The 576,716-nt window shown below is 40.0% G+C and overlaps 2 protein-coding genes and 1 long non-coding RNA gene across 8 annotated transcripts; 2 read left to right on the forward strand and 1 right to left on the reverse strand.

The window, feature by feature from the left end:
- Positions 1-65,628: 65,628 nt before the first annotated feature.
- On the forward strand, positions 65,629-427,620 carry ATP2B2 (ATPase plasma membrane Ca2+ transporting 2). Of its 4 annotated transcripts, XM_051793218.1 has the most exons (27): positions 65,629-65,748; positions 119,470-119,521; positions 156,374-156,478; positions 196,422-196,524; positions 252,417-252,912; positions 305,999-306,196; positions 330,698-330,955; positions 331,935-332,060; positions 337,890-338,015; positions 339,772-339,804; positions 341,369-341,461; positions 347,279-347,320; positions 348,960-349,124; positions 351,314-351,528; positions 352,805-353,047; positions 373,078-373,319; positions 373,857-374,091; positions 379,950-380,129; positions 381,791-381,878; positions 388,859-388,965; positions 389,675-389,866; positions 397,923-398,136; positions 401,636-401,847; positions 403,320-403,427; positions 406,518-406,700; positions 412,970-413,056; positions 424,013-427,620. In XM_051793218.1, exons 5-27 carry the CDS (start codon positions 252,714-252,716, stop codon positions 424,322-424,324), a joined length of 3,858 nt encoding a protein of 1,285 aa, XP_051649178.1. In that variant the 5' UTR covers positions 65,629-65,748; positions 119,470-119,521; positions 156,374-156,478; positions 196,422-196,524; positions 252,417-252,713; the 3' UTR covers positions 424,325-427,620. The 4 variants fall into 4 exon arrangements, with proteins under 4 accessions (XP_051649178.1, XP_051649181.1, XP_051649179.1 ...); XM_051793221.1 differs by lacking the exon at positions 196,422-196,524 and having other exon boundaries at positions 412,970-413,141; positions 424,013-424,167; XM_051793219.1 differs by lacking the exons at positions 196,422-196,524; positions 412,970-413,056 and having other exon boundaries at positions 65,630-65,748.
- A 48,997-nt stretch (positions 427,621-476,617) lies between these two features.
- Positions 476,618-479,737, reverse strand: LOC127473561 (uncharacterized). The gene is made up of 3 exons (XR_007905496.1): positions 479,683-479,737; positions 478,800-478,875; positions 476,618-476,672 (listed from the first exon to the last, which is right to left on the reverse strand). It is a non-coding gene; the product is annotated as an uncharacterized LOC127473561 (long non-coding RNA).
- On the forward strand, positions 479,571-575,590 carry LOC127473538 (sodium- and chloride-dependent GABA transporter 3). 3 transcript variants are annotated; one of them, XM_051793286.1, is made up of 15 exons: positions 479,571-479,652; positions 480,373-480,603; positions 483,431-483,565; positions 483,744-483,884; positions 485,265-485,355; positions 506,001-506,133; positions 527,078-527,212; positions 556,790-556,893; positions 561,306-561,430; positions 563,451-563,563; positions 565,287-565,424; positions 568,062-568,164; positions 569,053-569,153; positions 570,447-570,617; positions 572,115-575,590. In XM_051793286.1, the coding sequence occupies exons 2-15, from the start codon at positions 480,384-480,386 to the stop codon at positions 572,265-572,267; spliced, it is 1,863 nt and encodes a 620-aa protein (XP_051649246.1). In that variant the 5' UTR covers positions 479,571-479,652; positions 480,373-480,383; the 3' UTR covers positions 572,268-575,590. The 3 variants fall into 3 exon arrangements, with proteins under 3 accessions (XP_051649246.1, XP_051649245.1, XP_051649247.1); XM_051793285.1 differs by lacking the exon at positions 479,571-479,652 and adding an exon at positions 479,714-479,950; XM_051793287.1 differs by lacking the exon at positions 479,571-479,652 and adding an exon at positions 479,961-480,078.
- Positions 575,591-576,716: the final 1,126 nt, after the last annotated feature.

Here is a 576,716-nt window from a genome sequence, read left to right on the forward strand (position 1 = left end):
CTTGTTTCTGATAGCCCTGTGTTAGTGGGAATAACTATAAATAGATGTTCTGTGTGACTACTGTGCAGTAGTGGACCATACCAAAATTGTAAGTACTCCTTGGAAGTAAACCATGTCCCTGGCATTCAGCTTATATAAAATTATTTATATCAGTATTAAAAATGGCAGTGCCTGGACCTCCTGAATCAGTGGCCTGTTCAGTTTAAGGAGTACTGGACATTGCCCTTTACCTGGAAGTCAGCTGGCTGATTTTTTTTTTTTTTTGGCATAGTGACATGGAAATCAAATTTATGGTGTTTTGTGGGGTTTCTTTGTCACATTTAAAAACATCCAGGTTTCATCTGTGAAACTAAGGTTGCTGTTCTTAAGCTGAGTAATTTTGCATTATTATTGATGGAGAATAAATGAAGATGGCAAATGATTGCAATCTAGCTCATTCTTAATGAGCCAAGCTAAGGGCACAACATCACTTGCATTTTTCAAGACTTATTTTTGATTTAGCATTTTGTGCATGTTTATGTTTTCTATTTCTAGTTCCATGTAAGGACTGGATTAGGTTTTATATGTATAAATATATGTATAAGTGCTTTCCAGTGAATTAGAAGCCAAGCCAAGATTTATGGATTCACTCTGTGTTACAAACAGAAAAAGATAATCATCAACAGAACCTTTTTTTCTTTCTCAAATATATTTATAGCTGTTTACTGTAAAAATAATCTACCCTTAAGAGAAGAAATACTTCTTATGACCTGAGTCAAATAATCCCATGCCTTATGTGAGGTAGAGCTGAGCTGGGTTTCCTGGATTTTCTTTTAAGTAACCAATTTTTTATGCTGAAAATGAAATCTGGCCTTTCCTTGGACTTCCTGTGGGAGCTTTCTCTGGGAAGATGTTCTGCAGAATAGCAAGGCCTGGGATGCACTGTCAAACCAGACAAAGATGTGCTGGTAAAAGTTACAGTCAGAGGCAGAGGGTTTGAATTATTTACTCACATAAAAGGATGAAGAAAAAATATTGCTGATAATTCTGTATGTGCCTTGGAGTTCTTCAGGGCCTACATGAAAGCAGTAGACTAAGAGAAAGTCAGCAAAGGCAGCACTTGATTTTTATGACCCAAAATCAGCGTGGTTTGTGCCCAGGCTGCAGGAAGCTGCTGTGTGAGCATCACCACCCTGTGCCTGCTGCCTGGACAGTGTGTGTGGGATCCTGGAGGTCACAGTGTTCCACAGAGCAACCTAAAACCCAGAGGGAGAGGGAAGCCATGAGTTCCAGAATGGGAGGTGATGAGACACCACAAACTCAACGTGCAGCGTGGTGAGTTTTTTGGTTCTGCAGCACCACAACTCCATGTGCAAGCAGGGGGCTGCAGTAATGCCTTCCTGGGGGGTTGTAGTCTAAGCACAAAAAAATGACACAAGATATGGCCAGAAAGGGAGTGGAATGTTGAGCTGCTTTTCCAGTCTATGCACAGTGTGGGTACAGAGAGCACCTGTAATGTAACACTTGTACTCCAACAGCCCTGTCACAGAGGGGCACTACCTGTTGGCATGTCCTATTTGAACTGGTGTGAGGTCTCCTAGACCTTTCTCAGTGTTACCTGTACTAACACAGAGATTCCTGCTGCTTGAGCTGGAAGTAAATGGTACCACACGTTGAACAGCATAAGAAAATACTTCCACTTTCAGGCAGGGAATGGTGAAAGGCTTGTTCCAAGTGGCAGTGGCACAGAGGATTGTCTGTCAGAGAAAGGCAAAACTCTGTTCCTCGTCGAGGAATTTGTTCAGCCAGCACTAAATGTGTTGTTCGAGATGCTGACCCAGGAAATCCTTCAAAAAGGTGTGTTTCTCTTTTCTAAGAGAGACTTGAATTTAAAAACTAGAGGAGGAACTTTTCAGGTAGCTGTACTCTGCAGAGCATGTGGTGTGAGCTACTCAGTTCAAGCTGATGTCTCTTCTTGTCACTTGATTGTGCTTTTCTTCTAAAGTATTGATTCTTGAAGTTCACTTTAAGTGGGTGTTGTAAGGGACAAAGTTCCACTCCCCTGTTCAGGGTCACAAGTACTACACATGTGGTGTGTGTTGGTGCTTTCCCTGTCCTGCTTCACCTCAGCCTCCTTTCTTCACTGCACACACTTCATTCCTCTTTTTTACTTCCTTTTCCTTTTGTTTTGTTTGTGTGGTTTGGGGTGTTTTTTTTTACCTGGTTGCTTTTAGTTTCTCATCTGTGGCTTCCCTTCCCCATGAACATAACTCCCCGTGGGTTGTGATGACTGGAAGAGAAACCCAAGTGTGTCCTTATGCTCCAGCCTGATCACATCACAAGGATGGAAATACCCATAAAGGCTATTTCTGTCTTTGGGTAGGATTGGTAGAAGCTGTTAGAGGGGAAAATTCAATATGCTTAGGACAGGTAATGGAAGAATGAGACCAGAGTTTATCAGAGGACACTGCTGGAAATGCTGCTCTGTCAATTAACTTTACATCAACATTTACATAAGTAACATGTAATTTAAAAAATAATTTTGTGGCAGAATTATGGTTTAATTTTCCTTTCAGCTGCCACTCTGTTAGTTGGTTCTGCTCTCTTACCTCCAAAGCATACTGAGAATGAATGTTAGGAACAAGTTGTGACCCATTTGGGTGAACTTGTGCTTTTTCTACCTTCCTTCTCCACGTCCATTTTTAGTATTCCTTTTTGTGATTTGGGATAATATCTAATCATTGCTTGAGAGAATTTCTCTCTAGGGATCTTGAAGGGGGGAACATCTCCTAGTAATTTTTTTATTGAGGTTTCTTGATGCACGTCTATAACATTATCTAGGTTGGACTAATAATAGTATCTTGGCTTGATGTGATACTCTTCAGGATTTATGTACTTCAATTAGCTTCCCTCTTAAATAGCTTGTTACACAAATTAGGTCCCAGACCACTATTGACTCCCTGCACAGAGAAACCACAGAGCACCACAGAGCTGTGTCACCATTTGCTGTGCCTGGAGGAGTTGGTCCCCTTGAATTCTGATGCCACTGTTGCCCCTCACCTGGTGGCAATCCAGCACTCCCCCTCACTGGAATGTGCAGCATCCAGTGGGCTGCAGGAGCTGGAATGTCTCTGTGCTGTCAGGGAGCTGTAGGCACTGGTACAACATAGATCTGTTGTCATATCCAGAAATCACAGTGCTGGGGCTTAAAACAGAAAAATTGAGGCATCTTTTCCCCCCTCCACACACACACACAGAGCTGTGTCCCTCCCATTTCCTCTCCTTGTCTCTGGCTGGAAACCAAAGTCACCTCACTGCCTCTTCCAGGTCCATGTACAACAGTCACAAACTTGCATTTCTGTCCTGCCTCAATACAGTAATGAAGCAGTGCCTTGGTGTCCTTGTGCAGGTAACTTCAGAGAGAAGGGTTTTAAGGAGGGGAGAAAACAAGGGTTTCTCCTCATTCTGTTATGAGTTGAATCACAACTGATCAACCTTTCAGCCCTTTTGCAGCCCAGAATCTCTCCATTTTCTGCCAGCAAAGGTGGAGTTTGGGTATCCTTGTCATTACTGGTTAAGCACAAAGGAATTATTCAGTCTGTCAAGTAATTTTTTTACTCTTTTATCTGATTTCTTACAGGATGGACTCTTGACACTGATTAAACAGATTGAAAATGTAATGTACGCAGCTGCATTACCAAAGGTGATCTCCAAAATAGTCTCAGATAGTTTCCTTTAACACTTTTCTTTCCAAGAGTGAGCAGCACAGCCCCATCCACACACAGAATTAGCTCTGCAGTGGGAACACTCTTTGCTGAGTTAATTTTACTCTTGCTGTGCTATGAGTGGTGGGGAACTGGGGTTGGAGGGGAGGGGCTGTCTTCAATTATCTAATGTTTCCCCCAGTTAAATTGTTTATGTAACAAATATAATTATAGCTTTTACATAATTGCAGGGGGGAAAGAGATTCCTCTCTCAGTCTGTCTGGGGATTTCACTTAATTTCCAATCTCTGTCTGTGCAAAGTTCTAATTAGGGGTCACAAAGCTCCTCAGAAGACTTCTGAAGTTCCCTGTAGATGGAATTAGAATAAAGTTGCTCCTAAAGATATGTATTTTTTTAAGACTTTCTTGGATCTTAAGACTATAAGAGAGTTCTGTATAAATTATCCTCATTTTGCAGTTTGTTCCAGTTCTCCTCAGTGTTCAAAACAGTGCAGTTGAAATCTCCCAAACAAGCAAAATGCACCCTGGCACTTAATATTTGTTGTGTTTGATCAGGTGTGACAGCTGGACAGCTGTGCACAAGGTACTTCCATGGAATATCATTTGCCTGAAGGACAAATATCCTTTACTTCTCAGATCAGCAGTTTTGCAAAGGTGAAGACTATCAAAATTTAGAGCTGGGACATGTGTTCTGTGATTAATAGTGCTGGCAACCCCCAAAATCATGGGATCTTTGTGGGTGTCATATGCCAGGCACTGCACGTGGGAGGAGGGGAAGATGAAGCAGCTTGGAAAAGTTACTTTGGGAGGTTTTATACTGCAAATCCTGCTGGTTATATAGTCTAAACATGGATGAAGGATCCTGAATATTCCTCAAGACACATGAATGTTTGTAGGATGAAAAAGAAAAGTTGCTTTCTGTGTCAACTGAGCGAGCCAAAAACCAGGCTTAGGCTCTTAGAAACCAAAGGCTTTACAGTAGAGGGAGTTGCCACGGATTGGTAATTAAACAAGGACTAATAATTTCATACTCCTGCCAAAGAACACAAGGACCAAAAAAAGCAAGTGCTGGGCTGCATGAGCAGGATTGTCTGTAAGATGATGAAGTAATCTTTCCACTCAGTTACTGATAAGGCTCCTGCTGCAGCCCTGTGTCCAATTTTGGGAACCCTGTGATGAGAAGATGTTGACAATTTGGAGGGAAGCCAGTGAGGAGAAACAGGAATCAGGTCTGGGAAATGTGTCCTGTGGGGAAAGAGTGGGAGAGTTGGTGTGTTTAGTCTGCAGCAGGGAAGACTGAGGGTGAGATGTGATGAGTCTTCCAATAAAGAAATAGTAATTGGAAGGAGAATAGTAATGAATTGGTTTTCAAGAGATTTGTAGTTAAATTGGGTGGAAATTTAGGCCCCACATGAGGAGAAGCAGCCTAAGAATTTATCTGTCCCTAGAATGGGTGGCCTGGGAAGGGGGCAGGATTTTCATCAAGGGTGGGTTTGAGGAGGGGTTATGAGGAGGTCTCCCAGGAATTGCTTGGATACAGATTGCTCTTCCTGGAACTGGGGGTAGTTGTACCACCACAGCAGACTGGAAGCCTCACAAAACCTTTTAGGGCCCACTTTCTAAATTTATTTTGTCACCTGAGGAAAAGATGGCTTTGCAAAAAAAAATCCATAACAAATTTCAGCCTGTCATTAGCTCATCTATCAAAATTACTGTGGATTCAAGGAAAGGAACTGTTTGTTACTTATAAGCTGTGTTTTCTGTTTGGGTATCTGTAATAGTATGTTTATCATGCTGATGTCTGAACACCTCTGGTACCTTGGATGCTTTTCCTGCCCTCCCATCTGATTTCATACTGAGCTGTATTCTGATGTCCCCTGGAAGAACCAAGCCAGCACTGTTGCTGCTTGGGTGAGTCAGACCTGGCTTGAATCCCATCCTGGGCTCTTCTATCTGTGGTTTATCAGCTGCTGCATGGACAAGCCAGGTGCACAGATGGATTTTGCTGGCAATTTTTGGGCACCTTCAAGATTCTGTCATTCACCTGGTGTTAAACAGCACCTGACTTAGACCATCAGCTCTGTCAGAGGAATCAAAGTGACTGTAATAAAGACACAGAAAGTGGATTAAAAACAACAAACCAGCACAGGTTATATTTATTTCTGTGTGTGATGACTACTTGCCCCAAAGGACAATGTAGGGGACAAACCTAAACTGGGACATTCAGCTTACACTGCAAATCACTGGGTGATACTATTAGTCTTGTGGACTTGGGATCTTAATTCTCCAAATTAATTAGTACAGAAAAGTGTCTTGGGTTCTCCTTTGCCCTGTTTTAATGGTCTTAGTAAAAAATGCCTTTCTCAGCTGCTTTGCCCTCCTCTCAGGGGCATAAACTTACAGTTCCCAACTGACAGAGGAGATGAATAAACAACCACAGTGTTTCTATTTTCTTCACCCTAAAATTAAATTAGGGGAAAATTGAGTATCTCTGAAGAAAAAAAAGTCACAAAGCAGCCACGTGGTGACTCTTGCACCGGGATTGTGTGGGGATGGAAGCACTCATGCCATGGTACCAGCACTTCTGTACTGTGATGTTCCAAGTGTGTTGATGGTTAACATGGCAGGGTTACTGTTCTTTTCTAACCTCTGTCTGCTGCTAGGCTTCCTGAAATTTATAATACAGAGTTCTCAATCTCAGTTTTACAGAAGGCCTTGATTGTCTTCCCCTCCATGGCTTAGTGAAGCCACTGCTCTGTGAACCTGTGCCTTTGCTTTTAGCACTTCTGTCCATTAGCCAAGAAACACGGGCTACTTCAGGCTCTGTGTATTCCAAATAGATGTCTTCCTTCCCTCGAGGAAAACAGCAAAGAACCAGTAACATTTATAACTTGAAAAATTAAAAAATCTACAAAAAGATGCTGCAAATGTAGACTTAATGGTCTGTGTCCAAATGACATTTTTCTGTTGGTACAAAACACAAACAGCTCATCCAGAAGGGCAAGAGCAACCTCAGCCAAATGGAGTTTGACAAAACTGTCAAATATTTACCACTGATCTTGATTGTTGTGTAAAATACTGTTTTCAGCTGGTCTCTTGGTGGATGCACAGCCTAAAACCAGGGTAGATTTGTCAGGTGTACCAACCTGAGGCTGCACAGCACAGCCCTGAGGATCCCAAAGCAGTGATTCCCTGTTCCATGTTTCTCTGAGCGGGTTCTGTCTCTGGCACAGCGTTTTTTCATTCCTGCCTTTCCCTTCTTGTTCCCTGTCTATGGACTCAGGAGATCTTGAGACTCAAAGCTACATCTCCCAAGCAAGACCTGTCTCTGTGCTGACCCCCAAAGGCACAAACACCGGGACTGCTCCAGGAGGTCCAACCTTAACACCCTTTTTGTTGTCCCCCACCATCAGTGGAGCTTCTAAAAGGATTGTAATCCTGGTGCTTTGCTGTTTTCCAGAGAGGCATTGTGCAGCTGATGGTTCAATAAGGTGTATTTGTATTCTTAAATGGTCTCCTTATTTGTATTTTTAAATGGTCTCCTTGAAGACCTGGCTCTTGTCTGTGCCGGGTTAATTGCTGCTTTCAGGTCGCTTTTGGGATGTGCAGAAAAGAAGTTGCTAAACTCATTAGTTACATCATGCACATGTGACATCGACACTGAAGCCATTGAGGAAGAAAGAATCCAAACCCATGATTTATTTTAAGGTGAGAAATATACTGATTGTTTTGTCGGTTGGCATTTTCAGAAGTTCACACGGTAACTTGGAGCCTGTGAGACTTGTCCTGCTTTTCCTTAGCTCAGTAGCAGTGCAGGCTCTGGCTCTGAACTCCTCCCAAAGCTGCCATTCAGGGCCTGAATCCAAATTAATCTTCATTATATGATGTCAAAACAGAAATAGAGAAGCTGACCCAGGAGTCAGTGCCAGCAGGTTAATTCTTAAATAATTTCCATCATAATAGGAGGGGGAAGAGAAAAGGAATGAAGTGGTAACAAAATGAAAGATTTTCATGCAACTGTATATAATAAAAAGAAAGGGAAGACAAGGGTGCAGAAACACAGAGTACATGTAGTCTCTTTGTTGCAAGATTGTCTCCTTAAGCTGATGGTTTTAAGGTATTAAAAGTTGCAAGAGGCCAAAGTAATTTACATGGAGCAATAATATCAAACAGGTTTTATACACCTTTGTAATAACTTACCTAAAATATTGCCAGTTTAAAACCTTTTTTTTACATGGAAAAATCACTTGGAAAAAATGTATCAGTCCCCAACACTAAAACCGTGGAAAAGCTGCAATATGTTATATTGATTCAGAGTGGCAAAAATGGAGAACATGATACAAAGAGGTGCATTTGGGAGAATAAATTTTAATGTCTGTTGGTCAGACATACATAACTTAACCAGGAGTTTGTCCTTTGGAAGTCAGGAGCTCCATAATAATGCAATGCAATACAATAATGACTACAGACAAAAAGGCTGTAAAGGAGGAGATTTAATCAGGGAAAAGGAATAATTACATAAAAATATTTTTTTAGGCTTAATTAGTGGTTTAAGGTCAATAGCAAGTTATAAGGATTTGAGATGAGTACTCTTGTTGCTGGTACCTGTGCCCCTGTCTGAGTGTCATGTGTGGTTTTCTGTTGGATACTATATTTTTCTCACAGCTCATCTGTATTTACCATTTTGAGAGGCAGCAATGTAACATCCTTCATCCTCTCATTCTTTGGATAAATTATCAAAGATAACCTGGACCTGATCTACTTCTGTCAGCTGAAGCTGAAACTTTTTCCAGCAGTTCTCAGCAGAGCTGAATTACTGAAGTAACTTTTTTGCATCTCAAGTACAGTATTTAAATTGCTGAGCTTGAAATAACTTAGAGATGTCAAACTAAACATGGATTTTTTTTTCAGCTCCTTAAACTGCTGCCTCTATTTCCCAAGTGGATAGAGAGAAGCAACTCTTCCCCTCGTGTTCCTTGTGGGGATGGAGGATTGGTATGTGATCCATCAGATCTTGAGCTGTCCTGTTCTCCATTGCTACACAAGAACAGGAAATAAAGCAGAGAATAAAACATTCTAGTCTTGTGTTGTTGGAGTAAGGGAGTTTGTTCTACCTTTGGTATCTCTGTTCACTTTACATGTAATTTGCTTTGCCCTGTGGCAAATAAGAGGTTCACAGCCTAACATTAAAATGAGATTTAACAAATAATGGAGAAGCAAAAGTGAGCTGGAGGATGAAAGTGTCACCATGGGCTTTTGGGGGCTGTCAGCCTTGTGTGCAAACCCTGCAACTGAAAAGGGTGGAAGGGCTGGAGTTTCTTCCCCCTTCTTCATCTCCTTCTGTCCCTCCCTCCCATTTGCTCAGCTGTAAAACACTGCAATATTTCACAACCACTGTGACAAAAATGGGCACATGGGAACATTTGCAGAGTCTTTGTTCACCCCTGTGCAGAGCAGGATTTATTGAAGGCTGGAGCTTCACCAGGAGCATCTGAACATACGAGCACCACAAGGAAGAACCCACTTTAAAGGTGAGTCATTTCCTATAAATACACTGAACATAACAAGGATTTAGGCATGAAACCGTCTGTACTAGTGTTTTAAGAACCAGTTTTGTATTTTTTGTACACTTGAAATACATGCCAGGCTAATCTTGGAATGCCTTTTCAAGCTTAGCAAGGTCAAATAAGTGCTTTGTGAACTCACACACCTAAGTTGTATTTAACTTTTCATTAACTTTTCAGTGGGCTAAAAAAAATATGCATAATTCATTTCCCTGCTGGTTTTATGTAACCATAGGATAAAGGAATAGGAGAGGGGAAGAAAGATGAGAGATTGGTGAAGTTTTGTCCTGTGTGCCTGCCACTGAGAAACCACTGCCACTGCCAACTCAGAGCACACACTCTATGGCTTCATTTTTATTCAGGTCCCAGTAAGTTATATAATTAAAAGAATATTAATCTGTACTAAGTACATCTGCTGGAACACCCCCTTAGAATTGTAGAACTTTGCAATAATTACTGCTTTAGTATAGACTCTGATTAATATCTGGCATTGCAGCCTGTTAAAATAAGTAATGTGTGCATGTAGTCTGTGAGAAGTTTTAAGGAGTGGATGAAGATCTCCTGGTGTCTTTTTGCAGGGCTATGAAAGATGGTTGTTTTCCTTTATGGGTTTACTCTTGTACAGTAAAACAACCTTTTTTCAAATATTGTATCTTCGTACCTGGGTTTGCTTTCTTTGTTTTTAAATAACTGAAAATACACTTAAGACTGTGCAGATGAAAAAAGGATCATAGTATCTAGGCAGATACAACTTTGCACTCTGTGAGTTGATTTGCTGCCTCATCTAAACCTTTAGCATTTCCCTCAGTGCAGAAACTCCTGGGTTTTCCTTCCTGAAGCTCCCCTAACGTTGATCAAATGTGCATTTTCAATTTTGCCAGTGGTTGGAGACTAAATGCAGACACAGCTAATGAGCACTGGTTTAACCAAGAAATAAACCAGAGACAGCAGAGAACTGAAAGAGGAAACAGTGATAACTTAATTTCTAAGCCCAAGCCCTGCGTGGCTCCTCCCGCTGTTCCAGCACAGTCCATCTTTGGAACCTCCACCCCGGGCAAGGAACTCCCTCCTTTCTTCCTCACACAGAAAACATGGAAAAAGTCTGGAGTAACCAGAGGGATTAGGGATAAAGTGATGATGGTCGTCCCAACCTGTTCCTTCCTGGCGAAAACAAGTCGTGGAACTGCAAATGGGGGGATTTCTGAAAGGCTCAGGGACTTTTTAGTCTGACCAGTCATCCCAGAACTGTTCTGGCAAGTCACAGAAGGACTGACAGACCACCCACCACGAGCTTTTCAAACATTGTTCTAGCTTTTGTTTTCCAGCACATCCCAGTTCATTCCTGCTGCTGAGATCCCAGCTTTCTAGGCATAACTAGGACAGCTGGCTGTGTGTAGTAACACTTTTATTTGCCACAATCAGGAAAGATGGGACTTTAGATAGTATTTGTTTTTTTAATTCTACTATCCAATTAGAAAATTGTTTATTTTGGTGAGAGATACAAATTATAATATATAAAATAATTATTTCTCTCGTTAAGAAGTGTTTGTGAATGAGGACAGAGTTTGCATCAGCCTGGGAGCAAGAGCAGACTGGTAGGAACATACTACTTGCAAAGGTGTTGCAGAGGAACCTAAAACATGCAAATGTCATTATAAGAGAATAATACTTCTCCCAAGGACTTGTTTGTGTTAGGATTTCACTCACATATAACAAAAAGCTTAAACCATCTCTAAGAGGTAATTAAATATTAAAGCTTCAGGGGCTGGGGAGGAATATTTTTGTATGATGAATTGCTATTCTGTGACAAACACTATCCCCAAGGTAGCTTTGATTACTGCTGGAAATGCTAAAGATAAGGTAGTATTTTCAGGATCAATAGGTCTGCAAAAATTCAGATCATTCCAGAAAAGCATTTTAAAATGAAATTCATCCCTGTGTCAATCCACGAGTAATTAGAAGTTGTGTAGAAAGTTATACTGAGAGAAAAACTGTGGTTTGGGTGCTCCTTGTCAGGATTTTTTCCCCTCTCTTATCTGAGGCAATCAGCTGACACTATAAATTTATTCTGATGCAATTAAAATCAGAATTTATTGGCTGAGACAAAAAAAAAAAGCAAGTGGTTTTTAACTAGGAGTAATTTTTTGTCTAAGAGGTCCAGATCAATTTAAATCAATCTGTTGCTGAAATACTACAAGGAAACAAAAAAGGCTGAATGAAAAATAAGAAAGGGGTTGTAATTTTTTCATCCATAATGTGATCTGTGTCCACATTTTTTCCTTTGTGCCATTTGCACTCACCACTAGAATATATGCCCAAGATCATTAGACAGATAAATGGATTTAATTCTAAAACAATGTGAGAGATTAATTCTTAATTAATCTTTAAGTGTGTAGTCACCTTAGATTCTTCTCCAGATAGTGGAAAGGTGGAAATGATGATTCTGAAGAAAGCTGAGGAGATCTGCAATGCCATCTGGATGTCCTTTTCCTTGTGTGTATAGATATATATATATACATATATGTGTGTATATGTATGTGAGGACACACACCTCAGAGTTTGAGAATGCTCCAAACTTCAGCACCACGATCCACTCTGACAAATATAAACCTGTGCAATCATGATATTATATTAAATGTACAGGTAAGATGCTGGTAAGAACCCTTTCTTTTAAGAATGAAAGTCTGCAGGAGGGACCACATGCAATGTTAGGCCACCAGGCACACGGGGAGCTGTGGGATTAATCTGGGAGCACTTTGCTGCAGGAGCTGTGGGATTAATCTGGGAGCACTTTGCTGCAGGAACTGTGGGATTAATCTGGGAGCACTTTGCTGCAGGAACTGTGGGATTAATCTGGGAGCACTTTGCTGCAGTTCCCTGGGCCTGTCTGTGTTGGACAGGGATGCCCACGCTCCCCTCCCCTCCCAGCTCCTTTGCTGTAATTGCTCCTCAAGGTGACTATTTATAGAGTGCAGGGGAGAGACAAGCACAATATTCATTAGCAGAAGTTTTGGCCAAGAAGCTGGGAGAGTGGAAAAGCAGACATCAGTGGTGATAAATTGCAGAACAGTGTAACAGCATTGTTCACTTCCTTTCCAGGGACACGGGTCTCCTGAGTGCATCCAAGGGCTTCCTGATTGTTTTTCCTGGCATCTAGGACTTAAAGCAATCACTTACTTAAAATGCATGCTGGCAGATTCGCCTGGCCCTGGTGCTGGTTTTCATTAGGGCTTGAAGCTTGAAAGGTAAGTGGGCTTCCTAAAAAAACAGCACAAATGTCATTTCCAACCTTCAATCCGAAGGAGACGTTGTAAGATGTTATTATTCTCAAAGCACGTGAATTACTCTTACCCAAAGAGCAGCAAGTTAAATCTGGTAGTTGTAAAATGACCACTGGGACCACGTCTAGATTCTGTTTGCCTTGCTAAATTCACTTTTATTTGTAGCACGAATGCTGTGTTATTGATAAATATTTTCTTTTAGGTATTTTTGTGGAGTATTTTTTGTGGAGATTTCTACTGAAACCTTTGGTGACAACTAGTATTTAAATCAATTATTCTGTTTCCCCTTGGGAAACTTGCTGTAGACAGCAAGGACTGACTTTTAAATTTATAGGAATGTTGAGACAAGTTTGCCAATACTCAGTTGGTTTTCCAGTACTGACCTTTAGCTGGTGCCTTGTTTTCACTGTTGTTTTTTTTTTTATTTTACTCTTGCTTCTGAAGTGACCCACATCCCATGTCCAAGGATTTAATGCCTTCCACATCCAGGAACTTAGCTACTTGCACTAAGAATTTTGCAAACTGGTGCTTATTTCATTCTATCAGTATTTTTTCTTGGAGAACAAAGTAAAAAACAGTAGTTGAAAACTCAAAAGGAAAGAGATACGTTTGTGATTATTTTTGATTATTATACAGCTTAAAGTTGTCTTCTTTTTTTCTGAACTGTAAAACAACTGTGCAGTGACTTAACATTCAGTAGTTCACCATGTTTTGTTTCTCACAGTGTTTTCAGAGTTTTTAATTCAACAGAGTCCACTTGAGCATTTTCCTTCGTGTTCTTTCTTGTGAATAAATACATTTAAAAATATGTAAATTCTTCTTAAAACAATGTCATTCATTCTAAAACTTTTAAATTTGCCAACTGATTTCCCACAGTAATTTGTGGAAGGGGTGTTATATAGGATTTGGGATTATTTTAAAGCAGACACTGCATAACTTAAGAGGATTGTCTCAAAGTGTTGCAAAAGGACCTGAATATGGCAAAAAGCTTTCTCACAATTACTCTATGCATATAAGAGATCTTTGTGACTGTGAATGAGTTCAGGGGTCAAAAAAGTTTTTCTGCCCCCACTTATACACATATATTCAGTAGATTCTGACAAAACAAGTCAAATTATTCATCTGGTAAACTAACTCATGGCCCTTTCTGAAAATATATAATCATAATATTATGTCCTCTCCATTTACTGTGGTCTTCTGACTTTTGTTGTGGTGGGTTTTGTTGATTGTTGAGGGGGGGTTAATTTATTTTTTTTTCTTTTTTCCTGGAATAAAGGTGCTGTGGACACCTCCACAGAGTTCTAAATGTGGCAGAAAATGGCCTTTTATGTTGTCTCTGACTACGTGCTTCTGGCTGCAAGACCAACAACTTTATGTCACGTTCAACAAATTACAGCTTGAGAATTCTTCTTGCCAGGGAAGAACCAGATTTATTTTATAGAGAAATCAACTGGTAACTTTTAGTCAAGCATATTTCTAGCCAGGGTCACCAGTGCCAACAGCACGGGAAGGTTGTTGAGGCCCTATATCTGTAAGATTGCTTCTAACATCAGATGGAATTTGAATTCCCTCTACTTTTTGCATGGCTGAAGCTGGGCCATGGCAAGGTTATTTCGTGTAAGTGCAAACATAACGTGTGCTTTGCACTTGACTATTTTTGCTTTCATGTTGAATTAGAACAGTGAAATGGCTTGCAGAATATCCCAATGTACCTAATAATCCTCTGGTCAATATTTTTGTTTGGGTTTTTTTTTGGTTTTGTTTTGCCTTGTTGGGGGTTTTCTGTTTGTTTTTTTTTAAACAAAACAGGGCAGATTTTTGTTATCTTCTCAAACATTAAATTGCAGAAAGCAGCTTGCCCGTGCTGACTGCTATGAGACATCATGGCACAGTCACAGGGCGTGTTACTGACACAGCTTTTGTCTGTCACTGCTTTTTGCTCCTAAAAAAGCAGAGGTTTAGGACTGGTTGGCTTTTCCCTGGGAGACTGGGATGTGAGGGTGTGAAATTACTGCAGGAGATCTCACTGGTGATTCACAGGGATGTGCTTTCTAACTCTATCAGATGCTGGACTCATGCCATAGCTTGGTGGCATATGATACCATGGGAGTTCTTTCCTAATAGCAACTAAGGCTGGGTCTGGACATTCAGGTAATGAAATGTCCAAATTTGTTATAAAAGAGTCAAAACTTCACGTCTGCAAGTCCAATATGGGCACTCCAAATATCCTTCCTGCTGCTTCTGTTCCACGGGGCTCTGTGCCGTTGTATAACAGCTCCTCACACGACATTTCTGCCTGCTTGGTGAGGAATTCTGCCAGGTTTTACTACTGCACTTTGCTCTGTTGAACCATGTCCTGCCACATTTTTGGCAGATCAAATGTTTTTTGCTTCTCAGTGTTGCCATTTGGTACCAACAACGCTTCAAAGGTAAACTCTGTAAGTGCCAAAGGGTTCCATGGGATAGAAGATGTCACGTTTATATGATATCAGAACATCGCAGTTGTGTGCTTTAGTGCACACATCTATTTTTAGAAAGTTCATAAAGGATGCTGAAATAAAAATAGCTATTTTATTCTAACATAATACAGCCAAACTGTAAGTTGCTGAACTGGCCTTTCCCTGAAATTCCTCCTCTGTTTTGTTAGTGTGGAAATCGAGCTCCAGGTTGTGGAAATGATGTGAAGCTCAAACCTGAGAACTGCCTGACAAGGATAATTCACTGTTAGCTTATTCAAACTTGAGGCAAGCATAGTGCCAGAGTGTTTTGTGATAACATGATCTCTGTTCCTCTACATTCTTCTGACCTCCACTATGCATGTATTCCCCCATTAACCAGGAAAATGAGGAAGAATTTAAAGGAATTGCTAAATCTCAACTTAGAGAGATGCAATGAATTAAGGAAAAGACACAAATGGTCCTAATCTCCAAAACATGAGAAGCATTAAATTTTAGTATTTAGTTGATGCTGTTCTTGTTGACATCATGCTTTAAGCAATCTTAAACCTGTACATAAGAGGTTGAGTTCCTAAAAGTGCTGTAGTAAAAGAAAGAGATCTCCAAAGGAGAAAAAGAAGTGGTGAGACCTCTGTCATGTAGTCCATAAAAATATAAGGACAGCTTCTGAAGTTGTCAGAAATGTATGAAATTCTACCTCACTGTTTGCATGGGGAAAGACTTCCATAGGCAGAAGGCATTAAAATGAAGAAAGCTGCCCTGTCATTGCTTATCTCAAGTGATAAACAGCCAGACACCTCTGCTGTTTCACTGGGGTTGACAAAATCAGCCAGAGGGGCTGAAGATGAAGAGGAAGCAAGGGAAGTAATAATTTGTACTGCTCTGGTGTTATTAATTCCAGCTGCAGTAGCTGACCCGCTGAGGATGTTCTGATGTGAGGAATCACATGTTTGGAGACTGTGCTGTGTAATATTTAAATCCTGAGCTCTATGCTGTGATCCTTGGTATTTAACAGGTGTAGCTGTGTGTGGAATTTAGTATTTCTGTGAAAACAGTCTGCAGGATGTAATGTTTTTATGCAGCACAGAATTACCAGCCAAGTGCCTTTGCAGGCAGCCAGTAGGAATGCACATCTAATGCTTTTCAAATGGTGCTCCAATCATCTGCTTTAAATGATTAATAAGCACAAGCTGAAAATAGCACCACATCTACCTAATGTTTGCATGATTATTTTTGTAAACATTTCATTCAGGCTTTCTCTGCCATCTTTCTAAGCATTGTCAGAACAGAGATGCTGCTACTCTTGATTGGTTTTTCTCAGTTGGTTTGATCTCTGTCATGACCCAGGGAGATGTAGCAGGGGAAAGCACCAGAAATGTTGGTTCTCAGTTGACAGTAAACATGTGGTTTAAGATCAAATGAGAAAACTAATCTAGATATTTGCAGAATAGTTACAGGTTTCTGATTTTCATTCCAAAGCTGATAACTGAGCTTGGTGAGAACTACAAGTCTGGATTTTGTTAACAAGCTTGTCTGAAAGCACTACAAAAATATGGCCACAGCTTCTCCTGGTTTTAAATAAGTCAGAAATAGTTTTTAAAGATGTGGAGGGAGTTGTACTTTTGTTATGTTGGCTGTCCTACTTTTTCCTTAATTCCTCAATGAGATAAGGTTGAGACTGGAATTTAAATGGTGTTAAGGAAGAAGGGAAGATAGTAATCAGAATATAATTAACAGTGTATCATCTCTCCAACAAGCAGGGCTGGCCAGCACTGCTGGTCACCAATAAAAAGTGGTGGAAGATTTCCAGTATTCCGATTAAAGTACTAGTGTTGTTTGCTGTAGCAGTCTACAGGTGTTGTATGATGTGTGTGTATCTTTTACACCAAAAAGACCCCCCCATCCCATCTACCAAATATATTTTTCTGCTCTTCAAAAGTTGCTCTGATTCAGTTCAGTCTTGGAGACATTTGGTAACTGGTTTTAACTCTCATGGTGAAAAGATTATGTGGCACAAGAGAACTGTTATGAAATCTACTTTAAGCCTATGTGTAAAACCAGGATAGTTTAATTAAACACCCAATATGAAGTACTCTGGCAATGTTTCAGAGGTGTCATCCTCTTTTTAGCAGTGTTGTGAGCAAAAGTAGTATTTTCAAATCCAAGTTGTGGGGTTGAGTTTTATTACTAATTTTCCAAAACTGGAGTGTTAGTTGCTTAATCTATTTAATGCCCATCATTGTACTTCTCTCAGAAAGTGAAAACACAGATATATTTTTCCTTTTTCCACAGCTTCCGTGTCCCGGCGTTGGGACTCTCCACCTCTCAGAATCAAGGTCGGGCCTTCCCCTTGTGATTTTTGGAGAATTGGGGCTGAAAACCGTGAGTATTAAAAACAAACAAAACAAAACAAAACAAAAAAGCAAAAAAAAAAAAAAAACAAAAAAAAAAAAAAAAAAAAAAGAAAAGGTGATGGTGTCAAAGCTCTGCTACTGAACGGCCGCGGTTGAGCCCCTCTGGCCGGAGCGGGCTCGGAGCCGCCCTCACCTGCGCGGCATCACCTCTCGCTTCCCGGCACTGCCTCAGCAACCCGCGAGCCCGCGGAGGGTCCGCACAGCCCCTGTGGGTCCGCACAGCCCCTGTGGGTCCGCACAGCCCTCGTGTGTCCGCGCAGCCCTCGTGTGTCCGCACTCCCCCTGTGCGGAGGGTCGCGCTGCCCTCAGCCCCCGGCGAGCGGAGCGGGGCGCGGCTCAGCCCGTCCCCGCTGAGGGGAGCCCCAGCCCCGCCGGGGGAGGCTCGGCTCGGCTCCGGCACCTCGCGGGGTGGGGAGAGGCGCTGCCCGGCCCCCCTCCAGGGCTTCCCCGCTAAGTCTGACGGAGCCGCCGCCTCCCCGCGCAGCGCAGCGGCCCCGGCGCAGGAGGAGGCGCCGAGCGCGGCCCGGACCGCCCGGGCTCCGCCGGAGGAGGGACAGCGGCGGCTCCGCTCGGCTCCGCTCGCCGCCTCAGGTAGGAGCGGGAGCGGGGTGGGCACGGAGCGGCGACCCCCGGGGCTGCCCCGCGCTGGGGTGACCTTGAGGGGGTCGCGGGGAGGGCGGCGGGGCCGAGCCCGCCCCGGAGCGGCGCCGGGGGCAGCGGGGATGCGGCCGCGGGATGCGCTGGGGCGGCGGATGGATGGATGGATGGATGGATGGATGGATGGATGGAACCCGCCGGTGGCGGTCCCCCTCAGGCTCGCGGGGACAGGAGCGGGTCGGGAGGCGGCGGTGGCCGCGCTCTGCCCTGCCCGGGGGCTGGGACCCGGCGGTACCGGAGCCCCCCGCCCGCCTGAGGCACCGCGCCCGGCGGGGGCAGGAGCAGCGCCGAGCGCCAGAAGGTGATGCTCCTCTTAGAAATATTAATTTGAGAGGGTCAGGAGGAGGTTACACCCCGCAGCCCTGCTCCCTCGGCGGGGGCGATGAAGGAGAAGCCCGCCCGGGAGCGCTGTCCCCGCCGCGTCCCCGGAGCTCGCCCAGCGCCTGCGGCTGAGCTCTGCTACCACCGGGGATTTTTTTTCCCCTTCTTTTTCACGGGGGGATTTAAATGTTGTACGAGCGGTAGTATTCAAAGCCTTGTAGTGCTCCAGCGAGGCGTTCCGAGCACCTCCGAGCCCGAGGAGAAGTGCGGCGGGAGGTAACTTTGCCCAGGTCCCCGGTGCACCAGCCGCCCGCAGAGGTGGCCGCTGTAGTCCCGCTCGCCACCACCTTGGCATGGATGTCGTCAAGATGTGCTTTCCTACTGTCACTGAACATAATGGGCTCCTTTTTTTTTCTTTTTTTTTTTTTTTTCCTAAAATCTTGATTTGGAGACTGTACTAGAAATGTAGAAGAAGGAACACTGTCTTCCGTGATGTATCTTTGAAAGGCCTGTTGTCTTGTAGGTGGAGGAAACCTCTCCTTTGCTGAATTAAACTGTCAAAAAGTTTACTTCTTTCCGTGTATTTCTTGCTGATCGTTTTTGCTCGTGGGTGTTTTTCCCCCCATCTTACTGTGCACTTTTATCACATTACACCAACCTAATCCTGTGCTAATACATTCTTTACTTTCTTTTTATTTAAAGGGTATTTTTTAGTAAAGTGATATTTGAGAAGCACCAAGATAAGGTGCTGGGAAGATAGGCAAGCTATGGTGTAGAGTAGGACTTCACTGCTGCCGAAATAAGCTAAAATGTAAGTTTTTAAACAGTGTGAAAGTTGACACTGCTGAAACTCAACTCCCAAAGAGTAAAAAGAAATGTTTAAAAGAATCCTGGTGTATGGCTGGTAGATACTGCGAGCCCTTAGTTATGTAAGCAGTTCTTTGAGTGGGACTGCATGCCTACCACCGTGTTCTCAAGTATGTTCTCAAGTAGCACTTCGTTTCTGATCCTGTCCCCTCATCTACACGTGACTAATTTTCATGTGGTGACTCAAATAGGATTCAGCGTTTTCATGACTTTAGTGTGAAGAAGAGGTTGCTTGCCTATGTATGTCTGTGTATCTTGCTAATAAACTCAGTATTTTTAATGACTTCCTGACCTAATGCTAAGCTCCATTTTCAAAGTGAAGATCGCAGAAAGTTCTTCCTAAAGCAAAAGAATATGTGTTAAATGTTCAGTTTAGTGTCAGTATGACACTAAACACTCTTCACTTTAACTTTTAATGGAATGAATGCAGAGTTTTATGCTAACTTGAATTCCTATTTGATATCATTACCAGCATTGTCCTTTGCTCACATGCTGTAAATCCAGGAGCACAGCCTCTTGATTATCCAGGCTATTGGATGGGATATTGATCCAAATGTCTGGCACATCTCTCTGTCCAGACCATGTCTTTTAACCATTCAATTCCCTATTTCCTGATTATACTAAGCACATTTCTATTGGTTTTGACAAGTTCCATGGGGAGATGATGGGTATATTTCTGTGGTGTCCTGTAATGATATCACCCTGGTAGGATTCATTTTGGAGTAGCACAGTGGGGAGACTGAATGCACCACTATCATAGCCCGTGGGTTGGGTTTGGTTTGATTTTCCCCAAACAGGCACTTGGAGATGCCTCGGGGTCCCCCCCTGGCCTTGGCACTGCCTCCGAGGGCTCTGAGTCCCCACTGTGTCCCATGTCACATTAGGGCACCTCAGAAAGGGTTTGCTACCTTTTTGTAGATGGCTGAGTCAAACCTGGTGCCTTTGTCTGGTTCTTCATCCATGGTTAGCCAAGAATAAAGCACTTCAGGTCACTTAACACAGGGACTTCAGTTGTGTGAGTAGAAATTAGGGCTGTTTGAATATTGATAATCCTCTAAATGCTTGCTTAGAGTTTATCTACATCAACAAAACCTGCATATTCTGGTTATTATAGGCAGTTTAAAGTATAGCAGGTGAGGTTAAAAAGAAAGTTCTGCTACTCAAAGCACCCTAAAACTTGCATTGTAACCTCAGAAAAGGTGCAGGATGTTGGCTGCAGTTGGGGAAAAAATAATATCTGTTAACCATGAAGAAAAAGCAGAGCAATTATGCAAGAGATAAGTGATTGTTTTAGTGACAGTCCGATGGGAGATGATAGTGGAGAAGATAATTGGGAACAGGACGAATGTTTACATTTAAACAAAATTGTGTGGCCGCTGAAATCTTTTAAAATAAACATCTGAACAAAGGTCAAACTTCTGATGAAGCTTACCATTGGAATGTGTGTGTCAGACTGAAGAATTCTGTTTAAAACCAGCCTTACATATAATGTATACTGTGCAGCAAATGTCTGCAATTCACAGAGTTCAAAGTGGAACTTAAGTTGTCCTTTGAAAGGACAAAACTGTAAAAACTAGATAAATAGAAATGCAGACTATTTTGAGTATAGAAATGGCAAATGCAAAAGGATAAAATAGTTATAATTATCTGAAAAGAAAAAATCCAAAGTATCTGAGAAAGGAAAAGTGAGCATAAACAAATAATATTGGTGTATAATAGGATGGTAGAAGTGACAGTAATGTGTGTGTCACAGAGGCTGAGATACATATTGGTCTCATGCTACAGAATTATCAGTTAAACCAGAAAGGCTTATTTTTTGCCAAAGCCTACTCTGAAAAAAAGATTTCCTCTTCATAAATGGCGTCATTTAGTAGTGAAATATTTCAGGTTTCCTTTTTACAGGTGTGACCAATTCTTCACATTTATGTGATCTAGTACAGCATATCCTAAGGGCTGTGTAACTGGCATAATCCTGACTCACTCCATATGCATCAGCATGGCCTTATATCTAGAGGTCATTATGTAAAAGGCCTTGTTTTTACATATTTTGAACGTTATGTTCAGAATTCTTGAATATTTTGTAACATATAAATAAAATAGCTGGCGTGCTGCGGGGACACCCTCCACACTCTGGAATGTAAACCAAAAAAGGTTTCAATATCTCTTGGAGGCAGGAGTTGCTGCATATTTAACACAATAAGAAGCACGTTTTGGAGGGTTCATTGTACACCTTTAAGAGTGCAGAAAAGACATTTCTGAAGAGCCTTTTTCTTCAGCCTGAGTGTTCAGGTCAGTGCCCTCATGGCCTCAATAGCAATTCCCCTGTGGGAGCTTATTTATCTGCCTTCAGCTCTTTCTCTCCTCTCATCTGAAGGCCTTGTGTTGCTGGCAGGTTTTACAGTCTTCCCATCACTCCCATTCCAAGGCCACACATCCCAAGAACTGCTCAGCTCCCCCAGGTTGCCACATTTGGGGTGCCAAAGGCTTGTGAAGGCAACCTTGGCTGAACATCTGTGGAAGAGCAGCAGCAGCAGTACTGTGTATTAGGTAGCACAGTTGCCATAATAAAAGGATGTTTGTTTGCACAACGAATTTATTCATTGTCTAGTGGAACACCTTTAAAAAGTCATAGCCTTGGGTCTTTCAGGACCAAACCTGCCTTCTTTCCTTGGTGTTCCTTGTGAAGGAGATGCTTTTCCTGCCTGCATGTAGCAGTCAGAATATACAATTATTATATAATTGTATATTATATAATATACAATTACAATATACAAAATACAATATACAATGTATATTCTATACAATGTATGTATATATACATACAATATACAAATATTGTATCTATATACGGAAACCAGTCGCAGGGGTTTGCAAATTCATCAAGGATTGATTCTAGGTGTTGAAGGGACAGGACCTGGAGCTGCAAGACCAAACCACATTTCCCTCTCACAGCCACCAAACTCTGCAGCAGTTTGAGCCTGGATGCACATTTCAAGTTTTGAAAACCCTTTTTGCATTATGAAGCCAGAATACTGCAGCTGTCTCTATTCAGCATTTCTTTTCTAAGATTAATAAGTCATTAATTCCACAGTGTTTGGGGAATTGCCTTTAGCCCAATTTATTTTTTAATGTGCTTTAAATAACTCATATTGAACTTCATGAAAATTATATCTACTTTAAAGTCCTGGAGCAGGGATAGGGATTGCTTGAATGTATTGCAGCTGCTGCTGTCTGCTCTGTATCACCTGTATCTCTTCTTGAAATGGTTTAGGTTCAGGAGTTCTCTGGTGAACAGGAGCTTTTCCTTGGTGGTTATCAGTGAAAAAAACACCAAGCATATTCCTTTTGTTATCTCATTATGAGTAGGAGATTCCAAGCCTCAGGACAGCTTTCCTGTGCAAAAGTCACAGTGTCACCTTGAATGTACTTGCTGATCATCTGTATTCTGTCCTGCTTATTGAATAGCAATTCTTCATCAGTAGAAGTTATTCCCATTAATGGGAAATCTTCCATCATAGAAGGTGTGATTAGATTCAGCAGAGCATACAAAATAGGACCATATATTACACAATCCAGCATTTCATTTTTTGTGACTCAGGTACTTTCTTGGTATTACAAACCTTTCTGTAATGCAGTTATTGTTTGAAGAGGCTAATACTGTCTAAGAGGATTGAAATAATAGGAATTTTGTTTTCAGGGAATGTCCTCTGTAACCCAAACTGAAAACTTCCAATAGGTTGATGGGTTCCTAGAAAGTATTTTAATAGGTGTCTCAAAATATTTTTAAGCAGCAGTATGAATGAGGAGATTTATGATAGTCGAGCAGAAACATATTCTTTGCTAACATCAGATTTCTCAGCAATTGCTGAAGCTTAAGGTAATTACTCTAAAAGAATTAAGATTTATATTCTTTGTCATCTGAGGAAGTGGATCTGTGCATTTTTAGGTGCTGGCCTACAGTCACAGAAAAAGCAAAATGGTAGTTTTGAGAATAAACTTACACAATAATAACTAATTGGTGGCAGTATTAGGTGCATACACAACTGCTTTGCTGCACTGAACTTGTAGTCTTAAATTCAAATGCAGTGTTAATGCACTGCTTTATTCTACAGTCTGCGTGTTCTAATGTGTGAAGTGTTTTACAAGCTTTAAATCAGTTTATATGAACTAAAAATAAAAGACTGGCGAGAGTTTTGGCCTATAAATAGTAGAAAGTAATTACATGAAAGGAAAATGTGAAAATTTTATCTGGAAAAAATCTATTCCACGTTACTGGGGTTTTTCTTAATTAAAGTGAGTACCAAGTGTCCAAAAGCCCTGACAAAATCTAGGCCCGTTTTTTTGTTAAACATACAAATGCCACAAGGACCTATCTGGAAGATGTACAATGATTCTTGAGAGGTTAAATACTTTGAAAAATCAATGTGTTACACACTGTAGCCCTGGTGATTCTGTGTCAAGTGCTAAAGACTTTGAGAGCAATAGGAACAAGAAAATGCCATTATGGCCTGTGAAGTTTGGTGTTAATGGGTGTGTTCCCTCCAAAAGATACAGTATTACATTGCTTTTTGTGTGACTCAACAGTGTGCCCCTCATATTTTCCCTTGGCACTGCTGACTTTTATTGCTCCCTGGCTAAATAAGATGACAAGACAGAGTTACATTTACTGTGAATTTTTCTTGTGATTTTTTTTTTCCCTCACTCAGGTTTTGCAAGTTTCTGGACAGCAGAGAAAAATGGAAAGGTTACTCTGTGTGTGGCACTCCTGTTAGACATCCTGGCGTGACACATGCCTTTTTAAAAATACCATTACACTGTTTGTTACTCACAGTCTACAGTGTCTTCCAGATCCCTTTCAGCAGAACTCAGCTTATTTCTATTTTGTGTTTCCACTTGATGTCTAGATTTGCACTCTGTCTGCTTACACTTCACTTTTCAAAAAGTTCTTCCATGTATTAAGTTTCGTTTTGAATTTTGATCTTGTTTGTTTGTGGAATAAGATGATCTGGACCCCATCTGCTTACATCACAAACGTTTTTCTCTACTGGGATTTTCTAATGTGTACAGTGAGCTGTGAGATGCATTCCATTGACAGGGAGTTTTGTGATCACTTTTAACGTGAGCGTTGGTTTGTTTGGTTTTCTTTAGAGAAACTGTGCACAATTTCATATCAACCCCCTGCTAATCTGCAATCTCCTATCAGTCCTTGCACCCCATGAAAATATCATGTTGGCCAGTTACTGAAAGCCTTTCTGTGGACAGTCTGAACTGCCTGTTCCTGGGCTGTCCTTCTGTGCTGGCCCAGTCACCACATCAAAAAGGAAATGGCTTTGCTTTCACATCCTCATTAATTGCAGGCACTTAATCCTTCAGGTGCTTATGGGATGATTAAACTTCTTTCAGCCTTTTCCTCAGTATAAAAGGGAGGTGGATTGGTTTATAGTTCCTTGAGTTAGACCCTCTTCTCCTTTTGAAGCTGCACACTGATTTTGCCTCTCCACTGTCCCTTGGGAACTTTACCCTCTGTGCATTATTGAATATAATAGCTAATGTTTGGGGATGGCTTTATGTAATTCCCTAAGTACTGTGCAGTGAACTTCATCATTTTCTACCAGACTAAGTACATCTGGCTTCTTTTGGTACTTTTTAGCCTATTCTTTTTCTTCTTCAGGCCTCTAATCCTGTCTTCTTGGTAAAAATCACTTTGGAAATTTTTTTTTGCTTTTCATTATCCTTTAGATGGAGACATTAAAAGAATATGAAGGAAGTACTGAATACTTCAGCTTTCTCTTTGCCATCTGTTATTTTCTCTCCTTTCCTATTAAATACTAAAATCCCTCCTTATCTTTGTCTCCCACTTTTTTTTCTGTTGTATTTATAGATCCTTTTCCTATTGCCATTTATGTCCCTCATTAGTTGTTGATCCTTTCCTGTGTTGGCTCATCTGGATCAGACCTGAGACTTTGTGCTGTTCTTTTCTACTTGTTCTTTGTTAAGTACACTTGTTTCACCCTCTGTACAACCTCTTCTGACAGCCAAAGCCTTTAAAGACTGGGTGTAACAATAATGGTCTCTTACAATGTTCCTGTGGTCCCTCTGCACTGAAATAATCTGTTGCACTATTTCATACCTGCTTTGTTGGTAATTATCAGTTTCCTGAACTCCTTGATCATCTCTTCAGGAGCCATTACAAATCATTTGACTGAGTTTGCTGAAGCTGTTGCCCTGAATTCCACTTCTTTTTTGTGCTTCCTTCACATCTTCCTTTCAATGTACAAGTGAGTTCTCTTGACTCGTGACAATGCTTACTTGAAATGTATTGCTGCCCTTAAAATCTCAGCCAATATTTTCCCATTCATCAGAATAAAATACAGCTGCAGTGTTAGCAATGACTTCCATGTTCATACCTTTATCTTGTTAGCACAGCTCCAACTTCATAATATCCCTTGTTTCCTCCTCAAGGCAGCATCATGGAAAGACTAAAAAAATGCATGTATGTGGTGGGATGGGGAACTAAGACTCTGTGTGTTTTTACTTGCTTTCTTAAGGGGCATTTTCTGCCTTCATGCAAGTTCCTTGTCTTTGCTGGGCTGTTGTTTCAGATTTATAATTAAACTGCTACAATGTGAACCCAACCTGAATGTTTCAAGGGTTAATTCATCACTGCCTGTAAAGCTCCTGGGAATTTTGGGTAGAAAATGCTGTTGTAAGTGCTAAAGCACTGTTTGTGTCTGCAAGATATTTGTAATGTTATTCATCAAGAGTATTAAAGCCACTTCCTTAAACAGAAGAAAGTGTGTCAGGTTCTGCATATACACAACCAACCAAGTGTCCTCTGTACATGAAAACACCGGGATTTTTGCTGTTCTCCAGGGCACCATTCTGAGAACCTTTGCATTTCAAATAGGAGAACCTGCCTAGAACTAAATACCCTGCATTTAAAATTCATCCTGCTCCAGGGAGGGAAAATAGCATTTGTAAACTTAGCACCAAATGTTATATTCTTGTAAAGTAGCATTTCTGGCCTGATTGTCAAAGAAGTTATAGATAATGCAGTAGAAAGGTTTAATGTATTAACAGCACGATTTTTAAAAAGAGGAGGAATGGAAGCCAAATGGAATTTTAAGTTCTGTTGGCTTGTCAATGGAATTTGTGCATCCTTTAAGGTGGATGTTTTTGAAAACAGCACTCTAAATTGTTGACTAATAGAGATCTTCCCATGATAATGGCTTACGAGGTACCATTAATAATTCAGCTGAAGGCTGTTGCAGTCTGATTCAGTACCTCCTGAAAAGGGTGAAAAGTTTCTCTCAGAGATTTTAGTGGCTTTGTTGAAATAATGTGCGTTTGGGGGGATGGTTTTGCCCGTCTTGGAAGCCAGAGGTGAAAGTCCTGAATCCCAGGAGGAAGGGATGCCGGAGCCTTTGCCGCTGTTTCTGTCCAAGTGTTTACAGGGATACCCAAGCCCCCGTTCCCCTGAGCGCAGGAAGCATCGGGCGAAGGGGGTTTCTCTGGGCCACATTTCCATAGCGAAAGCTCGGGGCTGGATTTCCCCGGGAAGGGAAGCGGGAAGGGGTCTCCGCAGTGGCTCTGCTGTGCAGCGCAGGCTCTGCATCAAACACCAGCAGCAGTGCCCTGCCTTCCCTGCCTTCCCTGCCTTCCCTGCCTTCCCTGCCTCCCACGGGCACGGCCGGTGCCGCAGCCGCCGCTGTCACGCCCCACCGAGGAGCCGGAGCTGCCTCTTTTCATCACTCCTTCTCTTTTTCTGCCGCCTCTCCTTTCCTTTCAGCTCTCTCCTTCCGTTATCAAAAAACGTCAAGATGAATCCTTTCCCCTTAAACCATTTGAATTCCTAAACAGTCTCACATTTGCCTTTTCCAGGGATGTCAGTTAAACCTACCGGCTTTATCCAGCCAGATTTTCAAGCATCCCAGAAGCACAGCACTGGCTTTGGGTAATCTGTGTACAGATAGAGAAGCCCCGTGTGTGTATTTGTGGGGAACATGAGATCTGTAAAAAACACCAGTGGACTGCTTGTATTGTCAGTAAAACAGATGAAATATTTAGAGATTTTTTAAGGAGACGTGGAATTTTAGTTATCATACCAATGTCTGTGAAAAGACACTGGTTAATCAAAACAAAGATTAGTGAAAAAATGTTCATTAACACTGAAAGATGAGCTGGTAGGTCCAGATCCCTCTGCAATAGAGTCATATTTTTTAAAAGAAAGAAAATACAGAGGTGCTGGTGTTGAACTGGAAGTCATTCAGAAGTATTTTTGTCTCCTCACAACACCACTCGGTGCTGTTTGCAACCTGCCTCTGCAGAGCAAAGAGTGTACAACACTGATGGCTTTTCAAGGTGAATAAAACTCTGCTTCAGATATGCCCCTGCCTGAATTTCTATGTGGAATGGAGCACTGCACATGGAAGGGTGCTGGGAGAAGTTGGAGTGAACACTTCTGGGTGCAAGTGTTAGTGTTTGGTTCTATGTGAATGCTCCAGTGCTGGGGGGGAGTGGGATGGGATGGGATTTTTCATCCTGTTATTACACACAACTTTTGGCTTCATAACTTTCCTGCCATTCAGCCTCTCTCTTGTTGTTTTTTTTTTGGCATATTTCTGTGTAAATACCATTAAAAAATGTAATCGGAGGAGCTTACCATATCCATTCTGATTTTAAACCTGGGACATCTGGAAGAAAATTGTAGCCCTAAAAGCTCTGCTGTGTGAGGGGAAGGTACAGGGAAGAAAAAGCCATCGGACGACTTTAAGTGTTGAACAATAAAACCAGAACAAAAAGCTTTCTATAAATAGTAGCCTGGTCCCAGTTCAGTGAAGTACTTAAGCGTTTGCCTAAATCTCTCCTTGTTCAACAAAGCACTTACATGTGCATTTGAATTCTGCTGGAATAAAGCACCAAACATCAGGCCTAGGTGCTTTGTTGAATTAGGGGCTGTATCTGCACGGACAGACCTGGTGGGAAGGATGATTTTCTCCACAGACGCAGGGTATGTTGTGAGCCTTTTGTGCTGTAATGTTTTCTATAAAATTTCTGACATTGTGCACTGACCAATTAATGTGGAGAACTATTGGACGTGGAAGTGTCAGAGGGTAATTTTGTGCCGATATTCCGAAAAACTGTGTTCTTTTATTGCTTGCAAATTGATCAGACTTATTGAAAACTGCTGCCCTTGTAGGGCCTGTGTGACCTACTAAAGTGAATTTCCAATGTCTCAGCACGACTTACAGAGTGAGGATTTTCCTTCTGACATCAGAGAAGCAGTTTGTGCTCAGGAGTCCAAAGCAGGAGCTTCTGGCCCCAGGTACCCCAGTTAACACTGCTCAGGAGTTTTGGAGTACATGGGAAAACCACCTGGCTCTCAATTTTAGAGTTACCTACATAAGATCTCTTATTTTCTCAGAAAATATTTAGCAGCTCTTTTCTTATAATGCAATCTAGTTAACTATTGCACTTTTTTCAGCGTTTTAGTCCCTTTTAAAAGAGGGTTCCTAACGATTTTTGTCTTGTCTCTGGAAAGACTTCACATAGAGCTAGTAGTGGTTGTGGTGGCTGGATTGATCAGAAAGTGGTAATTAGAAACTCTGATCAGGCTAAAATAATGAAATTACAACACTCCCTGGTTTTTTATAGCGTGGCCATACACAGCTAAACAGACTTTTTTTTTTTTCATTTGTAGGAAAATGGAGTTTATAAAATGTACATTTCCACTGAGATGGAAAGTTCAGTGTGTCACTCCCTTGTCAGGGATTTTGAGGTACAGATTGGCTTTTGAGAAACCTGCTCCCAGTCCCTGCTCTGATTGACAGCTCAGCTTTCACATCTCAGATCACTTAAAATTAATCAGCCCAGGATGCCCCAAATGCATTTCAGTATATTAGTTATGAGAGTCACCTTCACAGCTGAGGATACTTATAAAAATTTGTCTTTCCAATGAAAATCTAGGTGAAGTAGTGAGTAGTTGGACTTCTGATAAAACAAAGTTTTGACTGAAAAATACTGATATTTTAATGAAATAGAATTACCATGGTGATTTGGTGTATATATATATGTATATATATATATATATACTTGCCATATATATATCCACTTATATATCTAGGTCCACTTATATATCTAGACCCACTTGCCACATATAAATATATATAGACATATATATACACACATATATATATGTATATACATATATATATATGTATATACATATATATATATGTATATACACACACATATATATATACATATATATATATATATGTATATGTGGCAAGTGGATCTAGAAGACCACTTTCCAAAATAGTCTTTGAAGTACTGGGACTGTTTGAAAAGAAGTCTGTAGGGCCCAAGTCATACCCAGTGCTAATTGCCTGTCAGTCACAGGCTCGCTGCCTTTGCTTTGTTTACTTCATGTTTTTCTGTTGAACAAGCCTCTGTACCCATTTTGTGGGGGTGCATTAAGCCCCCACCAGGAAAAGCACACTGTAAGAATGGTTAATTCAAATGTTATACATTTGAGCTGATTAAAGAAACTCTAATCTGGGTCCTTATGTAGGAAGTTATAAAGGACTTTCATAATTTAAACCAGATCAAGTCTGTAAAGTCACAATAAGCTCATGCAAATCTCCCCAGTGCAATAGTTGAAATATTTCAGTTGTATAATTAAAAACACCCCTCTGTAAATATTTGAGTGAAGGTCCCTTATTGCTTTGCATTGTATTTGATTAGAGCAGACCCAGCTTTGAAGAAGTGCCATTTTAGTCTGATCCAGAGGTCAGCTGTTACAAATCCTGGTGATGTTGTGATGGTCTCTGACTTCATGGGCTGCATTTGGCACTGTAAGTTACACAAAATGTGCTTTATCTTTTTGAACTTCATGCTGTGCGAAGGGCAATTTCTGTAACAAGGTTCAAAGTGTCTGTTAGAAATGGGATCAAAATACAACAATCAGTCTGCAGAATGACTTCTGTTAAAATGGATGAGGTTTTGCCGTGTGATGTAATTAAGCAGGTTGGTAGACTAGGAACTAATGAGCTGCTCTTTGTGAAATATGCAGATTGAGTAACTTCCAATAGGATATTGCTGGGGAAAGGTTGGATTAGACTGGAAGTAAACTGATGAAGCATTTGATGGTCTAATGTTGAAACCTTTATGTAATGAGACAAACCAGTTCTGCAAAATATAACTCTCTGTCAAGCTTCCTCCTCACCAAAAAGAAATTCAGCATTTTTAATAAAATGTTCCAGAGCTATTTTGTTAAGGTTGCATGGCAAATAAATTTTTAATCATTTAGTCAATGAAGGTGCCAGAGGCCTTTAAATTTTGCCTCCAGGAGAAGGAAAAATATTTTAAGCTATATATGAAGCACCAGTAGTAATTTTAAATACCAAAAAAATTATAATTTTTGATCGAGAAAAATAATCCAAGAAACAGAATCACCTTTTGTTCCTGTTAGGAAAAAACCTCCATTTTCAAAAAAGGATTTTGTGTGTGTTAGGGGATATTGTGAGTAAAGTTGAACAAAATGGTCATGCTTATTCAGTTAACAAAAATATTTAATAAAGGAAAAGGTAGTGGGGGAACACGAACAGTCATTAATTCCTTTGCAGTGCCTTCCATGCCTTTTCCTGCAGAGGTTAAAATCACTAAGCATGGCTTCATCAGCTGGATACATTCTCCTCTCTCCCTCCCTCCACCTCCTTGGGAAGTCGAAATCAAATTGCATTGTGCAGCAGATTAGCAGAGAGTTGAGTAATCAACTTGCAGAGGCAGTGATGACCCGGAAGCTTGGCTGAAAGTCCTCCCCCTCCCCCCAAATCCAGGACCGTGGCATTTTCCTGGATGCTTCCTTTCTTTTTGAGATGACCTACAAGTGAATATGGAAATGTGTGCAGGAGCCCGTGCATAGGAACAGGAGAGAAAGGGTGTAATAAGGGAGGAAAAAAATGTATCTGCCAACTCAAAGCAATTTATTCTCTCATTTCCAATTCTCCCTGAATGTGGAAGGCAGGTTTCCTTCAGCTGCATTCAGGGATCAGCTCCTGTGTGCCTGTGCTGGTCTCTTGCTTTAGCACGATGGGATTGATGGCAGCTTTTTGTATTCACTGTTCTCATTCTTACCCAGCAGGATTGTAGATGTTAAAGGTACAGTAACAGTGCTCAGAACAGCTTTGGGCTGAGAAACTCAGAATATTTCCAAATTGCTTTTTTTTCCTCTTTCTTTTTTATTTTTTTTTCCTTTTCTGTCCCCAGTCTATTATCCAAGATGTTTTTTTACCACCACAAGGGTTGGTAGGAGTTGAAGTTCTTCCCAAATGAGTCTAGCTGTCATAATCTTTGCTGGATTCATAGAAATAACACAACATTACTGTTACTTATATGAATGGTTGTTTGAGATAATGATAAGGTAAAGGCTTACATTTGAATACAACATACATTAAAGGTGTATACTGCATAAGATGCCTATTAATGTGCACAATCATACCTTAGCTTTCTGAGGGACAAATAACTTTTCATGTATGTAAAACTAGGAATTACAAGGAACTTCTGTGAACCACTTCCTGTCTACAAATATTTGTGAAACCCTGTCCAGCTATAAATAGCAAGGCAGGCTGAAGCTGAAGATTTGATCTTAGAAGACATCAGATTGAGAGGATGGTGCTGGAATTCTGTAGCCAGGGAGACACCAGAGGTGTGCTTTTTATAGATGAGGATGGGGCTGTGACGTTACTCACACATTATTAAATTAATTCATTTTCTGTTTCTGGCACAAGTTTTTCTCTGCATCATTTCCATTGTATGTGATGTTTGCTTGCAGGCTGTAGTTCCTGGAGTCAGATAACACTGCAAAACCACTTTTTTTTCTCTTTGATGCTGCTTTAAAAAAAAAATCCATCATAACCGTGCAGAAAGATATTTAAAACTGCCTCAAACGCTGCTTTAAAAAGAAACAAACCCTTAATTTTGTTTATTTCTTCCTCCTATTTATAAGGAATGAGCTGATTAGGGTTCTTTTCAATTTCTTGGTAATAAGGTCTACAAGATAATTCTGGGGCTTCTTTGGAAGCCAGTCCTCTGCTGCAGCAGCCAACACTAGTACAGCTGCACAAAATTCCTAGTGTGTAACATTGCCCTTTTAATGTTCAATTGAGAGTGTAAAACAGCATTTAAACTCACTGGGGCAGGAAGGGCACGGAAAGTGGAGTATCCAGTTGCCAGCAGGTTTACAGGCACAGAGTCATTTAATGAACTTGAGAAAAGTGGCTGAAAATGAAGAAACTGCAGGTGAAGTTTGGGCCTTGGTCTGCTCCGTGGTGCTGTTGTGCTAGAATAGATTATAGAAATTAAGTCATAGAATTCAGCATTTTCCTGTACTTGAAAAAAAAAAAGAGCTGTTTAATCAAGAAATTAAATCCAAGTTCTGTCAGATTAGTATCTATAAACTTAGTATTGAAGCCCCACAGATCAGACATTTTTATCAGCTAAGTTGTATGGAATTCCAGTGTGGTTATGGTGAGGAGAAACTGGTGTTGGAATAAATCCTCCAAAAGATAATTCTGATTGTAGACTGAAACTTTCAGAGGATTCAACTGTCCTGGTAGGCTATTAAAAAAAAAAATTGATACATGCAAAATACTTTTTAGGGAACAGCAAGGTTATAAAATTAGGTAGTCCCAGATTAGGATATCCTATAATCTCTGTTTTCTGGGCAGCCTCAGGAGTGAAGGGGATCCTGCCTGAGCTCGTTATTCAGCACAGTGTGGCTGCCTTGTGTGTACTCTTGTGCTACAAATATGACAAGTATCTCTACAGACAGCAGAGTTTAGTGTATTGTGTGTGTTTTCACTGGGAGAAGTTTCAGGTCTGATGACTGTGTGGAGTGGATGAAGGCATAAAAAATGAATTGTATTCCCAGGGCTCTTTCAGAAGAGCATGCAGGGAAACCCTTGGCTGAGTCTGCAGCTACTCTCAGGTGGGGAAGAGTATGTTTTGTGTCTGCATTTCTCAGCATCCAGCTTTACTTCTCCTGGCTTGCAACACTGGAAACTGGAGGAAAATCAGTATTTAGGAAGCTGGGCTTGAATAGGCTACAACTGCTGACACTGTTACCTGAGGCAGCCGGGCCAGGGTGAGTGAGGGGAATGCCTTGACCAAGAGAAAGTTTGTGGTTTGTGGTGTAAGATGGGTGGAAACCTGTCCTTTTCTCTCTCTCTTTTTTTTTTTTTTTTCAATCTCAATGCAGATAGAATTTAGCTCAATGTTTTCAAGTATTGGATGAAACCAAAAATAAGGCCATAAGGGTCGGAAATCTTTTGAAAGCGTTTTAATTGAATTGTTAACAGGAGTGAGTTCTGAGGAGGATAAGAGGACGAGGCATCTGATGAGGCAAAACCTTCACTGCCTAAACTCCCCAAAAAAACTGCCCAGAAGCAGAGGGAAGAGGCAGAGCTTTATCTACAGGTGTTTTGTGTTGTTTTTTTTCCTGTTGGACTGAAGATGGGCAACTACTTAAGAGTCCTCTGTGGGCAAAATGACAAACAGACCTGAAATGTGTTGTTGCTCCTGCTCTCCTGGCTGAGTGTCCAGACTGACTCCAGGTATGGTTTTCCATTTCCTCAGTGTTCTGTTGACTTCAGGCTAAATGCAGGGAAAGGCAAATTCCTAAGTGTGTTTGGATGGGGTGGGCTTGCTCCCTCCTGAAGAGAGCACAGATATGTCCTCACTGTTTGCCTGCCTTTGCATTTCTGATAAGTCACTGCTTTTCTTCAGTTTTTCTAATCTGATAGTTCGTGAAGTTTCTCACTTGGCCATCAGTGGAACAACAGAAGGTGAATAAATGGACAAATTAATATGAAAAAACGTTACCTTTTACAGATAATTAGTGCAGAAAATAGGTAAAATACTTGAAAATAAGCACTGTTACCAGCAGCAATAATATTGCTGGGCAGAGACATTGGTAATGTGCATCAAAATCACATCTTAATGACAAATGTTTTTAAGAAAACACCGGTAAGTTATTCTTCTTTCACCTACCCTACGGATGAAATAATGTCTTGTGGTTCCCCTCTAGAAACAGAGAAGAATACAATAACTGTATTTCAATAACTGTAGGGTAGGAAAACAGCAATTAGGGCTGAATGTGATTCCAGGCTACTGAAAATATAAACAAAATTGTCCATACATCTTATTTCTAGTGGTCACCTAATCTCTGAGTCTGTACAGACAGGCAGCAAGTTTCTCCTCCCTCAACAGGTCTTACAAAAATAAACTTTCAGTTTCTGCCTTTTAGTGTGCATTAAGTACTTTTAATTTTCAGTACAGTTCCTCTTTATGCAGCTGTTTAGAAAGATGAGCCATAAAGATTTATAAAAAATGATTATAGAGACATTTAAATTCTCCACAGAGTCACTTGACTGGGTGTGTTAACTCTAAAAATTCATTTTCTGCTGAGAAAGTGTAACTGGCTCGGAAGTGCAACCAGTGCCAACATGGCAAAGCTTCAGAGGTTGTTGTAAATCTGTCGATGCCTTTTAGCAAAGACTGTAACCTTAGTTTTGTTTAGTGCTGCTCTGGTCACATTTGTAACCCCATGTCAATGATCCAAAACGTTTCATGATGTCATGGTCAAATTTAGAAATGCCAGGTTTTAAAGTAAATGATGTGAATGAGAAGAATAATGACTTGTTTGACCTTCATAAAGGTTTCTCTCCTCTGCTCATACAGGTCAAAAGCCTTATGAATTACAGGGTCCAGGACAGGGCTGTGCTGTTTGCAGGGTTACCACGTATTAATTACTAACTCTTCCTACACGACAGAGTTAGGAAAGCCTGAAACCTGATGCCTTCTGTCTCACTCTCAGCTGATTTTCCTGTTCTGTTTGATCTGTTTTTCAGCACTCTTTGATTTGGCAAAGATAAGTGTGTGTGTGTACAAACACAGCATCATTTAATTACAACTGGGGGTAGATGGTGAGGGTGTGCATGCACACAAACACTCACATGCTGTCCTCAGGATCATTTAATTACCACCCAGAGCAAGCAATTCTTTCTGTTTTCTGTATCCTGGGGCGCAAAAGGAATGTTTTCTTCTTTTTGTTTGTTTTAGGGGCAGTAGGCTAAATATTTTTCTGAAAGATGTCATTTCACGTCTGACTACTGAACAGAGCACAGAAACATAGCAGCAGTGACTGCAGAAATTAGCAATACATTACACTTTCCTGGCATTTAAATATTTTTTATTTTATGAGACTGCTTCATGCTTGCATCTTGCTAATATGTTTGACATTTACATACACGCCACGATAATTAAAGTTTTTTCCTGGTCTAGATGTTGTAGAAATATAGTGCATATTTATTCTTTGCATGTGGACGTAGACTTTTATAAGTGTGTACCTAGATTTCTGTTTTTTCTTATCTGTTTTGGGTTTTGATGTTTTGGTTACAAAGGTATTAAGAGAAAGAATAAATATCACATAGCTCTCAGGAGTCAAAATGTTGTTTGGACCATTCAGTGGGTAAAGGGACCTCTGTCAGTTTAGCAGTAAACAGATGTTTAAAGCAGAGGACTAAAAATAAGATTAGAAAGTGATCCCTAATTGGCGTCCTGTTGGTTGGCTCAGCAAGAGACTACTGAGACAGAAATAATATTTACGCAGGGCCTGGGTACCAGTGCAATAAAAATGAGTAATGACTGAGCTGCTTTCTCATCCTTGGAAGAGGCCCTTCCACTCCTGGCTTGGAGGGATGTTTGTGCAACACCTGCCCTCTGGGGACTGCCTCTGCTCTAGGTGAGTAAGTGACTGCCAGCTCCACAACCTTTTATCCTTGCTGAAATATTAATTATTTTTAGCATCCCAAACCAGGAGGAGTCAAAGTATAAATGCTAGTTGTTGAGGAAGAGAAGACCTCAGAATTCACTATACCAAGCAAACTTACAGCAATTTTGGTAATTTTTCTGCCTCTTTCTTAACTGTTTCTTTGGCCCAGCCTTTCTCTGTATTCCTAGGTAAGAGCTTAGAGGAAGTTTCCCATTGTTGGCATCAAATATTTTTTATCTTGATTTTCCCAGAGGAAGCTGTGAAGACTTAACTATTTTACCCTTTCAGTACTATCAGTACTTAATAATGAAAGTCCTTTGCCTTATTTATCCCTGCTGAAGTGTTGGGCTTGGTTTAGAGAAGGTGAACACACCTGAGTGCTGAGATACACTTTTAGCTATATATCTCTTAATTTACCTCTCAGCTGTGCCTGCCAGCACAGGTACCAACTACTGGCCCTGTTCTTGTGAGAAGTGTATGGGCACCTGCACTGGGAGGACCTTAAAGGATGATTTTACCCAGCTATGAGGAGCACCTTTGCATTCCACACTGGACTCAGATCCCTGTGAATCAAAGGTGGTAAATTTTGTTGGCTTTCATATTCTTAGTGGCTGAAACAAAAATTTTGAGAGAAACAAAACCAGAATTGAACCGAAACAGCGATTACAGAACTACTGGCAAAACAATGTATGCTTTGCTTTTCAGCCTAAAATATTTGCCAGCTCAGTCAAAACTAAATGTTTTCCAGATTTCCTTAAATTTAGGTGAATTTTGAAATGAAAAATTAACGGTATAAAATATATGTCCAAAAAGAAATATTTCACTCCCATTTCAAAATGAGACGGGTTACGTTCTGAAACTTTTGCTCTCACATTTTTTTCAGCTCAGCCTCTTGGGCAAATATGACATAAATAAGAATTGGTTTTCGTCACAACCTCTTTCTCTTACTCCTGCACTGCCCAGCTATCCCCAAGACACCCTTAATTTTTCCTGCTGGCTCTATCATCACTGATCCCATTGACTTCTGCAAAATGTTCCTCTGCTAAGTGAGTGTCATTTGGAGAAATGACATTCTCTTTACTGAGGTTTCCAACTGACTGCAATTTGACTGGTTTCTCAAGAAAACTCAGTCCATTTACTTCTAGAATGCTACCTGATAAGTGATAGGGACAACCCTCTCCCTAAGTACTGAAAGTAGGAAAATCTAAGATGTCTATACTTGTTTGGTCATGATCTAATTCTCCAAATGGATTAAAAATCTAAAGTGTGTCTTATTTTTAGGCTTGCCAAGAAAAGCACACATGCATAATTCAGACTAGAGTGGATCCATGCTCTGTGGCAGGGGCTTTCATCTGAATAAATGCAGCTATTTCTTCATCCAGGGCATTTCCCACCCTCTGATTACTGCACTAGCTGCATGTGCTATTTACGACGTGCACAGTAAAACAACATACGTGCTTTTATCCGATAAGTAGTCTGACAGCTCGCTTTGTTTGTTCTACCGCGGTCAGAAATTCTGCCCTTGCAGACTTGGATTAAAAGGGTTTGACTCTGGAAGAAACACCTAATGAAGAGCTGCTGCAATCAAATTTCAGGCGGGGAGCTGTCAGCGCAGAGGATGAGCAGAGGTGCGGTGCAGGGCTGTTAGTCACAGCTCGTGTGCGGCACCGACCGTGCTGCTCGGTGGCATTTCCTCCGGAGGCTCCCGAGGATCTGTTAATCATCGGGCCCAGTTTTAAATGCAAAGCCTTTCTCCTCTGATCTCCGAGCTCTCCCGCAGCCCTGCCTAACGTAGCTGGTAGGCAGGTTTTCCACAGGCCAGATACCGTTTGTCAAAAAAAAACCCCAAAAAACAAAACGGGAGGAAATGTCTGCCCGCAAATTTCTTATTTGCATATTCGTTCGGGCATATTCCTGGCTCAGACTTGGATTTCTGTTCCTTTCCTTTCATTAAAATCCTCTGCTGCTCAGTGAGCTCATCGCAGCACTTCCCCTCTCTCCACTCCTCCTGGAGAAGGATGGCCTGTGTAAATCACTGAAATGGCATCACTGATTGCCACGGTCCTGTAATGGAGCTGGAACTCTAACGGTGATTCATCTTTGGATCTGCTCAAGGTCTCCAGATATGAAAGAAAGGAGAAATAGTTTGAATTACAAAGAGAAAGTTCTGCTGAGAATTCCCAGCACTCCTTGAAGCCCACTGACTAACTACTGCAGATGATCCATGTTGTCTGTCATGTGGTTTTTTTAATCCAGCCACCCAATTAACTTTGTCTCCCCGTGATACATGGGGAAAATAAGACCAGGATTTTGCTGGTACATTCAGGCCCTGCAGGTATGTTTTGCACCGATATCCAAAAGAAAAAGGATTTTTTTATTTTTTTTTCAGATTTGAACTCTCACAAGAAGAACAGCAAGGGATAAATGACTTATCTAGAAGATTGAATTAGAATTTCCTTCAGGAAATGTTTTCCGAACACCTCTAAGCCTAACAGGGAGGAGGAACGACTACCAGCTCTGTCAGATAACCCACAAAATGCTATGGCAAAATGCTAGTGTGATTACCTCTGTGGTGAAAGGTAATTACAAATTAAGAATGGAGCCACTGGATTGCTGTAAGGGCAATGTAGCAAGAGTTGTGTAATCTTCACAAACCTCACAGTCAAAGTGGGAGCTGTCAGAAAAAATCCCTGACACAAGTGTGTGGTGGGCAGTGTCTGCTGGAACAACAGTCTTGTTCACTCTAGTAAATGCTAATTCACTTCTTGTTTTATATATTTGAAATATATATTTATATATTTGAAATAACCCTCCTCTAATGGGCCACACTTTTGGAAGCAAGTCATCTCCAAAATGGAACACCTATGGGACAGATTTCAGGACATCAAATCTTGTGAGAGCTAAACCCAACCTCCTTTACTTCTTCTCCAGAAGTTTTCAAGGAGTTTAAATGTATTCCTCTGCCTGCAAACTGAAAAGACTCCAAACTTCCACTGCCAGTAAAGGAGAGATGGGGGAACTGGATGTGAGGCAAACAAAAATGTTTTGGTGAAATAGGATTAGTTCTTAAATCTCAAAAAAGCTTGTGGAGTCATGCAAAACAGAAAAGAGAGGTTTAGCCTGCATAGAAACAGAATCACATGAGTGCAATATCATTCAGACTTTCACCCATGTGACGTTCGGTTGTTGTTGGAGACAAATCTTTGGGAAAAGAAGTACAGTAGTTTTTATAGATAAGGAGCTCAGTTTCCTTAGGTTTTTACAGTACGTGAAATACAATTACTGCCAGGGGGCTGACGTGGGAATATGGCAAATACTCTTCTCATTTGGCTGCAAGTGTGTTTTCTTTAAACAGTGAGTTGTTATTTTCTTATTTGGGGGAATATGTTTGGTTTGTGGGCTGGAACACCGGGCGCAGAATGTGTCGCTGCGAGTTTCGTAAGAGAATAACAAGGCATGGGGAAAATTGTAAAGAGCTGCCACAGTGAGATAAGTTTAAAGAGTCTGATCCTGGGCACAGTGGCTGGAGAGAATGAGATTTATTTTTGAGTGTGCAGGAACTGCAGAGTTTCTTGCAGACCTCTTTGAGTAATAGTCCACATCCACAGAGCACATTGAAGGTTGGAGTCTCCGTGGCCATCAGCACCTGCAGAGTGCTCTGTGTTTATTATGCTGTGCACAAGAAGGCATCAAGGATATAAAACAATTCCTGGGGCTCAGCTCCTCTCAGTTGCTTCCTTCTCCAAATGAGTGCTCTGTGTGTTTGGACTGCAGGAGTGTTTTGCCTTAGCAGGTTGCTTGTTAGTTTTTCTTAGTGTTTTTAAAAGCCCAGGGCTTGCCTGGAATAAAGTTTACTGCTTCAGCTTATTCAAAGGAGGCATAAAAAGTTATCCCTCTGTTTCCTGGGGTATTGCTGCACCTCCAGATTCCTCAGTACAAGACAGAGGCTGTCAATTGTGTTGGATCTGCTCTGGATAATTCACTCAAATATAGCAGAAGTCTGAGGGAGTTCAAATGGCAAATCCTCCATGAGAAAGCCCCTTTAGAATGAAAATTCCCCTAGTGCTGCCTACACTGCCTCTTCACTGAGGCTTGTGGCAGCTCTTGAAGGCACTTACATTATATACAGGGTCAAAGATCAGATAAAATACGGGGTCAGTGTTACAGGTGTCAGAACAGACATTTTGTTCCCTTCTTTGCACTTGAGCTTTCTCCAGCATCACCTGGCCATCTGTGCTGCCCATGTAGGGTTTGTGCTGGGACTCCTTCACCTCTTCAGCACCTTTCTGAGAAGAAATGAATCAATGCCAGTACTTTGAGATCTTCCAGATGTGGTAGTTCTAAGTAGGGTCTGCAGTGCACATTTGTCTCTTCTTCGGTCTCTTGTCTCTGTAGTTTAGGGAGAGTGGAGCTATGGTGGGTATATTTTGTTTTATTTACCATCCTTGTACACAGTGTGAATTTCTAAAGAGCATTCTGGTCAGGATACGGCTCAGGTTGGTTTCAGAAGACACAGGAAAAAAACGTGGGACTAAGGAAAAATGAAGGAGGGAGCATTTGAAACCCATTTTAAATTCTCACGTTAAAAGAGCCATTTGGAAAAGAATGTTGATAAGTTGCTGTCTGTGTCTGTTGCAATTAAAATTTGGTTTCTTGGTATTAGTTTATGAGAAACCAACTCTTCCCCAATACAGGAAAAAATAAACTTACCTAAATCCCACTGCCCCATAAGCCAAACTATTTATTAACCCCTAGAAGACAAATGGTAATACCAGTGTGGAATGCTTCCCAGGCACTCTTCCTAAGAGTCTGGCATCCTCTGGCGAGGGGACATGAGTCATAATGACTCCTTTCCTTTGCCTAATAGGTTGTACTTGGCTTTTCAGTCCCCTTCCAAAGTGACAAAACTCCACATTCCAAAAAATACACCCTGTGTGCCTTCTCCTGGCCCAGATAAAATTTTCACTTAACACGATGGACATAATATTCTGACGGGAATGTGATTTTGTTTTCCCTGGCGCATAGTACCGTGTTCTCCTAAACTATGTGACCCCCCTAAGCACAGCCTCTTGCAGCTTCCTAGTTGTTCTTAATAATCTGCTGCCTTGCCTTTTGGCTGGTGCTGAGGTAACACCTCGGCCCATGTAGGATGGAGGGTGATGTCTTCTCAAACACACACTCAGCAGGTTTTCTACCAGAGGCAGCAAAAGTTAATATTCTCAAGTTCCTCTCTTATGAAACCCAGAGTATCTTCTGGGCAATTTTCAATGAAGTCCAGGGAATGAGCTTATCATTACCTGAGAGGTGGTATTTTACTGATATAATTTTTGTCAAGTCCACTTTTTAGGAGAGGTAATTTTGTTTCTTTTCTTTTCTTTTTTTTTTTTTTTTTCCCCCAGTGAAAACTAAACACAGAAGTGGATTGAGGCAGTATGGTTGAAGGGGAAAAAAACATGTTTTCTCTGCTTAATAATTCTTGCAGAAAAGTAAGTCAGCTCAAAGGAGTCCCTGTTGTGATATTAAATGAATGTTTTATGTAAATGAAGTAATGCCACCAGCTGTAGATCACTTGGTGGCTCTGCCTTGAACATTTTTCTCTTTGGGTAGACATGAGTGACTTGTGAAGGCAGGAGGGGTTTATTTGCATTGATCCCACAGTACTGACCTCGGGCTAAGTGCCATCAGCTGTGAGTTTAATCACATCTTATTTAGATGGATTTCACCTGGTCGATGTGAAACGTTTTCATACCTTAACAAATACTGAAGCTTTCCTTACTCTTCCTATAAAAACAAATGGGACTACAACAGAAGTTGCAGTCAAAATGCCTTTTTTCTTTTTGTAGTGAAGAAGTACCCTCTTATTTCAAGCATGAGCTACCCAATCTTGCAAACTTTGGAGACCAGCCCTGTCTCAGGAGATACCCAGTGTTTCCAGCTCCTCCTGGGCTGTGCATGTTTTCTGCAGGAGAAGGCCCTCCAGGACAGAGCTGTTCCCTTCCCTGACTGTCCCAGCAGCCACAGGTGGAAGCTGAATATGAGGGAGACACAGGTGTAGGTGTTTGAGAGTTCAAGCCTGAGCAGTCACTCCCTCAGTGCTCTGGAAGGAGGGCACAAACCAAAACAGGTTTAATTTGGCTCTCAGGCTGACGGCAGGACCACGCTGTGCACTCAGCTGACCCTCTTATTTGGAAAGAGAGAATGCTGAAAAAAAAGGAACACTAATTGAGATATTGCAAATGAACAGTTTTTCTATACAGCAGATTAAAACTGAAGCATGGCCAGCAATAGGAGGAGAGGGAAGAAAACTGCAGGCAGAGATGCAACAATGAATTTGCAGGTGTTTCTCTGAAACTGCTGCCATAGTGGGCTGGAAGCTGGGGTGGTCTCTGGGATGTCCTTTCAGGGTGGAAACAGGGTATGGTTAGAGAGCAGCAAACATTTTCAGCCCCCTGCAGATGTCAGCCAGGGCTCTGAGAGCCTGGAGAGCCAGGAATTAAAGCAGAGAGTATCTGAGTCTGGGGAGGAATTGCCTGCATGTCTCTGGAACAAGAATTTTAGTTATTTTAGCCTAGCCAGGAGAAACTACCCTGGTGAGCTGTTGGGGTCTATCAGATGAGTGACTGGTCAGAACATGGAAAAATAACTTTTAAAAAACCAGCACAAACCCACTGAGACAGGGACATCCCATTGTCAGGCCGTGTGTTTAATGGCCAGAGCTCACCTCACTAGTATATGCACAAACACTACCAGTTGTTGGTATCTGGCTTCTGAGGCCAGGAACTGCCATGAAAAATCAAACCAGCACAAAATGATTCAAATCAAAATGATAAAAGAAGATTTCATTTCACGGAATGATCTAGAATAGGAAGCCAGGCTTCTTGTTTTCACTCATTAGTGATTTAAATCAAACACAGCTGACTTGAATTAGGTCAGAATATCACCCCAGCTGTTTTTCCCCTCCTATTTGCTCACTGGGGTCTCCCATTTCCAGTGGCTGTTGGCAAGTGCTGGTGGTCAGAAGGCAGGGACTTAACTGAGCTGGTGTAAACCCCAGCCAGCGTGCTGAGCTTACCAGGGTGTCATCTACACTGGGGAGAAATCAGAATTTCTAGGCAATGGTGGGCATTTCTTGCAAAACTTGGAGCTGTTTGGATGTTCCTGTGCCAAGCTGTGAAGAGGATGAAAGAAGGACGTGCAGAAGTTCCCATTCTCTATTTCCCAAGGGATGGGAAGACCATCAGTGAGGAGGTAGGCTCAGTGAAAGTGTTAAAACTCTTGAGACTGAACTTGTTTTGTTCTCATCTGGTCTGGGCTCTGCTGTTCCTGTCTCTCCTCCTCTCTCTGCTTGCAGAATGTTTTATGGGACTGCCATTGTTTTCCTCTGGCAGCTTAGGTTGTAATTTCAAACTGTTCTCATAGTATATTCAATATGTTTCCAGTCAGTGGATTTCAGCTAAGGAGATTAGTTGCTCTTATAGAATGCTACTGGACAACATTAATACTTGAGAATTATTGTGTAAAATAAGGTTTAGGCTCCCTGGGTCGAGGGTGGTAAGCTGTGATTTTTTTTTTTTCTCAAGTGCTTAATTTTCTTGTTTGCTCCAGATGGATGGTTTCAATTGGTTTCGGGCAAAGGTGTTTCTACTGGGCATACATAATGCAGAAGCTTTGTCTGGAAAAAAGTACGTTTTTTTTTACTTTGCATGGTTATGGATGTTTCAAAAACCTCTACTTTAAGATTATTGCAGGTATTCTCTGGCGCTTTTATTTATGTAAAATGATTTAAATGCATACTGTAGGTGACAAAAGGGATAAGTTGCTATTTTATGCTGTCTTTTAATGCATTGCTGTAAATCAGTTTAACCAAATATTTGCTTGAAAACCCTAAAATAGCACATTATATTTCACTTTTGGTGTAAATGGGTATAATTTAATTTGAGTGAATAGCATGGCCTTTGTCCTAAAATTAGCCCACATTTTACAAGGATAACTCCAGGTTGTCTGTTGGTATAATTTCTGGAAGGCAGGATTAATACTTCGGGAGTCTTGCTTGCAATGAGCAAGAACATGGATAGAAATTAAATCCTTTTTCTGCCTTGACTCTTTCCCCCTCTTATGTATCTTTTTCCCACATATCTTGCTCTGCACATGGGACTCCAGTGTGTGTCTGCCCTGAGTGGGAGCTCCCTTACAGTCCTCCAAGTAAAGCTGATCTTGCAGTGGTGGAAAAGGCTGGGTTTGAATTGCTTTTATACTTCCAAGGGGTTACATCACCTCCTGGTTTTTGTTTTGCTCATTATATGCTTTAAATGAACTTTTCTGTGAACTGTGGTGGACTTCAGTGCCTGTGTGAAACCTGGCAGTGATTGATTTATGGCAGCTGAAATGGCTGAAGGTTCAGAAGCAAGATTTGTTGGGAGGGGGAATAAATTTTATCAAAGCTGCTGATATCACTCTAACTTGTAAATTTTAAAGTGTTGTGGGTGAGTGGGAAGGCAGAACTAAATAGAGCATAGGGGTGGCCTTAAAAAACCCGAAACCCAACAAAAAACCTGTGCAAAATTTAACTCTCAGGAATATAGTCTGTGAAACACTTCTTGCTTAGAGTATTTTTTTTTATAAGAGTGGGGTAAAGTAAGAAAGAGGATGAAAAACTCATTTGTGTACCTTTGAATTATCTTTAAATGCTTCTTTTTGCCTTTTGGCTGTAATCTATCTTGTTGAGTTTTTACTTTGGACCAAAAATTTTTACTTATAGTGCGGTTTTGCTTCTCTTAGAATTCAAGACAAAAACATTAGAAAGTGTGGCAGTTAAATGTTAGAAAGGAGCAAAGCACCACTTGTATGAGTTTCCAGTTCTTTGGTACCACATTTACACCCATGACTAGTCAGAACTTTAGTTGAATTTTGCTGGATAGTGATAACATACCAACTTTGCAGACTAATGTGCAATTAGAGACTTTTCCCCCCTCAGTGTTCTTGCCAACGTGGGAGATTTTAGTGCTTGTGCTGTCATGTATCATGCACTGAATTTGCTGCTTTTCCAGGGTGTTTTTATGGTGCCCACAGAAGGTACAGGGTGAGCAGGAGAGCTCATAGGAATGTTTACACATAGACTAAACACTCCAACGGGTATCAATGATGTTTTGCTCTTTCTGTGAAGAGTTAATATGATATTATTGGTATATTTGCACATTAATACTTTCATCAACCATCACTACCTGTCTCTCAGTGCATATAAACCACAATGTGTCTGTGTTGATCTCTAACCCTTCAGCACCACTGATTGTTCATACAGTAACCAAACCAGCTGTAAACCACATCACTGCTGATGTGGGAGGCTGATTTCCATGCAGTTGTTAGTATAAAATACTCACTGGTGGTAGTTATGCCCAGAGAGTGAGACAACAGCAGAACAAGCTGATATCATGGCATATATCAAGGAAATTTTTTACACTCACATGCACAGAACTATGTCACCAAACTTGTTTTTGTGTTTGAGATGGACAGATACCCCAGACATTCATCTGGCCAGAAACACTGTGTGTTCTGCTGTCACTCTTCTTGGGGCCAAGGAACTGGCATTGTTGCTTGTAGTGCTGCTTGCTGGGCTCTGCACTGTGGCTTTAGGCTCTCCTGCCTGAGCTGGCACCCAAAAAGACATCAATGTGTGTCTAGGCAGAGCTCATTCTGCTTGTGCTGGTGCAGGATGCCGAGCACTGTGGCACCAAGAGCAAGCTGAGACTATTAGGTCTGTGCTGAACTGGGCAAGTCTAATTTGTGTTGTAGCACAGGCAGAATAAACACTCATTTGATTATGAATTCTTATTTAGAGATGCTCAAAGTTATGTGAAAAATTCTTTTTTTACAACAAAAAACCCACCCTGAGTGAGAGACTGGTGCCACCCAAGCCAGTGCTTACATTGGCTTGGTCCCTTCACAATGCCTGTTTTTTTTCCATGCTCTCTGTCTGCTGAGAGACTAAAGACATCCTCTTACTGCAGTGGGGAAATGAACACAGAAACATGGGCTTTTTCTTTTTTTTTCTTTCTTTTTTCAAGGCTTCAAGGAATCGAATGCCTTATCCAAACAGAGGTTCCAAATCCCTGTTAGTGATATTCTTGGCACTTCTCTGCTAACCATCACTTGTCAGTGGTGAAATGAGTACGTGTGCCCTGTGTGATCACATTCTGGGCCACGCAGGGTTTACTGCGTGTTTGTCATTCCTTTAACCTAAGGATAGAAACAGGTTTGTCCCTGAGCTTGGTAGCTAGATTTTTCTTCGTTTTTTTTCAGCCAAGTATTCTCTTTATGTTTATATGTGTGTATGAGCACTAATATATCTGTCTGGCTCCCTCTTCTCCACTTAATGGCATTTTCTCAAATGCGTGCTGTAGAAAGCCCTTGGGTTGTAATGGGGTGCTCACAAGGGGAGGGGGTGACCACTTCCCTCATCCTTTGCCTTATCTTCACTTCTGAATTATTCCCTATTGAAGACCGTATTCAAACTTCAACTACCGAGTTGACATCTACTTAAGATAAAAAAAAATATGTTTTTCGAGCTATTATTTTCTAAAAGGGGTTTTAAGATCCAGGACAAAAGAGTGGATGTTAAACATCCCTCTCTTGCAGAGAACTCTTTCAGTAGCTGATGAGGCGATCTGCTCAGGATAAAGGAAGATAAGATGTTCGCTCTGTGTCAGCAGCCTCCTGGACTGGTCGGAGATGGGGTTTTTAAACCCTGCTTGGGTTTGCAGCACTTAGGGATGCAGCTCCTCACGGGGCTGCAGCAGTGGCCTTACCACTCACATGCGGGTGCCTGCGTTTGACTCGGCGGCGTTTGAGTTATTGAACACGGACCGAATATCCGATGTTGTCGATCCCGGGCTTGGGGGAACGCGAAGGGTGCGCTTAACCCCAGCTGCTGCTCGCGGTTAGATGAGGGAGCTCCAAATGACACCAGCTGGCCTTGGTGTTGATGTCCCCATTGCACCAGGACCCCGTGAGGGTCCGTGGCCAAAAACTGGACCTCTCTCAGAAGGGGGGGGGGGGGTCACACCGAGCCCTCCCAGGGGCCGCGGGGGCTCCCCCTGCCTTGGCCGCCAGAGGGGGCCGCTCGCCCGGGCGGGCAGCGATCCGAGGGAGGGACGGCGGGAGGGATCCCCCGGGACTCCTCGGGGAGGGACGGCACGGGGCATCCCCCCGAGATCCCTCGGGGAGGGACGGTTTGGGGGATCCCCCGGCACCCCTCGAACCCCTCGGTTCCCACCCCCGGCACCCCTCGAACCCCTCGGTTCCCACCCCCGGCACCCCTCGAACCCCTCGGTTCCCACCCCCGGGACCCCTCGGTGCCCCCGGTGCCGACCCCGCTCGGCCCCTCGGGGCTGCGCTGCCCCCGCCGCCTCCACCGCCCCGCTCCAGGTCCCGCGGCGCGGCGGGAGCATCTCCCCGCTCCCCGCTCGGCAGACCCCAAACCCCGCCGTGCTGCGAGTGATGGATTTGTCACCCCCACACACGGCATTTTGTCTGTGTTTCCCGCAGCAGACCCTGACTTTGCCCTCAGAGCCCCTGCGGTCCCCCCGCAGCAGCAGCAGCGCACCCCGAGCTGCGCCCTCTGGGTGCCCCAGGGCGGGGTTTGGGTGCCTGGAGGAAGGAAAGCTTTCCAAGGAAGCCAGAATCAAAGCAGACGTTTCAAGGTCCCTCCTGCCCCGTCTATAAATCTTTTTTGGCACCGTCTTAATGGTGTTTTGTGTCGGTAATCTCCGAGTTCCCAGATACCCGGTTTTCACGGTGTGCAATAAAGCCCTTGGTGCTGAGCAAAGAGCTGCTTTTTCTTCTTTTAGAACGCAAGACCCCGAATGCTGTACCCATTGAAAAACAAAATTTGCACTGCTCCGTGCTGCCATTTATTTAACGCCATATGGAAGGAAAAAAATCTGACCTTTCTGATTGTTGCATGGTCTCCTTGAAGCAACTCAAGTCACTGAGTGAACACACAAAGTTTCTTTTCCTATAATCTCTGTTTTCTAGCATAAAACTGCAAGTGAAAGCAGCTGATTATATTAAATCCAATTACAACCTAATAGCTTTATGGAGTTTTCTTTGCATTTCTTAAAAATTCCACATGCAGGGCACATACTGAGAGGAGATGATGGCAGTGTAACACCTGTATCCTTTGTATAATTATTCTTGTTATCAAACTTAAAGCCAGTCTTTTAAATATATTTTTTGTTTCTGCATGTTACTGATAAGGGTACATCACTGTATTATTAATTCCTAACTAAAGTGGGAGGAAAATGACCACAATTAATTTTATTTTTTAAAATATAAAATAACTATTATTCATCAGAAAACTATAGTGCTGAAACTAAGCATCCTGCTGAGATAAAATAGTGAGTGTGTTTCTTATGGTGAGGGAGAAGAGAACATATTAGCTCTCATCTTGCTCTGTTTCTGTAACCACTGCTGCTGTCCTGTCTGGAAACATCAGGCTCTCTGCTACACAGAGCTTTTGCCATCCACTGCTGATTGTATATTGATGAACATAAACATATTTTATAATCTGGACACCTTGCTATTATATCCAGCATTACTGTGTGAACAAACAGGTGGTGGCCAGAGAAAGGTGGAATTTTTAATTTTTTTTTTTTTTTTTAAAGTTGTAACCAGAGCTAAAGAGCTTTTAGCTTTTGGACAGATATCGTGGTCCAAAATCTGAGAAGTTCATCTGAGGTTTTTTAGAGGTGTTCACAGCACTTTTTGGAGGAGATTGTTCAAAATTTCTCTGGCTCTGGGAAGCATCTGTTTCTGGGCATCCAGAAACATATCCTGGCCTGTTTCAGAATTAGAACATGACTGTTCTTTCCAGTTTAGCTGTGATGTGTCTGCTCAGCACACTTAAATTGCTGCCTTGTTCTGTGACAATTAATAGTTTTGCTGATGTTTATATCCATATGTTAATATTTTCCTCAACATTGTCAACCCCATATGCATATTGATGAAATGAATTTTCATCCCAGTTAGCATTTCTAATGTAGCATAAATGTGGCTGGTTGTTTAAGTTTAGGCACATTCCCCTTACATCACTATGGCTCCTGGTTCCACTGAAGGCTCTGTCAGTAAAAATGTGATGGGAAGCTGCCTTCAAAAATGCGAGTTACATAACAGGTAGAAATCCTCTCTGGCTATAACATATTTATTCAGCATTATGTAAGAAAATGGGAAAGCTTGGAGGTGGAGAAAGAAAGGGGAAAAAAATCTAATATAAGATTTGAGTGGGAAACTGAAGCAGATAAAATCTGAGAAAGTGAGTCTGGTGATGGTGGAAAGAGTCTATTTAAGGTTTCCTTCATGACTTCATCATTAATTCCCCAAATTTTCAGGCTGAGGAGAGAAAACAAGTGTACAGGATCTGAGCTTTCTGAGTTTGCTTTCTCTCGAGACAGGAGATTGGTACATAGGTCTGTCTCTCAGTAAATGTGCCCTGGTTTTCTTTGTGTTGTGCAGGCAGCTGAAGAATATTGGCTTCAGTATTTACAAAGCAGACACTGAACTTTTTTGTTGTTGTTTTCGTTTTTTTTTATTTTGTTTTAATTGAGAGAGTAATCCAATTTTTCTTCACTTGTAAAGCCTTGGTGCTTAATGGACTCTTTAATTTAAATCCATAGTGCAGCAGGAAGAAAAACCTTCAGTGGTTTTAGCAGTATTTTTCTTTAATAGTTGCATTTACTCCTGCAAGAATTACAGTGGAAAGCACGGGTAAAATATGTCCTACCTGTTAGCTTTGGACATGATTGTTTTTAAATATTTGTCCAGAAAAGTAGGGATGAACTCAACTGGATTGCATTCCTTGGTCTGAGTTACTGCATGAGCAAAGGATTCTCACTGGGGAAGAGCTTTGATTCTCTTCACGATGATGAAAATGAAATGAACTTGTCACAAGTGAAGTTTGGTGCAGAATAACTCCTGTAAGCATGACATCTTCATTGAAACATGGTTCTGACACTGCATTCGTCGTGCAAATGAGGTCCTCGTTTGGAAGTAATATTTTTAGAATACTTTAAGCAAAAATAAGCATGTTTTCCTAGAGGCTTTCTGTACTTACACAGAACAACTCTTTAAAAAGGGAGATCAGACTGGACATGGATGTATTAATATGATACAAATGTTTTCCTGGATGATCTCATTAGGAAACCTAAATTTGGAGTTCCTACACGATCCACCTTTCACAAAATATTATGCTTTAAAGGCCTAGGCTTTAAGGTCTAAAATTCAACTTACCTGTGCAGGATAGCAAGGGACTGTTGCTTTTCTGCAGTGCACCACTGGATATCTTTCCTGATCATTTCAGACAAGAAGAAATAGGTCCTGAGCAGGGTGAAATGCAGGTACTCTGGCTGCTGAGAGCCAGACATGGATTCTTCACTGGGTTTGTGCTTCCCTCAAAGGCTTGACTAAGTTGAGAGGGGCTTTGCATTCACCTTAACTGTGTTTCTGTTTGTCTTGTTTTGTAAGGTAGGTACTTTTGTGGGTAATTTCTAGTCAGTTCCAGAAGTTAAGGAAGTTTTTTGTGTGTCAGCAGGAGGAGATTTGACTTTGCTGATGATATAAATCCGTGGTCTCAGTGCAGTCCCCTGTGGTGTGAGCAGCAGCGAGCGGGAGGTGATAAGAGGTTTTGCTCAGTGAACTGTCCTACCCCACTGCAAGAACCAGAGAAATCCTTGGCTTTGTAAGGCACTCAAGCAGTGTGAAGGACAGAAATGATTAAGGTATATGGGAAAAGTGGTGATAGAAATCAGGAATTCAGGGCACTCAATGGGAAGAGTGACAAAGAGCAAATTAATTAGTGCTCACATCACAACATTTGCTGCTCTGGCTCCCTTGTTGATAAGACCAAATAGTTATTATTAAGGAGAAGCAGTTTGTGTGAACTCCTAAAGCTGTTAAGAGGAGCAATTGATTCCCATGGATGTTTAGGGTTGGTGTCAGTCTCCTGTGGAACTGATAAAGTCTCAGGAACTGGGATGATGGTTGGTTTCTGTCCCCCTTGGATGCTGATGTAACGAAGTGTGTGAGCTCTTCTGCTCTGTGTGCTTAGAAAATGGATGATTGATTAATGTGGACACTTGTCCTCAACTGAAGTAATCAGGACTCTTGTCAGGTGGGTTTGAGTTCTAATGTTCACCTGGAAAGCTTTAGAGTGAAAACCTGGGAAGTTCTGTTCCTGGTCAGAATGCCAGGTGAGCGTGTATTGTACCAATTCCACTGTTGATCCATACCTGGGTTGAAAAGCAGTACTTTTATTTTCTTCCAGTATAGATTCTGAAATTATTGGATTGGCAAGTCATTGGTTTTTATTGTAGTCATCTAAAAAAAACCAACTGTGAAACTTATAGCTTGACTAATATAATAGTTTCTTCATACTCTTATATTCAGTTTTGTCAGGTTTTTGGTTTGCTTTAAAAAGATGAGGTTTGGGGTTGAGTGTGTGCTTTCACCAAGAAAAGCAGCACTTCTTGCAGCTGCTTGGATGGCAAGGAAACAAATGCAGTTACTGTTCAAGAGTGTGATGTTCACTTTGAAAGATGCTGTGGAGTCTGTGGTCCTTTTATAAGCTGCACTCCCTCCTGGTTTGAGGAGGACTGATGTCAAAGGTGGATATTGCACTTCAGTGGACCCCTGCATGCAGGGAAGGAAGCAGCAACTAGATTGGGGAGTCTGTTGACCCAATAGAAATGAGCAGAGGACTGCATGAAATAGGCTCTGCTCTGTACACACAGTAATTTTCACCTGGTGTGGTTTTGAATTTGTTCAGGGAAGTGGAGCTTGTCTGTGTGCTTTAAATAACCACTTTTTTTTCTTTTTAAGGAAATCCATCATTAAATCGCCCCTCAACTAAAAGAAAAACCAACCAAGCAAGCAAAAAAAATCAAAATAAAATCAATCCCCTCAACCCCAATTAACAACCAACCCCTCCCAAAAAAACAAACAAACCCAAACCAACTGCCTAAACAAACAAAAAAAAAACCAGTGAAAAATCCCATTGCCACCCCCCCTGAATCTGGCTAACTCCAGGCACAATGTAGTAATAGGGATTTCAGTTGGTGGCATAGAGAAATGGAAACTTTATCATCATGTTCACTCATTTCCAGTGGAGGAAAACACTGGATAGCACTTTTTACAGGGCCAGTTTAGCATTGTTGAATTAAATATGCATATAATATATTTATATTTGAGAATCCACAGGTAAATGGCACATGTATGACCCGAGTAGCAGTGCACACTCAGTCCAGTGAAGGCATCATACAAAGCTGTATTCTTGGTGAAGGCAGGGAAAATGGAAAAGAAAAGGGATATAAGGGTAGATAGAAACCTTAATATGGGTAGATAGAAAGGGTATATAAATAAAAACCAGGGTGTACCTATAAGGGTAGATAGAAACCAGAGGAAATAAGAGGTTCAGGCAGGTATTTGTGTGTGTCCAGGAGAAAGCACAGCTCAGAGTGGTGCTCCAGGACCACGTGTCAGCTGAGTGCTGCTGTAGATTCTCACGCTGGTTAATGAATGTGCTTCACTAGAAACGTTATTGCCTTTTGAGGGGGCCAAGCCCGTGCCTTTGAGAATGTGATGGAAGAGATACAGAGCAGCTGGGACCGTAGGTGCTGCATTCCAGGCTGCATTCCAGCTGGCAGGCACCTGACACCACCACTCAACTTACCTGCAGTGTTGACAGAGGTAATTGCAGCATTTCTGAAGGGAAAAAACCCCATTCCTATGGCAGTGAGCTCAGAGGGGATTCCTTCCTGAGCCACCTCAGTGCAGGTGGGCACCTGTTCTGTGTGACACAGAGCTTGTTCTGTGTAGCCTGGTCTTGTCACCCGTGGTCTGCTCAGGTCCTGCTGGCAGCAGTGAGAACAGAGTGGACTATTGAAGGTGCTGCAGAGAACATAATGGTTCTGCTTTACAGAATCACAAAGGTTTCCTTATTCCCCTTGCTTGTGCTCTAAGACATGAGGGGCTGCTCAAGCATGTGCTGGTGTCCCCTCTGTTGTTTTAAAGGAATATCTGATGTTCAGGGCTCTGGTCATGCTCTGCCAGACTGTGCAAGGGCAGCAGAAAGCTGCCTTCAGAAATGGTGAGCCTTGGAGGCCTTGGAGAGTATGCCACAACGTGGGTTTGCTGTTAAGATTCGGCTTCTGTGCTTGATTTTCCTGAAAGGATGAAACCAAAAGCATGTATTTATCAAAGGAAAATTAAGAATGAATAGAACCCTTCAGTAAGGTGGTGTTTCTTTGAGAGTAATCAAACGTTCTGAGACGTAGATGACTCAAGTCTGGTGGCATTTCTAAAGACTGTCAGAAGTCACAAGTGTCTGTCCAGCTAGCAATGTATTAATAACAAAGATCTCCTCCCTCCACTCGTGGTGCTGCGGGGGACAGAGCTGCCCCACTGCCAGGAGTGCAGCAGCAGGGGAGTGCCTGGGCTTGGGAGAACACAAAGTGAACTGAGACAGAATCATTTCTTCAAGGTCAGTGGCCATCCCAGGGTTCAGGCTTGGTTCCGTGGTGCTTTGTTTGTGCTGTTGTACTTTGCTGATGCAGTGCTCAGAATAAACAGCTTTTCAAACTGGGAAGCAGAAGTGACAGAAAATGTTGTGCAAGCACCTGACAGCAAGAAGAGTACAAGAAACACATCCTCTTGCCATCAGGGGTATTTTAGGGATAAGAAGTGTTACCAATACAACTAATTCAATAGCATGGGCAGCAGACTTCTATATATGGGCTATTTAATAAGATTTTAGTGATTGCTTTTATTAATTAATTTAATACTGTAGTTTTATAATTTTTTTTCTTGTAAAATAAAATCATTCAGATTTTATCTTAATCGTGCAGTAATTAACCATGATCACAGACTTCAGTCTGTAAACATTCCAGATGCAGGTACTCTTAGTAAACAGTAAGTTACCACAATAATTTGTCCCAGTTACTCCAGCATTTACATTTGCCTTTGTGCTCGCTGCTTAATGAGTGTCAGAAAGTACAAATCATTTTGAGCAAGGACACTCAGGTGTATTTGTTGAGAATTTAAACTTTCCCATAGCTATTCATTCTTTGAATTCCCATACCAAAACTAATCTGGGAAGCTGTATTTTTTTATGTTTCAGGACAGATTTCCCATGACCCTGACTATAAATAAAACAAGATTATTATTTCTGCAGGCTGATTCTTTGAGCCGTCTGAGTACTTTTCATGGGTGCTTTCTTAAAATTAAAGCAAACCAAAAAGAAAGATTAATTCAACAATTTTTCCCCCCCTGTTTTCATGCATTCATTGCCTTTCTGTGAACTGAATCTTAGCCCTCCAACTGAGGCTGTGCTGACACAGCAAAACATTTGGTTCTGATTGTTTGCTCTTTGGAAAAACTGATGGCAAATAAGAGGAAGTGTAAGACTTGCAGAGTCAGAACCAGAGATATACGCAGGTATTTAACTTTCAAGATCCGAGGTTGGCTGCATGCTGCATATAAGTTTGCAAATCTTATTTCTCAGCAGAAAAACTGAAGTGTGACCCATGTGTTTGTAGCTGGACACTCTGCTAAGTTGGCCACAGTTAAATTTGGACAAGGTTAAATGCAGGTGAAATATAGTCTTAAAGAGATATGCTTTCTGTCATTTATCTTTGATGCATTTTCAGGGAAAAGGTTAGATTCTTATTTCCAGCAAGATACTGGGGAAAAAAAAAAAGGAGCCTCCTGGACTTGCTCAGAAATGATTTATACTTCTGGTGTTAATCTGTAGATATAAACCTACAAGATAGATCTGTGTGGGATGTCTTTCTGTCCCTGCTGGCTGTCGGGAGGAGGAAAAAGATCTTGTGCTCTGAATTTACTGACTCCTTAATGGAAAAAAGTAATACAGTATGATTAGAATATTGTATAGAATCATAAGTAATATGAATTCTTTAATGAGAATTTTAAATTGGAGAATACTAACTGCAGCAATATTTCTGATGCTGCAATCCCCTTGAGCAAAGGACTTGGCTCTATTTTTTTATTGCCTTTTTTTTTTATTGTTTATTTGCTTATGGCTTAATTTGGTTTAGTGTTCAAAAGTAAATAAGGCAACCAAGTGGGGGAATTTGATGACATTTTGCAGAAGCTGGTGGCCCTACTTGAAACCTGTTCTGGGTGACCCTGCCTTTTCAGGGGGGTAGGACTACATGATCTCCAGAGGTCCCTTCCAACCCTGACTATTCTGTGATTTCATGGAAGCTTTGAGCTGCAGATGTATTAAAGGCAAAAGTTTTAAATCCTCTAAGTAACATTCATTGCTGTGGATTAAGATAAACAAGACAGGATTCAGGGCCTTTGCAAATAGTTGTGCACAGAGTTTGGGCAAAGGGAAGGACTGGAGTTCACGTGCCCAGACCCTCCTTTCCTTCTGGGCAGCAGCGAGATGGTGCAGGAGGACGAGGAAGCAGCTTTGGGGTTGGGATCTTCTTATTTACAGCAGTAAACCCTGGGCATGGGAAACCAGTCAGCCTGGAGCAAAGAGTGCCAGTGCTTGTTTAACCTGCATGAACACCAGAACCAGCAAAGCAGCTTTGTTCCACCCCACCATGTTGATACCCAAGGATCTATGAAGGGAAGGAGCTGAAGGATTCCTTCCTCTCCCTCAGCTCCCTGTGGTGTGGCAAGTGGGCTGCAGCTGGAGCAGCCAGTGGTGCCAGCTGTGTTCCCTGCAGCAGGCTGGGATGCAGGAGAGCTGCTGCAGACAGGGTGGCTTTATTCAGCCTGTTCCTGGGGCTGCAGGAGCTACCAGGAGTGGCTGTGAGGCAGGTGGGGCACAGCAGTGTTTGTGTCTCAGAGCTGGGCAAGAAGAGTTTTGAGAACCACAGGTCGTCTGCAGAGCACAGTTTGGTCACCCTTGTCATGCCCTAATGAGCTGTTTGGGGTTTATGTTTGCAGGAAAGGCTTTTTTCTGTTTGGTTTCCCAGCCTGTCACCTGCTCTGGTCGTGTTTGACCTGATTGCTTTCAACTTGGGTGTTTTGTCAGACATTCTGTGGCAGGTGTATTGGCCAGGTGGGAAAAGGACACTCCTGTCTTGGGCTTTGCCTTCACTTCTGAACTCCTCCTGTTAAAATTGGAGGGAGGTAATTCTTTTCAAATGTGTTCCTCTCCATAGATTTTGTGTTGGAATACTTTCAATGCCACATTTCAAGGTATAATTGTTACTATTTGCTTTATTAAGCTGGTTTTGCCCACCCCCAGATGAGTCCAATAGTATTTCAAAGGCTTTTTTTTCCCCAGTTACAATCTTGTGCTTGGACTTAAACTAGAACTGCCCTGCTAATGAAAACTCTGTGACAAATACATCACTGTTTTGGTCACGTTTGCTTATAAGGACCACGGCAATTACTCCATCTCCAGAGCCTCAATCTATAGCAAATGCTGTTTTATTTGTGCCACTGACACTGTGAGACTTGGAGGGGAAGCCCAAAGATCTGTTGGCACAGAGACATTAGGATTCCTGAGTGCAGGTAAAGCACAAAAAGAAAGAATTTAGAAGTTTCTGTGTAATTATATTTCTATGATTTAGATAATTTTCTGTTATTTAAATCTATATTTTCTGCTGCCCATTTGAATAAGATTTTCCTGTGTTTGATTGTAGATGTTGGTGTTTCAAGGTCAGAAAGTTTGAGGTGCTCCAGCCTTATAGGTTCTAGAGGAATATAACTCGCAGCAAACCTACTTGACTACAGATGCAAACACACAATAAAATAATCCCCAGGATCTGCAGACTTAATTTAGAATGCATAATATTTCCCAAGGAGCATTCCACTGTTTTGCTGAAATGGTAGAGCATATTGTTTATGTCTTTTAATTTTTTAAGGGCATTTATAGATTTAGTTTTTAACTGTTATTTTTGCTTTGTTTTTCTGAGGTTTGGTTGAGTTTCAGTTTTCCAGTTGTCATGTTGTTTTTTAATTCCTTGTCAGGTCACGTTGAGATTGACATCTCGCTAGACTTGTTTTTGATTCACCTAGTGATTGTTTAATAGTGTTTTCTGTGATGCTTATTTGCAACAGAGAAAACAAATAACTACTTAATGAAAATAGCGTTTTGTGTTTGTCATGTCACCTCTTTTCTGTCACATTTACGGTTTTGTTTTCCTCTTCTGTTCATTTGATTAGCTTTTCTCCAAAAGCAAATACTTCCAAGTTTAATTCTAACCCACAATTTTCTCATAAAAATACACATCTTCTTAAATATTAGTATATAAGATTTATGCAAACCCTATAACCAGTGTTGCATAGCAATTCTCTGATTTATTTTTTTCTGAAGAGATTTTTTCCGTTAATAAAAAATTAATGTATTTTCTCACTTTATTTTTCTGATTTGCCGCGTTCATTTTCATGTATTACAAATATGTTCATTTGGAAAAGCTAGTAGTTATTAAAATATTGTAACAGAAGCTGATTTTGGCAGTTAAGTTGCCTTTTTTTTTGCCATTTGTTTGCTAACATAGTTCGTTTTCCTTTGCCTTGGGCTAGAGAATTAATTTTGTTATGCCGGGGTGAGGAGTCATTTGCTTAGGCTGTTGTTCTATCAAAAGAGGTTATGAAGCAATGAAAGAGAGTGAATTTGGGGAGGAAAATAAAAAACTGAGCTGTGTCTCAGAGGGTTTTGTACAGCTCTGTAATGTATAGCATCTGTAACATGATATTAAACACTGGGAGGCTGAGATGAGTCCGTGGCTTTAATGGGAAAAAAGAGCCCCTGCTTTGGTGAAGGGAATGGGGGGAGTTGTGGTCTCGTGGGATCATTCAATAGTGTTGACTGGGGATAATAAAATGCCTTTCTCTGAAAGGCAGAGGTTTTTGTAGACAAAACATTGAGCTGTGTGATGGTTTTGGGCTTTTATGTTGCTGTTCAAGTGCCCGTGTGTAACGCTGTGTTCTGCTTCGATCACAGGAGCACACACTGGCCTGGGTGGGAAGGGACTTCAAAGATCACCCCATTCCACCCCCTGCCATGGGGAACCTTCCACCAGCCCAGGCTGCTCCAAGCCCCGTCCAACCTGGCCTTGGACACTTCCAGGGATCCAGGGGCAGCCACAGCTTCTCTGGGCAACCTGTGCCAGGGCCTGCCCACCCTCCCAGGGAAGGATTCCTTCCCAGTATCCCATCTAACCCTGCCCTTTGTCCATTTGAAGCCATTCCCTCTTGTCCTGTCACTCCAGGCCCTTGTCCCAAGTCCCTCTCCATCCCCTTTAGGCACTGGAAGAGGCTCTAAGGTTTCCCTGGAGCCTTCCCTTCTCCAGGCTGAACAGCCCCAGCTCTCCCAGACTGTCAACATCAGTCATGAAGTTCTTTATTTAATTTTTAGTGCCAAGAGTGACTGATAGAAACCAATTTCTTTCAGCAAAGCCTGTCCTTGTAGACAAATTATACTTCTGGTGTTTCTGCAGCAGCAACTAACCCCAACACTGTGCATACAATAGTTTTTTTGTTATATTGCAGTAGGTGTGATTTTTTTGTTTGTTTGTTTGTTTGCTTGTTGCTGTTGTGATTGCAAGTCACAAACGTAGATTTGCATCTGTTTGCAGTCCTTTTGTAATACCCAATTTTGTAATACCCTCTTATTGAGGCTCTGGATTTTATCCACCATTTTCTGAATGAACCTTTTATCCAAATGATTTCGTTATGCTTTTTTTCTTTTTCCATTTAATCTTGGTGTTTAAAAATAGATAATTTTCAGACATCATTAAAGCTTCTGACTCCATGAAATTTTAACAGATGTGACACTTGAGAGGCTCTGTAGTGGACAGCGATCATTTATCAGGCAATGCTTTTTAAGACCTGCATTATTATTCAATAATTAAAAATTCACAGGGTTGAAAAGATACCTTTGTAAATATTTTATTCTCTCTTTTTTTGTTGTTGTTTTGTTGTTTTTTTTTCCCCACAAGTTTTAAGGTGGTAATACTTTTTATATAAAACCACCAACAACCATGGGATGATTTGCTGTGGACAATTCTTGTGCCAAGGTAGGCAGGGGGAGACAAGAGATTTAAGGGAAGGGCTCAACATGTTGAATTGTTTCACAGACTGCACATGGTCATATTTTTTTGAGAATGAGCAAAGGAGGAAATAATTATAGTAATGTGCATATTTTTCTTGTATTTGTTGAGATACTGGGAAAGCTTTGACATTGAGTGGAGTTAGGAATTGTTGGAAGAAAATGCATAACATCAACATAAAATAATTGATCAACTCACCGCGAAATCTTTGGAGATACAATTGGCTGAAATTCTGTGCATAGTTTGCTTAATTTACACTTCTTTGTTACTTCTGTTTCTACCACAGAATACTGAATATTCTTGGGGTTTTTACACTTGAATAAAAATCTTCATCTCTTCCTTATGTCCCACTGCAAAGTTTTTAGCTTTTTGTGTGCATTGTTAAAAAGCTGTTTTAACATAGATTCTTTGAGAGGGTAAAGCTGCTGCCTGTACTTTTCTGTTCAGTGACTTTTTAGCCATAGTGTTGTCAATGGGAAGAAAATACCCCAGTCAGCTCTGGTTGGAATACCTGGAGTTCCAAATCACAAGCCAGTGAATTTCCAGCTGGATTACACTTAGTTTGTTGTGTCACTGGGGAAGTTGGATCACCTTTCTTGTTTGGAGTTTTACTGGTTCTGGCTTTAGCATCCTTGGTACTTTGTTGATTTCTATGCTGGGATAAGTCTGTTTAGGGCAGTGAAAACAAACAAATTGCAAATTGAATTCTCCTCTGTACTTGGGAGATTAAACAGTAGAACTTGTTGAAAAAATTCTTTTGGCTGTCACTGAGAAATACAACTAAATAAACCCCTTTTATTCCTGCATCTGAATATAACACTGTATGCTGCTGAATGTAACACTATATACAAATGGAAGACTTGCAGTATGTATATTTATTTAGCTTAGATATACAAATTAGATATTGAGAAGGAATTCTTCCCTGTGAGGGTGGGCAGGCCCTGGCACAGGTTGCCCAGAGAAGCTGTGGCTGCCCCTGGATCCCTGGAAGTGTCCAAGGCCAGGTTGGAGGGGACTTGGAGCAACCTGGGCTGGTGGAAGGTGTCCCTACCCATGGCAGGGGGTGGAACGAGGTGATCTTTAGGGTCCCTTCCAACCCAAACCATTCCATGATTCTGTGATCTGTATTGACATAAATTGGCAGAGAACATTTGTCTACAGAATTCAAAGCTTCCTTTGATTTGAAAAGATTATTTCAACATTTTGTTTCATCCAAGAGAATTGACTGTATCGTGGTAGCTACTTTTAGGGAAAAATTAAAGTAGCTGGACCAAATATTTGGGATCTGGGGTAAAAATCTGCTGGTTTTTGATGTGTTTGTGTGGGTTTTTTTCCTTAGTTTTTGCCATTTGACAAGCTCTTTCCTTCTGCTTACAGCCTTCTAGTCCCCTTTTGCCTTCTGCTGCTGTCTTTCTACTATTCAAGAGTCTTCATGTTTCTTCCCAGGTGGTGATCTTCAAGTTACAGTTGGGTTTGGTTTTGACCAGCTCACAGTAATCACTACTGGAGTGCAGAGCTCAAAATCTTTTACCTTCTGACCTCATATCTTACAATATGACTGAGTCATGTGTTTTTTACTATTTCATTTAGAAAACCCAAGTTTCTTCAACTTCTCCTGTAGAAAGGAACATATATATGAAAATTCCTGAAAGTGTATGTGAAGTATGACAAGGCAATGGTTTAAAATCTCTCTTCATAATTTAATTTGTAAAAACATTGGGAATAGAAAAGACTTCTTATGAATGGAAAAGACTGAAGAGGAGTGGACGTGTACGTTGGATCAATAGCTGTGCCTTCTCCTCCCTTGTCAAAATCTACTTATTCCTTTTATAAAGCACAGTGTAAGTTAAAAAATGAATGTGGGTGAACAACACTTTGTCAAATGTGTATAACAAATGGTATTTTCAGCAGTGTATGAGAGTCAGGACTAGTGAGACGGGACAGAGTTTATAGTCAGGGAACCAGACACAAAAATTCTAGTAAAATTTTAGGAATGATCTTTTAGGTTATTTTTCTCCTGTTCCCTTAGGAAAAAAAACTAAACAACTCTTGCAGCAGTGGAGCAGCAGATGAGAGAATTGATGTGGCATCTTGCCAGAGAAGAGAGCTTGTTGTATTGACAGTATATATATTTCAGCTGAGTGATTGATTTAAGCAGCTTTCTTCCTGGAAATGTCACATTTTAGAAGTAGTACATTTTGGGGATGGTAACTGATACTTAAGATAATTGTGCTACATCAATGCTTCTTTCTTTCTATTCCTGAATGTCACAGATAAATACTTGAGGAGACCCTAAGCCAGCCCTCTTTGGTCAGGGCAGGCTTTAGCTGGGTCCTGTGTTTCACTGAACGTTGCATTTGAACTCATCTCTCTGGCCTGTGTGAACTGTGAAAACTGGAGATGAACCTGAGGGGCATTGTTACATCGTGGGTCCTATTTTTAGTTTGGAAAGCAGCACTCTGGTTTTAGAGCAGGTGTGAGAGAAGCTGCAAATGGCTGGTGAGTGAAGCTTTGTCTTCCAAGAGTATCCACTTCCAAGTGGAACCACTCAGGCTCTGGGTTCTTTCCCTCTACACTTGGTGGTCCAAGTGGCACCTCCCTGTCACCTGCCCAGTTCTGAAAAGGAACATTTACTGTGTTCATGTTTTTTTTTAAATGTACTTGCTTTGTTTGCTGGAAGATTCCAAGTGCCAAGACATTGTCTGAATCTCCATCTTCCAGATCTCCTTTTCCTTGGATCAGACTGATGCAAACCCAAGGGCTTGTTTTCCCCTGGCAGTTTTGGGCTGTGGAGATTGGCTCTCTGATATTCTGGGCTTTCTCCTCAGATGGAACAGCAAGGCTCTATTTCAGGGGTACTGCGGGGAACGTGTGATCCTCAGAAAGCTCTTCTTGAGGAAGGAGGGAAATTATTTTAGAAAGTTGATGAGACAAACTGGTAGAAATTAAGTTGACGCACGCCATATAAAGAGAAGCTGGTCAATCAAGAGAGAAAATATGCTAAAAAAAATTAGAAAACTGTTTTGTTTGTTTAGATGTAATGTCTGTTGTCAAATACTTTTTTTTTTTAAATCTTGCATCCTTGAATGAATGAGTGGCAGAAGAATGCAAAATACAATTGACATGTTTATTATGTTCTTATGAATTTTGGCCTGGTATTTTCTTCTCTGTTCGTCCCTCAAAGACTCCCAATAAATTTAATGGTACCAGTTGTAGTGGTTTTAAAATTGAGAGGAGTTTTTTACTGCTTTTGTTGAATCCCCCTCAGCCAGAAAAGCTAATGCCTGCTGTTTTATGGGATTGGTTTTTTAAACTGTACATGCTGGCAGAATACATATTCAGGAGACAATCTAATTTTGTGTGTATGTGTGTGTATATATATGTGTGTGTGTGTGTATAAATATATATACATAGGCAAGGCTTTGTTTTTTTTTTCCCAGTTGATTTCTTCTTGGTAGAATAATTCTGGTTACTGTTGTGGGATGGGGATGTGCTGTGCAGTGAGAATTTCCTCTTCAGCCTCTCTACTGGTGAATGTAGAAAGCAGTGTTTGCTCTGACAATGCATTTGTGTGTCTATGAAAGAGGTACTGAATCGTCCTCATTGTGCTGCTGTTCCTCTGAACCTATTCACGTCTCAAACACTGAAAAAGGCATTGTGAGAGCCAAACACTTTTGTGTCAATGTAACAATATTTGAAGAAGATAATCAAAGCTGTTTGTTCTGCTTTACTGCTTGCACTTTGTCTGCAATTCAGGTCTTCATTAAGAAGCAAGATGGTGTCTGAAACATCGTCTGTAAAAGAGGTTAAAAAAAAAAAAAAGCCAAAATAGATTGGGGACTAAAACACCAAGGGAATTGATAAGGGCTGGCTGGAATATTCTTGGCTGTGCAGTGTGTTCTGTGTGTGCTCATGACCTGTTGTGTGTGTCCTACAGACTGTGCCTGTTGGCTTTGGAAAAGAAACATCCTGAAACCTTGGCCTGTGAATATGTCTTTACATAAAGACAAATATATTTAATAATTGGTTTTACTTAGACTTACACTTCGTAGGGAAACCCTAGAGATTTTTATATTCCTTATAATAGTGCTTTCATGTAAAAGAATGATGCCACTGCTTTGTCTCTACACCCAGAATTGTTATTTAAACAGTGCTGTAATAATAGTTGGTGAAACCTTCAGAAGAGCAGAACCCCAAAAATTGTTTGTATGGCAAAAAGTAGAAGTGACAGTGAAGTACCAAGAGAGAGCCTTTGCTAACAGCAGAACTCCTTCTGTCATGTTTTTTTGATTTATTTTTTTTGTGGGTTTAGTTTTATTTCTGTTGTTGTTCCTTCAGCCTTTTGTTTATCTGTCAAAATAATAGGTCATATGAAAATTAAAAGTACTAGTAAAAAATGGCCAGAGCATTTGCACGAGCAAGAAAGCAAATAAAGCATACTTATAGGACAGGATTCTGAATCCTAAATTGAAAGTTGCCTTTATTTCTGATGGGCTAGGGAAAGGTGTATATATAGAGAGAGGTGGGCTGGTTTGTTGGTTTTTTTCAGGCTTAAGATTCCAGTTTTCCCAGGATATTTAATACAGTATAAGAGCCTGTAGCCACTGACACTTTGAATAAAATTGTATCAAAATAGACTTGGCTATTTTTTTACTTGAGCTGAAAGAGGTGTCATCCTAGCTGTGTGGAATTAGGAATTGCTTTGTGGGGAGGAAAAACAGCCACAACAAAACCCTCCAAACCCAACAACCTAATGCCCAGCCACAACCTGCCTGTGGGACACGAAGCTTTGCAGTCCCTGATCCTGTGTTTGGAAGGAATAACAACAATGAAAATAGTATTAAACCTCTGATTGATTATTGCTTTTTTGAAGTCAACTGCTTAATTAGATTAGAAATGAAAACGTTGGCATTAAAAGAAATATTTTCCTGCAGGTGTCCTGCATGATTCAGTGTGTTACACACAGGAGCTGAAGTCATGCTTAGCAATAGTTGCTCTTATATGATTAAAAGCTTTGTTGGATTATAGCCATGGTGTAGAACTGACCTTTTGCATGGTACCAAAAATAGGAGTATTTTTGTATTTATTTGTATTTTGTAAATTTTTCTGCTGCCAATCTTCTAATGTTCATGTCTTTGGGGATTTTGTGGAAGATTTATAGTAGCTGCCTGACAAGCTGGACAAATAATTTATGCTGTCTTCACAAATGCCAGTTATTATTTGTGCTGTTAACACCTTGCATGTTCATTTGAAATTCCAATCTCCAGCTCTCTTGGAAAGGAAAGGTAGCAGCTGAAATTTGACTTTGACCACATCCAGTGGGAAGTTTGAATGTTCACATGTAAGTGGCTGAAGGCCACAAAACAATCTGGCTTTACAGACTAAGAGTATTGGACACTTAAAATAAAAAAATCCCCAAACCCGACATTTGAAAAGCTTTAATAGTGATTTCTTTGATCCAAACTGTAATATTTTTTTTAGTAAAATAAAACTGGAGACTAAGGTTGGGGAGGGATTGCTTTGTTTGCTGCAAATGCTCCCTAAAATAGTCAAACTTTTTCTTCAGTATCAGGATGAGGCTGTGTAAAAGCACTGGAAATTCAAAGAGGGAGTTTGGTGCTGGAATATCTGATGGACTTTAACCAAAGGTCATATACAGTTATTCTCAAATGTGGTAATAAATTCCAGTATAGTAGTTTCTTTTCAATATTCAACAATTGTTTCAGTTTTTACAAAGCTAAGTGTATTGTTTAAAGTGTGCCACATAATGGCTATTGAAAAGCCTGAGATGGCAGGAAGAAAGGGGAAAGGATACAAATTCAAGGGGGGAGTGGTAATGATTTTATTACTGTGAAAATGACTGTGCATTTTGCCACTAATTTTCCTGAATTCACCACTTAATTTTTTTAACTACAATATCAAATATTTAATTGTTTGCTGTGTTTTTGTTATAATTGTATCTAAAAAATTGAATTCAATGTGGAATTTTTGCCCGGGGAGAGCTTCATTTCAGTTGTTTGGTCTCCTGGAAGAGTTTTATTTTTCATTGCACGTGTATTAAAACCATCCCACAAAAAGCCAAGAGGACATGCTGGGATGTGCCTGCTGCCCTCTCTGCTCATCCTGCCCGGGGAATGATTGTCACAGCCACTGAACTCCGAGGGATTTGTGTCCTCTCATGTTCTGCTTTTGTTTGTGTCTGTATTTCCTGGGACATTGTGATGGATGTGGAAAAGCAGAATGGCATCTGAGAACTGTAGCAAAAGGTTAGTTGGTCTTTTAGTGCTTAGTGGATACAGTAAGTGGGATTTTAACCCGGCTGTTTGAATGGAATATTCACCCAGCTTATTAGGAGAGGAATGGCTGTTTGAGTTGAACTTTGTCCCTGTGCTTCCAAGTTTCATAAAGCATTTAATGATTACTGATCCAGCCATTAAATCCAGATGATTTCAGGAGTTGAAAGGGTGTGTTTTCTGATGACTTTGTCTAGTCTGTGTTCAGCCCAGAAGGTGGAATGTTGCTGGACATGTAACTTGTGCTCTGTCCTTCCTTCAGATGTCCAGATTGCAGGTAATAAATCTTCATTTTTTTTATTCTGTGAGCAGTATTGAAATAGAGGTTTCCTGAGTAGATCAGTTGCAGCAGTGGGCACTTGGGAATTCCTTTGGGTTCAGATGCAGGTGTGTGACCTCTGGAGCCTTTCCAGCCTGCAGCAGGGTGTTTAAAGCTCATCTTTTTAACCTTGACCTGGGTGAAACTGCAGTGTACTGCAGCTGTGCCACAGCAGCTCTGCTGCACTGGCTGTAAACCACACGCTGGAGCCTGGATTGTGAGAGAATTCCGGGCAGGAAAGGGAGAGGAGGACCAGAAATGTGACATAAAACCACGTGTCTTTGTGTGTCATGAGGGAGAAGTGGGGAATAAAAATTATATTCAGTGTTGCACACTGCCTGATCTAATCACCCTGCAAACTCTGTGGGGATGGTTTGATATTCCTGTCCAGAATTCATGCCTATATAGGTCAGAAATATTTTCTCTCTAACCCCAAATTAACCAATTTATTAGTGTCAAGATCAAGACTTGAAATTATATTACACTTAGGATATTTTCTCCCTGTCCTAATTACTTCTAAAAAGAAAGAAAATTAGGTGTAATTTGGAATTGAATTGCCAAAACATTCACTGGAAGAACAGTAAGATTTGAACATGCAGTTATGATGTACTACAAGAGTAAATGTTGGGTTAAAGTTTTGATTTTTAGCTGTGTGGTGCTAAATTATTTATCTGCTACTGAAAGATATATTGGAGACAATGGGTTTAATGAAATCATCAACTGCATCTTAAGAAAATGAAGAAATTTTTTCACATGCTTCTGAAATAAGGCTGAGAAGAAAAATGTTTATTATTTAATAGGAGGTCAGAGATTAAAAGGAAGACCAAAAGGGTGATTTTTGTATGTTTGGAGTGATCAAGAAAATACTGCTGATCACTTCTGTTTGCTTGCTTTATTTTCTTGCAGAACTGAACGTGTAACATGAACTAAGAACACCTTCTCATCCCATTATGTTTTCTTTAAAAATTTGATGATACTTTCAGCCATTGCTGGTTCTCCAAGTTGTATAAACTGAGACCTTGACCTTTCCTAAGTAAACAGTTGTTTGCATCAGTTAGATCATGTGCCACTTCTGTTTCCCACATTAGTCCTTGTCACCATAGTTCTGACAAACCAGTAGGACTAGATTTATTTTTTTTTTTTTAAGAGCTTTTAGTTGTCTGTGCTAATTTGGAATAATGAGTTTATCAACACCCTGTGATTGACAGTGGTAATACAGATTAATTTCTGGTGATAGATGAAATACTGTCACACTCTACTGCCCCCACCTCCCAAAGGAAAACTCTGTGGTGGTTTGGAAAAGAAATCAACACAGTTTAACTTCCTGTGAAAGTCTGGGCTGCTTTTTTAAGTGTTTATTAAGCTGGTTGTGGCTCTTCTGGTTGGATTTCACTTGCACAGTGATTTTAATGAGCTGAATTACGTCTTCCTCCAAGGAAGGAGGTCTCCAGCCTTCTGGAGAATCTGATTCCTTTCAAAGTGTTTTAATTTTTCTTAAAATGACTTTGGGAAAACTGAGTTCCTGTGGACTGTCAAAGGTTTTTAACTTATGTGCTATTTTGAGCAATGCCATGTGATTATCTAATAATGTTTTAAAGAAAACCCCACCTTCTCAATTGTTTTCTGTCAGAGAATCAAATACACAAAGTGTGACTTTTGGGCTTATTTGGGGCTGATACAATTTTTTCATTTAATCCTGAGTCATAAAGCTTTTGGGGAAAAAAAAATAAATAGTCATTGGTAGTTTGTTCCAGAAAATTAAGATATTATTAATCTTACATGGAAACTATTTATTTGCAGAACTGTTGAGAATTAGGTTTCTTAAATGATCACTCCAAGAGAGGTGTTTGGGGCTACAGAAGATGTGGAAAGGTTGGAGGTTTAGATCACACTGTTGTGCTGTGGAGATGAATTAACTTGCATCTCTTGTACACTGAAAAAGAGGTTTTTGTTTCCAAAACTACTCAGCTGTGGAGTAGATAATGAACTGAGCAATTGTAAAGTAAATAACTAAAAACCAACCCCCTTTAATTCTGATAAATCTGCAGCATGTGTTGCCAGGCCAGTGATTGTACACTTACTGTGACTGTACAGACTCCTGGAATGGCTTGGGTTGGAAGGGGCCATAAAAGCTCATCCAGTTCCACACCCCTGCCGTGGGCAGGGACACCTTCCACTGATACATGAACAAAATGTCCTTGGTGAAAGAGCTGCATTTGCCAGGAAGGAACAAGGAGTCTGTTTATTGCTTTTGGATTATCTGAGGGTTTTGCTTTTTGTGTTAACAACAGGGACACCCTCCCTCTCTCCCTCCCACCACCCCCCCTTCAAGTGTAGTTCATAAAAGAAAGAATATTATCCTTGGCCACGTTGCCAGTGTTTCAGGTACTGCAGTTGAGTCAGTTTGAGCAATAGGAGCTGATAAGCAGCTCTGAAGGTATGCCAGGAAAAGATCTCCAACACCTCTCCCCCTCTCTTCCTCCTGCTGTAGCAGCACTATCTCTGTGCTAGATAAAGGCCTTCCCCCACAGATCGATTATCTTCATCCCTGGAGAGAAGCAGCCAAATCCATTAATTATTCCCAGTTCCTTTGCCAAGGGAAAGCAGGAGCAATAGTCAGAGAAGCCATCTATTTTAAAATTTATCTTTAATAAATTCATCTATCATATTATTTTAAGAGGTTACCTACTTAATGTTCTGTTTATTTCTGTTAGCTTCTTCTGAAAACATTCATCAAAATACACGTAGCACTATTAAATGGATCTCATTCTTTCTTTACCATGTCCTTGTGCTCACAGTTTGACATTCCTGGTAGGGTTTTACAGAGAGAATTATTAGGTGATCAGGCAGATCAGGCAATTTCTTTTTTTTCTTTTTAATTTGTATTTCTGTAGCAGGAATTATTCATCAAGGTCAAATGTTACACAGAGAGGAATATGGTTGGTTGCTTGGTTTTATTGGTTTAAGTACAGGAGAAATAACCCAAGATGAATTTTCTTTGAGGCTTTGTAGATATCTTATGATATTGTCCTCAGAAAAACCTGTTCATCTACTGCTGCATTTTGATATATTGAGTCTCCCTGATATGCCTTTGCACTTGGTGTGTGAGAATCTAAACTGCAGTACACGACAACCTGCCACAGCAAAATCGCTGACATATTCACCAGTGGAGCAGGCTTGGTGTTTATTTCTTTGAGAGGGGGAAAAAACGTGGCTGGAGTTGTTGTAATATGGTAATGTTGTCCTTTTCCTGACCGCTGCATCAACCTTCTTTTCATGATCACAATCAAAGTGAGCTTCGCAGCGACAGAATCTGCTGCTTTACTGAGAACCTTCAGCCTGCTGCCAGCACTGCAGTCGAGGTGGAGGAGGTTGCAGAGCTGTGCAGTTGATATATCTGCCCAGAGCTATTTTTTCAGTAGGAAAAAATAACTTTTTTTCTGATATATTTTTTTTTTCCCTCGAACAGACACGTTATGATCTGTCGTAATTAAGCTTATCTTTTGGTGGACCATGATAAGCCCAAAGATTGTACTCTGAGACTTGGCAGATGGCTGTGTGCAAGCAGTGGCTGTACACTGTAATAAGAAAGGAGTAGAGGAATTAATCCCTTGTATTTCTTCTTGTTTTACTTACTTAATTTGATAGTGCTTTTAATACTTATTTCAAAATGAGACTGAGAATTGGGATTGTTCAGCCTGGAGAAGAAAAGGCTTTGGATTGACTTAATTGGGGCCTTTCAGTACCTGAAGGGAACTGAAAAGGAAGATGGAGAGAGACTATCTACAAGAGCCTGGAGTGACAGGACAAGGGGGAACAGCTTTAAACTGAGAGAGATGAGGTTTAGATTGGATATTAGGAAGAAATGCTTTACTGTGAGGGTGGTGAGCCCTGACACAGGTTGCCCGGAGAAGTTGTGGCTGCCCCATCCCTGGAACTGCTCCAGGTTGGATGGGGCTTGGAGCAACCTGGGATAGTGAAAGGTGTCCCTGCACGTGGCAGGGCTGGAATGAGATGATCTTTAAGGTCCCTTCCAACCCATCCCATTGTAGGAGTCTATGACAAAGCCAGTTTGCCCAATAAAATCTGCCTAGTAGAGTCTCTGCTTCTTGCTGAATTTTAAGAATTGGTCAACTCACCCCCATGAAACAAACACAATGCATTTCTGTCCCTTCTCCTACATCAGATGTTCCAGAAATCTCTGAGAGCAACAGCTGGTATCCCTCCATGAAATACAGCAAAGCTGAGTGTTAAATCCCAAATGGCAACATGGAGCTCCCCAAACCAAGACTGGTGACTAGTGAGTGATGGCACTGCCACTTTCCATCCCACCTGAGAGGGTGAATGTTCTGACCCAGCCCCAGACTGGCAGCAAAGCTACCAAGAAGCTATGCCTTGAGCAAAAGCAGATGTTACCTTGGATCTAGGTGTTGTCCTGCAGCACATCTTGTTGACTTTTCATTGTTGAGTTTTAGGGAGATGAAGCTGTTCCAAAATACATGAAAAACAGGACTGTGTCAACCCTGCAACAGTTAGTTCTCCTAACTAGTTTTTATAATTTGCATTCATTTCACATCCTTCTATTTAAAAGTTGCCATTATATAGTGGTTTTCACACCTGGCCATGCGAACTATAGTCAGAAATTTTTCAAGGCTGTGCTTATTCCTGTTGCAGAGAAAGCTGCAACAAAGCAATTAAGATTAACTCAGCCTCACAGTGTTCGAATTTAAGGTGGTATCATGTAGTGTTATGGCTTCATATTAGTCTGGTAACTATTTGTAGAAACAGATGCCAAGAGAGGCATGTGTGCAGTGTCAATGCTCTTTTTGTGGTGTTCAGTGAGGAGTGGTTTGCAATGTCACACGGAGGTTGCACAGCCCGAGCCGAGCGGGGTCCTGAACACGCTGGGTGACATTTAACATTTTCTGAAGGTTGATTCTGACTAAACATTGTTTGCCTTGCTGTCCTGTCCTTCTTGGGGGAATATCTCGAGCATGTTTCTGCTCCTTTTGTTTGAATGGATGGCACACACTGTGCTGCCTTCTGTGTTGAGCAGGGCAGGTGACGGGAGCGGCTCAGCTCCCCCTGCCCACACAGCCATTCATTTTCATTAACATGCAGCCAGCTCTCTGCTTGCTCTATGATTCGTATAAATGACTGACTTTAATTTGACCTCCTGGAGTGTGAAGGGATTTCAGCCTTCAGTTAAATGTTATAAGTTGCTGTCTTTCCTGGGGTGTGTGGGGAGTGGGAACTGATGAACCGTTGCCACTGGAGAAACACCTGTTAGAGCTCAGACACAGAGCTGGGAGCGAGAGGGCTCAGCTTCTCCATTAAGTGTAAAATGGAAATAATGGTAGATTTATAATAGTTATAAGGAGCTATCTGGCATGGAGGCAGCCATTTATTATACCTGTTATAATTAGGAGCCTGAACTTGGATATAATTTCAGCCAAATAGTCTTCTACTTGGATCCTCGGGATGTGTTTTTTGGAGACTTGAAGCACTTGAACTCTTTCAGGTGCTGCTACCGTTGTGCTGCCCTCATGGAGGTGTTTTACTGACTGATCCTGTGTAGATTTTAGTGTCCTTGAGGATGGCAGAGAAGACCTGAAGTGCAATGCCAGCTCTACAGAGGCCAAAGGAAAAGCTTCAGGTTAACTGGGACATTGTGGACACCGAGTGAGTGACGGGAGGGGAATGCCTTCAGGAATTGCCAAAGCTGAGTAGGATCACTGTGTTTATGGAGGATTACAGAGGTAATTCAGTGAGCCAGGTTAGCTGAATGTTTTCAGGTGAAGGGGTGGAAGTCAGAAGGAGTTCCTGCTCCAGACTGGGAAGCCTTTGAGTTCCAAATGGACACTCTCAGGAAGACATGAAAGTGGAGAAAAGACTCATCTCTGGTGGTTGCTAAAGAACAGGGACACTGAGATTAAAAACATCATTCCTTTCTTCTGGTAAAATATTGAATAACTCTCAGAATATTGTATTACCTCTCAGAAAATGAGGGGTAAAGGCTGCATCCCTATGTGAACAGACAGTGTCTTCTGTTTCCTAGTGATTTTGTTTGCATGTTGAGATGTTCCTGTCTTTGTTGGAAGAAGGACTAAAATTACAAGCTGATTTCCATTTTAAAGGGAGAGATAGAGGGTATGGAAACAAAGTGAAACTCTTGGGAGCTTTCTGAAGGTAAAAGAAGAAGTTGTGACCTTAGTCACTTAGAAACCAGCCTGGTAGAAAAATACCAAATGTGGGAGGAATCTATTTTTCTCATAGATGATGTACTAAAAACCCCCAAACTCCCCAAATCAAATATCCTTTTTTTTTTTTTTACTAGCTTTAAAGGTTGTGATAAAAATTTTTATTTATTTTATTTGTAAAAATTAATTTATTTCCTATCCAAGTTTGATGAGTGAAGGGGAAAAAAAGTGAGAAATTTTTGATAAATAGTGGTTCTTATTGCTCTCTGGACTGTACAGACTCATATGGGAACATACAGCCCTGTGCCATCACTACTGATCTCTCAGTGGCCAGAAGACAGAGTATGTTATTAACATGAAGACACTGAATGTTTTGAATTTGCTTAAACGTTACTGAATGCTCTTACCTGATTTTCAGTTGGATTGTGAATGGTGGTGATCTGGAAAGGTGCCTGTGGTTATACACCAGTGCCTGTGGTTGGCACTTGTTATTTTTGGTATTCACTGTAGTGGATGTTCCTGGAGAATATTTTGGTGAAATTTTTCCAATCTGAAAGCATTTTTCAAATAGAGTTTGACTCTCTAATTTTAAACCAGTCAGAAATAGATGCAGCATATTCTTCTACATCTCTCTGATATTCTGTGCTTTAATCAGGAAAAACTTTTCATTTTCTAGGGATGTCTCACGTGCTGGGATGTTCTGTTTTGACTTTCTTATCTTTAAGTCCTCTCTTGGAGTGCTCCAGATTCAATGAGACTTCAATAATGTTTAGAACAGTGCAGAGGAATGACACTTGTGTGAACACCTGGATTTACCTCTGGGTTTGTCCTTTGCCCCTGGAATCTCATTGACCACCTCCAGTCTGCAGAATTTGCCTTGCTGGGAGTTCTTCAGTTTATCTTCCTTGACTGCTTAAGAGCTAATTGCATAAATCATTTTATATTAATTAAGAGCATCTAAACCAAATAGCTGCAAAACACACTCCATTATTTTCATCAATCTCTTTTTAAAGGATTGTAAAATAGCATTTTTTTTAAAATGACTTCTCTCTCTGCTTTTGCCCCACATTCTTACCTTGGGAAATATTTTACACACCTGGCAGATTTCCTAGATATTTTATTTAAAAATCAATAAAAGAGATTTAAATTCCTTCCCACAGAATGTTTTATATTGTGTTAAAAGGTGGGGGGTTTTTTTGGATAGGAGGTTGCAGCATCCTCCATATTCATCGATATGAAAGAAAAGTTTTCTCCTTTTACAGATGAAAATGTGATTTGTGTGCTGGCTTTGCTTAGATATGAAGTGTTAATTGGAGGTTCTAATTTGATGTACATATTTATGATAGGCATTTAGATACTGTGCTGTGCTGAATACTAAATGCTGAGCACACACACAGATGCTGATGTGGAGGCTCTTGATGCTGTTCTGTCACATTTTTTCCCACTGTTGTTTGTTTTTTTAAAATTATTTTTCATTCTGTGGAGCATCAGGGAAGGCTCACTTGCCATTTGCTATGTAATTTTTGGAAGAAGCTCAGTGTTACTGGAATGCTGAGGGAATATTACCAACCCCTTGGATTTGACAGAATGAGCAGTGACAGGGTTACAGGTGGTGGTGGTGATTTTCCTCCTGTGAACAACAGAGGATGATGCCTCTCACTAGAGAGAAGCTGACAAGCAGGTAATTTGTATATCCCTGCTTGTATGTCCAATTACAGTGAAGAAAAAAGAGCCTTTTCACCCAGAATATGCTATAGGGATTCATTTGCTTAATGTATGTTAGTTCAATAATTCTGTAAAATCCATCTTGTGATGTGAGAGTTTCCCACCATTTTAGTGGAATCTAAATTGAGGTGGTGCTGAAGATAATATGTATGGAATTCTATGTGGTTCATTAAAATAAGCTATTCTGGGAGGTTTGTTCCTGGGTTCCTGAAAAGTCTCCTGTCATTTAACAAACTTTATTGCTTGGCACTGTATTTTGCTAAGATTCCATTAGCACTGTCTTTCCTTTTGTGCACTAACAAATTGTGAGAAAAGTGCCTGTAATCTTCCTTACCCTTCCCAAATGTTCTATTTCTTAATCCATCTGGGATTTTATAGCCTAAACTCAGCCACTGGTATTGTTGTCTGTGAATGTCATACATGGTCTTACCCAAATGGTCAAGAGATAACAAGAAACTTTTGTACTTTGAGATTCACTCAATTATTGGCTCAATTATTTTCAAGTACTGAGTTTATGTGAAGGCACCATGTGCACTTCTGAAGAAGAAAATGAAGAATTCTTGATTTGGCCATGATTATCCAAAAAGTGTCTGCTGACAACATAAATACCTTGAAGGGTAACCGAAGTTATGACTCTTTAAAAAAAAAATTACTGTATTTCAGTTGTCAAACACTGTAATAGCACCATAACTGGGAGGGTTATGGGATAACTGGTTCAGTTAATGTGTGCTCTGTTGCTGCACCGAGCAGCTGTAGTGATTTAATCTGTTGGGTTAAATCAGATGCTGCCAGATGCAATTACAGGTTTACCAGTGCTGGTGGAAAACAGGGTTAAAGTGCAATGATTTCTGTAGGTTTTGTCCCACAAGTTACATTTATGTGCATGATATTGTGCTGTGGGCCTATCCATACTAATAAACATTTTTATATACTTTGTAGTGTACAGCAGAGGCCCAGTTTCCACTAAGTGAAGCAGATTGTGACAGCTCTACCCTCCTGTGTATGGTGTGTCTATAAATTTGTTTAATGTGACATTGGGAGCCTTTATTACCTTAAGGCATCACTGTCTCTGTCTCCTCTATTGCACTCTTTGCTAATATTGCTGACTTTTATCCTGAGATCTTTTTCTCCCTGGGTAAAGGCTGTAGAGCCCAGCAGAAGTTACTCACCAGAAAAAAATCTATGGGAATATTTTCATATGCACGTTACTGCTACAGCTATTAAAAGTTTAATTTCCAGAGCTAACATAAAATGAAGGGAGTTATGAATCAATGGGCTACTGTGTATTTTTGTCATCTCCTGTTGCTTGGTATGACTTCAAAACATCAATTCTGTATATTAATGCACTCGGTCAATTGTATGACAAGTCTTACCACATAGCAGAAAGGCTTGTCTAGATATTACTTTTACTCTTTGTTTTTTAAAGCTGATAAATTATACTGTGATGTTGTATATTTTATTTTACACCTAGATTATTCTTGGAAAGTTAGAACTTCTCTTGTCTTTCATACGTTTAGGAGACTGGTGCTTGGCCTGCTAAACATTTTCCTACTTAAATGTCATAACATGTTATGTGCTGATTTCCTAACATGATTTAGACATGACTACACTGCAGCTGATTAAATAATTTGTCTTCTCAAACTTCTAAAAAGGCAAGCATTGCATTCAACCTTCTTCTGGATACAACAGTACTTGAAAGAGTTTGGTCCTTCTCGTGGTGTTCACAAAGCACCACTCGGAACTAATTCAGCTGCAGGCTCATCCCTCCTCTGACTCTAAACATGCTGCCCCCAAAACCTGGGTGAAGGAAAGTGGGTTTGTGCTTTTATTTCTCCTGGATGTAGCAAACTTCCTTGTCATTTCCTGACACTGTCCTGTGAGATTCACCTTTTCCCTCTTGCCTTTGCCAGAACCCCTTTCCCTTCCCAGGCTCGAGTCACTGCCTGCTGGGACACACAGACTTAAAAATGTTTGGAGTTGGGTGCTGTTGAACTGAAATATTTCAAGGTGAAAGGCCAGCAATATTTTATCAGGAAAATCATGAAGGTAAAGTGGGTTTTTTTCCAGCCTTCTGACAAGGCTTAGGGTTACAGGATTTAAATTGTGACAACCAATTTTGCCGACGTTAATTGTAGTGGTGCTTTTCCTTCCTTCATCATCAGTGAAGTTAGAGGGGCTTTGCTGCCTTTGGTTCAGATGCTTATTTTTGTTTCACAGCCTGTCATTTCAAATTGTCAAATATTTACTTGTCTCCTGTCTGACTGTAGTGCCAGGCTTTGTGTGTGATTTGTGTTTGTGTATAATTTGCACCTGGTGCTTTGATGCTGTCAGAATGTGTGTAATGTGAGCCGTGGCTTCCCCTGCTCCTGCTTCACCCTTTAACTGCAGATCATTTGCTGTCACTCACTTGGCATCTCTGGGAACTGCAGGAGCATTTGGAATTAATCCTAAATATTATAGGCTGTCTGTGCTCTTTTTAACACTACCTTACACAAGAAAACTACAGTCTAGCCTGAACTTGGCCTGTTCAGGAAAAAAGTGTTTACTTCCCCCCCAAAATAAGAATTTTTAGCCTTGTATTCATCAGGTTTTGCGATTCTACTTGCTAACAACATCTGATTTTATCTTGGACTTTTGCAATGTTATGGTGAAGTGAAACATGGTCTGTGAAGTCAGTTTGCACCTTGCAATGACCACAGGAGGAAGTTTGAACATCTGAACTATTAATGCAACTTGAACTGGACATCTATGACTGAGTTTTTGGGAGGAGGATTTGAGTTTCAAGTGCTTATATGTGTCAAAATCAGATTTTGAGTGTTCCATTCTTCTCCAGCCTGTAGATTCAAATCTCTCACTGATGCTCAGCTATTAAATGACTAAGGCTAAAATATTTGGATGCCTGTCCTTGGGAATCAAATCATGAAGGGGTAGCCCATTTTTCTGAAGTTTTCTGCATCAAATTTGATTGATGTCTTTATTTGGATACAGTGGTGAAAACTGTGACTTGCAAGGACTGAGTATTCATATTTGAGCAACAATAAAATCTAAATGGAGATTTTAAAGGACCTTCTGATTCTTGTCCTAAACAAACATAATGATTCAGTGTTCTGCACAGTACTGGTTTTCTTTGGAGACAGTTCCATATCTGCAAGCTTATTATTTTTCTTTGTGCATTTTGAATGACTTTCAATCATCATCAGAAGGTTTGTTAATTCTTTATTTGGGGGGTGAGGGTGCCTTCTGACGGTGTTTTCTGTGTCTGTGCTTATTTCAGTGCAACTCTGAAATTCTGGAAGTTTTTTATGTATGTCAGGGTTAAACTCAAGTCAAGTTGGATGTTCTGGAGTGTTTCCAGGTCCTGAGCCCACCTGGCACGGCTGTGTGCAAACTGCTTAGAGGGGACAGGCCAGGACCTCTCACTAGATCCCTCTCCATCTCTCTGTGTTTCTTTTGTCCAGCTCAGATGTGGTAAAAACAGTGTTTTCAGTGTTTTTCCATTCGTTGCAAGACATTAAAAGAATCAGCAGAATCCCAGTCCTACAGATCTTCACCCAACACCACTGTGAGGTTTCACTGTCAGACTCCATCTTCTCCATGTCAGCTTAAGTTATTTTGATCTCTGCTTCCATATGTTGAAACACTTCCCTAATGTGTTTCCTCAGTGGAATCATAAGATCTGTTTTCTCTTTGCTATATATTTCTTTTTTTCCTTAACCCTCAAGGCCAGGAGAAGGCATTTCTGTCCCCACCAAGGCTGAGTTAGTGGGTAATGCAGGTGAAGCAATTCCTTGGGCTGGGGGTGGAAGGATGCCATATTCTGGAATTTGTGTTTCCAACCCTTCCAGCTGCAGTCACTGTGAAGTTCCAAAGGAAACAGTATTATCACAGTTCCTGCTGAGAAGCTGCAGGGAAAGATCATAAAGTGTTATAGTTTGTAGTCAGTCATGTATTAGCTGGTTTTCATCCTGAAAGTCTGTTTAGAGGCGTTTCTTTCTCTTCCTCTTGTTTCTGACAGCCTGGAAGAGAAAGCCCTAACATTTTTTATGTGCTTCTGGGAATATCATGCAGCTGAAAATCATGACTGATGGAAAGGAGCAAAGCTGAGAAACAGTATTTACTTGTTCCTTGTGTTACCTTCTCGCCCAACAAATGCTTCCTGCTTGTCCTTGGGCTTGCTCAGCTAAATTTTAAATTCCACATTCCAGAATATGAAGTTTAAACAAAAGGATTTTTCTCAGTGAGACTTCTGCCAGTTATTGGTTAAAATCAGCTCCTGTATCCACCCAGAAGGAGCCAGTAAAGGCATACAGAACATGGATTATTCCACAGATTATTCCTTTTATATGCTCTAGATAAATACTGCATCTTTTTAAACTTTTTGACATCAGGAGAAATTTAATTCAAATTATTTATCTTATAAACTCACTGTTGATAATAAATAATGATTTCTCTATAGAAATCCAGCTGCACAGACTAAAATGCTCTAACAGATTTATAGCACTTTTGAAAAGAGGTTTTCTTGTCTTACTAAATGCTAAATGATAGTTTGAGTCCAAATTTGAAGTTGTGCTCTTAAAAAGTCTGCTGAAGTTGACCATCACTCTTTACTGTGCAAAAAATGCATTAGCAGTGCCCAGGATTTGGAATGCATTTTGGAAGATTTAAACAAAACAATGGCAAGGTTTGATTGCCTTTTTTTTTTTTTTTTTAACTGCACATTTTAAAGGTCCCTACATTTGTGTTATATTCTCTGTATATAAACTGAAAAGAGATAACGTAGCTGTTTTGTTTCTTACCAAGGGACAACAGCAAAAAATAGCTCAGTGGAAATTCAAAACCTCTAAAGACAGTTAGGGTCCAAAACTTGGCATAAATCATAAACACTATTTCTTTGAATACATTTTCAAAAATTGAGGGACCCTGGAATTTTAACCATTACACAGTCAAAGGTCCACTTGGACATTGGAACTTAGTTCCCATCCTTTGGAACCAAATTAATTTCTTAGTGGAGATTGAGGTCTGCAATTGGTGTTTGTGTGTAACATGAATTGAGTAAATGACATCGTGGCACCAGTGACAGAACTGTTTGCCTTAATATTACCTAATAATTTAAAAATAATGGTCTGAACTGCCTGGTTTTTGTGAATACAGATACAATTCCAGCTTCATGAATAGCAACACTTCTGTGTTTTGTTTTTTTCCTGAGAATGAGACTCCATCCTTTCTTGCATTGGGGAGGATCTGAGAGAGTTAACCTAAAGTTATCATAATTCAAAAAAATTCCATCGTATTTAGTAAATGATTTGTAACTGAAGTACAAGTGCCAGAGGGCTCGAGGCTGTAAATTCAGAAGTCAGATGTGTGTGTGCAAAACGCAGGCAGGAAGCAGACATGGCCGATTTTTGTCTCTGATAAGAAATTGTTTGAAGTGCCAAACATTGCTTAAATAGCTGCAGCTCTGTCCCACTGCTGGGAAAGTTTGGATCATGGATCTGTAGCTTCTTATGGATACTTCTGTAAATGAATTAACTGTGTTGCAGTGGTGCTTTTGCCTGCAATTTCTGTCTTTATCTGAGCAAAAGAATAAGGTCTGTGGTGTTAAAAGGTCTGTAAATACCATCTGCACTATTGTAATTTTTCTGTGATTTTGTGGTTTTGGTTTATTTGGTTGGCAGGTGAGGACTGTGGATTGTTCTGACCCATCACTCTAAATAATTACAGACCTTCCTGACCAGTGCTAACTTTATTAATTTCAGTGGTTAGCTCCTTGCATTTTCCACTTGTAAAAATAAACTCTCTTGCTGTTGGCCATGGATAGCTTGTATTAATAATCAAATTTCTGTCTTGGGTTTATAAATTCAAGATACTTTTAGAAATACCCGAGTAAACCTGTTTTTTTCATGTGTGTAGCTGGGGACCTTTTGCCTTAGAACCTAATGGGGGATTGCTGCAGGATCTTCAACCAAAGAAATCCCAGATATCAATAGATACACACACAGGGTTTCAGCTCGTGGAAGGAAGAAACTGAAATTTCATGTAGTCCTGTAGTGTAAATAACTGTACACACTGTTTGCCAAAAGGCAAAATTAACATATTAGAGACACTTAACTGACAGTGTGCTGTTCTGAGTTACAGTGATTTGCTTCAAAATTAGGCTCAACAGTTTTGGTTCTCTACAAGCTGTTAATTAACTTGAGAAAACTGTTCTCCAATTAAAAAGGCTGGAGATGGTAATTGGGACTTTTTTTCCATGCCCACTGTCTGGTCAAACCAGAATGGTTGCTATCTTTAGGCAGATGAAGAAGGAGGTGTCTCTTTCTTCTAGTGAGTGAGAGGAAAGAACAGATGATTTGGAGAAAGCTGAAACATGTAATATCTTTTTTTCCTTAGCCTATCCAGAAGAGATTATCCAGAATCAGATGCTTTCTGCAATTTCACAGTAGTACTGCAAGCCTGAAGATAAGACCTAGAAAATATTTAGATAATTTAGATGAATTCAACTTGGTTAGGTCCAATGAAAATACATTGTTTGCTATTTAAGGAATTCTTTGAAGTGTGTGATTTAGTGCCATTTGACACAGAGAATTTGTCAGGAGGAAGAATTCCCAGAGTGCTGGATGGTGTGGGTGGGTGGGAAGCAATATTGCTTTGCTTTGTAGGAGGGTAACGAGGGCCTAACTGGGTATTTGGAAAGATGTCAGAATGGGTTTTTAAAAAATGAGTTTGCCAGTAGAGAGAGGACAGATTTCATTAAAGAGTTGTCAGGCTTTACTGAGAACCCACCTCCTTCATGGCTTTGAGAGGCTGGTTGGAATACCAGACGAGGGGAAGCACACGAATGTGGCTTCAGCAGGGCCTTGGACATGGTCTGTTTTGACATTTTCAGAAGAAAAATCTGATATAGCAGAAATTACTGCAAAATAATTACATGTTTTCAGGGGAACAGCCAGTTTAGAAGAATATTCAGAGTTCTTAGTTATCCACTATGTCATTTGCATAGGTCACCCAGAATATCTTCTGGGTCTGATTCTTCTGTGTAATTTTTTTTTATTAACAAATTGACACTAGAATGGAAAAAAAAAAAACCATGTACCACTTGTAGTGCTCCCTGGATAGATGGGGATGTAGGCTTTTTGCACAGCAGTGCCAGAATTAAAATTGATGCTTACAAATAAGTGAAATAAATAAAAAACATGGAACAAATAAAAAAGGGAAATGTATTAATTACTATTGCAGGTGAAAACCTAAAGTAAGAGATAATTTGGTTAACAGGTGGAGAAGGAATTAGGGTTAGGGTAGAGTGCACGATTAAAGTGAACTAGGAAGATGACAGTGCTCTATCTTAAAAAATTTTTCACCTGGGATGTTTGGAGCTATCCTTTGTCATATCCACCCTCTGAGCTCAGGAAAGTGGATCACTTAGCTCACTTAGCTTCTAATTTGGGCTTTTTAAAAAAAGCTGAAGAGAAGAGAAAGCAAAGGAGAAATTGTGATGAGTACGGTGGGTAAAGGAAAAATAAAATGTGTGGGGAAATAAAGCCTGAAAGAATGGGAAGAGTAAACTGTCAGCTGGCAACACGATTCTTTAAATACAAGGATTCTCACAGGAGGCTGGTGAGCAGTCATTCCACCTGATCCAAGAAGCAGAGCAGGAAAAGTGCTCAAGAGTTAAGTTTGCAGGGAGGATTTAAATGGGGTGGTGGTGGGGGGAGGTGAGGGTTGAGCTGCATTTGGAGCTTGAAGCAGCAGAGTGGGAGGTGTGAGGGGGCTGAGTGAGGAGTGGAACTGGGACTGGGGCACAGCCTCAGGCAGCACAGCCCTCCAGGGCTGCTCCAGGCTGTGTTCTGCCCAAGCTGCGGGGAAGGACAAGGTCCTTCCAGCCTGGTGGCTTTTCCAGGCGAGCAAACAAACCTCACCTTGCCTCACCTCACCTTCCCATGTGGCCCCTTTGGCTCCCACTGCCTTAGTGGAGGGGTTTAAGTGAGAAGGAAGGTAATATTCCCTAAGGAAGGGCAGCAGCTCTTTTCCCATTGTGCAGAAACTGGTCTCCACAGATATGGGCATCGTGTTCCTTTTTGTAATATCTCTGCATGGGAATAACGGGAGAACCTCAGATGTACTCTGAATTTTAACCTTTGGTGTCTAGAATGTTCTTTGCAGCTTTGTGCAGTGCTGCTGCATCCAATAATTTTATTGTTTTATTTTTGAAACTCCAAATGAGCCAATATAATGAGCCAGCATATCCATATGAAGTTTTTTTGAGTCCCTTTATACTGCTGAGTCTCTGCTGCTGCATTGAAAGGTCAGAGGATTTGAGTGCTGATATTGTCTTAGATTTAAAGGGATTGTTTCCAGATATTGGATGGACCAAAGGTGGCTCTGCCACTTCACTCAGATCTTCAGAGCTTGGGATTTAAGCACTAAATAACCCCCAGACCCCTTCTGTCATCTGAAAGCTTAACAGCTTCACATCACTTTTAACCTGTGTGCTTCACCTGCATATTTTTAAAGTCTAATTGTTTGAAGCTGTCAGAAGATGATGAATTTATGATCTCTGTTGGGGGAATGGGAGGAATATAATTATGTACCACTTACCAGAACGAAGAGGCATTACAAAGCATCAAAGCAAACTGCAATGCCTTTTGGATATGAAAATTAGCCTGAGTAATAAAACAGGTTATATACTCAAAAAAAAAAAAAAAGTAAGTTGAGGAATTATTTTTAATGTAAGTCTTTTCAAATTATGTCTGTTTAACAGCTTACAACAACTTCACAATCTTTGCTGGACTCACCACGTTTCATTTGATGCTCTCCCTCATGTGAGCTAGGAAAGCAAGTTTTTTTTTCCTGCAGCTTATTTCAGAAAGCCACACAGTTTTCTTGTGATCTGAGTATTTTTTATTTAATTCATTCAGGAATGTTTAATCTAAATAAATATGCCATTCTTTCCATTAGCCCAGGCTCATATATTTGTATGATCTGTGTTTAAGCAGCTGCTTAGATCGCTGCTCGCTGCAATACACTAATAATGTCAAACAAAAATTAATTAGACAGCTTAACAACCCAAAGTAAACTATTTATTTCAAGTTACCCTTATGTTTACTACTTTCACATTTAGAATCTCCCATGTGACTGTGACTTGGGCTTTTGCATGTTGTACATTAGGAGAAAGTGAAACATTTATTTTCAGAGATCCTGTTAAATTAAGTAGGATCCTGCTCGTGTGCTGAATCCAAAGCAAAGGGAGAAAAAGAGGCAAAGGAAGAATGACAAAGCAAATGTATCACTGAGATTCTGAGTTATTCTTTGGGATTTCAGCTGGAGTGTTTGACAAAGGCAACGACTGGCAAAATGTTAACAAATAGCAAATTCTTATTTCGTGCTGAGTAAATGATATTAAAGACATATTTAGAAATGTTAAAAAAAATACGTTAACTCTCAGGAAATGTTGCCTTAATGTCAACAGAATGGCCAGGTATGCCAGATTTATTGTAATTCTGGCAATATCTGCATTCCTGACAACCTGTAAGAAGGAGCAGCAGTGTGAGAGCTTTTGCTCCTGATGCTTTTGTAGCACCTGAAATAGTTCCCAAGTACAGGATTCTTGTACAAATCCTGCAGACAGTGGTTTCTCAAGTTGTTTGCTTGACCTTAACCCGTGGAGAATATTCAGGGGTGAGATTAGACTGGTGCTTGAAACGTGAAGGACTCCATTTCAGCTCTATTTGAGATTTTTAGATGGTTCAATGTTAAGAGTTGAGAGCTCAACCTGCCTAAGTAAACTGTGCCACTTTTCCTTTTCAGTAGTTTAAAAAATATATGTAAAAATGCATTTCTGCCTGTGGATTCCTCTTGTCCTTTGGAATTCTCTGAAGCAGCAATCCTGAAATATTTTTTATTTACAGTTTGGGGTTTTTTTCTCTATTTGAAATTTTTGGTGCTTTCCAAAGGAGGGAGCTCAGAATAACCTTCAGTGTTTGGCTGTAGCTTTGGAGTCTGACAGAATGCATCTTCCTTGATAAAAGTTGTGTATGGGATCTTTCAGGCTAAGTCAAGTATTTTGTTAGGTTCACCAAACAGGTCACATTCTTCCTAAAAAGGTTGTCAGAGATAAATTGCCAAGAATCTTGATGAAGGAGGGAAATAAAAATAGTTAATAAACAGTCCTAGATCATGTACACACTAAGTGAATTTTGGTTGGTATCTATAATTTTATACAAATAAAACCCACTGGTCTTTGCCATCGTGTTCTTCTGAGGCAAGAAGGAAGGTTTTACAAGGTAGTTCTGAAACAAGTCAGACTTGGGCAGGGTGTCTTTGCTTTACATGACCTTTCTGTGAAAAAAAGATTAATAACCTGATGCTCAACTAAAGGGGATTTGAATTTTATGGTTCCTTTGGTTTTCACCTCACCAGAATGTCGCTTTAAGAACAGTAAAAATTATCTATTCTGTTAATCTTCCTCAAATGGGTGTGGGTTGTATTTACACTTAGTTAACAATGTTAATGTTTCTTACCATAATATTTATTAGGCACAGCATGTATTAAAAAACCATAACATAGGGCTGGGTCAGCATTATTCAGGGTTAATGTTCTGTATTCAGAATTACTGTCCTGTGACATTTGCCATTTGAACCTGTCCTAATTGGTCTGCAAATCAGATAACACCAAAACCTCCCTGTTTCAATGAAAATAAATAATAGCAGAAACAGATATTGTAGGTGTTTCTCCTGAAATTTTTCTGGTCTTTTCTTTGGAATAATGAATAACTTTGCTATTCTCCCCAGTAGTTCTCTGAAAGCAATTGTAAGAGTTGTCTTAGTGCTATATTGAGTTTTCTTTCATTCAGCAGAGGAGCAGCTTCTGTGGGATTTCCCCAGGTAGAACAGGAAGCTAAAAGGTTTTTAGTAAAGGTTTCAGAGAATATGCAGATGAATAACTATTGCCTTTTTATTTTTCAGCTTGTTCTTTCTGAGACAAAGCTTTTGCCTTTACTGAAGCTTTGGTTAGTGATATATGTGTTTATGGGTGCCTGTGTACAGATGGTCTAAATATTTTTTATATACATATATATATATCTATACACATGTGCATGAATTCATTATTTTTCCTTTGTTCATAGCAAAATGTTTATGGCTATTCTTAAACTCTCTGTATTTGGATTGGCTCCTCTTTTCCACAGCACAATTCCCAAAATCACCTTGGCAAAGAAGTCAAATCTGACCTCAAAAGATTGCTTCTACTTCCACTATTTCGCTGTCTGAGTAGAACAAAAAAAGACAAAAATCTGGTAGTCCAATTTGTTGGATTTTGAGTGGAAATGTGTTTTTACTTTCCAGCTGTGCTTTGAGGATCCTGTTGGCTCAGGTGTGCCAGTTTTAGTCAGCATTCCTGGCACGACTGAGCCTGCTGATCACTTGGAGGTAACTAAAGAGGGTTTGTATCTCTGAGAGACTCAGTGTTTGATCATGGTGCTTTTCCACCAACTGCACATTTGGAGAATAAATCTGAACACTGAATTTGTACAGAGTTCAATTAGGAATTTGTATTAAGACACTGTTAATATTATTCTCATTAAATTATTGTAGCAGAAGGAATCGTTGCTGCTTCTGCATTATCTGTTCTCCCCGTTCTCTTCTGGTACATTTTGTGTGTTAACACCTTTCCTCATGTCAGTGCTTCAGTGCTTGGTGGAGGGAGATGTAAACACAGTCTGTCCCAACTCAAATAACTCCATAATTCTACAGGGCATTTATGTGAAGCAAGAGAAACCTGCTCTGACTGGGAACATTCAGAAGTCATTAATAAAATATTTGCACTTATAGTGAACGTGTGAAAGAGAATGAGAAGAGGAAAGGATCTTTGGGAGGGGGAAGGGTTTGTGGATGAAATGTGAGTTATATTGGCTTTGCTTGACAGGCTGAGAGATTGAGACGAGTCTGGAAACTGGAATGTGTCCTCATGCTTAATTTTACTTTTTCTGGTCTCTAGACCTGAGAGTTGAGGCAGAAGAGCCAAGGAAGGCTTGACCTAAAGGGATATGCAGAGATTTATGCCAATCTTGATGTGATCAACTGTGATATGTAGTATTGTACCAGTGCATGAGGCATAGCAGAATAATTTTGCTATTTGTACCAGGCTTAAAAACAAAACAAAAGCACTTCTAGCTTGGAAAAGCAGTAGGAAACCAGTTCCACCTCTGCTATATGGCATTAAATATTGTCCTTTCGTATAGTGCTAATAGTGGTGGTCTTTTCTGGACCCAGACTTACAGGTGTGGGGTAGAAGTATTGGATCAGGAGGTGTTTTCTTCCTGTTTGAGCTGCTGCTCTGCAGCAGGAGGGAAATGTTGAAGGCTTTCATTGCTGTACATGTTTACATTGCTTACTATTTGCATGTCTTTATTCTCTTTAGAGCAGAAATATTTTCATTATAAGCAACTTCTTGAAACATCAGTAAGGATTACGGTCTCATCTTCCCAAATGTTATTTTCATGCGTGATGCTACTTAAGGCTAATATATTTAATATTGCTTAAAATTATTCTTGATTAAATATACTTTCTATTCTGCATTTACCATAGAATTCCTCAAATCCAGGCAGCAGGACTTGACCATATTAGGAAGAGTTGCTGCTACTTCTGATTTGTTTCTCTTTTCATTATTATCTTGAAAAAACATAATTGTGTAAAGATAATAAAGCTGTTTGTTCAGGGATAGTGGTGGGGCTATTAATATGAATTTATTGCTTTTTTGAGTAGTTCTTAAAGACACTTTTGGTTTAAATGGATTTCTTAATCATTCTGGTGCTATGTTTTAGCTGAGCTCATTCCCCACTACCCATTGAAGAGGGTTTTTTGGAGGAATTGTACTTGGCTGCCTTTCTTTGTGCCAGCATTTGCCCTGGAAGGTGATACTTGCTGCATTGAAACGTTGAGACAGTTGTAGCTGCAATGAGACACCATCACTGAAGGGTTTCTGGAGGGTGAAACTTTGCTTTGTTTCATTAGCACAGGGGATGGGAATAGGAAATCACACACCTTTCAAAGAGGTAAGGATGTATAGAAGTCAAAGAGGGAAAGAATTAGTATTACTTAATTCTAGTAATAACTAATGTTAATTAATGCAGTTGAAATATATTGCAGATGGAATTTTTTCATATTTTTAAAAATGTGATTAATGACATCTTGGAAAAGAGGATGTAGGGCGGAGCAGTTAACTCTGTTGTTGGTATCCTTGGAAGGATGAAAATAACTATCAGTAGTAAATATTAATTCTCTCTATTCAGTGATGGCATAGGGAACTTGCCAGCCCAAATGAGAAGTAGAATTGCAGCAGAAATAATTTTCCAAAGACAGGGTTTTGTTTGTGTGCTTGTGTTTTTTCTCAGCCATAGCTACAAAACCAGGCACGTTTTGTGTGATTTTTCAGCATAGAGGGGAAGTTACAGGGAGGGGACAGTGAGTTGAAAGTTTGCTTTCTTGTTTTGAGAATGTTCTTTCAAGACGTAATCACAGATGGATTCTCTCTGTATGATAGAATATTCCTCAGAAGTTTGCAGGGAACATGGATTAATGAGTGCAGGATGGCTTAGTGAAGCGTGTGCCCTCAGGAGGAAGAGGGGAAGTGGTACTTGCATATGTTGTGAAAAACATATGCAACTAAATTTAGCTCATACTAGCAGATTCTGCTTATTTTGAAGCTTGTGGGATACTTCCAACCTTGGATGAAAAAGGGCATGGGAAGATTTTTTTTTTCTTTTTTCATTTCTATTTGGGCTCTTGCATCTCTTTTTCCTTTCCTGTTCCCCCAAAGAAGAAAAAAAAAAACAAACCTCTGAAGAGAAGACAAATTATTTCTCTGCCTACACTTGTATCTCAGTGGTCTGATTTTAGCACTGTGTCGTCACGCTGCAAGATTAATTGGCATATGCTGGTTTTTGTTTTTAGCCTTCTCCAGTTTTATTCAGTAGCTAATGCTTCTCCCCCAAATCTTAGATTTAACTGTGAAAGCTTAGCTTATTATCCCAAACAATTTCATCTCTGTTCTTTTGAAAAGCAGGGACGTTAGAAAATTCTGTTTATTGTGTGCAATATGTATTTTGTGTGTTTGGTACTAATACTACTGAATAAAAAAAGGAAGGCATGGCTTAATATTTATATACTAGCACTTTAGAACTTTTATTAACCCTTTTCAGTGGGTGTGCTCTGATTGTAGTCCACAGAAATAGTGTCAAATTGACCTCTTCAGTCATTGTTTTCAGAAATTATATTTCCCCCTCTCTGTTATTTGAGCACTAAAATAGGAAGTATCATGAACCTTGCTTTGATCTGGTTGGAAAAACATTGATTTTTTTTTTTCTTTTGAGGGGAGAAAGCCCCCCACTGATATTATAATTGCATGTCTCATCAGTAGGTGAAAAGAAAAAATATTGCACACTGATGCTCTTCTATGTACCAAAGTATATAATTTCTTCTCACAAAAGATACTTTCTCTCCCTGCAGGTTTTGCTTTGCATGTGGTGAACTGCTGCCTTTCTGTCTTAAGCTAAACAAATGGCAGATAGTTGAAACAGATTTTAAGATTTCTAATTGTTTATAATCTTCTTATGGAGTTGGTGACTACAATATATTCGAATTTGGGGACTGTACCTTGGATTTCCAAGTGGTAACATAAGGTTGTTCACTGTTCTGAAGCTTTAGGAGACATCCAGAGAATTCCCTTTCAGCACTGCACTTCATAAAGCTGTGGGTATTTCTTCCTTGACAGCATCTACCCTCAGGTGTTGAATTTAAAGACTTTTGGCATCTGGAGGCAAAAGGGTTTATAAGACACTTTTTAAGAAGGTCAGTAAGGAACGCTGAGTTGCTGTTTTTAGAGGTGACTGTCTCAGCTGCTTTTACAGCTTGTCCTTTGTCTTTGGAGTACCTTGTTTTACAGCAGAACTGCTGAAGGTTGAGTCAAGTTTGTTCAGAGCTGTATCCCCTGGAAACATATTGGCAAGCATGATTTAGCACTGCTTGTCTTAATCCTGTACATTCCTGACCATGGCAAGGCTGCACATTCAGTAAGATTTCTTCCACACTGTACTTTGAGCATTTAAAGTGTGTGAAGCCAAAGGCACTAAAAAGATGATCCGAGAAATGAGCTTTTTTTCTTTTGCTGCATTGTAGATAGAAACCTTAAAAGTCTCAAAAAGAGATTATTACATAATGTGAAACTATAGCTTCGGAAGAGGCTTAAGAATTAACCTGAAATGTGAAAAATGCATGAAGTGACACAACTATTTTCAGCACTATTTGATTCTAGAAGTATTTGGGGCAGTTTGTGTCAACAGTCCTCGTACATAAAATTGGTGTGCAGATAATCTTCTTCCAATGGTTGCTTTGTTTAGGCAAAGGACCTCTTTATAACCAACCTTTTTCTCATCAGGGCAAGCTTCTAGACAAATTAAAAGGCTTCTAAAGTAACAGTTAATCAGTAGGTCTGTAGAGATGAAGAGGACAGTTATATTTTAAAACCCATACGGAAAGTCAGGGCTTTGGCAGACTCAAATGGTTGTGACTCCTGTCAACATAAAAAGGAGTAGAATATGTTTTATGAGGGTCTAATTATTGCAGTTAATGTGAGAGAATTGTAGCTGGACTCTGACTTAGCAGAAGACCTGGATTTATTGAGGCTAGGCCTGGTCCACACTGGATATGATTATCTCTCCAGTCCTGCTTTTTTTCAGGAAGCTGGACTAAGTATTTCAATAATTAAGATGACATTTCCTACACTAGAGCTCTGCAGAAAACTGAAACTAATTCCACAGGGAATTCCTTACCTCAGAGCTGGATGTTTTGGGAGGTAGGGGAGTGGAAGGGAGTGTTATCACTCTGTTGTATTTCATGGCACTTACACTAGTATTTATGATGGTACTACCATAATATTATGACATGTTGTCTTAATAGCTCTGAGGAGAAGGGGAATCACTCCTGTCTACAAAGAGAAAATGAGTCATGCAATCACTTGAGAAATTGGGAGATCTCGTGGAGCAGGGTAGAGAGTCAAAATGAGCAACACATTATCTGACTACGAGTGCAACTGGCCTATTTCTCATATGTTTTAACCCAAAAGGTGGTTTTATTTTCTGTCAACTAAAGAAAAAAATGGTTCAATGAAATGATTACTTGATTGTTTGAAATTCTGAGTTGGTGAAAGGGAATATTCCAAACAGTATTCTTTTCCTGAGACAGAATCCATATTTTTACAATTGGGATGAAGCGAGCAGAGGAGGAGTGGCTGTTCCTAACTCATCTAAAATGTTATTTAAGGTGGTTGGTTTTGTTTATTTCTGTTAATTACTGAAGTTTTATTAAATGAATAAAACTAAAAATAGTTCTATTGTTATTCCTTCCACGGAAAAACATTCCAGCTGTTTGAGTACCACCACCCTTCTTCATTTCTTCCTTCTGGCAGGGCTGGGCACTGTCAGGCTTTGGGAAACCAGGGCCAGAGAGGAGGAAGGGGCCCAGATTGCTGGGGAACGAGCACTTACAATAGAATCTGTGTAAAATCCAGTTCATAACATTTCTCAGTGTTGCCCCCCCCCCCAGATGTTGCAGTTTGAACTGAAACCATCACATCTTCACTGCTTGCAGCTGTTGCTCAAATGCCAAAAGGCTGTTTTGTTACAGAAAATGTGGGTTTCTGCCCATGAACAATTGATTTCTCAGTGTTTCCGTAAATGCACTTTTTGGAGAGAAATTTCCCTTTTTTTATAATGCTTTTCCTTGGTGTTTCAGGCCACCTTAGTTTTGGAATAAGGAAAAGTTCAGAGGTTTTTCAAGGATAGAACCTCTCTGTTGCAAAATTGGTGTGGTGGAATAGGAGGAAGAAAATTCTAGTCTGTGAGTAGAATCTAAAGCACATTTTGCAGCAGGTTCCTAAATTCTTTAGCACAATCCTCAACCACTCGTTCTGCACTTTAGGTCTTGGCCATTTCAAAAGAATTGCAATTAAAATACACTGTCTTCTTCGAAGGGAGGAATCAAATATTGTATTCAGAATCCCCAGTCAGATTTGGGACCTAGACATGACATTATTGCATTTCAGATTATTACTGTTATATGCAAGTCTGTCTATTATTCCACTGTCATAACTGCATATAAATTAGATGGAAATAAGACTGAGGATCTGGAAATCTCCTATTAAATCAAATTTTCTATATGTAAAGATTTTCCTGAAAGGAAGCATTACCATAACCTTTAAATCAATGGAGATTCAGGGATGGCACACATGGTGTAAGATAAAGTATAACTGCCAGTCCAACTCATTCTTTAAAAGTTATATTTGCTTCAAGTGGGAGATCCCTCTAATCCCCACAGAGAGATTGAGCATCTTTGTTTACAAAAGCATTACAGTTTTGTGTATCAACAGGAACTTCTGGCAGAAGTTAAAAGGTGTAGAACAGTTTGGGTTGGAAGGGACCTTGAAGTTTATGTTTTTCCAGCTCCCCTGCCACAGGCAGGGACACCTTCCACTTGGAGCAGGTTGCTCCAAGCCTTGTCCAGCCTGGCCTTGGACACTTCCAGGGATGGGGCAGCCACAGCTTCTCTGGGCAACCTGTGCCAGGGCCTCACCACCCTCACAGGGAAGAATTCCTTCCCAATATCCCATCTATCCCTGCACTCTGGCAGTGGGAAGCCATCCCCTCTTGTCCTGTCCTTTCAGGCTCCTCTCCTAAGTCCCTCTCCAGCTCTCTTGGAGCCCCTTTAGGCACTGGAAGGGGCTCTAAACTCTCCCTGGAGCCTTCTCTTCTCCAGGCTGAACAGCCCCAGCTCTCCCATCCTGTCTCCATAGGGGAGGTGCTCCAGGCCTCAGAGCATCCTTGTTGGGCCCACTCCAACAGGTCCATGCCTTTCTTTTGCTGGGAGACCCAGAGCTGGATGGAGTACCCCAGGTGGGGTCTCACTGACCCCAATTACACTGATACCAACTAATTACACTGAGGCTTCGTGTTCGCTGGAATCGAGACTAATCTTAAAATCCTTGTTCCACCAAACTGTTATGTGTCATAATGGTTTATATTCCACTTGACATCCTTTCCCTAATGGAAAAGCTGTTAGAGATTGAAGTAAATAGTTTGGGATAGGGTGGATTAAGTTTTTCTTCAAATAATTACTCCCTGTGTTTCCCTGTGCTCCTGGTTGGGTGATACCTCAGGGGAGGCTGGGGAGAGGCAGTGAGAACATTTTTTTATCCTGTGTTCTGAGGCCATTGTGTGAAGCTTGATTTGTACAAAATGCATAATATAGAAACATGCTGCTACCCTGAGCTTGGCAAATAATTGCTCTTTGGAGAGTGAGTGAGCAGCTGAGCTCTCTCCACAGCTGCAAGTCTGCTAAGCAGTGGGTCACCTGTGACAGCAATACCTACATTGCTTCCTCCTACAAACATCTTATCTGCAGTGTTAACTAGTGTTAGTTATTATTTTGTTTCTGAAATTGCTCTGTTTCTTGCAGCAGCAAGGGATAATTATTGGAATTTGCAGTAAAACTTTCCCTAGTAGGTTCTGGGAGGGGTGGGGAATCTGAGCTTGTAATTTTTAAGCTTAGAAATAATGTACTTTGACGTGGCTCGTTGTGTGGGTGTTGTGCAACATCAAAGCAAGGGAATCAAGGCTTCTGTGCTGAGATGTCAGTAGGTCAGTGATAGTACATTTCTCTTAATCTTTTAATCATGAGATAGCTAAGAAAGAGAATCTAATATTTTTGTGAGTCAGAATAGTGTCACCTTGTCAAGAGCGTTAACTTGGAATACTGTCAGTCCTTTGGAAAGTTTTTATGTATGAACAGAACTTTTTCTGTTCTGGACTCCAGCAGCCATTACCTTGTAGTTGTAGCTGTGAGGGTTCAGCACATCCAGCAGGTCCAGGATGGATACAGAAAATGCACAGCACATGATCAGGGAGCATTGGGGAAAAATTCTTTTGGCTCTGGGTCACGTAAGAATTCTGCAATAACTGCAGAGGAATGATCCAGCTGGCCAGAACTGCATAACAAATCCATTCCTTTTTATGGCTTTTAATTTTGGTGGAGGCTTGTGACAAAATAATTTTTGGCCAAAAAACTGAAATTCATTGTAACCCCGAGTGCTTGTGGAAATGTGTCCTTTTGAAATCCTAATGAAACAGAACCTTTGGGAAGGGGTGGTTTCCTGCTGGCTGGGCTTGGTTTGGCAGTTTTAGGCAGAGCCTCCTAGCCATTGCTGTGATCCCCAGCCCCAGGAGGGCCGTGGTCCTTCCTTTGAAGGTGTCAGCCTGGGGCCAGGGCTCCCTGGTTCCCAGGAGGACCTCACAAATCCCAGGTCCTCACCTCCTCCTCTTTGTGCCTGGCTCAGTGCTTGCCACTGCTGACTCTCAGAAATCAAGCCTTGGTTGTCATATTTTTCCCAAATTATTTTGACTTCCTCTCCTGGGGGAAGTTTTGCAATATCTGCCTTCTGTTTTCCGGAATTTCTTGCTAAATAAATTTTCTGCTCCCACTTTTGCAAATGCTGTCATAGATGAGGGAGGGAGTGACAGCTCTCTTGCTCTCACAGCTGATTTAGCTGAGTTTTAAGTAGATGAAAGAAGTAACATGTTATTTGGTCACATGCATGGCTTTGGTTTGGGTGGAGGAAGGGCTGGAGCAGGAGTGACACCACCTGTGAGGCCACTTGGAGTGACACAGAGTGCTCATGGGGTGCATGGGGCAGTGAAGATGTGACAACTCCATTCTTGGCACTCAATCACAACAATTCTACCTTAATATTTTTAAACTCTGTAACTGAAGTGCATAAAAGTAGCATTAATCCCAGTTATTCTAAACAATTATTTTGCAAGTGTTTTGACTCTATGAATAGTTTCTAAACCTGTAGTTTTGTAGAATCAATAGATTAGAGTCATGTCTCTTGCAAGTGATATTTTGCCACATAAAATTTGGGTTCAGAGAAAGAAAAGCCATTTGTATTTGTGCAGAGACACTCTTTTATCCTGGATTGACATGTTTCTGGTATTTCTTGGTGAGCTGTCCAAACACTCACCTGCTTAGGGTGCCCAGCACCTTCTGCTGTTTTAACTTTGTTTTGCACCGTGCCCTGTGCAGCAGAGTGAGCTTCACTGCCCTGAATATTTGATGTTGTCACTGGAAAAGTCCCAGCTGGAAGGTGTTTATTTAATGACTTCTGTTTGGACACTTTTTAAGAAAGAGACAGGCAGGGGTGAATGTGACCTGCTTTGAGTAAAGCAAGAAGCTGGGAGGTTTTCTGAAATCTTTTGTATGAACATTTTTAAACTCTTCAGTACTTTAGACATTAGGAGTTCCAAGTTATTTTAGCATGTGAAATAATATTTTTACCAGGTGTAGAGTTTCATTTACATGAAAATATTGTAGTAGTCTTGTTTCTTCCAGGTTTCTACAGGCAGAAAGAAGTGCAGACATGTCACAAGGCAGGTACCAAATCTTTGTGCTTGACTGTAGAGCTCAGCTAGTGAAGCCTTGAGTGCAATTATTGCTGAACAGAAATTGTGAAGCATCCAAAGAATATGTAGAGGCTTGATCTGCTTTTTCTAAACTGTGTACTGTTATCAGTCCTTCATTATTACCTGTTCCAGAGGTTATAGTTCTGTTTGTTTCTTTCAATGTTTTACTAGATTTATTTTCAATTTTATTTTGGCAAATTAGAGTTTATCAGTTTCTTCAAAGCGATCATAGAAATGCTTGAATATTAGACCTAGTTATGCATTTTGAAAAAAGGAGAGTCTGATGAACAAAAAAACTCATGTGAATGTCCTGAAAATACTTCACTAAAGCTTGTTTGGAAATACATCTCCTGGTGAATCAGCCTTTTTGTTGCTTTTGTTTGGGTTCATGTTTTTTTTGCTACTGTTGTTTAAAAGCCTTGCTGACTTCAGTTAAGTCAGTTTGAGAACAGTTTTAAAAGCAATTCCACATCAGTTTTCATTTCCACCTTTAAAACTGAAGTGTTACCATCTGTACTGCGATGTAACATAGAGGTTTTAACCCAGGAAAAAATAGCAGAGATGATAAATCTGAAGAGCTCTCATGAAAGGAGTAGTTTCTCTAGGACCTCTCAAATTCTTTTACCTCTGTGGTGTAGAGCATCTCTATACTTAGCAGGCAGGTCTGCAATTTCACAGATATGTGTCTTATGAGAAAAGCAGTAATTATTATAATAATAAGTGGAAACATTAAGGGCTTCTTCCTTTGAAGTATATGACACTTTCTATATGATCTGATACCCTGCATCAGTGGAACAGTTGTACTTGGTTAGAAAAATGGCTTTTTGTTGAGCTAGCTCTTTCAAATTTAATAATACCTCAAGGTGTGCCTGACCTGTGCCAGCCTCAACCCTTCTGCCCTGTTATTTTACTTATGTCTCAAGGAACTTTGAGGTAAATTGAGAGTGTTGAATACTATATTAGCTTTTTAAAGTAGTGTATTAAAGCTTTCATTTTTCTTCAGAACTCCTTGACTTTTCTGCTTTACTATTTGCAGGCCGTGTTGACTTAAAACCAAAACAAACAAAAACAAACCCAAAAAACAAGCCCACTACTTTTTTTAATGGCAAAATAACCTCCAGCAGAAGTTCAGACAGGAATCTGTTGTTCTTGCTGAGGAGGGTGGATGCAGCTCTGTTCTTCTGAAGGAGTCTTTGGTCAACCTCTCATGGATGAAAGCAAAAAACCCCAGTTTTGTTTCCACAGGGCTTTTGTGCCTGCCCAGAGCACTTTGGCATCACTGCACATTTATAGCCACGTGCAGAAATTGAAGATAACCCCTGGGTTCCATGTGGGGGTTGTCATCATGGCAAAATCCAAATTGAAAAATCCTCGGAGAGCCCAGCTGCTGGGTGTCCTTGCACAGCTGAGATGGTTGTTGCTCTGTGCTGACAGCAGTTTGGTAGCTGATTTTTTGGCTGCTGGGAGGTTTGGCTTACATTGCTGTGCTTTATTCTACTTTTGAAGTCATTCATCTCATCTGTTACCCAGCTCTAGAGGGGCCTCTTGGACTCAGCACTGCCCAAAGTAAATCATTTAGTTCAGGTAAATCTTCAACTCCATGGTTTGGAGAAGACAGAGAACACCAGTTTTATTTTATGAGGGTGCTGTGCTGTAGCAGTCCATGTCAAAGATGAGGCCAGTGTTTTTCCCTGGCACTGGAAAAATACAAAACCTGAGAGATTTCGAGTTCTTTTCCCCCTACCCCTTTGCTGGGACTGTCCTGCTCCGAAGATTCCTTTGCCACAGCCATTTATTCCTGGCATTCTTTCTCCCAGACATTACCACGATGGCCCATGTGAATGACCAGGGTCACCCATCTTATGAACCCCCCTGGAAAGCCCAACTGACACATCAGCAAATCTGAACCAAAGAGTGAAAGCCACAAAAATACCTTTGACATTGTCTCTTTGCTGTTATATAAATGCACTGTTTCCTCAAAAGACTTCCATTTTTATTTAACCTGGAACTAAGTTTAATACTTTCCCTCCAGTAGCAGGGAGTTGGTTGTTCTGTGCTAGTAATCCCATTTTCCTTGCAGTTGTGTAACGTGGCAGCCAAGGTATTCTTGTGACATTTATAATCGACCAGAATTCAGATGTGCTTTAGGGTACTGTTTGGTGGTTTGTTTTTTTTTCCTTTTTCCCCTGAGTAAAGTTTTTTTCTTCCTTGCATTTGCCACGATTTTTGGAAGAGAGGCAACATCAGTGTTTGAGAAACAGCACTGTCATTTTTTCAGTGGGAGGCACTGTTTGAAAAACATGAAACAGGTTCCAGCAATGAGTTCTCTTCTTTTTCACGGATGAGAAGCTGTTCTAGGGATCGTGCCTGTTGATGTAGAAGATCATGTAAGGCCTTTGTGATGTTCAGAACAGCACATCTTCATCCAACAAGGGAGGTATTTCTTCCTGCTGTCAATTTATTTTGGCTGGAGTGCAGCTGATCTAACTTCTCTGGGCCTCAGAGCTGTGTGACAGTTGCTGCAGTGAGCTGGATGTTGCTCCTGGGTAGGAAGCTTCTGTCAAACTTGGAAGAGAAAAGGTTCTGGCAGTAACAGGCCCCTACAGTTCAGGAATGATGGTGCTGGAGTAACAGAAGGACGACTTTCCAAAACTTCATTTTGGCCTTTATCACCAGAAGGGTGTGAAGGAAAGAATTTTCTTTCCACCCACCAAGTGTAGCACGGAGTTTGTCAGTGCAGCGAGGAGATGTTCGTGCAATCCCACTGAACCTAAGTTGTTGTCATGTCAAGAAATGCCAATAATGTGACACTTGTGGGATGGCCTCATAAAGCCATCACAGGGTGGTAATAATGAAGTCATCCCAAGCAGACATTTCTGTATATATGCTTGCATTTTTATGTTATAATTAACCCATTCCTTAAAATTAGAGATATAAAAGTAGGCATCCCATTGGTAAGTCAAAAAATAAACTTTTAAACTTTTTTTTTTTTGTGTTCCTGTTAAAATATTTTGTTGGCAGTACGATGGACTTATCAATTCATGTTTTCTAGAAAGCAGGGTTTCTAATTAGAGTCACTAAAAGTGGTTTGGTTTTAATTTTAAAATTCTTTTGAGGCCATAAATGGGCTTGAGGAAATAACATGTTTTTTCCTTGATGGTGTTCTCTCATCATACATTTTGTTCTGCCCAGGTCTGGTTAGGGTCTGGATAATACCAGTCATTGGATAATAAAACCTATTTCAGTGCCTTTAGCTAATTTTTCAACAGTATAGATATTTATGATTTGAATTTCCTATATCTCTCTTTTTTGAGTGTGCACCTTCTCAATCCTTTCCCTTCCCTCTTCTACCACTCTTGTTCTTCTCCTTTCTTCTCTCCTTTCTTATTAGTGGGATTTTGCCAAAACTCCAGAAGATTCAGCTTGGGGGGTTGAATTACAGGTCAAATGTATGAATCAGATACTTAAAAACCAGGACTGATGTGCTCCAGGATAATGCCTGGATTACACCTCTATCTGTCTGCATCACAGCTACCCATACAAGTATTGGTCAATAGTGCACAGATTTCAGCTCCTTTTATCTCAGGTTTGATGCCAAACTGGCAAAGAAAAATATTGTTCTTTCTCTGTTCCCCTTCCTTTCTCTTTTCACTTCATTGAAAATTTTGACCAAAATGAAGATGTTGCCAACAGGCTGTACCTGAAACATGTCTCTATTATTAGACAATAATTCTAATGAAGTTATAGCTTTGGGTCATTTCCATACATTAGATATATTTAAAAGTGTATACTTATTTAATTTGCATAATTAATACTTCTATGAAATTCTCATTTTTTTGAGCTCAAGTCTGTTGAATGTTAATGGAGCTGCATTTGCAGTGTGCTAAGGGAGGTTAGAACTGGGGCTTGCTTTGATATGTTGTGGAGCAAAATCCTCCAGCAAAAGCCTTTGACTTCCATGTGTGTCAGTGTTGAAACCCTACTGGAAAAATGAACTTTGTCCAAGCCAGAAAAAGCTGCATTTCTAGAGCTTGTACTGTTAGTGAGGTCAAACCAGGACCTGGGTGCTGCATATTGTTAAGTATTCTAGAGAAAAGTTAAATTGATACTGTGTTAAAATCTGAGCTGCTAAAACCCTTCAAAAAATTATGCTGGTTTAAAACATTTCCTGAATTATCTGAAGGTTTTGAAAAGTATTTAAATTCCCCTTGTCTGTTGTAAAACCCGAGGGGGGAAGCTGAGTGTTGGCTTTTAAATTGTCACTGTATAATACACTCCTAATGAAGCAGGTGTAGAAGGTTATTTTGGTGATTAAAACAAAAAAAAATTTCTTTTTCTTTATTAGATTCATCCAAAAGTGTCTCCCACCAAGCACATTTTTGGTATAACCTCTCAAGTAATTAATGTGTCCTCAGTTGGTGAATAAGTAACACAGCCAACCAGCTACAATGCCAGCAGAATTTTAAAATGATGTTAAATGGCATGAGACCAAAATATTTACCCTCTTTCCTCTGAAATATTTTATGAAGTAAATAATAAATAGTGTAAGTACTGAATGTATGTCACTGGTGGGCAAAGCAGTTTTACTTTACCTACAAAATGTTGCTTTGTGATCTGCTAATGTCCTTCAGAGATCTCTTTGGTAAAAGCTCCTTAGTGAGACATGAAAGAAAGTGGACTAAAGTAGAAGAAACAATTATGCTTTTTATTTGTAAAATATGGGTATATTGTATTTATTTGTAAAATACTGGATTATACCCTCCATCAGGGGTAAACATCATTGCAAGAGTACTCTGCACTCTTTCATACATCAGCCTTGCTTCAATAAGGACATAATTTATCTTCCAGAGTGGCACTAAACAAAGCTGTGGGAGCTGAAATAGGAGGGGCTGAAGGCAATAGTGAGACCTTGCTCATTTTATGTGATAAATTAGCCTCAGGAGAGTTCCCTCAGGTGTGGAAGATACTACAAATCTTTATAAAAAGAAGTGCCTCCTAAGATCTGAAGAGGGACTCCAGATCCGTGTGTTTTCCTGGGGGCTGCTGTTTCTTGGGGAACCTGTGCCCCTAAACCTTTGGATCCAGCCTCCAGCTCTTTCTTTTCACAGCTATAGTGGTTTTTGCCTTGGCTGGATAGAAACTTTGAGGGTTAGAAGGAAAAAGGTTATCTTGCTATGGAGATATTACAGGCACATGCCCTATTTGTAGGTCCTATTATGAGAGTAAGGCTGAACTGTGATGAATTAGGTAATTCCCCCTCACATGAGAAGAAGAATGAATTCTTAATAGCTGGGAATTGGAAGGCAACCTTATTTAACAGGCAGAGGGAAAACTGTCTCCCAGAAAGGTCCTGTCAGATTCCTTGGCTTGTCAAACTCTTTTCTGGAGGTGGGAAGCAGGTGAGAGTCTGATTGAGCAGCTTTTCATGAACTTAACCATATCTGAGGAAGGTGAATCATGGCATTCCATCTTCCCTGTGACTCTGCTTCTCTGACCTCAACTGACTTTTAAAGAGAAATCACTACTGATCCACCAGAATCCTTCTTAGAAATTATTTTATATCCTTCTAATAAGGAACTTCTCACAAGCAGGTTATTTTGCACTGACTTTTAAAGCACTGCAGAAAACACAGACCTGCACATCTCACCTGCTCACTTGGCAGTGGAGGAGACTGCTGAAGGTGCTGCATTTGCACGTGCTGGATGTAGGGAGAAATACTTTAATGCTGAGTTTCTCCTCAGCAAATTGGTCTGCAAGGAGAAGTTACCACCTTTGGAAATGTCGGTGTATGTTGTTGTTGGAATAGGCCCTGGGGGGTAATACAGGTGTGGCAGACACACAGGAGGGGACAGGACAGAAAAAGCTTTTAAAAGCTGATTGGGAGCCTTGTTTTTGCCTTGGAGTGACAAACAAGCCAATTCTTTGTGCATTTCTTAGGGAGAAATGAGTCTTGGGAGAGTGGCAAGTAAGAGCCAGGAAAAACCTTCTGCAGTTCTCTTTCTGCCCTATGAGTCTCTGTTCCAGCCCTTCAGAACTTCATGTTTATTTTTATCCCTATCTGGGACTCCCCATGCAAAGCCTGGCAAAGTTAATCCTGTGTCTTCTGCCTGCTGGGGCCTTGCTCTTGTATTCCTTCTTCTGAAAGCCCTGGAGCCTCTGTAGGAAATGCATCTTCTTTGTCTTGGGCATGGTTTGTACAGTTTTAGGTGCTGACACGGTATAATTAAAATTGAAGAAAGCAGGGAAGGCATTTAGAAACACTAATTACTGGTGTGTCAGTACCAGAATTAGTGGGAAGTGAGTATGAAAAGATAAATCGTCCTTCTGTGAACAGCTTTGGTAGATGTCTCTGCCTATGGGCTTAAAATGTTCTGTTTGAGCTGCAGGACCACAGATGTACCTGTGGCTGCCACTAATGATAAAAATTCTCTTAATCTCAGGGAGGGAATTAGCTGACCTTTCCTTTGCATATTAAATACTCATTAATTAATTGATCACACGTTGATATGCTCGTGCTTATCATCCAAGTCCAGCGTGGGTGGTTTCATCAGAAGAGGTGTGGGCCATGGAGGCATCTGGGAAGGTCTGCTCTGGGCTACCAGCAAAAGAGCCCTTTAGCTCTGCTGAATATGTATGAGTCTCACTTGATTTTTAGCCTTAAGCCTGCAGGGCTGTTTGAATGTTTTGGCAGAACTTGGTTTTCCAGGATCAAAGAAACAGGAGCCAAAGCTTAGCTCTGCCCTGGATGTTGGTCCTGCAGGGTTGCAAAGGAAAACAAATAATACTCGGTTTGCTTTCGGGGTCTTTGAATCTGCCTGTCATTTCAAAACAAGTTTATAGCCAAGTAGTGCAGGAGAATAAGTGAAGAAAGGGGTTTTTGCCTTTTTTTTTTTTTCTTGGTTGGTTGTTAGGTTTTTTTAATGGAAGTTATTGTGCATTGTCTACTGAGTTTTCTTTCTTTTTTTTTTTTTTTGTTTCAGTGTTTCAGTTGAGCTGGTTTGATCTCTGTCAGGTGTGTATGATAATTATCTGAAGGTAGTTACTGTGCCCTGATCATTCAGCTTTGGCAATCAACTTTCACAACTTTAAAAATTACTATTTAGATTTCAGAAAAGCTTTGAGATTACAGCTCCTTCATGGAAGGCTGTTAGTCCCACACAAGTGCAGGTCAGACTTAGAGAGCTCACTCATTTATTGCAGCACAAAGACTTGAGAAAGATCTCAAATGGCTGCACTGCTGCTTTATCTCCTTCCTGCCTGTGACCTGGGTCCCTTTTCCAATGTTTTTCTCGTTGGTGCAGGTAGACTGGTGTGTCTTGCAGGAGCTCAGTGCTTCAACAGCATTAGGGACTAACGTTTAAATGTCTATTTAGGTTTAAAAAAGCTTTATAAAGATGTAAAATGCTCTACAAACACCATGTACTTTGATTTTTGAAGACTATACAGGCCCTGAGTGCCACAACCCTCCCACAACATAGTGAGTCAAGCGCGTGTACTTTGGGAGAAGCTCAACAAACAGGTTAGAGAAACAAGTGTCACCATGTGCAAACACATTCCAGCCCCAGTTCTGACTGTGTGAAATGGAATTGAGCACTGGAAAGGTCTGAAACCCTGAGAAATACCTGACCAGCATAATAAAATCTTGGGGGCTGCAGATCTTTTTGCCTATTGGAACCAGAGCTAAAGCACTGTCTGCACTGAGTGATCCAAGGGGAAATACTGGGTTCTGACCCTGCAATGAGTTTTGCGTGGGCTCATTACCATTTAGACAGATGGGATACATTAGGCTTCCCATTTCTTGTTTCATTGTAGTAATAAATGGTAGCTTTTTAATTAGTTTATGTTCATGAAACACTATAATTTTTATTACGCTTCAGTGAGGTTTTCAAGCTGTCACTGAAATGAAAACGACAAAAAAAGGCAAGTTATTGTAAAACTGAAAGAAGATTTTTGCAGTATTCAGTTTGGATTATCTAAGATAATGTTTAATTTTGCCTGTTTGGCAGCTTTTCCCGGGATCTTGTGCTACTCCTCTGTCCCTGGGCTGTGTGCAAACCACACAGGCTTTGTGTGTGTCCCTCTGTGTGCGAGGGCAGGGATACACGTAAATGTTAATATTCTTAAAGGAATTCCACCTTGAGACTTCAGGTGGTCTCTTTTTTTTTTTCTTTGCCTTCTCCATCACTACCTAATCCCTTTCTCTTGTGCGGTTCTTGCATCCAGTGGCAAGATCAGCAAATGTGCTGATTGTCTGCCAGCTGCTGTCAGTGGCAGTGAGATGGGAGGTCTGATTGCTCCATTGTGGTGCCGAGCAGCAGCTCCCTGAGGGGGGTTCGAGGCACCCGGGAGAGCTTGCATCTCATCTGGGCCTCCCCCCTGGCACATCACCTCTCCTTTGTTCCGTGGCTTTGATTTAAACCCCTCTGCTGTGCGGTAAAGGTGCTGCAGGAACAATAACTGGAGCGAATCAGTTCATAAAGCTGGAGGGCATTGATCTGCGTCCTATGGAATTAGAAATTACTGGCTTGGAGAACAGCTTGCTGCTCTGACAATCACCTGCTTTGTCTTCACACGCAGTTGTTCAAGTTTTAATGCCTTAACGCTGTAAATGCCAGTTGTTCTCTGGAACTCCCTGATGGGAGGGAGTAGCCAGGTGGGCTTTGGTCTCTTCTCCGAGTAAGGAGTGACAGAACAAGAGCAAATGGCCTCGAGTTGCACCAGGAGCAGTTTGTATTGGGTATTAGGAAAAGTTTCTTCACTGAAAGGGCAGTGTTGCCGCGGGATTTAAGTGCTGAAAAAATCTCCAGAGCAGTTAATTAGGGGTGAGATAAGAAAGGGTTTATTTTGCCAAGGCTAAGATGTTACAAGATGCCCCCCGGCCGTGCCTGAGAGGTTACATTTTATAACACCATCCATCCAATCCCAGATGTGCCCACCCTGTGGCCTTTACTCTGGACCGCCCCGGGGTCCACCCCTCGAAAATTGAGTCGGGGGGTTTTTTGGGACCACCTATTCATCCATCTTCATCAGAGCACAAAACCCTAATTCTTGACCGTATTCTGTGGTTTAGGCCCTGATATGCTGTTCTGCCAACAATCTAGGCCTTGCCTTGACAAAAGACTAAACATTTCTGCTGTATTTGAGAGTAGGGGTGATATAGGGAGCATAGAATGGGGTAAGAGGGTTAAGGAATGTGTAAACAAGGGTGCTAGAGGGAAAGGGATAAGGGACAAGGGACAAAGGAGGGAGGGTTGCTGCTTTTAGAGTCTACTTCCACTACTTATAAAACTTACAAGTCTTACAAATATTAGAAAAATAAAAAAACATTAGGGGCTTAAGGCATCAGCAGTCAGGCATTGGAATAGAGTGTCCAGGGAATCACCATCCCCGGGGGTGTTCAAAACACATGTGGATATGGTACCTGGAGACGTGGGTTAGTGGTGAACGTGGCAGTGCTGGGTTAATGATTGGACTCGATCTTAAAGGTCTTTTCCAAATTAAACAATCCCGTGATTTTTGTTAGTTTCTTATCCCAAGCCTATACTTCAAAAAAGTCAGACTATTCGTTTTTATACTCTGAGGGGAGCAGTTCCTGTCACAAATAGCAGGTGTGGAGGAAGATGGTTTAACTGAGACCTCTAATGTCCTGTCCCAGCTCCTGTTACACTGGGGGTAAAATCCTGGTTTGTTGGCTTTTTCAATCTTTTGTTTACACTGAGTTAAAAATGCAACATATTATAGTGAGACAAAGCTTCTTCAGATGCTGCAGAAAAGCTCTCTGAGAAGGAAACATTATTACATGCACAAATTAGATATGTGTACTTATAATTTAAAAAAAAAAGAAAAAGGAGGAATTTTTTTTTACTTCTAAGGGAAAATGCTTCATACAGAGTATTCCTTTGCAATGGGATCCTGGTTATGTGATATTACAATAAAATATACATTTTCCATTTAACAGGACTGGGTTTGGGTCACTGGAAGCTTTTTATTTTGTTAGTTTATGGGGCATAAAGGCAAGTAAAAAAAAAAAAGATAAAGACCAAGGCTACTGTAAAGCTTGTTACTGATTTGAGGTGGTCATTCCGAAACAGTTGTAAATGGACTTGCCTGAAAAATCAAAACAGCCACCTTCTCCCTGGCTCATCCAAAAATTGGCCATTTTGTGCTGAGTGAAGCAGGGAGCTCCATCTCAAGTAGTGAGAGAAAGAAGTGGGAGTGGAGTGGGGTAACAGCAAATGTCCATTATTTGGCTGAATATATAAGTACATAAAAGAGAAATAGAGAAATTGTACTTAAAATTAATGCATTCTTGATTTGAAATGTGGAATATTCTGTTATATATGACTCTGGTGGGAAATTTTATATGTTTTGTTGGTTTTTTTTGGCCTGTGGAAACAGGACTATTAAAGAAATATGTCTTTATGTCAGAATACCTGGGTCCTTGTTAACTATTTGACTCCATAAACTCATGCTGGACATTCATCTAGAGACAAGGGCCATCTGTCCTCAGTAGGGAATAATCAAACTGCCATACAGGAATGTTTTGGGTACGATGGTTGAATGGACCATGATCAGCTTGGTCCCCTGGGGATGGAAAACATTATGGCTTTTGATATGCTGGAAATAAATCCAACCTTCTTCGTAACTATGTATTTAGTTGTGCCACTATAAATGTATCAAATAGTAAATATAATGTGCTATTCACATGAGAAATATTCGGGGGAATGTGTTTCTTGGAGTCCTTGGCACTTAACACAATTTAGGAGGTACTGTTTGGAGGTAAGCTGTTACTGTTGAGAGAAAATGTCATTTTAAAAGCCTGCTAAGATTGAAAATATTACCAAATTTGCTGCTTTTTGCCTTGGCAATTTGTATTTATGGTTTTCTCTTAAAAACTTGAGCAGTTCTGTGCTTTTCTGCTTGCGGCAGGTTTTTGTTTGTTTGTTTGTTTGCTTGTTTGAAGGTCGGGTTTTATTTGTTTGTTCATTTTGTTTTGTCTATTTTTGTTACACCTCAAAACTAAACACAGAAGGCTTTGGGGTGATCTAATTGAGGCCTTCCAGTACCTGAAGGGAACTGAGAGGAGAGGTGGAGAGGAGCTATTTACAAGGTCCTGGGGTGACAGGACAAGAGGGAATGGCTTCAAACTGAGAGAGAGGAGGTTTAGATTGGATATTAGAAAGAAATTCTTCCCTGTGAGGGTAGTGGGGCCCTGGCACAGATTGCCCAGAGAAGCTGTGGCTGCCCCTGGATCCCTGGGAGTGTCCAAGGCCAGGTTGGACGGGGCTTGGAGCAACCTGGGCTAGTGGAAGGTGTCCCTGCCCATGGCAGGGGAGCTGGAACAACATAATCTTCAAGGCCCCTTCCACCCCAAACAATTCTGAAGCTGTTTATTTGAACTTATTCTCTCCTTTCTGTGTGAAGATGCTTTTTATTTTTGAAGACCGACTCTTGCCTCAGCTCAGCTGTTGAAGTTGAGTCTATCCTGTTTCTAAAAAGAAAATTGGATGGTAATGGGAGACAAATTATAAAATTAAAAACCAAACCAGGCAAAAGCTGTTCCTGTGGTGCCTTCAGCTCAGCTGCTGAAGGTCTTGGGCAAAGCTCATGGCCCACAACCTAACTGTTGAGCCTTCATATTCCCCCACACACCCCCCTAAACCCTTATTTTGGCTGAGAGCAGACCATGGTTGTTGAAGTTTGTGCCTGTTTGGCCTGGCTGTGGAAGCAAACTTCACCAGCTGCTCTTGGGCAGCTTTTATTTTGTGAAACTGCTCGTAGCTAAGGATCACAAATAGAGATGTTTCCCAGTTACCAGACATAAATTGGAATGGAGTTAGAGAAAAGTAAAGGACTTCTGGGTGAAGTAAAGAAAGGTTTTGCATTGTTTTTTAGTTGTAGCTTGTTAGTGGTGTTAGAGCTGCTTGGAAAAGCAGCTATCAGGGTCTTTTTTGTAACCCTATTAGAAGACAGAGAAATTGTTTTTCTGGTACCATAGGAGGTGTCTGAGGAGTCTTCTTCAGTGCAAGCACTAAATTAAGCCAGACTGCAAACCAAAACAAAACATTGCCTATGTGTGCACATTATCTGTATCAGAAGTACCGTGAGTAGAGCTTTTTTCATGGCTCATTAACTAAAGGAATGGTGACAGCAATGGGTAAAGGCCTTGAATTGTTATCTGGAGGGATCCATATAGGGAAACCTGGAATAATAATGATGCCATTACTTATAAATAATAGGTAATTCCTAGTCATACCAACATAAGAAGTGTTTGTAGGGGTTCTAGTCTGAGTTTTAGGGACAATTTTTGGTTCCAGTCTATTTTACTTGCTGCAAACTCAATTTCTACCTTTGCAAACAGTTACTGAAAAATGGCTCTAATGTTTTGCCAGCTTTCATTTGATGTCTCATTTCTCCATGTTGTTAAGACTAATAATCCTGATTTATATTTCTTCATTAGTTTGGCATGTGGGTGCTCATTGTGTAAAGTTAAATATTTGGGATCAACTGGAATTTGCAGTAATCTTGAAGTATTTTCATTATGTGGTAAACTGATGTGGTAAACTTCCCTGAGCATCCTGTGCATACCTTTGGAAGATTCCCATGCACTTGGCCACAGTTGGGCATGTTGTAGGCACTGAGGATCTAGATGTTGATGGTCTCAAATGAGTGTCAAAAGTCTCACAAAAATTTAACATGCCCCTTACCATTAATTACCTCCCATCTCACAATTTAATATATCTGCATTTGTTCTCTGAATGACACATCTTACAAAAAGAAGTTATGCATGGGCTCTGAAACACTTTATGAGTAGTATTTCTGCATGTATTTGCATTTAACGTTTAATCCCTGGTACAACTGAAATCCTATTACATTTGGTTGATGGCAGTGGTTTTATTTCCTTGGATCTTTCTTCCATTTTCTCTTGTTAACATGCATACTTTATCAGAACAGAAATACAAATATATTACAGAGTTATAACATTTAAAACAGTCTAGTTTTATGTCTGTATTTCCTCAAGTTGATGTGCTTAGAGATTATCTCAAACAGTAGTTTATGTTACTATGTACTCTAAACTAGTGTTGTTTCCCCTGCATAGAAACAGAGTCAGTTAGACCAAAAATCTCTATAATAAGGGATTTTTCTTTTTTTTTAAAGCTAGAAATTTTACAGAGGTAAAAAAAAAAATCAGAAAAAATTTAAGATGAAATGTGCTCTAATGGTTGTGAAAATAGTGGTGATGGACAGGTATCTTGAGATAAGATCATCATTGGGAAACTAAGCCAGCATGGTCATCCTTTATGCTACTGCCCTGAGGAATAAACTTGGTTGTACCCCTGTTTGTCTTTCCTTTGGCAATATAACAAAAAAAACCCATAAAACCTGCCTCCAGTGAGGAGAAGCAGCACAGCTGACCCAGTTTTGGCCCCTCAGAACACGAGTGGAAAACACCTCCCGGGAGCAGGACGTGTTTGGAGGGCAGAGAGAGGAGCTGGAAGGGTTTGGAAGGCGCTGCTCTGCTCCTGGGTGCTGTGGATAAGGGGCTGGCAGCAGCACTGGGGCTGCAAAGGGCTTTCTGTGGGAGCTGGTGATCTCCAGAGGATCCAGGGGGGGATCTGCCGGCGCTGAGGGGCAGTAGGAAGAGGGGAGAAGCTGGTTTATCAAGGCAGAGTTTTTCTGGATCTGTGTGTGGGTGGCTTCCTGCTGGAGCCTGAAGAGCCGTCAGCGGTGCCTTTTTGTGACAATAGTGTGGGGGAAAGCTGTGCAGGGGAAGTCTTGAGAGCTGAGAAATGTTTTAAGATGCTTTTCCTTCGTGCTGTGCTCAAAGACCACCGTTTTGCCTTTAATAGAAGAGAGATTACAACCACTTTGGTTTTAAAAGAAGTATTTGGTGGTGTGCTCCAGTCATCTTACGGAGAATAGTTTGAGGCATCTTAAAATCCTGGAAAAAAAAGAATATTCCTCCCAATAGCTCTTGTAAGCATTCTTTCAAGAGTCCATCCACAGATGGTAAAAGGAAGTGTTTAGGAATGGAGTTACCTGTCAATCACAAGGAATTTTTTCACTGGCTTCTCATTAGATTTGAATTGATAAAATGCCCTGTTTGCTTTCGAATGAAAAGATTTCATCTTGAACTACCTCTATATGTGCCATGACAACGATTTCTATATGTTAGTTAATCAAAGGAAGTGTAACTGATTGCTGCTTCGAGTCATAGGCATTAATAAAGAGGCAAAGCATATTATGCCTGTAAAAAAGGACACTAGACCAGTTTACAGAGGAAGCTGTGTCAGACATAATGGTTTAGTATGAAGATATACAAAATTTTTGCAAATTGTCGTTATGGTCCTGCCATTATTCACATACCTTGTTTAATATTGTTGTTGCTATTGAGAAAACAGCTGCTCTAAAGCTGCAGGATCAGAGGAAGGATTCAGATATAGCTCATCTGCAAATTTTTTCATGTCTTTCTACAATAGCAAATATCACCTTTCAGGATTATAATCCTATTCCTTGTAAGAATTGTTATTTTAAATTAGGCTGGAATAATTCTGCCTATACTACTTTGGAACTCCATTAGGCAGTTTTCAGTCCGCTCTGACTAAAATTTTTTGTTGATGACATCAAGAGAGAAAAAAGAAGGGAAAGAAAGAAAGAAAGAAGAAAAGGAAAGATGGTGACGTCTAAGTAGAATTCTTGTGGTTGGGGGTAGGGATGATTCATTAGGCTCATTTCCTTATATCTGCACTGGTTTTCTGACCTGTATCAAGAAAACTCAGGAACTCTTTCTTTAGAAAGGGAGAAAACACCAGTCAATAAGAAATGTTAAGGAAGGTGTTTAAATTCTAATAAATCCAGGAACTCTGAGGTGGTTGTTGGAGCCAGACAGTTTGACAGCTCCATAGGCTTTTCCTGTAATATTTGTTTACTTCCCTGGTAATTCTGCATCTGCTTATAAACTCCATGACAGAATCCACGTTCATAATTGCCTGAAAGCAGCAATGAGGGTTCCCTTCAAAGAGGGAAGGTTCTTTTTTTCTCCCTGAACTAAAGGGTCAGAATCAGCCAGCACACACACACACAATTGAAAGTTGTTTTGGAGCTGCCTGTGTGTCTGACAGTCCCTGTATTTATGCCATGGGATAGAAGGATAACACTCCTTGGGCCAGCAGAATTCATTATCTGCAGGTTGCTGTGATGGAATTGGGATATAACTGTGTGATTCATTTCATTTCTGGGAGAGTTCTAACACATCAGCAGTCTTGAGTGTCCAATGTTTCTTCATGTCTATAGACAGCAATTTATTTGGTGCAAATCCTGTTTCTTTTTACTTTTTTTTTTTTGAAATCTCTGTAAGAGTGGGACTACAAGTGGTAAGATATCTTGCAATAGCTCAAATTGTAGCATGTGTAATAACAATTTGTAATGAATAGTAATTGTGTGTGGTTACTACAAGTGATTGGAAAAAGCAGTTATCACAGCTGCACTGAGCTCGGTTTGAGAAAATGTTGGAAAGTATCTTTGCATAAATCTTCTTTCCTGGAAATGTTGTCACCATACTTTTCTGCTGCTTTGGAAGACTTTAACAGAGAAAATAATTTAATAAAATAAATGAATAAACTAAATTTTGCTGGTAAAACTTTGTCAGAAAAACAGTTTAACCAGGGAGGTGTAAATCCTGCCTTAAATCCTAATCCTCTCTCAAATCCTGAATGTTAGGATGCACCTAAGGAGTGCTCAAATGACTTCCTAGGGACTCTTTTAATCACTTCTTCAGTGATCCTAAACTTTTGGTCCAGAGAGGCATCTCAGTGTGATGAATCAACCTATTATGAAAATCCTCCTTTCTGTCTGGAATGCAAGTGGGATGGTCAGTACAGGTGGCTGACTGAACCACCTCTGGATCCAGCAGTAATTCAGTTCAGTTATTGGGTACAAATGACTTTCAAACAGGCCTGTCTGGGCTTTTTCTGGGAGTTGAGCTCAGCCCTTCCCATGGCACAGTGCTGTGCCTCCCAGACAGGCATTGTGCCCGTCCCCCAAGCCATGCACATGAGTAAAATAAAGAGCAGGTGTGTTAAAGCACTTTGTGAAATGCTGGGGGTGCTTCTCCTTCTCTAAACTCCCAGTGGGATGCTCCTGGTTGGGATCTGCCTGCCTGGCAAATCTCATCATTTGTGTTTTACAGCCCTTTCCTGTGAGAAGGTGTTTAGCTAAGCTGCAGGTTATCCCTTGGCAGGCCTGGCCTATGGATATGACCTTTGTAGCACAGGATGCACGCTCTGCCAGCCACCCAAACAAGAGCAGAACAGAATGGCAGCCCTTTTGCTTCTTAGGCTTGCCTTGAAGTGTGTGAGTGGCTTTCTCTAGTGGTTGAGAGAACTTCATTCTCTTGAATGAAGTTATTTTCCTGTGTGCATCAGCTCAGAATATTCCCAGTGGTATTCAGGTGATGAAGAAGCAGAAGGAAGCACAAAATAAGAAAATTCCTGTTCTTTAATACTTGAAAAATAATAACATGACCCAAACTCCCTGATGGTGTGGCCTTTGCAGGCAAAATCACAGATAGCCTTGTGAAATTCTGCTATAACAGCAAGTAGAGCAAGGGCTTAAACCTATTTCTTTGCATTACTAAAAAGGTTAACATTCTTACCAGGCACTTTGGGTTTAAGATTGATTCATCTTTCTTGCATGAGGGCTTGCAGCACTGTGAGTTTTGGAGATATGGCCAAGTTCAGCATTTAAGCACACACTGAACTGTTGGGTTACACTTAGTGCAGTCCTTTACACTAGAAGAAGATTGCAGGAATTTTCCTTCCCGTGTCCATGGAGCAGTCTGGCAGCATTCCTCTGTTGCAGTGTCACAAATGTATTTACAATAAATGGAGCTACCAAATTCTCAATGCATATTTTCTGCCTTGGGAGGGGACAAGAGAGTGATGTATTGCTAAGCAAATCTTTGAAGCCTCTGAAGAAATTTGCTTTAATCAGCATCATTTGGGGAGGGGACCCTCTTTCCCCCCTCATATTAATTCTTTCCTAAATGTGGATTTTAATGAAAAACCTTGAAAAATGCTTTTGCCTTTTTTTTTCTTTTCCCTTCAGTTGGTCATTTATATTCTGCACAGACCAGAATAGCACTGTGGGGGGAGCACTTAAATAGGGAGAAGATATTTGTCATCTGTCACAGTCTGAAATTAAACTTTTGATATCGAGTTATTGCCTTAGAAATAACTTCAAAAAATGTACATGCAGAGAAAAGCACATGGTGGGGGAAGCTGTTGAACTAGTTATTGCATAACACCGTTTTAAATCCTCTGTCACTGAACAGAGTCTTTAAAAATATTTCTTCATGAATAAAAATAAAAATTACATTCATACAGTACAAATTTTTATGATTCCTTGACCACTTATATGGATTTTTTTTTTTTCTTTTAATGAAATCACAGATAGGAGGCTGAGACTCCCAGAACTGCTGCAGAGATTTCTAATGAGAAATTGATATCCAGTTTTAATTAAATGCCTTGGAAATTTTTGTAGTACATTTGCATATATTAAGAAATTAAAAAGGAGAGAATGAGTCCATGTTCATTAGACAGTTAAGGAAGTACAGCTCAAAAGTACCAATGTGACAGACCAATGTACAGACAGGAAGTGGAGGGGAATATCTGCTTTTTCCTAATGCCTGCAAAGGGGAAGAGTAATTTGGAGTTTGGCATGGCACTGCTGTTCTGTCCAAAGATTTTGGAGGATTGTAAATGAGATGAAACAAAGGAGCAACTTGTCCACAGGGCTGGGATAATGGAACTGTTCCTTGCTGATGAGTGTAAGACCACTGAGGGAGAATGATGGGCTCCTCTTCCCCATGACCAGTTTTATTTAATGCTGGCTAAAGGGAAATACCTGTTGGGTGGCTCTGCTTGTTAAACCTGTAATTTGTTGAGATAGATGAGCAACCTGTATTTTTTGCTAAGTCAAGTTGTTTGCTCTGTGCTTTTGCTTGTCCCCCACTGCCAGGCTGTGCTGTGGTGCTGTTTGCTAACACAGGGCACAGCAAACCCATTTCCTTGTGCTCTGCAGGGATGTGTCTTTTGCCTGGCTGTCTTATTTGTAGCCCACGGTCAGGTCGTTTCTTCCCCCAAGAACGTTACAAATTCTATTTTCCTCTCCTTTTGGCACACAGTTGGACTCGAGGATCCTTGCGGGTCCCTTCCAACTGAGCACATTCTGGGGTTCTGTGGCAGCTTGGAGCAGGTTTGCTGCAGCCTGAGGAGACATGTGGTGTGGCTGTGCCCACGCTGGCACAGCAGCCGAGGTGACGGCGGAGCTGGTGCCATGTGGGTGCTCCATCTGATTCCCTCTCTGTGTGCAGGTGGCCGTGCCAGGGCTGGATCCTGGGCTGTTTGCTGGCTGAGTGCCACCTTGGCACACAGGCAGCACCCAGGAAGCCTCACATGCCTAAGGAATAGGGGATTGCTAGATGGGAGTGCTGGAAAAACAGCATTTTGTTCGTCCCTGACTTGTGCTTTCAGAAAAAAGAATAGATGGTTTTCTTTCCTAATAACCCCCCTCATCTTTCAAATACAATTTACATTTTTTTTTCAGATTTTGTAAGAGTTAAATCTGATTTCTTTTTGAAGCAGTTTTTATAGGGTGTTTATTGTACAGCCTTGAACTGTCTAGAAGTATTATTGGATCACTGAACTGATCTCTGGGAGAAAACATTTGTGTATCTATGTTGAATACAGCTGTAAAGCTCTGTAATATCATATAATTTTTGTTATTTTGGGGTTCTTCTAGACCAGATAATCTTCTAGAGTCAGCAAGCCAAATTATTAAAGGAATTAGTAATAACTGCAGTTTATGAAGTGCTGGCAAATAGAAACAGTGAAGGAGTTTGTGAATAAGCTGGGTCATAATTGTTTCATTTTCTTTGATTTTGTTTGAGTTCTGCTACAAATCCAGCCCCATTTGTTAGAAATAAAATGGAATATTTAGAAAATATATGTCTAATATGACTGAGGTAAAGATATTACTGTGCCTTTTGAGCTAGTAAATGTTTTTATAACCAAAACAATCTCAGAAGAACAGGAGTCTGATCTCCTGGGATATGAACAACGCTCAGGCAAATGAAGGTCGGACGTCACCTTGAGTCTTTTGAAATGTATGGCTTTGATTCCAGCAGTTAAAATCTTAAATCCCTGTTTCATTATTTATTTTAAGACTGAATACCTCTGGGGAACAGAGATGTTTACTACTTGAAAAACCCCTACATGATTTTTTCCCCCCTGTTTTAAATCTACAGTAGATGGCCTTAGAATAAAATGCATAATACAGAACCATACCCAATTTAGTATAAGCCAACATACAAATCACACTGCACTGAAAGGAATTTTAACATCAAATTCATCATGATCCGTTGTATGATTTGGGTAAAGTTGTTAATTCATGTTTGTTAACTTAACATAGAAAATAGTCTTTGGATGAAATACTTGCATACATAAATATACTGAGGATTGAAGTTAGAATTTGTTTCTTATGTGTTGAATGCCTTTTTTTATCATTCTAACTCTGTGCCTTGAAAATAAAGACAAGGTAAAGAAATACAGAAAAAGGGAAAAACCCACCCAAAACCCCCCCAAGCCAACACCCAACCCCAAGCATTTTTCCCTTCCATCCAGCAGAATAACACTTCCATTGACAAAGCATCCCCAGGGAGGTCTGCAGCACATTGTGATGTCTCAGTCAAGGCTCTTCTGTACCACTGAGCACAGTCACTGCCAGATGTGGCTGTGACATTGCACAGGAACACTTCTACCCTCAGCTCTGCTGTCTTCTCCTTCCCAACAGCTCAGGTCTCTAATGCAGTGAGAGGATCAGTCATCTCAGATCTCCAAGCAGAACAAATGAGATTATTTTAACTCATGCATCTCTAACTTTCATGGCCAAGTACAACAGTCTTGTCTGCTTGGTGCTCACAACTCTGTTCTGGCTTCAAGAGCAACTCAAGGTGCCAGGAATGTCACTTTTATTTTTATGTCAGTATTTCACAGAATCACAGAATCTGCTGAGTTGGAGGGAACCCACAAACGTTGAGCCCAACCTTTAGTCCTGTGCAGGACCATCCCCAAGAGTCACACCGTGTGCCTGAGAGTGTCCTCCAAACGCTCCTTGAGCTCTGTCAGCCTTGGGGCTGTGAATATTTCTCTAGGGAGCCTCTTCAGTGCCCAACCACCCTCTGGGGGACAAACCTTTTTCTAATATCCAGCCTAAACCTCCTCTGACACTCCAGGCTGTTCCCTCGGGTTCTATCACCAGAGATAAGAGATCAGTGCCTGCCCCTGCTCTTCCCCTCACAAGGAAGTTGTAACTGCAATGAGGTCTCCCCTCAGACTTGTCTTCTCCAGGCTGGTAAAGGAAGCACAAGCTCTGCATGTTTCAAAATTAGAGTGCTGTCAGTGTTTGCAGCTTGCATTTCTGGTGAAGTCTTGTCTGAGATGCAGAAGCAGCTCTTTAGAGGAACGTCTTTGACTCGTTTAACAGAACAAGGAAACCCACCTCTTGTTGCTTTTGCAGTTTGTCTCCCGCTGAGAGATGACAGTGGGTGTGCCACGGCCACCTGTGCCACAGGTTCTGCTGCCTGTTTGACATCCTGAGCTCTCATGGTGCTGTCAGTTCTGTTTTCTAATGCTGTAATTGCAAATACTGAAATCCCGGGGATTTATAAGAGGAATGAGATGAATTTTACAATGTAAACTAAACTTGGAATGGTGCTGCACCCGTGGAAGGTGGCAGCAGTTGAAGGTCTGTGTGGTAGAGGTCTGTATCACTGCAGGGGGGTGATAAGGGGAAGACAAACCCCTCACAATAAACATTTAATTAGAAAAGCAGTAATTTCTCCTCCTTCCGTGGTGTAATGTGTTTTCCAAATATCGGTGTAATTTCTCCTCTTGCCCTCCCTGATTCTCAAATGTTGTGATTTCATTTCTCCTCCAGCTTCAGTTGCAGATGGTAGTTCATTATGGGCTTTTTGCTAGTGCCTTGACCTCATACTGTATATATTTTCTGCTAAAATTTCCACTCCAGACAAATGGCACGTGATGCTCTCTGGTCTAGAGTTTCATTCATCTTCAAACATCAGTAAACTCTGTCCTAGGATAAAAGAGCTGAGTGGAGTTTTGAGCTCTCTTCAACTGCACAAGGTGGATGTACAGGCCAATAGGACTCATTTCCTCCCAGACACATCCTAACACAGCTTTTCTTTATCCCTGTTTCACCCAAAGCTCTGTCACCCTTTATATAAACAACAGTGTTATGCTTGATTCAAAATCTACATCCATGATAACTTCAATAAATCCAATTTCTTTTATCTTAAGAGATGTTGCTGTAGAGAAGAAGCTTTCAAGAACATTTAGAGAGGAAGTAGAAAGAACTCCAGTGGTGCTGCAGTGGACCTGTTACTGGAAATTGTTGTAAATTGAAAAATACAATGCAACTTCATTGTGTAGCTTGGTCAGATCTAATTTTGTCTTTGTTTGGTGTCGTGCCAAAAATCGATGTTATCTTTATAATTTTGTTAAATTTTAGTTCTTATGGTGACCATTCTCTATATACCTGTGTTGATGGAAAAACATAATTTTCAGCCTGATCCTCGTGGATTTGTGCATCAAGATAAGAATCCCTCAGTCTAGCCTTGGCAAATTACATTTAAGCCATTTTTCTTGAGCTACACAGAACCACAGAACGATTTGGGCTGGAAGGGACCTTGAAGATCATCTAATTCCAGCCCCTGCCATGGGCAGGGACACCTTTGTCCAGTGGCTGAAAAGGAGTAAACAAAATGAAGGAAATAATGGAAAAATCTTAACAATCTGATTACAAGGGTGCACATACTGAGTAGTGGAAAATACTGCAAGTGGAAAAGCTCTTTTTAGGTGCTGGAATAATTGTATATTGCTCGAAGTACACGCCTAGAACAGTTTAAACAGTTATTAAAGAGTGTTGCCAGATTTTATCACTGCAGTCATGCATAGAGATCAGTGATCCCCGTGCAGCGCTGCAAAATGTGTGAATGAGGTGCTCTTACTAAAAATAAACCTATTGAGTGCTGTTCCTAATTGCCACAGAATACTGGGTAAATGATAATGATTTTAGCAGTACAGCACTGACTCAGAAAATTCGACTGCAACGTCACACGTGAGTTTTTAAGAGGTGATAAAACAGTTGCACGCCTTCTTTGTTTGCTGGAGCATTCAGGGGTTAAAAGGTAAAGCAAACAAACAAGAACCCATCAAACAGAAAACAACTCCATGGTGTAGCAGGATGAAAAAACCGGCTCTAGGTGAGGTGAGGGACAGTGACTGCACAAGCTTGGACAGCTCAGGGTCTTATAAGAAGGCACCATGCAATGTTTTACAGATTCCACTTGTCTGAGAGGCTGCAACCAGTCTTTAATCACCCTCAGATTGATCTTGGAGCTGTTGTAGTTCTGCTCTTGTATAATTTGTAAGAAGTAGTGACGGGTTATGGTTGTGTGGAAACACCTGGTGGGGTTACAGCTCTTGGAGTAGGCTTTAACTGCTCTGACTGGTGTGTTAAAGCCCTTTAAGCAGCCCAAAATGTAAAGAGAAGTAGCTGTGAATTTGTTTTTAAAGAAAACGAAAAGTTGTCAGAACTTTTGGCAACGGTTGAACATCCCAGAGGTGACTGACAGAGGGCCAAAAGAACTTTCCCCCCCCCACACACACTTTTAGAAGACTCCTTTTAATACTTTGAGTTTCTCTCATGCCCTTGCACCCCAAACAATCCATTTGCTTTCTTGTAAGAAACTGGTTGTTGATGAAGAGTCTGCCATTGCCACCTCTGCAGCAATCCCAGATTTTTAGGATATAGAATAAATGGAAACTCATAGCAGCTTCTCTATAGTTCCATCTTCAGTTTGACTTGGGAAAGTGAAAGCTTTTCCTGGGCAAAAACAGTCTTAAAAATCAATAAACTCTTCTTTTTACTTTTTGTTTTCTCTAACAAATTCTTTGATTATCAATTTCTTTATGGTTATTCAGGTTATTTCAACCAACTGCAGCAAATGTCTGATTTGCAGGCACAGTGAATTTCTGCTCCAGCAAGGGTTTAAGCTGTTTAGGGAAATGAATGAACCACAGAGGTTTTTATTTAATGATAAATTTTGTATGAATGTAATTTTTTTCATGAGTGACTGGCTTTCCTATATCAAACTCCTTCACAGGGAGTTTCTACAGCAATGTGCAGTACCTCTGACAATTAAAATTTTCTAAAAGTCTGGGAATGCCAGTTCAAAGAATAAATAAATACTGGTCTGGTGGAGCCTTCAGTAATCCCTGATCAAAGCAACAATGCATTTTAAAACCAGCTCTGATTACTGCTGGCCTATGGTTTTATCCTTCCCAGTCTGAAAATGTCGAGTCTTTATAGAGTCAGAGAAACATACTGAGAATACTGATTAGACATTCACTTTAATTTATCACCCCAGTATTCGGGCACCTTTATTTTGTCCTGAATTTGTACTCAAAACCAGTCTTGTAGAAGTGGGAGAATTTTACTGCTGAGGCAAGTGGAGGCAGGAGGTTTAATGACATCCTTGTCCTGCTAGGCAGAAAGACACTTTTTGCAATCTAAGCCTTCCACAGCAGGTGTTGGAACTGGGATGTGGACAGGACACAGCCGAGTGTTCCCATCACTGCCCTGGGAGTCGCCTTCTCACTTATTGAATTTACTTTTCATCGTTTTCATCTCTACTGGTAAAGTTGTTTTGACCTGCTGTACTTTAAAGCTCTTGTGTTTGGGTGTTTTCCTCTAATGTTTCTCCTGATTTGCAGTTTGAGTCTTGGAGTTCCCTGCAAATAATCAGGAATGGTGTCCAGTGCCTGGATTGCATTGCCAGTTTATGGGGAAGGTGGCCTTCCTTCAGTTTAGCTCCAGTTCTCTGTGTGCAGTTCAAAATGATAGAACTCTAGTTTTAGGACTTTTTTCAGGGATTTCCACAATGGGAAATCTCTGGGATAAATGTGCTAAACTGATGTTGGTAGCCCAGGTGGTGGAACAACATGTTTGTCTTGGAACTACTCTAAGTATTTCTGTGAACACAGGATGAAAAAACGACATTTTTGTCACTTGTAGTAATTAGATTCCGTGACACTTCTGAATGGGTTAGGCTTCCCCCCCCCAGATTTCAATTTAATTCTTGATGTGTCACCTCCCTAACTTAGCTTTGCCTCTCAAAGAAGTGACATTGTCCTTTTGTCCTTTTAATTCCTGGCCTGAGCAGTTGCAAGGTGTTCACAGTAAAACTGGGTGACTCACAGAATCACTTTTGGGCTGTTAATGACATAATGCACATTCACTTTGGGATTCACCCTGTTGCATTCCAAAGTGCCTTTAGAAGTGGGGAGAGGAACTACTGTTGAATATCTCTGTGCTGAAGCTCTTAGAGGGTTGTCACTGTGTGTTCCTGCAGAAATCTCCCAGCTTAGGGAGTCCATTCCCTGGGCACTGGGAGATGCTGGTTAACAACCCCGATTGCTTGGCAAGTTGCATCTTGACAAATACACTCCACACACTCTTAAGTCTCTGCTTACTTGAAATCATCTCCAGAAGGCTTTTAAATAGATTCTCTGTTGTAAATTTAATCCTGTCATCAGATTTTTGAACCAGAGAGGTACCTGTGTGTTTGTCTTGATGTAATTCTTGGAAGAGACGTTTGTTTTCGTCTCCAAGAGTGGCAGAGTAAAACTTTCATGTGCCCTGATTCGTGCATATATTTATTTAGTAAACATATCCCTTTCAAAATATTTGATTCTAGGGAATATTGAGTTTATTAGTTCTGTTTAAGACTTACAGACATGAGTGCTACTACAAAATAATTATAAGTGACAATAACTGTAATAGCTTTTGTGTGCATTATTGTTCGGATTTTTCTGGATTTAGGCAATTTTTAATGCTTCAGTTGTATTGGAAGGTGTGTTAGATTTTACTTTTTGAGGGTGTGCTATATTTTTATTTTTTTAAGACTCACTTTTAAGTTTCCTGTCAGGGAGTAATACAGAGGAGATGAGCTTAATTTTATTAATTGTGCAATAAAACCATTTGGATATAAATAAACTCAGATGTATTAAATGACTGGACTACTTTTTTTTCTTTGACTTTACATTCATTATATTCAGTCAGAATTTATATTTCCAAAATGTAAACTGGGTTTTTTTTTGTTTTTCCTAGGTCTTGCATGCTGTGGCACGAAGATTGTGTCTCACTCTGCGCTATGTTCATGGTAAGCCTTATCCCATCTTTTAATATTCCAGGGGATGTTCTGTTATTTTGTCAGTCAGTCATTTGAAATGAACATAAACACATGGACATGAATTTAGTCTCTGTGTTTTCTGCTGAACCAGTGACAAATCTCCAACATGTTTTGTACAACATCCAGTGCAAACTGAGTTTTAAGAACCTCTGAAGGACCGGGTGATGGCCTCCAAATCTCAGTGGTTGTTACAAATTGCAGACAGCACAGGACAGGATAGATAACTTTGTAGTTTTAAGCAATGCAGTGGCACCTTAATCCAGGACAGGTCCCCAGATGACAAGATATACAAACAGTAACACAAAAGGCCCAGCTTGGGGTCCAGTGAATCCCATTTTATCCAGGCTCCATGTCTTCAGGCTTTTAATCTATGCTAAGTAGTTCTCCATGGCTGCCAACTTTTTGGCACTTCTTAAAATAACTCAGTTAAAAATATTTCAGAAACTCATTTTATATAGGCAAAATAAGCTCCTGTGCTCCTCTGAAGCAGCACATGTTCCTTCTTTTTCCCTTCTCCTCCAAATATTAGCAAATTACCACTTTTATTATGATACGAGAGTAAACCAGCTTTTGGAATTAACCCTCATTTATCAAATGGTTTCCTACTATGTTCTGCTCTTTTTTGAGTGGTTAAGTAGAAAACACCTTCTCTTCTGTATTTCTGGGTTTACTGATACATATTTTTGAATTAATTATTTTCCCTCATGCTCTTTACTGGAAGTAGCTGGAATCCTCATGGAGTTCCACTGTTTCCCTCCAGCCCTTTTTTTTTTGCCCTTTTTTTTTCTTTTTTTCTTTTTAGCTTTTTTTTTTATTCTCCCAAATTCTCCCTTACCTGCCCAACGATGTTTGAGCTGCTTGGTGACCTCTACCTCTGAGGTCAGAAGATAATAAACAGCTTTCCCTGACTGATGGGATTAGGGGTGTCAGAGGAGTGGCCAAGGCTTTGGGGGACACACAGTCCTTTAATCTTCTTCCCTAGTTCACTGAAGTTCAGTGATCCATGGAAAATGTGCCTTATTGAGCTGTCAGGGTAATCAATATTCCTCTTTAATTAAGCTTATTGGTGTTTCTGAGAGTCCAGTCAGATTCATAAACGTGCTACTGCTTCCTGAACGAGAATGTTTGATCCCAGGATACTCGTTGGCATTTTAATCATCATTCCCACTTCCCAGTGGGACTCGTTTGGTTTGCAGGGCCTTGAACAGCCTGTGGTGAGGGTTTATGGGCATCTTTGCAGATCATGACCAAGGACAAGCCCTTTCTCAATTGCACATTACATTTAATTACTCATCACTCTGGAATAAGAGAGTTGGTGCAAGAACAAAAGCTTAACATCTGTCAGGTCTTTTAATGCCAAAGCTTCTTTGTTTCCTTTTTTTTTTGGTGATGTTTTTTACGCTTTTCCTGCATTCCAGCAGCTTTCCCATGTAATGCATGAATTTTTTCCATTCTCTCCTGTACAACATAGTGATATTTGGAGCAGTTCTGCTGGAGGTTTGGAAAGGCTGTGAGGATCTGAGCACTTACTCTGAGAATTAAATTAATCTGAGAGCCCCAGAGAGACAGTTAATGGCTCCATTAATAATTTCATTTTCTTATATTCTCAGTTTTGAAATACCAGACCAATATTTTGTGCTCTGAGGTGTGATAGAGGTGCCTTTCATTCTAGCAGGAATCCTCTGCAAGCTTTGTAGATGTCCTCTGAAGCAGAGGTTCATAATTTTCCTTAACACAATCACTGCATAAGGCCCCAAGCTTGGCATTGTTTAGCTAAAATATTTTTTACAACAAATCCAAGAATCTGTTGTCATCTCAAGGGCTTATAGTTAAAGTTTACTAATGCAAATTGTTTTTGAGTCAGGCAAGCTTGACGGTATTATTGTCTGTCTTACTTTCCAAAACACATTTTACCAAAACTAGCACAAAACCCCAGATGAATTGAACTATAACTTTTTCTGATTTTGATGGAAATAATCATTTTATGATGTCCAATCTCCCTTTAATTGTTTCGAGAGGCAGAAAATTATCATTAAAACAGAGCATTAAAACTTCTGCACACAAAATACTTTTTGAAAGGGAATTGCATATGCAGTCCAAAAAATCTTCATAGATAAAATTGTTTGGAGCTTCCTTTGGTTTCTAATTTATATTCACAAAAATAAATTAGGATAAAGTAGCAATCAGAAGGATCAATTAAAACTGTCAGTACAATTAGTTTTAAAAAAGCATATCAGTTTACAGTTCATACTTTTGAAACTGTTGCAGCACAACTTTTGTGCTTGTAGTTTAATGGCAAAGAGTTCTGTCCTGTATGAAGAGCTGGTGCAAATATAAGTGGCTTTTCAGTTGGGATTGAAGGGTAAGTCATACATCTAGATGCATAAACCCACAGTTAATCTTTTGTCATCTAACATATGTTCACTCTGGATGACTTTGAACTTTTCAAAGTAGTTTTATCAGTTTGCAGCCTCCGGTGTTGGTACAAACCCACCGAGCTTTCCCTGTGAAGTGCCCAGTTCCTTGTGAGCTCCCCCTGGCACCTGCACTGAGCCAGGCATTGGCATTCACCTCCTCACCGATGGCTTATGTGATTAGCATGGCTTGGAGATGGCAATTACTGTGACTTGTTTGTCATCTTTTGTCTGCTGTAATGTCATCTGGATTAGAATTCTCTAGAAGGAGGCAGTTTATGCTGCTGAATGCAGTGGGAATGAAGCCCTGCCGAGTGCAGGGAGTGCTTCCTCTGCTGCACACAACCCTTGTTATGTTCCTTCCTTCTACCCCAGAAAGGCCTCTTGTGGCAAGAAGGGGTTTATAGCCGACCTTTAAAAAATGCTGGGTGAAAATAAGAGTTGTCTAACTTTGCAGAGATGTGGCTTTTGATTGCAGGTGTTCCTAATTTGATTAATTTCCAGCACAGATCAAGCCGATGGAGGAGGCATGGAAAGCTGACTGAGAGCTTATCAAATTAGCCAAGTAGAGCAATTAATCAGACAGACTTTAACTGTTTGGTTTCTTTTTTTTTAATCATCATCTTGAGCAGTGTGCTTTCAGCTTCCATTAAAGAAGGCATTCAATGCCAAGCTGTGTTTGGTGAGGCAGTTCCCTCGTTGTCTCCTTGTGACATCCCTCTCTCAGGAAGTGTCTGTGGTGGTCGTGCACAGTGCCACAAACTGCTTTCAGAGATCCACTGGCTTTCCCAAGGCACAGAGCAGTGTCTGGTAAATAAAATAATAATAATAATAATAATAAAAAAATATTTATCATTCCCTGTGAAAGTATCTGGGCTCTGCCCTTGAATCCTGTATCCAGATACTGCCCTTCTGCCTCATGGTGGTTGCTCCCACCTGTTGGCACCAGCAGTTCTAAATGGCATAAATTCTCAACAAAGAGATAAGTTTAGTATTGATCTAAGTCAGAAGAAAGTAATTTTGGGGTTTATTATTCGAAAGTTTTTCTACTCCAAACGATTGACTGATTGAACTCCCATTTAATTATTTTATTAATATGGACTGAGAACAGCCCCTCTGCAGTGCATTATTCTCTCTGGTGCTGTGTGCAATGTGGACATGGGATTTGATCTCAACTGGGACTTGTCAGGGAAAGTGTTCAATAGGCAGCTTTTCAGAAAGTTCTGGTTGCAGTATGGTAACAAGGACCCATGTAGGTGTTTAAAAGCACCTTAAAGTGATGCTTTTAGCAGGTTCTTTTCATTTCTAAGCAAGTTCATTCAATGTGGGGAGTGTTGGGCATATTGATATAATTTTTTCTTCTTTCTGAATCTATTTGCAAATGATCTGGTATTTTTTAGATCAACTTTTCCTGCCTTTCACTGCAGGAAAAAAAAAGGTTCCATAAGGAACCTCCATAAGGTTGTACCAAGAATACTTTGTTTCAGTTCACAGTAAACCTCTCTGGTAGTTGTCAGGTTTGGCCCTGACAAACTGGACTGAGGCCCCCTGACTTGGATGTGGAATATGGAGCAGTGATCTCTCTCTAGGCATGACCTTCCCAGTTGGCTTTTCCTTCTCTTCAAGAGGTCAAATTATTTCCTTTCCCACATGCACAAAGAATCCTAAAGCGTATCAGAAGATGGGGAAGGATGAGAGTTAACACTTCTTCCTCCAAAGCTGAGGAAAGATGATCTGATGAGAATGAGACCTTCCTTAGGATCTTTCTAAATACTAAACTGCCTCTTGTGTAGAGGTTAAATATAACTTACTTATTTCTATAATTCTTGTGAATTTTGAAGATCGTTCCTTGTGTGTCGCTTTAAAAAATACCCAATGAACACTCTACCACATGAACTTTGGGCATTTATATTTAGGAATTTTATCACAACATAAATTGCTGCTGTAAAACTGGTTTCTCCTCTCTGTAAGTCCTCAGCCATTTTATCTTCAATATCCAGAAATGAAAATCTGGGTTATCAGCTTGGGTCAAGCTTTGAAATCCCTTTTAAACATTTGGAGTGATATTTTCATGCCATTAACACTGAACACTTCAAAACCCAAAATGTCCAGTGCTTAAGAGTTCATTTGAAAATTGTAGAATCCTTGAACAGCTGAAGATTAAGAGGAGGGATCTGGGTAACTATTTTAGGATTTTGGTAGATTGATCATCATGTTTGCCTTCAGAAGATAAAGGATAGATCTAAAACCTGATGCATGAGACATGTAAGCTGTATTTTGTTTTATATCTCTGGAAAAGTAGCCTCTCATTTTTCTGATGAGTTTCTGCCTCTTGCCTTGATTTTTGAATCACTGAAAATAAGTTACAACTTCAGTTTTAAGCAGTATGGAAAACTGCCAAAAGAAACCTGTAAATAGGAGTAATTAACACCCATCTCCAATGTTCCCTTTTTCTGCTTGTTTAAATACAGAATTGCTATATCTAAAAGCATGTGAAAATATTTTAGACAACATGTATGTGCTTTCAAAGTGCTTGAATCCCATCAGTTGGTCCTTGGGAAGGCTGGAGGGCTGCACTAAACATTATCCAAATTACTCTGGTAGTAACATAAACCCAAAACTTTTTCATGTTTTTATTTGGTGTTTCTGAGCAAGTGTAAGATCCTGGATGTGGCTGATAAATGGATCAGCAGAGATGAAGGAATGATGGATAACTTGGAAAGCTAAACATTGCTTCTGAATAGCTTGTGCTTGTACAAACTCCTCAAGTGTAGAATTCGAGGAGGGTATTTTGCTTTGTGGAGGTTTGAATTAGTTGATTCTTTTATCACTCTGTCAAACATAAGCTGACTGTATTTCACTGGTAAAATACTGTCTTTGTAACAAAATGTCTATTTCTTGAGGTGTTGGTGTCAAACTCTAAAACCACTGATAAGACATGGCTTAGTTTATAAACCATAAGTGTCACTGCTGGTGAGTTGGAAGCCCTGTTTCTGCACTTACAGGCTTGGGGGCTCTCAGTTTATTGTGCCACTTTCTGAAAAATAAGCAGCATTTCTGAAGTGTGAGGATGGAGCAGCCTCCACTCTCTCTGAGCCTGCACACAGCAGGAATCCTGACAGCACAGTTTAAGTATCTGGTAGAAGATGTCACCGAGAAATTAAGACACAAGATCAAAGATATCTGTTTGTTATGTCGTTGTGATCGTTTTAGCACTGGTGATGTCAGTGTGCACTCAAAGCTTTGGTCCAAGGCAGCACCAGAACTTGGAGCTGGGCTGCATGAGGAGCAGATCAGAGCCAGAATGAGCATCCAGTAGGTTTTTGGGGGGGGATGAGAACTGGACTCTGGCTAGAGCCGAGCTGTGTTGGTGCAGACTCAGCCCTCGGGCTGGTGCTGCTTGTTTGGGGCTCTGTCGGCTCAGAAGAAACCCATGTTGTGGAGGTAAAACCCTTCTCCACATGGTTAAGTGTTCTGAAACTCAGATTTCTCCAAATATTTCCCCCTGGACATCTGAAGTAGCTCACTGACTGCTGTTCCACAGGGCACTCACTGCAGCTCTCTCTTTGATGCACAATGAGCCTGGTCATGAATTTGAAACTACTTCTGCCTTTTGATATTTTTTTTTTTTTTTTGCCAATGATGTAATGAAATGTGTTAAATATCAGCTTGAAAAGAAAAAGATTTGAGAGCCATAGGAATAGGGAAAGAACTCATGTTCTGCATTAATAATTATATTTATGCCATTTTTTTTCATTTCATTGACTCTGTCTGTGTTACACTGATGGCAATATTTTTTTACCATTCCAAGTGGTAAAGCTGGAAAAAGAGGTGATACATTAATGGTAGTCAGGAGTTATAATCCTTCTCAGTCTTATTTCCTATAGGACATATGCCATTATTTACAATTTTGATTAATACTTATTATAAGTTTGGGATAACTATTTATTGTCTTTCACAATAGCTTATATGTCACATAAAGGATGTATTTTGTCCAGAATGTTTAATCAAGGTCATTGTTATTTTTGGTTTGGCAGTTGGGTTTTTTCCTCCCCCTTGAAGTAAATTATTTTTCTTTGAGAACCTTGATGTTGTGGACGAAAAGCTGTATCCAGCAAAAAAAAAGGTGGAATAAATCCCCTTTTATAATGGTCTGAGGTTCCTGGCATGAATACATCTATTTTTATTTTTTTTTTTTTTTGAACTTACTGTTTTCTATCAAGTAGGAATACTTCTACATTTGCCTAAACACTGCATCAATATTTCCAGCAAAATAATTCTTTTCCTCAAATTTCCTTTTTAATAAAATCCAGCCTCTTTGAACTCCGTAGACCTCGCCATCTGTTACTCAATTTTCACTCCATAAAATTTTGCTGACATCTGTTTAATCAAAAATATTTTTATAGTCATGGAGAAATTTAGTTCAAACTCGGTATTATACCGTTCCCATTTGCCAAACAGAAAATATGAAAATAATGAACAGTAACTTAGGGGAGAGGAAAACACTCCAATGAGTCTGTTCCCACTCAGGGCAGCGCTCGGAGCGGATCTCGGGGTTCCCACAGGTTGCTGCTCTGGACAGCCTGGGACAGCTTTCCCCAACTTGGCCAGATCTGGCTGTTCCCCCCCGGCTGGAGTTTGGGAGCAGCTGTCGGGTTTAGATTTGGAAAGCCAAGACTAAGTTAATGAGGTTTTACAAGCCTGTCTCCTTGCTGTTCCCATCCTTGTGCTTTCCTCCTTTCCTCCCTCTCTCAGGGTGAGGTAACTCGCCCCCAGGAGCTTCTCCAGGCTGCTGAAGCTCCTCTCCCGTGCAACCAGGACACCTGGACGACATTAGTGGGGAAATCCAGGGAGAGGGAACAGACACTCCTCTTGGATTCGTCTCCCACTCTTCTCCTGTGCCCTCGGGGGTGTTTCGCTCTCTGGTTTTGTTGTTCTCCCGAGGTTTGTGGGTGCTGCCAGAATCCCTGCAATACCTGCAGTGATCATTAGGAGCAAGACCTTCTTTCTAGTCTGTTTTTTTTTTGAAGGAAAGGAACCATATGCAGTTTCTGTCTATCTGTCAGTCTGTTTATTTGGTTGTCTGTCAAGCTCGATTAGGAGATTTGCATCAGATTTGTGCTCTGACAGACCCTTCCCCTCTCCCATATGGCATTAAAAATTAACATATTTTTCAAGCAATAATTTCTAACATTTGATAATCAAGTGACTATAGATTTTTGTCATTGTGCCTCTTGGTTATCATAATTTTTTATCAGTTATGTGAGTTTGTTTAGGCACGGTATGTTGTACCATATATTCCTGGCTGTGGAGAAGTACCAGTGTTGTGGCTTTTCAGTTGTTTATTTTCTCTGTTGTTATTGAGGCTGCTGTATAGGCAAACTTTCACTTCCAGAATGATTTAGCTGTTTATTGCAGATTTATATTGTTTTGCATGGAAACCGAATTGATATTTATGACTGACTAATACATTAAGAGTAGTGGTTTTCAATTGAATCTGCAGCAGAATATGCTGATTAACTTGAATTTAATGATGAAGAGCAATGCTTTTTAAATTTTTCATGCAGATCCCATTACCCGCATGTCATATTTATTAAACTGAAATTATCTCATATTTTAAAACAATATTTTGTTCCCTTTCCTGAAGAAGACAGTCAAGTTGCTGTTGTCAATTTTACTGATTAGGTAGACAAAATCAATTGAAATGAAACATGAGTATCATTTCGGAATGCTTAGAGCCCTTCCCTAATTCCTTATTCTCCAAGATACTATTTATCTACCTTTAAGTTTTCTTTATTCAGAGAGATTTATTAAGATATGCTTGAAAGAAAAACATCTGGAAGCATTCTCTGGTTTGTTTAAACCCTTCAGATTATTTGGAAGGAAAACTTTTCAGCTGATCTTTCCAAAGCCTTGAGAGCAAAGTGAAAGCAAAGCCGAAATGCCAGTGTTTATTTCTTTGGGGTTTTCTGATGGCAGATTACAAGGGATGGAATTAGTTTTCTGGCCATTTTGCGGATTGTTTATGCTAATGAACATGCTGCATAAGTTTAAACTCATATTATAACCAGAAGAGGTTTTTGGGCTGGATGTTCAAGCCGAACACGCCGTTTGTTTTGAGGCCGATGAAATTAGATTGCCGTCGTCTTGGCTTATAATGAGATCAGCAGAAAAGCAAAGCAGCCTCTCTCAGCATCATCTGTGCGTGCTGCTCTTTCAGAAAGCATGAACTGAATGAATTGAGATTGATTTCTGATGTTTGCACTGCTGTGAAGGTTTGGTGGGACTGACAATGTGCTGCAGCAGAGCTTTGGGACTTCCGAGGGGCAGGATGAGGGTTGGAGTATGGCATCACCTGCCAGTCCCATCCAGGCACTGCTCCGTCGTGGAGAAACACTCTCCTGAGTTTTTTCTTGCTCAGCCCTATCTCTTGCTGACATTTAGAACAAAACAAATGAAACTGAACCATGACAGGAAAATCTACTGGGTATAAGGCATAAAACTCAGGCTTTCGATGGATGAAGAACCAGAAAAATAACATCTTGCAGTGTCCTACTCCTCTCCCCAGAGCAGGCAATCGGGAGGGTCCTGAGATGTTTCTCCAATGACAAAATGCAGGAGCATTTCCCAGGTGCAGCTGATGGCTCTCCCCCTCAGCAGATGCTGCTGCTGCAGCCAGAGCCACAGAGGGAGAGCTCAGTGTGCTGCATTGCAGGTGGAGGGGCACTGAGGAGCAATCTGGATCTATTCTGACTCCAATTTCCCCCTTTCTTCCCTTATTCTGTTCTAATCCAGCTCTTAGTCTACCCTAATGCTAGTTCTTGCTCTATTCTGTTTAAGATCCCAAAGAGCTCTAGCAGATAGATGTTCCAGGCTGGTAACCTTCACCTGGTGCAGTAGAGAATGGAATAAGAACCAAAATGAAAAAGCAGGGAGGAGGATTTTGGTTCGTTTGGGTTTTTTTGTTGTGTGGTGTTTGGTTGCTGATTTTTCATTTACTGTTGTGTGGTGTTTGCTTGGGGATTTTTTGTTTGTTGGGGTTCTTTTGGTTCGAAATAGAATCAGCTGTCCTGTAGAACCCTTTGGAGAGCCACAGACTGCAGCAATCCATAGGTAGGAGAAGTCCAAGAAGGATCAAGCCCCTGTTAACAAAACTTGTCTCCTCGGTGACAGGCAGTGGAACAAGGTGTTTATTCAATGTTCCAAGCTGAAACTCTTAAAGACTGTTTTAAGACAAGGTTCCTGTTACAGAGGACCTTTTGATGTGGTTTGAGGTAGCAACACATGGACTGTCACCAGCTCTTGCCTTAGAGATGAAGCATTTCCAAAATCAACTTTTGCCAGCTGAGAAGAGTAAGCAGACACGGGCAAACCTGAATGTTTTGATAACAAACACGTTGATTTATTTTAGGATAGTTTGAAGAAGGTGGTAAACAAGGGGAAGGAACACCATAATCCAGGAATCCTGACTGTAAAAACTTCAAGCTTAGGAAGATAAATTCCAATTTCCTTAAGGATACAGGCTATTACAATGAAAGGATAAGTTATACCATGAATTAAAACCTAATTAGAAATTAGAAATAAAGTGGAGGAATTAAATGGCCTATTACTAATGCTGCAAAAGTGCTTCTAAGATGCCCTGGGGATCAAGACTTTAATGACAATTTGTTAGTGAATTGCTGAAGTTAAGAAAAAACTTCAATTTTCATTGGGAGTCTCTTCCTGACACTACAGAATTTTCCCTGAAACAGTGCATTTTCAAGGTTTTTATTTTCACATATTCAAAACAGACACTTTGATGATTGTTTTTGTAATTTAACTTATTATTCCTGCTTTTAATCTTGACCGATTTTTTTAAACATACCCTCTGACTTTTGTATTCATGTAACCCATTTGTTTATTAAAGTGGATTTCCCCTCCACTTCTTAATTAACGGCCTGTTTTTAGAGTTGGTGAGTTTGGGGTTAAAAATGTGTAAGGATGCACTTCCCATGGAATCCAGTTGGTGAGGGAGGATGTTCAGTGCCATGCAGTGATGCAAAAAATAAATTGCTGTGAGGAACTGTTTCCTGGGTGCCACTGTCACTACAATATTTTTATTTTATTTAATTTTTTTTGATTGTTGCTTTGCCATGACATCAGTGATCTCATTCTGGGCTTTGGTAGTAATTTGGCTTGAACTTTTTTAGGCAGAGGGAAATGCTCTTTTGCTGATGGAGAGATCCCATCTTGCTGAATAGTGGAATTTTAACCCTGCACTGCACAGTTGTTTCTGTGATATATCTGTGCCCAAAGGTAACACTCTGTGACTTCCTTAGGAGCCTCTTGGAACTGTTTTTTTTTTAAAGAAACTGATGGTAATACGTAACCAAAATTGTTTGAGTAACACAAACATATTTTCTTCCCTCCTCAAATTTAAAACCAAAAAAAGGTGTCTTGATTTTCACGCTCCGTGGCTTAGCCAAGATCCAGAAGTGTCTTCAAATAATGCTTCCAACATAAGAACTACTGGAGCAAGTCCAGAGGAGAACATGAAGTTGATGAGGGGACTGGAGCACCTCCCCTGTGGAGATGGGATGTAAAAGTTAGGGCTCTTCAGCCTGGAAAAGAGAAGGTTCTGTGGAGACCTCACAGCACCTTCCAGTATCTGAAGGGGTGACAGGGAAGTTGGAGAGGGACCGTTCACCAGGAACTGGAGTGACAGCACAAGGGACAGTGGGTACAAACTGACAGAGAGGAGGTTTAGAGCAGATACTGAGAAGTTCTTCCCTGTGAGGGTGGTGAGGCCCTGGCACAGGTTGCCCAGAGAAGCTGTGGCTACCCCATCCCTGGAAGTGTCCAAGGCCAGGTTGGACAGGGCTTGGAGCAACCTGGGCTGGTGGAAAGTGTCCCTGCCCAGGGCAGGGGGTGGAACTGGATGATCTTCAAGGTCCCTTCCAACCCAAACCATTCTGAGATTCTATGATTCTAAACAGGGAAAGGAGCTGTGATTATGGTTGTTTCCTGGTCTGTCTGTCTCCTGATTTCCAGGAGTCCCTTGATAGGAGCTTTTCAAAAACTTTCCAAGCTTGTAGACTGTAGCCATACATCACATTTTGTGCATTGTTTGGTTTTTTTTAAGGTCATTTTCCTAATCAAACTCACCTCTACAACCCAATCCTGTTGATTACAATGGATTCCTGATTTCCCACCATCCCCCTAGGGCTCTGCTGTGGCCTCCCTTTGTGAGCAGGGGAGGGGAAAAAACCGAACCACGTTCAAACTGGAAGCAACCTCTTTACTCCTGGGGGAGTTCCCACACAGTTCAGCCCTGAGCACTGGTGCTGGAGGGTTCACAGGGAAGTTTCCACCCCCCTGCAGTTGATATTTCTGCATTTCCCCCCTTGCTCTCTGTTGGTTCACTGCGAGAGGTCCACGCTCAGGCGTTAGTGGGGTGAACCACAGAGGGTGGCTGAGCCATCTGGCAATGCCATCTCCTCGTGGGATAAGTCAGGCACAACTCTCTCATGAGAGATTGTGACTGTGGAGAACTAAAAAATTTGGAGAATAAAATGGCTTGGAAGTGAAATTTAGAAGTTCCTTGATTTTTTTCAGTCAGCAAATTTTACCTAAAAAAAAGGCACAGTGACTCTGTGTTGCATTTGCTGTGTTGGTCTGTTGGTGTTTGAAGAACCACATGAGGAACTATGTAGAAAAAACACAGAGAGAGGATAAGGAAGATACTTTAAGATAAGAAACTAAAGAAATGACTGCTTTTGAGCTTATGTTGGTCTGTTTTTAAAACACAGAAGTTTGCAGAATGGTCTCACATTTCTTTGGTTAGTTTTCCACCCCAACTTTGGCCACAGCTTTTTGTCAGGTTTGACACGAATCGTTGATGAGTTTTAAATACAATAATTGTTTTCAGATGAACTTTCATTGAAAGATATTTCCAATTTTTTGTTTCGTGGCTGATTTTAAAACTTGGTGTTAAAAGCGAAGTTAAAAATGTATGCAAAAATATTAAGTGTCCTTTTTCTTTATAAAGTTAATGGAAGGTATTCACTTTACTCTTAGGTATGGCAGAGAATGGGAACAGTTTTATTTTTTTCTATAAGTAGTAACTTCATGGGATTATAATGTCATATTTCTTGATAATACATAAGTGCTTTTACTCCTACATGTACCTTCACAAAATGTAAATTTAATGAGTCACATTCAAAGTACAAAGGCACTGGGAGTTTGAAAGATTATTTTGCTTTATGCAGCAGAAACCATTATTTGGTATCAGGCCCCAAAACTTTTAAATCATCAAAGTTAGAGAAGTATTGCAATAATTATAGTAAATACTGTGAGTAAGCTACTCAGTTGATATCTAAATTTAGTTTATGAAGAGAATTAATAGACACTTTTGTTTTACATTTGTAGAATAATTTTAATTAGAAGCAATTAAATAAAATTACATTACTCCAAAGTAAATTGCTGCTTTCTAAATTTCTTTAAATCTACTTATATTCCATTAGGATGTGAAAGCTTACTGTAATTAAAGTTTGACTTGTTTATATTCTATAGGAAGAGCTAGAAATGAGTTCGAGGAGTTCAGCTTCCTTTCCACGTGGAAAGGTTTTACTGGATTGGTTTTACTGGGTTGCAAACTCAGACTCCTCTTAATTGTAGCATTTTTTCTCCAAAGCTTTTGTTACTGCCCCTGTACAAACCAGGAGGCAGAGCTCAGTGGACAATTGATTAAGCTCCATTTCTAAATCTGTAGCAATACTCATGGTGTTGGTATTGTCTTGATGTTTTTTAAATTTGATATTTCAATTTAAAGGAAATATCTGAACAGAAGAGGCTCCTAAAAATGTGTGCACAGGAAAAATCTGCTGAGATTTTTAAAACATCGTTGTAGCAGCGACTGTGTTATGTCTCACATCAAATTTCTTCCCTTTACATTAATATTTTAGCAGCTTGCTTTGGGCATAAATACTTGTTGGAATAGTCCAGGGACAAAGCAGTCCCTCTGAAGTGTCTTTTCTTTATGTGCCTTGTGACTCAGCCATAGGTACTTAACAGAAAGGCAGGATTTTGTTCTGGAACAGCATCTGTGGGTAAGAACAATGAGCATAAAATAGGAGGTGGGGTGCCTGGAATTCAGTTTTATGACCTGAATGATTTGAAAAAAATGAATTGGTTCTCCAAAAACCGTGGACAGAAGGGAGAGAGCTTTCTGCTGCCAAGAGTAATTACAGCTTGAAGAGGTCCTTGCCAGTCAAAAATGGAAGTGGATGTGTTGGCCACCACTTTTAGGAGTGTAAGAAAATGTTGTTTTGGCACTTCCATCTTAAATTGCCTTTCCACCTCCCTGAATGGGGACTGGCAAACGAGCCTGTGGATGGCAGACAATGTTGAGATGAGCAACAGGATTTAATGCAGGTTTCAACTTCTCTTTTGTGTAAATTCTCACATTTTTTTAGGGACAAAGAATAGGTTTTCACACAAAGAAGTGTAGTTTTTCAAATGAAATTGTCACTGCTGTCTTGGCTTTTGAATATATTCCCTGTATATACCTGCATGGACCAGTGGTAGTATTAAGATTCAAGTGCTGGTAGCTCCAATATGGAAAATGAATAATGCAAGTGTGGTTGTAAATATGATTGAGTTGGCTTTTAAATAATGTTTTCAAAATAATTATTATGGGGGTTTTTTTGTTTCATTTTTTCCTCTTCTTCTTTGTGATTCTTGACTATTCAAAGCCATGAAAGAAAAGAAGAAACAAAAAACCAAGAAGAAACAAGTTGGCAGCTTTTTATATAGTAAAAATAAGGAACTCTGAGCTACATTTTAAGACAATTTAGATTTTTTTTTTTTTTTCATCTGTTTCCCTTTACACTCTCATATCTTTGTCTTCTTGGAGCCCATCCAGATGATATTTTTAATATTAGGATCAGTAAATTCTCTGCTGCCAAGTTCTCCTTAGCCTGTAACAGCTTTGGAAGTGTGGACCTGAGTCCACTTTGCTTTTTAGTACAGAATAACTTGCTTCCTCTGGAAGGAGAGGATGTACAAAGATAGTAAATTAACACATACCACACACATATATATATATATACATATTAAAAATCCCCCATATATATAATATAGATATATAATATGTAATATATATATTTACACTTAACCCCACCAGTTTTGCAACATAATGTACTGCAACCCATACAAAGCAATTTTGAATTGTGAAAGCTGGTGACCCCCTCTGGTGTAATGATAATATGGCTATAAATAAAAGAATTTACTGACATTTAGTTCTTGCTGTATTTAAGCTGCAACAGGTCAAACAGCTGTTGTATTATAGTTTGGTTTTGAAGCTGACAATTAAAATGAGTAAAATCCAGGTCTAAGAAGTAGCTGGGACAAAAAACGGACAAAAAATGCCTGTTTACATCCTAATGAACATCCCTTTTTCCATGACAAGCTGTTCCTCAAGAAGATACCAGTGGGGATGATGTTGCTGCAGAAATCCTGATGTGGATGTTTGCTGTGGTGTCTCTTTAGTGTGTCATTGCCAGGTGCAATGGTTTTCCACCTTCCTGTCAGGAAGGCAAATTTCCAAGTCTAGGAGAAGCAGCCAAATCTGGGGGATATTTTTATGGTTTGTGCTATGATCTCTGTTACTGGACATAAAAGTTCAATAGTGGAAAAAGTCTTAATAATGTACTGCAGTATTGAATATTCTCATTTCTTTAATAAAATCAAGGTAGTAGGAATTTGCCTCCTTCTCTGATGGCAAAGGATTGCTGCATCAAAGACAGAAAAGCTTCTTACAAGAACTATAAACATCACTTCTTAATATCCTCTTTTACTCTGGTTTTCCTGCCCTTGGGAATGGCTTGTGCCAAGCTGCAGAAGAGCAGCAGTTCCATAGATCTGCCCTCTGTATAAAGTACATGAAAAAGGAAGTTTATTACTGGGACTATAAATTGAAACATTTTTCTAATGTGATTGTGGATGTCCTCTGTGTCATGTATTTCATATACCTGAGTGCATTTCGATATTGGAGTGAAAACTGCTACATTTCAGACTGTTACAACATTTAATGCTTATTTTAGTCACTTGGCAGCAATACTTTTTTTGTCTGCTGGTGGATAAGAAGTCTATTGCTCAGGATTTATTCTTTTAAAATTGTTCTTGGTAAATAGAACACTTTCCACAGAAACTTTGCCTTCCTTTCACATTTTCAAGGATTAGGACCAAAAAATACAGTCTAAAATATGACTTTTATTCTTATTACTTTTTTGCTTGTCAAATCAAATTCTTGTTACATATGAAATACAAGAAAAATATAAAATTTTTAGCTATATTTTATTCCATATTTTGTTCTGTTGCATTAGGTGCATGTTACATAACAAGGCATTAAGCAGACTGTCTGTGTTCACTTTCAAAGTATGAAGAAGATGATGGTTAAACACCTATGCAAAGGAAGATTTCAGCAGCTTTTTTGTGCTGTAATTTAGTGCCAATTTAATTACCTCTATTTTTATAACATAAAGAATAAGCACTATAATGTAGGGTATAGCAGACTAGTCAACAAGAGTTTGTTTTTTGTTTTGTTTTCATTATTTAAAATTTCCTTTAATAGTTTTTTGATAAAATTTCCTCAAGCTTTATGTGAAGTCATCTGTTGCTGTGCTGGTGACTCAGGTTAACTTGAACTTCCAACTCCCACCTTGAGTTCTTAATGGTATTCAGTTTTCATTTAATCATAAATGAAACAAAATCTGCATATCAAGCATCCTTTTTGGGTCAACTAAAACCACTTCAGGCTTTTATCTTTTTTTTTTTTTTTTTTAATATAAAATGATGTAAACTTAATCATGTTGCTGCTAGAGCTTGATCATCAGTAGCTACCACAGCCCTGCAACCCCAAGAGTTGTTACGAGCTGAGGGTGTTTTTAAAAGAGGAAAAATCAGTATAGGTGACCATTCTTCTATTTAAAAATCGAGCAGGGGATACCTTCAAATACAAGAGTTGTTTCTAATGTTTTAATGAGTGAACCTGATTTTAAATTCCCGTGAAGTTAGAAGGGAAGTCGTTGGGCTTTGCTGTGAAGGGGCTCAGCTTTCACAGTGAAGATCACGAGTGTTGAGCCCTCCCTGAGCAGGGCATGGACTTGTGACTCTGCTCTTTTCTGCACCCACCAGGCCCTGCCAACGCCCTGGGCTCACCTGGGGCACAGCAGGGCGAAGAAACACAGGGGGGTGAAGTAACTTTTGTGTTTGCAGGAGTTTCTCCTGATAACTCAGCCAAGGACTCCACTTGCTGCTCCGTTAATAATCTCTTTTGTAAGCAGCTCGTTGAGTGCCAAGAGAACTTGACTGTATTTGGAAACATTTCTGGGAAAATTCCAGCCACTCACAAGATGATTGTAATCAAGGTGTGTGGTAGTGGCAATTAGAAATCAGAGGCTGTCGGGGCACTCGTAGGACAGTCTTCACTCTCAGGAGTGCTCATTCTGAGGCTCAGCTTTTATCATTTTCTTGAAGACTAGTCCAGAATTCTTCACTGTTTTCATCACTTTGCCACGTGTAGTGGTTTCTGAACAAGGATCCTCTGCACTAAAGGCTCCTCTGATCTGTCTCTTTGTCAAGGTTGTCCCTGCAAGTTCTCTTTGTATTACTTTTGTATTGGCTTTTAGACTTCAGCCAGGAAGTGAACGTTCAAGGAAAATCCATTTCAGAATGATGGAGGAAAAACCTCTAACTAACCACATACTTTATACATTGAGGCACGTATAAAGCTATTCGAAAAGATTTAGGGAAATGAGATAAACTGGTTTAAATTTTCTTTATGATGATACTGCAGAACAGTTCATAACGATGGCACAAAACTGAACTCCCAAGAAAATAGATGCTCAGAAAAAACCCACATTGCAGACTAGTCTGCTTCATTTTATATCTGTAATTATTGGCAATTTAATCTGTTGCATTGTTTGTAGATAAATATCTCTCTTTGATTTGTTCAGTCAGTGCTTGTCTCAGTTGACGGTCTAATGAAATTCCAAGATAAAACAGTGTTTGATGCCCATGGCAGAGTTCTTGCTGTAGTGCAGTCTCTTTTATGTTCCCGTTATGGAGCAAGAAAAAAAAAAGAGAAGGAATATCCTCATGTCCTCCCACAATCACTCAACATTTAAGGAGGCAACTCAAGTTCTATCTTCCATATTTCATCCAAATCCATGTAGATTTCTCAAGTCTGCAGAGGTTGCAGTTCCTTCCTGAAAGGGAGAAGATGTATTTAATTAGTTGATGTTCTTCTGACATCAATAATAAACAAACCATTATGGTGTACTTGTGGTTTTTGTTTTGCATACTTTGGGTATGTGTGAATATGTGTATTCATATTCTGTTTTTCTACTCAGCACCTAGTATTCATTCAGAAATAATATATAGAAGCACTAATACATTCACTAAACCTTTATCTTTTATTATTCTAGGGTTTTATGTATATATGTGTGTATATACAACCTGATAATTCTTAACCTTCTTAGAGCTTGATTATTATCTTCATTATCCTGCTTAAAAATCAGTCTTGCAATGCTGTGCCTGCCCTGTGAAAGGCAAACCTCCTTAGAAACATTCTCACCCTGGTTCCCATCCCACTCTGTTGATGATGACCTCTTTTCTTTTAGGGGAAAGAGAAATGGAAGCTTTTCACTTGAAGGAATATGCAAGTGTGTTCTCTCACCTGGCTCACAAAATTGGAACTAAAGGGAAATAAGTCATAGGATCCCAGAATGGTTTGGGTTGGAAGGGACCTTAAAAACCATCCAGTTCCAACACCTGCCATGGGCAGGGACACCTTCCACTAGCCCAGGTTGCTCCAAGCCCCATCCAACCTGGCCTTGGACACTTCCAGGGATCCAGGGGCAGCCACAGCTTCTCTGGGCAACCTGTGCCAGGACCTCACCATCCTCACAGCAAAAAATTTCTTCCTAATATCCAATCTAAACCTCCTCTCTGTCAGTTTGAAGCCATTCCCCCTGTCCTGTCACTCCAGACCCTTGCAAATAGTCTCTCTCCAATTCCATGTTGTTCCAGGTCTTCTGACACAGCTCCAGTAAAACCTCATTTGCATGAATTATCAGTCTGGGCATCCAATATCATGTGATCTCAACCCTCATAAATATCAGATTATTGATGAAGAAGCCAAGTTTGATATTTATATTAAAGCATGCCTTTGATGTTTCTCTTCATTGCAACCTTTTCAGTCTGGTTGTAACTGGGAAGATTATAACTGTGTGGAGATTCTGTGAATATGTATCTGCTAATGCCAAGGACCTCAAGGCATCTTCTGACTTAAAGGACCAAACAAAAAGTGAATTATTTCATTTGTAGGTGCCATGTATCTGCTGTAAGATCAGTGGAATTGCTCAGCCTAGAAAATCTGAAATTTGTATTGTGCAAATACTATTCCTCCTTCCCTGAGGTTCTGACACTTTGGGCAAGGCTTGTGTTCCCCACTTTGTGAACGTTAGCACTGGGGGAGCAAACCAACCTGTTCCCACTCAATTTATTCAGTAAATCACTGACAGGAAAAGTAAAGAATTGCTCCCAAACCCCCTCATTTGGATTTCAATCTGAATTTCAACTTGGGTGTAGATAAGATGGTGTGAATACTTCCAGTGTTTTAGTGACCCTATCTCCAAATTGTGTATAGGTTTTTATGTAACCACATAAGAGGGGCACATGTGCATGCACAAACACATCCAAATATAAACAGAATGTACTTTGTCTTCTAGAAAATGATGGCAAACGATGCTAAAAAATAATGTTAACACATTGTCTTTTCAGCACTAGGTAAGCTTGAATTGATTTATGGGGTTTTCCCCCCCTTGTGTATTGCAAATATTGCTGTTTAAAGATGTTTAGTTCAACTAAATTTATTGGGGTTTTGTGTCTGTTTTTTTTGTTTTTAACACCACTGCTGATAAATATTCTCCTGTGTCCATAACGCTCATGATTTGTTTTGTTTTGTGGTAAGAGGGGGAAAAAAGTTAAGTGACTTAAGACTAATGATATTTTTACTGTATCATCACAACTTCAAGAAAATTTTATGTCTCAATGGCAACATCTAAACTCCAATCTGCATCAGAGAGCCTATTTCAGTACAATCCCATTTGCTCTGCTTCTGTGTAATTCTATCTTGTTCTACCATTAGTGCCTCTCTGAGTTAGTGAAATCCTGACCCCTTGGTGAAGAAACTAATCCAGACAGGAATTCAGGATTAAGGATTAGCCTAAATGTGCTGGGTCTTACAGAAGAACCGTATTTTTCATTTTTTTTTAGAGTACCAGGAAGCTTTTTTTGATCATAGAATGTGTTAGACATCTGGAGAACTATTTTCTTACTACTACTCTCATGTGAGCACTGATGGATGATTAGGAAAATGAGCAAGTAGGAGCAAGGATAGAGAAGAGGCTGGAAGAGCTCAGCTTGGCGTTCAGAACACGGGAAAAGCCTTTGATCCTTTGTCTTCCACACTTCCCCTCCCCTCCCCTAGTTTCTGAGGAGAAGGACAGTTGCTGATTTTTTTTTTTTTAATTTTTTTTTTTAAAGAATCTCCTGCTGAGATAATTTTTTCCCTCCCCTTGGTGCTAGGCATCAACTCTGCTTCTTTCTATCTTCAGCTCCCCATCTGTTAGCAGAAAGTGATGAGTCTGAAGAAAACTGCTCTGGAAAGTAGGGTAGCTTCCCTCATGAGGAGCTGCTGGGAAGGCTTGACAAGTTCATCATGACCATTTGCCTTCTTTGTCCTCGTTGTTAATAATCAGAAAATGGCTCGTTTTTAACTGGTGCGAAATATTTATCCCACTGGAAAGGATAAATCCTTTCAATTCCCTTTTCTGGGCTTGTAACAAACGTAGCTGGTTGGGTTTTCTGTTGCATATGTATGATTTCTTGCTGGGTTTCCAAAGAGGAAAGAATCTCATAAAGAGACATGTTGAGAAGGTGATTCATTCCCAAACCCTAGATTTCTTCTCCTGACTTGGTGCTTCTGAGTGGGGGTAGGAGAGGGGAAAATGCAAAATGAGAAGCTGAAATGGCTGAGGAAGGGCTGCAAAGATCTGGCAGTTGTTACCCTCAGAAACATTCAGATCAAATCTGTTGGTGTGTCTCTGCATTCACTCCCTTTTTTTCCCCCCACACTTCAATAATTCTTGAATCCTGGGGCCAGTTTTAGTCTGTTTGGCAGGTGGAGACAGAACACAGGGAGTTCCTGCCAGCAGGGAAAGCAGATGACCAGGCTGAGGGGAAAAAAAAGCCCTAAGAAAAAGGCTGATGATCCCTGTTGAATACCAAAAAGCTGCTTGGGAATAAGATCTTCTGAAATGTCACTAATTTGTGAAGAAAGCTCCATTTTAATCTTGCAGACTGTTAGACAGCAGAGGAGCAAGCAAGGTTTCATTAGCTCAGCCAGTAACAGAGGGGGTCTCTTGATTTCTTCCTCTCTTAGTTGTATAACCATTCCACATTCCTGGTTCCTTCTCCATGGCTTGTCAGTGCTGGCATTCTTCTCTGGCTGGACTTTTAGCTTAGCTTTATTTAATTTATTTGAACTCTTGCTGCTGTTCCAGCACTGTGTACCCTCAGGGGCAAGAGCCATGGAAGGTCTGTAGCTTTCCCAACAATTAGACAATAATCTCAACAACGTTGGAAATCAGAATGTTATTTATTTTTTGCATTGAAAGCTTGGATCTTGTCTTGTGTTCTCATGTATCTTTTCTTATTCCAGCTCTCCTCTTATCTGTGGGCTTTAGAGGACACACTGGCCTTTAACTGCAAAAGCTTGTTTTCTGTACAAATTTGGATTTCTTTAATAATCCTAAACTTAATTTGTCTATCAGGGAGCAACTTTTCTTACTTCTGTAGTTTCCACTTAATTCTTTGCAATTATAATGAAAAAATGTGAAGCCTTGTTATTTTTCATTGCTTCAACGCAGATATTTAATAATTCTTTTAACAAACCTGATTTGATTTCTTTTTGTATTTAAAGTTGATTAACACCAATACATTGCTTAATAATAATAATAATGAAATCTTAGGTTTTTATTTATGGATTAATTATTTTTAATTAATTGAAGAAACAGAAAGCTCTATTTTATATTCCTGACCCACTGGCAGTAGCTTTGTATTGTCCATGTTTGGGGTGTGCTTTCCTTGTTCTCTGTTTACACCATTACTTTAGTAGTGACAGGATGATATTTCCTGCATTTCTCTTATATCCATTAAACAAGTGCACAAAATCCTACTTATTGGTATCTTTTGCCACCCCAGGCATTTTCCAGGTTGCAGGATGCCATGGAGTTTGTAGTTGTGTTCACATGTGGGATCTGTCTTTTCCTTGACAAGCTGTTGGCCTTTCTTGTTGTTCCACCTTCAACTTCCCAAGCTCTCCTGATACTTTGCTTTCCATATTCTGGTTTATTGTTTTGTTGCAGCGTTTAATGAACACGCAAAGGGTTGCCTGAAATATTTCTGAGTTTTCTATTCAACCTTTTTAGGGAATATAATCCTTCCTGGTGTCTGACCTTGCTTGAATTTTAATTCTGTGTAGCAGTTCACTTATAACAACTGCTAAGAAGTGGTGGTGATTTCAAAGAAGCTTTAGACATCTTGTAAGGACCTCTCTCAAGTACCTTCCATGGACACAACATTTGTAAAGTATCTCAGGGTTTAGGGGGGTTGTGCAGTGGAGCCCCTGCACTGTGACAAGGACAGTGGAGTAGTTCAGCTACAGTCGCTGATATCTGGTGGTTAGAATAAGAAAGGGAGGTATTTGAAGTTGTAATTAGTGCTTATTGGGGTCTAAATACATTCAGGTGCCCAGCAATCAGGTTCCTAAGGCCCGCTGATAGTTCCTGCTGTTTAAATTCCTAACTGAAAACGTGACTGTGCTTCCCTTGGGTGCGTTTAAAAGAATCCCCTCATCCTCTGGTTTGGCTTCATCCCTGCAGTGATCCATTCCTTGCTGTCTGCTGAGGTAATTTAAAACTCTGATGTACTGGGTCTTTCAGTTCTGGAAATGCTGTTCCCAGCATCAGCCTGCTCACCAGGAGACCTTTTAGCAGGACATCAGCTGTTTTGGCAGGAGCTCCCCAAGGCTTTACTCTTTCTTTTATTGATGTGAGTGCCATGGTGTGTTTGGGTTCCAGCAGGCAAGGTAAAGGTGCAGGCTGTTTGTGAGACCCCCTGAATCATTTCCATTCTTTCGATACAGCCCCTGGGAAAAAACTTGAGTTGTGCTAAAGTTGAATTGAGTGCTCTGGAGACAGTGACTGTGAGATTCACTCTGGGTTTCTCTGTGTAATGGTGGATAGTTCACACGTTGTTGTCAGATAGTTATAAACCTACTTTAGATCTCTTCTACACTTGTTTTACATTTTCTTACTTTGTCCTTTTTTTATCATGTTAAGCCCAGTCCTATGGAATACAAAATATTTGGTTTTAGCAGGCACCAGGCATAAAACTTAATCCAGTTTCAGGTTTTTAAGATATATTTTGATACACTGTTTAAAGCAATCCTCTTCTGAAAGTGGGATATTCACATAACACGCAGACTTGGGGTCATGTGAGGTTTTTATTGCCCTTTGTTATGTCTTTCATCATTCAGTTGCAACTTTGTCACCTATGTCCCAAAGCCAACTTGCAACAACCTTGTGTTCCACTTACATAAGCTTAATTTCTATATTTAATGAAACTAGACGTCCTGCCCAGAGATAAATCTTTGATGCACTCTGACCTGCCTGCATTTCTATTACCTGTGTCTGTAAAATCACTGTCTAATAGTAGTAAATGAAAAAGAAAACCCTTGTTGAGAATATTTGCTCAGTGAGCAGGGAAATCACTTTTGACAGCTAGAATATGCATTGGACCTCAAGGCAAACAAACAAAAAAAGAGAGGAATATATACAGAAGGGCTTTTCCTTTCTTCCCAGCACTGTAAGAGAGGTTGATGGGAGGAAAGTACAGATGAAAAACACAATTAGATGGCAAGATGCGTTATGTGGCCTAAAGCACAGGTAAGATTTCCTCATAAGAAATAGTCGATTTAATTATGTTTAGAGAAAGCCAGGCACGGGGGAGATAATGAATCCATACTGTGGCCAAAAGGAATTTCTGTGTCTGTAATCCTGAGAGATAATTGATTTCCTTTTCCTAAATGATCACGGCAAGTTACTACTTTATTTTGGAACTTTCTGTTACTCACGAGGTTCAGAATTAGGAGGCCTGCAGGCTAAAAATCCCATTTTCAGTGATTGTTTTTTTCCCCTTTGTTCCTTTCCTCCTTCCTGCCCCCTTCTGCTTACCTAACTGCAGCTCCCATCCCAGCCAGGTAGTCTGGCCAAAATAGCTCCTGCCATCTGGAACAGTCACTGTGAACCACTCGGTGACTTCCTCTCATTTCAAATGTCAGCTTGAATCTTTTCCCCCTTGCTTGCTGCTCCCTTAATTTTCTTTTCATTTCATTATTCATTATTCAACAAGGTGACTGTGGTGTTTGATTGTGTGGATGTACAGTGTGCATGAAAAATGCTGTGCAGGAGAGAGCTCTGTTCTTCCTCCTCTGTCTTCTCCCTTATCCTGATCCACATCAGGGTCTGGTTGCTACTGATATGTCATCTCTCCTGTGAGGATTATAATGATGTATTGCAATTATATTTAGCTTCAATATGAGTGCAGAGCTGTCTAAATTTTCTTTTAAAAGATGCAAAGAAAATAAAATTCAGGCAAACCATTATTTTTCAATTAAGATCATTTTTTTTCCGTATCATTCCCAACACATTTTTGCATTTTCAGATGTTTGGTGGATTGCTGAATTTTCTGATAAGCAAACTAAACATTGCTCTCTTACCATGAAGGTTATTCCTGTCATGTTGCAATTAGATGGGAATGTTTTTTAAATTCTGACTTGTTTTGAAATAAGCTACACTTATATTTGTAGAGAGGTTTGAAATCAGCTCTAGGACTTTGATAAGGAAAAAGTAGGAGTGTATTAAAATATAATTGTTGCACTGGGTTGGTTTAACAATGACTTTAAGACAGTCTGCTGAATAATAATACAAATGTTTTAAGGTGCTGTTCCAGTGAGTGCTGGGGTTAGGACAGAGCCAGGCTCAGAGCTGACAGCACAAGGCTGTTGGTGCTGCATTTGGCAGAGCAGGATTAAGCACTGAGGTCTGGAACTTCTCCACGTGGCTCTGCCAGCAAAACTGAGTCCTTGGTTTCTTGGGGGCAGCAGTGACAGAGTATTCGAATGTTTTGTTGTTTTAATGGTCTGAAGAGCAAAGTGGTTTTCTTGAGCATTTGCATAATCCCTAAGTTAGAAATTAATAATTCATAACATGTACTTTTGAAGTTCTCATTTTGTTGAAAATTAGGGAGTGACATGGGATTGTATAATCTTCCTTTTAGGTATTTGTCCTGTCCTTTTGAGCTCTCTACACTTTGGCAGCGTTCACACAATACATCCAATGCCTCAGACTGCAGCTGTCTGACATTTTCCAAGAAGGATTTTTAGGGTGTAATGCATATCCATCATTTACAAAGGGCTATTTCCATTCCAGCTTTCACTCTGATGTGAAATCCATCTTTTCTGGGTCAAAGCTTTGATACCAGTATGGAGTTAGGGACAATAAATGATGATGGGGGAAGGTTACTAGTAAACAGAATTTTAGTTTCTAGGGCAACTTTTGGCATTGAGATGTTCCTGCTCAGGAGGGTGTTTATAGAAACATAGAATCCTAGAATGGTGCAGGGACACCTTGCAATATCCCAGGTTGCTCCAAGCCCTGTCCAACCTGGCCTTGGACACTTCCAGGTATGGGCCAGCCACAGCTTCTCTGGGCAACCTGTGCCAGGGCCTCCCCACCCTCATAGGGAAGAATTTCAGTTTCCCAGAGGTGACTTCATTTCTTTTTTCTGGTGCCCAAATGGTTGCTTTGTGTCAGTGTTACCTTCACAAGAGCAGACTTTACTCATGACCTTCCTATATTTTCTTCCCAGGTGTCTGTCCTTCCCAGGGAAATGTAGGTCTGACAACTCACAGCCAAAACTTACTCTGTAAAGAAAATGGGGTTGCTTAAAGAATTAGGAGCGAGACCTTGAACTGCTTTTGGAATTGCCTGTGAGAGACTGGATATCCCCCTGCTGTGTGCCAGCCATGTGAGCCTTGGAGGAAGGCAGGGAGTCACAGTTTGTGCCATTCTGAGCTGGGGTGTTGCCTTCACCCCGTGCTCCAGCTGTGCTGAAGTGACAAACAAGGCAATCCCAATGCCCTGAGAGCTGCCCAGGCAGCTGCAATTTCCCAGAAAGCTGGAAATGAAAGGGGAAAATGATAAACTGTTTGTGTCTGGTCTTGCTACAGCAAGTGGATGTTCCATGTGCCAGCTTGAAACAAACTTAACCTTATATTTTTGGGGTCTTTGTGTCTGTTCCCTGCACTTGGAGCTGCTGCTGTGCAGAGCTCCTGGCTGTGTCCTGCACTGGGCAGTCGGGACACCTCACTCTGATGCTCTCAGCATTTGGATGTATTTCTTTTTAATCTTTTCCATCTGGAACAAGGTCAAGAGGGTTATTTTTTCCTTTGCCCCAATATTAGGTTCCTTCACCTCATTTACAGCAAACCCTTGAGAAGTTAAGCAGACAAGGAAATCCTGCAGGATACAGAAGATGCTTTTTTAAATTTTAGGTACTAATTTTAAAGGAAGAGGCATTTGGGCAGTATTATTACTTGTATAGAGCCTCTTTCAAGTGCTAGAAATCTGGAACAGTCTCTCTGTTTTAGAGGCAAATAAAATTTGCCTTTTTTTCCTGTGAGCCATGTTGAATTAATTGGAAAGAAATGAACCTGTTATTTCTGACTGACTCAGATTGGCTTAGGAAGGCTGTTTGGAAGGTTGGTAATTCTGAGTGGGGACTAGGATGGCATTTTGCATGAAATATCTAACTTGTTAGTGGTGATTACAATACCCAAGTCAAGATGATGAGCTTTGTGCATCAACTCACAGAGTAGTTTTGGGTTTATTGGTGTCTTTGGGTAATAGTCTGAGGGAAGGGAAGATTGCAGTGTGCTTTTGCAGAGCAGACAGTAATGGCTGTAGAGAAGCAGGAGTCTGTCTTGGTCACAATGAACCTTTGAGAGGACTTTTTAAAATACCCATCTATCACATTTATTCGGGTATCATTTCTGCTGCAGTGTCCGGGATGTGCTGCTTCAAACGCTCACAGAAGGTCTGTAGAAGGCACCACAACCCTGCTGACTCTGCTCGGGATCTTTGTGAGGATGAGTGAGCAGTGGGCTCAGCTCTTTGGGAATGTGCTGCAGCTCAGGGCAGTGAGAGTGCCCTGCTTTTCCTGTGAAACAGTGTCAAACACTCCCTGCAATCACAGAGCAAAGCAACTCGCGTGGGACTCCCTCCCCCAAGTGTCCTTTTCAAGTAACTTGACTGAAACTGGAGGAAGACGAGTCAGTTTTGAACTCAGTGCCTTCCTCTTAAATAAATATACAGCGAGATTCTGTCATCTTTCCTTAACTGCTCTGGTGCTATTGGGGGTAGATAAAAAGCAAAAAGTGTTGCATTTGTTATTTTCAAATCAAAAGGCAAAGAGTAAATATTTAATGTTATAAATAAGTATAAATACTGAATATAATGATTTGAGGTTTTTTCTTACAATTTTTTTGACTACAGTTAGCAAAATGCCCTTCTCTTGGAAGGCTGAGATAGGGATAGTGCCTCAGAATGGTGCAGCCCCTCCTCAGCATAGTGCTACATATTTTAATAGGTTGTGATATTTTTGAAATGAGCATATATATGTATATCTGACTAACCTGCCCCATTTGTTTCCCAGGGTAACAAGTTGTTACATTAGTTTCACGTTTATCCTTTTGATCACTGAAAATAAGGACAAATATTCTTGCAATCTTATTTATCCCTGGTATAAGACAGCGCTGACTGTGCTGGTCTTCCTTCCACCCTTGAGCACTTGCTCTGAGGGCTCATGCATCAGCTTTTCCTCCTGAAGTGTTTTCTCCCTTACTTTTCTTTAAATATTCAGGATCCTCACTTCACAAAAGACTGGTGTCACTCTACCCTGAGGAGTGTAGGTGTGCCATTGTGCTTCCTTCACTTCCCAGCTGCAAGAACATACTTGTCTAGTGAGCCATTGTCTTATTTTCCCACCTGCTCTTTCTTTAATTGCCATAAATTCCAGAATTACAACGGTACACAGGAGGGTTGGCAATTCAGGGTAGGTCATTAAGCCACCAGCATGTGCTCCTGGTTTTGATGTTTGCCTGGCTAAGCAAGGAAGTGCCTTTTGAGTCCCATGAGCTTCTTGATTATCATGGAGCAGTTGGAGTTGGAAGGGACATTGAAGATCATCTTCTTCCACCCCCTGACATGTCAGGGACACCTTCTACTATCCCAGGTTGCTCCAAGCCCCGTCCAACCCGGCCTTGGACACTTCCAGGGATGGGGCAGCCACAGCTTCTCTGGGCAACCTGTGCCAGGGCCTCCCCACCCAACAAGACCAGCTGTATCTTGCCTGCTATTTATGGTTTTGTTTCTCCATGAGAAGGAACTCCCAGCTTTTATTTGATCAGGAGCTGAGACTCGTAACAGGCATGTGCTGGTCTCTGTCCTTGGGGTGCAGTGAGTAGTGTTAACCTCACACAGTTCAGGTCATTTCCTTGGGTATGGATTGCCTGGGAATGTTCATGCATAGAAATCCCTGCATTATTACATTTTTAGCATTATCACGTATCAGTGCTGCTTCAGTCCCGCCGAGCATGAAGGCTAATCCACATTCCAAAAGCAACTAAATGCCAAGAAAAAAAAAATTGACATTTACAACAGAATCATTTATTCAAATTGTTTATTTCATCCAAGCATGAAGCTGGATTAAAAGTTACTTAAAAATAGTGTTGCAGCTGAGTACTCAAATAATGCTTTGGTAATATTGACAAGTACTTGGGTGCTCAAGCAATGCCTGGGGACATGTGGCCTTTGCTGTATGATTGGCTTCTTAAAATCACTTACAATTGCAAGCTTGCATAAAGATTTAAGGATAAGTGCACTGGCACAAATTGCCCAGGGAAGTGTCCAAGGCCAGACTGGACAGGACTTGGAGCAACCTGGGCTAGTGGAAGGTGTCCCTGCCCATGGCAGGGGGTGGAATGACAGGATCTTTAAAGTCCCTTCCAACCTAAACCATTCTGGGATTCTATGATTAGCTCAGAAACAAAGCTTTTGTTTTGTCTTTACCTTCTTTTTTTTTTTTTTTCCTCTCAAATATATTAAGGCAGTTTTCCTCCAGGACTTTACCTCCCTTATTTCCATATATATTTAAATTTTTTGCATTCCAGCTTAAATTTTTACGGTGCCTAAATGAAATTGGTCCCATTATAAACTTATAGTCAGTTTGGTAATGTAGCAACTTAATATTATATAAACATGTTTCTTGCAAGAAAATTTGTTTTGAGTGAAACCATATGCACATGTTAATGGGAAATATTTTTCACACTTCTGCTTTTTTGCCATTCTTTGTATTTGTTTCAATACTTATTAATAGCATCCTTCTGAAACTTCTCTGATGAGAATATACAGCAGATTTTTTTTAACTGGAGTACAGTTTTAAATGTCTTGGATGTGATTCCAAACAGAGCCAAATGAGAGTGAAATAATATGTACTCCCTGATTGATTATATAGCAATAATCATACTTAGTGACTTTCCTGATATTATATAAAACCCTGGAGCAAAGCTCTATCAATAAATTAATTATCATTCACTTTTTTGGTGTGTAAATCAATCCACAGGTACTTTTCACTGTTGAGCTTTTGCTGGGGAACTTGCTGTATACTGATCTTTGAGTTCACATCTTGTTCTTTGGAGAGGTTGCAGCACTCATTTGGACAGCTTCCCACCTTTTTCCTGCAGTAAACAGTTGCATTAGAAGGGTAGTATTTTGGGGGGGTTGAAGTTGTGAATTTTGACAGGTTTGAGGTAACCTCCACTACTTTCCAGCACGACACTGCATTTTGTTTATCCTGTAATTCGTGTCTCTGTAGAAAATCTGCTTGGCAAGCAGTGCTTCCTGGTGCTTGGTGTCTCACAGCTCAGTCTTTTGGGGAATTCAGTGTGGATGGTGGTTTAGCTGTCAGCACTGGCTGTCCACTTGATTTAAAGGATACTGCTTCACCCTCAGGAGATTTCTATCCAGCTAACAGGCACTTGTGACTGATAATTAGGGTACACACCATGGAATGGTTTGGGTTGGACCTTAAAGATCATCTCATTCTGCCACCCTGCCGTGGGCAGGGACACCTTCCACTAGCCCAGGTTGCTCCAAGCCCCATCCAACCTGACCTTGGACACTTCCAGGGATCCAGGGGCAGCCACAGCTTCTCTGGGCAACCTGTGCCAGGGCCTGCCCACCCTCACAGGGAAGGATTTCTTCCTAATATCCCATCTAAACCTCCTCTCTGTCAGATAAAGCCATTGCCCCTTGTCCTATCACTCCATGCCCTTGTCCAAAGTTCCTCTCCAGTTCTCAGAACCCCTTTAGGTACTAGAAGGGGGGTTCTAAGGTCTCCCTGGAGCCTTCTCCAGGCTGAACAACCCTGAGCCTGCCTCCATAGGAGGGGAGATGATGATTTGACTGTTTTTTGCTCTGTGTGGTTGTGTGAAAATGGAAAGGATGTTGTCCCATGTAGGGCCAAGTATCACCACTTTATCCCAGCCTTACTTCTGATGGAAATGATTCTTTCTCTCAGGGCTCACCCATTTGAGCAATACCATTAGGGTTTGCTTTTTCATGTGTGTATTGTATCATGGGTACCTGTGAGGAGATTCATCTGATACCTTAATGTCCAGTTACAGCTTGAAAGGTCTTTTTTTTTTTTCTTGCTGCCTGCTCCTTTTCCAGTTAACATGTGGATCCACAGAGGCCCCAGGTCGTGGTGCAGCTCCCTGCAGAGCTCTGCCAGTACCTGCTGCAGGAGGAACAACTGAGCACTTACACCCACTCTGCTTCCCATCTTTTCACCACATTTTTCCCAAAAGCAAAGGCCTTCTGTATTATCTTGTAGTGTGGACTTGCCTTTACCAAAAAGGAAAACTGACTTCCTTCCTTAATAAAAGTTATTTTTCTACATATTTATTGCTAGGTTTAATAATTCCTTTTTATTTTCCTGGTATAGATGCCAGACTAGTAATTCTGTATTTAGTAATTACTAGTAATTACTAGTCTGTATTTTACTCATATAGCCACTATAATCTTATAAAATGAGAAAATTAATGACCCTTCTTTCCCCTCTCTCTGCTGCTCCAGTCACCTGCACTGGAAAAATCCTCCCTTTTTCCTGTTCCTTGGCAGTTTCTGCCTCTGTGCAGCAGCTTCTTTTAGACCAAGTTTGCAGGTTGCATGTTACACACAAACCTATTTTTGTAAAATCATTACTGCAGCCCGAAATGTGACTTCAAGCTTTAAGACACCTTTAGTTCTGCTTTAGTTCTTTTGGATTTTATGCTCTTGATACCTTAGAGATTTTTTTTCCCAAGTCCTCCTCCTCCTCCTCTATTTCTTTTTAATCCTGCTTTTACATGCAACACTCATTTGCATTTTATTTTTTTACTAAAGCTTCTGCCCAGATGGAGAGTTTTATATGTTCTTAACCGTCAGGGGTTTTTGTGCAGGATTTTTAAAAGCAAGGTCAGTCCATGGGAAGTTCTGTTATTCCTAATGAAGGATAGGTGGCACTCTTGTTATTTTTGTTTGGGTCCTTGAAATAAATTAGGTGTATGTACTCTCTCAGAAAGATTTCTTTTTATAGAGTAAGTGCTTTAGAGAGTGTTCTTGAACATTGAAGAGGATTTGATTTTATTATTTTTTTTTATATGAACATGTACTTCAATTGCCTGAGTCTGTGACTGGATCAGAGTACTGTGTAGGAAGAGAAAATGTTATTTTTATGAAGACCTCAAGAAAAAGTGCTCAGCTGCATGGGACTGGCTCATTTGACATAAATAATTTTTTGGGTATTTTTATTTTCTTACTATTTCATTAGGCAGAGAAGAAAGTCAACAAAAACTTTAATGTAATTTTAACTCCAGTTATACCTTTCCACGTTGTACTTTCTTGTTAGTTGAGTATTTGAAATGTAGATTTAAGCTGGCATGGTGATCCTAGCACTGCTGAATGAAAGGAAATGGCAGGTTAGCAAGTGCTGAACAGTCTACAGAGCCTTTATTTCTTAAACCAGGGAAGTAAATATGTGTTGCCCTAATTGTGCCAATTGATCACAGAATTTGTTACATTTGTGTGTTTGAGGATCCTCTCTTATGATGTAAAAATCCTGAAATACATCCTGGTAGAGGTAAGAGATTGTGGATGTTTTATGTCACTTTAAAGGAAGATTTGTTTCAGCTCTAGGGAATGTTTTTTCCCTTCTCTGGCTCTGTGTGCAGCCAGAACGTGGTTCCATGGAGGTATTTTAACCTTGGTGCTTGATTGCTGCAAATCAAATCAATTTTATTATTCCTGGGGGCTGACAGCTTCATCTGGCTGAGGCCAAGTGATTTGGTGACCTCGGACCTGTTTCTCTTCATCCACTTGTCAGTCCATTGGTTCTGTTACTGCTCTGCCCAGAAAGGTGCCCCGTGGTGGAAGGAAAAGTGGAGCAGTAGAGCTGCAGTGAGCAGAGATTGGAAAAGTCTCCATCCTGCCTCTGAAGAGTATGAATCTCTCCCACGGGAATATCTAAATACTCGATATTTTGTCACGTGTTTTTGCCACGTAAAAACATCTCTGTGATGGGGTTGTGGCTTGGCCAGTGCCACAGACCCTTTTCAGGGAATTTGTCAGCTGAAGCCCTCTAAGCAGAGCCATTCCCAAGTTCTGAACCTCCTAAAAGGCTCCTTTGGCCGTGCAGTACAAAGAGAAAATTAAATAGGTGATGTGGAAGGAAAGGAGATGCTCATTATAGACAAAAACACAGATTTGTGTGGTTTTCATTGAACATTTCCTGGTGGATGTTACTACCTAATCAGAGCATAATGTGCTTTGTGTTGTTTTATATATTTTTACAATGCTTTAATTTTAGTTAACTACAGTTCAGATTTCTTGCCAGTGTTTCGCTAGCATGGCATGAATTTAGTTAAAAGAAAATCTTTCTTGAAAGAGTTTCCAATCTAATTTGGGTTTTAGATATCTTCACTTTAAAATATTTAGTCGGCGTATATTCACTAGGGAAAGAGAGTTTGATTTTAATTTTCACGATGATTGAATTATGGAATTAAAAATTCATTGAACAAGCTATTTTGTTTTAATGGATGAAGAATCATATTATAAGTTGGCAGTTTATTTTGCAGTTTATATTTTTGGTGCCCTCCCATGTAACACAGGCTCACGTATTACTCATCCCTCCCTTCTTCTCCTGCAAAGTGATTTGGATTTCTAAAAATCTTTTTAATTTCAATACCCTGAGGTATTTGAATAGAAGAGTCTCAAAGAAAAACCTATTTTGGTGCAGGAAGTTTTCTTGATATTTTGGATAACATTTACTTTTACTTTCCAGCACCGAAGCAGCTTTCAAGCTGATGCCTGTTATGGCAAAGAATTTTGTGTTTTGTGTAATAGTACAAGTCCCAAATGGGGGCAATTATTGAAGTTAACACTTTTTACCCAACTGTGGGAGTACCAGCATCTTTGAGAGACTCCGATTTTGGTTCTTATTTATGCTTGACATTTAATGTGCTTGACATTCTGATTATTTTACACCTACCTAATTTCTTCTAGCTCAAGGGATAATGACAATATTTTAAGCATCTGTGAAGTGTAGCTGTATGTTACTGAGCAGGTGCAACACTACAAACGGAAGGAAAAAGTCCCTAAACCATCTCTGGAATCGTTATTTTTCGTGTTGCATATCTCAGGGTCAGTTAGATTGGTTATCAGTTTGGTTGCCAATATCAACCTTACTAATATTTAATGTCCTTTTATTTACCTATTTATCTATTTGTGTGTAAATAGATGTATATAAATGACACTCAGACACAGTGCTGGACTGTGGGCTTACATTGTGTCCTTTGTGATCTAGGGGTGAGGCATTATTGGGAGAGATTTCTGAGTAGTTACTGGGAACTTATATTTTTCCTAAATTTTAAATTAAAATGGTGCTGTAAAATAACAAACTCAATATAAAATTCAACCCATTAAGCTGAGCCCATATGTCTATGGCACATATTTACTGCTGGCACAGTAGAACTTAGAAACAGCTGACCTGTGTCTTGGTTTACAGATAACTGGGATATAACATGAGAAATAAATGGAAAAAAATTATCCAATTAAGTATACTCTCTGTGAAGTCTTTGCTCTCCCTTTGGGACATAATTTTATTAGTCAGCTTCTTGAGTTGTATTCCCATTTAATATGCAGTTCCCTGTGGTCACATCAGGTTTTAGGCTCTTTTTAAAAGGTTCAAATGGGTATCAGGGAAAGAGGAAGAAGGAGGAAAACAGTGGGAAAACCAAGCTCTTCAGAGAAGTGCAGCTGGTGGCCACAACTTCCTTTTGTTTCCTTTACTGGGAATCTTGTGCTGCTTTGGACTATCGTAGTTGTGGGTAAATTGACTACATGGAGAATGGGGAAGAAAAGTTAAAATACTTGATTTTACAGACCCATGTGGGGACATTTTAAATACTTCCCCAAGTCCTCACAAAACAGTCGCCATGGCCCAGCAAGGGGTCCTTGAAGCAGCACTGACTGAACGGGTTATAGGAATAATTTTTAAAATTCCTTTATTTTGCAATCTTGCCACCTGCTGGTATACTCTGATAATATAAAATTCAGTTAGAAACGTGTTCCAAGAGTCATATTTTCTCTGGTAGGCAAGATCTTAAGGCTGGATGATAAGCAGGTTCTTTTTTCCAGCTCGCAGGTTCCGTGTGTTCTTCCTTGGCTGTGTCAGTGCCCCGTGTCAGTGCAGTGCAGGCTGTGCAGCCCTTTGCACTAAACATGATGGAATCATATCCTAGAATCATGAGTTGGAAGGGACACTAAAGATTGTCTTGTTCCAACCCCCTGCTGTGGGCAGGGACACCTTCCACTAGCCCAGGTTGCTCCAAGCCCTGTCCAACCTGGCCTGGAACACTCCCAGGGGTGGGGCAGCCACAGCTTCTCTGGGGAACCTGTGCCAGGGCCTGCCCACCCTCACAGGGAAGAATTTCTTACTGATATCTAATCTAATCCTACTCTCTGTCAGTTTGAAGCCATTTCCCCTTGTCCTGTCCCTCCAGGCCCTTGTAAATAGTCCCTCTCCATCTTTCTTGTGGGTTCCTTTGGGTGCTGGAAGGCCACAATTAGGTCATCTTGAAGCTTTTCTTTTCCAGGCTGAACAATGCCAATTCTCTCAGCCTCTCCTCATAGGAAAGGTGCTCAACTCCTCTAATCATCTCCATGACCCTCCTCTGGACTTACTTCAACAGGTCCACGTCCTTCCCATGCTCGGAATCCCAGAGCTGGAGGCAGCTCTGCAGGTGGGGTCTCACCTGAGCAGGGCAGAGGGGCAGAATCCTCTCCCTCCCCTGCTGCCCAAGCTGTGGGATCAGCCCAGGGCATGGGAAGTTTCTGGATGCTGGGTCATGTCCAACCTCTCACCAACCAGCACCTCTAAGTCCTTCTCCCCAGGGCTGCTCTCAATCCCTTGGCTGCTCTCAATCCCTTCATCTCTCTGCTGCCACTGATTTCTACAGACATGAGGGAGGAGAAAGTCTAGAGATATTGTGTGGTCCTGGAACACTGCATTGTGGCACTTTAATCTTCAAAATATATTTGAAATGTAGTTTACAAAGGAATGACGTCCATGATAAAATTAGGCAAACTCAATTGCCCTAAGTTATGGTAAGAATATTTAAGGGATGCTGTTATCCCTAAAACAAGTACTGTAAATCCAAGCAATATGGAACTTAAATGTTTAAACTTTCATTTGGGCACAAGGTGGAGACTGAATCAAGTCCATGACGTGCAAAACCTGGCATTGCTGAAGCTTTGGTGGCAGGAGCGTGGGGAAGCTCACTCCTTTATGTTAATCTGAGATGAAGCAGATGTGGTCTTACTCGTGTCTGCAGGCAAATCCTCATCTATAATAAAAGCTGTTTTCACATAGTGTTCAAAGGGCATTAAACAATCCAGGTTTTTTTGCAAGCTGAATCCAAAGATGATTTACTGAGGGGTGTGATGAATTGCTCGTTAGCTGGAACTCACGAGTCAGAAGTGGGGGTTTTCTTTACCCAGAGTGTCCCCTCCGGCTCTGCCATATGCTGTTGTTTGACACAAGAGTAACTGAATAGATTTCTGCCACTTGGGTCAAAAATGGCATTGTACTGGAGCACAGTGGTTGCCTTTTAAAACAAAAACATGAAGAATTTATTTCCTTCTATTTCTCCTTATGGTACAGTGTTGGTGTGTTCCCACATGGAACACTTGCACCCAGCCCAAGGAGGACTCTTCCTTGCAGCACTGCTGCCTGTCATTTCAGTACACCCACTCGAGCATCTCTTATGAAACCAGTCGGAGTGGCATTTATTCATGGTGGCATCAGTATGGTGACCTTAAGACCTCTCAATTATTCACTTGCAAGTTTTTATGGCATGCAAGGAAAACCAGGGGATCCCTCCCCTCTCCCACCCTCCCTCTCTCTGCCTTTCCCTCTCGCACAGACACAGAACACACAGAGACCCACACAGCCCTGGCCAGCTGCACTGCTCTCCCTCTGCCCTCTCTGAAATGAGGCAGAGGAGCAGTTACTGAAGCCACCATGAGGAGCACTTCCCATTTTGGATCCTGCTGCCTTCTCCTTCTTGGCTGTTTTCGGCCACAGACTTCTCCTTCCCAGTTTCCACCTCCCTCTCCTGCTTCGTGTTCTGTGTTTGTCCTGTTAGTACTGAGTAGCTGTTCTGGAGCAGCTTGAAGTCCTGAAGGTTTAGAGTTATGCTCTTTTAGCTATTTTTAAAGATGATGGGAATTATGACCAGTTGTAAGTCTCCAAAGGACTGTGTGCATAAAAAATACCATTTATTTACATAAATGAGAGGCCAGAGGGGCTACAGCTCTGATAAATGGATGAGAACGAGAGATTGTTGGGACTGAAGCCCATGGTTTCCAGCTTTTAATTCACATCTTTAGTCACAGAGTTAGAACTTTTTAATCACATTATTTTACTGCAAAAATGTCCATAACTATTTATGACACTGGATGTTCGCTCTTGGATCCGTTTCTCCTGTGGGGCATCCTTCAGATCAATCCTTGTTTGTTCTATTAATTTCCTTAATTCTCTGGGGTTTGTCAAGTCTAATTATCTTCTTTCTTTCTTCCAGTTTAGAAATCAAGATTGATTAACCAACACGAAAAGCCCCAGCTGGTTATGTGACTTGGAACCCTGTTTATGAAGCGCTCATTCGTTTTCACACGACGACAGCACTGTAAGTTGTTTTTATCTTTTTTCTCCCCCAAATTAAAAATCTGTTGTTTTGTCTCAATAGAAATTCGAGAGAATTCCCAAGGAATTCAACTCTTATTGGTAAATACACTTAATTTGTGGCTTAGTGACACCAGGCAAGGAAATAGAAGTGCCTTATTCACTTTACTGTTCTACTCACCAGAGATTTCTTTCACGTAACGATGTTACTCATGGTTTCATATCATTTACAGAGAGCTTCCCTCAGTTAGAAAGATCAGTCTGCTCTCTCTTTACGCTGTGTTGAATGAAGTGTGGGATCAGTGAATGTGACAAATGTATATTTTGGACTCCATTGGTGGTGGATTATGTAAGGCTGGAAAGCAGGTGCCAGAGGAGATGGCAGTGCCACTCAATGGCACCTCTGCAAACAGCTCTTGCAGAATTCTAGACTGTCCCTCACCTCCCAGACCCTGAGATTTTGGACTAAATAATGATTCCTCTGTACTTGATTTAGGAAGTGTTTTCCCACAATTATAAGTTTGATCCTCATAAGATAAACCTTCAAGTTTTACTTGCAGAACAGAACTGCACAGTGCTATGAAAGCAAGAGTGAGGATACATAAATGAAAGTTCCAGCAGTAATATTACATGACTTAACTGTTGTTTGATATGTATCATGAACTACATGTTATAAGACAAAACTTCATAAAATCATTAGATCCAGGTGGAGTGCTGGCAGGTACATCATAGTGCTGTCTGTGGTGTGATCTCATCTTTGCCTTTTCCAGTTGTGTGAAAATGTTCTGCCCCAACAGTGAGGAGATTCTTTCGTGTCTGTAAATACGTGGTGGGAGTTTTAAAGATTAAATTTTGGTAGCCATAAACTGATATGAGGTTCCACTTCAGGTGTGGGGCAGCACCAGGTTCCCTCAGGCTTTTCTTTAGCTCTACCTGCACTGGAAACCAGGCAGGTTGGATTGGCTGAACTTCACAACCATGTTAAAAAATGGCATTGCCCGATTTGCTCTGAATGTCTGAAAATTCCATTATTTTGTAAGTGAAAGGAACAACTTATTTAGGTATTTATTCTGAATTTTCTGTTGAATAGCAAATGATTCTAGTGACTTGTAAGTGGTGATACAGTGCACGTAAAATCTGTATTTTCATTTGTTACCTCTCTTGTTACTGAAGGTTCATTCACCAAGAAGTGAAAATTAGGTATAATACTCAAACTATTAGAAAAAGAGGAAATAACACTACCTACTAAAGTAAGTTTTGGGGTTATGAAAGAGTAGAACCAATAAAGAAAAATGAATAAGTATTTAGTTTTAAATAGAGTTTTTACAGTGAAATATAAGCTTACTTTTGATTTTTATGATTGCAAAGAGATGTCTGAGCAAATTTGCTTTTATAGGAACAACAAATATATTCCCAGTATGGTAATGAGATTAATTAGCTCCTTATTAGGAAAGAGAATCACACTTATTCTTTTTTTAACAAGTAAAAGTTGGAAACAAAAACATAGCAGGAGTACCCTGTTGCTCTGGGTGTCTGTTGATAGAACACTTCCTCTCCTATGATGTGTGTGGAAACAGGCTTGATATGAAAAGCACAAAGAAATGAATAATACAGATAAAAAGACTTTACTAGTTTTCCATGAGTACTTAAGGAAGTTTTCCACAGAATAGAGCTGTAAGGTCTGCGTAGCTACTGTGGAGAAGACCCCACAAGCTGGTTTTAGATTATTTATTTGCTTTGATACTGTGTGTTAAAAACATGAAATAACTTATGAAGTTGTTGTGATGTTTATAAAAATAATGATGTTTTACAAAGAGGGCACTTGCACAGCTTTCATGTATTCAAAATATTATCTACCATTTATGTGGATAGGAATTACTCGAGGGTTTGCCCTCCTTTGTCACTAATAATTTCCAGATGGATTTCCACCAGGGTGATAAGTGGACCTACAGTTCTCACCTCCACCTAAATGTTTGCTAGGCTCTTTTAGCTGAAACGAATCTAACTTAGATCAAAATGTTCTGCTCAGTGCCCGTGTTTTTTTTCAACAGAGAGCAGAATGAAAAAAGATGGTCATAATGACTGTGTGTGGGCAACTGGAACATCCAACCACTGCAGGGTGTTCAGCATCACTTCTTACTGACAGTCTGGGACTGCAGCACTTTGGCACCGTTGCTTTAGTGAAGGTTTTAATAGGTGCTACAAGCTGTGCAGACCAAATATTGTGCTTGTCTTTCGAAGTATTAGTGATTCAAGCTTCGTTTTATTCAAAAACTCTTAAAACAAGTAGTCTATAATCTATTTGTCAGACACTCAAATGTGTGTAAGAGACTGAAAAGCTAAGACAGACTTACTAGAGAGGCAACTTTCTTAGTCATTCAGCTATTAAAAAAACAAAAGCCTCCTCAAGGTTTTGTACTTTATTTTTTTTTTTTGCAGAGAAATAAGTGGAGTTTGAAATACTGTAATTTTCTCTATTTCTGAGTATAATCCACAATAGTTTTAATTCCTGTTGTGGAAGGCAAGGTGCCAGGCACAATCACACAATTTAGCACACTTGTAAAAATAAAAAATTGTAACTCCCCCCATTCCTAAAGCACCCTCTGCCTTCAGCCTTTCACATCCTCTTCCAGAAGGATATAATGGGCTGACTCCCTGGATTTCATTATTTAACTTGCCTCCCAACCAGAACTGAGATTCCATGTATGTAAGATGTTGCTTGTTCCCACTGATGAACACAAGGTACCTGTTCTGGTTAGACCTTAACACCAGCTTTAGATGTCAGGAACCAGGAGGTAACACTGCTTTGGCTGTGGGAATGTGTCTGGTGAGGCCTGGAGTGCATAAGGAATATTTCTTCCCCAAGGTAGCTGCAGCTGTTGTCCTCTCCTAAAGATATTCCCATATGAAATCCTTCCCGGTTTTGTTTTGTCATCCCTGTGATTTATCAGAGTTATTAAGGGAGATACTTTGGGCTGTGCTGTTATATCTGTGCTCAGAACTGAAATGTCAGCTGGAACTGAGACTGGAGAAGCTGAAGAAATGGTTTTATCTCCAGCACCACGTGCAGCTCCACCCGCATTTCACTTCTGCCCTGTAAATGCAGAGCACTGGGAAGCCGCTGAAACTTTTGGCTTTTCCAATAGTTGCAATAACCTTTGGCAAAGTGCTTTTGTCACTTCTCCCACCTACACTGGAGGGAAGCAGCTGTAACAGCAGAGCGTGGGATTATGACTCTCACTCGACTGCAATTCTCGGCACAAATTATGCACCAGCTCATCCCCAAACCCTGGCACCTATGGCAGCAAAGTTGGGTTTAGAGGTGTGAGGTAGGACAGTTCCATTCATCTATTTCTGTCTTATTTTTCCTGGGATTGTCCCCTGTGTTTTGAAGGGGAAGAGGAGCCTGTCACTTGTTAGATGTGAATGTGATGATATTCATTCAGAGTTGTGCAGAAGCAGGGTGGATTTGTAACTTCAATTACCCGGACGATCATTTGCACAAGTGAATTAAATATATCTGTGAATATATCTGAACTTGTGCTCCTTTGAAGAGCAAACTTCCTTTAATTAAATAATCTTTTCCTCCTATCTGAAGTTAGTGACATTTTATAATCATACAATTGCTGCTTAATTTCAGCTCTACGTAATTTTAATAGGTCAGAAAGGGTGATATTACAACATAACTATATTCAGTGAGAGAGTAACAGTAAGACACTAGTTCTTGCCTGGGGTTTCTCATCAGTATTAGAAAAAGTATGAATTGTTCTCTCTGTTTTAGAGATGATGGGACCTGTGGCTTTATGATGTTATCCAGCATGTCTGTGCAACCCTCTCTTCCCGTGTTCTATTGACTGACCATCCCAGTGTAATGACTCTCTCCAGCAATATATTAAAATACCATATGGAAACACAAAAGCCAAAGGAGTTAATGGATCTTAATGGAATAAAATTAGGATTTTTTTTTTTAATTATTTTGAAGCAGAAAAAAAGAAATGTGTTCCTACAGAGTTCTGTGCTGTGTGTGCTGTTCAAACCATCCGTTGGATTTGAACACATTAAACATGAAGTTAACATATAATGTTAGTTTATTTTCTTATTATTGGCTGTTACTCTGGGATTTAAATATTTCTTATCTGTCTTGGTGTGAAATAGTTGTTGAAAAATGATAAAGACCAGCAGTGCAAGGAGCTGATTTTCCTTTCTGCACCAAATGCAAGGCACTTGTCTGGTAAGAGTACAGAGGGTGTTGGTGTTCCATGGGATTGTAAGGAATTGAATGACGTTAGGGACAGCAAATGTCAGGTGAGACTTCAGTAAATGCTGGTTATTGATGTAATTATTTCTTTCTTACTTACTTTTGATGCCCTTTTCTGATCTAAAAATGTTTTGGAAATGTTGAATATAATTAAAAAGATAAGACCTTCCTAGTAATAATGAAAATATTGTTGTAATATTAATGTTATTTTTTTTATATAATATATTTTAGTTTTGCGTGTTGGGGAGAATTTTGGTTTTGCCTTTCCTGTTCATACAGTGGATTTGCTGCACTGCCAGCAAAATATCTGCTTTGAGGATGACCATTTCCTCTTGACTTTGAAACAATCCTTGATAATACCAATAAATCTCTTGTAATCAATGAACAGCCACTGTCCATGGAGTGAAATGCACTTTAGGGTTTCTCTTGGCAGGATTTTATAGACATGTTGCTGGATTTGTACTGGCTTCTGGCTCTTCCTAGAGCCCAGATTAAGGCTTTTCTCTTGGTTTCTCCTAATGCAGAGCATATAAAATGTGAATTTTCTTAATGTGATATGTAGAGGGCTGAGTACAATTCAAATGCTAATATATAGAAACTAAGTCTCACAAAGGAGTGTGTTAACATTTGTCTTAATTCACTGTATTTCTAAGGATATGTCCCAAATCTTGCTTGGCATATCACACACTACATTGTACAAATTCACCCTTAAAGGCAGAGAGAAGCATTTGCTTTTTGCATAACTTTGAGTCCTATGATCCCATGGAAAAGTGAAGGTTTCCTTTCATGACCCCACCTGAGCCTGCTTTGCTGATTCCCCCACTTTTCTCCTCCATTCCCGTGTTAAATTTCCCTTTTCCAAGGAGAAACAGAAATGAATATATCCAGCAGAGACTGGATTGGGGATTTATTTTCCAGCTGACATTGTTTTACTGTTTTCCTGGATGCTAGAAAGTCTCTCATTTACTTTGGTGTTCTTGCCTCTCTTTTTCAATTTGCCCTGCAAGTGCAGCTCCTTGCTGAGATCAGGCTTAGCTCAATTTAGGCAAAATACTAGTCCTTTTTTTACCTAGTTATTATTAGAATGTCTATTATGCTCTTAGATCTTGTTTAGCAGCTGTAAATTTTAAGTCTGTGTTTTGCCTGCTGTTGTCCATGGCTGTCAGAATTTCCCTTGACTTCAGGAATTGTGCACTCTTACACAAAGTAGGTAAATTCTCTGTTTGCTTTCAGTTTGGTGATCCAATCATTCCCTGTTGCAATTCATTTCCCCCCCGGGGAGTTCATCTAAGCCAGTGATATTAATACCTGTATTGCATGGGTGTTTGATACTTCCCAGCTTTTGCAGGATTGTGTAATCCATTGAACTTCCTACACATCTTTCCCTGAGCTGGAGAGTCCTCCAGAACAGCAAAGGAAGCTCGAGAGGAGTTTGTGACCTCCCTCCTCACCCTGCCTTGGTCATCGTGGCCAACTTGTGCCTCAGGCTTGGCCCTGACTCCAGGCTCCTGCTGTCTTTGTTCCTTAGTTGTCTCTTTAGTATTCCAAGATAGAGGTTTGGAATTTTTTGGCTTCTTATTGTCTATTTGGATGGACCGAGCGACTTGTTTTTAAATCTTATTTCAGATTTCTCAGTAATCTCTCTCTGCAGATGTTGGTGCTTCAGCCCTCAGTGAAGTGATGCTTTGCTTTTTGTATATGTAAGCAACACACAGTCTGCAGCCAGATACTCAAACTCACAAAATATTTAAGAATATGTTTAAATGTGAGGTCTTACAGAAAATGCAAATTTATTACTTACTACTTTTCACTTGATTCTCATGATAGATTTCTGGAGAGTGCTCTGAGGCTTTTCTTCTTGGTGCTATCACTACTTTGCCTTCATGCTTATGCTAATTTTCTTTCTTTGCCAGAGCCCCATAGCACTTGTTATCAGTAGCTACAATTTCCTGCCACCTGTGGTGGAATATATTTCTTCATTATAAGCTTTTTGCTGCTTCCTCAAGTTTTGTCTTTGATTAGCTGCTATGGAATTTTTACATATCATCACTTGTCCTGCAAAACTCAATTATCTGATAGATATGAAAATTGCTGTTTCTAGGTTATATTGTCCCAGATCACTTAGTGCCAGTCCCTGGTACCAGTACTCAGCTGAACTGGGATTAAATTCAGTGCAAGAGAGTCTGGTGGAAGACTGGGTTTTGTAGGGCTGATTTTGGATTTTGTTGGTGGGTTTTCCCCTCTTTTAAAGTGAAAGAGCACTGGAAATGCCAAGGCTCAGTTTAGAGTGACTCACCCAAACTGGGTTGGAATATAGCAGAGATTTATAGTAGAAATTCAGACTTTTTTAGTCTGAATTTAGTGAATATTTTCTTAATCGTATTTGCAGCAACTTTACATCCCTGTTTCAGGGATTATATTTTCAAGGATCTCTTGAAAAATGAGAATGTAAGCAGAGGTTTATCACTCACTATTAAATCTTTGTGGAATGATGTGCTGTGAATCCTCCTGCCCAGACCCAAACAAAAGGGAACATAAATTACACCAGCTACTGGCTTTATAAATGCAAACATGATATTGCTATAGTCCATTAAACGGACTTTTCTGTACTCAGTTTAAAAAACCCAAACTTTTTATCTCAGGAACAGCTGTCCAGCTCCTCATCTGCAGTACAGAGTTTCTTCTCTCCATCAACATCATCTGGAAGGAGGATAAAAACTACAGATTCGTTAGAATGTGATAAAAAGCAGCATGTGTGTATGTGAAGGCAAATGTAAATTACACTGAATTTCCAGCATCGAAAAGGGGACTTGGCAAGTGCAGATGTTCAGCTTAAACACTGTAGGAGGAGAGAGAAGTGGTTTTGTTTCTTTGTGCTGAGCTGTGGTGGAGCAGCTGCTGGGAGCTGAGTGGCAGAGATGAAGTGGCACCGTGTGTAAAGCTGCTGCTGTCTGGGATGCAGGAATCCATCTGATGTTGGCTGGGAAAAGGGCTGATGAGGAGCAACACTGAGGAGAAAAAAGAGAGCAAATAATAAGTTTCTGTAGTCTTTATTGCTTGTATCTTTACTCTTTCGAACCTTACCTGTCCCTAGGATACAAATTATAGCTTGGAGGGAGTGAGTCCATACTAGTCCATACTAGTCTTTGGAAAATTACTTGGATTAGGCACCTTAAGCCTGTTTATGAAACAGTCCAAGTACTGAAAAAATCTACTGGAAAAACTGTAAGGATGACCTTGTGTGGTTCCCCTGTGCCCACTTCTCCCAGGTACTTTTATCAGCTTCTGGGCTGCCACTCTCCCCTCAGGAGCTGGGGCTGATGGTCTTTTGTTGTTTTTGTTTGGTTGTTTGTGGGGCTTGTTGGGGGGAAGTTTGAGTGTTTCCTTCCACCTCCCTCCAAAACTCACTGCTAAGGAATTCTTCCTTCCTTTCCCCATCATCCCACAGGTCCCCAGAGCCCCCAGTCCTGCTACAGTAGGTGATTCACTGCTGGGAATGTCTGTCAGTGTTGCCTGAGAAACCACACACTGGAATGGGAACCAACTCGGTGCCCAGTGGGCACAGGTGGAACTTTCAAATGTGAAACTCTTTCCTTTAAGCAGTTCTGCTTGTCACTGTGCTGCATGGCTGGGGTGACATGACAGTGGGGCACAGATTTGGCAAGGGGGTGAAATTATGGGGGTTGCTCAGTCTGTGTTTTCTCATAAAAAGCTCTTTTTCCCCCCCCTCAAATCCCATGAAGTAGCATCCTTGAAAATTAGGAAAGGCAAACAGTAACAAGGTAACTTTTATTTCTGTATCCAGTTCAAGAGGGACTTTCTGGATCAGATATCACATCTAAACCAGAGTTTATAACAACCAGAAGTGGGTCATTTGTGAGGATGATTCAGGGAACCACAGAATTTTGATGCGAGGTTTGACAGAGGCTGGTGGTGGATTTTGCATTTTAGTGGGTTTCCTTTCCAAAGAAAGCAAAAAAAGGAGAAAACCGACCTGATGTATCGAAGTAAAGAGCCTGCTCAATTGTCTTGGTCTTTCAGAGCAGAATTAAAGAACAGCAAATTGGATTTGCAAAGGCTAAAGGAGGAGGTTACAATAGTTAAGCATGAAATCATTAAGGATCAGAGAATTTTCCGTCTTGTCTTCATGGAGTTTGAATTAATTGTGATAAAATACACACTAGGTAGAAGAAAAATGAAAGAAAGTGAGAAGAGAGAAGAAAGGGTCGCCCTGCAGACCTGAAAAATTAATTTTATTGCAATCTGTATTTGAAAGAAAAATGGCAGAAATAGAAATCCCCCAAATCAGCACAAGAATTTTGCATATTTAGAATATAAAAAGAGCTTTAAAGCACTGGATGTTTTTGCAAATGCATGTGTATGAGTACACATGAAGTTAGTGTGCCTGTCCATACCCCCACTGTTATAGTCCATCACCAGCCCCAAGATACAGTAAGATTTAAACCTGTGAAAAGCTTCAGTTGTTTCCCATCTGGAGCCTCAGTTTAATCCTCTGACTTTGCTACAGAAGCCTTGATCCTTGTGAAGGTGTTAGTTTTTTTCCCCCATAAACTGCGTGTGACAGGGCTTTTGTAACTTCTGTAGTCAAATTTGAGTAAAACACAACTAATTTTCATACTATAAATTAGTATGAATTTAGATTTTTTCCCTTACTTTGCCTATGAAACGCTTGTGCTCACAAAAATCTCTCTTTGATGGTACGACATTTTAAAAAGTCTTGCCATGGTGGTTCAATCCTTGTTGAAGAAGAAGAAAAAGGAGTTGGAAACTTGCATGAATGATTCATTTTGAGCAGCTATTTTGGGGGCCTGGCATCATCTGAGATGTGGCTTCACATGAAATGGGTGGGAAAAGGGTGGTTTATATCCCTCCTCCACCCGGCTATTTAAATGAAAATCCATACAACTCCACCAGGAGACTGTAATCGGGATTTGTTTGGAAAGGACATGCTTTAAAAATGCAGCAGGGGGAAAAAACCATGGAAGGATCCCAGGATTAGGGAACGGTGGGTTAACTGGGAAATGGAGGAAATCCTGTGGGCAGGATCCAGTCACACTTGGCTTCGAGCCACAGATGTTTGAGGTGCCTGAAGATAAAATCATCCAGAGCAGCTAAAATAAAATTAAAGCTGCAGCAAGGCAAAAGATAAGCTCTGCATATGTTCTCACACGTTAAGCAGAAGGAACTGCTCTCAGAAATGGTTTGGGTGTTGTTTTTTTACTAGTTGGGAAGGATGGAGAAGGAAGGGAGAGGACAGGTCTTTCATTAGTGTGTGAGGGCTGGATGGGGTGAGCTTTCTGGGTAAAACAGAATCAGAGAAGTTCCTTCCCAATGAGAGAAGTTAAATGTTTCTAAAATGTGATTTTAAAAAAAACCCTAATATTTTGCATTGGCTAACAGTCAAGTTATTTTTATTGCTGTGGCTACTGGCTTGAAGTTGCAGTTAGTCTGTTCTGTACTGTGTAAAATTCAATGTTATGAGCAAAAAAACACTCTGATTATATTTATGACAACTGTTTGTAAAGTACTGAGACAAAATCCTCCAATGACAAAGCACTTTTGCTCATATATAATCAAAAGAAAGTAGTGTATTGAAAAAGGTTTATTGCAGCTTTGAATGTGCAGTGAATGAATTTAATGAAACTTCTTTTACACCGGACTTGGTTCCTCATTGATTATTGAGAAATAATCCAAATTTCTCAATGCAGGAGGAAGTCATGTATAAAATACAATTGTATAAAATAGTATAAACCAACAATTTTAATAATAGTTTTCACTTAAGCTGTGAATAATGCAGTTTTAAGGGGCTTGTTTAATTACTCTCCAGTGCTGTTTTTCTTGTTCATTTACAGTCTTCAGCTGTAACTTAACCCAGGCAAAAGTCCTGAGATGTTATAGTTTGACCAGTCAGCTATGAATATTCACTTCTTTTTTTCTGTGAGCAGATGGGATTCCAAGTCTGTGCAGAAATACTGTCATAAGTATTTCCTTCAGTACTTCCTATGTTCTAGTTCTTTTCACAGCTCTCCTTCCATTCGGGACATGTTTGGTGTAGGAAATATGTGTTCTGACAAAATACTTAAAGGTGAACAAAAGGGAGTGTGCTCAGAGAAAGGAATAACTTTGTCTTCTTCAAACTGTAGAAATGCCTCATGTGCTTGGTGTGCTCCTGTGTTTTGAATGGTGATTTATAGGTGCAGCACAAATGGATGAAAGAAAGTTTGAATTTAGAGAAAATAAAGTCCCATGTCTCTCCTGCACTCTCTCTTCTTATAGTATTGGTGTATTTTATTTCTTAACATAAATTACTGCTTTAAAAAAAAAGCCTGATGATCTTTCAAAGATTAAATCCTCTGTTTACCAGCCGGGCAGGATGTAAAAGGCAGCTCCAAATACATCTTAGCCCAGTTTGAAGCCATGTCCTGTGAGCTCTGGTGGTGCAGGTGGAATTCCCACCGTGGGGAATTGTGACAGAGTTTGCAAAGGTCGGTCTTTCTGTTGCTCTTCAGAATTTGGGGTGGACAAGGATTAAGTTTTGCTGGATGGAAAATAGGAGCTGGTCTCAATCAGGGTCAGCTTTGTTCCCATACATCACATTGCAGCTGCAGTGGGTGGTTTTCACCAGCAGTAAATGAGCTGCCCCCACATAAGTCATGGATTGCTGGGAGAGAGAGGGTTTTTTTCCCTAACAGAACTTTAATGAATCAAAGGAAGTCTTGCCAGTAATTTTACAATGCCAGTCCCATGGAGTTCCAAGTCAGTGCTGTAATGCACAGTACTTACAGAATTTCATTAAGCACCACACCTGTTAATTCCCCATCAGATTGAGGACAGCGAATCAAAACAACTTCATGTGAAGAAAATGGGCTCTGCCATGAGACCTCAGTGGTTCTTTCCATGTCTTAAGTATATTCCCTGGGATTATTCTGCTAATTTTCTACCTCTAATTGTTTGTTAAATGGACTTATAAGGTCATGTTGTAAATTAGACTAAATTGTTTGGTGCCAGAGTTGTCTTGTTGTGTGAATTTTAATAGACAAATATTATTGGCCACAATACAATTAATAGATTTTGAGTAATTCTGCAATCTCAGATTTTACAGCTCTTTCTAAAAGATCTTTAAAACTTCAATTTTGTGATTTTTATCTTTTCCTAAAGCAGTCCTTTAACTCATATCAGAAATAAAAGAAAATTTTCCCACAGGCAATTCTTAATACTTTATGCAAACTCCTGTTGCAAAATGATCTATATCTTTACTGCAACTGATTTGAAAGTGCAAAAGGTCAAAAGTGTCCTAATGTGTTTTTGAAATCCACGTGTCAGCACAGCACATTTCAGAAGGGCTGATGGGCCTCTGTAGAAATTGCATTTTTCTTTTGATTTTAATTTTATACCTGGAAAGGATTAGGGGATATTCATTTCAACTCATTGCTGAAGGGTAAGAAAATATATTTAGAATAGAAGATGCATATTGGAAAATATATGGAGGGATGTAGTATAAGGAGACATTTATATGGTTTAATTATTTTATGTGAGTGATGTAAAAAACCCACTTTAATTTTTTTTTCCCATCTACTGTGCCAAATCTCCATGTTTTACTTGCTACTGGTTAGTGCAGTGTTATTGCTGACCTTGTTCCCTACCGAAGAGACATCTCACATAGCAGAATTTCATCTAAACCAAAATACAATTTCCTAGAAAGCAATACTGAGCCTTGATTTATTTACTCATTCTGCCTTTCCGTCACCTATCATTTTGCCAGAGCTGCTCCCTGTTGATGGTGACCTTGCAAGATGACAGATTAATTCCAGCGTTCGGGAATTTGTGCAGGCTGCTACTCAGTCTTTTGCAATATGTATATGTAATATGTAATATTCTTTAATTCATTAAAGCAGTTTAATCTGAACGACCCAAACTCAAATGCAGCAGAAGCTTTAGAAGCTCATCCGTTTTTTTCCCCGCTCTCTGCGAATACTTTGCCTCTGATTCCTTCATTGGCACAATGAAGCAGAATTCCCAGGAAGATTATGGTGCCTTGGCTGTGAGATACCCCCAAAACGTGTCACAGATCTCAGTGAACGAGTCTGTGGTGTACAAATACAAATGTCACCTTCTGGCTGTGACCAGTCCAAGGAGCCTCCTTGCAGGGCAGTGAGATCGGGCAGGTCCCGCTGCAAGAGGCTGCTGTGGGGAGGTCATTTAGCAGCTGCTCTTGGAAAAGCAGCCACATCACCTCCAGTCCTCCTGGCTCCTCCCCGGAGCCTCTGTGACAGTTTAACTGCTTTGATTTTTTTAATCAAAATGGCTTTTGGGAAACTACTTCGCTACCATGGATGTTCGTGTAGCAATTTTAAAATGGGATTTTTGAAACAGAATTTAGGGGAACTTTTTAACCATTTCACAGCTCTGTTGAAAATCGCTGTGGAGTTTGCAGCTTGACGTGGTTTGGTTTGGTTTGGTTTGTTTGGTTTTGTAACGGGTCCATATGGTTGTAATAAATACGTGGTACAAAAGGTGCTGAAAGGAACATATCAACAACTGGGAGCTCATAACTTCATTAAACATTAACTTCATAGCTGAGACTATGCCAATATATATTGTATTTGCTATTGTTGGAAATATTAGTAAACAGCCTTGAGAACTAACTAGAGAAAGAGGCTGAAACTTATGAGAGATACAGAAAATTCACTTTTTGGCACCAGTGCACACCACGTAGTTTCCTGAGCAGAAGTGATTTATGTCTGATTTTTCCCAGCAAATATGCACCATATATAGATGTTCTCCACTGGGACATTGCAATTGAGTTTAATAGCTTGAAATTAGAGACACTCTGTGGTCAGTGAGGAATGATTATCGATGGCATAATTACCTTCCTGTGGAAGGGGATTATTTACCCTGAACACTGGCACGTGTGTGAGGTTTGGTGGGGTTGAGACTGATGAAAAAATGGGAATTGGCCTTTTGGTTTCACCTTCTCTTGCAGTCGTGGGTGCCAGTCCTGCCCTGCCCTGGCTCTTGCACTCGCCTTTGAGCTGATCTGAGTCCTGCTCAGGCTGCAAGGAGGCAGCAGCTCCAGGCTGGAAGTAGCAGCAACCACCTAAAGCTGACTCTGAAGGAAAAGCACTTGGAGAAGAGTTTCATTCCTCTCTTGCTGCCCATCTGAACTTTAAAAACTAGGATGTGTAACTGATTTTGTTCAAAGAACTACTCACGTAGCAGATGTGCTCCATTCTTTCCAGGGACAGCAGTCACACCATAAGATTACACGTAATTTTAGCATTTGGATTAATACCCAGTGAATGTTCTGTGGTTAATGCACTTTCATTTACATTTACATTAAGAGGAGAAGCTTCAGTTCTTCATAATTCCTCTCATCCTTTTTTATTTTTAATTTAAGAGAAGTCATTAATGCAGAAAGCAGAATCAAAACTTCTGTGTCTGTGACCTCAAATTTGCATTTGAGCCACTGCACCAGTTGGCTTCCATTCTGTATTTGCTTATTCCTGGAGCTGATGGGTATGACCATGCTTTCCTTGAGCAGTGATGATGGCCTGTAGCTGAAATTAAGATCCATGATGGAATATCTGTTGACCAAAGTAGAAAAAGAATCCCATTTCTTTCTCCCTATCACTTCTTTCCTGCCTTTAACCCTGTGGTGAGATGGGTAGGAAAGGGGAAAAAAAGCAGAAGCTTTTTTTAATGGAGCTTCAGGAAGACTGAAATAAAATTTCTGTAGGTACAAGTCTCTGAAATGTCTCTCCCTGAGGTCAAAACAAGCTCCAGTGGTCTCACATGGGGAGCAGGGATCTGAGCATCCGAGGAGGAGGAGGAGGATGGGGCACAGCTCTCTCCGGCAGGAAGCAGTTCTTGGATCTGCTGGGATGTGCTCCATTTGGGCTAAAAGAGATACTTAACTTCAAAACTGAAATACTTTATGCTTTGCATCATAAAATGGTGTTGTATGGAACCTTTAGAACCTGTATCCAAACAGCAAAATGAAACAACCCAAAGACTCCTGCAGCTTTTTTTTATCATGAGGCTCCCCTTGGCCAACGGAGCAGTGTGACTCTCACAGAGACGTAAGTGTGGATCAGGAGGTTTATTTGTCACCTGTGAATGAGAAATACGAGTGTAGAGATACTTCAGAGCACGAGCAGACACAGGGCTGTACCTGCCAGAGCTGTGCAGAGGTTAACTTTGGGAGCCTTGCCATGCCTCATCTAATGTGATAATTACTTTCGGCACCTTTGTGTCTAGGCCTAATTCATCTCGCGAAGATAAGGTAATAATTTACCACTTAACCTAATTCTTCATGTGCCAAATAAGGCAGTTGCACAATGAAAACTTAGAGGTGCAAGTTGGGAGTAGAGAATGGAGGCCGGTGTCTTGGGCAAAAGCGGGATCTGAACAGGAAAATATGCAGGAATAGAGGGAAATTCTGCCTCAAAACAAGCTGTGCTTTAGCAAAGAGTCTTGCACGGGGGTCTGAGGTTTGCTGTGGCGAGACATGTACAATTCTCCAGCAAACATTTGTGCATTTCCAAAGAGGCCATGGTTCAGGCAGTATCTCCGTGCCATTAGGGGCATTTTATGGCTGGCTCTATAAAGTTACATGTTCCTAGTTAATTTTTAGTTTTGTGCTATTGCTCAGACACACTTTGTGCAAATATGTCTGGGTCCAGGCTAAGAAAAAAAAGCAAACCCAGACCTGAGACAGTGTAATGTATTTGAAATAGGAGTGGCACAAGTTAGTCCAGATAAAGAGGGGAATATTTAAGAATTCCCAAGGTGGCAGAGACTATAATTGCTCCTTGGCACCTGAAGAGGAGAGCTAAAGTATAGTCGATAGCTGTGTTGATGCTTTCTCCATTAACTCCTATGTGTGTGAGTTATGTTTACAGTTGAATAATTGTTTATATGTAAATAAAGCTATTGCATCTTTCTTTCCCTCTGTAAGGACAGTTTTAGCTTAATTATGTCAAAGAGTTAGTGTGGGGAGCTGGGGGGGATGTTCATCTTGTGATTCATTTTAAATTTGCTTCCTGTGTATTTGCTACTCTACCACTCTTAATTGAGTTGTTTTTGTTTTTTTTTTCTTTCCGCGTGGAAGAATGTGCACTCTTTCCGTCTGATTTCAGTGTAATGGGTGACATTTTCAGGCTTTCTGGAGAATTAACTAAGGCGGACTGTAGCTGCTTTTCCAGGCATCCAGGTGGGCTGAGATACTGCTGTCATTTCTCACTGTGGATGTTTGAACAACTGTAGAATCGCTTTAGAGTTAATCGTATTGTGGCTTTCTAACGGTGTGAGAGAAGAAAAATCATGAATTAATCGCTTCAGTGGACCTTGGCTCCTCTTACAGCAAAGTTTCACTCTCCTGTAAACGCTCGGTATTGTGTCAGTTCCCTCGAAGTCATTATCACCTACACACTGGGTGTCAAGTGCTGCTTTCTAAAGAGATTAGTACCTTTTCCTCCTCCTCCTCCTCCTCCTCCTCCCTCACGCTTGCTCAGCTAAGTAGAAGAAAATCCAAATTACCGCAACCGTACAGGATGGGAGATGGAAAATAATGCCCTGATTTGGCTGCTGTTTCAAGGAGAGAAATGAGATAGAGGATTTTATTCCTCCTCACTAACACTTTTATGCTGACCTAATTTCACCTGACGTCAGGAGGTTTAGCGTGGCAGGTCAGAGCAGAGCGGGGCCTTAAATCTTTCAAACCCTCTCTGTACACCCCGAGTGGTTAATTAAGGAAACGGGTGCTGTAAGCAAGGCAGAAAAGAAAAACCCCGGTATTTGCTTTCCCTGGAATAGGGAAGGGAAGCAAAATGCAACCAAAGTAACAAAAACCCAAATCCTAATCAAAGGGGGACTGTGAACCAGAAATTTTTTTTTTTCCTTTTTTTCTTTGTTGCTTCTGTAATATACCCACGTCTGTGAGAAGGTTTGGCTAATCAGACTCTTATCAGTTTTTTGCCAGCCACCTGGCGACAACCACTCACACCTCTCTTGTGAGAGCGTGAATTTGCTGTCTTTTACCAAGCAGGACTGGTAAAACCAGAAATCACAGATTGATTAGAGAAAAAAAAAAAAAAAAACAAAAAAGGAGCAAAAATCCCATTTACTTTGTTGATATCCCATTGCCTTGGACACTACCTGTGCACACAGGGAGGATACCCAGAGCGGGGAAAGAAAGGACGACAACAGAAAAAGGTTATAAAAACATCCCAAGCAAAACACACTTGAAACAGTGTTGAAGGGATATACCTGCCTTTGCAGAACACAAAGAACAGCAGCATCCTTTGGTTTAAACTCTGTTCACAGAGGTGAAAGAGTGACAATAGAAGAAGCTGCTGGGAAATAGGATGTGAGGCCACCCTGGAAAAGTGGGGGGCAGGGGCGTTTTCTTTCTCATCTCGTAATTTGTTTTAAATTTCCAGCTAAGCACTGTCTGGATCTTCCTGCTGGAACCTGCACAATTCTAAAAGCTTTTATGTTGTCCTTTGCTTCCCATTTAGAATCACAGAATCATAAAGGTTGGAAAAGATCTCCGAGATCATCGAGTCCAAACTTTGCCTGAACACCACCTTGTCAACTAGATCAGGGCATTAAGTGCCACATTCCTTTGAAAGAAATGGCTGAGATCAAGATTCCTGGCTTCTAGCTATTCCTGCCTTTAAGCAGACTGGTGCAGCCAGGACTGAACGTGTTGTGTTTGGATAATTGATCTTGGTAAATAACAGCCTGGGTTCCTTAGACTGCAAATTCCTGTTCTGTAGAGCAATATAACAGCACCAGCAGGCTGGGCAATGGTGTTTCTCTGCTTTCCATGGAATTTTCATTTCAGGATGTTTAATAGGTCTGTTCCCCTCATCTTTTCTGGAGGAGTTTGGTTTTTTTGGAGCAGAGGTTTTTAAACCGTGCTACTACTGATGTCACTGAGCCAACGCCTTTGTGTGTGGTGGGTTGGCCTGGTTTGCTGCTGTCTCTGCAGCCTGATCACTGTGTTCCCCCCTTGGTAGGAAGGCCAACAGTTGTTGTTGGTTGGAGGCAGCTCCTCCACACGAGTGAGGGAGCCCCTGCAGTGAGACAGTGGGCAGAGACACAGGCACTGCACCGGGATCCGGGATTTGTGGAGCAAAAAGAAACAAATCTGGACGTGCAGAGAGTGAGGTCCCATTGCCAGTGTTTGTGTACCAGCAAAGCCAGTTTGGAACTGCATCCCTACAGAAAGCAGGGCTGTCAGAGTTATGGTTTTCAAATTTAAATAGTGGGTATATAGATAAAACAAACTCTTCAGGTCAGTGCTTGTTGCTAGGAACTCATAGAAGACAGGTTGCATAAAGATGGTACTAGAAAGAACCCCCCACCCTAATATTGGAGGGGTTTATGGCATTTCTGAAGTCTTTTTCCAACCTAAATGATTCTCTGTGTAGGGATTTGAGGAGATGCTCTAGGTGTTGCTCAACTCACACAGAAGTTCTACATGCCCTAAACAAAAAAGTTGTGTATGTTCTGAAGTGTGTTAGGTTTTGTTTGTGGTTTGTGTTTGTTTTTTTTTTTAAATGATCCTAGTTGAAATCTGAGGAAGCAACTACAATTCAGTTTTATATCTGAAGAGATCTGAAAATATAATTTAATTAATAAGGGTAATTTTTAATTCAAGGAGCAAAGAATATGGAACGTGGAAGGTAAGCTAGAAAAGTAGGAGTTCCTTCATGTGATCAGAGAGAAGAGCTGGGGTGGGGTTTCTTTGGACCTCACTTTTGTATTGACTTTCATTTGACAAGTCAGTGTTCTGAGAATTGACCAGAACGTGTGCAGGGTAAAAACTGGGCCAAAGGCCCCTTGAACAGTTTTGAGGTTTTTCTAATCCATGAGAACAAAAGAAAGTGTTCAATGTTTTTAAGAATTCACTGGAAAAAGTCTGTAGTCCTCCTCAGCTCTGTGTGGTTATATTCAGTAAAACATGGAAATTGAGTTTACACCTCTGAATTTTTGCTGCAATGCAATAGAGGGCAATAAAATTCCCCAAGCGCTTTGACTACTTAATATTGATTTATATTTACCTGGTAGGTTGTATCTGTCTATGAATGACCTTCAATCCTGAAATATTATCTGAGTATTTAGCAATCTTCTGTTTGTCCTCACTGTACATTTGGGAGATGATCTATCATGTACATACACAGGAAACGGACACGGTGAAACTAAATCACTTGGTCAAGGTTACAGGGAGAATTTGAGATGGATGTTGAAATTAAATCTAGATCTTCCTAGCCCTGAGCTAATCCTGTTGCAGCATGGTCACCCTCTATTTGAAATCCCTTCTGTCATCATGGGCTTGTTTGTGGCTTTGGCTGAGTTTGCTGCAGACACAAACTGTGGTACCCAACTGGAGACGCTTTCACTGCGAAGCTTTAAAGAAGCAGCCCCTCTCCCCCCACCCAATTTATTGAGCAGAGTGAACCCCCACTTCTTTAATGCTGTGAAGAATTCAGAGTTGTTAGGCAAGTGCAAATTCAGAGCTCAGAAGAGCCTCAGTTAATGTTTCAGATGGATGGAGAGGAAGCACTTTATTGGAGGGGGTATTTCCACAAAGTATCTTGGAGGTGGTTTGAGTGTGAGGAGTAGAACAGAGCTCCAAATGGAAGGTATTGTCCTGGCTGATCTTGGGGACAGGCAGCTGCTACTGAAAGTGGAAACACAGGGGCCACTGGGTAGGTGAGGACATGCCTGCGTTGCTTTTAGGGTGCTGGTCATATAATTGGGACAGTGTGGAACTCAGCACAGAGTAATTGCTCAGTTCTTCACTCCAGTATTTTTCAGGATGATATAACTGAACATAAGCTGTGCTAACTTTCATTCTTTTACAGCTAAATATACATCTCAGTAGTCTTGTTGAGCTGGAGCTGATTGTGTGGTGATGGAGAGGCAACATTTTATGTAAGGCATGTGTAGGAGATCTGAGAGATCTCCACAGGGATCTTATTAGAGCTTATAAATGTGGAAACAGTTATTTACAGACAAGGTATGGAGTGAGAGAGGAAGGGAGTAAAGGATCTGAATGTCACTCTTACATTACCTCCAGAGAAGAGCTCAATATCACACTGTTTGTTCCATATAATCTCAAATTGATGCCTGATTTCATTAAGTGCCATGTTTATAAAAGATGAGCTATTGGTTTGAAAATCGAGCTTCTGACTAAGTTCACTCTTGATCTTGAGGTCTCAAGCCTTTAAAAAAAAAGAGAAATCCAAAGAGCTCTTTAAAGTTGCCATTAAATCTTTGTAAAACTGTATTACTTGAACTTAACTGGATGCTGGGTTTTGTGTGTCCAATGGCAAATTTTTTAGTTCTTCTTGCTGAATGCACGAGTCACTAGTTGTGTTTTAATATAATTACTTGGATTGGTTCTGCAGGGGATAGGAAAACCTAAGTGCCAGGCATCTATTGCCTTGTAATGGTTTAACATTGAGGAAGATTGAAATCACTGACTTGCTCCTCTCATGCTGATTCTGCAAACACACACAATGTATTTCACTGATGGAACATCATTGCAATCACTTTCCCTGTTTATGTTGCCCAAATAAATCATGTGTTTAGGTTTTCTCGTGAAACAGGAGAAAAAAAGCCGAATTTTCTTACAAGTGAGGTAATTTTCCTCTTTGCAGACTGTGATTTCAGCTTGTTTGCCCTTTGCTTGTGGGGATTATTATTTTTACCTTCAAGGAAACGTAGGATCCAAAGCTTGTATAAATTAAATATCCCGGTGTAGATCCTCAACTTTATTTCTGTCATATCTCTGATTTGTATTACTCATGTTTTCCCACTGGATTCCTTAAGCATCATATTGAGGGATTTTAGATGATTTCCAACATTGTCCTTCATAAACCATGGTCATCCTTCCTTCCAATGCATTCTTTCCTCTGCTGATTTAGAAATCCCTTCTTTCACACCCCGAGAAATTTTATACTCTAAAAGAAATTAACTTATTCTGTTTGTTAATAATGTGATAAGACTTTGAGTTTATTTCTGTGTAATTATATTCTGTGTAATTATATTTAAACTTATTTTTAGTTTAGACTGTGACAAAATAAATTATGTCAAATATGTTTTCAGAAGCACCAGAATTTTTTCATGATCCTGGTAGGGAGGAAGAAGAGGTGTCACAGAGACGCTTTCTCAACTATTTTAGCAAAACAAAGGAGATGTTCTTTTTAATTTTTAATTCCCCTAATAACAAACAATCATTCTTGTATCTGTATATTTTCTCTGGATAGTATTGTGGACTCTGGAGGGTTTTGCTTTCTGCTGGAATCAGCACCAAGACTTCAGGTGACATTAGTGAGGGGCGGGCTACAAATCTGGCCTGGGATGGGTGTTTTGGCCTTTAGCATACACACAGAACACTAATTTGGCTATAAAATGGTCTTTCTGACAACCAAGGGACACCATTTTCCCTTGGCACCAATTCCTCTGGACAACCACAGGACTCTGTGTGTCTATCAGCTCCGGGAACAGGTTGAACTGTGATCGTGTCCAGCGCCGTGTGGAGTCGCTGTGAATTCTTTCCCAGCAGAGCCTGGGAATGCACACTCTGTTTCCTTCCTAGCAAGTTAAATTGCTTTTGGGAACAGAAGGTGTTGTAACTTGCCGTGCTGAGTGCACTGAATAGGAGCTGGATCAGGTTGCTGGAGAGCAGCACTTGGGCAGCTCTCACAGTTTCGAGCCCTCGGAGGCGGCTCGGTGGGGTCAGTGAGAGCAGCACAGACAGACCCAGCAGGACAGACGGATCCCTCAGCACAGCCAGGGGGACACTGGAGGTGCCACCCTGGGCTGCTGCCAGTGCTGAGGGCACCAAGTGTGGTCCTTCATTAAGGGGGACCCCAGGATTTCTGTCAAACAGCAAATATCAAAGGCTAACAGCCTCTGTAAAATGTTTCTTTGAGAAATCATTGCCTTTTTGAAAGCATACTTGAGCTTAACATTCAGATGTTTCTTTACAGAATTAGTTACTGGAAAGTCAATGCCAAATCACCTTAGTGCTTTTCAGAAGTTTTTTATTTGAGTCTTCTCTCCCGTTCACAGAAGTTACAAAAATTCCATTTTTTTAAAAGTAGAAAACATAGAATTCTGAATTATGTTTCATTATATATTTTATTATTTTATCTCTTACACATATTATCATCTTCCATTGTTGCTCCTGAGCTAGAATTAATGAAATGGCAAGAGGAAAAAAAACCTCAGTGGGATTTAATTTTACGAATAATATGCTGAGGGTTCTCATCACTACTTTATCTAAATATAACACTGTAAGCATCTCTGTTGCTTGTGAATAAGAGGATGTTTGGAAGCTGCAGCAGCTTTCAGGAAACCCAATTTTCCTCTCCACAGATCGAAGTTAGGAGTATTAAATATAATTAATATGGAATAGCTGTGTTTAACTGTTTTATGGTGTGTAAGCACAGAACATTTAGATGTCTTTAGTGAAATAAGTTGAGGACAGGATGCAGGACTGTACAATTTATTTTTATCCTCAAGGTCAACTAACATCTTTGAACACTGCCATCACTGTGCAAGAAATATAGGTCTTAATCCTAACCTTGAAGGTAATGGTGTAGTTTCCCTGTATACAATTATATATATACACAAGTATGTGCATTACTTATTATCTTCTTTTCCTTGGGCTTTTGAAAATATAAGCGGGATATTTTTAGAGACTGATATGTCTGACTCAGAGTACTAAACCACAAGATATGTAACTGAGACATGCAGTTCATCTTTGTAGGACAATGCTGGGTAGAAAAAAAAAAGACTATTTGTATACAGAAATTATCAGGAAATCCTTCCAGATATAGGAATATCTACTAAGCAATGCAAATTCAAGTAGAATTTGAGTAGGAGCTGCTTTTCTGATGGTGCTGGACACTTTCAAATTATTAAACTGAAAGGGCAGATGAATGCTTACTAACCCTAAATTATCAGACCAGCCCATGCATAAACCACCTTGTAACACTTTAAACAGCAGAAAAGAATTATGCTTTTCTGGTTTTGGTTTACAAGTGCTTTAAATTCTCTTCCCTCACCTTCCCCTTCTTTGGAGTAGGTTAAGCAAACTTTGCCAATTTATTTTCTCAACCTTCTCGTTTATGTTTATTCCCTAGTAATTTACTTTTGATTATTGTTATTTTCACCCATTATATATGTTTGTGGAGATCAGGATGTGAGCATGATCTTCACAGATCCATCAGGTAAGGGCACACTCCAGGGAACAAGGAGGATGGCAGTTTGACAGGCAGAGGCTGTGGGGGTTTTATTCCTATAACCTGCACCTTTATTACTGGACATTAGGACATCCAACAGATTTTTTGGGACAAAAACCTTGCTAAGAGATCATGTCTGCGAGTTAGCCCTAGAAAAAGGTGATGATGATTTTACTAATCCAGATGGGCAAATTCTGGAGGAGGCCTTGAGTTCTGAGCTCCCAAATTTTCTTGCTGGTCCTGGAGCCCTTCCTGGTGGTCTCTGTAGCCCTGTGGAGTGGAATTTGGCTGTATTTGTGATGTGAGCTGACAAACAACCCGCAGTGAAATATATCATCATACTTTTGTTTTCCCCTGCAAAATGCCATGTCCTGTTCTTTGTGCTTAAAACCAGTCGTTACTGGTGCAGAAAAGAGCAACAATTCTGCCTCTGAAGAAAGGGAGTTGAAAAGGTATTCAATAAATCATTCAAACTTCACAGACTGTGCTCAGAGGTAGGTTAAACCTGAGTGTGATCCACCATGGCCAGGAGCTGCATTCAGTGATCCTGGTGGATTCCTTCCAACTCAGGATATTCTGTGGTTCTGTGAAGTAATGAGAGCGTTTTGGGTTCTTTCCTGTTGATATTTTGGTTCTTTTATCACCTGGCTACTTTATGGCATACCTGGGGGCAGAGGAGATGCTGCCATGCACTGTTTGCCCCTAAATCCTTTCCTGCCCCATGTCTGATCAAACACAAGGAATTTTTTTAAAACTCCTTCTGAAGGAATAGGACTTCTCCTGTTGGTCTTGGTGAGTCCTGAGATCATTTACTTTGAAAAGTTCTGGTATTTTGGTAAAATTGTCATAACTATTGTTTCATAGTATTGAGTCTGGGGTTTAAGAGACAGCTAATGGATCTGCATGACGTGGTTCAGTCCAGAAATCCAAGCCTGATTCCCAACCAATTTTCATTTATAGTGTATTTTTATTTCATATACTGCATATATTTATGGTGATAACATTTGTGTCAGATATTCAGTTTAATATTTAAGTGTGAATAAATATTTTGTACAAATTATACGTTGTAAGTAAATTTTCTATACCAATAATTCTTTAAGCTTTCATATTGTAAAGCTCATTCTTTGCTAAAGGATTTGAACACTTCTTTCAAATCTATATAAATTGTGAATACAAATTGTGAGTTCTTTTAGTGGCATATTCACATATAAAAGCTACAAATGGCTATCGTGGTAATTTCAGATAGGGTTTGACTCCATACATGTTTGAACTCTTGGAATGACTGTTGTTAGAGGTACTCCCAGATATTCCAGTGGAATTGAAAGGAGTGATTTATTGGAGTTCACACATTTTTTTGTGTTTGCTTTGGCTGAAGTGCAGCCATTCTGTCAAAGCCTGCCATGCAAGGGAGGGACAGGGCTGGTCTGAACCATTTTGGAGTGTACCAACACATTCCAGCCAAGTCCAGTGAAACCCTTGGAGGCTCTGGACTTACCACAGAGAGAGAGGTGGCAGTGCCAGCCCTGGTGACGTCAGCCAGCACAGACTGCCTGGTTCTTTCCCAGGTAGGAGGCTGTGGGACAGGGAAGAACATCTGAGGTTAATAGTGATTTATTTGACAGGCGGGCTTCAGTTTCTTCTCGCCACACAGAGGAACATCAAGAGCTGATGCCTTTAGTTGGGCTTTGTGGCCCTGCAGCAAGGAGAGCCCTGGGGTGTGGGGACAGCCCCTGAGGAGCCTGGGGTGGCTGTGTGATTCCCGGGATGGGGCTCCTGGCTGACCTGGGAGCTGCCCGGGGGTGCACGTTCCCCGTGCAGGATGATTGCCAGCACCAGCTCACTGATACCTGCGGCTTAACAAAGCTTAACAGGTCAGATGGCTTTACCCACTAAGCTAAACATAGATGTTTATCTTATTATATGGGAAAAACCCTCCTCATAACACAAGTAATTCACTCAAGGTGACTAATTGCTAGGAATTATGTGCTGTAGTTGTATCATCTGCCGAGCTGTCGAAACTCCATATTTCACAGTTTGCTAAAATTCTGTTAGCCCTTTTTAATTGAACCAGTGATTGAACCTTGTCCCACTGTTATTTCCCTTTGTGTTAATAATTTGCTTTTACTAGAGTAATAAACAAGGTTGATCCAGGCTTCACTTCTCAGCCATTTGATAGAAAGGCTACAGTGGTAGCTACACTCATTAGTGGCAGCCTAATGAGCTTTACAATAAGGATATCAAAGTATGTATGAAAAGTCCATATGCTGAAGCATGAAAGCTTAAAGAATGTTTTAAAAGGAGGATGCATTTTCTTAAGAATATTGTTAACAGACCATGTTTGTAGTTTAAGTCTGTGCTAATATTTATTACTGTCTAATCTGTCTGAAATATGAGTGTAACAGTTGAGCAGCTGAAATAGAATAATGCTGGGTTTCATTTTTAAGGTGCAATCCAAGATTTTAGCATGACCTGGCTATGGACAGGGGGTGCTGAACTGGAGATTTATCTCTGTGTCACTGTCACACACAATGTCGTGGTAGAGGATGCTCCTTCAAATGCACCCTGCTCTGAATACACTTTTCAAATGGCAGATAAGTGGTTTCCTGTACAGAGGGTTGACCAGTAAGAAGGAAAAACAGCCCCTATAACACTGTGGTAGTATTTTGCATCAGCGATATCAGGAGAAAGCATTGAACTAAAATTCTGATCCAAACCTATTTCTGGGAGAATATTTTTGGTGTGATACAGAGATGAGTCCATGCAACCCTTCTCCTCATGCAAAGTTTCATCCCTGTTTCCAACCATCCTTCAAAGTTAGGTTGTTTGAGATCTGTAGTTTGATGGGAACTGATGTGATCCCTTTTGATTGTATAATCCTATAATTTGACTCGAAATTAATTTAGATTACATTTCTAATCTCCATCAGGGCCAAAGAAACAATGTTATGAGACTGCAGGGGAAAAGTAACAGTCCCTTCCAGAACACAGAGAAGGGAGCTCATATGGTGGAACACAAATGACTTGAGTCCCCCTACTCTTATCACTGTGTTACATTAAGTAAAGTTTAATGCTAGAAGGCAGCTGGCACAAGTCCTGTTTGGAAAACTGGCCCATTTGTAGGGTTTAAATGCATATTAAATGAAAGGGTGATTCCTAAGCACACTGACTATCTCATTCTTCAGTTCCTACAAGTTATGGCACCCTCAGCAGGTTGTTCTTCACCCTTCTCTTCGTAGGCCAGTCTCTGGATTAAGATTTGTTCTGAGTGTCAACAGCTCCTCTCATCTACATGTGATACGGAAGATTGTCTTTAAACTAAAAAGGAGGTGGAATGCTTGTTTTCATAGAAGTTTTCATATTCTTAGGCACATCTCAGACTGTTGAGATCATGAAGAAGCCGATTTCAGTGGTGGATGCAGGTTTAGCTGCACCAGATGTTGCAGGTGCAGATCCCTTTGGAGGAGGCTGTTAAGATGCTTCTCTGTCACTGCTGTGGTTAGGCTGTGGCTGTAAGCTGTGAGGGACCAGGAATCAGAATGAGGGAAATTTCAGAAGTGGAAAAAGATGTCCAGGGATCGAAAGGACTTTATGATACAGCCTTTACAGCTATTATGTATATACACATTGTATGCTTCCCCAAAATTTGTATTTCCCGGGCATGTTCAGGCTTGTCTGCTTCCCTGCTTTCCTGTGGATTGGCTGGAGAAGCTGCAGACAGGAGACAGCCTCCATTCACCCCTTCTCTCCCCAGTTCCTCCCACGTTCCTCCCTCTTTCGCCTCCTGATTTGCTTCCCTATGTTCTGGTCCTTTCCCTGCCTGAACTGATAAAGAATCCTGTGCACGCCTCAATAAATCATTCTAGTGCACCCTACCTTGTGTCCCAGACCTGTGCTGTGCCACAGTCCCATCTCCCCTTATTTAAACTTCACTGGGAAGCTCAGGCTTATTAATGCTGCTTCTAGTTGGCTCTGCTCTCCTTAGGCTTTGTTCTTCTTGGAATGACCTAGTGACTTTTCTTCCTGCTTGGGTGATCCTGAGAGTCTGGTTTTGTTTTCCAAGCACTAATACTGTTGCAGGGAGGGGGACAGCAATGCCAGCCCAGCCTTGCAGACATCTGTCTTTTTGGGCATAGCTTTTAGGTGATGAAAGGACAAAAAAAAATGTGTATTCATAGACATCAGATGGTAGAGACTGAAGGAGGGGAGGGAACTGCAGTGGTGGCCGGCTGGTAGTTCTCCTTTCAGATGTTGAGAAAGTTGGGGTTCTGGAAAAGGAAGTGAGCTGATCAGAACTGCAATGATTTATCAGTCAGAACAAGTAATAATTTATACAGTGAAATAAATGTGGTAGATAAGTAGTTCAAGGCACACAGGGAATGGTTGTGGTTGGATGGGACCTGTGGAGATCACTCTGTCCCACCCCCAGGAATGCTGCTGGTCTCCTGGGCTTCAGTGCTTCCCTGAGCAGACTCAGGTGTGTCAAACACCTTCCCTCCAAGGGGGGAAAGAGTTAACCAACCAACCAGCTTCCAACTGCTGCAACTGAAACCAGGGAATATACTGATTTTATAGTTAGGGAAATTGAAGCACAGTGGGATCAAGTGACCTACTAACATCTCCTAGGCAAGAAACAGCAGGGCAAGTCCTTGAATTTGAGTGTTCTGAGGTCCCTCTCCTCCACTTCTTTTATTAGGTCATGTTGCTTCCCAGGATAACAACATGTTTGCAGGGTTTGGAAACACAAGCTGTTTCGTTGCAGAAATATTACTGCACGATGTTACCAAACCGGAGAAACACCGAGGCTGAAAACAGATTTAATTCTTGTTTTTAAAATGTAGCAAATGAGATTTAAAAATATGAAAGGCTGCCAGTCTGCTGTTCTAGTTTAAGTATCTGGGTTGTGATTAGGAAAATATTAGAAATCTGCTGCTGCTTTCCAGTGCCATTCCTCTGATTGGACAACCTCACCAAAAAGGAGGTCTTGGTCCCCAAGATCCTGAAAGAGGAATTAAAATTATGTTCCTGCGTTTCCTGTCATTAATTATCAAAGACCTTGAAATGTGCTTATGATGTCTATCACCAGCACACACAGGATTAAATTTTTCTCCAAAGAAATTAGGTAGGCTCTTTCTTTTGCTTCTGAATATGAACTGTCAGTTGAACTTTTACTGGAGAGGTAATTCTTTCAAGTTGCAGTTCAAGCTCAACAGTTCAAGTCTCATTCCTTTCACATCCTGTAAGCATTGTTGTGTTTCTTAAACTTAGTCCCAAGGAGCATCTTTCTATTTTCCATTCCACTTTTCTGCTCCATTTCCACTCCTTGCCCCCAAGTTAAGGTGTTAAATTGTTCTTCTGTCAAAGCTAAATAATAAGATGCTGGATGCTTTAATAGGCATGAAGATGCACTGACAAACCCCTCATTTCAGGACAGGCACTGTTCAGATGATTTGTTGCTTTGCAGTGCTTTGCTATTAAATCTGATGATGAAATATCCAGAAAAAGCTTCAGCCACCACTGCAGCCATTTTGAGTTGCACCTGCTGAAAGCCAAGTGAATTGGAAAATGTTACTTTTTTCACAGTTGTGTTGCAAAAATAATAATTAATAAGGAACCCCAACTCTTTAAGTTCTGAGCTCAGAATATTACTATTGGTATTATTTGCTGGATGGTCCATTTTTGGGGGTGGAATTGCTATTTTTAGCTTTGGTTGTGAGGTCCTGCTGTATCTATCTGCATAGCAGGTATTCCCTGGGATAGTGGTCTTGTAACTTTGAGGGTAGGGAGCACGGACCAAGCCCTGCAGCTGGAACCTCATCCTTCTTGCAGGAACTGGAGAAGTTCCTGGTATTTATTGCAGCAGTGCTGGTGTTCTCTAGGATGGCCCTGCTTGAGGGAGGTTGGACCAGAGGTTGGACTTCTGTGGTCCCTTCCAGGCCGACCCATTCTGGGATCCTGGGCCATTCTGTGGTGCTCAGCAGCACAAAGGGTTTGGAGCATTTCTGAGGAGTTTGCACTTAGCAGCTCTAAGCAGGGACACACACAACGTTCCTCTTCATTCCCAGCTCCTTGGTTCACAAACAGGGCCAGCCTCCAGTGTGCTCCAGAACTTAGGAGCTCAATTCCTACTCCAGAAAGTGCATCCTCTGGGATTGAGCTCAGCTTTAGTGGTTGGCCTCCTGCTGCTGCAGGATGGCAGCGTTGGGATGGAGTTAGAACCAGAGGCCTATGTTAAATAAACACTGGGAATATCCATGTGAAAAACTGGGTGGATTTTGTATATATGTTCGAACTATGATTTTCTTTTCCTTTTGAACTTTTTTTTAATGATTTTTTTCCTTTTCTTATTCCCTCATCTATTCTGTTAACCAAAAATAAGAATTAGAGTATTTTCTGGTATATGCAGTATGGTTCTGTATCAGGTCTGAAGTTTCTGTAGTGACACACAGTCTTTGAGAACAGCACTCCTCAAACTGGCAACAGCCAAATGTATGGAAGAAGTTTTTATGCTGCATTTCATTTCTTTAAACTATTCCTCTCTTCTTTCAGGAAAGACAGTGTAAAAAAAATCATCTCTAATGTATTTTGATACGGTGTCAATCAACCTCTTCATGCTTTTCAAATTGTCTTTAAAATTTGTACCAAAAAAAAAGAATTTCAGTAGCCAGATAATTGCAGATTATTTCAGTGTCTTCTTGCTTTTCTGACAGAGCAGTAGAGGTCACCAACATTTATGGGTCTGGGACCTAAGCATGACATATTTAAATAGACCACTTTTTTTGCTCTGTTGCTGTTCTGTTCAGTGTTAGAATTCAGTTTGAGCTGCACTGCACACTCCTTACAGCTGCAGCTTGTACTGGAGGCTTGCTAAGGAAAAGGGGACACGTCTCTCTGCTTAATATAACCCAAAGTCACTGCATCTACTGTCCTGGCATGCATGTAATTGCCTGTAGCTTCCTAATGATAAAGGCAGTCTCACATGAGAAAAATCTGCATTGATCCTAGTCCAAATTTACATTTTACTTCATTAAAAAAATATTGATCAACATAGATAAAACTCCTGATCAATGGTCCTAGCCCTTTTTTTTTTTTTTTTTTTTTTTTTTTTTTTTAAATAGCTTCCATTTTGGTGCAGTGCAGACTTTTGGTTTAACTGGCTGAATTGATATTCTGAGCAGCGAGTAAGGCAGGATGACAGAGCATCAGCACAGCTACTCCTATTATTGCTCAGGGAGGTGTGCTCGCTTGCAACTGCCCACTCTGTCCAAGGCAGAGTGAAGTCATGAGCCACTGCTGTCCTAGGATGCTACAGAACAGATCCCAACTTTTATCTGTACTGTTTTATGCATTATTTACCAAAACCCTGATATTTTCCTGTGTTTAGTCACTATCGGGACTCAGTGGTTTGAGGGAACGAATTTGAAGTTGCTGTTTGGACATGGTACATGTAATGACCTCAGTTTGCTTTGAAAAAAAAAGAAAATACACAGAAAATGTTATGCTTTGTAAAGCTGATGTTTCTGTCTTATTTTTAGGACTTGGGTTTCTTTTGCAGTGCCATAACATGTTATTCCATTGAAATAGCCTTTTACATTTCTGAATTCTGGATGTGCTAAGAATTCAAAGTGACAGGTACATAATAACTCAGAGAAGGAGCTCTAAATAAAATGCAGTGATTCCTCAAAGTGTAAGGCTGGAAGGAAAAAGGCAGAGAAGAGCAGAGAATTGCTCTGGCATGTTTGTGGTGTTTGTATGGTTCTACAGCATATACTGATGTGACCAGACCAAACTAAACAGGGGGCTATTTAGTGTGTTCCTCCTGTATGGTTTTGGGTTTCTGGAAGGCATGGCAGGGACACAAACACACAAACAGCACAAATGCCACAGCCCTGCAAGGACTTCTTTTTTTTTTTTTTTTTTTTTTTTTTTTTTTTTTTTTTTTTGCTATTTTCATTAGAATCAACATTGTTCTTACATAAACAAAAAGAGAGCGAGGGAAAAGAGAGCAAGCTGTTATCTTTGCAGAAGGTGATTATGAAGCAATTTGCAACACGGACATGTTGCCGTTGCTGTCAGGGTGGAATCAGTGATCGGGCACTGCGGGGTTTAAGCCCCCGTCGCATCCTGCGCCTGCTCGGGGGGTGCAGGGATGCGCCGCTCCCCTCCTTCCCAGGCCCCTCTTCCCATCCAACCTTCCATCTCCCTCCCCAAACGACAGCGACAGGACTTGACAGCCCCTTGTCCTTGAAGCTTTCTCCCGCTCCCCAGCCGAGTGGCATATCCCTGGTAGCTTGCCATCTTCCGTTTTTGTCATTCTCCCGAGGGAAGTATTAAAAAAATCACAAACAAACAACATGGTGGCTCAGCCCGTTTGCCCCCCTCCCGGAGGCGGCTCTTCCGCGGGGGCCGTGCGGGGCCGTGCCGGGCCGTAGGAGCGGGGCCGTGCCGTGCGGGGCCGTGCTGTGGGAGTGGGGCCATAGGAGCGGGGCCGTGCTGTGGGAGCGGGGCCGTGCCGTGGGAGCGGGGCCGTGCTGTAGGAGCAGGACCGTAGGAGCGGGGCCGTGCCGTGGGAGCGGGGCCGTGCCGCGGGAGCGGGCGGTGGGGGCAGCGGCGGTGCGGGGATGCTGCGGCCGCGCCGCGCTCCCTCCCCGGCCCCGCGGTGGTTCAGTCTGCAGAGGGGCTCCGCGGCCGCCGCTCCGCTCCCGCCCCGCGCCGATGCCGAGCCCTGAGCCCTCCGCCGGGTAAAGCCCCCAAAACGGCGGTGGATTGGCGATGATACCTTAAGCCAAGTAAGTAGCGACATCCCCCAGCATGGGAATAACGGTGATGATGATAATAAAAGATCTTTCCCCCCTTTCCGCTCTGAGCTTGTTTATTTGGCGATTTGCTGCTTGGGGTGGGGGGGGCTGGGGGGAAGACGCCAAGCTGATGGGGGGAATGGTGTGGATGGAGGCTGAGTGATGCATTAGGTTTTGGTTCATGCCCTGGGAGTCTCTGCAAAGGTAATGCTGCAACTCGTGTAGATTATTCTGTAAGGTCAAAGAGAAACTGCATAGCTAAAAGGCACTCTTGCATCAGAAAGCGTTCGCTGGGCTTTGGTAGGTTGAAAATTCAGCATGATCTTGTTTTTTTGAAGCATATGGGCTTGATTTTGATTAAATCGGTGCTTTAGTGATGAGGAAAACACGTGGATGGGATTTTGCTTTTATCATTGCTGGTAAGAATCGGATGTGCCTTTTTTTTTCTTTCAGAAGTGAGGTGCAGAAAAGACACTAAAATGTGAGCAGTGCAGTTTGAGTGTTGTATTTTTCTAAGTTTAACGTTCTCTTATGATAGACAAAGGTATTTCATGTCAGGAAGATCTGTAATCCTCAGCTGGGTTTCTATATAGAGCTGCTTATGGTTTTTCAATGTGTTTGTTGGAAAGTAAAGGGCACACAGGTTAAATACCCCAAACATTGCCTTTCTATTGAGATGGATTAGAAAATACTGTGGAAGAAACCGGGAATTTTCTGCAATTCCTTTTAAGCATGTATGACGTTTCCTATGGCAAGGTGGGGAAAGGCTTTCTGAGGTACAATAACTAAGAATTCTGACAGATAGACTTTTATTTTTTTTTTTTTATTTTTTATTTAAAGAAGAATCAGCCCTAAATCCCCTGAATGCCGCATGGAAAAGCTTTTGGCTGTTCATGAAGCATCCGACGCTTTAAGAGAAAACATAAGATTACAGGAGTCATTTCCGATTATGTAAAGGGAGATTCTGTGCGTTTGATCCCCGCCTGCGGCGCTGGCAGCTCATCTGCCCCGCTCCGGGCAGCACCGAGCTCTTCCCCAGCCTCCCATTTCCCGACTTTAAGTTGTCCTATCCAAGCCGGGGCAGTTCCCTGTGCATTCCACGTCGGTTCCCAGGGCTGCTGAGGCGATGGCTGTAGGCAGTCCTAGAGCACGGAGGCAGCCAGGAGCAGATGCTTAGCCCGGTGCTTCCCATACCTTCTGGAAGGTGAGTATTGAAGGGGCTGAAGGGGAAGGTCTCTTCTTTCATGGTCAGACTGCTCATTTTACATCCCAAGAGCTGCGTGCTCCTTAGGACTTCGGGTCCTTTGACCTCCTGCTTGCATTCAGCGAGGGGCTCTGCTGAAGGATTGCAGAGATATTACACAAGTTGGGATGTCTGGAAATAGCTGGCACGCTCCATATGGGGAAATTGCGCTTTTATTGCCGGGATTCGAGGTTAATATTACATGTATGTGGCATGAAATTGATAATGAAGGTTTATTGCTAGTCTTCGCTCAGAAGAAGGATTGCAGATCTACTTCATAGTCCACGTTTTTTTTTTAATGCTGAGATGCATTCCTGATTAGCATTTAATTTGTGAGAGGTCATCCATATGCATGACTAGCTCTTGTACCTTGCTCTGAAATAACTGTTTGACTCAGGTATCCAGCAGGTCTTTGATCACATACAGGTTTTACTTTGTTCATGTTCCTCTCATTTTAATTGAAATTGCTACCTGTGAAGAACTGTTTCATATGTTCTCTGTAGTGCTTCTAAAATGACTAAGTTTGTGAATAAGCAATAAAATAAGGCTTGTAGATAAGTTGTGTATAGCAATGCAGCATGAAGTTTTTTCCTTTTTTTTTTTTTTTCGTGTGTGTGTCTCTGTACCCCCTTTTCAGCCTTTTTGTACATCTGCCTTCCTTTCTGTGGAGAATTGATTTTGGCCCACATTAATGGTAAATATACATTAATTTTCATGAAAAAGGTGATTTTTTTTTTTTATTGTTGCAAATCAAAACTGCCTGATACTTCTCATGCTTTCTGCATATATAAAAAGGTTGCATGCATATATGTTGGAGCAGCTTGGAAGAGTTTCATGCTTCTCAGTAGGATTCCAGGTTCCAGAAGACGTGGTAATGATGAACTAGGTATCATACTGTTAAGAGCTTCCATGAAGTCACTTTTGTGAGTGCTTTTTTCTTTAAAATTTCATATCATGTATCCAGGAAACAGCTTTGAAGGATGATTTTTTCCTGTTTCATCTTCCCCCAGCATTTAAAATATACAGCTTATCTTTTCCAGTGCTGTTGGATTTGGGATGCAACATTTTTTGAATCATGCTAAATATATATATATATATATTCCTACCTGAATGCTGCAAATGTGAGCATATATTCTGCTAATCCATAAGAACGTTACGAGTGTCTTTGCTTTTTTTTTAATTTTCATCCTGCAGTTCATATTGTCAAATGTCAGTTGGGTATGTAGTAATTCCTTGGTACATTTTGCAATAAATGTAGAAGTCGTGACCTTGTAACTCTCCCACTCACTGAAACCCCATTACACTGCAGTAGGACTCCAGCAGCTGGTAGTTCTGGAAATTCAACACACCTCCTTTAATAAATGTAAATACTTTTACGGGTTGGACCTAAAATAAGGTTCTGAAGGGAAAAAAAGTGGTTTATTTGGTTAACCTGTCTGTGAAACCTTGTCAAAAATAAGCTTGCCTTTTGCCAGGTTTTTCATTATGTTTTCAAGGAGAGACAAAGAAGGATATTACAGTTCACTGGAATTTAGCAAGTATTGTTGTGCCTTTCTGGCTGATTAATTACATTCATATTATACATTATCTGATCAAACAACAACCCCCCCAACCCCGATTACAATGACACGTCTCTGAATAATTTTAGTACGTCAGTTGACAAAAAAGGGGTTAAAAAAGCGCCAAGGATTGAATCATCTGCTCCCAGAGAGGGGTTTTTTTTTGCCGAATTCATACGTTAAAATGTGTTGCTGAAGCTCCAGACAGCCTCTCTCTCATGCTTCCACTGGGATTCTTCCCTGGGTGAGGCAGGGATGACTCTGCTCTGAATGGAGGCTCCCTGGCAGAAGGGCTCAGTTGCAAATGGAGCAACAGAGCTCTGTGTGACCGGGATAGTTCCCGAGCCTCTGCAGCACCTGCAGTCCGGGGAACCTCAGCTCACATTCCACTTGCCAGGGCTGGATGATGTCCAGCAGGGATGCTCAGCTCTGGGAGGCTCTGTAGAATTTATCCCTCTCTATCCCCCCCGTATCCGTCGCGTTCGAAGGTAATTCATCCTTAGTGGAACGGTTGCATAAGAGGACAGGATTTCTTCCTACATATGCTTTCTATGCTAGAATTCTTTATATTCCATTTATAAATGATATATAAGGCTTATGTAGATTGTATAAATATATAGGCTTTAATTTCGTACCTAAAGTGTTGAAGAGGATTAATAGCATTTCATTGTAATCTTTCTTTTGAAGTTTGGTGCCCTTTTGTAGGAAACAAACATACGGCACAGCTTTAAGGGCTGTGGGATTTTGGGTTGAAGTTTTACTGGTTTTACTCATGTTTAGGGGGAAAAAAAAGCATACTTTTAACGTTATTTTTCTTGATATGTGGTCTTATTTTTTGCCTTGAAACTGGAGATTTACAACTGAAGAAAAAGAATCGATTTATAAGGGGAGGGCTGGGAATTAAGGGTGTTTAAAAATGGCCCAAAATAAGGAAAATAATTTGAAGAGGCTGCCAGCACTGAAAAACGCAGGACATGTTCCTTCATAGCACTGCAGATGAGTGAAATATGGAGACTCAGAAGGACTGTGGAATGCCTGCTTAGATATCACAGTTTGCAGAGTTGAGAAATGGTAACCAAGTTACAAAATACTTCCCTTCTACCACATCATTTGTGAACAGGTTCAGTCTGCTGGTAATATATTTTTCTCTGTTTTTAAAATGTTGATTGCACAGTTAAAGCATCTCAGGACTATGCACCAGTCTCTCAGAGAATCCTAGAAGCAGTTAACAGGAAAGCCTAGAACAGGACTGATGGGGAGGATTGTGATTTATGTGAAAGATTTTGTGCATTTTTTACCCTTTGTCTCCTCTCCACACATGGTGAGGGTGAAATGGGTGGAGAAGCCAGCTCATTTCAGAGCCACGGAGCAGCTGAGGTTGGCAGGCACCTCTGGAGTCCAACCCCTCCTGCCCAAAGTGGAGTCACCTATGGCAGGTCCCTCAGGGCTGTGTCCAGTCAGGTTTTAATTATCTCCAAGGATGGAGACTTCACCACCTCTCTGGGTAACCTGTGCCAGTGTTTGACCACTGTCACATTTTTCTCATCTTTAAATGCAATTTTCCACGTTTGTTTGCTCTCGTTGCCTTTTTGCCTTTCGCTCGGCACCACTGAGAAGAGTCTGGCTCCATCTTCTTTCCCTCCTCCATCAGGTGTTTATACAAGGTCCCCCTGGGCTTTCTCTTCTCCAGGCTGAACAGTCCCAGCTTCTGTAACCTCCTCCCTGCATGCCAGGTGCTCCAGTGCTTTTGTCACCTTTGCATCCCTTCCCTGGACTCGCTCCAGGAAGTCCATGTCTCTCTTGTCCTGGGAGCCCAGCAGAGCACAGAGCAGTGCTGAGGGAAGGGGAAGCTCCTGAGGCAGCCCAGGAGCCCTTTGCTGTGAGGACACATTGCTGGCTCATGGTCAACTTTGGGTCCACCAGGAATCCCAAAGCCTTTTCTGCAGAGCTCCTTCCCAGCTGGCTGGCCCCCAGCCTGTCCTCCCCAGGGACAGAAGTTTGCACTTCCCTTTGCTGGACATCCTGAGGTTGGCCCATTGCTCCACCCTCTGTGGTCCCTCTGGGAGGCAGCTCAACCACCTGGTGATGCCAACCACACCTCCCCATTTCATATCACCTGGGGACTTGCACAAGGTGCTCATTGTATCATCCAGGTCATTCATAAGGCACTTGGCTATTGCATTGAGAGAAATTACTTGGCAGGAGAAGATTAGACCTGGAACTGCAGTTTCAAGATTTAGCCCAGAACTGTGTTATCACCAAATGCCAAAAAAATAGTCAATATCCTGAGTGTGTTTATGGTTAAGAGTGTGGAAGTTGCAATGCTGAGTACCCAGCACATTACATCAGCATCCTAGAGTTTGAGGAGGAAACAGAAAAGTCAGTGATTCAGATTTACTAAGAGCTTATTTTATATATTAAAAATGAAGACTCACAGCTGATGAAGTAATTTCAATTGATAATTTCGTTCACTGCATTTCAATTAAAGCGAGTTAAAAATAAAACCATATGAAATGAATTAAAAATAAAATGAGATTTAGTCCAATCTGATTTGGTTCTTGCTGAAAAATCTGTCGCACAGAATGAGGAAACAGGATAGGGAAGATGCTTATCTGGTAGATGTTGGGCAAAGAGCTATTTCTGTAGTCATTGCCTGTCCAGTTCACCGACCTTCCCACATCCTGACCTCTGGAAATGAGTTAGGCATTTGGAGTAAATGACACTCCTCATACAGGCACTTCATCTGAGAAGACTTTTACTTAGACAAGTGCTCCACAGCACAATTCAGTGTAGACTTTGTACCTCAGTTTAGATACAACATTTTAAATGCCTTCAAGGATTCCTCCCTCTGTATAACTCAGCTAAAGTCTGATAGACAATTCCCACCAGCTGCCACAGGTGAGGCAGGGAATGACAACCCCTACTGGGCTTGGATACTGAGGTTCATTCAAGATCCAACAAGTCTAGAGCTTTTACCCTACTTGATCTCACCCACAAGCTGTCCCAGGCATCTCTGGTATTTGTCTCCATGCATCTCAGAATTCCAGGATCTCCCCCTACTTCCAGGGTCTTTTGTCCAGTCTGCAGTGGTCATCCCTGGTCACCTTTTCTGAGAGTCCACTTCTTTGGGGAGCCTGTTTGTTCAGCCTCTTCTTCCTTCTGGAACTCAAGGGGGCTCAGTTTCCCAAATCTCCGTAGTCTGGGCAGGAACACAGCACGGGATCAGCCTCTTTGGTGGTGCTGTCTCATCACTCTTCACTAATTCCATGCTCTACTGTTATTTAGTTCCAGGTATTATCAAAACTTGCAAGCAGCCCAGCCAAGCTGCAACCAGCAAGGAGCAGGCTTATGCATGAGAGTGGAACATTTTGGGGCATATTTACACCCTCCTGCACACCCAATTATCTGCTGCATTCTGCATTGCAATGTTTTTCACCTCTGACCGTACCACACTTCTCCGTAAGTGGGAATGGTGAGGATCTCCATTCCTGTTCCCTTGACTGCCTCAGCCATGGCCTTTCAGACACAGGTACTGCCATCCACAGTCTTTGTGCAGTAGCTTTCTGTGCACTGGTGGACCTTGAGAAAAGAGTGACACTTCCCAGAGGTGTGGGGGCTCTTTGTTTTGGCATGTGCAATATATGGGAGGGATGAATACATTGTAATGGTCGTGCTCAGCATCTCACTAACCTTGACACCAGCGCTGGTGCTGATGAAGCACAATGAAAATACGCTGCTACTGTTACAACTTGTCTTTCAGAATGGTACACCTTGTGTCACACAGGTAATTAGAAGAGAACAGTGTTCCCAATAAACTGTTCCAGTCTCCTTGGGAAATGTGCAATCCCAAATGTCAGCAGGCAGCATTGATTTGTGTCCTTTGTAAGTCAGTTTGAGAAGAAACTCTTGCCCTGGCTGAGGGCAGCTATTTAATTTACCCTGCGTGCTTACTGTGTTCCTTCCCTGTGCTTGAACTGCAAGGAAGATTTCACATGTTGTTCTAAAAATATATCAAAATGATGTTTGATATTAAGGGACCGGTGAAATGCAATTACAATGAAATAATGACTTCGTGTTGCTCTCCACAATGAAATGAGATTGTCATCCTCCCTCCCCCAGTGCTTCAAGCAATACCTATTTATGAGTAGTTCAGCTAACCTGGGACATTTGAAGAAGAATTGCACACGGCTTCCTAGATGCAATGCAAATTGTTGCAGTACCCAAGGAGGACATTTGCATTATGGTAGGACTAGTTGCCTCTGTAATGCTGTAGTGGTGATTGTTATGCAGAGAACTGCAGGATAAAATGGTAGTGCTAAATCAGCATTGCTGAATAAGATGGCTGAAAATGCCACGAAAACAAACCATTGGAGCAGGAGGATTACAGAAGTAATGATATGCTGAATTTCCATGCAATACATCTCCCAACTTTCTGTATAGGCCTGGAGACAAGCTCTTAGTTTTACAGGTTATTTTCTTTGGTTCTTACTAAGTTTGGTGCCTCTCTCATCCCCACGCTGCATCATTTTGCAAGGAGCAGGACATGTCCCTTGTCACAGAGGGGCAAGTCAGAGGGGGCTGCCTGGTGTGTCTTGGGTTGGCCAGAAAGAACACAAAAGGACTGCCCTGATATTTCTATTGCAGCATCAAGAATTCCCCTTTAGGGCATAGAGGTTTGAGTGATGATGTTTTATTCCCAAGTTTATGTGGGGAGCTGTTAGTCCTCAGGGCACTCTGTTGATGTGCTTGCACCACTGTTTGCAGAATCTTCTGTTCATTTGATTTTAAATCCCATTTTGGTTCCTCCAAAATAGGACTGGGTATGTCTGTCTGTTCTGGGTAGTGCCTAAATATCAGAGAGAGGTGTAGAATGTGGAGGGGTGGGATCTATTGACATGCTTGGGCTGAAATGGGAAGATGCAAGAAGAGAGTGTGTCTTTTTCCAGGACTATGTGATGTAACAATAGGTGACAGGGATAGGGACCGCTGGAGCCTGTCACAAATGAAGTTCTTAGGATGTGCAGGTGGCACCTGGCTCGTGCCCAAGCTGGGGGGAGCCTGGGTGGGCCAGCTGCTGCCTGGGGCTGGCAACAGGCTTGACCTTGGGGAAGGGAGAACGTGTGGATAGAGACAAACTGTGCTCAAATGTTAAAAAAAGTGCTCTTTGCTGCAAAGCTTGAATTGCTGCCTATTTCTTTGGTTATCTTCTTATGAATCTTAATATAGCTGCTCAATTTAAGCAACCAGAGTTAGTATGCCATTCCCTACCTTGTTATGGATCCTGCCCTCCAGCAGTGTTTACAAAATAATGGAAAAAGAACCAACAATCTGAAGGAGGGACATGTAAAATCTGCAATGCAGAAATAGGATTATATATTTATCTGAGTCCTCATGTAGACAGATGATTAATACAGTACCAGCTACAGGGTTTATAGCTTGGTATATCATTAAGGTTCCCTGTAACTCTAATGTGAAAAGATAATAAATTAAGTGTCCTCTTCCCTGCCCTTGTCCTCCTTTTTCTAGTTTAGAAGTACACTTAGAAGTTTTAATCTGAAAACATGATTCTGATACCAGAACTGGGGATAGAAAGAAATGAAACAGAAAATGGAAGACATCTGAAGCGTTTTTTGCTCGAACCTTTTTAAGAATTAAAATTGAGTGCACGAGGTCTTAACATACAAGCCTCATTTACATATCTTCTTTTGGGTTAAGAGGGTTTCTTTAAAAATACTGCTAGGAAAGTATTTTTTTAGGATTTTTTTCCCCCACTTGTTAGAGAAAAACCAGAATATCATTTCTTAATCAGGTCCAGCCTCCTTCTCAGGAAATCTTGTTCCCCTGCTTTATCTTATCTGGAGCAGATGAAAGCTGCAGATACAGGACATGTTGAATTTTTCATTATCAATAAGGTAAGTAGCAGCACTTTTAGAGCTTTAATTGCCAGACCTTGAGAGAAGAATAATCGTAATATTTAAAATAAACCTGAATTAGAATTCTGCGAAATGTTAAAGTAACCAGAAATATGCTGGGAGATGGCACCTCTGAGCTCACTGCTGAGATCCTCCTGTGGTCAAGGGGAATTGAAGAGGATTCTCTGGAAAGCCTCTGTGCTGGATTTATCACATGAGGTGAACCAGAGGGCCCAACCCTGCTCTCTTTAGGCAGAGCAGGACCCAGGGGTTGTGACAGAGGTGAGCAAATCGAAGTGTACACTCAGTGCTGAAAGCACCACCACTGACACTGGAAAATGCAAACCAGTCCTGCAATTAGGGCAGTTTTCACTGTGCTTGAGCAGAGCTCTGACCATCCTTCCACAGGGAAAAGAAAATACGTGTATGTGTGTATGCATGTATACATATATATGCAGGTACATCTCTAAAAGCATCCAAGTAGAAAGCAGTTGTTATAAAATCCTTTTTGTTGTTCAGTTTACTATGTAGTTGAATTCCATTCAAAGTTAATCTTTCAGTGGTTCACTTGAAAACAATACCAATTTTGTATTCCCTCCCACACACAAGATCCACTCCCTTCCTCAGTAATTCTTGTTTGACCTTACAGCCAGTTCTTTAGAAACTTTCCTACCAGCTGCCAGATATTTCTATTCAGGAGTTACCCTCAGGAGTAGCACAGAACCACGTTGGTCTGCTTTTTGTGTTCATTCTCTAGCGAACAGAGAGCCTCAAAGCTTGAGGCCTTGGTTAATTCAAAATTTTATATGGATTTGACTTTCTCTCCCATGACTCCACTTTTTTTTTTTTTTGTAGCAACCAAGTTCCACCACAGCAATAAGAAAACAAATGTGGGAACACTCGTAGTTGCTCGAGATAAAAATTTCTCGGGAGCTATGGAATTCATTCCTGCAAAAGGTTGAACAGGCTCTGGAATGAACCATGTACTCCATTAAGCCAAACAACACAAAACATCTGTGGTGATGCCCATAAGGGCTGGATGAAGCTATTTTTAGTTCAGTTTTGGAAGGAAGAGGGAGTGGATCCTGCTCTTTCTCACCTCTTTGTGAGGATAGCAAATCGAATAGAAGTGTAGAAATAGGGATTCCCTCCCCTTAACCTATTATTATATGACTTACAGTGAAGATTGAGCAGCTTCCATGGGAAAGACAGAAGGTGCAATGTTCTGTGTGTGTCCATGAGAAATAGCCTCCTAAGAAAAAAAATTTGGAGACCAGTGGCATTGGTTAGGAGGTTTTTTGATCTGCTTAGAGGATGGGAAAAATCTTGCTGTAGTTAAGGTATTTCTGAGGATCTCTGGTACTGGTGGCAAATTGTATTGTTTGTCTTGCTGCAAACTGAAGTCCTGACCCTGGCAATCCTCAGGGATGTTTGTGACAGGAGTTTCTGGCTCCAGCTGTACGAGCCTGCAATGCTGGACTTGGGAGAAGGGTTTTATGGCACAGCTCTGGCCCCACCCTACAGCCACCCTGGGAGCCTTGATGATCTTACCCAAGGAGTAAAGTAAACACACAAACAAGCAGTGAGAGGGAAACAAAGCAACTGCAAAGCCTGAATGTCTGATTTGACAATCTCTTTGGTGCCTTCTCAGCACACGTGGGGAGCAGCACAGCTGCTGTCACCCTGTCCTTCATCTCTCCGTGCAACCAGCACGTCCCCAAAGCCTCAGGCAGGGGTTTGTCTCCCTGGAGCCTCGTCATCAGAGCCCAGCAAGGTTGATTTTTAGCACTTCATCTCTCTTAAATATATACCCACAGGAGAAAGGTAATTTGCTGTGTGTCTTTGCAAGACTTTTTGAGATGAGTTATTGAGAATTAAGGTCGTGCTAGTTCAGCCTGGCAACTGAGTCCCCGGGCTTGGGTTTCTCCATAACCAGTGTCTCCCTAGGAATCTTTTGTCTTGGATTTCTTGCCTGACTGTGTCGTGCAGTCTTTCCCTGCTTTTCAGACCGATGGATGTATTGGTTGTTGTTCCTTGTTGATCTTCTTCAGCATCATCTGCTTTCATTAGCATTTTTGAACAAAGGACTGAATCAGAATAAATCACAACTAATAGAAATATAGGAACAGATTATCATTTTGCAAAGCTGAACTCTCTCAAAGGAGATTACGTATTTAAATTGAACAAATGCAACTTCATAAATAAACTAAATTAAACATCATCTAATTTTACTTTTGAAGCCAAGCAATTTTAATCCATACTCAGCTTCTCGTATAAATATTTCCCAACTCATTTTTATTCTTTGAAGCATTCTTATTCACATTTAAAACCCAAAAATGTGCCAAATTGAACCACAGTTGTGTATGCTGAATGAATGTAAAAGCTTGGGTATATTGCATAATAATCTGAGAGTTGGCAAGAGGAAGTGATTGCTTTTGTGAGTGTCCAAGTAGTAGTGTAAAAATATTTTTTGAGAACCTAATGTTTGTCTCCAAAGCTCTCTGACTGATGACATGCCTGAAAAATCCTTTTTATAAATCCCTTATGTGCAGTTCAAAAGGAAGCAATAGATGACTAGAAATCTATCTATTTCCCCAGGGAAAATTCATGCACAAACTGTGGTGGTACAAGCATTACCCAGCTGGTCTGCACTGTGAACAAATTCCTGTTCATCGATGGAAGAGATGCTTTACTGCAGAACCGATTCTTAGAACTGGGAACATTTAAACACCCCAAATATGTTACTTTGTGATTAGAAATGCACTTTATCAATCATCTTATTAGACAGGAAAGAACCTTTTTAAAAAATATGTGGTAATAAGGGTCAAGAATTCTTGTTAAATGTTTCAAATAGCGTTCACAAAGCTGAAATATAATTTCAGTCCACCCTGTGTTCACTCTAAAAACCACAATCAAAAGCCATTTTCCAGAAATAGCCTTAAATGCAGTTCTTTCTCCATGTTCATTAAATTGTTACATGCAGTTTGCAGAACTGACCTGTCCAATGACTTCAGTGGCTGAAAGTGGTTGACAGTGGTTTTCAAAAATACTTCATTTCCAAGTAAATCAGATTTAAGATTACCAAGAACTTTTCTTATTTTTGTCTAATACCTTGAAGATTGAACAGAACAAAAGAAGCGAAACAAACCCTCGTTTTTTCCTCTGGTTTCAATATTAACCCATTTATTTATGCAATTAATCTCCAATGGTAGAAAACTTATAGGTAAGATTTATTTTCATATTAAAATCACTAAAATTGGTAGTTCTGGCAAAAATCACGATTTTCTTACTGCACTTAGATTTTTCTGGGGATAGTTGAATAAAGCCTTTCCCAGTGTGTAGGAATGACAGAGTAGAGCTTGCTAATGCTCTTCAGTGGTTTGGAGTCGCTGTAGATTGATGAGTTTTGTGGGGGAAATGCACAGGTAAGAAATCCTTGCTGACCAGCTGAGTTTTTCAGCCTTGCTGATGAAGATGCCTTTGCTGTGACTGGTGAGGGCTGAGCTCAGAGCCCTCGTCAGATGTGCAGCCGTCGCATCCCAGGACTTTCCTGCTGGAGATTTAAGCTGCTGTGCCAAATGATGTGAGCAAGAGCACTGCAAGGACACTGTGACTCATGCAGGCTGTGTCTGTGCTGAAGGTCTTGCTGGCGATAAAGCTGTTTCCAGTCTGTTTTTTGCAAGTGCTGCTGAAGGGGGAGGGAGGTGCAGGGCCCAGGAGAAGGGATGCCACAGGCCAGTGCTCGTGGTCATCTTCAAAGCCAGTGGGACAGAATGGGGGGGCCTGAATTACTGAATTTCTTCCTCAAAATGCAAACCAGCCAGAAACAACAAGAGGGAAATGTAGGCTGGTGTTGTTTATTCCATCTTCCTTCACAAATGAGAGTTCTGGACAGGAATTATATCATGCAGCAAACGAAAAAAAATGATCCCCTTGGTTTCGAAACACATACAGTTCTCCCTGAAATCCAAGGGAATTGTTGGTTCCCTAACTGAACGTGCAGCCCTGTGTAAAGGAAGGTTTGTGAGCATGGTGCTGCATTAGTGCTGCTCCACATTTTCAGGATGTCCTTGAGTACGTGTACAGGGCTGGGGAGATGAGGAGGGATAATTTCATCAGGAGAATGCAGCAAGAGAGTGGTTCAAGAGACGGCTGAAGACACTTTGCAAATGAAATATTTTCATAGTCCTGCATCTTGGAGATAACAGTGATGTGCAAGTACTTGTCCCTGAATTATGTGCTGTTGACAGGCACGGGCTCCTCAGGATGGGAACACTGGGAGATGCCAGGTGCAATTGGACATGTGTAAAAAAACATCAAATGGAAATTATTAGTGTTTCCTGCAAATACTGGTTACTAGATTTTGAAAATTCTTCCAAAACAAAGATTTGGCCTGATAGGTTTGGTATTTTTAGGTAGAACATCCACCTGCAGAGAAAGAAACATAAAAGGATAATTTAATGCAATTTGCCATAACAATATTTTGCCTCTTCTCATGTGGACTGTAATAGTTGTCTTACCACTGAACTTTTGGATGCATTCCAGCCTTTATGAATATACCTGTTATTTTCGACATGATTAGAGTCTGTCCTTCATCTCAACTTAATTGCAGCAACAGATTTTTGCATATTCAGATCTTCCAAACATATTGCTTACAACTAGAAAGGACTGATAAATCCACCTATTTTTAAATAGGCAAAATAGAACCTGATCTTTAGTGGTTGAGCCATCATTACACATAATCAGTATATTAATCCTTTAAAAACTGATGCTTCTTAAATAGCTTTTTTCAAATTTATTTTGACAAGGATTTGATATTTGAATAATCAAGGCATGGAAAGTGCAGTGCTGCCTAGGATTCAGGCTAAAATCTCACTTGGTCTAGAACATTAAATACTATCTTAGGCACAAAATATTAATTTTTTAATTAAAATCTGTCTGGATGAATCATTTCCTAATGCAAGGTAACGTACTTGGTTGCAACTCAAAATAACCTCATTTGAGCAAATGTTTCTAATCAAGGGGAAGTGTCCTGGTATGATGCTGCAGAATTGTTTGCTGGTGTTGTGCAAAGAATATTTTTAAGTGTGTGTTGTTGGGAGTTGGTGGGGTCCCTGCAGTGACTCTAAGGAAGCAGCTGGTGCTGTGCACCATTCTCTAAGGCACTGGTGTTGGTGGTGTTGGGTGAGGTTCCCTGGTGCCCTTTGCTGGGATGCACATGCATAAAACCCAGCAGAACTGAATTTCAGGATTAGTACCAGGTACAGGTTGTGTGAGGAGCACTGCTGGTACCTGAAGGCCTGTGAGTTGTGATGTTCTGACTAAGAGCTGTCATCAGTGCATTTCTCTAGAGGGGGATATTTAATTTGAGAGACTGGGTAATTTTCCTTGCACAGATCTGCTGGACAGACTGGATCAGTAGCTGAGGCCAGTTGTGTGAAGTTCAGTGAGCACAAGCACAAGTGCTGTGAGGAGAGGCTGAGGGAGCTGGGGTTGTTCAACCTGGAGAAGAGGAAGCTCAGGAGAGACCTCCTCGCTCTCCTCAGCTCCCTGAAAGGTTGTAGCCAGGTGGGGTTGGTCTCTTCTCCCACGCAACCAGCAGCAGGACTAGAGGGCTCGGTCTTAGGCTCTACCAGGGAAGTTCAGCTTGGATATTAAGAAGAAATTTTTTATGAAGAGAGTAATCAGCCATTGGAATGGGCTACCCAGGGAGGTGGTGGCTTCACTACCCCTGGAGGTGTTTAAAAAGAGACTGGATGTGGCATCAGGGCCATGGTCTGGGAACCATGGCAGTGTTGGATCAAGGGTTGGACTTGATGGTCTCGGAGGTCTTTTCCAACCTGGTTGATTCTGTGATTTTAAGGCCAAGTGCCGGGTCCTGCACTTGGATCACAACAGCTCCCTGCAGACCCAGGCTAGTGGATGAGCAGCTGGAAAGCTGGAAAAGGACCTGGGGGTGCTGGTGACAGAAGCTGAACATGATCCCAGGTGTGCCCAGGTGGGCAAAGAAGGCCAAGGGCACCTGGCTTGCATCAGCACTAGAGTGGCAGCAGGACCAGGGCAGTGTCTGTCCCCCTGTGCTGGCACTGCTGAGGCATCTCCAGTCCTGGGGGCAGTTTTGGGCCCCTCATGACACTTCTTGTCATTGAGGGGCTGGAGTGTGTCCAGAGAAGGGAATGGAGCTGGGGAAGGGTCTGGAGCACAGGTCTGATGAGGAGCAGCTGAGGGAGCTGGGGGGGCTGAGCCTGGAGAAAAGGAGGCTCAGGAGGGACCTTCTCACTCTCTGTAACTCCCTGACAGGAGGGGGGAGCCAGGTGGGGTCGAGCTCTGCTCCCAGGTAATAAGTGACAGGACAAAAAGAAAAGGCCTCAAGTGGCACCAGGGGAGGTTTAGATTGGAGATTTGCAAAAAGGTTTTCACTGAAAGGGTTGTCAAGCGTTGGCACAGGCTCCCCAGGGAATGATGGAGTCACCATTCCTGGGCATTTTCAAAAACTGTCTGGATGTGGCACATGGGGACATGGCTGGGTGGTGGACATGGCTGTGCTGGGGTAGCAGTTGGACTTGATGATCTTAGAGGGCTTTTCCAAACTAAACATTTTTATTCTGTTCTGTTCCAGAGAAAATGTTCCCAAAGCTGTGTAAAAGTGGAAATCCTAAATATAAGCTGGGTCAGAGTCTTTTTCTTAAGGGATCCCATTAACCCCATGGCCTCCCCAAAATATTCATTCATTCTGAGATACATTATCTAGATTTTGAGAAGTAATATTTGCTACATAGGGATAGATATTGGTGGCAGCAGTTGGCAGTGTCCTACATAGTAATTAAAATCATGAGCAGTAAAATATTCAGAGGTTAAAGGAAAACCCTCAAACCTGAATTTATTAAATTGTTTATTTTGATATGAATTTTTTATTAGGTCCATTTAAAGCATTTCAGACTTTATTTTCATGTATCTGCAACTGTGTCATTTACTGTTTGTCGTGGCACATTTTTTCAATCATGTCTGTTTTACAGTATTTTAACCTAAATTATTTCTTTCTGGTAGAGCTACACTTAATGAAGCAGTGCACATTTATGTGTTGGGTGCATCTGGTCTAAAATAGCCAAAATAATTCTGAGTGAAAGATTTGTAGGTTATTCATAAAAAAAAAATCCACATTAAAGAAACTGAAGGAAGAGAGAGGGAACTAATTCTGTCTGTCTTTTAGGTTTGTCTCCAGATTTAAGAGAAATAACACAGCTGGCGTTCATTCCTTGTTCTTCCTAAGAAAAACTCTGTTTCGAGTCTTTCTCCATTAATAGAGTCCATTGACTTTCACTGCAGATATTTCATAATAATTATTGCAGTTTGTAAAGTGACTTGTTTTTGAATGGATGGTGCCTGTTTGAATATTGTTGCAAGCCTCACTATGCTGTGTTTGAGAAGTGTAGTTTGATTGTGTGACATGTGCAGTCTATGTATTTTTAATTTTATTGTTATTAAGTCTATTATTATTTTTATTATTATTAAATATTGTCTGTAAATATGTATCAAGAAACAGAAAGAAGAAGGCTCATGTTGGGCCAAGAACAAAACACACTCTGGTAGTACAGGATGTGAAGATAAAACACAAACCTACCAGAATTCATAGTGCTGAGAGAGGGAATGGAGATGAAGTGATTGCTGTCCATGAAGTAGAGTTTTCATCTTGAGATGCATTTGGAATTTTTAGAAGTTTCTTTTCATTTGTGCACTTTGTTTCAGGTCCTGAAGAGCTCCTTAGTTTCACTTTTCCTTTTAAAGCAGTTGATTGAACCTTTTTTTTTTTTTTGTTAAATAGAACTGTGATAAATAATTTAGATATGTGCTTATAGGTATCACTTCTCTGCAAGTAAAGGTAGTCCAAAGCTTGACATTCCATTCAAAGTCAATCCAAGCCTTTTCATGTATCTGCTCTTGGCTTTTTCCTTTTTCTGAATATTTGGAGACATGTAACACATATCTAGTAAAGGGAAAAAAATTCTTATTATTTTTAAAACACAGGTGAGCTGGCCAGCAGATACTTCTTTTAGAGTTACTTCTTTCTAACAGTATTTTCTGGAGAAAACAATGTAACCACCCCACGCATTTCAACCATGGGACAAAACCCATGGAAAATAAACTAAGCAAATTACAATGGACTATTAGACCATTCTCCAGATGAGACATTTAATTCCATGCAAATTTAGGACTGCAGGCTATATAAAATATGTGATCATAATACATCCATTGTGGTGTTAGTTTTTTTAAATTCGCAGTCAACATTAATGTAATCTAAGAAATTCCTGCGTTTGGTTGAGGTTTTTTTAGTACTTTGAACTGGTGTCATTTTCTTCCTCCTTTTCCCTTTTCCATTCAACAGAGCTGCCTCTCAGGGCTGTTCTCATTTGTCTTCACTCAGCCCGTGAAACAGAGAAACTATTTGCAATTTATGATTTTTTTTTTTTGGTCCTTCTTGGTTTCATGCTCAGAATGCAGTTTCTTACAGAGGTAGTAGGTGAATCTTTCCTCTTCTCTTTGATCTTAATTTTATTTATATTCTGTGGAAAAACCTTGGGTTGCTTCAGCTAAATCAGACAGCTCTTGAGAGTTCAAGCAGCATAGTGTGCTCCATGTACTTCCACTGTTGCATTTCATCTCGTGTTTTAATTTGCTTCTTATTTTCCCGTAAAAAAAGTCTCTTTTTTTGTGTTTCTGAAGATTTAACTAGAAATTTAATTTTAAAATAGGAAACAACTGTCAAAATCCAAGTTAAAGGTGCTTATTTTGTATGGCCAGTAGATGATAGAGAAAGGAGAACACCTAAAATATATGTTGGAGACAGAACTGGGTATTTTTATAGAGGTAACTTAATTTTTTTTAAAAGTAGTATGTATTTATGTAAGCAGACACTTTTGAAAATGAGCTGAAGAAAGACTGTACAAATACAGCCATTGTCTTATGATGGTGTTTATTTATAAGAGAATATCGAATAACTGTGCTTTGGTAACACCTTCTGTGCCTTAGTGTGTGTTGCTGGAGCCATATGAGTTCTGTTTTGGAAGGTCACACAATCACGATTCCTCTTTGACTTCAATCCCTCCAGTAAATAGGTTTTGACTCAGCTGTTGGACATAACAAGGATTAAACCTTAGTATTTGAAAATAAACATCTTGGGCCTTCAAAGTGTGGAGCTTTCTGCTGGCAGGACATGTGCTGCTCCAGGCCCGCCAGGCCAGGGGTGGCTGTGTGGGCTTGGACCCCAGGAATGATGCAATAGGTTTTGTCATCAGCTCTCCTGGCATTTTTTCTCTTGAACACTGTGTTTTGCACTTTTAACATTCCCAGAACATTTCTTGACTTTATGTGTGTTTGTGTATATGTATTTTTTTTAAGATTTTATTTTTTTTTTTTAAGGATGCTTACTGAATTTCCTGACCAGCTTTGAGCTGTGAGTGGTTTATTGGAAGTTGATTTAAACCTTCATTAGCTAAAATAGAATGAATTATACCGTATATATAATATAATTTATATATATAACTTGGTTAGCCATGCTGGCAAAGTGACCTAAGTCTACCAGGTACCACCATCATTGTGCCTTTTTTTTTTTTTAAGAGAAAGCAACGAGGATGTAAACAGCAACATTTCTCCTATAGTGGCTTCAGTGTTGTCACCTGAACATATTTAAGGACTGTGAAGGAGAACTTCAGGCACAGGTGCTGTGTTTGAATCCACCAATTTTGGATTTGGTGTCTCTGTTCAGGGCTGTGTTTGGGCAGGACTGGTTTTCAAGGCAGCCACGGCACTGCTCTGCTTGCAAAGATTTTTCTTCAGGTAAACCTTTCAACAGGTTCTCCAGGGAAGGACATATAGATGAAAATATAGTGATAAAGAGCCATGCAGTTATTTGTAGTTTAAAAGACTGAAAAAAATGGCTATGAGAGAAGAGATGAATCTTCCTAGAGAAGGAGACTTTAAAAGGTCTTGGCAGTTTCCTCTCTGGGTTCCCTCTTTGTGGCAGCTGCTGCTCAGCAAATTTCTCCTTTGCTTAGTCTTGATGAGCAGTGATGGGGTTTATTTCGGTTCTTTTGTTTTGGCTTTTTTTGGCTTGTTTTCCTTTGTTTATTCCTTTTGAGTATAAGCTGAAAACAATTGGTACTTAGGAATACCGTCAAAGCTGATGGGGGAAGAAGCAGGTAATGCAGTGTATTTTGTTGGGGTTCTGATCTTATTGTAGATTTTTCACAAGACCTACATCAAGTAAATTCTCAGTGAAGGGCTAAAAGGCTAATTAGGCAAATATATCAGTCATTAGGGATGGGCAAACCTGTCTAAACAAAATCTAAACAAGATAACAGAGTGCTCCAAACTGAAGTTAAGCAGAAATCTTCTGCATTGAAACCAAATCTAAAGGAGCTGTTTGGCTTAAGTAAACTTTCTGAAGCTTTATCCGGGTTTTACCTATCACCAATCATATTGTTGTCTTTCAACTTATGAGAGAACCATTAAGAATATGTTAGTAGTAGTTCTATTTATTTTGTGTCTTTTATCTGTGGTTTATTCTCAGTGTGTTAGATTGAGAGAACTGTTAATTTACATAAACACGTGGATAAACAAGAAAAGCAGTTTCTGACATAGGGCTACCTACAGCCCTTGTGCTGGGTCCCTGAATTCTGATGCCACAGTGTCCCCAGCACTGCCATGTTGTGTTTCCCCTCGTGTACAAAAGAGGACATTCTTTTGCATTTGTTGTCCGGCTCTGACTCTAAGCCACCCCCATGATATCCATATCCCACTGCACTGCCTCCTTGCCCTTCCTCTTCCTTCCCTGTGTAACAACTCCTGTCCCTCCTCACCCTCCCTGGCTGCTGCACTGGGACCAGTGGTTGCCTTTGCTGTTGAAGATTTTTAAGTACTAACCAGCTGGTAACCTCTAGGAGCTGCTGTGTTACAGCTTTTCCATCAGGATCTCTGCTAATGAGTTGTCTCCCCTCTATTCAGACCCCGAGAGAGATTCAAATATTCAAGACAGTCGCTGCACCTAAATACCTGTGAGTTCTTTCTCCTCTGTGAACTTGATTGTAACATGAAAATGAATTCAGGGCTTGTCAGGGGAAATGGGGGTGAGGCAGCATTACAAAAGCCTCATGTCCTGGGGAGAGCGTGCTACAGTGCAAGGGAAAGCCTTGTGATCAAATTATGGAGAAGGAAACTTGTTTTGTGAGCCTAACCTCTAATTTTGCCAGTGTATGGATAATAAAACCCAAGCATCTTCTCAATAAAATGTCAGCACTGTATTGCAGAAAATCTACTGGTATTATTACAAATAGTCTATACTTTCTGGGGTGTTAAATGCAGAAGTGTATAGTGCTTTCAGATACATATTCCTACAGTGTATATTATAATTCACTTGTTAAAAATGGGAAATATCCCAAATTATGCTGGTTATGCCAGGCCAAAAATAGTTTAATTTAATTGTGCATTACTTCAGTTGTTGCAGTGTCAGTGAATAAAACAATCACTTAGGAAACAGTTTTGCAGCAGATGACCAAAATGTTTTATTGCTCAATACCATTCACTGGATTAGGAAAATGGATTACAACTGTGAGTAATGAGTTCCTAAAGCCCCTGAATGTTATGATTTCTGCAAATGTCTGCTTGATTTCATTAACCTTGAGCATTCTGAGAAATAACTGACCGTAAGATTTGCCTTCACCTAATTTTGTACTGAATTTACTCCATGTATTTATTAATATATGTGAGATCTAACTGGAAGTCACTTAAATGACTGTGCTTGGTTTTGAATAGCTGGTAGGAGCTAAACAATTGCTGCACTGGAGCCAGTTACAGCTCTGCTTAGACCTCCTACTCAGCAAGTGAAGAGTGATTTTGTGAAACGATAACATGAAAAATGAAAAGATTTTGTGTTTAAATGAGAGCGTTACTCAATATTCAATACAGGCCTTGTATGATGTTTTCCTGCCAGCAATACCACTTCTGGAGGTTTTGCCTGTGGTGATCTCTCACTCAGTGGAAGTTCAGCTCTGAAGTCAGGGTGCAGATGCCACCCTGAAACGTTTAATTAAGTCTCAGTGCAGTCACTGGGTGTTGTATTCTTTTCTGTGAACCTGTAGAGAGTTCATTCCTCAGCCAGTACAGGGAAATGTACTTATTTCAATTTTATCTGTTGAAAATAGCAAATATACCAGTGATAAACCCTGAATGATGTGCAGTGCTATTCTCCCTTGCCTGACCTAAAGGTTTAGAATTTTTTTTTTCTCAGATCTGAATGATAAATTAGAACTTTCATATTGGTCCAACTGGAAAACCAATCATGTGGACTGTGTGACTCTGTGGCTGTGTGACTCTTTCAGGTCACAGGGTGAAAACTATGCCACCTGGAAATGGGAAAGAAAAGCATTAAGAATGGGGTTGGTAATTAAGCTTGTTAACAATCCCAGTTCTGGGGAATTGTCTTAAGGGGTAAATGATCTGCACTGCCATCAAGCATGGTATGCAATACTCTTCATACAACTTTCTGTTTTGGTGTGTTTTCCTCTCAAAATACTTTTGCTGAGTAAGTGAACAATATAGCATTTAAAATAAGCCTTTTGGGCTGGCTGGAAACTGGGTGGTGGCTTCAGTGGACTCGCTCACAGAAGTGGTGATGGGAAAGCTCACCATGTGTTCATTTGTGGGTGGCTTTGGTTCCAGTGTCAGAGTAAGGTCAGACATGGGCAGCTTGGTTTGAAATGAAGACTCTGATTTTCTGTGTGCTTAACATCTCCCCTGACTCTCTAAATGGAAGGTTGCAACTTCATTGAGCTGCCAGGCAGCAGAAAAATGACCCATCAGCATCTCCCTGTCCTCCCAAACCCGCTGTCTGGGTCAAGGGTGTTCCACCCACAGATCCAGCAATTATGGAGGGAGAACAAACAGTGGGAGTGACACGGGGAGAAGGCAAAGCCTGTGTCAGCTTGGCTGCTGCAGCCCCTTCTGAAAATCAATTCTGCACTTCTGTGCAGCAGGTCACCAGGTAACTCAGACCAAAAATGGGCATTTTACAGCAGCTTAAGAAGTGCAGAAGATGAATGGGCTTGAGGGACCTAAATTCCACCCCCTCAACATATGAAGTAAAGGGATCCCTGTTGAGGTTAGTGCCACAGACAGCTGCTTCTGAGCTACCTGGTTGTCTCATCCCTTGGTTCCTGCCATTCCAGCATCTGTGGGGAAGACATCAAATTCTCATACTTTTGCTTCAGAGTTTACCAAAATTTTCTCTGGAGAGATCCTGTCCTAAGAACAAACCCATTCCCATTTGCCATCTTCTATTCCTGAGTCCCAAATTTTGCTTTTGGCCTAGGTTGATTCTGAGTCTGTGTAGTCCTGTTAGTCAGATCTTCTTTGTGCAGCTGAGTGGGAAAGACCAGGGAGGAGTCTTTGAATAACTTCCCAGGTTTTTGTGAGGAACTTCAGTGGAGGGAAACGTGCTCTTGGTTAGCCATGCTGGCAAAGTGGCCTAAGTCTACCAGGTACCATCATTGTGCCTTTTTTTTTTAAGAGAAAGGAATGAGGTTGTAAACAGCAACATTTCGCCTATAGTGGCTTCAGTGTTGTCACCTGAACGTATTTAAGGACTGGGAAGGAGAACTTCAGGCACAGGTGTTGGGTTTAAATCTACCAATTTTGGTTTTGATACCAAAATCAGCACAGGGTGAGAAATGGATATCCTACTTCTGGCTATTGATTTCCTCGGGAATGTTCTTCTGTTTGTGCCCTTTCTTCATGGTTCCACTCTGTGGTGTGTGTTTGAAAGGTTTCAGCTCCTGACAAGAGGAGTGTACTATGTATTAATGTATAAATAAATGTATTATTTTTCTGGCTGGCTGGCTGAGTTCCCTTCCCAATGTCTTTTTACCCTCAAGTCAGATATTTCTACTTTCAAATTTCATCCTTGACTGACTTTTGGTAATGAAATTAATAATAACAGAATTTAAAAATTTTTAGGATTTGTTGTCCCATGTTGTATTAGAGGCTAAAAATATACAGTGAACTCCATGCAGATTTTATATAGAGAAAGGGACTAAACAGACTAGATTTTATTGGGCTGCCATCAGACTGGGTTTAAATTATGTACTTTTGTTTTTGCAAATAATGGTCAAACTGGCAGAGGAAAATGTAGTGAAAAGAAGTGAAGTGGTGACCTGTCTGCTCATCAAAAGCTGTTGGCTTGCAGGGTTTACAGTCCACTATTTTTAAAAAATTCAGCAACAGAACTGTTTACCAGATCACTGTGATTAGATTTGGAATTACCAACCTTTCCTTCCTAGAGCCTCTGTTGCCTTTGCAAGCTTCTGGGTGGAATATTTTTGCAGTCACTGGCATAATTTATGAGGGTTGATAGAGATTTCAGTCTTTACATGTGTTTTCTCCTCAGTGATTTCTGTTCTCTTCTTAAATGATTTCTAAAGGTATCTCAAGTGAGGATTTCCTGAATGAGAAGTAGCAGCTATAGTATAACTTTGTTCTGTAGTTACTTTTCTGCACCTATAGATGTATAATAACATGTTTATGTAGGTGGTTTAACGCTTGTGTTTTATTTCTTTTGGGTTCTAAAGAGTTTGGGTTTAGTTGTGACCTTGCACTTTGATTTTTCCAAAATTAATTTATAATTCTGTTTGGTTGGCTTGTTTGGCTTTTTTGTTTTGTGTATGAAAATGTCATCACGGAGTTCATACGGGAAATAGAATCATAGAATGGTTTTGGTTGGAAGGAATCTTAAAGATCATCCCGCCTCCTGCCATGGACAGGAACACCTTCCATAGACCAGGTTGCTCCAAGCCTGGCCTTGAACACTTCTAGGGATGGGGCAGCCACAGCTTCTCTGGGCCACCTGTGCCAGGGCCTCCCCACCCTCACAATAGAAAAAAAATTCTTCCTTGTATCTAATCAAACCTTCCCTCTTCCAGTTTAAATCCACTGCCCTTTGTCCTGTCACTATGGGGCCTTGGTAAAAAGTCTCTTTGTATTTTTAATAGGCCCACTTTATATATTGAAAGCTGGGTCTTCCTGGAGCCAGAGGATCATAGAATCATAGAATCATAGAATCAGCTGGGTTGGAAGGGACTTCTGAGATCATCGAGTCCAACCCTTGATCCAACCCCGCTGTGGTTCCCAGCCCATGGCACTGATGCCACATCCAGTCTCCTCTTAAAAACCTCCAGGGATGGAGAATCCACCACTTCCCTGGGCAGTCCATTCCAATGGCTGAGCACCCTCTCTGCAAAGAAATTCTTTCTGATATCCAACCTAAACCTCCCCTGGCACAACTTGAGACCCAGCCCTCTTGTCTTGCTGATGGTTGCCTGGGAAAAGATACCAACCCCCCCCCGACTCCCCCCTCCTGTCAGGGAGTTGCAGAGAGTGAGGAGGTCTCCCCTGAGCCTCCTCTTCTCCAGGCTGAACAGCCCCAACTCCCTCAGCCTCTCCTCATAGGACTTGTGCTCCAGTCCCTTCCCCAGCCTTGTTGCTCTTCTCTGGACCTGCTCCAGCCCCTCAATGTCCTTCCTGAGCTGAGGGCCCAGAACTGGACACAGCACTGCAGGTGTGGCCTCACCAGTGCTGAGTACAGGGGAAGAATCACTTCCTTGGACCTGTTGGCCACACTGTTCCTGACACAGGCCAGGATCCATTGGCCTCCTTGGCCACCTGGGCACACTCTGGCTCATGTTCAGCTTCCTGTCAATCCAAACTCCCAGCTCCCTTCCTGCCTGGTTGCTCTCCAGCCCCTCTGTCCCCAGCCCGTGGGGCTGCAGGGGGTTGTTGTGGCCAAAGTGCAGGACCCGGCACTTGGCCTGGTTGAACCTCATCCCCTTGGAATCAGCCCAACTCTCCAACCTGTCCAGGTCCCCCTGCAGAGCCCTCCTGCCTTCCAGCTGATCAACACTCCCCCCCAGCTTAGTGCCATCTGCAAATTTGCTGATGATGGACTCAATCCCCTCATCTAAATCATCAATAAAGATATTAAACAGAACTGGGCCCAACACTGATCCTGGGGGGCACCACTAGTGACTGGATCCCAACTGGATGCAGCTCCATCCCCACCACTCTCTGGGCCCGGCCCTCCAGCCAGTTCCTAACCCAGCACAGAGTGCCCCTGTCCAAGATGTGGGCTGCAACTTTTCCAGGAGAATGCTGTGGGAGACGGTGTCCAAGGCCTTGCTGAAGTCCAGACAGACACATCCACAGCCTTCCCCTCATCCACCAGGATGCTGCTGCTTTGAAGTACAGAAATATTATCCACAGGAAAAAAGCTAAACTACCTTTAATTTAGAACGTGGATACAGCCTGCATTACAGTGCAGGGGGTGCAGGCGTCGGGATGGGTTGGTGTGGGTGTTGTGAAGTACCAAAATATTGGGTGAAAGAGAAGTGTATTAGATCTATTTGCTTGTTCAGTCAGTAAATGTACCTCTGAGTAGTGGCAACAATTCCTTGAAGTTACAGTGTCTATGGTTACGCTTTCCTTGGAACAATAAACAACGGCGACTGAATGGCTTTTCAAGCCAGAAACAAGATCTTTTATTGTGCCTTCATTTCTTAGGAAGGAAGATTGAAACTCAATGCTATATTTTAGTTGCAAAAATAGATATAGAAGGTATGTTCGATGTTTCTTCCTGCGAGAACTATGTTCTCAATGGCTAACACACAGAATAGGGGAATACACGTGTCCCCTACATATAGGAGTTTTAGTATCAATTTTTTAGTTAAAAATGCAAATGAAGCTCTATGTGGGTTGTGAGTTGTGGCAGACCAGTTGTAGGCTGTGTGCCCTGAGGCCCGGTGAGCTTTGCTGTCCCAACCCTATTACATAAAGAACGTCTAAGCTGTTTCGGGTGCTTAGTACAGCCTAAACTGGATAAACAGGATGCAGTAAACAGATTACTGCAGTGTTTGTTGGGAATTCATTCTGATGTGGGAAGTAAAGGAACCATTAAGAGGTGTATAAATAGGGTAAAATGAAGAGGTGCTGTGCTCGCGTTGAAGAGTTTCCGAGTTAACTGAGCAATGACTGCAAAGAGTTTTCTGCGGAGAAGAAGAAAACAGTCGGCTTTGCTTAAGTACCCATTGAGATAAATATGCTTTCGGTTTGGAAGGTATGTTTTCAGCGCGGAGGATTAAGTGGACTTGGCAGTTCCTTTGAGCTTGACATTGATATTGTAATGAGCTTTAAATAGCTGATTCCCAACTCCTCCTGCTCCCTGTGCCCCTGAGGTCAGCCCCAGGGTCAAACTGGATATCAGGGAGGTTGTCTTGCTCAGACACCCGAGGGACACGTCCCCAGGTGACACTCGGACTCCTGAAAAATCTGTCAGTTCATCATGACTCACTGGAAGTGCTACTAGCTGAGGAGAGAGCGGGGATTACACCACTGCCATCTGTTAGAGGCCTCCTGCTCCCTCCTGGCTGAGGCTTTGGTGTGTGAAGATGTGGATCAGGTTTTCGGGCAGGATGACGTTGCAGAACAGGGTGGTGAGATGTGCTTCTGCTCAGTGTGAAAAGCAGGTGACCAGAGCACACAGTCCTTGTGCCATTTCAGTGACCTCCCGTTTCCCTGTTTATGTAACGGTGTCATTTCTGAAGAAAAAGTGCAACTTTCTCCTTATGTGTTTGCACCATTTCCTTCCAGAGCACCCAAAGTAATTTTAATTTCTGCAGTAAGAATAAGAATGTGGTGGGTTGTGTTCTTTTTGTTTGAGAGAAGCCAACTTGAAAGCACAGAAGCAGAACAGGACTGGTACCTACAATGTTTAAAAAGGATAAAAACCCCCTCGTGTTTATCATACTTGAAGAACATACAGGACCTTGACATTTCTGCAGTGAGATCATTGTGCCTGCTGTGTTTGCAGATCTTCATCAAGAAAATGGGCAGAAGCAACCAAAAAAGAGAAATACTCTGGAAATATTTGAAACCAGAAAAAGTAAATGCAGAATCGTTTGAGTTAATGCAGAGAAGAAACTTAAACTGAAAATAGCTATTTTCGAAAACTTCTGGACAAGCATGAACCAGACCAGGCATTTTTATTCTGAAACAAATCCAAATCATTGCTATTATTCAGGAACAGTAATTCCAGGAATGGTAAGTTTGGATCATCCCCAGTGTGGTGAGAAGAGGTGGCCTGGAAGGTCTGTGCTCCCAAGGGAAGGATCAGCAGTAATTTCCCTCTGATACACAGAGAAGTGTAAGAGTATTCCAAGAGAGTACCACTTCCTGGGATACCTATTTGTCAAATAAATATTGTGACCTTACTTTTCATCAGTTGTCAGGGAATGGATTAATTTTATAATCTGAATTAATATCTTATTTCTAATAACTAAGTGACCATTTGGTTACAATGCTGTAACCCATTTATGATACAGATGAGGGATGGGACAACAAAGTCCATAGGGACAGTTTCCCCTGCTGTGAGGAACTTTGGAGTAGCTGGCTGTCAAATTTTCAACTTTTTAAGTAGGACACTAGAATTCCTTTTACAACCATTTCATTTTTTAAGGAGAATCTTGTGCCTGTTCTGCAAAAAAACCCCAAGCCAAGCAAACCTGCACACCCTATCAACCTTGGAATCAAAGGGATCTGGAATACTGAATCTAATCTTTACCTGAAGATGATGACTTTCCTGCTGGACTGAGGAGTTTGCACCTCTTTCGTAAATTAAAAATTTAAACTAGAAATAGAAATATTTCAAGCTCTGTGTCACTTATCTGTAATTTACTGTAAATTTGAACTTTTAATGTTTGCCAAGACCCATACAAAAATAACTGTTTTAAACCTGCAACAAAGGAACTTTAAGTCTGTCCCTGGAACAACTCCCTGCAACTGTTCTTGTCAAGAATTCCAATGAGAACTTTTACTGGTTTTAAATTTACGATAGGCAAAATTCCATATGTTGTGTGATATACCCTCAGCAAAATGTAGCTCCTAATGCTGATTGTAAAGGCTGTGTTCTTACAGTTCCTAATCTGAGGAAACAGCAGCAATAACAAATGGTGGTAAAGAGTTGCTTCAAACCTGCTTTGCACATGTTGTGATCGAGGAGGTGCACGTGGTGACTTTGATATTTAATCTTTCTTTGGATGGTTTGTCACACTAATAGTCTCTAAAAAATTACTTTTATTTCCTTGAAAAACACAGACATGAAACACATGGCACCCAAAGAGCACCCAATGTTTTTTCAGCCACGACTTCCAGGTGGTCAAACCTGGGGTTTTTCCTGTTAAGTTGAGAAGTGACAGTTTCATCTTTGCTATCTCTTTTCTTCCTGTTAGTGTAGAATAAGGAGGGCCGAATATGACAATATTCTCTCTCTGTTTTTTAAGCAGTGTAGGCACAAGGTGGGTGCTGGAAACCAATCCCCTGTTAAATTGGCACGTCAGTGAGGAGAGAACTCACTGCAGTTCTGCATTTCAGTTCTAACATGTAAACTGGTGTGTGAACATGTCCCCAGTTTGCTGAGGGTGCAACAGAGACCAGTTTGGGTTCGGTTTTTGCCTAAATTAGGGGCAAATTGCTGAACCAGAGCCCAAGTAAGAAATTCAGACTCCTATGACCTGAACCAGAAACTTGTCCCATGACCAGTGTAACTCAATCTCAAGTCACGTGACAGGATGTTTTTTTGCATTGTTTTAATAGAGATTTTTTTTTTTCCCCCAGACAAACTCAGTAGTTTGCAAAGTAGTGGTTTTCTGTTGTGGAGTAAAAACAACAGATCTTTTCAGCACATTTTAAAATCAGTTTCTCTGTGGTAAAACATTCTTTCAATGAAGAAAAGTCCCCCCTGATGGAGGTCAGAATTGTGCAGAGGGTTTCTTTGGGCCATTGTAAGAGAATTTTGGTCAGTTTGTCTCTGTGGAAGTGAACTAGGCCTGTATGAATTGGCCTGAACTGCTTCTCATATTGAGCTTCTGATTCAAACAGGAAAAGATTTAGAAATAGGTTTTCTTCTTCTATACCATCTCTTCTTCTTTTCATACTTTTTGTGCATAAGATTAAATAGAAAAAAACCATTTATACAGTTCACTGATGCTTGTAAAAGCTTTCCATATCAAAGTGACCCACTCATAATTTATGTATAAATTTAAAGATATTTACAAATGTTCTATGCTTAACATAGAACATATGTTTGGTAATGGTAAAGCTTCTACTTTTCAGAATGTATCACTTCAATTTTATGGCATCTTAAGCTGTTCTAAAAATCGTTTTTGCCGATGTACAAAAGTATAAAATGCTGGACAAAAAGTGAAGGGAATTTTTGAGAATTTCTCTCCTGTGTTTTTGTTAAGTTTGTGAGTATTAACATTTTTTCTCCTTCTACTGGAAACAGATTTTGTTGAGATTCTCAAAATTGTTTTAAAATCACAGTGGTCAGCATTTTCTTTTCTATTTCTAGGTTTTACTAAGATGCTCATGCAACTAATACAAACATGGATTACATTTAATCTGGGGGGATAAATAGGAGCAAAATTAACTACTTTATTATTATTAACATGTTGAACTTTTAGTCATTAGTATGGAATGGTTACTTTCATATTAATCTCAAATCTCAACAACCAATGGTCACCTTGAGCATTTCTGAAATCCACTGAGTGAAGTGAAAATTAACTTGTTTGTTCACAGTGCTCTTCCTGAAACCTTATTACACACTCTGCTTGTTCCCAAATTCCAACTGTGTGGCAATTGCTGGCAGAAGAGATTGGTTGGGTTTTTACAGAGGCACAGTAGTTTCTCATCTTCATTCATGTCCCTTTTCCTGAAGCCAGGCTGAAATGTAAAGAGTGACTTTTCTTGTGCTGTTGCATCTTTAGAAGAGCTGATATTTTAATTCTGTGTTAAGTATATTTATATATATACATATGTATATATATTTTTTCCACTTTATGTTCTCCTGGACCAATAATATTCCAGTTTTCAAGCTGTGGAGTGGCTTCCATCTTCCACTGGATGCTTTGATGAAAGATAAGATGCAGATAAGGAATGAAGAATAAATATCTCCTTCTCCTAATTTGCATTAATGTGTCACTGGGGCACAATATTTTCCCCCAGTCCATTATCTCATTCTCAGTTCAATTCTTGTTTACAAGCCATGGTTTGCAAAGTGGCTCTGCAGAAAGTGTTCTGGGATTTTGGTGTTTGTGGCACAGAGCTGCCATAATAAAGTAGTGCTTGAATGACTGTTTGTGTGGGTGAAACATTCCTAAATTGATGGAGCACTGCCTGCTTTCATAACCTGAGAGATTTTGTCATTTGGATAAGGGCAAATCATTTGTGTTTTGTGTTCCTTCATCATCTTCTGAAAAAATCTTTGTGTGTGTGTTTTAGTAGCCTGAAAGGAGGATTCTGCAGGTTACATTTAGCTTTAGAAAGTGCTTTGCCCTAATGGAGGTTATGCAAGATGCTCTTAACCTTCCAGGGTGGCTTCTCCAGGAATTCAGAGAAACAGGCTGTGAAAGCACTGGAATCTTGGGGATCTCTGTAACCCTTGGTTCTCAGAGAAAAAAAAACAAAAAAGAGAAAAATTTTGGTTTTGATGAATTGTATTTAATGATTTTAGTGATGTGCCTGAATTTCAGAGAAACACAATAATTTATTAGGCTGTAAAATATAAAGGACCATAGTAGGGACACTACTGGTGGTAGTGGTTCTGTCTGACCTGGCAACTGAAGTGCAAAATGTCCCAGTGCTCCCATGCAGAGACTGGTGAGAGCTGGTGTTGTGCTGCACTTGCCAGAGGGTGAGCAGCCCTTAGGCTCCCTGAGCAATTAAATATAAATATTTTAAATAGAACAGTTGCACCACTGAAATAACTGTGAAATGTATTTCCTAGAAACGACATTCACTGAGATGTGTGATTCCCAGGACTAGAACCGGCTGTAAATTCTCTTTTGCTGAACAATTTATTAAGAAGTTTGCCTTATTTATTTTATTCTCTGTGTGTTTTTTTTCTTCATTAAAACCAGCAGGATTTTTGTCTTATAATGCAACTGGCCCTTCATACCCAAACTAAAGCAGATGTCAAATGATGCAGGTTCTTTTTTTTTTTATGAGCAAACTGCATAACTGGGCAGTAAGTAGCTGCTGTTTAAGTTTCTTGGGAGTCATTTGTTTGCAAGTCAGCATTACAGGGCTTATCAGCTTTGTGAGCTGTGTGTCTTCCACACTGTAAGAGCTTTGTGAGGAATTTGAAAGCTTTCAGGAGCTTGCAGGGCTGCAGCTGCTCTGCCAGTCGAGGCTGATTCCTGATCCTGGTCTGGGGCAGGAGGTTTTCTCTCAGGTGTCCTGTGTGTCTGTGGTTATTCCATGCTCAGCCCTTCCGAGCCCCGCTCGTGTATGGATTGTGGAAATAGAGCCCCACTTTGAGTTTCCTGCTAAATAAGTATGTTATTGATCTAAAGAATCACAAAATATCCTGAGCTGGGAGGCACCCACAAGGATCACCAAAGCCCAGCTCCTGCCCCTGCACCCAAAAATCCCACCATGTCCCCGAGAGTGTTGTCCAATATGTCCACGTGGTGCTGATCCTGTAGTTGGGATTTGAGTGGGACAGCTTTACCATGGAAATTTTGGGAACTTTCTACTTAACTCACACCAGAAAGCTTTGTTATCTGGGATTAGTGGTCCTTCTTAAATGAGAGGAGGATATTTTTAAAGCTGTGTTTACGTTTTGGTCAAATGTTTGGGACATTCTTATTATAGTTTGTATATTTTCATTGTCATAATTATGGAAAAGCCATGGTGGGGAATGAATTTGGACTGTGAGAACAGTAGCAACAGTACACAAATACAATGTTGGAATCCTGTTCTCTTGGTTAGGACATGTAACACAACATGTAATTAAATAATAATTTTACTGAGGTTGAAAGGGGTTTTGCATCTTGGGCTTCTGCTCTTCTACCTACCTTAAAAAGCAGTTGAATGATTTAAAAAGACTGGTTCTCTTGAAAAAGAAAATCTTTTACAAAGACTTAGAAAGTAGAAAACATTTACTTTGAAAACTTTCTTCTCAAGTAGGAATTCTGTTCTTAAGTTTTAAAAAGATTTGTCATGACAAATGCATTTGGATGAATTTAGACTAATGAAGTTCCTTGAGAAAATGTTTCATGTGACACAACCCAAACTTTGTTATGGACATTGGACAACCTTACAGATAAAAGAAATGTGTGCAGATCAATAAAATATAACAAAGATACTGTTGGGTCAAGTTTTGGGGCCCGACCTTTATTGAGCTCCAGTTGATAAATCTCTAGAAGTCAGTGGAGCAAAACTGTTTTGTGTTGGTTACTCACCTCAGTTTATGGCAAACCCCCATTCTCCCAATGCCCTATTTTTCTGTAACATGGAATAGAATCATGGAATGGTTTGGGTTGGAAGGGACCTTAAAGATCATCTCATTCCACCTTCATGCCACGGGCAGTGACACCTTCCAGGTTGCTCAGAGCTCCAGTCAGTCTGGCCTTGAACACTTCCAGGGATGGGGCAGCCCCAATTTCTCTGGATAACCCATGTATTGGCTCAGTTCCCAGCTGCCACAGGGAGAAGGGGAGGTTGCTGACCTGCCTTTCTGCCTGTCCTCAAACAGCATCAGAGAAGAGGCTGTTGCTGAAGGAGGCCAGTTAGTGATTTACCTCCAACTTTGGGGGCACCATTCATGATGTCAAATATATTCAGCCTGAATAAAGAAATAGGATTGGCAACATCTGGGCTTGTACATTGCATTATAACAATGGTCATCCCTGTATTATAGTTTTTTTGCAATTATCTTTAAAATCTGGAGTCACAATGGCTGCCTTGCACTTATCACTTCCCTTTGGGGGCAGTAACGTGACACCTTCATGAAATATTACTGCTCAGTTGCTATCTATATGTCTGAAAAATGTGCTGCAGGGGATGTCTTGGATACTGCTGCAGCAGCACAAAAAATCTGTGGAGTTGAGTTTGTTTTTACCTTTCAGTAGACGAGGTCGAATTTCCTTTACCCACGCAGGTTCTGGAGCACATTTTTTAGGGGAGATGTCTGTGAAATCCTGAGGTACAGCAGACACTTGGTTATAAAATGCAGAGCTGGGAGGTGAGTTTTCATCTGGTCATCAGCTTATGGGGTACTCACCTCGTAGCTTTTTTCATAATTTATAGTTGTTACACCTTTTGGTGAAGCAAAATTGCTGAGAAGATGAGAAAAGGAAGGTCTGATATAAAGGTGACCCCTGAAACTGTAACAGATACAATTGTATTGATTTAATCAAACCCACTTCTTTATTTCAGACTTCTGGTAGACAGTTTTTGTTTAAAAATAGTAGTTTCTTTTAGCAGTTCTTTTAAATGAGCAGTTGTATTCTTGAATTTGAAATGACATTGCTAAATTTATGGAAAAACAGGTAAAGGGTGGCCTACTTTTTCTATTACCCTTTTCCCATTTCATTGCTTCCTAGTTTTTTCATTAATTTAGTCCTTATCTACTTTTTTTTTTTTCCATGAGATTGTAGATTTTAAAATGTTGCTAAAATTGCTTTCTGATTTCTTATAGACAAAAATCCAGTTCAGAAGCCAAAAGCTTTGTATGGCTTGAGAAACAAGTGGTGTTTGTGCCCTTCCCCCAGGCAACAGGAAACACCTCCCCAGATACCTCCCATCACCTCCATTCTTCCTTATTCATGCCTTGAAATTACACTCTCTCCTTTAATCTTGTACCTATGCCTTGATACAATGATTTGTCATATTGTATGGATTTTTTGTATCTTATCTTAGGTAGAACTCATCAAAGAAATAACAATCTGGTGCTACTGTTACGGATTTCCTAAAAGCTCCTTGGACAAGAAACAAGTTCTGTCTGTTCCCAGAGTTATCTAGGCCAGTAAATTAGATTTATGTACAGGAAAATATGTCTTTGTCTGCCTAAAAAAGACAATTTCTATAATGTAATGTGATAAAAACATTCAGTTACTCGGAATTTCAAGCAAGTTGTAGAGCAGTGGCAAAAGCGACTTTTTCAAAGTAAATCCTTTGCTAAAGGAGTATCTTTCCTAAAGTAATATCTTGATATTTCCTAAAGTAAAATTTTTAAGTGATGCTGCTGAAGTAATATCTTTAAGTGACTTTACTAAAGTAATATCTTGGAGTGATCTTGGAGTCCCTTTCCTACCCTGTGAACTGAACCTCTCTCCTTTTGCCTCTATAACTTTTAAGCACTTCCCACTCCAACTGATTTTTTTTTTCTCTGTAAATTCAGATAAAACAATTTCAGAGTTATTCAGGAGGGAAAGTATCATAAAGGTAACATAAATAAGTTCCTTTAATACTGAAACTAAACCTCCTCTGCTCAGGTTGAGAGTGGCTGCTTGTGAACAATTACATTCTCAAAAATAGGAATTGTATAAAAAGTGTTTATTTGTATAGAAGTTAAAGTGCCAACAGTGTCTGCTTTGAAGTGACACTTACCTGGGCTGGAGCAGCCACTGATGGGCTCTTCCTCCCATTACCTCCAAGCACTTATTGTTCCCAGCTATGGACACAGTGGAATTTTTGGCTGTGCTTGGTGCACTCTGTACTTTTGCAGGTCACGGTGCCATTTGAATAATTGTCTCAGATATTTACTGGCTACTTTTTTGCCTCCTGTACAATATGTGCAAATCCTCCATAAATCAGAGTTGCTCTTCAGTTAAGCCAGTTAGAAATGAGCTGTGTGTTGCTGGAGTGAGTGGAGTTTCTTGTGGAAGCATGGAATTACTTGCTGAGCCAACTGCTGGGGTTAAGGGAGTAAAGTTAGAGACTGAGTAGCTGTGAGATAGAATTGTGAGTATATTCCAGGATACACCTCTGTTTATGATGCTTAATCAAATCAGTGTCAAACACTTGGAGGACACCAGTAAAAAATGTGCTTAATGTGTATTTTAGTTCTGCCAGGGCAGACTGGCTCTAACATTCTGGGTTTATAATGATACGAAACCCAGCAACTCATCATATTTTCAGGGCTCTTGTGCTCAAGTTCTTGGTTGGACGTGAAATGTGAATAAAAATCCATAATTTTTAAATATGCATCAAACAGATCTTTAGCATATTTATCACTTTCACCAAAGAAATGAGTAATTTCACTGACAGAAATTGCTTCTCAGTACTTAAGAAAAATACTTTGTGGAGTACTGCCTTCATGTTAAGGTATAACTTTGTTTTATTTTGGATAATTTGCATGCTCTGAATGTACTTTTCAACAAGTTGTATAGTGCCATATTTTCTTTCTGTAATATTTCAAAATTTCTTAGTTATTTAGATTTTAATAATTTATTTTAATAGTTGGGTGAAGGCGTCTCTAATATTTTTGAGTCTCTTTTTGCACTCACAAAACTTAGAATATGGGACCATTAGTTTCTTCACCTGAAGGGTCTGTACATGTGAAATACTACTTTAGGTTCTGGTCAGTCAAGAGTGCATAAACTGGTAGAATTTGATCTTCTAAAGTAAAACTCCAATACTTATTTTTAATGCCACAGTATTTAGACTGTATCACAAGTCTTTATTAGGCTTATAGGAGAAAATGCTGTGCTTTACAGATACGAAGATGTAAAGGATTCAGCATTTAATTTCATGACTTTTTCATGGTGTGACAATGATAAACATAATTTTCCCCATTAAAATATAGTAGCTTTTACTGAGATAATTTGAGAATAACTAAAAAAGCAGCACTAAATCTTTCTTACTTTTAGATCTTATAATTAGAATTTTATAATTATTTTCTTCTTCTAATCGAAATTCTGCCTTTTCTTGATGAGATAAAATGTTTGCCTGTGGGAAAGTTCAGTGCCTGATGTTGAGACAGTGTGATGTGGGTGTTCTGTAAAGCTGAACCTCTCCTGGCTCCTGCAGGTACACTCTGCAGTTCTGTTGTTCAGGTACATTCTAATGTGAGAAGAAACAAGGAATTAAATGATGGATGTTCAGGACACACAGAACCAATATGAACTTGGAGTGTAGGTGTATATATATCTGTCTGTAGATTCTCTTTCCCATAAAAATATTGGTTTGGATTTTTACATGTGTTGCTACTACTTGTCCCAGTTATTTTTTTATGGACCTTTTCTCAAACTGAAGCCAGTAAGAACTCTCTTTCCCTTTTTTCTACTCCTTCAATTCCTCCAATTTTTAAATTGAGAATAATAGGTCAATATATTTGTGTTCTTTATGGAAAAAACCCCGTTACAGTTCAATTTGGGCAAGTTTTAAAAAAATAAACGTCTAGGCTTACATGGTGTCCAAACCTCTGAAGAGAAGCTGAAAAGTAGGAACACTGACTTAGCTGCCTCCCTTCTTTTGTGATGTTTTAGTGGTTGAGGGGTTCAGTGAGGGAGGCAGGCATTCAGTTTTGTCTTCTGCTTGATCCCATTTAGTCCAGTACCTCTTATTTTCCCGAATATTTCCGTAACAGATAACTTTCCTGGTGTTCTGGGTTTGATGTGAAGACTTTCTTTGCTCTTTTTCTTTCTTATGTTTCACGTCCAGTAGTTAAATAAATAGGTGAAAATGAGTGGCAGGGGATGGAACTCTGATAGCTTCCTGTCTTTTCAGCAGCATTTCCTAAGAGCGGTTTTTTAGAGTCGTTATTTCTGGTTTCAGTGCCTCCAACTTCAGTGGCTCTTGTTTTGCTTAGTTTTGCACATGCTTACATTTGTTCTGTGCGTGGAGAGCTGTCTTGTCTCTGGCACAATAGCCCGAGGTGTGCACAAAGCCCAGGCTTTATTTTCTTGAGTAGGCACGGCGCATTAAGAAATTAGGAACACAGGAACTGACATGGCAAATGAATCCACTTTCTTTGCTGTCTTCTGCTACAAACTAGTGAATTCTGCCAGGGCCAGTTCAAATTACCTAGAATGGAAAGCTGCAGAACTGTCAGAAATACCATCTTATTTTTCAGAATTTGTTAAAGGAAAGCATCTCCCTGCTGGTGCTCCCTCCTCCTTGTCGTGCGTTCCCTGTGCCGTGTGTTCTGCGCTCGGGAGCTCAGAGCTGCTCCTGCCTTTCTTCCCAGAGTGTTGTGTGCAGTCAGCTGGGAAGGGGAGAAGGGACAGAGGGATCCAGAGGGGGTGGAGAGAAGGAAGAAAGGTGTGTCTCTTCTGACACACGTTCAGAGCACTCTGGAAGTGTAGTCTTGGGTGAGTACATCATACCATGGCCATTTGTGCCTCCTTGTAACGGGGAGCTGTGTCTCACTTGCATAATTTATCTGCTGGTTCAGTAACACAATCCCAGTGGTTGGAGAATTTCAGGTATGGGAGATTAATGCTTTTAATGGTGACTTTCTTGCTGTGCTTTGCTGTGCATCAGGATTATTGGATGTTCTGAGGGAAGGTACACAAGCGGTGTGGACACTGAGTAATAAGCTGGGTTCCTTTTAGGGCAGATCTGTGGGTTTGTGAGAGAGAGAATGTCCCTTATTAATTCGCAGAGCCAGAAGGCAAATGATAATTGCTTTGAAAACGTTCCCTACATTGTAATTTTGGAAAGTATGGTAATAGAAATGATTCGTTATAATAGAGCTATGTATGTAAAGACCTCTGTTTTTACAGAATTTATTACCTAGTGTTGATGTTGTACCTGAAATATTAATCAGCTGCTTATATATTCTTTTTAACAATTGTCACTGAACATACTTTTTAGTCAATTGCAAATGCAATGCTTTGGGATGAGTTTTGTAGACAACAGTAAATGTTTGATATCACTGGAAATATTTGGAAAGAAAATAAGCTGCTTACTAATGAACTTTATAAAATAATGCTTATACTTTGCATAGATTTCTGTATTGAAAATGTGCATCCTTTCTATTTAAACATAATCTTTTAGAAGTGCATTCAGTGCCCTGTCAGAATTTCACATGCACTGCTGTTTCATTCTTTTCTTGCTTTCAGACCTATATAATAGCTGTGAATTTTGTTTGTCTTTAACTTGAGCTTAGGCACCATAAGAACAGTATTCAAATATTTATTTGGGAGGTTGGAATATTTCTGAACTAACTTATCCTGTTAAATGAGTGAAATCAGACTAAATACTTTAGTAGAGAATAGAATTCATCTCTATTCCTGCTTCTTATCAAAAGTAGAGAGGAAAATAGATTACAGTAGTATTTTTGATAAAATACATCAACATTCTGCAAGTTTTCATGTTTTATGAAGTCAAATTTTGCTTGTCCTTGAATTTTGAATAGATTCACTGTGCAGTTGTAGCTGAAATTCAAATGGTACTGAATGTCTGGATGGGGTGATATATTTGGATTTGCAAATGCTTAAATGAATTTTATAACTTCTTCGGAAGAATTAGCTGAAAAGGGATTCTCAAAAAGACTTTGTTTTGGAAGGATTCAAGTTACATGTGGAATATTGGCAGCCAATCTGCCATTCATCAATCTACCTGAGCTTTTTTCATCCCCTGCAGAGAGACAATCCATACTTTTTAAAATGTTCCTATGTGGGCAAGTCTGTGAACCTGAATTCTGCCTGAAAATACCCAGAGTTCGTAAAGCATGGTTATATAACTGGTGTTGCATAATAATGCATTTAATGATATTCTAATAGGAGTTTACTTTTATCACTGTTTCTTTAGGAGAAAAGGTTGCAGGGATGTGACTAATTACCCTCCTTCTTTAAGGTTATCAGCTGTCCTCGTTTTCAAGGACATCCCTTGCTAACAGGGACAACCCTGGAATCTTGGAGGCTTTGTTGAAAATGGGGCAATGTTCTAATTTCAGAAAAAAATCCCATGTCAACCAGAAATCTGAGCAGCTCCAGAGCCTCCCGTGGGCTCTGAGGGCATCACATCTGGCCGGGGTAGGACCAGCCCTGGGTGCCTTTCCTCTTGGGAGAAAAAGATGTGGAATACAGAGGTGCTGCAGCAGCCAGAAATCCCACTGCTGGAACAGGCAGCAGTACAGATGCAACAATCCTCCTGGTTTTAGATATAACACAAAATAATTTTGTCCTCAGTTTTTCCTTTCTGTAACTTCCCTGTGGCTGCAGAACTCCCAACAAGTCATGGGAATGGGTCAGCCAAAAAGGGTTCATTGTCCCGTTCCACTTGAATGGAAAGACCAGGCAGCAAATGCTGGAGCATTGGAAGGAATTTTCACAGAGGTTGAAGCTAAATTTAAAGGAGGAACAGCTCTCTGCACTCTCTGTTCTCAGACAGTTGTCAAAAGAAAAAAGTGGGTTTAAGAAGCGCTCAGATTTGTTTGACGACTTTGTTATCTCTGTACTTGAACTCGGGATATTTTAAATGTGTTTTAAAATAAGGAAGTCCTGGGATTATATAAGAGGTTAGCCAAGTACAACACAGGGAAAGATGCAGGAAGGATTAAAACCTGAATTTACTCTGGATTTTAATTGTGTGCTAAGGCATTTCTGAGTGTTTATATATCCAGAGGTGTTTCCTGTGGAAGAGGTCACTGATACCTCAGTTCTGCCCCTCTGAAACAGGAATGCCTATAAGGTCATTCCTGGATTTCACTGAGGTTTCCTATACTTGAGAAAATCTTGTGTAAATTATGTATTTTATTGCAATGAAAACTCCCTAGTTTTCCTAGCATGGAGACCTTAATAAATTTGAGGGCTTTAAGAGTTTTAAAATATAAACTCCTTGACTTTTCTCAAAATAGCCTTCATGGCATCTGGGATTTCTGCATCTTGGGTTCCAGAGCTGCCCAGGTCAGCAGCTCTCCTGTAGATGTAAAAGGCTCAGTATGGTATTTAAATACACAGTCATCACATTCAGCCTTGTAATCCAATGTGTAAGTTAAATAGGAAACTACATGCATTTTTCATGTATGGAGGTGTGTCAGGACACATGGGAGACTTTCCTTTATTGCGTTTGGTGTTTCAAAATGTATCACAAGCACATACCTGGTGTTTGTCTCTGTGTTAGAGCAACAATGATTTTGAACACAAACAATTCTAGTTACTGTAGCTTTATTTTGTAACAGTGTCAATACTTGGTGTCAGTTTATCAACAGCTGAATGGGTTTAAAAGAATGTAGTTTTTTATTTACGGCAGCTGACTCTTACCTGGGTAAGTGACAGTTCTAGTGTTCCATTACTTCCCCTTCTGTCATTTTGCAGTATAAAATTTCGTGCATCTGCCAGCTCAGTTTCTCTGCTTTGCTGGAAAGATTTCGTGCACTCCCACTTCTTGTAATTAGAATAATGATGCAAAATTTTCTCAAGGTTAAGGAAACTGCTGGAACCACAAAATTGAACACGAACAAGCTGTAATTGCCTGGTTTCTTGTGTGAAAATCTGAAACTCCCAAAGAATTATGATAGTTTTTGTGGGGAAGGTGCACTCTTAGGATCAAGGGAAGTGTCAGTTCTTAACAGATGCTGATCACCAAGGACTGAGCTTTCAGCTGAGGTGAAGAGATGATTTTGCTCAAGTTGGAGCTGATGTGCACCAGTAAAAGCATATGTGGAACTATTTTTAAGCTATTATTTAAGTCGTAAAAATCAGCTGAAAAGTGTTTGCCATTTCTTTAGTAATTAAAAAAGGATCACTTCCATGATAATGCACCGTGTAGATTAAGTCCTTCAGTTCTCATTGCTGCTCATGGTATTTGTAAGTGCTGCAAAATCCATATGCATTGTAACAGAAAACTTGTTTGAGGGTGCCTTGGAAAGCTGTTCAGTCTTTATTTCTGAAACTTTGGGTGACTTTAAGTTGCCCAAATCAGGTCTTAATTGGATTTGCCTTTCAAAGAGCACTGCTCTAGGCTTCAGAGCTGTTTGATCTGAATGCACAGAGGTGTTTGGTTAGCAGGGTGTAAATACTGCTCATATTTGGACAGCATGGCCACAGGACTCTGTGCCTGACAAGTTTGGCAATATATCTGAGAGGCAGGAGTGAGGATGTTTGTTTCCAGCCCAGGATGGCAGGAGAAAGCCTTGCTGCAGAGCAGTATCAGGAGCTTTTCTTCCATCTGAATTACATGGAGAAGGCCTGTGTCAATTCTAGCCTTTTTCTGTCTCCTCTCTTGGGCTACAGACATTTGGAAAAGGTTTAAGGGCATCTCCTGCTCTCTATAGATTTGGAAAAGGTTTAAGGGCATCTCCTGCTCTCTATAGATTTGGAAAAGGTTTAAGGGCATCTCCTGCTCTCTATAGATTTGGAAAAGGTTTAAGGGCATCTCCTGCTCTCTATAGATTTGGAAAAGGTTTAAGGGCATCTCCTGCTCTCTATAGATTTGGAAAAGGTTTAAGGGCATCTCCTGCTCTCTATAGATTTGGAAAAGGTTTAAGGGCGTCTCCTACTCTCTATAGACACTTTCCTGACTCCTTCATTCTCCAGTTTTCCTGCCTGCCTATCTTTCCTGATGTGGTATGACAGCAGTGCCTCCACTGGGGCCTTTTCCACAAACCCCATCTCCAAGGGTGCTGGAGTTGCCCTGCTGCTGCCCAACTGCTGAGCATGAGGTAATGCTGGGAGACATTTAAGAGCTAAATTAAAATCCTTTCCCAGGCTAAGAGATGCCACCACTTGTTCTCTGTGCTGCCACCTGCCTCCCTGTTGCTTTTTCTAGATGTGTGCTGATTTGATTTTGGATAAACATCACAGTGAATGACTTCATGTACAAGTTCTCTCTTCGCTGATATTGTGGTCCCACTGAAGTACTAATTGATTTGGTCCTCTGTTTTTCCACCACTGCACATGATTCCTACCCACTTTGTAGGACCTTTCCCCAGCAGAGCCCTTCTGCATAAATTGCAGCCTTTGGAAAGTTGGTTGAATTGTTAATTTTTGAACGCTGCTCTGATTTGCTTTTTCTGTCTGTATATGCCTTTACCAAAGCCTCATTTTTCAAACTGTGTTTATGAAACAAGGGTAGAGGTGATTAATAATCTGCTGCTGTCTTGCTTTGATCCTGAATGGTCATGTTCAGTTTTAGGTATTGCATTGTCTTGTATAATGTAAAACTTCCAATATAGCAGAAGTTGATATTGCTTTGAGTATTTTGGGGAATTATGCAACCTGCTAAAGCTAGTAAATAATTATTTTTTTCCCCTGACAATCAAAATTAATTCTTTTTAGCAAGGCTATCTTGATAGTACTGTGAATAGAGATTTGTAAATGCACCAAACTCCTTCACTGATGTGACCCAAGTCCTTTAATTCCAATATTTTGTGGACTGAAGGAAAAAAAGTTTTTAAAACAATCTCTTTTATGTGGCTAATCCTATATATAAGAAATGCAGTTAATCTGTATTTGCAGCATTTGACCTTGAGTTTCAAATGTGTTTCTGAAAATACACCCCAGGATTAGTTTTTATTAATATGAATGAGCAGAATTTATGTAAACTTTTTTTCCCCCTACAGTGCCAATATGAAAACTTATTTTTCACTCTGGAAATGAAGTTCTATTCCCAATCAGTTTGGCAAATTACACCCAAACTCTTCATTTACTCTTAGCAGTAGTGTAAAAGGGGTGGCATTATGTAAGCAATGAGAGCAATCTGGAATGGCAGGTGCAACTTAACTGCTGTTTCAGAGATGCTTGAGCCAAAATATGGCCATTAAACCCTTTAATAGTTGTCATCTTCACTCTTTTTAACTTTCTTGCTCCGTTTAAAACCTGTAAAGTTGCATCTGGAGTGTGGTGACCAGTCTGCCCCATATGGGACAGGCACTGGTGACTGGAGGAAGTCCAGCAAAGGGCCACAAAGGTAGGGGAGGCTGAGTGTGCTGGGGTTCTTCAATCTGGAGAAGAGATGGCTTGGGTGGATGTGGTTTTATTCTTTTCTTCAGTTGTCTATTGAATATCCAGTGGAGGGTTATAAAAGAAGGAAAAGTCCGATTCATCTCTGAGCTTCACAGGTAAATGCATTTGAGGTGACAGGTATGAGTTGCAGCAAGGGGAATTCTGGTCAAATATAAATAACTTTCTCACCAGGAGGATGTTCCAACATGGGAACAGTGGCCCAGACAGGGTGGGAATCTCCATCCTTGGGGATGTTCAGAGCTCAGCTGGGCACGACCCCGAGCGAGCTGTTCCACATTTGAAGCTGGCACTGAGTTGGACTATATGATCTTCAAAGGTCCTTCCCAACCTAAATCACCCCACAGTTTTGTTAAGAATATTTGAAAAAAACCCTCCAAAACCCAAAAAAGAGATGTTTGATTTGAAGTAAGGTTTCAAAGAAGAAATTCAGGGAAGCCTGAGCCTGTGTTTTTGTGAGTCATGTTCAACTCTTGGTTGATGGGACCTGTATGAGTGTTGTGCCACAGAGCCAGTTGGTTCTCTGGCAGTCTTGGAACACTGATTTGAAAGGGCAGTTCATGCTTAGCTGTTATTATGGGTTGTTATGCCTTCCATGTGGCTGACTTGCTGCTCTTTCTGAAGCTTTTACATTTTTACGTGATGAATCTGTGGTTTTCTGGTGTTTAAATTGACAAGTAGAATTTATACAGGTAAGAGCAAAGTTGCAGAAACAGGGGAAAAGGGTGAAAGCAGCACAGTCCTGTCCTGTGTAGGGAACTCAAAAAATGTTACAAGTGTAGTCCTCGAGTTCTTTGCCTTCAGACATTTTAATGGAGTTGCTTCTAAGAGTGACAAATGACCTGCCCCAAATTTCTAGATGGGTTTTCCATTTACTGTGTGAAATCATGTAAAAGTTAGGGTAATAAGAAAAAAATGTTGACTTCATCTTGACTGCTTGACTCCATGTGCAGTTTGACACTTGTTGCTGCAGTGTTATTACAGTGGTTCTTAATTAATGTGTTAAAGCACCTTTCCTGCAAGTGTCACCTTCCATCAGGTGAGTTCTGCTGCAGTGGGAATAATGAGGGATGCACCATAAAATATTAAACAATACCTCTGATAATCATCTTGATAATGGTCTGTATCTGTGGATAAAGAGGAAAATGAGCTATGATACAACTTAATGCTCAATTAACGTGAAGGTGGAACTGCTAAAAAACAGGGTGGGCTGACTAAAGTCACAAGGATAAAAAGCAGTAGGTAACTACTATTTCCTTTCTTGTTAACAGGAAAATTGGTAAGGGAAGTCTCACTATAATTCTGGGGCCTTACAGGTGTCACTTCATCCTTCAGAGACCTTAGTGGATAGGGTGGACAGGCAGAGCAGAGGGGGAGTTCAGCCAGCCCAGGTCAGAGGGGTCAGAGTGCTGGGTGATTCTGGAGCAAGAGCTCTGACAGCCAAGAGGCTTCTGTCCTCATCTGGAGGGGGTGAGGAAGAATTAAAACAAATCTTTGCTTACAGAGGCAACTTGCTGGCAGAGCGAGATGTTTTTTAACAAGTCACAGAATCACAGAGTCATTTAGGTTAGGAAAGACCTCTGAGATCATTGAGTCCAACCTATGACTGAACACCAACAGGTCAACTATTCCAGAGCACACATCCAGTCTTTCCTTAAACACCTCTAGGAATGGTGACTCCACCACCTCCCTGGGCAGCCCCTTCCAATGTTTAACAACCCTTTCTGTGAAGAAATTCCTCCTAAAGTCCTTCAGTACAGCTCCTTTCATTGCTATTGTGGTGTTTGCAAATGTACATTACATAATGGTCTTTCCTTCTGTTCTGTTCCTGTTAGATAAGTGATTTGATTTTGAGTTTTGACCCTTATTTGAAGGGTTATTTTCATAGGGTTCCTTTTCAATGTTTTATTCTTAATGGATCTGCAGGTACCTGAGGTGGACTTTAGTTCTTGTTCCTAATGCATCAGCTAAGATGTTACAGAACCCTTGTCTACAAAGGGAAGCTTTCTTGATATGAAGTTACAGGTTAATGCACTGCTAAAAAAATGATCTTGTGTCTAAAGTGCCTCAGAAGGTTAACTGTGGGAGAGAATTTTTAACAATTAGAGTCAGTTCCCTGTAAGAGGGAGGCAAAACTCTGAGGCTATAATCCAAAAAGGAAGTCTATGCAATTTAAATAAGAATCTGGGGATAAGACACAGAAAGTTGTGAAGATCAGTAATGCTGAGTGAATTATTTAGCAAGTCAGGGGAAATAAAAAGATTATAGAGACAAGAAGTAGAACTAGAGTTTGAAATGTGTCTCCATCAGCAAGTCATTTGGTGCATTAGAGGCAGATCAATAGCTTGAAGCAGTCAGTGTTGAGGCCTCTGTGTCTGTGGGGGTTTCATGTGGGACCAGATTCAGTCTGTGCCTGTGGGCTGAAAGTGCTCCCTATATGTGACTGGAAGCTTTCCAAAGGCCCCTGATTGTTTCTGATCTGTATGTGCCCAATGCTTTTGGTGTGAACCTGCAGCAGGGCCTCTGCTTTGTCTTTTCCAAAAGAAATCTAGTTCCTGAGCCCCACAGCTGCTCCCCAAACAGAGCTATCACACAGAAACAGCGACGGATGGAGGAGTTACTTCAAAACTGCAGCGTTGCTAAAATCCAAAATGTGAATGTAGGGCACAGCAATGTCATCTGGCTGTGAAGCCTGTTGTAAAAATATATCGTCTTATCCTCTGCTGGAGAAGCAGAGGTCCTTCTCTCTTAAAGTGGAATTTATCAAAATGAACTATATTGGGTTAAATCCATTTTCTTTGAAGCTGATAGTAAAGCTTCAACTGATGTAAATGGGAGTAGAATTAGGCCAACACTGATCACTTAAGGGAAATCAAAATCTAGGCTAGAGAAAAGGCAAAGATCAGCTCTGCACAGATACAGAAATAGTTCCTGTGTGCTGTTCCACTGGTGGCTCCTGTGTGCTTTAGTATGAGATGGAGGGCTCATTTCTAGGGCAAATGTCACTGAAATCGTTGTACTAAGTGTGACCAGGAACCAAGGTAGTGGTTACTGGCTGGGGGATGCTGGTGTTGTGCAGATCCAGCTGCAGCACAGCTCTTCTCTCTGTGGACATTTTGCTTTCAGACATGGCCAGACCTGTGAAATGCTGCATGTATGACAGGCCTTGAGGAGCCCTTTGCTACCACTAAAAATTTACTCTCTGTGTTCCTGCTCTTCGAGCTTTCCTGACAACTTGTGAGGACCACTGATTCAGACTTAAATACCCTGGGATTTGTAGTGCTGAGATACTAAACAGCTTAAGTGCAAACGGACTGAAAGTCTTCAGCAAATGGATATACCAGCAGTGTCACTCCACTTTCTCCTGTGCCATCTGTGTTCAGGTTTCTGCAGGAGGATGCCACCTGCAAGTTGCCTGTTTTTCCCTGTACTGTAAACAGCAATGCCAGTACAAAGAAATGTGTGGTTTGTTAGTCAGGCCAGTGGGGCTGAGACTTGAAGTCGTTCTCAGTCACTGATTTGCTCCTTAATTTGCTTTTATTTTGTTATGTTTGGACAGCCTTTCTGCTCTGTTCTGGAACAGCAGAGAGGCATCTCTCTCTCACTGGAGTAAATGTTAGCAGGCTGTTTACGAGGCTTTCTGTATCTGTGTACTGGGATGTCACTCTGGTGTATGAAATGTCTTACACAATAGCAATATAGCTGTGCTTATAATGTGACTCTGAGGAACAAACTCTGTCACAAGGAATGACAAATCCACCAGTGCTTCTTATGCAATTAAAATGGCAACTTATCTTCGCGTGATTCATGTTTCTTCCTCTCGAGCTGGTGAGCTGTTCCAAAAAGGAAAACGCTCCCATCTCCTGGTCCCCCGGCTTTGTGCATCCCTGCTTCGGGTGCCTTTACACTGATATAACCCTGGGGATGTTTTAATCATAAGAGAAAAAGCGCTTTGCGACTCCCGCCCGACTTCCTGTCTGCCCCGAACCGCAGCCTCAATTATATTAATCTGGCTGTTGCCTATTTAAGCATCGTTGCTACATCTTGAATGACAGCGGGGTAAACAGATTCAGCAAATAAGCCGTTGTTCCTGTGCGCCTGCGAGTGGCAGATCAGGTCAAGCAGAGCAGCAGCGACACAGGAGCACACACGCAGCTTTTCCTGTGTCACTGCCTTCTGCCTGTGATGTCAATGCCCAGCCCGGGCACACGGAGTGCCACAAGGGCGCTTTGCAGGCTGCTCAAATGAGCTGTACGTGCTTTTGGCGGCGCCGGGGTGACACTGGGGAGCTGGTTAAATGGAATGGTTAAATTTGAGGAATGGTTAAATAAATTCAGGATGGACGTAAATTTTTCGTATCTGTACGTTTTCCTGAAGGTCACTCGAGTTGCTGGTACAGAGGTGGGAAAGGGTCTGTTCTACTCACTGTGTTTCCACAGACTCCCAAGTGCTAAAAGTAACTTTTTTGACAACGGAATACAAATACTTTGGGCTGGAACTTATTAAGTTTTGTTCTTGCAAGAAGTGACAAAAAGCAAGATAAACGTCAGGTTAATAAGGAGCACCTCTGAGGAAACATTTTCTGTTCATTTCCAAAGAAGGCAAACAACTAGACACAGGAAAATATGTGAATAAAATTGGCTTTATTTAAAATGCTCACCTAGAAAAACTTTGCACTGATGTACATGGAGAGCATGGGGTTGAAATAGGCTGGAGCAAGAGGTGGTTTCTTGTTGGTCCACAACCTGGCTGAGCTGCTCACTGAAATCAGAAGGGGGTGGATGTGCATTTTGTGATAGCATGTGGGTTAGGTGCATGCAAATCAGAGACATGGGTTATGTTTTGATCATTTCTGCTTAATTTTCTGAGATAAGCTTGTATTTTTATTTTTTTTAGGAGTTGTATTTGAACATGCAAAGACTGTGGTTGGTGACTTGACAATTTTCTTTCATTATTCTGGAGATTGTGGTGGGGGTGCTCTCTCTGTAAGATTCCCGATTCAGAAAAAAAAAACACGTTCAGAGATTGCTTAAAGTTATCAGAAATATAGTAATTTCAGGTCTCTGATGTCTGAATTAATTCAGATGGGTCCACAAAACATAACTAAGGAAATTCAATCTGTTGCCAGGAGGTGTAAACCTGCTTCTCTAGAAAACATGTAGGAGTTGATTAGTGTGAAAACCTTGGAAACAGCTGGATTACATTTGTTGTTTACTTGCACATTTCAGGTATTAGACCAATGCAGGGGGTTTGAGTCAGACAGATTAATCATGGAAATCCCAGTACTTAAGACTTGTTTGTCTTAAATTGGTACACATTGTACACACCATGCCACAGATATGGTTAATAATATAATAATAGTACTGGTAAACAATATTATGGTTAATAATTTTAGCTGTTTTAGACACCTTCAGCACTAGCATGGATCTTTGGAGAATTTGGTAATTCTTTGTTACCACTTCTACCTGTAGAGGGAGAGATTTAATTCTGTTGGTTCCTTTGTGGAAGTGTCCACATCCATAATGACATAATACATTTCTTTTGGAATCCTTTACTCGTGAAATATTTGTGGACCTGTTGTCAGATTAAACCATGTGGCTTTCTAGCAGATCTGTGATCACTGGTGATGAGTGACTTTCAAAAGTTTTGTTGTGACATGAAGAATTCAGTTTTATGAAAAATATGTTGGTTTAGAACTGGGAATCAAAGTATTGCAGAAACCAACTGATCTTTCTGTAGCAGTGTTTTCTCCTGAAAGAAGTTCGAGCCCAGAAAATCCATAAAGCAATGTACTGTGGTACTAGATGTAGCTTAAGAAATGGGAGTAATCAATCTATCTTGGTGTTTTGGGGGGTATTTCTCCCAAATGTCTCAAGATACCTCTTCAAAAATTCCCTTTTAGGCATTTATTGATACTCTTGGGAAACGAACTCAAGTCTTGATTTCATTTTCAAATAATCACTTTATAGTCAAAAGCCAAAACATTCTGCGTTGGATCCCTTTTTGAGAGGTAAAATCAACAGAACATTTTTTTTTAATTTTAATTTTTTTATTTTATTTTTTTTATTGAAGTGAAAAAATACGCTAAAAATATGCTAAATTTCTTAAGCTCTCAGCATCCCTAGAGTAGTTCTTACAAGAATAGTTATTGCTTTTACTCTTTTAATTTTCAGATCTGCTTGGAATCTAGAGTTCAAGGTGTCATATTTGGGGAATGCATAATTAACAGCACTTAAACTAATTCAAACAGAATGTTTTAATCTTAAATTGTGAACGGTGCATGTTGTCTGAGTTATTTTGGTGGGTCGTTACACACACACACACACACAGTCACTCTCCCTCAACCTCCAAACCCAGGTTTGGTCTCTTCAAAAGCAGTTGTGAAGTTTGCTAAAGATTTTAGAATTTGGAGTGTATCCCAGATCATTAATGCCTGTAATCTTCTGCATGGAAAAATCTAGGGGAACGTGGGATATTTTGGTTCAACCCCCTACTCATTTATTTAATTTGAGAATTGAGCAGAAGTCTCAGCTCTCTCAACAATATTCCAATAATAAATCCATAAAATTATTTTCAGAGTTTCTTTTGCTGACCATTAATTCTGTGGTGATTTGGGTGGTTTTTTTTTTTTTTTCTTTTTTTTCCTGCCAAAGTAGAATGGTTTCAACTTTTGAGACCAAAAGCAGGCTGTGGTCTGCGTGGTGAGGTGTAAGACCTCAGCTGGCACATCCAAGTGCAGCTGGATATTTTCACTGCTGGCCACTCATTAGCATTGCTGGCTGAAAGGAGCAGCAGGCACTGTGCAAAGCCCCCCCACTTTGGTCACATCACAGATTTATGCTAAGCTAAAATTGCTGGATAATTGCAGACAAATGGTGCAGTTTGACTGAGCCACGTAAAACTAAGATACTTTTCTACCAGCGAGGTAATATAGGAAAAGGCAGCTCTGTGGAGCTGTGGGAAGAAGCTTTTGCTGCTCCATTTGTGCTGTGCTGCCACTTTTATGTCCATATAGGAATTTACTCCCCAAAAAGAAAAGAAAAAAAGTAGTTTTTTACTTTACCTCTCCACATAGACTCCTTGTTTATCTCACAGAATATATACAGGTCAACAAATGATATATTGAAGTCTATTAAGAATATGGTTATCCAGTACTCAGTATAATTTACAACTGAAATGTATGCATAAAGAAATGCAAATTGACCCAGTGCCACCACCATTCAAAAGAGACAAATTATTTACCAAATATTTTCACAGAAAATGTGTGTAAAGAAAAAAGAAAACCCCAACTCCCTACCCCAACAAACAAACAGAAAACCCAAAACCACTGAACAAAAAAAAAAAAAAAGAAAAATCCAGATCTTAATGCAACATCCATAAAGTTGGCACCTGGTATATAGTTTATGAGTAAATGGTGGTCATATTCCAAAATGGAAGGTTTCCCTGAGAATGCTTGCTGTCAGCCTCTTGCAAAAATACCTTTTCAACTCAATTGTCTCTGCTTATCACCGTGGTTGAGATGAGGAGGGAGCTGTTTCCAAAACAGACAAGTAATTTGCTGGAAATAGATTTTAGATCAACACATTTGATTACAAGGAGAAATCAAGCTGAGCTAGTGCACTTTGTGCAACACAGGTCTATGTTCTCTGCAAGAGACACGGTTAAAATCAGCAAACAATCATGCTCTGTAGCAGCTGAGACATCCAGATGGTCTCAGTTTATCCCTCATTAAAACACACTTCAGTGTTCCAATCTTTAGATAAAGATAGGCTTGAATAGCTGTGGCAAGGCCCATATCCTAAAAGAAAGGTCACAGGCATTGAGACAGTTACAGAAAATACATCTCAGAGCAGTCCAGTGCCCTGGTTGTGTACCAGTGTCATAGAATCAGGAACCACAGAATGGTTTGGGTTGGAAGGGACCTTAAAGATCATCCAGTCCCACCCCCTGCCATGGGCAGGGACACCTTCCACCAGCCCAGGTTGCTCCAAGCCCTGTCCAACCTGGCCTTGGACACTTCCAGGGATGGGGCAGCCACAGCTTCTCTGGGCAACCTGTGCCAGGGCCTCCCCACCCTCACAGGGAAGAATTTCTTCCTAATTTCTAACCTAAATCTACCCTCCTTCAGCTTAAGCCATTCCCCCTTGTCCTGTCCCTCCAGTCCCTTGTCCAAAGTCCCCCTCCAGCTCCCTCAGAGCCCCTTTAGGCGCTGGAAGAACTCTGAGGTCTCCCCAGAGTCTTTTCTTCTCTGGGCTGAACACCTCCAACTCTCAGCCTTGTCTTCAAAGGAGAGGTGCTCCAGGCTTCTAATCATCCCCCTGAAACCAGGCATCCTGCAAACTGGGGAGTGAGACAGCTGGGGAGAGGCGTGGAAAAAGCCTGAGGGCAGGTCCTTCCAGTACTCCACGTATACAACAGTCTCTTGCTTGTCTGGCATTGCTCTAAGTGGAGTCACACTGAAATTACTGACTTTTGGCTTTTCTGCAGCTGTTGGTGCTCTCTGAGTCCAGTGACAGCCTTGGAATTGATCTCACTGATGTAAATTCCTGCAGCACTGCAGCACGATGCTAAAAGTGAGTGTGCTTTGTATTGATGGTGCTCACACAGACCCCAGAAAGGGCTTGTGAGCAACTTTGTACCTTCTCCTTCTGCCCTTACTTGAAGCAGGCAGCAGAAGAAAAGCAGCTGGAACCATCTGATCCATGTGTCAGATGGGCACAGAGTGCCATGATACTCATCTCTAGCTTTCCATCTTTCTTCATTTGCTGGGGAATTAATGAGGACCCCAATTGTGCTGAAATTTGAGTATCTGCTGAAGGGCTTTGCTGGACAGGAGTCTGTGTATCCTGCAGCTAATTATGCCATTCATTAATCTATTATCTAGTGATGATGGGCAAAAGAGAGTCACTGAGAATGATTCAGAGCCTTCATGGCAATTCTTTAAGTATTTATTTCCTGTATTTTGGCAATTCCTGATTACTTTGCTGCAGCCAGGCTAAATCCTTATAGGGAGTTATACTTGAAGTATTCTTAGAGAAAATTCCTGTTTCTTACTTGTTCTCTTGGGTTTTTTTTCCCATATATGCACATAGCTAATGCAGTTTAAGAGATGCAGAGTAGAAAGATTAATCTCTCTTCCCCCTTGCAGCTCCTAAAGAAAGTTACAGCTTTATAGCTTCAAAAGAGAACATTTTATTTTTAAGTTGCTATTAATAGCACAGAAAATTAAAAGCTCATCATGGTTAGGATGAGATCCCGATTGAACTTGACAGGGAAGAAGATATTTAATAAAAGTACCAGGCATGGTGATGGCTTTCAAATAAATCTGTGTGTTAATAGCTAAATTATGAAGCGATAATCTGATGGTCTATTTAAAAATGTGTTTGTAGGAGGATTTTTGGGATGACCCCATAGATAATACATGGGTGTTGCTATGGCCTGTTCTGCTGCTTATATTTTTTGGCTAATTGTATGATTTTAAGGTTGGGCAGCAACATTTTACATAGCTGTGATCGCTTTTTATCCATCAATTGATGTCTGCTGCTGTTTTATCAGCTTATTTTTCTGAGCCACCAGCTAGGATAATGTGCTTGAGGGAAAATTATACCCTACATCAGTGGTTTTGTTACAGCATGTTGTACATTATTGGTAATTTGAATGCACCCAGATAAAAATAGAAAGGTTAAGTAGTTTTCCAAATGTTGCTTCTGTGAAGCAGAAAGAGAGTGGTGTCTGTACCATATACATTCTTGAGGGAAGAGTGGGTTTTTTATTTTCCCTTTCAAAACCACTCGCTCAAATTGGTGCTTTCCTTAAAGCTGAACCTAAAGAACATTTTCTTTGGAAATCTCTCTTCCCCAAACTCCTTTTTTTTTATTCTTCCCGAGGAATTTTTAGGTTTAATGAGCCGGTTTTTAGCACTAATGTGCCAATTCTGTCCAAATATGAGCGTCCTGAAGGTGCCTTCCCGTGGGCCAGGTGGCATGGGCTGGTGCCAGGGAGAAGGAGCTGAAATCCAACAGTGCCCAGTGCCCTCTGCAACATCCCCTCAGCCTGTCAGCTCCTGTGCACGGCCTTCACTCTGCTCCTTTATTCTTGCAGGGCTGGTAAATATTTCTGAGCATCCTCAGGTGTTTTTGGCAGGTGGGAGCAAGGCTATGTTTGTGGCTGAGATACCTATTATTTCTTGTCTGTGATTTCTGTAGAGCTGTAGTTTGTTGTGTTTCTATTCCCAAACAATTTCTCGATTCTCTGCGTATGAGAATAATCAGTGCAGGGAAATCTAACAAAAAAATTGGTATTTTTATAGGGTTGACTGGTAGACATATACTTTTTAATCCTTTGTGAACGTCCTATTTAAAATCACTGCAGAACATCACTCTGTGTCTTTCAGCTAATGCCCACTGAGATTTAAAACCTCCTTTTTGGCTGCTCTCTTTCTTAAGAGTGACCTTGGCTGACAGTTCCTATTGTACAGCAGAGTCCTGGGGGGATTTTTTTTTTCCTCTCTCTCATGCTTTCACATGGATTTACGTGGTGCAGAGTCACCTCTCCAGCAGCTCTGCTTCTCTTCCCTTGCAGTGAAGATGTCTGTGGTTATAAGTCACTGTAGAGAACATATGTTTATATTTGATTTTCTTATAGATTAAGAATTCGGTGGTAGGTGTTTGATCCTATCCCACATGAGTGATTCTCTTTCTTCTCCCCTGATTGAAGAGAACAAGAATCATGTGTGGTTTTCATGGCAGGTGATAATAATCAGGAGGGAGGGGGGGCTCTTGGCTTTGCTTTCAGCTGGGGAGCAGACAAGGTGCCTGCTTCCTCTCTTCCAAACCTGGAAAGAACCTCTAACCAAATCATCATTTCAACTGCATTTTGTTGCTGTAACTTTATATTACCTGCAAGATCTGTGCGAGCTCGTGGCCGAGGATGTTTGCATTTGAAGCTGGAATTCAAAGCTCCCCAGGTTTGCATCTCTCTTTAGTAGCAAAGATGGAGAGTTTCACCTTTGAAAGTGAAATTTTGGCATCTTGATGTGACTGTAAAAATTATTTATGTGGATTTTTTGAAAAGTAACAGCTTTTGTCTTCTACCACAAAACTTGTTTTCTGTAAGATGTAGCGAAGCTAAAGAGTTATTTTTCTTTACCTCTGGGGTTTGCATAATGATGCACTGAAGGTTCTGTGGCATAAAAGAAATGTAGACAGATGGCAAGTTTTATAGGAACTTTAACATGTAAACTGGTGGCTTTCAACTGCTGGTAGTTTAATTTTTTAGTGATTTATAACCTGTTAAAGTTTGATTTTTAAATTTGTTATATTTTCGACATGCTCCTTTTGAATTCTGAGAAATATATAATACAGGTAGGGAATGTACAGGCACACAGCAGGATAGGCTTTTGTAGGTTTTATACATTTACTTAACTAAAATGGTCTCTTATGACACACTAAGCAGGTGGCAGCAAAAATCTGTCTTAGATGGTCCTTGTGGCACCAAACACAGCTGTTATTATATTTTGTTCTTTCTACTTTCATTTTGGAGAAGTGCATCCCACCCCAAAAATCAAATAGTCTGATCTTTGGTAAAAATTTTGCCTTTTTTTTTTTTTTTTTTAAATAAAAATATACAAAACCTCATTTTACTCTTAACAAAATGAAAATGTATGTATATGTTCAGAAAAGCAGATCAAAGTATGCAGTTTCCTTTTACAGCCATTATGGGAATGTTGCATATGAACAATGTGCCTCAATTCTACTTGTATATGTTTCTATATTTTTATTCAGTCATTAAATAACAATATATTGGTTGGGTTTTTTTTAACAACCAGATGATTTGCTTTCATAGCTTGTGTTCTTTCTCTTTTATTATTCTGCTTACAGTTATTTTGCATGGAGGCTGGATTTTCTGAATCTTATTAACAGCCAATGGTGCTGCACTAAAAGCTGCAGTATTTGTTTCATGGCTTTATATCTTTATTTAATAGTACCATAAGATGCTTCTGACAGTGAAACCAAGGTGGCAGATGATAGGACTGCAAATGTAGACTGGAATGGAAGTTGGTTTAGTTTGTTTGGGGTAGGATTTTTGTGTTTGGTCTTTTTTTCTTCTTTTTTTTTCTTTTTCCTGGACCAACTGTTTCTCATGGAGTTTTGTATCATGTTTCCAGCATTTCATTTGCTGAACAGTCCCATTTCCCTGAAAAATACTAATAATTTCTTGAAAAATGGATTTCTCTGCTTTCAGTCTTAAAGCCACTCTTAGATAAAAGACATTATTGTATGTTTAATACTGAAATTAGAGCATTTTTTGGCGAAACACAGCAATCTGATTCCATTTTAGTGTGGCTGTGCTTTGGCCTTCTGTCTCTTGGCTAAAAGTCTGTTCATCTGCTCTGATTTTCTTTACTGCTTTTATAGAATGGCACGACCAACAGCAGTCAGCCAGTCCTTTTCAGTGCTAATGCTTGGTTGATTTATGTGATGGATGCTGACAGAAGAACAGAGGAAACAGCAGAACAAGGCCAGGGTTTTTGTATTTTTTTATTCCCCCTGAAAGGGTTCCCATGGGTTGCTGTGTAGAATTTTGAACTTCTATCTTAGGGATGTGAGTGTCAACACTGATCACACTACAGAAGTGTGGACTTAGATGGAAATACAGGAAAGGTCTTTTCTATGAAAAATATTTGGATTTAATCTTGCCCATAGATTGTTTATGTTGTAAGGTATTTCCAGCAGGTTCCAGGAGAAACTGGGTTACTCCCTAAGCAATCAGCTACACCAGGAATATTGCTATTTAAGCAGGTGTTTTTAGTAAAATAATCAGCTGCTGGGACTTTCACCTGCTGGATGTAATTTAGATTTGGAGTAGCTGTTAGGAAGAAATTCTTCATAGTAAAGGTGATGAGGCCCTGGCACAGGTTGCCCAGAGAAGCTGTGGCTGCCCCATCCCTGGAAGTGTCCAAGGCCAGGTTGGACAGGGCTTGGAACAACCTGGGCTAGTGGAAGGTGTCCCTGCCCATGGCAGGGGGTGGGATGAGATGATCTTTAGGTCTCCTCCAACTCAGGCCATTCTCTCTTCTGTTTCAGAAGCCCTAACTTTTCATCAGGCACAGAACCACTGACCTGTTTACCCTGTTCAGTGGTTTAGGCTCAGTTTTTATTCTGGTTTCATCCTTACAGTTTGAGCTGTTGTAAAGAAATGCCTGCTGACCCAGTGAGGTTTGGTTTGGGGGCTTTAGCCTCGAAGTTCAGAACAGGACACAACAAAATGCATTTTGCTGCAGCTGACCAGTTATGGATTTTCTTGAATTTTTATTCTCTCTGTTGTCTCATAGATCTGTACTTATGGAAAACATGACACCTGTCAGCTTTTTAACAAAAGTAAACCAACAAAATTATAGTTCCCACCAATGAGAGCTTTTCCACTGGAGTACAGATCTCCACTGCAGCACAGATTTGTTCTTCACGCTCCTAATAAGGCAGGAAAAGGCTTCCATTTATCTCCAGCTTAAAAAGTAATAAAGTGCTGGCCTCTTTAAGTCTTTGCAACTACTGGTATGACAATTTTCTACCCAGTGCTGGAAATATTTCTGTTACCACTTAAGAACTCCCAAACCTGCAGTGGATTGATGCAACCCCCAAGGCAGAGTCAGGAGGGAAGGTGTGCTGTGGCACAGGAATCACAAAATGAAGTTGTAGTTTATTGATGAAAAGTCTGATAGGTTGTCCAGGCATAGATAAGATTATCTTAATTAGTCTCAGTTTTTAGGATTAAAAGTGTCTGTAAAATACTGTTCAAAAATCTGAGAAAGGAAGGTCCAGTGAGCTCAAGGTACACGTGTGCTAATGGTACTATTAAATATTTGGGTAGTCTTAAGGTATGAAAATTAGAGAGGCCATGTAATATTTTTGTAGTGAAATGATCAGTAGCAGACTAAAAATAGTAACAATTAGGAACCAAATTGAGTGTCCATTCTCAACAGAGACTGAAAAATAGTCCCAAAATTTTAGGTATCAGGTGCATTTAATTAGACTCTGTCAAGACTAAGATTCTATTTGTTGGAAGGAGCTGGACAACCTATTTCTTTCAAGGTGTTCTGGAGAATTTGCTGATTAAAACGAGATATAATCAGGTCCTAGGCACAGAGACTGTGAAAGCACAGGCTTCTCAAACTCCCTTGAAATTGTGTGCTTCAAGCTGATGATATCTGCTGATGGTAAAGGTCATGTGGTAATTCAAATTCTAGATTTAAGAGATCTGGTGGTATTTAAAATGCACAAACAAAGGGCAAATGAAAAAAGCCTTCATCTTTTTAGTGCTTGTGTTTCAATAATTTGCTTTTTAAGGAAGAAAAAATAAAGAAAACATCTGAGTTGGAGTTTTGTGGGTTTTGGGACTCTTTTTTGTATAGGGTTTTTCATCCTTGTCCCTGGCTTGATACTGTAATAGACTATAACATAATAATACATAATATTTTATTGTAATATATATAATAATGTAACTGTAGTTATATACACACATATATATAATAATATAACTATAATTTTTTTGGGGAAAAAAATGGCTTCTCAGTTGAATGGAAGAAATTTTGACCACTTTGTCCTGGAGATGATGGTGATGAGCTTGTACCTGACCACTACATTTGTGTGGTATCACTGCAGTGTATCTTTCCTGTGTTTTCTGCTAAAAAAGAGGTTTTTCTCCACGTCCCCCAGCTCTGTATATGAATAGTAATCTGTGCTGGATCCTGGGTTTGTGCTGGGGTTTGCTCCTTAGCTGATCCTCTATTTGCTTTTAGAGCATTCAGTATAGATTTTTTTTTTCCACATCTACTTTATTTAATGATATCTGAGTGTCTGAAGTCTGAATATCCTTATCTTTTTTCTCAGCCGTGTTTTTGATAAATTGGTAACAGTTGGTGTTCCTTGGAATAACTGTGCTGTTAGTCTCTGTGTAAAATCAATGCAGTTATACATGAAAACATGAATTTTCTAAAGCTTATGGGGTGCAGAACGGGTCTTTGTTCAGTGCCAAAAATACAACCCCAAGAGTAGGACTATGTGGTGTGTAGGAAGGCAGTGAATAAAAGAAACCCCAAACCTACTTTGCAGTGTGGAATTGGAGCCTTGGGAGAATAAATAGCTCATGAAAAATAACCTTTCATTTTATCACTGAAAGCAAAACAAAAAAAAATTCATGTCAAGACACGAGAGAGAGCTCTTAAAACTGGTGACTGGTACAGACCTTACTGGAAAAATCCCTTTGCAGAGCAGGTCATGTCTCTGTGAGCATCTGGAGTGTTGTGTGGGGCTCTGGGAGCAGGTTCCTGCAGTCAGCAGGTGTTGAGGTGCTCTGTGGCTGAGCCTGGAGCATTCCAGAACTGGGAAAAGTGCTCAGGAACCAACCTCATCACAGTGTGTCTGCTGACAGCATTCCCAGAGCGAGGCCCTGGCATCAGGAGTGGAAGGTTTTTATCTACAGGACCTGATCCAGTGCCCCAGAAGTCACTGATAGAGTCATTTCATTGATTTAATGCGACTGAATTGATTCCTTTAATAGTATTTTTGTTCCTGTCAGTAGTTCATTTGGCTTTGCTGTAGCCATTTACATGAGGAACAGTGGAAAGCAGATTTGGTATCAAATTATAGACTGCATTACTGTTCACTGCAGCAGGCACTGGGGGTGGTTTTGTTTCACAACTCTTATTTTAAGTTGCCCTCAGTTTACCAGTACAGCGAGGAAAAAAATGTCATCAAATTTGTGCAAGAGTTAGATTCTGTTTGATAGAAATCCTAAGTGAATAGGTTTATTGTATAACTGAAATGAAGGATATTTTGTGCCCCTTTAATGAATGTTTATTTTGTGACATTACCCTTTTTGCCTTCAAATCTTTAATGGTATCTTACATTAGGCATGGAATCCTTTTTTATTTATCCTCCCTGATAGCAAAACTGGTAGAAGAAGTCCAAGCTGACTAGAGGCATGGATTCATACTGAAAGGACTGAAATAATTATTAAGGGATTATAATAGGTAGTTACCTGTGGTGTTTTTTTTTTTTACGTGTTCATTCTGTAATCTTTTTAAAATAATGCCTTTATTTAATCGTCTTAATGTCATCCTATTATCAGGGGAAATATATTTCTGTCTAAGAGCTACAACTGAATGGAGCATCAAATGTCTCATTTGTGTGTGCTCATCATGAATGAATTATCAGAAAATCACAGGCTGGTTTGGGTTGGAAGGGACCTTAAAGCCCATCTCACTCCAGCCCCCTGCCATGGGCAGGGACACCTTCCACTAGCCCAGACTGCTCCAAGCCCTCTCCAGCCTGGCCTTGGACACTTCCAGGGATGGGGCAGCCACAGCTTCTTTATGGATGCACAGATTAACTTCAGGCAACTTGAAATTTATGAAGAAATGTGAGGATGAAGTCAGGAATATTTTTCAGACAGCACTTAGATACAAAGTTCAGTTTCTCTTTCTTTATCCACTCTGCACTTCTGAGTATTAAACAAAAATTTCATGCTTGTAAAGGTGCCAAACTGCTTTTATTCAGAGGGTAGTTTTCTTTAGTTCTTTCTGCATCTTGTGCATTCCTGGTAATTAAGCTTCAAAGCCAGTTTTTGTTTTGAGAGTGTGAGTTTGAGCATTGTTGGGTGCATTTGATTAACTTTGTTGGCCACTGGATAGAGAATCCAATCTCATTCTGATCCATAAAGATTATATTCACATTCTGTCTTTGACATGGAAAGAACAAGAAATTGTAAAAGGTGCCACAGCTGGGCCACACCTGATTTATTTCACACATCTGGAGACTTCTATAGAGCAGGTTATGGTTTTCTTCCTGAGCTGTTTTCACCTTGCAGAGGTCTGCTGGCAGTTTTCATCCTCTGCAACGTGTTGTCAACCTGCTGCCACCAGCACCTGATGTCAGAGCTCGAGGCACTGCAGGCTGAAAAAATCCCTCTCAGATGATTTTGTTCAGACTCAAGGGAAAATTCCATTAAATCTACTTCCAATGCTGCTCTATCAAGGAATGGTGTCTCTAATGCAATGAATGCAGATCAGTCTGGTTATGTACCTTGTACTCACTAAAATGTGATGCTTCGGTGCTTTTTTCCCCCCTTACTTGGAGGTTCTCTATGGGTCCCAAGGACCAGCTGGCATTTTATCTACAGCCAAGTAAAAACCCAGGTGGGACAGTAATGCTCCATGCAGAAGGCTGGGAACTGCTAATTCCCTCAGTTTAATTCAAGGAGAACCAGTTCAGTGTGATACCTTCCCAGTTGCACAATGAGTGAATAGCACCTGGGATTTGCTGATCTCTGCCCTCACTGTGGGTGATTTCCTTCTCATCCTCTAGTGCAGGTAATTCCTCCATCAGCAGATTTTGAGAGCAGAGTTACCATGATCTTAGATGACAGTTAAAAGAAAACAGTCAATTTATGAATATATCCTACTTTTTTTCTGGTTGACTGTGAATCCATTATTTGTCCAGACTTTCAAGGACTGTGAAAGGCAAGTCTTGTGAAATCTGGTTCATTACCCAGCTATTAACTTTTCTGCCAGTAGAAGTCCAAATGAAATCAGATGTCAGAATACATAGTGACGATATCTACATTCTAACACACTGTGAAAATATTTACAAGCTTCCAAGATGAGACTTTTCCTGATTAGGGAAATCAAAGAATAGTTTTCCCAGCAGGCCTGCAGTTAGCTCATCCAAATTGCTTCTGTTTTAATTGGCATGCATTTCCTCTAAGCAGCTAGAAGATGAAAAATATTTGACTTGGGCTCTACAGGAATGGAAGCCTGTTCCTCCAGACACAGTCACTCTGGAAAAAAACCCCAAAAAAACAACCAAACAGGAAAGAGTTTGAGTTTGTAGTGCATTTGTACAACAAAAATCCACAACATCATTGACAAAATCCCAGACTTATATTCTGACTTTTTAATGAGAAAAATAAGGGCAGTATTTTTCTCAGTTGTTCTAGTATGTAAAGTCTTTTGCTACCCCAGGAGGATCTAGGTGGGCTGCTATTTTGTCCCTTGGCCACAGCATATTGTTGTTTTCAAACTGCACTTTGGGATATATTTTTACTCAGTTTTCTTGATTCAGATGCATTGGGAAGAATAAGTAAAAAGAGACAAGTGACTGCTTTTGTCTGGGAGAACAGTCCAACTTTGTGGGTGAAATGAGTTTCTCAGTTACTGGAGTTTTTACTTCTCTTTTGCTGAACTTGTCTAAGGGGGACCATTTTCCCTGTAAGTTGTTCTCCTGGGGAATGATGAGCTCAAATGTACCCAATGGAGGAGGGAATGACGGTGTGAAAAGCTGTGCTCTCAGAATTTGAGGATGGTGGCTCTTTGTGCTCTGGGAGGCATATGGTTATAAGTTAAACCCACTGAAGCCCATCACAGATAGTGGTCATTGCAGTGAAAGAGATTCAGTGGATCTTGGGTAAAAAGAGGTTGAGAAATTTTGGCCTGGAGGCCCTGAAGGGACTCAGGGCACATCTGAAAAGGAAGGGAGAAGTCCTTGAGCTCCCTGGAGGTTTTCCACTGCCAGGGCAATGCACCTTCTGCTGCTGAAACCTGTGGTTTGCTGGGTCATGTTCCCTTTGACTGCCAGAGGTGTTATTCCCCAGGTAGTTTAGTCCATAGCAGGGAGATTCAAATCCCTTGTGACCTGCTGGCAGACTGGTGCTACTGCCAGTGAAGGCAGCACCCAGAGCACGAAATTCAGCTTGCTTTATTTATTAGGCCATTAGGATACAAGATCCTGTTGGTTGTTCAATTTGATTGAAAACTGTATCAGTATCACCTGCTTTTTTAACATCAGGATTGCCTGGTAGTTCACCTGTACTACATCTACATCTCAAAAATATCGGTGTTGGGAGTGTGTTTTGTAATGTTATCCCTTTCCTAACCTTATCCTCCCCCGAAAAACACCAGGCAAAAAAACCCCACCGAAACCCTCGTGCAGATTTCTCGTGGAGGAGACCTGTGGAAGCTTCACCCACTTCTGGTACCCGGATGCATTTTGGGAGAGGCAAAGCCCCTCCGATGGGAATGTTGCCATATGCCAGCCACAGCTTTCTGAGTTCTCATTCCTTTTGCCAGGGGAATATTCCCAGCGTGGGAGGGGGGAGGTGGTCGCGTGTCAGCCCTGCTAACCCAGCACACGCCCTGGCAGGGCGCCTGGGCTTTTCCTAAGGGAGATTCAGGGATCAGATGGAAGCTGCATATCTTGTTCCCCGGGATTAGGGAGATGCACTATCAGTGAATAATGTCAGTCACGCTCTGTGCTTGTTGTGTTTTACCATCTGCCTTTCAAAAACACTGTTTTTTTGAGGTGCTGTTTCCTTGGTGGCAAAGCGTTGGGTGACTCATGAACAGCACAAACTCTGAGGGGTTTGTTTTTAAAGCACCGAAGGAAGTGTAAACTTCATATTTGTTGTTTATTGATCAATATTTAATTGAAGGTGAAATTAAAAATTAAGCAGGCAAATGACTCATGCTAAAAAGCAACAGCACTGTCTTGCTGTGGCTGACAAATGACGAAGAATTGCTAAGAATAGAAGCAAATATATTAATTCGTAGTGATGGCACAGTGAGCCCAAAGAGGTGCTTTGATTGAGGGGGAGTGGACATATCCCACAGAAAAATCATGTAGAAAAAGTCCTTGCTGTGTTTAGTACCCTTTGCATCATGAATTAAATCAGTAGATGGGTCTCCTCAGAAAATACTTATAATTATCCTTTGTCTGCGGTGTTATGGAACAGTATAGGAATAATTTTATTTTATTATTTTATGTTTAAAAAGCTCACAAGACTACCTAGGGCTAGGTGAATAGTGTGGTTTTTTTGCTATTTGTCTTTTTTTTTTTTCTTAGCATCATGGCTGTTTGAGATGCCCAGTTTTCAAAATCTTGAAGTGAATTTATCTTGGAATAGATTTTTTTTTTTTTTTTGCCACTGGAAGTGAAAGGCAGCCTGTCATTTCAGCTGTTCGTTATTATTATCGATGCCTCCCAATCAAAGCTCAATCTGCATTTTGATGGGACTGTCAGCAGCAGCTTATCACAGCTGACACCAGGAAGAGTCTGAAATGCTGCTGGGAGGAAGGAGGAGCTCATCACCAGCCGGGGTCGTGGCTGTTCGGTGCCCCTTGGGATGGAATCTGTTTGACTGGCCATCTGTGACATCCATGTCCTGCAACTTTTTCGAAATAATGCTGCAGGCTGATATTATTTCTGTTCAGAATACTGACCCACCCTGTTTACAAACAGATAAATAGTGTGAGTCAGGTCTTTTCTTCATGCCATACCTAGGGATGAATTGAGGCTGTGAGCATTGCCCAGCATGGAGAGCTTAGTGTGTTGACAGGGCACAACATCTCCTCTTTGGCTATTGCTTGGCAAATAAAGGCCTTTTTTAATTACTACTTCTAGTTTCTCTTTGTTCTTCACTGTAAGCCACATTTTGGGCAGAAATCCTAGTGAACGTGAAAAGCAACACGTGAAATGTGAGGTGGCAGAAGTTCTTAAGACTAGAATATGTATCAATAAATAGGATGTGTAGAAGAAAGGTGTAGCAATTGGCTACTATTTTAACTGTGTTCTGTGATATCATAGTGATAATATCATAGTAAAGCTGGTACTTCCCTTTTTTCTTTTTTTTTTTTTTTCCCCACAAAAATCAAAGAAATGTTGTTTTAAAGCTGTAGATGAGAGGGCTGGTAGAGGTTGGGTTTGGCTAATTGAGCAAGGTATGTTAGGCAGCTCTAAAGCAGGCAGTGCCACCGTGGGCAGAGGAATTGGTGCATCCAGGGGGCCTGATTTTTGTCATGTGCAGAGCAATGCAACAGGGTTAGATAGTGGAAATACTGAGCCTACGTGCTATGTCAACTGTATGTGGGTGGGAGATTAAAATTGTTGTACAAATATAAAACTGGGACTTCAAACACATCGGGATCCTCTTTATGTGCTTTATCTGGGTACTCATTTCCACTGTGTATTACTGTGCCTAGAAAGTTCAACATATGCCCTTTGCCTGTGACAGGTTGGTCAGTCATTAGGCTGCTGGTGTGCCCTTTGAAAGATCTTTTTTATTATGAAAACTGTTCTGAGACCTATAGATTAGACAGTGCACTCTCACTAACCCGCTTGAGGCAAAAAAAGAAACCTTTAATCTCTTTTAAAACTCTGCGTGCCAAATATAATAGCTGGTTTCAGCAGTATTTAAAACCAACTTCATTAGAATATGGGAAGGGGAAACAGGTTTTAAAGGCTGGTTTTAGCAAGTAATCAGCTGTCTCCCAGATGGTCCAAATGGGACTTGTTCAACACTGCACATGGGGGAAAAAAATGAAAATAAAAAGGGGGGGGGAAATAAAAGAAGAAAAGCAAAAAGAAAGAACCCAACCCCATCCTGTGTGTGTGTCTGTGTGTGCTGGGGACAGGACCCAGTGGGTGCCTGGTGAGGAGGAGCTGTGGCTGCTCAAACCCAGCCACCCCAGTGTTTTCTCTTTGCTGGGCTGTGCTCCCTTGCACAGAAGGCAAGGCTGCAAGATGTAATGTATTGAAATGTATTCTGCAATTGTAATGATGGCTCTAGTTTTTTCCACCGGTCTCACTCTCCTCGCGCTGAAAAACAGTTTTGCTTTAACCCATTATGAAAACTAGTTGTGTTTAACCTCTTTGTGTCACCTCTCAGCCTTTATCAGAGGCTTTGTTCTGGTCAGAGGACAGGCTGATGTAGCTGTATGAAGCAGAGCACGTACTGGAGGTGTATCCTGCCTGCATGCCGGACTAATCGCTTACTTATTAATATTCATGAGTCATCTCATTTAGCGGGTGCTCTTGGGACTTGATTAAAGTGAGAGACACTGCTATTGGTGCTTTAGCTGTGGAGAGCTTTATCTAAGGCAGAGCTGGTGTTATCCTCGCTGCCGGTGCTGCAGCACCTCACAGGACATCTCACACAGCCTCTCTGAAATGACGAGTCCACCTGCCATGACAGAATAAATTTGAAAAAATCACCTTTTGTAAAGCGCTGTCGCACACTCCTGTAATGAGTCCTTTCTGCTTGTTCCCAAAGGTCCCGAGGAAGAAATGACCATGTAGATTCCACAGCTTGGGTGCAACATAATGGGAAATGGTGAATGGAGTGGAGCTGGTCTGCAGCCTTGAAAGCAGCCATTCTGCAGACCACTAGTCAGTCAGGGACACCTTGCACGCCAGAGGCATCCTCCAAATCCTCCACGTCGCTCGCCGGACACACACTGGATTCTTTTTAATTTCTTAAACCGGAATTCGAGATTCCTCTCCTTCAATTTTTAAAACAGTTTTAAGATTGTAATCGACTACAACGAGTGGAGCAATACAACCAGCCACAATGGGTGACATGACAAATAGCGATTTTTACTCCAAGAACCAAAGAAACGAGGCCAACCATGCGGGAGAGTTTGGGTGCACACTGCAAGAACTGCGCTCCCTCATGGAACTCCGAGGGACAGAAGCAGTAGTAAAAATTAAAGAGACATATGGGGAAACAGAGGGGCTCTGCAGACATCTGAAGACATCACCAACAGAAGGTAAGGACTTTTCACTTCGCTCGAATCGGGGAGCTTTGCATGAGTGCTCCCCCAGGTAGTGAAAGGAAGAGGTTTTGATTCAAACCTGAACAGAATTCTCATGGTGCTGCCGTTATTCCCCAAAAATAATAAAACAAGAGTCTTCAAAGAAAGGAGGTAGAACAGCCTAGCTATAGCTGAAACTGGCAGGAGAGTAAAAGAAGTACTGTTTGTTCTAAGAGCTATTTGCATTAATTCTTCCTTAGAAGGCACACACAACATCAGCACGTGTTTTATGGCACTGCAGACTCTCACATGTATGCTCTTGGAGGTAGGGAGGTGCAAAGTAGTTGCTTCAAGAGAATTTCTAGGTATTTGGGCATCTTGAGAGTATGAAATGACCTTTTGAGGTGCACCTTATGTTACTTTGTAGGTCATTATGAATTATATATATATATATTTATAGAGGTAGCAAATCTTCACTATTACCATAGATAGTTTTGCTTAAATTATCAGTCTGATTGTGTCAATGTTTTTATTAGTTGGACTTCTATTGTATGTATAATGAAACTCCTTACTTTCTCATGCTTAATAATACCAATCATAACTTTTCATTATCTGTTCTTCTAAGTGTTTTTGAAGTTGTCTACCTGATCACCATTTGTTAGTCTGGTTTTTTTCAATGCTTATGCCAAATATGTCCCCATAATGCATTGACAGTGATGGGATGTTTCCCCTCCTCAAGCAACTTTCCTGATCATGAATCTTTCTGTTTTAGTGCAAGTAAAATTCTACTTCATTCTAAGAATTCTATTTTCATCACTGTATCTCCAAGGAATAGTAACACTTTTGGAAATTAAACAGTCTTTCAGTCTATAATATTTCTCTAGTCTTGTAAAGTAGCCAAGATGTTCATTTTAGGCTCTTTTCTTTTTCAAGAAGATAGCAGTCTTGGCTTTGTTCCATTCTCTTCTTTCTAAAATTAATCATTTAGTTACCTCTCCTGTTTAAATGCCTCAAGAAGTCTTGAATTATTGGCACAATCATAAACATGTCAATTGTAGTGTGATACTATAAATTACACCAGTTGAAGGGTCCCAGAGGAGCAGCCATCAATGTCTCATCTGCAAGAAAATTCTTCACACTTGATCATACACAGCCTCACTATTGTTTAACCTACAAAGCTGTGAACTGCACCTTTTCAGCAGAGGATTATCAAGCTGATTCTGTATGAAAACGAGCATCCAGCTTCAGTAGCACTTCAGCAGTCGCATGCAATCTTGTATTCCAGAGTAACTAGTGGCAAATGGAACATTGTGTAACAGATCTCTCCCTTTTTCTAGTCTTGCCCAAATATCTGATCCACCAGACAGGCCCTCTTTTCTTGCAGGGAGATTGCTCCCAGGAGGAGCACTGAGGTGGGAAAAGGAGACCCTGTCACTTGTCTGGGATTTGCAGGTGTCCCTCAGTCTTTCAGAGCTGTTGTACACAAGGGAACCAACTCCTCAGAGAACATGCAGCAATTCTGACATATTCCTGACACATCTGGGGAGTACCAGACAGAAGTGCAGGATCTCTGTATTTACAGGACAGAATAAACACTGGTTTATAAATATCTCACAGGGACTGAGCATTTTCAGTATCCCTCAGCCTTTGCAGAACATCAGAGTCTCAACCTGGGTGAGCCGAGTTCACTGTGGTGACTCGACTAAAGCTTTGCCAACTCATTCTATTGGTTACCTGGTCAATGTGAACTTCAAAGGAGACTTTAATTGCATTATCTGTTCAAGTTATGACATCAGGGAAACTTAATTCCTCATATTGGAACAGAGCATATGGATCCAAGCGGCGTGGCACGCTGACTCCAGCAGTAATCTATATCTGATACTGCAGATAAGGTAACTTTCCTCTAAGCATTACGTGCACTTCATCACTTGTGCATTAGGGAAAAACGTTTCCAGCTTCAAGTGGCAATCAGCATAGCCTTAGAACCGTGGAGACTCTACTCTGGGTTTTAATTTTAAATTAGATGGCATAATAGGGATTCCCATGCTGAGTTTACATCTTACTTTTACTTGTTTGGCTTGGAAAAATTGTCATAGGAGAGAATCTGCCTGAAATATGTCTTGTCAAACTTGGAAATTTTCACTTGAGAGAAAGCATCCATGGCAGAAAACCTTTGAAGGCTTATGACAAATATAAGCATATGTTTAGTTCTAAGTCCCTACCCATTATTTTTCTTGTTTCCAAGCTCTGTGAAGAAAGTTAAAATGCAGTGAAGAGAATATTCTTGAAGATGTAACTATTCTTGGAGGAAAGAAACATAACCATTTCTTATATGGAAATGGACATTTAATATAAAGCAGAAATGATTTGCAAATAAATCATTGACATACATGGTTTTATCTTTTGGTATTTGCAGCAAACCTCCCCAATTTGCTGCTGTGCCTGAACATCACTTTTCCAACCAACATCTTTTTTGGTGGAGCACAGTTAACTGAACTTCCTCTGTTTTTCATACTTTGCTGTGTTGCACCTCTTACAGAGTTTTGTGGGGAGCAATGGAATAAGCATTACTACAGGACACTTCTTTCAAGGAACCAAGTGAACTTTTGCTGAGCAAGAGTCCTGAGTGAATAGGAATGAAACAGCAAAAAGGACCCTAGAACTTAGTTCTTCCCAGGCTTGTAAATTCTTTGAGAATTTATCTTCCAAAGTCCTTGTAATTTTGTGGGATATGGCTGAAGCAGTTATTGGAACAGTGGAAAAATGTTTCCTGGCGGCAGGCACATTATAATTTGGTAAAATGTGGCCTAATCTGAATTTACTGGTTTACTCAGTATTTAGAAAATAAGTAGTAATGAGCCCAGAGTTTACTCAGCAATTCATTTCTCATGTTAATATTTGATGTAGCACCTATGGATGGGTAAAATCAATCACTGACACTCAAAGTGCCTTTAGAAACTCCTGTTTTAAAGGCTCTGAACTTCTCAAGGTAAGACATATGTGTAACTCAAATGTTATTTACACTGTTGTGAAGCCACACTTACCAGTGCTTTCTGAGGTCCTGTGTTAATTTAGTGTGGAGCTGTAGAAGTCTGCTGAATATTGAGTAGAATAACATTTGCATGCTGAATGAATTAATAATATTATTATGGATTACAAGTCTTCAGACTCTTCTTTAAATTTTCTTTGATTGCTTCTCCAGCTATAGATGCAGTGTGTATCCCAGCTCTCAGTTATGCCTAAGGGATTTCCTGCATTAAAGTGATTATATTAGAATGAAAAGCTCCCATTTAAGTGCTCATAGAAAGAACCTCCTCACAACCTATGGGGGTAATTTATATGAAAAAATACAAATACGTGTCGACTTGAATTTCCTTTAAAAATACTTATATTCAGATTAGTTTCACTTTCATTATTCCAGGAGTACAACAAGTAAGCAGAATCTAGCTCTGTCTCTGCAAAACAATGTTGAATTCCCCCTTGGGCAGAGCTGTGATGGCAGTTGTATAATTTTCCATGCAATAGGAGTCTTCGAGGCCCATTGGAGCATCAGTGATACCTTACAAAGGACAGCTGGTTAAGTGTGAGGAGTTAGTTGGATGAATCCCAAATGAGGCTGGAATCCACTCTTTCCAATGGTTAACTATATTTACCCACAATTTTATAGAGTACAGACCAATTTTATTTTCATCTCTATTCCCTTCATGTTATAAAGATGTTTATTTCTTATAGTATTATTAGAGTGAATTAACTTCCATGATTTCTTGCTTAAAATACTTGAATGCATTAATTTCCAGTGTTGAACCTACTTTTAATAGGGAAAATAGAAAATAAAAAGGGTTTTAGCTATAGATCTCTTAGGATACTGTAAAAAGGCTTTCTGGAAAGACACAGTATCAATTAGTAGTTAAGTGATAATATTTCTAGTGCAGAAGTTGACTTTTCAATCCTTAGAACTGCCCTTAGTTAAAATAGATGCCAGAGAAGCTGCTTTCTCTTTTCAAAAGCATGTTTGTTCTGTGGGAGATATGGACTGAGTATCTACGAGGCCAACTCTGCATTTATTTTTTAATTATTGCAATCTAAAAAGCCTTTCACAATTATAACTATGAGGTAAAAGATGAAGAAAGACTGAATACAACAAAATTAACCAGTTACTTTTTGGTACTCATTAGTTTTGGTTCCTTACACTTGCTTCTATAAAAATGCACCTTCAATAAATTACTCTTTTTGGAAGCTACTCTTGCTGGTCCATACTGAATTGCACTTAGGTGCAGCAGCAGATATGTAAGGAACTTAGAAAGAAATTGGGAAAGGAATGAAAGGTACTTGAGTCAGACAAATATAAGTTTAAAATAGAAATATAAAATAATGGATTGCCAGAGACTGAAATTTATAAAAACACACTGAGCTTTACTTTATGAAAGTAAAGAAACTGGCAATAGCATCGTTTTTGTTGTTGTTAAAAGAATACACTTAATCATGCATAAACCACCAAACACTATCTGTAAGTTCAAGATTTTCTTAAGTTATTTTAAAGTTAAGGTTAGGGTGAATATTGTTTGACCGATTATGTAATTTTTTTTAGAAAGTAAAATTGCCAGCTCTCTGAAAGTAGATTTTAAGATTGTCTTTGTGATGTTAAGCTGCAGCACTCTGGAAATCTTCAAAGCAGCATCTTGAAAGCACTGTAAAAGCAAACCCACTCATCCTCTCTCCGGATCACCACACTGCCTAATTCCTTATTTGTGGTGTCAAAACATCTCTTGTAGTTCAGGCCAATTTGCCAACACGCCCAGGCCAGAAGCCAAGCTCCAAGTACACATCTAGCCCTTATTTGTACATGTTCTCTCCACACGGAAGGTTTGGTTTGAACAATGAAAACAGCCTTCCCCGTGAAAAAAAAAGCCTTCAGCATTGTCAGAGCCAAGGTCTCAGAGGGTATTTTCCTGCCTTGCATGGGAAAAAACCCGCAGACAAACTTCAAACTCATATTTCACCTAGTTGTTCACGCAGCACCAAGTGTGGTCGAGCTGGTGGGAACTTGTAATGACTTGGCATTTTTCTGCAGGCCATCAGTGAACACTGGTTGCCCCCTGAGTGCCCCAACGTGCTCTCAGGGATCTGTGCCTGGCAAAGTGACCAACACTTTCCATGAGAGGCTGGCTGGCTAAGAAGGAATTGGGTCCTGGTTGCTCCTTCATTTTGAAATTACTGACACGGATCCCAGCTGGGTTTGTAGTGCCTGGAGAAGAGAAGGCTCCAGGGAGACCCCGCTGTAACCTTTGGGTGTTTGAAGAGGGCCTCTAAGAAAGTCTGGGACAAAACTTTTTAGCAGAGCCATAGGACAAGGGGTCATGGATTTAAACTGAAGGAGAGTTGATTTAGATCAAATATAAGGAGGAAGTTTCTTACAATGAGGGTGGTGAAACACTCGATCAGGTTGCCCAGAGAGGTGGCGGATTGCCCATCCCTGGAAACATTCCAGGCCAGGTAGGATGGGGCTCTGAGCAACCCAGTTAAAGATGTCCCTGCTCACTGCAGGGGAGGTTGGACTTGACAACCTTTAAAGGTGCATTCCCACCCAAATCATTCTATGGCTGTATGATTCTATACCTTTATCTCTGAGGGCATGCCTGGGGAAGCTGGAGGGGTGCCTGACTCCTGGGGATGAGTGGGAAACACAGGAAGGGGGCAGGCACAGAGCATGCACGGGGGCCTTCCTTTCTCCACCCTCCCCACTGACACCCGAGGGCTCCTCCTGCCTCTGCTCTCTCCACAGGGAAAAGCACTGGAGCACTTTTTGCTTGCTCTTTGCAACTCTGTTCCATGGGGAAGCACTGGTCTGACCCAAGTCCCACTGAACACCATTGTCCAGGTCTTTCAAGACTGGGAACAGATGGAAAAGGTCTGGGTGAGGTGGTTGTGTGTTAGTAGCTCATGAGAGGCAAGGAGGTTTGCTGTGGCTTACAGAGCTACCTCAAAGCCCCATCCCACAGGCCTGGTAAAGCTGTAATCCTTGGCCTAGCAAGGCTGAAGTTGGCTCCTCTGTCCCAACTCATCCACCAGCACAGTGCCATGCAGATGCTCACCAGGGGTTTCTGCACTGCACTCCTGGGACCCACACGAGCTCTAGGATTAGAAGGAATGGCTCTGTACATTTGACACTCCTGCTGCAGGCAGTCTGTTATATATCCATGAAATCATATCTATATGTTTAACTGTCTGAAAGGAGTGCATAGGGCTTTCTTGGCAACTGCACTTATTTTCCTTATCTAATATTTCCATTGTTTGTACAATAGAACAGCAAACATTCTTCCAAAGGTTACCCAAACATAGGCATCTCAAATGAATGGCTTAGATTTTTCTAAGTGATAAGTACAATTTCATTGCTCATTTTGTTTCTGGGTTTTGGCATGTTGTGCCACTTGCTGATTTACTTTGGCTTTGTTCTTTTTCTCGTGGAAAAATGGAGGGATATTGCATGATGTATTTTCCCCATAAAGCTTTAAAAAAAAAATAGTTTAGGTACCTGCTCCTTTGAGAATCCTAAATGGCTTGCAAAAGGGTTCTTCTCTGTGTAATGGGCATTGCTTAAAAGTAAGGCCAGGAAAGGCAGACAGTGAGTGAATATCTTCTGCCTGTTGTATTCAGGCAGCATCAGAGATTTTCTGAGGCCAGTGCTGATTTATTTATGTGATTATCCAGGACATCATCTTCCCCTCCATGATTATCTTACCTCAGCAGGTGCAACACTTAGAGAGGAGGCTATTTTTATGCAAACTGAATTCCCTTTTCCCTTTAAGACAGTACATTAAATGCATGCAGGCAGTGTGTACTGCCCACAGACATATCTTCTGCAGTTGTACCTTGGGTTTGGATGAACAGAATAAAAAATGGCTGTGAGACTTTGCACCTATTTTGCACAGGACTAGTGTTTGTTCATTGTAGTTAACTCCATCAGAACTACAATGTGTTGTAAGTCAAAGGAAAAAGTCTGGCCCAGCAACTTTCCATAATTCTTTCCCTCTTTGCAAAGAGATTATCACAGGTTAACATTCTCCATAATGTCCTGTGCCAGGGGTTTCTCCTTGATCTAAATGCAATGATGCAATGCAGTAAGTCAACCCTTTTTTTCAAAACTAATAAGGGATGGAAAGCGTTGCCACGATGTGGGGCAGCTGATGAATCAGTAACCTCGTTCTTAGAAACAGTGAGTTTGGGTTTGTTGGCACAACCAGCTCGTTCCTTGTGTGACCAATATGAGGCCAGACCTTCAGCATGATGGCAATGGTGTATATGATGATGGGGGAAGTAATCTTTAGATTCCATGGACGCCGCTCGTGACGTGGGATTACGGGGGTGGTGCTCCCTCGGAAAAAGGCAATCAGACCTTTGCTTGGAGGATCAAAGAGGGGCTGTTCTGTCATGTGAACCTTCACACACGTGTATCACAGTGATTTCTCTGCTGGGAAAGGCAAAGCTGGAGGTTTTATGGGTGACAGCAAGGAAGGACCTGAAAGGAGGAGCGAAGCTGCTGAGCTGGGCTGCGGCCTTTCCTTCCCAAGGTGCTGGGGAGAACCTGTGTGAGGGCAACAGCACTGCAGAGGAAAAGAATCCTCAGTGAATGCCTCACTTTCATTGTATTGCAGGGCTTAGAAATCCATAAATATATGGAGCCTGTCAGCCTTGAGTGAGAGCTGATTTATCTTCATTTTGTTCTTGTTTGGAGAAAGCTGCAGGAAGAAAGCAAAGTCCATTATACCAAATGAATAATCCAGTCGATGTAGCCAGTGTGCCCTTGATGAAATTAAGCTTTGTCTTTGCAGTGTATCAGAGAGAGTGAAGGGTTTTTTCTCCTTAGTTTGTCGGTGCCCAATGAAAACAAACAATTGCCATGCAGTGGTTCTGTCTTGTTGTGACTGGCCCTGCCAGGAGACACAAGAGCACAGCTCTTCATTTGTTGTCTCAGGTGATGCTTAGAGGAGTGCAAAAAAGTGCTCCCTTTACAATGCCACCTTAGAATTTAAAGATAAAACAGTTACCTGCATCTCTGTTGGGCATTCCCAGATGTTTTGCCAGGTGCCACTGCTGGCAGTGGTGCTGCTTCCAGCTGAGCCGTGGAAACTGGAAAATTTTGCTGCTGAAATCTCTGTAAGGATCATCTGTGGATTGGAGAGATGATTCACAATAGTGAAATTTGGAATTTATTTTTTTTTTTCATTCAGCAGCGCATTTCTGTGTTTTCATGAAAGGGGGTTATGTCATCTTTTGAAAGAGAAAAAGCATTTTGGAGAAAATGGGGCAGTGGCTTCAAAATGCAAGTTCAGTAGTCCTGCAAGTAGAATTAACATGACTGAATGGTCACTTTTCTTTTCATGATAACTTTAATCAACAGACTTGGGATAAGAACAGTGTTAGGTGCAATAATGAATTCCTGCCTCCTGTCCCTTTTGCAATTGCTACTTAATCCTTTAAATCTAGACTGTTCAAATTTACTGTTTCCTTTTGTTTTCCAAGAAGTCAAGGGTTGGTGGTGTTTGACATGCCTGTTTATAAAGATGAGTGGCAAACAAAGCCAAATATATATTTTTGGCAGTAAACTCAATGTGCTTCCAAGACAAACATATCTGCATTCCCTCAATACTGATTTTCTTTAATGTAATGCATTTGTATATTCTTGACTTGCATTCTAAGTATCTCTAGAAATTATTTCTATTCTGTCTCCAGTAATTTTTTTCCACATCTATCTAGATATTCTAAAAACTATACTTGCAGATCCTGAAAGATGTAAGGAAAAAGCAAGCCTCCCCACACATCCTGAAAAATTGATGATTGCCTCTGATTATAAGTCCCATTCCTTGTCCTTGCCTTGGAGCAATGCATTTCTATGTCCCATCCTTACTGCCAGTCCCAAACCTGGCAATGCAGCCACGGATTATATTGAATGCAGAGGATTTTGGTAATGTCATAGAAATAACTGGGTGTATGTAGCTGCTATTTCTGTCACAATAACATTTACTAGCCCTTGTTTCCTCTTTGCTTTCAAACGAAATTCTTCAGGGACTCTTTTCCTGTGTGGACTGGGAGCTGAGTCAGTTCTGTTAAGACTCGAAAACCTGAGTTTCCACAGGCTTTGCTACTCCTTTGATTATTCATTTTGCATTTGGTGTCAATCTCTCCTCCCCACCACTTCCCACAGCCGCCTCTTTCAGTAGGGGCACAGCTTAGGTACAGTCCTCTAAGGTACAAAAAACCTGAAGAAATGTGTATTGGGAAGGAATATCAACTAAATTTATGGAGCAGTTCAAAAGCTGTCATGTTTCTTTTCTTCTCATTAGCATTGGAGATGAGGGAAAATAGGGAATAGCCCACTTCTTTACTGAAGGGCTGCAAAAGGAGAGCTTGCCCTTGAATAAGGTACAGAATAAGAGAGGAGAATTATCCTAAAGCATTCAGTAAGTGTCCTGTTAACTGCAGCAGAATTTCCCTTTGACTCCCTAAATGAGGCCCATCTCCTTGGATTCTCTAGGCTAAATGCTGTTTGCTCAGGCTCATGTCAGCATTAATGCAGGAAGACAAATGTATGGGAATGCTCTGGAACTGCAGAGCAACTCTGGAGTTATAATCTTAGCATGAGCAGTAGTCCAAGCACCTCAGTTAATTCTTTGCTTAAACAAGACACCAAACCCACTTGTACCTTTTTTCACCATTTTTGCAACAGTTTCAAGCATTGACCTCAGTTAGGAAGCTGGGGTGGCAAATCAGGGCACTCTTTGTTGTCTGGACAAAGTTGTCCCCCCCTTTCCTTGGCACAGGGCCTCAGTTTTAAAGGAAGGATGAGTCTTTTCTGAGCCACTGGTGTTGTTTTGTTTTTTTTTTCTAGTTTGTTTTTGTTTGCTTTTTAATCACACCCTGAATAGTTTTTGCCCTCATTAAAAAAGCCCTAAAGTAATAGGCATTGTTGCATTACATCATCATTCTACTTTGCCAGTAGGGCCATGACTGCTGCCTGGTTTTACATGGATAGCAGAGGTCGTCCAGCTTAACCTCTGCAGCCCAAATATATGCCTGTTCTTGAACTGCAGTGTCACAGGTGACTTTTAGCCCATGGAAACCTTGGTGAAAATCCCTCCCGTTGGTGATAATCGATCCAGAGGTCAGGACAGTGGTGAAGAGATCAGAGTGTGTGATTTTCACTATGCAAATTGTTTACTTCTTACTTACAGAAAAACCTCAAAACCCTTTAAAGCCACCCTTGTTTTCTACAGAAGTATAGTGTAAATTTGGAGATCTGTCCAAGCATTGAGGCACAGCTGGCTCTGTGCACCTCTCACGTGGTGCTCCTTTGTTCTATTGTTTTCTCAAGTCAGTGAGTTTGGGTGGCTTGAGCAGTGCAGGGACAGTCTGACAGAGCTCACCCTGCCTCTCAGCTCAGTAACCAGTTAAGTGTTCAGAACAATTCCTTTCCAGACCTCAGACATAATCTGCTGAAGGAACCACGCGAGTAAATTGTTGGTGATTACCAGTGTTAAAGGTGCATGAAACAGGAGCAATGTGGTCCTACATGAGGCTGTTACAGGAGAGCTTTAGCTGGCCCTAGGAAGTTAAATGTGCTTATTTTTTGTGCTGGCCTTGTCTGATGCTTCAAAGCTACAGGTGCTGAAGGACTCTACGAATAAATTTTGAAAAGTTACAAGATAGCTAAGGAAAATGGTATAAATACATCATTGCTTTTGTTCCCAAGGAAGTCTCAGTGATTGTATTACACCTTCTGCTGCTTTACTTGCTTATAAACATGAAAGCTAATCTGCTCCAACCCACAAAGTAAAACCATAACCTGAAACCTCAGAAGTGAACTGTCATCCAACCCCCCTGTGCTCACTGGGTCACACAAGGGATGTGCACAGTATGTTGTATTACCAGAGAAATGAAAACAGTCTTAGCTGAGTAAGTGCCAAAGGTCAGTTCTGTTTTCTTCTATGAGTTGTTCCTGGTTGGTTCTGTTTAATGCTTTAGCACAGCTGAATTAATTTGCTTAAATAGGAAATATCAGATGGAAGAAGCCATTAAGCTCAAATTGTCTTATTCACTGTTTTGAAGTGATCTCTTAGCAGAGGACAAAAAAAGCACCCAGTTCTTTAACATGTGTGTGCACCACTGCTCTAAAATACTCTGTGGAAGCTGAGAACGAGCCTGTGTTCATGTTTGTGCTAAATGTTCAATCAATACCTTGGAAGAAACAGAGATTTTTTTTTTTTTTTTTTTTCCTTCAGTTCTGAAGAGTGTGCATGGTGAGAGATCTGGAGAGTTTGAAAACATGTAAAAATAACTCTTGTAAAGATAACTGTTTCAGCATTAGCAACAGATGGGAGACTCTTAAGGTAAAATCAGTAAGGTTGGGGGTTTTTTTTCCCCCCGAACCTACATGTTATTTTTAATTCCTGATGTTAATGCTGTTTCACAGGGATGTTAAACATCCTGTGGCCTGTTTTGCCATGAGGTGCTGGCAGTGCTTTTTGCAAGGGCTGACATGGATGTGGCCGCAGCCGGCAGCTGAAAACCACGGAGCAAAATCCAGTGGGACTTGCTGTGCTGTGGCAATCAAAGCCATCTCCTGGACGGGAAAACTTTGGTGTCTGTCCTGTTCTGCTCTCTCCTATAAATCTTCCCATGCTCAGCAGCTGCTCCAAGGGGCACTTCACCTTGCCCTGTGGACCTGAGACTTCCCTGTGGGGCGATGCCAGCCCTGCTCCTGGGAGTGCCTCGCCACCACTGATGTGGGAGGGTGAATCCTGGCATCCTTCCCTGGAGAATCAACCCAGTGCTTCTGCAAACCTGTCATCTTTTCCACCTAGTCATGTTCGTGCAAACTGTATTTTAAACGAGGTATTTGAAATGAATGCCCTGATTCTGGGACCCAGCTCACAATCCCCTGGATTCCTTGTTAAATCAGGTCGCTATTTCATCATGATTTAGGGGAGATCTGCCTCCCTCTCTTACCTTTATTTTGAGCCATTTAATTTGCATTGTTGCTTAAAAGTCTTGCATTTCATTTAGGGGACTCCTTCAGTCTTCGTAAAATCTTCTTTATATCTTCCTTAAAAGATTCAGTTGCATGAGGTTACCAGGATATCTTTAAGAAGAAATTTTTTCCAACTTCATTTGAATTTGGGAGGTGGAATGAGGGGAACAGACTTAGGTTTGTTTTAGTTTTGAAACGTTTTGCACAAGTTCATTCTATTGTTAGAAATTGATAACACGTTTTAGCTGCCTGGGACTGTCCATGAATGTTGTGGCAGCCTTGTTGGATCAACAAGTGACTGGTTGTGACTCATTGGAACAAACAACAAAACCTCAAGATATTTAATGTCTAGAAGGTATTTATTCATATTGCAAATTACCCACTTTTTTTTTTCTTGTGCTATTGAGCAATTGCATGTATTGATGTGAGTGGTCCATGATGACAGAAATGTTGCCCTGATAAATTTGAGTAGTCTGGTTGCCCTGCTATGAATATCTGTATTTTCCACATTTAAAATTCAGTTGTGTACTCTTCCATGCCTGAATTTATGCTTATAGACAATCTGAAACAATAAATGCCGAAGTTCTAGTCTGTCATGATTTCACACCAAGCCATTCTTTGTTCAGTTCTCTTTGCTTTCTTCCACTGGTTTTTGACTATGTGATTTCTTTCCAGATATGTATTTCCTTTATTGCTCATTTGCTTTTTGGTCATCTCTGATTTTTTTTTTTATTATTTTTTTTTAATTCTTCTGCTTCCTGGTGGTCTTTCTCAAAGATCTCTAATTTTGAATTGGTTATGAAATCATCCTTGTGACCTCAGGCAGTTCCTCTTTTATTAGCAGAGGTTCCTCTTCAATGCAAAGATTTTTTTTGAGGAGATCCTGTACTGTCTAGTATTGCTCAGGTTATGCAGTGGGCATTTGTCCTATTTGAACTTGGACCTTTTGGCAGAACTGCATCTTCTTTATCTGCTCTTTCCCATTTTTCTTTCTTGAACTTGGGCCTTTTGGCACAACTATATCTCCCTTTTCTGCTTAGGTTGTTCTGTGATGGTGGGGATCAGTTTAACATCACTTGTACAATGGATGGATTGTGACTGCATTAAGTATTCTGGGCAGCAGATTTAATGTTGACTGTCAAAGACAAAATAGTTCAGGATAACTTTGAATAAATATCTTGAGATATTAAATGCAGCTGATAGTTGTGAGCTGGGTGTATGGAATGAGTAACTAGGTGGTCTTCTGTAAATGCATGTACCAGCTCCTAGTTAAAAGTGTTTTAAGACTAACAGTTGTCTTCAAACGGGGCTTGTGGCTTTAACAAAATAAAAAAGAAAAAGAGAAAAACCACAGCCAAACCCAGATTACACAGTGATTTTCACACCATTTAAAATTATATCAGTTTTTATTTCTGAGTCTTTGAAAAGAAAGTTAAAGATGTTCTTTGCTGGGAAGGCTGTCAAGAAGGGTATTTATATAAGAAATTAATTTTGAAAACTTCTACCAGTTTTCACTCTGTGAGATAATTCAATGTAAAAGTTACAGGCTTTTCTTTCGATATTTTCAATGACAAGCAGGTTCAACTACTTGTGTTTGGGTTTTCAGACATGCAAGAATTGGGTTTTTTATGTTCTGGCCCATCACTTAATCCTTATTTTGTTCAAGTCAATGATGAAATTTCTATTTCGTCCTTAAGTAAGATAATTTTTTTACTTTGGGCATATCACAGAAATTTTAAATACTTTTAAGCAAAGATATTTTTAATTTAACATTAAAGGTTGTTATACAGCCTTTTTAACTGGCAAAGTTTTATAATATTGTTAAAGTTATTGGATTTTGGTGATTTGACTCCTTAATCTGCTGTAAGAATCCAACTAGTCTAAGAAATCAAGATTCAATAATTAAAAAAAATAGTTGTCGAAAGACTTTAATAACATGATCATTGTTTTTGATAGGAAAAGATGGAAGGTGATAAGGTATAATATGAGCAGGTACCCTTCTGTTTAAAATATCTTTGTTTAAAGTCAACTGTTTCCTGCTTAAGGCTTCACTATACTTCTGAAAAATTGCTCAGGGTAATTTTGGTTTTGAGAACTGTGAGGAACTCTGGAATAGCATTTTATAGAACCTTAATTAATTGTACTGAGTTCAGTGTGTGAAGCAAAGTAAGCCAGAGAGCATTTCTATTGGTGAACAGAGACATTCTCATAGGAGCTCTTTACAAATCCAAGTTTATAGTGACAGCTTTGTTTCTGCCTGAACAAAAATGCTCCTACTTTCCCATTCAGTGTCCAACATCACAAAAGACTAATTTTACATCAACCTCAAAAACTGATCAGCATAAAATGAAAGGAAAAAAAATAATAATTTAAAAATAGCCAAACGTGTTTAAAAATGCCCCAGCCTGCAGCACACTGGAGGTGTTATGAAGGCTGGGAAAGCAGAAAAGGAAGTGTTAGGAAGTGAAAGTGCAGCACCACGTTCTAGGATATGGGTAATCCAAGGATTCAAACACGTTTCTAATCAGTGGGAGCTGCGAGAGCATTTACAGCACGTGTTGGCAGGAGTAAAGACTAGATAATAGTCTGGCACTGAAGTGTTCAGCTCAGTACAGAGTAGCCTCACTGGAAGGCCAAACACTGGTTTATTCAGTAATCCAACAACTCATTAAAGGCAGTTGGCAAGCACAGCTAATTAACGAGCATGTCCGTGTCTTCTCAGAGGTGAGCACCTGACGTTCCATTTAATATTGAGTCAGGATGTGTAAGTAAGGTGAGCTGGCAGGCAAAATTAATTAATGCATTCATCCAGTTTACCAAAGGCTGCAGCCTTTATTCTATAGCTTGTGCTGTGCTTGGAGATGTTTAGCAGGAAACGTGATGGCAGAGTTCCCCCTGCACCAGTTTTGGTTTCTGTTTGGCTGTTATTTACAGGGGGTAAAAGCAGCCCAGTTCATGCAAAAAGAGTCCATTTGCATGATCTTCTCTGCTGTGGGTATAATTAATATGGGAAAAAGTGTTGAGACTCTTTTGTTGGTTGTGGTGTTTCTGTGTTTTTGGTTTTTGGTTTTTTTTTTTTTTCCTTTTTCATCTTTTTTGGCTTAACTTTTAAGACAAAATTGCCTTTCCAGGCACAGCCTGTTAAATGTACAGATCTAACTGGGGGTTTGTAACTGTGACCAATGTTATGATAGCAGGACCCTAAACAGTCTGTGGAGTTCAACCCAGACATCAATGCTGCTCTTAAGAGCCAACAGAACTGGCCAATATTTATTCAAATTAACTCTTTTGTACAACAGGGCTGGGTCTAAGGTGCTCACTAGGGAGGAGAGAGTGAGTTTGCTTTTCCAGAAGCATCTGTCAAATAACAGAACCAAGTAGACCCAGGCCTTTATGTGCAACTGTGTTTATCATCATCAGACAGGGTACTGCTTGTTAGTTATTACCTAAGAGTTCATTCACTTGGATCTGCTTTCCTGCTGGGAATCTGTTCCAATTCACTGCTTGAGGCTGCTGTTCATACTCATCCTTCTGGGCAGCCTGTTGGAATTCCACTCTAATCCCTTTGAGGGGAGGGAAAATGCAGAAGTTTCAGTCTACAGAAACACCCAAGGATTTGACCTTTCCCTAAATCTCAGTCAGCAACTGATAAATGCCACCTTGCCAGCACCTGAGGAGCTGACAACTTTGCTGCAGTCATTCTAATGAAAGAACCCTAAACCACCAATTTGCCTAAATAAAGCATTGAGAATGCCAGGCTAGCAGGCTTAGAGGAAAATTTTTAGGTGTGGATTGATTGTATTAAAAAGTGTGTCTGACAGGGGTAAAATGGATCTTTCTCAGTGTTCTGTTGACTCAGTTTTGTGTGTTCTGCTCAGGGTAATTTAGTATGCTGTCCAACATCTTTGAAAATTGTTTCTTGCTTCCAGTTTGACTTCTGATGTCCACAAATAAATACAAATTTTTTTCTTCAGTTCAGGTGTTTATGTTTAGATGGAGTGAAAATTTAATCTTTCACTCAGAATATCTTCTCTAAACAGTGATAATGCTAACAATATTGTATATATGATGTTTTTATAGTATCTAGCTTGGAAAAGTAACATTCTAAAGTGAGTATGATTACAGTTACTCCTCTCTTTCCATCCATCTTCTGGCAAAAAACCCCCCTAGAATCTTTAAAGGCAGCAGTAATACTCCTGGAAAAGGAAATTATTGAAATGCTTAAGAATATTAAGAACTTCTGAGAACTAAAATTGAAACCAGATTTTATTAGAAGATATGTTTAAAAAAAAAAAAAGATCAATCAACAAACCATGTTACCATTTCTGACTAACTAAAAACCTGGAACATTCTCCTTGTAGGAGAAGGAAGACAGGAGCCATAAAGGACAGATTAGATTCCCAAACTATATTTTTTTCAATGCAAAATATGAACCACAGTTCTTCTAGAGAACGTGGGATATTTAGAAGACTGGATTGACAAAACTGCCCTCATTTGGGGAATACCATGTTTGAAGGAATTGTCTACAAAAATATAGGTATGCAGAGCAAGGCAGAGGTGACTTTCATTTTAAATCTTACCTTGGTCAGTACCTATAATGGATTTGTTTTTGAACACTGCAGAGATGGGGCTGCCAAAAAAAAGAGACAGCAATGTACATTTCAAACACTGGAAATATTGGCCTGATTTTATAAGGTAGCACTTACTCCTAATTCAAATGCTTGTTCTTCATAAGCTTGAGCTGCTTTATACAGAAAGGAACATCTTTTACTGTGGCTGTTGTGTTGTTTTCACCCTGACACAAAACGGGTTCCTGGGACAAGGTTCTGAAGGAGCTTTTTTGGAGATGTTCCTGCAATTCAAAAAAGGCTGAAGGGAATTAGAACAAGAGTTAGAGGTTTTATAACAGGCAGCAAAAACAAAAGCTGGAACGACTGTAAACTGTGAGAGTTAAACTAACATCTGGGAAACCCCAAACAGGCACTGTGAGATGGCCTGCAGGCAAAGATAATATTCAGTTCTGTGAGTTTTCCACTGCAGTAGGGTCTGGGTTTTGGTCTATGTAAACCTGCATCAGCCACCAGATCAAAACAGCTATTTCCATGGTAAGAAAGAGCTCTGAGAGTGATCTGTGAATGAGATCACACCTGAGGAGGCTTTTAAACTTTGGAACCTTGGGGTTTCATATCTAAATTTCAAGCTCTGGCTAGTGTAGAGCAGGGAGGCATTAATTCTGGAATACCCTGTTTAGAGGAGGATCAAGTAAAGGTAGTGTTTGAACTACCTTTGACTGGGGGTTGCCTTAATTGCTGAATAACTTAATGATGGCTGGCTGGGAATGCTTTGTTTCCATGTGCACTTTACTGACCTGTAAATGGAAGGAAGACTAATTTACAAAATCCATTGCAGCCCACATCAGTCTGCTTTAAATTTCATAGCAGCAGGTACCTTTGAAGTAATCCAAGGTCTCAAACTGGTGTGAGCACAACTTGGGTTGTGTTTGGCTTGGCTGAGTAGGAACAAGCACAGATCTAGGAATGGATATTTCTTCTTTTCATGAACAGAAAAGGGGGACTGTCTGTCATTTACAGATCAGATTTTCATCGCATGGGATCAGTGGGGATGGGGTAGTTGAATTGCTGAGATCTGGAAAAATCCAGTGCAAGTGTGGGACTTCAGAAATAGGGTTTTTTTTAAGTCCTACCAGCTGTTAAATGCTAGTCTAATGCTTTGTATCTGAAAAGGCTTCAAAGGAAAAATGGACAAATTACATATCTGCATGACTGTATGGCATTGGTTCTCAAGATGTTGTCATTTTTACTTTGTGGTTTGTAGAGAATAAGAGAAGTGATGGAAAACTTTAAAGTTTTCCAGCCTTCAGAGATGTTAATTGTTACAATGGACAGACTCAGCAATGTGGTGATTAGGAGTTATTCTCAAGAGACTTTCCTGGAAGAAGAATCTTGTATTTTGACTGTTTTGTTCAGATCGTGTTCAAAATGATGTTTTTCACCTGTTGTTTCAAAACTAAAAGTGGTTTTGCTTCCTTCTTTATTCCAAATAACTGATGAGTTGCTGTGCTTTCTGAATTTTGTTTTCATGAAGAGGTGTACTGAGTTTCAGAGCTGTATATTTGTACTGCTTTCCTAGGCATCAGCTGCCTCTGTTCAGCCAAAATTACACACAATATGGTGCCTTCCACTTCTGGCTGTTGTCTTGCACGGACAAAAACTGTGGCAAGCTGTGGTTTTCACTGCAAACGTTCAGTCAGCTGAAACCTGGAATGGTGAATTATAGATAAGTGCACCTGAGAGGGTTGAGGTGTTTGTTCCCAGAATTTTATGACGAAAAAGATGCCTGAAGAAAATTGTGCCTTTAATAATTGAGAAGTCTGGGCTCAGCACGGGGTGTCCTTGACATGCATACCATCAATATTATTGCTTGATGTCGGGGGATGTCTGGGACACTTTAAACTCAAATACACCTGAGGAAGCTGCAGGACTCTTCTGGAAGGCAAAAAATGTTTTTGTGGAGTCTTTTCAGAGTATCCACCTATGGCAGCTTGAAACTGGAGAGACATTGTGCACAGTGTGTGTTACCACAGGGATTGCTTTTGGATCAGGTGTTTCAGTGTTGGAACAGCAAAGCATTTTTAATGCCACTCAGATTTGTCCATATTCGTCCTGTTCGAGCATTTTGCTATTTTTGTTAGTCAAGTAGTGACTAGTTATATTCCTCCAATAATATTTCATTTGGGGGGATCAGTATTTGAAGTAATTTATAGGCAATAGTTCCTGGCTTAAACTCAGATCATGGGTTGTGTTGAAGGGAAGGTAGAAATGTCACATTTTCCATTAAACTGGGGAAGTAATTTATCTGTTAGGATATGAAACATAAATCTTGCTTTCTTTCACACAAGCATTTCAGTTGTTTATTAATAAGGAAAGTATCATAGATTTGCATTTTACTACAAAATATGGAATTATTTTAAAGAAACCCTTACAGCAATATTGGAAAAAAAAGTAGAGAACAGAACCCTTATGGATCATTCTTAAGCCTTGCTTGTTAATATTATTATTAGCCAGGGTACTAGCAGGAAAGATGAAATCTTTTCTATTCCATATTCAGCCTCAACATAATTACCAGCAACTTAAGGCAGGTTATTACTGCTAGATTCAGATGGCAGTTCCTGTTCTTGAAGTGTTAATTCTGCACATGTGTAAGGTTAAATTCTGATGGATCCTGCTTTTGTTTTGTGATGTATTCCCTAAATCCTAGTTGTTTAGAGGCAAGAGACAAAGCAATATGCAAACAATGTGGTCCAAAGGTGAATATAGTTAAAGATTCCAGTGCAATACATGGGTGTTTATCTTTTCCACACTTCATAATAAAAAAGATTATTTGTTCAATAATTTCCAGGAACAACTTACTATTATTCTAGTAATTCTTAGCTTCGAACTGTGGGCAAAATTCCTGCAGAAAGCCTTTTATGTGGAAAAACGATTGCCCTTTGTGTATTAGAATCCATGTTACATTTGATGATAACAATGTTATCTTTATTAAATGTCCTTGTTGTACCTTTTGATTTATAGCCCTCTATAAATCCTCATTTTAAAGTAACCTATGATCTGCCTCTGATCTGGTACTTTAAGTGCTCCAGTGCTGCTACTAAAATGTGGGCTAAAATAATAGAGAGTTCCAGCTGTAATCCAAAATACAAAACAACAAGAATCACGGGACATGGAAATTTTGGGAGATCAGTACTGAACAGGCAGCACAACATTTCCTGAGGGGGTTCTTCTCATGGATTTTTCATATTCTAGGACACTTTGCTCAGGTGTTTACACTGAAGGACACTCTTCTGAACAAGGAGAGGGTGTCTAAGGCCAAGCTCTGTCTGGGTTAGATGCTGCACTTTAGAGTGAAGGGTATACAGGGCATGTGGAGGCATCTTTGCTTCATCAAGCCTGTGACTCCTTTGCAGGTGAGGTGGTTTTAAGCTGGCTCCACGTCAAGGCTCCAAATCTCACCATGAGAGCTTCCCCCCCCAAAACCAAGGGAGAAGAGAAAAAAAAAAACAGGAGAACCAAAAAGAGAGAGAGAACTAAAGCAATATATATAAAAATATATTTACACTTATGTCACGTTTATATACAACTGAAAATATATGTACAATTTCAAAAGGGAAAGGGAAGGGAAAAAAAGGAACAAAACCCAAATAAAATATACACGATCAACAGCCCAAGACTGATGCACTCCGTGGCACTGGAAGAAGGGAAGGAAGGCCCTGACTGAGTGTCTTCAGGAAGGAAGCAGGGAATTCTCTATTGCTACTAAAAGCCCTCATCCCAAATGTCATTTTTTTGTGCATAACAGGAGAGTTTAAAGAACTGAATTGAATGCTGAAGAACGAAACAAATGCAGAGATCCCCAAAGGAAGTAGAAGTGCAGGTGAGCATGGAAAAGTCTTGTCCATGGCTGGGAACAGCTGTGGGAGAGGCTCCAGCACGTGCTGAGGATCTGACAGGGAAGAGCTCCCTTGTAACACTTTCATGGATACTCATGAAGGGAAAACGGTGGTTGCACCGAGTCTTTAAGAAGATCTGTTTATTGAGGGGAATTAAATGTTGCAAAATGGTGAAGGAGATAGATTTTTCTCCTGCAGACTTTTCCTGATCGTTAGATAGGAAAGAACAGCTATCTATGAATCTGGACAGAATTTAAAACTCGACTGCTTCAGCTGCTCACAGCATTCCAGGCGTTTTCTGTAGCAGCTATAGGGCAGTAGAAGAGAGCAATTTTATTTCACTGTCTCTAAACCTTACCAGGAGATGAAGAAAAATTAGAAATTGCTTAAAGCAGATCTGAGAATCTTACAAATCTAATGAAGGGCCGGGGGGGGGGGGTGGGTGGGTGATGTTTATATTTATCTCCTTTTAGCAACAGCTGTTATTGTGCAGTAACACCACAATATTCTGTGTAAATACTGCGCTGATACATGTGATTGAACATATGCAAAGCTCTTCTGGATGTTTCTGCATATGGCTCTGCTAAGGAGGATTCCTGAGCTCCTCCCTCTCCCTCCTTCCCCCTGCTGCTCTCCATTAGGATCTTTTGGACACAAACAATTCTGCAGGTGCCACCTTTTAGTTCCATCCTGAACATCCATATGGCTGTAATTCAAATACCCCTGATCCATATATAGTCTGTTACAAAACCAAAACACGGGCCCAGAGAGTGATAAATAAGATCTGACTTGCAAAATCAGAACTGTTGACTGCATCATGAGTCCTGGGTGCATCTTACCTTCCCCCCCCCGAGGAACCAAGCAGCTGCCTCGAGAAGCAAACTGAATGTCATCTTGACTCTTTACCAATTTTAGTCTAACCTGGAACAAGAGGACAACAGAGGAAAAACGTGTGCCTCGGGACAAAACTTGCCTGTTGTCATGAGTTAACAGTTAACTGGTGAAAGAACATTGGAATACTTAGAAATCCTTCTATATTTAGAGTTTATTTGATGCAGTGGCAAGGTCAGTGCCTTGTTCTGAGTGCAGAAGGCAGGAGTTTGAGGGTGTTCCACCACAGTTCACAGCTGAACACAGTCAGGAGGCTCCATAGCAGAAGTACCTGACTGCCAGGGAAGGAAGATTGGCCTTGCAAATCCAGCTGCTTTTCTGAGTAGGAAGGAGATGCTTGTGTGCAGAAGTCAGTAGTTATTTCCAAGGTCTCTAGGGAAACACTTGCATCGTTATTGTAACTATTCTAACTTCAGAAACTGAACTGTTTTAAAACAAACAAACAAACAAACACAGGAAACCCCAAACATGAAAACCAAACCAAACAGGTGCTGCTAGGAAACAGTTGGATGGCCTGGAAATATTGGTGCTGATAACTGTCATGCTTTGCTCCTGCTTCTAATTATTTTTAGCTTAGAATGTGGTCATTCCAGAGCACAAAGGAAGACATTGTGTAAGGGCAATTGTTGAAAATACACTGAAGCTTTGTAGGTGTCTGTATCTATTGTGGATAGACTTGTCTGAAAGGTAGTTCAGCACATCATGGATCCATATGGAAATTGCTCTTAAGAGTATGGGTTCTTGTCTACAACTTTGCTTCAAGCATGGTGCTTTTATTCTGCTTTTCAGAGTAGCAGCTTCACAACTGAAAGTGCAATTAAAAATTCACGATAGTGAAATGTGGTCATTCACATTTGCATTTGGATATTCTTTAGCACTCATGGTATATAATATATATATTATATATATATAATCACTGTGAAACAGAATGGTCTTACTCTTAACTCACTCACAATCTTCTGTCAGGGAATAAAATGCTGATTGTCTGCCCCACAGAGCAGATATGGAGCAGGTTTTATGGTATAACCTGTAGGTATTTGAAAGGATTGTTGTGCTTTCAACAGTTCCTATGAATCCTTTCCACAGTTCCAAAGATTTGTATGGAAATTCTTCCTGTTTCGTAATGATAAAAAGAAGTGAACAACACTTCTACCCTGTCTTTTGACACTTTACTATATTTCCTTAACATTCACGTCCTAATTTATATTGCATTTGCTTCTTGATTCTCTTGCTCCTTTACCAATCTCAAATGAAGGCAAAGGATTTTGAAATTAATTTACCTTAATATATAATTCCTAAGAGTTAGGCTGCTAAAAGTGAAGTAGTGAATAAAAGAATTTCTTAAACAAAATTTCATCTTCAGAACAGGCTGATGAATGCAGATATAAGGAGTATGAGTTACGAGCACTTGGTGACCCAGTATTTCCTAAAATATAATGTTGCCAATATGAATATTCTTACATACATGTATATCAGACATAATTTGTGTATTTGTCATAAATAGCTTTCTAGTTGGTTAGATGAGAGAACTATTTGGGCAACAAGGTAAAAAAAGACATAATCTAGTTAATAGTCATCATCCCAACAGCTGCTTTAATGAAATGCTGGCTTTAATAGTCCTGGGGAACTGTGTCAGTCCTGGGGAATGGCATTGCTTTGTCAAAACAAAGAACCTTGAGGGGAAAAGACAGATCTATTTTCTCAGGACTGGTCTTTCAGTGGAAAGAAAGAATAGTCAGCTGCTGTGGGCAGGGATACACTGAGAATGTCTTTTCCAGGGACCCATGAACAGAGATGCTGTTGGGATATTGAAAAGCACCTGATTATATAATCATCAAGGTTAATGAAAAGGAATTTTGCACAATCTTTAGCATACTTTGACTTCTGATTTGGTAAAGTTCTGTCAATGGTCTTTGAGTCAGCAGTCCAAATACTGTGTGGTTTTGAAAATGTCAGTGTGGTCTGCTGGGTATTTGTAATGCTGAGTTTATAAAACGGGGTTTAATCTCATATTGTCTAACAGGACAAGCTTTACTAAGAATGTTTCTTCTGAGATTTCGACAATTTTATACTCTAAAGATTACAAACACAGTTATTGGTGAAAATGAATTCAGAAACTCCTCTATGAAGAGCTGACTTAAATAAAATGTAGTTGGAGAGCACAATTCTGGCATGTACACTGGTGAAACACTTGTTTTTGTCAAATACTACCAAGTGTCCTTGTGCTGGGGACAGCAGGGCATTCGTGGCACAGAACCATGATGGTTTTTCAAAACCACGAGGTTGTTATAAGGAATATTTCCCAGCTCTCTGGAATTGTGTTAGGCACAACCCAGCACTCTGCAGTGTCTTGGAAGCTGAGCACATGCAAAGTCACAGGCTGTGTGTGGTTCACATCAGACATTCCTTGAGAGGCCTTCGGAATGGTTTTGAGCATTTACTTAATTTAAAGCACATACACAAGGTTTGCTTAAATCTTGGCATGTGCCCAAATGGTTTAATTTGCATTGGATCATCCATAGGGAGAGTTCAACTGGGCGTTAAGTAAAAAGAAGGTTGTGCATTAACTGGCTCTGTTCTGGAAAAGAATTAATTAGTGCCTGAGAAATGGTTCATCTGTGGTTGTTTTGTTAAAGCCTCCTGTGCTCTGTGATATGAGCAGGGACACAAAATCAAGACTCTATTCATCCTCTTTTGTTCTGTGGTGACCTTGCTCGGTGTACAGGGAGTTTTGCTATTGTGCTGTGACTACAACAAATGAAGACTCCAAAGCCTTCCTGTCAAGCTGTTGGAAGTGTGTGCACCTTTAAAGCTGGGAATGGGAGTAGCTAAGAAAAAGAGAGGTCTGCATTTGTTGTTTGAGATCTGTAACAGTGAAAATGAAGCTGCTCATGCAAGTTTTTCAAAGGTGGTGGAAGGGATTCAGCATTTTGATGGGTGCCAGCAGTCTTTGGTGAGCACTCTGTTTTGATGTGATCCATTGGGGTGGTTCTCTTTGCATCTTCTACAAAGCCATGCACAGAATGTGATGCCCAAAAACATCATTAAGAAAACTGAAATTTTTAATCCTTTAGTAAGCAGTTTATTCTTTGGTAACGTGCAGTTTGTCAGATTTGACATTGCATTCGAAGTTACTGATTTGATTCTGTCAGCCTGACTTAATTTCCTGTTCTATATTTGCAACTGGTGTCAAAGGCTGCACCTTAGGAGACACTCTGCATTCCTGAAATCACATTAGAGATGAGTTATTTAATCAACAGCACTATTTAAAGGTGTTTGCAAGTAGTGTTGTGCCACTACAGTTGTGAGAGAGTCTGTGTGAGGTGTTAGAGCCACGTGCAATGAAACAGGGATTAAAAAAGCTGTAAGTCTAAAAAGGGCAGTGGAATGTTAAAAATACAGGGTGATGGAAATCAAAGAAAGTCACTAGGTGGTTGCTACCTTTTCTTGAGGCAGCTCCATCTACTATTTATCTTAATTGTCACTGCATAAAACACTGTGTCAGTGCCACAAACCTTCTGGTCTGCTGTCTCTGACTTCTCCATCCACCACGTTATAGGTCTGTCTTTTGCACTGCTGGCCATGACCACTTCCCCTGTGCTTTGACATTTTAGACCCACCCAAGGTCTAAAGATGTTTTCTGAAAACTATGAAGACCCTTCAAGGTGTTGGCTTTTTTAATCTACTCTTTAGAGCACAGGAAGGTTTTTGCCCTGTACAGATGGCCATGGTTTTTGTCTGTGCAGAAACAGAGGACACTCAGTCAGCAGAAGAAAAATTGAGAAGTTTCTTGTTGTAGCTCAGATCTTCATTTTCCTTCCTAGTGGTCTATGTCCATGAGAAAATAGAAATATCTTTGGTTTTCACTGTGCATGTAGAGCAGAGGAAGAGACAGGGGATTCTGATAGTGTTTGTAAAGCTGTCTGGCCAGTTGATGCTCACTGAGAGGTGATGGTCAGGAATCCTAATGGCTTTTTATCGAGGTTAAGTAGGAGACAGCCTTCTAATCCACATCCTTAGAGGTACATTTACAACTTTCAGAAGCAATCAAAATCCTGGCCTACACTCTTTGAGGAGGATTTGATAACTTATTATGTATTCAGCTTCCATGTGGTGCTTCACATATTTGTTGTCTGTCTGTCTCATGACCTTATTTGTGGGATAAAGGTGGCAGTGAACATGGAAATTATCGTAAATACTGTGTATATTTGAATGGGAAGAGCAAATGAATGGCACTAGATAGCAATGTTTATTGTGTCAAGTCTTTGGGATGTCATTTATGTGTAACTACTTCTAATTAGTGCCATTCAAACCAACTCAAACGACTCCAAAGCAGATGCCAGTTGTTGCAAGGGATGAGCCTGGATACTTGTCATTTTGTACAGTCAACTGGCACTTTGAGCATTGACAACACTTTAATATTGGAGATGGAGGAAAGGTTTCAGTGCCTGTGTAATTTTTAACAGGGAACATTTCTCTCAGTAACCTGTCATTGGAAAGCTGCTGCTTCTTGGACAAGAGTTACCACTCCCTTGGGCTTTGGTTACTCCTTGTAACCAACAGTATCTTCCAGTTCCTCCTCTGTGTCACCTCTAGAAAATGGGCACCATGGTTCATCCTTGTTGGGAGCAGCATTAGAGGATGGGAAACATCAGATAAACATCTAAGAAGGAAAGACTCCTGTGCTTGAAATTTGGGCATTTGCTCTTTCTTGGAGGAAATGTGCTGAAAAATAACATAAATTAGTGACCATCTCAACCTAAACTCTGGGGATAAATCAGTTCAACAGAATCATTCAGTGATAATTTTTCTTTTGATTTGAAGGCAATTTATAAACATAATCAAAGAGCAATATAGCTTTGTGTAAATTGACATCCAAATAGCAAGGCTTCACTTTTTAATGATACTCCCCCCACCCTCAAAATTGCCTTTTATTTAATTAAGGCTCTCCAGGAGGCTGACACACTTCTCTGGCTGAAACAGCAGCTGTAGTGCAGTGATGAACCTCAGAAAAATCCAAACATCTCTGTGACTGCTGCGAGTCTTGGCAGAACAATGGAAAAGATCCTCTTGGTATTGCTAAGAAAACAACCTTCTGGCTCTTATAGCAATTTTCTCAGTGATCACCATAATACTCTGCAGGGGGGGTTTGGATTTTAAAACCAGTAATTTTGGATGTTTCCCTAATGCAATTTAACTTGCTCTTTTTCAGAGAGGTATTCAGAGCCACACTCAGGTTACATCTGCCACGGTAGTGATGAGAAAGTCTAAATAAGATTGAGGCAGCCCCACTGTTAAGGGGACACCAGGTGATGTGGGGCCAGGGGAGGTGCAGCCACCAGGCTGTGATCCCAAGGGCACTGGGATTAACCTGCCTTGTCTAAGCTCTACTTTCTCTTGCATATTATGTAGGATGCAGGGGTGGTGATTGCTCTGTAACCTGGTGACCTGGGGTCAGGCTGAATTCTGATTTATTTTTCTGTCTTACAGTGAAGGAAGGGCTCCTGAAAACCAAGTTGACGTGCTAGCATTGATAACACAGAGTAGAGACACATTCAGAATGACTTCATCAGGAGAAGAAGTGGGGTGACTGACATATTAGCACTTCAGAAAACATGAAGGGTATTTTGAGGCCTTTGCTTTGTGTCCAGGGGGTTCCCTTGGTTCCACGGAGCTGTGCCAGTTCTCACAAATGCTATTTCTGAATAGCTGCTGACTCAAGGCCTGCTCTGCTTTGCCCTCAGGCACTTCTTTAATTTCTTTGGGCCATGCTGAAAATAGATTTCTGTTCGAGGTGCTTATGTGAACCAGAGGTTGGTGGAAAGTAGAAGGCAGTAAATTAAACAGCAAGAAAGTTTTACCTTTAGATTGTTGAGGAGTTCCATGACATGTTCCCAAATTGTCGACAGAAGGCTTTGGAAAGCTCCAAAGAAAAGATTCAGTGGCACAGTGGTCTGGAAGGTTAATTCTAATGAGCACTAAGTATGATGGTGTAGAGTCCCCCACAATGCTGGGAATGCTGTCCTGGCATGTGGGATGGGATGTTGCCCTGACAACACAGGGAAGGACTCTGTGATTACCTCAGGTGAACATTTAGAGCTGAAGGAGTTTGGGAACTGTCTCCTAAGCTGGTGGGACTTGTAATGCTCTCCTAGAGACAGTAGTTTTGTTCTTAGTATGCCTGTTGCTTAGTAAGTGGTAGCAATTCTAGTTCTGCTCCTCTGTACAAAATAATTTAAATATTAACATATGCTATTCTGTAGCCCCTGTGTAGAACACAGTTGTTGTAGAATTTAGGTGAATGATTATTTTTTAAATAGGAAAAGCTGCAAAATCCATGCAGTGGATGAAAATGTCTCTGAGATAACTCATTCAAAAACAGCTCTCTTAGGTTAAACGTAGACAACAAAGACATTTTGTGGGATCATGTTAGATTTGGACATGAGGATTGTGCCTCCTGCTTGTACTTGAACCTTGTATGCTGCAGGGAAGCTTCAGGAATAATTATTTCCATAGCTGAGCAGTACTCATTTCATCCTCTGTGCTGAGTCAGGGCTAACGTGTGACAGACCAACTGTAGGGTGGTTAAACAAAATTCTGTGCATTTTGAAGCACATGGGTGTGCAAGAGTTGTCAGCTGTAAAACTGAAGTGCAACATGATTTTCCCAAGGGGCACTAAGTCCTCACACTTCAGACGACAGACTTATTTCTACCTGATGAGGAAAAACTCACTCTTGGCTTAACTCCACTGAAATTAATTTCTCTGACAATAAATTTGGCCCAGTATGTCAATAGAAACTTAACTCACTTGTGTTCATGGGGATTTAACTCAACAGCGTCTTATGTATGCCCAGAGTAATTAGTTTACTGCCTCTTGAGGTTTATTTAATTAATTTAGAACGCTTTCCATTTAGAAGATACTTACTGCAGAAACAGGTCCATTGGAGATAAGAGAAACTGTAACTCCTCCCTCAATCTTGTGCTTGACTTGTTGGAAAGAAAATACTTGGAGTAGGGAAAGCCATTTTGTTAAAGCTGCTCTCTCTAAGCTTTTTTTTTTTTTGAATTACAGCAATCTGCAATGGTTTTCTGTGTTAAAATAATATTCAAATACATGTGTTTTTACCTTTTAATAGTCCTGTGCTTCCTCTGATCAGCTAAGAACCATTGCAATGCTTTCTGAAATTTGTTACAGCTTCAGAGAAGATAACTTATTTATAGGAAAGTCTTTCAGATCTGCAGTCAGACGCTGAATTTTTAAAGGGAGGGTATGTGTCAGAAGCTAAATAATTAAGATCCATGCCTTCTCAGCATTTTATTTCAAATATTAAATATTACATAAGAGATTTTTTTTCCCAGTGGAAATCAAGCCTTTAAAGTGGTGCAGCCTCAGGCAGAAAATCACTGTATTGTACAGTTAAATTGATACACCTCGAATCCTACAAATAATTAAGAAAAAAGGTCTTAAAATATTTCAGCATTCTGCGTGTTGGTTCCAGTTATCCCTGCTTAGGAATGTGATGATAAGTTGCGATTTTGCCATTAGCAAATCACAAATCTCCAAATGGGGATCGTTTGAAAGCTCCAGGAACATTTTAAGCAAACATTGGTGTTTGGACCAACCCAGGTACAGCCCCGGCTGGGGCTTTCCATCCTCAGCTCACATGAGACCCGGGGGATGTGTATCCCTGCCCTGCCAACCTGGGAAACGGGTAACTCCGGATGCAATGCAGCCATTCGGCTCCTTCTGTTGTAAACCACTGTCCTCCGCTGGAAGGAATTTAAACTGCACGAATTCTCCTCAAGACCTCTGCTGCAAACTGCAAATGCTTGACTCAGCTCGCTGGCAGAGCAGTCTGCTCTGTCCTCAGGTCTTGCATAAATTCCCTGACGTGGCCATCGTGTTTAAAAACCAGCTGAAGCTTTGGATACTTAGGAATATTTCCCTAAAATTTCGCTGTAATTTAAATAGATGCATTAACCCTACATGCCATGGTGCCCCAGGAAAGGGCTGTGCCAAAGTTTTCTTCTCTAGCAAAACCCATGCAATTAAAGGCACCAACACAAATTTCCACCAGCTCAGATTCCAGACCTGTCTCTGTTTTCCAGACCTGCAGCTCAGTGGTAACGTTATCTGGCACCAGCAAACTGCTGTTATCTCCTGTCTCCTGTCATCAAACACAGGGTTTTTTACCTGCTTGCCACTTTCTCTTCGGCAAAAGACTTGGAAATCTCTGGTTTCCATGAGGAATCATGAGATAAGGCTTAGGAGGGTGGTTGTAGAGGCTGGAGCTGGTCCCATCCTCCTCCAGCAGTGACCTGCTTTAGCTTCCCCAGGCTGTGTGTACACTGGTGCTGCTATCTCTGAGGGGTGGAAAACCAGGGCATCAGGTTCAGCTGATGAATTACTTTCACTTACAGCTGTTCCTATCCTTTTGCATCCTTTCCAAAGGGATGTGGGAGCGTTTGAATGGAGTCAGTATCTGGCTCCCAGCTGGAGCTACTTTCCTGCTTCCACCTCCCAGCTCGAGTGGTGATGCTAAACAGTGGTGATGAAACTCCCCAGTGGGTCCTCTTAGGCTTCCCCACCTTTTGGAATTCTTCACATTTCCTAGCAGCTAGACCTCTAATCTGGAAATTCAGTATGACCTTCAGGATACAGGCATTTTGTGTGCATATACAAAGAGACAAGTTATTTTTAAGTTGAGCAAATGCTGCCCTTCAGTGCCATATGTGATCTACATACTCCTGATGGTTTGGGGGTTTCTCCCCAGTTCATATTTGTAGGAATATGAACAGATGTGTGCAGCAAGGTCACGTTTGCATCATTTGAAAACTTCCTTCTGGTACTGGGAGGGGTTTGGTTTTGAAAGTCTGTCTGTGTGTGTGCTGTGTGATTCACTTCACATGCCACTCTGAAGAGCAATGAAGTGTTGTTGACAAGCTATTTCTCATTATGTGCAAGTTATTTGTCACTAATTATAGCCAATGCAGATGAAATGATTGAGAGTATATCAAGATTAATGCTGAGCAAATCCTGGAGAGCTCACTGCAATGATCTGGAGAGTGGAAACACTGCTGTCCTTGGCTCTGGTGATTCCTGTTGCCACAGTCTTCTTCAGCCATCCATCACTCCTTTCTTTCTCTTGGGGATCAATTTTAGATGCAGAGGAGCTGCCTGGTGGATGAGACAGATCTCTAGTAGGAGGAATCTGTTTTTCAGTGAGTTTTCAGCGTACTTAGGATTATGAAACATCAAAGGGAACTGCACGAGCCAAGACAGTGTGTTAATAACAACCTCTGCCTGTGCTGCAGGGGCTGGGGCAGCTTTGGAGAGCGTTTCTGTTGCTCCTGGGAGCAGGTGTAACCCACCTGCTTGTATAGTCAAGGATCATTTTGCATCTTTCCATCGGCTGTTTGGGGTTGAACAAAGAGGATGACTATGGAAGAATGTCCTTAATAATTACAAAAGCTTTTAAAGTGCAAGTACTGGAGGGTGCTCTGGAAATGAGGAGGCAGCTCAGGCACCTCAGGGGATGCTGGTTCGACACCAGCAGATCCCTTGCTGGCTCTGCAAGGCTTTCCCTCAGCTTTAGTGGGTGCTGTGCAGGGAATCTGCTTCTGCTCCAATGCAGCCCCCTCTTCCCCCGTGTGCCCTGGGCACTCTCAGAGCAGTTGCTGACTTTGCACCTGCACTGGAACCTCTTCCCACCCACTTCATCCCCCAGTCAGGGTGTTCATCCTTAGATTTGTAAATCAAAGTATATAAATGAGTTGCTTCTATCTTGTATTTTTAATGGAGATGTTGAGCTCAAATTGGATAAAATAACATCTCTGTGGGGGCTTTAAACTTGAGCCCGTTTATAGGGTATTCTTTTCCCTTATAAGTAAGGTGATTTTATTCCTTCATTTCTGTGTCCTTTATTTTTCTTTGTGGCCTTTCCCACACCTGTCTGCTCCAAGGAACACAAATGCCAGGAGTATTTGATTTTTGCTGCATCCTGTTTTTCCAGGAGATTTTGTGGCAGTAACACGTGGTGTAAAATATCTCTAAAAATCTGACCCCCAGATTCTAGACTTATCTAACATTTATCAGTGTTCAGGCACTACAGAATTTGGCCCTTCTTGCTTCAAGATTTGATACCCACAGTTAGTGCTGTGAAGCCAAAGAAAAGCCAATAATCAGTCTGAGTTCTGACAAAAATATTTCAAATCCTTTTTATTACCTGGAATAGTAAATTAACCAAGGAAAAGTATTAAGTGGTTCTCATTGTCATTTTTGATTTGTTGTGTTCTTAAGCCAACTTTTCCATGGATTTAATTGAAAGGATTAAGTCAGAATTTTTCTGTCTACTCAAAGATTGCAGAGTTTGTATGTTAGTTGTCCCTATGTGCAGAGTTACAGCTGGAGATCCTCCTTTATAGGATCTACAAGATTTTACTGTTACATTCAGATTGTAAAATCTTAGGAAACTAGATTTTTTTCCCTGGTGCTACAAGTTTTACAACCCTATGTGAGAGAAGTTATGAAGTCTTACAAAAAGCCACCCAGACACTGGGACCAAGACTGAATGATAAAAAAAATTAGAAGTGAGCTTTGCACCACAAATTTTTTAACTTTCAAGTGTTTCTTAGGGGTTTTGTTGTCAACCATTTTCTTAATTTGATTTTTGAGCCAATTTTTGTAAGCAGCATCATTAGAGAGAATAGATTAATAATTTACTAGTAAGTTGCAGCTTTTTGCCTTATATATATATATCTATACAACACTGTAATTGCCTTCGTTGGAAAAGGAATGAATGTTCATTATTTAGAAATTAGCTTAGTCTTGAAGGACAGTTTGGTAACTTTTAAGTGCATCTTGTTTTCTGAAGTTGCCTTTATTGGGATCTATAAGGTTATAAATGAAATAGCACTGAAAAATCCTGACTTCAGGCCAGGTCATACTTGAAGCTCTGGTTAAACTGATTTGCATGAAATTGGGTGTTAAACCACCAGCATGTAACAGTTAACTAAAAAGAAAGATAAATATAGAATCCCAGAATTGTTTGGGCTGGAAGAGACCTTAAAAATCATCTTGTTCCACCCCCTGCCATGGGCAGGGACACCTTCCACTGGCCCAGGTTGCTCAGAGCTTCATCCAACCTGGCCTTGGACACTTCCAGGGATGGGGCAGCCACAGCTTCTCTGGGCAACCTGTGCCAGGGCCTCCCCACCCTCCCAGGGAAGAATTCCTTCCCAATATCCAATGTAAACCTCCTCTCTGTCAGTTTGAAACCACTTCCCCCTGTCCTGTCACTCCAGGCCCTTATAAAAAATCCCTCTCCATCTTTCTTGTGGACTCCTTTCAGGCAAGACAGAGAACATTTGAAAATAACTAATGAGTAAAAAAGAGTACCATTGGGGGAACACATTAATAAGAGGAGCCTGTTTGCTTTCCTAGGGTTTAGATCAGACTGTGACTTTTTTTTTTTTTAATGTGAAAGTATTAAATTGAAGTGTAATCATCCCTGTGGTGTCTTCTGGCTTTTTTCTTCTTCTTCTTTTTTTTTTTTTTTTAATGTTGCAGACTGCCAAGGATGCTCAGGATTCATACATTTTCTTAGTTTGCTGATAATAAAAAAAAGTTTAAGTCCAGCTTAGTTGTAATTTTTCAAGAAAAAGGAGTATTGCCACTTGCTTTTGCAATGTTTTGCTTCCTGGCTGAGACTTCTTACCTACTGCAAAAGCAAGTGTGAGCTGTGGGCAAGAAGCATCTGCTAAACAGCAGAATCATTAGAAATCTCCATTAGAACTGAAATAAGATTTAAAATGAGATAGAAATTAATACAAAACACCTAGAACACTTAAAATACTTCCACAGTTACTTAAATCCCTCTTTGCATGTATGTTATTTTCTCAGCTTCAGATCCAAAAGTCAGTGGCTATTTATTTTCTGATGGTATTTAAAGCTAGTGCTCTTGTGCTTATCATTCCTAGAGGTCTGATGTTTTTTCCAGGTTCAGAGGTTTATGGCATGAAGAGATCTAAAATAGAAGACCTTTCATGTGATCTTTCCAGCTACTTGTATTTTCAGAAATAACTGGAAGGTAGAATATATTTAATTTTCTGAGATTTTCAAAAACAGTTGCATCCTCAACAAGAGAAGTACCAAACTGAATTCAACATGTCCCTTAAAATAGTAGCTTTACTCACCCTTAATTTTGTGTTGCATGTTAGAAATGAGAGGTTTAAAAGTCACAGTGCTGTGTCCTCCTCGTACTTGTATATTAATTCTGAATAAACTGCATTAAGTTTCTGTGTTAAATCAGTTTGCTCACAAAGAGCTATAGAAACTTTGGGCTTGGGAAAAACTGATTTATACCATTGTGAGCCACGTGGGGCAGTTCCATTCTCTGGTGATGGATTTCCACCAGAGTCTGTTCCTTTGTTGTAAAGAGATCATATCTTTTTTTGTGTGAGTATAATTTAAAAAAAGGAAAAAAAAAAAGGTTAAATGCACTGAGGTGGTTTTCCTATGTGTACATACCGTGAGTCTACACCAGAGCTTTGTGTTTCATGTTTGCCATCAGTGTTCACATCCATGGCTTGCCTCTTCCCTTGCATCATCCCTGGGGTGTCCCCGACAGGGCTCCTACATTTGTGTATATTCTTCCCATCCCTGTTTGCATAAAGACATAATGATGTGAAAGAAATGTGTGAGCTGAGCAAGACTAAACACTTGTGATGTATGGTCTGACATTCGCTGCACAAACTTTGTGTAATCCACGGAGAGCGGTTTCTTCTCTTTTCCATAGGATTCAAACTTCCTGAGATTAATGCAAATCCAAACATTGGAAATACCTGGGCATGGAAGGGTCAAGAAGGATCCTGCTGCTAATGGCTTGAGCATTATGTTATGCAAACATTAGATCTCTAAAAGCCCAAAGTGTGTGGCTGCATTTGCTGTGAGGATAAACAGAACCTTTTGACCATCCCTGGCTTTTGTACAGACCATTAACATGTAAACCTCTGGTTGCCACTGAAGTGCTGCACGTTAATAATTTTAATTTCAGGAGTTTTCACAGTACTGCTGCTACGTTAGGTGGGTGCTTGCACACCTACACTCTTTGGAGACTTTTCTGTTGATGCTAAATGCATTGTTTAGCAGTTTGGATGCTTTAAGCTGTGACTTGTCACCCTCTCTAGTTTCCAGCTATTTGTTGCCACCAGTTTTCAGTGTCAGGACAGCTGTTTGTGTAAATGTGCTAGGAAATCCATCTGGAAAAACACCTGGCTGGCTCAGGAGCTGGACATAGGGTGGGCAGGGGACAAGAGGTCTTTCACAATTGGTTTTGGTACCACCACTACCTGTGAACTCCAGGGGAAATGAATGAGCTCAGACCCCCATAATGACTTGTGTATAACATGGCATATGCCAAATTGAGAGGTAAATTGCTTGATTTTTCAATATGTTTGTGTTTGGCTGGTCTTCCATCATAACTCTAATCCCCACCGTGCCAGACAGTGGCCTAATGTCTAATCAGAATTTGTAGGCACTGAGTGGACATAGGAGAGGGAGAGAATAGGAGAAGCTTTGATGATACCACAGAGATCACAGATTATTAACATTCACTGGGAAACTAGCAACCTAATCACCACATATGGTTTTCAGGTAAATAAATATGTTGCAGAAAGCATCCTGTGTTATCATTCCCGGAATTAAAGCTTTTGGACAGTTTACTTCATCTATCCAAAGGCAATTTTCAGACAGAATTTTACTATTCAAAAAAGTCCTCATGGTCTGTTACAGCACCAAAATACTTGGGGCTCTATTTCCTGCCACTAGGAAAATTATACCCCAAAGTTTCCAGAAATATATACAACATTAAAGGAGTTTCTTTCTAAAGAGCAAGTATCCAATGATGTGGGATGTGAAGAGCAAAGTATCCTGCAAACAGTTTAATTACCAGCCTGTTTGCAATTTGTTATTTTGTCCTAATACTGTATGATTCAAATCCTTCCTGCTGTGCCCTTTCCCCCCATTTCAGTGGCTGCTTGTAAGGCCAAAGCTTGGCTGCACCATTTTTTCCCCACAGGTAAATGAAGCTGAATTGAGAAAGTGCTTTGGAAGCCAGGAAAACTGAACTGTAGATGCCTCTTTTCTTGTTTTTAAAGAGCAGGAGCACTGATCTGATTGCCTGGTGTCCCTTCCTCCTGCCCCAGGAATCTCCAGGATTCAGTCCCTGTCCCTCTGCTGGGTTTGGTGGCAGCACAGTGAGTGCCGTAGCAGTGAGTCATGGCTGCAGAAAGCCAGCTCAAGGACAAGCCAAGGGTGTTGAAGGCAGCAGCAGCTTCATAAAGCTGGGATTCAGGACTAGTTCAACTGTTTTCAGCCTCAAGGAATACGGCTTTAGGGAGCTGAGGCTTGGGGAGGGAAGATGCTCATTTCAAATCACCAAAAGCCGAATCTTTAGACGCGGTTTTGCGTTGGAATTTTGGGTTTAGGTTCTGTGACGCTGCAGAAAACAGTGTTACATAAAGCACAGCAGCTGCAGTCTGCATTCAGGGGCAGGGGGAGAGCATGTAACCAAACCAAAAGTGGAGTGCCAGAGCAGAGGAAACCATTTTAAAGGTATATTATAAGAAAGTGAGGGGCTGACTTGGAGCTTGATAACTGCCCCAGCTTGGCATTGTTGTTTTTTTTTTTTTTTATCATGTAAGAAGATTTTAAATAGGATTTGCAACCTGGCAATTGCATCTGGTTTCTGTGACTTGTTGGCCCTGGGAAGGGCAGAGTGCAGCTCTTTTGGAGAGGAAGGGCGGCTCTGCCCATCCACGTAGAGAAAGGGGCACTTCCATGGCAGGCACTGGGCAGCATCCCTGGACTCTGAAACCTCTGCTTCCCCCTGCAGCAGAACTGCTGCTGCCCTCAGAACAGAATCAAGCTCTAAATTAGGTGTTTATAAAGCAGAGTAGTCCTGGAGACATCTGCATCCTCACTGCAGTTGGAAATAGGTGCTGACACCAGGTATCCAGCTCAGTCTCCTTGATATTTAACCACTAAGCTGGGACTAAGCCCCAGGTGTGAGCACTGGTTGCCTGTGTGGGCATGGACAGAGCCCTGCTGGGGCTTAGGCAGCTGCTGCTGAAGCCCCAGGTCCTGTGGCATTGCCATCCTTTCTTACATGATTCAGGTGAGAAGGTTTGGTGAGCTTTGTGTGTGGTGAAGTCAGAGGCAGTAAAGTGCTAATACCACAACAGGCAGAGCACAGTCCTTTTTAGTGGGAGACCCAGTGAATACACCAACTTCCAAAGCATTATTTTTTGAGAAAGTTGCTCTGGTTAGATGCTGATTGCATTGGTTACTGTATTTGGTTATTTATAGAACGTTGTTTTTAATTAATTTTGTATTGATAAGATAAAGGCAGATTAGGCGGATTGGATTGATCGGTTTGCATCAGTTAACATCACCTGTCATCTTCAACCAGTGACAGAGGAAGCTTTTGACATTTTACAGATCAAATATTTTGGTGCAGGTGAGCACCAGAGGTCATGGAAGCACTGTGGAACATTCCCATATCCATGTTTTTATCAGGGCAGACGGTGGTCTTTGTGTGTATCATCCCGATTGCATGTGAATAGGAGTGTGGTGTATATTTATCTATGAGTGAAGAGGCTGTGCTTTCAGAGCTTTAGACTATAAAAATGAACAAACTGGATGTTTGTTAAAGATCCTTTTCAAGATGCAGCACCTTTCATCTCAGGTCACTATGATCGAGTTCAGCGTGACTCAGGATTACCTTTTCATGGCACATCAGTCCAGCTCACAAGTGGGGGGAAAGGTGAGGGGATCAGGCATAATTGCTACTCTTGTTGAATGAATTGCTCAGATATCACAATCTGAATGAAATTGTAATACCTTCTCACTTTTACCAGGCAGGTCTAATGGGTCAGAGTTTGGTAGGTCAGTGTAAAAGGAGCTTGAGTTTCCCATCCTGGGCTGTATCAGTCCTCTGAGGGTTGGCAGGCAGTGAACTTCATATGCACTAAGCTTAATTGCAAAGAAAGGCTGTGACACAAACAAAGCTCAGGAAGTTAAAAGATTAATGCTGTCAGAGTCTTTTTATGATCTGCAAGCCGGTTTCCACAATAACAGAAACTGTTCATTTTTCTAATAAGGAGCACGTGAATGGAAAGACATATTGGCACTTGCTATTAATAGTCTCGTGTAATTACTTTTGAAGTTTTTTGTTGTCTGCTGTTTTTCATAATCATTGAACAAATAGAGTACTTTTGTTCAGGTTTTCAAAGTCTTGCAACATGAGTAATCCAGTGTTTTCTCAAAAAGGCTTTTCTTCAATGAAGAAGGAATAAGCCTGCAAAGTACATGGTACTCTGTGGTCACCTTTGAAGACATCACTTCTGATGGTATATGGATATTGCTGCATGCTGATCTCCCAAAATTTTGCTTTCTTTATGCCCATGCTTCTGGCTTAAAAGGGCAAACAACCAACCCCCTGCCCCCACAAAGAGATGTGTGAGGTTAAATCTCAGTTGTGGCCTCAGAGGACAGAAAGTTCCCTAAAGGGATTAAGGAGAGAGTGAGGACTATGCTGAGCAGTGGGAACTCAGAGGGAAGAACTATTTGGTGTTTATCAGTGACATTGGTTTCTCTGAGATAAAATGAAAGGGAAAATGAGGAATGTGGAAAAGGAAGAGGGGAAAGATCTTTTAAGAGGCTCTTCAGGAAGAGCAGTAGACACAGGAGGCACATAGGGAGACAGAGAAAATAAAAATACATCTAACAAAAGGAATATCAGAATTAGGCAACAAACACACAAAAAAAGTCTGCCTTTCAGCATCCTGAATATTTTGGCATGGCCATCCAGCTCATCTCTGCTTATCATTTACATAGCCTGTAGAAAACAGATGCATACTCAAGATGTCTGTCTGAAAGGAATGACTTCATCCTTCGCCCTGTTAGTTCAAGGTCTTTGCACTTTGTGTTTCCATCACAATGATTTCATAGTGTAGTGGTGTTATCAGTGCTATTTAAACTGATAGCATTCTCTAAACACTGCTAAAGCATACATGGAAAGTGTGTCTGATTGTCTCCTGTGTAGTATTAATGTGTGTCATGCTTGAGGGATACATTAATGAACATTTTTGAAGCCTGCAATGACAATCCTCTAGGCCCAGTCCCTTCATTAATGAATCATGATGGAACAGAGCAGGCATTGGGTCATTTTATCCTTTCAGAGTCCCGAAGAGAATGCTGCAATGCAGCTATAAGCAAAAGGGTTGTACACATGACAAAGTGCTTTTGAATCCTAGTCTGTGTTTCTGGAACATTTTGGGTTTTAGGAAGGCTACCAGATTCTCAAAACATTTTTCTTAGGAAAGGAATTTGTTTTTTTTTTTTTGTTTTTTTGTTTTTTTTGCTATTTCAGAAAGACTTATTCCAATGTCTTCTATTGTACCAACTTGGAAACATGAGCTTCAGTAAAAACAGAAAGTCACTGATCATGCTGTGTTCAGCAGCCATTGAAAAGGACTTGGGGAGACTTCTGTTTCATAATATTTGAACAGCAGCTGGCTTGTAGTAATTTGCATAAGATTTTGGACAACGACCTTACCATGAATTTGGACTGATTTTCCCCAAAACATTTTGTGTGAGGCAGAAACCATGGAAGAAAAATAGCCTGACAAGGCAAGGAACTGTGCAAAGAAAAGCCTATTCTCCTTCTGAAAGAGAAGCATTTGGAAAATCAAAATAGAATTCCCAATTAAAGTTACTAATGAGACAAACGAACACCTCTAGTTTAAAGCAGGAAAATGTTTTAAGTGCTCCTTTTCTTGTGAGGAGCATAATGGGGATAAATTCATTTTCAGTCTCTTCTGGTGTAATGTACATAATTAATTCCCGAAGTAGTTGTTATCTAAATCTATGCTTCTGTGTTACATGATAAAAGTATTTGAGTGCTTAGAATTCTGCTCCCTTTTCATATAAAAATGATGTTGTGTTTAGTTCCTTTTTTAATCTCTTCTCGATTCTTGGTCTTTTTTGTTTCTCTTTACTTGCAAGAATTTGTTTCTGATTTGGCAATGCAAATTATTGTGTTCTCTTGTTGGTGATGTGTGGCTTCAGCTCCCAGTTTCCTCATGCCATAGCTCTGGGATGAGGAGGTGCCTGTCTCCAGCAGCAGCTTGGAGATGCTGAGGGGAAAGTGGTCTCAGCAAACTCAGATAAGGGATTTATCTATTCTCAGTGGTGGATTTATTCTAGAACATCTCTTCCTGATTAACCAGTATGGATTAACTCTTTGTGGGGATCTTCTTACTTTGGATTAAGAGGCCTTTTCCCAGGAGGAAACATAGTGAGGAATTAATGGGCTGAAAGTCAAACCAAGTGGCGAGAAAAATAGAAACAGAGGGAACTGCTGTGCAAGGAGAAGGTTGAAAGCCATAAAGGGATTAAATGACTTCTCATCTGAGACCTTCTCTTAACTAAAAAGCTAAACTTCTACCTGTATAATTAATTAATTAATTAAAGGTTAATTAATTAATTAATAAAGGTTAATTAATAACTGTAGGGATTATTTTGGGGGGCATTAAGAAAATGTAATTTTTGTTTACTCACTGAAACTGCCCAAGGACGGTTGTTAACAGGAATTTGGTGATTTATTATGAGGCAATATAATATTTTGACTTCTGCTGATGTGTCTAACACGAATTCCTAAGCATTTGTAATGTGAGCACACTTCTGCCAGGGCTTTGCTTCTGCCAGGGCTTTGATCAGAACTTCATCCTTGCCTTCTCCTGAAAGTGCACTTGCCAAAGAACACACAGAGTTTTCAACTTCTCAAACTATAGAACACAAAATTAAAAAGACTGGAAAAGTCATTCTTAACATAAAGAGCACTTAGATAAAGTGACCAGATCTGTGAAGATATTTGAATATGGATCCTTTCCCACTTTTGTCGACTTTGAATAGAACTTCCTTGTAGTGGAGCAATTTTTAGTGGGTTTTTGGGTTACTGGAACTCCATCTTAGCAAACCTTTGTTAAGTCTTACATGTTCAGGAATATTTCTATTAAGATTGGAGTTTTGGAGTGGGACTCATTTGGTGTACATAAAAAATACGTGGAGTCCTTGGCTGCTTCTGGCTCACAGGCTTGTATAGGTGGCGACTAGGAACACCTTGCTGGAGGTTCTTACTTTATAATTTAATATTTGATTTGCTCTGGAAAACAATCTACAGAACTTCAGTAGCGATTCTTGTATTCAGATCAGGTTAGTTATGTGGAGGGCTAATCAAGGTGATTGACAAAACATGCTTCATAGAAGAGAGACTCTATTCTTTTGGGCTTTTTAGTGGGCTAAATTAGGAGATGTCTGTGGGTGTTGTGTTCCTAATGGAGTTCTGCTGCATGTGGGTATAAGAATAAAGTAATGTTTTATCCCACAGTACCTCTTGGGATTACTTTGGTCACAGTTTATATTTTCTCATTTTAAAAAAAAAACAAAAACGGGAGTCAGGAAAACACTGTCACTTTTTGTGGTGTTTTTATTATCTTTATATAAGGCTGAGAACTCTTTGGATTAATAACATTACTTCTGTTCCAATGGTGCCATCATCCCAACTAAAACCCTGCTGCTGATGGTGAGTCCCCTGCTCTACTCTCTGACACTGGGGCAGCTTTTGTGGACTGAATGAACTAATTACCAAGAGACTGAGAAGACTCGAGACTTATTTTTGCTGTCTTTTCTCCATTTGATCTAGAAAAGGGGGAAATAGGGAGCTTGTTTGCCTTGCTAAATTCTCAGTGCCCAGTGACTCCAAATGTTGTTTATGTGTCCAGTATGAGACAGTCACTGTAATAGTGTTCATGTTGCTTTCTTTGGTTGGAATTTTACGGCTTCTTTCACTTTTATTTTTCCTTTGTGTTGTACTTAAGTCTACAGGAAAGGCAGATGATGGATGTACATGTAGAGATGTACAAATGCTTAGGAATTTGTGTTGGACACATCAGCAGAAGTCAAAATATTATATTGCCTTGTAATAAAAACACCAAATTACTGTTAACAACCGTCCTTGGGCAGTTTCAGTGAGTAAACAAAAATTACATTTTCTTAATGCCCCCCAAAATAACCCCTACAGTTATTAATTAACCTTCATTATACAGGTAGAAGTTTAGCTTTTTAGTTAAGAGAAGGTCTCAGATGAGAAGTCATTTAATCCCTTTATGGCTTTCAACCTTCTCCTTGCACAGCAGTTCCCTCTGTTTCTATTTTTCTCGCCACTTGGTTTGACTTTCAGCCAATTAATTCCTCACTATGTTTCCTCCTGGGAAAAGGCCTCTTAATCCAAAGTAAGAAGATCCCCACAAAGAGTTAATCCATACTGGTTAATCAGGAAGAGATGTTCTAGAATAAATCCACCACTGAGAATAGATCAATCCCTTAGTCTGAGTTTGCTGAGACCACTTTCCCCTCAGCATCTCCAAGCTGCTGCTGGAGACAGGCACCTCCTCATCTCAGGAGGAAAATGGGAGTGAAGCCACATGTCACCAACAAGAGAGAAGGGCAAGTGGGTAATAATGAGTACAGGAGTGTTACACAGGTAACAGTGTGTGTTCTTTGTTAGGTGTTCCACAGGTCTAATCATTTTAATGCTCCTGAGCAGTGGGGTGAAATCCACTGCATTCTCAAAAAGCATCTTCTTATCTTTCTGTCTCCTCACAAGTTGGGTATTGTGGTTGTGAGCGACATCACTGCCACTTGCAGGAGTGACAGTAGCATCTCCTGCTGCTCACAGATGGCATAATGATCACAGCACTGTGTTTTCTTTGGTGTTCTCACTTTTTAAAACTACCTCGAGTGCTCTCCTGAATACACAGCAGTGTGAGGAGCACCAGAGCCAGTGCTCTGCCTCTGCATAGCTTGGAGTGAACACAGCACTGTGCAGGTGACAGGCTGACATCACTCACAGGAAAAATGGGTGACACTGACAGAGAGCAATGAAATCAAGAATTGCCAAGTAGCAGCACTTAGAAGTAACACCTCAGAAAAATGCTGCTCATTGCTATCTGGTTTATTCGTTGCTTTTTTTAAGTGAGGGTGTGAAAGAATCACGCTGTGGAAGCAGGCTGGGCAAAGTGGGGTTTGGTATTTGATTTTGACTTGGTTATAGATACCCCAAAAATATGTTTATTTCTTCAGAATATAAGATTTCTTCTTCTGTTATATATTTTCATGTTAAAGGTTAAAGCATCTATATGAGGAATCAGCTACTTTAACCTACACATTCTGGGAATTGTATAGAAAAACCTCTTTTCCATGCTGTTGTTATTTTGAGAGCATATGTTGTTATGCTGTGTTACTCTTAACCTTTCCAATAGGCTTCATCAAATAAATGTGAACTCCAGACCCCTGGAACTGCTGATACTAAAGAAACTGTGGTGATAACAGCAGCAAATAATAGTAAACATTCTTCATATAAGAGGAGATGCTTTCTCTCCCTGAAAGAGGGACTTTCAGGATACTGCATAAGAGCCTCATGCTGGACTTAAAACTCTTTCTAATGTGTCTTGCATAATATTTTCCTCACTCAAGGCCATGATTTCCCAGTTTCATGGGCTTTATTCCTTGGGCAATTGCTTTCTCAGATTGCTGTGACTGTCATCCCGAGTGGACAGGCTCTGTGGAACTGAACACCAAATCATGAGGAGTCTTTAGGGAGCCCAGGCCACACCACCCTGAAAGGACATTATGGTGTGAGAAGGCAGCTGGGGCTGTCCCTGGGACCTCTTGATCTGTGTTGAATTAATCAGGTGGCTGCAGCTTCTGGGATGTTTCACCGACACCGATGTCCTTCGAGCGTAATGTTGAACTTGCATAACTTTGAGTGACGTGAAGTAACTCCAAAAACTGTGATAAGTGGGAAACATCAAAGGGGAAGAGGTTTTTTCACCTGTGGAGAGCTGATAGTCCAGCAGCAGTTTTTGTAATTGTGGGCTTTTTTTTTGTTCAGGGTTGCTCAGCAGGAGTGCCCGGGCTCAGTGCCGGTGGTCACGCTCACATTGGTGGTATCTCCAGGTGGACATGTGGACTTGGTCCCATGCACAGTCAGTCCCCGTGGTATTCCCTGCTCTACCATGTGCCCTCTGGCTTGGTGGTGCTCACCTGTTTGGCTGCACTTCTCCAGGGCTTAGAGGAGCACCAGCACACATGCAGCTCCAGCAGATGCCTTCAAGCAGGCACGGAGCTCCCCATGGACCATGGCTGATGGAAATGTTTCCAGTGGGACACTTGCATTTCCCCAGGCTGTGCTGTATCCACACAGTAGCTGCCTCTCTAGCAGCCAGAGAGGTTTACTTGTCAGCAACAAGCTGTGCTTTGGGAACAGGGATTCACGGATTGATTTCAGGGTCTTTTTTCCCCTCCCCATTCCCTGTAGTTGCCATTGGCAATATGTATGAAGTGGTGAATTTTTTGTAGGGCCCAGGGAGGATAGTGGTAAGTGGTTATGAAGTTATGTTAATTAAGGAGGGCTCTCCACTTTGACTTTATTGTGTGCTTATTTATTCCTCAATCTTTTTCTTGTCTAAGACTTTGGATCTCCTCTGTTAAAATCACACAGTTGCTCTTTGCCAGTACCTGATTGACATGTTAGTGCTTTCCAAGCCTGATCCCTCAGAATAGCCAGCAAGTGTGGCTTAAGATGTAGCCAGGGATGCTTGATTTGATTTAAACATTAGGAGAAGAAAAAGCTTTCATATTACCTGGAACAATCATATTATTATAACTCAGCATGGTAACAGCATGTTTTTGATACTATTTCCCTCATCCTCCTGGTGAATGTCATTGAAATGGCCCCATCATACATATCTGTGTTTCTACAGGAAATCAGGGCTGTGTGGGTAACACACAAACCTGTGCAGGGGGCATTTGTACAGTCCACTCTAAATCCTAATGTAACCTTCTGTGGGAAGGGAGGGAAATCCTGTTTGTTTTATTAACCAAAAAGGTTTGAAAAAACTGTCTCAAGGCTTTGACTGCCTGGAAGGGGGATTGGGGGAAAGTTATAGTTGCATTCCCCCATTCTCTCTCTGTCTCTTCTAAGAAACCCCAATGCCATTAAAAAACTGGGAATATGTGATGCTGAATAAACCTGAAGTATCCAGTGTCTGTGGGGTATCCCACTGGTTTGGGAGGGGGTTGGCTTGGCTGCAGTAAAGCCCTTCCATAGTCTTTAGATTACCTGTCTCTTAGTGCCAGATGAAGGTCTGCACTGTTGTTTATTTGTCTAATATAACTAGGAATTTTTAATGACTTTTTGTTGTGTGGTTGGTGATGGGTGGGAGCTGGATGGTGGAAATACATACTGGATTAGGAGTATTTATTAGCACTGCTGCCTAGAATCTGTAATGACTTTATTGTACGTGACACTACATCATGATAGAACAAAAGAAAAACATCTCCAGGAGCCTGGGGTACCCAAGGTGAGTCATATGGGAATGGTTTGATCATTATCAAATGGAATAAGAGCTGAAGAAATGATTTCTGGTGGGATAATTCTCTTCCCTCCCAACAGCCAGATACTCCCACTGACAGCAGTACTTTTGTAAAAAAGAAATCCTAATTCCTCTTTCTTCATCCAGGACCTTCAGCTCTCATTGAATGTTTTGTCAGCCTTTACAGAAAGCTTTTTGTTCTCTGTTTAGTCAAGAAAAATATGAGTTATCTGTTCCAATGCATGTCTTGCCTGTAATGTTTGCTGTCTCGTCTCTTGCCCCAGTACTGGCTGATGTTTATGCACTGCACATAAGTCCAGTCATTAGATTATTATGAAATCATAGCATGTCTTTCAGATGAGTGGCTTTTTTCTGGGGCTATGTTACAGTCACTATCGAGAACCATTTCTGGTTCTGCTGTTATTAGTCATCTTATGTAAACTATTTGTTCCTGGTGAATAGCTTCATTTCAGAGCAATTCTACTTCAAAAATAAATCAGAAGGTGATAGAAGAGATGACCCCCAAATGGCTAGATGGGGAAGTGAATGAAACATGTCATGGAGCGTTCAGAGCTTCTGGGCAGGAATAAACCCTGCCTGGTATCTTGCAGCTGGGCGTCAGTCAGGAGTGCCAGCAGATGGGAATTTACTGCCCAGAACTACCACCAACCTGTCTGGGGTGAGAACCTCAGCCTTTCCCTGCCTTGTGGAATTGAGATGAAGTTTTCTAGCATTTCTACAGCTACAAAGAGTTTGAGAGATGGAGACTCATAGTGGAAGTGCACGTCGTTATGTACCGGCTGCCAAGATTTGTGTCAGACGTCCAGTCAGTAAGAACAACTGTTAGGTTCTTCAGTTGTTTCATTTTTAAAGAAGTCATGGAATTTAAGAGCTATTTCTGTACTTTGTGTGAGTTATAGGAGGGTTTTTGTAGTCAGCTGGTTTCTTTCCAGATGCTGAGGAGCAATCCCTGTCCTGTGGGGTGGCAGAGCTCCAGAGGGCAGGACATGCTGGCTGGGCCAGTTGTTGCTGTAAGATGTGAGAGGGAGGATGATTAATGAGGAAATGGAGGGGGGAGGTCATTAATTCCCTGTTTCTGTGCTCCTCTCTTCTGTATGTTGGCTGTTCAGGTCTGGCTGCAAAGCATTTGACTCCAGGAGGTTCTAAGTGGACTCAGGAATAGTTGCAGCAACTGCTTAAAACTTACAGGACATGTGCTACATGACTTGTAATGCCAAAAGCTTTTAGTTTTTGGACAAATTTCTTAATATTTAGGTAAAAAATGTATGCAAATGATATTAATGAAAACAGGTAATGAGATTCATTACACTCACAGACAGCTTTGTTGTCCCAGGATTAGAAGGAAATTATTATTTGTTGAGGTTCATTCACTGGTGAAATTCCAATTCACCTTGCTGGAATCAGTAAATGCTCTAATTAAACCCTCTCTTATTGATGGACAGCATTCTCTCAACTGACTTTATTTTAGTATGACCTGAGCAGAATTTCAATGTACCTCATCAAAAATCCTTTTCAGGCAACGTCCGTGGTGAAACTGGGAGGTCACAAAGGCATCCATTCCAGGGGTGAATATTTTCACTTTGTGTTTCACATCCCTGGTGTTTGTTTTACTTGGAAAATAGTCTTCTTGTGTCAGTTTAATGCAACATGTGTTTTTGTGGCATACTTGTTACCAAAGCAGGTGTTTCTTTACTCATATAAACAAGGGTCATGAAGAATTCATGACTTAATGAAGGCTGATGTTGGATTACATCATAGTGTGCCTGCTGACATCATTACACTTAAAGGACAAAATAGACCTTCCTCAGCATTTGATCAAAACCATAACAGTGATCCCAGTTTACTGTGTGTGTCTCCTTGCCTTCCCCACTTTCTTAGGTAGGGACAGTTTCCTAAGGCAGACCTCAGAAACTAAACCTGTGAGTTCGTAGCTATTGATTTGAATTGAAAATGTGACATTTTCAGCTCCTTCAGCTCTGTATTATCACTACATGCGTAATACTTCTTACACTGAAGTGGAAGAAAAAAGCCCTGCTGTCGTTTCTAGCTTGGAGAGAGAAAAGCAGAACAGTGCTCAGGAATCTGCTTCCAAATCCAGAGAGTAAAATCCCACTAAAAATGTTGAATGGGACTGTGGGTTTGAATTTCTCGTGTTACAACAGCAGTGACTGGGCTAATATTTCAAATTCATGCTATGAAGATGTGAGAATCTGTGCATGAGATACCTGAGCCAGTGGGCCTGGGCAGGTTGTCCTGAATCTTTGTGTGTCAGCAGGGGTGGCAGGGGCTGTTTCAGAGTTAAATGGGAAATAAATGGAACTGGGGAAACAAGGCACAGAAAACGGAATAATTGCTGAGGTCATATTTTGCAGTGGTTTACTTTTCAGTTTCTGTGAAGACCTGGCTAATGTGGTGGTGGGAGTGCTCATCATTGGAGAAGAGAGTTGAAGGTTGGGGTCATTGGGGTTTTGGAGATAAAATATAGGTCTGAGTTCTCATAGGAAGAATTCATGGATGTCATCTGGAATTGTTGTTCCATATTTGGTTAGTTCACCAACCAAAATAGTTGGCTTTCCTCTGCCTTCCTTTCCACAGCCTTTCCTTCCTGTGCTGAACAAACTTTGCATTTGAAGTTATTATGCTGTGATTTTTAAATTACAGTTTGCATGTTTTGCTCTTTGACATTTTTACCTACTTTTCTGGCTGAATCAGAAAATGTGTAGAAGAAAGTTAATAAGCAATGAAGGGGTTATTTGCACAATTAGTGCAAATGTAAATTCTCCAGTCTTCAGCTCATAATTTAAGCCAATTTGAAACATTCTCTTGCAAGTTTTATGTTGTTTTTTTTTTTTCATTGTTGCTTTAGTAGTGCTGTGCTTTTGCTATTTTTGCAGCATCAAAATCATTCTCTGTTTGTCATGCTCCATTTGGTTGCAGTGGAGATGACTGTCAGAGAAATACAATTTTCCAGGCATTAATTGAAACGATGGCTTTCTATTCAGCATGCAGGAACTGACAGATGTAGATAAGGAACAGAGAAAATTCATTAAGTGGCATTTCTCCAGTTTTTTGTTCTTCTTCTGCCTCCAAAAAAAGCAACAATGCCAGATTAAATCATAAATGCATTCAATATACTGCACAACATTGTAGAAAATATTTTCTATGGAATCGTTTTCATTCGACCACAAATTTGAAATAAATTTTGGGGAAAAATTTTGGAAACTGAAACCTTAAGAAATTACTCAAGTGTTGGAAGCATCAGTAATAAATTTTCACAGTGTTTCCTGAATGGGTGTATAATATTTGTATATAAATTTGACCCTAATCTACATGTCTATTGTAAAACGCTTCGATCAAGTAATATTGCACAACTTTGACCTAGAAAAGCACTTAAAAATAAAATATTCATGCTTGTGTGGAAAAATGAACATAAATCCAGCCAGTTTGTGACTTATTGTCATACAGAATATCAGATGGGTCATACAGAATATAAGACTGGCACAGGCTGATGCTTGTGCCAGTAACGTAGGAAATCTGAAGTCATATTGAAACTGGTATTTCCATGCAGGTTTTTTTAGTCCCATTGGTTGTTTTTCATTCCCTTAGCTGTTTTCTATCTCCATATAGAAATGATATTTTAAATTGCTTTCATTTGCAATGCTCTCATTGTCCCAGGTCTCCTGGGATAAGCGAGAAATAAAAATACAATATTCAGGAACAGTGATGAAGTCAGTGTGTGCAATCTGAAAAAAAACCAACATAAACCAGTCTAGCAGCAGGAAAGCCATCTCCTGGTTGACAGTACTGGTGAGGACAGATGTCCCTGTGCAGCCCTTGCTGTGCTAATTGACGTGTTTGCCATCTGTGGTGCCTGTCGGAGCAGCTCCCGCAGCTCTGCCGGGGCCACGGGCAGCCCCTGCCACCTCGAATCCTCCCCAGCAATTCAGGCTTGCTCAGAGCACCTTTAGGACTATTTCACGTTTCTGAATAAAGCAGGATACTTGGAAAAGATAAAGAGTGCTCCCCTTGTATGTTCTGTCAGCAAAAACAATGTGAATTTGTGGAAGTTTTTCCAAATCAACATCTCGCCTTGCCTCAGATGCTCAGTCCCGTTTGCAGGGGCTGCATCTCCCTGTGGAACTTTGTCCCTGCAGGAGGGGAGGAGGAGGGGCAGGCACTGATCTCTACTCTGTGGGGACCAGAGACAGGACCCCAGGGAACAGTTGGAGCTGTATCAGGGGAGGCTGAGGTTGGATCTCAGGAAAAGGTTCTTCCTCCAGAGGGTGGTTGGGTGCTGACCAGGCTCCCCAGGCAGTGGGCACGGCCCCAAGGCTGCCAGAGCTCAAGAGAGTTTGGATAACACTCTCAGGGACAGGGTGGGATTGTTGGGGTGTCCTGGGCGTGGCCAGGAATTGGACACAATGATCCTTGTGTGTCCCACCTCAGGACCTTTTGTTATCCTGTCCCTTTCTGACCTTGTCTCTGCAGTAATGCTTAGAACTGTTATGATCTGATTTCATCACGTGGTCTGTAGATTTCTTCATTCTCCCCTTTCTTTTCTCTTTCTCTCAGTTTGGGAGTTTGTTTCTGGCAGTCAGTGGGAGAAAAAAAAAAGCCCCAAAACTTCGCTGAATGGAATTTTGAGTGTTGGCCAAGCTTTTGGAGAAGGGAAAGTGCTTGGTTTGAACTGAACATTGAGTTTAGTTTTCTAGGATTTGTAAATGATTTACAAGGAGATAAATTTCTTTATTGAAGATGAATATATTCTGCTTTTTAGATGAGACTGGGTGAGTAATTTCCCCAAGACATAGACTTACAGAAAAGAGTAAAATCACATGCATAATTTACTCTTGTCTATTTGTGGTGCCTAAGGAACATAATATTTGTTATAAAAAATGAAAGAGTAAAGTAAAATTTGTCTGAATTCCAACAGGTGTTACGTAGACTATAGTCTGGAAAATGGTGATGACCATTTAAACTCAGTTTAATCCTCAGCCTTATGATGTCTAAATGAAGAATTTTTGTCTTAGAGAAAAAGCAGCAATTCAAGTTCCAGTGTGTCTCTTTTGCTTTGGAGGCTTCTTGGGATGTAGGTGTATTTAAACAGCCCTTATAAACATGGGATAGGAGACATGTGCTTTGCATTCCCTCTGACAACGAGGTATAAGGCACAATTTCAAAGTCACGTGTCGCGTCTCAGTGAATGCGATGAGAATTGTTGAAAAATGCTGGAGCAATTTCCTGTGCCATTCCAGCCATCCCTTCCATGCTGGTGAGTCCCTAGTTATGTGCTGACCTGCTGGAGCTGGCCCACCACTGAGCACATATGTTCTGGGTTGGAAAACGCCTTTTTCCGACGTCTCTTCCTTCCATTTTCAAACGCGCTTTAAAGTTCCTCCTGTTTTGGAGTTTTGTTTTGCTGCTCGAAGAGGCACGAGATGAAAATTTCTGCCCCCACAGCTGTCAGTGCTGCCCAGGGAATATCCCTTTCTGGGTGAAGTCAGCTCTGTAGAGGAGTAGGTTGTGTTTGGGGGCATGGTGCAAATCGCGCGTACTCTTTTTACAAGTCATATGAGGAGAGGCTGAGGGAGCTGGGGGAGCTCAACCTGGAGAAAAGGAGGCTCAGGAGGGACCTTCTCACTCTCTACAACTCCCTGATAAGAAGGTGGAGCCAGGTGGGGGTCGAGCTCTGCTCCCAGGGAAATAGGAACAGAACAAGAGGAAACAGCCTCAAGTTGCACCAGGGGAGGTTCAGGTTGGTTATTAGGGAAAATTTCTTCACTGAAAGAGCTGTCAAGCACTGGAACAGGCTCCCCTGGGTAGTGGTGGAGTCACCATCCCTGGGAGTGTTAAAAACAATTACAGACATGATGCCTGGGGACGTGGTTGTGTGGTGGACTTGGCAGTGTTGGGTTAATGGTCAGATTCAATGATCTCAGAGGTCTATTCCAGCCTTAATGATTCTATGATTCTTTGACTTTTAGTGAAACTCCTCCCTTGCACTGAGGGACTTTGCAGGCCTCTGCAAGCTGATCAGACTGCACTTGTTTGGTTTTTGTTGAAGGCTTGTCCCTGTGTCAGATCCCATCAGCAGCGAGTGACTGCCCTACTCTCTCCCCTGTGCTGCCCTAACTTCTGTAACCCATGCTGGGTCACCAAAAGGCTATCCCATGGCTCAGAGCCTGCAGTTCCTCGGGGGGGAAAGGGTTTACCCTGCCTTGGAAGCTGACTGGGAGCTCTCAGAGGAGTGGAGAGCTTTGACATGCTGTTGTTTGAATCATGGGAGATAACACAGACACATTTCATGACTGCTGGAAGCTGTCACAGTGTCACTGAGCACTAGGTACTGAAAATTAAATGAAGTGAGGTAATAATAACTACAGCGTGCCTTTATCTGGGGGAGAAGGGTTGTGTTTCTTAGAAGCTGAAGGTAAAATGAAAGTTTGATGAGTTAACCTAGAGGCAGAAGCTCCACAGCAGCTGTAATTATACACCTGGAGTGAAAGGTGAGTCACCATCTGCCTGGACTGTGGCAGGACTGATATGTTCAGAACAGCATCGCTTTCATCTTGGGGAAATGGTGCTTGGGCCCAGTGCTGTCACCTGAGAGGGGTGGGAGAGGGACAGGGGCACTGCTGGGGGTGGGTCCTGGGCCACCCAAACACACAGTGGGGACTCTCAGCACATTAGGAGCCTGACTGGTGTTCCTTGATGTCCTGAGGATGATGTTTCTAGGGCTTCCCGTTCCTGATGTACCCCATGGGTGGTGATAGGATTTGGGATAGCCAAGGACTCACCCTGAGCTGTGTGAGCTGAGGAATCCTTCCAGTGTGGGGTCCATGGTTTCCTCTTGCTCTCCTGCAGGCACCTTTGTGTTCCTCTGAGATGAGCCCTGAACTTCAGTGTTTTCCAGGTGTCATGCAAGGGTGAACAAGCATAAACAACTTGACACTTCTATCACAGCCAAACCTATAGTTTTATCAATGTTCCAACTGGGTCGGTCTCTTCTCTCAGGCAACAAGCGATGAGGTGAGAGGAAATGGCCCCAAGTTACACCCTGGGAGGTTTAAATTGAATATTAGAAAATATTTCTTCATGGAAAGGGTTGTCCAGTATTGGAACAGGCTGCCCAGGGAAGTGGTGGAGGCACCATCCCTGGAGGGATTTAAAAGACCTGTGATTGTGGTGCTTTGGGGACCTGGTTAAGTGGTGGCCTTGGCACTGTTTGGTTTGATAATCTTAAAGGTCTTTTCCAACCTAAACAATTCTATGATATCAGGTATTATTTGGCAGATATGTATAACACTTATTGCAGTTCTTTATACTGCTGAGACAGATATATGGACTCAGTTATTAAACCCTCATGCTTGCAAGTCTTTTTTTCTTTTTTTTTTTTTTCCCCCTGGCAAGTCACTAGATGTTCATACTTTAATATAATCAAAAAATAGGAAAAAGCCCCCCACCCAAGTGGGTTGTTCAGCACAACCACCCATTCCCATCCTGTATCCTTAAATTGAAATGATCTTAAATTGAAGTGTCATTCAAAATATGTGCATTTTATATCAATTTAAGCAACCATACCATTCATTTTTCTCTGTCTGTGCATATAGAACCTGTCATTTGTCTTTCTTCACGTGACAAAAATGTGGTGCAGTTCATTCCAGTGATGAGTTGCAGTCCACATGCAGCCAGAGGGGTTGCTTTGAAGCAGCACAAGGCATGTTTTATTGATTTATACTTTGAGTTCATCGATCTGCTTTCAGAAAAAAAGTATCATCTTCTACTGGTATTTCCAAAAGCTGCCAACAGCTACTCCAGCTTCATCCCAAATATTATTTATTTGTGCTTTGTGATCTGTTTTCAGAAGTCATTGCTTACATGTACACGTGTATCTATGTACCTAGGTCTTATTAAAATAAATCTCCTAATTCAAAGATTTTTTTACGATTAAACCTGGCAGGAATTTTTATTAAATGGAGCCCATAAGAATTCTGTTCAGAACATAAGGACAAATCATCTTGCAAAAGCAACATTTAAGTGGAATATCTACCTGTTTGTTGATATGTGATAGGTGTTTGTTGATAGGTGACACAGTTTGTTGCTTTCCTTAAAAAAGTAATTTATAGGAACGCAGATACAAGTGGGCATTTTCTACTTCCCTGGAATTTTAATTTGATTTATTTTATTTTATTTACAGGATTAGCCGGCACTGCTGCGGACCTAGAAAAAAGAAAGCTTATTTTTGGAAAAAATTTTATACCTCCAAAGAAGCCAAAAACATTCATACAGCTAGTTTGGGAAGCGTTGCAGGATGTGACTCTTATAATCTTGGAAATTGCAGCCATCATATCTTTGGGGCTTTCGTTTTATCAGCCACCTGGAGAAGGGAATGAAGGTAAAAACTCTTTATAGAAGTCATCTCTGTGAGTTTAAGTAAAGCCAGTCCTTAAATCAATGTTGATCTCAAATCAATGCCATCACCGCTCTCCAGAAGGTCACTAACAGGAAATTTCCATGTGGTTTGTTCCTGATACTGTTACATCTGGTGCTGACATATTTTTTTTTTGTATCCTGACATTTCTTTATGCAAATCCTGCACCTTGTGACACATACTAAGAAAAAGCACAACATTCTTATCCAACGGGAGTGTTTTTGTTGCCGTTTCCACCTCTGTGTTTGGTGTTTGTTTAATTCATCTTGGGTGGTTGTTTACCACATCACAGAGGAGAACTATGTCATTGCTTATATAACTGATGTATCCAATCCACAGGAACACGGACAAGTCTGGTTTTTACCAGCTGAAGACTCGAACTTAGTGGAATTCACACATTTAAGTATTTTTAGGGATGGGGCTGAGGCTTGTGAGCCTGGCTCAAAAGGGAGTTCTGGAGGCAAACTCATGTTACTGATAAACCATATTCTGCAAAGCTTTAACACCCTCCCTGGCCCCCTTCTTTCTTCTCCCCTTTTTCCCCCCTTTGGAAAGTACTCTTGAATTCACATGCTTAAAATACCCGTTCCTCTCCATAAATGCAAGATTTCCATTTCTGGCGACTGATCCAGATTTTTTTTTTGTCCCCCTCCTGCTCTCTCCCAGACTTATAAAGCTGGATAAAACATGCTGTGTGAAATGACGTGAGCAGCTTGGCAAATGCAGGAAGAATGTCTTCCTCTAAATATAGCCCTGAAATGCTTTTTACATTTGCTGCAGTCTCCTTTGGCTGCTTTCCTTGAAGCCCCTTCCTTCTTCCTTTTCCATTCACCAGCAGAATAAGCACGTAGCCATGCATACCTCTTGGATTATGGTCCTTTAATCTTTTATATACAACAGGGAATCTTTTATTGCTTTCTCACTGAATTTTGAATCTGTGACTATTGATTCAGCAGGTGTTCAATTTAGGCATGAAAAGATAAAGGAGTCATTTGGTTTTTTAATCTAAGAAAATGTTATTTATTGCTATTATCTCATATAACTGGCCATGGTGGAATACTTTGGGGACAATATAAACAATGAATGATGCTTTACAAATTATTATTTAGTTTAGATTTTTTTTTTGTCAGACATGAATGTAGAGAACCTTCATATTTTATTTTATTTGGTGGGAAAGGAATGTAAAAATAGCATTTTTACAGGTTTTAGCAAGAGGGGAGATGTGTCATCAGACAATTTTTTTTCTTTTTTTAAAAAATGTTATTATTTTGATACTGCACTTAAAATGTTTCTTTTCCCTTGGGGAAGTATGACACAGCTGAGATTCTGAGATAGTCTGAAAAGCTCAGTAGCACAGCCTGGGAAAATATGTTTGTGTTTTCCCACAGCACAGTATTTTATTCACCGGTCGCTATTTTCCCTAGGTTTTTAGGATTGTTTTCCTGGAAGGTTTTGCCCTGATTTACACAAGGAGAATAAATCAAGTTAGTGAATATCTTGTAATCCAGCTTTTTGAACACATTGTGAAGGTCTTCTACATTTTTGGAAGTCTATATTTGAACAGTTGTATAAATAAATCTCTTTCATTTTAAGATCAGTATATCATAAACTGCTGCCAAGGATACCTTTGTTTTATTGGTAGATATCCTTTTTAAGAGTCCTAAATGTTGGAAAATGGACATATTAAGCTTGATTTTTGCCTTGGTACAGTGGGGAGTATTTACACTTGAAATGGATTTGATGGCTTTGCCCAACGTTCAGTAACCAATTACAGAATAAAATATATAGAATATCCTGAGCTGGAAGGGCCCCACAGGATCATCAATTCCACCTCCTGGCCCTGCACAGGACAATCTCAAAATCCCACCTGGTGCCTGAGAGCGCTTTAGACTAATGCTGAGTTCAGTTCAACGAAGGTTTTACCAAGAAATAAATTATTCTGTTTTGTCTACACTTAAACCAATTTACTGAACAACATAAACTGTTCCTGGAGTTGCCCAGGATCATGGATTCAGACCAAACACGAGCCTGTCAGGAGATTATAGTTCTCTGAAAAGGCAGCAGCTCGAAAGCTTTATGTCTTGTGAAATGTCTGAATCTCACATTCATTACACATTGATCCATTTGTGCATTGCTGTTTTAATGGAGAATATGGAAAAAAATCCAATATATAATATCCTTGCAGCAGTTTGAGTTATGCCCAACCTCATTTTGTTGAGGTGAGAGGGTAATATTGCCCATGGGATGTAATATGGAATCCCTATGCAGTGACTGGAAGAGGTGACAAATGTTCCCTTGGGAAGCCTGAAAACCCCGTATTTTCCTCTTCTGACTCTTCCCAGAATGAAAATAATTCTTTGAAATGTACATTTATTAGCAAGGCTTATGTTTTTTTCTTGAAAAGAGTATATTTACTTCTGGAAGCACAGCCTGATGTCAGGAAGGGGAGCTGACATGTCTTGCTAAGTCTCTGCTCTTGATCTTGTCCAGCTCCTCCACGCTCTTCTCTAAATGTTTCTCCAGCAGTTTCTGGATAAGTCAGTAGTTGTACTGGGCAGTTTCCCTGGAAAGAATTTCTCTCTCTAGATGTTTCTTAATATTTTTTTTTCTTTCTTCTCCCTAAAAGTTGTCAGTATTTCATTCTGCTGGTTGATGGTAACATCAAAGACAAGGCTTGTGACAGGCAAGTTTGTCCCCAGCTCAACAGAAAGTCTCCTTTGGGTAACAAGATGCTGTTTTTTGGTGTGTGGCTGTTTTATAGCATATGAGGTGCCTCCTCTTCCAAATTCTAATTTATTTTTTTTTTAAATTAAATGCATTGTCATTTTGAAAATGAGTCAACAAGACTGTTCTTTCCACACTGATTTGTTCAAACATCACTGATAGTAATCTGAGCTCGCCAATTTAGGGTTAACTTGAAAAGCTGTGACCACCCAAAGTGACAGTTTTCTTTGTAGGATAAAGGGATGAAAATAAGAGACACAGTGCTGGGAAGACACAGTGGCAGGGAAACACCACTTTGTGTATTTTTTTAATGTAGTCTACATATACACTGCCTTTATATCTAATATATTTATATCTGCCTTTCATATATCCTCAGCTTTTATCTGCCAGTGACCTTACTAGTTAGTATAATAAGTTAAAGTCACATTTGTTTTCTAGAATTAATATAACACTTTCTTTTTGGGCTCCTGAAAGCTACTTGTAACTTTTGATGCAGTAACAGAATTAGCATTTAAGTGTTTTCTGCAGCTTGAGTGCAAAATATTTGTCCTGATGCTTGTGAAGGAGGAATACATTATCAAATCTACACATCCAAAAATATTAGATTGCATGAACTGCTTCAGGAACCTTGTGTAAGGGAATAGTCTCATGCATGTACTGAATGCATCTTGCTGTATAAAAGGCAGCTACGAGCTCACAGGTTCATTTTCCATCTGTATTTCTTAGATTAGTTGTTATTTCCCATTTTCAGCTATTACTGTTCAGACATCCCCAAATTTAAGTCCTTCAACTGTAGCATAATTGCATTTCCAAACATCTACAACACAGTCTGGTATTATCTTGAGGAGAGTAAGTAGATTATTGTGCCCCAGTCACACTCAGTTGTCACTGGTGGAAACAGTTGTCATTTCTGTGGTTTTGAAGCAGCAGTTGTGATATTGCTCAACCAACCCGAACTGGAGGAGTAATAATCTGCTGTTGGAGTTTCTGTTCTCCTACAATTCTTCATTTATGATATGGATGTAAAATCTTGGAAAACCTGCTTTCATTTTCTGGTGCAATCACAAAATCTGATCTGGAGGAATCACTAGATAATTGTGCAGTTTTATTTCTTCTCCAGAAGCCACTTTAGTTCTTTTATTTTCATATTTCTTAGCAAGAGTGAAAGTGTCAAGAATGTTGTTCTTAGAAGTTGTGCTGGAGTTTTTTTTATGATCTGCTTTGTATTCCCTTTCACCCTCTGACAGGCCATTAGAAGCAATTGAGAACTTCTGCATAAGTTATTGTCAGCCCTGTGGCAATTACTGCTCTCATTACTGATCCACATGGAATCACTTTTTCACTCTTCCAAAAAAGTGCAGAACTGCTGCTGTGTTTTAGCAAATGAATATTGAGAGAAAATTCCCAGTGCAGATGTAACCTCTGCTACAGTGAGGATCACACAGGGGTGTGGCTGAGGCAAGGTAAAAATACTTGGTTCCTCAGACAAAACCCCTGTGTGTCCTGGGTGAATGGATTATAGACTATTCCCTGACCATGCCAAGTAGGGGCCCTGTGGTATATAAAGAGGATTTAATTAACATATGATATCCTGGCTTCTTTTTTGTTTCTTTGTTTTTGTTTGTTTGTTTGTTTTGGGGGGAGTTGTTTGTTTGTTGTTGTTTTGTTTTGTGTGTTTTTTTTTTTTGTTTTTGTTTTTGTTTTGTTTTTTTTGTAATGTAGATTAGAGTTAGTCCAGGACTAAATTTGAAACATTTGCCTTTGCATATCAGTTTATAGTGAAATAATTTTTATATACCGTTTGTAAAAAATATCAAGCACCCTGTTGTTTTTTTTTTTTATGAAAAGAAAGAGTTGCTTCATGGGGTCAAGTGTTGGTCTCAAACCATTACATTGCTTGAGGAAAGGAAACATCCTTTAGGAAGGAGTGCTTAGACTCAGTCAGAATTCCACCAAGGGAATGGGAATTGGAAGAGCTTCTCTTGGTTACTCTCAAATCTCTTATTTTGGCTGTAGATCTGCAAGAATCTCCTCCCTGGTGGGTTGTTGGGTTGTGACCATCTCCACACAGTCTGTTCAGCAGGATTGTCCTGGTTTGTCACATCCCCCCATCCATAACCATGTGAACTGCCCAAAAATTTTCAGTCTTCTGCTGACACCTTCAGTAGCAACTTCTGAGCCCTCCTGAGTCCTCCCCCTTGCTTCTGTCTTCAGGCCTTACATCACATGTAGCTCTTATTCCCTGGCCATGAGAAATGCTGATGTCAACCCCTGCCAGTTGCTTGCTGTTTCCATGAATGTAACCTTTTAACTGTTCTTCCTTGAACTCTATTTCCTTATGTGGATTATAAAGAGGGAAGAAGGTAGCCTGAGGTGAGATGTTTTAACATCCCACTGTTTGGTGTGAAGCCCTGGGCACGATGTCTGTTTGCCAGTGTACAGCTTTTTTTGCAGCTTAAGGGTGGGGAAAAAAAGGAAGAGTCGTTTTGATTGAGGCAGTTTCTGTTAGAATTCCCAAGGCAAAACTCTGTCTTGAAAACAAAGTTCAGTGAGTAGTTACTTTGCTTAATGCTGCTCAGCAGAGCTTTGCCTGGGTTACCTCCCCCTTACTCCTGCAACAAGTTGATGAACCGGAAAAAATACAGGAACAGGACATGGTCCCCTGAAATTTGGTCCTCCCAAACCTCTTGTTTTAAGCTGTTGGTGGTGTTGATACACTGCTACTGCTCAGGGCTGTGGCTGAGTTGCCTGCTGACCTCTCACAACTTACATGAGACTTTATTTCCTGGGCTTCACTGCTCTATTGTGATTCCTACAATCACTCTCTTGCGATTCCTACAATGTGCCACACTGGTCAATGGGGACTAAAGTTGGAGATTTAAACCAGATAGAATATCCAAAAACTGGAGAGAGGGTATAGCTGGTCCACAGCTCCTGTGAGGATGGTGCCTTATCTTGTTTGAGGCACTACTCACTTGTGGTACAACTGTTCTGTGCATCCCTGTCCTGATGGAGTGGACAGTAGGTCACAGTCAACCAGGGAAGTGCAAGAGCCAACATGCTCAGAGGTGCTGGAGTCACCAGAAGAAGCTTTCCCTACAGAATCCAAGGCAGCCATGGGATGTTTAGATAAAGAACACTGTAAAAATCAACCTGAGGGGAAAAACCCCGAAGCCAAACAAATTCCAGATCTCTGGTGTGGGGTCTGAAATGCTGCTCTGTTCCCACCCTCTCCCAGGTTACTGCCCATGGACTAACTCAAAATATGTCTCTTGGCATCTCACAACATTGAACAAGTGTGGAGGAATAAGTCACAGTGGGAAAGATTTGACACAGTGCAGGTATTGTGGAAGGAGGTGGAAAAAGTAAAAATTCTGTTCATATTATAAAGAATATATATATAAAAGAATATATATATATGAAAGAATATAAACAGTTGACAACAAACCTCTCTTTCTTAGTTAGGACTGAAAATACTGAATTTAATACCAGCTAGTTTGAATTTCTTTCTAGTGTATAGTCTGTACTGATGTACATTAAAAAACAATAACAGTGTTTCCACCAATTTGGATCAGCCCAGTCCTCCTCCCTGCCAGTTCCCTACCCTGGATGCAAATTGTACTAGAGCAGAACAGCTGCAATAGACTGCTGGGCTTCAGCCTAAACTCGAGTACAGTGCCATGTTATAAAGATATGATGCTTGTCCTAATTCCCCAGCACTCATTGTGGGTATTCTGGAATCTCTAGGACTGAAAAAACCCGGTGTAACAACAGGTAATTAAGACATTGCTCCTTCAAAACCTTTCAAAGTTCTGTTCTCGCAGACAGCATCTTTTTGGGGTTCCAGTTCTCAGCTTTCCTTAGATCAGTTTGTGGTTTTGCTCCTTTTCACATGACATCTAGGCTTCTAAATGGAATTTCCCCCTGATGACATATAGCAGACGTTCAAGGATCCACTTGCACCCAGGGGAAAATAAGAAATGCCACTTTTCTAATAGAGCTCTAAGGTCATGTTAGCAATTCCATTAATCCTTCTGTATTTGCACATGTAAGCAGCTGAAGTATCTCATCCAGCTTTTGACCTTTAACATAATTTGTTTTTTTTTCTTTATTTTTGTTTATTTGTTTATTTGTTTTTTTCTTATTTTTAAACAAATGTTAGTTCTTCCCTATATTTCCAAATCAGCCAAAATCTTATACTGGTTTATTTTTATCTTCAGATTCAGGTGCAGGATTTGTCTGCTGCTCCTGCACACATTTCTCTCCATACAGAGAAATTTGACCTCCATTGGAGGGTGCAAGTAGAAACCTCAGCCTGCCCTGCTGGCTCAGCAGGTCCCAGTTCTGTTCAGAGTAAGGGACAAAGCAGAGGGGGGATAAAACCCAAAGCCAGCCTTGGCACTATCACAGGAAATAGTGGCCTGTGGGCAGCTCTTAGAGGTTAATTAATCTGATTTCTTGGTATGCAAGAGTTGTGTGTTCCCTTTCTGTTCGGAAAGAAAGCAAAGCATCATTTCCAGCTTCCTCACAAAGACCAATACTGGGGTTTGCAGGGAGAGCTGGGCAGTCTCTGTGATTCAGACAAGGTGGCAAAGGAAGGAAAAGACCCTTTCTGTGTTGCCATGCACGTCAGGAAAACTTGACCATATATTTGATAAAATCCTTCTTATTTTTTCTCCAGTTTTTAAACTGCGATTTTCTTCCCTTTGGTTTCTTGCCAACAATTGTGACAGAACCACATTCATTTGAGTATTTTTAGGTAATGATATTTGGCATTGCATCCAATTCTTAAAAATTTTCTTCCCACTCTCACAGAAACACTTTTCTTTTTTAAAGTTATTGCCCAGATCATAAACTTCTTATGTTCTCTTTCCAAGAACTATAATGTCTTAGTAGACAGATTTTTTTTCTTTTTTTTTTTTTTTCTTCTTTCTGGGGATTCTAGAAATCTTACATTTTTTTTTTTTTTTGTGATGAAACGAGCTTATTCTTAAATTATTCTTAAATAAACACCCCAAATGCCTGCTGGGGAAACCTGGAAATAGATTCCTGTGTACGTAAACACACGTTGGCACGGGAGCAACACACAGGTGTCCTTTGGGCAGGAAGCAAAGTTGGATCCAAAACACATCCCAGGATTAGCTCTGCAGGAGCTCTGCCATCTCATCTGGTGTGGGGAATGGCACTTGTTGTCGTGAAATTCTGTGGTGGCAGTTACAGTCCCTTCCTGCCAAATGTGAACTGGTTGGGTTTATTGTTTTTATCTTTAATAATATTGACCATTTGTGTTGTTTTAACCCTAAAAATGAGCACTAGTAAACCTAGGTATGGCTCAAGAGTTCATTTAAACAAGGAATACTCCTGTGCCCCCTTTGCTTAAATGACCCTGGGGAATAAACTGTTGTTTCAAAAAAAGGAAAAGCACTGATTACTGAGGAACTTTAACCAAATTTAATTAAGCTGAATTAAAAGTAGCCTGAGATGAATAACCACGTGAAAGTCTCGTGCCATCCTCTGAGGAATTCAGTTCATTTACTTCCTAGTGAGACACAGTGAGCACAATTAAAGAAAAGCAAACTGTTTTAATGCAGCATTTGCCAATTTTTGCCTTGTCTTCGCCCACATCTAGGATTTCATCCTACATTTCCCTTAGCATTTTAATTCAGGAGGGTTACCTGCATGCATAATGAAGCACATTCTTTTTTCAAATCCTTTTCCATACCAAGAGTCTTGCAGGGCTGATATAAGATCCTGGGACACAAAAGGTTCCACAGGAAAATATTGCATGTGTCTCCATGTCTCTAAAAATCTACCTCCTTTCATTAATATGCACTTAATCAATTTGATTAATGAGGGCAAGATTCAGAAATGAGTCAGCTGAACAAAGTTAATTCTCTAGGCTTTGTGGTAGTTTTAGATCTTAATCTTTCTTTCTAAAATAACTTTGCATACAGTAAGGTAGATTGCCTTAAAATACATAAACATAGGCAACATAAAAATCTAGTTTGTAAGGCAATCATTAATGTTGTTTTGCAAATCTCCTAGAATCAAAGCAGTGCATAACATTGAACAACTGTAAATCTTTTGCCAGCCCTCCCAGTTCTGAAGCCAACACTAAGGTGAAACACTGATTCCACAACTTGGGTGTGTACACCTTAAAAAATATCTTAAGTAATATTTTTGGTGCATTGAAGATCTGTCATCTCTCTAAATCCTCTCCCTTATGCAAAATACGTAGGAGAAAATATGAAGCCTTCTTAAAATAAGATGAGCTGAGATTCATTCATTTTAATACTTTGCAGTGATTTGAATCCCAACTTTCACCATATTTCAGGACCTGGATCAGTACAAAGTAAACCAAACCAACACTCCCGAGCAATTACTAAAAACATTTTCAAGACTTTGCTGCAGATGCTGAAAACAACAATAATTAGCAAACATCTCCAAATCTCTCTCATATCTCCAGAGGTGAAGGGAACAGCTTGTCCTGTAATCCTCACTGTCAGTGTCAACTAATCACCCCCTGGCACGGCAGGGAAATCTCGCTGCCACTTCCGAGCTCCTGATCTGTGCTATTTGCAGGCTGGAAACACTGCTTTTCATTTTGCAGGCCTGTCAGCCTTTTTTCTAATGCAGTATAACATATCAAAGCAGCTGCTTTGGGGGGTTCTAGTTCTAACTTCATTTTAGCCCTTAGTTAGAACAGATTCAGAGTTACACCCCCCACGTTTGTCTCAGAGCGCTTTCAAATGACGTTGTTTTGACTATAAAAACCTGAAGTGTGTGTACAATTCCATAAGTCTGCACAGAGTGTGTTACATAATGTTCTCCAGGCACTGAGAAATCAATGGAAAACCCTGTTGTATATCAGAGGGTATAAAGGCCATGCAGCCTTAAGAGCTGATGTGTCCTAATAGGAATCCTTTATTGTCTTTGCTGCTGAACAAATCACACTGATCCAGCTGTCACTGCACCTGAGGCTTTCACTGTGCTGTCCAGGGAGGAGAATTCTCAAGAGAAGATGAGCTATTAGAAAATAGCATTTTTTATATAAAATAGATTAATCTCAAAAGTATAGGTTGTTTTCAGAGTTATGAAAACACAGCTTTGGAGGAGCGTCATTGCACACCCTCTAATTCTCTCATCGTTCTTCATAAAAATTAAACCACGAGATTCCCAGAAGGATTTTTAAAACCAGTCTAAACAGTCTATCAGTACAAGGGATGAAGCAGTTGGCAGCCTGGAAAAGAAGAGAAAAGGAAGTATTTGCCCTTTTAAAAACAGCTTGTCCTGCCAGAACCCCCCGTTTAACCTCCCTCCTCCCCAAACTCGGATGAGGTGAAGCAGCATATGGCTTCTGGTGACATTACCCCAATCTGTTTCCTTAAAAAATTTAAGTTCTTTAAGAATTTACTTGGAAAAGAATCTTCCTTTTTAATTCCTGCCCTAAGTCCTACTTCAATGCGTGGTCTAAATATTCAGGAGTAGAAAGGAGAACAGGTCTCGCTGTCACCAATCCTTGTCTGAGGCCGTGTTCACTGGGAGAAGGTTGTGCCCCTTTGGGTTGGCATTACCTGGGTAGGCCCTTGAATTTCTGGACCAGTTTTGCTTTTATTTTCCAGATTGAAAAGAAGGGACAAATTTGGGTTGGAGGCTCCAATGTTGGATGAATTGGTGAGAGTCCTGGATGATGTGTGGTCATGGAGAGCACCCTGTGGGGCTGGGGCTGGTGTTCAGGTGCAGCTGCCAGACCAGTCAGGGTACAAACTGAACCTGTAGGGCCTTTCCTGGGGCTTTGCACCCCTGTGCTTGAGATAATGCTCCTGGAGAGAGCACAAAAGCTCAGACAATATCCCAGCAACCATCTCTGGTGGCTCTCAGCTGGATTGTGCTGGGGTAGTGATAACCCTGGCTATGCTGGTGGATTTATGCAGATTTATGCAGGCTGGATCTGTAGATCTGGGGAGATGACATCCTTTTGGCTGGCTCTGTGGGGTGGTACAGGGGTGCTCTGCAACCAGGGACCAGGGGAAGGTGATGCAGGGGCTCCCCTGAGCATCATCCATGTACCCAGTGACAGGACAAGCCTTGCTGGCCGTGTTTGCATCCTGTGCAGAGCAGCAAAGCTGGGTTTGCTTTGAGCTCCCAGCACTCCCTACATGAGGAGTGTGGTGCTGAGGGGAGTGCTGGGTGTATAAATCAGAGAGCACTCCACTCTCTGTTCCTGCTTAATCCCAGCCTGGTGACAGCATCCAAAGGCAAACAAGAAGAGGTAGGAGATGAGAAAACCAACTTAGGGATCTAGGAGGTGGTTTAGTCTGTCCCCACTCTCAAAAGCAATGCTATTATCCTTTAAAAGTAAGGGGGCTGAGGTCTTAGGCTCAGATGCAAGAGTTAGCAGTTCTTGCTGGTTAAACCTCCCCTCGGCAGGCAAGAAGAGTTTAACTTCTATTTTTAGGATCACAGTCTAATGTTTGGTTTAAAACTATGCTTGCATGTGGGAATTCCTGAGATTAGCTCTGGCTTTAGGATGAGGAGGAGGGAGCAACACTTAAGCCCTCCTGGACAGCCATTTATCTTACTTATCTTTAAAAGGTTCCAGTGATGGAAATTCTGTGTCTTCCCTGGATAATCTGTCTGAGTGTCCAGGCAGTGAGGCAGTAATTCATGGTGTATGACTAAGATGTCTCTTGTAAGAATTTAAACACATCACTACCTTTTTATGTTTTACGTGGATGTGAAGACCAATTTGTGGTTTTTTATTTCCAGCCATATTTTCTCTGCTCAAAGACAACTTGATTATAAATACCAGCACGTAGTTATTTGTGGAAACTTACCCAGGTTTTTCAATAGAAATTTGAGCAACATGTCAGCAGTACAGAGGAATACAAATATTACACTGAATTTGACAAAGGGAGCCAAAATATTATCTTTAAATTATTTACCAGGTGTTCGAAAAAACCAAACAAATTCTCTCAAACAGATGAAAAAAACAAAAGCTCTGAAAACATCTCTATTGTCAACAGTTAATAACTTATAAAATAAAATAAGATTCAAGAATACTGAATGTTTTGTTATCTGATTGTGAATTAAAAATCAGTTTAAATTTAGCAGCTCTAAAATCTCAATTATTTGTCAAATTTGCAAAATCTGTTAATGATGTTTTTTAACACAAAGCATTTTTGGATCAGGTTCTGGGATTGCTTTACAGTTTCAAAGGAGGGTGCTGGTTGCCAACCAGTCTGCAGGAGTCCAGACAAACCATGCTACAACCCAAAGTCTGCATGTGCTTGTGGTTCCTGGCTGTTGCTGGGTTTGATTTAGAATGAAAAATTATTAACTGGAAAAAAAAATGTTTAAGTACAGATGGCTGAAACAAAGCAGAAATCCCTTTTTGAACAAGAATGCTGTGATGACAAGGTGGGTGTACAGCATTTTGCTGCTTTTCTTTCTTCCCAGATATCTGTAATCAGGTACTGAACTGGGACCTGGGGAGAAGACTCTTAAAATCTTCAAACTGTAGATGCAGTTGAGGTTTTCTTTTAAAGTTTAATCAGGTGGAGAATAGAACAGGCTCCCACCCTGCTGAGCTACAGCTACAGGAATAAAGCACAGACAAGTGAGTGTGGGGTGTTACAGTCCCCATCTCTTAGATCTAATGCAGTAGAGTTAATACCACTTTGTAATTATATGCATCTGTGGGCACCTATACATATATGTTTATATATATGTGTGTGTTTATATATATATATGCATATTTTCATGTATATATATACATACACACACACACATATATCTCCTATCAGAAAAGTAACAATTTTAACAACTAATTTCAATTTAATTCTGTTTTGTGTGAGTTCTGCCTTTTTTCTCTAGGATATGCTGCTCCTCTTGTTTCAGTTCAGTATGCATAATTAATATGCAGGATATATAGAATGTACATTCTAAACAGAGATTATCCCCGTTGCCTGCAGCTTTAGCTTGCTTTGGATGCATCTGTGTTAACATTTTTGTTTGGATCCAGAACATACCTCAGAAATCTCTCTCCCCAGTGAATAAGCTGTGGTTCACATTACAGGATGATTTTCGGGGAGTGAGCGAACTGGATGTGCATCCAGAGGGGATTTCATCCCATCCTTTGGGATGAAACTAAACAGAAAAACACAGTCCAGAAACTCGTTTCCTTAGCACATAGATTTGCACTGTAAAAGTTCTTTTATAGGGCCATGCTGGTGTTGATTAAACTTTTTAATGCCTTCTGCTGCAAGACATTATGATACAATGTTTAATCTTTTACTGACATGATTTTTCACCTCTTAAAGCTTTGTAGCAGAAATGAAGACGAGAAATTTGATGGGAGTAATAAACATTCCGGTTTAGGAGAGGGTTTTGTGGCTGAGGTCTGCAAATCTTCCCTGTCTTCTTGGGGCAGGTTTTCTTGTTCTCATGGGTGTGGCTGATGAGTGGGGCAGCAGAAGAGGCTGTGGTGTTCCAGGAATTGGCTCTGGAGCACATCACTGGAGCCTGAACTCAAAAGGCACAGCTTGGATGCTCTGGTTTATGCTGTTTCCTACCCTTGCTAGTTGCTTAAGCCACTCAGCTGCAAATTTTCTTAATTAATGGCTTTCCAGCTCTGGTCTGTGGACCTCTGAGAATCCAAGAATTACTGTGTAGGGGCCTATTAAATCAGTAACCTTTTCTTGGTAACCTCTCTCTGCAGGGCTTGTAGGTTGGAAGGAGTTGACAATTACTCTCTAAACGGTCTAGGTGTGTCATCACTTCATCCCCTGCTCCACTTGTTTTTTTTTTTTAAAAGCTCTGGTGAAACATTTGTCAATATTTCCAGGCAAAGACAACTCTTTTCAATTTTGTCTTGCAATTTTTTGGTAGTATTTCTCTTACATACTCTAAAATAATCCTGGTTAGAACATCTTGTTTTAAAGCACCAAAAAAAAAAGGGGGAGGGGAGGGAAACATTTTTGGAAGCAAGTACATTTCATTTATATTAGAGCACAGCCAAAGAGTGATGGAACTATACAAGCATCCATTACTCAGGCAGATGCCACCCTAAAAACCTTCTTCAGTGATTTGCTCTTTTCATCCTTCTGCTTCAGACAGAAAGAGAAAAGGCTCTGTTGATAAGCACTTGGTAGCTGAAGCATGAATAAGACAGACAGCTCTCCATCTGATTATGTATTTATGAATTATTTGTTGTTCTCTGTCAATGTTAAATGTTTTTCATAGGTCTATTTAAAGCTGAGTGCCTCCATGAGAGCTGGTTTGCTGTTAAGCATTTATTTATTTTCACGGGTTTCTCTGTTTCTTGGTGCTTTCAGTGATCTGTGATGAGAGTGGGAGCTGAGGAAATGTTCCAATCCTCCTCTCCATCCAGCTGTATTTAGGAAGTACTGGAAGATGTCAAGGATTGCTACATGAGAAATGGGAGCATTCTGCCTGTTTTTAGAATCCAACTGCAGCTTTAGCTTTCTGACGTGCTTGTACAGAGCTCCAAACTTAGCAGGTTTTCTTGATTATATATATTTTTTTTCTTCAGCCATTGATGTTTAGGAAGGCTCTTCTAAGACAACTTTATCCCACTAGCTGCAGTGTTCCCTATGCCATTTTTTTCTTAGAGCAAGGTTAGAATTCTAAATCAAACTTAATTAAACTTTTCCAAGTGAGTAAATGTCAACATATGGGCAGCCACTTCACTGCTAATATCAAGCTAAAAACTTCTAATTTCTTCCTATGGGTTTTATTCATAATGATTTGTTTGCCTTGGCACAGTAGCCTATTCCAAGTGTGGTCTTAAAACATTTGATCATGAAAAAAGGCATTTCTTTTCCTCCTTATTTCCCCCTGAATTAGCCAATGCCATTTATATCAGCGTTCCAGTTAAGCAAATCAGAACTCATGCAGTTCTCTGGAATCCTAGTTCCCTACATTAATTCAGTTTATTGCATACATCTTTCAAACTGAGTTTGTCTTTCACATTCAGCTTTGTCATAGTTAGGACATTTAAATAACATGACTTGAAAGGGATGCCTCGTTTGTGCTGCGTGTTCTGCATTGCTGTAAATTGGTTTGCCTTGTTCTTAATGCAATACAGACCTAAAACACTTTTCTGGTAGAGCCAAAGCAACTGAGTTACCTCCAGGTAGGGTTTCTGAGGGCATCAAGGCTGGATGCTAAACAGGATTTCACAGCAAAGTATTGATATGTAATTTTATTCTGCATTGGAACTGAACTGAGGGCTTTTAGCTTTTTTTTTTTCCCCCATGAAAAGCCCTGAAAAAAGAGCCTTAACTGAATGACCAAGCAGGATTGTTTAAGAGTAAGACCACGTGCACCTTGTCTGCATTCCTGCAACAGTGACATACATTTGGAGAATTTTGCAACTATTTTTATCTATCCTGGATGAATACAAAGAAACCTTCAACCTTAAGTAGAATTTTCCTTGTGGACATTGGTATTTGTACTGAAATGAAAAGTTATGTCAGAATCAATTGCTAATGACAGATGTATTTTTTCGGTTGATTTAAATTTTTTTCAATATGTCTGTAGAGACAGTTAAATATTAATAAGTATTTTTCTTTATGGAATAATTATAGGTCATACTAAAAGATATACAAGCTGTTTGTAGCTTTATCTTTTCTAGAGAAGGTCACTGTTAAAATTATCCCAGCACAGCCTTCCAAGTGCAGACAAAGCTCTTGCTCTGTGGAATTTATTGTCCTGTGTTGGGACCCTGAGTTTTTGACTCACAGTCTTTACTTCTCTCAGTTAAGCCCTAAATTATTACTTACTTACAGAATTTAAGAGCATTATTATTTAAAAGATTACTTAATTATTTTGTTGGGGGTTTTAAAATAATTCTTTACTACCTCATAGGTTTAGTAATGCCTGTGAAGCTGTTTATGGTTATTTATTATTCTGGGGGTAAATATTCTTGATGCTGTGTAAAAACACTTGTTCTGCAAATTCTTACTGGGTTGCAGATATGTAAGTGACTGCAATTGCTCTTTTCTAAGTGTTTTGATAAAGACATGTTACACTGATTGTTTTATAAGATACAACCTTTGTTTTTACCATATTCTAAAATGCTTCTAGATTATTCAAGGTTGCATTAAAATTTTAATACACATTATCTTTTCTAAATCTTCCCTGTAATAAACTTCTGGATTCTTAGTTTCCTACTTTTCTGGCCGGGCATACAATCAGTCTGTCTGTCTTTCTGACTCTCCCTTTCCCCTGTTTCCTTTGAACCCCTCACATTTTGAATGAGAGAGAACAAGGGAGGTTTTTTCATCCAAAAATAGTTGGGGGGTTTTGTGTCAATTGGTATTTTTGTTGCAAAGTGGAAATCTGGTTTTGCTCCACTGTATCAAAACTATCCATTCTATACTGTTCACCACAAAAAGTGTGCTTAGGGAGCAAATTCCCAACTGGATGTCAGGGATAAGGAATGACAGAGGAATGACTTAAGTTCAAGAATTCAGGAACAACACATTAAGAAATTGTAAAATGCAAAATGTGCACATTGTGTCATAGGGGACCTGCAAATTAAATAATTATTTCGTAATGTAAAGTGACCTTCATCTGGTTTCTACAAATCTCCATTGGACTGAAAAAAGAATTAAGTCCTCCAGATACCTTCCCTTCATTAGAGTTGTGAAGATCACCCACAAAACTGGGTTGCTGTTAAATATTGCTCATTAGGTAGATTTCCAGGTTGCCAAGCACGACTTAACTCTCAGCTGGGGATGTGAGGTAATGAGTTAGAACTTTGGGATGAAGTAAAAAAATCTTCTCACATATTTCCCAGAAAGAGATTCTCCAGAAATATTAAATTCTCTAAGTAGAACTCAGCTAGGACATGACCTTGCAAGTGTGGTTGAATAACTGCACTTGACTTCTTGTTAATAAACACAGAGAACAACTTTCAAGGTCTGATTCTTTACATTTGAAAGCCGTGTTTTACCTTTTGAATTTGTGGTTATATTTAACAAACATCTAGCTCTGAGCAATATTCAGTAAAACTGTAGCAACCCAATGTCAAGATTTTTCCCTTGCAATCCCTAAGAACAGGACTTGTGACGAAAATTCCCATTTTTGCCCTTCTCTACTTTTTCTGTGGCAACAAAAGGAAGTAAAACTGAGTGTAAATATTACAGAAGCAGCTGCTTGGTCCTTGTTATCTTCCATTGCCTTTGGTGGAGTGAGGATCCCATCCTTTTGAGTGATCTTTCCAAAACACATTTCCTTGGAGGGGCCAGGCAGAAGAATCTTGCTCAACAACATCTCTTGAAGTTGAGTACTTTAATTAACATTTCTCTGCTCACGAATGTTTGTGATGGGTGAATATATATGCTTTCAGGGCTTACAGATTTGTTTCCTTGCATAAATATGTTGAAAACGTGTAAATATTTAATAATGAGCTCTAAAGTTGACAGTTACATAACTAACCCACAGGGACAGGATCTCTTTTTCTCCCTCCCCGCCCCCATGGAGTCCTTACATAACGAACTGATGCATCACAAAGCGAGGAATTCTAATACTGTTTTCACATATGTAGCAAGAAAATCACTTTTTACTGAATGTTAAAGCCCCCTAAACCTGAAATGTGTGTGGTTTAAGCATCTCACACTTGGAAATCCCTTCTGTGGGGCTGGTTGCAGAACCAAACGTGGTTTTGGAGGGCACAATCTGACTTACTGCAAGGATCTAGAAAATGCTTTTCACGGCTGAGTCAGTCCTTGGAGAGTGTGAGAGAGACAGAAATCTTTGCTTTTTTTGAGGTTCATGTGATTTCTGGACCTTTGCTTTAGCTGTGGCTCTGTGGTGACACTGAGCTGTGCCAGCCAGTGGCCTCACTGCTTTCACTGTGCCCTTATGGAAGTGATTCAACATCTCATGATGCAGCGTCACAGGGAGGATTTGGGGCAGGAATATCATTAGCTAGCAATCACTCCTTGCACTGATTTTGTGGCAAATGATCCAACACAACCAAGAATTTGTGAAAATAAATATTACAATATCCATTATGCTTTCAAAAACCTTGTTAATGAGAGGAGTTTATTATATTTATTGCATAATTTTTGGTTATTCCTTTTCTTACACGGCTAAATACATTTGACAAAGTCAGTAACATCACTGGTGGTGTTGGTAATAAGAGCCCAGCTCTACTAATGAAAAAGCTGTAGCTCAGAGCTGCTCAATTTGCTTCAATAAAATCAGCGCTGCAGCTGCGGCGAAGGAAAAATGTCTTTAGAGAAAGCGATTAAATAAAAAGTTTCTATCATGGGAACCGTTGTCTTTCTGATGACAAAACCAGTTTGACTGACTAAAAAAAATTACCTCTGGGGGCGTTAGGAGATTTTCCTGGGGAATTTAAATGCCACAAGGTATTCTCGGCTTAAAAATAGAAAAGTGTAGGTTGAAATGAGTAGCTGAGAGGTAGGTGCTGTAGGTTGGGACTGAGGAATACAGATGTTCACAGATTCTGAAAAATGTACTTTTTCTGATTTAAAAATTACTGTGCTGCAGCTGAAGATGGTATAGTTTGTAATTATAATCATTATGTTATTCAAAGCAGCTGTAAGAATCTCTCCTGTAGTCGAAATTTTAAGCAGGTATTCTTTTTAGCTGCACTGTGCCTGTGTGCTTCCTTCTGTATTTGCCCAGATTTGGTTGATTTTATAAGAAACATATATTGAAATGGTGTCTATGATATTAAAAGCATTCCAGTTGCCAACAGGACATGAGCCTGGGAATTTGTCAGATGATGCTGTCTGGCTATTTGTGGCCTTTTTCTATTTTTTTTTTTCCTTTCCCCCTTTCTGGCTTTTACTGAATTGAAATGATTGATAACACCAAACAAATTATTTTCTCCTGCCAGATACAGTGATGCTTCTTGCTCATTGTCTTCCTGAAGTGCTTTAACTTGCTTCTGTGTATCCTCCTCTCCTTTCTCACCTTCCCCTTTTGGCACAAGTGCCTTCAAGTTTTTTTGTACAGTTCTCTTCCCCTTTAAAATATCCTATGCTTTTCTTCCTTGTCTTTTCCCTTCTAAACCTTTATATACAATTAAAATACTGCTAATGTAGAGTAGGTTTCTCAGGCTAATTTTTAATTTACTGGTAATTAGGTACATAAACCTCTTGGGCAGGTTCTTGGGCAGGTTTTGAGCCCATAGTTCCAGGTTGCTGTAGCTTCTGATGAGATGGAAACCCAGGTTGCTGTGATTTCAGATCATAGAATCATAGAATCAGCTGGGTTGGAAGGGACTTCCGAGATCATCAAGTCCAACCCTTGATCCAACCCCGCTGTGGTCCAACCCCGCTGTGGTTCCCAGCCCATGGCACTGATGCCACATCCAGTCTCTTTTTAAAAACCTCCAGGGATGGAGAATCCACCACTTCCCTGGGCAGCCCATTCCAATGGCTGAGCACCCTCTCTGCAAAGAAATTCTTTCTAATATCCAACCTAAACCTCCCCTGGCACAACTTGAGACTGAGCCCTCTTGTCTTGCTGATGGTTGCCTGGGAAAAGAGACCAACCCCCCCCTGGCTCCCCCCTCCTGTCAGGGAGTTGCAGAGAGTCAGGAGGTCTCCCCTGAGCCTCCTCCTCTCCAGGCTGAACAGCCCCAGCTCCTTCAGCCTCTCCTCATAGGACTTGTGCTCCAGTCCCTTCCCCAGCCTCGTTGCTCTTCTCTGGACCTGCTCCAGCCCCTCCATGTCCTTCCTGAGCTGAGGGCCCAGAACTGGACACAGCACTCCAGGGGTGGCCTCACCAGTGCTGAGTCCAGGGGCAGAATCACTTCCTTGGACCTGTTGGCCACACTGTTCCTGACACAGGCCAGGATCCATTGGCCTCCTTGGCCACCTGGGCACACTCTGGCTCATGTTCAGCTTCCTATCAATCCAAACTCCCAGGTCCCTTTCTGTCTGGCTGCTCTCCAGCCACTCTGTCCCCAGCCTGTAGCACTGCAGGGGGTTGTTGTGGCCAATAATGAGTAACTGTGATGCTTTGCAGTATTTTCCCATTCTTTTTCTCCTGAATCCTCTTTACCTTTGGATTTTATCTTCCTTTCATCTCCCTTGTATAGAAAACTTTTTCAACAGCCTTTGCTGACCTATTTCTGGTCCATTTTTAAGCTTTTAAAATTCTGTTCTCCTTCCACAAGGTTCTGGTAGCGTCCTTTCAGGTATTTTATGGGTACAATCACCTGAGCCTCTGTTTGTATTTCTGAGAGTTCTTTGAGGCTGCCCTTTCAGGTCCTCCTGCTCCTCTGTGGGGGTTCAGCTCACCTGTGTGTTCCTGCACACCTTTGGGATCAGCTGATCCATTTTATGGTTTCACCTGCTTTTTCTATGCTGAAGGAGTCCCAGCCCTTTATGTTCTTGACTTGCAGTCAGATCTTTAGCATCAGCTTTAAACCCTGTGTGCATTTTCTGTCCTGTGGCAATGAGACTTTGAGGCATGACACACATGGCACTTGTTCAGAGTTATGGGAGAAAAGAGCTTCATATTCAAAACTTGTTTACTTCTCTGGAATTGGGTTTTCTGACAGATAGGACCTGTGTTAAACACAATTTAAAATGAGTATATCACAATTCACTGTCTTGGAATAAAACCCTGCCAAAACCCACATATGCAAATTAAAAATTCTTTTGTGATGCTTTCAATCTGTGCATTCCAGTAAAGTCTCAGGCATATTTTTGGATGACACTGAGAACCCCGTGCTATCAGTGAAAGCAGAACAGCAATCTTAGAACCTAACACAAATTTTTAAAGCTTATATGAGCATTCTCAATAGACATTAGATGCTTTAAACTGTATTTTGCTACTTAGGCATATTATTATGTTGTCTTTCATGTGTCTTAATTATATTTCTTATTTTCTCCTTATCCGTAAAGTCAATACTGGGTCATTCTTGGTACTGCAATAAGACAGTATAAGTGGATAATTGAGTAATATGTGTGGTTTTTCCCCCTAGAATAAATACAGTTTCTTCCTGTAAATTCATGGAAGCCCTTCTAGAATTTCTAGAAAACCTTGTATGCTATAATGGCAGAAGAAAAATTAAAAACCTATTGTTTTTCTTACATATATAAGAAAACATTTGACAGACTTAGACCAATGGAGATGCAAGTTTCCTTTTTTTCCCTCCTATTAAAAGTACTTTCAAAATAGTTTTAAAGCCAAAACATAACACAGTTCAAGAAAATGTTTCCTGACAGATAGGTCATCTCCTGAAGGGCAGGTTGCATTTTAAAATCCTGCTTGTTGGTAAATTTATGTTCTGAAAAGAATCCATTCCGAAACTTTGCTACTGTAAGAACCAGAGGGTTATTTGCTAGAGTTTGTTCCTGTAGCAAGAACAATGTGCATTAATTTATCTGGTATTTTTATCCAATCATTTCTGTAGGACTGTAAAAAGGGAAAATTTTGGGAAAGTCTGATGATCAACTTGGTGAATCATTTGGAGAGCCTGGTTTTAGTTCTATTAGGCCAGAGCCACAAAAAGAGCAGTTTCATTTTTGAATTATTGTTACAAATCTTAGATACTCCAAAGTCTTGCTCAGCTGCTGCTTGAATTGGGAGGTATCTGGTCCTTTATATTCAAATTCCTCACGTGGCTGAAATTCTGCTTCCTCTAAACCCAAAATGTACTGAGAAGGAAGCGCTGGGCTCTGCTGGCTCTCACTCCTACAATTTCTTCCTCCCCTTCAAATACCTCTGCTCCACCTGAATTTATCATTGTCAGATTGAATGAACAGAAAAGAAATAAAATGCATTAAAGGTTTTGTGTTTTTTTTTTTATTGGATTATAGAGAATTTTTTTAGGATTTTAGAATTTACAATCATAAATTATTAATCAACGTGGAAGCTCATCAAATTTAGGGGCTGTTTCCAAGAGCTTGATCTCAGTTCAGTTTGTTTTCTTCAGATTTTCTTCCATTCTTACAACCATTTTTCCCAGCTGTAATAAAATAAACTTTTTAAGCTGAAGGGTGAATTATGTTCTTTGCTTGTGCATAATCTATGAGGTATCTACGGGTAAACACGTTCCTTTCATCTTAATGGTAACATCTTGTATTATTTGCATGCTTTGTGATGCTATTTGTGTTGAAATGGAGATCAGTTCTGACAATACACAAACACAAAGTTAACTTTGTTGCTCAAATCAATGAATACTTTTATTTTTTACTTGGTTTTGTTAAATCAGTTTTGTTTTTTTTTTTCCTGAAGGGACTTGGAAATATTCTTTTCCAAGCCTTTCCGGGTGCAGTGTGTTAGCCCAGGGTTCAAGTGCACTGTTATTTTGTTTTTCTGACACATTTCATATGCAGGGACCAGATCTATTGGTTCTTTGGAATAATAACAATTCCTTTCTCAAAATTAGTAGCTTTTTGCTGTAGAGATATTCCACTCAGCTAATATTACTGTGAAGTTTACACATGTCCAGAGCCATAACAGGATTCTTATAACAAAGGACAAAGCACAGCTCGTGTCTTTCAAATGGCTGATTTTTTTTTGGGGGGGGGGGGGTGTGTGTGCTGATTCAGCTCAAATTAAAACTTGTGTAAATATTACAGAATATAAGTTCTTGATTTTGTAGAAAATACCACAGCATAAATTATCAGTAATCCATGTGCAGAAATCAAGGCCTTTCAGTGGAAAGTCTGCTACAGAATAAAGTAAATAAATAACCCCCAGTGGAAATGCTCAACACCACCTTTATTGGCCAGTCTGCATGAAACTGGTGTCAGTCAACCTGGACCAAGGGATCACCAGGGGAAACAACATCTCTTTGCACTTTACTACAAGCTGGACTAAATTTTAACCATCTGAAAAGGAAATAAAGTCAGTCTTTGACTGTGGCTGGACCAGGCCACGTTCCTTTTGTGAGAAAGAGAAGAGGAAGTATGCTCTTAAAAGACAGAATATTTTTAATACTTAATTCTAAATGATATTGAATGAAAAATATTGATAGTGAATTCTGATGTTATATTTGCCAAAGCAGAATTGCTTGTACTAGGAAAGCACTTAACACAAACAAGTCAAAAGTGAAACCACTGGTTCAGAAAAGGAATCTAAAATCCAACAGACCAGTGAAGATGATTAATGTTGAACAGAGCAAAGTTGATTAGTGCTTCCCAAAAGTAACACTCTGCTGAAGGAGGAAATTGCAGATTTGATTTTTAAGTTGCATTTGCCACTAGTGTCAAGTAGCTTAAGGTGCTGAATTTACAAAAGGCTACTTAATTTCTTTCTTGAGTGCTATAAAAATGGTTTCTTTAGCGAGGTTCTTGTACCTCATGTGAGTCATCAGTCCAAGGGCATCCCTGCTAGTAGAGCCTCTGCTCTTGGGAGTGGGCTTTGCCTTTCACTCAGGTGAAGTTGAAATGCAAACTGCAGAGAACTTTGCCAAAAACTCCACTTATTTTCATTTTCTGCCAGGCATTTCAGTCTCATCTTTCTTCCTCTGACTTGTGGTAATTTTGTTGTTGTTCATACCCAAGTGTAATTACTCAGCTGGTTAATGAATTATGATGCTTTTTGTTACCGGGAAGTCTTTGTAACTTAAAAATAGAAATACAAATTGCTTGTTAATTCCCTCTAGTGACAGGTGACAAATACACTGAAATTAAACCTTAGTCATGGGTGGAAGCGACACGGTTGCTAAGGCACTAAATTCCCTGGTACTTAGGGAAGGTGGAAAAGGGATGGCAAATGTCCACCTTCCTGAAAAATGAGAAGATTTCTCCCTTGGTCCCTCAGGGTGGGAGTCTCTGCTGTCCAGGTTGAGATCTCTCTCCATGGGTTGGGATATCTCTGGATTGAGTGATTTTAGTCCAATATTTCTTTTATGCCTTCTGTCATTAAGAAGGAGAGCTATGTCAGCTTTATTTTGTGGATGCTATTTAGACAATCTATTTAAATTTTAATTGCATATCGGGAATAAATAAATGTGTATAAAGTAATTCAGAATTAACAGTTTAGAATACATAGAGTGTATTTTTTAATACTGTTTTACTTGTGACAGAAATAATGTACTTGCAGTTCTGTAAGTATGCCACTATTTCTCTGGAATATCTGGAATCTTCTTCTGTAAGCAAGATTGATGAATGTATATCAGGCCATTATTTTTACCCAGTGTTCCCTAATACACTGAAATACTTACATATACTAATACTAATATATAATACTAATATACTTAGTTAATCTCAGTATTTTTTTAACAAGTGTTCCTTCCAACTGTGTTTAGTTGAGAACATTAAGAAACTGCGTTGAAAATTATTTGTTGAATCCCTTTTAATTTAATTAGGGCAGGGAGGGGTTAATGTTAATTTAATGCCATTGTTTTGCATTGATTAATGTCTTTCATTGTGCAACCCTTCTTGCTCCTTTCAGTAAGTCATCCTTATTTCTGCAGATGCTTCATGGCTCACGTGGAGCCATCAACCCTTCTATCAGACAGCAGAATTGGTGCTTTCTTTTTCCATTGGTTTAGTTTGGGTTGTTCAGCAGAAAAGTTAAAAGAGCTAAAATGTCTGTTGATTTCCTCCTCTTTTCCACAGACATCTCTATTTGTGCTTTCTCTCCATCCTGCCATATTTCATTAGTACTTGGAAAAAGGGGTTCCATTCCTTAACCTTGTTGTCATTTCCCAGCAAGTTTTCCTTGGGACGAACCCGCCCTTCCCTGAACTGACCCTCAGCGTTGTCTTTGCAGGGTGTGGTACTGCAACAGGAGGAGCTGAAGATGAAGGTGAGGCTGAAGCTGGCTGGATTGAAGGTGCTGCCATCCTACTCTCCGTTATCTGTGTTGTCCTTGTCACTGCCTTCAACGACTGGAGCAAGGAGAAGCAGTTCCGTGGGCTCCAAAGTCGTATTGAGCAGGAACAGAAGTTTACTGTTGTCCGAGGTGGACAGGTTATCCAAATCCCAGTGGCAGAGATAGTAGTTGGGGACATTGCACAGGTGAAATATGGTAAGTTCTATCAACTGGCTGTCTGCCTTTATGGGCTTTATATCTCCTCCTTTCACTTTCCAGCAGGACAGACACACTTCACGGGAAGTGATTTAAAAGGCAGGGTTATGGGATGTCAATATTTGCATGGCAAGGTAACATTTGGCTGTTAGGGCGAAAGGAGAACCTGATATACCTGCTGTAAAATTGGAGTAGGAAACCAATTTTGTTGTTGTAATCTTCACTTTTTACTGGCCAGGACAAGAACTGGTCATCCAAAGGTAGTTCTCTTTCATGAAGGATTTTACACTGTCTGAAATTTTTGGGTTTTATTCAGTTAGGAATAAGAAGAAGTTTTTTGAAATGCTCTGTAAAAAGGGGAATTGAGCCTCTGTGCTCACCTCACTTAATAAGCTGCTCCAGATCCAGATGGATCCTGTAAGTTCTCCCAGATCAGATGCCTGATAATTGCATGTCATAGGGAATGCCCTGTGCTCCAGGGAAGTGGAAGACTCTTGCAGGAGCTCTGTGTACTCTGTGTTTGTGTGACATGGTATTTTCCAGCAAAATGCCAGTTCTGTCAGCCATCAGGTTTCTCCTTGACTTATTTAAGGGCTTCCTGAGAGGGGAAAGGGAAAGGGCAGCTTGACTGTTTATTAGCCACTGTTAATTCCTATGAAGTCTGACAGAGAAACCTTGTCATGAAGAGCACTGCTCCTGCCAAACCTCAGTGATTAGGATGTTCATCCTAGGCTAAATGTGAGGCATCCTGATTCTCAGATAGAACTAAGCAAAAAATACTTGAAATACAAACGTTCTTCCCTACAGCATTGCAGTACTGTGGCTAATATGGACAGAAACAGTAACAATTCCTTCACTTTTGCTTTAATTTTAATCCAGTTGTTGTTAATCGCGCTTTCATAATTAAAATACTTACGTAATTATAAAAACAATCTTACTAATGCACAGTGGTTTTCCATTACCATGCTCTTACCCAAAGGTGATCTCCTACCTGCTGATGGGATATTTATTCAAGGAAATGATCTTAAAATCGATGAAAGCTCCTTGACTGGAGAGTCAGACCAGGTCCGCAAATCTGTTGACAAAGACCCAATGCTGCTGTCAGGTAAATCACTGCTGAGTTATCTTGTGTGCTCTGCTTTGTCCATGTTTTGTTTTGTCTTCATTTTCCCTGCCACGAGGTTTCGGTAACCCAGACACAACGGATGTTTTGATCACAGACTTGTCTGTTTGTCATTTAAATGATGTTGTTGTTTCTTGATGGAGGGCAATTATTTCTGATCACGGTACTTGTAAAGGCAGAGAGTAACAAAACTTTTTTCAGAGGAAAAGGAAAGTATCAAGTAGGGAAATAAAAAGTGTTTTAATTCATTGTATGTTAGTTTTAATTTAACCATTGAATTTCAAAGCCTTTAAACACTTCTTGTGTATAGCAGGTAAAATAGAAAAAGATACAATGCGTTTGGAAGCAACTGGATGTACTAAACCATTTTGAGCTTCACTCCTGTGATAAATTCTAGTTATTTTTAATGTTTGTATTTTGAAATATAATTCTATACAGTAGATCAGTGAAACAATGTAATTTTTTAGTACTAATAGGTCATAATGAACTCCAGCTGGGATGTGATCACAAAATAACAACCTGCAGATGTGTAACAATCATCAATGTGTTATAAACTGAAAAAGTCCTTTTCAAATACTCCAGTTTCTTTGCTATAAGGAGAGAAATTTGTTATTATGTGTTTAATGCAGAGTTAAATTTTTTACCCTTTATTTTTCTTATGTGATTACGGAGGAGGTGTAGAACTAATGTGATATTTTACTCAACACTGCACACACTTTTGTTCCATACTTACCCTAATAAATTTTGAGTCCTGCCATGTTAGAAAATCCCTGGACTCTTATTTGCTTAGGAAAAGAATTGATGACTTGTGATTCTATCATGGAAGAAATTACCTTCTTCCATAGACACGGTGCAGGATTTAATCCCAGTGCTGATGCACTGGATATTGTTACTCATCCAAAACCTTGGAAACCACCATGTCTTTTAGGGTGGGTTTGACCTGGTTTAAAAATTGATTTCCTATGTAATGCTGATCTAGACCTGTATTTTTATAAAACTTGTTTAAAGAAAAATCCCCAAACCAACCCCCTGCAAAAGCATCAAAGACACCTTATATCAAAGCACCTGAAGACATCAATAAGTTATCTGCAGGCAGACTTTTGGAATTAAGACAAATATTGTCAGGATGTTACTTGCCATTTTCCTCCCTATAATCGTGTCCTGGAAATGAAAACAGTTGAGGTTTGACAGGAAACACTTGAATTACAGCCACAATTTGTTTTGTGAGTCTAAATTTAGTGGAAGACAACCACCCAGAATTGGGAAGTATTATTTTCACCATTGGCACCTGAAAGAGTGTTTTTAATATTCAATCAGCTTCAATGACATAATTAAACTAAATGAGTTTCTGTGCTTAATGTCCTGTTTAATCATTCAGATAGTTGTTTGCTGTACTTGGGAGGCAATTCTAAGAGTCCAAGTGCTGCCTAAACCAGATGGTTCATTTCCATCTGTCCGTGGCACACGGGGCACCACCCAGGAGGGCAGAAACGCCAAAAAAGGCCCTGAGGTACCTGGAACCAAAAGAAGCAGCTTCTCTTCTATAGTTCCACTGCACTTCTGGCTGGAATATTTCCCTTCTTTTAGTTCATTAGCAGGGTTTTGCATGCAGGGTGCAGCACAAGCCACTGTGTAACATCTTTGGCTTAAACGAGACTGTGGTAACGTTCCTTCTCCACGGTGAGTGTGGACATCTATCAACCAAGAGGTGAAGGCAGCTTGGGAACCAAACTGCTGCTCATCTTGAGCCTGATGTGGCCTTTAAATTTGGTACAGTTCAAAACTGGTAGAAATCCACGAGTCCTAAATAAGTTTTCAGTGGGAGTCTCAGTATTGCACCCACTGCAGTATTCTGGGGTACCACTTATTCTATTAATTAACATTAAAAATACCTTAGGAGGCTTACTTCTTACACCTTTTTCTCCCAGTTATTTAGATTAATTAGATGAAGATATGAAGGAGCTCACCTAGTGTAGTTCTACTCAACTGAGGCTGGCAGAACATTACTTCACCCTGACTGAACTTTTAGCACTGTCTGGTTCCATCAACGTGCAACAAGGATTTGAAAGAAAGGAAACAGAGCTTAATCAAGAACAAATAAACCAAAGATATCTCTTGATCGTGGTGCTTTGTTAGGTCTTGGAAATAAAAAGGAAGCTTAAAGGAATTGGGCCAGATATTGCCTGGAACAAAATAGTTCTGATTCAGTCTTAATTCCCTACCAGAAAACCCAGAAAATATTCCAAGCAGAATTTCAGAACCAAGCACCTAACTTAAAAAGTTATGAATTATTTGGATATATTAAGTTATTTGTAGATGAGAATTTTTTTTTTCTGGAAAACTCCTTGTTTTCATAGAGGATATTGTGATGGTTGGTTCACTTTATTATTAACTTCAGTTGCCACTTACTAATTGCAGTGACTGAACCAGTTCTTTAGATGCCCATAGAGAATTTTTGTTCCCCAAAAGTTTGCTGTAAGTAGCAAAACAGTATCAAACTCACAAACTGGCATGTTCTGCTTTGCTTTTCTTGTTTTTTTTTCAGCCCTATTTCCAATCTATTACACCAGTACTATTATTAGATTTGGGAATTTCTGAGTCCTATGTTTAGTTGGATTTTTGTCCGAAAAATATTTGCTGCAATAGGTTCCTGATCCATCTGATCTGTTTCTCTCCTCCCTGGCTAAACTAGTCATCTTTTTCCATCTTGGAATGTTCACCACTTATCAACTTTGAATTAAGTACTCTGCATGTTAAAGAATGTATTTTGCTACCATGGAGTCTTGAGAGGGAAAGAAGTCAGTAGAATAGGTCAACAAGAAGTTGAAATACAAGCTTATTGTACAGATAAGGGAAAAACATGCAGCCACTCCAGAGTTCCATTTGTATAACAATAGCTGATTGAAGTCACCGAGCCTAATTGTGCATCCAAATTAATGTCATTATAATGCCATTTAAGTGGTGAAATTGCCAGTCAGGTGGAAGGAGGTTCAGCTCTTTGCTTCAGCTCAGGTGGTGAAGAATTTTTCAATAGTACTCGTGGAACATAATCTGGTGATAAATTAATACCTGCTCTCAAACAAGCTTCTCTGTGCACCTCAACATTTTTGCAAACCTGAACATTAAGGAAAGGTTCAGAAAGGCAATTCTGTGAAGGCATTTTTGCCTTCTCCAGGTGTGCATAGGTAATGCACATTTGAAATGTGGGTGAGTGTTTTCCTAATAAAGCTGGTTTTATAGCATGTGTTATATGCTGAGATAACAAAGAATATGGTTCCAAAATGGGAAATAAAAGACAGAAAAGACATCATTATATTAAAAAAGGTAAAGACTCGGTTTCTTTTTAGGGGTAACACAAGGTAGACACAGCAACTGAATTATATCAGAGGATATCCATCAGGGGGGTGTGTGACATTTTTGGAGGATATTTCTGCCCACCCTTTCAGTCCAATACAGAAGAATATTCCTTAGAACAAAACAGAGCAATACAACCAGCAAGCTCTTAATTAAAATGTATTTTAAATAGTGACACATCCTAAGGGAGGTTCCTCTGAATTTCTGAGTGAAGTTTCAGAGATTTTCTGTTTTGACTGAACCGGTACAACCAAGGCTGGGCTGGATTTTAAAGATCTTTTCTGTTCCTTTAGGCTTGAATTGAGCTTGGTTTATGGTTTTTTTGTGTGGCCCTGCTAATTTGTATGTTTATTATGTTTTGCTGAAAACAAAAGGCTTCTTAAGGAATCAAATTTTATCTCAGAAAGTCATGGGAACAGTTCTCAATGCACTGAAGAGATCTGATGCTTTTGTTGTTGTTGTTTTGTTTAAATACATCTGGCCATTAGTGCATTTTTGTTTTTATTTGGCTTATTACTGCTGAAATTTTCTTAGTGTTCTGATGAGATATTTGTGCTCTCAAATTAGGCTCAGTGTTGACAGATGTTCTCTCTAATCTGTGTTTCTGTTTTCCTTTTAAGAACATGGGAGATTTTGATTATTTAGAGAAAGATATTTTGATTATAAATAGATAGTTGCATTGCTTACTATGTTCTAGCACAGCAACTTATTGACCACTACTAAAAAAATGGAATTTTAAAAAAAAGTGTGTTGCAAGTGTGTGTGTATACTTATGTAAAACATTGATCTGTTTAAGGACACATCCATATATCCTTCCCTTTTTCAGCTTTTGAGATAAATCAATAAATTTGTACAGATGAGAATGAACTCAATGGTTTTTTTTAAAAAAAAGGGAGAGAAAAAAGGTCTTTCTATGGCTTTAGTAGATCTGAATGCCTGAAGGGATTCTAAATGAGAAATTAATTGTATTCTTTTGAGTGAGGTGAGGATCTAAGGAGCAATAAGTTAAAACCAAACAAGCAGTACCTGATTTTCTTCTCAAGGCTTATGGTTTGTGTGTTACACTCTATTTTTTTAGTTTCCAAACTACTTCTTCAAATACAGGAAAGAGTATTTAAAAAAATGCCCAAGCCCAGTAAACATTCACTCCTAGTTTGCTCTGAAAATTATTGCTTTTTCTCTGTGCTCTCACAAATGCCTTGCACTGAACAGACATAACATAATTTTCTGCTAATAAAGAATAAAATATAAAGTCTATTTCAATTAATAGCTTTATCTATCAGAAGTTTCTGGTCATTATATATATTGTTTTCACCTGTTTCATAGGAACACTACAGATCAGCTTTATATCTTTTAAAATTCACTGCCTGCTAAGGACACATCCCTTCAAATATTCGAATATTACCTCAATAATGACTTTTCTGTCACTTTTTGATGCCATCCTTGGTGTATTTGTACCTGTGACACAGTGACAGGGTTTTTTTACCGAGCTTTCAGTAACTGGCCTTAAATACATGTGATAACAACAAGTTGTTCCATTTCACAATTTATTTATTTTTTTTCAGAAATAGTCAGTGTTCAATTGCATTGACTGGCCTTTTGCAAATCTCTGTTATAAAATTTTTCCAAAGTGTAAATCCAAATTTTTTGGATCAGAAATTTCTGTTTTGGTGTGTTTCCACAACCCATAGCTAAAGGTTTCTAAGAGGTTTTCCTTATCTTAGATGTTTTTAACATTTGAGTCAATATACCAATAAAAGCTATAAATAATTTATATAAAATAAAGCAAAAAATATTACTCATAAGGAATTGACTTAACATTACCTAGTTAAACAGAAAAACTCAATGTCCCTGTCAATTTGATTTAGACCAATAGAAATCTCTCATACTGAATTTGTTTTCAATATTCTCCTTGCTATTTGTGAATCTCCTGATTTAATTCAATATCTCCTTAAATATTTTTTGCTGTGTTGATTTCTCAAGTTTAAAGCCGTAAAATTGTCTTCAACACTATTTTTTCCTGTGCCTGGAAGTCAACCATAACTGAGAAAAATGAGAGAAATTGCACATATTTTTGTTTTGTTCATGTAATTGTACAGGCACTGTAATCTTGACTGGAGTCCCTGAGGGACATTTGCAGAACTCTGGAAAAAGATTTCCAAAGTTAACAAGAATTAGCTGTGTGAAGCTAAACCATTATGTTCCAGGAGGTAAACTTGATTACTGACATTTCTTTTAAAAAGGGAATCTGATGTGTTTGGTTCAGGGATGTGAGGCCTAAAGCTCACTAATTCTTGCTTGAGAGTAATATACAACAGAGATTGTTTTAGTTATGTAGTTATAATTCCCTCAGGATAGATTTTTAAAGTGTAACAAATAACTCTTGGTACTGTAATAGGTGTCTTGCCTAATTTTATTTTCTTGGAGTTGTATGTAACTTATAATGTATGTTTTCAGGTACCCATGTCATGGAAGGTTCTGGAAGAATGCTGGTAACTGCTGTGGGGGTGAATTCTCAAACTGGCATCATCTTCACTCTGCTGGGTGCTGGAGGGGAAGAGGAGGAAAAGAAAGACAAGAAAGGTAAATTCCACGACACATAAGGATGCTCCTAAGAAAACTCTTGGCCTTTGTGCAGCCAGAGCTCTCCTCCGTTCTTGACAAATAACTATGATTTTTAAAACTTCCTTTCTTTTCTTTTTTTCTTTTTGGACACGTTTTTGCCATCACATGTCACACAGAAAAACGGCAGAAGCTGTTAACCAATAAATACATTGGATAACAAGATGTTTTTCCAGTGTGAAATTGCAAACTCCCAGGACATAATTAAATCCAGGGGGATCCATGGGCATGCTCCCTTTGCCGTGGCTTCTCTACATGAATCCATGCTCACCTGCAGTTTGCTAGGGTTTGGCTCTTGTGCATTTATATCTATGTAACTTTTTTTTTTTTCAGGAAAAAAACACAAACCCTCTTGGCCATGGAAATAGCTGCTTAGAGCTTCAAAAATAAGATAAAGATAAGATGTGGTTTTTTGCTAGCCCAGCTGTTTAATGTCAGTGACTGACTTTAGAGGCATTTTAATTTCTTAAGGTGTAAAGGTCAAGCTAAGAATAGTAAAAGACCAGAATGTAGCAGTAAGTGTTAGCAGACAGTTTAACTTTCATCAGTTAATGAAATCAAGGAGCCTCTTTAGACTTTTCACCTTATTATAGTGTGATGTCATAATCTACTGCTAATTTATGGATTGCACACTAAATAGAAATATGATTTAATGTCTGTCCTTTCCAGTTTTTGTTCACAGTCATGTAAATTGTTCTGCTTTCAGAATTTCTTTCCAAGTCCGTCCTGAGAATATTTGCCTTTCAGACAGAATTAAGGGCCAATGAATATGAGGTTTTTAGATATTTCTGCTCTTTCTAGTGGGTCTCCCTATTAATAAAAAGAAACAGTCATAGCTTTTCTGACCATTCTACTTGGTATAGTAGAATAGGATATATAGATAGGAGAGTAGATAGGAATATAGATAGGAAAGCCAAATTCATATGGTTTTCATGGCCTATAGCTTCCATTTCTGAATATATTCAACAAGGGGTTGCCACTGGCTCCCTGTTGCTCTGAGGAAATCCCTTTTTACTTAACCAAAGACCCTGTGAAACGTTTACCATTTCATTTCTGCACAGAAATGCCCAATTCCTGCAAGACACAGGGAGTTCTAGGAAAATTAAAGAGAGAGAGACTGAAAGTAAAAGTCTTTCAAGTCAGGCTAGTTTTGAACAGTATCTTGGAGTTTGTTCTTGCTGTAGGAGAAAGGCTTCCATACCTTTTGAGATCTGGCAGCATCTGCTCTGGTGGTGCCTGGGGATACTGTAGATGAGAAGGAGCAGCTTCAGTCCCTGTCTGATGAGGGCAACTGAGCTCCTTGGTTTAACTGGGCTGGACTCTGGATGTTACTTTGCTCAGGACACTGGTGGTTCCCTCAGGTTTTATTGTGGATAGCCTGGAAAAACAGGGAAAAAGAAATCAGGGGTGGCAGAGTAACACAGTATAGTCATAACTCACAACCCAGGGACAGAGATTTTTACAGAGACATGTTGGAACTTTGGATGCAGACACTGAATCTAATATAGAAAATACATAATACAGAAAATTCCTCCACGTTTTCTGGTGCTGCTGGCAGCTTTGTGCTCGTGCAGAGCTGGTTGTGTATGGAGACCCAAACTCAAATAACACAAACCTACAATTCTCTGAAACCCTGCCAGTCCTAAATGCTTGTTTTACTCTGTGTGGGGTGTGTGCTTTTATTGTTCATTAACATTGTGTAAAAATCATCATTCAGGTGGGAAACAGGAGGACGGACAGCAGCTGCCAGGTAGAGTAAAGAACTGTACCATATCAAACAGAAGGCTGAGGCTTTTAGCCAGTGAGCTTTGGTGCAAATCAGGGGTGAACTGCTGATTGAAATAATTGTCTTCGAATCAGTCAAGTTTAAAATTAAAGAGTGATTTCGAATCAACAGGATTGTCGGTGGCAAATCATTTCAGTGTGCACGCATCGCTGGTGTTGCAAATCTTAATGCTGAGTCTGAATAATCAGCCATTCTCCAGAAGTAAATTACAAAGTATTAAATGTTGGAGTCCATGATTTGCTGTGAGCAGTTCATGCTGTGCTGGTTAGTGTGGGCAATCAAATGGAATGAAAAACAAGCCCAAGCAACAAGACCAGTTGAAGTCGTTGGCATCACAGTAATCAAATTTGCAATTGAAATGCTCATGAATGCTCTTACCCAGGGTGTGTTTTTAAATCCTCTCTGCTGTTTATTTTCTCTTCCCAATTTGTCCTTTGTAAATAAAATCAGACCATTTTTCTGGAATAACAGCCCAGTACGGTGTCAAACAGTCCCTGTGGGGCAAGTGCTGAAGAAGTTTGAGGGTCTCAGTCAGGGTTCATTGTAGGACTTGTGTTCTATTGTGAGCAATTTACCAACAGAAACAAAACAAAATTAGTTTTATCTGTTATTTGTAGAGACTAATTTTCCCAACTCTGGTATAAAAAACATAATAAAATGATAAAATATTCCTCTAGTTTATCACTTTCCTGTTAGGAAATATTTCTTGACCAATTCCCCTAATATGTGGATAATTACAGAAAACAAAAAACGTTTGTTTTCTAATACTTTTTTCGTTTTACCACAAACCAGGAAATATGTGACATCCATTCTTTACATTTAAAATAACTCATTATTCTCCTCAGGGCTATATTTGCCATTTCCATATAAAAGACAAGAAAATTTAACGTTTCTACTCAGATCACTGTGCATATTAACCAGGTGATGGCAGGTCATAGACTGAGCACATGTTAGACTGGAATGTATGTCATGATACATCATAATGTGCAGCATTATATAAAACACAAAATATGTAATGTTAAGTACTATGTAGTCGTATGTACATATATAGACACAATGAATATTTTAAATGGCTATTTTAAAGCTACCCATGTATTGTGTAAATTAATTAACTCAAAAGGAAACATTTCAACCTTTTTAGTGTTTGCATAACATTGTGCTAAAATACAAAAAATAACACATAAAAGGACTAAAACAACTACACAGCTACACTACTGTGTAGTCAGTTATCATCAACTTTTACTTTGTTAAGTGTTTCTTATTTATTTATTATTATTATTATTGTTATTGTTATTATTTCATGTCTGAGTTTTTACCTTACTTTTGTAACACCTTTACAACGCTATTTTGCTTTTGAAATTTATGTTAATTTAATTTAAAGCTGTTTGATTTTGGAGAAAAAAAAATGCCGTGGATGTTTTTTTTTTGTTCCGCGTGAACGTTTGGTCATGTTGTTGTTATTATTTATTATTTATTGTTGTGTTGTTTTTTGTTGTTTTTTTTTTTTTTATCCATTATTGCTCAGTAGATTCTTCCCATCCCTCCTCCCACCCTCCTTCAGCCACAGATGGTGCAGCAGGTGCAAATGCCACTGATAATGCAAATGCCAGCTTAGTCAATGGTACGTCACTACCCCCGGCGTGTCTGATTTGAGAGATTTCTCTCCTGACTGTGTCACATTCCCCCTTCCCTCACGGCCTGAACAGATGTTGTGTGTGCCTCTGATTCCCCTCTGAGAGATCCTGCTCCCTAAATACTGCAGTAGCTTATCAGAGATGCCACTGAGATGCCCCAACTTGATTCCCACCAGATCAAGTGTGGCAGAGGAAGAAGTAGGAGTTGTGGTCTATTTGCCATTAATTAAAACTGCAATAAAAGGTGCAGTTATGCAAGACTGGCTTCAAAACTTTTGAGTAGATTCACGTGAATTTTCATTGTGAATTTTCATTTACTCGTTTCTCAGCATAGATCTGAAGAGGAACATTGTGATAAACGCATTATATCCGCTTTTCCTCTGGTGTGGCACTCTCACAAGTAATCATATAGTCTCCAAGTAGCTCTGAGGAACAGTGCTGGGATCAGGAATCTGGCTAAATTCCAACTAACACTGTGTTAGGAACAACTTTCGCTGCTTTGAGCATCTGTTCCACAAGCAGCTGAGAAGTTTTGTGGATGTTTGGGTATGCCCTCAGTGATATCCTACTAAGCCTGCCTGTATTTACTTAAACCAAACTAAAATATTACTGTAGTCCATTTTGGCTGTCTCTCAGTACAGGTTCTTCACCCCACTTCGCATGCAGATATTTCAGTATCTCCTAATAGTCTAATTCCACTATTAAATTGAATTTAATGGGTCAATATTAGTCTAGGCATCAGCTGTATTTTTCTGCTAATCAGATACATGAGTCTTTATTTGCCATAGAAACCTTTCCCTCTTGTGCAGAGCCAAAAATACTGACAAAAGTAACTCTACTTTTCATCATGTTTGTGATGGAATTTTTTTTTCCATGCAGGTCAGCAGTCATTGCATAATGCACATAAATGAGAGTTTCTAACAGAAATACCAACTGCTAAACAAGGACTAAGATGTACTAGTGCAGTGTCTTATTTAAAGTAATTACACAGGAAACATTTGAACCTATTTTTAAATATTTTTGTTATAATTTAAAAGAAACATATAACCAGATTTAAAACTCTACTCCTGCACAATGTGGAAAATTAGGATTTACAGTTCCTACATCTCATTGCATGACAGAAATCTCCATCATCCTGGTTCCAGATTCCTCAGGGTCCAAGAACTAGGAAATTAATGATGAGTGTTTCATTCTTCATTAATGTGAGGGTGGGGAGGCCCTGGCACAGGTTGCCCAGAGAAGCTGTGGCTGCCCCAGCCCTGGAAGTGTCCAAGGCCAGGTTGGACAGGGCTTGGAACAACCTGGGCTAGTGGAAGGTGTCCCTGCCCATGGCAGGGGGTGGAACTGGATGGGCTTTAAGGTCCCTTGGAACCCAAACCATTCTGTTATTCTATGAATGGTTTTAGGATAATTTTACTTATGAGTGTAGAACAAACATACACAGACAGAGTCTTCCCTCCCTCGTTCCCATTGGATCCTGCTGTGTTTCTGCTCAGTCCTGCAGAGCACTGAGTGAAGCCCCTTGAGGAGAACCAGTGCTCAGGAGGTACAGGATGAACCCTGTTCAAACCCAGCTTTCAGCAAGCTGGAGTTGCCCGGTAAATACCTGTTGTGTTTGGTCTTAATGCCTTGAACCTAATAAGGAAATTGAGTTCCAAGGGATATTAAATCAGTGTCTGAAGTATGTGATTTCCTATCCTCTCTCCCATCAGAAACAATGGTTACTGTCCCTGTTTATCCTGGAGTCGAGAGATGCACCCTCACTGCTTTTCAGTGCACAAAGGGTAGAAGGCAATTTTTTTGTGCAGCTGATTTGGTTTGGCTTGTGAGATGAGGCAGTTCAATTAATTCTGCACATCTTTAATCAACATGGTTGAGGTGTGATGAAACTCATCCACAAATCCAAAAAAGCCAGACCCATATCAGCTACTGTACCATTTTACCTAAAGTCTAATGCCTTTGTGTAGAAAATACCATCAAATAAGAAAAGCAAAATTATATACTTGAATAAGTATCCAGCTCAGGAAATGTTTGTTACTTGAAAATCAATCCATTACCATTGCAGATAAAATATTTTCATTCTTAGTTGTCAGTAGACAATTGACACAAAAAAAAGTGTTTTGTTTTCAATCAGTGAGCCTATAGTGATAAATTCATATAGTTTGTGACACAACCCATGTATTGAAGGAACTGTTATAAATTCTGTTTTGTTCTATGAGTTGAGATCAAAATATATCAAAATTGTTGATGAACAATATGTTAAGTTTTTAAAGGGTTACAAGTTTAGGTTATAAGCAGAGCAGAAAATTTTGCAGAAAGGTAGTAATTCAGGAAAAGTCACCTAATTTTAGAATATTATATTTAGTAAATGTAATTTTAAAAAATGAAAATCTAGGAAGCAGCAATGATTGTTTACAGCTTGTTTATCCCAAATTTGATTTCCTTCCAGTAGAGCAAATTGCCCCAAATTTGTTTTCCTTCCAGTCGAGCACAGCCACCTTCCTAAATCAGGATTTCCGTGGTGGGTTGTTTGGGTTTTTTTGGTATTTGTATTTCAAGGAATTTTCTACCTTAAATATGTATTCAGAAAACATAGAAATGATATAGAAATACCATGCCATACACAGAGAAATGTCTCAGCTGAAATATTTTGTGTCTCCTGTAAATCCCTGTGTATGCACTGAACTACTCAGTTCCTGCAAAGCAATTTGCAGTTCTCATGTATTTTAGAATATTTCCTGAAACTTTAAGTGAAGTTATTTAGTGAGTGCAGAGAAGAATTAGCTAACATTTTCTATTTGAAAGAGTGGAATTAGACTTATTCTTCTGTAATGAACCTGTGTTTTACCAATACTTTGGCTCTGCCCTCCCACTGCGTGGAAAAATTCCCGATGATCCACGTCAGACTCGTTTGATGTCCCTTTGCCCCCCTATCTATATTTGCAGCATGTGCCTGTTTTTCCTTGCTGCAGAGTATAACTGGCTTGGCACAGCGAGGGCTCTAACTCATTTTCTTGCAAGATGAGGCATTTTGGAAAATCACGGTAGTATTTTATATTTTTTTGTTCCATCACAGCACGAGAACGTAACTCCATTCTTTTCTTTGGTTTATTCCGAGCAGTTCTCCCAAGTTACAAACAATTTCTGGTGCCAGCAACAGGTCTTTGTTATTTTGTCCCATTGGCTCTTCATAAAGAGCTGAGGTAGGTAAGGGGCAGTCTTTTCTTTGGAAGTAAAAACTTCGGCAGTAATGATGCCCTGAGTTCTTTCCAAAAGCCAGAAGCTGCAGTAAGGCAAAGACAACGTGCATAACATTTCATATTCAAACTCAAAACCTTCAAAGCAACTGCAGAATACGTGTTATATTAGGAGGCTCTGAATTCCGTTCCAAATTTTCTGATTTTTCATCCTTGCTTAGAAAAGTGATAAAAATAAACTCAGATTTCTCCAGCCCAAACACTGCTCATTTTACTTATTATTCAAAAGCAAAAGGAGGAAAGATTTGCAGAATTATGTAAAAATATATTCTATTTTTGAAGATGTTTTCCACATAATATTATTAAAATATTAATAAATACTAAATATTTTAAATGTTTCTAAACCACACCCAAAAAGGGGGAGCATTTCTGGTCCTGGCACTGCCTGAAAGGAGAAAGGATCTCTCAGCAGTAGTGATTCTATCACCTCTATTTCTGTCTTAATTTCTCCCTTTGTTCATAATTTATAGCAAAGTGTAGCCTTAAAATTCTTTGGAACAGAAGGAAATAAATCCTTTACAGCATTCTTTTCTTTATCATAACTACCCAAATGGCCTATTCTTTGTTATTCTGTCCAAATAATTGAACTATAATTCTCTGTGGTGACTTTCCCCTCCATCCCTCAATAACCTAAATGCAGTAGGGTAAGAATATTAAGAATATATTTTTTAAATACCTAAGTTTACATTGTTGTTAATGATTGTTTATTTTGTGTACTGGTGTTTTTACATCAATTGATAATTATGACAACCCTTTTAAATAGCAAATATACATCCCAAAGTTACATACTTTGATTTACATAGAAAAATAACCTCTGTTTCGGCTTTACCAGTTGTGAAAGTCATGTTTGGGTTTTGGTGGTGGTTCGTTTGGGTTTTTTTTTTAAAGTTGAAGATTCTTCAATTATACTTCAAGGTTTTGAATTGGACTCTGCACGGGGAGCTCCAGAGCAGGACATGGAGCAGACTGTCTGCTCTAAATTAATATTTTCCACTTCCTAAGGAAGGCTTTATGCTCTAACCAGAAATCAGAGTCTCCAGAGATGTTTTATGTCTTCCAGTAACTTAATTAAAACCCCTTCTAAGTAAAATAGCCACTAGGCAGGTACCAAATCCAACCATGCACTGTATGGAAAGATTTTATTGGGAATTCCGCTGTGCAAAGGAACTTGGTTTAGCTCAGGTTCACAGACTCGTGTCTTGTGCCAAAGTATAAGGCTTTGGAAGACAGATACTGATGTTTTAAAAGTCATGTTTTAGCCAAGGTGGGGATAGAATCAGAGATATGGACCAGCAGTGGGTGGTAAATGCTTTCCTCAGTGATGATTAAAGGTCGCGAGATGCCCTTCCCTTGGTTGCAGTTCTGGGCTTTGGACTTTCTCCCTGTGACACTGGGGTCTGTTTGTGGCAAATTTACCACTGATTTGGCCACTTGGGATCCTTTTGTGAGAAGGCTGTTTTTAGTGCTCTCCCATTTAGTGAAAAGACAAACGTGCAAGAAATTCAATTTTGCTTCTATTTGTTCCCGGCGGAGAGTGAAAAAATTCATATATGTGGAAGTCAGAAGGGCAAGATCTACCTGCTGTCACATTTTTTAATAAGTTCTAATGATACATTTCTTACTAGAATGTGACAACAATCCTGTAAAGGTGTTTTAAATTAATTTTCCTTTGCATTATTTTTTATTGTGCATTATACATAACCACAAAAATAGACCCTTGTCCATGCTGATTTTAATATTTGTAAAACTTGAATAGTCTTTTCCATAAATTCATGTATTACTGTGGAAGTTTCATAAGGGATCCCACCAAGAAATTTGGAATACATTTGAAAAGTTTTAGTTGTTATTCTGAAACAAATGACTAAGGACTTTAGTGTAGTAAAACTCTATGTAACTAAAATGTTAAATTGGAAATTACAGATGCACTTGGTAGATCTTTCTTTAGGATAAATCAGAATATAGGATGAACCCCTGGCACTTCTATTTACAGAAGTAATTTGCTAAATAGTACAACCAATTGAGGAAGATATAATCTTAAAATCATATCTGATTTACAATTTTATTTATTTTTATATATATTAACACTACTATTTCTCTGTTGTCTCAGTTTGCTAAAATAATGAATTTGATTCTAGAATACATTAAGAAAGTCACACTCCATGCTGGTGTACCACAATTATACCTGCCAATTTTTTAACTCCCAACCCTCTGAAATATCAGTTCAGGAACATTATTCCAATTCAGCTTTCCACTGGATTCTCTTTATTAGTTTCACGCTCTTAAATAATGCAAGTTCCTCAGAAATATGTGCTGAGTATTTAGTATTTAACATGTTAAAACACTAACTTTGACTGCAGTTCCTTGGTGTGCCCAGCTAAGTTAGCCATGCTTCTAAGTGAATATGTGGAAACAAGGGATCCTGACTAAGTCCCTGGAATGTGTTCGTGGCTTTTGTCTGCCCATTTTATTTGAATTCCCATTTTCATGTTCTGTCTTGGGTGAAGATTGTTTACTGTCTGTTGTCTGTTGAAATTTTTCATCATATAGGCAAAATGCAGGATGGGAATATGGAGAACAGCCAGAACAAAGGTAATCTTCTTTCATATTAAGGAGGTTGTGGATTTTATTTTTAGCATGTAGTTCAATTCTGTTCAAAAGTCAAGTGAAACCCTGTGATTTGTGCTTGTGTGTGAAAGTGGCCCTTTTGTTCGAAGAGAATGTTAAAACACAAACCCTGAACAACCAAACCCAACAAAAAACCTACCAAAGAGATTGTAACTTTCAGAAGTTTGATATATCAGACCTTCAGGATAGGACATCAGTATTTTTAAGATGCCATTTGTAGATGTTACTTTCATCTCACGAAGCTCATTTGAATTAATTTTTCCTGTGGAAGTTATGTATGCTACGTATTGTTAGTGATTTTCCACCCCAATTTTTTTATGTCTCATCATCCTCTGTGTTTAATGGTATCATATGGACATATTTTCTTTTGCAGGGACAGGGTAAAGCAATAACGAAAGGAAACCTTAAAGCCCAAGGGTTACTGAACAATGTAAAAGGCAATCATAAGGATAAATAACAGGAAGAATAAGAATCTTAGGAGTTTCTTATTTAATATACAATTTCAGGAAGACTGAAACAAATATTTTGCTTTCTCTGAAGCAAAGTCATGGTTCCTTTTTTATTCTATGAGACACAGCTCTCATGAGTTCTTTGAGTTATACCAAATTAAGTGATAACTTTCTCTTCTCAGATAATGCTAAAGATTGCAAAGGTGATGGATCAGAAACTAAATAGATAAATTCAGTTGTTAATGGTATAAAACTACCAAATATAATGCTATTAAATGAATAATCACTGGGGTTAGATAGACAAATTAGATTTCCAGGTCAAATAAGCATGGTCTTGTACAATCTCTTCATGAATGTCAAAGCAAAGCTATTTCATTTCATTCTATTTAGTTTATTGTGTTCAGTACAAAACAGACACATACACATATATAAACTGCAATGTCATTGCTTTTAAGAAACATGCTACTAAAATAAAGTTTCCTTGTATTAGCATTCTTTCAAGAAAGGATGGTTCAGCTCTGAAATGCTGTGTGCTTTTTGTGGGACAGTGATGATTCCAGCACCATCCACCCCCATGGATCAGTCACTTGAGCACGGAATGCCAAGGAAACTTTATAATTCTGGTATTATCTAGAATAGTGGTTTGCAGAGTGTGGTCCCCTGGTCACTGAGGTGCCTGTGCAGCCCAGAGAAGGGAGCACGGATCAGCTGTGGAACCACATCACCTTCAAAATGCTTTCATTGGAAGTGTGATTGTAAGGGTGCATTGCATTCTGTGACACCCCAAAATTTAGAGGAACACAAAGCATCTGAGCTCTGCTATTCTAGGAAATCCTGCAGTGCTGACACACTGGGACTTGCCAAGCCATTTGCAAGGCATGGAGTGATATATATGTGTATGACACAGAGTGTCCAAAACAACGGATCGACCCAATGGGTTTCCCGGTCCTTGACCGGTTGTGCCGTGGATGTGCTTGTACCCCAGGGGTCCCACAGGGCACCTGCCTGACCTGGGACTCAAAGGTCACTCTGGTAATCATTGTCCCAAGCAGCCCCTGCAGCAGATGTTGCTGGTTGAACCCCATAAGTACGAACGCTGAGCTAAAAAGAACGAGGGGCAGCTCGGGAGTAACAGTTTTGTTCTGCATTATCAGCCAAGCAGCAGGATGGGGCTGCTGCCATGGAGATGCAGCCACTGAAGAGTGCAGAAGGAGGAGAGGGAGATGACAAGGACAAGAAGAAATCCAACATGCACAAGAAAGAAAAATCTGTCCTTCAGGGAAAGCTGACCAAGCTGGCAGTCCAGATAGGCAAAGCAGGTATGGCTGGGGGGCTGACCAAAAAACACTGTGTTAATGAGACCTGAGAGTTGAAAAGCAATATTTTTTTTTTTTTTGAAAGGCACAGGCCTTTTTTACCACAATATTTAGAAATGGCTCACTCATAAAACTGTTCTATGGTTATTACGTGGTATTGACAAACTTTTCTTCCTCTGAAAATTAGCTTTGAGAGTCAAGAAGCCGGAAGCTTTGGGCAACTTGGATTGTAATGAATATTTGAATCAAAATGAAATGTAGCTTTGCTCATAGTTAATATTCCCAAGCACAGTAATTACATATTTAATTTTGTCTCCCCTTAGAACTTTGAAGTACATGGTTCCAGAATCTCTGTAATCTCAAAATATCACTCACACAGAATTTCCCTCTTACGGATTCTGAAATCATCCTGTTCTCCCTTAATATCCATGTTCCTGCTTTCTACCCAAGCATGACACAAGTGTTGACTCTTTTATCCAGAACCATCTGGTCCCTGCTGTTAGAAGCAGCACTTCTCCAACATGTAGGTAGAAAGTGGAAATCTTCTGTGATGGCACAGAGTTCCTTAGGTTTGTATTTCTAGTGCTATTGAAGAGATTTTGGTCTCTCTCCAGATCCTTGGCTGAGGTCCTACAACAGCTTCCTCACTTTACCTCTGCTCTATTTCCCTTACCCTTCTTCACCAGTCTGATTTCTACCCCACATATTCCTTTCCCTTCCTTTTAAACTTCATTTTGGTCAGTTGATCACATAACCCCAAGATGCCAAATTCTCTTTTCCTGCACAGTGTGTGACTCAAATTCTGTGGTTATCATCTCTGCTATACAATCAATGCTGTGCCTGGTTTCATATTGCTCAGGCTTCTCTCCTTTGTTTCCCATGATTATTAACTTCTTAGGTTAAGTACCTTTCTACACTGCCTTTGATTCTCACTCTCTCTGATATTTCAGCAGGCCCGTGAATATCACAGTTAAAGTGATTGTGTAGGGATTTCTAACCATAATGTGGAGACTAATGTGAATTAAATTAATTAATTATTGTCTCCTTTGGTTTTTCTTTGTCATTGGGCTATCTATGGGGATGTCGTGTGTTGTCATGAATATAATATTTTAATGGATTTTCCTGTGTCCTCTGGCATATAATGATCTCCCTGACTCATCTGTTTCCTGTCACCCTTAGCATCCTTCATCTTACCAATTTTTTTAAAGTGCAGTCAAGACATGAAATTCACAGTATTCTCCTTTTTACTGCATGATCCCATTAGGGAAAAATTAATTTATTCTGAAATGCAGGCTTAACTGCTTCACAGAAACCTGTCAGAGAGCAGTAATCGCAGCAAGGCAAAGCTGAGGCTCTGCTGGAGTTTTTATTTGTATACTGCACTCCAGGAACGAAATTGTGGAGGAGCAGTGTTATCCTAGCAGTCTGTGCCACTGGGAGAGCATATTAAGTGCTTGGGATCTTTTGTGAATTCTGTGAAATTTTTGGTAATGTCTCTGCTTCTTTTGAATCTCTCCTCATAAAAGTACACACTTTATGGATGTCCCTTGGAAAAGGGAAACCTTGGAAACACCTGTATTTATCACATTTTCAAGAAACTTAGTTAAAAACTGTTCTGTGGATAATTCTCTGTTACTGCTCCCTTATGTTCACCCAGATACATCCCTAGGGCTTTTCTAAAGTGTTTTATGCAACAACATAAACTACAGGAGACTATTTTTCTCAGGTCTCCTAAGATACATTTATTAAAGAGAAAAGTGAGTGTTTGAATATGGATAGACTAGTAATGTGTAAAAGGTGGAGGTTAAAAGGACAGATAAATATTTTACCAGGCAAAATAATGTACTAAATTGAAAAAACTTAAATAAGTGACAGAGGAACTCCTGGAGAACTGGACTGGCTGGGAAGTTTTCAAGGCAGCAGTAAGACAGTGTTTAAAAATGAATGCAGTGTGATTGAGCTGTTCTGCAGCATTCAGTGTTTCTTTATGCACTGGACTGTAATGCTGTTGTAATTATATTATAACAATGTTTCTTCCTGTAGACTTGATCATTATCATCATTATTAATATTGGTGAGAAATGTCACTTAGAATAAGAAAATAATTTCACATCAAATTCCAATGCAGATTTCTGATTTCTGATGTTTTTAATTGTGTTCTCTGTTACAGTAATGGATCATTTCTCTTTCCAGGTTTGGTGATGTCTGCTATCACTGTCATAATTTTGGTACTATATTTTGCCATTGACACGTTTGTGGTCAACAAGAAGCAGTGGTTGCCTGAGTGCACTCCTGTCTACGTCCAGTATTTTGTTAAATTCTTCATTATTGGTGTTACTGTGCTCGTGGTTGCTGTTCCTGAGGGACTTCCACTTGCTGTCACTATTTCTCTGGCTTATTCTGTAAAGGTAAGAGGCATTAAAAATAATCATGGGAGAAAAATGCTGTTTGCTCGAGTTCACCACTGAGTTGGCCCTCAGGTTTTATCAGGTGTGAAGAAACTTGGTCTGCAAATTATGTGCTCAAAATGTTGTTTAGAGTGAAATTGTTTTAAAGTAAACTCATATTGAAAGAATCTAACAAAAATGTGAATACATATGTTTTCTAATAGATCTCTTTAAAACCACACAGTGCAGGATAATCAGGTAGTAGAAATACCTATTTGATTTGCAAAGAACAAGGAACTTATTGAGCAGAATTTACTCTGAGAACAGTCCAGTCTTTGGACAGGGAATAATTTTGTATTCAAATTTTCTCGTGCAATAGGACAAAGTTTTGACAAGGATTTGAAGCCTTCAGGAACACTTTACAAAGAAATTAGAGTTTCACTGAAGCTTTCATGTACTTTTCTGAAGTGCAGTTGCAGTTCTTTGAAGTCAATGTAAATGATTCTGTTAGGAAGCTAAAGAGGATTAAAATCCTGGACTTGTGGATTACTTTAGCAATTTAGTCAGATGGGACTTATTTAAACATTCTGGCAATCTTAGATGAAGATGACGTAAAGTTTATTCCCATTTAGCATGTAAACAAATTATGAACTTTAAGAAGGAATATCTTGATTTCTATGTAGCCAAATATCATAATTATTAGGGGGGGAAAAAACCATGTCTCAAGGATGACAGTTTGCTAATAAAGACTGTTGCTGCTTTTAAAATATTTTCTCATTCTTCTTATGTCCTTCATCTGACACCCCTTTCCCTTTTCCCCCTTTTTCCCCTTTTTCCCCCTTTTTCCCCTTTTTCCCCCTTTTTCCCCTTTCCCCTTTTTCCTTTCCCTTTCCCCTTCTCCTGGATGTATAGTCCATCCGTGTGCTGCAAGATAATATCCTGGCATTCCAAGCATTACTAAGAAAAAGTTGAATATTTGCCATAATGATGATGTTTGAAAAATGCCTTTATTTTTATTTTCTTTAACTAATCTTTGCTGTTGGAGCTATTTCTTGAAATGTAGAATATTGCAAACAATTATGGAACCATTTTAGCTTATTCAAGGCAAAATTATCTCAAGGATAATCACAGCTTGGTTGTCTGTAAGGGTCTGGGATACTGGCCTGGATCAAAGTTCTAATTTAGGGAGCTTTATGTTTTCACAAGCAAGACTAAACCCATTCTCCTGCGCTTTTTATAACCCATGTTAAAAACCTGTCAAAGCAAAATCTTGAAGGTTTTTTTTTTTTTTCCTTAGAAAATGATGAGGGACAACAATCTGGTCAGGCACTTGGATGCCTGTGAAACGATGGGAAATGCCACAGCCATCTGCTCCGACAAAACCGGCACGCTGACGACCAACCGCATGACGGTTGTCCAAGCCTACGTTGGTGATGTCCACTACAAGGAGATCCCTGACCCAGATTCCATACCTGCCAAAACCATGGAACTGCTGGTTAATGCAATTGCTATCAACAGTGCTTATACTACAAAAATTCTGGTGAGTAGGCTTTTTTATTTTTTTAATCAATAAAATAAAACGCAGCAGAAGGAGGTGCAGGGGTTTTTTACCAAGCCGTGCTAGGTTCCTGTTGTTGATTATGAAGTGTTAAATACTGGTGCTGCAAAACCCATATGTTTTATGGTTTGGGGTTTTTTTATGGATAGGGATTTACTTATAAGTACAAGCCCATGTAATATTTAAAAGTCTCCTGCTGTTGTTAGATTGGGATGGCTCGGCTTTGGTGCAGATAAATTTGTTAACACAGCTGGCTCTTACTGAGACTTCACCTGTGTAAAATGATTTCTGTGTGTCTGAGAACTTTCAATTGATTCTCAAATATGACAAATTGGATTGGTTAAATCAGCGAGGTTAATGAACTTCGTTCCTTCTGGTTTCAAGTGAGTCACATCCAGAAGTATTTAATTCAGTCTGTAAAGGAGGCCAGAATGGAAATATCCATTTTGCTTGTGGCATTAGGTTCTTCTGCACAGAGCTAATTAAGAGGCTGAAAAATTTTGCAATTCCAATAGATTTGTTCTTTGAAAGGTCAAGCTGGATTTTAATGTTGCTGAACAAGTAGACTTTTTTTTAAATTTATGAATATATGTATTGTCCTTTTTATTGTTCTGTGCTGAGCTGCATAATATAGTCTTGCATACGCTTCATGTTTGTTTTAAAAGTAGTCTTTTAAAATACTGTCACAGAAAACAAATAGTGCTGAGTGCTGGAGCACACATTGCCTTTAAATCTTGCTATGTAAATATCTGGATATTAATAATAATCCACACTGGGAAGAAAAATGTTTAGAGAAATCTCACACGGACGTGCAAAGTGTGTTTGTAGCAAAGGTATTTCTGAAATGAATGCTCTTGAGGATTGTTTGGCCAGGATAAGTGTCTGAAGCTTGGCACTCTGGGAAGGGAAATGTGGGGAGAACCAGCCCCTGGGGCAGCTGGAGCCAGTTCCTCCATACGGAGTGGACAGGGAATCAATCAGCAAACCCTCCAGCAGCTCTGGAAGGTGCTGTGCTGTCCCCTCCCAGCTGAAAGCAGCCAGCAGTGTGATCCCACCTCTCCTGTCCTGTAGGGACACAAAGCTTCAGTCAGCTGAGGCTGGAGCCAGCCCTTTTCCCTTGGAATTCAGAGCCCCTGGGGAAGCAGAGCTCGCTCAGCTGGGAGCATCCAACCAGCAGCACCTGTTCCCAGCTGAGTCCTGGCTCTTCCTCTGTCCTTGTCCTGAGGTCTGTCCACGTCAGAACCAGGCAGGTTAAAGATAGGAGAGATGGACCTTCCTCACTCAGTGTAAAAGCTCAATGTAGATATTTTATGGCAACGGCTTTTTGGAAGCTGATTTGTGTGTTTGTAACTTGTCCTCAGTACACAGGCTGGGATTAACACAAGGTAACAGAGATGAATTTGGGATGAAGGATAACAGGTACCTATCTGAATTTGTGTTAGGATAACTGCTACAGTGGTGACACCAGTCACACACCAGTTTACCTTCTCTGAATCCTGGAACAGATGTAGGTTTCTGAGTGGGGAGTCATCAGGCTTTCCAGTCATACCTCTGTAACCTTCAGTTTAATATTCTGTCGTTTTTCTTGTGGTAATAATTTCGTTTAACTGAAAAATTTCTGGTCAATAGTAGTTCTAAAATGGTCTTAATGTAATTTTGAATTATTTTTTTTTTTTCACTCTGACTTGTCTTCATTGCTTCTTTTTGAAATCAGCTCTGTGTGCATATTAAAAAGAGTCAATATTTCACCATCTCAGTACTTTTTAAAATATGCACAGAGACTGATCTGTGAAACCGATAAATGGGTGAAACCCTCTGAAAATGACATTTTTTTCTGGATGCAGATCAGATCTTCAGCAGCTAACTGCTTGAGGTTAGCTGTGTAAAATTAATGGTGATTTTTAGCTATTACACAGCACCATAAGATAAAGCCTTGTGGTATGTCCCCCCCCCAGAGCCACAGCTCCAGTGACAGAGGAGTTCATTTTATTCCTTGTCTAGAGCAAACTCAAGTTGAACTTTAGGATACAAAGTATTGTTCCATAGCCCATTTTAAATCATAAATAAATGCAGTAAAAATCACCTGGGGGAGTTGTTTCCAGGATGAAGTCCACAGAATTATTTCTCTAGCTGCTAATACCGAATGCATCCCTGTGTGCTCATTCTTAGAGCATGTTTAATCAAATTGTGAATATCAGCTCCAACCCAAAGGGTATGTAAGAGCTGTGTCGCTCAGACTGAGTTTTGCATATTCTATTTTTGGCTATCTGGTTATGCCTACGCTGTAAATTGTGCTTTGTGTGAACTTCTGTTCAGAGGGATCACATATGGGGCCATAAAATTAGCCAAGATGCTCTGCTGAATGAGAAATATTCCCTCTTGCATTGTCTTTTGATTAAGGGGCAATTGAACCATTGATAAAAGCATAAAAAGAAAATAATATCAGTGCTCGGGATAAAAGATTCAAATTTCCCTGAGAAATTAAACACAAATTATTCCAGCTGAACAATAGCATCATTAAATATAGCTCTTTTTAATGCATTCCAAGATTAAGTTGCTGAGTGAGCTGATTTTGCATTCCATTAACTTCAGAGCAACTTTAATGCCGCTTTAATGCTGTTTTAATGCTGTTTATGTGAAGCTGTTCTACAAAAACCTTTTCAGCATTCATGTTTTGGATAGCTGTCCCACATGAAATAAAATTAGACTTCATATATTTTTGCATGTGAGCTATGATGAGGGCTGTGAAGCGTCTCTTACTCTGGGAGCAAAAATTTGCATTCTGGGAATACTTTGATTGCACTCAGAGCAGAAGCACATTGATCTTGGATATCATAGAGCAGTAATGAAATAGGGACTCCAAACACCAAAACTATTGATTTGAACTTTTCTGTGGAGCTCTTCCTTGCATAATTTCAGTTTTAATTAGGAAGGTATTTCTTCTTTTAATTTCCTGAAAGCTGTCCTAGGGCATTGGGTGGGTATAATGTGTTCTTATTAAGAAGACATCACAATTAGTATTTCGCTGAGTGATCTTCAGCACCCGTGAAAAAGTCCCAGCTGAGCCTGTTATTATTAGGAACTAACACAGGCATTTCATTTGGTACTTGATGGGTGCACAGGGAGACTAAAAGCTACTTATTCCTGTATTAGGTGGATCTGCAGCAGGACTGGTTTTTTTCAGTGGATCTGGAGCACCATTTACTGCACTTGCACAGGGCGGTGGCAAACCTTTACCTGAGGGTCTCCAAGGGAGAGATGTCACAGGAAAGGGCCAAACATTCCCTCCCTTCCACAGCTGCTGCCACCTTAGGGAATGAAGCTAACATATGTTAGTCTATAGGTTAGTAAATCTTAGTCAAGTTGTGAATGTGACCCGGGAAAACTCCTGGAACAAAAAGGCCTCTGCTGGATAAAACCAGGCAGGGAGAATGAGGAAAAATAAAATAAAATAAATTGTAGGCAACTTTACTGCGGCCAGAACAGTGTTTTATATGCAGAACAACACCTCCATACAACACTAGAACATCCATCTAAAAGATAGTGAAGTTACCAAGGTTGCTGCAAGCAAATTCCAACCATGTTCCTACCACGTGGAACAGGGATGATGGATCTGCAGCACAGACACAGCCACTGGGATTTACTGGGAGAAAGGAAGGTGTCAATTCACCTTCTTCTTTTGGGTAATGGCTGGTGCCTGAGTATATAGTGAATAATCTTACTAAAATAAGTGAAAAAAAAAATTCTAACTGCTTTGTACAGAAAGCAGTTCAAGGGATTTTGGCACAGAATTTTATTTTTATAATAATATTGTTATTATATTAATATTATTATTATGTTGTTCTTTTGACTGATTGTCTGATGCAGAATGCTGGGGTGAACACACTGCCTGTTACTTTGAGAAAAGAGATGAAGGGAGGCTGGCAGAGCAGGCTGTGAACCCAGAATATGTGGAAACTCCCAAGAAAAAATTACAAAAATTCTACAAAAGCAAAATGCTGAAAGTAATGAAAAATAAGATTTAACACAAGAGCTGCTTTGCAGGAATAGATTCAAATCTCTTGTTGTTGTTGAGAACACGGATGGAGTAGCAGGTGAAGGGCTCCTTTCATTTGGGAGGAATATTTGCATCCAAAAGAAGTACAACTATCTGGATTGTTGAGAGACACAATGTTCCTGTAAGGAACAATCTTTCCATAGATATTTAAAGTGCAAAATATACTTCTTTCTTACAGATTTTTTTTCTAATCAAAGACTGAATTTTATTTATCAAATACTTGGATTAATCTTGACATTTTTTATAATTTGTTTAATCAGACGAAAAAATTGTCTCAAGAATAATATATATATATACAGATATATTATTTAAGCAAGAGAAACTTACTGTTTTACCTTTCACCTTTCATAATTTCAACACTATCAATACAGTAAGACCTTCTTAAAGACAACTTTGGAGTTGTTTTGGGGGGGGATATGGATATTTGGAAGTTTCCTACCAAATAATTTTAAAACTTGAGTAGTAGTAGGTATGTTTATGGATATTCTGAACAGTTCCCCCCATTAATGTATAAAGTTATTACTCATGGAAAGGAGGATTGAAATGCCATCTTTTGAACAGTAGCTGCTCCCTAATTCTTGTCTGACAGAGCACAGACCTTTCCTTTGTTCTGTCTATATACATTTATTTGTCTGTCTCTGTTTGCATATGAAGCCTTGTTTTCCAAATAGAAAGGAAGGAGACCACAACTGTTTAGGAAAGATTGTTTATTTCATTTTAACAGAGCTGAAAACCAAATAGACCAGATGATGCCACACATACCAACAGAAAATAGAGTATTTATAAGTCATATACAGAAGCAGAGCCTGTGCTGTATTGTAGCTTTATCTGCCAAAGGCAGGTTAAATGAAACTGCTATTGCATATCCCTACAATTCTCCTTATTCAAAAGAGAAGCATGAGAAAACAGCTTTTGACTTCCAAACTACACTTTTAGTTACTTTGGCATATGAAACTGGGAAGATAATTTTACTCTCAGGTATGGTTTTCTTAAAAGCAACTCGCAAGCTCTTTGTTTCTTGTGTTAAAATACCCATAACTTGACCATTTATTTTTGCTGCACTTGAAGGTTCAGGTAGTCTCTTGTTTTATCCAGCTTAGTTCACATTGTTAACAGTGTTTGGAGTAAAAACAGATTCTTAGAAAAACCCATCACCAAAACCACACAAAATGTGAGGACAGAAACGGGGACAGAAAAATTAATAAGTATAGATTGAGGAAAGCTTTAATTTATGATAAAATTAAATGACAACTGAGTCAATGGCCTGGCCTAAATCCTGTTTTATTCCTCCTGCAGTTCCCTACCATTAACATCAAGGCACGAACACAAGTGGCAGCCCCAGTTGCTGCCTTAAAGTCTGTGAAGATCAGTCATTTATCAGGCAGACAAGGGGCCATGAGAGAGCAGGGCAGCTTTGGGCATGAAGAGCCAGCAGAAGAAGGAATGAGAACTCTGGAAAACTGTTGCAGTGAGGGCACATTGAGGGGGAAAAATGGGAAAACTGGCAAGTGAGGAGAAGAGCTGATTCTCACTTGGCAGCAGCAGAGTTTGCATGTGTTCTTCACAGTTTCTCCCCCTTTCCAGCTTTGTGGTTTTCCTTGTTTTACTGCACTGTGTTTTCTCCACAGGGATCCCAGCTTTGTCCACAGGCAGCTTTGCAGTGGTGGTTTTGGTATGGAAGGGCTTGAGGGAATTTTGGTGACAACCTGAGAGCAGTGACCATCCCTCACAACTTCTTTTACTTCTGCTTTCTTTCCTCAGGCAACGCTCAAAAATAAATTCTACCTTTAGATAATGTGTGGAGATGTCAGCAATCTGTGTTTTAAGGATGGGAAGGAGGAGAAGTGCTGTTTGACAGCTGTTTTATGTAAGGGTAGATCTCGTGGAACGTGTTATCCTTACATAATGACACTGGAAATCAGTGAACAGTAAGAAACATATGTGGAATGAATTTTTTCAGCTTGGCCCTTGCAGTGACACTGGACCAGCTTGTTTTTGGTGTCACCTGGCTTTGGATGAGGGTGGCAAGAAGAAGGAGGAAGGGGTTTGAATCAGCTTTCTGTGCTGACACTGTGGAATATGTTTGGAATGGCAAAATCTTTTACTTCTTGAGTAATTAAAACCATCTAGAAAAATTCACAGAAAAAATGTGCTGAGAGGAGGAGACTGGTGAGCTAGTGAAGGAATTCAAAGATGACTAATTTCTTCACTGTCTGAAAAAGAATACAGGAGTTTGTATGAACTCATGAACCTCTGCTCCAGGTTTTACAGTTTGGGTTCTGCAATCTTGGGGGTACAGTAAGTTACTAAATATACAATACCAGGAGAAACACAGAGGAAAATCTACTTTGAAGAGAGTCAAATTCACAATTTTCAAAGGGGAACCTTCCAACCCAGCAGGGATGGATTTGGGTCAGTAAGGGTGTCCTGCGAGTCAAGGACTTGTGGATAATACTTTAAGTCTTTTATTGGCTTTCAGCACATTAATTTGGTACTGGAAATTTGTGAAAATTGTCTATGCTCTTATTTTTGAAGGGCTCAGGTGATGGCATTAAAATATTGTCTGCACTGTTTCTGAATCTCCAGCAAAATGTTGCTGAGCCATTTAAAATGAAAAACTTCTTTGATTTAATTGAAAATTGATTGAACTGATTTCTAAAGATCTGCATGTTTTGTAAGAGGTTTTATTTCACAGGCAAAATTATTCCCATCATATGTAAATTTATATCTTTTTCTCCTTTTTTTTGTATGTTCCCAATGTTATACAACTGTATAATGTAGCTATAAATTATAGATGGGAACAAAAAATGCAGGCAAAAGCATCTTTCTATATATAAGCCAGACAGTCATCACAAAAAAAAATCCTCAACAACATATTCTTTAAAAGTTTTTATAAAGCACTTGGTAAGCATTTTCTCAGAATAACTTAGGCAGAAGAAACCCAACCTATAGTGTCCATATTATTTACTGTGTAAATAATAATTATCAGGGACAATGGATCGTGTTTCTAGGAGTGGCAATTAGCAGAGAGTAATGATCTTCACACATCACTTGCCATTGGAGTTCTGTAGAATGAGAGGTACAAATACAGCTTTTCTCACTAAATTAGCCACTGGCTTAATAATTGAAATGACTGTGTTTAAGAAAGATTTGCCTGGGATGTGTTGTTATCCCAGTCGTGTGCTCTCTGCCATCAGGGCACGGGGCCTTTGCCCCGCCAGCAAAAAGCTGGTTTTAAGTAAAGTCTCCTTTCCTGGGAGTTGTGAGGTCAAATGGAGTCAGCTGCCCAGAAAGGTCCTGGATTTGCCTGAGCAGAGGGGGATTAGGGAGCAGGGATGGGAGCAGGGCCATCCCATACATCTGCTGCTGGGGGTTTACCTGCAGGGTGGCAGGAGTTTTATAGGTAGAAGAGGTGAGAGAAATGTGCTCAGACAGAGCTCATCCTTTCACTGGATCTCCCATTATCCAGCAACCTGTAATTATGAATGAACTGGGCAGCAGGTTTGAAGCTCTGGCCAACTTTCTTCCCTTGTTCCCAGTCAACTTTCCTGTCAGAGAAAGGGGTGACTGTCCTGTCTCAGCAACAAATGGATATGGGAAGAGAGAAAAGAGGGATAGATAAGATAATCCTGCAGTGTATCATGAAAGATCATTCGCATCCTACCTGAAAGTTTATGATCAAGTTAGATTAAATATCTTTATTTTCTTTCCTCATGTGACAGAAAACAAGGTAATAAACCCCTCCTTCATACTGACCTTCTTTGCCTTTGGAGTTTGGTAATAGTAGACTCCTTTTATTCCTGCTGGAATAAATAATCACTGCAAGATTATAAACAGGACTGACAGTCACTTGGAAGCTTTTTGTTACCATAATATCATTTCATACATTAGATTTTTTTTTTCCTGCTTGCTTGTATGAAAATGAGTAAATTAGATTTTTAACTTATGATGAAACAAATATTTTTTTCTTATTACCTTGCAGAGGGTTTTCTTTTATGTTATTTCACTTATGCTCATTTCACTTATTTTCTACTCATCTTGTCCTGGCATAAGGTGATTTACATATGGAGAATTACTTCCAGCTATTTCCAAATACATCTGTTGATGAGTTGAGGCTTTAACAGTCAGTGTTTCCTGCAAGGTACTCCACAGTGTTTTCATCCAGATTTATAAATATTACTTCTTATTACCTGATGAGTTTTAGGACCCCTCTTTCTTTTTAATAGAATGCATTGACAATGAATAATTTTAATATGTACTTCTTGTCATGCCTCTGATACCCTACCAAGATAAAGTCATCACACCGTGGAGCTGATGGATGTGCTGGTTAGGATGTAGTGTTAACACTTTTTAGGGGATATTCTCAGGGAGCATTTTTCCCGATGAGAGTTTTTGTTTTACATGAGTTGGTGTAAACCAATTATTTCAGGCACATTTGTTTTAATGCAATTTTTCTTTGTGCTCTTGATCATCAGGAACAGGAAGATAATACCTTCAAATATGGTAATTTAATACCAATTTTATAGAAAACTCTAGTGGTTTTATAATCAAACATACACCAACTGGCTTATTAGAAATCAATGTGGTGACTGAATCACCTCCTAATGAAATATGACATTCATTTCCTTTCATATTTATGTTACATAAATCTATATTTTACACAGTGTATAGTTTTAGTATGTTTTCTTACTGCTCTCAGGACTCCAATGTGGTTTATTCCTCTGGGGAAAAAAAACCCAAACAACGACAAGCTACCAGAAAACCTCGACTGGTACAATGCCTGAAATAAAACTAATCAGCAACACAGTTTATGACAGAAAACACTGTGCTAATCTCAGAGCAGTAAATGGCAGGAGTTACTTTGCAGACTTGAACGAGTTGACTTGTTCACTGCTATTCTTTGAGAATGAAATTGCACTTAATAAGATTTATTACCCTTCTGTTAGTGTAAGCTAAGTACTATGTTTCTTCTGAGTCACAGGTAGTACTAGAAAGTTGATATTAAATATATGGGAAGTAAAAAACTCTGCTTCAAACTCTAGTTCCTGCTGTGTTCTGCAGGTAGACCCCACTGTTAATTTTTCTGTCAAGCTTCCAGTTTCCTTCTCTTGTGTGTGAAGCTCTTGGCTCCTCTGGGTTCCAGTCAATCATATTTCTGTGTTATTTACAAGTCAGTGTGGGAAGAAGTCCAAAAATCATGGCCTTTCTGCTTTTAGAGATGGTTCCAAACGAGCCAGAGAAATCCTCAAGAATGGGTGGGATTCTGAAGAACTGTTCCCCCCTGATTCTGAGCAAGCTGTGAAGGGCACTGGCTTCTCCAAGGCACAGGACTTCTGATGGATCTGATTTCTTGGGTGCAGATGACTTTGACAGAGAGAAGCCAAAAGGCATCTGCTCCAAAAAATCCTTTTCCCAGCTGGAGTCTAGCAGAGGAAAAAGAGTTTTCTAAGGAAAGGCTGCTAGGGCATTTTTACTCAGTCAAAGCCATCCAGTTCCTTATCATCCCTGAAGAAATGACTGGTATGCTTTGGCAGACACCTGCTGGAAATGGAAAAACTAAGCTTCCAGAAGTTATGAAAATTTAGGACACTTTTAATAAGTAATTCTGTGAACCTTTCTCACATATGTGAGTGCAAACCCAGAGCAGCAGAGTATGGCTGGCTACTGGTGAATCCTTATGGAGACATGGGGACATCTTACCCTTCTGAAATTATGGATGAGTGTCAGAAGATGTCATGGTACCAAGTTGGTCACAGTACCAAATGAAAGTATTGAGCATGTTAAACAGTTCCACTGCAGATTTCTTATGCCACTGTTGTTTTTCTGTTGCTTCCACTTATTCAAGTGGGCAGAGAGTTCAGCTACTTTAAAAGTTGCTTCACTCCGAAGAAGAAATGTTGTCAGTGCTGGTTTTGTAAGGGCTATATATTTGGAAAAGGTGAAAGACAAGATTTTCTGGGAGAATTTTGCTATAAAGAAGGACAGGATGTTCAAGCTTTCCATCATTCCTGCCCCATTTCCTCCTGAATGAGTAATCAGGCAAAAATTGGCTGCAGTTTCAGTCTGCTGTTCTGCCCAGCAAAGGCATCATTCTCAGTGTCCTGACAAGGAGAGGGACTGGCCAGAGGACTGAATTTATAATGCATCTCAAACATTATCCCACCAATCATGCAAAAAAAATCCCTCCAAGAAAATAGTAGGTAAACATCACTATGACATGTTATATTCACTTGAGCTCATCCATTTGCCTCCCCAAAACCCAACATCTAACTCACCAAAACCAATATAAAAATAGTTTCAGCTGATATGTGCTAGGAAAGAGGAGTACATTTTGTGTGATCTGTGAAATATCTGCTCTCGGTGTTTTCAGACTCGTTTGGAAATGGATGTTTGAAGAACCCTTTTCCTTGCTCTGGAAATGAGTCCTATTAACAGAGGAGATCTATAATTATGATGGGCTATAATCAGTAGCTTCAGTCAAGTGAAAAAACTTCCTTTTTCATGGGGCTAGATTTGCTCTGCACTTACTAAACTTAGCTCCTTAAACTGTACAAATTGTTTGTAACTCTGGTGCAACAAGAAATGCAGTGACTATTAAGACCAATAATTTGAGTTTGGACTTTTCAGCTTTAATTTGGTCTTTCTAGAAACTTAGTTTTCTCGTCTGAAGTGTATTTAATAGATGTTGAGGGGGAGAGAGGGCTTGGTTGGCTGGTTGTTTTTTCCAGTTCTGATTAGTTAATAAGCACAGAAAAGGTAAAGCAAATTGAAATGAGAGTTGGTACATGTGGATACAGGTGTTTCACACCTTTGTGGCTGAAATTCCTGCACAATGGCTAGTTAAAAGCAGGCATGAGATGCATTTCAGACTAATAGTGATTATTTCTATGAAGTTTTTAAAAACGTGATTATTTCTATGAAGAGAGTTAAAAAGTTAATAAAGAGTGAGTAGTTTTGTTGATTATACATTCAGAAATGTTAAATGAGGTTTTCATAGGCAGCCTCAGTGAGAGAAAGGCTTAAGATGTAAGGGGGAAAACTGTCAATAAATTACTAAAATATGTAGCAGAGTGGCTAAAAGGGCATTTTTCAAATGGACAGTTGCTACTTAGATCACTGCTACAACTGAAGAAAATGTATCTCTATCTCCATAAATCTAAAAGATGAGGTTTCAACCCTAAAACAGGTGCATCGATGCTTTTAATGTTGGCAGACCCCATGTAAATCCCTAGGATTGGTTCTAGTTTGGAAATACATTTTTTAAACTGCAGATGTCACCTTGAAACTGAATTTTCACTACCTGCTCAGCTCCACACTGTGCAGTTTGTCTCCTGTCTCTGTTTTCTCTGTCTGCAGCACTCCCAAAGCCAGTCTAATACCAGTAAAAACCTCAGTTTAATGGATCTGAACTGAGGTAGCAGCTGCTGGTTGTCATTATGGAGGTACCAATTACAGTTCTGCCATTAAGTGCAATTTCTCTTTTGCACTTAGTGAAAAATGTTCAGCTTGTTTGTTGTTCAGGACAATACAGCAAGTGCTTGCAAAATATATGGAACAAAGTATTGGAAGTTTATAAAATCCATTAGTCTGCTCTTGATTTTAACCAATTTGGTTCAGAAATTGTGTATTTGTCTCTCTTGTTTGTGTTCTGGCAATATTGGAAATAGGGGAGAAACATGCTCTTGCTCTCTTTATAGCTAGCTTGAACTGAAACCTTGCACTTAGACTATATTTAAAGTAAATTGATTGTTAATTAAAGTAAGTTAATAACAATTGCTGTGGCTAATTATTTTGATTATATAGGTTACTTGTCAACAGTTTGTGCTGCACTTAAACAAAGCTGGAATGGCACTAGAATAAATCTCACAATTGCCAGTTCCCTGTGGCTGTACAAAAGGACAAGAGTGCAGATTTTTAATGTCCAAATTTGGAAATGGGATACGTAATTTTCCAAATTTAGAGCCAGATTGTCATTAAATGGCACGTTTTAAGGGAACATATAAATGGTTTTGATCAATAACAATAGGAAGGTCCCCAAATACAGATGAATAACATCTTACAGTATAATAAATATGTCAAGACTCTTCTGGGCAAAATGTGGGGAAAAATCTGTGTCAGTAAAATTCAGTTTAATCTCATGTAGAAACACTAAGGTTGGAGTATCCTAATCATAACTATGATTAATTAGTAGTGTCATAACAAGGCAGAGTTCATTCTCTGAACTGTGATGTGGTGTATTAATGTACCTCTGGTTAAATTAAACCATGAATTATTGTCATTTCGAATGGAGACATTGTTTTCAAAATTATTTTTATTTTTTTAAATTAAAAGACTTCCGATCTTTTATTTTAATTATTTCAGCCTTGAAATATAGATTATTTATTTTAAAAGGAAAAAAAAAATCAAATTAGAGAACCAGAATGGGTTAGGAGATGAAAAAGAATAACTCCTGTGACATCTTTAGGTTACAGAGTCATTAATGAACTGCAAGGTACAAATGTAACACCTCTGTCATTCTTTGGTTCCTTCGAATAACTACTGTTGAATTACATGTGCAGGACCTTAGGAAAAGGTGTTATTATTATTTTTGTCATAACCTGAAATCCCAAAGCCTTACTCTGGTCCAAATTAGATTAATTACATGGATAAATGTAGCCAATTTTAGCTTCATTAACTACTTCTGCTGTAACTACCCCTCTTTTTCTCTGGCTGTGACATGGAAGGAAATAGCAGTTTTTGCTTTAATTAGTGCTCAGGGTGGTCAAACACTGGCACAAGTTGCCTGTAGAAGTTGTGGAGTCTCCCTCCTCTGAGCATGACTCTAATTTTTTAAAAATATTAAAAAATGCTAACATACATATTTGTATGTTAGTACAAAACTAACATGTCCATCTTTAGCTGTAACTAGTGAGAAGAGGAAAGAATTTGCATGTTTGCAGTAGTATTTTTTTTTTTTTAATGCATCAGAGGTAAATTTATCCTTCAAGTGAAAAGGGCAATTTAATTATTTGCTATTAAAATTAAGGGCTAAGTATAAGCTCTCTTTGAATGTGTAAAAATAGGTGAGAGTCAACGAGAGAGGGAGCAGGGACTGCCCCACCAGCCTTTCAGTCTGTTCTTCACGCCTGATTTCACCTTCCTTCAGGATCACTCTGGGGGGGAATTTATGGGTGGCATCATTTTTTTCCCCTTGTTCCCGTTATTCGAGCTGAAACAAGCAGGAGTCCATAGTCACTGAGCCACATCACTGCTCTCTCAGCTTTGCTGTGTTGATGGGAAATGTCACACTGATACATTGCATAATTACAGCTGCCCCCATTTTATGGGATTATTGCCTTGCTGGTGTTGCAGGAAAGATGCTGAAATACACTGCTTTTAGATAAAGTTATATCTGACTAAATTTATATCTACCTCAACTGTGATACCACAGTTGTTTTGTTACTTATGTTGTTGCATCATTTTCGGGTCTATCTTCAGATTTTAGGAAAAAACATTCAATAATTATCCTCCTAAAAATGAAATAATTATCCTGCATCGCAGCTAATCTGGTACAGGAAGCCTTTGAATATCCCCCAATTGTTGTGGTAGATCTAATTACACCAGTTGTACCTGGATAATTCCATTGTTCCAGCTACTGAACAAATATACTCTTTCTTACACCCAGTACAGAAACGAGTCAAGAATTCCTGTTGCTATTTTCCGGGGAGGTTTGAGCAGATCTGGTAGTTAAATGGTTGTTGATAACCATGAGGGATATTCCACATGGAATATCAGGGGGGCTGCTCATGTATAGAGAAGGCAGCTCATGAGCTCAAGATTAACAACTTACAAATGTGTAACTTCATTATTAAACGATTTTGTTGGTGACATTTTTGATCCCAACCTTCAGATTTTACATCTCCTGTGAGCCTTTCACTGTGCTTTCATTGTAGATTGTCTAGATGTGGAATGAGTTAACAAATCAATGCCTGTCAGTCAGCATTTGGAATAAATTTCCTTGGGTTTGGTGGGCTTGTGATGGTGGCTCCTGGTGCCTGCAGTAAATAGTGAGAACTTGAGGTGACTTAAATGATGCACATTTTCCCCAGAAATGGAGCTGCTGTGGATATTAGGGTTTTTTGGGTGATGGGAAGCAAAAGGAATTAGCTGCTATATCCCCTTTTGACGTATTTCCAGAACAGAAACGTGGGAGACACATGAATACAGGGTAACACTGGTGAAATTTCAGCCATTTATTTATTTATGTGATCTATTTATTATTCACCTCTCTACATTCTCCTTTGTTTTAGTCCTGTTTTATGCTAGGGTCTACTGCTGATGTGATTGATTACTGACACACATCTGTGTAAAGCCATTTTTTTTTCTCTTAATCCTGTTCCACCCACCAATTGTCAATTCAAACACCTTTTGTCCTCCTGCCTGTGACAGTGATGTTTAAGTGTCTAAATCATGCAGGAAGCATATATAAAAAAAGGAAAAGACTTGATAATACAGGGGTAATTAACTAACCCCACATTTCCTTTTACCATCACCTTCTTTTTGATTCCACCTCTCTGAAAATATGTGGCACCATTAGAGGTGAACATTGTCTTTTTTTTTTTTTTTCCCCTGACAAGTCTGTAAGAAGCTCTTCACAATCAAAGCCTAAAATGTTTTGTTTTAGTTGAACTGTATTAGCATTTCCAAAAACATATCAAATGCCACCCTACAATATTTTTCTGGCTTCTGTGCAGCACTGTATCATTATGTACCATGTGAAACAAACCCTGTTATATTTAGAAAATATGTCCAGTCTCAGTTACTACAGCATGTACAGCACCTGTTAAAGGGTTCCCAGATGATTTTGTTGACTGGTTTAGAACCAAATTCCAAATGTTTGTACAATAGACCTTTGTAATTATAAATGTACCATCATTGGACCCCCCAAAAATGGTGCAAACTGGTCGAAACCAGGAATTTAGAAACCTGTTATCCTTAAGGGATGTGGACCTCCAGTTCTTTGGAATTGAAGTCCTTTGCTTGAGATTGAAATGAAGTAAAGGAAGAGACCAGTATCAGTAAAATGTATAAATATTTTTAATCCTCTGCCGGCAAATTTAGTAAAATTTAGTAAATTTGGAGATAAATTTACTTTCTGATGAAAGGCATAAAAGTGAATGGGAACACCTACATCAGTCTACCCAGTGGTGTGCAAAAGAATAAGAAAAACCATCAAACCTTTAAACTTTTAAGTGTTGGGCTTTAAGTGCAGTGAGTGAGCTGAGGACAGAATGTAAAGTCATGCACCAGAGTCTTCTGGTGCCACAGTGATTACACAACCAGCTCCAAGTTGTTAACTGTTCTTTCCAATCCCTTATGCTGACCCCAATTCAAAGTGACTCTTGACTTTATTTTAACTGAATTTCGACAGCATTGTACTTTGCAGTGATGATTCTGAGCTGTGAAATGGCACGTATGTTGTCAGAAAGAAAGTTCCTCTCTGTGCTCTGTATGAACCAGAGGCAACTTCTTAAGCAGTAACAGGAAGACACTCAAAATTCCAACCAGTCCAAGGACAAACTGTGATCTTCCCCATCAGTCAGGTCAAAAATATTATTTAGGATCTGTCCTCAAGGGTTGCAAAGATCAGAATCTGCACAGATATAGAGACTAATTTTTATTCCTGGGGACTTTATGGAAATAAATTCATAGCATTTTAATGGGGCACAGCTGATGCCAGGTGTTTGTAGTGAAACTGTTCTTATCAAAATCCATGGCTTTTGCCAATTTTCCTCCCTATCCCACCAGAGGGGGAAGGGGTAGTGAACAACAAACTGTGTGATACTTGGTTGCCAGCTGGGGTTAAACCATTTCTCTGGTTCCAGAATCCCAGGGAAATTCTAAATGAAACTAGACCAGCTGATGGCTGGAATTATTGTGTTCTCATTGCCAACACATCTTTTGAAACCTTTTCCCATTTTGTAACTGGAAACTTTATTGAGCCAAGCAAAGTTTTCTTAATCCTTGGCTAAAAAGAACTCCTTTAATTCTGAAGCTTTCCTCCAAAATAACCAGTAATTTTTAAATCTGTCTTGGTTTACCTTGAAGTCAGTTAAGGAAACCTGTGTCTACAAAAAGCTGAAATATTTGATTACAAATGCTGTATGTTTTTATCTTGCTCTAGATGTCTTACATTAAACCATTGGTTCAAATTATGTAATGAATTTGATAGTATCACAGTTTTTTAGTAGTTCTTTTCACAGTGCTAGGAATTAAAAATATCACATTGATTGAACAACATTCAACCCTCTTGGTTATTTTACGTTTTAAATACATCATATTTAAATATGTACTTAATTCTATTTTCTCTTCTGTTTGAGTGAATAGATTATGGAGTGGAAATCTTTTGCAATTTAATTTTGAAAATCTTTGTTTTCATCTGTCTATTTGTCTGTTGTGGTTCTGAGTTCTAATAGAACACCTAGTAGGGGTATGATACTCTAGCAAAGCTCACTTTTTATCTTAATAAATTGTTATATTTACAACCATCATTATTCTGAAGGAGTAGTTCAATCTGTAGAACACAGGAGAATTACAAAAAACCAAATTAAGACTTAGAAAATATGTGAAATCCTAACATTTTAATTTGGAAAGACTGCTCGGATCTTCTTGCAAAGTCCTCTCTTTCCATGTCAGAAGGGGCAATGAGAAAATGAGGTTTAGAAGACTTATGGTAAAAATGAAAGCACTATAATTTCCTAATCTAATTTTCAATATTGAAGTGCTCTATAAATTACACCCGCAGTTTTAACTTTCTTCCTTCTTAAAACTCGTTTATTAGTCAATTATTTTTCAGCGAAATAATTCTGAAAATTCCCTTTGTAATCCAAATTCACTGTCAGGTCAATACTGGCTTTGGATTGGTGTTTTTAAGCCTCAGTAAGGCAGCTGTACTTTGACCTAGAAACCTATTTTGGTCTGGTGGTTGGAACAGCTCTTATTTAAACATCTGTCCACGGTTTCTCTCACACGCGAGTATTTGCTCGCCATCGAAACGTTGCTGTCGAATAACACAAAGGCTCAGGAGACATTTGAAAAAAATTTTGCAAGGATCAGGGGAAAATCACAATTGGAGGAAGACACTGGATTGGTCTCTTCCTGGTGGAAGGTGGTAGAGTTTGTAGCTGATTCGTGCCTTGAAGGAGGTCCTTCACTGAGCTCCTGAAAACGTCACAATCGACTGAGTCCTCACTGCCAAAGCTCAGTTTCCCTCCTCTGTCGTCAAAGGCTTTTCATCCTCCGAGGAGCCAATGAAGTCATTCCTACTTAATTATTCAAAACAAACCCTTTGGGCTGCCCTTGGAATTGTTTTCCGGGCGCCACGGACGGAATTCGGCGAGAAATAAATTTAGATAACGGGCCCAGCAGGAAGTTTCAAAGGCAGCAGCTCCTGCAAAGGGTTGTCCAGAACAATCTGCGAGGAGGATGGGTTTGGCGTGGGGATTTTGAGCTGAAACAGTGCAGGGAAGGAAGTGCTGGTTGCCAGCTCTCACCACCATATGCTTTATTACAATGTGATGTACAAAGAATATGGAGGCAGCAGCTGCTCTGGAGGGAGGTGGCCGCTTGTTAGGTTTTGAAACCTTTCTGAAGTGTCTGCTCCTTTTCTTTTCACTGGTATTTTTCCCCCCCCCCGCTTACATATTTGCATTGAAAAGATGTTCCCTGAAAGAAATCTATTTTTAGGCCACAGTAAGAACAGCAGAGTGTGATCTACTTTTTGCTGAAATAAAAACGATTTCGGAAGGGCTCTGCTATTTAGTTTTTTTTATGTTGTGAGATGTGGGCAGCTTTTTGTTTTCTTGATATCCATTCACATCAGGGCATGATGAAATCATATATATAAATCAATTATTGTCTAGGATTGTGTTTCTTTCATTGGTTTCCATGTGTGTTCTAGTGGCCTGATCTCATTCATATTTTAGGCATTTTTCAAGATTCACTGACTTCAGTGGCAGAGACAAACAAAGCATCAGTGAGGATTTAAGTCTAAATTGGAAAATGTTGGATATGATATGGACAGAGGAATTGATGTTTCCCAGCGTTTCCACCCAGGCAGGGAGGTTGATGACTGTTCCTTTGAGAAACCTGGAGTCCTTGGCATGTCTCAGGAACTATGTAGCTGCAATGCCATGAAAATGAACCTTATTTATCTAAACAACACTGTATTTTAAAGAGTATTTTTTGACTCCTAACCGAGAGTTTCATATCCTCTGAATGCAAATCCTTCCAGATGCTACAAGCACTTGTATTTTGATTTACAGATTCTTAAGTGAATGTGAGAATCCACTGGGAAGTTACATCATAATATAATGAGATTATAGTGGGACAAGTTGTTATAACAGATAATAAAACTAATATATCATATTGTCATTTTTACTGCATGCTGGTGTTTTACATTGACCCTGGAGTAACACTCAAATGCCATTGCAAGACTAGTGTGGCCCATATAACTCAGTAATAATGATGGTTCATAGAGAAGAAAGATGTTACAATCCCTTTTGGGAGGATAAATCTCTTTGAGACAAAGGTTTTTGGGTTATTCTGTGTTATTCTCCCCAGATGCATCTTTCACGAAAAAGAGATGACATTTATTTATCTGTCACCAGGTATATGTTCTCTTGGTGATAGAAAGATGGTTCTAATGGAAAAAAAATTTCATGTTTATTTGCTTACTTTAGTTCTAGAGCAGTCTACTATTATCTGTCTGACCTTCATTCTTCAAGCCAGCTGCAGTTGGTGGTTATCTGGAACACTTACTTAAAAGATCCCCCTTTTCCTCTTGGAGCAAGAAGCCAAATCTCAGCAGAATTACTGATTCTCAACTTTAATCATTCCCTACATAAACCCTCATCCCACTGAGGGATGACATAAGGAATCCCATTTACTTAGGAATCCCATTTCTGATGTAAACTGGATTTTAAAGTCTACAGTGAAACTAAACTTGGATTCTGAACATAGTCCTGTAAAATGTGAGGTAAATGTTTAACTCACACTGAAAATGATGACTTACAGTCTTGTCTTGAATCCAATCCACATCTGTTTTCAGTGCAAATTAAAGCTGTGAAATGACTTCTTGCTTTGATTCCCATAGAGAAGTTTTGACCCTAGCTTCCTAATTCTAGTGAGCATAACAAAATTTAAGTTATCAACAGTCTCTAGTTCACACATTGGGCCCTTTAGGTCGATCTGGAGTCTCAACAACACAGGAACATTTGGTTTGCAGCGTATTATGCTTCCAAGAAAGTTTGTACATGAAATGTTTGTTTATATTTTGGATGTGAAGGTAAAGCCTTCCTTGTCCCAGAAGGACTGAGAGTTATCAGGAGTTGCACAGTGTTTAGAGTACTCCATTTTTTTTCTGATACAAATCATTTCTTGTCTGAAGCAGCACACTAAAGTGTGCTAATTCTAAAAATGGGCACTTTTAGATATAGACCTATTTTTTACTGCTATGGTTGGATGCACATTTATTTTTACATAAAGATGCCTGCTAGGAAAGAAAGGACAGAACTTTCTTTAACTTACTGTTATAACCGTGAAAATCAGGAAACCAGTGTAACTCTAAGCAAGGGAGAAAAGGAAATCCTCAGTTTGCAAGAAGTTGAATTACTTGTTTTTGAGCCTAAAGAAAGTTACTTCATTTTTAATGATGTATTGCCAGACCATCTCAAGTTATTGAGCTGCCAGTGGCTAATTTAAAAGAAAAGAAATACAGGAGACCAGCGAAATGTTTCTCATTGTGAGCAGCAATGCTTCAAGTCTGTTAGAGCTCTGTGGATTTTTCCCCTGCTTTTAAAAACTGGAAGATGTGTGGCTGCACAATTTCAGATCTTAGACTGTACGCTGTAGCTTCATTAATTGTCTCCTGCTTATTATTAGAGAAATCAATGTCTAACTCTTTTCTTCTCTTCAGCCGCCAGAAAAAGAGGGTGGGCTGCCTCGCCAGGTGGGCAATAAGACAGAGTGTGGCCTCTTGGGATTTGTCCTGGATTTGAAGCAGGATTATGAGCCTGTCCGGAGCCTCATCCCTGAGGAGAAGCTCTATAAAGTTTACACCTTCAACTCCGTAAGGAAGTCGATGAGCACGGTTATTAAAATGCCAGATGGCAGCTTCCGAATGTACAGCAAAGGGGCCTCTGAAATTGTCCTCAAGAAGTAAGTTCAGTGGATTAGTTGCTTTGTTTTTCTAAAATGCAAAATATTCTGACACCAATAAGTGGGAATTTTCAAATTTGGAATTTACTACTTCCACCGGAAATATGATACACTTTAGTAGTATGAGGTGTTAATGTTCTTTTTCAGGTTTTTTTTTAAAATGCTCACTCTTGCAAAATTGGCCTGTTTTTATCATTGGCTGCCAAAAATTTGGGTCTAATTCAGTAGTTTACAAATGGATTTTTTACATTTAGCCCCTTTGGAAAATAAATATTTTTCAATTTCAGTATAAGTTTTAAGCCCATTAATTACGTGGGTATTGAGGAAATAATGGATGAAGGGCACTTGGTGTCTCTGTAATAAGTCACAAACAAATTCCCCCTGATATTTCAGCAGTGAATCTTCTAGAAATTTCCAGTAGAAGCTTAAAACTTTCCTTCGGGTTAGTGTCAACTGAAATGAGCTGATACAGGAAGATACTTTTCAGTACTCATGCAAACACAGAATCAATCTTTTTTTTTCCCTTAAATAAAACAGATGTTCCAGGATCCTCAACGCAGCTGGGGAACCTCGTGTCTTCAGACCACGGGACAGAGATGAAATGGTGAAGAAAGTCATAGAGCCCATGGCCTGTGATGGGCTGAGAACCATCTGTGTGGCTTTCCGAGACTTTTCCAGCAGCCCAGAGCCCGACTGGGACAACGAGAATGACATCTTATCTGACCTGACTTGCATTTGTGTTGTTGGCATTGAAGACCCAGTAAGGCCAGAGGTATGTCCAATTCTCATGTTGTAAAACCTTTCTCAGAGAGCTGAATATAAATTGAGTCACAGGTTTCTTACGGGTTTTATCTTATTCTTTTAAATTAGTTCTGTCGAAGAAGATGGAAGGGAGCTTTAGAAACAGGCTTTACTTGATAAAAGGCCAAATTACTAACCTGATAAAAATCAACTAGCAATCAACAGATATTTAAATAAAGAAATATAGGGCTTTTTGAACTACAGGATGGAGATGACTTAACCTTCTGTCGAGGAGTAGTGTACAGGAGGACAGCAGAAATTTTAATATGCTCCCACACATTAAAGAATTTTCCTTGTAGTAATTCAGTGATGTGCAACTCTGCAAGCAGAGAAGACGTGTAGTGATTATAATTGCCATGACTATAAGGACAACATGCTCATTTTCTCCAGAAATTGGAGTTTTGTGGTTTATTGTAACAGTTGCCACTTTACTAATGGTCTTAAAATTGTACCTGATGATTACTCAGAAAAACTTGCTTTTAATATATTTGGACAAGGAAAGGCTGCCATGAAAAGGCTGAAGGTTTCATGGGTACTGTGTTTAAATGGCTTCTATAAATACGACTAAAATTTCAACTCAACTCAACTGAGAAAATCAGTATTAGGTGTTCACACTGGAAGCATGTGCCTGCTACTACACTTGTAAATTATATTACTCAGTAGTACCAAGGGTGGAATAGGAGGTAGAAACTGTTCTGACCTATATATATATATATGGTGCTTGATAATTAATGGTGACAGTGGAGAATTAATTCAGTTTTAGAGTTTAGAAGCAGTGACAGAAGGTAAGTCCCAGAGTTGAAGTGCTGAGTGTACAACCCAGGAGTTTCCACTCTCTTTGCTCTGATCCTGCTGTTACTTCAGTACATGATTAGTGGCTATGGTTTGTTTTGGAGTGAGGTCAGGGAAAGATAACTCAGATTTTTCTTGTCAGTTCTGATGCTGCACAAAAAGTAGTTTGTTGCCCATCTTTGTCTCTTTTGGTTCTTCTGTCTCATTTTACATCTTTGCTGGATCTTTTTTAACCATGTCAGAATTTTTGTATTTGATTCACTGAGAATTTTTGGCAATTCTAGACATGTAAGGGTTTTATTTTTTTTTTACTAAAACATGAAAATTATAGATTTTTCTGACTTATTTCCTTGAGTTCTTTATAAAGTAGGTTTTTACAAACTTGTAAGAGCTGTAACTTTGGGAACTAACACAATACAACTACAGGTACCAACATAACTGTTCTTTACCTGATAATGGACATTGCTGAGTGTATTTTTCAATATCAAGGTTATAATATAAAAAAACCTTGCTTAGGTGAAAACTGTATGATAAACTCCTTATCTCCACGAACACCAGCACTCACTTTATCTGTCATCAGATGGTCTCTTGCTGCTAATCCATCTGTCCCTACACCTGACATTGCAAGTCTTGAAAAATGTTTTAAAGCATCCTTAAGAAGTTGTGTCTGCAATGTTCCTTTAATGCTTTAGCTCATAGATATATATACAACTCAGAAAGATTTTCTCAGTGACCACTGGAACTGTCAGTGGGTCCTCTATCCCTCCAAAATCAACTCATGATACACGTTAGGAAACAGCTTTAGGTGTGGTGATGTGTGGTGTGAGAGGCTGAGGGGTTGTGTAGCAGTGGGATTTGCAGTTATTATTGAAAATAGCTGCAAACTATCCTTTCATGTGATTATTATGAGTGTGTTTTGTAAGAGAACTGCTCTCATCTCGTAGGGAATAATTTCTTTGGAGCATGAGGTAAAAGTGAATAACACTGCTAAAAATAAAGAGGTCAAATCTGACTGCTATGTAAAGAATCAGAGGAGATGAAGGCAGGAAAACATCTTATTTCTAAAGAAATATTTGAATAATGTATTGAATTTCTTGTGGTTTAACACCAGAATATGCAGTAACACTTCTTACTTCATTGCAAGACGCACAATCAAATATTTAGAATTTCAGAATTCTACCAAATGTCGGTAAAACCCATCTGGGCTTTGGGACTCTGTGCTTTGTTTTGGTTTTTTCCCCACCTTATCCCTTTTGACTGTTTCAAAGTGATAATAACATCATGGGAACATCTAACACAGTGTTTAAATAATTGCATCTAAAACAGTGTTTGAATTATTACTATTATTACCACTCCACACACTAGTAAAAAGCAGTAACTGTACCACAGGAAAAAAGAAATGAACCAAAAAACCCAGAGCCAGAATACAACTACAACTTTCAGAAAACCTGCCTAGATATGGAATGTCTGATTTGCTTGGAATATCATGATATACATACATGAAATCACCATTGCTGATGCAAATTCAAAGATGTTGAGTAGTTATAAGGAATATCAATATTTTGCCAGAATTAAGCCCAATCATTGATAGAGTCACCACTGGAGTGTATGAATTTTCAAAGTGCTTTCTCTCTGGCAAAAAAAAAAAAAAACAAACCACAGAAATTAGAAATACTACTACAACTACTGTTTTATTGACATTGTCAGCATTCGTGGATATCAGAATTTATTCTGACAGAAGTGATAGATTCAGTAATTCCAATGAAACAATCCAATCTCATGATCCTGGCAGCCTTTATCTTCACTTACATTACATTCTCATGTTTCCTGGGGAAGGCTCAGTTTTTCCTTTTCCCTAAGTTCATTGTTGGAGTTAACACATGGATAATGGTGTGTACAGAGCTGCTGTGGCACACGTCTCCTGTGCATCCATGGAATGTTTCCTCTTGGGAATCCCTGTGGGGTCAGTGGGGTCCTGCTGCTGTGGTTTCAGTGCTGCATCTGTTCTCGTGGTCCTGCTGGGAGCTCCCTTGCACTCACATCTCCTTCCGTGCATTAAAAGAAACTATTTGCATGAATTCTTCAACAACGATGTCCAGCAACTCTCCAGATTTGTCTGGAATGCCAGCCATGGACCCCTGTGGCTTTTGCATTATTCCCAGGTTAATTCACACACCAGTTTATTTGTTAGTAGGAGCTGGATTTATCAAGCACTACTTGCTTGATATTTATATACACTGTGTGTGTGTTTTTTTATTTGTCTTTGATAAATACACAAGAAGAGAACAAATAAAATGATGTCTTGTTCCTGCAGAGGTCCTCTGTTGATTCTGACAGCCTTTCTGGCTTGATTTTAATGAGTCTGAACTGCCTTCCACTGATTTGCCAATGAACGCCCACAGTCTGTTATTTCTGGGAGATGAACGTAAATCACTTCCAAATTCTGCCATTTATTTGTCACCTGATTCAGAAGGAGATTCCTGCACTGGATGCTTTATGCATGCATGCATGCATTGGAAGTTTTTCTTTGCAGACAGAAAATAAACCAAGATATTGTACAATGTGTGCTTAAGCTCTGCAAAACTGATGGAAAATATCTGCTTCCACTGCCCACTCAGTCTGCCAACACTCTTTCTCCCTTACAGTAATAAAAAAATATGAACAATATTTTAACTGTAATTACTGTACACAGTATTTAATCAGATACCACCCACCAGCTGTCCAGAAAATGACAGAAGAGGAAGACAGAATGATTTCTCTCGTTATATGCAAGTTTGAGATGTGTTTGAAACTGGCTTGTCCTCCCCTGACCTTGTTTAATAGGACTGGCACTTTGTGGGAATAGACCATTTTTTTCTTTTTGCACTGTAATTTATTTTTCTCCTTCATGGTTCATACACTGTTCTGCTTTTCCAGATAGTCATCTAAATCTGTCATGTCCTATGCATGAGGGTCACCACAGTTAAAGTGGATACTAAGGGCATTTCAAATTGACAAATGGGATATAGTCAGGATTATTAATGTGGAAACTGGGTAGATCAGGAGTCATTTGCTTAAGTAATAGATTTAATCTGATTGTACATTCCTGTCTAGAAATCTATTTCATAATATTAAAAGGCTTGAGGTCCAAATAATGCTTCCAGGGTACAACTTTGTGGGAAGAATATTCTCAGCGAGAGATGAGGGAACTGGAAGATAAAACTCTGTCCCTGAATTCTTCCCTTGGTTCTGTAATTTGTATTGGCAGAGCCATTCTGCAAACAGCACGTTCTGGGGACACATTCTGAGAGTGGGGTGCTTTTCCTTGTAATCATGGGAAAAGCACTATTATGGTCCTCAATTAGGTGTTGGTTTGGTGAGGCATTTTGGAAAAAAAAAGCTTCACAACTGCCTGTAATAAGTATGCAGAAAGGTGATGTGAAATTATCCACTGATTAGAATAACCATGATCTAGGGTATGGTTTAAGGGTGAACAATTTCAGTCTGAGATATTCAGCTTTTGTGGCCCCAGGAAATCCTTAGGAGTGCAGAATTTGCCACTCTGGCTCAGAGCAAGGGTTGTCACGTAAATGCAGTTTCCTGCCCTCAGCAGTGTCACATCCTTGTGGCCACAGAGGAAATTAAAATATCTAGAAATGCACAAAATTAGCAGTGCAAGCTTGTAGATGGTGTCTCTTTTTCTTAACATTTTTCACACTAACAGATGAGATTAATCCACTCTAATTGGTGTTGAGTTCTGCAGTATGCTTGTATCTATGACAGAGGTTGTGACCAACAAGGTGCACTGAACTGGCAAGAAGAATATAGACAGGCTTTCATATTGTAGCCAGTAATGTCCATTTTATTACCCTTTCTAAAATAGTTTTAAAAAAATATTTATTTATACACACACACACACATGTATATATATATATATTTATATTCATCTGTCCTTTTCTGTATTCTGTACTAAGGCAGTTCATTTTCCTGTAGCTCTGTGAAGGGCTTCAGTCATCATGATGAGTCCTTAGACCCTTCTAAGGTAAAAATGAAATTTAGAGAAGTGGTGATGTGTTGAACATACTTATTTAGGTTGTTCTTGATGTGTTAAACACATTTCTTATTCTTCCCTGTCAAATAATATTGTTATTTTTGTCTTGAAGAAATAATACTTTCATAATAATGTAAAAATATCCTGAGACAGAATTAGTTGGTTAGTGATATTAATTTATAAATGATCATGAATTATGATATAGCTTAAGGGAATGGATTTTTTTTCCCCCATCTGAAATTGAACTGTAGACATGGAGCCTTTCTGTAGGCTTCATATACCCAAATAGCTGTATTAAAAGAATTTTATTTAAATGTTAGGAATGAATCTCCCAGATCTTGTACATTTTAATTATAAAAATCTTTCTTTTTTTAAAAAATAAGATGTATATGATGCCAAGTCATTATACAACTTCTGTATTAATCTCACAGACCCTGTTACACACTGAATACTCTCTCACTGTGCAACAGGGGAGCAGAACTAAAGTCATGTTTCATTTTTAAGGTTTTGAAATACATGAAATATGGATGTGATTTTAAACTCCTATGTTTAGAAATTTCACCTGTTGATAAGCACAAATTAGTGTGATAGTGCTAAATTACAATAACTAAAAATAATCTTATTGAAACAAAACTTGGCTCAGAAGTCAAATAATTGTCTGCATAAAATATGTGTATTCTGCATTCATATTCCCACGTATGTTTGGCTCGGCACGCTGTACTTTGCTGCTGAAGGTCAATAAAGCTGCAGAGCACTCATTTGTATTCAAGTCAGGAGAAACTTTAGGCAACTGATCTAAAAGACAGGTTTTTTTTGCTTCTTCATGCAGGGTTTGCCTTGCCCGTGGTGTAACCTCAATACCCTGAGAGCCCAGTAACAATAATAAGCCATAACATGTCCGAGTTCTCTTTTTGCTTCACGAATTTCTCAGCCTCCGAACATTCCAGCTGGGAACACCTGACTGGCACTTCAGCTCTTACCTGGGAATTTTCTTTCCTGCTTGGCAGGTGCCAGAAGCCATAAGGAAGTGCCAGCGAGCCGGAATCACGGTCCGCATGGTCACCGGGGACAACATCAACACAGCCCGGGCCATCGCCATAAAGTGTGGCATCATCCACCCAGGAGAAGACTTTCTCTGCCTCGAAGGGAAAGAGTTCAACAGAAGGATCCGAAACGAGAAGGGAGAGGTAATTCATAGTCTAAATCCATGAATGTGTGTGCTGGGTTAAAGGTAAACCAGCAGGGGAAATGAGCTCAACTCAACGGAGAGATATAAGTCAGAATAGAAATTTAATAAAATAATACAATAAATATGATTATGCAGACGAACAGCTGGTTTTAACCCACAAAACCCAAATGTATAACCCAGCACCCTGGGGCATGAACAGAGTGGTGTTCCTTGGGCCCCGAGTCCAAAGGAAAAGGAGAGGGAAAAAACCTGTTGGTGAGAGTGCTGGTGCAGTCCAGTCGAGAGTGGTGATCTGCAGTCTGGTTGAGAGTGGTGGTCTGCAGTCTTCCTCTGGGTCCCACGAGTGGTTAAAAAAGTCCCAAGACTCCAAGATTATATATCTTCCAGTTCAGGCAGGAATGCTCAGTACCTCCCTCAGGGAGGGGAGTTCCACAATGGATGTGAGGACAGGAGTATCCTCCTATCTCACAGTTCCACACTGGGTGTGAGGACAGGAGCACCCTCCTATCTTGCAGGTCTGAACACCCAGTTTATAGCCTGAGGAGTCAGGGGTGCTCTGGGCAGAGGGTGTAAATGCTCTATTGATACCTGTTTCTGGGAAATGGCATGGAAGGCTATAGAATACACAGTTTTGGGTTACACCCACACAGTGATGAACTGGTCCCAGCTGTTCTAACTAGAAACCAGTGAGAACACTGCAATGTTTCTCCTGCGCTGACGTGTTCCTCGGATGGGTAAAGACTCCTTGGAAACATTGCTGCTTCTTCCTACCCCCAGCCTTTTCCAGTTCAAAACAGCAGTGAAATTCCAGTCTTTACTTTTCCTGGTGCAGAGTCGGTATCAGTTCAGTGCTGGCCTAATTCTGAAGTGTTTAGATATAGAGCACTGGTCTACAAGAAATCAAAACTAAGCACATTAAAGGTTTGTAGTAAGGAGGAGAAGGGGCTCAACAGCAATTTTGCTCCTAAAAATGCAGTCTGTTCTGAGAACCAGCTCCTCTCATTGCTTTAATTTATTCCACTTTATCTAATGTACTCACATTAACGATTTGCATAAAAATCTATTCTTCTGAGGATTTTTAACTCCTCATAAATGATGGAGCTCACGCACAGGATATTGGAAGTCAGCTCTAAAAAAGTAAAATCTATGCTGTCTCTTTGAGTCCATCATTAATGAGCAGACACAGTCCTTTACTCCTTGCATTGATGGATGGAATCCTGGGAATGTTGGTATATGCAGCAGATTTGTCCTTGTTCCTGTTGCTGTACAGAGAAAATTTTGCCATTGTTGGTGCCAAATGAAGAACTTGGATTAAAATGAAGAGTAGAGCAACAAACTTGTAAACATGTTTGATAAGCTTTGAGAAGTTCCCCAATCCTATAGCTGCAGTCATGTGGACTTATCCATAAAGATGTTAAGAAATGCTGATTAGATACTGTGGCAAAATTTCCCTGTTAGTCAACAGCTGAGCTCTGGTAGTAATAAACTGCCTTTTTTGAGCTTGATGACTGTTGTAATTTCCCTGTGCTTTTGGAGAAAAGTTGCAGGTTTGAGCAGTGAATTGTCAGACACACAGACACAAATACATTATGCATTTTGCTAATCACAGGTTAATTGTTTTGGGTTTGGTTTTTTTTTTTTGTGTGTTCCCCTCTCCAGATTGAGCAGGAGCGGATTGACAAAATCTGGCCAAAGCTCCGGGTTCTTGCTCGCTCGTCCCCCACGGACAAACACACTTTGGTGAAAGGTGGGTGTGTGGAAGTTAATGCCACAGTTACTGCAGCACATCATCTGCCTCGTAAAGATTTTGCTGTCACAAATATAGCTGAGTTGTTACCTTTAACTGCACATCTCTCCTTAATGCCAGGAAGTTTTCTCGGTAACCAGGTCACTGCTGTTTGTGCTCGGCCTCAGCCTTGAGGTGGAAAATAATAGGGAACTCTTTGGCAGGAGTAGGAGAAATACCAATAAGATGTTTGGCAAATAGATGTAGACAATCTCATATTTGCCTTGTGACTTCGAATTGGACTGGAATGAGGCCCTAGATGGGAAGGGAAAACGTGTGTTCGCTGGTCAGAAAGCAAATAGTGTTGAGAAACAGGGTGTTACTCATATCAACAAGAGGGGACACAGATTTTATAGTCTTTGCCTATACCTTTAAGATGAGAACAATCTCAGAGTGAATCAAGTCTCTCAAGTGCATCTGCTCTCCGACAATTATTTTTAAAGAATATTCCAAGATAAACTTTTCCTGTTACAACAGCAGATTTTGTGATGGTGTAACTCGGAGCTGGCCCCATTAGCATTCCATGAGTGGAGATGGGGATTTTGAGCCAATTCCCTGTTCCTATAGACTCACTAATTGTGTGATTTGCACTGGCTTCCTTTAGATTTCTGGCTGTATTTTTAGAGTCTGTCCTGTAAAAACTGCACTATACAAATGATGTTCTCTCCCCGTGCTGTCTGCAGATGGAATGCTTCTGTAAAAGAGGGATTGGTTTCCAGTTTTCTTTATAGAGCCTTTTTCATAACTGTAACTCGCCATTTTTGATGACTTGACATCTTATTCTGTTGACTTTGAAGCTCACACTTGAAAGCTGATGAAATCAGACAGTTTCTGATCAGCAAAAACGTCATTTTTAGCCATGCTGGGATGGGGGATTGGCACAGGTGGAAGAACCATTGGCAGATGGCTCTTTCCTGGCTTCCCGAGGAAGAAAGAACTGGATTATTTTGCTAAGGCCCTGCAAGGTCTGGAGAGCCCCTTCTTAGCAAATCTTGGAGGAGCTAAAATTCAGGATAAGACCCAGCTGATCAGTGACACATTTTCAGTTGGTTGACTGCTTAAATAGTAATTCACATTTAGATAGGGACTCCTCTGGGTGTACAAGATTTCCTGGCCATGCCTCCATACATGACTAATTACAAAGGCTTTTGAGCATCGTGGAATTTTAAAAAATGTCTGAATGTCTTTAGAGCAAAAGTTCCACTGTGAATTTGAAGATTGGATCAGTTGGGTCCTTTGGGATTGAAACTGGTGAGTGTGAAGAGCTCTGGAAACACTGAAATTCTCCTGAACAATCCATATCTTGTAAACCCTGGCACTAATGCTGGATAGGGCAGGTGGAGACACCCTGTTTAAACTCTATCTCCTCCTTTTCCATATATGTTTTGTAATGTCCACAATTTATTTGTATAGTAGTAAAAATGTGTAATTTATAAATGATATACATATTTGGGGAAGATGAGCTGGAAAACATTTTACTGATAGGTACTGAGGATTGAAAATGTTTGGAGAGCATTGTTAGCTCCATATATCAGGATGAAAACAGCACACAGTCAGCTGAAGTCTCCTCCCTTCACTTGTGCATATAAAATCCTGTCTTAGACCTCTTAAAGAACAGATAATAGTACAGCCTAATAGTTTATTTGTTTCAGAAACACAACAATTTGTGTTTCATTAAGTGGATTAAATAAGTCCCTTGGGAGTAGTCATCTGAATGATTCAGGATTTTCCCTTAAGAGGAAAATGAAACCTTTTCCAGGGAAATTGAAATCAATAGAGAGCTGAAGAAAAAAAAAAAAGGCAAGAAATTGTTGATGTTTTATAGCATATGCACTTGGACAATGCCAAAGATATTTACTACTGAATGCCATGTGCAACTGATACAATTAATGTTTTAAAGATGTGGCAAGGTCAAGTGACAGAGCAATTAAGTATGTAACGAAGTTCAAGAACAACTCTCTGGAAATCATGATAGAATTTTTTTGGCTGGTAACACCCCAGGGGCCATTAAAAGTTACAAGAAACTATTTAAATGTTCACTAGTTTTGGGCCTCTTGTTAAAATGTTATGTTTTTCTCAGACACTTGAGGGATCAAGAGGATTTTCTCTCCTTTGATGTATTCTATCTGCTCTGGGCTAAAAACACACGTCAGAAAATAAACTTTTTTCATATTTAATTTTTAATGACATGCAGCTGCTGGAGGGAATATTTTTTTTTCTCGTTAACATAGCACAATCCCACCCAGCAAAAGGATCATTTTTATTTTTCCTTTTTGTTTTTACTGCTGCTAAGGGACTAGAGGAAGGCATGGTTCAGCATTTCAGGCTGGGCACACGGTTGCTTTCAACTATTTATGGCTTTGAAGTAGAGGTAGATTGGAAAAAAAACTACTCTAAAGTGGTTTATTGTCACAAGCTGTTTAAGTGAAATAAAAATCTTAGATATCTCAGTCTCCTACTGAAATACAATATGGATTTTAAGGCACCTGTTGGTATTATTTCATATTTTTTACCCAATTTCAAAATATAACAGGTAAAAACACACATCATTTATACTGATATGTCCTTATAATGTTATTGCTGAAATAATTCCAAATTGTCATTTTTTAAAAAAAAACACTATGGGAAGAATCTCTTTAGTGCTGATGGGAAATATCATCAGAAAGTGTAGAAGAAGATATAGAAGATAAAAGAAATATTCACTTTACCAGTTATACATATTTTCCAATATATTCAAATTGAACTGGAATTATTTTTGTGATATTGAAACATAATTTAAAAACCTCATATTTAAAAAATATTGAAATCAGATATTCTCATGTAAGGCTGGTTTGTTAACAAGCAGAAAAGGAACTTTAAAGAAGAAAAGATTAGTAATAATTACCCTTAATTACTAAAATATTTCAAATATTATTGCATGGGGTGGTATTATATTTACAACCTCATTAATGCCAACATGCCACGAGACTGGGTAGAATAACAAAAATACAGAAAAGTGCATCAATCGAAATTCTAAAATTAAATATCAGCACGTTGCAAGTTGCAACTGGGTTTGATTTCCATGGGAGAGAAAATGTCAAAGCTTGTTTTTCTTTAAATTCCTTGTGAAGAAATATTCAGAAAGTTCACCTGTTCCACAGCATAAAAAACTTCAACCTGAAGCAAAGAACATAAAAATGGTTTAAAGAAAGTAGGAGCTCTCCTGCATTCGAGTCTGGAGGTCTGTGCTCTGTAAATACAGCCAGGGCTCTGTGTGGTGTGTGAAGTGCAGGGCTGGGGGGCACTGATGACTTCAAGGTTCCCCTTTATGGTTTCACTGATACCTTCAAGGTTCCTCTTTAGGGTTTCAGTGATAAAACATTCGTGTTTAGTTTAGAAACCCTGGTGTTTTAGCTGTGTTCTGCTCTGCATTCTGATATCCTGAGCTTTGGGGGGGACTGTTCAGTTAACAATTGCCAGTGCTGTCTGTAATGTCAAATATAACATTTCCACATTACCCTTTAAAGCTCTATCCACGCACGCACTTAAGCCCGTAACTAAAATGAATTTGAGTTTCCTCTTTCAGACAGACTTTCTAAATTCCTCTTAAATTAACAAGGAGGTTTGGCAGCATTAAAAACTAATCTGAAGAGAACATGAACATGAAAATATATTACTGCGTCTGCCTGTGTTCAGCTTGTCAAAGGAATATAAATCTGTGGATTTATATTTCTGGGAGGATCAGCTTTGCTAACACCTGAACTGGTGTGCACCTTGGAAATGCTCAGCTGCAGCTGAGTTTTTCCTGCCTGCCTGTTTGGAGTTAATCAGTTGAGACAGAAACAAACATATAAACCAGGATTATTTTTTCTTTTTTCCTCCCAGAGCCAAGGTTTTCTTACTGATGCACTCTAAGGGTGACAATGCAAGTGAGGATTGTTTAAATAGAGCAGCATTTGCTCTACAATAAAGGGAGAACCTGAGGCTACATTTGATGGTTGTGATCTGAGCCACGGGTATAAATAGCTCCTTGTTGAAGGAATGGAAGAGGCATTGTTGGTTAATATTCTTTAAATTATTATCCTGAGTGCATTTGATTTAAGGCTTTCTTAATGTTAGATGGAGGGAGGTGGGAAATCCAGGATAAATTCCAGTTGCATATGCAGTGCTGGTACTTTTTATAGCAAGCTTATGCATACAGTGCCCTTCTTGACAGCTCTACATAGTTGTTTTATATATGATCTTTTCCCTCATCCAAAACAAGCCGCTTGCCCTGAAAAATTTGTGCCTTATGCAAGTTCCGTGCCTCCTTCCCAAATTCCTGCCACGTCAGCAAAACCCCTGTGTGGAACACACTGTAATGTTATGCTCTAGGTGTGTTCCTGTGGCTGTAGAATAAAATTCTTTTTGACAGAAGAAAGTCATGGTCAAACAGCTTAAGATGAGGGACTTAAACAGCCAAGGCTGTTTTGGCAGGAAGCTTTGCTGAGAGTTTAAGAATTCTCCCGATGCACGTTGCAAATCTGTTTTTCTTAAAATACTGTGTGTAAACATCAAGCTGGAGTAAAGCAGTTTATTTTGAAGAAATTCCCTTAATGTTAGACATGACTAATTAATACCAAAGCTTCTTTTTAACCACTTAGAGTGAGTGGAAAGGCCAGAGAATGCTAAAGCAATGGTCATTCTCTCTCCTGGCCGTCTGTCAGGTCGTGTCCTCAGTTCCATTTTTCACTGAGCAGTTGATCTCCACAGCTCAGAACTACAGAGGGAGAGCTTTTACTGGGCATCACTCTTCTCTTTGGTCTCCTTACACTGTTTGTAAATATTAGATAGCTGTTAATATTATATGTAACTCGATACTGAAGAAAATCCTTCAGGTGAAACCTTATCGCAGCCATGAACAGAGTGATGTTAAAAAATATAAAAAGTAAATGTGTTTGGAAGGAGGTGAGTGCTGGAAAGAAGACAAACATTCAGCAGTGCGAGGAAGGGGGAGGGGGAACAGATTAAAAAGAGCAGGCAGAAGTCAGAGAGCGTAAGTGTGGCTGTGATAAATCCTCTGAATCCCAAATTATCGCTACTGCTCCATTTTAGAAATTTGTCTGACAGTTTTGCAAAGACCTTCTCTCTTCCCATGGATAGCACTGAGATCCATCCCCATAATATTGTGCCACGCATTGCCATATTTCTGATGGCACTGCACTGCAGGTCTGGGGCTCAGATGCTGGTGATAACTGAGACCATTTTATCTCTATTTTTCTATGGCTGCTGGTTATGAAGTTCCATGATCTGGGTTTATCCCAGCTGCACAGTTTGCTTTTAGGGATAAAAATTACTACTAAACCTTGAGAATGGCTACCAAACCCTGTAAATTACTTAGGAGCATCCAGCAATTGGCTGATGCAGGGCAGTGGTAGTATAGTCATCAACATTAGTCACTATTTATAGCCATTTATATCTATTAGGAGATTATTAGAACCTCCTCAACTTGATTTGAGTTGTGCTCCCATTTGGAACTCAGTTAGCAGAAGATTTAACAATTTTTTGTTCAGAAACCTCAACTATTAATTTAACATCAAAGGATGTGTAAATAATAAAAGGGGAAGACCAAGATAAATGTTTTTAGTAATAATGAGAGATGATGTCCCTGTTTACTTAATAATACCAAAGGCAAATCACCCCAACAAACTGCAAGCTGTAATTGTAAGATCTTATCAGAATAATGTGCCATTTATCTGAGATAGGGGTTTTTTTTCTGATTTTCATAAGTCTGAAAAATACAGGGCACTAACTGCTTCCACACTGCTCTGCAATCTTCTGGTGCCTGATAAGCCTGAACCTTGCCAAGAGGCAGCTATTGCTCTGTAATCTGCAATTTCCTATTTCTGGTTAGTTATCTGATATGTGAGTGATTTTTTATTTTTTTTCACAGTAGAGTGAAAGCTTTTCAAACTGGGTAGGTTTTTGATAATTGTTTTTAGAGGTTATGACTTTGTGCAAAATGTTTTAGCATAAGGAATTTTGTCATTTCTCCCCCTAAGTTATTAATGTGGAGAGGTGTTCTTGTATCCTATACAATAATCCTGTGTTCTGGACCCATATTCAAATGGACTCTGATATGGTAATAAAAACATGAGTGGTGAATGATCCATCCACATCCTATTAAAAAACTGGGCTGTTTCTGTAGCCATAGAAAAATTCTTCATTCTTTTCCTTACTTTCCCTATCTGCATAAGTGGAAAATACTTCCCTGCAGGCTAGTTGTGTGAAAATTGATTCACCAAGTGAGAAGTGCTTTCTTTTCTCCAATGATCTCAAAATGAAAGTAGAAATTATTTTATTATGTCTATTTATTAAAATGTTTGGCTCCAGAATTTAAAGAATTATTTCCTACCTTCTTAATCGTTACTTGGCAGAATTGAACACGGCTGTTTAAATGCTCATCTGGCTGCAGCTAAATCAAATTCAGCAATGATGTTTCTTATCTTTAGGTTAAACTGACTGCCAGAAGGCCTTCTAGTAAAGCTGGTATTACAGTTTGGGCACAGTTTGGGAGAGCCTTAAGCAATCAGGTCTTAAAAACTTAAGTCTTTGGCAAATCCTTTCCATATATCAGAGTGATGGGTTTACTGTGACACATAATTTTAAATAGTAAAAACCTTCCAAAAGGACATAATGAGCTGATCTCATCCCCTTTGAAGTCTGTGCAGGTTTTGTTGATGTGTTGGTGATGCAGGATCAGAACTTTCAGTGTAATTTCTAATAGTGATGTCTAGTAGTGTAAGAGTGATGACACTGCTTTCATCATTATTTTCCTTCAAGATCAACTCTGTTGATCTCTGTAAGACTTGTGTGGTATTATGAGCTCTATATTATCCAGGCTCTGCTTTTTTGGAGGGATGTTTTATCTTGCTGATTATTTTCCATCTGTCTGTACCCACACTCCTGTCCATGTCTTGCAGGAATCATTGACAGCACACAGGTGGAGCAGAGGCAGGTGGTAGCTGTGACTGGGGATGGAACCAACGATGGACCAGCACTTAAAAAAGCTGATGTTGGCTTTGCAATGGTATAATCTCCAGCATATTTGTTGATATTTGTGTCATTAGAAATGTTTTTCGTTCATTAAATGTTAAGTTGCTTAGTTGTTACTTGTCGGTGAAGACATATATTGGAGGGAGTGAGTCATGTTGCATCAGAATCCTTTAATTTACTGTGTCAGATTCACTGCTGCTGCATATTTTGATACTTTTTCAATTACTTTGCCTAAAGTAATTCTTGGCTATATGCAGAATCCTGTGTCCATACAGAAAAATGAAGTATTTTCTTCCCAACAGTAGAATACTATTTAGCTTTGGTAAAATCCATCACTAAACATAAAGATGTCTTCCAAGTGTACTCTGACTGTATATATTAAGATACATCATTTAAATTTTTGTTACCAATTCTGATGATATATATTTATAAAATCCTCCATGATAAAAATAACTCAGAAGATCATTAGTTATTAAGCTGATAACTTAAAACAGTCAGAACTATCATCACATGAATTCCACTGCTCTGTCAGTTCCCTTTTCTGCATCCTTATTCACTTCAAAAATAGACCAAATGAGCTACATTCCAGCAAATATAAAATGCAGAATATACTCAGCAGCCACTGTTACTATGCTGGGAAACCTTTGTACAACTGTGGACTTGGAACGAGCAGGAAGATTTGAGTTCTACCTGTCCCTATATTTTCCAGTAGATCATTTCGTTCCCAATTGATTTTTTTCCAGGGTATTGCAGGGACAGATGTTGCAAAGGAAGCCTCTGACATCATCCTGACAGATGACAACTTCAGCAGCATCGTGAAGGCTGTGATGTGGGGCCGCAACGTCTACGACAGCATCTCCAAGTTCCTGCAGTTCCAGCTCACCGTGAACATCGTGGCCGTGATCGTGGCCTTCACCGGGGCCTGCATCACTCAGGTGAGGCAATCCAGGGCCAAATCCCACCACACTGAGTGCTGCTGGCTCACATTTGATCCTCTGTAAGCAGCAAATACACTTTTTGAAGGTCTAAGTGTTTTAAGTGTGTTCAGGATTGAGCCGCTCGATGTTCAATAGCTGTTGGTGTATGGAAGTGCACTAACCCATCTTCTCCCCAAAATAACTTGCTGTTTCTTTGAGAAAACTTGCTGTTTCTTTAGCTTTGTTTAGGAGCTGTTAATTTTTGTGCTGCCTCCATGTACCTCCCTGCTTTTAATTACATATTATTGTCATCTCTGAGCCTGATGATAGGACAGACAATGTCAGGAAGAGGTTATGTGAATTTGCCTTTTCCTCTCAGAATATTTCACTGTTAAATGTGTGCTTTTGATGGATTATGGAATGGGATTATTATTTTCAAGAGAGCAGTACTGCCACACAGAAGTAATCCCAGCAGAGGATCTTTTTGACTGATAAAATTATTTTGTTGCTTTCAGGCAATTCTTTTTAATTTCAGATGCAAATGACAAACCAATTAAATGACACACAGAGTTGGACTTTGACATCTCTTTCTTCCTCTCCATCAATCCCTCAGTGCAATCCTGGTTCACATGCCACATGTTTAAGTCTTTTATAAAAAGCATACCTGAAGGCAAACCACATTTTCTTACCTTCACATTATTGCTTTTTGATTAATAAAATACAATTTTCTTTTCCCTGAAGAGAAAAAAGGGTGAATTAAGTAGAGTATAAGAGTTTTGTCTTTGAACAGAAAATAGCAAAATGTGGGTTTTAGTGCTGTCACTGCCTAAAATAATATAGATTTCAGATACTGCAGGCAGGTGTTGTTACAAAATGCCTCCTTGGATTGAGACATGCTATGGGAAAGCTGATGCTTCCCCCCATGGTGCATCACACAGATGCCATACCTGTTCCACAGCTAGATTTCACCTCAAGAACACCTGAGCAAACCAATGAATAAATCATCAGCTCTGCTTGGGGTAAACTTACACTGTGATCATGGAATTGATACTTGCAACCAGAGACCTGGGTACCTTTACCATGAGGTAAAACTTCTCCTACGCCCTGACTGATATCTCGAGGCCATGGTGGTGCCTTGTCACAACTGAGCCTGTGCTGAGGCACAAAACTAGTGATGTTGCAGCAAAGTTGGATGAGGTTCCCTCTTCCCTTGGGAAATATTTTCAGGCATGTTGAGAAAATGTTTAACTGTGAAGTGATTGTTGCTGATAACAGAAGGAAAAGGACTAAGACTCCAGGAGATTTTTATGAGTGGTACAAAACCATACAGAAAAAAAGGGCTTAGGTGGTCAGAGCAGCATCACTGGAACTGAGCCAAGGGCTTCTTTTAAAACCCTGTTTTGTAGACAGCTTTTATTCAGTTGCTGCCTACTAACATTTATTTAAGGTGAAATTTTTTGTTTTATGTCCAGCATCTTCAGTTGCTTCGTGAAAGGACAAAGGGTCTTCACTAGCTATTCACCAGCTAAGGAATTTCTATTTTATTCCTGCAGAGGTTAAACATTACTGAACCAGTGCAAGGACTATTTGAAATCAAGTCTAAGCGGATGTGAAGTGTGTAATCAGTGCAAGTATATTCCCCTTTTTAATTTCATCCTTTGAATCATTCCATTGGCTTCTAGAAGGGTTTGGACCGAGCCTGCCCAGTCTGTTGTCCCTGTTTACAGATTCTAATGGACACTCCCAGTATTCCTGTATTTCCTTGCAATTCCTCAACTTGGCAGTAAAGATGCAGATGCAGAGGAGAGGTCTGAAAGGAGCTGAAAATGAGATGGTGGCAGAAGGGCAGCAGTTGTTTCCTCTGTCGTCGTTCCCACTCTGCGGCCTGACCGCGGATAATCTCGGGCAGCACTCGGTTCTGTCTCATTCAAGAAGGATTTTGCCTCGCCAATGAACGTTATTATGTTAGGCTTTGACTCCAGCCAGCGAAAGGACATTCTGTTTGGCTCTTAAGCTTTACTAAAAATTGCACTTGAGAACATACTGTACCCTCTGGTTGCTATGAAAAAATAGCTCCAGCACAAAATGCACGACTGTACCAAAAAATCTTGCATACAACAGTCGAGGTGCACACATACAGCTCTGAAAACTGTGCACAGGTCTTCAATTGCTATTTTGACTGAAACATTTTAGTCCTTAACAGAAAAACGGAGCTAAAATCTATAGTTTCCAAGAGGCAACATAGCTTCCCGGGACCTTCACAATGAATATAAAGGAAGTCCACATTGGGACTGAATTTTACTTTGCTTTTAGGTGGTCAGTTGGGCTTTCTTTGACAGACACAGCATGATTTTAGTCCACCATTAATATTCAGGTTAATGAATATTACGCAGGCTATCTTTTTGGTAATATTTCATCAAGTCTAGAACGAGAAAAATTCTACGTAAGCAGTAACGTTTTTTCTGTGCTTCCTGACAGCATCTCTCAGAAAATCTGTTCTGCTGTTCAGAACCAGCTCACTGGGATGCTTTTAAGATGAAACTTCCTTTACTCTTACTCTTTATGGTTTCTACTGTTTGTGCTTAAAGGACCTACAAAGATAATAAAAACTTTGCTTGGACTAATTTTATTTTTTTTTAACATACTGCTTGTGCTTTGCAACTTAATAGACTTAATTTTATTCAGTCTTGATCCTGCACTGGTGCACATGTAAATATGAGTATGTGGTCATCTCCCTGCAGGACTCCCAGTGAGACCACAGCAACCCTGTGTTAATGAAGGGTCTGACTGTGAATTACTGGTATGAGTGAAACCAGACCTCCAAGGGGCACCCAGAGAAAGCATTGCCCACGTAGGAGATGATTTGTTTGGCCCAGAGCACCTTAGGAGGGCAATGGAGAGGCTTAAGAAAAACATTAGTAGTCTTTTTAAGAGTCTGTTGGTTTTTTGTCAAGTAGATTAATAAAGTGAGGCTCCTTGCCACTTCCACTTCGGGGAACCACTGTTTAGTTTAATTCTGTTAATTTCAGACAAATATTATTTTATTGTTTATCTGCTTCATGCCTGCTTCTACAAGATGCTGCTGTTAGAGAATATCTACAATATCTGCTCTCTCTGTTTTGTCCTGGTCTGCTGTTCCAAGAGATGTTTACCCACACGTACAGAGCGTGTGTGACCCAACGTACTGCTCCAGCATTATGTAAAGATTATATGCAGACTACAAGGGACCAATGCAAATGGTCATTTGCTATTCTGTGTCATGGGTCCCAGCACGAAGTCATGTTAGGGTGGCAGAAATCATATTCTAAACAACATAAGAATTACAGATACAGTGTCACCTGCTGACAAGCTTAGCAAAGCTGCTGCCAAAATTACCCCTCACAGGATCTAACTTACACTGGACCCTGTTTCAGTTTACAGCAGCTCTGTAAACTTATAAATGTGGCTTACAGATTAGCCACAAATTCTGAATTTTCGACTGATAATGAACTTTTGTGTTGTGGGTCTGCGATTACGTAAAGCATTTTGAGATCTGTGTCATGCAAGAAAACAGAGCTTAAAGCCTCTGCTGGAAAGCTGAATCAGGAACACTCAGTCTGTGGCTGCACTGGTGCTCTTAATTTTGTGTCCAGTGCATGCATAACACCAGTGATGAGATCACAGCTCTGGTCCTGTGTCAGTGCAGTTTGTGTGGCACAGTGCAGCTGAGCCACATTCATTCACCTTATCTCTTAATTAATCTAACTCATTTACCTTTCTCTCTGTGTTGCCACGTACATACTTTTAAAGTGATCAGAGTTTGTGTATAATTGTCCTTTCTGTTCAGCAACTGTTGCCTCAGGTTAAACCAATCGGGTTTTTTTCCCAGTGGATTTATGAGAGACCAAATCTTGCATTCTGACTTCACTCTCTGAATAAGGGTTTCTCAGAGCCCTTGATTGGTTCAGTGAATGTGGTTCTTTGGAGCTCTGCCTACGATCATTGTGAGTTTTGCACTTCCAGTGAGTCATTGTTCCACATCTCTGGGTGTCATATAGAGTTCTATCCGTGCTTTACAAAGCCACAAGGCTCGTCCTGCTTCCTGTCCCCCACATACCCACAGCACCGAGAAAACATCAGGTCATTGTGTTTGGAGCTGTTAAAAGCAATCTGGGTATGAACAAAATAAAGATTTTAAAATGCAGTTCAGTTAAATGGAAACAGTTTTTTACTGGAACTGTAGAGCGAATGTGTTTATTTCCATGCCAGATTCTGTCTGTGTCTCCAACTGCTGAGGCAATGTAACTATTCCAAAAGGTTGCACTGAATAAAGGGAAGACAAAGACTGTGTTTTAACATTTTATATTCAAATTATTGTTCTTGTACTTTGAGAAAGACTTAATGTTTTAGCAGAAATTAGGAACTGAAAACAGTGACTCTATAGGACATTATGTTTGGAAAATTAAATGTTAATTAAAAGCACTGTAACATTGAACTACTGCATGAATCACTGATTGTTTTTACAGATCTTGTTCAAAAAAAAGAGGATGATCTATACTTACGTGTATAAGGCAGTAATTTACGTGGTTATAATGTTTTATTGCAGAACTATATTTGGCAAATCCTAAAATAATAGCACGGACAAATTTGAAAAAGCTGTAATATAAAATCAAAGTCTGCACTGTTTAGATTTGTTTTGGCAAGGCTTAGAGGCGTGGAAATAGAATTAAGGATGCCACTTCCATACAATTAGTAGACACTGTGATCCAGCAGCAAAAGTGAGGGCTGATATTTTTTTGCATTAATATATAGAAAGTTAACCTACCAGAAAAGCTCATTTTTATGAATCTATGCATGTGTTCCGTGACAAGTGGGAGTAAAAAGGTAAGGGTGAAAATACCTTTTTATTCCCTCACAGTTTGTCATCTAAATCAAAAGTAACAAGCTCTAAAATTTGTGAGGGCTCTGCATGTCACAAAAGATTTGTAGTGTATTTCCAGCCTTTGGCGATTTTTACTTTTAAGTGTTTCCAAGATGAAGTGTAACATCACTTGATTTAAGGGACATTTTCCTTTTACCTCTAGGCCAGTGCTAACCTATTCCAAGGTCAAGTGGAAAGGAATTTGATGAATAAGTGGTGATTTTGGGTGGTTTGCAGTTTGAACAGCTTTCATCCCCAAAGTCTGCAGAAAGGGAATTAAGAACTGTTAGCCAGTCAGTCGGTGGCTAAAACGCAGCACAAAGAACGTTGATTTGCATCCCACTTGCATCAGTGACTAAAATCTGTAATGGAAGTCCAAACTCCTTAGCTGATATGTATTTTCCTCAGTTTCCACCAACTAATCAGAAATCAGATAGAGCTGCAGTGGAAATTTCATTCCGCTGCCTGCCCAGACTAATGTGTGTTTAATGTTTGGGCTTCAGCCTAGAATGAGCTCTCACACTTGACTGAACAGTGCAGCACTGCCAATAATAGATAATTATTAGAGGCACCATAGCCACCCAAGGTGATTGGCAGTGTGAAATGGTGAGAACACGTCGTTGCCAAAACTGATGACTGCCAATTACAGTTGTGTGATTTAGAGACTGAAATAATCTGCTTTTCCGTTGTGCCGGGAGCACGGCAGGCTCTGACAGACACCTGAATATCTGACTCTATTTATTAAGCATAGCAGACAAAGTCAGTTTTATTGACATGGAAGTCAGCACATGAAGTGGAAATTGAGCTATCGTAACATCCCAACTCGGAGAATGTTTCTCAAGAAAACTTATTAACTAGACAGGCAAAAAATATGACAAGGAAAAATTGCTCAGCAGAAAAGATGTTTTCCTTTTCCCCTATATACTGTGTTCTGTGCAGGGCCTCTGAGCTCTATCAGCAAACTACTTTTACTGCAAGTTCTCTCTTTTTTGGAGCCGTATGTATTAATAAAAATAAATGAGGTCTCGATTTGGAATGAAGTTTGTCCTGACCACTTTTAGTTTTTTAGCACCTCTAAAGACAAAAGCATTTCCTGTTTATGCAGCTGCATATCCAATGAATGAGCTGAACTCTCCAAATAAGCCCAGTTAGTGCAACCCATAACCAACAGGCAAGAATCTATTAATGCTAATCTTCCTCCTTTCCATGATGTAGCCAACCTGTAAGACTTAGAAACAGTAGGTTGCCTTTCTCCATCCCTTTGAATAAGCCAAAAGGGATCTTTTTTCTTTAAATAAGTGAAATGCATCAAAATTTGTGTAAATGTTCTGTTAAAAACGTGTTTTAAGAAGAAATAATATTTCATCTCGGGGGGGAGTTGAATATAAACCAGATCCACCAGAGATTAAACCACTTACCCTTGTTCTCCACATCTGCTTGGGATAATGAGTGTGTATTGACCCATATTGTTTGATAGCATTCCATTAAAAGTGAATCTTTAACCCTTTGAAGGAAAGGGCAGAGTTCTTAAAGTTTCTGTTGGCTTTGCTTTGCTTTGTATGCTGTTCCCTAAATTTCTGTGCTTCGCTGCTGCAGCACCATGGTAATGCAGTGCACAAAAATAGTGCTCTCTCTTCCAGCCTTCAAACTGCAGATTAACTCCATTTCATTATGAAATTTGTCATATTTTATTACTTCTGAGACTCCTTTTTCCTGATAAAAACGGTCTATTTGATACAGGAAGCAGACCTTACTAGTGCTGCCCGTTTTCTGTGAGGTCTGAAGGCACAGGAGGTCGTTGGATACAGAAAAGAACCTCTTTTGTTTTTTCTCTCCTGGGTCCTTGAAGCAACTGCATCAATCTCCCCTCGGAGCTGCCCCAATGAACTACACATCCAAACTTTATAATAGTTGTCCAGCCTTTGCTGAGAGCTGTGTTTGCTTTATTTAGTTACTTCTGGGGTTTTTTAAACACAACCTAAAGTCCTCTGTACTATGACCATAGATTTTGTGTGAGGAAAGAGCTCCTTCTAGTGACTGGCGAGCTGCTTCAGGAGCTACATCCTGCATCCTCACAAATAGCAATATTTGGCTTTTTTCATTCCATATCCATAGTTCAAAACATACTATCCTGTTTCCAGTAAAATAATAGTGGCTGTAATAAAAGATTGTCTTGCTCTTGCACATTTGATACAGTTTAATAAGTTTCAGAGTATTTTTAACATCAAAATATCAGGCTTTTTTTTTAAATGTCACTATTGTTTTTTAAAGGTCTTATTTAAATACGATATATAAAGGTATCTCTGTAATTGTTTTATAAATTTTTAATAATTTCAAGCTGTTTCTGAAAAAAAAAATTAAAGGTAGGTAGGTTATAGTGAAAAAGGGAAACATTACTTTTTAAACTGTTTTAATATAATTTTTCTCTCAGGAAAGAAACTAATTACCTAAATTATTTAGTTACCTAAATTCAGCTGAAATTTTAAGCATGAGGTAACAGAGAGTACTGTGATAAGTATTATGAAGTGTCACTGTTATGCTCTGTAAGAATTGTGTGATTGCAAATGTTCCTGATTTGAATGACTGCAGAGAAATCATTTCTCTTTGAAGATCGTTGATCACATTGATCATGGATCAGTGATCACAGATCATTGTGCTTCCTGTGATTGTGGTCTTGCAGAGGAAATATAAGAAAGGTCACAGCAGCTCAGATTTCTGTGGGTATTTCTGTGTCCTGTCTCAGCTCCACCAGAAGAAATGACGGCCTGTTAAATGACCTCCTCACTCTCTACAACTCCCTGACAGGAGGTTGTAGCCAGCTGGGGGTTGGTCTCTTTTCCCAGGCAACCATCAGCAAGAGAGGAGGGCGTGGTCTTAAGTTGTGCCAGGGGAGGTTTAGGTTAGATATGAGAAAGAATTTCTTTACAGAGACAGTGGTCAGACATGGGAATGGACTGCCCAGGGAAGTGGTGGGTCCCTGGATGTTTTTAAGAAGAGCCTGGATGTGGCATCAGTGCCATGGGCTGGCAATCGCAGCGGGGTTGGATCAAGGGTTGGACTTGATGATCTTGGAGGTCTCTTCCAACCCGGCTGATTCTCTGATTCTGTGACTCTATGACCTGAAAGCCATTGTTTTCCTGGGAAATAACATAACTTCCGAAATTGTCTCCACAGGACTCTCCTCTAAAAGCCGTGCAGATGTTGTGGGTCAACCTAATCATGGACACCTTTGCCTCCCTTGCTCTGGCCACGGAACCCCCCACGGAGGCGCTGCTGCTGCGGAAGCCGTACGGCAGGAACAAGCCCCTCATCTCCCGCACCATGATGAAGAACATCCTGGGCCACGCTGTCTATCAGCTCACCCTCATCTTCACTCTGCTTTTTGTCGGTAAGAAATAGTTACACTTAGGTGATTGTTAGATGTGGACTTAATTGTTGCTTGGTTTAGAAGCCGTTGCGCAGCTTTAACGCGTCAAAACGCTTTAATGCGGATTTATTAAGGTTTGTCTTAGTTGTTCAGTTTGTTCATGGGGCTGGAAGCACAACAGATGGGATGGGTTTAGTCACCTTCCACATGTGGTTACCCCAGTGAGCTTTTTTGCCTCTTCACAAAACACAGATTTGGCAAAAGTTTATATCAAAACACAGCGGGGAAAATTGCGTTTTAACAGGAGTATCTAGGTCTGCTTCTATACTGAATTTTCATTTTGAGACCTGTTACTGGAGTAGGCATGTAGCAACAAATTAAAAAAACCCAAAACCAGAAAAGAAACCACAATAAAAACCAAGATCCATTTTACCAAGAGCTGGAGAAGCTCCAATCGGGAGCAAAATGTCTGCCATAGTCAAGAACAATGTTGATCTTAAGTAGTATAGAAAGCAAATAATCAGTATTAAGTGATACAAATAACACTCTGCTTTGACATTTAATTTGTAGAATGGATATTAAAAGGGGACAAAAAAAATCTATTTATTAGATTACTGGATTCTTCTTCAGGCCTTGCTAGCAACGGATGCTTTTTATAGGTTGCATTTTGGAGAGGGGAGGGAAGGAGGAAGAATGTTTCTTGCTGCAGGGAATAGCAGGAACTAATAATAGATTCTGTTGCTCCACAATAATAAGTGAACTTGCTCAAAGGACTGATGATTTTTTCTGTTGGGTATTGTCTCCTTGTCACTGTGTCATCGCTGTTAAATTGCAGGTGTTGTCTCTCAGGGTACTTTATTCCTGCATACACAGACTTCCAGATAAGCTGCGAATGGGAATTTATGATTTTTAGGGTTTTGAGCTCCATTTTGAAAGTCTTGCTCCAGCTTATCACCATTTGGCAGCTTATTTGGACTGCTCAGAGGAGGTGATGGTCCGTTTGCACTGGAGTTACTTGAACCAAAATAATTGCCAGGTTTCTGAAGAGAGGTGGTCTGTAATACTGTTACACTCACAGTCTATTTTGAGAAGGTCTAGCAAGCCTTAGGCAATTATAATATCAGATTCTCTAAAGCAGGTGTAGAAAGTCCTGGTAATTCATGTGATATGAATCTTGGAATGAGAACTTCTGTGACCTTTATGGGAAGTTATAATGGCTTTTTGATGAGTTTTATGGTTTAAAATACTTTATACTGAGCCAGATGCAAAGAAAATCCAGCTTTTTCATCCTATTCTAATTTCCTGAGTGTCTCTGGAAAACTCATGCACACTTTGAAGGACACAGCCCAATCAATTTTCTGATAAGCCTAGGAAATAATCTTTTCCTTTCTAAACTCCAACAGGCTCAGCTTTGCAGTGACACGATGTTCTAAGCTCAGTGCTTTGATAATTAAACCCCAAATTAATGAGAATTATTTCTGTTTTGATCAAATAATCCTTCATTTTTTTGTAGTAGGTTTCTGTAGAGACTAGTACATCAAGTTTTTCTCTTTTTTCTTATCATGTGGCAGAAATACCTTGTGCTTGAACATACAGTAAAGTCTTGGAGGCATCAAGCACATCAGAAATCCAGAAGTCACTGCCTAGTCCTGTCAGGCTGTAGTATACAAAAAAACTTAACCTCAGCAACAAGGCACAGTAAAATAAAAGCTTTTCTGTAACACCTTTCGGAACAGGTTTGGAAATAAAAACTAATTATGGATTTAACCCCTGCCATTCCACAATAGCAGCATGGTCTTCTGTGCCAATTGAGTGATGCAGTGCAACAACAGAGACTTAAGGACAGGTGCCTTCACTGAGGGAGAGATATTCACATATTTGTGTTTGTGTGTGTATGGAATGAAAGCAAATAGATGTCATTTGTGTGTGTATATATATGTGTTTATCTATGAGAGGTATCTGTCTGCTTTCATTAATTTTTTCCTTTATTGTTTATGTGTAGCAGGCAGAATGTTTGCAGTGCTTAGTTCCCTCCCTGGAGATGTATAGTCTGCTTAAAACCCTCTGCTCTCTCGCAGTCTGTGTTGTGGTCTCATGCTGTGTTACTGACGTGCTGGTGATATCACAGTCTGCTTTCTGTCAAAAGGCAATAAGGCAAATTCTCTCTTTGGAAACACCCTCATTATTCCCCGTGACTTGAACGTGAACTGCTCGAATATCCCAAGGCAGAAAAACACTCCCTGTTGGAATTAACAGCCCCGGGAGAAACCCTGAGGAAACCTTTCTCCTTTCTGCAGAAATTCTGAATATAATGCCAGTGGGAGAGCAGAAAAACGTTCAAGCTTTAATTTGCTTTCATTAACAAAACACTGGTTATTAAAACTAGTGGTATTGTGATAATCTTCTGTACTCTTATTTCACTCATTATTTACACTTCCATGTGAATGGCCCATCCTTACATTAGGCTCTCTCAATGGCTGGATGTCATCTGTGAACTTTGTGTATTAGAAAGGGGATGGAAAATGGGACATGAGACAGAATGTGCACTTGCAGCCCAGAAAACCAGTATTATCCTGGACTGCATCAAAAGGAGAGTGGCCAGTAGGTCGAGGGAGGTGATTCTCTCCCTCTCCTCCCCCCTTGTGAGAACCCACCTGGAGCACTGTGTCCAGCTCCGGTTTTAATCTGAAAGAGGAAAGGTTTGAATGGACACAAGGAAACAAATTTTTTTACAATGGCAGTGGTGAGACACAGGAACTGAATGCCCAGAGACACTGTGGATGTTCCATCACTGCAAATGTTGAAGACCAGGTTGGATGGGGCTTTGAGCAACATGATCTACTGAAAGACGTCCTTGCCCATTGCAAGGGGACTGGACTGGATGATCCTTAAAGGCCCCTTCCAACCCAAACCATTTTGTGATTCTATAAGAAAAGAGGTCCCTTGGGTGCAGGTATATTTCCCAAACTTACCTCATTTTTTCAGTCACTCATCATGGGTTGTCATCTTGCTTTTTTATTGATCAGATCTTGAAGTGATAGTGAAATTATCAAAATAAAGAGCAATGCCCGATGCTGCTCAAACCCACATCTATTTAAAACTATGAATCTCTGTGCTATTTATCACTGATATCCTTGAATGGTTGTTAAAAAAAGTTATACCACACTGGATTAGTAAATGGGTAAAACCTGCTGAAGAGCAGCTGCTTTGAATTACTGTAGAAAATGGCAGAAATACTGTCAATGGTTTTAAGTGCATCAGAAGGAACCGACTGCTTGGAACTGTTACTGCTGGTTAGAGGAAGAGTACTACTGACACCTTTTCATAGGTGTACTGAGTTATTAGCTAAGAGTCATCATTTTGAGAAGCTTCTTGCTCAGAAAGTTTAGCTGTGTTTTGCTCACTGGTGCAGGAGGGAAGCTGGTAAAGCAGAGCACGGAAGGCGACTGAAGTGAACAAGGGAAATACAAATCTGTTTAATTTATTCTGGTGGAAACTTTTGGTTTTGTCTTATACCCAGGTGAGAAAATGTTTAAGATTGACAGTGGGAGGAATGCACCACTTCACTCTCCTCCTTCAGAGCATTACACCATCATCTTCAACACCTTTGTCATGATGCAGCTTTTCAATGAAATCAATGCACGGAAAATCCACGGCGAAAGGAATGTCTTTGATGGCATCTTCAGAAATCCTATTTTTTGCACTATTGTACTGGGTACATTTGCTATCCAGGTAATGATTTGTAGCTTTTTCGGTGTGTGGTTTGTTGTTTTTTTTTTTTATTTTAAATCTAAGTGCTGTAGGAGGGACATTTAATAGTGAACCACCTGCTTTCACAGATTTTCTCAATCGATACAAGTGTTAATAACAGAAAATGTTATGTTGCCCTATTAATCCAATACAACTTTTGATCATTATAACCAGGTTAATTCTTAAATTAATATTAGCATGTCCAATAAGAAGAGCCATCTTTATTTGTTCATATTATAACTTGTTTTTACAGAAGAAATTATTCTATATTATACTAGCAAAGCATTTTAGAGTTATTTACTACTACATGAATAGACAAATTTGCCTTCAAGTACCTCAAGCTGAACTGTTCTTCTGTTAAATGCCACTGCCAAATGCTCCTCAATATTCTCAGAAATCCTTCTTCTTAACAGCAATTCTTCATGTTCATCCCCTGAGTTTGCTGTCCCAGTCAAGTATAAACATAATTACAGTAATACATTTTCCCCAAAAGGTTGTAATTTTTCTCATGTAAGAACTCCAATTCCTCCTCTTGCTCCTGTATCCCTCCATTTGCTGGCATCTTTCCTGTGCTTGATATATTTGATATTACCTTTTAGAAATCTTAGGGTTGAGCTATTTCTCTCCTGACATGGTTGCTCAGTTCTGCAATGGCATCCTGGAAACTCAGTATTGGGACCTTTCTCCTGGAAGGAGTAACGAGGAGGATGGAGCTATTTGAACCTGGGCTACAGTGGTTTGAAACAGGAAATGGAAACTACTCAGTAAAAATAAGTATTGGAGAAAGGACACCAGTGACAGGCAGTAGAACTTGGTAGTGATGATCCTTAGTTCAAAACCACGGGTTTAATACCATGAACTAAAATTCTGGCAGTATAAATCTCTGGTTTGTGATGCCAAGTTTTGCAGTGGCACTACTAACAAGAAATATCAAGAATATCTGATTTTCAGTTAGTAAAACCTTTTCAATCTGATGAGGATTACAAACCTGTTCAGATTCTCTACGTGTTGGTTATCCTGCTCCAAGCTGTGTGGGTTTGCCACCCTCTGTCTATCTATTATAGCACATCTCTAAGTGTGCAATAAAATGTTAATCAGAGAGAAAAATCTGTTTTGCAATGGACATTCCAAAATGACATCAGGGTCAACACATCCTCAGCTGAGAACACTCAGGAACTGGGAGAGTACAGGGAGACAGTCCTGATTTGGTCTTCCTGACCATTGTCAGATAGATATGAGGCTAAGAAAGCTTAGTCTGAACTGTTATGGCTTTTTCTAAACTTTAATTCAGAGTGCATAAGTTCATGTGGTTTGCTCTTTTTTAATATAGTGACTGAGATTCTGCACCTTCTTTTTTGTTCATTTGGTTTTATTTTTTTTCCTTATTTGGTTGGTTCCCCCCCCCCAAAAAAAAAAAAAAAATTACCTCCTCTCTTTTGTGATTTTCTTTGTAGATAGTAATTGTCCAGTTTGGAGGAAAACCATTTAGCTGTTCTCCCCTGCAGCTTGACCAGTGGATGTGGTGTGTATTTATTGGATTAGGAGAACTTGTATGGGGTCAGGTAAGTGAGCATTCAGGAACGTGCAGATTCAAAGCTCTTGATATTGTTCATAATCCTCCTGTACCGTGGTTTCCTTGATGTCTCACACTGTCATGGGTAGCACAGACTGAACACAGCTCTCTGAGAACTTCAAGGATAGATCTGGCAGTAAATGCAGCTAAATTAATGTGTGATTTGAAATTTCTCCTGTATCCCATGTCATCATTAGCTAATACATAATTATACATAGATATAAAAACTAACATCAATGAGGTCATTAAATCAGTTGGGATTATCTGTCTGGGAGTAATAATACAAACACAATCACTGTTGTTAAAATAGTACATTATTCTTTTAAGTGCAAACACATATTGCAAAGTTAATAATAATACTTTTTTCATCTTTGAATGCATTATTAACGTATTTAAGTTGATGCCACCTGATACAGCAAAGAAAAATGTGAAGTTACACTTTTTTCTCTCAGAGGTAAAGATACTTGTAGATCAACAGTTTGTCTTCATGAAGGAAGAGGGAAGAAATTGCCAACTGCAGCTGAACACTGATATGGTTCTGATGGACTTGCAATGAAGTGATGATAGATTTCAAAACGGATTTTTTGCTCTCTTATGGGAAAAAAAACCCCAACTTTTTGGGCAGTTCAGTCTCATGTTTTTAAAGAAATCATCTCAGAATCAGAACAGCTTTTAATTCAAATGTTGCTGAAAACCATCACAATTAGAGGATTCTACTGCAATTATCACCTGAAGATGGGATTTAAGTTATGATCTAGCAGGAGGAAGATCTAAAATTATAATCTTGGAAAGGAAAGATTGCTTTTTTCTTTCAACTGATTTGAAAATACGAACTTCCAACTTTTGGAGAGAGGAATTAAAGCAGGGAGAGAGAGAAAAAATCATTGCTGTTTTTTTTTTTAGACCATTCAGCTGTGAAGAATTTCCCACAGCCTTTGATCAATGTACTTTATAGCTTCTAAATTTTGTTATACGTGGTTATTACATAACCACTGAAAACTAATAATAATATCAGTGTTTGTTTTCAATTTAATTTCCAAACCTTATTGCAAGATATTAGCCATTAAATTAACACAAATATTGGAATATCTCAATGATTTTATCACTGAAAAGAAAGCAAATACACAGAAAAAAAAAAGTGTTTCTTTTGTGGTCAGTATTTAGTGACCAGAAAAGAAAAACACAAGTTTCGATGTCAAAGTTGGCACTTTTAAAAGCAATTTAAAGGGTATAGTTTTTAGGAAGTCAGTCTGAGATGCTTTGAGGGGCAGTTTTCTAACAGATAGCCCTCATCACTTCTGAAAATCGAGACTTTCCACGATATTTCATGCTACATTTCCAGAAATATTCATCACTTTTTAAAGCTGCAATGATTTCTTTCTGGGAATAATATTTAGTTCCTTAATCTGCATCCAGTCTGTTGAGTCTGCCATTTCCTGAACTGGGCAGGTCTGGAAAAACAGATGAACAAACAGCCATGTAAACACCCTAAGAAAAGAATTAGAGAAGAATTTTATCTTGTCTTATCTTGGTTGAGAGAGGTCATGAAGGAGAGGTCTTTTCTGGGGCACAGAATCTCTACCCAGTACAGTTGTTTCTGTGTGTATTGGCTTGAAAGTGCTTCATCACCATCAGCTTCATCAGATCCCAAAGAGCCTCAAGTGGCTTCTCTCTGTAGTGTTTTCAAAGCTGGGGAGCTGAAGGCCTTTCAGTAAGTATTTAAATCACCAGCACTTACCTTCTCTTTTCTTTCTCCTCTTCTGCCTTTGCTCCTGTCACATCCATTCATCAATTTTCCAAGTTTGCATCTTGTTTTTCAACCCCCAAAATTCATTTTAAAAAGGTCATATAGTAGTGCAGAAACTGGTTTTGGTTTGGTTTCTTTTTTTTTTTTCTTTTTTTTTTTCTTTTTACATTTCCTTCGCCGTCTTTAAAATTAATATTTAAAAAGTGGACTCGTGGATGATGAAGTTCAAGGGAGACCCCTCAGCAAACTCAAAGGTTTATTTTCACTCTGCAAATATTTGGTACCTTTTCACATGTCTTCACTGTACCCATTCCAGTTTTCCAAACCTGTCCTCACCAACTTTGCTGCAACTGTCCTGATTCTCTCTTCATCTTTCATATATCTGAGCTTCAGAGATGTGATTTCTGAACTGCTGAAAGGAAGACAAACAGCAGAGAAAATTGCAGCACTTTTTTGCTAAGTGGGTCTGATAGTTAACTTTGTAGGAGATTTACTTTAAGTGTCCAGCATGTTCCAGGTAATGTCTTGTTTAAAGAGCCAACTTGTTATTCAAGCCAACAAAAGAAATCAGCACAAAGAGAAAAATGACTGCCCAAGAGGGCAACACTGAAATGGATTTAAAATAATTGTGTTATTGCAATGTCTAACTACAACATTTGCAACTTTTTAAGATTATTAGCTATGTCCTGTATTAATTACTTCCAAGGACCACTTGGGTGGGCAAACAGAATTAGAAGAGGGGTTGAGCTAATCAGAATTTATTAGTAATAAGGACACAGAGTAAGACACAGCCCTATAAAAAGTCCAACAGGGAGGCAGTCAGTTCCACACCTTCCAGAAACCTCAATTTTGACAAATGCCAGGAAACCCATTTCAACTTGCTAAAACAAAGGGAAGCTGAATCCATGAACCAACATGGTGTGAGAAGATTCATAGGCATGAGATGCAATGAATTTTCAGCTCCCTTTAGCATAAATCACTAGAAATGCCCAAACTCTGATTACAGCAGTATCAATATTGCAAACTTTTTTTCCATAACATTAAAATACTTTTCGGGTTTTTTTTAAGAAAAAATGACAGTTTTCCCAGCCTCCAACTTGCTCCACAGCTGGGTATTGCCAATGTGGTTTAATGTGGCTAATTGTTTACACAGTCAACTAAGTATTTCTGGACTAAAATGGAGTTGTATGAGTGTAAAGTACCATTAGGACTCAACGTTCCTGGAAGATTATTGATCTTATTAAAATATCATCGCTCTTTTTTAATGAACATATTATTATACTGTTGTTATCGAATGAGGCTTATGTTTTCAGTATTTTTTTATAATTTTAGGTCATTGCAACCATCCCAACAAGTAGGCTAAAATTTCTAAAGGAGGCAGGGAGGCTCACTGAGAAGGAGGAGGTCCCTGAGGAGGAACTCAATGAGGATGTTGAGGAGATCGATCACGCGGAGAGAGAACTTCGACGTGGACAAATTCTCTGGTTCAGAGGCCTCAACAGAATCCAAACCCAGGTATGCTAAAAGGAAGTGCCCACATGGTCACAAAAACCCCAAAAAACAAACCTAAAGAAACCTTTAATGTGAGATGAAGGCAAGATAATGTGGAAAGGAAAGCCCCCAGGGTGTTTGTGTGCACGAAGGATGGTCCTTGTGAACTTGCTTGGCTGTTCTCAAAGGAGGAACACGCAGAAAATAAAACAGGTGAACTGAACAGAGGAGTGTTTGTACAGCAGGAAAGGTAAATTGACAAGATTGTAAAATGATAACATGCAAAAGTAGGAATATGTGTTTTGGGGATACTGTTCATATTCTACTTCAGTGATGACAAGACATAAAATAGTGCTGGAAAACATCAGCTGTGATAATGTTATGAAGGCTTTCTAAAACACAGTGTTTTATTTGGTCAAAAATATATTGTTGCTGCCATTTCTGCAATAACAGAGTAATTTAAATTGTTGAGTCTGAAGTATGAAGTACCATTTGATTAAAAAAAAATAAATCTATTCTGTTCTGGCACCACCACACATATATCATGATTAAAAGGAATTGCTTTTCTTTCTTATTAGGTAGTGGAAAATGTGGGTTTGGATTTGTTTTTAGTAGGAAGGGCCTAAGAATCCATTAAATATTGAGGTGTATGTGTTGGCTGCTACAGATGATTTCTTAGAAATATCTATCCTCAACTTTTGCTAAATACAAAAATCCACTTTGCACTGAATCATGGTGCTAAATATAGTACAGATTACCTTACCTAGGAAAATTTGTCCTGGAGTGCTCAAAAATTATTTATTTTGCCTTTTCCATTGCAGTGAAATAGTGTTTTATTGCACTCAGGTGTGCTCTGCTTGATCTTTTTAAAATCAAGTATTTCTGCTGGCTTGCAGAAGAGAGCAGATATCAGCTGTGAGTGTTTTACGTGAGGTTTAGGAAGAAAAGAGGTGAAGGATTAAGATTTTTCTTTTTCTTTAGAGAATCTTCTAAACAGCATTTTCATCTCAGAAGATTTGGGGGTTTGTTGTCATCCAAGACAAACAGAACATTCTGGGTTTTTTCCCCTCTACAAATTGACACCATTTTTTTTTTTTTTGGAAAAAGTTGCAGCCCTGTATTTCAGAAAAAAAATGGAAAACCTTAGGGCAGTTGGGTGTCTTTGGTGCATCCACAGAGCATAAAAGAGGGTGGAAACTGGTGGTAGAGAGATTAAGGGTTTGGCAATTTCCCAAGGTTCTGTGGTAGGTGATTAAATACGGATCTTCAGCTTTGGGGGTTGTGTGTCTCAACTCCTTTAGTCAGGACTCCTTTAGTCAGGAGCACTCATCATCAGAGAAAATTCAAATTGTCCCAGTGTGGAGGTGACAAACAGGTGTCCAGGTAATGGTGATCCTTATGAAAAGATGATCTCTAAATGTGCATTCTTTTCTTCCTGGTGGCTCTAGGAGCAGTGTTGTCTGTTGGCATTTCTGTCAGGATGTCTTTCTGGTTGTGGTGAGTGTAAACAAGCACAAAAAACCAAATTACATCCTTTCAGTTCTTTTTCTAGTCTGAGAGGTTGCTTTTAGTTCTGCAAATCTTTGTCCACTTAATTCACGGATAAATTTTTCTTTTATACTATTTAAAACACAATGAACAATAATTATATTCCTTTGCTAACATCCATCTTCTTAGTTTCCTTTCTGCTCTTAGTCGTAGAAGTACCTTCAGTAGGATTTCTTGCTTCTCTGCCAAGAAGCCTCTGTGATTTTTTTTTATTTTTGTCTCATTTTGTTTACTCAATGACTGATTTTTACATCCATTTCACATTTGTGGAATGATAACGAAAAAAAGAAAAAGGAAATGGGACAACAGATTCAAAAATAGTCCCAAGGTGTCCACTGGAGAGTGATGAACTTCCATGCAGGTCAAATTAGACCCACTGTTGGATGGACCTCGAGCTGAGCACATCCTCGTGTGCTGTGTGTTGTGGCCCATCCCAATGAATTCATACACTTGTACTACGTTTCTCAGGAAGCCAGCTAAAGAAGAGTTGATGGAAGAAGATGAGGATGTCTGTAGCATCCTTGGGGAGCTGGAGGATTTGCAAGAATCCTCTGATGCCTAATACACTGCTGGAGATGTGGAAGAAGAAGGTAGAGCATCCCCTCACTTTGTATCTATATGAGGATGACAGTAAGAGCAGGAATAAACTCTAGACTCACAACTAGTTTGATCATTCAAATCCTAATAAGACCAGTTTCCACCATCTTGTGCTGTAAATTAGATTATTTTTGCTTATTTCTCTATTCAGTCATTATTGGACAGGAAGCCACAGCACCCAACAAAAGCCTTCACTCCTAAAGCAGTTATAAAGAATCTACAGCAGTGCTGGAGTTTGTTTTCAGGTCTCCAATGAAAACTCATCCCAATGGACAAAACTTTGCAGTCTTAAAGACATTTCTGTTTTACATCTTCTCTCAAAACAGAGGGTCCAAACCTAGAGAAGGGATTTCCACTGTGATTCTTCACACTGAAATGTCAGACCTATTTCTATGAAGACATGCACCAATTTACTTTAAAGAAATGTGTATGAGAACTGCACAGAACCAAGTCAGGGACTGGCTATTGACTTCTGATTTTCTTTTTTGTCTACTTTTGGTCCTTCAGATATTTTGTTGTGTTATAACTATACTAGAGGGATTCCCTGGATGGATGTGTGTTCTCCTCTGAATGGAAGAGTGTTTCCTTACTAGATAGTTCTCTCAGAAGACCACTGACATGTGAAGTTTCACAAATGGCTCATCTGAGTTATGCAATTTTGAGGGAGATATAGAGGCGGTCTGAAGTTCCATAAAAGACTGGACTTTTCAATCTTTGCTACTTTTCAGCAACTTTGTGTCCCAAGTCTTTGCTGCAGTTCTCACAAACTCTTCATTCTGAAGGAAGAGACAAGACTGAGCCCTTGGAAAGTTCACCAGGTTCACTTGAGGCAAAACTGCATAATCTGAGTAACAACCAAAAACCATTGCACCTTTTTTAATTGTACACTGACAATTTTCTCTTGTCACCTCACATTTGAGAACGGAAATTTTCTGGAGTGTGGAGATTAGAAAACTTTTCAAGTTAAATGTCAGATTTTTACGACACTCGTCTGATTCTTTCCTCCTCTGCTTCATTCATCCCGTAATTCAGTTTGTTTTATCTGCATCAAGTGGGAAATAAGTGTCTAGAAATGTTTTGAGAATAAAAAGGAAAACTGAAAAATATGCAGGTGACATGTTAACAGCTCCTTAAACAAAGATCTTTCCTCTTCAGATGCTAAAAAATACGTAGAAGTGCTGTACTGCATTTTTTCCCCTTCCTTTCTATATTAAAACTTTTCTCTTGAGCTAATGCAAACCCTCTGGCAACGAAAGTCACTCCTGGCAAGTGGTTCTGAAGTTAGATAAAAAGCTAGCACCTCATTTTATAGCTTTTAATATAGAAAACATCGCAGTAGCCACATGGAAGTGGAATGGAAGCTCTTTTATTTCGTGCTGAAAGGTTTCTGGTTTGATTTTCTAAAAATTAATGTCCTGGTTGGAGATGAGGCGAATGAGACCTGGGTCCTATTAACATTAGTGACAACAGAAATGCTTTGTCAAAATGAGTTCTGCATTAAAAAACAGAAAAAAAAGGCTTGTTCTGCCGGGATTATTCCGTCTAGTGTGAGATCGTTCTATTTTTTTTTAACTGCCAATCACTGATATTTTTATTAGCCATGCACACCTAAAATATGTGGAGCTTCTAGAGCATAGAACGTACAGAAAAATTGCATGACTGTGAAAAATTTCAACTTTACAAATAAGCTTCAAAAGTAGGACAGGACTTTTTTTTTCTCCACCTAAAGGCCTATAATCAAAATACTACTGCATCCTACAGTGTGTTGGAAACTTTTTAAACTTTTCGTGATGTGTGACTTATCATTTACTTTCTTCTTTTTAGCAACTTGAATTACTCTAAATAAGCACATTCCTTTGTAATTAAACAGTTGCATCTTAATTTAAAATGCACCATTCATTTCCATGGACTCTTTCTTCTTTGTTATTTTCTTGTTTGAGAAGAGAAACTTTTGGGCCAAGTTCTTCTCCTCTTTCTTGGCTTCATGCAGAATAAAGCCCTTGAATGTTCAGCTTTTAAGATTCTGGAAAGGTTGTCATCCTCCCACTGTGAATTATATTCACGAAGAACTGTAGTTACTTTCTTCAGGAGAACAACTAAATTACATGCCTGTAATTCTTGTTCTCTGAAGAAACTATTAAATGCAGATCTTCCCTTATCTTTTCACTCTAATCTGAGGTCTTTCAGTCTCTTAGGAAGGCATTTGTACATCTAGAACTGCCCTTTGGCTCAGGATTTATCATCTGTGTCTTCCACACACTTCATGCTCTCAGTGGGAGTCTTTAAGATCTTTTTTGAATGGTCTCTTTTGAAGAGTGCTCTGTCACCTGTGGTAGGTCATGAAAACCCAAGATCTGTATTTAATTACACTTTTGTACACTGAGCATTTCAGGTGAGTATTTAACATGCCATATAATCAATGGTTTGAGCCATATGGGGTTTTTATCTAGATGCCAGTGTGAACCTTAGTTAATGATTCCCTTGTACCCCTATTCCATATGCTAACTCACCTCATATTGTACTTTTTTTTTTTTTTTTTACTGTGAGTTTTTTATTGGACATGTAACTCTGCTGCCAAAACCACTCCAAGTGTTGTGGTGACTGCTTAATGCTGTACAACTCTTGAGTGTGCACATTGAAATGGGTGTGGTAAACTGGGCTCAAACAGAGGGGCAGTGAAAAAATCGTGTAGGAAAAGTTCAGTGTGACCATTTTACAGCAGTAACCTCTGATCCCTTTTACAGCTACCTGTGGTATGATTGTTCCCATAAAAACACCCAGGAAATTAAACAATGAGGTCCAAAGATCAGATTATGAGAAGAGAAACATCCTTACTAGTAAAAAAGCAGCCATACCAACTGGTTTAATCCTAAAATTGACAGCAGAAAATAACAGCCAATTTGTTACAGTGCTTTCCATTTGGAAAATTTAGGAGGGCTAAAATTTAGATTTGTGTTGTTTTAATAGATAAATATACCACCACTTTACTTTCTCCCAGCTACTTTCTAGGCTGTGTATCTTCAGAAATCTGGGATGCAGGATCTGGTAACAGTGGGTTACCTGAAATAAGTAGTTGGTTGAATCCCTCTGATGGATATTACTGCTGTTTGTCATGTCGTGGCTGTACTAATGGAACAGAGGGGACATTTCTGTGTGTAGGGATTTTTAGGATATATTTATTCCTCGGTAGAATCTCCTGCCAATCCCTGGTTTTACATTTGTACACAAAGCCTGCTTTTTATTAGATTATACTGGTGACGAAGAATGCCTTGAAATACTCGGCTCTGGTTTTAACTCATCTTCTGTGGTGATGAATAAAAGCACCCAGGAAGGTATTCAGGATGGATATATCAAACAGTGAATACAACAGACATGAAAATAACAAGTAGGAATTTGTAATGTTGTTTGCTTCAATAGTAGACCCAGTTCTATGTAGTTTTCTGTGTGATTTTAAGTGCTCAGTATAAAGATAAAATATTAATATTTTTAAATCTCTAGTTATAAAAAACCCAACATTTATTATCATTCTGCTAAACTTATACAAACTTTCATGACAGAAAAAGTCAGATAAAACCTTGGAACGCTTATTTTACCAAACTAGTGAGCTGAACAGCCTTGGTTTTGTAGACAAAATGGAGTCATATTTTGAATATTAAAGTTTTCCTGGTTTGGTTGGGTATCATCCCTATCTCCCCCCAAAAAATTCCAATGGAGTAACTGTATTTTCCTCCCTCGGGAAGAACACCTGGAGGGTAACAACAGCGTAATTTTATTCTCAGTAGGAAAAAAATTGGAGATTAGTAATATCAAGCATTCCAGCAGGAAAAAAAGCAGAGATTAGTTACATCAAGTATTCCAGTTTATTTTATTTACATATAAATAAAAGGGTTTAAATTTTTAGGATTGTCACTTCAAATCTTCTAGCTGTTTAAACTGATGCAGCTCCACCGCCTCCCGTGGAGCTGCTTCATTTTATCCAGAAAGAAAATTTGAATCTAAAACGAAACACTAAAAGGGACGCTTAAAAGTATTTATTCCAACTGAAGTAATAAAAGTGTGTGATTTATTGTTTCTCATTATTATTCCTGTCAGTTATGCATCTGTATCCATACTTTAAGCAACTTGTCTCGTTCTTTCCTCCGTTACAGATCGAAGTAGTCAATACTTTCAAGAGTGGCACTTCCTTTCAGGGGGCTCTAAGGAGACAGTCCTCCGTCACAAGCCAGACCCAGGATGTAACCAATATTTCTAGCCCTAGTCACGTATCGTTATCCAATGCTCTTTCCTCTCCTACCAGCACCTCTGCTGCTGCGGCTGGGCGTGAGTGTGTATTCTTAATGCATCAGACCTACAGAGATGCCAACTTAACGTAGCAGTCACTTGAGACTCAGCTACTCTGCCCCTTCCCCTTTTGTCCCGTTAATTTGAGCAGTTCACACCTCCCCGAGAAAAACCCCTGACGTGATTACTTTGTGTACAGCAGATAGTCTCTCTGAGTCCTTGCAAGTGTTGTTAGCTTGCTGTTAAAACAGGAATTTCCAGTAGGTTTTAATTTATTTTTTTAAATTTTTTTTATTTATTTTTAAATTTTTTTTATTTATTTTTTAATATTTTTTTTCTTTATATCCTGGAGGGAGATGAGGTGAATGAGATCTGAGTCCTATTAACATCAATGACAAGAGAAATTCCCGCTGAAAATCTGTTCTGCATTAACAGTCAGAAAAAAAATGTCTCTTCTGTTCTGCGACAAAAATCAGAAAAAATGTCTCTACTGCCAGGACATAAGGACTGTTTTTTTGGTTTGGGTTTTTTCTGACTGCTAATCATTGATATTTTTATTAGCTGTGCACACCTTTTATCTTCTAGAGTATAGGACATATGAGACAGTGCAGGAAGATTCTGATTTTGTTTGAGGCTTCTGTGGCATTTTTTCTCAGTTTCACTGGATATATTTTCTACTGCTTGTGTGGTATGTACTTTAAATGATTCTGCACATATATTAAGCAATACAGGTTGTCAGATAAAAGATAATTCCATCTGGAAGACTGAGTGTAACAGAGGTCACTCATGTCCAGGAAAGATGTACAGGAAAGAAAAAGGAAATAAGGAATCTAGTTTATGATTCCAGGCTGAGGGATTAAACTTTACACAAATGGTGAAAGAGTAGATTTGTTATCTCTAAATTCACTGGCAGTGAAGCATTAAGGCAGAGGGAGCTAGACAAGTTAAAGGACAGTGCTGAAAAAACAAAATAAACCAGGTAACAAATTTCTTAGAAGAAGCAGGTATCTAAACACTGAATTCCTGACACGACTTGCTTTTAGATGCAGAACATCTAGTGAAGAGGTACTGAAGTGAATGAAGAAAGCTTTGAAGCAGAAAATAAGAAAGGGCTGCTTCACTAACAGGAGAATCCCAGTTGCTCAGTAAAACTCTTAAAGATGTAACTCTGTTTTCAGATTTTTATTCGGTCAGGACTGTAAGTAGCTGTTTTTTATCATGGTGTAACCAGCATTAAGAAAATATTTAAATTTATAGGACTCAGTTTACAAGCTTGTCACACGCTTCAGAAAATAATGTGGTGTATTCCTCAGGCAGGTTTTAGTGAAAAGTTGCCCAAACAGACAAGAAGCCAGTCTCATCTGTCTGCCCAACACAGAGAGGGAAGGCAGACAAGAGAAGGACATAAAATTCCAGAACTCTTGCAGAAAAAAAGGGAGCTTGACCTCTCCATTCTATTTGAGCACAAACCTCCTCAGTATTTGCACACCAGGCATTCAGACCTGCAGTAGAAATTTTGTTGGACTTAAAGGGGGAATTTTCCTTTTGCTAGGAACCCAAAAAAACCATTGAGGTTCACACTTTGGGAATTGCTTCTTGGAGACTTTTGGTACATTTTCCTGGTTTTTTTTTTTTCTTGGGAAGTTTGGCCTGATAATTTTTCCTCCAAGAGCCCCAAGTGTTTGAGGGCAGCAGCAGCATCAGGAGAAGTCAAGGCAGGGCCCTGCTGTGCCACAGGCACTGGAACTGCTTCTGGCAACCCCAGGTGCCCTCATTTCCACGCTGAGCAGGGCAGAAAACACCAAAATATCGAGTCTTTCATCCAGGAAATGATTGCCTGTAATAGCATTTCAACATTGGAGCAGGAAGCAGAGAGCAGCTCATTCTGCTGTGCTGAGTGTTACAATAACATGCTGGAGGCAGCAGTCGGAAAGGATGGGTGTAATAAAATGAAAATAGATGATTTATCTTCCCTCTCTACACCCCATTGCAGCAAAGCAACTAAGGATTGAATAGTTTTCCGTCTTGAGAAAGGCCTGACTTAGGTTAAGGGCTGAAGTTAATTAATAGGAGAAAGCATGAGCTGCTACAGTCTTTGTCACTTTTCATTTGGGGAAATAAAAAACAGGTCTGCAGAGCTCAGTTGTGGTCATAGCCACGTTCATTCACTAAAATAAAAACCAGATGATTGATTTGTTAGGCTTCCCAGAGATAAGTATCTCCATTCATGAGGGAAATTGCAGATTGGGCCTTTAAAGTGGTTATTCTGGGCTGTTAGTATTTTATTACCACAGTAGAATGCCTGTTCAGTATTAATCCAGCATGTGCTTCGAATTATAACAGGGAAAGTCCTGATTTATTCATGCAAAGACACAAACCTATGACTGACAGTGGAAAAAAAGCCAAAAACTTAGCAAATACAAAACCCCTATGATCTTTAATTCGAAATTGGGTACTTTCCAGAGGGTTGCTTATTGTCAAGAACCTGGAACACCTTTCCCAATCCAAATTTCATAGAAATGGGGTATGTTTTTTGCAAATTGGCATTTTCTGAGGAAATTTCAGTTGCAAAATGCACACCTAGATCTGCTCTTCAGCCCCGTGCTTAAAATGTGTGTGGTCAGGCAGGACTGGCTTCTTTCCTTTGAGCTGCTCAGAATGACTTCAACCCTAAATCATTACCTTCTTCATATGGGGTAGAAGGCAATAATTATCCCTCTGATTTTGAAGCCTTTCCCTCTCTCAGGAAACTTAAGAATACATGCAGACAGACTATGGGGAGTATCAAGGGAAAACCTTGAGTACAGCAAATTAAAAAGGGCCTAATGCTTGAAAGGGCCCCATATGAGGTACTGTCAGGAAGGTTTGTTTTCAGAGAACTGGTGCTCAGCACGTTACAGTAATTGTGATATATTTCAGGTATCATTTTGGGCGCCCAAAATGGAGAGGTTCTGATATCAATCAATAAAAAAAAAATAGGACTCACATGATGCTCTATTGATAAGAATATGTAAGTCTAATTTAACAGGGCATTCATGCAGTTCTTTATATTAAAAAGCAATACAGTTGATATAGTTATTGTGGCACCTCACCACTCTGTGGGATTTCTTCTGCGGGTTTGTAACAACATTTTGGAAGGTTTTAAAAAACATATTTTTTTTTCTAGTATTTTTTTGCAAATTAATGTTTGATTCAAAGGTTAGTGCAGGCTTGAAAGGAAATTGCCTGTCAAATGGTAGCTTGTGAAACAGATTAGCAATTATTACCAGAAATTTGAAGCCATTCATAAATATGGCCCATTCAAATCTTTCCTAGAATTGTGGAATACCTTAATTAAAAGCAATTTATACAAAAGAATATTTAACACAATATTAAAGTTTCCCTAGTTATGCTGATATTTTTTAGCAGTGATGGTGTTTTTGCCAATAACAAATTACAAATTTCTGCATGTCAACATTAATTGACAGCAATATGAGTCTCTCACCTCTTTTGAAAGACCTTGCAGCTTTAAATAAATAAGGTAAAAAATTCTGCAAATTGAAACCTGGCATTTTGTATACTCTGATAAAATGAGAAAATTTATTTAAATGCAAACCGAATATGCACACCTATTTAATATGCACACATTTAAGCTACAGAAAATGAAAATATGGGAAACTTAAGGTTCTATAAGCAATAGGGTCTTGGCCAGGTTCTGAGGTCTTGTTGTGTCACGTGATGAACACACAGACAAAGAGATATCCACAATCTTCTACCACCTGAAAGATCTTACACTACAGAGTTAAGGGTGGCTTTAGTTAAAGCAGTGATGAATATGTATTTTATGTGCATTTCTTTCCATGTTTTATTTTGTGAAAACAAAATCAGATCCTTGGGACAATGAAGCTACTTTTTTTGCTTTGGAAGCACAGAAATAGTAACACAAAATATTCATTTATTCCTTAAAATTGAATATATGCTTAAAGCCTTCACTACTGTGTTGCTTAATTAGGTAGAGGATGAGTATATCTAACTGTACACAAAGTAAACAAGTCATTCTTTATCCTAATCTGTTTATACCTGGTTCTCAGATGTTGTTTATGTCATCAATAGGTAACCCCTGCAAAAGAACACAGTTTCAGATTTTCCAAGAAAGACACAAATTTAATATTCCTTTCTTACTTGCCCTTCCTTTCATTCTCACACATAGTTTATATTCTTCCTAAGTGGAAACAGCCAGAAACTGCAGGTCCCTTACAATTTAAAAATATTAAGTGCAGGAAACAATTAATTTTCCCCAATTAAATTGGGGAAACAACCAACCAGAAGGCAACTTCCCAGATCATGAATCTGCTCGTATTTGCAAGTTCTTTTTTCCTTGTTCTGTTGAGGTCTGTCACTTTTATCTGAGGTTTTTAGAAGTGAGTGTTTAATGGCATCACATACAACTTTTATTCCATTAACTCCAGCAACGGTTGCCTCAACCAAGGCACTTGTATGGGTAAGACAGGAAAAAATACTGAGGGATGGCTCCAAAAAGTTGCAGCAGCAATTAAAATCTTACCAACCAATCACAAAACAATATTAGTAGTATTTGTCTATCACACAGACCTCTGAAGGTTTTTTGGCCTTTTTTTTTTTGATTGGTTAGTTGGTTTTTGGAAGTGTTTTCCCACAGGAGCACAGCCCCCTTAAGGCTGTATTTTTGCTCTGCTTCCCTTGCTGGAGGGAGTTCCAGCCCTCAGATTTGGGGCTAATTTGCACGGAAAGACAAACCTTTTTCATTCTCCCTTTAATTACAGAATAGTTGACGTTTATGGGGCTTGCCAAGGAGCTGTCATGTGTAGGTAGGAGTGTTACAAAGCAGCATTTCCTCACAGTGGCACAAGGGCCTGAACTGTCATTTATAGGTAGAAGTGTTACACATGTGTTTGCTTTGCGTTGGCACAAGGCCATGAGCATCTGCAAATTGTGTCACACTAGTGCAAGACATTCAGCAAGCTTAATTTTAGTGCCTCTCCCAGCCCATTTACTAATTGAGAATTTTACAGTCAGCCCAGTTTAACTGTTTGTAACCTGCTGGGTATGAAAAGCTCGTGCTTTCTCACGTGTTTAATTTTCTGTCAGCGTAGCCGTCGTTCAGCTGCACAGACTTCACAGCTGAAACTTGAGAGAAAATCTGAAGCTTGGATGGAATTTTCTCATGAAGAAAAATGGGAAAAAATTCTCTTTTTTAAAAAAAAAATCATCTATTTTAATTGATGTTAAGGGAAAGATTATTGCCAATCAGTCTATATTCAGATCACAGACCAAGTCTAGTGGACATTTTCTGTGTAACTATCACAGGAGGAAGTGGGACAAGCAGAACTTAAACCAAGTCCACGTCTAAAATTATATTTATAAAAGTTACATCATTTGGGGCATCACTGAACTAGAGACAGAGATTCCTTTAGAGCTTAGAAGTTCCCACTGGTTGTAACCAAGGTTTGACAATCCTGGTGGGATGTGCCAGGTCAAAATCAACTTCAGCATATCTTCCCTGAAGGATAAATAATTAGGTTTAGAGTCTAAATATAAAACCAAGCCCTCAGCTGGAGAGGTGACATGGCAGGAACACAGAAACACATTCTTTCAAAGGGTTGAGTGATATATTTAAACTTTGTCGAGTCTGATACAAAAATGTCAAGCTCCATAATTTTGGAGCAATCCTACAATAAAGAGATGTGTTATGGAAAGTGGAAAGTCTGCATATGTTCTGCTTTTATACTCTAAAATACTCCAGTGCTCTAAAATACAGTGGAATTCAGCCATGTTGGACCTTTTGTGAAACGAGATTCAGGCCTCTGTAGGTATTTTGGTTTCCTCTTACTGCAGGTAGTTTCACTTTTCAGCAGCACTTGCTGGATTTACTGCATATTTAGGTGGAAAGAGAGTAGCACAGACAATTTTATGCATCTCTTTCACTCGTTAAAACAGAAACCTAGAAATCATAATTTTTCTAAAATTTATCATTTGGGTTTTTTTACTTTATATTTGGATTTGCTCAACTTCTGCATCACACTATCCAGAACATACTGGCCACAACACTTACAGGTGACTCCAATACATGCAGTATCTCCTCCTGTGGATACCTAATCTTATTTTACTCACCAAAAACTGGGAGGACTCAAAATAAACAAACACAAATACACTGAAGATGTTTTCTATTTCAAAGCTTTACCTCTGCAATAGTACTTGACCAAACTCCTTTACCTTTGTATAGGGTATACCTTTATATAGCCTTGATATAGAATAGTATCAGTTACACATATGAGTTGGCATCTCTTTACAAAATTGACCTCTTGTTTACAATTTTATACTAATCACCTTACTGACCTTTCAGTATTGAATTTATTTGCTGTTGCAGTGCCCTACTCTCTACTGTCTGAATATTAAATGTGTTTGTTTTCCCAGAGGGCTAGAGAACATTGGACAAAAGGGTTCAGCAGGAGAGAGTGAAATAAAAAGAGGTTGTGAGTCTTTAACCTTGAGCCTGAAATGAATGTGAACCAAACTCAAGATACTTGGCTTATATAAAGCCAGGTAAACATTCGAGTATAAGCCCACACACTACCAACCATAATGTATCTGTTGATGCTTAACAGGCTTGGTATATTTTGCCTAGTTGGTTGTGCTTAGGAATGAGATTCTGAATATCATCTTTTTCTTCTAAAGGGAAAAAATTTGTAGTATCTAAAATTCTATTTCTTTTTTTTTTTTCTTTTTTTTTCTTGCCTGATGCAGTATAATAAATCTGACTTTCAAGGTGGGATGAAACTGAAGAGTTTTTTCTGTTACAGCTCCAGAGAAGAAAGAAGTGGAAACTTATAGCAGTGTCAAAAATGTCCTGAAGTGTTGTCCCCACAGTCTTTTGTTTAAAAGCAGTTCATTTTTTTTTCTGTTGTCTCCATTACTGTGAGAAAAGGGACTTGTATCACACTGTTTGTCTTCCCTTGGCATTGTCAGTACCATGAAGAGATACCATTACATGAACTCTACACAGTTCATACTAAACCAACCCTCCCTGGGTTCTATCCATCATGGGTATGTCCCTGCTTTTACATGCTGTACAGCCATAAAAAACATTGGATCAAGCTCATCTGCTTTATTTTATCTTATCTTCAAAAAAAATTTAAAAAATAATATGGGCTTCGTTTCAGCAGAGACCCTGAACATTTTACACTAGGTATTATTTCAAATCTTGAACTCAAGCATGTATGAAAAGAATTTGTTGCTGTTGGGCCATGGAACTCTGGGTAAATAATATTTTTTTCTTAAATATGGGACTAGCGTTACGTATAAGAGGAAAATTAAATACGGCAGTATTAGATATTAAATGATGAGACAGAAGTTAAAATGCCACCTTTATATGCCAACAAAACCTCTACTTTCATTTCCACAAACAAAAGAAGTAAGTTTTGTCCCTGTAAGCAGTAATTTGATAAACTGGGGGACAGGCTATGAATTAGGTTTTGAATTACATTGTAATGCAGAAATTCTGTCACTCAACGAGGTGTGACACTGAAAAAAATAGATTTTTTTCTTCTAGATGCCAAGCTAAATATGCAGCATTTAAAGTTGAGGAGGGAGTTTCTCCTCACAGGAAAAATTAATGGAAAACAAATACACACCTCTGAAACTGCAGAGAAATTTTAAGAGAAGAAGCTGGGATTCTCCACCTCCCTAGTGAGGAAAAATATTTAGAAATCTAAGGCCAAAGTTTGGCCCTTACATTACCATTGTGTTCAGACTTATCATCTTAGGTATCAGTAGATCTGAACCAGTTCTAAGCTAATATTTCCAGTGAAAATCAATGTGAACAAATAGAATTTATTCTAGGAACACCTAAATGTTCCTGCAAGATTCAAACAGTCCAGGCCAAAATTTTGCCACAGGTCTTCACACAGGGTGAGGGACTGATGGCTGGTGGCACATTCTGCAGTTCCACCTTCAGACACATCTGAGCAAAACACGTGAGTTTGGTGTTTTCTTACAATGGCCCATTAGTTCCAAATTCAGGGCAGGGCAGGCACCTTTTCATAACTGCCTTTAAATACAGCCAAAATCTATAGTTTTCCCTCAACTGTGTAAGGTGTTAGTCAGCTACCTAGACTGACTAAAGACTTGGTGTTAAATATAAATTAGATGTCAAATTTTGGTATTAAAAGCAGATGTGAGTGCTTTCTCTACCACAGAACGTGAAGCCTCACAAATTCAGTTTGGTTCCTCCCTTGTTAAACACAGAGACTTAAAGACACTGTGCAACTTGAAGAAAAGCTGCACTTTCATTGGGTTCTGCTGGACCTGTTCAAGCATAATATCAAACCTTTTTATGTAGGTAAAAATTTACCTTCACTGAAAAGAACCCAGCTGGCAAATAGAACCTATACCTGTGCAATAAGAAGTGGCTGTATTCAAGACAATTAAATGATTTTGTTAGTTGAAAAGCTCTAATTGATTCAGCTGCACCTGAAAGAGCTGGACTGGTTTTTGTGTTTAGACAGCAGAAATAATATGTAGCTTTGCAGAGAATGTCACCTTATCAGTCCATGCTATAAAGTAACCACCTTACAAAAAGTTTCCTGATTTAAAATAGGACAATACAGTGACATGTTTTTAAAGCTGCCTCAACAATAATACTGTTTTTTCTCATCATTTAGGCTGATTACTTTGCACTTTAAAATACAAGATAGAAAGGCATAGATAATGAAGGAATTAGTGTGTCACCTTTTCTCCCTGAGTTCAAATACTGTCTTTAGTAATGCAAATGAATCTCTTATCCCAGTCCCTTTGCTCACTCTACAGAGCCCTCACATGGCACAGAACAATTGAGATTCAGCTCTGATTCAAACCCTCATTTATAATTCCAGGTGCTCTGTCAGGTACACTGGATGACTGGAGTGGGTAAAATTGATTCAGAGTTTATTTATTTATTACTGTGCAAGACAATCTTCCTTCTTGCACCTCTGCCAACCTAAAATCTTGTGGTATCCCAAGATCTGGATAAGCTGTTCTGTACCACTCCAATCCTCTTATCTTGAGCACAAGCAGTCACATGAACTTTCTGTAGTGTGCCCTGCTGTTACCAAATGGATGTATAAAGAGAAGGACTGACCAAGGACCATGTATCTAAAGCTGGCATGACTTCTGCTTTTAGGAATTTTAAATGATGAACATCTAAATTTGGAGACCATAAACAGGGGCCAAGTTCAAAGAGAGAAAAATGGGCTGAAATTCTGTACAACTTGGCCAACTCCAACCACAGGATCAGCTGGACCCCCCAGCAGCAACGCTGTGACCCCATGCCATTACTAAAATGCAGTCTGCCAACTAAAAGAGGAATTAAAGCTTTCCTAATTGGTGTATTAGGCCAACCAATAACGAGCAGCACATTTACATGTAAAAAGTTACACATGCCAACCACCAAACCATTTCAAATGTGTGTGGAGAAGCTTTCACAATACCTGCTTTGCACCTTTTCTGCCTCTGCCTGTGTTTTAGTGTCCTCTCTAAGAAATGCTAAAAATCCGCTCATGGACTACATGGAAGTAGAAGGATAGAACTCATACTTAGCCATAAAACATTTGCCAACAGATCACGTTTTGCCATCCTGTTTTTTCCTCTCTGCCCCTCCACCCCCTTCCAAAAAGTTATGTTTTTTTTCAGCAGTAAACCAGCACAAACCTTCACTTCTTTTCAGTGGTAGGTCACTGGGACACAGACAGCATCCCTCCCTTTGCCCACTCACAGAGGATTTAGTGTCCACCCCCCTCACTCTGTTCCTCTCATTTCCTGCTGGGAAAGCACCGTGCACCATCCCTGACAGCCTCATGGGCTCGGGCTGGATTTATTTCCACCAGTGTTCTTACTGTCAGGTGCTTAATGGCATTAGATTGCCCTGGCATAAGTCAGCTGACCTAGTTTAAAGACTGCATATCTGGCATCAATTGTGTCGCTTCCGACATTTAACTTTACACTTTTACAACTGAGACACAGAAATGAAAAAAAAAACAAACCTTGCTGTTAACGATTCAATTCAACCCAACAACCAATACATCATTTTATTACATGTTTTTATATTTATTCGAAAGCTAAATGGCTAGAACAGTGGGTCTATACTCGAGTGTTTACCTCACATATGCATGAAGGAAAAATAAAAGTTGGTTCAACGATACTTATGTTCACATTATCCAGGCTTCCAAGTGTAGTTGTTGTGTGCAAGTTATCTCTGTTCATGTGGTAACTGTGATTTTTTTTTTTTTCCCCCTGTGGTAGCATGATTACGCTTAGTACTTTGTCTGCTTGGCTTTTTGTGCTCTTGGCTGCATCCATTTAGATTTTGCTTTAAAACATTGATATTACTTATAGTTTTTTACACTTGGCTCCTGTGTGTGTCTCATCCGTACCCATCCGACCGTGTCCGTGTTCTGTGCTTTTCTGTTTGTGAAGTGTGATATGTTATGTGTAATGGTTTTTTTTTAACGATACCAAAAAGAGACTTTTTTGAATTAAAAAAAAGCCTTCCTACTTACTCACTGCAAAAACTACCAACATGCATGGTTTTACATTTGCATTACAATTAACATGGCTTGTCTTTTACTAGGGATGTACCACACGAGTGGACGTTGGCTTTCTTTAACCAGTACTCCCCATCAGTTCTTTGATGGCTTTAAACCTGATTTATTTTAATGTTGCAGTCGGTACAGATATTCCAAAAATGCACATAACTCGAGCCACTCGTTTATGCATATAACATCCAGAGACTTTGGACTTCAGCTGCCTGCACTGCCCTAACCATATGCTACATTTTTCACAAAGTATTTATTCTCTAACACGGTGCTGCCCCCCGGGCAGGTTCCGCCTCTGACACCCCTTTCCTTTTCTCCCCCCAGATCCGCGTCGTGAAGGCATTCCGTAGCTCTCTCTATGAAGGTTTAGAAAAACCAGAATCTAGAACCTCTATTCACAACTTTATGACTCATCCTGAATTTAGGATAGAAGATTCCCAGCCCCACATCCCACTCATTGATGACACAGACCTAGAAGAAGACCCTGCTCTCAAGAAAAACTCGAGTCCACCGTCTTCGCTGAACAAGAACAACAGTGCTATCGACAGTGGAATAAATCTTACAACTGATACAAGTAAATCAGCTACCTCTTCTAGTCCAGGAAGCCCAATACATAGCCTGGAGACATCACTTTAGCTGAAAAGGTCACTGCAAAAAAAAAAGAAAAAAAAAAAAATTAAAATTCAATAAAATAAAACTCCCCCCACAGCAACCGAAATATATATAAATATATATATTAAAAAACATTGCTGGCTGAAAAGCTGTTTGAACTCTTATTCACTCTGAGACAAGTGAATGAATTGTTGATCACAATGGTTTTGGGGAAAGAATGAATGGCTGATTTACATACCCCCCTGTTCCCTTTCAGAAAAACAAAAAAACAAACAAAAAAAATCCTCCTGCATGAATGTACTGTACACTGCTGGCCCTTCTTTCTCTCTTTTTGTTTGTTTTTATTTCCTTTTTTTTTTTTTTTTTTTTCCTCCTTAAGCAGGAACTGCAGAGGACTTCTTTCTGAGGCTATTTATCCAATTCACTGGTCTGTGAGTTTTTTGAAATGCTTGTGTGGCATGGACTCAATTGTATAGATTAATTTAAATAACTTTTTTGAAGTTGCGAAGCTTAACTTGCACAGTAGATTTGCACCAGTTGGACAGAGGAACTTAAACATTTATGAGACTATATATAGAGATATATACATATAAGTATATAGATAATTAATTATATATATGTATATATCTATCTATATATATATAGTTATATATATATAAAGTTTCTTTGTTGGCATGTTGCCTTGTTTCTGCTCAAATTGCTCTGACTATTTTAACTTATTTATGTCCTAAAAAAGAATGTAATTTGTTTACAAACCTGTAGATAAATATCCTTAACTATTTGTAGGGTTAAGAAAGCACTTCCTGCCGAAGTAGTATAAAAATGGCTCAGCTCAGCTCATTGAAAATGTCTGTAATATCGCACCCTGGATATTTTATTACAACCATGTTCTGATTTCTGCCTGATTTTATTTATTTTTTTTTTGTTAAATAATGTAGATACTGCTAGTAAATAACAAAAGAAGCCAAAATATAACACATTGGATGTAGCATTGTGATCCTATATACAGGGAGGTAAACCAGGCTTCCTTTGTTTCAAATAAAAATCAAAATGATCAGGTTCTCTCTTTTTTTTTTCTCCCCCCCTTTTTTTTTTGTTGGTCCCTCTGATAATCTGCTTGAATTTGTTTTGGTGCAACATACAATAATGGAGGCTATTTCATTCTTTAAACATGCAGCAATGGCTTCCAAAAATATCTTTAGAGAGATATTAAATGAGTTTATAATTTAAAATAAGTTATATTTGGTTTGTCTATATGGAGATAAAACAAATGTTAAAATACTGTGATATACGGCATTTAATCCTTTTCAATTAGTAATTTAGGCATTTATTTCCTTATTACTTGCAAAGTATGGGCTGTTGGCATTTTGGATGAGAATCACTGTAGGTTGTTGCTTTGATTTTTTTTTTAAAGAAAAATATAATTTCTGCACTATTAGGACTGAATGAATCTTTATTAATTGTGTATTGAGATGTGCTTTGTGTGATTTTTTTTTTTTAACCAAGCTTGTCTTCCTGTAGTCACAAGGTATACTGTAACACAGTAATACATTATTTTACCTTGAGCTTTCTAAGAAGAAAGCTGTTTTGCAAACCTGCAGTATGGGAGGTGGAAAATATTTTTCAAGATGGTAACAGCCCTGAAAAAGCTTAAAATTTATGAGCTTATATAATTGCTATGTCAACCACTTGAATGCTAAGCACTTTGTGGATCACAGATTTTTCATAAATAATTTTTGTATTTAATATAAAGTTTGCTTGGAGACTTTTCAGCATATGATCTTTTCCATAACTGTACAGTGCAAAAGACATTTTGAATTACACAGTTGATTCTGCCAGGTGTGTTGGAGAACACTCTCAAACTAGCTTGATAAATCGATTTGTTGAGGTACTGTTACTGGTTTTGTCTTAAAAGTTGGCTCGTAAAAGGGGTTCATCTCTGCAGTCACGAGAACTAAACCAAGCCAGAACTCTCCAAACCAAGATTAGACTCATGGCCAAACTGCAGACTGAACTGAGCAGATGTTTTCAGGGTGCATCAAGACTTATCAGCCAGGTAAAGTTCTAATCAGCTTGACTTGCCAGCTTCGGACTTTTGAGTAGAAGCTCTTGAATGTTTTTGGCTCAAACGTAGTTCGCTCTCTGATCCAAACTTCTCACTGACCAACAGAACAGGCCTTTGAAGGCACTTACAGCTCTCTGTTCAACAGATAGTGTGACCCTTTTCTTACCAGTATCAAGCTAGCATGAAACCATAATTATTTTAGCTGACTCCTAGCAACAAAGTGATTAAAACTCAGTCAGGATTGTTCGCTTTGTAAATACGGTGATTAACCTTTGTACAACATGTATTGGGTTTCTATGGCCTACTTGGGATATCATATTCAGAAGAAAAAAAAGTGTTATCTATTTACAGGGAAGCCTCTAGCTTTGGACTTGATCATCTACAGAAGCTATTAATACTGGAACAATTTATTTTCAACATCTTAACACTGACTCTTTGCCTTTTTATTTTCAAACACTCTTCATATTTTTTCTTGTGTTTTTGGTTTTTTTTTTTTTAAATTTTCCTGTAGGAGTACCCCTCCCTAAGGTACCATTTGCAGACTTGAAAACTGTTAAGAAAATGAACACTGCATTCTGTGTATATATAGTAAAACATATATAAACTGAGATGCATAGAAAACTTGGGCTTTTGTGAGCAGAGACTGTGCTTTATGTATATGATAAATGATAGACTTTTTTTTTTTTTAAAAGCAGAATAGCTATGACCTTTCAACTACAAGTCGTGCATCACAATTCCTTTCTTTTATTGCTTGACCTCTCTGTGATGGGAACAATGGATCAAAAACCAAAATGATCAGTTTGTTAAAATTCCCTGCAATATATAAATGCTCGCTCTCTACGTACTGTACTTAGCAGCATGAGATTTGTGGACAACAATACAGTGGTACATTGGCAATCCATCCCACTAGGGGTTATTAATATATGTTCATTCATCTGTTTTTATGAATTTTTTTATCTAGACAATAATTGTAAATAAAGAACTTACTCTGTCTGTTCATTTAATACTATGCAAAAGGTTATGCTTTCTATTGTTATTCTTATTCCTACAGTGTGATGCTGGAATGTTTGTGGTTTCAAAAAAAAAACAAACAAAAAGACAAAAGTAAGTAAAATATGTGATGTAAATTATTTTATAGTTTGAAACAAAATGATAAAGTTTTACTCTTGCTGCTTTCTGTCTAATAGATCTCTCTTGGCAGGAGCACAAGTGGAAAATTTAAAGAAATAAATTCACAAAGCAGCATGAACAATAATGGTCTGAATGTAACAGCTTTCTTTATTTTCACCTGAGGTCATTAGATCTGGCTCTGGATTCCCACTGGGATATTTTAATGTCAAGGTATCTGTAAATCTTCGGGATCAGGCACTGAGTCAGCCCGGAATGTTTTAATTCCTGCCTGGCTGAGTCAGTGCAACGTCCAGAAACACACCCTGCTCTGTACAGTGGTGGGAATGGTTGATGGGAGTACTGCAGGGAATTCTTCTGGAATGACTAGGTACAGAATAAGTAAAATGGATGAAGTGAATTTGCTTATGAAACAATTAGTTTGATATTGGCCCTCAGACCAACAGTTCTGTAAGGCTGTTCTCCTGTCACTGGCCCAGATGAGACACCTCTGCATTTAGATTTTTCCAGCTCCTTCTCCCTCTGTCACAATCAGAAAAAAGGTCTTTGAAGCTTTCTAAAACTGGGGATTTCAGGCCAGGACTCATCTTGCCACTTAAGACTTTCAAAACTGTGCATATGCATAGGGCAAAAGGAGGGAATCCCCACTCTGCTGCTCAGACCCTCAGCTCAGCAGAGTTCCTCCTCTTTTTTTTTCAGCTTCAGGTTAAAGCAGTTGTTCCCTAAACTTCAATGCAGCCTTCCTTGCACTTTGGTTAGGAGTTATCCAAGCAGACAAGGTGTGAGGTGACTAACTGTGTCACATAATCTCGTTTTTAAAGGTAAAATGCTTCACATTATGGATTTTCCCTTCTTCTCACCCAGATTTCCAGCTTTTACTCACAAATTCTGTGTGACAAGTAATATTTGAAAATGAAATAGTACTACACTGTGAGAAAAGATACATAAGAATGTATCCAACACAGTAAATTCAACAAAAAAACCCAACAGGAGACAGTTGTTACTTAGGCGGCAGATTTCTTGGATTAATGGAGCTTTAGAGCTACTTTGGAGTTAAATTGTTTTCTGCTTTGATTTTGTGAGCTCGCTACAGGCAGCAATCAGAAAATATTTTCCTTTTGATTCTCTGTCACTCATTTACCTCCTTCCCACACACATAACTTTATTAGTCCATGTACTTTTGGCAGGACTCTTCATCTCTGCCGAAAATTATCAGGGATGAGGCACTAGTAAGAAAGAGGACTGGCATTGTTCAGTGTGTTTTAAATGCTGTGTTTGAGCTTCTGTGAGCTTGAGAGGCCCATTTTCTGAGCTGCACCCTCTCAAGAGTGTTTGTAAAATCCTTTCACAGCACTGCAGGGATGTGAGTGGTACATGTGAACTTAGAAGAATGACAGGAACAAAATTCCTTTGCATCAGCTCGAAGCTTCAGAAAGGCCTGATGTGTTTGAGGTTACTGGTCCATCATGGTGAACTTATATATCCTAATTCAAAATCAGAATACCAGGTTTCATGCTCGGATGGCAATGAGGGTGATCATGTCTGTCCCCAGAGAAAAAGCAGGTGCTGCTTTGCCATGAGATGCTGTGCTGATACAGGATGGGGAAAATGGTGCATAAATAGTGGGTGAAGGAGAGGCAAAAAGAGGAAAGGAGGAGGAGGAGGAAGAAAATGCAGGTGCATATAGTTTGCTGTCTAACAAAATGAAACACAATCCTAATTGTTTGTTATTGGCTTGATTTTGACACTGAATTCTAACACAAGAGATACTCAGGCAGTATTCTCTGTCTAAAGGCCTTTTCCAGCTCTTCCCATATTCATGAATAGGCTCAGGTTCCCAAAGTAGCTGGAAAACCCTGACTTACAAAACTCCTGCTCAGCTGCTCCCCCAAACCTGACATTTCTGTGACCAGAAGGTTGACCAGAAGTAGATGATCTCCAGCATCCCTGTCCAGCTGAGTATTTGGTGTTATTCTGTGAAAGGACAGTGAGTAGCTGGGTTTGTGGTGTTGGTTTACTCCAGTGTGGTGGTGCACTGTGTGCACAGGCTAGCAGAGGACCAGGGCTCAACACTCCAACCTTCCTCTTGGTCTTACAGTAATAGTAGACTTGCTTTGGGAATCCACAAAAAGGTAAGCAAGAGATATTTCCTATTTGTGTTTGTATTCCTGCAGCAGTGTGAGACATTGACATAGAGAACATAATAATAATAATAACAATAACAACAACAACAACAACAATAATAATAATAATAATAATATAGAATTTATTCATGGCTCAGATCCAGATTGCAGTTTATAGCCCATTGCCCTGGGCTATACACTGCAAATCCATATGTCTTGTTTCCTCAGCACATGAAACCCATTTAGGTAATGCTCAGGTTTGATCAACACAATGATATAAGAGGTATTGAGAGAGATAGAGGAGTGCCTGATTCTGTCTTTTTACAAGCAAGTATTAAAAGGCTTATGATGATCTAACCTTATGGAAATAGAAGTATGATTAAATAACTTATTTATTAAAAACAAGGCAGGCTGTTGAAAAAACACAAATCAAAGGAAATATTTACAGCAACGTTTTCTCCCATATGTTCAGACAAACTCTGTTTATCCATGTGTCTGGGAGACTGTGTTTGCCTGGTACCAACTAAGTGTTAAATTCCAAGTAAGGGAATGTGCTGCACTTCTCTCTGTGATGGATTTGTTTGCTTTTCAAGCAAATTATAAAGCACTCCCCTCTACTGCCTCTGTGTGTGTGTGCATTTAAGAATCATTGAAGTTGAGCTGGTGCAAGCAAACAGTGTTTACAAGATTATGAAAATTAGAAAAGCAAGTTATATTAGCTTTCTAGGAAAAGCTTTATGGAGCAATTATGGCATCTGTTAAAGATGACCCTACATCACAGAACAGTGAGGGTTGGACAGGACCTGGAGATCAGTCCAACCCTCCTCCTAGGAAGGGTCACCTACAGCAGGTGACACAAGAACCTGTCCAGGTGGGTTTTGAATATCTCCAGAGAGGGAGACATATGTATTTAGAAAGCCTTCTAATGCTTTCATCAGTGGGTTATTTCAAATTATTTCAGACTCAGGTTTCTCAAAGAGGTATTTAAAATTATCTTATAAAATTATTAAGGGAAAATAAACATTATTGGATGATAAGTCATCTGAATAAGTTACTTTCTCATCATAGCACTTCTAATAGTTAATTTGATACATGTTTGGAATTATTTTATGGAAAACAAAGATTATAACAGGAGTATGCATACATAAACACATAAATAGTGCTCTTTGGGAAGGAAGTGAATCAGATAGAATCCTTTCTGTCCCAAATAAAAGTGCTAAATGCCCACACCACTGTATAGCCATATGATAACCTTGCTGTTCCACCAAAAAACATCTCGTGCTCTCTTATGTGCCAGGACTAGTCTTCATGTAGTTCCATGGTCTGGAAGAGACTGTTTTTCTCCTTTTATGTTGTTTGCAGTGTTGTTAGGTCATTTCAGCTGCTTTCTCTCCAGTTCCATGCCCAGTCTCACTGTGTGATTTGGTGGGGAGCAGTGCCTGGGCAGAGAAGCAGCAGCGAGAGCTGATCACAGAGTCAAGCCACAATTATTGCAGATTAAAAAGACTGTTCAATCAAATCTTAAAAAGAAAAAAAAAAAAAAAAAGAGGTGTGTGTGGGAGGAGAATTGAACAGATGCCTCAAGAGCTCTCCATCCCCCCAGTGAGAGAATTCTGGTTTCAGAAGCAAAACTGCAGAGTCACGAGCAGCTGCTCAGTGGCTGCTGCGAAGCAAGATGGTTTTGTGCCAGGCAGATGCTGCCATCTGACAAAATCCCATCCCAGTTCACATTAAGGGACGTTCTTGCTGGAATCATGAGCAGGGCTGGGCAGACTGGGGTCTTTAGAGAGCACGGGCAGTGTTGGCTGCACCCCGGGAAGCCAGTTTTGATTCCGTGTGCACCTTGTTGGGGGAGTTTAATCGACCATCAAGAACTGAAGTCACATTCAGTTGGTTTTATTATCCTATTTTCTGTGCTTGTGAGGGATTGGGATATTTTCAGTGTTTTTCTATTACATTTTCTCTGCTATTACCTGCAAGCCTGAGATGATAAAAATGATCGTAGTGAAATATGCCCATTTCCTTGTATTAAAGTCAATAGCCTCCTCTGGCCCATAACTCCTGGATATAAATTGTATTTTCCCTGTATGAGAAAACACAGAGAAAAACCACTGTGTTTTGAATATGCTGTAGGGAAGATTCAATTGCCTTTCTTTTCATTTTCATGTATAAGGACAGAAGCACTACTCAATAATGCCAAAGCATTTTCTCTCCTCAGTGTTCCTGCCTATTTGATGCTGCCAGTACATTTTGTTCTTGAAAATTTGGAGGCTGATCTATGATATGCCACTGGCAGAGCATCCTTGTGCTAATAGTGATATAGCAAAGCACAGTGGAAATCTGCCATCCCTCCAAACAGCACACACTAAAAGTAATGGCTGATACAACTCTTCTGATACAACTCTGAATTACATCAGAGGAATATTTTCCTGCCTAGTTATAGTCAATAATTAAGATTTTATTTCTTTATCAATGGAGAGCCTCAGCAGTCTCACCACCCTATTTAAGTGTTCAGTTGTATTATTGACTCCTGAAATGTTACAATTTGAGTTTCATTTCTTCAGTAGTTCCCATGATGCACATGGTACATTTCACAAACCATGTATTTATTAAAAAAAAAAGAAAAATCAAAAGAAACATTCCTTAGGCTCCCCAACAATCTAAGATTTGGTGGGGAAAACAGGCAGGTGGTTAAAACTCATACTGAATGATCTCTTCTTGTAAATGTGTTCCACAAAACATCATTCAAAATATTCAAAACAGAAAAAAAAATCTAGCTGGTTATAGAAAATAACTACTGGTCATTGGATCATCCTGGGCTCAGAAAACACCTGCTTTTGATATTAAGACTTTGCAAACAATATTGCAAAGGAAAAGAGGAGAAATCCTGCTTTTTAGTATGGCAGCTGCTTTAAAAAATTCTGTCTTTGCTCCTGAGTCTGCAACTAAATGGCATCAGAATGGCAGAAAAGTCACTGTCCTGAGTCACTCTAATGAGCAGCAGGAGCACAGAGAATGAAGGGCAGCTGGAGGAGCTGCAGGTGTGTGAGCTCCTCAAGGAGCCCACGAGCAGAGAACACTCCTGGGGGAAGATGGGGAGGGAAGTTCTGCAGTGGGATGGTGCTGTGGGACAGACTGCAGCAGGAAGGGCTCAGCCCTGGTTTGCTGACAAGGTAAAGCTGGTGAGCTGAGGAAAGGCAAGTGTGCAGCTTTTTATTTCTTGGAAAGGCACTTCTGTTCAAACACTCTGCTCTTCGGGGTTGTTTTGACCTGCAGTGTGTTGCTAATCGAGTTTTGGAGGGACTGGTGTGGTGTTCCTGGTGAAAGTTAGTGACTGTTGTCTTCTGCACCCATAGACACTCCCCCTGTCCACCCCTGCTTTGATTTACATTCTGGCTCATCCCTGCTCTTTTTGTGTGTCTTTATTCTGCCTCTTGTCATTAGAGACTTTCAGAAACTTCCTGGTAAGATCTTGGGGGTTTTTCTGGGGTCAGAACAGTGCAGCAAATCCCCACTGAGGAAATACTGCTTTTATTTTGTCATCCCAAAGTCATGATTCCCTTTGCTGGCAACGAGGGGTGTTCACAATAGAAGCCTGGAACCACAGAAATTATTTTGGTTCTTTGGAATATTATTTCCTTTGTTGATACTGATCTTTGCTTCTAATCTCTGATGTTTTGAAATTGCACTGGGAGACCTGTAATTGAAGTAGTTTCTGTAAATAATGAAAAATTAGTGTTTCATATTTAATACATTGTTCTGTAGCTTTTGGTATCTCAGCTACTCTTTACTTCATGTGTCAACTGATAGAGCACAGGTATATTTTATTTCTTATTATCTCTTCCCTGCTGTGAATTCCCCCAAGCACAAGTTTTCCCATTTATACCATCAGTGTCCATGGTGCTTTTTGTATGTTGTGTAGTAGACAGAAGGCCAGGTAAGGGTGCACAAGAACTATGGACTTGTACTTCAATTTTGTAGTTGTTTACATTTTAGGATATCTTCACTGATGTGGCTTCATGAGAAGCCATGTTCAGTGAATAAAAACAACCCTTGAATATAATATAAGCAAGGCATAAATTAATGTTATGATGCACTGCTGCCTTAAGAGGGAGGCAGAATTAAAGCAGGAATTAGTTAGAGTGGAAATCTGCCAGATTCCAAAGGTCCCTCTGTTACAGCTTAACAAGTTGCAGAAAAACTGATCTCCATCAGACTCTCTTACTGCTCATTCTTGTGCCTAATCTGTCTCTCAAGAAATAATGATGCAAACAGTGTGCTTAGTATTGTTGATGTTAAATATTTTAAAATATTCTAAGGACCTTAATGTTTTCTTCTAGCTTTCAAGGAGATTTTTGGGGGTTTGGGTTTTTCTTTTTTAGAACCTCCTCAAACATAGTGGACCTCTCATTGCAGTGGAAATTTTCATTTTCAGTCTGTCATCATATTTCTTGGACTAAATTCTGTGTTACATTTTTCAACCTATTCTGCACATTACAATACTGAAATAAAAAAAATATGCAACTAATTTTTACGTGCTTCTTGTGGCATTAAAGATTGAGATAATGCTACAGCAATGCAACAAATTGCTGCCACAAGATTTATATGTTTTGGAGTCAGACATAGGGAAATTTTTCTGACTGAAAAAATAGCTGATTTCCAGTCAGAGTACACAGATGTGCTCTTTGATATAGAAAGGTGAAAAAATAAATAACAATGCTACATTTCCAGAAACTATGGGGACCTGTTCTTGTCCCTACGATCTCTGACAAACCCTCAGAGGTTTTTGATGGAAAAAACCTGATATTGTACATGTCGAGTGTCACACAAGGGCTTGTAAACCTGTCAGATTTATACAATAGCCATTAACCTTCACAGCACATCTCTACAGAGAAACAGCTGCAGAGGGGTGACAGAAGGGGCACTGGACAGAATATAATTTAGAACAGCATCTTTTAGACACTTATTCCCTGAAGGTTTGGGTTGCCTTAGTTCCTAATGTTATAGAAGGGCTGCACTTCGGATTTGAGAGGCACAGGAGGAGAATGTTCTGCTGCAGTGGAAGAACAATGTCTGACTGATGTAATTTTAAACACCATAAGCTGCTTTTGTTTTAAGTATTGGACAGCACAACAGAGTCTGGATGCTCCAGGCCCTGGGGACTGTGGTGATGTGTGGGATAATAACTGTGATGATTCCCCCTGCTCTGTTTTCATGACGCAGATGCAACCCTCTGATAGTGGCACCAGTGAGGGGAGAGGCCTTTCTTCACCCTGCTGGGGGAAATACTCTTTCAAACCGAGTTGACTGTACAGCTGGTCCATCCCAGGTCTGAATAACAACAGAGGGCAAGAGTGGATGGTCAGCAGGGTTCAGCTCCTCCTCACCCCCACGCTGCACAACACCAACCTGCAGACATGTCTGTCTGTCCCTCTGAGGGGTTAATGGACACCCTGCACACACCAGCTCCTTCCTCCACATCAGCACTTCTGTGGGGAGAAGGAGTACTGTGCAAATTATCTAAACCTCGTCTTCCAACCGGATTTTTATTTCTGTGGAATAGAAATGGTGTTTGCTCAGCCATTCTGGGTGCCCTCAGCACAGGTTAAAACACAGCTAGAAAAGAGCCAGCACATTAGACCTGCATCTCATTAACGTCATTTTGTGCAGTCCACGACCAGGAAAATGGCAGATTATCACTTGAAACACTCTCTCTTCAAGCTTCAATAATTCCCAGAAAACTGCTGAGCTTTGAAGCACTCCCTTATATATTCACTTATTCTGATCAAAAGGAAAGACTGTTTCTAAGACTTGCTTTTGCTTTCTGATCAGTTTTTCTTCTCCTCTTTTTCTTTCACCCCTTTTTGTTGGTGTGTGTTTGGGTTTCGTTTCATTTTTTATTTTTCTTTTTCTTTAATTCTGTGGGAGGAATTATGATTTTGGCAAACTGTTTATCCAAGTATAACAATCAAAAATTATATCAATAGATTAGACACCTATTCAGGATTTGGGAGGAGAGAAGGAGAAAAGTTTGGTTTTTAAAAAACAAACAAACAAACCATGCTCAATAGCCATGCAGATGGTGACAGAGGTTTCTTAGACTTCATTTCTTTTTCAAAGTTCTTCTTTTCCATTTGGCTTAAATATAGCTACAGAAAAGGTTGATGATAACATAATGACTGAGTCATATATTTTTAAATCTTTAGAAATCATACTTAAATCTTTTCTACACAAAAGTTAATTAAATCATCCATGTTGAGGATATGAAAGATGAACAAACAAGTTCATCAAACAATTCTTCTTCTTCCACTGAGCTGAAAGACGAAGCTTTTTCAAACCCAGCAATTCCTGTCTGTGATTAACAATGTTCTGCAGAAGCCCTGGATCTGCTGGTAGCACAGATAAGCACCACACACATCACAAACACCACTCCAGAGGAGAGAGAGAATTCTGTTACTTACCCAGAGAATTAAAAGGACACCACAACATTCAGATAGATGGATGGACCGAGAAGTCTGGGGAGCTGCAAGTTGTTGAGGCAAAGGATCTTTGTCAAAGTGGAGAATTCTTTATTGGCTTGCAGAGAATAAAGAATTCTTTTTGAATTCAGACTGTAAACTGGGTTTCCACAGCCAGAACTTTGTGCCCAGGTACAAGAATGCAACGCTTCACATATCATATAAAGGTAGTGCTAAGCTCAGAATGGGAATAGAACACCTTCCAGCAGGTCTGAATTAATTTTTAACCATGTGAACAGACTAGATCTCTTCTGACCTTTTCATTGTATTTTCTTATCTGTATTTTTAAATGCAGACCTTCAAAGCTACCCACTAGTTATGCAGATCATCATAGCTTGGTTTAACAGCTGCACTTCTGATTTCACACCTTTAAAGAAGCAAACAGGTTGCTCTGCTTGCTGAAAACATTGTGAGAAGGAAACGCTGGGACAATACAGCTTCCTGCTGGTGGAAAACCCAATAGCATGCTTATTTGTCTCAAAAATTATACAGTCCATGAAGAAATTTATGAAATTTAACTGGAGGGTTAGTGTTGAGATCTAAGTGAGAGTTGCAGAAAACCAAAATAGTGAGGTTGGTTTTCACTATGAAAGGAAAGGTGTCTGGCAAAATAACTGTAGAAATTTCCTTTGGACCAACAAATTGTTTGGAAAGGAGCTGTTCTGCTGTAAAAGTATTATCTAGGGGTGAAATTCAGCTGCAGCTGTGATAGGTAAGGAAGGGTCTGAAACCCAGTTTGAGTTTCAGTGTCTCAGGGGGTCCTTAATCAGCTCTGAAGGAGGGATGGACTCAGGGCTGATGAAAATAATGAGAGAGGGAACCATGAACCTCAAACTGCATCAGTGGATGTGGCAAATGTTGGAATACAAAAAAGCTATGAAGGGACAACAGAAGAGGAGCAGAAGTATTATTAGATTTGTTCCTGATGTGGGTTTCCATATGGGACAAATAAAGCCTCGCTCAGAGTTTAAGTCAAGAGAAGGGGGTGCAGCAAGGAAAAGCAGGATCTAACTATGTAGAGATTATACAGAACTGCTTGAACTAATTTTGAAATTGTTGCACCTGAAGGACAACAAATAAAGCACAATAATTTAGGGTGATGGTTACTTTAGGGGTGCTGCACAGTATGTCCCACCCAGACTGTTTTTCCCAGCTGATTTGCAGGTACATGCTGAAAACCTTTAAACAGAACTGGGATATTTAGAATATTAAAAGCTTCTGTCTGTGTTTACCATTGATTTATATAAAGAGATTTTTTCTTGGGCATGATGTAAGCTCACAGACTGATGGCTTTGGATTGTTAAGGGGTAGAACTGGTGAAATCACTGAAATCTGTGGAATTATGAGCTACATTTCAATCAAGGTGTATGAGCTGAAAGTGATTGTCAGCCAAATATGTGTGAGGCCAGCCATGAACTGGAAGGATAAAGGATTTTGGGAAGTATCCATGCAAATGGAGAAGTCTGGTATTTTTGCACAATTAGCTAGTGACTGTACACATCCATGTGAATGGATGGGACAGGAGACATTCCTGTGAGGGGGCAGGAGGGATGTGTGTATAAGAGGAGGCAGGGACAAAGAGAACTGAAGGAACTTCAAGCTAACAGGAGAGAGATCAAGGTGTTGGATTAGGAGTGTTGTTTGTTGTTTGCTTCCTACTACCCTTAGGAAAGCACAGCTGATGTCAGAAAAAACAAAGAAATTCTATAAATGCTTTTTCTCCTTCTAAAAGGGTTAGACCCCAGGCTAACTCATCTGTCCTTTTTAAAGCAGAGTAAATACACTTTCAGGGTGATCATGTCTTTGCTTGTTGCAGATGTTTATGTCAAGTGATTCTCTGTGAAGGTTATAGTTAAGAACAAAAGGTTCAGACACTCTCACCACTTCCCAGAACATATTCACAAAACCTGAGAAGCTCTAACCTTGTCTCTTATACATTAGAATTCAGAGGTTAGCTCAGTTTCTTCCCCAGTTTTTCCAAGAGATAACTTGCAATTGATATTTCAGTGCTCGGATTAGCCACATAGTGTCACCCTAGACCATCCAAAAGTCTATTAAAAGGCATTCTGCAGAATCACTAGTTGGGAAAAGTTGCACTGGGAACAGCCTGGGAAAATGTTTCTGCTTCTAAATAAGTTAACAGGCTCTCAGGTGAATCTCCTTCATCCTGTATGACACATCTGTAGCCAGAATCAAGCTGCCTTCAGGTGTTCCTGACATTTTGGATGACAGCCACCTGCAATGCTTTGTGCTAATTGTCATCAGCAAAGTGCATTTTGCAAGTTCCTTTATTCCTGAGCTCTTGGCCTCTACACTCTTTATATTTAAAGAGAAAGCATTGATTATAGTGTTTCTGATTTCTAGTGGTTTTGTGTCATAAGCATAGTTTTCCAAACTTTTAAAATATGATTTAGATTCTGAAGGCACACATATTGTTCAAAATGCACGAGTCTTCAGGTTTATTCCACTAAGTTACTCCAGTGATGCTCCAAGAGATCCCAAAGCAAAACTTCCACTTTGACTTCCTTATCCTTGGATCCTGAGAATATTTGGAAGATAAATTGATTTACATTCCTGGCTTGCATATAAAACTAAGTTGGTCTTTTTCAGATTTAGACCTAGATAATGCAAAAGGCTTAAAAGAGCAATTGCTCTTAAAATATAACTCACTTTTTTAAAACATAAAGCAAAGTTACAAAACATGGCTGGGGTCACAGGTCATAGAAGCACTTTGGTTGCAAGGAAACTTAAAGATCATGTAGTTCCAACCCCCAAGAAAACACCTAAATCCATAAATACCAGCAGCAGGCAGAAGGTTATGGACATTTGGACGTGGAGGGAATTGAGATTCAAAGCCACTCTCCCCAGCAGATGACTTACTAAAAATACTCACAAAAGGTACCACTTGTAAGTAACAGACACTCCTAGTTCAGATAACTGGTATATAATAGATAATACCTAAGGCCCTCTTGATAGATAAATCTGACTCAGGGCTTCCAAACTATGGGTAATGATGATTGTGCACCTTCCTTTCTTTGGATTTTGTTAAATATTCCTCAATTATTTGCTATATGCTCAAGGAAATCAGTGAAATTGGTTCAATCAACTTGAGTGAAGTTAGAGACAGCTCAGTTCACCTGCTTATTCATTTTTACAAATGCTAATGAAACCATGCCATGGAGAGATGAAGTCCCCTTTATTTGGATCAATTTTGGCTGCTTTCTCTTTGAAAAAGATTGATAGTGATGATAGCTAGAATTTAAATAGAACTTTTTTTCTCCTTTCAGCAATAAAAACACTCTCCTCATTAATAAACAGTCATGTTACTGTGTTTACTTCACCACCTCTGTTCTAATTGCTCCTCACAGGGTGCAAAAGGATGACACACCCAAAAGGCAGGAAAACAGTCAGCTCCTGCCCTGCTGAACTGTGCTCCAGACAAAAAAAAATCATTTTTAGGGCATCCCAGAGGTTCCAAAATCGATTGATCAAAACCCTGCTGCAAAATTCAGATTTATTTTGTCCTTATCTTTTTCCTTGGGGACCAGCCAGTGGAAGTGGATGAAAAAGGGTTACTGAAATGTAAGGATTTTGCAGTCTGGGAGGTTTTAGGTGTATTTAGGTTTTTTTTTAGTGAGTTTGGAATTTTTCTTTGTTTTTGAGGTATTGGATTATCAGTTCCCTCAGATGGGATGTTTTTAGTGGGGCTAAGTGATGTGTATTTTGAGTTTTTGCAAGGACAAGAGACCCCTTGAATAATGTTTAACTTCACCACTGATTCATGCACCACGAGATACTCTTGAAGCCTGTAGACATGGAATTCAACTCTTGAAAACACCTTTGGAAAACTAGAAAAAGCTCCAAAAGGCAATGAAAAGCTTCTTATCTTCCTCTCCTGGCTGTCTCTCCCGTTATCTCTGAAGTGCCTGCTCCCTTTCTACTCTCCCATCTCCTTTTCCAACAGCACCCACGGCCCCTCCTTCCCTCCACTCATCTCTCTTCAGCTCTTGATGTCTTAGTTGCTCCCTGAACTTCCCCCCAGACCCTTTTTCCCAGGGAATGGGCTGGGCTTCCCTTGAAAATGACTCTTTGAAGTCCTTTGATAAGCCCTAACCCCACTGAGATCACTGGGAACAATGGAAGCAAGGTCTGAAAAGCAGCTGGAGAGGAGCAGGGGTCTCTGTGGGGACTGGCTTGGCCCCAGAAAAAAGTCTTAAACTTCTCATCCATGCATTAAAATCTAAAGGAAACGATATTTTTTTAATATTACACTGCACACAGATTGGTAAAGCAATGTTTAAATTTTCCCCACAACATCAGTTTTGAGCAGAAACACTTTATCCTAAGGCACTCTTCAAGGCTCACTTTCAATCTCCAGTAAAACCAGCTGGATAAGGTTAGGCTAATGTTTTTTTGTCTGTAAACCTCCACAGAGATTTTATATTTGTGTGTCTCTGCTTTTGACCAGAACATAAGAAAGCAAGAGCTTTTCTAGAAAAAGATTTTATAATCTTCATGACACGGGCTTTAAAACAGACAGTGGATTTGCTGAGGTGATTCTTTTCTCCAAATACAAAGATATTTTCCCAGGTGGCCTACTTGAATCTTGAATCCCTTTACTCAGGATGACAAATTAAGTGTGTTTAAACAAAATTATGTGCTTAAGTCCTGTGACTTTTATGTCCCTTCCTAAAGCACGGATGCAATTCTCTTCTTCCCTTATTAATAGGGGCCAGTTAATATCGACCACAGGATGAGTTTTCACATTGGAGATAAGCCAGGAAGCATTTGCAGTCAAATGTGATATACACTAATAATGCCACTTGTAAAAATGGAAATTCACTCTGAGGTTTGACAGATATAAAGTTATGCCTTCAAGCTGTGCAGTGTCTTGTTTGGTTTCTAACATGGCAGGAGAGATGATGTTCCTTTTCCTTAAGAGTCCAAACATAACCAGTTTAGCCTACTAAAATCCCAGCTGCTGTAAAACACGTTACCAGGAAGCATTTCCCTAAAGGAAAAAGAAAAGGGTGAAAACAAAAGCAAATTCTGAGTCAGTAAAATAATCCTTCTGGTTGTTTTGTTGTTTGTTTTTTTTTTCCCCTGATAGGAAAAAAGCTCTTGGGAATCTAAACATGTATTTTTTTGCATAGAGGTCAAGCACAGAGCTAAACTATCTTCAAGTAGATACTGTACTGCCTTCACAGCAGTAATTGGATGTCATCAGCCTGGTTCAATCAGTTCTTGTGAGTATATTGTAGTGAGTCAATAGAAATGTTTTAGTCATGGTAATTTTATGCTTGTGAGACTCCTCTAAGGGAGAGCCGAAAGAGAAGTGAATTTTCTTTACACTCCATCACAAAGGCTGAGCCCACCTTTTCCCTGGGAACACCTGCTGTGTCCTGTCCAAGTGCTGGAGGGTTTGGTGAAACCCAGAAATTCCAATGAAGCTCAGGCTTGGCAGGAATGGAACTCCTTCCTTTTCTCTGTCCCTGCACAAGAAGGTTTGCACAGTTTTTGCAAATCTGCAGTTGCTCAATTTACTGTTCATTCTGGTGCCAGTTTGAGACGAGTCAAAGGCCTGAAGACTTCTAGTCTGTACCAATAATTCCTCCTTGCACTGGAATTTTCTGTAATTGTCAGTGATAACCATCCCATCAGCTGTGGCTCTCTGCTCACTCACTAACACTTTTCTTAGGGCTGAGCTGGGAAAAACATTGTACACTTTTCCTTCAGGGTTAACTTTACAGGACAGTCAAGGCTAATCTAGATTTTAATATGTTCATTTAACTCCATGTCTCTTGTAAGTTATGCAGCTGTTCCACCAGTGGTGACCACATCTCCTGGGAACATCCCAGTACTGCTTCCTTTCTTTAGTGCCCTGACCAGAGGATGCTGATTTTTCAGGAGTTTCTGTCCTTGGTACAGAAAAACTGATGACTGTTTGGCCACTTTCTGTCTTGGTCCTTGGGTGATCTCCTGAATATTTATTTCCAGGGTGTAAACACACCCTCTGTTAAAAAGAGTAAGTGTCTGGATACCTCAAAGCCCTCTAACAATAATAGAAATTTTAATTTCTAACAATACAAATTAGAAATTGCCTAAATTTGTATAATTTCAGATTTATAGACTTAATAAGGTTTATTTGCACTATTTATTTTAGTTTCAGTGGATTTCTTTACCTTAATTACAATTTAATTTGATACTTTGTTGAGAATTTAATACTGTCAGTTATTGTACTAGTGTTACACTGGAACAAAAAAATGAAAACCCACAGTCCACAGCTTAGAAAACTCAATAGGGGACATACCCAACTTAATTAATTACAGCTCTGCACTCATAGCTAAACAGATTTTGATGCCAATAAAGACTATTCTGGGAGTTGAAGTCCAAGCCTGAAGATTTTCCAGCTACTGAGTAGTGGCTTAGTAACAAGCAGGGGGAGAGCACCCTTCAGGAATAACCTTATTGTATTGAAATATTTTCTGTAAATCCTTTGTTCTTTGTTTTAGCAATTCACATTAACTGATAGCACCATTTCCTTCAGGTGTGCCACACTTTTAAGTTTGTTCCATCTTTTCAGTGTTACCACTGCACAGTGCAGTGTCCAGGTGTTCTGGAAGCTGCTGAAAGCAGAATAAATTGAACAGTCGTTCTCAGATTTATTTTTTTTTTTAATGGTAAATCACCATAATGCAAATTATCCCTTCAAAGAATGCAAAAAAATCTAAGTAAAAGCACCATCTAGGGACAGCAATTGTATAACATCTTTGCTCCCTCGTAAACTGCAGCAATTCCACCCCCAATATAATTAAATTAATTTGACTGGGCCATATATTTACTGTAGTTAATTTCAGCATAGATTTATATAATCTCTTCCACTCATGTTAGGAATTATATATTTGTAAATATAAATCAATGCCAATCAAGGGCAGCCAATTATTGCTGATTGATGCCTGTAAAAAAAAGAAAAAAAATTCTCAGAGGACAAAAACCCCCCCAAACCAACACCCTGCAGTTCATGATAGGAGAGTATGTGCTCAGCATCATAGTTGTTTCCTTGGAAACAGGGAATCACATGATGCCCAGTGCTGGTGGAGCATGCTCAGTGCATAAATAAATCAGGCTAATTTCTCTCCTTTTGTTCTGAAATCTACCCCAGATTTCCTGCTGTCAAGGGAAGCACTGAGAGCTCCTCAGTTTGCCTCCCGTGGAAAAGCACAGCCCAGGTGATGGGCAGTGCCGGGGGGGGCTAAAGCCTCCATTTACAGGCAACAAAACAACGGGCACTTTTCCCTGGGGGAAAGTTCAGCCTCCCCGAGAGTGGACTTTCAAAAGAAATCTCAGCAAAATTAATTTCACCCAGTTAGAAGGGAAAAATTCCCCAAATGCCAGATCACAGCAGCGAGCTCGTGTCTGTCAAGGCAGATAAACCCGAGTTCTCCTTCATCATTTCAATCCTGTTCAGGAGCTGCTGCTTTTCCCTGTTTACATCCTGGCTGTTCTGACAGCACTTTAATTGAAATAAGAAAAAAACCCAACCATTAGATGAGGGAAAAAATTCACAAAATAAAGTACTCTGTCCTAGCAGGATTTTTTTTTTAGTCTGTTTTTAGAAAGGAAGTCGTTGCTTTAAGATGGAAAAAGAATCTGATCTCTGTACTGCAGCTCTGTTGGTTGGCATTTGTACCTAACAGTGTGTCTTGAATACATGATGAGCCATTCACAGACACCCACAAGCTGATGGAGTTTAAATCTGAATTTATTCAAGTCCATACTCAATCTCATTTCCCTAAAGAATAAGACCTCTGTTGGAGCTCACTTGAGTCACCCTTGTTTTTCACTTCTAAACAGAGGTAGGTGTTTTGGATGTTTTTTCATGGCTGAAACTGGGACCCCATAGATATGTAGTTTTATATAAAGACACGTGTGTAAATATATATGTGTTTAAAAAAAACCCCAACATTGGACCAGGGTTAGAATTTTTTTGCCTCTGGTTCATAAATAGTGGTGTTTGCTGGATACAGTTTTCATAACTCAGTATTTCCATACCTTATGTTCGGATCATAATAAGGGAACTAAGGAGGAACTCCTGAAAAGGTTTTGTTTTACTTGACAAATAATTATCCTTTTTCTTGATTTATTTTTTTTTTCCTTGTTCAGCTCCTCCTTGGAGCTCAAAAGGGTGTGCTCTCCAAGTGCACGCATCGTTTTATAGATAAATTAAACATCAGAAGTAATTGGGGAAAACTGAGTGTCTTCCTTCCTGTCCCCAGCAACCAAACCATGAGGGTTTTCACACTCAAAGGCTATTGAACAGCTGAGAAAGAGCTAAACTGGGATGTTTAGTGTTGTATGAAGGCCACAAAGGAGGGAGTAGCAGGAGGGTTGCAAGGCTCAGGGTATGGACAATCCATCCCATGGTGATGGAATTGCTCCACTGAGGGGGGCAGTTTTCCCCTACAAATTAGAGGCACTGCTGTTCTTTGAGCTATCCCTGTGAGCTGGGGAGCACCACCAACTGCCAGCACAGGGAGGAGTTCCTTTCCTTGTCTGACACTGTGTTCCCAAATTCCCATACTGCTCCAACAGCCCTGCTTGTTGCTGGGCCGAGGCAACATCCAGATGGAATCAGTGGGAGAAAATGGTTTTAGGTTTGCCACACCCACCAACGACAAAAAGTCCTTTACAAACATGGTCTTTTAATAACCTGTGTAGTCCTTTCTGGTCTCTGCCCTGTAGTTCTGTAGTTCTGCTCCAGAAGCTGTGGAGTTGTGTCTCCATAGGCCACGTCCCCATCAAAATGCCTGCTGCTGGTTTTTTGGTTGAAAGGATGGGAACCTAAAGACATGATTCTGTTATCCTGCAGAGCCTGGCAGCAGCTAAATGTGTGCCAGAAACACTTTAGTGTTCTCAAGAACCATCATAACTCTTTGCATGTCGTTTACTGACCACCAGAACTCAAAAACCTCTCAAAAGAATGAAATGGAGCTAGAAGAAGCATTTTAGAGGCAATGGTAATGTTTGTAAGAAAATAAGAATTGTTCTAATACTCTTTTTCCAGAATTTTATAATTTTAGAAATATTGAGTAAGAGAGGAATAGCTTATTCATCACAAATGTGACTGGAATGGTGGAAATTCCACCATCACAGCCTCCTGCTGCAGGTGCTGTGATTTATAATTTTTCTGATCAGAGATGTTGAGAGAAGAAATCTCTGGAATTCTCTCTGCTGGAGTGGTCTCACATTGTATAAAACACTTCACACTAGCTTGGACACAAGCAAATGTAGAAAAACCTTCCATATTTTCTGGCTGGATTTTCTCCTGGGAGATTTTTGTCTGATTTTTGACCCTAAATGTAGTGCATGTTTGTTTGTACAAGGTACAGTTACACGAATGAATGACTTGTAGCATCCTTTTTATCTCCCCAGACAGAGGGACTTGCAACTATCCTTGGCAAATTCTGTAAACACTCTGAAGGAAGCCCATAATTCCCTTAGTGTCCTTATTTCCCTTTCTTCAAAAATATTTTATTGACCTGAACTACGTAGGTTCAACACTAGCTATTTTTAAATTTTTCTTCTTCCAATGAGGAGCTGGGTGTTTTTATTTGGTTTGTTTTCTGCCTGTTCGTTTCCACAAATAATAAAAAAATAGAATAAAAAAAAAATTACTGCTCTGGTTGAACAATCCCATAACCTTGGAAGCAACTACAACTCCTGTTTGAAAAAATGGCCATTTGTGAGTCTGCAGAGCTCAAAAGGCTCATCTGCTTCTGCAGCTGATTTGCAGTTCCATTTCCTATCTGGTTTTTATGATTTGCTCTGCAGTTAATTACATTGTTCAATTCTATCTGTGCTGACACCCATAATCTTACGAAACCACTTTGAATTTAATCTTGTCATCAGCAATGGAAACAAATTGCACATGTTGGAGGGCTGTGATCTTCAATAGATCAAAGTGAAAGAAAAGGAAAGTGAAACACAATGCTTAAAATCAGCAAGACAACAGTTTGCTTAATGGAATGGCTACAGGCTTCTGTCAATGAGTTTTAGCAATATCTGCAGTTAATTTAAGTTTTGTCTCAGCATAAGATAATTCATCTAATTGAATAATCAAATGTTTTCAGTTTTCAAATAACAGTTTGGTCTTTGGGGCTTTTTTACTCAAGTGTTCAAGAAGAATATTCATCTCTTAGAGCTAAGTAGTTTATCTTTTTTATTTAAACTTGGTCTTATCCAAAGTAACTGGTTTTGCACCAAATAACAGCAGAATTAATCCTTGAATTATGTTTTAAAATAAAGTATGCTTAGTGCAATTCAACTTCATTTTTGCAACATATTTATTTGTCTAAGTTGTCCCAACTTACTGATGCTCTGAAGACAGCCTTTCTATATTTCTGATGTGGTTTAAATCTGAACACAAGCCATATTTAACTAAGATTTATTCCCTTTTCAAAGTAAACAGGAGCAGCACTTTTCCTTGTAAATCATCTTGAAATACAGTGAGAAAAAGCCTCTGTAGTGGCAACAAAGTTGTGTCACTAAATGGTGGCAAATTGAACTGCTGCTCCTTGGCTACAGGTGTCACTGAGCTCAGTTCTGACAGAGTGGGACTGGATTCAGCATTATCTAAGTCAAAGTAACTTTCCAGGACTAGAACTTCTCTCAGGTTCGGATTCACCACTGTAGGAAAAATTCTGGCAAATATCTGGCACGTTTATTTCTGTTACTTGTTACTGACAAACCATTCCAAACCAAAAAGGGTGGGAATCATAAGTCGCTTACATGTGTGGCTTAACTGATTTCATGAAGTATGGAAATGAGTCAAAAATGTCTAAATATGAGTGATTCCAAATGGAATTTTATGGGAGGGGTTTTCTGTTTAAATCCCACCTGGAAGTGTTCTGGAGTCACCTGCTGTAAGTGATGCTTGCCTTGGCAGTGGGGTTGGAATAGATGATCTCCAGAGGTCCCTTCCAACCCTGGGATTCTGTGGGAAAACAGACACAAGAGACAGAATCAATATTAAATTTGTGGCTTGCAAATCCAGGAATATGGCCCCCAAATATTTAAATTATCAAGCTCAAAACCTAACATGCAAAATGAAATAGTACATGTTTCTTTAATGATGGAATTGTATTTTCTTGAAGTATTATGCCCAAAGAAAAAACACAAGTTCTTTTGTAGTATAATAACTCTTGGTGCCCTCTCTTTAACACCTCTGCATCTCCACTCCATATAAAACAATTTGGACAATTGTCTTTTCATTTATTGTGCTGCCCAGTCACCTCTAAATCCTGCAGAGCACCACTGCATGAAATGCAGGGACCAAAGCTGTGACCATCTCTGGAAATGGTACAAATCTGCCTCAGTTTATGAATAAATTCTCTGCTCCACTTGAGCTATACTTCCCTTTTGCTCATCTTCTCTTCAGACTTTTGCTTCTTACTTTCCATTGCTCAGGTATTTTTTGTATTTCTCTGTTTTACTGAATAATGATTTTAATGAATGCTCAGACTAAAGGTAAGAATTTGGTGTCAGGACTAGCAAAAAATGACCTTGACAGGTCAGGTCATCAAATACTGTGAAAAAAAAAGAGGAAAAAACAGGAGGAGATTTGTGTATGTACTTGAAAAAAGATTTTCCTGTCCAAAATATGTTTTAAATCTGCTTCACATAGAGGCTTAATCTTTCTCTCCTCTTTGGTCTTTGTTGGTTGGTCAGATTTTCTTTCCCTTCAAAAATATTATACAGAAGCTTACTACTACATAAAAGGAATATATTAATGAAAAGCTAAATTTGAGTTTGCAAAAAACCACACTCAAATAAAAGCACAACTTGCCAGTGACATATTACCCAACCTGTGAGAAATTCATGAAGTTCTACTTCTCTTACACTTGCATGTCTTAACTGGCCTAGAATTTTTTTCCTAAAGCTGGTCTAGAACTCAACCACCAGTTATTCACTTCCATGCAGTAATTATCAGGCAAAATATATCCACTTGGGATGTCAGAATAGATTATCACACTCTGCCCCAAAAAAATCCATTATTTTAACATTTCACACTATAAATATAACATTCAAATAACAAACCTGAGGGAGGAATGTTTTCCTTCTTGGGAAACTTGCAGATCTATTTTTGGAAAGAATTATAATTTTATCTTGGTGCTTGCCTAGGTTTGCTCCTGATATGATTGACTGAGGTACTGTGCAGATGGTCAAGGCTGCTGTCAGAGTAGTGTATTTTGTTGCCATGGCCTTATTGTGCTTCAAGTTAATATGTAGTTACATTTTTTAAGTATTATAAAGTAATTTGTAAATCTGAGTTATTAGCAGCACACTGCAAACTGATAACAATTGCATTTCCAGTGGTATTCTCATCACTAGTTACCATTCTTATTCCAATACAAATTGTAATAATTAAGATTCAGGCACGTGACATAAATTGTCGCTGGTATTTGGCAGGTTTGTGCTACTGAGCAGGTGCTGCTGCATAATCACAGCTCTGAAATGCCAGGCTCTGGTAACCCTGTTTTCACAAACACACCAGTGGAAGCTGCTGCTTTATCTAGACCCATAAAGTATTGAACATTTTTTAAATGAATGCTCATTTATAAATATCACAGAATATTTTATCCAATTATCACAGTGCAAGTGGGAACTGTGCTCTTATATTCTTCAATTTAATATGAATTTTAACAGAATGAGAACTCTGAAGACCTTTCCAAACAGAACAATCACTTCTGCCACCGCTGCCTTATAACATTTCTGACAATGCTAGTCCCCCATTTACTGACCCCTACACCTAATACAGCTGGGTTTAGAGCCAAAAGAACAGAAAATATTATTAATTTGCTTTGCTTTGTTTGAATTAGCTTCCAGCTCAGGGGAATTAGAGACTGAGTGATGGCCTAGTTGACAATTTAGGGATGGCAAGTGCAAAACCCCTGAGCACAACTCCCAGCTCTGGGTAACCTTCGTGTGCCAGCTCTCACAAGTGTTGCCGAGTGGCACCAATGGCCCTGTTCTTATCCAACACCGTTTCTGTTCTTCCTGTGGCCTCTTCTTCCACCTGCTGCTGTTCCCACTGGAGTGCTGTGCAGAGCAAGTGCCCCCTGGAGCAGGAAAACTCAGCCTCCTTGACCTTGCTGTGACTGCAAACACTCCGTGCCTGGGTTTTGCAGTGAAGGTGCTGATCACCTCACCTCTCCCTCTGCCTTTACCATTAGGGATTCTTTTCATACAGATGGGACTTATTAATAACAAAACACAAATTCTCAGCTGCAGGGTCTCCTTTATGGCTCTAAACACCGAAGCATAGAAAGCAAAATCACAAGTCCTGAGAGTTCTCCAAGCGAGTTGTAGCCCTTTAGGCATGATGTCCTTTGGATTTTGATTTGGCAGGCTACCTGCCTTCTGGGTGGTCTTAGGATCTCCAAGTCCTCTGGCAACTCAAAGGACTTTTTTTCCAAAGCAACTGGCCATATCCTCTTCTTTTAAAAGTTATTCAGCCACTTAGTCCTTTCACTTTCACTCAGGAACTCTATTCTAGAGAGACTTTTGGTGGTTCTTAATTCAGATGGACAGAAAGTTTCTAGCAACACTGCATTATGCAAAATCTCCAACAAATACAGAGAGGAGGAACAAGTTAAATATGTTGGTAGAGGAAGAAGGATGTTTTTAAAAGTCTCTGGACTGAGCTCAATGGAAGTTTCAATTCTTACACACTCTGCCTCCTAACTGCACCTCTGAAATATTTATTTTATGCTTTGCTTGCATAGTTCCAAACAAGGGAGATGTAAAGCATTAATGTATTTATTCTGGTGCTGTTGTGTGCTTTACAGGGAGATAAGAAACATCACATAAGGATGACATTTTAGCAAGGGGTATTTAGCAGGGAGACATGTCCTGTGGTGAACCTGCTGGGGGAATTCAGGAGAAGGATTAGGAGCAGAGGGGAACCAAGTCTTGGCAGGTGGTTGTGGGTACAGGGAAACCAAAAAAAAAATGCTTGAACAGACTTCCCAATGTGCAGATTTCATTTCTCTTTGAAGTGGACAGGATCTGCAACACAGATGGAGCAGCAACTGAGGTGACAGCTTGGAAATATTTGCATCCTCCTGTCCAGAAAAAATGGTGCAGAAAACTCCTATTTGGTCATATAAGAAAAAACCCCAAGGTTTTTATCCTTTAAGAAGAAGCCCCTGAAAACACTTCAGTGTTACTGGCCTTTTTAAGACCCTCTTTGCAAAGTCTTAATTCCAGCTTCTAAATAGGGTAAAAATGGAAGTAATTCCTGCTGGAAACATGAAACACTGAGGCCAGGCTAATATTAGTATTTTCCCTGTTTCTACAGATGTTATGTATTTAGTAATTTAGCTGTGTTCTGAGAAATGGGAAGATATCTTAGTAAGAACACCATAGCTGAGCCTTTCAGAGGATTTTTTAAACTTATGGTATAAATTCTAAAATCACAGCAAGCACTCCCCCTTTCCACTGTCACTCTAGACTGTGCAGCACATTACTAGGACTAGAGAAAATATTTTAGTAACATTTCTTTAAAAAATTCTGCCAATAATCACTGAAACCTTTAAAAATGTCACCAAACACTTTCTTTGCATCACATTCTGATCACAGCAGAAAAGCACTTGACAGTGTACAGTGGTGGGATCATGGCACTGTATTTTTAAATGGTTTAATTATAATTTCTGCAGCGAGTCTTAATATACCATCTTTAGGTAATAGGAAGCAATGACCTTCTAACAAATTCTTTAGGTGTAAATTAGTTTAATTCTTCATTTTCTATTAAACCTAAATGTGTATTAAGACAGCTGTTAAATGTGGAAATCAAGAATACCACTGCAAATAATCAGTGGGAATGATTAGACCTCTCAATGTATGTGTTCAGCCTGACTCTAATCTACCTCATTTATGGTTCAATGCACCCACTAATTACCCTGCTTGGAGGAGATTTATAGTGTAATTAAAAACTGAAGATGTTTCAACAGAAAAAAAGAAACCAAAAACTAACCAACAAACAGGTTCCCAAGTAATGTTCCCTATTATATTTATAATTTTCTCATTTGCACTGAAATCCATTGTCTGCCTGCAAACTGTTAGATCATCCCAAAACTTATTAATTAATTTTGTGTCCAGAACAACTCAGCTATGTTGGACTTAAAATTGTAGCATCTGGAGTTCAGCTCTGGAGAACAGGTTCATACTGTGAATGCATTTTTTTATCCCGAGGTATGTATGATTTTGAAATTTTTTTTCTACCAAACCCAAATAACTACTAAAAGTTAACCTGTGGCCATGCCCACAATATTTTCAAGTTTTCTCTTTCCTCCAGAAGAGGACCCACATATTCAGATAAAGCTAAAATAATTCAATTTCCCTCGCTGTCTTTCAGTCTTTTTGACTGATAGACACTAGTCATTTGGATCTTATGATTCTAAGACAGAACTAGATATTCTGAAGAAGAACTACTCCAGTTACCTAACAAATAAAATGCATAGAGGCTTAATCAAATACTATGATGACCTGAATTATTATTATTATTACCCTGGCACTGTTTTTCTGGAGTATTTTTAAATGACCTGTTAGACTTCAGTACTTCTTCCTTCATACAACCCACTTTGCTTTGTAAATCTTGAGCTTTGTAGTATTATAGCCACTGCATTTATTTCAGCATGTACTGCAGGAAGATAACTATTACTTTTTACGTTTTTGCCTTATTTTTTTTTTAACAGATTCACATTTCCTGATTTGGCATGTTTGTAATTACCCAAATGTTTTTCCATTCCAGTTTGCTGTTTTCTGTCTTTGTGCAGCTGCATTCGGATTCTTACCAATTTGCCATCTCAGATTGTCAATAGCCCAGTTCCTTTTGTGCATGCAATTATTACGCTTTTTTTTTGTTTCAATTGAAAAATAAAAACCAAAAAACACCCCCAAAGACCCTCAAAAACCAAAAAAATCCCAAAACGAAACAACAAAACCCCCCCCCCAAAATGCCAAACCTGCAAGCTTATTCTTGTGACCCACATATGGGGAAACACAAGAGGAAGAAAAATGTATGATTGAAAAAGAGTCAAAGAGAGGAAGAAAAATATACATTTGAAAAAGAGTCAAAGAGCTAAATAAGAAAACAGTTACATCAGGGAAGGCTCCTGGTATACATTTTATTTTTTTATAAATAAATTGTGTGAAATATTGCATATGACTCAGCTGGGGAGAAGGAAATAATCAAAGCAGAGCAATACAGTGATCTCAAATTCCTTCTGTAAGTAAGGAATTCCTGATCTGTTCTCTGTGACTTATGTGGCATCAGAAGGGGTGCAGAACAAATTCTTACTGGCATCAGACACCAGAATGGAAGAGCCATGGGAATTGATTATCAAACTGGCAGCATTCTCCTTCCCTTGCAGATTTGAAATCTCTCCCCAGCTATCTGGGGATAATGAATTCTGACAGTTTTTGACAATGTGAAGAAGCAGAGGTGAATTTGCCTGTCTGGCAGCTGCAGTGCAGACAGCTGGCCTGGGCTCCTCTCTGCAACCACCACGTCCTCCCAGCTGGGATAGAGCAAGGAGCTCTTCCTCATGCATTTTCCTGAAGAATGCTGGCTTGCTCAAGCTTTAACACTACTCTGCCTTGTGTTTCCTCTAGCTGGCCATTATCTTGGAGTAAAGATTGTGTAGTCATCTCTCTGGACCTAAACACAGCAAAAGCTCAAGCTGTTCTGCGTTTCAGATCTCCCACATACACAGTAAAGGCAAAGACTTTGTTTTTTCCCCTTATCCAGGGAAAAAGGAAAGAAGAAAGGGCCAACAACTTGCCAGCCTACAAAGTGTGATGGCATGAGAGGTTTGTGGAGGCCAGATCATGGTAGATCACTACACAGAGTAATGGTGGCTTCATTCTTTGCATGGATCTGACCAAACCCGGTGGAACAGGGAGCCCTAAAATTGCTGTGTTTTAATAATTCTAACGCCTTCCTGAGAGTGCTTGCTCTACCCCAGAGTTAATGCAGAGAGTGGCACTTCTCTGTTGCAGTGGATTTGAATATGTAAAATGATATTTCCATCAAATAAGCAGAAATTTTACACTAGAGATGCAGAAAAATATGCAAGGGTTGATTTCTCGACAGTGTTTCAATCAAGACAATGTATATTTTAGTGAAGGGAAAGCATCTACATCTTCAGCTTTATTTTTCCTGTTGATTTTTTGCTGCCAAAGCTATAAATGCAGAAAAGTTCAGTAGAACTAAACTGATGTAAAATGAGTGTAAACAGCACTGCCCACAAAGGAAGGTTTTCATTAAAGCCTCAGATCCTACCTGGTTTCAGCGACTCAGTTTTGTTCAGCTCAGCTCAATGTTTTATGGAATATCTAGAGCTACAAAGTTCCACATCCAAACACAGACAGAAAAATAAATACATTGATTTATAAACTTATAAATAATGATCAAGTCTTCTGCAAACAGCAGGAGAAACTTACTATATAGTTTGTCATATCTTGCACTTAGTTCAGTAGGGCAATGCTTTACAATCCTGTGTGCCTGTGAAATTTGGGTTCTATAATATTTTGCATTTCTTTGCCTCAAAAAGAAGAACCATGGAATTTTGGCAGTTGCTGAAACTGGATGTTTAACTCAAAAGGTTAGAGATTTTTAATCCTTTTGTTTTATTTCTAGTGCAGCTAATTTGCCTTTTTGCAAGTATCCTAGCAACTTTTTTTTCCCCCTCCCCTTTCTCCAGTACCTTAAAGGTTAGGTAAGGATTCTAGAAAGATTGGCCTAAAATATAAAACAAACTGACAGAAGAACACTTCTTAAAGGCGCAGTAAGATTGCTTTAGTAAGATTGGGGCAATTCAGACACATTTTAAGGGAGAGGGGACAAGGAGCAGAGAAACAATCCTGAAATAACTTTCAACAGTTTATAACTCTTTGAAATATTAGAGTGAATAAGGGCTTAACCTTCACAAAAGGCTACCTCAGAACCTGGGAGATGTGGGGACGAGTCCTTTAAGGTAATATTTGCTGGGATGAAATCTTGTAACAAAAAAAAGTTAGTTGAAACACATTCAAACCCAGAGTTTGTTCTGCGGCAGCAAAATATTTACAGCCAGAACTGGGAACTATCAAAGTTCTCCTGGTTTTTGCAGTTCTGCTGAGTTTAATATCAGCAACACAACATTTAGGTGGCATTAACAAATACCATTTCCTCATCAAGCCTCACTTCTCTGGGTGCAGGTCCCAGCAGCTGTGGGGCTCAGTTAGACCAGCATTAAGCTCAGTTTAAAGTTAATATGCTGGAGGTACCCGGGTTACCTACTTCGACTCCACACTTGCTCCTGACCTGCTGGAAGGTTCTGATGCACGGCATTTCCTGACTGGCAGGCTTTATTTAGCCATTCATGAAATTTTAACTACTTCAGTCAAAATCGGGTAGATCTTGGGCACGACCACGTGGGATTAAGGCTGAATAGCCCAGCACGACCGCTGGAGGCTCTGCAGTCAGTTATACAACACAGGGACTTGGGGGATTTTTTGTTGTGTTTTGGGATTTTTTTTGGTGGGAGGTGCTTGTTCTTTTTTTAATTTAGAGACCAGACGTGCTCAAGATGGATGCGTGTCCAGTATCAGCTTTTCCGAGTATTTCTACTTTTTGTTTCTTTGTTTTAAAAGTCTTTTAATCATCTATTCTAAGCCTCATTTTATTGCCATGCCTCCATAAGCAAATAGCTACTTTGAAGGAACTACAAGGATGGTAATTTTTCAAATAAAGCAGAGATGCAATTAAAATTCGGCATTTTTAAAACATTATTAAATAAAATTACACTATTTCAGAGTTAATGTACTTGTTTTAAAAGGCTTTCATTTTAAAAAATGAAGATTTCTGTACACTTTCACAGCCTGCATAGTAACAACAAACAGCCTGTACAACCCCTGAGTCTTTACTCAAAAGGGTTTATGGGTTAGTGCTTTACAAAAAACTTAGACATTCTCAGGCTTATGTGGTCTCAAACACAGGCTCCACCTCATCTGGCCGCTCCAATCGGTCAGACTCCAGGGAATGTTTTTTGGGAAAAAAAACTGTCAATTATGAAAACGAGCCACCAGAGGGAGCCTGTACTTGTGCTGGTACAAATGTGATCCTCTAGGAATAAAAAAACTCCACCCGACAAGTCACCAAAAAAGAAAGACAAAAAAACCCCACCCAAAACAAACAAACAAAAAAAAATCCCCACGCAAAATAGCTTTGCTGTCAGATTGATCCGTGTGGAATGTGCTTTCTGTGCTACCTGCACATCTACGCTACAAACTGGCAACTTCAGCAGCCACTTTTGTTCTGTTTATAAACAGTTTAACAGCTCACTCTCTTCTATTCCCAGCTCAGAGTTTTACCTTTCTCAGCCGGCAAAGCAAATGCCACCGTCAGGAATCAGCCCCACTCCCTTGTTCCTCCCCAGATCACCAGCCCTTCCACCCCCGGTGTCCTGCACGCACTGGACTTGCTGCTTGTTGGGAACTGGGATGGTCACGGTCTTTTCTTTGACCAACAGCTTGGAAGTGGCACGGAAAACTAGCTGGGAAGAGGAGCCACTCTCAGAAAGGGGTTTGGGAAACCTTTTCCCCCTCACATGCTTTTCAAGGCATCATTTGGATAAAGGGAGAGTGTGTTGCAGGAATGCCTTATTAGAGACAGGTTATACAGGTGATATTTAATAAACACTACAACTACTCAGGTTGCACTTAAAAGCCTTTTTAAAAGGCATATTCTATCCATGATCCACTGTTTGCTTATCATGCAGCGAGGTTGCTCGAAACTACCTTGCTGCAGACCTGATAAATCCCAAGAACACGGAGGAAAACCTCAATTATTTAAGACTGTCTGAGTTTGTTCATTGTGGCTTCAGAAAAATAAACCCCAAACCCACCAACCCTTCATCTTCCCCCCCTCGCTCTTTAGGTTAATTGGTGTAATTGCAATCAAAGACCTGCTAATGGAGCACCAGAGGGGCCCAGCGAAATGGGAGCTCGAGGCGAGCTCCTTATTATCCTTAACCCATAACACGTGTCCTTAAAAGCTGAAGTAATGAGGAGATAAAAGCTGCAGTTGGTGCCTGTATCCTTCCTTTCCCAGCCTCCCCCGAGGGGAGCCGTGTTGCCGAAAGCCCCTCACGAATGTGGAAAGGACCGAAGGAGCCAACAAGAAACATTAAATACAAGAAATACTTGTACCTGCACATCAGGCACAAGGGAATGTTCTGTTTCCCACCCCTACTCCCAGGAAATGGTGCAGGGGTTTGGCACTGGGGAAGCATCGCTGCCACAAGTGACATGAGGGGTCTCCCCTCTGCCTGGAGACCCGAGGTGAGAGTATTCCCTGCACACTCTTGGTATAATCCAAAGTTTCCCCCCCCTCTGTTATTTACATTTGCTGTATATGGGGTTTCACTGTTGAGATTATTTTATTTATCTAAGAGATGAGTCAAATTAGGTCACCTTGGTTGAAGAGGGAGAGCTGGATCCCGTGCTGGTTGCTTTGGGAATTTCCATTGATATTCTGTGAGCAGCTTTGCCAAATAAAGGGAAGAATGGGTGATACTTAATTACGAGCACTTACTGCTACACAATAGCTTTTGCCTGTGTTTTCTCCTCTATGAACCATCCTCAAATTCTGATTATAGTTATTATGCAATTCATCAAAACCAAACAAGCATCCTGGTCTGAGTAGATAAACAGTGGGTCACCACTCTGGAGCCCCAAAACTGAAAATGCTGAATCTCCCAGGCTGGTACCCCGTGGCAAATGTCAAAGGAATGGTGGAGGGACAATTCTGGGTGTTTTATGCTGCTGAAGTTCAGGTAAATTCTAGGAAGCCCCACTGGGGTTTCACTGCTGGTATAAAGGAGGCCAACAAATCCTCCTATTTCATAGAGTAGTTTTAAATAGCGCTGGAACTCCTTGCTCAGTTCAGTGCATGGTTTTCTAAGTGTGGTTGCTGGGATTCTACTGCTGCCATAAATGATGGCAAGGACTGCTGAGGGCTGCCTGTCTTTTTGTGAGTGAGAGACATCTATTGTTCCTCACAACACTTTCAGAATGTGAGAGAATCTGATCATTCAACAATGCACAGTACCTCTGACAAGCGGTTTGGTCTCGGTTTCTCAGATATAAAATGGGAGATAATCCTGTCCAGCAAGGCTTGTATAATCAATAGGTCATCAATTGAGATCTAAATATCACAGCCACTTAACAAAAACCATTATTGTTTGGAAATGTAGTGGTGTGATTGTTCATTTTAAGGGTTCTTTTTAACACACTGGCAACTGTGCTGTGTCTTAGAGCCAGAGGTGAGCAGAGGAAGTACTTAAGCACACAAAGTGAGCTGCTATAACTTGGAGGGCAGTCAGGAAATATGATTTTTTTTTAACATCTTGCATGTTATTCTTTGGTACCTGTCTGAATGGGATAGCACTGTCCTTATCTATAGCTTGGCTTCATTTAACAGGTCTGCAATTTACCTTCCTGCTTTTACTACCTCGTTAATCCCTCTTTAGTTATTCTGCTTTGCTTCCAGCTGCAAATACTTCATCTGTTTCAAGGGGGTTCCAGAGGTAAAATCAGGGAAACAGCAGACAATCCTGCAGTCTGATAATCCTCACCATCTCACATCTTGCAGCCTGGACGATGCTCCTTTCTAGTCCTGCAGCACTGCCTGTGTTCATATGATGCTAACACAGAACTGGTGTTTTTCCCTCCATGTGCTTTCTTTCCTTTTACTCTGCTCCCTTTGGAGAGCCTGCAGTTACTCCCAGAATGAATCCCACTCAAGTTTCTACCTGTGTATTCTAAGAGCAAGCAAACAGCATGTTACAGAGAGTTGCACTGAAGCAGAAGCAGAGCTTGGCAAAGGCTGCTGACAGGCTTTATGATCCTGGTAGCTTTTTCAGTCTGGTTTTCAAAGCAGAGCAGTGTGTGGATTGAGACTTCATGGTGGATGGAGTCTGCCTGTCAATCGCTTTCTCACTGGTTTTAAACCAGTTTATGAAATTCAAACAAATTTGACAAACTTCAAAGTTAAAAAGCTAAAATATTATGGTTTTGAAAAGTTCTTGAAAATTCTTGAAAGCAAATGGAAGAGCAAAGGCTGGAGTGTAATTCACACATGCAGCTTTGAGTGGCTCAAAGATGGATGAGAGTCCCTGAGGTAAGTGAGGGCACGGGAGCTCCTGGCTGCTTGTACCCAAACAACAAAGCTGGTAGTGCATAAATTACATTGATTACACTTAAAACAGTCTCACTCAGAGACAGAAATTAATAGAGTCTATTAATCCATCATATACTATAAGCTAGCAGCAAAGAAACTGGAAGACAGCACTTGGAAAGGCTTGTATAATGTGGACAAAATCATGATAAGAAGTGAAATTAGAACATTGAGGATATTTGCATCACAGGAGGCCTGGCAGACTCAGCAGGAGAAAGTGATAATATTGGTGATTGCAGGGGTCAGATCAACTCAAGAAAATCCAGAGTGTGTATGTTAAATTAGAAATGCTGAAACAGAAGTGTAGCAGTAACAGGAACACTGATGCAGGATTTAAGTGGATTTTATGAGGAAGCAGAAGCATGACTGGGGGCAGACATGGTGACCTGAAGGGTCTGCTTTAGTCAGGAATGACGTGGATATTGTTTCCCACTAAGGTAGTAGAGTAATAGGACATAAAAATATGAGCATGGAGAGAGCAAGACTAAAAAAGAAGAAAGAGAGATTCTTAAGTTTGACCTAGTATTAAGTCTGCAGAATTTGCATTACTTATACACTGCATTAAACACATTGCTGCATGTGCCCAAACCTGTAATAGCATCAAAGATAACATTTGTTTTGTAGTCTCTGTTTCTCATGAGCACAATTTTATTGGGTTTTTTTTTTCATTCTTTAACCCTTTTACATTGGGTTCTGATAGGAGCTATTTGGTTATTTTGACAGGGAATGATTGTTTTATACCTTTTCTACAGTTCTTTTCCATCTGTTCTTCAAAAATATATTAGCACAATTGTTTTTTCCATTCATCCAGACCTGTCCTACCATTTGGAGTTATTAAAAATCTGCCTTAAAAGTTTGGCTTTTGTTAAGGTTTTTTAATACTCCTGGGTTAAGGATACTGGATCACTATCTATGTATCTATATCACTAATACTGTGATATATTGCATATTGTTAGATTTATCAGTATCATTTAACTTCAGTTCATGTCAGAGTTGATAATTTTTTGAGTTTGGAATACCTCTATTGTACAATTCATCAATAGAAAATGCGCTTTTTTAGTACTGGTCGATTGAGCAATTCAGGATAGAATGTCCACACTGTGTTCACAAAGCTTCAATTCTTATTAATTGTGAGTATGAGGTCAAAAAATTTACTTAGTGTAGTTTTATGGAGCGGAAGATACAGAACTACCCTCTCATCTTGTGCTTCATTCACTAGAACATTGATTCTGGAGACACTTTAATTTCAAGGCTTGAAAACAAGAATGGCTGGCTGTGATCTGGAATGGTACTGTCCCTCTACTTCTACTTTGGTGTGAATTATTTCTCCATATATTTGTGCTACCAGTCACATCAGGATTATTTTCATAAAGAGACAATCCCAGATTATCTCTTCCAAAACCATGAGTTTTATGGGTAGGACAGCTGAACAATTTATGTTCACGTTAATTAGTGCTGAGGTTAATTACTGTCAAATCTTAATATTTTGTATGAAGTTAGGTACTTATGTTTTGATTATTTTCTTCTTGCAACGATGATGCAGCTTGAATACTTTTCCAGGTTGCCCTTCAGAAACAGAGGCACTGTGGATGTGTGTTCATAGAGCCACATCTGCTCTCTAGGTTAGGCTGAACTCCTGCTGGGAGATGATTCCTCCTAAAACCCCACCTTAGAGCTGGAGTGCTGGGGCTGGGAAAAAAAACCCCTCAGCCTCTGAGGTTCCAGTCGAAGGGAAAGGATTTGCCCATAACAGGACTGAGACCCCAACCAAAAATCTCAGGGATGAGGGGAAAAAGGTAATTTTTCCAAATGTTCTCCAGAGGAGAATTAAGGGTACAAGTCAGTGTGTTGGATGGGGTGTTGAGGTGCAAAAATTTAACCTGAGGTTATAGTTACTGTCTCGGTGGCAGCACTGAAATATGTTACTGTTCCACTTGAAGCCACTCTACTCCTCATGAACCAAGACTAAACTGGGCATCATTTTGGGTGCCTGACTTGTAATGTGAATGCAAGGTCTACAGTTAATTTTCCTTGTTCTTAATGCCTTTTCAGTGCTAACAGCTGCTCTAGATGACTGCTCCTCTCCCTGCTAAGAGGGCAAAGTGTGTTTAAGCTGCAAATAAACCCCGTTAAGCTTCTCCCCATTTATCCCAGTGATTAAACTACTAGTAGTGTATTCCCATTCTGCCTTTCTTGATGAGAACACAGAGAAAGCCACTCCAATATTTTCCTTTCTCCAGTGTGTTTCCTGGCTGCCTGAAGCAGTTTTCCAGCTTGCAGCAGAGCCCTCCTGCGCGGTGTCAGTGCTGATGTGCCCTGTCACCACTGGATCCCTGCCCACAGGCCTCAGAAACTCATCCAGTCCCAGCATGACACATGGTCCTGGCTCTGGGAATACGGAACAGACTTGGATGATATATTCAGCTTCTAAAAATAACCCCATCAGGTAGCTGGCAGTTCTCTTCCAAGCCCTAACTCAAGCCCGCAGCAGCGTGATTTACTGGCTCCCTCCAAAGCTACTCCATTCCTTCTTTTAAGGAAGGAGAGTGATGGGGGGAAGAAAAATTTATAAAGCTGAATATAGCTCTAACATCTTGGCAAAGAAGAGCTTTTTTAGCTTCAGGCCATTTCATTGTAACAGGTATTTTTGAATTCTGGGTCTCAATTAGCTTATCTCTATAAAACAAGCTGTTGATCGACCTGGGAACAAAAGTCTAGAAGTAATGAACAATGCTAATAAGCTTTCTTTTTAAGCACTGAATGGATGACTGTAATTGTGTCTAATAATTTTTTTTTATTATTTTTGGTTTGTTTGTGTCTTCCAGACAGCGCCTTTGGATATACTGTGGTGATATAAGTTTCCACACACATGTTCTCTAATTATGGAGAAGTAGCAAAGCTCAATGCTGCTTTTAAAACATTGGAATTGAGTGTTTCTATAGTCTAGTTGTGTGTACCAAGGCTAAGCAATAATTCATTGCTCCTAGGGAATGTACCCTCTCATACTTTTGTCTTTTCCCAGTGATTCCTGATTTCTGAGACGTTTACATTTTTTTTTTTAAAGGCTGTGACTTTTGATGGCCATGCATTCCACATTCAAAGATCAGATTATTTCACAAAGAATATGACAAGATATTTCTTTTGTGTTGGATATGTATATTCTTCCCATAAGGCTGCCAAGTATGTTTATTTCCATGACTTTAGCTGTGAATCTTCTCTTGTCCATGGGTATACTTAAAATAAATTATTTTTCAAATGACTGAATATTGCTTTGCTCTTCCAGAAAAGATTTCTGTGAAATGTAGCATTTCTTTTCCTAGTCTATAATTAAATACAGTCTTGATTTCTAGTTCCACAATTTTCTTTACTTATGTTTTTACTTTTGGAGAATCTCAGTGTGGCTTGGGGCACTGGTGCTCAAAGATACAACTGAACCACATGGAAAACATAAATACATCTGTTTAGTGTCATTCCTGGTTTTCCAATATGTATGCAGGAGAAAACTGGAAAAGAAATATAAGAATTTCTGTGTCTGAGAAAGTTAGTCTGCGTGCTGACTATTACCACAGAGTAGTTCCCACAAGACAATTCTGCTGTTCCCTGGGCACAAGGGGAACTCTAATTAAGCAAAATACTCAGATTCAGCCTAAAATTCTGTTAATGAAATTTGAAAAACTTTGTATGTTGTAATTGTAACAGTGGAGCACCAGAAGTTTCAGAAAAACAACGCAGAGAAGAGGCTTCAGTTAGGTCAGGAAAAGTAATAAATATTTTTATTTTTTTTAGAGGCAATTAAAATAGAGAACAAGAAAGCTGCTCACTCAAGCTCAGATTGGGGTCAGGATTATTTGGGATTCACAGCAGAGGCTGCAGGTGAAGTCATAATGTGCTCAGAATTTTAGAGCAACATATAGAGATGTTCAAAAGAGGCAGAGTGGGATGAGGCTGCTGGTTCCTCTGCTGGACAAATGTTTGACCAGGCTGTGGTTTGTAATATCTTGGCATTGTTGTGGTGGCTGTTCTTTCCTTTCACAGTTTATATTTCACCTCCACCCACAGATTTTCTGATGTTACTACAATGGGATATGATGGATTTCCAAAGCAATCAATGGTGGGATGTTTTAAATTCCAGATTCAGTGGATGTATTTTTTGACCGATGTTGAACTTGATCTCACATTTCTCCTTTCTCCTCAAAATGTTTATCTGTGATAGGGTGTTGCCTTACCAGGTTTTATTTTCCTAACTTGCTCTGACCATTGTCTAAATGACGTTATAAACAAATGCAAAGAGATCACTCCCTGCCTTCCCATTGCCTCCTCCTTATTACAGACATTATTTATTGTCTACAAGGAAAATTAAAACCTGCAAAGAACGTTATGAAGGTGGTTATAACATTTTTCTTTGTTGACAGCAACAACATCTAGAAATATTTCGGTAGCGATGGGAAATTACAGATGAATAATTAAAAATATCTCCTGCAGTTTAACACATGTGGTTCAGACCTAGACTGTGTTTATTATAGACAGTCAAGGGTCCCTCTCTTTCCTGATGTGTTCATCAGGCAAACTGTACAACTTAACTGGCTTTAATATACCTCAGCTAAAGTTTTCTAAGCAGTTTGTTTTGATGTAACTTCTCCACGAGATACATGGAATATCTGTGTCCTAGTAGCCACAATATCTAGTGAATCTTCACTGAACAATTGTTACATTCAATCATGTTTAGAAAAGACAAAAAACCCAGCAAATTCCATTTCTTCTTAAGCAGACTTTATCTACATATTGCTATTTTTTTAATATATATAAAAGCATGTTACATATTAAAAAAATATCTGTATATATTCTTAGATTGCTGTGTATTTTGAATTATTGTGCTATGTAAAAAAAAGTTCTTATAACTCAGAAGGCTACTATCAAAATAAGTAAACAAATTGCAACAGAACACAACAAATAATCTTAACTGTGATAGAAGTAAATAAATGAAGCCATGGAATGAAATTACAAACAGATCAAATGATTTTTATTGACCAAAAATAGTCCCTTATTGTTCTACAGAGAATTGAGCTTGATACAGTTTGTGCCACAGAATAATTACTTGTAAACCTCATCAAGCTACTCAAATATACAATAAATAGGCTGCGAGTATAACAGCAAATATGTGGATTTAGAAAGAAAACATCCCTCAAGTCCTGCTCAGCATTAGCAGGATTAGCATCAAACATGTTCCAGAAGATTATAGGAAACAAAATACTTTTCTGAATATTTTGGCAGGAAGAAGCCAGCATTTTCTGAAGGATCAAGATGAACGACTCTGCTGTATTCTAATTTTCCATATTTTTTGTTTAGCTGGTTACTGCTGGTCTTGCCCCTTCACTGTGAATCCAAACCCTCTCTGGGCAGAGCAGGAGTGGCCCTTTCCAAACACCAGTTCAGAGATCCCGAGGGGGTCTCCCAAAGCTCTGGCTGCTTGTTCTCCTGTGTGTGCCTGTCCCTGAGGTTCCTGGGAGGCCTGAGGGCAGAATTCCTGGCTGCTGATCCCCCTGCAGACAATTCCTGTTGGTTGGTAGAACAGGACACGAGGCTTCCACCTGCTGGTTGACCCCCTTGTTCTGCTGCAGCCCCTTTAACGTTGCCCTCACTGGTTTTAGTCTTTTAGGAAACCCTTCTGCCTCTTGCTGACAGACTGGGTTCCTCCTTGTCTGTGCCATAAATCCTGCAGTGTAATTGCTCCACTTTTTCGTGATTTTTAGCCAGCTTTTCATTCCTAGGATTACATATCTTTTAGTCTGTTCTCTTGCCTGTAGCCACTTTTTTGCTTCCCCTGTGTCTGCTTCATAATATGTTGTGTAACCCCCAAAAAGCACTCCCTTGATCTGCCAGTATTGCAAGAGTTAACATTTTTTTTTTGTATAACAACTTTTTTTGTTTGTTTGCCAGAGCAGATGAAAAGAAGATGCTTCAACTGAAAGTGAAGTAGACAAAATTAGAAAAGATATAAATCCCCATCCTTCTATCAGATGATATTTATAAGCAATGCTTGATACACATATCATGGTTTGAGTATTGGTTTTGCTTGACATTTTTGATCTAGCAATTTTCTGGTTGAGAAGCAAGTTTGTTCTGGCTATTTCCCCTTCTGATTGAAAGAATGTATTTTACCCTGCTAGAGGTAGAATACCTCATTTACCCATAAACCAGAATATCATGAAGTCAGTTCATAAGAATCTCTTCTGAGAGTAGTGGAAACATTTGAGAAGAAACTCATTATTTCTCTGGCATGCAAATGAAGTTTGTCAAGGTTATACAGCAATATAATATTTGGTGTTTAGCAGCAGTTATTCATAGGTAAATATGACATGACTGAGGAAATGTTTCTTTAAAGAAGTATGCTCTATGAATTAATGAATCCCTGAAAATATTTCAATTGCCAATAGCGTGGTGAGTTTGTTGGGTCCTTCCATTCCCTTTGGTAGCTCTTGTAGGAAAGTCTTATGGCTCTTGGCTTTGTAGACTGTCTAAGGATACAAAACATCCTTTTGTTCATTTCTTCTCATCAAAATGTTAGTTTTTGTGAGAAGCAACTGTGAAAATAAAATATTGCTTATTTTACTGGGGCGGATTGGGATGGACTTAATTTTCTCTCCAGCAGCTGTTGTGGTGCTGCATTTCCTGTTTGGGATCAAAGGTGTTGGTAACACAGGAGTGTTTCTGCTCTAGTAGCTATTCCTCTCTGGCTGGTAGTGCTGAGGGCTTCCTTTTGCATCAGTTTGGGTTTTTTGGGTTCCCCCATGGTTATTTTTTGTGTTTTCCTTCAGGTATTAAACTGTAGGGATTTTTTTTCCCCCTTTGCTTTTGCTCTTCCAGTTTCCACCGTCCTTCTGCTGGGATTGGGGATTTCTCTGCCAGCTGGGGCGGGGCCACCACCCCTGATTTTTACATCAGGAACTCTTAATCCAGGTTGGGTTGCTTTGATCACCTGCTCTGTCCACTTGCTTTGGAACGAAACCTGTAGCACCAGGGATGCCACCAAGAATTGCACCTTTGACAATGCTGCCAAATTATTGTCTATTCCTGTTTTCCAGACAGTCTAAAATTGGTTTTTTTGCATTTTTACGTGCACAGTCTGGGAGTGTAATGAGGATTTCTTTAACCTTTTCTCAAATGTAAGCATATTCTCATGATTTTGTTTGCTGTTATTGCATTAGTATTATACCAGTTACCTGACAGTTGATATTTTTTGCTGCAGAATTCCCCTTGCATTGGAGATAAAAGCACTTTAGGACATGACACCTTTACCCAGTTGGCCTGTTTTCAAAGCCGTTTTGCAATGTAAAGCCCAGATCTGAATTTCTAACTTCTGCTCTGAATTTCTCTCTATGTAATTGCATTTGAAATCAATAGTGCTATAGATTTTTTTAAAAAATACTTCCTTTTTTTCTAATGGTATCTACACAACAGACTTGCCACAGACAGATAAAAGATTTGAGGCTACAAGAGTCTGAGAAGTCTGCGTGTATTGCAACTCTAATATCTGTGTGCAAATTAGTTTTAACCCTTAATTTGTTTTACTCATGCCAAAAGAAGTTATTTTGAAATCTTTTTGGTGGTGTGGAAATGTTTTAATCATGCAGATTTTCTACAGGATGAAAATAATCTTTTCCTCAACTTGAAATGAGATGAGAATGGTGGAAATGGTGGACACTTGCAGGCAGTAAAAACTAGATTTTCTGTTTGTTTTAGCACAGTGGTTCCGGAGGCTATGGTAGAAATGGTTGTCTGTGGGCTAGAAAAGATCATGCCTGTGGGTAATCATCATGTAAAAAGAGAATTCCATTTTTTAATTGTTAATAGATGTTGTAATTTGGATTTCTTACACGTTTGGAGCCAGGTATATGTTCTAGCCTTGGAGGCCTGGGGCTGCAGTTGGTGGTACCTTGGGGAACAGTGGCAGTGAACACGCAAAGGAAAGATGGGATTTATTCAGGACAAGGCCACAGAGTAATTTGGTCTCTTGAGCAGTTGACAAATTCATGATGCTCTTCGCAAAAAGCCCTTGGAAAATAATTCCAGAGAGCAGCAGGGATGGAAACAATTTCTTTTTATACATTTTTTTTTCTTCATATATCAGTCATGTAATTGGATCTGAAAATGTGTTGAATTATGTTGTTATGAACATAAAGCACTGGCAAGTCTGACATTATTGCATTCTGGTTAATGGAATCCACGGATTTGTAGTTATTCAGTTTACCCCGTTACTGAGATTAACAGCAGCAACAAAATGTGCATTATTGGAGCACAAGTAGAATTATTGCTGTTTCCCAGTAATTTGGTTGCTTGTAAAAGTGATAAAAACACAGAGGCAACTTGTCAGCTTGGGAATTCAGCAGGAGGTGGGGATGTTTGGGCAAAGGGACTGTCTGTGCTCAGCAGACACAGCATTTCCGCGGCAGTGAACCTCCCAGGAAAGGGTTGGAGAATGTTAATGACTTTTTAGCTGGTTTCAGCGCGAGGGATGTGCCTTCTGGGCACTCAGCAGGAGCAGCCCGGGCTCCACTTTTACACACAGTTCTGTTTATAAACGGATGTAGTGGCATCCTAGGTGGTCCAGGGCTGTGTTTGGTTTGCATTGATACTTTTATCTTCCTAGGAAGTAGAAAAGGTCAAACAGTTAATGAACTTATTTTAAGGAATATCAAGTCCTGTTCCAGCCAGATATTCAGCTCTGACAACACCGGGTTGCTGAGCCAAGGGTCCATTTTGTTGTCATGCACCTCCTGCTGAGAAACCCATTTTCCAGACAATAAAGTGCCCACTCAAGTGCGGGAGGGGAGTGGAAAAAGCTGCTCCTTAGGAAGGTCTATCACCAGACCCATGTTTAAATAACAGCATGTACAGAGTAACTTCTAAATTACCACCAGTCTGTGATACCTGATAACGTTGCAGCAAGCAGTGTGGAAGGAAACAGGAGCAACGTGACCTGATTTTTTAGCCGTGAATTTAATTCACTGCTTGAAAACAAACGTACCTCTCCCTTCTGCCAATGCAGGACAATTTGACAACAGGAGGCTTTTCTTTCTCGGAAAAAAAAGTTATGCAACAAAGATTTAGCTATAATTCACAGCTCTTAACCCTTTGAGGGAACAGTCAGAATGAATTTTCTGAGCTGTTTCTAGAGCCAGTGATTTAACCAGGTTCTTTGTAAAAGGTAGCAGGGAAGTAACACTGAGTTACTTCTGGTTCACCCAGGTAATGAATTCCCGTGAGACTTCCCTCTCCTTGCTGCTACATCTCTCACTAATCAATCCTTGATGAAGTAAAAAATTTATTTTTCTATGTTTGTTTTTTATCTGGGGGAAAGTTTTAAATTAGTCCAATGCTGATACCTGATAGCACCCAAATACTGGTGTGAGAACTCAGCTTCTGCCACCGAGGTGAGGCTGTTTGTGACACAGAATGTTCTGTTTGCACGGGTTCCCTGGGAAGGTTTATGAGATCACAGCACATCTGCTCAGAGTTCATGGCTGGTAATGAAAATGGGCAGGTTTGGCTCAAGGTGCTTTTTTAACTGCCAAGATTTTGTTCAGCTCTATGAATCACTCCTTGCAGCAATTAGGCAAAATGCTCCCAAGGTAATGACTTAAATAAACGTAGCAAGTCCATTCCTCAACAAGAAATTTTTTGCTATTTATGGTGTGTTTACAATTTTTAGAAAGCACTTCTAGAAACAGTGTGGAACAGAGTAGGAAATGGTGAAAAACTCCATATAAATGGGTACCTGTGACGTTTAGAAAGCAGTGCAAACACAGCCTCATTTGGAGCACCTTGTTGTAAATCAGTCAATACTAATGAGAAAGGACAGTGGAAATTTGGGGCCCATTTTCAGAGAATCCCAGAATGGTTTGGGTTGTGAGGGACCTAAAGATGAACTGGTTTCATTCCCCTGCCATGGGCAAGGAACTCTGAGCCATGAGCTCCAGAATTAATCATGTCTGGAAGCAGGTCTTCTATACCAACATCTTCTCCCATGCCCATAAAATGTAGAGTTTTTTGTTTGGTTTTTTTTTTTTGTTTGTTTGTGTTTTTTTGTTTTGTTTTGGTTTTTTTTTTTTGTTTTGTTTTGGGTTTTTTTTGTTTTGGTTTTTTTTTTTGGTTTTTTTTTGTTTTGGTTTTTTTTTGTTTTGTTTTTTGTTTTTTTTTGTTTGTTTTTGGTTTTTTTTGTATTTGTGAATAATTTTAATGTAATCTCGAGTAAAGAAACTAAATGGAAAATTGAAATCCAAGCTTTCATTTAATTCCTCTGGGTTTTGGCTTTGGCCTGTTTGCAGTACCAACTGGATTATCCATCTGACAAAGAGAAGTGCTGTTCTTCTAATGAAAAGGACAAGGTTTTGAGCAGATATCAGGTGTTTCCTAATCTTGATAGTCTGACATATACAAACCACTTGGCAAGAAGTGAATATCTTTCCTGTTAGTGTGTGAAGCAATATACAAAGTATTGAGATTTTGTACTTAATCTCGAAAGTTAACTTGAAAAATTAATTTCAAAATGGTAGTGCTAGAGTTGAAATAGCATATCAAATATTTATGGATTATATTTCTAAGTAAATTTATTGAAATATTAAGTAAGACATTAAATAATATTAAATAATGCAGTAAATAAGGTTAAATATTTTAAATAATATTAAATATTTTAAATAATAGATACAAATAACGGTGTAAGAAAATACAGAAATACTTGTGGCCCAGAGACATGTTTCAATCAATTAATGGAAAAGCTGTGTCTGATTACATTCAGGTAATTATGCCTGCAAACCAGTAATACAAATTGTGCTCTGAGAGGCATAATCAAGCATTAACTGAAATGAAGATAGAATGCTGACAGGGCAATCCAGTCTGAGAAAGCTGGACTATTAGTTCAAACCAGCGAACTGAAAAGTCTTACTTAAAATCCAAAAACTTTGTGGAAAATGGATAAATTATTCAAAGAAGAAGAAAAACGGGCCCTGATTCGTCATGAGAGTTTTAGGCAGGCAAATGTTTTGATGTATTGCTGTAGAAAATCTTGACATATTCCTTGACTTCTTCTGTCTGTAGGGACTGCAGGAATCTACAGTTTGGGGGTATTTTTTAAATAGCCACCATGTCCTACTATGGCTGTTTAATTTTCAGTGTCTTATTTAGAACTGGACTGGAGTTTTCAGGCACTAATTTTTCCATACTTTAAGGATGCCTCAATGAAAAAGGAAAGACTAGTATTGTTATCAGGAGCTGCTTTTTTAACATCCCCCCTTACCACCACAAATCCTTAAATAAAGCAATTAGCATTATATTCTCCCTTTGCTGTAATTTTATGGAAGTCTTTTCCATTTGAGTAAAGCTTTGCTATGAAGAGCTTGGAGAGGTGGTTATGATAGGATGAGGAACAACTGATGAGGAATCATTTGGGAAAAGGAATTTTAAGATAATCTTAGACTGAAAATATAAGAGGGGGATGTAAAGAAACTGATTTAAACAGATGACACCATAATGCAACCCTTTTTGTCTATTTTCTACAAATGCAGATGTAAAATAGATCTAAAAGATCTAAATTAGAACTGGAAACACAGACATTTTAAATACTTTTTATTTTTTGTGAAATTTGAGAATGGAGGTTTAGCACTGTTAATTATTTTAGTTTCTTCATAGTAGTAAATGTAGAGTGAGAACTAACTTTCAGTCAAGAACTAGAATAAGATGCATTTTGCAGAATGGAAACTGTAGATTTGGACAGATTTTCAGATATTTTAGCATACCTGACAAGAGCTGATAACATCACCTATGTTAGAGTAATGTCTTGTAAACCAACAGTCTTCACTAAGGTTAAACTATTTAGTGGGAAAATAATATTAACTGCAGAACTTAAGTGTGTGTTCAGTTTATTGCATTTTACTACTACAGCCTCTTCAAATAAGTTTTCTCAAGTGTGTTAATAGGAAACTGTAATTTATATCTGCTTCAGCTAAGGGTAGGGTGGTGAATTTTGGAGGGGGTGAAAGGAGTTGCTGACAGGCATTACGCAGATGAAGTGCCATTCACTATGATGGTGTTTTGACCTTTACCATCAGATTTTGAATGCAGCTCAGGAACTTTCTTTGGCCTCTTCATTTTAGTGCAACCCAAACGCTTCCGGAGCGAGCCATTAGGCAGCAGCCAAATTTTGTTTTAATCAAATGGACTCATAGATGGGTTGTTCCCTGTGTCTGGCCAGGATTCTGATTCTCAAATATAAAAGGGGACTTAGAACTTCAGGATGGTGTGGGCAAAGGAGCACTGAAACAATTTGAGAAATCATGTAGAGCCACTGGGTTAAAAAAAAAAATCTGTATACATGAGAGTGTGCAGTATGAACAGAGTATACAGTTGGGAAGTGCTGTCAAGGGAGGTTTGGGTGGGATATTAGGAAAAGGTTCTTCCCCCAGAGGGTGGCTGGGCACTGAACAGACCCCCCAGGGCAGTGGGCCCAGAGCTCAAGGGGTGTTTGGCCAATGCCCTCTGGGACAGGGTGGGATTGTTGGTGTGTCCTGGAGTTGGACTGGATGATTCTGGTGGGTCCCTCCCAACTCTGTGACTCTGTGATTCGCTCACAAGTAACAATCCATACAAAATTTAATCTGTGTCTTGCTGGAGGATGTCACTCCCCTCCCTGGGTTATTATGCTGTGGCACAATCACAGTCCCACAGTGATGATCAGAGCACAAAACCCAGTGTGCATATCAGTTTATTGTAACATTTAGTACACAGTGACTTGGGTTACAGTTCACAAAATCCATGTTTATTACCTGCAGTCTGTCTTGCAGATTTGTTGGCCACACAGCAGATGAACTTCAGTTGTTATTTCTTTGAGTATCCAAGCAGTAAAGTAGAAAACAGAACAGGTATTGCACCTCAAAGTTTTTTCTTTATTGAAGGCAGGTGAAACCATCCCTCAGTGTCTCCAGGAGCTCAGCTGTAGAGGAGAGACACTGCTCTGTTCCTTATTCAAGGCTCTTGTAAAACCTGGGTCTGAACTGGGAAACTCTTAATGAGCTTAAGCAGACTTTAAAAAAAAAATCAACTTAGAATTGAAAATCCATTTAACACAAGCACCTGAAATGTAGTGCTTTCTTATCATCACTAACAAGGACCTGAAATTAGTTCCACTAAGAGCTACTGCTCCAAACCCTTACTGCTTCTCATAAAAACAAACCTCAGAAGAAAACTTTGCCTGATTTAATTTTTTTCGATTACTATGTATGTTACAGCTCTTTATTCTGCATGTAATGTTAGTAAAGAATTGGGGAAACTGTTGGGCTTTCTGGAAAGATAAAAGCACTTACAGACACAGAGCCATATCTCCTTAGTCTCAGCTGCTTTAAAAAGTCAATGGCTGAGGTGCATAATCCCCTTTCGAACTGCAAACAACTAGTCAAGTGCTGTATTCTGTCCCTGTCCAGCAGAAAAGGTCATCTTGGAAATTTAGTTCCTGAAAATATTATCTTTAGGCCTCAAATTCTTAATTTCTTATGAGATTAATTTCAGGCAATAGATGTTGAATAGGTTGAAAGGTTTTTAAATGATACACTGATGGAATAATTCATAGTATTTACATACAACATATTCTATAGCCAGCAGAAAGTGGAAAGGTTGTGATTATGGATACATCTGCAAATGAAATTTTCCTCTTCACAATGCCATCTTTCTACACTTGAGTGATATTTAATATCAGTAACAGGTGGAAAACCTGATTGCAAAACACAGACTGATTCTCTCAAAAATTTTATACTTGTTAATACCAGGGCTAATGAAGACCTGCTGTATGTAAATGCCCCTTATGCTCTTACACTTTAGGACATTCAGCCTTGACTCCATCAACAGAGACTTCTTTTTTCAGTGGGACAAGTAAACATGACACCTGATAAGGAGACCTCGAGCTGCTACTGCCAATGTTATTAATTAGAGTTCTTCCTATTTTAGTGAACGTGGCACTTCAAGTCACGAGGAAACAATGACTAGAACAATAATCAGAAGAAGTTAAACTTTGACAAAAACCGGTTTCTTAAATTGATGTCTCACATTCTTCAGCATAAGGAATTTTTCTGATCCAAAAAAAAACCCCCAAAAAATGAGTAAATTTTAGAGAAAATGTTTAAGAAATAGGTACTACTTGGGGGATTACCTTCACCACACATTGTGCCTAAACTAAGAGATGATGGTGGGAGCACAGGATACCAACTGATTGTTTCCTTCCACTGAGCAGTTCTACTGCCTTTCTTAGTACAGACTGTAAAAAGAAGTGAGCCAAACTCTTCTTTCTCCTCTTGGGAAGCCAGACCTTCATGTTTCAGAATATGAACTGTCTCCTCTCTGCATGATGCATTGCCTGTGACTTGCCCTACAGACACCAGGATATTGAGGAAGTCAGACCTAAGCCTTTGGCATAAGTTATGTATAAAATGACCTTCTGCAAAATATCTTCTTCTCTCATGCCTTCAATGTTCTATGGATGAGGCTCGATGTTTCTGGTGCTGTGATTCTACTCTGTGCCAGAAATTCAGAAAAGAATTTGAGAGAAGTATATTTTAAGCTGCTCTTTGTAACTTAGGCAGATCCTGGAGGATCAGTCTCAGCTCTCCTGTAGATAGGAAAGGAACAGAGATGAGAGAGAGAGTAGGAACTATTAGAAATGTCCTGACTCATCTGAATAACAAATAATTCTTCATGCCTCTGCTTTAAACATCACATTAAAACAATTTCACTGCTTCAAAGTTTCAAGGAAATTTTCCTATTGGTAGGAATCTGCCTATTTTGTCTTCTGTGCCTGCATCCTAACACCCAAATTGGTGCCACCCGTGCCTGAAAGAGTGCAGCAGCAATTCCTAGCTGTCCCCTCTTACCCTCCCACATACCCATTGTCAGGCTTCTGAAATCTCTGCCAGCAGAGTCAGGATCCACCTGCTGTTCTTCTTTCCTCTGGCACATCTTTGCACACCTAAATGTGCTGTTTGCCTTTTTATTCTGAATTTCTTCCATCACTGATTTTTTCTGTTCACCTTTAAGAAGTCATTGAAGAAAAAAAAATTGATCAGCAGGTATGAAATTATGCATAATCTGGTACTTTTGTATCTTCTCCATTTGCCTTTCCAGTGGACTGGAGTCTACAATAACACAGTCCCTCTTTTAGCTGGGAAAGACAAAGAAGGACTGGCACATGGCTGTACCTTTTAGTAAGGGAATGCCATAAAATGTGACAGTATTCTCTTTTTGGCTCTTGAAACAATGAGATGTTGCTTTTGGTGGGCATAGAGAGGTGGTGTTTTACAACAATTTAGTTTCCTGCTCTATCAGCTGAGTTCCAATTTCAGGAATTTGACCCAATTTCAGGTTATAAATCTACAGGTATTGGCTTGAGGTCAACTAAGTGATGATTGGGTTGATGATTGTGAATCAACGGCTGATGAGTCACAGATGCAAAGAAATTATTTTAGTAAGAGGATTTTTTTCAGTACTAAAGTACTGCAACATACTTAAAAACAATGACAAAATGAACATATTTCTGGTTCAAAATAAAATGGCAAAAAACGAAGCAGTAAAAAAAAAAAATCTTTGGATACTTTTCAACACTGCACAGAAATGCAACTTGGCTGGAACATCTGCAGTATCACATCATCTGCTCTGCGGGAACCTTGTTGAAGGCAATTAATTTTTAATTAGCAATGTGCCAGCAGACGGCTCAGGAAAGGATTGTTTGCTGAGTTAGTCCAGGTTGTCATATGTAATTTATGTGGCAGAGCAGTTGCAGTAGCACAGTGTCTGTAGGAATATCCTAGGGCTGCTTCAGGGAACTTAACACACACTACTTGAAGTCTTGTTCCAGTGCTTAAATGCTGACAGTGCTAAAATATAGCAAAATACTGAACATGATAGGGCATGTTTGATAAGAGCTGATCAATATTATTCAGACAATTACTTTACTGCCATTCAGCTTCAGGCAAAGAGACTTCAATAAAGGAAATATTCCGGAAATATGGGACTTCTTTTTTTAATTTTGAAGCAATACATTGATGTTACACTTTATTTCAAAGACATGTCAAAAATAAAAAATGCGATTGAGTTGAAATTTTTTGGGGGTAATACGTATTTCTTATTATTTTGCATTGGAGTGGGAAAGGTAAATCATCTTCCTTATAGGTTGACCTGTGTTTTGGAGCTTTTCTCCTGTTTCAGGTCTAAACCTGAACCAAACCACTCCCTCATTCACATCTTAGGATGGCATTTCTTAGGGTAACTTGTTGTTGTTCCTTCTAAGGTATTTTAAAATGACATTTGCCAGACTGTGCAGCGTTGCTGCCACCCCTCCCTGAACATGAGTATTGCACAGGTCACCATGTTTGGGAGGGACCTGCACTGGACCTTGAATATTAAACATTGTCTATAGGTGATCATACTGAGCTGTTGAATCAGGGCAGGAGAAATTAATTGCAAAATATTTACACTTCCATGTTTATTTACTTTAGCTATTGATGATTAGTTTCATCTATAAGCTGGAAAATATATATTTATTTTTTAATTACCGTACTACAGGCTCAGCCTAAAGCCTGAAACCCAAGTCAGGTTGTGTGAAATTCCAGGATTTATCCAGCTTGGCTAGGTGGGCTGTTTGTACAGAAGTGCACTGGAGCACTGCTTAGGGCTTGTGGGAGATGCTTCTTCCTGTCAGGTTCACTCTTTTCCACACGGGGGGTGGATTTAAAGTTAAATTTTTTAAACTTTGTGAATCCCCAGCAGTCTTCCCAGATAAACCTGGAGTGTACAGTGCACAAAGTAACGCCCACTTTCTTATGCAGCAAGAAAGAATGTCTGGGATGAGATAAAGGACTTTAGGTGCCTGCAGAGAGCATCTATAATCCGAATTATATTCTGACGTTGTTCACTGAGTACCTTTATTGGTACAAATTCTGAAATCTTGATATAGTTGAAAATACGTCCAGAGGATCTGAGCACAAACTCTTCTCAGAGTTCACTCCTTTTCCAGGTTGTAACACCTCTCAATAATTATGAGTTAGATGTGCTGATGACACTTATATCTGCATGAAGACTGCAAATTCAGTTTCTGATCTGGAAAGATGATTGACTACAACTGTTAGTGGGAAGACAGTTTTGTGGTGGTGTGTATCTGGTTCTTCTGAGGTGTCTAATTGGTATTTTTTTATTTGGTGCCATTTGTAAGTAACATTAAAACATCATTCCATAGGTGTGTTCTGGTTTAGTGCTGTCATTTATAGATGCTTCCAAGGTCTTGATTCAGTTGCAGAGGTGACTGCTCACTTGGAAGTTGTGCATAACCTCACTATTGGGGGTTCTGTCCAAGTGCTGGCTCTCTGTAAAACCCATGTTTAGGAAGCTCAAGATACTGAAAGATAAAATATACATAGCAAAGAAAATATGGATCTCAGACTGACAGCAAGGGACAAGAAAAGGCCCCCAAAGAGCAACATCAATAGATGAAAAAGTGATTTTTGCTGCTCCCTTCAATTCTAAATTCAGGATCTCAACCATTGTGTGGCACAGGCAATAAATTAAGTAGAGAGATATCTACAATGATAATGGTTAAACCTTTCTAAATAGAAGCCCAACAATCAGTTGTTGCTTTACTTAAAGTTATCTACAAAAAATAAATCTTCTTTTTTCTCCTTGCAGAAAACTGATTAGGCACAAATCAGACAGCCAATTGCTTTGTGACTGAAGTCCATTCTGTAACAGAATAGCTAAAGGCATCTTATATGTTCACAAATTGCTCTGTGATTTGAGGCTTTTGATCCAAAATATTGTGTCAGATTGTTATCACTAATGAAATCCTTATTGTATTTATTTGCTTTTGTGTAGCTATTTACCCATGAAGAGTCCAACTTTGTGAAGTCATTGTGTAAAGGCTTGTGCAGATTTTGCTCACATCAAATCTAAACTGAACTTTTTAAATCTGGAGAGGATTGTTTTTCCTTCCTCCCCTCAATTATACTGTCACAGGGTTCTGAATTGCAGAAACAACACAGAAAATAACAGAGTTACAATAAGGAGAAGAAATGGAGCCAAAGCCAAGGTTTTTAATTTCCAAAGCTGTATCACATACTTTTGCTGTCATTAATCACTTGTGTGAACATTGCATTGATCTCTCTATTACCTGTGTTGGTATTTCCATGCTGTGTGTTTGTGTCTTCAAAGTACGGACCAGGTAGAAATCCTAGAACAGGACAAATTAATATGAGCTCTGGAAGTAACCAAAGAGGCTTGGATAGAGTGATTATTCCTCTGGGAATATCTATGTACATCTGGGCCAGGTGTTTTAGCATCCTATCAGAATCCTGTGGGAACATGGCTTTTCTTGGAGTTTGTTTTCTCATGTTACTCTAGATATAAATTCCCCTATCTCTATTAATTTCAATTTACAATCTAAATAAATGTAGCCTTAGAACATTTGGTATTTCACAGCACCAAGTAGAAACATCTGATTTCCACTCCCACCCCTGTACTGTCTGCATAGAGTTGTAAAGTTTTCCTTGGGCGTGTGGAGACAAACCTGAATAAAGCAGAACTTGAACTGCTTTGTTAAGGCACAGCATTTGCTTTGTGGGGCCTGAAAGGAATGGCCAGGAAACTTGTGGTGAGTGAGCTGGGGGCAACACTCCTAAAGCTTTCTGCAGAACTGATGCTCCATTATGAGGAGCAGACAAGGCAGAAGGAATCTGCCTGGACATAACTGGAATGCTTGATGTGTGATACTGCAGGTCCTTCTATGAATATGTACTAATGTTTTAGGTAGTGTACTGATGTTTTAGGAGTAGTTATTGTTTTTACTAGTAACAACCTTCTGATACTGCTGGTTATTGGTCTCCTGCCTTACAGTTCCAAGGTTGCTGTCATCCCACCCCTGAGCTGAGCTCTGATTGCAGGTCACATGCAGGTCTCCCAACATGCTGGAAAAGCAGGCATGAATTCATGATGAGCAGCATGACATACATCAGTTAGTGAGTGAACTGAGACATAGCCTGTAATCCAGAGAATTTTTTTTCATTGCTATAGAGAAGACTCCACCAAAATAATAATTAAAAAAAAAAATCCCAGGGTTATCAAACCATTCTAAAATTTGTGAAGTTTTCTGTTGCAAATAAGGTGCTGCATTTCATTGAAGTGTTCACAAAGATTAGCAGCTAACAATTACTTCCATGAACACTTCAATTGGTGGGAGACTGAATGGGAATCAGTGCAAGAATACAGCAGTGGATAAGACACTTGACAACAGGAATTAAACTTTTCAAATACTGAACAAATCATCACTGATTAAACACCTTTTTCATCTGCCTATAGACTGTCCTTTGCAGCAGGACCCTTCAATTTGGTATCTTTAGTCTATTTGAAGAAGACTGGTCTCTCCCCTGTATTGGATCATCAGTCAAATATTTACTGCCCCTTAGCTTGCCTCCATTTTTAGAATTACTCACAGGAACGAAATGAGAATTCAGTTTTAGCTTTGATGTTTAAATATCTCCTGTTGAGCCTGCTAAGCCTGGCTGGAATACAGAAAAACAGTGTCTGTTTTGATCCCTGCTGAAAACTAAAGGAAGAAAGGGGGAGAAAAATAAAACAACAAAAAGACCCTCAAAGCTGAGTTTGATTTGTGCAAAGCCAGGTTGGAAAAAATTGATCTATTCCATCCTCAATTAATGAATACCAGCTGCATTAAAAACAAAGACAAGCCACAAAAAGCCCCACCCAGAATCAAGCCCAGCACTGGTAATGATATCTCTGGGAAGGATGCTTTAAAAACAAAATCAGAATTCTGCAGTTTTATCAACTCTGGCAGTCTTTCATTTCACAATATAGGTTTGACTGGTATGAAGAAGAAATGGAAGAGCCTCATCCTGCACCTGTTAGGTGTAAGAGTTTAAGTGAGAGAGAGTTGACAGAGAATGTAGGGTGAGGCCCCAGCGCCCACGCCTGTGACATACATAACTTACAAGCAAAATTCTAAAAACTTAAACCACAGCAGGAGCTTCAATGATAAACACTCTGAGGCTACATGTACAAGCAAGGTATGATCCAGCTCTAGGTTCCAAAGTCAGCTCAAGTTAATATAAAATCTATCCATGAGAATCTTTCCGTTGTCTTCCATTAAGTGCTGGCAAACGGATTTCCTAGCAGGGTGAAAAGTCCATGGGGATGTAGAGGAAGAGGGAGAGAATTCACATGGAAGAGCAGGCTGTCTCTGGGACAGCGTTCTCCAGCATGCCTAAATGGAATCCCAGATTTAGGAGACTGTGTTCCGAAGTGCATCTCCTGGAGTTGCAGAGCAAAGCCTTGGTGATCATACCTGCAACTTAGTGTGGATCCAAGGGAAGATTTGAACCTGGAACCTGCCTCTGGTCCTGCCATTTGCCAAGGAGAATCTGCAGAGATGAAGAACAGAAGAGATATTTAGTTTGGGTTGAGATGAGAAACTACTACAAAAATAAAAGGGTGTGCGGGGTTTAACAGGTAAAAAACCTCTTTCTTTGAGACGTTTTATTTAACCTGAAACAAAACCATTTGCATGCATAGGAGGAAGTATCCTCCTATTCTTGCTTCTCTTTTAGACTTATTTTGCTTGAATTTTAAGCCAAACCCTGGTTAGAAGTGCCCACACGGGCGGCTCTTCTGCATTTTCCTCCTAGTGTAACTGGAAAGCGCCCACATTGTTTCCACACTTTCCAAATGTTCCCCTTAGGTTTCTTTTTTATCCCGTCTGTCCCTCAACCCCTCCCCCTCCTCCTCCCCCCCCCCCCCCCCCCCAGTCCTTTCCAGCTGAAATCGGTGTCATCTGTTGTGGCGGGTTCCTTTTTTTAACCCGCCAGGCCTGCGCTAGACCCCCCATCCCATACCATCCCATCCCACCCCATCCCATCGCTCCCCCGGTGCGGCGGGGGCCGGGCCGGGCGGGCCCTGCGGTGCCGCAGGTGCGGGGCGGGCGCTCCCTCACGGCCACCCCGCACCCCCCCCGCCTCATGCGGGACAGCCCCGGCTCCGGGGAGAGAGGAGCGGCGCTGGGAACCGCCCTCAGGACCGGGAACCACCCGCAGGGCTGGGAACTGCCGGGAGCTCGGCCCTGGCTGGGGATGCTCGGCTGGTGATGCTGGTGGCGGAGGAGGAGGAAGAGGAGGAGGGGGGAGCTGGCGGGACAGCCTGAGGTGGGCGGAGGGGGGAGGCGGGTGTTATACCATCGCTCCGGGGAAGGGCTGAGCATTTGCGAATCCCGGCTGCAGCCAGAGTGGGGAGCATCCTACCCCCGCCGGGCCGGGCAGGGCGAGCTTCCCTCGGTATCCTAACGCCGTCCGCCTTCTCCCCGCCTTCCCCTGCCCGCCCGTGCCTCCCCGTGTCTCCCGTGCGGCGCAGCGGAGAGCGGTACTCGGGGCGATCCGCGGGGAGCGCAGCGCTGAGCCACCGCCGGCCCCTGTCCCCGCCGCGCAGGCACGGGCAGAGCCCTGGGTGAGTAGTCCCGGAGCTTCCCTGCTCCTCCAGACAGGCCAGAACCGGCCAGGCCCCCTCCTCCACATCCCCGTCTGCTTCTGCTCTCAGTTGGGTGCCCGCAAGGCGCAGATCATCTCTGTCCTCTGGTAGGTTGGTCAAGCTGGGATCCTTGCCTGGGGAGGGATTTTTGAAAGGCTTCACTATCCTCTCCTAAGTTATCTGTCTCAACTTGGAAATCAACTCCTTCTCTTCTATATAAGCTTCTCTTTCCCCCCCCATCTTTTCCTTTTTTGCCTGCTTTACAACTTTTCCAGCTTCCTTCACTTGCACCTGCCAATTTACATGGGTGCCAATGACATGCTGAGAGACTTTAGTCATTGAAGATTAGTACCAGCAAGTGTCTCAAAACATCTGTGTGTTTTCCTTTTGTTCTCCCCAAGGCTGAAAAGACATGACAGCTGAAAAGACTATTCCTATAATTAATGGCAAGCCAGAAGATGCTTTGGACCCGGAAGCCTCAAGCACCAACCTTGTCCACAGCAACGATAAGAAAGTTCATGAAAGAGGTCACTGGAACAATAAAGTTGAATTTGTGCTTTCTGTGGCAGGGGAGATTATTGGGTTGGGAAACGTATGGAGATTCCCATATCTTTGCTACAAGAATGGAGGAGGTAAGATGGCATCATATGTTGATTTACTGCTCACCCTAAACGTGGGAAATAAACAGTTAAGGACACTTTGCAGTGATTTATTACGCTAGGAAGAGATACGAGCTCAAGATTTCAGCATATGTGCAGAGAGGGAAGTGTAAAACATCTGACAACTAGGAAAAAAAATCATATTTCTCTTTCTTTTTCTAGAAACACTGTGTGGGTTACTTTTACGAGTTGCTTTTACGTTAGTAAATTGCTGTATTTTTTTTCAAGAGATATTTAATATAGAAGAAGCCAGTGTTCCCTTAGAGTAATACGGTCTGTGTTTTCTTCTACATGGCAATCAGACCCAAGCATACTTCAATAAGTTTGTTTGACACAGGAAAGAATGTAACAGTTTATTTTTCAAGCAGAATACTTTGGAGAAGATGCATGTTTTTTTTCTGATAATGCCACAAAGACGAAATTCTTCATCATGTAGAAATTTTTGTTACTCAGTGTACTTGTTTTCTTCCTCAGTGCTTCCCCAGTTCCTACAGTAAGGTAGGGGCAGATGTCAAAACTGATGGTTGCTCAAAGAAGAGAGCAAACCCTAATAAATTTAAAATATGAATGTTATTTGAGAGAGAAAAGAGCAGACTTAACTTGTACAGAAGTAAGACCACGTGGCATGTACTGGTCATAGTTAAGTACAAACTGTGTAAGATATATGATAGTTGAGAATAAGCACATCATCTGTGACTTATGAAGCAACGAAGAAAGAAAAGTAAATTAAAAACTCAGTTTAGAATTCTGTGGACTGGGTTCAACGTTCTCCCTGCTTAAGGCAGCGTGAGTGTAACCACACGGGCTGGGAGGAAAATTGTACGTCAGTGGCTGAGATGCAAAGATCTGTCCCATGAGGGGTTTCCTTGCTAACAACACTGCACCAAATTTATTTTCCCTGTTCCTCCTTGTCCGAATTCAGGCATGGTTTTGGCCCATTTTGTCTGCTGTTTCTCTAAGACTAATAGTGCTGTGGAAGACATGTTTGTTTGCAGTGCCTTTCTCTGTATATCTGTACTTGGGCAAAACTAAGATAGCAGGAGTTCACCTCTTTCCAGAATGATGTTACCAAATACTGCTGTTAGTACATAAATGTTAATATGCTGGATATGATGTACAGGACAGTTTCTCGTTGATTGTCAAAGTGTTCCCAGAGAACTTTTGGAAGAGGAAAAAATAGAAATGTATCTTTGGTGTGTCATTTTCTTGTCCACACAGTCACCTTTCCATGTCCATTTGTAGGCATGTGCTACCTTGTCCAAACGTGATGCTATCATTTTTTAAAGGCTCTAACATTAGGTAGGAAGAATTCTAATCATGGTTTAGGGTTATTTGATATTGAATCACTACTCTATTCCTTAAGAATAGAATTAGTGTGTGTGATCTAATTGGTCATGTCCTGGCACCTCTGGGAATTTGCCATTGACCAGTTTTATTCAATGAAGGCTTGGTCTGTGACCTGTGGGTTTGTAATTCTCCAGAGTGCCCTGGTGGAATTTGACCAGAGTTTGTTTTCAGTGTTTACATCTGATGCACCAAACTGCTTAGTGTGTGCTAAGTGAAGACAATGGTAAAATACATGAGGTAGCCATGAAATAACTTGCTAGATACAGAACAAACCTAGATGCTCTAGTATGGAACTTGGGAGCTCTGACCTCCCTCTGGCACTTCCTCTGAGTCATGACAGGCTGTGTAAGCATAAGCTTCTATAATTTTAGGTTGTTCTTGTAGATATTTATTTGGAGATTTTAGGAAAATTAATTTCTTTTTATTAGAATTCGATATGTCTTGGAATATGATCTTTTTACAAGCTGGGAAACCTGACTTTCATGATGTATACCTGCGGTAGAACAGTGTTGGAAAAACAGTCAAAGCAAATACTTTGGATTTCAACAAGTTGCCACGTTAAACTCACTGTGATTGTGAGCTGGATGTGATACTGGCCAGCAGTTCACCTGGCCTATACAGATCTTGTTCAAAATAATATGCACAGTAAATTCTGTTTTAGCTGTAAGGATTCCAGTCTTTGTGAAATCCTCATGGATTGCTTGAGAGGCAGATGAGATTCAGCTATAGGAAAATTTCCCAGTTGAGGGAAGAGACTATTAGTGAAGAGATCTCTGGTGCTGTGCTGGCTCTGAAGAAACAAACTGGAAGTAAAAGCAACTGGTTTTAGTTGTCTGAACTTTCTAATCAAGGTGACTAAAGCACAGTTGTGTTTGAGTTTTGATGTGGTTCATAAGCTATAGTGGAGTTTGCTGGGGGCATCTGACAGAGTTGCTGATGCTTTGTTATTTCCCTAGAATTTCACATTAATGTTTCTAGCTGATCAGGCAAAATCCTGCTTTCCTGCTCTTATAAGTAGTTCTAAAGTCTGTTCCTTTTCCATAACCTTTATCATGAGGCTTATGTAAATAATATACAAAGGACTTCTTGGATTTAGTTTCTTCATTCCTTCTTTCCGGGGAAAAGCAAGGAAGAGAAGGTAGCGTAGACTGATGTGGCTGATGATCAGTGCAGAACTTTGTGGCTGAGCAAGACTGTAATCTTTTCAGTGTTTGAGAGACACATGAGCAGACTTTAGTCTATGCTGAGGAACTTTGATCTGGCCTTTTTTACTCCAAGGCATTGGCTTACAGGTCAACTTTTTGATATTTGGGGCCAGGAGTAAACGCTTCCTGCACTGTCAGCTTGATGCCTGAGAGAGCTAAATGATCCTTCCTTTACTAGGAGAATTCTCACTCAGTTGTCAAGGAACTGCATTCGTTATAACCAACACCCACTCAATATTCCCTTGTAGGCGCTTTCCTCATCCCATATGTGGTTTTTTTCATTTGCTGTGGAATACCAGTATTTTTCCTGGAGACGGCCTTGGGACAGTTCACTAGTGAAGGAGGCATTACATGCTGGAGGAAAGTTTGCCCTCTGTTTGAAGGTAACAAACACTTCTATGTTCTACTGCGAAAGAGTGCGTTGACCTTGAAGCAAAATGAAATAAATTGTATCAAAATTGAAGTTAAGATATATTTAAAATAGTAAGCATTTGTTTTTAAATTACCTGAAAAGCAGGAGTTTTCTCTCATGTCTCACTTATTTATTTTTTTTTTCTCTAGGCATTGGCTATGCTACCCAAGTGATAGAGGCACACCTAAATGTATATTACATCATTATTTTAGCATGGGCTATATTCTATTTGTTTAACTGCTTTACTACAGAACTTCCCTGGGCTACCTGTGGGCATGAATGGAATACAGGTATGAACTCAGTGGAGATTATCCCTATACAAAAACTTTCCAAATAATTGATTAATACATTAAAATGCCATGAGCAAAACTGTTCTTGTAGAAAAGTCACTGCAAATGGGCCAATCACACCCCATGATAAAGGAAACCTGGAGTGAACACTTACTCATACCTTTTTGGTTTAGGTCATTGTGTAAGCATTTGCTTCTGTAGAATATATTGCAGAAGAAGAAGATTTTGGATTTTTTTAATTCTGTAAGATATTCTGGCTAAATCCCAAGACTCTCATTTGCAATCATACCTATTCTCCCTAAATTCAGCGAGTGAATTCTGCTGCAGAGACGGACCTGATGACAGGTTGCAATCTTGCTCTTTCACTCTAATGAAATCAGGAGGCATTTGAATGGAGAGCAAAATATTAGATGTGGATCTTTGGATTTGCTCTTTCAAATGCCAGATGTTGAGGGAAAATGTTCATCAAGCTCCTTCTGGAAATTTAGTTACATACATAATTCTTACAGCATGCAAAGTAGCCTCCTGCATGAACGATGAGGTGTGTGTTTGTGAGGCTTTGCAGCACAGGGCTCTTCATCTGTCTCCCTTCACTGATATTTTTATGTGTAATTCTCTGCTTATTGCATTTCTGGATCACAAACACCTATGGGGAGGATTTCCTATCAGTGCCCTTATTTCCATGATTCCTGAAGTTTGTATTTATTCCTTATATCGCTCTCCTATTTCAAACCACGTACCAATTGTACTGCCTTTCATGTTTTTCTGTTAAATGGCCATTATCATGGCCTTTGAGCACACCTAAAACTGCCTGAAATCTTACAGTTAATGTTAGGGAACTAGTCTTGGGCCCAATGGATGTGGAAGGCTTTGGTATCAGTTGTGGCAACCCAGCAGAGGAGCTTGGCCAGTGTTGTTGGCTGTTCAAATACCACACGTCAACTCAGCAGTGCTGAGCTGCTTTGGCCTCCCTTCTCTGTGCTGGAGATGATAACAATAAAAAGCCAGAGGAATTATTCACTTGCCATACTAGGGCAAAGTGGAAGCTTGTTGCTGACCATGTTCCATAAGTTGTTTGTTGCCATAAACCACTGAACTTGGAATATGCTGTAATTCCCAAACCATTGCCTCAGTTTCTCAACATGTCTTTCTGCCTGAGGGGTTTTATTGGCCCTTGCCATTGAAATGTGCCTTTGGGAAGTGTTACAGGAGAGTGGTCATGGATATTTTTCTGGGATAGGCCTGTGGTCTGGTGGTCAAAACACAGTGTTACACGTGCAGCAAATGTATTGTAGAATGGTGGCTTCACAAGGTGCACGGAGAAGAAAAAAATGTACTTGCACTCGATACAACAAACACTTTTTTTTTGTTCTTTTATAGAAAACTGTGTGGAATTTCAAAAACTTAACATGAGCAACTGCAGTCAAGTCTCTTTACAAAATGCCACTTCTCCAGTGATGGAATTTTGGGAGTAAGTGCACATGAACTTAATGTTTGATCAGACTATTCATTATCTTCCAATAACTCGATTGTTTACACTTTATTAGATACCCTGTAACCCTATTATGGCACTTAGTGATGTGAGTTCCTTTGGGAATTTTCTTATACAGCCAAAGAGAGTCAGGATGAGGGTTTTTAACTCTTTTTTTTTTTTAGAGGAGGGGTTCTTTTTAACTCTTTTTTTTCTACGAGGAAAGGAATTCCATATCCTGAAAGAACACAGAACAAAGTGTGCCACTTGCTCGGGAGCTTGGCTCCTGCTGCTGGAGGAAAGAGCCTCAAACCCATACTAATGAGGAGGCAGAGGTGGAAAAAAAGAGGAGGATTTAAAATATTTTTGTAATTTTTTTGTTTTTCCCCAAATGTTTCTTAAGAGTTTGAGAGTTGCATCTTCATCCTTGTTTCAACTATCTAATACTCTGTCTTCTGCATCTCATTATATTTTAAAGCACTATGTAAGTGTTAGTTATTCAACTGGAATAATGGGAGAGTTTAACTCTCTCATGTCTCCTGGATTCTGATTTCTAGTTAGACTGTTAGAAGAAAAGTATATCTTTGCAAAGCATGGTCTGCTTTTGTGGTGGCATATTTTTTTTCTCACTATAAATATTTAATCAATGCAGTTCAGTAGCATATTTGTTTCTTGCAGGGCACAGTGTGTGTTCAGACAGTCATAGAAATGGAATTTTACTTTTAATACTCAATGATCTCACAATTTAACGTGTCTCACACAATTCTGGGTAACTAGGATTTCTTGAGGACCTATTAATTTTATTATTAAGACAGAGCCTTAATCTAAGGCTGTATGTTTAGAGCTCTGTTTTATGTTCAGGACAGCAACAGCTACACTTTGAAAGAACCATGAATTAAGAGTGCCCTTGAAGGGGGAACTGTACATTGACACAATTACCTTGAATATGGGCATGTGCTATTGTCTCTCTCTGAACCTTTTTGTCTTGCTACATCAGTTAATTTAGCCTTCATGGGCAGTAAGTGTTGCTTTAGTAAATAATACTGTTTTATTTAAAAATAAAATAAACCCCCCCCAAAACTAAATTAAACCTGAACAATATGAAAGATGCATAAACTCCCTGGGTAAAATTGTAACTTCATTTTCTGTTAAAATTTTCAATAATCTGAACACACTTGAAGTATTAAATCAAAGTATATCAACTCTACCCACTCCCTAGATAATGTTTCAGACTAAATAAGAGTTTCTTAGGGGACATCTTTTATTGCTATGACTTCATCATTGTACCAAAAATATCTTATGGCTCTTTAGGATAACTTGAATTAAGATTTCATATAATTAGAGTAAATGAGGAAAGTATTTTCTCCAGTACTAACATAATTTACCTGCTGTATTTTTTTGCTCATTCAAAAATATTCATGATTCAGCCACTGAATGGTAGCTCCAGTTATCCAGAGGAGTAAGCAACATTAAATTATATAGAGGGCACAGACTAAGTTTTGTCTCCTCATGTTTCTAGGGTTTTGTGGGGTTTTGTCAGTGTTCATCTTTGGATTGCCTAATTTCCTATGTCAGTTTATTTTGATGCACATACAAATACATTTTAAGCATGTCCCTTCTCAGAGTCCTCTAAAAATGAAGCCAAACATGAGTCTACAGCTAAACTTGAATGCAAATTACAGTGGAATTGAAATCCTTAAAATTTGGGGCACATATGCCTGCCTGATTTTGGATAAGTTAGGAATGGCTTATGAAATTAGAAGGGATAATCAGATTTAGTCTTTTCTCAAACTTGTTTTACAGTCTTGCATATATATACTCTTACACTTCTAAAATAAAAAAAAATAATAAAAAAAGACAAGGTAAACAAAATAACTTGTCATTTATTTGGAACTTCTTTCTTTACTGTGCTAGGGACAAACTTTTCGTAATGCTAACAGCCTGCTGGCTAAAATAGCTTAAGATATTAAACTTATCTACTTTCTCCGAGCAAAACTGAAGTTACCCAGTTTTTCACCCTTAGAAAATAAATGTAGTCCTTTCCTGCTGAGAAAATTACTTGCCTTGTTAAAATTGAAGTAGGTATGATGTTGCATGGCTTCAAAATTTAAAATAGATATGACACACTAGTTTGAGAATGAGCTTTAATAAGTGTCAGGACTCATGTTGCATTAAAATAACTAATCAGAATTAAGAGAAGATTGTAATTAATTATGTGTCTTAAATATCAGATATAAATGCACAGTGGAGGGTTTTTATGTATAGATGTGCAAGGCAGATCAGAGAGTGATTAATACAAAGTAAACTAGACTAGTTAATTTGCTCAGAAAATCATCTTCTAATCTGTAGATAAGTGTTACCAGCAATATTATTTCACTTAGCCACAGGTCTTGTTCCTGTCACGTTGCTTTACTACTTTGTAAATTCTGATTTTTGGAGCAGTAAATTTATTGAAAGACTTGTTGAAACAAATAGCAAGAGGAAAGATGCTCATGGGGTCTGCACTGAGCATCTGCTCTTTGCTATTTTCAGAGCTCCTGTTGACAGTGTGTGAGAATCCTCAATCCCCAATCCCAGAGCTGAGTTCATTTGCATAACGACCGGGTTCCTTAGTAGTAATTAAGGTGGTGCCCGTGAGGGGAAGAGGGAAGGCTCTGGGTTTCCTCTGAACAACCGTAGCATTCAGAACCTTTACACTTTGCTCTCTGCCATGCCAAGGCTGCAACTGAGATTTCTCTAAGCTGTGGTCATATACAGCCAAATTATTGTGTGAGTGGTCAGCTGCTGGGGAAAAAAATTTTGTGGTTTTTTGGGTTTGTTTTTTTTTGTTTTGTTTTCTTGTGGTTTTTTGGTTTTGTTTTGATTTTTTTATTTTTTTGATTTTTTTTTTTATCTGTTACCATCCAATCTTGAGTTAATCTGTGCATTAGAGTGGTAATTATTGTGAATAGTGATCCTATTTACTTACTGAATTGGGAGCTGGTTTACATGAAGGACTCAATCCTGCATTTGTAAACTGTCAGGCTGATGTTACAGCTTTCCTTTGACAGCACGTTACCACAGTCTCCTACAGTAGTTACCATATCTTCAGGGTTTTTTTTAATTAAACCCAACCTAACAAGAAAAATGCTTGGGGGAGCCTCAATGCATGTTTTAGCAGTGCTGTGTGTTGCTTTGAAGCCCGATGGTGTCAGTGTGAGAGTTACCAATGCTGAGGGATGCACAGGTTGCTGTGTATCACACAGAATTTACATCATAGAAGTGCAGGGGAACAAGATGGGTTTGGTTTTATCTGTGCAAAAATGAATACACCAGGCCCAAAAGAATGTCTTCATTTCTGGCTTTGAAAAGGAGTCTTCTCTCTTTTAACTAGTACTACTGTGTCCTTTTTATTATCTAGTCTATAGGACTCAGCCCCTATTTACTCGTGACTGGAAGCAAATCCAAGTCCTCATCTGGGCTGGGGATTGCAAACAAAGCCTTCAGCTTTTCTGCTGAAATATTTGTAGCTTTTCTCTGAAATATTTGTAGCTTTTTTTGCTTCTGTAGCTTTGGTTGCTCCTAAATCTATTCCTCAAGCTGAGCATCATCTCACCCAAGTGCAGCGATGACTGAGAGGATGTTTTGCAGTACTATGAAGCTTTTCTGGCCTGCAGACCAAGAGTTCCCCTTCCTCAGGTCTGTACAGAGGATGCTGCCTCTGATACTTCAGCATTCTCCACCTGCTTTGACAGCTGGGTCACCCAGAGACTTAATTATTGTCCTGGATGGATTGTTCTTTGTTTAAAAAAATAGCAAAAGACTATAGAGAGCAATACTGCAGGAGGTTCTGAATGCCTTTTGCTACGCTCAGAAGAATCTCATTGCACATGCAACAAGTTCAAAACTTAAAATATTTTTAGGAGCCTGTAATTGATAACTCCTCGTCTGTAGCTCTGCAGTGAAAAGGGTCTGATCCTGCTGGAGGAGCAGCAGGCAAAGTTTGGGAGTTTGGACACTCTTTTCTTGTTTTCCTACTTAAAAAAGGCTCTCGCTGTTAATGTTTTAAATGTGAGCAGACTTGCCACTGACCAATGTTGACAACTGGGAAAAATTAGGAGATTTAAGGATTTTTTTACCATAATTCAAAAACCATAGCCTTGAGAAGTCTCACATTCCATCTTCATGTACAGCTTTTCAAGGTAAGCAGCTAAATTGATAAAATTCACTTCTTATTCTTCAAACTCTCTGTTGCTGTGTTCCAAAGGACAGGCAAGAGTCTGAAACTTCACTTTTCACTTCTTACTGGTGCCAGCATTCAGAGAATGGCCTGTTGATTCCCATTTATGGCTTTTCCCTCATCCACTGTTTAAGGATTTTCTAAGAAAAAGTAATAATCACAGTTTCTAGGCACAGGACATGGAATTTTTAGTGTCCAAACTTTAAACAGTTAACAGTAGCAGCTTCAGTGTTGATAATTCCCGATATGTTAAAGCAGCCCAATGAAAGAGAACTGTGGCATTAGGTGAGGATGTATTTATAGCCTGGGAAACAGAATAGAAAGGAAAGGATGCTCTGCTCCATTGTTTTTTCTGCTTTCCTAGGGGAAAAAATTGCCTGGCAGGTGTGGGGGACATCAGCCATGTCTGTGTGCTCTTTTGGCAACTACTCCAGTCTGTCACCATGGTCAGGAATTTGAGGTTTCCAGTGCCTGGGAAAGGAGCTGGACAGAAAGAGGACCCTTGGTTGATTCCACCTCAATAGTTTTTTATTGGCTGTATAACAACAACTTAGTCCTCTGTTAAAGAAGGTCTAGTTGTTGGCCTGTCACTCTCTGGAGAGGGTGACACATCCTTAGCGTTTCCAAGTAAAGCCCAGTGAGAAAAAAAACATTGGTTTTGTCTAGGGGAAAGAAAAGGGGCTGTTCTCAGCAAAAAGGAAAAGGCACAAACCCATTCCTTGCAAAGTCAAAAAGAGGTTTTTCCTGTTTCATTCAGGCTGCAAATGAGTGCAGGAGTCACATTGTGGTTAATCCCCACCACACTAGGAGAAGTCATTAGCAAGTTGAGCCTGATCCTGCAGTGCTCAGTACCCAGAGACCTCCAGCACCCCTCAGAACCAGGCCCTTTGTGCAGGTCTTGTAGAACACTGAGTCGTGCCAGACTTGCTTGTTTCTGCTCAGTTCATAAGAGGCCGTGTGAAAATTGCTTTTTTGTTTGGAGTCATGTGAACTCTTCATCTGGTTTTGCCTCGAGATCACTGACTTTTCCTGAGCTCAGCTGAAAGGAGTAAATGGGACAGGTGACAAAATGCAAAGTGGATTTCTTCTATATCGAGGGATGAACCCTGAAGCAGAAAGATGAACTTCCATGTTTTTTCATTTTTGTATTGAATATTGTACATTACAATTTCTAAGGTAATTTTTTTTCTTCATAGTAAAATTGCTAAGTCAAGTATTTGTGTATTAGGAAATAAAACTGCACAACATCACTTCTATTTAAGTCCACACCTTTTATGAACATGATCATCTTGAGATGAAGGACTGCCTAATATTTTGTCAACATATCTGCTTTGATCTTGTTAGAGGATGGATAGGGAGCAAACACTGTGCAGGTATTCAATATTTGTTCTTTTTGTTAGCAGAGCAGGAACCTAATAATAAGGGAAGATAGAACATAAGAAAATGAACAAAGTTATTAATTTAATCAAGGCTTCTTCGGGTGCTCATGGTGCCTGTGGTTGTACCATCATGGTTTTCTTGATTATTTACATGTTCATTCATCCTCACAAAATTTCAATAAGTTCAAATTATTCCCATTTTACAGAACGGGATCTGAGCTACAGAGAGAGTAAAAGTGCTAAGTATGGGGGTGGGCAAGACACTTTTTTAGCATTAAGGTTGTACAATTCTTATTCCAACAAAGGAACAAGAAAATGTATGAAAGTCAGCTTTGGCCAAATATTAATATAAAGTTACTTAATTGAAGACACCATGATTGAAACAATAACTGCTATTTCATTCCAAACAAAATATTTTTTTGGTACACTTGCATGAATATTTAAGTATTTAAAAAAAAAAAAAAAGCAGTAATTTTTGTTGTCTTTTCTCTAGTGACTATTTAGAAAGCTCTCCTTTCTGTATTTTGTTGGCAAAAAATTGAATATATGTTTCACTTCCTTGAATGTGTTCTGTACAGGTTGGGAACTTCACTGTCTTCTCTTGAGCTCACTCAGCCTTGTATAAAAGTTAAATAATCATGGAGTATGGACTGGGATTTAACGTCTGGCTCCTCAGGGTGTTGCCACAACTAGAATTGGACAGGATCATTCTCTCACTGTCACAGTATTTATTGAGATGGTTCAGATTGAAAAGGTTCCCTGAGAATAATTGAGGGGAGACTATTCTGATACTCAATATGTTAATAGTTAATAGTTAGACCATCCAGTTCAGGCTTTGTGGCAAAGAAATTGCTGTTTAAACACAGCACTAACAGGAGAGAGGGATAGCTCTGACTGAGCCTCCTGCAGAGCAGCAGGAAGTTTAATAGCTCTGGAGTTCTCCTTGTAGCCTTTAGGCTACAGGAGGGCAGGGAAGGTGGGTTTCCAGCAGGAGGGCTCAGCTTTTTGCCTGTTTCCTGTCCTGGTCTCTTCTCTGAGTTGATGGAAATCAACTCTTCATTCCGCACGTTTCTAATCTTAGTTCTTGGAAAGGTCTCTTCAGAGGGACTTGAACACAAGCCTGTTGCTGGGCCAGGGGGGAGATCTCAGTGCTGATTTTAATTCCTCAGCTGATGTGTTAATCCCTGATCCATGCTAATGCCTGCATGGCATTTCCACCACAACTATCCAGTTTAGCATCATTCCTTATGATTGCATCCAATCCTGCCATTCCCAAATATGCCTCCCACTGCTGCCCCTTCTTTGGGCAGTTCAGTTTAATCTCTTTTCTTGGGCAGTTCATGGTCTTCTGACTTGTCTCTAAGTCAGGTATACTTCTCTTTCCCACCTCCAGCCACCCAGTCCTGATCATTTGATGCAGCCAGTTGACTGCTTCCCAAAATTACACTTGGTCTCCAGCCTTAGCTCCCTAAACAGTTTGCCTCTGCTCCCTAAATTCCTTGGCCAGCTAATCACAGGCTGCTCTTCCTTCTGCTCATTGCTCCTCCTCCTCTCCCCATGCCTGTGTGCTGCTGTGAGGGCTCCTTATCCAGACAGACTCACTCCAATTTATCCAGTCACCCTAATTCCTGCTCCTCCAAGTGTTTTCTTCTTCCCAATGTTCTGTAAATTATGCAAAGTTAGTAAACATGCAGCCCTGTAGTATTTTTATGGAGGAATCCAGGAAGGTTTCATCCATCTCTTGATGAAGTCTGTTGGCAATGTGTGCATTTCTTTTTAGTTCAACTATAAGGCTGTGAGATAATCACAATAAATATTATTTTCTTATGCAGTCAAGAATTGCCATTAACTTTTTTGAAGCTAACCATCATAAAAAAACCCCTTTTTTTAAACAGTGTGGAACAAGTCTGAATAAATACACTTGTATATGAATACAGAATTTTGTAATGGAAAGTTTTAAATAATAAAAACTTGGTGTTAGGAGACAACTTCATGTTTTGGAAGAGTAACTCTAAAATGTTACCAACTCCTTTTCAGTAGTTGTACGTACTTAAGGTAGTAATAAACCTTTCTATGATTGTGAAGGTACCATGAACAAATTTAATCTGTTATTTGCCTAGATATTTAGAATGATACTGTTAATTTTTTATGAGTGATATCTGACATATTTCACTATCTACTACTTAAAGTGCATTTTGGGAATTTGTAGCATTTGGTTGGTTCTTATACTAAAATATGACAAAATTTTGGCCTGCACTGTGGCCAAAAATAGAAAGTACATTTTTGTAGCAAAGATCTTACATGAGCTATTTAAAATATCACTTAGTTACAGACTTGTAAAAGTTCTAGCAATGAAATTATTTTCTACTCATAGTTGGAAAACATACACAGGGAGATGAGTGAGGTACTTAAAAAACTGACCTTTAGAAGCTGCTGGCTTAGACATTCAGTTTTGCTGAAGAATGGTAATTTTTTTTAAGAATTGGGAACATTATGGACATTTTTATTATCGTTATTAACATAGGAAAGTGTGTCTAAAGACATGTATATATCTGTATATGCACTTTTTTCTATTATAAGGAAAGAACTCCATGAAAAAAGCACAATTTGCTTGCAGGGGTAAAATGAAAAAAAGTCAAAGGTCTAAATTAGCAAAAACTTGTTTGTGCCGTGACAGGTTTGGCCAAATCAGTCAATAGCAGCACATGCCAAAATAACCAGGCACGTTTCTTCTGGCTTTGCTGGGGGTTTAATTGGTTTCTCATAAATTGTTGGTTTGTTGTGTTTGGGGTTTTTTTTCCCATCTGCTTTTTTTTTTTTTCTATGTTTGTTTTGGTTTTTTGAGTTGGGTTTTTTTTAATTACCTTTTTTTTTGTTGTTGTTATTTACGTCAGAAAAAACCTCTACTGAAAGGCCTCCTTTCAGTTATGTTTGGGTTTGTGCAACTAAAAAAGCGAGCTCATCCCCTCCTCTGTGAGTTATCTACAGCCTCCTACAAGTGTCTAAGCCAACTTTAAATCCAGAAAACTAAAAGCACAATACAGTTGGTGGCATTTGCTGCCTGAAACCAATTAGTCCCTCCTGTAACTCCCCTAAAGAAGAGAGGTCTTGCACAGGACAGGCTGAAAAGTTATATTCCAAGAACTATTTCCTTCCCCAGTTCCCCGTGGGAATTGGATCTGCGAGACTTGATGTGCAAACAAATTGCATGTAACTCTTCCAAGGCATATTTTTCAATACCTGTGGAATCCTTTAAATGTGCCTGTGGCCTTGTAAATAATAGCCTGTTATTTTCAGCTGTCCAAGAATGCATCCATTAGATTTTCTCCCCAATAGATTTTCTCCCCATTAGATTTTCTCCCCATCTTGAAATTGAGAATCTGAAGGACTTTGGTGCAAGAGATTTTACAGCCACTCGAGCAACTGAAAACAACATTAAAGAGCAGTCACATTCGTCTTCTTGGCTATCTCAGCATGGGGACTGTGTCAAGCACAGAGTTCCATGCAGTTGAGAAAGCCTCTATCTATTTTTGGCTCTTGAAAAAGTGTCATTACAAGAGGGAAAAAAAAAAGTTTAGATGTGTTTTAAAAGTGTTTTCTAAGTACAGCTTTGTAGATTCAGGGCATTAACAGAAAGAGTGGTTGCTTGGGGTTTGAAATCAAAGGAGAGATTTTCTTGTGTGCAAAAAATTAGAGTGAACACAGGCTGGAAAAAAACAAACAACAAAACAGAAAAAGCACAACACTTTTTTTTGCTAATTTTTTTTCACCATTTTCCATTACATTCTTATATAGCAGCAAAATTGTTTTGCTGTGTCAGGAGGACTTCCTGAGGAAGACTCACTAAATACTGCTATGGAATTCTTACAAAAGCTACAGAATATTCATCAGTGCAGGCCTTGAAACACGCACAGTTGTCCTCTGTGTGGAAAGGGAAATAACTGATGCCTTTCCAAAGTCCCTGCAACAACTATTGTTTAATTGTTTCAACTCTAACTATTGGTTTTAGTTCATAAATGAAAAACTGAACCGTTAGAATTTACCTGAATTTAATTAAGAATCATACTGTAATTTGCAACTGGTGTTTTATGAAGACCCAGGAGCTATAAATGTGGACAAAGGATTTGGGACCTCCCAAAATAGCTCCTGTCTGTTTGCAGCTTTCTTTTTTCTCTTTTGACCTGTAAGTTTTTCTTTATTGCCTTTTTCCCCTGCTTCTTTTCATGTCTTAGGGGTTATTTTTGTAACTAGGGTTTAGTACAGGGCCAGTGATTGTGAGAAATATGTTGACAGAGTAATTTTTTCATTTTTTTTTTTTTATTTTTTTGCCAGTCAGGTAATGGTTTTATTTTGACCTGTTCTGTGTGGAAGAGATAAGAGCTTACCATTACTTTTTACATGAGTTTCTAGCTCACTATGAAAGACTGTTTTACAAGCTCATGCAATAGTTTGCAATATTTTCTGTCTGTAGTTCTCATTATTAAGGTTTAATCAATAGTGCATGACAGAATACAGCTCTACAGACTGTCTAAAAGGCTCAACACAAATTTTGAGAGCCACCCATTTCGTCTGGGTGCTCTCAGTTGGCAGCTGGTGCTGTGTGCTGAGCTCATTCATGCCACTCAAGGTGAATAAAAAGAGAGATTTTTTGTCACTGGATGACTCCTTCAGAGATGAGTAGAGGGAAAATTGCAAAGACTGAAGGATTCATTGGATATATTGAGAGAGTACCAAGAAACTCTAGAGCAGAGGTGAGTGGAACAGCACAAAGAAGTTATTTGACAGGATTAAACACTCAGGCTTGGTTAAGAAGAAGTTGCCATGACTTCAGTGAAAGAGGTTGAAGGAAAATAGGTCAGGAATGGCTACAGAAGTGGGGTGTTCTGTGTTTATCCATCACTCTCTGTCTCGTACAGATATACAAAAACATGCACACACATAAAAATGAAAAAGGTAATATATGTATCTACACAGTAGCTGCTAAGTAATGCCACGTTATATTCAGATAATTTCAGTGCTGACTTTAATGAGACAAGGGTTGAGACAGGAAATATGGGTTGTTATTTACAATAACAAGTTTTAGAGAAAAATCTGCAGTGTAAAGTGTAATCTTACTTTTTCATTTAATATGCATAGAAATGGGTAATAAATGGAACAACATTCAACCCTATCAGATAGTTAAGAAGGAGGAAGCAGGCTGAATAGCAGTGAATATGGCTCAACTAGAAATAATTCATTGTGTTATGTGTAGGTCACACTAAATATACTGTAAGAGGTAAATATTTTAGAGCTGTGCAGCTCTAGCTGAAGGATCCTTGCTAATGTGACCACTGGGAGTTGTCTGTCTGCTGCTTTAAGGGGAAAAAAAGCCAAGTGTGGAACTAAGTGGATTTCCTGAAATTAAACCTTACACTTTGAGAGAAATTTATTGGAGAATCTTTAATGTACAACCTATAGATTATCTTCTAAAAGCTGAAATACTTCCTAATCATTGAAAACTGATGGCTAGAGAGTACAAGCAGCTATCCAGGATAATTTGTAGCACTTTTAGAAACTGATAGATGATATATTCTCTATTTTAGAATTTACATGAAACCTTAAAAAGAGATGTTTTTACAGTGCACAGGGTCTGTATCCGTTGTCACTTCTGGATATTTGACTTTTCTCAGAAAAGTCAAAGTGTCAGCCCATGCTGACCTGCAGTGAGAGTTTGGCACCCACACTGTTCATTTCACATGCTTGTAGTGACTAAATCTGCTACAAATTCACTGGAGTTTGTGATTGTTTAACTTAATAGTTGTATCCATGCTGGTTCTGGAGGTATTTCAGGGATTACCACACTGCTGCACTGGTAAAAAACCTGACACAATCAGCTCACTTTTTTAGTTTCCTGAGTACTGGACTAAGTATTCCTAAGTATTAGGGGAAACAAGAAAGCCTGAAAGAAAATGTCTTGAAGAGAAATTATTCTTTTATCAGAGATATATGTCCTCTAAATGGTATTAACACTGTCAGTATGTCATTCTTGCCCATGTCATCATCTGAGCTCCTCAGGTGAGGAAGCCAAAGCAGGGTTCATGCACTGGCTAGTGGGGCAGTGGGTCTTCTGAAAGCTTTCCCCCTTCATTCCTACTAATTCCAGATTGTATTTTTTGGCAGCAGGTGAGATCAGAACCAATCTAATGCGCAGCCTGAGTCACGTCTTGCCGTGTTCTGATGTTGGTTTAGGTGATGCAGTGTTGAGGTGATGTTATGTGCACTACAGGAGCAGTACCCAGCTCTGGGGTCCCCAGCACAGGGAAGACATGGACCTCTTGAAGTGAGTTCAGAGGAGGCATCAAGCTGGTCAGAGGGATGGAGTGGCTCTGCTGGGAAGAAAGGCTGAGGGAATTGGGATTATGACCTAATTGCAGCCTACCAGAACCTGGGGGGAGCCCACAGGAAAGAGAGAGACTGTTTACAAGGGCCTGGAGTGACAGGACAAGGGGGAATGACTTCAAACTGACAGAGAGTAGGGTTAGATTGGATATTAGGAAGCAATCCTTCCCTGGGAAGGTGGTGAGGCCCTGGTACAGGTTGCCCTGAGAAGCTGTGGATGCCCCATCCCTGGAAAAGTTCAAGGCCAGGGTGGATGGAGCTCTGAACTTGGACTAGTGAAAGTTGTCCCTGCCCACGGCAGATGATCTTTAAGACCCCTTCCAACCCAAACCATTCTAGGATTCTATTATACTCTGGGGCTTGCAGTTATAAGGGTGATCCCTGCTCAAATATACCTTCTCCTCCTATAAAAGGGAGAGGTGTCCCACACATTTTTGTCCAAGTCCCTCATCAGGGGATGATTCTTCTAACAAGAATTTTCTTCACACTGTTAATTTTTCTCAGGCAGTGAAGCTCAGAAAATTTGACAGCTATCTTTCAATATGCAGTCCTGTAATGTATAGAAAAGGCTGTTTGATTTACGTATGAAAAATTATTCCCAGCTTTGATATCGCTATTACATAGAATGTTCTTTACCCGTTATCTAAGACCATATTGTACCATTCTTTAAGTTTTGTGTGTCAAAAGATAACAAATTGCACCAGAAAAGAGAAATCCTGGAAAACAGTACAAGTAAGAAATACAATAATAAATTGACAAGGGAACTAACAAGACTCTTTTTAGGTTCATTTTATTGAAGGGTGATTTTTCTTTTCACTTTGTCCTATATGCAATATGTATCTTTTTAGTAATAAGTTCTGAGAAGCTAAGAAAGTAAATAACTAGCTTTTTGTTTCATAGAGTTTTATATTTAGCATTCACCACAAATTTTGTTAAAGTTTATCATATGAGTAAGTAAGTGGAGAACACTCTCTCAGATCTTTAGCATCTTGTGTGCTCTGAGTTCTTTTAAAAGCGTGTGTTCCTTCTAAGCTGTTTCTTTTTCACCTGTTCGTTGTGCAGTCTGGATGCATGGATCAGCCTCTCCCAGATTGGACAACAATTAGCACAGATTAGACAGTCACAGGGAAATGTTACAACTTCCTAAGGGCATTTCAGTGTGGGAAAGCTTCTGGGCTGGTCAGCAGAGTGTAGTGGTTTAATAGAATGAAAGGAGTGATTTTGCTACCTGAGAGATCCCTTAAAGCTTCTTGATGAAGAGAGTTGAGGGAGAGTTGCTTCCCAAGCAGAGCAGGGAAGAGTCAAGTGAGTCTCAACACTAAATTGTCAAGATTCTCTATGAGATGATGGAAAAGCTGCAGTGACTCAGACAAGAAAGAGCAAATGCTGCTGGTGGTGAAACAACTCCGAACAGCTGTTTCTAAGCTTTCCTACAGTTGTCTGGTTGGCTGATCAATATAATGTGTCACAAACATTAGATAAGCAGCTGCCTCTGACCTCTGTGACAAAAAGAATGTCACTTTTTACTTTCTTGTGTGTCTCTGGCAAACATTTGAGCCTTCCAGTGTGCCTGTGAGTACTGCAATGATTCTGGTGTTATGAGTGAAGCTGATTTTATGGCTGCTAACCAGCTGAATAAGCATCTGACAGTGTAACAATTCCCAGTGTGGTTGTTGTCTTCATGCAGATGTTTATCAGAACCTTGGATGCTGGCAGCTGTCTGGCCTAGCCCTTCAAGCACCTACAGAGGGTTCTGGAACATGGAATCTGAATCCCACCATTTTCAGAGTTCAGTAATATCTGCTCGAGTTTCTGCATGTCAGAAACTGTATTTGCACAGGATCCTTGGATACATTTGGGTATGAAGTACTCAAATAAGTTTTCATAGAAACTAGAGAACATTGATTGCATGAAGTGCAATGAGAGAAGGAAACAGGACAGTTTAGAAAACGTGTCTTTAGAAGAAAAATTAAACTCACTTTCATGCAGGAATGGAGAATGTCTTAAAGATGTGAATATTTTTCTAGTAAAGGTAGAAATCTGTGCAGCACTGATACTCAAGTATATTATGTTTTTTATACAAGGAGCTCAGCAACAAGCTTCACAAGGTAAATATGGACTAGGTCTGAAAACACAGCAGGGATGGAAGGAGCACACCAAAACATAAAATAAGAAAGGCCATTCTACAGTAGCACCAGTTAGTGGCATCATTTTGTTGTCCTTTCATCCCCCACAGAATACTCTGAGGACAGAGTCTGGCTCAGAGTAAAAGGAAACATTGCCACCTGTGTTCCTGGCTGGGCAGATGCAGATGGAGAAGTGACCTCAAGAGGCTGTTTGGGTGGTGTTGTTCGGGTTTTTTTAAAGAAAAGTGTCTTGGACACTGCTCCAAATCAGAGAGGGAACATGAAGGGACCTTCCTCAAATGGATTGAATCTGTTCTTCAGCTTTCCAAATCATGAAATAATGCAATAAGTACCCCAGTACCTTCCTTTCAACAATGTGTTGGCAGCTAATAATCCTCTTTCTGTTCAAGAGCCCGGTACAACTCCTCGCAGTGGAACTCTTGAATAAAGGCACTCTTTCTCAGGGAAATGCAGTGTTCTCTCAGCCAATAATACAGTGCCCTGAGCTCTCAGAATGTTTGTTTTCAAATTTGGATGGAAAGGTTGCTTTTCAGCCAGGAGTATTCAGGAGTAGCAGTTATCTCCTAACATGCCCCTCTTCAGCCATTCCAAAAACAGAGAGGCCCTTCTTCCTCTCAGATGAGCTACTAAATTGAAAGGGCTTTTAGTACATTCTCAAACAAATTAAAACCATTTTCAGTAAGTATATAATACTCATTGAAATAATTTCCTCATGGGATTTTATCTTTTTAAATTTTGTTAGGTGTACACGTGCAATGATATTAATTGACAAAACAGAGGTAACCCTTAGCAACAGTATATTCCTGGGATGTAGGTGGCTAAAGGTCCTTTGATGTTGTCTAGTTTCTTGTTAGGTGTGTTATTTTATGTTTACCCAAAGTATGCTGAAATTTGCTTCGTGTCTCTGTTATATCTTCCCGACTGACCATTTTTATTTTTTTTTAATCCACACTTACATTTAGATTCAAGTTAAACGTAAGGCTTACAATATGTGGTACTGTCAGCAGAATAAATCCACACTGTAGTAATAGTAGTAATAGATTTTGTTCAGTCTAACTTAAAGAACCTTATGACCAAACCTCAGCATTTCTGGCAGCCACCCTTCAGAGATGTGTCCTATTATTCCACTTAAAGCTATCTTTTTTTTCATTAGGCTCCTGTAACTTTTATCACTTTTCTTTTGTGTTATGTGTAGGAAGAAGAGAAAAATCTTTCTCCAGTAACATTTAATCAATTTAATTGTGTGTGACTAGAGGCAGTGAAACCTTCAAGCAGAGTGTCTTTGGGTGTGAGACACATTGCAAAGCCACTCTGGTTGGGATTTAATATTCTACTTGCAAGCAAAATATCCTGTGTAGAATTAATGCTTTGCTAGGACCAAATCAAAGCCCTTGCTCTGGTTTGAGTTAACCTTTGCTTTCCAGACCCACCCTAACAGCAGTGGAGTTTTGTTTGCTGCAATATTCTGCTCGAGATGTTCAAATGCCACCAGTGCCTGGCTCCTTTCCCGGGCTGTTGGATGGTTCAAGGAACTGAACTGCTGTGTATTTTCAAACAACAAAACAACACCCCCCTCATACAACAACAACAACAACAAAACAAACTCAGTACCTACAATAAATATTTTCAGAATTTCATCAGTTTCTATTTTCAAGGAGATTCCAAAGTAATTAATGATTTTTGTCTTCAGTGCAAGACAAATCTTTCTCTGCTTGTACTAACCAGTGATTTTATGTTCTGCAGTAATTCAAATGGTTACCTACAGCTGCCTTCAGTTTGTTGTACTGGCAGTTACAGTGGCTTTTATTTATCAAGGAATATTGTTGATTTTTTAATTTATTTCTTTAAAAATGTGGCAGTAATGAATTCTAGTGATTAAAGTTTTGAGATATTTCAGTGAATAGCTGTTAAGATACTTCTCATTTAATTATGAGTATTTTACTTAAAGATATTCAGCTTTAGTAAGTCCCTGTATGTATAAGGAAAGAGTTATTTCTTTTCACCAAAGTATGATGCAAACCAGCTGAACTACAGAACTCACTGTAGACTTCTATTCTTCAAATGCTTGCCATTTGAAAACAGAGAGGAGAGCATTCAGTGCTGGTTTTACTGCTCTTGTTCATTCTGTGCATTCAGAGTTGAGGAGAACAAAGTAGTGTAGGGGACTTGCAGGGCTGGAGAAGAGGAGGAAGGCCTAGAGGAAGCTCCACTATCTTTTATTTTTTGTTGTCTCTGTGATTTATGTAAGGTCATGGCAGCTTTTGGATTAAAGCAGAACTGCTGAGGAGCAAAAAGCTGCGATCTGACCCCTGACTACCCCAACCTCAGTTCTTGGATGCAGGGCAGAGTCATGTATTTTTAAAATGCTCCTCCTTTTTTGTTTTATGTCAGTTGAGTAATAAAAGAATAGGGGCAGATATCTACTGTCAGATTTAACTGAGGCTTTGTGAGAAGAATTTCATATGCTGCTATTCCAGAAGGTTTCAGCAGGAGAGTTTGGGAGAGCTGTGTTGTTGAGGAAATCACTCCTGGCCTCTGGGCAAGACTTTCTGCTCCTTGGATCTATTCTTTGCATACATTGCATGTTATAGTTTAATTATAAGTTCTGGACTTGTTGCTGTAGCAAGGGAAACACTAACCCTTTGTTCTGCTCCGACAAAGAAAATGCAAAACAATTTACAGCGCTTCGATGTAATTAAATACTCATTATGGTGCTAACAGTTTGAGCAGATTGGCACCACGTGTCTTTTTTTAAACAGGAGCAGCAGGGATAATTGTGTTGAGGCTATCAATTTGCTCTTTACTTTCTGTGGCACTCTTTACAAAAGTAACAGGCCAAGATTTCTGAATGGGCAAAGGAGGTGTCTCCAAGAAACTGGGGCAGAGAAGAGCAACAGGGCTGGGGAAGGGACTTGAACACAAGTCCTATGACGAGAGGCTGAGGGAGCTGGAGTTGTTTATCCTGGAGAAGAGGAGGCTCAGGGGAGACCTCCTCACTCTCTACAACTCCCTGACAGGAGGGGGGAGCCAGGGAGGGTTGGTCTCTTTTCCCGGGCAACCATCAGCAAGACAAGAGGGCTCGGTCTTGAGCTGTGCCAGGGGAGGTTTAGGTTGGATATCAGGAAGAAATTCTTTCCGGAGAGAGTAATCAGCCATTGGAATGGGCTGCCCAGGGAAGTGGTGCATTCTCTGTTCCTGGAGGTTTTTAAGAGGAGACTGGATGTGGCATCAGTGCCATGGGCTGGGAACCACGGTGGTGTTGGATCAAGGGTTGGACTTGATGATCTCAGAGGTCTTTTCCAACCCAGCTGATTCTGTGATTCTGTGATTCTATGATCTTTGTCTCAAGCCTTCAGTGAAAATTTTGTTCTTAAAGGCAGAGATGTCTTTTGGTGTGTGAAACACTTTATTCATGAGAGAGAGAGTAATGACATTTATTTATGAGGAAGTCATTGGGCAGTCAGGGAAGGACAGGGTAAGAATTGAAAGGACTGGCTGCTGAACTGGGTTACTTTAACAGCTGGATGTGGAATATGGTGCAAGTTTAAACTCATTCTGCAAGTTCTGCTGCTGGGGGGTTGTCCTGTCAAAGGTTCTGTCATGAAGTTCACCCCTACATGGCGTGACAGAGTGTTCTGCAGAGGATCCAGGCTGTTTGAACTGGCTCATGTCTCACAGCAGCACAGCAATATCCATGGAATTTGTGCTTCAAGCAAGTAACTCCTGGTGCTGTTTAGCCCAGGCAGAGCTGTGTTAACTTGGCTCTACAGCCATTAGATCAGTAATCCTCCAAATTCCTCCTTAGCACTGATTTCTTTTACTTACAGCAATCTGACATGTGTTCACACCTCCTTATTCTGGAGTATAAACTCTACTCATGTTTAGGTGCACACATATATAAACATAACCCCAAAAGCCATAAAAAACCTGGTTTGATTAAAACATGTTTGTTGTTCTTTTACAGTGACAATAAAGCTAAATGACAAAGGTTTCCATTTCACAATTTTGTTTTGGTTTTCTTTTTCATTATATTTTTTATAAGGTAGTATGTGACTTCAAAATGAGAATTAGAAACTTTTTAAGCAAAGCAAGAATTAAAATTCTTTAGGATGCCCCTGTCTGTTTTATGAGTTTCTCTTGCTTAATCTGTTTGTAAACTTCAAGCTGAATTTGTGTCAGTATCTTTCCAACCTGCATCTATAGTCAGTATATTATTATCTTTTATTAAGTTGAATAATAAAAGAATAGGGACAGATATTAGAGTTATCTAGTGTCAGACTTTTCTTATCATATTATACCACTTTTTGTCTTGATTCTCTTGCAAGTAACACCCTATTCCAGGTGAGCTTAGAATTCCAGGACTTCTTTTACTTTTTGAATGGGAACTTGTAAAGAGGGTGGACTTAATCCTAAGTAAAATTCCACGTGATATCATCTGTCAAACATCTTAGAGATCTTGAATGTTCAAGTATCTCTTTCATCAGCCTTTCTGTATAATTATGACTCTATAATGTTATTTTCAATTCTAGCAAATACAAAATATGCTTCCTCTTCTTGATTAAAATCCATCCTTCATTAAAAGCTACTTCTCTTCATTTTTGCCTGAATTTTGATGACAGTACTTCAGGTTCTTTGCAGGTCTTGGCTGGCTGAGGGTGTTCTATGCTAGAACACTTCTCTTCCCAATTAGATGGTGGCAGAAGCTTTGAAGAATAAAGCTATTTATTGGATGAGGAGGAAATATGGATGAGGTGACAATAATTTTACATTTAAGCAGATAACACTTTCTAGTGGAAAAATATTTTATATTAACATTTTATTTTATATTTTATATGCCTGGGACAATAACTGAGTCAAATACCAAAGGAAGAACTCTTCCATATGGATAACTGTAGGCTGGACCTTTTTAAACTTAACACTCACCTTTAATCCTAGATGTATTTTACTGCAATGAAATTATCTGTATTCCTTATATTTATAAGGAATTATATTTATACTTATATTTATATAACTTATATAATTATATATAATCATATAATTATATAATAATTTTATATATTACTTACATTTATAACACTGTGATTATTGTAGGGTTTTAAACTCTACCAGAGTAGCAGTGAAATTCAGTAAATTTGTTTTCACCCACATCATGGGAGGGAGATTAGTGCAAGTCTAAAGTCCCTGAGGTTTTACAGAGACCTTGTAATATGGATTTCAGAGAAAACCTTGCTCAGGATAATTTCTGTGAAGTTGAGTCTTGAAAACTTTTATGGGAATGTGTCTATGTGTGCATCCATTGCTTTAAGGTGTTTAAAAATGTTTGGGTGTTTCCAAATCTCCAAGTGTATGGAATTTAAATCCATATCAATGTCACATACCAGTTAAATCTTATTTTTAATTGTTCTGGAAAATTGAGATTCCTCAAAAAATATTTTAATTATCTCTAACATTTCTTTTGGGCTTGAAAATTGAAAAATCTCAGGTGAATTCATCAAATATTGAGTGTTATGGTGGTAAATTTTTGCTCTTGCTTATAACCTTTTCATCCATACAACCAGGACTACTCATGTTTTATTTACAGGCTGGTAAATAATTGACATTTTGTTTAATCTGAATGTTCATTTCAAGTAAAAAAAAAAGGATTGTTCATACCCCAGAGAAGAACATAATTCTTACATAAGAAAATCACTCTCTCAAATAAAATGCTAGTCCAGATTTCTGCAAATTAGAATTTAATTTAGTTGATTTTTCAGTTCCCATAATTTTCTTTAACACACCCAGCCCCCCCCAAACAGCCTCTTCACTCTTTACCTTATTTCCTAAGTTAGTAAATACTTTATCCCCACACAATGAGCTGTGAGGAGTGTTCATAAAACACAAAGATTTAGTTTTTTTAGAATTGACTGGCTAGTTTTTCAAACAATAAATGCAATACATATTTCTGCTAACCACTTTTCACAAAATAAGGGCTTGCTTTTGGAATATTAACATTTTAAGAGTTAGCATTTCCTAAATAAAATGCCTGGAAAACATCGTGATCTTTGACAGTTTTGAAAAGAAATATTTTAGTATTACAGTTCCAATTACAAAAGAAAATTAATGAAAGTAGATGTTAAAAAGAAAGAATAAAGGTTAACTTTTTTTTCCTGGAAAACCAGTAAAATTGAAAAAAAACCCCATTTATTAACAAAGTGTTTTATTTTTGGCTCGCATATGGAGGCAATTATTTCAAACAAATTTTTTTCTTTGACTTTATAAAAAAGTTGTCTTAAAATCTTTTGCATTTTGTTGCTGGCCTGAAAAAGTTAAACTCTGTAAGCAGATACAAAATCCACCTGAAATATTCAGGTTTTTATCTTCTCTCTTCCTTTCCACCTCGACGTGGTGCATTTTCTTGGGCAATAACCAGGAGTCCTTGTTTGAAATTAATCTCATTTTATCCCAGTGCTGGTTTTCTTCGAGATAATCACCTTTTCCTTTCTTTTTTTGTTGTCTTTTTTTCTTTTTTTTTCCCCTTGAAAGACGAAGGGTGTTGGCAATTTCTGATGGAATTGAGCACATCGGGAATCTGCGCTGGGAACTCGCCCTGTGCCTCCTCGCTGCTTGGACTATCTGCTATTTTTGCATTTGGAAAGGGACAAAGTCTACTGGAAAGGTGAGCTTCAAATCCTGAAAATGATATGTGATTCTTGTTCTCCAAACCTGTGTTGTCCTTCATAATTATTTAAATCAGTGGAATTCCAACTGTCCTCGGGGGTGTATAAATTGTAAAACTAATTGTAACCAAGAATCAGTCATATTTTTTAGATTGTTTTGTTTCTCTTGCTTTCGTGATTTGCCTTTTCCCTAATTCTGGCAGGTGAGGCTGGTTGGTTTGGTTTTGGTTTTAATTTAGCAGGTGGCACTGCTGGCCAGTCCTTGAAGCCTGAAATCAGCACTGGGCCGGGTTGGTTTCTGTGCACAACGTAAAATTTGAGTTTTGCTTCGCTCTGACAGGAGCTCAAACTCTCAGTCACACAAAAGAGTCACCGAGAGTTTCAACACAGAGGGAATTTAGAACACCAAAAGCAGAAATAATGAAAGCACTCAAAGGCAGATAAAGATGGACATGTTGTGGGGAAAAAAGAAGAGTATTTAGTACTTTTTGAGCGAATGCCATTCAGTGCTGGACACCCAACAGAGAGACACTGGTTCCCAGCCTCAGCCAGTCATGGGATGATGGAGAGGGTGCCCCTGGAGTAGTATCAGACAGAGCTCTGAGTGGAATCTATGAATAATCAACTACATACAGGAAAAGAGACACAGTTCTAGAGGGAGGATCTAAAAAAAGCACTGGTTTCTCATGTGGTAACCAAAGGATAGAAGGAAAAGGCTTGGTGGACTGCAACACTTTGTACATTTAATTTTCAGTTGTGTGTTAGTTTGGAAGGTGTGTTTGGACTCTTTTTTTCATTTTGGTTTCAGTGGCCTACGTTTGTAAATTTGAAACTCTTTGAAATGTAGTGGTTTTTTAAATTTAGAAAACGTCAGAGAGAAACTTTTCAACTTTGTCAACCACACACACATCTTTCATACCATCAGAATTTTGGCTGAAACTAATTGCTTGGTTCTGTCTGTGTTTGCCAACTGTGTCAGTCAATCTGGTGCCGCGTTTTGCACACACAGATTTCTGCAGCCCACTTTTATCAAGTCACTGCAGGAAAAACGCTGAGAAAGACTGTCTAGGGATATGTATGAGCATGAATAGTTTAGAGGAGAGAGGGGGAAAGATCCTAAAGAGAGGAATACAGAGAAGCAAAAGTGATATAAGTGAATGACAAGATAAATGCCCGCACGTCTTTGATGTGTGGGCTCTGGGGAGGGACAGAAGTGCTTGGGACTTGTCTGAGGAGCTGCAGCCTGACAGGGAAGAAATAAAACTGAGCAAAACCGATTTTTTTTTTTTTTCCATCAGAAAGAATGTCTGAAGATGGGAGGCCTATTCTACCATAGCATAATGTGACCCAGGGGTGCAGAGGAAAACGTGGCGTGTGGCTGCACACGCGTGCACGCACGCAAGGCTGGGCAGGGCTGCTCTGGGCTCCAAACAGGAGCACAGGGAGAGCTCCTTTGCTGGTAGGAAGAGGCTGTGGGGATTTTAAAAAAAAAGATATATTTTACATTTCTGTGGTTTACTCTCCGAATTTTATCGTCAAGGCATGAGATTCCTTCGGTTTGTACCATTTCCTCAGAAACAGACCTTGGGTCTTTGAAGTAATTAACCTGTTTGACCTTTTATTTTTCCCCTTTTTTTTTTTTTTTCTTTTTCTGATAGCTTAGCTAAAACCTCAGCTTAGTGGTAGGTGGAATAAATTGTATTTGATTTCATCTCAGGATGATTTTGATAACCATCTTTCTGATGAGATCAGGAGAAACAGCCTGAGAAAGAGATGTGTCTTGCCCACTTGAAGCTTTTCAAGTAAGCAGAAAAAACCATAGTCTTGCATCAGAAATGCAAAGAAAACAGAATTAATATCCAGTGTTCAGCTTCAGAGGCCTCAAGCTTAAAAAATTTAGATCAGGGCTCTGTAAGAGTTATACCCATCAAACATTTGCACTCTTTAAATCAGTTTGACACGAGCAGCAGTTCTGTTTCCAAGACCCTGAGGAATCAGACTGGTGGATTCCCACATCCCTTAGGATACACTGTGCTGTTCACCAGTCTGCCTGTGCAGAAGGTCAAGTAATATGCAGTGAGGGGCTTTCCTAGCCAATATTGATCATTTCTTTTTCCAGTTCCATTCCTGTAATTAGTAAAGGAAGCTTTTTACAAATTTTTACAATTTGTTTCCAGCAATGCTTTTTTTTTTTTTCCCCTGGACGTAAGTTTACTGTTTAGATGTATTTAAGAATTTTAATGTTTTTGCCACTTATTGCAGCCAAAGTTACTGGAAATCTGTGCCATGCCACTGCCCTCCCAGACCAACTATACAGAGACAGCAATCAGGTGTTGTGGATGCTAAAAAGGAACTAAATGTTCCAAAATATAAATAATGGAGCAGGTTTCTGGGCTGCACTTTCCATTTCTGATATATTGGCATTTCTAAAATTCATATTTAAGCTCATCCAATCATAGCCCTTCCCTCTAAATTGAATTAATTACATGCTCATTTCCAGGAAACATTTAAAATTGACTCCTGGGTTTTTTATCATAATAATAAAAGTAGGTTTAGACCAGCCTATTAAATTAGTGATATACTTTAACTGGATTGAATAATTTCAATGAATCAACAAATTTATTCAAAGCATACTCCAAGTTTTATCACCTTTGGAAACATTTTCAAAGGAAGGTGTCTGTGGGACAGAATGGAGAGAAAGAGGACAAGGGAAACAGAAGGGTAATGGAGAAGGTGAGAGAGAGATTCATCTTCACACCGTTGTGCTCTCTGAAATATCCCAGAAGTGGATTTACTCTTTTTCCTTTTTTTACTCTGCATCCTAACACATTGTGGAAAAAAAACCCCCAGCCTTAAAAGCTTTCATAAAATAAACCCATCCTTTTCCAACCAGCACTATCACAAAACTCATCTCCTCAGACTATCAATATTTCATATTTTAAGATATTTAATATGTTAAGTGTAACATAAAGTTTAACTCCAACTGAAGTGCTTATGACACTCTTAACAAGGTGTTCCAAACTTTGCCATTACTGTTCTTGAAATTCATTACTGTTCTCACAAAGCACTTCAGCTTTTACATTCCAACAGATGTGGAACATCAGAATCATTTCAGGTGATTCTGGCAGCTTTCAGGTGAAATACATCCGTGCCTTTTCAGAGGTTTTTGCCCTTAATTATCCAGTCTTGGTTATCTGTATGCTGGCTTTCACTTTGAAAACCTTGCACAGATGCAAAATGCAGGGTCTTTGAATGAGAAAGTCAAATTCAAAGGGGAAAAATGCAACAATGTAAAGTTATCATAATGTGATGTGTGTGTTGCAACTTGCCAAGATTATCACTTTCTGATATCCATCTTGTGGAGAAGTGTTTTCAGTAGATGGAATCAAATGCTTCCAAAGATGAGGTAAGAACTGTGCAGAAGACTGCAGGAAGTTAATTTGCTAAAGGTTTAAATTATTGTTCCAGTCTGTGATTATTAGGGCTTGGTTTAGTATCTTATTTTTCTAAAACATTTTTGATTGCTAGCCAGGATAATTCTGAGTATTCCTATAATGTACATCTCTACATAGTTGCTGAGCCTTGTTAACATCTAACATCAGTAAAATCCTCAGGTATAAGGGGACCAGTTCCTTTATGGATCTTGACTAGCCATTTTTTAATTTAACTAAATATCCTCGTGCTTTAAACTTTGACAGAGGAGTACCAGAAGCTGGTAATGTATTTTTCGTAAATTGCTTACTGAAGGAAGTAATTTTAATATTTTCTTTTTTTTCTTTTTGTTTTCACAAAAATATGAGAGCTTTTTCAGGTAGTGATCATTCCACTGAGCTCATAGTCACACCTCACTTACAGCAACTTTTGCCTAATTCCTTTTGACTTGAGGAGTCAGCTGGACTCAGAAAGGCATTTTAAGTCTGTCTTATTCACCAGCCCATTCCTTTCCTGCCCAAGAATCTTGGTTACTTTTGGGATGCATCAACACACCCCTGTCTTCTGCTGATATTCCTCCTTTGAAAACCCTGTCAGGGACTTGCATTTACAGAATCACTAAATTGTGCAGGTTGGGAGGGGTCTTGGAATGTGTCTTGTCCAGCTTCTTGGGCAGAGAAAGTTCAACACTGACCTTGGAACAGTCATCTTAGTGCTTGACTGGCTGCACCTTAAAATCCTCCAAGTTCAGAGATTTCTCATGTCTTGGGGCAACCTCTTCCAGTGCTTAATTTCCCTCATGGTCTGAGACATTAATCACTTCTTGCCCACATGGGGGTTCATTCCAATATTTAATTTTTTTACTGAATTATCCTCCTTTTTTAATACCTCATTATATTTCTGTTATTCACTCCAAATCAACCCCTGCTTTTGTATCATCTGTTATACCACAGAGCATGGGTTTAAGTGTCTCTAATTATCAATGCCCACAAACTGCCTTGAAAATACTTCTATATTAACAAGCTAAATTAATAAACTCAAGAAAAAAAAAAATCCAGTTTTTTTCCCTAGACAGCATCACTGTCCTATTCCTGAGTGGGAATGACATCTGATCAGTATTTAGTGTGTCACACAGGCATGGGATAACTGAACAAAATTGCTCATGTCTTTATATTCTCAAAGCATGATGTGCTTCAGCTCAGTGCTGTATAAAGGAGAAGTACTTCTGCCTGCTCTGCAGATGAGGAAGGGTTGAATCAAATGTGTTAAAAAGTAACCCACAGTCTTGCTATAATTTTCAAGTTATGGGTATTAGAACATTTTACCCCACCCACAGACATCTCAATGTCTGTTGTAAAACTGTAGGTCAGGTTTTGTCATTTTATGCCTCAACACAAAGTCAGCATATTCTGATTTGAAGTGTTAAAAGAACATTGTTTGTACTGTCAGGATTTTGTTTAGTGTTAGAACATCACACTGCTTGTATGACCACTAAGACCAACACTCATATAATTTTGGGGTCTTTTTGAATGTGTTCCAATTAGTATCATAAAGATAATCCTGTACCAGAGCTAATCCTAAATAGTTTTTCCACATTGTTTTGTACTTGCCCATTGGTTGCTGGCCAATATGTGATGAGAAATCCTTCCCACATTACCAGGATCATCTTAAAGAGGGAAAAATCTCTTAGGGATCCATCCCTCAAATTTTTCTGGAACTAATCTACGTCCCACAAAGACAGACTTCAGTAATCACTGAATATTATTCTATTCTTACTTCTGAATCTTTTGATCCTTTCTCATTCTTGGTGTTCAGTTCCCTGAAGTTCAAAAGAAACAAAGAAAACATCCCTCTGTTTGAGACTCACTCAAAAACTGTTTAGGATTAGGATCAGCTTACTCACTGGAAAGCTGCACGAAGTAGTAAGAAAATCAGATTTATGAAAAAAAATAAAAATAAAAGAAAGGAAAACACCAAAGCCATAATACAGGTGAATAATTTTTTCAATCCTGACTAGAAATAGTGCTGAAATCCTTCCATAGGCCCCCAAACAAGATTTGTTTTTCAATGTGATGAAGCCTTCAAGAAAGTGCAAAAAACCTCCAGAATTCAAGCATGTCATCACACATGTGATATGTGTATTGAAATGTTTTAAAACAATTTGGAGCCCTTTCTTCACCACCTGTAGAAGCTTCATTTTGCAGCAAATGACATTCCTGTAATTGACAGTTAAATTTAAGGAACTGAAAATAAAAATGGGGTGTTTTTTTTCTACTGACTGACTCACAATAAAGTCATCACTATTATTAAAAAGGGAAAAAAAAAAAAGTCATGCTGCTCGAAAGAGTAATTTTCTGTTTGAGAACTCATCCTGCTATTAGAAAGTGTTAATGTTATGTTGTTTCCCCACTTGATGTGCTTTCCAACTCAAGAGAGGCTGAGAAATCCCGAGGGTGCTGCTGGAAGGGGAGATCAGGAATGTTGCAGACCCGGAGCTAAAAGCTGGGGATGCTGCTCTAAAACAAATCATGATATTTTTTAGCTCATAAGCGACCTTGGAAATGTTTTGCATGCTGCCTCATGAAGCTTCTGACATTAATATGGTTCTGTCTGTCACCTCCTACCCCTTCTCACTCTGTAGCTCCTCTCTCGACCAGAGGGCACTGCTGGAAGGTTTCTCTGTGCTTGTGTCCCTTCAAGTGCTCCATGAGAAAAGGCACTGGCACAGCTCCCCTCTCTGCATAAACATGAGTTGCCCAAGATTCTTGATTAAATAGCCCTGCAAGTCAAAAAGCTAAAATAATAGATTAATGATTGCCCAGTATCTCCTCATGAAACATTTATGGCTTTTCTCCTAATTTCTCAGTGCAGTGTTATCCCTTGCATCTCTGAAAAGGATACTGGGCAGTTTGCAGCCCATCCCTGGAAACTATTGGAAATGACCTCGGGGGCTTTCTTGGTGATGTAGTTGTTGTACATAAAGAGAAAAGGATGAGGTGCTCTGATATTTTACTTGTCACTTCCATTATTCATTGAAGTATTTCACTTACTACTATGACACCAGTGGCAAAATTACAAGCACCTTAGGAAAGCAGAGAACTTTCTTTTCTCAAAGGAGCAGCAGTGCTGCTTTACCTACCACAAATAAGCAGGATATTGGGTTGAATATGTGCAACTGGTGGCATAATTTCTTATTTAACTCTTATTCTATTGATTTTTTTATTTTTCCTGTGTGTATGCCTGGTGCCTTAACCTTCAGTGTTCTCCCCTTGTCTCATTCTAAATGTGATGTTTGCAAACTTGGTTAGATTCCATATGCACTTCCAGATTTTTCCTGGCTTGAGTGTTTTGTTTAAACTCTACATGCAAAACTTAGACAAGAGCCTTGTAGAGGCTACTGAGGTGCATTTAAAGCTCTGATCAATATGAGGGTTTTAAGATGTACTTTGTGAGGGAGCTGGGGTGGTTCAACCTGGAGGAAAGGAGGCTCAGGGGGGACCTTCTGTCCTCTCCAGCTCCCTGACAGACAGGGAACAAGGGCCAGGACGAGAGGAAAGAGCCTCAAGTTGTGCCAGGGGAGGTTTAAATTAAATATTAGGGAAAACATCTTCACCAAAAGGGTGATTGAGCACTGGAACAGGCTGGGCAGGGAGGTGGTGGAATCACCATCCCTGCAGGTGTTCCAAAGGATGTGGCACTTGGGGACATGGTTCAGTGGTGAACACAGCAGTGCTGGTTAGTGGTTGGACTGGATCTTGGAGGTCTTTCCCAACCTTAATGATCCTATGGCCCCGTGAAATGGATTTTGTAACTGCAAGGTTGTTGTTCTTTTCTGAAGTGCTGCACTGTTCCTCACTCAATTATTTCCACTGATCAGTTTGATTTGCTGAGCTGAACGCAGTGAAGGGCCACTTGAGTGTCAAGACATTTTCTGGAAGTCTATATTAATTATATGTGTTAAAAACCTAGACATAACAGAAAAAAGTAAGGTACAGCCTGTTTGGCTGGGGCATCTTGACATAGCCCTAATATAATGATAGAAGAAGGGCTTGGTAAGGAGTTTTGACATTATTGTTAATCTATCAATGTGGTGGGCAGGAACAGTCACTGAAAACTGTACCATTTATAATGGATAAATGAGATAGCCATCAAAATGTACTAATACACACTTATTTCACACCCACATCTTAGCAAGGTTTAACTAAAGGTGGAGAGCCCTGGGATTTTTAATTCTATAGTGATTCTGAAGGCTGCCTGTCCCAAGTTGTCAATCTGATAGGCCTGAATAATTCAATATAAAACAGACACCTGAGCTGTTGGAAGGTGCATTAGGTATTACCAGGAAAAAAAAAATAAAGCTGCAACTGTATTTAACCATTGGTTACATTTTATTTTGCATTTTTCTGTTGAGGAAAATCCCCAGAACTTATGTGAACAATTTTAAAATGCAAAATAGAAGCTCTCAGGCTCTGGCTGGCTGAGTGTAGGGTCATCTCTCACTGCTGAACACCACTTTCCCCTCTTAATTTGTTTGTGTGGTCCTGCTCCCTCCTCCACCTCCATTTTCACTGCAGGAGAGTGTAGGATGGTTTATGGATGTTTCACTGTCCATCCCCCAAACAACTTCATTATCCAGACACACTAATAGTAAATTATTTTCACACACCCCTCCACACACACTCAGCTTACATTTCTTTTTATTTTGTGAATGATTTATACAGTTCTCAGAAGTTCAAGATTTGAAGGTTTCCTCCTTTCTTTCCAAACCTTGGCTTTTTGTTCTGGTTCTGGGGCAAAGTGCAGTGCACTCAGTTTGAATCCAGCTTTAGTGCCTTTAAAATAATCTATCATGCTATTGGCAGACCTGAATAGTGTTTATATTTCTGACTGTGGATAATTTTGTATTATTTGAGAGGACCCAATTTTGCATCTCTTTCGTAGCAGTGCCTCCCTCTCGATGTCAGAGTGCCTTCTAATTTACAATTGTGCAAAAAAAGGACTGGCATGTGGACCTAAACCAAGGAAAAAAAACTGAAGAGAGTATATTGATCTGCTTGAAAATATGAGCACAAAGGGAATTCAGGGTATCAAGACTAATGCATGAAAGAAGAGGGAAAACTGCTAGGATTAGGTTGTTCCTTTTCCTTGAGCTAATGACCTGCAAGGTATCCACTGTGCTCAAAGACCCCAAATTCAGAGATGGACTTTTCATACCTTTTACCCATCATTTTCTCTGCCCTCCCCTCAGGAGTTAAGCTCTGCTTGCCAGCAGTTAAGACTCAGTCACTAGTCCCAAAGAAAATTTATTTCTCAATAGCGGGCTATATAAAGGTCTTAATGGATTCAATGAGGCAGAAAGAAGGAGTAAAAGGACAGAAGCAAAAAAAATAAGAGAAAGATGTGTGGAAGGAAAAAAAAAAAATAACTAGGGCCCATTGTAGGAGCCCAGGAAAAGGAACTAGGCAGCAACGATTGTATCTCCTGAAGTGTCTTTTGTTTCAGCCTGAAGTAACAGCAAAGAATAGCCCTTCATGGAGAGGCTTTAACACTCTGTCCAAGACTGATCTCTGTATTCAAAGGGGGAAAGTAGAACATTCATGAGATGCATGCAGATTCCTGCTCTCCTCCTCCTCCTCTGTGTGAGGTTTGAAAACTATTTTTTTCCACCCTCCTGTGCTCTGAGCATTTAAGGACATCTCGGATTTGTTAAAAAAAGAAAAAAAATATTTGTGCCTCTCTGTGGTTTTACCAAATTTGTGTTTGACAGCCAGGGAAAGTATCAAATATTAAGCTTAAATCAAAATCCTGCTTTCATGGTCTCATTTCTTACCAGTTGCACCTTAGCAGCAGAGATCCACTTTTGTCTGAATGTTTAGACTGGATCGAAGCCCTGGCCCACAGCTGAAGCAAGTCAAAAGTGTGTCTCAGTGCACTGAAGGACAGTTCAGGGCACATGCAGATGGGAGAGTTTTTGGACAGAGAAATCACCTGGTCTGTCAACTTAATGTCTAAAAATGAGGGGGAGAGGTGGAAAGGGGCAGAGTGTGGAAGGCCAGCTGTGATATTTGCAGTGGTAATGCAGTGAGATTTGCTGCAAAATGAAAGGGGAAGCCAAAAGGCACAGATTAACATCGAGGTATCTCTATAGGAGAAATGCATTGGTTGGCTAAAAGTAACATATGCAGGTTATTTTGTCCATTGAGTTTACCAGGCATTCTTAGCCCGTTATGAAAAACTAAATACAAAGAGATTTTAGAAATGTGATAGTTGAAGTCATTTGTACCTATACAACCTCTTAACAGTTGTTTTCTCCTTCCACAGAACTTGCCCTTCCTTATCAATTCTCTTCCCCCCAGACCAGTAATCAGTAAACAATTCCATACAGCAGAACAGGAGCCAAAGCAGGAGTTGTTCTGTTTGCTGGGATCACTGGTGATGCACATGTGTCAGGGCTCAGCATTCCTTCAGGTGCATGACACTGCTCCCAGCTATGATTTCCAACTGCTGTGCTTTTATGAAGCTGTGTTTCACAAAACCCTGCGGTTGCCCCTGTCCTGGTCTCTTCCTGTGTGCCCAGAGGATATTGCTTTTGTTGAATCTTAATTTAATGTGTTTGGAATATTACTTGCACTTTACCTCATATACTTTTGTTGAAGAAATCTCCTTGGTCCCTCAACTGCAATACAGAAATACAAGCCCTGATGTCCATTTATAGCTCTGACTCTCTTAATGATGCTTCAACTCCATGTTTTTTCAGCTGAAGTGGAATAGATATAATCCCCTACTCTCACACAGGTAGTTTGTCCTCAGCTGCTGCAAATGTATGCAGCTTCAGGACTGGGTCATTATTTGCAGTTTGCAAAGCAGATTTAGGTGTCCATCCCCATGGCACTGGATGCCAAGGTTATATTATATCAAACTTCTGCCAGTAGGAAGGTGGTCTCTTTAGTTTCTGCAGTCAGCACAGGCCAGATTTTTGGCTTTACCTACAGTATGAGGATGTCTTTGTAGTACAAGTTTTGTTTACAAGGCTGTCCTTGGGAGATTTACAAACTTTAATTCTGTATCCCACCCCAGTGTCAGCTCACGTGGAGTGAATCCAAACTCCCTCTTAAGAATGGAGAGCTTAATGAAATAAATTGCCACACGAGCAACAAAGGCAGCTCCAGGCAGCTGCTGGTGCTGTGCTGGTAACTAAAACACATCCCCAGGAGTGAGTTGGCTGCCTTGCACCTGCTATTCACTTCTGCTGCTGGGCAGTTGAAACACTTCTGTGGTTAAAAAAAAGAAAGGAAAAAACTCAAAACATCCTGTATAAGCTCACATAAAGTAGACACTTTCTATGTCTACAAGACAACGAGTAGGTAGTTGTGTTGTAGTAAGACACTGCTCTTAATTAACTGCAATAAAAAATTCTCTGAGTTCTTTCCTGTGGGTATAAAACGTGTTCGTTGCTGTTTGAGACAACTCACTGTGGTTCAGGTCAGCGAGGATTTTTGTGGTTTGGTTTGTATGTCCCTTATTCCTGGAGTGCCTTACTGGGATCAGAACCTTGGTGCAGCAGGTCTTGGATGAAAACAGTGAGATGCCTCAATTCCCCTGAGCCCTTGCCTTTGCACCCACAGAGCAGTCAGGGATCTCTGCTGGGCTGAAGGCAGAGCAGAGAGATCAAAGCATTTGCCTAAAAGAGAAAAATAAATCTGTGGCAGCAGCATACTCTTCAGTCACACTGTCTTCCAGCCTAACCTTTTTATAATGTGACTCCTCTCATTTTTCCTTTTCTTCTCAGACTGAAAATCTGCTCAAAACCACAATGAAACTGCATCACACTGTCAAACCAGTGTCCTACAAGTCAGCCCCTAGGTGATTTAGAGGTTGGTTAGTAGGGAAGTTCCAGTGCAAGAAACCTTTCACCAAGGTGTGACTAACTGCATCCTAACATATGTGGTAGCTATAGGGAATGGAAATGTGGAGAATGAGGGTCTGGATGATAAGGAGACTTGTTAGCTTAGGTGATAAAGCTATTTATTATACTATTTCATTCTACATACCACAGAAGTAGTATTGCAAATGCTTTCTGGTGAATACATTTCTCAGCTGTCACCATGGTGACAAGAGCTCATATTCCTCAGTGGAGAATATCCTCTGGGTAGACAAAACCCCACCTTTTCGAATAATAAACTATGAGCTCTTTATTATCCTGTAAATGTCTTGTAGCTCCCAGTAGAATCATGGCATGGTTTTGGTTATAAGGGATTTTTCAGGGTCATCTAGGCAATACACAAGACAGCTCACAGAATCACAGAATATCCCAGGCTTTAAGGGTCCCACAAAGATCATTGAGTTCAACTGCTGGCCCTGCCCAGGACACTCCAACAATCCCACCCTGTCCCTGAGAGCATTGTCCAAACCCTCCTGGAGCTCTGGCAGCCTTGGGGCTGTGCCCACTGCCCTGGGGAGCCTGGGCAGTGCCAACCAGCCTCTGGGGGAAGAACCTTTTGCTGAGATCCAACCTGAGCCTGCCCTGACACAGCTCCAGCCATTCCCTGGCTGCTGTCCCTGGTCCCCCCAGAGCAGAGCTCAGTCCCTGCCCCTCCTCTGCCCCTGCAGGCTGTGCTGAGGTCTGACCTCAGCCTTCTCCAGTTCCATGATTACAAAAATTATCAAAAGAAAGAAAAGCTCTGAGTGTGCTACAGGGATACCTTCTTTGCCTGCCAGTTTACAAATCACTTTTCCCCCCCATCATTTACTGGACAAGATTAAATTTGGAATATTGATAGACCACATCTCAAAATGCATTCAGTTTTCAAAATACATTTCAATACATTCCTACTGTATTGATGTTCCAGGTGTTTAACATTTGCAATTATTTATATTATCATGCATTTATTTGCTGACTTCTCCTGTGCTGCCCATAGTGCCTCCTCATCTCCTTGCCAGTCAAGGCCTGCGTGGCAATAGTAGACTCTGGTCAATATAATGATTTTTGCTGGCTGACACCTTTTACCTTTTGTGGCTACCTGAAGGAGGAGTTCTAGCTGGGAAAACTCACCTGTACTCTTTTTTTAGTTGTAGAATTTTATCCACCTCCCAGACTGCATCCTTTTTTCATCAGTGGTGGTGTTCATTTGGGGGGATCTCTTTTGTTGTTGTTACTGTTTGTTTGAGGTTTTCTTTAAAGACAAGTGAGGAAAATCAAGCAGAACAAAAACCAATTTTTTTCGTAAAGCTCTATGTTTTTTTCTTTACTGATCTTTGGGTAGGAAGAGTGAGTTGGCCAAAAACTCTGAGTTAATTCCATTGCACATTTAAGATCTTACATGTTTTGGAGTGACAGGAAAAATCATCTCCTGTCCTGTTCTGACCCTTGCATCTCATCTACTTTAGAGATCAAATGCTTTTAGAATATGTCAGAACCTAATCAGTGGTGCCTGCAGTGACAACTGCAAGGTCTTTTTAGAGTAACTAAGAATTTAAATTCATGTAGTGCCTTATTTGTCTCCCATTTTTGCCTGTGTAAAATCAGTAACACAACTGGAAATACAGGTGCTCCTGTGGGATAGTTCTGACCCACTGGAAATTATTTTCACAGAAGTGGGGTTGTCCTATATGAAGAATTAGTCATCCCATATTAAACATTTTTTAAGCAAAATGAAGGCTTCTGTACATATGTGTAATTAATATCAGTATCTGTTGTGTATAAAAGCAAACTAGATGGCGTTCAGAGGTCTGAAAACCCTGCAAGGTTCTGGAGAGGAACAGCTTTGATTTATAAAAGCTTGAACATTTTAAAGACCTTTATAAAACAGAAAAAAAAAACCCCTCAGTTGATTAATTAGCCCTAATTTATATTTAAAATTCTTCCTGACTGATTTTTTTTTAAAGTTCATTTTTACTTGATTAAATAGCAGTCTTTAATTTCGAGGTATTTGTGGCTCTGCAAATTCCCTACTTGATGTGAGCTCGACATAAACACTTGGCTTGCAGTGATGAGCTTTAGCCAACATGCTGAGGTTCCCTTCCTCCTCTCCCTGCCCACAACCAGAGGGCACCTCTTCCTCTTTGTGCACTTGATTGTTAAAAAAAAGCCAAAACATTACAGTTACAGGGTGCCATTATTTCATTTGCCATTCTAGTTCTAGGCTGGCCCATTTATGGTGGAGATAAAATAACAAAGTTCAATAATGAACTTCAATAATCAGCTTCAATTCAAGCCTCTTCAGGTTAGAAAAACTGTCAAAACCAAAACATACACCCCTCTTAACCAAAATACACCCCACTCTCTACGTCCCAGGGACAATAATTGTACCCACAGCTTGCTGCTTTTGTATTTACACTGCTAGAGCTGTGTCTGCTTGCCAAGTTCTAGTGCTCATTTTGCTAAAGGTTCTCTGCAACTTTCTGCATTTAAAAATGACACTGCAAACCTCCACTCACTTCACAGAATTATTTTGGGCACACTGTGTTTACAACTGTTGGAATTTCTGCATTAGCAGCGTGTTAACAGTGTAATAAACACACTTTCTAACTAATGGAGAGCACACTCTTTGGCATGCTGGTGTTGAGAAGTGTTGCAGCCTTTATTTTATTCATCAGTGTAACTCCTCTGAGGACACTCAGGCAGTTGGTAAGTGTAGGATTAATGTTGATAAATTTTGGAGGCTGAGGAAGCACTTGGAGGATGGAGGTTATTGCACTGAGCTCCAGAGAGTCCTCTGAGTTGTATTTACTGTAGGTAGTAGTCTTCCTACTGGGAAGTTAAGTCTTCCTGATTTCCTACTTTAGCATTTAATAACAGCAAAAATGGAATTGCATTAATGAAACAGTATGTCCAAAAAGTCTTGCACTTTCTGAGTTCAGGCTGTGTCCCTGTTTTTAGGCTGGCAGAGTTAGTGTGGATTCACCGGTGAATCTTTATCTACATATCAGAGCAGAGTCACCAAAAACTACTGAAAACCTCTGCACTAGTTTGTAAACTTAGGGTAAGCATATAAATAGTCTCCTAAGAGCTTTACTCTAATAAAGTGAGACTTTTTCTTAGGACCCAAGGGAACAGCTGGAGCTGTGCCAGGGCAGGGTCAGGTTGGATCTTAGGAAAAGGTTCTTCCCCCAGAGGCTGGTTGGGCACTGCCCAGGCTCCCCAGGGCAGTGGGCACAGCCCCAAGGCTGCCAGAGCTCCAGGAATGTTTAAACAATGCCCTCAGGGATTTTTGGGGTGTCCTGTGCAGGGCCAACAGTTGGAGTTCAATGATCCTTGTGGGTCCCTTCCAGATCAGCATATTCTATAATTTCCTTGATGCCTTGAATCAAATTTTACTATGAATTTGACCAAGGCCTGTTCAGACTGTAGTGGATTCTTAAAATATAAGGAACTGTGATTTAAAGACATTCTTTCAGGATCCAGCCCACTGTTATGATCACTCCCACATTTTTAGAAGCTGTTGGCACATTATTTGTCAGTGATTAGGTCATTATTAAGCTGTGAATGTATCAGGAAAGAATCTGGGTATCTGCATTTACCATTATTTAGTGCTTAAATGCAGGTGCTCACATAATTAATTTCAATGATGTGATAATTTTATCTGCTTCTACATGTTATATAGGCATTTTGGGTCTTCTGGCCCCCATAATTCGGCTTTTCTGAATATGTCTGCATGGAGGGAAAATCTGTTCTTGTAGTCCACAAATGAATGTTGTGGGGCAGGATCTGTTCATTAGAGAATTTTTACCCAAATATACCAGAGTCCGTCTTTGCATTTGGTCTAGACAGTATATTTTTTGATTAAATAGGAGGCCTGTAGACCTTATTAAAAGAACCAACAAGCTAGAAGAGCAATTTTAGCAGAACAAAGACAGATCTTGATTTTAATGGTCCTGGGCAAGCAGCTGTTGTAATTAGCTGGGAAATAGTTTCAAGCAACAAATATTTAGAAAACTTGACGCTGCTTAAGGAATACTTATGGGGAGAAATAGCTCATCATCTGAGGGAATTGTTCACTCCAATGAGCTGGGAATGTGAGCTGCTGCAGTGCCTGGATGCTGTCTGCCTTTGGTGCTTTCTCACTGATTTCCAATTTTTTACCAGTATTCCTGGATTGGTCAGGTGGAGGCTATTTTAGAGCACTTCTGGCTCAGCCCTTCACCATACTTTTTCTTCCCCTCCTTTTGGAACTTTTGACTGCAGGAAGGCAGGTTTTTTTTTTTGAAAGCAGAATATTCTAAATGGAATTTGGGAAGTGCTGAAAAGTGTTTAAAGTCAGACCCAACGTAAAGAATAACCCTTGCTGCAAAAAAAAAAGCACAGAAAACTTTTTCTTCGCCCGTTTTCAATGTGGTATTAAAGCTTCTAAATAATGATTTCTACTTGTTAAAGCATTTTTCATTCTAGAGGTATCTGCCACGCATTCAGCAAAAAGGATGTCAAATCAAAATGAAATAGAATGTAGATATTTGTTTTTAGTGACTCAATGAATTTGGGAGTGAAGCTTTCATGTCATTGTAAAAGAAAGTGTTTTAGTGTGACTCAGGCTTTTAGTCACCTGTTTATTGGCTTCATCACCATGTGGATAAAAATAAGGCCTTGCAGAGCTTTGACAGGTACCAATTTTGATGTGTCCCAGCCAATGACCTCAGCGTGGTGTGGTATTAGTAGTGTATATTCCTTTCTGCTCTTATTATTTCATGTAGAATTTTTTGCTTCCTGTGATCAGTGTGCATTTAACAAGGTTATTGTACCCCTTCACTAAGTGTCCTCTCCTGGCCCTTATTTTCTGGCTCATCTCACATTCCCAGTGATTTTTGCTTACTTTGATACTTATTCTCAGCTCTCAGATCTCATTAAATTTTCTGAGCTGTTGGTTTTTGAATTTATTTCTGCTCTGAGTGAAGCTGTCTGCATTCACACATGAGTCAGTAGTAATTTAGAAGAAATTCTGCAGTTTATAGGCAATCTGGTTAAAGGATGGTTTACTAGATTATTCTGGAGAAAGATTCCCTCTGTGGATAAACAAAGATGACAAACAGAAGATGATGCTGAATAAGCCTATAAAACACCAAGAGAAAACAGAAAAAACAGCCATTTTGCTGATTACATCCCCCTGCCCCCTCCCAGTCATACAAATCCACTCACCTGGTGTCTGTTGGGTTTTTCTTTTAGTTTCTTTTTCTGTATATGAAGTTTTAACTGTAAAACACAGGTTAATGTAGAATGTTTTTCTCCCTTTTGACATGCTTTTTTAAAACCTTGTAAATAATTCCTTTATACTGCTTTACACAATTTTTCTTGTAGATCCAGTTAATGTAGAAAATATCTCTTTTCAGTTGGCATTTGTATGTAGAGTCAGACCAGCAAAAGCCCCTTTGTGCTGGATGGAACATTTCACAGGATACCATGGCATTTGAAAAACAAAATGTTTTATAGCCTTCTCATCTGCTCTTAAACATCTAGGACATTAGAATTTGTGAAAGTGGCAAATATTAGTGGAGCCAAGATGTCTGGGTTGACTGTGGCATGTAGGACTACTTTTAAAATTTCGATGGAAATCGTGCCCAAATTGGTGATATCAAAGTGTGTCTACATAGACACCAGATGTTGGTGCTTTCAGTCTGGTTCTCCATGGTCACAGTGTCACTAAATCCATGGGCTAAATGACAGCAGGCTGAAAACACTCAGTGAAAAATAAGGATGAGGGGGGTGTGGGGTCAGGTTGTATTTTCCATATATGTTCATATACAGTCATTATTTAACATTATTTAAGGCAAATCACTGACAATTCCTGCTTTGATACTACCTGTGTTTATAGCCTGATGGAGCAATAGAGGATTTTAGGGGTAGGAGATTAGCAAGCTGGGATTTTTCTGAAGCATCAAGTGAACTATTATTCCATTTATAAAGCGCAGTCAGTTTGCTATAGTGCAAAGGGACTTGAACATTGCAGCTGGTAGGACAGAATTCCCTCAGCTTCCCAGCCTCAAAGTTATGTTCTGGTCATGGAATTCTAGTTCAGGTGTGTTCTCAGCATGAGCCAAGCAAAGGACTAAAGTTCACTACTTTTCCTATTTCCTGCTTTGAAGTTGCTGTGAGGGAGTGTGTGAACCTGAGGCTGCTGTGCTCTGGAGCAGCTTTAGCCAGAGAAATCTGTGTTGGGGTTTTTAGATTTCTGTGGGCTTGTGGCTCAATTCATTGCTTGCAGGGCTTCCTCCTTCCTCTCATCATGTATTTCTTCTTCATTTTCTCACCTTCACTCAAACCCCTGGCTGGGGTATTCAGGAAAATTTCCGGAGTATTCAGGAAAGCACCTTTTCATCTGGGGTAAGAAGTTCAGCAGCCCCAGGAGCCATGTGAACCTGTGCACACATCTGTGCTTTAAAGATACTTAGGTATGGAAAGATTGAAACTGGCACCTCCTTCAGTTCTCCTGATCTTTATGGTGCTTCCCTCGTGAAATCATTGCAAAGGTACCTAAATATCTATACAATTAATGTCGAGTGAGACAGACATCTAAGTCTCCCAAAGTTTTGCTATTTAAACTTCCAGTACTCAACTTGCTCCCTATACTTTGATGCTTAAAACTCACGAATGAAATATCTATTCTCAGGATCTTTGATCTTACTGTACTTTCAGTTAGGCACCTTAATAGAGTTAAGAGTGGTTAGGTGTCCCTGTAGGTGCCTTTCCACATATTTGTATGTCTAAATATCTTTGTAAACTTGTCTTTCAACGACATTGCAAAGGAGAACTCGGTGCAAAAACCAGCACGCCAGAAATTTTTATTTTCTTTCCAACTGCTTCAATGTTGGCATTGCTCTGACAAGGGTTTAAAAAAAGCAGTTTGAGTATTGGGATGCAAATTAACATAGCAAGCAATTAAAGTCAATTAAAACAGGATGCAGTGTAATTAGAAACAGTTGTGTTCACATTGATATTCAGAGAGCTTCGATGTGTTGAAAGAAAAGAGAACAATTCAGGAAACTTTTAATGCCTACAGATGTGATGATGATACTAATAATGGCCCTGATTTTGAAAACACCCCATCCTCCCTCACCTCATGAGCTCTTGGAATGCATGAGAAAATGAGAACCTATGCAATGGAATTACTGGGAGACTCCAACATGGCCTGCAAGTGGTGCCTTCTCTTCCCTTTGAACTCAGGGAATTTACCTGTGACAGTGCAAGACAAGCTGCACTTTTGCAGCCTCATTAATTGTGTGAACATCAACACCAGTAAGTTGTCAGCCCTGTCAGCTGGCTGGGGAAGGGTGTGTCTCTCCCACACGTACTTCCTTGGTATCTCTTTCATTGTTGTTCTGGGTATCTGCATTGGTATTTATGGCCAGAAATACTGAGCCAATTGAGCTGTATTTATATCCCCTTTCTGCATGGCAACCACAAAGGAAGGGAGAGTCTTCAATGCTCTAAAGCTGAGGCAGAACTATCCTGATGACAAAAAAATATACTAGAGGTTGTGGTTGTAGCTCTTGCAATGTTAGTAAGGTGTGGATGGGCTGGGGAAGGCATTTGGAAAAGCAAACAGAGGTGTTTGACTGCAAACCTGGATTACAGACCGGGATTGCAAAAATCCCTTCACATGACCTCTCTTGGGTACAGAGGTGAGTGGTTTGGGCTTTTCCTTGATCGAGCTGAGTGAGGAAATATGCCCTAAGGAACCTGGGCAGAAATGTGCCTCTGCAAGATTGCAATCTGATGGCTCTGGTGAAACGTTTCAGGGCAGTGGTGGGATGGACAAGGCAGCAGGAGATGTGCTGCACACCAGGGTGGTGGATGAAGCACCACACAAGGAAATGTTTTTACAGATATTCAGGTGCAATACCTTTAATGTCATCAAATATATGTGTCTGTTGACTACCCTCTATTAAAAGCAACTATTGATTTAAAACAAGTATAAAAAAAAACCAGCTGGCAAAGGACTAAATACAGAAACATGAGAACCATTAGTGGCTACGCTGTCCTATCCACCCAATATAAGACTCAGAGCAGGACCATGTCCATTCTGGGTATTTCTTTTTTAGTTCTCATTGCCTGATGATCCGTTTTTATTTGAAACTTAAATGTGTAGAGACAAGTTCTATTTGAACTCAGCCAGGTGGATCAGTTTGCCTTTCCACTAATAGTCAATAATGTGGGCAGTGGGATAAAGCTTTCCATCTGCCATTGTATTGATTTAGGAATTCATCAATTCAGCTGCCTGAGACCTTATAGGATTATAATGGTGGGCTGCATTTCCTGGGAAAATGATGGTTTGTGTTTTCAAAAGGGATAAGGCACCTGAAAGATAAGTAGATGCTTAAAGTCAGTGAGAGTGAAGTGTCTAAATATCTCTTCTGGTTTTAAGTTCCTCCATTTCTGGGTGTACCTGCCCACAAGATCATTTCATGTTTGGGGTTAAATACTCAGCATGGTCTGAAAATCAGATTTCAGCTCATTAGTTATGAAAATGTGTTTAAGAACACTTTCATAGGTCCATTCTCTGATGTATGGCTTTCATTCACACAGGCATGAGACTTTTGAATTTAAAATGCATATTTTTCAGGGTTGTATTTTTCACCAAATGATTTCTCCCCTTCTTGCAGCATGTTAAGTAATTTTGGCTTGTGGAAGGCAGATGTGTAAGAGTATCATCTCACATTACAATAGTTACACCTACTCTGCTATAAAGAATTGTGGAGATTTAATTTTAAGGTAGTTATTATTTAAAGAAATATTTATAGTGACATGGGATTTATCATTGAATCCATCCCTGAGTTTGAACAGCCAGGTACTGCTCTCAGGTTTTTGACTGTAAAATGGGACTGTCTGCTCCATTTTTCCTTGGGAAAACATGACTTCTTGCAGCTTTCCGGAAAAACTCAGTCATTCCTCATGTGGAGAATAAACTGATTTCTGAAAAAAAAACAACAAGGGCCATATTGTGAAAACAGAAATTGCTGGGCTTGAGCACCTCAGAAATTTTGCCTGAAGGTGCTTTGTATGATGAAGTTTCCCTTAACAAATCTCAAGGAGAGATACATAGCACTGGTCCTTTAGGCTTGCTGAAATGTTTATTCCTCAAGCACAGGCACACAGTCTTATGAGATGACAGTTTAGTGATTACCATGTATTGTTCTATAACACATATAATTAATTAACTCCTCTTATGAGTCCACTTCCCTGTACCTATGTTTGGAATAGTACGTGGGATAGTAATAGCAGAGCATCTGGTCACTTGTCACCAAGGGAGGGAAAATAATATACTTAAAGAGAGCTTCCCAATCTCTCTGTAAAAAAAAAAGTATTGATCTTTCCAACAAGACTTAAAGAATTCAGAAAGGAATATGTTGGAGGACAAAACTCACCTACACGAACAAAAGCATCAAATTCCACCAGAAAAGAACTTGAGTTTTGTTGTTGTTTTTTTTTTTTTTTTTTTAATCTAATGGCCAAATGGGTGTGGAACTGAAGTTTTGTTGCAGTTGGAAGAAAATATTTCTCTAAAGTTTGTTTCTTCTCACTAGGTTGTATATGTCACAGCCACGTTCCCCTACATCATGCTGATGATCCTCCTGATTCGTGGAGTAACGTTACCAGGTGCTTCCGAGGGGATAAAATTCTACTTGTACCCTGACATTTCTCGGCTTTCTGACCCACAGGTAGGATCATGGTCCATGGATTTATTTGCCTCTCTGACTGGGGAAAGCTTGCAAGGGTTTCTTGATTTTGAAGTTTGCACACAGGTGATTGCTGGATAGTGGTTTGTAGCTGGAGGTTCAGAAATGTGGATGAGGCTTTAAATCCATCACTGCTTAGGTGTGTTTTACTTTTTGAGTTGTAAAGTACCTTGGTTGATAAATGAGAATCTCCAGAACTGTGCAGTTGCAGTTGGGGCTTCTGCTGCTGAGGGGAAAGAGCATTGCCACGTGTTGAACAGGAATAGATTTAACTGAGACTTAACCATTTTATGGTTCTTTGCTCATTCCAAATCTAAATCGCAGTCAAGATTAGTAGAGAATTTATTAATTGAGCTGATTGCTGTCTTTGAAGTAGATGTCTCTACATGCAACCAAAGGGGAATGAAATACTCAAACCAGGAACTCTGCCTGTTTTGTTGTTTCCAGAGTAGAGTTGAACGTGGAAATAATGGATTAAGTTGGTTTTTTCCCAGTGATAGATAAGTAAAATAAAACAGTTACTATAAATAATTTGTCTGATATTGAAGAGGGAACATTACAAGATCTCTGTAGAACCTGAGACATTGCAGACAGTATTTTATTTATCTGGTTTGGCAATGTAGAAGACATTATACAGTGTTGCTCCTTTGGCTATTACAATATTAAATAGATCCTGAGGTGGAGATAGAAAGGAATTTGGGAATATTTGTCAAAATGAATTTTTTTAATCTGCTTAATGAAAATGTGTCAGCATAATTTCTTTTTTTTTTTTTTGTCTCTGCTTACTGCAAATGCGTATTTTGTTGCAAAAGACAATAGAGGGGACCCTTTCCTTGAAGTTTCTGAAATGGCTGATTTGTGTAAAGTTTGCTTTAAGCCGGTAACATTTCTACAGAAGAAAAAAAAAAAACACCAAAAAGTAAAAGATTCATTTAAAATATTGAACATTTTAGTTGAAAAATTAATCAGGTTGCCTCTTTTGGCTTCAACAACATTCAGCACAGGTGGGAGGTGAGAGAAGGGCTTTGGAAGTGGTGTTTGAGCAGCAGATTTCCAATGTCCAGCTTGCTTAGAGGTGGCCCCAGGGCACCTGAGAAATTAGCACTGTACCAGAGGAAAAAACAACAGGATTCTCTGACACAATCCCAGTTATTTGTTTGCAACAGAACATTGATTCAGACTGGAGTCAGTCTACTTTCAACTGAACCCCAAGTGTCTGAACTCATCGTGCCTGAGACAAGAAATTCCTCTGTCATAAACTTATCTGAGACCATGGGTGGCATTGGTTTGCTTTCTGCAGTTGGTGTTTGACCCACTGTGTGTTCTGAGAGCTGAAGTTCCCCTCTGCCTTAACCAGGAGTGGCACTGAGTGCCCTTCTTTTGTGCCACACCGTGGTCATTGTTCCACCTGCAAAGTCTCTCAGCCTGGTGTGGAATCCTGGAAGGACCTGGATAGGAAGGGACCCTACAGACCATCTCATTCCACCACCCTGCTGTGGGTGGGACACATTCCACTGCATCAGGTTGCTCCAAGCATCGTCCAGCCTGGCCTTCAACACTTTCCAGGGATGGGGCATTCACAGCTTCTCTGGGCAACCTGTGCCAGGGCCTCACCACCCCCACAGGGAAGAATTTTTGTCTAATATCTCATCTAAACCTACTGTCCTTCAATTTGAAGGAATTCCCCTTTGTCCTGTCACTACATGCTCTTCTAAATTCTCTCCCTCAGTCTTTCTTGTAGCTCCCTTCAGGTCCTGGAAGGCCACAATTATGTCACCCCTAAACCTCCTCTTTTCCAGGCTGAACAACCCCAGTTTTTCCAGCCTTTCCTTGTAGGACAAATGCACTTCCTTGTAGGAACGGGAGGCAGTTCTTACATCCTAAGTGTTGGTTCCTTCCCTTTTGCAGTGGTGGACAAGGGCCCTGTTAACAGGATTTTGCCCTGAGTGTGGATTTTTCACGTGCCACTGCCACCCTTCCTTCTGTTTGTCATTGAAGGAGGGCATGCAAGCTTAAGGGACATTATTGTCAGCTACAAGGGGGGTTTATATGCCTATTTACCACCCTGTTTCCACTTGTAAAGAAGTATGTCGTTACCATGACAATTTGCAAAACACACAGTATTAGTGTAGCAGTCTGGGAAGCACAAAACACTTCAGACACGTGTGTGTGTCTCTGCTTGTCCCACACGTATAGCTCAGCTAAATTCCCTAAAATGCCTTTTGGGAACGCTCAGTGGGTGTTTTAACGAGCCAAATTCCTCCTCCAGTTCAGTGCCACGTTGCTGTACTTCAGCCGCGGTATTTTAAGCACCTTTTTAGCAGGAAAGAAGCTGAAGTAAAACACCGTAACTGAGATGGTGAACACTGACGCAGGCTGAATTGGTTTTAGAGAGTTGTTTTGGCGTTGGGAAAAGGCTATTCCATCAAAACGGAAATATTTTGAAGTTCAATATTTGAAGAAAGGTTTCAGAATCGTGGGTGGGATCTCCGGTCAGTTTTCAAGAAATAAAGGAAGCTTAGCTTTTCGGTCATAAAAATAGAATTTAGCACAACTCTTTTTATTAAAAAACAGCAGTAAAACAGCATTGGTTAGGTTTATTGCAGCTTTTAGTACTAACAAGATAGATATAGAGACATTTTCCATTTTATGGAAATGTTGAACTTAATGTTCAAACTCAAAATATTTGAACAACCCCCCCCCATTCCACAAGCCTTTTCTGAATTGGTCCTTGAGCTTTTTGCCAAGAAGCACGTATAGGACAACTGAAATAACCTTGAGATTTGTGCTTCTTTCCATCTTTACTGTTTTTTTTTTATTTACTCCACAATATCAAAACCTAAAGCATGTGTAGTATCAGAGGCTGTTTTCCTCTTCAGCTGGAGGCCTGTTTCAGTCCCTTTCCAGGGGTACTGTGTCTGCATTAGGAGAGTGGTATTTGAACCCCAGTGCCAGCTCTGTTTGCTGTGGGTCAAATAAATTAAGTTTCTCTCCGAGGCTCACTTTAGTTTGAAGTTCTTGAATCTTCTGTCTTTGCGTAATTTGCATTTCACAGTTTGTTAGAGCTTTGTGAGCAGCTATTCATCTGCCTTTTCAGTCCCTCTCAGCTCTCCAGTGCCGTGTTCTCCATTTCATTTTTATATTCTATCTCTTCAGCAGACGGTCTGAAAATGCCAGCTTTTGTCCTGTGTGTCTGTAGAGCTCATCCCAATCACTTTTTGTTGTAACAGAGGAAGCATTAACAGCCCCAAGCTCTATTTAAGCCCCAGAAATGCTTTGCTTCATCAACACTAAGGTCTCAATAGCTTTCATGCTCAAATTGCCTTGAAATACATCCCTCTCCCTTAATCTGGATGATACAGGTGCTGTTTGTAGCCTAAATATGGGATCTTTCCCGAGTTATAACTCACACAAAAGAAGGACTTTATCAAATTAATAGGATTGTTATGGGTTTTGTATGCAAGTCTGACACAGAGTATGGTTCTGGTTGTCCCTCAACAGATTTAAGTCACTTAATATGTAGCTGTACTTGTGTGTGGTGCCCAATGCTCCTTTTTTTTGGGAAAGCATTTGGCTCTTTGTGATAGGATTTTACAAACATTTGTGCATGGAAGAGGTTAAATGTGTCTAGTACTAGCAGACATACCAGTTTGATGGATCAGGAAGTTGGACAATGATATGGAAAAACACACACATGTAACTTTAAACTCTTCTGTAGCAGTGAATTCTTAAAATGAGAAGGCAAATAGAGATTTCATGTTTATTGGCTGAGTTACTCTCTTTTTTAATTAAAAATATGTATTGTTTTAATGAAGATTCTCGTGAGAGCAGCTGTAGGGATGGGCATGTCAACACAGACAGACTTGCACACTCCTCTGAACAAGTTGGTGCTTACCAAAACCTTGAACAAGTTTACATTTCTATGTGGGAAGAACACAGGTTGCCCTTTCTCTCTGATACACCTTCATGTGAATGTTAAACATGATGACTGAGGCCAAATTACATATAAAATACAGGAAATTGGGAACCATGAGAGGTAGAATAGATCTGATATTTCTCTGATCTTTTGTTTACAATGGGAAAGTGTTAAAATTGCAATAAAATTTCTGAAGGTAGAATGCTGCAATACTTCAGCTAATGAGAGTTCACTCTTAGGTAGCCATGACTGTGCATGTGGCTCTGCAGGGCTTCCAGGTATTTCTGTGGGCATTCCTACCCAACTGGAAAATGGCTTCCAGAAGGACTTCTTCCATAAATTTGAAATTTGGTTGTCTGCATTGTAGCTCACTGGACCTTCCTTCTCGAAAATAAGAACCAAAACACAGATGCACAGCAATGAGCATCAACCTAACCTTAAAAGGCCTTACACTTAACAGATTTATAATACAAAGGTGACTTTCTTCCCTACATTGCCCTCCGGCTCAAAACATGATTTCTTCCTGCATTTTTCTGTGTGGCACTTAGGCTAACTTTTCATGGTCTGTGTGTTTGTAGAGAAAGGAACATGTTAGTGTACTGGATATTTGATTTAGAGAAAACACTTTTTTTTTTATTGGTAGAAAATAACTTGGAATAAATGGATGTTTTTTTCCTGAAGATTGTATTTTTCCTTATGTACTCCTCAATTTTTATATTAGCGTGAGTTTATTTTGCTAGTTATTTACTCCTTAGCATGATCCTAGTATGTTTCAGCATCTACATAAAATTCTACTTTTAAAAAGTTGCTGAAACTGGAAAAGATTGCTTTCCAATTCGGCTGATTACAATATACATAAGTGAGAGACATTTGGGAATGCTATACAGATCTAGAGGTAATATTTTCTTAAATCCTGATCTGAAAATCCAAACTGGAAAAGCACCGGAGAATTTCTCTTCCCTCAACTTTTAATTTCCGGTGTCTGGGAATGCTGAGTTACCTCGGCAAGAAGAAATGACCCAGAGTGATTCAGATTTAGGACTTGCAGCCTTGGAATCGAGCGACTCCCACAATCCTATCGCCACCTCGAGGCCAAGGAAGCCTTTTCCAAAGGCAGAGGAAAATCCTTCCTGCCTTCGAAATTGGAGCAAATGCTACATTGAAACGTAACTGTTAAGTCTCTCTGCTTTCTTTAAAAGTGAAGAAAAAATATTGTAGAAGAAATTTTGATTTTATTTTTGGGTGATTTCATGCTCAGAAAATCAAGGGAACTGCACAGATTCCTGAGTAGTGGATTTTTGACCTGAACTGCATCTAAGCATCCTGAGCCTTAAAACAGAAACCTGGGAATTTTCATATGTTGGCAATGAAATGATGTCTAATTGCTGGAGAATTTTGGGATGCTTTTATTGTTCTGAAACATGATAAGTAATGATCTTAGAGGTCTCTTCCAACCTTAATGGTTCCATGATTCCCTAAGTGAAAAATGTGTAGTCTAATTAGAAATCTGCTTCATGGCTTATATTCAGTAGATAGTCAGCCTAGTTTTTAGGCATAGTCCTTGGAAAAGTGGTTCAGAGGCAGGTCACAGGTCCCAAATCTTACCATGCTTTTAGCATCTCTGAGTCTAGTCCTACCTTCACCAATTTGACTGTAATAAGATTTTGTGCACTTTTGTTTTTTAAAAAAACCCCAACATTTAGTTGGTATAAAATAGCAATGAGAGGAGAATGCCCAGTTCCCATCACACTCCTGCAATTCTACTAAAAGTTTTGGAATTTACTCTTGTTTTTCCCACCAGTTTCTGCCCATTCTCTGTGCTCTTTGTTTCATCAGGTATTGACTTTCTGAACCAGGCAATTGTGATACACACACGTGAGTTGCAGTAAATTTAAAATCCAGGGCTGAAAGTATGAAAATCCTGAGCTGAATTTATTATCTGTATAAGTGGAACTCCCACTTTGAACAAACAGTCTTTTGTCCATTTGATGTGGGCACTCAATTTCAAACCATTCTTTCAGTGAAAGGATAAAAGTAATGCTGCTGATTGTGAGGCTCGTGTTGCTGTTAGGCAGGCAATCTCTACCCAAACTTTTAAAATTTAAACTGGGAAAAGCATGAATTCTTTCTCCAACTCTGCTGTTCACACCATCATTACAAATTACTGAGGTTTGAAATGATAAGGGAAGTCCAGATGTAGCCCAGTAAAATGCTCAGAAACATTTTACCCTACAATGCAGTTTATAATCTCCACAGTGAGGAACTATTTCATTTACTTTGAACTACAGCTTTTGCATTACAGATTGTTTATGTGGTTTTAAAGAGCAGGAAGACCAGGAAATTGCAGAGATGCTCAACAAGGCCATAAATTGCTCCTGGGATGGATTCTGTTCCCATTTTTCCCAAAGAAAGCCTGAAGGGCAAGTCTGAGAGCACATCACATTTCCCCTGCTCAAAGGCACATCCACAGTGTTCCCTGGCAGGGAATCTGCATTCTAGGGATTGGGAACATGCATTTCCAAAGGATGGGATGAAAACATCTGGGGGCTTTTCCTGTGACAGAAAATGACTCTTTGTGATGCCTGGAGCACCTTAGTATTTGCTCACCACATGAGTTATGGCACTGCAAAGGTTTTGGGTCTATTTAAACATGCTGTGGGAAAGGCATGATCTAAATTTCCTGTATCATTGCTGTTCTGTTGGGGTGTGTGAGTGAACACTCCACGTCTTTCCACACCTCAGCAGCATAATATTGTGACTATTAATTTTTATGGAGCAAATGTGCTTTCTGAAGTCTAGTTATTGCTTTGGGGAGTTATTCCAAGCCCTGAACAAATAGTTTGCCTCCTCCTTCCCATGCTCTCTCCTTGTGTTTTTTGCTATTGCTACCCAAGTAACAGCAAGCTGAGCAGGCAAGAGCAGGTTTTGGAAGTGAGAAGGGACTTCTTGAAAGAATGGGGTCATTTTGTAATTTCTCAGGGACTTTTGGGCCACATGGAATCTCTTCCAGCTATCCTTGCAACCCCTTAGCAACCTTGGCAATGGAGAGACATCATCTGAGTTTCAGGGAAGCTCTAATTGCACCTTAATATTAGACTTTATGGCTGGTGTGATGTGCCACTGGAGGGAGACAGGATCCACACATTAAGGCAGTGTATTGGCATAGCAGGTGGAGACTTTTCACTGTTTTCATGATGGCACCTGAAAAGAAGTACTAGTGAAACCTGAAGGGCCAGTTGGTGCATAAATTAAATAACATCCTCAGGAACATTTAAAGAATTACAAATACTACCAATGACTTCATCCTGTCATCCTTTAGAAGTTAATTCTTCTAGGAAGAGAAAAGCTGTTGTTAAAAATACGTGATCCAGACGAAATTAAAAATTGGTACAAAAAATGCAAAGTGATATATGGATATAAATGAGGAAATAATAAGAGGGGAGCTTGCACACAGTGAATCAGTAAGTGAAGCAAATAAATATTCCATGCTACTTCTGTGACAGTCACAAGTGGGTTTATGATGCCAGAGAAATAGAGGCACTGGAAATATTTAGTTATTTTAAGGATTGCTAATAGGATTCTTGTTAATCCTGTTATTCCAGAGGAACGAGAGAAAAAAGTAAAGGAGGAGATTACTACACTAGTGGAATGATGTGCAGCTTGCAGAAAATCTGTGATTTACTGTTTAAAAAACTGAGTATTCCTAAAGATTATTATTTGAAGACCTGTACCAAAAAAAAAATGCTTTCTAATCCCCTTGATATTTTTGAGGCTCTTTTTATTTCCATCCTAGAACTGGAATAACAGTTGAATTCTGAAAACAGTCCAACAAAAAGGCTGGGCAAGCATTGGCAAAGAAGTGTAGTGTGTGCAGCCCATAACCTGCCCTTGGAGAGGTGCCACTGTAGGGATTGGCTGTGAGCCTGGAAAGGTGCCTACCTTGGGCTGCTGAGGAGATGGAGTGGGGCTAACACATTCTTTCCTCAGGGGTACTGAAGTTTTCCCCTGAAGGCATTCTCTGAACTCCTGGAAATCCAGGAGGCAGAAAGGAACAGCTCAGGTGCCGCCTCCCAGGGCGGGCACTGCTGTGTGGGCATCTCACAGCCACACACACGTGCCTTCCCGAGGCTCTTCCTGCTCTTCCCTCTTCCTGTCAGGCTCTTTGTACCCACTGGCACTTAGTCTGTATAACACTCTGCACACATATGTGATTTACTGCAGGGGAAGTGTGGGAAAGAGAGAAAAAAGGGATAGAAAGCGAGGAGAGGGAAGCTGGGAAGAGGAGGTGGGAGGCGAGCGGTGACACTTGCTGGCACACTGCCCTAATGGATGTGGGAAAACGAGCTGCTTCTCCCATCCTGGACTGTCACCAGCCAGGATCCAGGATCCAGGAGAGCAAATTGGGAAGATGGGGAGATGTGTGTGTTGGCAGCCGTGACTTTCTGATGCTCTCCATTGTGCTGAATTGTTGACTAATCCCTTCCTTACAGATAAAGATCTTAATTGTATTAGTGTGGTTTTTCCTTAGGTCATTGAAGTTGGGTTGACTATGAACTGCTTTACCAAGCTTTGATTACTTGTTTCTGCCTTAAAATGTTTATATACACTACAGTTATGTCATGAAAATTGCCCCGAAGATAAATTATAAAATGAGATATCAATGTGTTTTCTTAATGTCAGATTCTGCATGACTTGGGGATACAGTTTGTATTCTTTCTTCTAACATAAATTCTCATGTGCTGATGTTAAATTCCAGAAAACGTTGTAATGCAGGAATTCCTGTGAAGGTCATTAATATTTTTAGAGGTATCTTCCTTAACTGTGTTCACAGCCTTAATTTCCATCTGTTGACATATTTCCCCATATGGATGTTTGTAGACAGCTACTTTAAACACCGGGGCTCAGTAAACTGAGCATTCTGTGACCATTTGCAGCAAAATCCTGGCTGCAAGAGTAGCTTTTCGTGCCACTGGAGAAGAGAGGCAATAACATGTGCTTTGTCACACCAGTGCCAGCCCAACACTGCTGCTTCAATTTAGGGCTGGAGATAAAAGAGAAGGGGAAAGAAGTGTCCAACCGTTGCAGAGAGAGAGAGGCAATAAAAATGCGTTGAGCAAACGTGTTACAAACTTGGCAGGAAATCATGAGGTGCTGATGCAGTTTGTGATAAAGGTTCACTGATCTTTCACTCCTTTGTGGTCAACTCTTGAACTTTTCAGGGAACACTTGAATCAAAGTTCTGTGTTTGCCTACTGATATTTTAACAGAAAAAAAAAAACCCACAAAACATTTCACACAGACCAGATCTTTAAAAAATATTTTTATTTTTACGAGGTGTTTTTTCTTTTAGTTATTTTTACTATTACTACTACTACATTTTGAAACCAGATCTTGTTTAGGACTTAAAAATGGAATGCTTCATTTTAAAAAAACAGAGACATAACATTTGAGTTCTCAAAATAACCTTTCAGTATTTGACCAAATGCTTTTACTGTTTGCCACAAATTTGCAAATAATGCAAATTAAACTGAATCTTCATCCTCCTGTGAAATTAAATATTTGATCCGTATTTGCAGTAGCTCCCTGAGTGTCAATAAGTGAGGTCCTGAATACAGTTCCTAAATGGCATTTTTTATTCTAGCACTTTTTTGGTCTTGATCTCAGCTTTACTTTACGTTTCTGCCAGCTCTGTGGCACACAGAGTGGAAAACACAAGGGTTTTCCACTGCCCAGCTCTCTTTAAAAAGGACCAGGCTCACAGCAGAATTTCACTGAACGTTGAGTGGCTTGTTTACTAAAATTTGCCAGTTGGGTATACAGCTCCTGTCACTCTAAAAAAAACCCCGTGCTTTTAAAATACTCTAAATCCCTCTGTGTAAAATAATAAAACCACATGGTGACTCTAAGGGATGTTCACAAAAAGTATAGTCTAAGCTGGTGCTTTCCCAGCCTGGAGGTCTCAATGAACTTGTTTATCCATCCACAAAAGTGAGCAGAACATGGGTGGGAAATGATTGCAGCAGTTGAAGCAATGAAAAATGTGTACATGGGGAAGTAGCATTCAGAGAGTGACTGTTTTATGAAGGAAGGCAGAAAATGGGGCACAGGATTAGGGATTGCAAATTAAAGTGATCTGTTCTGTATCTTGATCTTCACAATAAGGCAGGTGCTCCAGAGTCATTGTATTGAACATGGCTTGTTCTTCCATCAGAGGAGAGGGAAATGTTCGCCCAGCATTTGCATCAGTCCAAAAAGTTCCTTTTTGCTGGAATGACCAGTGTCACAGCCAGAGCAGACATAGATTCCTCATCTTGAGTGAATGAGGCAGAGGCTGAATAACACAGGGGTAATTTACTTCCATGCATATTTTGAGACTGACCAGGATGAGTTCCAGTACTGGTATATCAGTGATAAATGTGTCTTTGTATTTTTATAACACGACTTACCTGCAGATTTTGAAGTTGTTTAGTTTTGAAGTAGTTTTAGGTGTTTGGGGGTTTATGCTCTGGCTTAAATTTTTACTTCAGTGACATGGTCATAGACATGCAAATAGAAGTAAGAGATAATACTAAAATGTACAGGTAAAGAATGCAAGACTAAATGAGTTGGCAGCAAGTGGGAAAGGGCAAGAAATAAACAAAAACACAGCACCTTTTTTGTCTTTTTGCCATCCTGTTTTGCTGAGCACTGGAGATGAGAGATATCAGCCTTCAGGGGGAGGGGGAACGTGGAAGAAGTGATTCTGAGGAATAAACACGGCATCAAAGATGTTTGTGGGTTGGAAACACCTCTACATCTTTCTCTGCTCCTGGCTGGGTATGAGGAAGAACATTTGCCAGCACATCAGCTCTGAACACCTCAGATAAGCATTTCAAATAACCCCAGGATCTCAGGAGTACACTGTTTGTTTCCCAAACTAACTCCCCCCAGACAAATCTGTTACAGAGAAGAGAAGACAAACTTATCCTTGTAGGTGTTTTACTTTGCCTTTCTCCATCCCTCCTTGTATTTATTTATAAAAACTATCCAGGGTGCTCATTCTGATTTTTAACTCTGGAGTTGAATGCTGTTAGTAGCTCCTTACCTGGTGTGAGCTTCCTTAAACTGTCAGGGGGAATCTCATTGACTTGTAAATAAGAACAAGGAGAAATCCCAAGTGCCCCTTAAAAAAAAATCTAAATCCTAAGGTCTGAGATTGATTGGATAAACTGTTGCTCTAGGCTTGCTAGAGCAATCTCAGAGGTTCTTGGCACATAATCCTGGGTAGATGCCAGGCTCTTGGTTTGGTTCCAAGCAAATTCCAGCTCCCATTCACCAGCAATTAACTCTGAGACACAGAGTCAGCTGGGACATCCCAAGTTATCATCTTTGTATCAGTGCAGTGCTGTCCTGACAGTCACAGAGATATGGCCACGCTCATCCACCCACAGAATTCCCTTTGTCCCATTCCACAGGCCAAGCCAGTGGCTGGTCCTCCTACCCTGAGGTGCCACACCAAATTCCTTCCTGGTGGCCTGGTTTGCACGCCCTCCATAGCTGTGCCTGGGGGCTGTTGAAGATGCTACAAGACTTTCCACCTTTATGACTGGAGGTTTCTGGCTTGCAGGCAGGTTAAGAGTATGAGGAAAGGGGAATTTAAAGCTTAAATTAGTCATTCTACAATTCTAGAAACACCAAAATTAACCACTGTGGCTTGCTCTGTCCTTCATCACTGGTGAAATTCAAGAACAAAGAAGTAGAGTTTCTGTTTGTCTTTGAGGCTGCAGTAAATAAATATACATGGTTTTATGACATACACTTAGAGAAGAGCTCAGTATTCTGAAACAATTTACTATTGGGCAGTGCTGCCCAGAATTATTGATATAATTGATATTATTGATATTCTAGGGGTTTAACTGGGAGGTAACAATGGATTCTTACTTTTGCCTCCTAGAATTGCTGGGGTTTTTTGACTGAGAAAGATAAGTAATATGAAGCCTTTTGAATATGAAACCTTGTCTGAATTCATTTTGGGGTTTGCTGTACACAGAGGGGATGCATCCATCTATCCTCTAGGGTTGCTTGAAGACATTTTTTGGCTTTCCATTTGTATGTGCAGACAGTTCTGGGTATCCTTGACCTGTTAGTTACCTGTGACCTGCAGCCAGAAGGTTTGGGGCAGGGGCAAGTGAGGTGGGAGTCCCAGAGCTTCCTGTGCAGACAACAGAAAGATAAAACCTCCTTTGGAGAACATTCCCATTGCATGGTACTCCTGTCATTTGAATTGTGATACAGTTTAACAGATCAGATTATAATTCGAATTTATTGGTTTGGTAGAGGTTTGTTCCACTGTTTCCCCGAACATCTGGTTTTGGCAACAATGAAAAGAGGACAGTGGGTGATCTCTGCACTGATTGAACGTACTCATGCTTTTATTCTGTATTTATATCAAAATAAATGTCTTTTATGCAGTAGCTAAAGTGAGCAAAATGTGCTTTAGTGCCTTGAGAGGAATTTGAATCCTTTGCATTCTACTGTCTTCAGTCATATTAAACAGAAAGTGACAGTTCTCAAATGAAAAGAGGATTTAAGATGTTTTTAGTACAGTGGTTAACGCTCTAGGATAACTATATGGTATTCATGGTTCTCTGAGGCAGTTTTTGCTGAGTTAGGATGGGATTATCCACATCTGTAGCTTTGCTGAAGGCTGAGTGACTGAAATGTGATTAAATTATAATAAAATTATATACTTTCTTGTCTATCCTTTTGGATTCTCGACCTATACTGTCAGTACCAGTATTTGAAGGAATATGTTGCACAAGATCTGTGTTTTGAGATTACTATTTAGAAAAGATAATTAACTTTTAATTATGTCTCTATTAGTATTTATTCTGCCTCAGCATTCAATTCTTCTTATGCTTGTGAAGGGCAATATTTAGGCTATTATGTGGGCAGTGTGAAATCAATGCTGCCTTCAATTAAGCATTTCTTTGTGTAACAGAATGGCTGGTCAGAAGTTGTCACTTGGCTTCTTTAATTGATTTATTAAACACCGGTTTCAGTTGAGGGATTTCTGGAGACATTCCTGGTAAATTTAAACACATTTTTTTTCATTTTTCTTTTTGCACTTTAGGCAACAAGTTGTTTGCCTTTTTAATAAATAAAATATAGATATTATCTGGAAGCTGGACCCTGGTTTGGGGAGTATTGTATAAAACTTAATAGTTGGAGTAGCTGTTCAGAGATTTGTATTGTATTTGTGATGGCCTTAAGAAGACTGATTTGTTCATTAAATAGCAGTGGTAGCTCTGCAGGGCACTATATACCCAACAGTCACTGGTGGGCTGTATTTTTTTTTGGTGAAAAGGCAAAGAAAAAAAAGGAAAAAAGCTTTTACACCCTGTCAAACATGAAAATGGAGCTCAGCCCTCCCGGTTCTGCAGCCAAGGCACTAGTCCCTGTTTGGGTAGCAGTCAGCCAGGAACTCAGGAGGTCCTGCTGGAACCCTGCCTTAGGTTTGGCAAAAGTCTATAAAAATGGAGATGTAGTGGGTTTAGAAAAACACAAAAGAAAGTGCTATTTCACACCATGACTGAATGGTGGAACTCACTGCTAGAGGATGTGGGAGGCTGAAACTATAAATTAATTCCATTAATTATGGATGGGTCAATTGGGAGCTGTTAAACACAAGAGTCCACATATAACTTGGGGGCCCAGCTTGTTTCTGCTGGAGAATTTCTGTCCAGATTCCAGTGGCAGGTTCCCTGCCCTGGGGTGCCCACCCTGCAGGTGCAAGCTCCTGTGTCCCTACTGTAAAATAAGGTGAAGTAAATGCCAACTTGTCAGAACTATGTTCATTTGCATAGAAAATAACACATTAGTGGCTGGTTGTTACAGACACGTCGTGTAGTTTATATCTTTAATCTTTGGATGGCAATTAGTCATCATTTTCATTATCCTATGCATGGATTGGTGGGGGAAGTTGTGACAAAAGTTCTATAGGCATGGAAACATAGTAGTCAGAATAGTCAGTTTGGGTACTGACTTTGTCAGGTCACAGGTTAAGAGAATTATAAAAATAAGTGCAAGAAAATAGATAATGTTAATAGTGTAAGAAAACAGTGGAATGGACAGTCAACTCAACATGAGAATTTCTTCTGTAGAACAGGGACCATCAGACAAAGTTATTTGAAAGTATTTAAGATTATGCTTTACATAAAAACTTACTTAGAACAAAGATCATATAGCCCAGTGTGCTGTCTCTAGTAGCGGGCCCAAGAGGATTCCTGGGGGATTATCTGATCTCTGTCTCTTGAGTTCTTTGGACAGCCAAATATTTTCAGCTCAGGTGATTTCCTGAAGCCTGTGTGACTTTTCACATTCAGAAATCCCCCAAGGATTTCCCTGCCATGAAGTTTTCTGATCTCCTCTAGAGCCCTTGAAAAATTTTTGGTATCCCCAATCTGTCCTGGCATCAAGTTCAACAGGTCTGTTAATTGTGTCAGAAAGAGTTACCTCCTTTCATTAGCTTGGAACTGGATTCCAAGAACCTTCATCTGATGATTCAAAAGTTCTTACACTGGAAGAAACAGTGAACAAAGTGTCCCTTTTCTTACTTGCCTTCTGAATCATGACCTGTTAAACTGCATTGCCATCCCACCCCAGCTGAAGAAGCCCACTCAGTCTGTTCCATGCAAAATGACAGGATAGTTGAGGCTGGAGGGCACCTTTGGAGATCTTCTCCTCCAGCCTTCCATCCCAAAGCAGCTGCAACTAGAACAGGTTGTTCAGGACCATAGAATCACTTAGGTTGGAAAAGACCTTTAAGATTCAGTCCAACCACACAAAGTCTGTGTCTGGTCAGGTTTTGAGTTCTCCAAGGGTGGTGACTCACAAATTCTCTGTGGGCAACCTGATACCCTGTTTGATCACTCTCACCCTAAAAGTTTTTTCTGAAGTTTAAATGGAATTTTCTGTGTTTCAGTTTGTGCCCTTTGCCTCTTGTCCTGCTGTCAGCACCACTGATTCCCTCTTCTTTACTCCCTCCAGCCACATATTTGTACACATCTGAGTCTTCTCTCCTGAGTCTTCTCTCCTCTAGTTTGAACAGTCCCAGCTCTCCCAACCTCTGATTTCATGGTGGATGCAACAGTCCCTTGGTCATATTTGTAGCCCTTCATTGGACTGTGTCTCTCATGAACTGGGGCCCCAGCACTTGGGGGTGCTTGGCAGAGTAAAAGGATCACCCACCTCTCTAAATGGGCTTTTCCTTGTGCTTAGCCCAGGATCCTGTTGGTCATCTTTGCCCCAGGGACTCATAGTTAGCTTGTCTTCTAGTGCCTTTCAGAAGATTGTCCCCTAGAGATTTTTCCAGCTCTAACTCTCTGAAGTCACAATTGCTTAATTTTCTAAAGAGCCTTTGGTGACTGATTTTTCCCAAATACTTCTGTAAATCAAAATAGGCTTCCATCACCTTCAACACATGGTTGCCAACCCCTTAAAAAAAATTAGGAACAACAATCTCTCTTGGGGGAGTTAATCTTTTCTTTTTTGCAGTTTCCAAGTTCTACCAGCAGCTTCTGTCATGTCTCCAATTCCAAGAATAGAAGGACAAGAAGGAGCTGGCTGTGGAAATAGAGAGAGATGAATTCTGCACTGGCAGTGCTATAGGAACTTGATTGGATTCTTAATTTTTGAAATGCAGCTGCCAGTGGCACAATTCCAGCAGCTGGGCCAGACTCCGGTGTTGAGGTTCCTGCCTGTGGCACTGTGCCAGTGTAGCTGAGAAGGGGAAATATGGTCTTCACCTCTGGGCAAGGCAACATTCCCAATTCCAGCTTCATTTGCTTTGGGGCTTTTCTGGTTTTGGCAGCAGCTGGAGAAAGGTGATGCTGTGGGTTGGCAGCTGTGCTCTCATACTGCTTACTCTGCTCTCCAGGAAGAGACAGAGCATTTTCTTACAGTCACCTCTGAGCAAAAACAGAGACTGTGTGAGTAGAACTACAGTCTTAAAAGAGATGACTCCATGTCTTGATACCCTCTTGCCCGACACCATCAGAGAAAGGTAGGAATGTGATCTGATCTGAGAAAGTGTGAACGAAATGTTTAGTGCATCCATTGCCCCAACCATCCTTTAATGCTGGTGCTGCTGCTGTAGGAAATGCAAGAGCAAACAAAGGAGAAAAAAATAGGTAAAAGTGAAAAGCACGTTTTAAGAGAGCTGTTTCCACTCTGTCTGTTCTTGCCCTGTATTGACAGTGCCTGTCTGCACACCCTCCTCTAAGGAATGGAGTTGTTCTGCCTCATGGCAGGATGCAAACTGAGTAAAAGAATATAGTATTGGTGCACAGAACCAATTCACTTACACATATCCCTTGAGACAAACTCTCCAGCTGAAGACAGTTCTTTTTGTCAGGAATTAATGAGATGTTTGTGTGCATATGCAAAGAGAGAATTAATACCTTGGGTGACCTAAGGTCATGCAGTGACCTCTGAAGAGGGAATTTCTCTGTCTTTGGGACAGTGTATATAAGGGTAGACATTCTGTATAAACCTGTTTTACCATATTTACTATAATTATTCTAATCCCAACTGCCACCTTTAGGGTTCCTTCTGCAAGAGCTTTGCAGTCAAGGAAATGTTTTGTTGTGTCAGGGATTTCTCAAGTGAACAAAGATAAAATGAACATAGATAAACTTTTGGGGGATAAACTTTGATTTTCTGCTTAGAAAATTTAAATATGTTCCTGAGGGCTCTTTTTTTTTTTTAAGGTTAGAATTTATAGCATCCATTTGATTATTCCAACACAGCTCAACTTCAAAATCTTTATAATGATAAGTATTTTTTTAATTTTTACTCTGCCTATTGTGTCCTCAAGCCCATAATTTTCTAAATGTTACTTTAGAATAGTAGAATATATATGTATATATATTAACTCTTCACATATTTCAAACTTGATAAATATTTCTGCAAGTAAATGAAGCCAATAAGCTGGTCCTTTAGTTGCATTTTTTATTTTTATGAATTCTAATTTTGTCAAAACTATCAAGGTAAAATCTTGGCCCCTGGAAATTAAGGGGAAAATTTCCTTTAAGTTTTGTGCCCTAACATTCCAAAAGCTTTACCTGTTCAAATTGAACTGTAGCATTTTTAAGCATTCAGCAGAGAGGCGGCAGATTTTTTTCTCTTCTGAGTTTCCTTTCCTTTTCCTACTTTTTTTTTGAAACTGTATAGTACTAAATATAAGTGTGCTTTAAACAGGGAAATTTTCACATGGTGAAGTAGACATTAAATATGTCAGAGGTGAAATATGTGACTTGAGTAGAACCTTCAGGACTCAGAGTGCTCTGGGATCTTCAGATCCCACAGGAGTCACTGAAAATCACTGGGGACTCCTGAAGAGCAGATATTCCATTTGATATTGGGCAACTTGCTGAGGAACCCTAATGTAGGGCTTTTAATTCCCCATAAAAGCAACAGAGAGAGAATTACTTCATTATTATGTCTGATTCCTTTGGATCAGCAGCCTACAGCAATAACTGTTTAAATAATATCACATATACAATACAGAGCATTTCACTTCTCAGTCAAACTTTGCCTCAATTGGGGTTTATGTGTAATTTTAACATTCAGCAGTGGTTACTTGAACAGTATCTAACTTGCAGAAATGAATGGAAATCCCCTTGTGGGAAAGTCAGTTTAGTAGAAGGCTCAGGTTGTTTTCAGTCAGAAGAATTTGAGATCAAACTATCTTCATGCTTCTATAATTGCATTTTCTTTTGTCTCAAACTCTGGGGTTTTTAGATACTTTTTTTTTTTTTAAGTGCAGTTTGTAGGATAAGTATTCTTAAGATTGCTTAAAAAGAATTGTTGAGAATTATTATTTTTAAAGCAGATTAAATAACGTTTCACCTAACATTATATAACCTAAGTGTAATTTCCTCTAAATTTCTGAGTGAAGTTTGAAACGATGATTCATTTGCAAATATTTCAAATATCAGGGCTGAATCCTGTGTTTAGTATCTCCAGTGTTCCAATATCTCCAGCTTCAGGGATGCTGAATAAGAAACTTAAAAACATAAGAGGAGTGAAAAAAAAGGTATTAGAGAAGGGTTTGTTTTGTCACTGTGATATCACAGTTGAGCTGCTCTGTAATAGCAGTTGGGTATCTTGAAGTGAAGAACTTGCTGAGAGGAAATAGAACCCTACTACATTTGCTAAAACTCTTGCCTGCCCCTGAAAACCTAAAAGCAAAACCACCTCAGAGCCCAGCTTTCTGGCAAATGTAATTCAAACAGAATATTTGAAGAAAGAAAACTTTAAACCCCTCTTGGTTTGGATTCAGAATACTGCAGAAATTAGTCAGGGTGACCTCTCTCATCAATGTCTCAATGCAAGTGAGTGTAAATATTTTGATGTTCCCCTGAGTGCATGATGTGGGAGCTGCCAAATATCTCATTCTGAGAGCATTTGTTGGTAGTGTTTTAGTGAAGTGGAACACTAATCAACACTCTCATTTTAAAAATTAGTTACCTGCACTTCCTGCACTCATTTAAAAAAAATTGAGCATCTTTATTTATCATTTATAGGAAATGACATTAACATGCTCCCCAACAGATCTGGTAAATTCTGCTGTCTCTGAGATACTGAAAAGAGAAAGGCAGTGACTGTTCTCTGTGCTTTTTTATATCATGCACAGAATGAAAAAAACCCTTTTATTTCCAAATGCCTGAAGCTTTACATAGTGAAAATGTAGGAGAAGGCAAAACTTCTGATGCTTTTAAGACACGCTGCAAGAGAGCTCTGGGGCACAAGTAGAACATGGGGATGCTCAGCAGTCAGTGATTTTACCTTTCCAGAATGTGGGATTGTTTTCCATACCCAAGAACTGTTAATACAAACAGCTTCACCACAGAGGCACAACATAAACCATCCTGCTGCCCTGAACTCCCCACATTTGAATTGCACTTACAAGAAATGAGTCAGTGAAAAAGCAAATGCTGCTCCCAAGAGATATTGTTATTCAGTGGCATTTTACCTCTTATCAATACCTTTTTAAAGAGGTTCCCAGCTTGCCAGATTCCCAAACACAAGCTACTGAAGATAATTTTCATTTCTTATTGCTTATTGCTTCTAGCTATGATTTTTCCCCCCCAAAATTGTGTTCATCATAGACACATAATCGTTTTTATATGAGTAATATCTCTTGAATATTCTGTGTACCTTATGCTGTCATGTATCTCCTTACTGTATGCTTCAGAACTAAAATAATGGAAAACTGGAATATATTTCAAGGGATTTGAGTCCTGCCATCAGAACAGGCTGACTGGGAAGTGAATCCAACACCTCTGGTCTCATTCCTGTCTCCTTTGTATCAGGCTGAGTGAGGAAACTTTGGAGATGTCGACTGACAAACCCATAATCAAAGTGATTTGCAGGCCCAGAAGACTGAAATTGAAGTTTGTAAATCAAAGATGCTTTTTAAAACCCCCAAAACCTTGCAATGGATTTGCTGCCCTTCCCACAACCACACACACCTGCCCTGTCCAGGGAGCATTCCAGCCCCAGTTATCTCAGCCAGCACCCTGCAGTGGAAAGGGATTTTGGGATAATGTTTATTTCTCTTTTTTTTTTATGTACATACAGTCACAGAATGGTTTGGGTTGGAAGGGACCTTAAAGCTCATCTTGTTCCAGCTCCCTGCCATGGGCAGGGACACCTTCTACTTGTTCCAGGTTGCTCCAAGCCCCGTCCAACCTGGCCTTGGACACTTCCAGGGATGGGGCAGCCACAGCTTCTCCGGGCAACCTGTGCCAGGGCCTCCCCACCCTCACAGGGAAGAATTTTATACCCCTCAATCTGTGTGAACACACTCAGGATCACACAGACAGGGAAGTCCAACAGCACCTCGTGGCTGCTTATTTTGGAACCACACAACGGCAACTAAGATATCCCAGAAGTTTTGGGTCGAGGAGTTCGGGAAATAAAACTGCTCTCATAATAAACGCTATTTTAGCCGCGAGGAGCAGTGAGAGGGCGCAAAAGGGTTTCTCCTCCAAGTCCCTGAAAGACTCTCAGCACTCTTTGCTCCAGCACCTGACTTTCCCCCTTGGCTGCCGACACAGAAACATGCTACTGGTGTGGCTCCTGCCTCGAGGAAGGTCCTGTCCCATTTAAACAGGGTGGTACTTGGCTGGCAGCTACGCCTCGGAAAATTAGCATTTCAATACGCGTAAAGCAATCCCAGCTATAGTGTTGGTCTCCAAATGCAGCAATGAATAAACAAAACTTCAAGTATTTAGGTCCTTCTCCCCCTCAGCTTCCATTCTCAGAATGAATATGCTGTATTCAGCCCGCCTGTAAGTAACATTAGCAGAAGGTAGGAGAGACACTGCCTAGCAACCCACAGAAATCCCAAAGAGAGGTGGAAAGGAAGTGATTTTCATGTAATTATTCACTTCTACAAAAGCTGTTGTCAGGTAGACACTAGAAACATAGCTGTTTTATTATTCCCCTAACCTACTTTTAATCTTTTGAGAATCACCACCATTAAAGAGAGGGAAAAAAGAGCTTAATTCAGCCATTTTCTGCCTGGTCGTTTAAGTTGTGTTTTCCTGCTCTAATGAAGGCTGTGCTTTCAGAAGCTGTGTTGTTTAAAAAGCCCTGGGTAGTAAACTTCAGAAACAAACTCACTCCTGTATCCAAAATTCAGCATTTTTGCTGCTGCTTCCCCACAATACACAGTTCATATTTTGTTTTGGTTTGGTTCCCCATTTAACGGCATTTCCCACTGAGCTGAGAGCAACGAGATAATCTCTTATTTATTTATTTTCTAAAAAGGCATTTGGGGACAGGGGGCAGGGGCTAAAGAGCTTATTTATTTTAGGTAACATAGTCGGTGCCAGCGTGCTTGGGTCCAGCAGGTTTTTTTCCTTTACTTTTCTAAGACAGGCATCCCAGCTTTGCCCTCAGCCACGATTCCTTGGAGCTGACTGAGGCTGCATGGAGATAACTGAGGGATATTTTAGTCCTATTCTTGCCATCTGGATGAGCCTGGAGGAGTTGAGCTTCGCTTGTACATCACACTAAATGCTCTTTTACATCAAGGATTGTCAGAACAGTTGCCACTTCAAGTAGCCCGAGGACAGGCACATTTTCAGTGGATTGTCTGATTTATATCCTTATTTTTCTACATTCACACTTCTAGCATAGGTTCAATAAATGTGGATAGCAAAATAGATATTGGAAGTTTACTTTTAAAGGGGTACATTTAATGGAAAATAGTTATATCAAAAGTATGTAGAACGACTATTGAAGGTGTATTTGGTGAGGCATCATGAAGGACATCATGAAAGTTCTCAGAGCCTGTGTCTTCAGTCAAAGTAACATTCTACTCAGAAAAGTTACTTTAAAGTTGCAAATAGAAACTAAAAATAAAAATAGTCTGTTCTGCTCACTGGTTATTCCAAGATTTCAGTTCCATGTGAGAAGTTGTATTTTCCTACCCAGCAAAAAGGTTTTTATTGTGACCCCAGGTATTAATTAGTTTAATTTTGTGAAATAATTCTTTTGGTCTGTTCTCTAAACAAATATGTCTTTTTATATTAGCTCTGTTTAAAAGATTTGTAGGTTTTTTTAAAAAACTAAACATATGCCAGGACTATTTTATAGTCAGATATGAAAAACTGTTCAGGTACAATAACTGTGTTGATTATGCAGGAAAATGAAAATAGTAAAGTTTATTGTTCCCTCTTTGATTTTGCCTGCAGGATTCATTGTAACAAGATACATCATTAGGAGAAGAGCAGAATGCATGCAAGGAATAGATTTATTCACTTTGAATGTCTGCATCTTCTGAGTGTTTGGGTTGTTTTTCAGAATAGAACAGAACTTTGCCCTCTGAGTTCCTTATTTTGGCAGTTGCACAGCTCAGACATTCAGCTGATTTTTGTGTCAGCTGCTATTGAAGAAAAAAATTCAGCTGATTGCAAGAGAGTGGCTAAAGAATAAATGCAAGCTCGTTGCTTTTCTTTTTCATGCCTTTGAACAGAGATTTCAGTTGATGGCAGTGAGTTGTCTTTGCACTTCATGCAAGAGAATCTGAAGGGGATGCAAGTGTGGCCCCTGGGGCAGATATGGTGCTTTGGCCTCTTCTCCATCCATTTGACAAGGCATCTTGCATTGAAAATATCCAGAATGGATCTCTGGCTGCCTTTCTGGTGGGATGTCACGTGAATTATTGCATTTCTTGCCTTGGTTAGCACGTGAGGAACACAGCAAGGGCCAAAACCCCCCAAAAGCCACACAGAGACCTTTTGCCTTCATCCCAGTGTGTACATACCCAGCCTGTTTATCATCCTGGTGTGTTCTCCTGCTGCTGGCAGCTGTCCTAAACTGTGCCCAGCAGAACAGGTTGTGATGTAGTCGAATATTCTTCATAATGAGAAAGCCAGAAAAAAAAATGACTTTAATTGGAATAAGATCGGGGTAAAATTCTCAGCCCTCCACTGCTGCCTACTTTAGCATTTTTCTTGGAAGTAACATTCATAAATACACAGGAATGCAACTCATAGCAGAGGAATGGAATAAGCTGTAATTTAAGGAATGATTCTTACAGTTGCATATCACCCCATGCTGGGTAGGCACTCTGCAATCAGCAAAATAATCCTGGTGTTGTCAAGAGTTCATCTCAGTGACAATATTGTCCTTTATAAAAGAGGCTTGAGATCTAAGGCTTGGAAAAATAGTCTTGGTAAATAAAAAATGGTAAAGCTCACCAGGAAACTTCAGGCTGTGTGGCACTGTCCTGTGGCAGGAGAGTGTGTACTCTCTCTGTTCTTAAAATCAGAATATTATTCTGAATAGCAGAGTCCTGTGGCTCTGGAGTCCTGTTTGCTACATGGAGGAATTACAATCTTCCTGTTCATTATATATGAACATGGCTTGTTTTTTTTTTCACATAACCAAGTTATTCATGTTAGTTTCGTAGGTACAATCACAGCTATTTTTATGAGTTTCAACATAAAACAAAGGCCTTTTAATCAGGAGAGGAAAGAAAGGTTCCAGGTGGATCTTGCAACAAGGTGGAAACACCTTGGTGGGATCTGCCTCTCCATGTGAGTGAGTGTTCTCTGAACTGTGTGTGTAGGCTCAGCACAAGCACCTGATGTTTTCTGCAACAGCAGAAAGGTTCTCTTGGTTTTCAATTCCAGCTCCTTCCAGTTGGGTATTTTAGCTGGGAGCTGAAAGCATCTTGAATGATGAACCAATAGAAAAGAAACACCCAGGCTACAGGAAATGAAAGGCAGGGTGGAATTGGGACTTGGGTTTTTTTCCCAGAGCTATCAGAAACAGCATTTTTTTTTTCATCATGTTATGCTCAGTATCTATTTTTCCTACTCAGCATCTAGGTTTTCCTACAGTTTTATGTCAGAAATTCTTAGCCCTATTCTGACCTGTTCAGCAGTGCTTGGAGCTGTGGTTGGCGTGGCCAAAGGCAGCACTCCCTGAAATGCTCTTACCTCATTCCAGTGGCAGGAGGAGAGGAAGGAAGCCTGTGTTAGGGTTACTTTTGAAATGGTTTGATTCTCCAAAAGCTTTTTTCAGTGATCACAATTAAACATGTTGTTGATTGCCTCATCCCTTACTCATTAAGTGCAGGTACTACTTCAGTATCAAGGCTCACATTTTATAGTTTCTTCCAGTCCTGTCACACCTAAACCTATTTGGCAACAGGTTGATTTATTCAGGCATTATTAGTGTGATGAAATTCTGCAACTATTCTATGCCCTTACCTTGAAATTTCATTTACTGTCTCCTGACAGCAAAGGCTTTATTTTTAAAATTCTTCTTTGAAACCAAAGGCAATCCACTCGTTAAAATACAAACTGCTGAGATTCATCAAAAAGTAATGAATAAATTAAAAGAAAACCTGAAGTGATTGCTTCTCCTCTGATAACAAAATGGAAAATAAATGACTGTCAACACTTGGAACATCATGTTTTAAAGAATGAGTGCAGCATTGAGCTGGCTCGTGAGGTCTCTCATATTCTCAGAAGGGGCTTCATGAAAGGATTGTCATTAACCACCCTGTAGTTAAGGGTGCTTTGAGCTTTTCAGTTCAAGTGGGTGTTCAATCTCACTGTTAAAAATGCGGGGGAAAAAAAGGTACATATTCATGATGCTGCTCCCATGAGATGCATATTCCAGACAGTACTTGGGCATCAGTGTGAAATGAATCCCCTGGGGTTTTATAGGAATACTGAAGGAATTAAACTGAACTGTGTGGGTGCAAACATTAACAGCCCTGATGTGCACCATTTCTATCAGATCTGTCAGCTGAGGGGTTGCAGGAAAGGCCATGGACAGACAGATCAACAATATATACATTTTGTTTAATGGAAGAACCTCCAGGGTGCTTGATTGTTGTTCCTGTTATATACAGAGAAACTTGGATGTTGCAGTTCTTTTAGCTCAGCCATTGCATTGAAACTCTAAACTGTCACCTGAACAGTCTCACCATGATTTAGCACCATTAAGAAATCTGTGAAATATAATTTAGAAGGCTGCAAAAAGAGAAAGGGTGAGGTGTGTTTCTTTACCTACACGAATCTCTGAAACTGTAACCCACCACTCTGACCTGATCTGTCAGTCAGACCAGGATAACAGGGAGCAAGGATAGGATGTGGCTGAGGTGATTTAGTGCTGCACTGGGGCATTTCTAAAAAAAGCATATTCTCTTTTTACCGCTCTTTGAGCAGCAGACTGAAAAATCAAAGCACCAGCTGGTGTTTACCCCAAGAGCTTTTGCCTCCAGCCCCAGGATGGATCCTCAGGGGCAGAGCAATGCAGGCTGACGGGGGGCCTTTGGCCTCCAGGGCTCAGACACAGAGGTGGAAGATCCTGGATGGGGATTTGAACCCACAAACATGATTTCTGACTATCATTTCTAACCAACCCCTCCCATTTCCACTCAATATGTCCTCAACGTGCATTTTAGGCATCTGGCATTTTTCCTGTATGAGCAGACATGCTCAATGAGACAGAATAAAGAAACTCCATGAGTAGCTTCCTAGTTGAGGTGTAAAATGATGCTTCTCAGGTGACAACATATTTTAAAAAAACCCCAACCTAAATATATTTTAGGAGGATCAGACTATAAAATAGCTGCCTAATTTTCCTGTGTTCCTCAGACACAAACCAGTTTTACACCTTTTGAGTTATTCTGCTGTTTGACACGACTCTAAAAGCTCATGGAAGTACCAGTTAAAGTCAGTTTATGCTGGGAGATATTTCCTGCTGTCACGGGAGGATTTCATAACAGCTGCATAACAGTGCATACAAAATATATACAGAGAATACAGAAAGCAAAGGGAAGGTACAAAGTTAGAGAAAACCCTGGACTCTAATTATATTCCTTCAAGTGAGCAACACTAATTTTTATTCCATGCATTATGGAAATAATCTATGTCAACACACAATAGGTTTTCCCTAAGGTCTCTGCTTTATTTGGGTACAGCACCAGCTAAGCTCATTTCAGGACAGTTATGCAATATTTTTTTTTATCCTTTTCACTCCTTGCTTGGCCCTGTAAATATGCTTGATATAGAGCTGGATCATCACAAAGAATGGCTCAGCCTTTCAAAGTGACTTATTTCTGCACTGTCCACACACTTCATAAACCTCAGTTATTTTGCTTTCAGTGTATGGCACGACCTCATCTTACTGACATTGAGACTAAACTGAGAGGACCTCATTCTTGTTGGGATTTTCAGTCTGAAATTGGTTTCTTATACTGCCTTTTTTTAAGTTGTTCAAGACATGCCTTCCATTCACCTTAACTGCAACAGTGAGTGCTCAGTAACTTTGCACTTCACTTTGGACACCAGTTAAAGGAGGAGAACACAGTTAGTGAACATTCTCCAAGGTTGGTTGAAGTGATTTATGGACATAATGTCACACAGAAACTTTAAAGCTGGGCCAGGAAAAGAACTGAATTCTCTAGAGCAGTGTTCTGCTGTCTTCACTGCAGCACATCTGCCCTCCTTCTTCTTTATCCTTCATTCATTACATGAGCTAAAATCATGGCAACAAAGGAGGCACGGGATGCTCCAGGCATCAGGATTGACCAGCTCCCTGGGCAGACAGAAGAATATTCCTGTTAACAAGGATTGTGTCCTAGACCTACATATAAGAAGGCCAAATTAAGGTTACCTGGGCTGATTTCATTTGCCAGCTGAATTTTTGCGAACTTTGATTTTTTAGTGAAAAATATTCCTGCTTGTTCTGTCCTGTGGGATTGTTTGTACCAACAGGAGTTATCATGCTGAGACTGCTGGGTGTGAGCTCATGGTGTGAGTCAGGAAAGCTGTTAATGAAGTGTGGGAAAGCCCCAGAGTGGGGATCAGGACACAGACAGCTCTGCTGTTCCCTTCCCACTCAGAAAATGGGAAGTGGAGGCACTCACAGTCTCTCACTGCCAGGCCTCCTTCCTACCTGGAGAAAGCAGGCAGTACCATAAAGCTGAGGCTTGGTTATATCACTTTCTCCCTTTGGGAACAGAGCTCCATTCCATGGGCTTGGTGAACAGCCCTGAGCCAGCAGGAATGATTCCCATTCCAGGAATGAGAGGAGTGACTGTGCTGTTGTGTGGGGGTGCAAAAATGTCCTTTGGCATTGGGTTTTTTTAAATATTAGGGTATAATAAAGGTTTAGTGGTTTAATTTTAATCTTCTTTTGGCATGAAAACCTTTATATGAGATGAAGAAAAAAAAAAAAGACTTAGTTCCACCTTTTAAAGTAGGAGCTGATAGAAACTATAAAACACTTTAAGTCCCCAAATTTATGAATGCACACTGTTGAATTGACTTAATTGTCACTAAGCAAAGGATTTTCAAGCTACCAAGTTCATAAAGCATGAACAGGATGTTCTCTGGAATTTGCTCCTGCCAGGAATGTATTGAGCCATGTCTCCTTTCAGACTCCTGTCCTCCTTTTGTCCCATCCTGTCACCAGCTGCTGCTCTGGCTTTGCAGCTTGCTGGCAATGCTCTCTTTGTCTCTGTCCCTCAGAATTTCATTGTTCTGCAGAACTGTGCTATGTTCATTCCATGCATTTGGAAAATGTAACAACTTCTAGGCTAAGCCAGACAGTGCAGATTCAGCATTCTCTGAAAAAAAATCCATAATGGTTTTGTGGCCATAAAGGAGATGGATGGCACCTGGATTTGGGAGTGGTGTCTACAAGAGCCCATCTGTATCCACCACAAGTTTTAAGGAGAACAGCTTCCCCTGAGGAGCAGTTTGGGAATGACTAAGAGTGGTGTGACCCAGACTAATACACAATTTGTGTACCTCGCCAGGTTCTCCAGCCACAGCTGAGTACTGCAGCCTGATGCTAAATGTCAAATGCCCATCAGCTGTTGGGGCAAGGATATGAAGAACTGATCTGAAATATCAACCACATGGCTTTGAAGTTGTGGCATGTCTGGGCTTGTGGCAAAAATACACCAGTTATTCCAGCTCTTGTATTTTTCCAGCTACTGAAAAATCTTCCTGTGGCTTCTAAATTTATTTCCCTATTTCCTACTTTGTTGATCAGTTTTTGCCATTTCAGAAACCTGAAATGGCAGTATTAATGGTGATCACAAATTAAATGTTACTGGTCCTCTGAATATACAACCCAAAAGAAGCTGTGCTGATTCTATTATTCCATACAGTAACTAAAATTACTTTCTCCTTCCTGTTTAAACATCAGCCATAAGTTCTGATAGAATTTCTAGTGCAAGAGTATGACTGTGTGGTATGATGTGATATAGTGCAAAGACATGGCTCTTCAATCTAATTGAACTTCTTTAGAATACATGAACATTTGCTTGCAGAACAGTTTCTCATAAAGTATTTGCCACTTTTTAGGTGGAATCACTCTCAGATGTCATGGTGTTAAGAGCAGACTTGTTTTTTTTGGAGGAAATAGTTATTTACCTCTGGCTAGCATTTTATCTGTTTTTCTGTCTGGGTACACAGGACCTCCAGAGGGACGTGCTCCCTGCTCCTCTTCCCCGGCAGCTCTGGAGCTTCTCCCTTCAGAACACAGTTCTCCTTTGCCCCCATTTCCACTAGGACTTGCTGTCCAAGGAATAATCAGACTTGTATGGGGCTGGTGGATGCCAACAGGAAAGGCTGTTGCTCATCTGAGCGCCTCACAATGCCCTGCACCAGCACAGTGTGGAAGAACGGAAAGGGAACGATCCTCGTGCTGATCCAGTTTCCCAGCTTTTGGCTGTGCCTCACAAGACCGTGCATTTTCAGTTGACCTCTGCTACTCACAGCTTTTTGGGAGCTTCCAATCTTGTTAAAGAGCCTGTCTGTCAAAAGCCTTTCTCTGTGCAGTTTTTCCTTACCAAGTGGTGAAACTCCGGGATGCAACCCAGCTGTGTCTTATTCAGCATGACAGGAATGGAACCATTTAAGCCACTGATGTAAATCAAATGTGATCTTAATGTTATTTCTAAACAGAAACACTCAACAACTCCAGAGGCCAAGGTCTCACTTGATCACATGTAAAACAAACACATCTCCTTCATATATTTACGAGTATCTGATTGCTGATATTAGTCACAAAGTCATTACCTGTGTGCCCTGTATTCCTTCTTTTCCTGCTGCACAGTCATTGCCTCTGGTTATCAGTCAGGGTCTTGGTACTTCTCTGGAAAGCACTTTGATTGCTCTGCTTTAACAAAAAAAACTTACAGAGATCATTTATCCCAGGAATAACCAGGAGTAGGAACTTATTGGACTGGAAATAATAGTGTAGATGTGGGTTCTACACATCATTCTCATGGCCAAACCAGGAGTTCAAAGGGTACATCCACCTCCAATGAGAACACACCCAGGCTGGTCAAATGCAACAAACTGCTTTGCTGGAGTGCTTTTAAAGTAAAAAAAAATTGCCTATAAATATTCTGAGATTGCTGTGAGGAGAAGAATCTGTGTCAGCCAAGGCTTCCTTTTGCTTTCCTCTGATTTAGAATTAAGTGTCTGCAACACTTTAGGATATAAATGTTATCATGATGATATGATAAAGCTACTGACTTGTTAAACTCTTCAGAACTTTTATTTGTTAATTGTACAGTGACTAGAACCATGGTTTCACACCTAATTGGAACCACTAAGTATTGCTAAAAACCTCCTTTCCCTGGATAAGTTACCCCTTCTCTTTACCCAGCTTAATTAGTAAGTTATCTATGAAAAGAATATTTTGTCTTTAGAATATTTATTCACACTAGATTTTTTAATTTGAGTAAATACCTATCAAATGGGAATGAGATAAATGGAGATGACTTTATTTAGTTTGCAATAACTAACACCTTATAATGCTAATAAAGCCATTAAAGAATTCGTACTGGTTGAGGTTCTTCTCCAGAAATTCTGTCTCACTTTCTACTTCAATTAGGTTGAACCTGTAAAGACCAGCTGAGCTTTATACCCCTGAGAAAGAGAGGGGAATTTCATTTAAATAATAAATTTTTTTTAAGGTTGTGATTTGTAAAAGGTTTCCTAGACCCTCTTAACCTGCAGAGTTGCCTCTGCAAATTCACAACCAATAAATGCATACAGGTGATTTCTGCTCGACCTTTTTAAGCACTTCATGTTTTCTGTCCCCAGGTGTGGGTGGATGCTGGCACACAGATATTTTTCTCTTATGCCATTTGCTTGGGGTGCCTGACGGCCCTGGGAAGCTACAACAACTACAACAACAACTGCTACAGGTAATTCCTTCCACGCTCTTGTTCTGCATCTGTTTTCAGTGATGGAAGTGTCCACACGCCCAGCTTCACTCGGAATTGCTTCCATTTTCCTTTGGCTGTTTGCATCAATATTCATAAGCATTTAGTAGAACAAAGATCTATAATGTTCCTCATAACTGTCTCAGAGGAAAACCTCCCCAAAATTTGGTATTTTCTTCCCTTTTGATCATATCTGACCCTTAGGCAGCCCCGAGCCCCTTGGTGCACATCAGGACACACAATTGAATGGGAAAATACAGAATTCCAGGCGTGTATAACTGCACTTGGGTGTGTTATTTGACCTGCTTTAAAAAAAATCCCACTCAAAAACTATTATTAAAACTCACCTAAGTTGGGTCTCCACTCTGAGTGTCACTTTACCCCAGAGTTTGCAGGCCCAGAGCAGAGGGAATGGGCAGCATTTCGTGGCTTATCTCTGTAGAAATCAGTGGGGGAATTGCTGATGACTTCAGTAGGTTTTAATCTTTCCTGAATTAATATCAAAAGGATATGACTCTCACAAAGTCCTCATTCTGTGTCATTGGCATGGGCAGGAATACCAGCAGTGCTTTTTTCTTCTGGCATCAGTGATTATTGAATTCATTTTCCTACAATTCCTACCAGGTATTAAAGGGCACCTTGTATTGAGTCCATTATGGTCTCCAGACGGAGAATTAAAATTTCACTTTTCTGTAAAAGAAATAATACAGTCCAAAAGCAAAAGAACCCCAAACACACCACCCCTTAAAGCCCTGAAAGTGTAAGTATTTAAATTCTGAGTTACAGTGTTACTTGGAGAGTTTTAGGAAACGCCTCCTTCTTTCCATGTTTGCTCTTCTGTCAGAGAAACACCGACCTATAGGACTGTTCAGACACAGACATACAAAACAGCTGTGCTGTGAAAAGCAGAATTAAATTTATATTCTAATTACTACTTAAAAAAAAAATCAAAATCAAGATATGGGTTTTCCTCCTGCAATCCCTACAGTTCATTGTCTGATCATAATATTGATTTTTTTTTGCCCTCTGTTTTCCTACATTTTTTTCCTAGGGGAAAGTTGCTGTGGAAAATAATGACATGAGGTATTTTAGTGCAAAAAAAAAGAAATCTAAACTGCACGAGGGTCTTGTGAATTAAAGAGTCAAACCTGATTTAATTCATTACCATTGTAAATTAATTGTAAGCAAGTCACTTTGCATCTTTGAATAGCAAATTAGTTTTTATTGTCCTTACTTAGCTTTCACTGTAACACATAAATACAGATCCTCCCTGGATTTACCGCAGTTTATATTAAAAGTAACTCTTGTGAAAGGATGAAATTAGTGGCAGTGCCATCACCAGGCAGTGTTTCCCCCTCATAAATAAGAGAAAGGTGCACTGAGGTTTCCTCTAATTTTTATCAAGCTCAGAATGCTCTTTAGTTTCTATAGTTTTTATTCTGTTAGTAATAAATTTTGATATAATTCCGCCATGCTGAGTTTGCTGCCTGTCTGAAAACTTCTCTTCATGCAGGCTCTGATGCCTTTCTACCAAGGGTGCTCATAAAAAATTCCAGTGGTTCTTGGGCATTAGTGTTTTAAAGTTTATTTGTTTCACAACCGACAGATCCAGACCCCCCCTCTCAATTTTCCTTCTCAAAGTGGCAAAAAAGGACTAAACTGCAGGTTCCACACATCTGTCAACAGGGAAAAAAACCCAAAGAGTTGAGGGGCTAGTAGAATTCCTGCAAAGACAAAAGAAGGATGGAAATTAAAATTGGAGATTATAGGAGTGGAAACACTGGTGGGTTCCCAGAGAACCTGCATTTGGTCTGTGACTTCTTCACTGGGGGATGAAAATGATTCAGCTGTAGTTCTGTTACATGGAAAGAACAGGTACTGGAGGTGATGAAAATCCCCTTAGGTTGCCTTTTGCCCTTTCTCTTGGAGAAATCTGTACCTACCCTCTGGATATTTTGGGCCAAGGTGCTGTGGTTTTTAGGACTTCCCTGTGAGTGGAGGAATGGCTGTGATCCTCTTGTTCAGTGGGATAGTCCAGCTCCAACCATTTGGACCTTCCTTCAAGAGTGAGCAGCAGACACAGACAGGGGCTCTGAAGGTGCACAGGAGTGATGTGTCTCCACCTCCAGCCTTTATCTCCTGTTCAGGAATCAGCAGTCTCAAGTGTCCTGTGCCATCATTCAGCAGCAAAAAAAAAAAAATAAATCTTGTTGTTTGGACTGCATTTGAAGCCTGGGAATTATCTAAAATAAATCTTATCTGCAGAAAGCAGGCTGTGCCAAGTGGAAGCATCATGTGGCTGGTGAACAGCCAGCTCCACCCCACTGAAGCAGTATCTCTTTTTCCCCCCAGAAGTTTAAAAAATCCATCTTTCTGACCTTTCTTATCGACAGGTTTTTGTCACATTGAGTTTTAATTTCTCAGCACTGAACTCACCAGTTTCTGAGGTGAGAGAGGCTGCAGTGAGAATCCCTCCAGAGCTTAACTCAGAGCTGAAATACACTGAGAAGGTCAGGAAGGTGGTGTTTTGCTTTGTTTTATTTCTCTGTAAAGCACAAAGGACTCTGTGCTCCTGGTTCCTTCCTTTTAGATTCTGTTTGATTGCTACTTTGCTTTAAAACATCCAAAGCCTATAGCTGACCTGGCTGGGAATAACTGCAGGATGCAATTTCATATGAAAAGCAAATAAATAACAGGTTAGAATTCTGATTATTTTCAGAAAGTATTTTAAGGAACCTATTTACCCTTGACAATGAACAGGGTTAGAGGGAGTTCAAGCAAGAAATAAGTGTGAACATCACAGGACTGGTCCATGTCTGAGTATTAATCCACAGTTTTTCATTCCTGGCATATTTTAGTAATTTGTAGATGATGTGACAAATAATTTATTTTTTTTTACAGTGAAATGGTTATGAAAACATAAAACCTTCTCAAATTAACTGTAGCTAAAATGATGAGAGAGAGTCAAAGCCTCTCATGGCCCTGAGAGTTGAGCTGATCTCTCACTTTGCAGCACAGAAATGTCAGGCTGTTCCCCTGCCAGTTGGAATGTGTGTGTCTGATGCTCAGGTGAGTCTCAGCTGGCATCAGGAAGAGTTTTGGAGAGATGTGGGGCAGTGTGGGCTTGTCAGTGAAGGAACAAGATGCTGGAACTGGTCCCCTCACTTCATAAACTCATGAGGTGAAGTTACAGGATAAAAATACGAAACCAGCCACAAAACAGAGAGAGAAGCAAAGGAGTTTTGCAGGAATATATGCCAAGAATTTAAAGTATGAATTGTCTCTGATTCTCAAAAAGTCCCAACAAATCTGTGACAAAGATGTGAACCATTATTGAAGCTGTGAATTTTATAGAGTCCTTTCTTCCAGCTGATAACTTGTGCAAAAACTTGCTTCAGAGCCATAGCAGGATGAGAATAAACCAAAGTAAGGGATAGGCTTGAGACAGCTACAGGCTTGTCTTGTGTTTCAGTGGTCTAGGATCCTAACTTACTTTCAGCCATCTGGGTGAGATCATTGCTTTCTGAAGTACACAGCTTTCTCTCCTGGCAAATAGTCTTAATAGACTGACTGTCATGATAAATCATTCTTGCCCCATCGTCCCTCATGCCTGGAGAGCCATCTGAGGGCAGGATGAACAACAGTATTTCACTGAGCTCTGGGGAAAGTCACCCTTTTCTGCAAGAATATCTTCCCTTTTTTTTTAAAGTGATTTACTTCTGCGACGTTTCCATTCTGGGGAAAGAAATACTTCTTCACCTTGGCCTTGTCATTGTCACAGTTTGATAGGTAGGATATGTTATTCTGAGAGGTCCCTACACAGTCTTGGCCTTTGCTGGGCACTTTTTCAGGCATGCACAGATTTCCTAGACTATCCACGATTCTTTTCATACCCACAGCTTCTTAAAAAAAGGTTATAAACCATACTGGAGTTGTATTTTGTATGGATATATATTGCCAATATAACTGAAATAGAAGGAGCTAAGATCTGACCATAGGATTTTTTTTTCCCCAGGAAGAAAATGATACCACTTTTATATAGTTTATAAATGAATTCGTGTCCTCTGGAATATATTATTGCAACTACTCTGGAGTTCTTAATGTCATTCTTGCAATAGTTTTACATATTTTCTAAAGATTCTGTTGGAAAAGAGCAAACAGGTTTGCAATTCCATCAGTTAAAACACAGCCAGGGTTTTATCATGGTATCCTCCTGCATGTGTTTATTCCTGGCTGGTTGCTCCCAGTCACAATATGAGTTGGGAGCTTACTCTTAATGAGCAATCTACTGTTCATTCCTGCAGCCTGGTGTTCTGTTAGTCCTGTGGCTCAGTGTTGGAAGGGAAACCCCTGCTCTGGAGATCAACAGCAGTGTTTTTTATTTATATTTTCAGAGACTGCATCATGCTCTGCTGCTTGAACAGTGGCACAAGTTTTGTTGCTGGTTTTGCTATCTTTTCAGTTCTTGGATTTATGGCTTATGAACAAGGCGTGCCCATTGCAGAAGTTGCAGAGTCAGGTAAGTTCCAAAACCAGTTTTCTGAGTTAACAAAAAATGCTCAGAGGTTGTAGTCAAAGTCCTTAGTCTGTGCCATGGCTTGTGGATAAGATGACTCATTAGAATAATTGCTGTAAGAAGACTTCTTAACTATTCTTTTGGTCAGATATTTATGTGGGAAAAATATTGATGTGAAAAAATATTATAGTACCAAATTGATAAAGTCAAAGAGCCACTGTTAAACAAACCTACTCCAGCTGATTATTTAGCAGTGATACATTGCTCAGTTGTGTGTTACATCCTCATCCTCATCTGCATTCTGTTTTCTTCCAATGAGACAGACTGAAATCCACAGATATTTTTTCCTTCTGAAAACAAAAGGTTAGAAAGGATCTATAAGGAAAAAAAAGCTGTGGCTATTAAGGTAATGAGAAAACAGCTTTTAGGAGAAGTCTTTGGAAGTACTCTGAGGTCTTGCTTGATATATACAATGCAAATACAGATTTTCAGCAGTCAGATTGCCAACACCCTCTGCTGATGTCAGTAAGCTTGTCTCTGAGGAACATACACTGAGACACTCTGTTTATTAAGCATAAAAGTTTTAGTTTTGAGTCCAGAAGGGCTCAAAGGCCCAGCTTTATGGGAAATCAACCATCTACATTCATTATTGGACTTGGACACCCAGTGGAAGTTAAGTGCTCTTTAACATATTTGTGGGTGTAACATCTTTAAACATCAGTTAAAATTCAGCAGAAGAAAAAGAAGAGGGTGCTGCCCAAAAAGAAAAACAATGTAATGCTGAGCTGTTAAGGAGAAGAAATGACTCTCATGGAGTTAGACCAAATTAGCAGGCAAACTGCAGAACAATTAGAGCTTCACTAATACTCTCGTGGAAAATATTTCTCTTTTACTGAAGCACTCAAGACAACTGGCTTATAGTGTTTTAGAAACTGTACAGGAAAACAAAAGATTAAAAGACAGCAGTAACTCTGGACTTTATAGGAGTTTGTAACTCCTGTGTTAAATGAAAAAGCAGTAGTGTGTTAACAGGACCTCAGTGAAGTTATTGCAGCAGGAGCATCAAGGTGCTCCTTTATCAGCCTGTGATACTGCCTTGGTACCCTGCTTTAAAGGCTGGCTGACTTCATTGAAAGCAGCTGAAAAATGAGCAGAGGTAAATAAAAATAAGAACAGGAGAAGATGAACCAGGTGAGATGATATCTTAGCAGATCTGAGAAGTTCTGTTACAAAAATGTTCTATTTTGAAGATTTTTGGAAATGTGCAGCCCATGAATTGATGTTACACACCACCAGCAGCACTCAAAAGCAGAGAGCAGAACAGGAAACAGCCTGTAGATAGATATTTGCCTTGCACCAGGCATGGCTCCCAAAATTCAGCTCCTCCCACTGACTGTATTCCTGCACAAGTTGTCAGATATAGTCCTGTCTTAGGAGAAAATACAGATTCCAGGATATGTTAATAAGTTCTGTAAGGCAATCACAGGACCACAGGCTGTTTATTTGGGGAGGTTGGTACTGATGCACATCCACTCAAAAAAGGAGAACACAAAGCACTGTGAAGTCAACAGAAGTTCACCTTCAAACATCTGTGCAGGATACAGGCAGAGTCTTCATCACAAATTTGACTCATCACCTAATGTTCAGACTCTGAGACAAAAAGTTTGTCAAGGTTCTCAGTCTTGTGTTTATCCCCTCTCATCTGCCATAAAGTAAGAATTGAGTTGTAGTGGGTTGACCCTCAGCAGCAGCTGAGCATCCACATTGCTGTTCACTCCCTCACCCTCCCCGGTGGGATGGGGAAGGGAACAGGAAGAGAAAATGGGAGAAAACTGGTGCATTCAGACCCAGCAGTTTAATAAGTGGTGCTGTGGAAAGCCTGGCCAGCAATAGCCACAATGTTGGTGTCAGTAAAGCTGTGCTGCCCTCAGCACTGCACAGGCTGCTCTGGAGGAACTGAACTCCAGCCCAGCCAGACCCACACACAAGAATAAACCATTTCCTTTCTTCTCTTCTTTTTCAGGACCAGGACTTGCATTTATAGCTTACCCTAAAGCTGTTACTATGATGCCTCTTTCTCCACTGTGGGCAGCTCTGTTCTTCATGATGCTCATATTCCTTGGATTAGATAGTCAGGTATGAAAAAAATGCTATTTAAATGTTCTGTCAGATTCCCTGGAATGTGGGTATCAGCACCCTGGGTGTAAGCATCATCTAACCTGATTTAAAACCCAGCACTAACTCAGCTCTTCACTTGAGAGCTTTAATTCAAGTTCCTATTTTAAATCTCAGTTATGTGGTGCTGGAGATTTCTTCATGATTAACTATGAAGGCTGGTTCAGCTTCTCTCCAGCTTTCATTATTAACATGGAAATCAGTTTGAACTTAAACAAGGGTAATTAAAATTCACAGTTCAGTAAAATACCAGTTGTCTTCTTTCCCCATTTTTAAAGCAATGAATTTTGAAACTGAATATCAGATAGTGATAATGTAATTTTCTGTGATTTATTTTTACTTCAAGATACCATAGCAAGAAATGTGTAGTCATATCCTGAAACAAGGGGGCAGCATAGAATTTGTCCTTCCCGTGTGACCATAAAAAATGCAAACGCTGCTTGAAGAGAAATGTAAAGTGGCTGGAATTTTCAGCATGCAGCTCAGCTCTTAGTATGATTGGGTTCAGAGAGTTTATCATTATATACTGCAGAATAAAGCTCACCAGTTCTTATTTTGCCTGACATTTCCAATCACTAAACTTAATGTTTTAGTAACTGCTCTTTTTCCTGATCTCACAGCTTTTTAAAAGTCTTTTTTTTTTTTAATTGAGCAATTCCTAAATTCTGCTCTTGACTGTTCCAGTGAAACAGGCTTTATATTGTCTACTTTTGAGCATTAGTTTTGGTTCCTACTTCAGAAACCTTGCTCCAAAGCCCTGGCTCAGAAGCTCAGGCCTCTTGCTTTCTGCTGCTGTTTAAAGACAGTGAGAGTGTTCCTGCCCTCTTTATTAGAAGTGATTGGGCACTCAACAGCTTTGTGGAACTTCTTTCTTCTGGTGAATGGAGAGAACTTCTCCAAAAATCTGTTCCTTTAGCAGTGCTCCAAGGTGCATTGGCACTCTCTGTCACTCCTTGAAGTGGCAAAGATGCAGGATGCTTAGAGTGACACTACCTTGCAACCCCACGAGTGGTTTGCACATGATTTAATTCCTATTTGTCTCAGTTTAATGAGACTGAAGTGTTTTGCTAAGGAGGATGAGCTATGAGGAAAACCAAACTCCTCCCTCTAAGCAACTGTAAATCCAAAATTAAGAGGCTCCAGGAGGGAGATAGAAAAGATAGCAGGCCTTTATTAAAGGATATATGTGTATTGGCAGAACAACAAAAGAACACAAAAACAACTAAACAATAATTCTGCACCCAAAGTTCCCTCTAAAAAAAACAAAAAAAAAAAAACAGTTTAGTACTTTCCACCTTCTGGCACAATTCTAACCAGAGACAGCAAGGGGCTGATTCACTTGGTGTTTTAGAGTAAGTAAACCTATGACACTATTTAAGCCACATTTGGAAGATTTAATTTTTCTTTAAGCCATCTGCTACAGGGCAATTGCATTCTGAGGTAACACTAGTGTATTCAACTGTTTGGATTCGATGGTGGACTGAAAATCCATAACTTTGGAGTTTTTATATTCTGAAAAATTTCTCTTCTGTGTTTGAGCTTCTACCTATCGAGCGTCCCCAGGGATAATCTGCTCCCTATGATGAGAACAGAGAAGGATATTTGAAGGGTTTGGTAGCAAATCCAAATCTCAGCAGCAGAGGAGACACAGATTTCATTTGTGCTTTCCTACCCTTTGTTGCAGTTCGTGTGTGTGGAAAGCATCGTGACAGCTGTGGTGGACATGTACCCAAAGGTGTTCCGAAGGGGCTACAGGAGAGAACTGCTCATCCTTGGCCTCTCCATTGTGTCATATTTCCTTGGCCTAATAATGTTAACTGAGGTAAGAGGTGCGTTGTTGCAGAGAGAAGGAAATGGGGTTCTGTTTATAATCACAACAGATTAAAAGGAAGAACATTTGCCACAGACAAATTTCCCTGTCAGAAAAAAAAACCCCTACAAAATCCTTGAGAGACTGTTCTCAGCTCCTGTGTAACATCCGAAATGTAAAAGGTCCCCTCAGTTTTCCCTCTCAGCTTAGGAAATATTTTAATTAAAAATACACAGGAAATTCCATCTGCTTTGCACCAGCCAACCAAATACACTGGCCATGGTTTCTGCTGACTTACTTTGCACAGAAACAACTACATTTGGGATGAAAAGATCGATAATGGAATTGAAGTAAAGTGAAAAGAGAAAATAAAAACATCTTTGGTTTTTCTATCACTAGGCCAGCTCAATCAATGCAGCACATCTCTGAGCTGAAATTGTTTTGGTAAGAGTGGGGGGGGGGAAAGGAATTTTTTTTTCCCCAAACGGACCAAGGTGTTTGCTTTGGGATGTTCTAAACCGAGAATACCAAGGGTGTCAGTCGATCCCATCAATTCACGACGTCTGCCAACGCTGTGTTTGCAAGCCAGGTGGGGAGAGATTCTCTGGCACTTGTTAGGAGTTCAGCACTTGTTTTTATCAACAGCCTCCACCTCCCTCACTTTCCCCTCCCAGGACAGGAAGGAGAGGGGCAGGATCCGCACTCTGCCCATATTTCTCCTGGCTGGGCCACTAAGGCCTTCCTGTACCCAGCAGGGCAAAGGACCTTAGAATCATAGAATCATAGAATCAGAGAATCAGAGAATCAGAGAATCACAGAATCAGCTGGGTTGGAAGGGACCCCCGAGATCATCAAGTCCAACCCTTGATCCAACCCCGCTGTGGTTCCCAGCCCATGGCACTGATGCCACATCCAGTCTTGTCTTAAAAACCTCCAGGGATGGAGAATCCACCCCTTCCCTGGGCAGCCCATTCCAATGGCTGAGCACCCTCTCGGGAAAGAAATTCTTTCTGATATCCAAAATAAACCTCCCCTGGCACAACTTAAGACCATTCCCTCTTGTCTTGCTGATGGTTGCCTGGGAAAAGAGCCCAACCCCCCCTGGCTCCCCCCTCCTGTCAGGGAGTTGCAGAGAGTGAGGAGGTCTCCCCTGAGCCTCCTCTTCTCCAGGCTGAGCCCTCCCAGCTCCCTCAGCCTCTCCTCACAGCACTTGTGCTCCAGTCCCTTCACCAGCCTTGTTGCTCTTCCCTGGACCTGCCACCACGTGTCTCTGTTGTGCCCTGACTGCAGCAACCAGCTCATCCAGGGACTGAAATTCCCTCCACGGAGATCCACAGGCCTCTGACCATGTGCTTTTCCGACTGCTTTGTTACTGAAAACGAGCACATTTCACCCAAAAGAAATGTGTGGTGATTTTAAGCACGTTGTTCTGCTGTCCTCAGTACAGAAGTCCTTACAACTAAGAGAATAAATGAACTAAACAAAATATATTTGCTTTAGGTGCACTTTTAGGGAAAGGAAAACAAAGATGGGGGAGAAAGTGGAGACTAGGACAAAATAAAATGTTATTTTAGTGACAGGTCTTGCCAGACTAATCAGATGTCCCTGTATGATGCTCTGCATGAAGCAAATGCAGTTGAAGAGAAGCTTTAAATGCTTATATACTTTATATTTACCTGTTATCCTTCTTACCCTCATTAAGATAAATTGTCTTTCCTATGTAAAATGGGAAATCTTGAAATAAATCCCTCCCACAGTGCAAGTGTTGAGCACAGCACTGAAAGACATATTAATGAGATATACAGGTTAAAAGAAATACAAACATGAAGAATGAAGAACATGCAAGTTCTCCAAACTGACAGGAATATTCTTGGAAGAGTTTCGTGGAGTTGTTATCCTTATATTGTACTGTCTTAGTTGGTTGATCTCTAAGTTTGCAGTTTGCTCAGATGTTTGCTGAGCTTCACCATGAGCACTTTGCAGTAGAGAATCAGTTTTCTTCACTTGCAGAAAATTGTCCAAGATGCAATGGATCCCACGAGCTCCCCAAATAGCAGTACATTCAAACTGAAGGGCTGATCTCAAGCCCCTATTTCCTTTACACAGCTCTCCGTGGAGGGAAGTCTTAGAATTCCTTTCTGCGGAAATGCTCTTTGTGAATCTCCTCCTCATTATTTCAATATAGAATTTATATGCTATAAAAGATGAAGTATCTCTCACAGAAAGTAGTGCAATATAATTCATATAATTTTAATAGTAGGTCAGACACAGAACCAAGCCCCTGCATCTTCATGTGCAGCACCAGTGGATGTCTGCAGCTCGACGTGATAACAGAGGAAATTAAAAGCAGGAAGGTGGGAGAGCATTTAGAAACCAGACAACTCTAGTTCTCTCCACTACAGACTTACTGCCCTAAAGCAAGTGCACAGTAAAAAAAACCAAAAACCAAAACACAAAAAACCCCAAAAAGCTTTCACAATAAGAAATCACTGAGAAATGAATATTCTTTGTTCAAGAAGTAACCAACCTGAGCAGGAAGGTCACCAGGGAACCCACAGATTGACTGTGGAACCGAAGCATATTTGCTATGAAATATTCCTGCTGGTGCCAACACAATATTTTTTTCCCTTTCCTCTTTTTGTCTTCCAGGGTGGGATGTATGTCTTTCAGCTGTTTGACTCCTATGCAGCCAGTGGCATGTGCCTTCTCTTTGTTGCCATATTTGAATGTGTCTGCATAGGCTGGGTGTATGGTGAGTTGCCTGAAAATTCCTGCCATCTTCACTTTTCCTAGAAGTTTTCTATTTGTGTGAAAGCAAAGTGGAGGCCTTGTACCCTTATGGAGTGGGGCCCTCCACATTCCCATGCCCTGCCAAAAGTCAGGAATGGCTTTTTTTTCCACTCTAAATAAACAAGGGAGTGGAATAGGTGTTTATTTTTTTTCCCTCCTTGGTCCTAGTCAGGACTGACCTCCACCTTCACCTTGGAAGTCCTTTGCTGCCTTGGAGAGTAGGGGTGGCTATGAGCCTTTTTCTCTCAGGAATGGTCTCTGCAGGGTGTGTTCCCCTCCAATTTACAACCCTCACAGATAAACCCAGGGAAGTGGACTCCATCCTCATTAACACAGAAGGGACACAGTGGGTGGCCTCAGCTCTGCTGCTTCTGTCTCCAGCAAAGTCCAGGGAAAAACCCTGCAATGCTCAGAATGCTCATGGTTACACCCTCAAGCACACAAAGGAAGGACAATTTCACTTGGTAAAACATCATATGAACTGCAGATCACACACGTGCCCAGCTATCCAGAGAGTCACATACAAGCTTGTAGCATATAAATATATGTATATAATACTCTTTAACTGGGGATGCTCAGACTGTTCCTGACAAGAAGCCCTTTCTGTTTGACATCTCACCCACTCCTTCCTGCTGTTCATGTTGGTCACACACAGGTGTGGGCAGCAGCCCCTCTGCCAGGAGCATGAAGCAGATGGCAGGGAGGTGTGTCAGAGAAAGGCAGTAGCTTCAGTCCTCACAGCTCTGTGTGTGGTTTTCTCCTCACTGTTTGAAAATACTGGCTGTACCACCTCTTATTCTACATTCTACATCTGCTTTTCTCTTGTTTGTTTTTTTTTTGGGGGGGACAGGCAGCAATCGCTTTTATGAGAACATTGAAGATATGATTGGGTACAAACCCCTGTCATTGATTAAATGGTGCTGGATGGTCCTAACTCCAGGTATTTGTGCAGTAAGTACAGAATATCCAAACGATTTGTTTTAGACATAAAGAGGGGGTTTTGTACATGTTTTTATAATTTTGTTGCTGGTAATGATTGAGAAAAAGTGCCTACTGATTTGTATTTCAAATAAAAAACACTCTGTAGGTTCTGTAAAAATGGTTAAATGTTCTGTGAATAGTGAGAAACCTTAGCATGCCCATTCATAGGGAAAGAAATAATCCCAGAGCCCTAAACAAATATTTGCCAGTACAAGGGAGGTGTTTTTCCCTGCATGGTTAGGACACCTTGAGTATTAGCAGATAGCTTGAGCTTCTCCAGACTTGTGCTGGTTCCTTTGCTGCTCCAGCCTCCTTTCTCCTCTCTCTCTGAGTAAACAGACATTTTTCAAAGGAGACAGGACATTTTTTCTTCTAGCAAAAGTAGAAGAGGCCCAAAACACATGCCATGTGCATGAAGAAGGGGAAGGAACTTGCCATAGCAGAAGTTGGCAGTACTGGTGCCAGCTGTGGTGATCTGTGGCTGCATAACAGGACAAAGTCACAAAAGCAGCATGATCAAATTGTCCAGAAACTTATCCTGAAAGCTTTCAGTTCTCCAATACACAAATGATAAGCAACTGCAAAACCACAGGTGCTGCAGCACTTGGAGATCCAGGTTCCCTTGGGCTCTGCCAGTTCATTTGCAAACTCAGGACAATTTCAGACTCATTGCCACCAGTTCTGAAATGAACTTTTAACCCAGTGTCTCCTTTAACCACTTTGGAGAAAAGTGCATGGTAGCTTTTTTATGTTTCATAAATATAAATGGTTCAAACTGCTTGATTTGACACCTGTCAAATTTAGAGGGATCTATTGGAGCTTTTGGGAGGATGAAAGCATTGGCCTGCAGAACTGCAGAGACACACAGTGGATCGAGGCAACTTTGAAAATTTGGGCTTTCCTTTTTCATCCTGACAGGTTAGAGAGAACACAGCTTGTGTTACTTAATCACAGCTGGTTCACGGTGGCAAAGCCTAATCTTTCCTGCCCAGGTACTCTTTGCCATCAAAGTGCAGGACTTATTGTCATCAAGAGGTAAATAGGATTTAAACTTGAAACGTTGTTCGTTCCTCTGGGAGCTACTGAGATATGTTGCTTAAGCTGTACATAAAAGGAGATACTGCTGGTGGTTTTTTTTTTCTCTGAGTGAAGAGTTTTGCCTCCTGAGGGAGCCTGGCCTTGCCTAAACACTCAGTCGCTATCTTGTTATGCAGGCAGGGTTTTCTCAAATAATACCACTAATAATGTTTCTGCTTGTCTCAGGGAATCTTCATCTTTTTCCTGGTGAAATACAAGCCTCTGAAATACAACAATGTGTATATATACCCTGACTGGGGCTATGGCATAGGGTGGATGATGGCACTCTCTTCCATGGTCTGTATCCCTTTGTGGATCTGCATTAAGCTGTGGAAGACAGAAGGCACTGTCATGGAGGTGAGATATATTTTCAGATTAATGCTGCTGAAGAAAGAATGGAAAGAATGTGTGAATCCTCACGTAGGTGAGACCAGGAACCATTGAATCCAAGCAGCAAAGCCACATCCCTGTTACAGTGGCAGCCTGAGTTAGCCCTCTCACTCAGTGCTGGAAAGAGGGATCTGAACTTCCTCTATTTTCTTCTGAAATCCTGTTGGGGTTTTTTTTTTTGCCTTCACTGACTTGAGCCTGTGGTAAACAAACCAAAACTGCAGCTTTTTGGTGCTCTGTTTCAGCTCAGTTTGCAGCTTCAAATGTCTGTAAAGTCAGCTAAACGCATCAGGAAGGTTTGTACCAGCCATTCCCTCAGCTCAGCTGCCTTCTTTCCATGGTTTTGGGAACTAATGTTTGAGGTGCCAGGATTTTCCTCCAGGAGCTGGGTAGCAAACACTCACGTGTGTTTTCTGGACAGTTTTCCTGAATACAGTTCCCTGAATGAGAAATATGGGCAAACAGAAACATTCAGTGCAATTTACTGACAGTTGGTGTCAGGTCAGCTCAGGTTTAGGCTGAGGTTAAGATTATTAAAAGTGTTACCTTTAAACTTGAAAGGCTTTTCGTTTCTGTGGGAACTCCAAAGAAAAACAGTGAAGATGGCAATAATGGAAGAAAAGGGAATATAAATTTTATTCAGCCATTTGGGATTTCTCACATTGCAGAAAAGCCTAATTATATCCATATTGCAATGACTCCATTTAGCTGATTAAACACGGCCTGGAGACTGCCTGGGAAATTTTTACTGTGGATATATAAACAAAAAAAACAGTTTTCCATAATACAGTTTTCTTAACATGTCAAAAAAGGAAATTTTCATGAATCTAAACATGAACTATTTCCTCTATGCATCACCCTCACATATCTCTGCAAGTAAACAGTCTTTAAACTGTGTAATCTACAGCACTGCAGGCAGGTCATTATCTTCTATATACAAGGATGACAAGAGGATTTTTTTAATCCCAGTTGGAAGCTTCTTGGGAAACCAACTTCCTACAGCATCTCTGCTCCCAAGCTGTGAGCTTGTGGACGTTGTTGCTAGAAAAGGGAAAGCTCTTGGATGAACGTGGATAGTTTCCTTTGTTCTTAGATGAATATGGATATTTTGCTTTGTTCTTTAGCTTAACACTTGTTTAGTTACTTTTTCCGGTGCACGTCCTACTACAACATGAGAAGTAAAACCTGCTCATTGAACAGGTATCATGTTGAGTTTCTTCATGGAAGGGGATGTTGCTCTAAATCAGCAGAAAACCTCAGTTTGACTTTAGATTTGCCTTCATTCTCTATAACCTTTGGCCTGGAGTGATTTGTCCAGAACTGTTCAACGTGCAAGTCCGTGACTAGAACAGGGAAAGAGCAGCAGACATTCAAGAGACAGGGCTTTTATAATCAATCTGTTGATGAGATGGGTGTCTGTGACCGAGAAAAATGCACTGATTTCCATTTTCTCCGATTTTCTAGAAATTCAGGAAGTTGGTTACGCCCAGCTCAGACCTGAAAATGCGGGGGAAGCTTGGAGGAGGAGCCTACATTGCAGCAATAAATGACTGCGACGCCAAACTGAAAGGAGATGGCACCATTTCAACCATCACAGAAAAGGAGACACATTTCTAAAAGAACTATCTTTTTTTTTTTTTTTTGGGCTGTTTTATTTTTTTGTATAAATAAATAAATAAATTCACTTAATTATAGAGGCTGGCTTGTTTTGCACAAAATTTTATTAACCAGTTAATTTTAAAGTGAAAATTGTATACTTGTTTAAAAGTGATTTTTTTGAAATTATAAGTAATGATTATGTAAAAGAAAAAGAAATAGTGTTATATGGTCTGTTAGTGATGACTTCTTGTAATATGGTGATTTCGGTAAATGTTCTTTTTTAGAAGTTAGAGGGACCTGTATAATGTGCTGTAAAACTTTTCTACTTTGATTTCTGGCAGGTGTTAATGTTGTATAGATCTCTGCCTTCTAACCTGTAAGCATTTCAGACCATTTCAGCTTTTTGTGTGTATATAAAGGGAACCAGACTGTCCTGTTATTTGTTTCAGAAGAAGTGATGAGGGGATGAGGCTGACTTGTGGCTGCTGTTGCATCTCTGTGTCTGTGCGTGGGCAGGACTCAGCTCCCAGCTGAGGGCAGTGGCTTTGTCCCCTGTGATCCAGCCCCTGCCCAGGCTAATCCTGAGTCCTGCCCATAACAAGGCTCTTCTTTAGGGTGAGTTTTGTGACCCTGACAGCACCTCAGCTGTTCCTGTCGCCTCCCCTCCACCTCCCATTGGCTTCAACAGGTCAAAAATGTGTGGCCCACTTCTGAGTCACTGTTTTTCTGGAGATTGGATTGAGTTTATTTCTGAAGGGCTCTGAATTTTGCTGCTCTCGTAGGCTAGTGGTCTCTAAGAGGATGTGCACTACTTCAGGAAATACCCCAAACTTTTTAATTTTGTTTAATATCTGTGTGGCCAGTACTTCATTTTTGGCTGGCATTTACCATCCCCTGGGGTGAAATGTGTTTGTTGGAGGTCAAGGTTGCTTTATAGACTTGGAGATATTCTGAGGAAAAAAAGAGCATGTTTAGAGGTCTATATATTGTGGCCTCTGTCTCTCACTTTATCTACTTTTCTACCCATTCCCCTCAATAGAAATCAAGGATCCTGCAGTGGCAAAGGGTAGCACTACATAGGTTTTCTCATGGCACATGGTGGGATAGTTTGGGTGTCCTGTGCAGGGTCAGGATTTGGACTTGTTCCCTTCCAACTCAGGATATTCTGTTTTCTCTTCAAGGTACTTTCTAGATATCCTCAGATTAGGCACTTATTCTTCCCCCCTGAACGGTATTGAGGCTTGCACTGAATTCAGAGTAGGAGTCTATCTGGTGGAAGGTTGGAGTGGTGGTTCTTTTACCTCTAACAAGATTTCCAAGAGGTCATTTATATAGGGTGCAGGTGAAGGAGTTAAGACAGGAATGTTGTGACTCCTCTGTGTCACAAAGTGAGCACTATTGGATTTGTCATATCAGGCCTTTTATTCCATCAGTTGTCTGAATTGACTCCCTCTGATTTAAAACTGATTTTGTATGTGAATCTAATGCCAGGTCCATGAGGTGTGCAGATGCCCCAGTGTCAAAATCTCTAAACCTTATTTTGTGTTGGCTTTTTTTTTTGACAATATTCCAAACAACATTATTTGTTCTTGCCAATTTTTCTTGTGCTGTTTTTGTTATTTAATGGTTTTATGAGAAACCTGTGGAGGAACACTGTCCTACACTGCACAGTATTTGGGGGGGAGAGGCAAGCAACAGCCTAAGACAGCCATGAAGAAATGTCATAAAATCTACTGCATTTCTGCAACTCAAAACCACCAAAGCTCAGATACTAATACCTGGAGTTGTTAGAAACAGAAGTGGCTTCTCCCAAGGAAACATTTCCCTAGAAGTCATAAAGTGTATCTAAATATTGAATGGATAGAACTGTACATGCAAATCAGCATTTCTTTGAGACCTTGCTGATATCTCTTAAAAAAGAATTTTCATAAACTTGCTTTGTCTCACGTCACATCATTAAATCTGATAGATCTATTTAATTTTACTTTATCTTATTTGTAGGGGGTTTTCGTGTGGCAAGGTGGGAGTCCAAGGGAGAACTTCTCTACCACAATTCTGCTTCAAGTACTGTAAGTCCTGCTTGCCTTTGCACATCTCCATTGTGAGAAGCTTAGGATAGGACATTTGGAAGGAACCTGCCTTTAGGCAGGCACAGACCTACAATCTTGTGCCTTCTGGCCTCCCTCAGAGGGAGTCTGCAGCTTGTCATCCAGAGCTAGAGGGTACCACTGAAAATCACAGTCCCATGGGAAAATAATCCTGGAAAAGAAATGCTCCTAGAGTTGAAACCACAGATGAGATCCATACAATGAAAGAAACGAAAGCTACATATGGTAGCATTGAGAACATGCTCATTTCAAAACCTAGAAATCTATGTTTTTAGAAGTCCTAATGAGTCACAAATATTTTTGATTCAGTGTCCCTTCCTGGTTTTTCTCTCCACCCATCAGAGTTGCAGAACACCAGCCCCAAAGCCACATATGGGCCTTGGGGTGGATCGTGTTCTCTCTCAGAGCAAATGTGAAGATATTTTCTTACTGTTGAAGAATGTGCAAATGCAGATGCAACTTAGGTTATGCTTGGCCTTGGTCTCTGTGGTATTCCCTTCAGCAATCAGGACTCATCAGGAACGTTTCCAGCCCCATGTGCCAAGAGGTGCAGCCCCAACCACTCCCCTGGCCACCCACGGACACAAAGGGAACCCCCACACAAGTCAAGGTTGCTCTTTGAGTCAGGACAGAGAAACTTGACTCGTGCTCTGTAGCTTGTCTGTGTTCTCTGAAGTGCTGTACTCATCCCAAAAATCTCCACTGGAACTATGTACTTTGGAACATGCTTCCTCTTCTGCTGCTATGAACCATTTCACCCATGGCTTTATACACATACAGATGGCTCGGTGTGGTCTAAAGCATTTCACAGTGTTACTGATGTGCTGTGCTTGTACATGTGTGTGCTTAATACCTGACCTGTTTAACACTTTACTGATTTTTAAAAAAAAAAAATAAAAAATATTTTTCTTTTGCGGGGAGGGATGTGGGAGGGCAAATTTCCTAATAGGATTTGTGTTTTGTTTGGTTTTTTTTGTTTTTTTTTTGAAACAATATGAGGGGGGGAGGGGGAAATGCAAAAAGCCCGGATATATCGTTGTGGGTTTTTTATGCAGTAGAAACAATACTGCCCTTTTCTGAAATATCTGCAGTATTATTAAAAATAATAAAAATGAACAACCACTAAGTTTTATGTAACATTTCACACAAAGAAAGAGTCTGTTTGGTTTTGAAGGGCAGAAGATTTCGTCTACTTTCTTGTTTTCAAAAATTAAAGGAAATGGGCAAAACTCATTCTGTGTATTTTAGTTTCTATTGCTGTACTTTGTGTGACACTCCCCTAACGACTTAAATAATCACAACTACCCTTTTAGGGCAGAAAAATATCCCTTGATTCTAAATGGGGAACTGAGAAAAAAGGAAAGATTTAGCAACTTTTTTAAGCTCACCCAGCAAACCTGTGGCTGAAAGAAACTGAAGTCCCCTGATCTCACAACTTCATGTTGCTGTTGTTTAACAGCAATTTAATATTTTAAATTCCTGTTGCCAGGGAAAAGCACAGACCTACTGCCACTTTCCTGCTTTCCTCCCCCTAACCTATCCCTCCCCACTTGTGGCTAGTTTTGTTGGGGCCTCTGTGTCACTGGCAGAGTTAAAGCCACACAGAGTGTGGATGCAGGAACTTCTTGGGATGAAAGGACAAGCCTGTGATTGGCTTTCATAGAATCATAGAATCAGCTGGGTTCCAAGGGACCTCTGAGATCATCAAGTCCAACCCTTGATCCACTACCACTGTGGTTCCCAGCCCATGGCACTGATGCCACATCCAGTCTTGTCTTAAAAACCTCCAGGGATGGAGAATCCACCCCTTCCCTGGGCAGCCCATTCCTGAGCACCCTCTCGGGAAAGAAATTCTTTCTGATATCCAACCTAAACCTCCCCTGGCACAACTTGAGACCGAGCCCTCTTGTCTTGCTGATGGTTGCCTGGGAAAAGAGACCAACCCCCCCCGGCTCCCCCCTCCTGTCAGGGAGTTGCAGAGAGTGAGGAGGTCTCCCCTGAGCCTCCTCTTCTCCAGGCTGAGCCCCCCCAGCTCCCTCAGCCTCTCTTCATAGTACTTGTGCTCCAGTCCCTTCCCCAGCCTTGTTGCCCTTCTCTGGACCTGCTCCAGCCCCTCCATGTCCTTCCTGAGCTGAGGGCCCAGAACTGGACACAGCACTCCAGGGGTGGCCTCCCCAGCGCTGAGTCCAGGGGAAGAATCACTGCCCTGGCCCTGTTGGCCACACTGTTCTTGATCCAGGCCAGGATCCATTGGCCTTCTTGTCCCCCTGGGCACACTCTGGCTCATGTTCAGCTCCCTGTTTCAGTGCCTGCAGCTCCCTGCCTGGCCAGACAGATGCCAGAGCTGGAGGGAGACACT

Source organism: Manacus candei, unplaced genomic scaffold (genome assembly GCF_025592945.1).
Source record: "Manacus candei isolate 608988 ecotype Guabito, Panama unplaced genomic scaffold, ASM2559294v1 h1tg000036l, whole genome shotgun sequence".
NCBI classification, from domain to species: Eukaryota; Metazoa; Chordata; class Aves; order Passeriformes; family Pipridae; genus Manacus; species Manacus candei.

Coding starts and splice junctions, on each gene's coding strand:
- ATP2B2 (XM_051793218.1), top strand. CDS start 252,714: ATGGGTGACATGACAAATAGCGATTTTTACTCCAAGAACCAAAGAAAC. Junction 338,016..339,771: donor GGAAAAGAAAGACAAGAAAG/GTAAATTCCACG, acceptor ATCATCATTCAG/GTGGGAAACAGGAGGACGGA. Junction 389,867..397,922: donor CCGGGGCCTGCATCACTCAG/GTGAGGCAATCC, acceptor TTGTCTCCACAG/GACTCTCCTCTAAAAGCCGT.
- LOC127473538 (XM_051793286.1), top strand. CDS start 480,384: ATGACAGCTGAAAAGACTATTCCTATAATTAATGGCAAGCCAGAAGAT. Junction 556,894..561,305: donor TACAACAACAACTGCTACAG/GTAATTCCTTCC, acceptor TTATATTTTCAG/AGACTGCATCATGCTCTGCT. Junction 570,618..572,114: donor CAGAAGGCACTGTCATGGAG/GTGAGATATATT, acceptor CCGATTTTCTAG/AAATTCAGGAAGTTGGTTAC.